We start from the raw sequence: 576,716 nt of genomic DNA, 5'->3' as shown, positions 1-576,716 counted from the left end.
TAGATGTCTGGGCTCTGAGCCAAGAATATATAATGAGGCTTGGCTGAGAGCTCATAAATCGATTAGGCTGTTGTAATTGGAGAAAAATGGGATGGGTTTTTTAAAGATAGTGGAAAGTTATCAATGAATGACAGTTTTTTAAAGCTTTTTTTTTTTTACACATCCTGTTGTCACTATAAGGATCATAACTTCCATACAGTGGGTGAATGGGCATAGAAGTGCCACAGCTTGACATGAGAGGCATGGGGGGGGGCCATAGGGGTTGTTTGGGGGCTGCATGCTTTGGTGGGGGTGCAAGAGGAGCCAGAGGGGATCTCTATGGGAGCATACCTTGGGATGGGAGCATGAGGAAAACCCCTTGAACTTACCTTTTAAAAGGTCCCTTCATGCAGATTATGATTCACTAAGTTTCTGTGGCGCTGTGAACCATGACTCATTGAAAACTCACTACATGAAAACTGGGGAGATCTAGGACATGTCTATCCCTGAAAGGGAGCCAGCCAGGTCAGGAGAGCAGGGTGTGGGCTTTTGACCTGATCCAGCCCACTCTGAAAACGCACTTCCAAAAATCAGAAAACCTGAGAAGAGATTCAGGAATCCTGAATTCGGGTCCCAGCCACCATTTTTAAAGGACTTCTAAGTCATCCTGTCTCAGTAAAAATCAAGGCTTATAAGTCAGTTAGCCTAAAATCTCTCATTAGGAAAATGCTGGAATCCATTATTAAGAAGGGAGTAGCAGGACATTGAGAAAATCAAGATACAATCAGACAGAGTCAACAGGGTTTTATTTAACCTTTCATGGGATGAGGGCATCCCTGGCTAGGCCAGCATTTTTATTTCTTGAATTGCTGCAGTCCATGTGGTTTAGGTACACCCACAGTGCTATAAGGGATAGAGTTCTATGATTTTTACCCAGCGACAGTAAAGGAACAGCAATATAGTTCCAAGTCAGGATGGTGTGTGGCTTGGAGGGGAACTTGCAGATGGTAGTGCTCCCATGCATCGACTGCCCTTGTCCTTCTAGGTGGTAGAGGTCATAGGTTTGGAAAGTGCTGTCAAAGGAGCCTTGGTGTATTGCTGCAGTGCATCTTGCAGATGGTACACACTGCTGCCACTGTGTATCAGTGATGGAGGGAATGGGTGTTGAAGGTGTTGGATGGGGTATCAATCAAGTGGGCTACTTTGTCCTTGGATGGTGTCAAGCTTCTTGAGTGGTGTTGGAGCTGCATTCATCCAGGCAAGTGGAAAGTGTTCCATCACATTCCTGACTTGTGCCTTGTAGATGGTGGACAGGCTTTGGGGAGTAAGGAAGTGAGTTACTCATCACAGGATTCCTAGCCTCTGACCTGCTCTTGTAGCCACGGTCTTTATATGGCTAGTCTAGTTCAGCTTCTGGTCAATGGTAACCCCTAGGATATTGATAGTGGGGGATTCAGCAATGGTAATGCCATCAAGGGGAGATGGTTAGATTCTACCTTGTTGGAGATAGTCATTGTCTGGCACTTGTGTGGCGTGTATGTTAATTGCCACTTGTCAGCACAAGTCTGAATGTTATCCAAGTCTTACTACATTTGGGCGCAGACTGCTTCACTATCCAAGGAATGATATGGTGCTGAACATTGTGCAACATCAATGAACATCCTCATTTCTGACCTTATGATAGATGGGAAGTCATTGATGAAGCACTGAAGATGGTTGGGCCGAGGACACTACCCTGAGGGACTCGTGCAGTGGTATTCTGGGTCTGAAATGATTGACTTCCAACAACCACAACCATCATTTGTGAAGGGGAAATCACGTTTGACAAATTTTTACAGTTCTTTGAGGATACATCAAACAAGGTGGATAAAGGGGAATTAAAGGTGCACCCTCGCCAGTGCAATCGCATCATTCCTATAGCACTGAAGACTTGTGCTCCAGAACTTGCCGCGCCCATAGCCAAGTTGTTCCAGTACAGCTACAACACTAGCAGCTACCCGACTATGTGGAAAATAGCCCAGGTATGTCCTGCACACAAAAAGCAGGACAAATCCAACCCATCCCAATGGCTGCCCCATTAGTCTACTCTCAATCATCAGTAAAGTAATCAAAGGAGTCATCAACAGTGCCATCAAAGAGCACATGTTTAGCAATAACCTGCTCACTGACACCCAGTTTGGGTTCTACCAGAGCCACTTAGCTCCTGACCTCATTACAGCCTTGGTTCAAACATGGACAAAAAAGAGCTGAACTCCCAAGATGAGTTGAAAGTTCAGCCCTTGACAACAAGGCAGCATTTGCATCAAGGAGCCCTAGCAAAATGGGAGTCAATGGGAATCAGGGGAAAAACTCTCCAATGGTTGAGTCATTCCTAGCACAAAGGAAGATGGTTGTGGTTATTGGATGTCAATCATTTCAGCTCCAAGACATCATTGCAGGAGTTCCTCGGGGTAGTGTCCTCAGCCCAACCATCTTCAGTTGCTTCATCAAGGACCTTCCTTCCACCATAAGGTCAGAAGTGGGGATGTTCGCTGATGATTGCACAATGTTCAGCACCATTCACAACTCCTCAGATACTGAAGCAGTCCATACCCAAATGCAGCAAGATCTAAACAATATCCAGGCTTGGGCTGACAAGTGGCAAGTAATATTCATGCCACACAAGTGCCAGACAATGACGATCTCCAACAAAAGAGAATCCAACCATCACCCCTTGACATTCAATGGCATTACCATCACTGAGTTCCCCACTTTCAACACCCTGGGAGGTTACCATTGACCAGAAACTGAAATGGACTAGCCATATAAATACTGTGGCTACAAGAGCAGGTCAGAGGCTAGAAAGCCTGTGGTGATTAAGTCACCTCCTGACTCCCCAAAGCCTGTTCACCACTGCAAGACACAAGTCAGGAGTGATGGAACACTCCCCACTTGCCTGGATGAGTGCAGCTTCCACACACTCAAGAAGCTTGATACTGTCCAAGACAAGCAGCCTGCTTGATTGACACCACATGCACAAACTTTCACTCCCTCCACCACCGATGCACTGCAACAGCAGTGTGTACCATCTGCAAGATGCACTGCAGGAATTCACCAAGGCTCCATAGACAGCACCTTCCAAACCCATGACCACTACCATCTAGAAGGACAAAGGCAGCACTCAGATGGGAACACTAGCAGCTGGAATTTCCCCTCCAAGTCACTCACCATCCTGACTTGGAAATATATCACCATTCGATCGCTGTTGTTGGGTCAAAATCCTGGAACTCCCTCCCTAACAGCACTGTGGGTGTACAACAACACAGGGACCTCAGTGGTTCAAGAAGGTAGATCACCAGCACCTTCTCAAAGGCAACTAGGGTTGGGCAATAAATGCTGGCCCAGCCAGCGAAGCCCACATTGCATGAATGAATAAAATAAAAAGATTTAGTTAACAGTCTAATGTTGCATGAACATTTAACTAACAGTGACCATAGCAGGATTGGGTTCATGTTTTCCTTAAAATGCAGAACAGCTAGTAATATTATATAATTAGGTATTATGACACAGCCAATGGTAAAGGCTGAGTTGTTCAAATCCAGAGGGAAACTTGAAATGACTGTCATAACCCATTTTTGCAATTTATATGTTTCGAGATGCAGGCTTTGAATTCAGGAGTAATAAGACCACCGAGTCTCAAGACATTTTTTATAAAATCAAATTAAACATTTATCAATACAAGAAAGCCCGTACACACATACTTAGGTCTACAAAATTACTACTATAATAACTACACAGACACAAACCCCACTAGAACTCTACTTTAAAAAACAATTTCCAATAACATTAAACACATTAATATCTCTTCATGATATAGGCAACCCCTGGTTACATCATACCTAGGGTAGTGCATTCAGTTCTAAAGTGGGGCACAGGTGGGTAGAAACAGTTAGGTCACAGATCAGTGACAATCTCATTGAATAGTGGAAGAAATCTGGGAGCTAAATGGATGGCTTCTGTTCCTATATTTCTATGAATTCAGCCAGAGAGTGAATATCAGCTAAGACTGACATTGCAGGGATGGGTATGCAGGAAGTCAGATGTTGCAGGGAGGGTGAGGGGCATCAGATATGATGAGATGGGGACATCTCGTGGTTGACTGAGGCATCGCTGGGTGAGGAGAATCTAACATTTTGGAGTGAGGGGATCAGACATCACTGGGCATGAAAGGGACATCTCTGGGGGTGAATGGAACATTGCAGCGAGAAAATTGTATATCACAGAGAACTGGCAGGGAGAGTCAAACATGACAGGGTGGCATCAAACATCAATTGGGGGCAGTGGTGGTGTGGGGAGTTGACTGATCATAGGGTTTCCATCATGGAGTGTTTCTAACGTAAGCTCGGTGGTCTGGAGGTCGAGCACTCCTGCTCCTTCTGGCCCAGAAGCAGTGCAGTAAAAGCACTTATCTCATGGATCCAGACTTTCTCACCTTTCTTTCTTCTGCCAAGACTCCCGAGGCATGGGGATCGTTGCCTGAGAAAAGTATAGTGGAGGCACGCAGCCCCGCCATAAAAGGTTTTAGTTATCGACGCACCAGTCATAATGGGTTGGCTACATAATCCCCGACCTGCCTTCATTCGAACCCTGAAGTGAGCAAGATGGAGGCAGGTTTCCATTCTTTAAAATTTAACTCCCATTTGGTGCACAAATTAACGAAATACAAAAACCGGTGATGTTCTTTGACTGGATGTAGAGAAGCAGTCACCAAGATGAAAGCTAAACAAAATATCCCACTTGTGTCACAGACTCCCCTGCAATCTTTCCTGCCCTCCCTCGAAGAATTCTTTGCATTCTTTGAGCTGACAAACATCAAGTCCAAACCAAAATTAAATGTTCACCTTTCGACATCTCTTGACAGTTTCAGAATGTTGCACACATTCCTCATGATTGTTTTTTTTAAAAATAAATTGGCCTTCTTGTTTTAACTTGTTTAAGCAAGAGCAAATTATCCATTACCACTTCCCGAAACTACAATACTTTTCACTCCTGTCCACATTTTGGTGGAGCCTAGGAGGAATGTCAGGACCGCTATATCTAAAGGAGTTATGGTGCAACGTAATTGGTTATCCTGTATAGGGATAGATCCTTATCCATCTTAGGCCATAAATCAGCCATGTGCCCAAATACTCTATGTGTGAAGTTCTGCAACAGATCTAAAGGTGAAAAATTACCCCATAGAAGCCTGTTGTCCATTTTACTGTTATTATAGTACAGACATAGACAAAATGCTAGTAAAGTAGGATGACAGAAATACTGGAGAATGTCTATATTTTATCTGAAACTGATAGGTCAATATTTCAGGTGGGGAAGGGGGAATCCCATTTTAGTTTCTAATTCTGAGGGATTCCACTGGAAAGCTGGGTTGCTGTATCTTTTGACTGATTTTCAGATGACTGCAATAAAGGAGAAAAGGAACATGTATTTACGTAGCATCTTATCACAACATTGATTCGTCAGAAGGCCACTTCACAAAATGAGTGGAGTGGAATCAAGTTCACTTTCAGCTATCTAATACTGCCCTCTGGTGAAAACCGCTTGTAGTAAACTGCTCATTATCCCAATTCCAGGAGTGAATTTGTAACATTATCAGGAGCAACTTGCTTATCTGTAAAAATATCTTCTTCTATATGAAACGTATAAAATAAAATCTATTTAAATTTGATGGATTAAACAAAATAATTTAATTCTGTTTCTAGTGATCCTAACAGTAAAAATCTAATTGAGAATTAAAACTCAGAACCATCATTGCAGCATTGTAACAGAGATATTTGGGGATGCGAGGAGGCTGGCCAAGTGTGTAAGTTCAAAGGGTATTAGTTTTCCCTACAAGTGGTAACAATGTCTAACAAAAGGTCACTTGATCAATAACTCAACCTGCCAATTACAATCAGTCTTGTTAACTAATTTCTAGCATAGTAACCCATCCAGTACACGAGGCCAGGAGTGTTTTATGCAGCTCAAAATCTGGTGCCAATTACACAAATTACCCCTGAGCTACAGATAATGTTACCAAATTTATGTATACCCAGACTTTAAAATATCTCTTCCTCAGCTCTTTGTTCTTTATGGAGTCTGGTACAAACCATGAAGCAGATATCAATTAGTCACAAGATTCTCTTTGCAGTTGTTAAGAAATCAAATAACATGGCTTAACTAAAATCCTTCTCTATAGTGAAACATTTGGAATTGCTTAAGTGAATACATTACATAATCATTAGATCAGGGCTGTCAAACGAGTAGGCTTCGGTTCGATCCAGCACATGGAATATCTGGCCCATAGATATCCGAGTCTGCTGGTTGTCCTTGTTCAGTTTCATCAATCTACTTTGCTTGCCATGAAGGAAAAACTTTACCTGCAGCTTGCTCATCTCTCCATCTGCAACCTACACAGGTTGCTTTATAAGGAAGTCATGCTGTCTTGCAAAACTTCAGATTCTGTTTTTAAGTGCCAATTAAATGTGTCTTAGATTCATTTTGCAAATATTTTTAGTTTTATTTAAAACGTTTAGATTGTTCATCAGCATTTTGGGAGGGTAATTTCATTTTCATTCATTAGATGTGGGTGCCGCTAGCTAGGCCAGCATTTATTGTTCATCCTTACTGCCATTGTTCAGAAGGCATTTAAGAGCCATATGTATGCCAGAGCAGGTAAGGGCAGCAGATTTCCTTCCCTAAAGGAAGATGGGTTTTTTACAACAATTGATATCATTAGACTTTTAATTCTTTTATTGAAATTCAAATTTCTGGTGAGTTTTTATATTGGGCACACATATCGATATCCATTCTTGTGTAGCACATGTTGGGTGACAATGGGTGGAATTTTACGCCGGCGGTATTTTACAGTCCTGCCAAAGTCAATGGACTTTTGCACGGCTCACCGCATTTTACTGCCCCACTGCCGCTGCGATGGGGCTGTCAAATCCTGCCCAATAATTTGAAGTTTTACATATAGCATTTTTCACAACTTCAGGGCACAAATCACTTTACAGGCAATGCAATATTTTGGAAGTGTTGTTGCTGTTGCAATGCAGAAATAAATAACTGTAAGAAAGAAAAGACCTAGATTTGAACTTCACTTTACATGGTGTAACCCAATATACCTACAAAGAGTACAACTGCTGCATGTCTGGCCATTCGTCTCAGTGATGGACCTAGAGGCCATAGGGGTATATAGGTAGCCTCTTGGCTATCCCAGAGGGCAACGGGTGCATAACAAACAGTCTTTCTGATGCTAAGCTTAGGCTTGCTTGAAAATGAGCACAGATTGCTGTTCCTGAGAGTCCATATTGGGTTGGTTTGCTTTCGCTGATAGCATCAGAACTCTATTACTTCTGGTTTGTTAAGGGTTTGTGACAGAGATCCCCAGTCTGTTTCCATGATGCATCTGCAAAATCAGATTGTTCTTTGCTAAAGGTTCTATTTATATTGAAAAATTAGTTGCAGTCTTGTCCCTTCATTCAGCATTGTACAGAAATTCTTTTTGAGGATGTTTCAATTTCGAATCTCAGGCCATCTTCAGCTGCAGTTGCATTTAATTAAACTGTCGAAGTTCAGATCACCATACAAAAAGCCACAAACATTATTGAGTGATGAGATGTTGCTTTCTGAGGAATAGCTTCAGCATCTGGTTTCACTGTGCATATGTTTTGAGTTACTTGTCCAGGATTAGGTAATGAGAGTTATTTTTACAGGTTCTTTTAGGTGGAATGTTTGTGGTTGCTGGTCCTGAATCGTGAAAGCCCATGAACAGCTGATTCAGTGTTAAGATGGTGAATCAAAATGTCCTGCCGTTTTACAGACTCCAGTTTCATTGTTACTCATTATTTCATAAGTAGTTTCTCCCTTCTCCAGAAAATATTTCCAGATTAATAGATTTTTAGCAAACTTGAACCACTACAGGGTTGCAAGTAAGGAATTCCATTAAACAGCCTCCTACCATTTAATACCAGGTTGCCGGTGATATTTTGGGTGTCATCGTACCTCTTGGTAAATATTTGATGCTAGTGGATATTTTGTGTTAATAGAATCATAGGATGGTTACAGCACAGAAGGAGGCACATTGCTTCATGTCCATGCTGGCATTCTGCAAGAGAAGCTCACTTTAGACCAACTCCACCACCTTTTCCCTGTAGACCGACAATTTTTTTCATCTTCCTTTTCATCCAATTCTCTTTTGAAGGCTGTTTTGTTGGGTTGTCGCGCCCGTGTTGTGTACTGCTTAGACAACATTAAGCAGTCTTGTAGAAGTTACCAAGAAATCTTTATTAACACAATTGAACTATGTACATATTTACAGTAGAGTGGACAGGTATGGAAAGGACTCCATGGCATGTCCTTACATGTTGCTTCCTAGCTCTACACTGCTGACCTAAGCTAAAGGTCAGGTGCCTTCTTACATCACCAGTGGGCGGTACTGTGCTCAGCCTCGGGTTAACCCTTAATGTACCAGATCCATCTACTATACCTCCCTCCCAGGCCTTTATTCCCTGCATAGAGACGGACAATAATTACCTGCAGTTTGATTCAAGTCTTGTCTTGCGACTTCAGTGTTTCAACTATAACCAATCTAATTCTAAACTTCATGATTAATATTACAACGTTAACAGCACGTGTTAACGGAGTTCATACTACCCTATCTTCCCCCTTCAAGTCTTTGAAATCAGGGTTTGAGGTAGTCTGGAGATCTTGTACCCCTGCCATGTCTCATTTGCTGACTGGTTGAGAGAGTGGTGAGATCTAGGGGCTGTCAATCTTGGAGGTGGATTGTTGGTTCGAGTCGGGTGCAGGCTCATGCACTTTTCCCACTGACGAGTGGCTCAACTTTGTTGAGCAGTGTTTGCGTCGAGCAGCTACCTGATTCCAGTTCACTTTGTGTTTTCATCACACTGGCTGGTCGTTGTTGAGGCTGTGAGGAGATCATCATCTCAACCAACTGCACCGTGGTCACTGGTGGAGGCAGTGCTCCTCTGGAAGTTGCTCTGGCTCTGCCGTCACCTCCACTGGGAGCATTGTGGTAACCTGCTGGACTGTGGTTGGTCTGGCTTTTGGTTCAGTTCGGGGACCTTAAAAGGATAAGTACCCTGCTCTGCGAACAGGGAAGAGGGGTTGTAAACAAAGTAAGCATTGGTTTGCTGCCTTTTAGTTGGGCTTTTGGGAAGACAAGTGTCTGGCTGCATGGGGCCATGGTTGTCTTCACAACTTCTGCTGGTTGAACCAGGTCGAGAGCAGGCATCACTACTGAGGAGTGAAAAGGGCTGAATGCGCACAAATTATATAACTCCTGTGATCTGTTTGTCAGCATAACTTAATGGCTCTTGAATCATTCCCCCTGTACCGTAGAGTGGGGTGTCCATGGTTCAGAACCAGTGGCGTTGGAGCCATGGTTTTTTATCCAGTGAGACGGTCACTCTGGCGCTAGAATCTAACTTGAAATTGGTTAGATGGCCATATCTTACGGATAATGTACCAGACACCACTATGCCTGGGTATGTTATGTCCCCCCAGCAGGACAGACCCGGCAGAGGTGGCGGCACAACAGTGTACAGCCAGGAGGTATACAGTTTACAGGAGGTGTACAGTATACAGCCCTGGAAGTCCTTAACATCGACTCTGGGCCCCATGAAGTCGCGTGGCATCAGGTCAAACATGGGCAAGGAAACCTCCTGCTGATTACCAAGTACCACCCTGCCTCAGCTAATGAATCAGTACTCCTCCATGTTCAAAACCATTTGGAGGAAGCACTGAGGGTGGCAAGGGCACAGAATGTACTCTGGATGGGGGACTTGAATACCCATCACCAAGAGTGGCTTGGTAGCACCACTGCTGACCGAGCTGGCTGAGTCCTAAATGTCATGACTGCCAGACTGGGTCTGCGGCAGGTGGTGAGCGAACCAACAAGAGGGAAAAACAGACTTGACTTCGTCCTCATCTGCCTGCCACAGATGCATCTATCCATGACAGTATCGGTAGGAAGGGCCACCACACAGTTGTTCTGGAGACAAAGTCCCAATTTCACATTGAGGATGCCATCTATTGTGTTGTATGGCACTACCACCATGCTAAATGGGACAGATTTCAAACAGATCTAGCAACTCAAGACTGGGCATCCATGAGGCGCTGTGGGCCATCAGCAGCAGCAAAATTGTACTAGAACACAATATCCCCCACTCTACCATTACCATCAAGCCAGGGGATCAGCACTGGTTCAATGAAGAGTGCAGGAGGGCATGCCAGGAGCAGCACCAGGCAGACCTAAAAACAAGGTGAAGCCATAACACAGGACTACTTGCGTGCCAAACAGCATAAACAGCAAGTGAAAGACAGAGCTAAGCGATCCCACAACCATCGGATCAGATTTAAGCACTGCAGTCCTGCCACATACAGTCATGAATGATGGCGGACAATTAAACAACTCACTGGAGGAGGAGGCACCACATATATCCCCATCCTCAATGATGAAGGAGCCCAGCATATCAGTACAAAAGATAAGGCTGAAGCATTTGCTACAATCTTCAGCCAGAAGTGCCAAGTGGATGATCCATCTCAGCCTCATCCGGAGGTCCCCAGCATCACAGATGCCAGTCTTCAGCCAATTAGATTCACTCCACATGATATCAAGAAATGGCTGAAGGCACTGGATCCTGCAAAGGCTATGGGCCCTGCCAATATTCCGGCAATAGTGCTGAAGATTTGTGCTCCAGAACTTGCTGAAACTCTAGCCACCCTGTTCAGTACAGCTACAACACTGGCATCTACCCGTTTATGGTGGAATATTGCCCAGCTATGTCCTGTACACAAAAAGCAGGACAAATCCAACCCAGCCAATTACCGCCCCATCAGTCTATTCTCGATCATCAGTAAAGTAATGGAAGGATAGGAGAGCTATCAAGCGACGCTTGCTCAGCAATAACCTGCTCACTGACATACAGTTTGTTTTCTGCCAGGGCCAATCAGCTCATGACCTTGTTACAACCTTGGTTCAAACATGGACAAAAGAGCTGAACTCCCGAGGTGAGGTGAGAGTGACTGCCATTGACATCAAGGCCGCATTTGACCGAGTGTGGCATCAAGGACCCCTAGCAAAACTGGAGTCAATGGGAATCAGGGGGGAACTCTCTGCTGGTTGGAGTCATACCTAGCACAAAGATAGATGGATGTGGTTGTCAGAGGTCAGTCATCTCAGCTCCAGGACACCAGTGCAGGAGTTCTTCAGGATAGTGTCCTCAGCCCAAACATCTACACATGCTTCATCAATGACTGTCCATCTAAAATAAGGTCAGAAGTGAGGATGTTCGCTGATGATTGCACAATGTTCAGCATCATTCGTGACTCCTCAGACACTGAAGCAGTCTATGTCCAAATGCAGCAAGACCTGAACAATATCCAGGCTTGGGCTGAAAAGTGGCAAGTAACATTCGCTCCACACAAGTGTCAGGCAATGACCATCTCCAACAAGAGAGAATCCAACTATTGCCCCTTGACGTTCAATGGTATTACCATCTCTGAATCCCCCACTATCAACATCTTGGCAGGGTACCATTGAACAGAAACTGAACTGGATTAGCCATATACGTACTGTGGCTACAAGAATATGTCAGGGGCTAGGAATAGTGCGATGAATAACTCACCTCCTGACCCCCCCAAAGCCTGTCCACCATATACAAGGCACAAGTCAGGAGTATGATAGAATACTCCCCACTTGCCTGGATCATTGCAGCTCCCACAACACTCAAGAAGCTTGACACTGTCCAGGACAAAGCAGCCCACTTGATTGGCACCACATTCACAAACATTCACTCCCTCCACCACCGACACACAGTAGCAGCAGTTTGTACCATCTACAAGATGCACTGCAGGAATTCACCAAGGCTCCTTAGACAGCACCTTCCAAACCCACGACCACTACCATCTAAAGCAACAAGGGCAGCAGACACATGGTAACACCACCAAGGGGAAGTTCCCCTCCAAGTTACTCACCACCCCGGCTTGGAAATATATCGCTGTTCCTTCACTGTCACTGGGTCAAAATCCTGGAACTCCATCCCTAACAGCATTGTGGGTGAACCTAAAGCACATGGACTGCAGCGGTTCAAGAAGGTAGCTCATCACCACCTTTTCAATGGCAACTAGGCAATAAATGCTGGCCCAGCCAGTGAAGCCCACATCCCATGAATGAATTTTTAAAAAAGCTGGACAGGCTTGTCAAAAGTGAAGTCTTCCTTGGCTTGGAGAAGGTGTCAGAGAGCGAATCGTTCCCAACACCCACCACGAACCTGGCTCGACCATGACCCACCCCACGAAGCGTCTGCATCCAGCCCGCAGACTCTCAATTGATATTACGGGTAAGTTCAATGAAAGATCTGCAAGGAGTTGCTCTTCCAATCACAGCCATTTCTGTCCCGTGTTTGCTGTTGATAGGCTTTCCAGTGACCCTATCAGCAGCAAACGTAAGAGAGATACCGCCTTTGATTGAAGGAACAGTGAGCATCAAGCAAGGGCTCGGGGTCGGTGAGAAGGGTGGAAAGCTGCAAGTATCCAGTGTTTGGCAATCAGGAGGAGGTCAGGAAGGCCCGTGGAGCAGTGGAGATTGGGATGTGCCCAAGGAACATGGCCCTCAGAGCAAGTGCAGTTGGGAAGGCCCACTGAATGGGAGGAGATCGGGATTGCCCACCAAATTGGCAGAGGGTCTGCCTGATTCCTCCTGATTGATTTCTCCTGAAGTACACTTTGCAGGCCCTGGTGGGGAGTGAGTCTGTGTGTGCATCTGTGAGTGAGTCTGAATGGATGAGTCTGTTTGAGTGAGTGGATGGGTCTGTGTGAGTGAGTCTATGTGTGTGAGTGACTCTGTGTGGGTGAGTCTGCGTGGGTGGGTGAGTCTGGATGAATGAGTGAGTCTGTGTGGGTGAGCCTGAATGGGCGAGTGAGTCTGAGTGGGTGAGTGAGTCTGTGTGAGTGAGTGGATGAGAGTTAGAACCTTGAGAATAGGAGTGAGCTGGATGTCCAGTCCTCTTCCTCCTCCCTCCCTGAAAACCTATCCACGAAGCAGACCAGGGAAGGAGGAAACCCAGACTGAAACACAACCTGCTTCCAATGAGCACTTTTTATGAATTCCACTGAGGCTAGCTCAGAGTGTGTGCCACCAGAGGCGAATATAAGTCCAGCGTTAGTTAAACCAACTCCTTAGCTCGGCCCTGGTCCTCACCCTTTCCCCGGTGACAAGGACTTGGGATTAATCTGTCTCTCCTGAGTTCTGCTACTTAAGCGAAAAGGCAAAAAGATTTTATTAGTGACCTCTGCTGCCTGGCACTTTTTGGTGGTTATTTTTATTCATTATACTTTTTTAAATTATCAATTTATTGTTTTGACATTGATTTTTTTTTAAATTCATGTTTAATGTTGTGTCAAAGCTTACCTTTCCATAATTAGCTCATCGATCCTTTGATTGAGAAAAAAATTGGAATATGGCCCTCCATGCGAAAAGATTGGACAAGCCTGTACTAAACAAACAGTGCACTTAGAGCAACTGCATCCTGTTGTACATGTTCCTTTTAAAGTCAACCCAGTCACTGTGGAAACAGACTTACAATGTAAACTACATGATTGGGAGCCAGCATTTGCCAAGCCTTCAGGAAGTTGTTCTTCACTATAAATAAACACATGCGTCTGTTGACAGAAATGTGAAATTCGTGTATCTGACACCAAGTTTGTTTTCAATTACAAAAGATTAAAGATTATAATCAAAGTCTGTCACTGTCCAACCAAGGACAACCAGTACTTTACAATAACTGACCTCTTGGACAGAGTCAAATTAAAATGAGTAGAAGCCTGCAATGTCCTTCACTGAGCATGAACTTCTTGTTGGGAATCACCCAAGCTGATTTTATTTTATTAACACACAATAATAAGCAACAGTACACATGGTACCCATTAGAAACAGTGGTGCTCAGTGCTGCCAACCACATGGTTCTTAGCAATTAAATAACTTGTTGGACAGTTTGGAATTTATTCCTTACAAAAATTGCTTTATTTTGTTCCTAAATCATCACTATATTAAGTATCACTGGCCTTCTCAAGGTTAACATGACAGGTAGTATTAAATATAAACAACAACTTTCATTTATAAAGCATATTTAATCTCAGTATAACAGTATCTTTACAGTGCAGAAGGAGGCCATTTGGCTGATCGAGCCTGCACTGACTCTCTGAAAGAGCATTCCACCTATCCCACTCCCCTGACTTATCCCTGTAACCTTGCGCATTCTCTCTTCTCAGGTGGCAGTCCAATTCTCTTTTGAATACTTCAATCGACCTTGTTTTCACCAACCTTTCAGGAAGTTTTTTCCAGACTCAAACCACCCTCTGGGTGAGGAAATTTTTCCTCGTACCATATTTACTCCTTTTGCCAATTATTTTGAATCTGTACCCTCTAGTTCTTGATGCTCTCTTGAATGGGAACAGTTTCTCACCACTTACTCTGTCCATAACCCTTAGGATCTTGGATACCTCTATCGTCTCCTTTCAGCCTTCTTTTCTCCAAGGAAAAGAGTCCCAATCTCTCCAATCTATCCTCAAGCTATAGTTCTTTATGTCTGGAATCATTCTTGTGAATCTCCTCGGTACTCTCTCCAAAGCCTTTGCATCCTTCCTCAAGTCTGGCACCCTGAACTGGGCATAATATTCCAGATGAGGCCGAACTAATGTCTTGTACAAGTTCAACATGACCTCCTTAATCTTGTACTCAATGCACCTATTAATAAAGCCTAAGATACTATATGCTGTATTAACTGGTCTCTCAACATGCCCTGCCATCTTCAATGACCTATGTACATATAAACTGAGGTCCCTCTGTTCCTGCACCTCTTTTAGAGGCTCTTCCTTTATTTTATACTGTCTCTCCACATTTTTCCTCCCAAAATGAATCACCTCACACTTCTCTGCATTGAACTTCATCTGCCACTTGCCTACCCAATTCACCAACAGGCCTATGTCCTTTTGAAGTTCAAGGCTATCCGTATCACAGTTGACAGCATTCCCAATCTTCATATCATCTGCAAATTTTGAAATCATGCCCTGCACACCACCGTCTAGGTCATAAATATAGATCAGGAAAGAGCAAGAATCCCAACACTGACCCATAAGGCCATAACGCATAGGAGCAGAAGTAGGTCATTCGGCCCATCGAGTTTGCTCTGCCATTCAATGAGATCATGGCTGATCTGATAATTCTCAATTCCATTTTTCTGCCTTTCCCCACAACCCTGGGGATCCCTGGGGAGCTGCACTACAAACCTTCCTCCAATCTGTAAAACAACCATTTATCACAACTCTCTCTTTCCTGTCACTCAGCCAATTTCTCATCCAAGTGCCTAATTTCCCTTTTATTCCATGACCTAGAATTTTGCTCACAAGTCTGTTGTGTGGCACTGTATCAAATTCCTTTTGAAAATCCATATACACTACATCAACAATGTTTCCTTTATCAACCTTCTCTGTTATCATGTCAAAAAACTCCAATAAGTTAGTTAAACATAATTTCCCCTTAATGAATCCTTGCTGGCCTACCTCAGTTATCCTGCACTTATCCAAGTGACTATTGATTTAACTCTGTAATGTAGTTTCCAGAAGTTTCCCTACCACTTCAAACCGACAGGCTTGTAGTTGCCAGCTTTTTCCTTGTACCCTTTATTGAACAAGGGTATAACATTCACAATTCTCCAGCCTGCTGGCACCTCCCCTGTGTCTAAGGAAGACTGGAAGATTATCAATAGTGCCTCTGTGATTTTGACTCTCACTTCCCTCAGTATCCTTGGATGCATCTCATCCAGTCCTGATACCTTATCTATTTTAGGTAAAAATAGCCTTTCTAACACCTCCTTCCTCTCGATTGTAAGTTCTTCTAGTGCACCTGTTGCCTCGTCTCTCACCTCGGCCTGGGTAGCATCTTCTCCCTTTGTAAAGGTGGATGCGAAGTGTGCATTCAACACTTCTGCTATTTCTCCAGCCTCCAAATGGCAGGTCTCCTTTTTTGTCCCTAATCAGCCCTACTCTTTCTGTTACCACCCTTTTATTATTTACATGCTTATAGAAGACCTTGGGATTCACTTTTATTCACTGCCAGCTTCTTTTCATGCTTTCTCCTTCCTTTCCTAATTAGTTTTTTCACTTCCCCTCTGGTCCTTCTATATTCAGCCTGATTCTCCATTGTATTTTCTATCTGATGTCTGTCATATGTGCACCTCTTCCTTTTTATCTTTACCTCTATCTCTCTTGTCATCCAGGTCCCTCTGGATTTATTTGCCCTACCTTTCCCCTCCAAAGGAATATACTTTGCAATGCCTGCAATACCTTTTCTTTGGAGGTGGCCCATTATTCAGCCACTTAAAATGCCCTCTGAACAAGGGTAATTAGAGATGGGCAATAAATGCTGGTCTAGCCAGTGACACCCACATCCCATGAATGAATTTTAAAAAAAGTCTTTTCTGCCAACATTTGATTCCAACTCACTTGGCTCAGATGCATTCTCAACCCATCGAAGTTAGTTTTACCTCAATTAATTATCCTTGCTCTGAATTGTTCTCTGTCCTTTTCTGTGATTAACTTAATGGTCACTGTCCCCGAGAGGCTCCCCCACTGATACTTGATCCACTTGGGCCGACTCATTCCCCAGAACCGGGTCCAAAAGTGCATGTCCTCTCATTGGACTGGAAACATACTGCTGTAGAAAATTATTTTGAACACATTCCAGGAACTCTTACCCTTCTTATCTTTTTGTACTATTCTTATCCCAGTCTATATTTGGAAAATCAAAGTCCTCCATTATGATTACTCTACAGTTCTTGCACCTCTCTGTAAATTCTTTGCAAATTTGTTCCTACGCATCCCTTCCACTAGTTTGTGGTCTTATATACTACAACAATCAATGGTATTGCACCTTTCCCATTCCTTACCTCTAGTCAGAGAGATTCTGTCCTTGACCCTTCTGGAACATCCTCTCTCTCCAGCACTGTAATGCCAACTTTAATCAATACTGCCACTTGCTCCCACCCCCCATTTTCTTCCTTTCAGTATCTCCTAAACAACTTGTACCCAGGAATATTTAACGCCCAATCCTGCCCTTCTTTGAGCTAGATCTCTGTTATAGTAATAATATCATAATTCCATTTGTCAACCTGTGCCTGCAGTTCACCAATCTTATTAACCACATTCCATGTATTCACATACATGCAAGTTAGGCCTGATTTAGGCTTTTTTTTAACTTTTCCCCCTTATTCTGACCCCATCTAATGACTTACTATTGCCTACTCTAATTCTATCAATGCCCCAAGTATTTTATTAACCTTGACATTACTCTCTGATAGATCCTCATTATCAGTTGATACTTCACTACTTCCCACACCCCACAGGCTGCATATTCCACATGACCAAGCTGCACTGGTATACCTTAAACTTTATATAAAATGTTTAATCACCTGTCACTCACCAATCATCTCCTCCTCTCCCCCTTCTTTATGAAGTCTCACTGTGCTCTTCCATCTCCTGGGATCCTCTCCAGCTTCCTATGACATCACACTTGATTTTCTCCAAATCTGGTTGGTCCACTGAGACCCACGACCAGCACCACAGCTAGCTCCTTTTGAAGTACTAGCTCCTCTCTTGCTCTTTTATTATGTGTTAATTAATTTAATTATTTTTAATTTATTTATAATTAACAAATCCTACTACTTGGGATAGGCTCAGTGCTATTTATAAACCATACCGATGCTAATAAAACCTCACAATTACAAATAAATGACCAATTTGAAAGACAATCAAGCAAAGCCAATGAATACTCACCAGCCAATCACCTACCTGCTTCCCTGTGATGTCACACCTTGATTTTTGTTTGAGAATGCAGAATCTGGTTAGAAGTCAGCCCGCCCTGTTCTCGCCCAGTCTGAGCAAACTCCCACTCTCTTTCTCTCCCTTTCTCTCTCTATATCTCTCCATACTTTCAGACCCTGCTGTTCTGGCCCACTCTCGGCGTGAACTCCCGCTCTCCCTCTCTATGCGCTTTCAGCCCCTGGTGTTCTCGCCCACTCTGAGTGAACTCCTGCTCTCTCTCTCTATTTCTCTCCATACTTTCGGCCCCCAATGTTCTCACCCACTCTCGGAGTGAACTACCGCTCTCTCTCTCTCTCTCCATGTTTCCAGCTCCCACTGTTCCCGTCCACTCTCAGCTTGCACTCCTGCTCTCTTTCTCCATGCTTTCAGCCCCCGCTGTTCTCGCCGACTCTTGGAGTGAACTCTCACTCTCTCTCTCTACACTTTCAACCCCTGTTGTTCTCTCCCACACTCGGCATGAATTCCCGCCCTCTTTTTCCAGGCTTTACCAGTCCCCGTTGTTCTCACCGACTCTCGGAGTGAACTCCCACTCTATCTCTCTCCACGCTTTCAGCCCTTTGCTGTTCTTGCCGACTCTTGGAGTGAACTCCCGCTCTCTCTCTCAGTGCTTTCAGCCCCTGCTGTTCTCACTGACTCAAGGTAGAAAGACATCCCAAGGAGCTTCACAGAACCTTAATCAGACAAAAAAATCAATGCCAAGTCAAAGAAGGAGGCAACATTTAACATTGCCTCCTGAAGACCTCTTTCTTGTCAGGAGTAAATTTAATTTCTAAATGCCATACTGTTGCCAGCAACATTTAAACAAGCATTGTTTCCATCGTTAAGTGTTTGCCGAAATCTTTCATTTGAAGCACTTTTATCTAAATCATATTAAAATGTACCATTACATCATGTGCCATGATATGATCACAGCTAGTGAAAATCGCTAATTTTTTTCTGGCTGTTTTCTTTTCCAAAACAAGTTTGTCTTACAGGCAGTATTAGCTGCTTTAATATGTACACTGTGCATGACTAAAAGCACCTTTACACGGATACTTGTTTATTTCAGACTAGTCTGGAGTCTGCATCCCACATTTAGTAGATCTGGTTCCTTATTCACGAAGATAGAATCATAAGCAGAATTTTGTGTTGGCCTGAAATGCTGCTTCAAAGCAATGGAATCCAGATTTAGCAGTGTAAACACAGGAAGCCACAGCACGGATGCAGTATCCTGGAATCTAAACCAAACTGATGCCAGTGTACAAGCATAGTGAACATGAATGTGTTTAATTCTGAGATAAATGATAGTGGAATACATACTATACAATCAAACCCTCATGAGGATCCTGTTACTATGGATCCCTGCTGCTTTTTATATTCCTTTCTGGGCTATGTGCGTCACTGGCAAGGTCAGCTTTTATTAGCCACCCTGGTTGGCCTTCAGAAGGCCTGGTTGGCCATTCTTCAGAAAGACCTTCTTCTGAAACCACTGAAGTCCTTGTGGTGAAGGTAACATCTTAAAATTCAGTGACATGCAATGTTTCCCAAGATCACTGCACAATTCATATCCTACCAGACCTTCGATTTGACTGACAACAGGACCATTAATGAGGTGATAAGAGCAACATCTGGCATTAACTTATCTGTGAGCAAATCTACTTCCCTGAAATGTATAAACAAAGCCTATCCAATACCAACAAAATTTCATCAATCAATGTGGCTCTAAATGTAAACAGAACTATAACTAGATAGTAGAACAAAAATATTGGATACAAATGTAACATTTGTGAAAGAGCAACTGAACCCAAAATCCTATCTTTATATGAGCTCATCACATACCATTATGATAGCTTCTTGTTTCTGTCCTGTTCAGGAAATTATATACAGTTATTTGAAACAAATTGATTTGATTGTACTTTCTGCTTGACAGACTATAATGTTGCGTAGGGAGGAAGTTATTGTTCCAAGTACTCTGGAGACTTAACCACAACTGTGGAATTTTTAGGCTTTGCATGCAAGTATAAAAAACCCTTACAACATTGCAGAATACCAGCCCTACCCTATAACTATTACATAGAATTATACAGGGCAGAATTTTTTGTCCCACAGGCAGGCGTGCGCCCAACCCGAACGGGAGTGAAATAATGCGCGATGGCGTCAGGTGAGTGTCCCAACGTCATCAAGCACTCTCACAATCTTTTGGTCAGCGGGTGCACACGAAAAGCGACAACATGGCCGCTGACAATTAAGAGGCCAATTAAGGCCCTTAAGTAATTAATTAAGCTGCATTTGTCGCTGCCCGCTCAACCGTTCGGTTGGCGGGCAGGCGAATAGGCCAGGCGGCTTTTGCATTTTTAATAAAACATCATCCACAGGCAGGATGAGGTTTCCAGTGCTTACCAAAAAAAAGTAAAAAAAAACTTTAACATCCTTTTTTACATGTCCCACTTCATGTGACCTGAGTCACATGCAAGGACGTGTCTATCTGATATGTTCAAAGTTTATTTTTGTATTTAAAATCTGTCAGCTCCCTGAGGCAGCTCAGTGTCTTCAGCGAGCTGTCAGTGCATGCGCACACTACAGCGCTCGCGCTCCTTCTGCCCCCAGCCCAAAAGCACTGATGTTATCAGCACCGTTTCACGCTGGCTGGCCGGTAATTGGCCAGCCAGCGTGAAATCGCGGTCAGGGCCCGATTGTGGGCAACAGACCATTGCGCAGCCACTCCTGGGCCTGCCCACTACACCTGCCCGAGGAGGGAAAATTTCTGCCCATAGAATACACATAACAGAAACAGGTCATTTGGCCCAACCAGTTAATGCTGCTGTCTATACTTCACTCCAGCCTCTTCTCCTCCTTCCTTCATCTAACTCTATTCCCTTCTCCCACATTTGTCAATCTAACTTTTCCTTAAATGTATCTTTACTAATTTTATCAACTATTCCTTGTGATAGAGAGTTCCACATTATCATCACCCTCGGAATAAAGAAGTTTCTTCTGAATTCCTTATTCGATTTCTTAGTGCATTCTTCTATTGATGGCTTCTAGTTTTGCTATCCCTAAGATTTGGAAATACTCATTTTGTGACTACTATATCAAAATCCTTCATAATTTTGAAGACCTCTATTTTGGGCAAAATTTTATGCCTCGCAGGCAGGCGAACACCTGACCCAATTGGGCATAAAATAGTGCAAGAAGACGCCAGGCAAGCATCTCATCATCATCCCGCATGTGCGCAATCTTCTGGTCAGCGGGCACGTGTGGGAGTCAGAACCGTGCCCACCATCAATTTAGAGGCCACTTAAGGCCACTAAAAACCCAACTGAGGCTGATTTCACATTGCCCGTGCGATTTGCGCTTGTCACATGGGCAAAACAGGCAGGCGGACAGACCACATGTGCAAAACCTCATCCAAGGGCAGGATAAAAAGGTTCAACAGCACTGCCAGTGTAGGTATTGAGAAGTTTAGGAGATAGTTTGCTATTGGTTGCTTATTTGAACTTGACAGCTTCATCGCCATTCTGAGCTCCAATCTTAGCATTTCTAGGCTTTATTTCAGGACACATTGATGTCTCCAAGGACCTCGGAGGATTTTGACCATGTGGATCCTTCCAGGTATCAGACAGTTTTCTGTGACCCTGGTAATGGGGATTGTGGTTTCCATTGGTGGCACCTCCTCTGAGGAGGAAGAGAGGGGCAGAGGGGAGAGGAAGACAGGTGTCCTAGTGCAGCATCCAGGGGAGTGGCCTGTGGGAGGAGAGGCACAGGCACAAAGTCGCAAAGCCAGCAGGTAATCCAAGGGAGAAGGTGCTGCAGAAGATGCCACTATCCTGCTGCCAGGGTTTACAGGCAGCGATGCAGCTACCTCAATATGTCTGAGGTGCAATGCTGAAGGAGCCTGCGCTTCCTCAGGGAGATCATTACCTCCATCTTTCAGAGATCAGCTCCAACTGTCTGAGTGGAAAACCCATGTCAGTTGCTCTGAAGGTCACAGTGACACTCAACTTCTATGCCTCTGGCTCTTTCAAGGGGTCATTGGGGGATCTTTGTGGCATCTCCTTATCAAGATGCACTGCAGGAATTCACCAAGGCTTCTTAGACAGCACCTTCCAAACCCACGACCACTACCATCTAGAAGGACGAAGGCAACTGATAGATGAGAACACCACCACCTGGAAGTTCCCCTTCAAGTCACTCGCCATCCTAACTTGGAAATATATCACTGTTCTTTCACTGTCGCTGGGTCAAAATGCTTGAACTTCCTTCCTAACAGCACTGTGGGTGTACCTACTCCAAATGGACTGCAGCGGTTCAAGAAGGCAGCTCACCACCACCTTCTCAAGGGCAACTAGGGATGGGCAATAAATGCTGGTCCAGCCAGTAAAGCCCACATCCCTTGAATGAATAAAAAAAACTCTTCCTTTTTTTGTGCTTTTTTTCTGGTTTTGTTTTTTCTCTCTCACTTCTCACCTTTACTTTGAATTCAGACAACAGCTATCCTGTGATTCATAGCATCTCTGGACACATCTTTACTTTCTTTACTTGTCCTGCCAGTAGCTTCTTACCACTGGGTGAGGTGAGCACTGCTGAAGAAAGCGGATACTTAGGGGGTGCCTCAACAAAAGATCACAAAATCTTCAGCTGAGGTAAATGAAGAGATCTCAAGGTGGAGGAATAATCCTTCAGGAAGAATGTCCATGGCTACTCTTGCACCCCTGTGAGACTTGTGGACCCCTGATGCAGCCATTTAATGCAGCCTGCAATGGTCCATCAATCTCCTGGTGAGAGGCTGCCTCTAAGGAGTTGGAAATCTCTGCACTTGGCAGGGGTACTGTTACGTCAGTGGGAAATTGCCACGTTTTTTTAAAAACAATTCCTAAACGGATCCTTAATTGGTCTAACTGGCTGCTCGCCTCCATGCAGCATGGCTACCGACTTTGATCCCATCTGGGAAATTCCCCCAGAGATGGTGAGGTGTCCTGGCATGGTTTCTCCCTATTTTCCCAAGCCCATTTTCACCTCCAAACCCATCTCCACAGAGTTGGCGACTTTCAACGCATTAACTCTTGTTTCTCTTTAAACAGATACTGCCTGGCCTACTGGGTATTTCCAACATTTTGAATGCCAGGATTCATTTATGACAAGAATGGTTTATCAGTCTTGATATTTTGCAAGCTGTCCAGCTGTAACACAAATACACTTAAGTTTAAATTTCATACCACTAAGGAAAATGTTCTTCACAGTGATAGCTGAATGAAAGAAAGAAGGAATTTGTATTCACATTTCACCTTTCATGACCTCAGGATATCCCAAAGCACAGTGCTGCTCATGAAGTATAGCCACTGCTGTAATGTAGAGAAGCACGGCAGCCAATTTTCACATAGCAAGGTCCCACATTCAGCAATAAAATGAATGGACAGATAATCTGTTTTTTGGCTGAGGGATAAATATTGGCAAGGACATGAAGAGAACTGCCATATTCTTCTCTGATAAGTGTCAATGGATTTACATCTGGCTGAGAGGGTCAACTGAGCCTTATTTTAAAGTCTCATTCAAAAGATGGCACTTCCAACAGTGCAGTATTCACTTCAGTATTGCCCCAAGTGATGGCCAAGATGATGTGCTGAAGGCTGGAGTGGATCTTGAAGCCAAGACCTTTTGACTAAAGTGGAGAGGGTCCTACCAATAAACTGACACGTAGGGCCGGATTTTGGCTGAGCGGGGGGGTTTGGAAAGCAGCTTCATTTCCGGGTTGCAAACCTGCCCTTAACAGAATGCAGACAAAACTTCCCCTTTGGTGGAGGCGAGGGGTTAATTGATGGGTGGCCAGGAGTAGTGGCCAATTAGTGGCCCATTGGGGGTCAGGAATGGAGGTGGGACACCAGGGAAGCACAACTCAACAGCCATTGCTGTGACTGCCATCTGTACATACTTTAAAAAAATGAAAGCACCTGAATCTTCAAATTGGCCAGGGCAGATGGAGAGCTGGAGGCCAGGGCAGATGGAGAGCTGGAGGCCAGGGTTGGTTAGGGAAACATTGATGTTATTAAAATTTCATTGCCGTGGAATAGATTTTCTTCAAAACTTCCACCTTTGTCAATTATTTTGTCCCCCCATGCTGCCAATCCTATTCTCATCAGGCCAGAGCTGTTCAACTTTACACAGCTCCCAACCGATGCCCGCCCTGTTGAAAATTTCCAGATCTTAGAAGGTACCTCTTATGGAGATGTTTAATTACCTAAAGGCGCCCTATTAACAAAGTAGGTGACTTCACTTTCATGCCTTCAGCCTGCTCTCCTCCTGCCCTTGTAAAAATTGATCAGGTTAGGAATGAAGATAGCACACTGTGATGCATGATGTTGCCGCCATTGTTTTCCGTCACCCGCCTCCATTCCAACCCCAAGCCAGGCCCTAAAAACCAGTCGCTTAACTCCATACCTGTGTGTTGGTTCGCAAAATTCGATTTTTCTGCCATCACAAAAATAAAATGATGTTTCGGCAGTCTTTTTAATATTATTTAGCATTTGCTCAGTGGAGTGGGGAAAATTCCATGGAATGCTACATGGCCGGATATACTGCATGTTTGTATTACCGTTGAAATTGGAGTTGCTACTGGCAACAGTGTTGTAATATAAATTCAGCATTAACATGTCATTCTGAACTTGAACTACAAATAATTCTACCACAGTTGCTTTAAAAATAGAGCATTTCCAGTTTTGTGTACATTTATGCTTGGTTTTGATTGCCGCAATTCCCTGACACATTTTGAAAATTTGCAGCTACAATCCAATTTCCTTCAAATTCATTGCAGCTGTCATTTAAATTACATAGCATTTCTCAATTTTGAAACACACTTTCAAAGATTTTCCACTGTGTTCTTGTTTCTCTTTTTGTTGCATGACTAGTGGATGGTGGGTTTCGGGAGAGGCAGATATGGGGCTGCTAATGTGCAAAGGTTACAGCAAGGGCATAGGACAGGCTTGATCATCATTGTCCTTTTGTTTTGTACATTTTCTATGCTGCTTTGAAGTAATTCAATATGTTTAAAATCATGTTTAAAATCAACATGTAGACAGCTTGTTATTCCACCTGTTGGAATTGTGCTCAAGAAGAATTTTGTCATTGGGCTTTTTCAAATTATTGAACATCCAGTTAATCTGAACTCTTGGTTTTTTTGAATATTGTAGAACTGCAAAGAATGATGCCAGAACAATAAACTCAAATTGTTTAATCTCCACATTCATGAAGCACAAAGGGCAGAATTTTCCCATCCCACACATGGCGGGTTTCTTGGCAGGTGGGAGTGGAGAATCCAGCGGCAGGCAAAAAGTCAGAAATCCACAGGCATAAAGACAGCTAGCAATTCTCCTGATGGCGGGTTTATGGCAGGTCGGTTATCCTGCCAACTTGTGGCGTGAATACCATTTGTATTAATTAGCATCTCATGAATCCTCATTAAAACAACTGCTCACTGGAATCTTGTCAAGCCTTCCAACCTTGCGTCACACCAGCTGGAAATTACACCGGCCTCAAACTCGTTTGAAAAGGGGTGGCACAAGTCGGACCTCAGTTCACTGGTAACTTTGAGGTAAGTGGAACATACATAGTCTACCTGCCGTAGCACTGCATCTGTCTTGTTGAGACATAGCTAGGGCTGGAGGCTGGTCTGCTCCTGCCTTTTGCCTACATCGTCCCGAAGAACACCACTGTGCTGTGGTACTCATGCAGGCCTCCACTTTCAGATGGTGACCAGTACTGCGGCCAGGATTGGGGAGTGCAGGGTCTTCTATTTGCTGCTGGTCTCCTGGTGGCTGAGACCATTATCCACAAGGACGCCACCAGGACAGTGGTAGTCCAGCAGAATTCCACTTTCAAAGCTAGCACTTCAACCAGGGGTGGGCTGTGAGGCGAGGGCAGGGTTGACAAACATAAGGTTGGCAATTAGGAGAGAAGTTTGTGGAATGGCTGTAAGGGGGAAGGGTGAACGAGGGGGGCCAAGGGGATGGAAGGCTGTGGAATGGCAGTAAGGGGGAAGGGTGAAGACGAGCGGGCTTTTCTAGGGTCGCCCTCTAACGTGTTGTCACAGGAGTGAACAGGGGTCGGCTTAGAAAGAAAGGAGAGAGATCTCCTTGCAATGAAAATTACTAAAAGACAGTGACTTCATTAGCACTGTTAAAGGGCTGCTCAGAACTCAGTGGCTTCACATCACAGTCACTGCTTCTCAAGGGTAACACATAGCAACATAGAATTTGTGAATGCAGGCAGTAGTGAAGGGGGTACAGCTGTATTATATATGGCATTCCATCAATGAAGGCCTGTCACATGTTCACCAGAATTGACACTCCTAATGGGCCAAAGGGCATCCACTCATTAACCATGAGCAACTGATTGTTCATTAATATGCCATGTTGGAGATTGGAGCACAGGGCTAGGTTGGGTTATTCATCTCAATTAAACCTCAGCATCCCTCGTAGAACTCAAAATGTTACATATATGTGATGTCGTCTTGGTCACTTCAATGTATGTGCTAGTGTCTCAGGGACAAGGCGGCATCAGCCACCATGCAAGTAGGGCAGGAAAAGCCAGGGGCCCTCACGGTTTCCATATGCTTCATCTTCTGAGCTTCACTTTCTAGCCCCTTGAATCATTGATGTCTTCAATGTTTCCTTTCAGAGAGAGGGCAAAAGCAGATATGGATCTAGAGCTCAATGCTGCCTTTGTCAGGGTCCTAATGCAATGGAGGAGGTGAAGGAGGGAGAGGCGATATTGTGCTCAGATCCAGCAGGAGGCCACATCTGAGGGACATGGGCAAGTGAAGCCAGAACTGAGGTGAATCACCAGGCCTAGGGTTCATTGTAGAGAAGTATCCCATTTACAAATGAGTGAGAAGTAATGCTGTGCACACCTGAGCTTGTCCCGGGATCTGGAACATCACATATGCCACATTCTTCATGAAGCCCTGATGCCATGTGGAGTTGGAGGGCATCCCCTGCCAGTGGCTTTGAAGGTGAGCACAGAGCTCAATTTCTTGGCTGTTGGTTCTTTCCAAGGAACAGCAGGAGATCTGGGCAGCATTTCTCAGTCCACAACACATTTCTCACAAAGGAAGTCACAGATGCCCTTTACAGCAAGATCCATCATTATGTCAGGTTTGCTCTGGAAGAAGATAGCCAGGCTGCGAGATTCACCAGCTTCGCCACCATCTCAGGCTTCCCAAGAGTGCAGGGTGCAATAGACTGCACCCATGTGGCTATACAGGCTCCATGGCAGCAGCCCCTAATGTTTATAAATCGCAAGGGCTATCATTCCATCAATGCACAACTGTTGTGTGATCACCGGAAGCACAAACTGCACTGTACCCTGGGATTGCCATGACTCCTAGGTGCCTGAGTTTTTTGAGGGGCCATTACATCTGCAGGGATGGCTGTTTGGGGATAAGGGACACCCGCTGAAACACTGGCTGATGACATCGATGCCTTGCCCTCAGAGTCCTTCCGAGGAGAGGTACAACCCTGGTCACGGCACCTCACACTCCCAAATAGAGCAGACCATAGGGCTGTTGAAGATGCGTTTCAGATGCTTGGACCACTCAGGTGACTCCTGACAGGGTTTCCTGCATCATCGCAGTGCATTGCACCCTTCACAATCTGTCTGTGCAAAGAGGTGACCCCTGCCAGAGGATGAACTGGGGGAGGATGAGAGCTCATTGGAGGATGAAGATCAAGAGGCCCAGCAACCTCAGGAAGGTGCTGAGGGTCAGTATGAGCTTGATCACGGCATGGAGGAAGGAAGACATGGGAGACGTGCCCGTGATATGTTAATTTCTGACAGGCTCAGGAAGAGTAAAGCTAAGTGAGGATATATGGCCACATCTCTCCTAGCCCTCAATGCCATTTCCTTTCATCTCAGGGGATGTCCAGCCAGTGGGAATGAGTGCTGCATTCACACTTGCGTATTCTGGCTTCATGAATCGCCAGGACATGATCTTTGCTTTGGTCCATGTGGCCCTGTGAGTGAGCTCGCTCTGAGAACTGAGAGTCCACTGAAGAACAAAAGCAATGTAAGAGAAGACTTGAAGCCTTCGCTATCATCTAATGATGCAAGTGCTGTTATGACTGAGATGTGGAGGGATTTTGAGGGATCTCCTCCTCCTGTGCATTTCATTTCTTCTGCCACTACCACTGAGGAGACACAAATGTTGATAGAATATCAATGAGCTGCCCTCACTCAATGGTGTTCCTTGAGGAAGAAGGGTTAGAAACATTTACATCACTCACTTCCAATAAAAATTTAAAAACAACTTCCTGACATTGCACAAGAGTTTGAAGACCAGTTCAACTGAGGTTGATATTACTGGAATGCTAATCTCACTATGGGACACCATCACTGAGTGGGAGGATAGCTGAACCTTGACATAAGAGGATTCCAATGTACAAAATCACAACACCATCAGTTGCCCAAAACATTCACATAACCATCAAATGTATTCACAAAAGAACAGTTTCTTTAAATGTAGCACATCTGTGACCCAAAAGTGACATCAATTTTTCTTAACTTTCCTAACCCTACCGCTAAGCCTGGGTGTAGCCCCAACATCCGCAGCAGAGGTGGAGGCAGCCTGCTGACTGCTACGTCCTGATGTCTGTGATGACCATTCTTTATTCGTTCAAGGGGTGTGGGCTTCGCTGGCTAGGCCAGCATTTATTACCCATCCCTAATTGCCCTTGAGAAGGTGGTGGTGAGCTACCTTCTTGAACCGCTGCAGTCCATGTGGTGTTGATACATCGACAGTGCTGTTAGGGAGGGAGTTCCAGTATTTTGATTCAGCAACAGTGAAGGAACAGTGATCTACTTCCAGGATGGTGAGTGACTTGTAGGGGGTTTACAGGTGGTGGTGCTCCCATGAGTCTGCTGCCCTTGTCCTTCTAGATGGTAGAGGCCATGGGTTTGGAAGGAGCTGTCAAAGGAGCCTTGGTGAATTCCTGCAGTGCATCTTGTAAATGGTACACACTGCTGCTACTGTGCGTCAGTGGTGGAGGGAGTGAATGTTTGTAGATGGAATGCAAATCAAGCGGGCTGCTTTGTCCTGGATGGTGTCAAGCTCCTTGAGTGTTGTTGGAGCTGCAATCATTCAGGCAAGTGCAGAGTATTCCATCACACTCCTGACTTGTGTCATGTAGATGGTGGACAGGCACTGGGGAGTCAGGAGAGGAGTTCCTCACTGCAGGACTCCTAGACTCTGACTCGCTCTTGTAGCCACAGTATTTATATGGCTAGTCCAGTTCAGTTGCTGGTCAATGGTAACCCCCAGGACGTTGATAGTGTGGGATTCAGTGATGGTAATGCCATTGAATATCAAGGGGTGATGGTTACATTCTCTCTTGTTGGAGATGGTCATTGCCTGGCTCTTGTGTGGTGAAAATATTACTTGCCACTTATCAGCCCAAGCCTGGATATTTTCCAGATCTTGCTGCATTTGGACGTGTCCTGCTTCAGTATCTGAGGAGTCGCAAATGGTGCTGAACATTGTGTAATCATCAGCAAATATCCCCACTCCTGGCCTTATGATGGAAGAATGTCATTGATGATACAGCTGAAGATGGTTGGGCCGAGGACACTACCCTGAGGAACTCCTGCAGTGATGTCTTGGAGCAGAGCTGACTGACCTCCAACAACCACAACCATCTTCCTATGTGCTAGGTATGACTCCAACCAGCGGAGAGTTTTCCCCGATTCCCATTGACTCCAGTTTTGCTAGGGCTCCTTGATGCCATACTGGGTCAAATGCTGCCTTGAAGTCAAGGCAGTCACTCTTATCTCACCTTGGGATTGCAGCTCCTTTGTCCATGCTTGAACCAAGGCTGTAAAGAGGTCAGGAGCTAAGTGGCCCTGGCAAAACCCAAAATGAGCATCAGAGAGCAGGTTATTGTTATGTAAGCGCCGCTTGATAACACTGTTGATGACCCCTTCCATCACTTTACTGATGATCGAGAGTAGACTGATGGGGCGGTAATTGGCCAGATTGGATTCATCCTGATTTTGTGTACAGGACAAGTCTGGGCAATTTCTATATAGCCGAGTAGATGCCAGTGTTGTAGCTGTACAGGAACAGCTTGACTAGGGGCGTGACAAGTTCTGGAACACAAGTTTTCAGTACTATTGCCGGAATATTGTCAGGGCCCACAGCCTTTGCAGTGTCTAGTGCCTCCAGCCGTTTCTTGATATCACTTGGCATGATCGAATTGGCTAAAGACTGGCATTTCTGATGCTGGGAACCCCTGAAGAAGGCCAAGATGGATCATCCACCCAGCATTTTTGGCTGAAGATTGTAGAAGCCTTATCTTTTGCAATGATGTGCTGCGCTCCCCCATCATTGAGAATGGGGATTTATGTGGAGCCTCCTCCTCCAGTGAGTTGTTTAATTGTCCACCATCATTTGTGGCTGGATATGGCAGAACTGCAGAGCTTAGATCTGATCCACTGGTTGTGGAAATGCTTAGCTCTGCATATCGCTTGCTGCTTAAGCTCTTTGGCATGCAAGTTATAGCTTCACCAGGTTGACACCTCATTTTTAAGTATGCCTGGGCTGCTCCTGTCATGCCCTCCTGCACTCTTCATTGAACCATGGTTGATCCCCTGACTTGATGGTAATGGTTGAGTGGAGGCATATGCCGGGACATGACGTTACAGATTGTGTTTGAGTACAATTCTGCTGCTGCTGATGGCCCACAGCGCCTCATGATTGCCAATCTTGAGTTGCTAGATCTGTTCGAACTCTATCCTATTTAACACGGTGGTAGTGCCACACAAAATGATGGAAGGTATCCTCATTGTGAAGGTGGGACTTTGTCTCCACAATGACTGCGGTGGTCACTCCTACCGATACTGCCATGGACAGATGCATCTGCGGCAGGCAGGTTGGTGAGGATGAGGTCAAGTATGTTTTTCCTACTTGTTGATTCCTTCACCACATGCTGCAGACCCAGTCTAGCAGCTATGTCATTTAGGACTCGGCCAGCTTGGTCAGTGGTGGTGCTACCAAGCCATTCATGGCGATGAACATTGAAGTCCCCCTTCCAGAGTACATATTGATCAGACATGACCTCCCCTTAACAAAACCATGTTGACTATCCTTGAGTAATCCCTGCCTCTCCAAGCGTAGATTAACTCTGTCCCTCAGAATTCTTTCCAATACTTTCCCCAACACTGAGGTTAGAATGACTGGCCTGTAGCTCCCTGGTTTATTCCTTCCTCCCTTCTTGAATAACAGTACCACATTGGCTGTCCTCCAGTCCTCTGGCACCTCTCCTCCTTTGCCTCACTCAACAGCCTCGGACACATTTCATCCGGGCCTGGTTATTTATCTACTTTAAGCCTGCCAGACTATTTAGAACCTCCTCCTAATTTCTTTAATTATTTCACAGCCCTACTGCCTGATTTCCATACCCACGTCGTCCATCTCACTTGTGAACACAGACACAAAGTAATCATTTAGAACCCTACCTACATCTTCCAGCTCCACAAACAAATTACCACTACGGTCCTTAATGGGCCCTACTCTTTCCCAAGTTATCCTCTTACTCCTAATGTACTTGTAAAATAACTGGATTTTCCTTCATTTTACCTGCCAATGTTTTCTCATGCCCTCCTTTTGCTCTCCGAAGTTCCTTTTTAAGTTTCCCCCTTACACATTCTATACTCCTCTAGGTCTTCTGCTGTTTTGAGCCCTTGGTGTCTGCCATAAGCCTCCCTTTCTCTCTTATCCAATCCTGTATATCCCTCAACATCCAGGGTTCCCTGGATTTGTTGTCCTATTCTTTGTCTTTATTGGAACATGCCGGCCCTGTACTCTTCCTACTTCCTCCTTGAATGAGTCCCATTGCTCTCATGCAGATTTACCTAAAAGTAACTGCTCCCAGGCCACTCTGGCCAAATCATATATGCTTTTATTAAAATCGGTCTTCCCAATTTAGATCTCCGCTTTCTGGCCCATCCTTGTCCTTTTCCATAACAACCTTGAATTTAACGGAATTATGATCACTAGTTGCAAAATGCTCCCCCACTGATACCTCTACCACTTGCCCGGCTTCATTCCCTAAAATTAAGTCCAGGATCGCCCCCTTTCTTGTAGGGCCTTCTACGTACTGGTTTAAAAAGCTCTCCTGGGTGCATTTTAAGAATTCTGCTCCCTCTAAACCTATCACACTATGTTGGGGAAGTTGAAATCCCCCACTATTACTACCCTATTATTTTTACACTTCTCTGAAATTTGCCTACATATCTGCTCTTCTATTTCTCTCTGACTGTTTAGGGGCCTATAGTACACTCCCAGCAATGTGATTGTTCCTTTTTTGTTTTTAAGTTCTACCCATATGGTTTCATTTGAGGAGCCTTCTAAGATGTCATCCCTCATTACTGCTGTAATTGATTCTTTGATCAATATTGCGATACCCACTCCTCTTTTACCTCCTTCCCTGTCTTGTCTGAAGACCCCATATCCTGGAATATTGAGCTGCCAATCGTGCCCCTCTCGCAACCATGTCCTTGTGACAGCAATGACATCATACTTCAATGTGTTAATTTGTGCCCTCAACTCAACTGCCTTATTCATCAGACTATTTGCATTAAAATAAATATTATCCAACCTTGCCAAACTCCCTTGTGCCTTAACTGGCCTATAATTCCTATGCCTTCCAGATTCACTTTCTCTCTCTTCTAATTTTGGCTGTGCATCTCCTCCTGCTGAACTCCCTCTCAGGATCCCATCCCCTGCCAAGTTAGTTTAAACTCTCCCCAATAGCACTAGCAAACCTCCCCACAGGGATGTTGGTCCCATTCAGTTTCAGGTGCCACCCCACCCCAGCAACGGTCCCAATGTCCCATAAATCTAAAGTCCTCCCTCCTGCGCCATCTCTCCAGCTACGCATTCATTTGGACTAACCTCCTATTTCTATACTCACTAGCGCATGGCACCAGAAGTAATTCAGAAATTACTACCTTTGAGATCCTGTTTTTTAATCTGTTTCCCAGCTCCCTAAATTTTGCTTGCAGGACCTCATCCCTCTCTCTACCTATGTTGTTGGTACCAATATGTACCACGATCTCTGTCTGTTTGCCCTTCCCCTTTAGAATGCCCTGTAGCCGTTCAGTGACATCCTTGACCCTGGCACCAGGATGGCAACATACCATATGGAGTCATATCTAAAGCCACAGAAATGCCTGTCTGTTCCCCTTACTATCGAGTCTCCTACCACTATTGCTTTTCCCCTCTTTTGCTTCCCCACTGTGCTGCTGAGCTACTCACAGTGCCATGAGCATGGCTACACTCCCCAGAGGAACTGTCACTCACACCGTTTTCCAACACAGAAAAGCAGTTCTTGAGTGAGATACACCCTGGGGGTTTCCTGATTATCTGCTTGGCACCTTTCTTCTGACTGATGGTTACCCATTCCCTCTCTATCTGCACTTCCATAAGCAGTGGGGTGACCACATCTAAAAACGTACTATCCACGAAACTCTCAGCCTCATGGATGCACCTCAGTGCCGCCAGCTGCCGCTCAAGCTCTGAAACTCAGACCTCAAGTAGCTGCAGCTGGTGGCAATTCCTGCACGCGTAGTTGGTCAGAGGGCAAGGAGCATCTAGGACTTCCACAAGTTGCAGGCGGTACATAACACAGGACTTAGCTGCCCTGCCATGCCTCTGGTTGAAAGAAAACCCATGCTTTAAGTTAAATACAGTAAAAAAAGTTAAATTATTTATGTACTTTAAATAAAAACTCAAACCTTTGCCTTTCCTTAGCTTAATCCATTTTAAACTGGAGAACTTGGTTCAAACACAGACTGAAGAGCTGAACTCCTGAGGTGAGATGAGAGTGACTGCCCTTGACATCAAGGCAGTAATTGACAGAGTGCGCCATCAAGGAGCCCTAGCAAAACTGGAGTCAATGGGAATTAGGGGGAACACTCTCCACTGCTTGGAGTCATACCTAGCACAAAGGAAGGTGGTTGCGGTTGTTGCAGATCAGTCATCTCAGCTTCAGGACATCACCGCAGGAGATCCTCAGGGTGATGTCCTCGGCCCAACCATCTTCAGCTGCTTCATCAATGACCGTCCTTGCACCATAAGGTCAGAAGTGGGGATGTTTACTGATGATTACACAATGTTCAGCACCATTCACCACTCCTCAAACTGAAGCAGTCCATGTCCAAATGCAGCAAGACCTGGACAATATCCAGGCTTGGGCTGACAAGTGGCAAGTAACATTCACGCCAGGCAGTGGCCACCTTCCACAAGAAAAAATCCAACCATCTACCCTTGATGTTCAATGGCATTACCATCACTGAATCTCTCACTGTTAACACCCTGGGATTACCATTCACCAGATACTGAATAGGACTAGCCATACAAATGCTGTGGGTACAAGAGCAGGTCAGAGGCTAGGAATCGTGCAATGAGTAACTCACCTCCTGACTCCCCCAAGCTTGTTCACCATCTACAAGGCTCAAGTCAGGAGTGTGATGGAATACTCCCCACTCGCCTGGATGAGTGAAACTCCAACAATGCTTAAGAAGCTTGACACCATCCAGGACAAAGGCAGCCAGCTTGTTTGGCATGACATCCACAAACATTCACTCCCTCCATCACTGACACACAGTAGCAGCAGTGTGTACCATCTACATGGTGCACTGCAGGAACTCACCAATGCTTCTTAGACAGCACCTTCCCAATCCACAACCACTATCATGCAGAAGGGCAAGGGCAGCAGATTGATGGGAACCCCACCAACTGGAAGCTCCCCTCCAAGTCCCTCACCATTCTGACTTGGAAATATATTGCCATTCCTTCACTGTTGCTGGGTCAAAATTCTGGAACTCCCTTCCTAACAGCACTGTGGGTGTACCTACACATCATGGACAGCAGCAGTTCAAGAAGGCAGTTCACCACCACCTTCTGAAGGGCAACTAGGGATGGGCAATAAATGCTGGCCCAGCCAGCAAAGCCCACATGCTATAAATGAATTTAAAAAAAGGAGAGGGAGTCCGGGGAAGGAAGGAGTGCAGAAAGGGGAGCGGGTCCGGGGGTGGAAGGATGCGGAGAGGGAGGCAGTCTGGGAGGAAGGGGTTGGGAAGGGGGAAGGAGTAAGACCGGAAGAAGGAGTCAGGAAGGGGGAAGAACGAAGCGTGGCGGAAGAAGTAAGGGTATCTAAGGGAGTCAGGGAGGGGGAGGGGGTAAGCGCGGGGGAGTCCGGGGGTGAGGGGTAGGTAAGAGGATTAAGGGGAGGAAGGGGTTTTGGGGGGAAGGGGTCCTGAGAGTACAAGGGATTTCTGGGCAAAAAGGGTCTGGAGTAGGGAAAGGGTTCTGGGGCAGAAGGGAAGGGAGGCGTCCAGGTGAACGTGCAAGGAAGGGGCTCGATAGATCCATGACTGCTTCCTGGGAAGTGAACTGAGGGTGGGCATAGAATGGTAAGAATGACCAAGGGCAGGGTGAGGCAATAGGGTGGGAGGGTGAGGGTTTGACAGTACTGGTAGGAGAAATGGCGAGGTTGGTTGGCAATGAGTGATGAGAAGAGAGACTTATCCTGGCAGAACGGATGAGGCCATTCATCCTGTAGCAGCACTGGGTGCCTGTCCTCTTTTGCGGGGCATTGGCGCTGACCACCGCCTCCCTAGCCAGATTAGTGAGGTTGCTGCCCATCCTGAGGCCAGAGGGGGGTTGGAGGACATCGCAGTGAGCTTCCACTGCATCCAAAAGGCGCTCGAGGGACGTGTCATTGAACCTGGGAGTCTTTTTGCCTTTCAGGGCCATGTCTTCTTTGCAGCAGCCATGGGCTGGAAGCTTTGAGAGGCTGGACTTTAAATATGGCACCTGGCGTGCTGAAGCGACGAGGTGATGGCATGGCAGGTGACTAAGAGCCTGCCCACCTTTGAAACAGGGTGTTTTCCAGGAATGCATAATTAATGTGGTGGCTTTGGGATGATACGGCATGAAAAGCCGCCATTGCGGCCAGTGAGTAAAACAGCATTTTACCTGCCCGCTACCGCACTTAGTGCAAATCTGGGATGATTCCGCCCACAGTTCACAATGCATCCAAGTTTTGTACCATCTGCAATTTTGAAATTCTGCCCTATGTACCCATGTCTAGTGCATTAGTATAGATCAAGAAAAGCAGTGGTCCCAATAATGACCCCTGGGTACCCCACTAAAAACCTTCCTGCAATCCAAAAAACAACTGTTCACCACTAATCTCTGTTTCATGTCTTTCGGTCAAATTTGTATCCATGTTGCCACTGTCCCTTTTATTCTGAGTCTGGCAAGCCTGTCATGTGACACTTCATCAAATGCATTTTGGAAGTTTCTGCATTACATCAGCCACATTACCCTCATCTACGCTCTGTTACTTCATGGAAAAACTCAATCAAATTAGTTAAACACAATTTGTCTTTAACAAGTCCAAGCTGGCTTTCCTTACTTAATCCACATTTGTCCAAGTCCCTGTTAACTTTGTCTCTGATTATCATTTCCACAAGCATTCTCAACACTGAGGTTTAACTGACTGCCCTGAAGTTGCTGGGCTCATCTTTCCAAATGCAAATGTGACAATAATTCTAATTTAAATTGTGAATATAATAAATTGCCCTGCTGCAGCATGGTTATGGCATTTGATGTTTTAAAGAGAAGAATATTTTCTGCAGAGTTAACAACTCTAAAATTCTTGAATTATGTAAGTCTTTTCACATTGAGAGTCTTGTGAATATTACAGTCCTGTTCCAAAAATGGACAGGGGTAATCCAAGTAATCATAGACCAATTAGCTTCATGTTTAGGAGGACAGCCACCAGAGACTATTATGAAGCAAATACTTAAATTAACATTTAGAAAGGCATGAGCTATTAGGGGGCCAACACAGATTTCTAAAGAGAAGGTAATGTTCTACTAAATCAATCCAAATTTTTAAGGAAATCATTGAACATATAGGTAAAGAGAAAGCAATGATTGTGGTGCATTGTCCCTTTCGAAGAACATTTTATAAAAGCCAACCTCAAAGACTTGTGAAGATTAAAGCGCTGAAGGTAATGTAAATGGAAAGGGGAATGATTGAAGAACAGAAAGGAGAGAAGGGAAATGTTTTTCTTGTTTATGTGGCTTCATACTTTTCACTTGGAGAGTAAGGTGAAATAGTGCAAGAATTCACAGAATGATCAACTGTCTGACAGATGACTGTTGCTTCAATGCTAGTAACCATCTTTACACACACTAATAAGAGGCTTGTGTAATACAGTTGTCGGGATTTACGGTGGGGAGGGGGGAGAGCACCTGTACTCACCGGACACGTGTATCATGCTAGATGCCAACCCCATAATTCAGAAGCAAATCTTCTAACCTACTTAGCTGGACTGTCTGGAGCATTATTCAAATCAGCACCTATTCTGACTCAGGGGTGGGAATGCGACCCCTAAACCAAAAGATTGCTCTAGATTGAAAGTAAATGGATATTTCTCAACATCACAAGATATACCTAGTGCCAGTTTGCAATGATCTGTGTGTTTAGGTTTCTCTTGGGCATAAATCATTCAGACACAGACAAAGAGAAAAAGGATTAACGCGTTTCATGTCTTCTAATCTTCAAAAAGTAAACAAATTACTTTGGTAGTGCTATTGCTGTTTTTTGGTAGATAAATACAAACCCTTAATTTGCATTCAGCAACTTCCCAAAAAAAACAGGAATGATGGGACTGGGTAGTGTTGGTTGAGGGATGAATATTAGCCAGAATGCCATACCCTTCTTTCAATAGTTCCATCAGACCATTAACATCCGCCTGAGCAGGTCGACTGGTCCTCGGTATTATGTTTCATTCAAAAATTGGCACCTCTGGCAATGCAGCACTGCAGCAGTATTTAGTTTGAACAAATCCACAGCTTTCTGATTAAAAGGTGACAGTGCTGTCACTGAGCCAAGCTCAGAGGAAGTAGTATAAATAATTGCTGATGGTACCAGATTAGGGACATTTTAAACAATGAGAAAATGCATGAGGTTATAGGAGACCGTGGACAATGTTGGGGAATGAGTGGTTATATAACAACTATAATTCACTATAACTAAAATGTGAAAAATTACATCTTGGGAGCTGTTGGATCCTAGTCACCAATTTGTTGGGACTTATGGATCCTGGTTGCACGCTTGTTGTGGGGTAGCCGAGTTGGCACAATAAACAGTTAATCAGTGGACAGTTCTTAGGTGGAACACATACTGTTTATTTACAAAGGTAGTCAGCAGCTACACTTGAGTGCTTTCAACTCAAACCCTATCTCCATACAGCTGACTACTAACTACAGGCTATTGCCTACAAGGGTAGCCCACACTGCTCCTCTATTAGTTACATAAGATCATGTGATCTTCCTTTATAACACCTTCTTAAAAGATATAATACACATTACATAAAACCATAATTATCACATCCCTCCCCTCTTTACTCAGAAACATATTTTATAATTTTACATATTTTGGGAGATTGATAACAGCGCAAGAAGAGAGGTAATTGGGAGATTGAAAACAGTGCGAGAGCAGAGGTGATTGGGAGATTGAAAATAAAAGGAGGGGAAGCTGAAGAGGAGTGGCCAGTGTGTGAGTGGCCCAGTGAAGGAGTGGAGCTTTGAGGCTTTGGCTCGAGAGGCTTCGACGAAAACAGAGGCTGAGGACGAGTTTGCTCCCAGTGAGGTAAGGCCGGATAAGTTCCTGTAATTAAATTAGGAGTAGGTAATGGAGGCAACAGTTAGGGCAGTCGAGTGCTCTGAATGCAGCATGTGGGAAGTCTGGGACAGCACAATTGTCCCTGATGACTACACCTGCAAAAGATGCATCCAGCTGCAGCTCCTGAGAAGCCGAGTTCGGGAACTGGAGCTGGAGCTGGATGAACTTTGGATCATTCAGGAGGCAGAGGCAGTAATAGACAGGAGTTTCAGGGAGACAGTCACCCCTAAAAGTCAGGAGGCAGGAAGCTGGGTGACTGTCAGGAGAGGGAAGGTGGATAGACAGAAAGAGCAGAGCACCCCTGTGGCCGTTCCCATTAAAAATAGGTATACTGTTTTGGATATTGTTGGTGGGGACGACCTACCAGGGACAAGTTGTAGTGGTTGCATCTCTGGCACCGAGACTGGACCCTCAGCTCAGAAAGGAAGGAGGGAAAAGAGGAGAGCAGTAGTGATAGGGGATTTGATAGTTAGGGGAACAGATAAGAGGTTCTGTGGGAGAGATCGAGAATCCCGGATAGTCTGTTGCCTCCCTGGTGCCAGGGTCCGCAATATCTCGGATCAAGTTCTCAGTATTCTCATGAGGGAGGGTGAGCAGCCAGATGTCATGGTCCATGTAGGGACCAATGATGTGGATAGGAAGGAGGAGGAGGTCCTGCAAAGAGAGTTTAGGGAGTTAGGTGCAAAGTTGAAGGACAGGACCTCCAGGGTTGCGATCTCAGGAGTGCTACCCGTGCCACGTGCTGGTGAGGCTAGAAATAGGAAGATAATGCAGCTAAATATGTGGCTAAGGAGATGGCATAGAAGGGAGGGCTTCATGTTTCTGGACAATTGGGCTCTGTTCCAGGGAATGTGGGCCCTGTTCTGACGGGATGGTTTGCACCTGAACTGGAGGGGGACTAACATCCTTGCAGGTAGGTTTGCTAGTGCTGCTCCAGGGGGGTTAAACTAGATTTGCAGGGGGAGGGGAACCAGAGTGTTACAGCAGATGGTGAGGTGGAGGAGGATAAAGGTCAAGCAAGGAATGCATGTATAGACAGAAATCAAAGGTTTGTACGTGATAGAAATGTTCTCAGGTGCATTTATTTCAATGCAAGGAGTATTGTTGGAAAGGCAGATGAGCTTAGGGCATGTGGGATTATGACATTATTGCTATTAGTGAGACTTGGTTGCAGGTGGGGCAGGACTGGCAGCTCAATGTTCCGGGGTTCCGTTGTTTCAGACGTGATAGATGGGGAGGGATGAAACGGGGAGGAATGGCATTACTAGTCAGGGAAAATATCACAGTTGTGCATAGACAGGGCAGCCCGGAGGGCTTGTCTACAGAGGCCATATGGGTGGAGCTGAGGAATGGGAAAGGTGTGAAAACACTAATAGGGTTGTAATATAGACCGCCCAATAGTCAGAGAGAATTGGAGGAGCAAATCTGTAGAGAGATAGCAGACTGATGTAAAAAACAGAAAGTTGTGATAGTAGGAGATTTTAACTTTCCACATATTGACTGGAACTCCCATACTGTAAAAGGGCTGGATGGCTTGGAGTTTGTCAAATGTGTTCAGGAAAGTTCTCTAAATCAATATATAGAGGTACCAACAAGAGGGGATGCAATACTTGATCTCCTATTAGGGAACCAGACAGGTCAGGTGACAGAAGTATTTGTAGGCAAACATTTTGGGTCCAGTGACCACAATGTCATTAGTTTTAAGTTAATTATGGATAAGGATAGGTCTGGTCCTTGAGTTGAGATTCTAAATTGGAGAAAGGCCAATTTTGTGAAAATGAGAAAGGATCTAGGAAGAGTGGATTAGGATAAATTGTTTTCTGGCAAGGATGTGTTCAGTAAGTGGAAGTCAAAGGTGAAATTTTGAGATTGCAGAGTTTGTATGTTCCTGTCAGGATTAAAGGCAAAGTTAACAGGCATAGGGAACCTTGGTTTTCAAGGGATATTGGCGATCTGGTTAAGAAGAACAGAGAGGTGCATAGCAGGTATAGGCAACAAGGAGCAAATGAGGTACATGTAGAGTATAGAAAATGTAAGAAAATACTAAAGAAGGAAATCAGGAAGGCAAAAAGAAGACATGAGGTTGCTTTGGCAGATAATGTGAAGGTAAACCCAAAGGGTTTCTAGAAGTATATTAAGAGTAAAAGGATAGTAAGGGACACAATTGGTCCCCTTGAAGATCAGAGTGCTCGTCTATGTGTGGAGCCTCACGAGATGGGGGAGATCTTAAACAGTTTTTTTGCATCAGTATTTACTCAGGAAATTGGCACAGTGTATAAGGAAGGAAGGGAAACAAGCAGTAGTGTCATGGAACATATAGAGATTAAGGAGGAGGAGGTGCTTGCTGCCTTACAACAAACAAAGGTAGATAAATTCCCCGGGCCTGACATGATATTCCCTTGGACCTTGAGGGAGACTAGTGTAGAAATTACAGGGGCCCTGGCAGAAATATTTAAAATGTCCTTAGCCACGGGTGAGGTGCCAGATGATTGGAGGGTAGCTCATGTTGTTCCGTTGTTTAAGAAAGGCTCCAAAAGTAAATCAGGTAATTACAGGCCAGTGAGGCTGATGTCATTAGTAGGTAAATTGTTGGAAGGTGATCTGAGAGATCGGATATACAATTATTTGGACAGCCAAGGGCTGATTAAGGATAGTCAGCAAGGCTTTGTGCGTGGTAGGTCGTGTTTAACGAACCTTGTAGAGTTTTTCGAGGAGGTTACCAAGAAAGTAGATGAAGGAAAGGCTGTGGATGTTGTCTACATGGACTTTAGTAAGGCCTTTGACAAGGTCCCAAGGTTAGTTCAGAAGGCTCAGACACTTGGTATCCATGGAGAGGTTGTAAACTGGATTCGAAATTGGCTGTGTGGGAGAAGACAGAGAGTGGTAGTGGATGATTGCTTCTCAGACTGGAGGCTTGTGACTAGTGGTGTGCCTCAGGGATCTGTGCTGGGACCATTGTTGTTTGTTGTCTATATCAATGATCTTGATGATAATGTGGTAAATTGGATCAGCAAGTTTGCTGATGACACTAAGATTGGAGACGTTATGGACAGCAAGGAAGGCATTCAAAGCTTGCAAAGGGATCTGGACCAACTGGAAAAATAGGCCAGAAAATGGCAGATGGAATTTAATGCGGAAAAGTGTGAGGTGTTGCATTTTGGAAGGACAAACCAAAGTAGGACATATACAGTAAATGGTAGGGCACTGAGGAGTGCAGAGGAACAAAGGGATCTGGGAGTTCAGATACATAATTCCCTGAAAGTGGCGTCACAGGTAGACAAGGTTGTAAAGAAAGCTTTTGGCAAATTTGGCCTTCATAAATCAAAGTATTGAGTATAGGAGCTGGGATGTTATGGTGAGGTGCATAAGACATTGGTGAGGCCAACTTAGGAGTATTGTGTGCAGTTCTGATCGCCTAACTCCAGGAAGGATATCTGTAAGATTGAGAGAGTGCAGAGAAGATTTACTAGGATGTTGCCGGGTCTTCAGGAGTTGAGTTACAGGGAAAGATTAAACAGGTTAGGACTTTATTCCTTGGAGTGTAGAAGAATGAGGGGAGATTTGATAGAAGTTTACAAAATTAGGAGGGGAATAGAGAGCGTAAATGCGAGTAGGCTCTTTCCACTTATATTAGGAGAGATAAACATGAGAGAACATGGCTTTAGGGTGAAAGGGGAAAGGTTTAGGGGGAACATTAGGGGGAACTTCTTCACTCAGAGTGGTGGGAGTGTGGAATGAGCTGCCATCTGACGTGGTAAATGCGGGCTCACTCTTAAGTTTTAAGAGTAAATCGGATAGATACATGGATGGGAGAGGTCTGGAGGGTTATGGACTGGGTACAGGTCAATGGAACTAGCGGAATAATATTTTGGCACAGACTAGAAGGGCTGAATGGCCTGTTTTTCTGTGCTGTAGTGTTCTATGGTTCTATGGTTCTATAATTATAAGTACAATTTTCTCAAAATAGCAAATTATTTACACAGATAAGTAATTTACAAATTCAGTCTTTCTGGGGGTTTCCTTATGTGTGTAGGATGTCTCGGTTCTACATTTCAGGTGCTTTGTCAGGACTGGAGTTGTCTGAACTTCAGGTTTTTCGATGGGCACCTGCAAATCTGTTTCCTTAATTCTTGCAGGTACATACAGCCCTTCAGATACACCTGTACTCGGTTGAGCGCTCTAAAGAGGAAACATCAACCTAGTCGTGAATACTTGCGAAATAATTTCCTGGTGATTTGTTTCTCTCTTCCTTAGATGATCCATATGTCTCTGTATGACTTGGCCTTCCACCTTCATGTGGTAAGATAGAGGCACAGCCACTGCACTTATTTCACCTTGTAACCACTTTGGTCCTTCTCCAAAGTTCTTCACATATACTGTCTCTCCTATGGTAAATTCCCTGGCACAGCTATGCCAGTCATGTCTAGTTTTCTGACTTCCCTGACTCCTTTCCACCTTGTCCTCTAAATTTGACGTTATTAAGCTCAATCTCATCCTGAGACAGCATTTCATCAATAATTCCACAGGTGTGCCATCTGTTGTTGTGCGATGTGTGGTCCTATAATGGAAAAGAAAGTGTGCTAGCTTGGTTGCTAAGGAATCTCCAGTTAACTTTTTCATGTCCGACTTGAACGTTTGAACCACTCTTTCGGCAAGTCCATTTGAGGAAGGCTGGCACTGTGAAGTTTTTACATAAGTGCTACTGTTGCAGCTGACAAGCTGTTGAAACTCAGCACTTGTAAACGTCATGCCGTTATAAAAAGTGACTACTTCTGATAACCCCTTAACAGCAAAACTTTGGCATAGCTTCTCAATTGTAGCAGAAGGTGTTAGTGACATCACCACATTTATGTCCATTCATTTTGAGTGGGCATCAATATTGAGCAGAAACATTGTTCCCATGAAAGGTCCAATGTAGTCAATGTGTAACTGCACCTATGGCCTTCCTGGCCACTCCCAGGGTGTAACGGAGCTGTTGAAGGTAACTTTTGTAATTGTTGACGCTGCACACAATTCTTCACTAAGCTCTCTTGTTATGACTGATGCAGTTGATAAAGCAGAGTTATTTTTAAAAATCCCAGAGGGAAACTTTAAACAACTGTCATAACCAATTATTTTAAGAGTTATGTTTGAGATGCGACTCTAAACTCAGGAATCAGACCACTAGTTCTTGAGGTTATACATTAAACTAAAAGAAACATTTTATTAATTTACACAGGTTAAAATATATGTACACAAGGTTACAAATTACTACTATCATAACTTAACAAATTCCCAAACCAATCTCCATTAAGGCAACAACAACCCATAGACTTAACCAAACACCAAGCAAAATATTTTCACCTTACAAATTCAAAATAAGGTTCTTTCCACTGTCGAGCCAGTTGGAGGCTTGCAGCTGCCTTTTGACTTTACATTGCCTCTGCCCTGCACACCCAAAAACTACTGAAGTTATACCTACCAGCCCCACTGAATGTTAAATCTCTGTGTATCAACAACCTCTTTGAACTTCACCTTTTAACAATGAAACCCCTTTCACAGTTCCAATTTTATTAGTAATATAAACATATTGCTTGGTAGCTGCTAGAAAGGTGATAAGTTTTCACCCCACTTCTTGAATGCTCTATTCAAAAAATGCAAATGCACGCTACCTCTCTTACATACCAAAACTTGTACATGTCAAAGCACCCAAACTAGCTGGCTTTAATCCAATTAAGACAGACCAGCAGGCTAAACCTCTATTTTAAAAGAAAAATATTTTCCAAAATATTATATACATTAATAGCTTCATGACACTCTATTTCTACATCCACCCCAGGCCACCATAGATAGTTGTGTGCTATGGTCTTCATTCGGGGAATTCTTGGATGTGCACTGTGTAGTTCATTTAACAATGGCTTTCTTCCTTTTGGAGGAACAATTATTCATTCTCCCCACAATAAGATACCATTCTGGCTGATTATTTCATGTCTTCTTTTAAAGTACAGTTTCATTTCATCAGATACATGCTCTTATGACCAACCATGAAGCACTTGTATTTTGGATAAGACTGGGTCTCAACTTGTCCAGTCTCTGATCTGTCTTGCACATACTGGTGATGAATCTAAGAAATTTAACAATAAAACTAGTTCTTGTGGAACTGGGACATCCTCATCTTTTTCTTGTAAGGGCTCAATGTATCAGGGTTTGCAATTTGATTTCCAGGTCCAAGGACAAAAGTGTACCCGTATGCTGCCAGGATCAACACCCATCATTGTAATCTTGTTGAAGCCATGGTTGGCATAGCCTTATCCTCACTGAACATTCCTAGCAATGGCTTGTGTTCTGAAATGATAATAAAATGATAATCATGTACCTACTGGTGAAATTTCTAGACACCAAAGACAGGCCTTCTTTTTCTATCGGTGAGTATCCCTTTTTCCGCTGTGGTGAGCGTTCTTGATACATATCCTATAGGCCATTCCATGCCATCGTCCATTTGATGGGAAAGCACTGCTCCCACTGAAGATAACATTTTGTCTTTAACCTTGCCAGTAGAGTCAAAGGATCACACAACACAGGAAGAAGCCATTTGGCCCATCAAGCCTCCGTCAGCTCTCCGAAAGAGCTACCAATTAGTCCTTCCCTCTGTTCTTTCCATATTGTTCTGCAAACATTTCATTTTTGAGTATATATCCAATTTCCTTTTGCAAGTTACCATTGAATCTGCTTCCATCATCCTTTCAGGCAAACCATTCCAGATCACAACAACTGGCTGAACTAAAAGGGTTCTCCTAGCACCCCGCTAGAATTGTTGATTATTATCTTAAATCTGTGTTTTCTGGTTGCTGACCCTCCTGCCAGTGGAAACAATTGTTCCCTCTCTATCCTATCAAAACCCTGCATAATTTGAACACATTGCCCCTTAAACTCTTTTGCTGCATAGAGAACAATGCCAACTTCTCTCGTCTCTCCACATAACTGAATTCGCTTATCTTGGTACCATTCCAATCAATATGCTCTGCATTTTTTCCAAGGCCTTGACATCTTTCCTTAAGTGCAATGCCCAGAATTGGGCTCAATATTCCAGCTGTCATCTAGCTAGTGATTTATAATGACTTAACATAGTTTTCTTACTTTTTCACTCTATAGCCAAAAAAATTGAGCTCTGTAGCATTTATCGTTTCAATGCTACTTTCAGGAATGTTTTGGTATCAAAATGGCATCAATGCCACATGTGCATATTTCTGGCACAGAACACCACCTTAGCAAGGGTCTTTAAGTGGGCATAGGAGCATGCACTGGAAATTTGCAGAGCAGGCAGATTATGATGTTGGTCAGCAATCCCCGTAGAGACCAATATCTTTTGTTAAAAAGATGTATTTCCCAGCGACCAACAGAAGTAAACCGAAGGACAAGATTTGACATTTAAGACTTCTCCTGTAACAAAGAAACTAAAATCAACAGAGACCAAATAATACTTAACAGGCAACTCATGAAAGAAAAGGTATTCATGCCTTAATTAACTGAAGCAATCAAGGTCCGTCTTGCAACCCCTTTCGCTATGCATCGCACTTCTGGCAGATGCATGGCATTATAAGAACAAGCCAAAATTACTCCTGGCTCTCCGGCACGCTCACTTCTCCCTGGCACACTAGGTCGAGACTTCTGGTGTCCTTCAAAACTCATGCCACTCAGCCTGAGTATTACAGGTCCGAGTTCCACCTGTAAGGCCCACCTCGGTCATCTTTTGTTCCTTAAATTTCCAAAAGTCACATTGGTTCTACCTCCTTCATTTCAAACAGAAAACCAACTCTCATAAGAGTCCTACTTGGTTGTTAACACAAAACAATCCTTCTTTGCTCTTCACTGTAACAGTAGTGGGCTTTCTTCTCCACATAGCGGTAATTGCTTTATCTGTCTCCTGTGTTTCACAAAGCAGCTGTCCCTTTACTGTGAATTGCTGTGAAAAGGTTTGGAAAATGTCACTCAATATTTCAATAAGTTTATATTTGAATCCCTCTCCATTGGCCACCAGATTACACGGGTCTTTCTACAAGCTGTGACCTCACCATCCCCCTTTCCAAAATGTTCTGTTACACCTTAAGTTAAGAGACATTTTAAAACACAACCATCTTGTAAAGTCCAGTGTACCTAACACAACTGTAATGCTGATTTTATGCCAAAATAACAGGCTCCTCCATGGTGCCAATGTCATTGATGGCTTACACATATTTTGACAGGCATCACATCTCAATCTGGAGATCTACTGAAACTGCATCCACACTCACCACGGCATGCTGGTGAATGCACACCATCTTGGTAAGAATCCTGGTGCTTTCATTGTGAGAGCCAGTACGCAGTTCTTTCAATCATTCAGCCATGAGATCAAATTGGAGAATGGCTGCTGGGCAAGAATGGTTTTCACTTTGCACATGGCTCATAACTCCCCTCTTCAACCCAACCACATATGGCTAGCATGCCTACAATAAGAACCGTGCTGCCACTAGAAACATTGCAGAGTGGACTATTGGGGTGTTGGAGCAATGGTTCCAATGCCTTGATCGCTCTGGAGGAGCCTTCTGGGACTCAGCGGAGTAGGTGGTGGTCTGCCATATCCTTCACAATTTTACCTATATGAAAGTAGAGCAAACATAAAAGGAGCAAACATAAAAGGAGGAGTAGCAGGAATAGGAGGAGAAAGAGGAGGAAGACCAGGAAGAGATGGAGGAACATGAGGACAAAGCTAGCACATTCACATTCCAGCCAGGCTTTCCACGAATGCTTCATTCAACTTTGGTTGCTGTGTACACAACCGCAAATCCTCATTGTACAACAGTCCCATACCTTACCCTCCCTCTGTTACAAACTACCCAAGCTTCCTCTTGGCCACAATTCTTAATAAAATTCATCACAAATCAACCATTCAGAGAAGGTTTACCAGACTAATACCTGGAATGGGCAGTTTGTCTTTTGAGGATGGTTGGACAGATTTGGCTTGTATCCACTGGAGTTTAGAAGAGTAAGAGGTGACTTGATTGAAACCTTTAAGATCCTGAGGGGATTTGACAGGGTGGATGTGGACCAAATGTTTATTCTTGTGGGAGAATCTAAAAGTTAAAAATAAGGCATTGCCTATTTAAAACGGAGATGAAGTGAAATTTTTTCTCTCAGAGGGCCGTAAGCCTTTGGAACTCCTTTCCTGAAAAGGTGGTGGAAACAGAGTCTTTGAACATTTTTAAGGCAGAGGTGGATAAATTCTTGGTATGCAAGGGGGTGATAGGTTATCGGGGGTAGACAGGGTGCAGATTTGAGGATTACTATCAGATCAGTCATGATCTTATTAAATAGTGGAGCAGGCTTGAGAGGCCAAATGGCCTACTCCTGCTCCTTACTCATATGTTCATAGATATCAACTTTATCCAACAATATATCCAATATTTAATACAAAACTCAACTATTCACTCTTGTGCATTCTCTTAGGCTGGTATCTTCAGTGTCCACCTGCAGCGGGAAGCTTGGCAAACAGGGAGCTTAATTTGGCAGGAGGCCAAAAATCTGTTTCCTGAACTGATAAACAGCAGGATGAACTTTTGCAATTAAGTTCTTGGAACTTTAAGGGCAGGCTGAGCTTCCCAAAAAACAATGTTGGCATGTCCTTTTGTGCGCATTTGCATCTCATGCATGCTCATTAAAAGGCCAGCCCACCAGAATTAGGTGCCCCGTCCAAATGATGTTCTCTGCCAATGAGGAATTAGAATGTTCATATGCGTAGAATTGGTGTGCATCTGGTGAGGTTGACTCCTTCCTGGACTTTGAAGGGAGTAGCCGCTGCTTTGGCCTTCCTTGGGACTGCTCACAAAAGACAGCCTCTTGATTGAGATTGGGTGCCGGTAATCCAAGCCGCATGTTGGCTGGAAAGGGGTGGCAGGTTAAGCGGGGAAGGGTGGAGTAGAGGATGGGCAGGGAGGTTGGATCAGTGGGGAAGGGTGGGAAGATTGTATGAGGAAGAAAGCCAAACTGTCTGGGGCTTGTTTAAGCATGTCACGCATGCCTTGGTGTAGGTCAATGGATGGCCTCTTTGGGCAATAAGCGTTGTAGAGAGATGGATTTGAAAAGCCTGGTCCGTGAGCTCAAGAATTTGGCCCTAAGGGTTTGAATCACGGCACTGGGAGCCAGAGAGTACAGTCACATTCAGAGGAGGGAGTTGGATCAGGTAGGTGCTAGAATCATGGTGGGGGGGTTAGTGGATGGTCTCATGCAGGGGGGGCCGTGGGAAGTCAGGGTACAGCTGGCCTCAAGAACCAGAGGGGTCAGGGTCATGAAGGCACAGGTACGTCAACAGTTATGAGAACAGTGGGGAGAGCAGAAGTGTCCACATAAATGATAATAAGGTCCAGGGTAATGGGAGCGCCTGAATATTTACAGGAGGGAGAAGAATGACAAGGCGGTGATTGTGGAAGAGGATGGGGGGAGCTTGATGGGTAACGGGGGTGATTTAGCAGGTGCTTGATGTGCTAGGAAACCTTACATGCGCCATGCTGATGCTCTCAACGTTGGTGCGCAGTTCATAAAACCTCTCAAGCATTTGATATGGGAGGAGTCTCTTTCCAGGTGGGAGGAGTTAATACCTATTTTTTGGACCCATCTAAGGGGCACCCTATTAGTTCACTCCATGGAGAACCAGGTTCAGCTAAGCTCTGGTCTTGAGGTTCCGACACATGATAAACCAGCATTACGCCATGACCAATGGGTTGCATTCCAACGAAAACTCATCAAGGTCTGGAGCTGCTGTACATTGTGTACTTGCTGTTATCAGAGGCAGGGATGAAGGGAGGGAAGGAATTAGTAAGGGAGGGAGGTGAATACCTCCAAGGGGCATGGGTGGTGGACAACAGCAAAGACCCGAATCCAAACCTCCATCCTCCCGGGTAAATGGTCATGGCTGACAAGGGCTTATGTGATAAATCTTTCTATGATGCCAAGACAATGGTCTCCATAGGATATGGAGGCAAATGGAATAGTGTCAGAGAGAAGCTTCTCACTCATGATTGTTACCCTGGTCAATGCGCAATGTCTCCATGCACAAACATGTTTGAACAGGAGAAGCACTCATCTCCAGGATGTCCTTTTCCTGGAAGGGATGGGGTGCTAAGTTTTAGACAGAAGCTAGGCACAGGGCTTAGCATTGACTTTTGAGGCTCAGAGATGGAGACTAATCTCCAAAGAATGCTCACTAGATGGATCAATGCAGCTTGTTCACAGATCCACTCAGGCCTAGATGATGCAGGCTCCAGGCAACCCTGCCTTTCTACTGGCTCTCATCCAGATGAGGAGGAACCAGCGCAGGTTAGCTCAGAGCCAGGAGGAGCAATGGCCTAAGCAGCAAGAGGCAGCTGAGCCTGAAGGTCAGGATACTGGTGAACAGGGGCCAGTGTAACAGTGAGCATTGGCCTGAAGTTGGTATATCGCAGGTGGTGCAGCTATCAACAGATGAACGGAAAGCAATGCTGGAGGGCTTTAGGATGTCCTAGATCATGGCTGCTTACCTCTGCCAGCTGATCCATGTGGATCTGCAGCCACAAGGGCTTGGAAGCAATCTTATGCCAGTGGCATTAAAGTTTATCACCGTCTTAAACTTCTTTGCCAGTGGCTCCTTCCAAGGTTCCACTGGATACCTGTACAGAATCTCCCAGTCAGCAACACACAGATGCATCTGGGAGTGACAGATGTCCTATTCAGGAGAGCGCATCAATTTGTCCAATTCTGCCTGGATCCCTGAGAACCAGGCAGTCAGAGCATTGATTTTGCAGCATTTGCAGGATTCCCACAAGTGCAAGGAGCAATTGAGTGTACAATGTGGCCTTGAGAGCTCCCTGGCAATAGCCAGTCTCATTCACCAGTAGGAATGGTTTCCACTCTTTGAATGTGCAGCAGATATGTGATCACAGAAGACAAATCATGCATGTTTGTGCTCGGTTCCCAGGGAGCTCTCACGATGCTTACATTCTGAACCACTCCCAGGTGGTACAGAACTTTGACGGATCTCAGCAATTGCAGGGCTGGTTCTTTCAGGACAAGGAATACCCCAGAAGAGAAACAACAGCAGACAGAATGTGAACAGACTTCTCCAGTCTCGGTCCAGTTTTCGCATGGCCTCAGGCATCTCTGCCTGATGTTCCTCTGTCTGTCTCTGCATCTCCATGCAGATCTCTTATGGCCAAGTCCAGAGGCTCATCATCTGCTTGGGGCTCAGCAGGGATCTGGCCTCCAGCTGTCCTCTGAGTGTCAGAGACCTCGGCTATCACTTCCTCTGCCAGCTGTTGACCCATGTCAGTGATGTGTTCACCAAATTGTGACCCCAAGCCTATTCTAGAATGTACACCCACTGAGGTGAATGTCTCTGTGCTGGTGGAGGGTGCAGGTGAATGCAGGTGATGGTGCATCCTCTGAGGATTCAGAGTCAACCACAGAGGTGGGACTGGAGATTGAGCTGTGAGCGCTCTCCCTTCTTTTCCTCCCCTTTTCTTGCTCGTACCTGGAATGGAGAAGAGAAAGATTTGGTGGATGTCTTAGCAGGCTCCCTTACCTGAACAACGTTTCATTCAGTTGGCCCATCTGACAACAGCAGACTGGAGGCATCCTTCCAGACTTGCTGGGGCGGTCCTGTCTTGTCTTTGGCTCAGGCACAGTCCTGCCCCTCTCTGACCATTTCTATGGCTTCCTCCTCAAAGGTGATTAGGACTTGAATATCCGGAATGCTGCCTCCAGTCTTGACCTGCACTCTCCTGTTGTGTGCATTCTTGTCCTGCAGACAGACAGAAGGATTGAGTGTCATCCCAATAGGTGCATGAGCAATTTAAGAGCATGCATGCATATTCAGCCCCTGAGCCCTCCCCAGTATGTGATTAACAAGCAGGATGCCCTGCAACTGTTGGAACATTGGGAGCATGAAGTGGCTGCTGCACATTCAACGCACACGTCCCATCTGCTGCTGGGACTCCTGTCTCCCATCCCTATGCACTCCCACACTTACACTGTCTGAGTGTCACTTTGCAGTGAGTAGACAGAACCACTTACTCTGGCAGAGTAGCAGATTGTTCATCCTTTTTTTGTACTGTTGAGCAGTCCTCCTGTGGGCCCCAAGGGTGCTAACCTCCGCTGCAACCTCCGCCCAGGCTACCATGGTCAGACAGGAGAAACAGGACCTCCCACCTTTCTTGAATGGCCTGGAGAAGAGTCGGCAGGGAGGCATCACTGAATCATAGGGCCGCACATTGTCTGCTCCGGGGCACCATGAGGGATTCAGAATTTGGAACTCCTGGTTTGCAGTGAGTGAATGACTGACTGAATGTCAGGGTGCCCATTAAATATGGCGCCTGGACCCATGACCCTGGGAGGCAAGGCCAGGGACGATGACCTCCTGCCCGGTCCCACCCCAAGATTTGCCGTGCTCCTTGCACGTGAATAGTAAAGAGCCAAGCAGCTCAAGATCGCACATGGCCAGCAATCCCGGCCCCAATTAGAAGTCACTCTCATGTCCGCTTCCAGTCCCAATTTATACTCCAGAATGGAAGATACCAACCCTAGTGCCTGTATTGTGGCTGCCTTTGCTGGGATAGTGTTCCTTCGCAATGTTACTCCAGTAGGTGCTGCATGGCTTATGGTAGGTTGCTGACTTTCAGTGGTGGAGAATGCAGATGACCACACAGAGCAGCTTCAGCAGCCCTGGTTCCTGAAGGCCCGATCAGACTGCACTAACTCAGCAGCAGTGGCAGCAGTGGGGGTTGGCTGGCTGACTAGCAGCTGCAAAGGCACTGGTGGAGTGGCAGTAATGGAAGCACAAATCCTAGGAGCTAAAGATTGCTAAGATAAAAGCAAAATACTGAGGATGCTGAAAATCTGAAACACAAACAGAAAATTCTGGAAAAACTCAGCAGGTCTGACAACTTCTGTGGAGAGAGACAGAGTTAGCATTGAGTCCATATCACTCTTCATACGGACTTGAAACGTTAACTTGTCTTTCTCTCCACAGATGCTGTTAGACTTGCTGAGTTTTTCCAGCATTTTCAGCTAAAGATTGCTGCTAGTTGAGTGATGCTTGTAGTGAACTGAGCAGTGTCTGAGGCTAGTGGTAAGAAATGGCATTCAAAGATGTATTCACTGACCTTAACCATTCTGGCACTGTTGCCTTGTTATAGAGGCCACACTCACGTCATTGAACTCTTGTCCATCTCCTTCCACTTTCTTCACAGTGTCTGTCTAGAGAGCCTCGTGGTATCCTCTCTCTTCCTTTCCACCTCCTGCACTGAAGCCTCCAGTACTGCATCTGAAATCCCAGAAGCCCTCTCTTTGACCTGTTACTCCAATATTCCAGCTTATTCCTACTCAGTGTGTCTTTTCTAGTACTTCCAGCACCTGCTGTAACTAAAATACACCTCCCCTTTAAAGAGGTATAGGCTGGCTTTTAAGAAATGCAGGCTAGCTTTAATTGGTTATAGCTCCACACAAAGTTTGGACCCAACTGAGTGTGCAACCAACTCAGTAGCTGGGCTGTTACATTGTGCCCGCACTGATAATCCTTACCCAGATAAACACAAAACAACTGGAATTTGTTCAAATTTAATATGATGTCATACTAAAGGCACTGGTGAAAGGCAATCAACGTGAAACGTTAACTTTGTTTCTCTCTCAGTCAAAGCTGCCAGAACTGTTGAATATTTCCAGCATTTTCTGTTTTTACTTCAGATTTCCAGCATCTGCAGTATTTTATTTTTGTATTTACCCTTCCACTATGTTATTGTTTTTATTTAAAAATTACAATGTGGACAATTTGTTCATGGCAAATTATTGAACAAGTAGATTCTGCTCATTAATTCAATGACAGCTGCACAATTTATTTATTTCTTTAATACCATTTGTTACAACCACAGTCAATGTCACTCGCTGAACAAGCCAAATCCCAGAGGGAAATTTGTCTTACTGATCATAGCCTTTTTTTTTGTATTTTGAAAATGAGGGGGAAAACGTATGATCCCAGAAGCATAGAATCCCAGTAATACCTTTAGGATTTTAAAATTAAAAGACTTATTCATAAGCAGACAAAAAACTTAAGCACACAAGATTAAAATTACACAGTTAAAACTGTCTTACAAAACATGCCTCCCGCCCAAAAAGACACATGGTCAGAACACACAAGTAAACAACTCAGCAACAGCTCTCTTATAGATTTTTAACCATAGAAATCCAGTAATATTACCCACGGCAAAAACTGCTGTCATTTTAGTAAGGGTATACCACACGACTTCTCACTGTCTTCCCATCTGCTATGGAAGTCCAAGGAAGTTCAGAAACAGACTGCTTTCCGAAAACAAAGGGCAGATTCATCTCAGATTTGTACAAAGTGTGGCAGCAGGTGGGAAAAATGATGCTTTACCCATCAGCTGCTACGGTGGGTTTTCGCGCAATATTGTCCCACTCTCAGCACGTCCTGCCTCATTAATAATGCATTCCCAGGAAACACGTCAGTTCACTGGTGGGAAGCCTCTGATTCACCCATCCCTCCATCACCTCAAGCCTTCAATAACCTGGGCACCATATTTAAAAGGGTACCCCTGCACAGAACTAGCACTCTATTAGGATCAGAAGCTGCTGCAAAGCCATGGTTGCCAAAGGGGGGAAATATGTTGCCCCCCTTCAAATTTAGCAACACATCCCTTGGGCACCTACTGGATGCAGTGGAGGTCTGCCATGAATTCCTCTAGCCCTGCTCTGGGTGAAGATCAGCAAGCAAAGGTCGCCAATCCAGCATGGCAGGCAGTGGCAGCAGTGGTCAGCACCGACCCTCTGCAAAAGAGGACAGCCACACAGTGCCGAAAGAGGATCAATGATCTCTTCCATTCTGCCAAGGTAAGTCAGTCTCCTCATCATTCTCAATTCGCACATTCACAAATCCATCACACATCCACAGGGATCTCACTCACTGTCAGTTCAGGAGACATCACCATCATCTGCCCTGCAGATCGGGTCCACAGGAAGGGCAGCAACATCATCAACCCAGCTTGGGAGTTGGTGGCAGCGGTGGTCAGTGCCAACACCCTGTAAAAGAAGACAGCCACCCTGTGCCAAAAGAGGATAAATGATCTCCGTTCCGCCAGAGTAGGTAATTCTTCTCATCATTCTCAACTCACACAAAGCCATCACACATCCACCGGGGTCTCATTCATTGCCAGTTCAAGGGACCTCACCATTCACTCTCTCACACATCTTCGTTGTCCTAATCCTGTCCATGGCACCACCCACTACCCACAAATGCCAGGCATCCTTCTCATCTGGCTTGGTAGGTGTCCTGCTCGCATTCTCTCCATCTGTCTTCATGCAGGACAAGCTGGCACACAGCAAAAGGTAGAAGTCACAGACTGGTGGGGGAATGCCTGACATCAAGGTCCTCACAGACGTTGAAAATAGAGCCATCCAGCTGGTTGGCAGCAACCTGGACTGTTCCATGTTGACGGTGAGGTCAGCATTGCTCAACCAAGTGAGGATCCATCAGAGAATCATCCTTCAGACAACCAAGCTGACAGTCAGTTCCCCTGTTCCGCAGTCCCCTGCCATGCACTAATTATCCCTCCTTGCTTTCTCAGGCACATCTGGGAAGCAACCCGGGTGTGGGGGTTCAATGACCCAGATCCTCAATTCAAGCCCCGAAGACACCTCGGAAGTAGAATCTGATGACCTACTAATTGAAGACCCATCAAAGCGCTCACCCACACCCTCCACCAGTGCAGAGACACACACCTCAGTAGGGCCTAATTCTAGAATAGCCTCAGGGTCACAATGTGGTGAGCACATTGCACTGCCTGATCCACAGCAGGTAGTGGCAAGGACTTCCCAGGTTTCTGGCAGTCTGAGGATTGCTGGAGGCCATAAATCTGCTGAGTCTGAGTAAGATGACAAGTCTCTGGACTCGGTCATAGCTCAGCTGCTGGAGCTGCAAAGACAAGCTCGGGAACATCAGGAAGGGATGTCCGCTGCACTCCTCAGATTGCAAGGCATGATGGAGGAGTACATCTGCCTTCAGTCTGAGATTATAGCGCTGGCATGCCAACACACCAAGGTCAACACTGGTAGGATGGTGGCCACCATGGATACATTGGTCAGTCCTGCACTTCTGCAGGGGCTGAACTACATCACTAATGCCATATTTGGCTTCCAACAGTGCCAACATGAGAGGGGTGCAAGGCAGCTTTCCCTTCTCCACAAGAAGTCAGACAAGGGCCCTTGGGCAAAAACAGAATTACCTGGAAAAACTCAGCAGGTCTGGCAGCATCGGCGGAGAAGAAAAGAGTTGACGTTTCGAGTCCTCATGACCCTTCGACAGCTCTCTCCCCCCACCACACACCTTAAACCAGCTTATATTTCAACTCTTTCTTGGACTCGAACTCAAGTTCTGTCGAAGGGTCATGAGGACTCGAAACATCAACTCTTTTCTTCTCTGCCGATGCTGCCAGACCTGCTGAGTTTTTCCAGGTAATTTTTTTTTTCCCAAGGGTCCTTGTCTGACTCCTTGTGGAGAAGGGAAAGCTGCCTTGCACCCCTCTCATATTGGCACTGTTGGAAGCCAAATATGGCATTAGTGATGTAGTTCAGCCCCTGCAGAAGTGCAGGACTGACCAATGTATCCATGGTGGCCACCATCCTACCAGTGTTGACCTTGGTGTGTTGGCATGCCAGCGCTCTCTCTACCCCCCCCACACACCTTAAATCAGCTTATATTTCAACTCTTTCTTGAACTCGAACTCAAGTTCTGTCGAAGAGTCATGAGGACTCGAAACGTCAACTCTTTTCTTCTCTGCCAATGCTGCCAGACCTGCTGAGTTTTTCCAGGTAATTCTGTTTTTGTTTCGGATTTCCAGCATCCGCAGTTTTTTTGTTTTTATATTTATTAAGGACCCTTGGGCACCCATAGGGAGGAGGATCAGCAGGTGCACACCCTGGGGCCATCCACCGAGGTAACTACAGAAGTGTCCAGCCCACCCGAATCCCTTCTTCCTGTGAACTCAGCAGCTTCATCCCACAGCGCCAAGGAAGCTGCCACTGCCACACAGCAGGATCCCGAAAGCAGGCCAGGGCCTTCCAGGTCTCAGTCCACCAGAGGACACCCACCAAGGTCATCACAGGCAGAGCGTAGCAGTCATCAGGCTGTCTCCACCTCCGCTGTGGGAGGGGAGCACCAAGACATGGCTGCAAGGAAAGTTAAAATGTCATTGCACAGCCTGGGCATGGGTGTTAATCATTTATATAGTGTACACTATTGTAAATAAATTCCAAAAAATGTCTCCTTGCCTATGGTTCCTTGTTATGATGAGCAGTGTTCATGTTACTGAGGTATGAAACCTTGGTTCTTGCACAAGATAAAGGCAGGGGGCTCAGTCCAGGACATCTCACCTGTGCAGTCTGTAACCTTCAGACCAAAGTGATGGTCTGGCTTCACACTCACTGGACACATTAGTGATGTCTGCACCTCGATGGTGCTGGTCATCGCTGCCAGAATGTCATGGGCAGGCGTCAGAATTCCATCATTCTCTGTGTGCTCTCAGCCCCTTTGAGGTTCCCCCATCATGTGAGCCTCTGTGATTGGTGAAGCTGTGCTCCTGAAGAGCTCAGTTGCTGAAGGCTGATAAAGGATTAGGTGCATTTAAAGTTTCATGGCTACATCTCCATAATATGACCCTGTTCACTGAGTGCAAGAAAGCTGCCCTCAGCCAAACAGGAGTCAGATATTCACAGAGGCAATGTGAAGATCTATGGTGTCCTCACTGCATGTCACCATCATCCTTCTGAAATCTAGCAGCTATTAGTGCCTCTACTGTGTTTCCATGACATGAGCCTGAGCACTGAGGGTATGTGCGATGCCATCAGTCACACAGGAGTCAAACATTCACAGATGCAAGGTGAGGGTGTCAGGACTGTCCTCACGGCATGTCATCACCATCCTCCAAAAGTCTTGCGGCTATGAGGGCCTCCTGTGCACGCCTGCCTCGTCTGGCCAGTGTGATGGCCTCATCGCCGGCACCTCTCTTTTGAGGACCTCATTACAGTCAACCCCTTCGTCATCCTCCTCATCAGTGGCATGAGCAGCTCCTCCATGTCCTCCTCAGCCAGATCCTCTCCCCCCATTGCAGCGCCAGGTTGTGGAGCGCGCAGCAAGTGACGATGATGCGTGACACCCTCTGATGGCCATATTGCAGTCCTCCACTGAAACTGTCAACGCACCAGAACCTCATTTTCAAAATACCTATGGTTTACTCCACCAAAGTCTGGGTCGCAGCAAGAGCCTTATTATACCATTGCTCTGCCGCAGTGTGAGGCCGCTGCTCGAGCGTCATCAGCCACATCCACTGTGGGTAGCCCTTGTGCCCAAGGAGCCAACCATGAAGCCTCTGTGGACCCTTGAAGATGTCAGGAATCTGAGATCTGCTAAGGATGTAGGAGTCATGGGTGCTCCCTGGGAATCATGCACAGATCTGTAGGATGTGTTTATGGTGGCTGGACACCCGCTGAACATTCAGCCAGTGGAAGCCCTTGTGGTTGACATAGGTGACAGCTTGCTGCCATGGAGATCTAAGCACCGCATGAGTGCAGTCAATGGCACCCTGCACCTGTGGAAAACCTGAGAGTTGAGCAAATCTCAGCACTCTTGCTTCTTGACTTTACTGATCCTGAGCGAAATGTACAAAGTTCTGTGCCTTTGCGAAGATGGTATCCATGACTCCCTGCTTACACTTGTGTGTGGAAGCTTTTTAGAGCCCATACAGGTGACCTGTGGAGCCCTGGAAGGAGACACTGGTGTAGAAATTGAGCACCACAGTCACTTTCACAGCCACTGGAAGTGAATGCCCTCCATGTCCCTGTGGCGCCAAATCCTGCAGCAGGTGGCAATTGTGACCAGTTCCCTAGACATGTGCAGTCATCAGCGACACTGGTTCTCAGTCATCTGCAGGAATGAAAGGTAGCATCTATAGACCCTGAATCTAGTGAGGTGCCTACAAGTGACAACGCGCTGTGGATCTTCAGCAGCGTACGCAGCATGCCCTGCCGCTCCATCATCTTGAGGGAGGTGCTCCTCCCTTTGCCAAACCAGGTGCCTCCACCACTCTCCTTCTTCTTCTCTGGTCTCTGTAAGCCATAAGGCATACTGCTAAATCACCAGGCTTCATAATCCTGATGTTCTCCTTCTGCAGGGTCAAAGAAACTCACTTGGTTAAGTCTGAAGGCCCTTTACATGTGCAGGAGAGAGCTGGCTACCACTTGGATGATCAGTGGGTAGTGTGCTCATTGGCTGTCTGAAATCCCACCCACTTCTGCCCCACACCACCTGACCAATTGGTGGCGGCTTCGGCCAATGGACAGCATGCTGTGCTCTCAGCTCAGGCACTCTCCTAACCCACAGTGCAAGGCTGCATTATTAACTTAAACCATGAAAGATACTGGTCCAAACCTTAATAAAGACACTGCAAGGGGCTGTGATCGCTTCCACCAGTGTCTGCGTCATGGCTACATTTCACAAGGAGATTGTATAACTTGCCCAGTCAGCCAATTGTTGAGCTGTCCCCTAACACACACATTAATTTGCAGTCAGCGCTTGAGGGGTGAAAAGTTCTGGAGCATTTGGTGGCATTTTCATGCTTTTACATTGCTTGAGTGGGCAGAAAAGCTTCAGAGGCCCGACTCCAAGCATGTCATGGGAGATGTAGCTGAACGGTCTCAGCTCAGAAGAATGCTCACTTTTGACAAGCTTTTCAGAGTGCGCGGCTGCTTCCATCAACCTCCCCCAGCCACCAACCTCCCCCAACCTCCCGCCCCGGCATGTACTTGAGTAGGTCGTTCAGTCTGTGCTGCCTTGCCCCCCACACCCATCCCTCCACTGGACTGACCCACACTTGAGCTCTTGCTCTGGCACCCGTACCCTTTGTGAATGCACAGCGGTTCTTCCTTGATGTCTTTTAGCCAATGCTCAAGAGCGCTGCTGTAGGTTCTGTGAACTCGCCTCCAAGTTCCCCTCGAAGTTCAGGTCACCAGATGCACACTTCTTAAAAACAGTCAGGAAGCATTCAGTTCTGATGTCACACCAACGTGGGCAGTAATAGCTTTGACATGGGGAGATGGTTCCAGTGAGCAGGGCTTATAATTAGATGCAAGTGTATTAAAATGACGTTATTGACGTGCGGCAGTGGGAAACATGGCCGGCCATTGATGAGTAAAGTGGACGATCACAAACTGGTTTCATGACTGTATAAAACCAATTTTTGGGCTTCTCGCCATATTGTCCCCCACCACCTGCCATGACACCCAATGCCCACAGGCAGGAAAATACCAGCCAAAGACTTTTCCGGCTTGAAATTGTAAGGCTGCTTCAAATTAACAGCTTTTCTCAGCACAGAGCTAGTCTTGGGACATCTTCCCCACACAGCCACCTCAACTCAACTAAACAGCTTTCCTTAATATATCTTTTCTTCCTTTCATCCTAGACTCCATTGTCCTAAGCACCTCTTTGAACTCAACTTTTCCAAAATATAAAAACTTTCATGTTTTCCAATTGCCTCCACTTTCAGGTCAAATAAAATTTAATAACCTTCCCTTGATAACTTATGAAACCTTTGTAAGTTGTAAAAGTCCCTTGTCATTTCTAAACTACCCTTTTAAATTAAACAACGCAAAAGGCATCCCTATCTATCACCTAATGCAAATTTTAAAGCCTAACCTATTTACTTGTAAGCCCACTTCACCAGAGCCTCTCATTACAAATGCAGGCATCAAGCACCTTTGTCTTTCATCTCTCAATTCCCGCAGATAAGCTTTCTCTATGAACCTTCCCCTAGTTTAATTAATTATGGACGGACACGCACACACACTCAGCCTTCTTTACAGAATACCACCTCATTCCCAAAAATATTAAAATAATAACATCCATCTTCATAAAGTTGGTCACAGAAATGTGCTGTTCATTATCACTCACAGCCTCAGCTGAGCTTTCCTGTTCCGTTCACAGCTCAGCAGCAAAACACGAAGCAAACAAAAAAATCTGTTTCTCTTTTCTAAAAAAAAATATATTTAGCAAATTAACAAATATTTGTGGGAAAAATATAAACATAAGCCAGACATCTGTATGCATACAGTGCATTATATTCAGATCACTGGAGGAATTGGAAGCATAGTTTGTTTTGATTTTCTAAAAAGCTGTTACAGGAAACTCTTGACACAATGATGTGGCTGTCAAAAATGTCATAAACTATATTCTGCAAGCTGGCAAAATGAGTCATTAGTATGAAATAGTCAGTTATTTTACACAACAAATAATAGTTGCTTATTCCAAGAGATGTTTCAAAAAATTTAATAATGGGCGAGTGTTAAAAAGTACTCTGTTCTTTTATGATGTTTTTTCCAAACACCTCCTCCACCCAGTTTCCTCTTTCATTTCTGAACATATCTTTGGAAAAACCAACTTTCCCACTGTGCAAAACAGGATCTCTGAAACAACATTTATAATACATCAAACATTTTTCTTCTGCAAGGCCACTTAAAGCTGGAACACAGTTAAGTTCATCCAGTAGTGATTACAAAATCTCAATTTCAGCTTTGAAAGTTTTGCCTATCATCATGAAGTTCTTTACCCTTCTGAAAATGTTTTACTGATCGATATAAATTAATTTTAGAATCTATGGAACTGCAGTGGATTTTATTGATTGCATTTTGCAGTCTGAAGCTAAGCAGAAGAATTGTGGCATTTCCCTTATTTATTAAAGCAATGCAAACATACCTCACAAAGCAATTAAGTAACAAAATCTCCCTGTCACATCACAGAATATAAATTGTATTTCTTCTCAAACATTCCACCTATGTTATTTGACATACGTTGACTGTCTCCTGAATTTTCATTCATAATTCAGTTAATGTGATAGCTACCAAAATGTTATCATTTTTTTGCACAGGCAAAAAATTAAAGGATTTCAAATGAAATATCTCTATTCAAGACAGGGAAAAAAATTGGGAAAGTGCATGCTAATTAATTTTACTAAATTCCTATGTCTAGATTTTCCACTTTGGTATAATTTATTCTGAAATGATTATTGGTGGTTGTGGATTGCCACCTTAATGCCATGGTGAGGCTTTTGCGCTCTGATGATCCCTTGAGCGATGCCATCAGGAGCTCCTTGCTGCTGGTAGGACCACTCATGGTGGCAAGGTCAGGGAGAGTTACCAGGCAGAGCACAGTCCAAAAAGTCCTCAACAGCAGAAAAGGCGAAGGGAGACTGTGCATCTCACTGGCTGCAAAGGCTACAGTAACAACTTGGTCCCGGTTGCCTTGGTTCAACATATCATAGAAACCTGACCACTAAACTGCTAAGATTGTGTGGATGATGGTGGTGCCCCAAGGTCCCCACATTAAGTAAAGTCACACAAAGGCTTCTACCAGGATTCCTTTGCCAAGCGTAGTAACGATGGAAAATTGGTGATTTGGACAAGGCTGTGAACCTGGGAGTTCCTACTCATGAAGCCCGAAAGCAGCCTGGCTGAAGAGAGGAACTCGAAGTGCAACTCGCAACCAATCTGGAAAATCTTCACATATCCATCCCAATTTCAGAATAGTGGGATCAAGTAAAGTCAGCTGCACTGGACTTCAAATTTTGTTGGGTGCAGACTTGAGAGCTATGATTAAAACTTAAAATATGCTCTGTGATACCTTTAGTTTGTATTTTATTGCATTCCCTTTCAAGTTTGATAGTGTCAGAATTTCAAAATCTAGTAATATATCTCTAGCATATAAAAGAATCAATTCCATTTGAATGAAGTATGCTTGCATACTTGCTCACCTCCAAATCCTAATCACTGATATGTGCTACTCAACTGATAAAGTTATACATCCAGAGAGCAAATTCATCAAATACACCTGGTCCCTGGCATAGCAACTAGTCTAATGCATCCAGGAAAATTACAGGTTTTTGGCCTATCCAATCACAGGCAGTTCCTTTTTTCCTAAAGTTGTTATATCCTGTGCAATCCCTGAAAAGTTCTGAGTACAACCTTAACTCTCTCTCATCCTGGTTATTCTCTTTTGTACAGTCCCTATCTTTGCTCCCTTAAATCCAAAGGGCACAGCCTTAAATGTATATGGCGCAAAACTGGTTTAGCCATTCATTGCTAGATTGAGCCGGGCCATGTTAAACACTATTGAACTCTGCTCTCCTGTGTAAAACTGCCTACTAATAATCTAAGCTTATTCTGGAACGCAAGAACAACCACCCAGCTTCTCTTCTCAACTACCTATTGTCTCCTTAAACCTCCTCTCCTCTACCCCCTTCATGTTCACCTTCAAAAATTAGTGCAAGGATCTCAGAGACCTCTTTGTTATTAAGGCTGGGATTTTCCAATCCCACCTGTGGCAGGAATGGTTACAAGCAGGACAAAAAATTGAATGCGGCAGGCAGGACTGGAAAACCCTGGCCTAAGATTGAGACCATCCATTCAGCTGCTTAGAGTAATTTATTTATAGAGTAAACTCCTGCCTTTGTTCCACTTTCCCACCGACTGAACATCCCTTACATTCCTCTTGACCTAGCACTGAATTTGCATCTTTCCTTAGTTTCAATCCCATCTTTTGTCATTCCGTCTCCAAGCTCAGCTTGCCCAAGAGACCCACCTACTGCTTGCTTAACACTATTCCCACTAAACTGCTAACCACATAGCCTCCCTCCTGGCACCCATGTCACCTGATGCAATTAACGATTCACTCTCCTCAGGGACTGACTCTCTCCCTTTCAAGTCTGCCATTATCAACCCCCTCCTCAAAAAACCCATCTATGACCTGTCTGTCCTGAGAAACTACAGCCTGATCTCAAGCCTTCCCTTCCACTGCAAAGTCCTGAACATGTTGTCGTCTCCCAAATCTATTTACTATCTGTGGGCTGAGGGGGAGTCAGAGAGGAGTTTTCCAGAGTATTTCACCCTTATTGATCCTAATTTTATTTTTTCTCCGTGTTTTTGCCTCTTTTGGAAGATTACATGGCTATCATGTGGGGCATGCTTGATGGATCAGTTGGTCTTTTCCTACCTGTCAATTTGTATGTTCATAATTCCAGTTTGAACCTCTCCACTCAGATTTCCATGCCACAGCACTGAAACATCACTAATCAACTCGCAACTTAATCCTCCTTGACTGTGACAGTGGTGCACTATCCTTCCTCATCCCTCACTTCACGACTGCAAAATTGAATTGAGTTGGCCACAACATTTGTGCAACAGCTCTCCATTTTTACCTATCCAATTATGATCATACAATCTCCTGCAGTGGCTTCTACTCATGCTCTTGCACCAGTACCACTGGAGTTCCCTGAGGATCTATCTTTGACAGTCCCTCCCTTCTTTCTGCTCTTTAACAACATGATTTGAAGGTGACATGTCAAATTTCACATGTGTGACACTCAGCTCTACTTCACTATGACTTGTCTTGATCCCACCATTGCCTATGTGTTGTCCTGGATGAGACACATTAAATCTAATTAAATACTGAGAAGACCAAAGCCATTGTCTTCAGTCACTACCACAAACTCCATTCCCACACCTTTGATTCCATACCATTTTTGTCTTATACTGAATCAGACTGTTCATAACCTATTTGAACCTGAGTTGAGTTTCCAATTTCATATCCTTTTCATCAATAAGACTGCCTCTTGCAACCTTCATAATATTGCCTGTCCTCACCTCTGCCTCAGCTCATCTGCTACTGAAACATTTATCCATGTTTTGTTACCTACAGGCTTAACTATTTCTGTGTTCTCCTGACCGGTCTCTCATCTTCCACCCTCCATAAACTTAAGTACGTCCAAAACTTTGCCCATATCCTAACACACTCAACATCCCATTCACTCAATACTTCTGTGCTCATTGACCTACATTTACACCCATGCAATTTTTAAATTTTCATCCTCATGGTCAAATCCCCCACAGCTTCGTCCCTCCCTTAATCTGTAAAATCGTCCACACCTGAGGCCCTACGAGAACTCTGTAGCTGCCAAAATTCAGTTCAACAGAGCCTGTACTTCAGCACTGCAGGTACTGTTCCTTTCATCTTCCAGCAGCTTGTCCTCCTCTGTGCTGCCTTTGCTCGTTCTCCATCAAGATGCAGGCCATGGGGATAGAAATCACAGTCCTCATACCTTGGAGCAAGTGCCGTAAGCAGAATCCTTGAAGTGAGAACCAAGACATTCACCAACTTTAAGTGGGAATACAATCCTCCAAACAATTCTACTAACCCAGCAACAGTCGGTAGAAATAAATCAGCAACTAACCAGTTTATGATTGATGATCCATTTAATAGCACTGATAGGATGTCCTTTCTGCTGGTGAATGCAGGTTCAGATATGAGATTAAGAGAGATTGTTCGCAAAGCATTCAAGTTGATAAGGACAGCACTAGAGTCAAATTAGCATTACATGATCTACCTACTCTGTATACTTCCAGTGCACGGTCCCAGCACCTGTGCTAACAAGGGAGCAAGGGCCCAAGTAGACACTATGATGGTCATTTATCAGAGGGAAGGTAAGGTGTGAAACTGTTGTTGAATGGGAAAGTGGGGTTATATTCATTGGTACCACAGTCAGATGAGCCAGCTTTCTCTCCTTTTCTTCAGCTCTTCACCCAGCAAGGACTGTGCTGTTATGATTGTACAATATTTATCTTAAATCCAGTGCACGATATTGATTGCACAACATGTTGACGTCTATGTCTAGGCCAAAATAAGATTTTTATCTAATGACTGTGTAAAGAATCATAAACATCGATCCGCATCATTCAACATCTGGATACAACGCAGCAGAGCTCCAATCAACTGAATCATTGCATCAGCCACTGAAGAGAATAACCATGATCTTAATAGTATTACCAAAAATGGTTTCTTGAATTAGAACATGACACAGGATATTTGGGTAACGTTGATCTCACACTCGTAAAACTGAAACTCATACATTAAAAACTATTGAATGAGAAAAGAATATTTCTAACAAAAGATCATGGGGGTGATTATGTTATCTTACTCTCCTTGTGGAAATTGGATCTTGCATCAACATAGTGCCTTTAATGTAGGAAAACATTCCAAGGTGCTTCACAGGGGAACAATCAAACAAGAATTGACACTAAGCGGGAAAAGGAGATGATAGGATGGATGGCCAAAAGCTTAGTTAATGAAATGAAAACAGACAACACCGGAAATATTCAGCAAGGTCTAACAGTAAACATAGAGAGACAAATAGAGTTAAGGGTCTGGATTTTCCAGTGAGTGTCAGGACTCCAATATCAGGCTCATAAAGGCGTCCTGAGCTCACTTAAGACATAAGACATTTGCTAGTGCAAATTTCCGTGAGGTGGCCACCAGGTTGTGACCTTCTCTGCTCACTCTACTATCAAGGAGGGCAGACGAGCTCCCAAGGCTACATTGTACTGCTACTCACCTTATTTATTTTAACCTATTAAAGGCTAGTTATGGAGACACATTCTGTTTGAACCAATGTACAGAATAAATGGTATAAAGGGCTAAGCCACTGTTAAGAAAAGTAACAATGCAAGCTGGTGTTCATAACCTCTTGGGTAAAATATCACTTCCCTACATATGTTCAGAACATATGCCTTCAGGCAGAAGGCTTTTTATCATTCCCACTGAAAGCATTAGTGTCTACAGGCCAGACAATCCCAAAGGTAGGATGTTAAAATATTAAAACAGATGACAGGAGTCCTAGCACGTTTCTATACTTTGTGTTTGCCAAAAGTGAACTTTAACATAATAAAGTGAACTAAAATTCAATCAGAGTCTGAATGGTTAAGAATTAACCAAAAATCCAAGTTTTATAACAGAGCATACAATGATTCAGTCACCTTTGTGTTATACTATGAACTATGTATGGTTTAGTTAAGTTCACACTTGAGGTAAAATAAACAGAAAACTGGGTCTGATGCATAGGGGACGAGGTGCTTTTGGCATTTTTTCCTTGCTATCCAAATTCTTAAATCTTCTGAGCATGGGTCTTGCCCTGCTGCAGCAGTAGAGGCAACAAGGGAAAGGAATCAATGGTGAGTAGTGGGTAAGGTATTTACTGCATTAATCACTTATTGTTTAAGGTCTTTTTGTGGTTTATAGTTTATATATTCTACAGTAACGAGGATCAGGAAAGAAGGGCCCTAGAGTAATTGATTTAAAAGATTTAATTTAAAGGGATAAGTCACGGCAAGAGCACTCAAAGCCGTGGTGTGCTCCTCGTGCTCCATGTGGGAAGCCGGGAACATTTCCAGTGCCCGGTACCAGTATGTGCGCAGGAGGTGTGTCCAGCTGCAGCTCCTGGAAGCTCGGGTTTCAGATCTGGAACGGCGGCTGGGGACACTGTGGAGCACCTGCGAGTCTGAGAGCATCGTGGATAGCACATTTAGAGAGGTAGTCACACCGCAGATGAAGGGACTTGAGGAAGGAACGGAATGGCTGACCACCAGCTAGTCCAAGAGAAACAGGCAGGTAGCTCAGGAGTCCCCTGGAGTCCCGCTCGCAAATTGGTATTCTATTTTGGAGGCTGATGAGGGCGCTGGTTCCTCCAGGGAGTGCAGACAGAGCCAAGCTTCTGGCACCACAAGCAGCCAGTCTGTACAGGAGGGGAGGAAAGGAGGAAAAGCAATAGTAATAGGGGATTCTATAGTCAGGGGAACAGATAGGCGCTACTGTGGCCATCAACGTGACTCCAGGATGGTGTGTTGCCTCCCTGGTGCCAGGGTCCAGGATGTCACTGAACAGCTGCAGGGCATCTTGAGGGGGGAGGGTGATAAGGCAGAGGTCATGGAACATGTTGGTACCAATGACATAGGTAGAAAGAGGGATGAGGTCTTGCATCAAGATTCAGGGAGTTAGGCAGTAGACTAAAAAGCAAGACCTCTCGGGTTGTAATCTCTGGATTACTCCCAGTGCCACATGTTAGCGAGCTCAGAAATAGGAGAATAGCGCAGATAAATACATGGCTTAAGAGTTGGTGCAGGAGGGAGGGTTATAGGTTCCTGGATCACTTGGATCGTTTGTGGGGAAGGTGGGACCTGTACAAGCGGGACGGTCTACATCTGAACCAGAGCGGGAATAACATCCCTGCGGGTGGGTTTGCTAGTGCTGTTGGGAGGAGTTTAAGCTAATTCGGCAGGGGGAGGGGACACAGAATGTTAGCAGAATAGGGACACATCACAATATAGTAAAACAATCAAGTCAGAGGGCATACAGCTGCATTAAGTTTCAAGGGAGTAAGGCAAGGCTGAGTGGCCTCTACTTTAATGCCAGGAGTATTACAGGTAAAACAGATGAGTTAAGGGTGAGGATTGACACGTGGAATTGTGATATAGTAGCCATCACTGAGATGTGGTTGAGGGAGGGGCAGGATTGGCAGCTCAACATTCCAGGACATAGAATCTTCAGGCGAGACAGGAGAAGGAGTAAAAGAGGAGGAGGCATTGCATTATTAGTTAAGGAGTCAGTTACTGCAGTAAGGAGAGATGATATCTTAGAGGGGGCAAATGGAGCATTGTGGGTAGAGCTTAGGAATAAAAAAGGGGCAGCCACATTGTTAGCTGTTTATTATAGACCCCAGCAGCAAATTGAGGAGCACGTATGTGCACAATTTGTGGAGGTGTGTAAAATAACAATAGGGTAATTATATTAGCTGATTTCAACTTTCCCAACATTAATTGGGATGGACATAGTGTTAAGGGCTTGGATGGAGTGGATTTCTTGAAATGTGTACAGGAACACTTTTTAGGTCAATATGTAGAGGTTCAACAAGGGACGGTGCAGTGCAGGACCTAATTCTGGGGAATGAGACCAGACAGGTAGCTGAGGTGGTAGTGGGGGAGCATTTTAGTGATAACGACCACAACATGGTACAGTTTAAGTTTGTTATGGACAAAGAAATTGACAAGTTGCAAAAAAATAATTTGGTTTGGGGGAGAGTGGATTTTAGTAAAATACGGCAAGATCTGGCCAAGGTGGACTGGAACAGCTACTTGTGGGGAAATCTACAGAGGAGCAGTGGGGGGCATTCAAAAAGGAAATGGGGAGGGTACAGGCTCAACGTGTTCCCTCTAGGATGATAGGAAGGAGTAACAAGCCCAAAGAACCATGGATGACCAGAGATATTCAGGTTACAATGAGAAGGAAAAGGGAGGTTATTAGCAGGTACAAGGGAAGCAAATCAGCAAAGGCATTAGTGGAGTACAGAAAGTGCAGAGTGGAGCTTAAGAAATCAATTAGGAGAGCAAAGAGGGGAAATGAGAAAACTCTGGCTGATAAAAGTAGGGAAAATCCCAAGATATTCTATAAGTATATCAATGGGAAGAGGATAACCAGGGAAAGAGCAGGGCTTATAAGGGACCAAGGAGGCAATGAATGAGTGGAGCCAGAGGACATCGCTAGAGTGTTGAATGAATATTTCACATCCGTCTTCACCCAAGAGAATAAGGATGAAGGTATCGAACTCGAGAAGAGAAACTGGAAGGTTCTTGAGCAAATTGATATAGGAAATGACAAGGTATTGGAGGTGTTGACAGGCTTAAAAGTGGACAAATCTCCAGGTCTGGATGATTTGTGTCCCAGATTGCTGAGGGAGGCAAGGGAGGAGATCGCAGGGGCTCTGACCCAAATGTTTAATTCCTCTCTGGCCACAGGGGAGGTACCAGAAGACTGGAGAACAGCTAATGTTGTTCCGCTATTTAAGAAGGGTTGTCGAGGTAAGCCAGGGAACTATAGACCAGTGAGTCTCATGTCAGTGGCAGGGAAACTATTGGAGAAAATTCTGAGGAGAGTATCTATCTCCACTTGGAGGGGCAAGGTTTGATCAGGGATAGTCAGCTTGGCTTTGTCAGAGGGAGGTCATGCCTAACAAATTTGATTGAATTTTTTGAGGAGGTGACCAGGTGTGTAGGTGAGGATAGTGCAGTTGATGTAGTTTAAATGGATTTCAGCAAAGCCTTTGACAAGGTCCCACATGGATGACTTATAAAGAAGGCAAATACACATGGGATACAGGATAATTTGATAAGGTGGATTCAAAATTGGTTTACTTGTAGGTGACAGACGGTGATGACAGAGGGATGCCGGTATCCAGTGGCGTACCACAGGGATCTGAGCTGGGTCCCCTATTATTTGACATTTATATAAACGACATAGATGACTATGTGGGGGGTAAGGTTAGTAAGTTTGCGGATGATACAAGATTGGTCGGGTGGTTAACAGTGAGGTTGAGTGTCTTGGGCTACAGGAAGATATAGACGGGATGGTCAAATGGGCAGATAAATGGCAGATGGAATTTAACCTTGAAAAGTGTGAGGTGATACACTTTGCAAGGAGTAATTTGACAAGGAAGTATTCAATGAATGGCATGACACAAAGAAATTCTGAGGAACAAAGGGACCTTGGCATGTGTGTCCATAGATCTTGAAAGGCAGAGGGGCATGTTAGTGGGGTGGTGAAAAAGGCATATGGGACACTTGCCTTTATCAATCGAGGCACAGATTACAAAAGTAGAGTGGTCATGTTGGAGTTGTATAGAACCTTAGTGAGGCCACAGCTGGAGTACTGTGTGCAGTTCTGGTCACCACATTATAGGAAGGATGTGATTGCACTGGAGGGGATGCAAAGGAGATTCGCCAGGATGTTGCCTGGTATGAAACATTTATGTTATGAAGAGAGGTTGGATAGACTTGGGTTGTTTTCACTGGAGCAGATTGAGAAGACTGAGGGGCGACCTGACCGAGGTGTACAAGATTATGAGGGGCATGTTCAGGGTGGATAGGGAGCAGCTGTTCCCCTTAGTTGAAGGGTCAGTCACAAGGGAACATAAGTTCAAGGTGAGAGGCAGGAGGTTTAGGGGGATGTGAGGAAAACCTTTTTTACCTAGTGGGTGCCGACAGTGTGGAATGCACTGCCTGGGAGGGTGGTGGAAGTGGATTGCCTCACATCCTTTAAAAAGTACCTGGATGATCACTTGGCAGGTCATTTCATTCAAGGCTATGGGCCAAGTGCTGGTAAATGGGATTAGGTAAGTAGGTCAGGTGTTTCTCACGTGCCTCTTCTGCAATCTGTGATTCTGTGATTCTGTGACACTCTGACAAGATGATTAAATCCAAGTATGTAACTGGTAATAAAAATAAATGGAAAAATATGCATTGTCTACACAATATAGTTTTACACTTTAATGCTATATGAAGATACAAGCCTGGAAATTATTGTGAGCAGTCATATTATATGAACATGCACAAAGTAAATGGTTTAAGATATATATTGTAACAGTAGACTTAGAAAATTGATCATAATGTATTAGGTGTTCACCTAAAAATATAGCTGAGTCATCTCTAGCTTAAAGTTTTCAACTCAGTCTTAATTGACTTATCCGTCAGCTTGACTCAGGTCATAGCATTCTTGCCCCTGACTAGAAGATTCTTCATTCAAGTTTATGCACATACTCCACAGCTGAGAGAATGCAGCTTTGTCAGATTTGCTGTCTTTCACATAAAATGATAAACGGAAGTACTTTCCATCTATTCAGATTTCATGGCATTATTTCAAGAATAGTAATTTTATTCTGGACAACATTTCTCCCTGAACCAAAATTACCAAAGAAAAATGGCTTTTTACCCCAGTTCCATTTGATGCTCATATGGGATAACTGCTGCACAAAAGAATATTCATACCATTTCAAATTAATTCATTGCGTTAAGCAACTTTTGTGTTTTGATTCTTTGTAGTAGTGGAACCTGGACAACAAATGCTAGGCAGAAGGAAAGGCTGAACAGGTTCCACCTTTGCTGTCTCAGACATATTTTTAGCATCTCTTGGCAGGCCAAGTCACCAATTCAGAGGTCCTGGAGCATGCTAATTCTATCAACATACACTCATTACTAAAAAAAACTGTGTCTGCACTTGCTCAGCCTCATTCATGGGATGGATGATGGTCATATACCCAAAAACATTTGATTTAACTACAGGGTAACGGGCTGCTGGACGTCCATACCTCCGCTACAAAGACACCTGAGAGTAAGATATGAAAATGTCGGATATTGGCACAGACAACTGGGGGACAATCACCGTCAGCCATGACCTCTGGGGGCTGACTGTTTAAAGGGGCATTGGAAGTGCAAGGTTCAATTTCTTTCAGTACAGTACGTGGAATTCTGAGACACCTCACTACACTTAGAGTTATATGTTATATTTATAACATACACTTATATTTCATTTTAAACATTCTCTGGTGCTTACAGCCTAAGGGGTTAAAATTTTGCTCCTTGGTTAAAGGACCGAATGTAGAAAGTATTTGCTTTCAGTTTGGGGGTCCAGGCTATAGGTAGCCTCAGAGTCACTAATCCATGGCCAATTAGATCTAGTACTGCCGACAATAATATCTAAAGTCTTTGTGAATATGGTAAGAAAGCAAGTCCCAGAATTTGGAGCCCTGCCCCAGACCCACTTCCTCCTATAGGCCTTGTAAGGGCACCCTCTTCCACAGGATCCTTCACATAAGACCAGACACTAGTGTATCTGGGTCTCAATCTGATTTCTCACCCTACCATAGTATCACAGATTTACAGGCCGGTGTTGCTTTAAAGTAAAATATACTTACCCACCCAGCTTCTATAGCCCTCTGCACAGATTAACTACCCTCTGAGAGAAGAAATTCCTCCTCATCTCTGTTTTAAATGGGCAACCACTTATTCTGAGATTATGCCCTCTGGTCATAGACTCTCCCACAAGGGAAACAACCTCTCAGCATCTACCCTGTCAAGCCCCCTAAGAATCCCATATGGTTCAATAAGGCCACCTCTCATTCTTCTAAACTCCAATGAGTACAGGCCCAACCTACTCAACCTCTCCTCGTAAGAACATGCCTCCATACCTGGAATCAACCCAGTGAACCTTCCCTGGACTGCCCCCAATGCCAATATATCTTTTCTTAGATAAGGGGACCAAAACTGTTCACACTATTCTAGGTGTGGTCTAACTAGTGCCTTTTATAGTTTTGGCAAGACTTCCCTATTTTTACACTCCATTTCCTTTGAAATAAAGGCCAACATTCCATTTGCCTTCCCTATTACCCGCTGAACTTGTATGTTAGCTTTTTGGGATTTATGCACAAGGACTCCCAATTCCCTCTGTGCTGCAGCCTTCTGCATCGTTTCTCCATTCAAATAATATTCAGCTCCTCTATTCTTCCTGTCAAAGTGCATAACCTCACATTTTCCCATCTGCCACTTTTTTGCCCACTCACCTAAGCTGTCTATATCCCTCTGTAGACTCCTTGTGTCATCCTCACCACTTGCCTTCCCACCCATTTTTGTATCATCAATAAATTTGGCAATAGTACATTCACTTCCCTCATCTAAGTCATTAACATACATTGTAAATAATTGTGGCCCTAGCACTAATCCCTGTGGAACTCCACTAGTTACAAGTTGCCATCCTGCAAATACCCACCTTATCCCAACTCTCTGTCTTCTATTCGTAAGCCAATCCTCTATCCATGCTAATATACTAACCCCACCACCATGGGCCCTTATCTTTGTAAGTAGCCTTATGTGTGGTACCTTATTGAATGCCTTTTGGAAATCCAAAAATATTACATCTACTTTATCTATCCTGCTCGTTACCTCCTCAAAGAATTCTAATAAATTTGTCAGGCATGATTTCCCCTTCAACAAGCCATGCTGACTCTGCTTGATTAGATTATGTATTTTTAAATGCTCTGCTATTACACCCTTTATAATAGACTCTAATATTTTCCCAATGACAGATGTTTAATTTATTGGTCTACAGTTACTTGTTTTTTGTCTCCCTCCCTTTTTGAATGAGGGTGTTACATTGGCAGTTTTCCAATCTTCTGGGACTTTTCCAGAATCTAAGGATTCTTGGAAGATTACTATCAGCGCATCCATTATCTCTGTAGCTACTTCCTTTAATATTGAAGGATGCAACCCATTAGGTCCAGGGGACTTATCAGCCTTTAGGCCCATTAGTTTCCCTAATACTTTTTCTCTCGTGATAGTTATTATATTTATTTCCTCCCCCTCTTTTGCTGCTTGATTATTTAGTATTAGAATGCTATTAGTGTCCTCTACCACGAAGACTGAAGCAAAGTATTTATTCAACTCCTCTGCCATCTCCTGGTTCCCCATTATTAATTCCCCAGCCTCACTCTGTAAGGGGCCTACATTCACTTTGGCATCTCCCTTCATTTTTATATATTTAAAGAAGCTCTTACTCTCCTTTTTTATATTACTTGCTAGTTTACCCTCAAAGTTTATTTTCTCCCTCTTTTTTTTGGTCATTTTTGGTCACACCTCTTTCCCCGTGCACCAAATTCTCATGGTGAACCTGATTCACTATTCACTTGGTCTCCATCCCACTCCAGCATAGTCGGCTGTCTCCTTGCACACCCCTTACTGACTGTGCAGTTTGAAAACCTTGTCTCTTTCACAGACCCTCTGTTGAGTCTCTAGCTAGTTTTGCTTCCTACTACAGTAATTAACACCAGTTGAACCAACTGTTTTCAGGTGATTGACAGATAACTGCCATTCCAAGCAGTTCTCTGCTTAACAATTGAGCCTAACCTACTGGAAGCTTAGTACTATGTCAGATCTTGATTCTTAATCTGTAGTTAAACCTGAAAATTCCTTACCAAAACTTACCACATGAACGTAATTCACTACTGACTCGGCCTCCATCTCACTCTGGCAAAGTAACCGTTCTCCTCGCACTCTCCTTACAGACACATGGGAACAACATCACCTGGAAGTTCCCCTCGAAGCCACTCATCATACTGACTTGTAAATATATCACTGTTCCTTCACTGTCGCTGGATCAACATCCTGGAACTCCCTCCCTAACAGCACTGTGGGTGTACCTACACCACCAGGATTGCAGTGTTTCAAGGAGGCAACTCACCACTGCCTTTTCAATAGCAATTATAGATGGGCAATAAATACCGGCCTAGCCAACAATGCCCACATCCCATGATTGAATTTTTTAATATGCTGTCATTGATTCTGCCTTCAACACCTCTCGAGTAACAAGATTCACACTCGCATGTGAAATTATTGTGATCATATAGTCTTCAATGTCACAAGTTACTTCACTATTGCTGATGTTGAATGTAATAACAGTGTGGCTAAGCAAGTCAAATTATATAAATCTGCGAGATGCTCGACCTCAGAGTTGTACTGATAAAGGCAATCTGACCATCAGAAGATGTGTAGAAGCCAATAACCAGATCCTGACGTGGTTAACAATGTAGTCAGTGTTTGGTGATTGATGTGGAGAGTGAACTTTCTGCCAGAGAGATACACATGCCAATTTTCACAAGACTAGTTCCAAGCTAGTTCTTCCCACTCTCCAGTAGAGTATTTGCATTCAGTTTCTGACAACAGGCATGACGTGTAAGCAATTGGTTGTATGCTTCGTTCAATGTACTGTGAAAGTACAGCTCTAATTGCATTTTCTGATGCATCTGTTGTGACATGCATTTCTGCAAGTGGGTTGAAATGCACAAGCTCTGGCAGAGATGCTGTTTTGCCAATAAGTATGATAGCAAGAAATGATCTTGGATCGCAAGATGTACAATTCTAATGGGTGGAAGTAAGAAATAACAAGGGGAAGAAGACACTGGTGGGAGTAGTCTATAAGCCCCCTAACAGTAGCTATACAGTAGGACAGAGGATAAATCAGGAGATAATGAGGGCATGTAAAAAGGCAGTACATTAATCATGGGTGATTTTAATCTTCATGTAGCTTGGGAAAATCAAACTGGCAGAGGTAGCCACGAGCAAGAATTCATAGAGTATACTCAGGACAGTTTCCCAGAACAATATGTTGTGGATCCAACCAGAGATCAGGCTATTTTGGATCTGGTAATGTGTAATGAGGCAGGTTTAATAAATGACTTCAGAGTAAAAGATCCCCTAGGAAACAATGACTATAACACAATAGAAGTTAGCATTCAGTTTGAGAGTGAGAAAATTGGGTCAGAAACAACTGTGTTAAATAAGGTTAATTACAAGGGGATGAGGACTGGGAAAGGAGTTTAGCAGAAAAGATGGTTGATGAACAATGGCAGATGTTTAAGTAAATAGTTCATGACTCACAACAAAGGTATATCCCAATGAGGAAGAAGGATCCTAGGAAAGGGATAAACCAACCAACATCACCAAGCAATTTAAGAATAGTGTTAAAGTTAAGCACTTTGGCAGGAAGAATAGAGGAGCTGAATATTGTTTAAATGGAGAAAGACTGCAGAAAGCTGCTGCACAGAGGGATTTGGGGGTCCTCGTGCATGAATCACAAAAAGCTAGGAGGAATAGGGGAAGGCAAATGGAATGTTGGCCTTTATTTCAAAGGGAATGGAGTATAAAAATAGGGAAGTCTTACCGAAACTATAAAAGGCACTAGTTAGACCATACCTAGAATAGTGTGAACAATTTTAGTCCCCTTATCTAAGGAAAGATATACTGGCATTGTAGGCAGTCCAGGGAAGGTTCACTGGGGTGATTCCGGGTATGGAGGGATGTTCTTATGAGGAGAGGTTGAGTAGGTTGGGCCTGTACTCATTGGAGTTTAGAAGAATGAGAGGTGACTTTATTGAGCATATAGGATTCTTAGGGGGCTTAACAGGGTAGATGCTGAGAGGTTGTTTCCCCTTGTGGGAGAGTCTAAGACCTAAGGGCATAATCTCAGAGTAAGGGGTCGCCCATTTAAAACAGAGATGAGGAGGATTTTTTTCTCTCAGAGGGTAGTTAATCTGTGGAATTGGCTACCACAGAGGGCTGTAGAGGTTGGGTCATTAGTTACATTCAAGGCAGAGCTAGACAGATTTTTAATCAGAAAGGGTATCAAGAGTTTTTGGGGGGAAAGGCAGGAAAGTGGGGCTGAGGAATATCAGATCAGCCATGATCTCATTGGATGGCGGAGCAGACTTGATGGGCCAAATGGCTGACTTCAGCTCCAACGTCTTATGGTCCAATGGTCTTTAAAATGCCAAATGCTGTTTGCTGTGCAATTGTCAATCCCACTGTGCATTTTTGAGCTGTAGCTTTCAAAAAGGCTCTGCGATATCTGCATACTTTAGAATGAATTTGTGATAAAAGTTGGTAGTACCAAGGAACAATGCCAAATCTTCCATGTTAGATGGGGTTAGAAGCATATAATTGGTTTTGACATTGTGTGTACATTTTACTCCAGCTACTGTCATTCTATACATGATCTGCTTTGTCCCTTGACTGACAAAAGTGTCTTCGAGTAGCTTGAGTGTCCCCTCAATGTCTGACAAGGGTGAAGAAATGATCTTCTGGAATGCATTAGATGCTGAACTTAGTCCACAGGACAGTTTGTGGCACTGAAGCACAACTTTTTGAGTCACAAAAGCTGTAAGATTTTGGCTTTGCTCCACTAGTAGTATCTGAAGAGAGCTCCATTGCATGTCAAGCTTCATGACAACTGTGAAGTCATGAAATGATGATGGTAGTTATTGGATTGTAGGAAGTGAATACATTTCTGGAATGATAGCATTGTTGATTGCCTTAAACTCAACGCATAGTCTAAGTTTGCCATTTTTGCATTACACAGTGACTAAGTTTGATATCCACGGTGATAAGTCAATTCACTCCGAGATCCTATATGATTCTAGTTGTTTCAGCTCCTGTGACACTTTGGCATGGGTTACAAATGGCAACCGTCACAAACTTAGTGAAACTGGTGGAATTGACATGTCGATGTGAGGAGCATGACATAAGGTCATAAGAAATAGAAGCAGGAGTAGGCAATTCGACTCCTCAACCCTGCTCACCAGTCAATAAGATCGTGGCTGATCTGATGTGACATTAACCCCATAACCATTGACTCCTTTGTCAATCAAAAATCTGTCTAACTCAGCCTTGAATATACTCAATGATCCAACCTCCACTGCTCTCTGGGAAAGAGAATTCCAAAGGAAAAAAAAAACTACCCCTTAATCTCCCCAAATCTGGTAAATAAGGAAGGATATCATTGAGTATAGTCATTGTCATTGATCACGTTAGTATGTGCTCTGGTGAAGTCTTCAAGTTTGAAGCTAAGCTTATCAAAAACATTTACTCCCATAAGGTTCCTACCTTTGGCTACATAGAATGTATACTTGTCCAGGTTGGCATTTTTGTATTACATTAGAACAGTGATCGTTCTCAAAACTGGAATAATTGCATCTTTGTTAGCATTTTCTTTATTCATTTAGGGGATATGGGTGTCACTGGCTAGGGCAACATTTATTGCCCATCCCTAATTGCCCTTGAGATGGTGCTGGAGATCTGCCTTCTTGAACCACTGCAGTCCCTGTGGTGGGGGTACACCCCCCATGCTATTAGGAAGGGAGTTCCAGGATTTTGACCCAGACACAGTGAAGGAACTGTGATATATTTCCAAGTCAGGATGGTGAGTGGCTTGGAAGGGAACTTCCAGGTGGTGGTGTTCCCATGTCTCTGCTGCCCTTGTTCTTCTAGAAACTTGAAGAGTGTCTATCACAAGAGTGAGAGAAAGTTGCGAAAATGATGATAGAGCTTGTCACTAAATATAGATACTTTTATGTCAACATTGATAAGAAGCAACACTGAAATGCCAACAATCTCAACTGAGCATTCCTTAAATTGGCCTGGCACTTTATCATCCGTGATGGTACACACATGTCACACATCACTACCTCACTCTCAGGAAGAGACTCATCATGTATTGACCAATTAAGTCCTTTTTTTCGATAACCTGTATACCTTTGCAAAGTGATTCCACTTTAAGCATGAGTAACACTATTTCCCTTGAATTGGTCATGGCGTTTGGAACTGATAGGTACCTCCACAATTTGGGCACATTTTGAAGATATCTGATGTGATGGGCTCTCTGGCATCTCTGGAGGAATGTATATTGTTCACTCATCACAATTTTCATTTGCCCAAAGTACTTTTCAAGAGCACTTACCGCTGTATCAAACATAGTCTACTTTCTTATGCTTCCAGTTGCTTGCTTTCAGATTCACTTGCTCAGTTACCACACCCAGGCTTGACTAACAGCACAGAGAACAGTCAACAGACAATGGCAATCAAACATCGAACAACTGAACAATTGAATACCACAATTGCTCCATCCTTAATTGGTTTTGAGATCATGGTGGTAAGCCACCTTCTTCAACCACTGCAGTCCTGGTGATGTAGGTAGACTCGCAATGCTGTTAGCGAGAGGGTTCCAGAATTTTGACCCAGCGAAAATGAAGGAATGAAAACACACTTCCAAATCAGAGTGGTGTGTGCCTTGAAGAGGAACTTGTGCGAGGTAGTGTTCCCATGTGCTTGCTGCCCTTGTTCTTCTAGGTAGTAGAGGCTTGAAAGATGCTGTCGAAGAAACTTTGGCAAGTTGCTCCACCACTGGTACACAGTGGCATCAGTGTGTACCATGTACAAGATGCGTTGCTGCCACTCACCAAGGCTCCCTCAATAACACCTTATAAATCCATGATCTCTACCATCTTGAAGAAGGAGGACTGCAGTGGTTCAATAAGGTGATTCACCACTATTTCACCACTACCTGAACAAGGGCAATTAGGAATGAGCAATGCCAGCAATGCCCATGTCTCATGATAAAATAAGAAAAAAAAAGAATTTGCTGAGCAGAATAGTGTTGCATATTCTTTATTTTGTATCATTACATGAGCATAAGCTGTACTGATTAAATTATACAATTCTGATCGTATCCGCTGCTTTGTATATGTCAACTTAATGCAGAATAGAACAGTTTTTGAATTGTATTAAACTTTGCCTTCACCTGTACGGAGATTAAAGAAATGCATAGACATCTGGTCCAGATATAAGGGGATTCTATTGTTACTCTTCTGGTTCTTGATCTCTTACAAATAGATATTGGACAGCATTCAAAAAAAAAAAGATGCTCAGAAGGCTTTAAGGATGTACTAAAAGCACTGAACCTAAGCAGGAATCTACAACAGTAATTTGTAGCACCTGGGAAGCATTTGTTTGAATATTTTCTCTGACATTTCCTATTAAGCAGACAGTCAACACTTCAACCCATATGTGGCCTTGGTTGAAGAAGAAGCCGACCACCACCTTCTCTGGACAACAGGGATGGGCAATTCTTACCAGTGATCCCCACGTCCCATGGATGAGAAACAAAGGAAAGTGGGTCCGACTTCCACCAGGATCTAATACTGACATGCTAGGTGCCTGCTACATGCATATATCTAATGTACGGAAGAAACTAAGGTAGGGTTGGTAACTTTGTCTCTTTCACCTATGTTCACATGGTCAGGGGCGAAGACAACAAAAATCTTCTCCTAATTCTATCAGAATTTGATCATTAATTGTAAAAAAAAAGTGTTTGGTCAAGGTACCACACCAAATTCCAACCCTAGTTCACCCCAAATTTGACCAAGGAAGAATTTTGGAGCCGACTACTCTTCTGGGGTCAGGAGCCAGATGGAGCTGTAATGGGACGTATTGGACCCAGGGGATTAGCAGTTCCAAGCTGCTTTTCCTTATCTTAAGTGTTTTATTCTGCAGCATCCCTGATTTTAATTGCTCTACCTCCTGTGGCTTTTCCTTCAACTGCCTCAGCCCCAAGCTCTGGAATTACCTCCCTAAACCTCTCCACCTCTCTTTCCTCCTTTAAGATGCTCCTTAAAATCTTTTTTGACCAAGTTTTTAGTCGGCATTCCAAATATCTCCTTATGTAACTTAGTGTCATATTTTTGTTTTATAATGCTCCTTTGATGTGCTTTGGGGCTTTTTTTTATTATTTTGTGTTGTTTGAACATCGCTGACAAGGCCAGTATTTAGGCCCATTCCTAATTGCCCTTGAGAAGGTGGTGGTGAGCTGCCTTCTTTAACCACTGCAGTCCATGTGGTGTATGTACACCCACAGTGCTGTTAGGAAGTTTCAGGTTTTTGTCTCAGGGACAGTGAAGGAACAGTGATATAGTTCCAAGTCAGGTGAGTGGAACTGAGAAGAGGAGAAATTCTTCACTCAAAGGGTTGTTAATCTTCAGAATTCTTTAGCCAAGGGAGTTGTGGATGTGCCAACATTGAATTTTTTAAGACCGCCAGGTAGGAAATCAAGGGATATGCGGGCTGGGTGGAAAGTGCAATTGAAGCCAAAGATCAGCCATGATCACATTGAATGGAACAGCAGGATCAATGGGCCATATGGTCTTTTCCAGCTCCTATTTCTCATGCTCTTTTGTTCTTATGTTGGAGAGGAACTTGGTGCTCTCATGTGTCTGCTGCCCTTCTCCTTCTAGGTCAGGGGTGGGCAAACCTTTAGGCTGGAGGGCCACATTTGGTTTGTAGTCATGGGTTTTTGTCCCAGAATCTGTTAGCTTTGTATTCTATAAGAGATATTGCTGGAGACTAAAGTCTTAGTTCAAAAACATTTAAAAACATTCAACAAGCATCATAGAGCTCAAGGCCTTCCGATTCTAGCATAAGGAGAGAAGGTTTGAAGAGGCCAGAGCTGTTCAGGTGCAATAATTGAAAAACTACCTCAACTGAGATTTTACCTGGTTAGGACACCTTCCAACATCATTCAGCAGAACAGATGGTCCTAGTCTTGATGGACAGAAAATCACCAACAGCATGGACAGAGTTCCTAGAGTCAGACTGACCATGCCACAAATGAAAGAAACCAAGAGTAACACCCTCTCAAACTGGCCCCAGAGCAGCTGGATTCCTATCTACCCCAGAAGGAGCTCTGCACTCATTCAACCAGACAGATGAAAACACCAAAGAGACTTCCCCTTTAAGAGAAGAAACTTTGGGGGTAAGGGGTGTAGGGGAATGTGATTAAAATATTATGGGGATAAAGACTTGGGTAGAGATGTAGATTGAAAGGTTAACTCTGCTACCTTCTGGTTCATTTGCCAATTATCTGTGTCCTCTGGTTACCAACACTTCTGCCACCAGAAACCGCTTATCCTTATTTATTTTATCAATGCCATTTATGATTCTGAGCACCTCTATTAAATCTACACCTTTTTCCCTGAGGAGAACAACCCCAGATTTTTTAACCTCCCCACTTTACTGAAGTTCTACATTTCTCTTACAATTATAAATGTGGCTACAGGAATTATGATATAAAAAATTGATAGGATGCACACAGTTGCAATTTTTTTTATATAGATATATAACTATTCTAATCAGTGAAGGCACTCTTCAGTGTATTGCTATGCCAACCTGTTCAAATCCTGGACTGCCTGCACCAATTTTTTTGCAAATGGTGAAGCAGGCTCAAGGGGGCAAATTGCCCACTCCTATTCCTAATTTGCATGTTCATATGTTCATGGGGGAGTCAGTGGAGTAGAGGTAATGTTACTGAACCAGTAATCCAGATACTCAGGCTAGTGCTTTGGGGTCATGTGTTCAAATCCCACCATGGTATATGATTTATATTTAATTAATAAATCTGGAATTGAAAGCTAGTCTCAGTATTGGTGACCATGAAACTAACATCGATTGTTGTAAAACCTCATCTGGTTCACTAGTGCTCTTTAGGGAAGGAAATCTGCTGTCCTTATCTGACCTGGCCTTTATGTGACTCCAGGTCCACAGCAATATGGTTGACTCTTAGCTGCCCTCTGTAATGACCTGGTATGACATTCAATTGGGGTGGGTCAGTTATGCACGCATCCCATTAAAGAATTTTTAAAAAGTATGTTCATATGGCACCAGACCTCAGCAAGAAGCAGCCACTTTAGTGAGAGAATGCAAAAAATGAGCAGTCAAAAATTATTTAAGGGTTCACTTGACTTTTCATAAAGAGTATCAAAACCAAACTATAAAATAAGTAGAAGTTTTGAAATTGCAGTGTATATCCTTGCAAAACCAATAAGCTAATCAAAACAGGTATAGTTTCTCAAAATAACGGGACTGAAGCCCTGCCTGTTTTTAGTTCGGACAGTTCATGTTGAGCAGTTCAGGCCTGTTTGGGCCAGGTCAAGGGCTCAGACCACACAGAGCATAGGCAAAGACCAATGCACAAAGTCAGCTTGGCACTGCGGCAATGTAGCACCTAGCCCATCAAGTGGGTAAGCTTTTTTGCTTACCAAATAAATAATAAAAAAAAATCACGCATGGCAGCTTAAAAAAAATGTTGCCCAATTTTTGGATATCCAAATTTGAGGCATTGTACCTGTAATCTAAAAAGCATTCTTAAATATACAGTCACCTAGTGCTCACTGCTGCTGCACATGCGCTTGCCCCTTTTAACATGGCAGCCGCACATACCCCAAGAAAAGTCCACCTCCCATCTCTGACCATTAGCCACTCCAACTTATGTAGAAGTATTTCTGTTGTCCTTGAAGTGCTTCCCTAAAAGCTCTCTGGGATCTGTGTTTTACTTTTACAGCTCCTGATGCTGAACAGCAAGGCACCAGGAGCAGTCACATGTGTGCTCTTGGAATGCACTGTGTTCACCGGCACACCCTTCATGCTTTCCTGCTGTAGCCGTGGGCTGTATTGGAAGCTCCCATGGGCTACTGTGGCCCACAGGGCGTGGTGGTCATGAGTTTGGAAGCTGCTGTTGAAGGACAATTGGTGAGTTCCTACAGTGCATTTTATATTTCGTACACACTGCTGCCACTATGTGCCAGTGGTGGAGGAGGTGAATGCTTAAGGTGATGAATGGGGTGCTCAGGTGGGATCTAGGAGGCTATTTTGTCCTGAATAGTGTTTAGCCTCTTGAGTGTTGTTGAGCCTGTACTCATCCAGGCAAGTGGAGAGTATTCCATCACACTCCTGACTTGTGCCTTGTAGATGGTGGATAGGCATTGGAGAGTCAGGAGGAAAGTTACACACCACAGAATCCCCAGCCTCTGACCTGCACTTGTAGCCACAGTATTTACAAGGCTAGTCCAGTTCAGTTTCTGGTCAATGGTAACCCCCAGGATGTTGATGGTGGGAGGATTTAGCGATGGTCATGACATAGAATGTCAAGGGGAGATCATTAGATTCTCTTTTGCTGGAGATGGTCATTGACTGGCACTTTTGTGGTGCAAATGTTGGTTGCCACTTATCAGCCCAAGCCTGAATATTGTCCAGGTGTTGCAATATACAAGTCGGCAGGGGCGCAGCCAAATCAGCTGTGCACCCGCCAACCTGTTGACAGCCTATTGAGGCCAATGATAAAGTCATTAACCTCATTAATGGACCTGCCCATCTAACCTTAAGGTTGGTGGGCAGGTCTGGAGCCCTTGCGGGCTTAAGAAAAAGCATGAAACCTCATCCACGGGCGGGATGAGGTTCCATGAGGGTTTTTAAAAATTTAATAAATGTATGATTTAAGTGATGGACATGTCCCAGCTCATGTGACAGTGTCATGAGGGAACATGTCAGGGAAATTTTGTTTTTGCACCTTTACCATTTTTAAATTTGGCGCCGATCTCCCTGAGGCTGCACTTAGCGTCAGGGAGATGAATGCGCTCTTTTGTGCGCATGCACAAAAGAGCGCACTCCTGGCTGAGGGAATCCCCCTCACCTGCACAGGGAGTGCATAGTGCTTCCTGGTGGGCATCGCACTAGGTGGGCCTTAATTGGCCCGCCCACGTAAAATGGTGGCGTGCCCCCAATCGGGGGAGCCAATCGGAGGTGCACCTGCCCGCACCCGCTCCTGCACATCCCCCCCCAACGAGGGGAAAATTCTTCCCAAGGAGTTGCTTGATTCATCTGTGCCCTGAAGATTGATGTTGCTGTGGCAGCTTGAAATGGTCCAGAGCTGGCGTACCTTGAATGGACTGCCTATGCCATGTCTGTGGTCAAGCGTGCCTCTGAGTCAGATTCAAGTAGATATGTCTTTCATTGCCTATGGAATAGCAGAGCCTGCAAATGCAGTTTTCCTTGTACATCGCTTGAAAATATACACACAACTGCATGAGTAAAGATTGTTGTTGGCAGTGCATCTCTGGTGCAATTAAACCTTGTTTTCCGTCCCTCTTTCATTGTTTCATTTGACATTAAATCAATAGTTTCAGTCAAGCACAGCTGGCCAAGATGATTAGAAAATTTGTCCTAAAATGTGTATCAGAAAGTTATACTTTTGTAAGCCTATATCATTTCTCAATAAAACTTTTCTCCTACCAACTGACTTCATATAACTTCAATCATTAAAAGCAATCACAGCTGTGAGAGATTTGATGATCCAACCAAGTTATGATTAGATAAGATTTACCCCCAGTTGCTAAATTAGTGAAAAAATAAGTCAGGGTAGAAATTTGTCTCAAACAGTATTGCAAAATGTGCAGTATTGGATCAGTCATCCGCTCGCTATACACTGCACCAGATATTCAGTGCCATTACTGCCAATGGAATTAAATATCAGGCACTGCATTTAATGAGTTAATCTGATACCGTCTTTCTTTGCGCGATCACCATGATGAATTTGTACCCCTCAGACTGTGAAAACTTTGACAAGAAGCCCAGCTTTGAGCCCAATTTCCCTTTGGAAAAATATTCAACAAATGGAAATTATTTCTATTTCAAAGTCTTCCCCTGTCCTCATCCCACCACCACCTGTTTCAGGGCCCACTTTAAGCTATAGTCATTGACATTTCTTAAAGTCACTTAGTGGGAGATGTCAAACTGATCTCTGTCTTTGAAGTCCAGTGTTAGTGTACAATTACTAGCCAAACACAGCTTATTCATAAAGCTATTGGGACAGAAGAAAACAGATGAAAAGCATGAAAAGCAGTGTCAGCGTGACCATCTAAGTGTATTACAGATAAAATTTAGAATTGTAAAATTGAAAAGTGTTTACCTCAATGTTTGAAATGTTCTTTTAAACAAGTCTAAGTACCAGTAATCAACAGTGCAAGTGTAACCTACACAACCTCTGTACACAGATTTGTGTTTTACTGACTGATAAACAGCTGAGTGATTTTGAGTCTCATGATGACGGTGATTGTGATACCCAGGTTCCCCATAATAAAAAAAATCCCTGATTTAAGTTTCATATTTTTAAAAAACATTTTATATTTTGTAGTTAATTGAAATAACTTCGCTAATGTCATGTTTCCTCCAGGCTTCCCTCCATGTCAGTAACCTTGTCAAATATGACTTCTTGGTCAAGACGGCCCAGGTCACATACATTTCTGGGACTCCTGCCAACATGTTCCTTCAATGACTAACTGGTGAACAGAACCCCTAAGGGAACACTGAATGTGAACATCAGTCAAGATTATGGATGATTTGAATTTCACAACTCCAAGTTAGAAATTCAACAGTTGTGTTTTCATGGGCTGTATACATGTGTTCCACATAGCTTCAGGACCGCATATAAAGTTTAAATCCAGGTCCCTGTTAGTTTTTGCATATCTCAAATTTTGCATTTAGTGTATTGATTAGGATTTAGCCAATAGTAAAGCCACAGCTGTAAAACCATACTTTTCTAAAGATTTAGGCCCACAAAATCCAAACAGGGCAAGTATAAAATATAAATGCAAAAGGACTGAATTGGTGAGCTTCAAGGGCTGGATTGCCAGGTGTCATGGGCTGCCTATAATCCCAAAGTTGGTGACATGTCGACATTACTCTTAAATTGTCCCTAAATGGGTCTTTCATTTTGTAAATTGGCGGTCCACCTTCTTGGTAGAGGCAGCATGTCCGCTTCCTGTCTCACCATCAGTAGAATGCCCTGATGCCGGGATAGTATCAGGGAACTGATCGATGAGGTTCCCTGTGATTTTACCAGCCCAGCCATTTACCAGACCACCTCTTGGGACCCAGTAAAATTCTGGCCGATATATGTATTTATGTTCTTCGTTATAGATCAATGTTTTAGACTTAGAACCATAGAACCACTGAAAAGTTACAGCATAGAAGAAGGCCATTCGGCCCATCTTGTCCATGCCAGCCCAAGGACACTCAGGTGCCCTTTCTTAAATGTAGGGGCATTATTGAGAAGTTTACAGCTGATACAAAAATTGGTCATGTAGCTAATAGTGAGGAAAATATCTGTAAACTGCAAGAAAATATACAACCGGTTCCTGGGCAAGGTTCCCCAATTTAATATGATCCGGGTTGAGATACCCAAGATTGTTAACTTCCCAAGCAGGACCCCAATTTTGTTATATTCCCAAGTGAGGAGGAATGAGCTAGCTCCCCTTTTTTATTCAACCCCCTCAGCTGGTCACAACAAGGTTAATTTAAAAAGGATCCCTTCCCTTGTGGATACCTTTTCCCAGTCCAAATGTATTTATGTTTTAGAAGGAGCCAATTTAACCATGCTTTCTTGAGTCAAAGAAAGAGTAAGTTTATTAGTTACTAAAATCCCAAGAATAAATCATTTAAAAAGTGCAACATACATACACTCAGGTCAGAAATGGGAAGTTGAGCTCAAAAATAAAAGTTAAAAAGGATAAACAAATCAGTCTTTGGCTTGTCCGTGAGAAGAAGACAGTGAAATGTTGCGGCCATTAAGTTTGGTGATTCTGGTACGGCTATCTTTGGCAGTTGAGCAGTTGATTTGAACACACTTGGTTCTGCAGTCTAGCTGAAAGTGCTATCCTGTTTCCTTTTTGCTGTGGCTTTGATGACTTGCCTCCAAGCAGAGAGAGAGATTGACATTTACTTGCAAGCTGCGGGGATATCTAGTTGATGTTCTTTGTAGCATACACTAGCACACCAGCACTAGAACATACAGATCCGAGCTGCATCTGGCCTTTTAACCCTTTCTTGTCTATTCCTGGAAGGGGAAAAACAAACATGCTTTTTGCCCAGGATCTGCTTTCTTTCAATTCAGACCATTTCCACATTCTGAGATATAATTCAACAGGAGATGGTTTCTGCTGAGGTGTGGTAATCAGTCTCCATTGTCTCCACAACCAGAGGAGATTAAAGTTTTGCATTGCATCTCTCCCTTTCTAGTGTCTCTGTCTGATGTAGCTTTTTAGGTGCAAAATGCTATGTTCTCTCTGGGCTAGTCAGCCAAGTATAATCCACATTGGAATTTTCCGGAAGGTGATTACATTACATTCTCAGCCAGCTTTTGCATGTAAGCCTTTTTTGATAAAACACGTCTTACTTAAAAAGTTCAATATGTCTGTAAGTAATTCGGGGCTGTGATCCGCTGTCATGACAATATCAGTGGATTGTTTGGGTGGGCAGAAAATGGCAAATGGAATTTAATCTGGAGGAGTGTGAGGTAATGCATTTGGGAAGAGCAAACAAGACAAGGGAATAGATGATAAATGGTAGAATACTGAGAAGCATAGAGAAACTGAGGTACATTGTAGTGTATATCCACAGATGCCTGAAGATACCATGACGGGTAGATAAGGTGGTTAAGAAGGAATATGGGATACTTTTCTTGATGAACCAAGGCATAAAATTTAAGAGCAGGGAGGTTATGCTTGAACTGTATAAGACACTCATAGCAATAGTACTGCATACAGTTCTGGCCACCACATTATAGGGAGGACATGATTGCACGAGAGAGGGTACAAAGGAAATTTACAAGCATATTGTTGGGAATGGAGAATTTTAGCTCTGAGGAAAAATTGGATAGGTTGGATCTGTTTTTCTTTGTAACAGAGGAGACTAAGGAGAGATTTAATTCAGGTGTACAAAAATATAAGGGGCCTGGACAGATTGCATAGGAAGAACCTGGTTCCCTTAGCAGTGAGATCATTAATCAAGCCTCATAGATTTAAAATAATTGGTAGAAGAATTAGAAGGGAATTGAGGAGAAATTCTTTCACCCAGAAGATACTGGGGGTCTGGAACTTACTGCCTGAATGGGCGGTGGAGGCTGAAACAGTCATCACATTTTAAAAAAACACTTAGGGCCTTGAAGTGCTGTAACCTACAGGGCTGCAGACCAAGAACTGGAAAGTGGAATTAGGCTCGAGAGCTCTTTTTTTGGCTGGCACAGACATGACGGGCTGAATAACCTGATTCAGTCATTCTTAAAATGTTTTTATGTATATCCGAAAATGAGACCAAAGGACTTTTTATCGTCAAGACACATTTAAAAAGTATTTTACTTTTTAAAAGGTCTTTCTACATTTGAGAGTCTTGTGCTGCTCAGAAAACAGCTAGGTGCAGTCTCCCTGTAAACAAAGATGAGCTATGACATTGGCAACTCCTGTAATTTTGCACTTAGGACTGCGGGACAAACACAGCAACTGTATATTTTCATCTATTTTTAAATTACAAATTTACAGTGGTCAATGCAGAATTATGACACTGTTGTATCGCACAACTGAGCCACACTGCTCTTCTTAGTGTTTAACCTTGGAAAGTGTCCCAGAAGACATTTTTATTACGTCAACATCACCCTTAAATTACTAGTTCTGTTTGAGTTGAACTTCTTTCATTTTCATGGCAGTGTCATAATTCCAGCAATTTAACAAACTGCTGTGCAGTTCAAGGATCCAGTTGGTTCAAAGAAGTAATTTGTAACATAAACTTTAAACTACTTGTCTTGCAGACATTTGGTATTAGTAGAGAATTTAGAACAGAGCAAACAAAAATAACTTTTTTTGTGCTCCTTAAGCCCTATCTGTGCAAAATCCAATTGCACTTCTTCATCCTCATCCATAATTTGTTCCTTCCTATTCTGTTACTTCCTTTGACCTCCTCCAGCATTCTTTCCCCTTCCCAAGTATCTATTTAATTTACCCTCTTCTTTCATTTTCACTCTTCCATGCTTCTCAAAGTGCTTTGCTTAGTTCCCCTTATTATTATTTGCTTTTGGTTTTCTAGTTCCACTTTCATCCATTCCCTTTTTAATTTTGTATTTTCATTTCCAATTTTACTTTTGTTTCTCTGGATTATTTGTCTGCCTACATCATCTCATTACATTTTGGTGAGTAATTTTATGTGGTAGTTCTCCAATGCATCTTCTGTGACATCAATTGGAGAGCGTCAGAGACCCCCAAAAATAGCCCAACCAATGTGCTATATAAATACTGCAATTGCTGGGTGCTAACTGTAGTTAAAGCAAAACCCCCTCAGTAGCTGGAGGTATTCCTCTTTCAAAGGAAGTTGCTTGTGATTGCCAGAGTCCATTTATTTATTGCAGCTCCAGGATCTCATTGTAGAAGTTCTTCAGAGATGTTCTCAGCCCAACCATCTTCAACTGAATTATCTTTTTTAATTCGTTCATGGGATGCTAAGGCAGCATTTATTGCCCACCCCTAATTGCTCTTGAGCTGGTGGTGAGCTGCCTTCGCGAACCGCTTCAATCCATGTTGTGTAGGTATACCCGCACTGCTGTTAGGGAGGGAGTTCCAGGTTCTTGTTAATTCTCTTTGTCATAAACTCAGGATTGGTACTGTTCACTAATGTTTTAGCAGTTTTTAATTCTATTTAAAAATCATCCGATAATGAAACAGCCCATGTCACCATGCAGCAGGAGCTGCATAACATCGAGACTTGGGCTGACAATTCACATCTTTCACATCACCTAAGTTCCAGGTAATGACCATCTCAAATAAGAACCTTCCCATGACTTTCAATCACCAAATCACCCACCATCAAAATACTGGAGGTTACAATATAGATCAGATGCTGAACCTGATCTGTCATATGGCTACAACAGCAGGGCAGTGGTTGAGCAGGAGCAGTATTTGCCTTATGCGAGCTGCGGGCCAACGTTCAGTTTAGTGCCCCTACATCTTTCTATTTAATATGCTAAATACTACCTCCTTAATTTGGTATCATAACTGTACATACATGATTGTGAAAAGAGTTATTTATAATGGTTAATATAACAACAACTTATATTTATATAGCACCTTTAACGTGATGAAACATCCAAGGCATTTCAAAGGATCATCATAAAACAAAGTATGACACTCAGCACATTGGAGATATTAGGTCAGATGACCAAAAGCTTGGTCAAAGAGGATTGTTTTAAGGAATGTATTAAAGGAGTAAAGTGAGAAAGAGAGTTGGAGGGGTGTAGAAGGGATATCCCAAAACTATAAGAAATAGTTGCACGGGTGTCCTGGGTCTCCTGAATGATTTGAGGCCCTTTTGCAATTGCATGAGCTTCACAGCCCTAACACAGCCCCGGCAATGAGTGGCTTACATGCTGACCCCTCAAAATTTCCCTACCATTTAAAAAGCTCAGCAACTCACCACAGTTACTTGCCTTTCCTGTGACTTCTATTACCAAGACATGAACATATATTGCTGTTGCTGGAATGCCCTAGCAGACACCATTGTGGGTGCATCATCACTATCAGGATTGCAACATTTCAAGGAGAAGGCTCATCACCACTGTCTCAGGGCAGTTATGATGGACAGTAAATGCAACCGTGTCCGAATAGACAAATGAAAAATAAAATCCCCAGAGAACTAAAGGGTGACTTTATGATTTGAAAAATTCAAGTGTTAAGGAAATAAGTGCAAAATGAATGCCTTTAAAAGTAACCAGCTTAGAAATCAAAATTGTGCCAGAGGCATATGGGGATTCTTTTTTAAACATTGCGATAAAGTTATATGATGATTGCAGAAATAAGCTTGTCTTAGGGAATAGAGTAATGAATGATTCAGGAACACTAGCCTAGTTTTGAACTTGGGCCAAGAGTGCAACGGGCACATGTGAACTTCCTTGAAGTTGTCATGAGGAAACCAGGCAATTTTATTTCTGGGCCTCATTAATATTTAAGTGATGTCACAAATTGTGCAGCTTGCCCAGTTTGGAATGCCCTGCTGGATAGGCTGGTGGATACAGATCCAATAGTAGCCTTCAAAAGGAAATTGGATAAATACTTGAAGGAGAAAACATTGCAAGGAAATGGGGAAAGACCAAAGGAGTGGGACTAACGGAATTGCTCTTTGAAAGAGCTGGTGCAGCCTTGAGGGGCCAAATGGCCTCATTCAGTGCTGTACTGTTCTATGATTCAATCACAATGCCAAGGAGAGGAACAAGGTGAGTGAAAGGGTTCCAAATGTCATAGCATGAGGTCTTAGAGATTTGAAGCCCAGAGATTTGTGGCTCAGGCAAAGCCACGAGTATCAGGGAAGGACAAGCTAGTGGCTTACTTCAGCAGGGTGTCTGCGTATCACTTCATACCCCTCAGTGAGCTTCACACTTTCAAGTTACATTCTCAAGACTGTTTCAGGCAAATGTCCAACTTCTGCCTGCCTTCCTAACTCTTGCCTCTATACTTGGGCTAAAGTAGCTGAAGAGACAGTTGGCAATGATGGAGCAAAAGGAACAGCTAATAAGAAAGAAACTGGAGACCAAGGAGTAGCAAGCTGGGGATGGTCAGAAAGAGAGGATGGGGGAAAGCCATGGGGGAATTGAACACAGCATTTGGCATAGTCTATTGTATTACAAGAAGCTACTGGAACTGCATCAGGATGAGGATGAAGATAATGAGCATGTGGGGTTTGTGCAGTGTCAGCTCAGTTGATGGCATTCACAAGAAGCCAGGGAGGGGTGTTGAGCAGAGAATTCCAGTTATGATGAACATTGTTGCGTCCAATTAAGTGTCAACAAGATGTGTGTGCAATGACCTTTGTTAGACAGGAGCACATTACTTTGCTGTGGAGTATGATAGGGCAAGTGCTGAGGTCCAGAGTGTTGTAGCAGCAGCAACCCACGTAGATCCAGCAAGTTTGGTTAGTAGGTTGCTTCTGGTTTGACCTTTGCCACTGCTTTCTTCAAATAGTCGTGGAAGGACAGAGTCCTATCTAGGGTTACTCTCAAGTATGTGGGGTTGGGATCATGCTTTAGTCTCTGGCCATCCATGCAGAAATGCAATTCATTTTTGACTCTGACTTTGTGGAACTGGAATACACTGGATATGGTCTTTGAGGGATTTAATGTAAGACGCTGTGTGCTGCAGTAGTCCGTCAACTTTGTAATGTCTTTGTTAAGGATCTGGTCCAGAGCGCAGAGCGGAGCTTGGGTGGCACAACAGATGTCATCAACATGGATCAACTTGGTAAACATGATTGTTGGCAGGTCAATTGTATATATGTTGAACAGGATTGGGGCTAACAATAAGCTCCAATCAGCATTACTGAAAACAGATTATCTACTCATTCTCACATTGTAGATTGTGGGAGCTTGCTGTGCACGAATTAGCTGTTGCAATTCCTACATTACAACAGTGACTACACTTAAAAAATACTTCAATGGCTGTAAGATGCTTTGAGATCCTCTCAGGTTATGGAAGGCCCTATATGAATGAAATTCTTTCTTTTTAATAAAGCAACATTCTAGACAAGCTGCTGTTTATTGAACATAGACAGAGAGACAATCAAGGAGTGCATTTGAGAGATCAAGCCTTAATCTGTTAAAGGAATACAGTGGTATGGAAGAATTAAGAATAGAGGAGGGCAATACTTCAGATATGGAAAAAGAAAAGCTCAGTTTGAGATCAAGCAAAACATTGAGGTTTTGCACTTCAGGGCTGGAGTTGAGGTTGCAGTTCAGGAACTTGAATGAGTTTTTACAGAGGAATTTCCAAGAACCTAACAGAATAGTTTTGCTTTTACAAGCATTAAGTTGTAGGAAGTTATGATTCTTTCAGAGGCTAGATAGATTCCACAAAGGACCACAGGCATCCCTGTCCATTAGACAGAGAGAGAGAGTGCCAGAGAGAGAGAGACAACTTGATAAGATAGCTTGAGGGGCACAACTCCACCTCAAGCATGGGTCAAAGCAAGGAAACAGACCGCTATGAATTAATCCACCCTGTATGGTGATTAAATTCATGTTGTTGGCATCATTGTGCATCATACACTTGCCATCTAAGCTAATTATCATATATGTTATTTCCAAATTTGTAAAGCAGTTGCTTACTTTTCTCATAGTTTTCTCTCCTAGTCTCCTGAGGAGTCTGAATTATGCTTGGATGTGGTTTGATGGATGCTGTCACTTCAGTAGCCTTCCTTACTTTATGTGTGAGTCTAGGCAATGACAGCCAGGTTTCTTCATGATGGTGGACATCACAGCTGAACACAATCCTATTCAATCCAATGTCTATCTAAAGGCTCTTTTAGTGACACTGGGAGATGGACCAGAAAATCATTTAGGGTTCTCAATTCAGATTATTCTCTAATGACTCCTTTTGACAATTCATTTGTATGGATATCGGATGTGCAAGGGATCAGATAGCCAAATAGCTTACTGAAACTGTTATGATCTCCATTGAGATCAGTAATATTTAATGAGAAATTTAAACTTCCAGTTAATGGTTAATGTATAACACAATGAGATTTCACACTTTAAAACTTAAATGAGAAATGACTAAAAAAAACCACTATTGACTAAAAACCCTATTTCTTTTTGTAAGCAACTTATACTTATACTTATACAGATCACACATCACACTCTCCACAGAATTACAGATCTTATAGCAAACAGTCCACAGCTTCTCCCAGCTTCCCATGGGCTCACATTTCCCCATTTTGCCAGGAGCTTTGAATGACTGCCTCCAGGCACTTCCCTTAGTTTTGGAGAGTTCCATAAGTCCACTACTAGCAGAAAAGTCTGTCTCAATGATTCTCCTATCTCTGGCCATGCCAGGATGAATCTGTTCCCTTTGACTAGAGACCGTCTCCCCCACGCCCCCCCGTATCCAACTGTGGCTGTTTACAAAGCCAAATAGCTTCTCTTTGCTGACCACACAGAAACTGCTGTCTGCCTGTAATATTCATTGATTTGGGGGAAGCCTGTAACCTCTAAGCCTGTAACCTGTAACCTGTTACTGTAACCTGATCTCAAAAATCGCTTCCTCTGCACTCTTCCCCATGGCACAGCACGTTAGCCTTGCATCTAGGTAGAAATGCTAGTTAGCTATTCTTGACCCCAACTGTGTTTCATCTTATAAGTACATGGACAGTTTACAACCCAATACATCATATATTTCAGCTCTTTCCTGGACTCGAACTCAAGTTCTGTCGAAGGGTCATGAGGACTCGAAACGTCAACTCTTTTCTTCTCCGCCGATGCTGCCAGACCTGCTGAGTTTTTCCAGGTAATTCTGTTTTTGTTTTACATTCAACACCTTTCTGGGACTTTAGGAGACTCAGAGTCATTGTGAACTCAGAGACTGCTTCCGTTGTCTCCAACTGTGAACACCTTATACCATTGCACCAGTAACATTCTCTGGGCCTCCCTTTAATTTTTAACCTCCCCACACCGGTTGTCAAGCAGATTTCACAACATCTAATATGGCCCCCTCCATTTTACTTTAAATTGAAGACACAGTTCCAAAACATAATATTCTTATAATATTATAATGTTATAAACCCCATAATTATAACAAAACTATTGTTTCTTAAGCCTGAAAATGGCTACTATCTTAAAGTGTGTCAGTGGTTGTAGAACCATAAATGCTGCCATGGACTAACCACTCCCTATCTCTTTCACCGACACCAGCCCTTCAATGTGCCAAATCTCTGCAATTTTCTGATATTGGTTACTGGGCATTCCGGATTTTCTTTGTTCCAAAATGCCTTTATCTGCCTAAGTCCTAAGCTCTGGAAGTACCTCCATAAACCTCTCTTCCGCTCTTTTTTTTATTCATTCATGAGATGTGGGCATCACTGGCTAGGCCAGCATTTATTGCCCATCCCTAATTGTCCTTGTTCAGAGGGCGTTTTAAGAGTCACCCACATTGCTGTAGGTCTGGAGTCACAGGTAGGCCAGATCAAGTAAGGATGACAGATATCCTTCCCTAAAGGGACCAGATGTTTTTTTTTTAAACAACAATTAACAGTGGTTTCATGGTCATCATTAGACTTTTAATTCCAGATTTTTTTTGTTGAATTCAAACCTAGGTTCCCATGCCATTACCCTGGGTCTCTGGATTACCAGTCCAGTGACAATGCCACTATGCTGCTGCCGGCACCTCTCCCTCTCTCTCTCATTCTTTAAAATGCTCCTTAAAATCAACTTCTTTGACTAAGCTTCCAGTCACCTGTTCTAATATCTACTTATGTGGCTCGGTGTTAAGAATTGTTTTATAAACCTCCTGCTAAGTGCCCTGGGATATTTTTACTACATTAAATGCATTATATAAATGGAAGTTGTTGCTGTAACCCTACATTTGTCAGAAAATGAAAACATCTATGAAAAGGTACTGTTTCAAGGCTTCTATTTCTTGATGAATCTTAACAAGAATACTCCAGAATGACTTTAAGCATTTTGCTGCGTGCTTTTACTGTATATTGTGAGAAACTTAACACAACCTGAAAAACTGGAAATCTTACAGTTGAGATACTGTTTTGTGAAATAACACATAAACACAGTTTGTACCATAACTAGTATCTATACCAAGTTTTATATTTACTGAAAATATAACACTTTCCTGGTGCATCCCATTTCTCTGAAGCTGGATTGTTCGCATACACCAAGGGGGCTGATTTCATCCTGCAGGATTACAGTCCCAACTCTGATTGGAATAGTGCGACAAAAGTATCAATAAGACAAAATTCCTGACAATGTAAATATACAGAAGGGAATCTGGAAAGAGATATGCTGTAAAAAAAAACAATAATTGATTTGAATTTCTTATTTGGCAGGGAATCCGAAAACTTTATTTTTGGCACTGTGCATGGCAATTTTTAACGGTCATATTCCTATGTAAACAGGAATCTCTGTGAGAGCTGGAGGCTTGGTACTGACATGGTATTGTTGTATAGTGCAGAGTCTTTTTCCTGGAGGAGCTAGAGAAATCTATTTTGAAAACAGTTTTCAATTGCCTTCATGTTAGAAGATCCAGCTTTTTTGATGCCTATTCTAATTTCAAATTCAAGAGGAGCCAGTGGCTTAGTGGTAATGTCACTGCCTAGTATTCCCTAGACCCAGGGTAACCCTCTGGGGACCTAGGTTTGAATCCCATCACAGCAGTGGTGAAATTTTAATTCATTAAAAATCTGAAACCATTGCCGATTGTTGTTAAAAACCCATCTGGTTCATTAATATCCTTTAGGGAAGGAACTCTGCTGCCTTTACCTGGATCTGGTCTACATGTGACTCCTGATCCACGCAATGTGGTTGACTCTTAAAAATACCTTCTGAACAAATGCTGGCCTAGCCAGCAATGCCCACATCCCATGAATGAATACATTTTTAAAACTTCTGTTTTAGATTTAATTTTCATTTCTTTCCTAAAAATGTACTTCTAAGTAGCAGATGCAATCTGTGACGTGATAATATAATGACAACGGTGAATGCGTTATTCCACATTCCTGTTTGCACAACTAGTAAAGAGTGAAAGTTTACCTTTTAAGATTTTTCATGAGGGCATGTGCCTGGTGATGCACTAAGTATTTTGAAACATCCATATCCTCAAGGTGACATTTTATTTGGTGGTACAATGTAACCTTTCACATCGGTTAATGTTCATTTATATAATTGAGACGATAGCATGTAGTGCTTGCCTACAAGTTGAGCAGAAAGTTTGTATATGGCAAAAATAAAATTCTGTCCAACTGATAAAACAAACTATAAAATGATTTCATGAAAATTTACTGAAAATACACCAACCAACAATCTGCCACTACCACAAAACCAACCAATTAAGTTGCTGAAAAAAAATCAAGATCCTTTCAGCAGCCATATTCATTCTGTGTCCACCTCAAATATATCCCTAAAACTGAATTTTGTAACTTAATAAATTCGCAAATCAAATTTTAAATCCTTGTGTTTAAATCACTTAATGACTTTGTTCCTCCCTATCTTTGTAACTTCTTCCAGCCATATAGAAATCCCTCCCCTCTGACGTCTGTGTTTCACTTATTCTGGCCTCTTTTGCACCTTTTCTTCACTTCACATTGTGAATTGCTTCCCTAAACCTCAAGTCTCCACGGTCCTCACTTCCTTTCAGGTCCTCCTTAAAACATATCTCTTTCTCCAAGTTTTATATAATATATAAAGTATCTCCAGCATTATTAATTTTTTCCATGTTAAGAGTCTGTATAAATTGTTGCTGTTGGTTCTGGTGCTGCTGTTTACATGCACTACAATCATATAGTATCTTTAATGTAGAAAAATAACAAGGAGAGGGACTACCATCCTCTTGGACCTTCAAATGCATCACCATCACAAAGTTCCCCACCATTAACCAGTTGGAGGTCACCATTAGTCATGCACTTAGCTGCATCAGCCACATCAACACCATTTTGACAGAAGCATGACTGTGGTTAGTAAGCCTGTGCCCACTTGCTGAGCCACTCAAAGCCTGACCACTATATATATGGATAAAGTCAGGAGTGCCATGGAATACTCACCACTCAACTAGATAAGAAGCCTGACAATTTTCAGGACAAAACAGCCCACTTGTTCAGTGTCCCTGCCAATGAGTTAAACATCTAGCCCCTCCACCACAGCTATACTGTGACTTCAGTATGCATCAACTAAAGGATACAATGCACCATCATTTACTTCAAAAGCACCACTCATTCCTTGGCCACAACCTCTGTGCGATGCAAAAGCAGCTGTGGGACCACTAATACATCCAAATTCTCATCCAAATAAGGCACACCACCCTGATTCAGGTATGTATCATCATTTCTTCATTATCACAGGATCAAACCCCTGAACTGCCTTACATTAGCACCAAAGTGGGAACATCACTGTCACAAGGAAAGCAGCAGTTCTAGGGTGAAGCCCTGCACCACTTTCCCAGGGCAATTAGGAATGGGCAATTAATGCAAACTTAGCAGTGCTGTCAACATCCGAAGAGCAAATAAAAATCTTTCAGGCCTTCTCACTCAAGAAAACAGTTCTGCTTGTATCCAGGGCAATGTCAAACTTTGTACTTAATTTTAAATATTTTGTTCAAAACTATCTCTCTAAACTATTTTTGTTTCCTTACCAACAAAATATAAACACTTAGGTTTAAGATGCTACTCCTGCATTTTCAAGGTCCTGTGCTGAAACCCCATGTTACGGGCAGAAGAGAGACAAGCAAACTATACCTATTTCCTCTTACTACCTGCCCATAAGCAGAAGGTGTTTTGAGTTACTTTTAAATTATGCAGTGGCGTGGTTTCCCAATCAATTGGTTTTCATGATCCAATTTACTAATAATCCACAGCAAACTCACATTATTATTAGCTCAGTTTATTTCACATTCAAAAAAACCTGAAGAAGGAATGTCCGCAACTTTCCCACTCCACACACTTACACACACAGACACACACACACACACACACAGAGTAAAGTGAGAATAGAAAAAATGAGTGTAACAGCACAAGAACCACAGAAATTAATATTAGTTTGTGTGATTTCCAGAGTCTGAGAAGGCAAAGTCCAGAGGGTGTTCCCTTTTTGGTGGGGTTCAGTTCCAATCAGTTTCTGATTGGAGATAACAATACATAAATCTTTGAAACGAATGATGCTGCAGCACAATGGGCTTTCTGTACTTAGGCCACTTGGCAGGCATTGATCAAAGATTTTAAAATCAGCCAGGCTTTATGGAGTTGAGAGGTGGTAATCGACTCCTTACTCAACCCGGTTGCTGGAGTTCTGTCCAGTTGATGGTGAAACAGCAGTTTGAGGATTTCTCAGTTCTCAAAGCATATAGAGATTTCAAAATGGTCACTTGAGGCATATGATCTTCTTTTTCCACAATGTCTTCAAAAGGGGTGTTTAATCAGTGTCAGGAATTGGCTTTGATTTCAGGACTGATAATCTCCTAGTCATTAGTTGTTAAAAGATATTAAGGGCCTGGTATTGGGAAGCCATTGTCTAGGCAAACCCACTGACTCTGCTATCAAAGTGAGCTTATCAGATGCAAATGACATCCCTTTAGTTCACCTTTGAAATAGGCCAGGACAGTACCAGGTGTGATATGAGTCTGTTAGCAGCTCTGTAGGCATGGTGAGTTCCAATGTGCAAGTCACCTGTTCTTCTGTGATTACAAAGTGTCTAGACAATGAAATGTGAGATTCCAGAAACTGAGAAAAGAATTCTTTGCTCCTGCAACTTCTGGGGGTAGCTCCCAGACAAATGGTCAACTTTATGTGATTTGTAGCAGCCATCTTTTTGATTCAGCAGAAAGTCAATTATTTTTTTAAATAGCAAAATAATAAAATTCTGGATTTCTTTTCATGTCCAAGGGGCCCGGCATACCCCTTCTGACTGCTAGCAAAATACTACATATGGTGAAATTATGAAATAAAAACAGAAAATGCTGAAAATACTGAGCAGGTCAGGTGTCAGGAAGATATAATAATTCTCATAACATTATTGGAATTTATTGTAAATTAGAGTAATAGTGGGATATGTCTATGTCTCTATATGTGTTTGTGTGTGTGTGAGAGAGACTTAACTGAAATAGTCTGGGTGCTTTGATGTAAGAAGAGAAGTTAGGTTTGAAATGTTAATTGGGTAGACACGGGGACATAGGTGTCAAGGGAACATTTGCATTTTTGAATACACCAGACTAGATTGTTTTCAAAAGAGGGAGTGAAATGTGTCACCTAGCCAGGTAAAGTTTAGAAACTGTGCACAGAAGTTTCTGCCTTCCAGGCGGGCAGGCCCGACCCAATCTCCGGCAGGCGGGGAGCCAATCTCCGCCAGAGAGGCGGGCCCCACCGCCATTTTACATGGGCGGGCCAATCAAGGCCCACCCAGCGTGACATTCACCAGGAAGTGCTATCCCCAAAAGCGAGGGTGTGGGCAGGTCCTTTAATTGTTGGATGGGCAGGTCCTTTAATTGTTTTAATGATCCTGTCAATGGCTTCAATTGGCCATTGACAGGCCGGCGGGCCCGCAGCTCATTTTGCTGCGGGCCCGCCTTCCTGAAAATTTAAATGGGGTGGGATGATGTCGGGGCTTCCCCCCGACATCATCCTGTGTCATTTTACGCATCGGCGAGCAGGCCCCGCCCCCTGCTCGCCAACAGCAAAATTCAGCCCTGTGTGCTTATTGTTCCCAAAGGTTGCTGGTAAAACTTAGTGCTATGAAACGTTTTTATTATCAGGGAGATAAAGACCAAAGAGATAGTAAAACAATGGGTATTTACATTCAAAGAGGAAAGTATATATAAAGGATTGAAGGCTGAGTGAAACGGAAGGCATTTTAAGATCTTATAAGGGTGAAAAAGCCTTCACCATCTATGCTTCAAACTGCTGTCTTCAAAGGACTGAAGTTAAGAAAACTCACTTTGAATTCAGGATATCATGTTTCTTTGCCTGGGTCTTTTAAAATCTATGTGTCTTACTGTTGCCTTAACAGAAGTGTAACTGGGAGTTAGACTGATTAGGGAATGTATAAGTTATCAAAATGGAAATTTGTCGATCTATGTATGTATGTAAAAATCATTTCTTTTATTAATAAATGTTTAATCTAGTTTTGTAAAACCTATGAAACATGGTGGTCTTATCACTACTAAATTCAAAGCACACATCTCGAAATTTATACAAACTGCAGAACAAGTTGTGGCAGTTGGTTCAAGTTTCCCTTTGGGATTTGAACAACTCAGCAGTTACTATCGGATGTGTCATAACAGAGCATCATCTGTGGAGAGAGAGAAACAGAGTTAATATTTCACATTGGTGACCTTGCATCAGAACTGGAAAAACATTAGAGATTTTTAAGCATGTACAGAAGCAGGGAATGGGAGGGTGGGGGGAAGGGGTAGGGAGGGCAAAAATAAAAAGGAAGGCCAATGTATGGAAGGCTGGAATGATTACATGATAAAGGGGCTTTTTAAAATTCTTTCATGGGATTTGGGCATTGCTGGCAAGGCCAGCATTTATTGTCCATTCCTAATTGCTCTTGAGAAGGTGGTGATTGATGTAAGGTGTTGGTACCATTCTGTAGATTTTAATGAAGTCTTTGTGGCCTTAAGTAGGTTAATTGTATGTATTTATTAACTACACAAACTATTTACATATATATAGTAAAGGGTTCAATCGTGCTCTGTCCCACACTAGATTGACCTTTAGCTGTGGGTCATATGTTTTCTTACATCACTGTGTGGGTGGTACTGCACTCAGTCCAACGTTAACCCTTTATGTGCCAGACCATTATACCACAGTGATGATGGTGCAAGGCAAAACAATTGTTATGGGACAAGTAAAGAAACAAAGTGTGGGTCTACGGGAACAAATGGCAACAGCAGAAACATTACCGATAGCTTCTATCTGAAAAAAAAATGGGAGCAGTGTTTATGATCTAAAATTATTGAATTCAATGCTGCATTCAGAAGACTGCAAACAAGTTTTAGTAGATACCTAATCAAAAATGAGAAGAGGAACTGAAAGCAATGAAGGTCAACAAGGGAAAAGAGACAAACAGAAATCACAATGGAGAGAAATGCAGAACCTATTCAAAGCAGGCATTACTGAAAATGACATGTGTTATGGCATGGCAGATGATGTGTGCCAAGCAGACCAAGTTGACAAGGGAAACTTGATTGCGCTATCACAGTGGTTTTGCAATTTGTATTTATTACAAGGTGATGTGTGCACTGAATTCAGAAGAAATAAGGTCCACTAAGATATTTAGAGATTTTAAAAATTAAATTAAAATATTTATGAACAAAAGAAAAGATTTCAAGCGTATAAATGAGACTACAATTACTCACAACTATAACAACCCCTAAAATTCCTAATTAACCTGGCCCCCATTTACATCCACTTTAAGGCAATGGTTCAAAATAGATTTTAGATTTAAAACACTATTTTACGTGGATGGGCCAATTAAAGCCCGCCCAGCGTAATGCACGGCTGGTAGCATTCAGTGCTACCTGTGCGGGCCGGGGGAGAAAGGAGCATGTGTGTGAAACAACGCAGAAATCTCCCTGAGGCAGCTCCGTGCCTCAGGGAGATTGAATGGATCTGAATAAAATTAAAGAATCGAGTTTAAAATTTATTCAAACACATCCCCTCTGACTGTGTCACATGAGTTGGGACATGTTTGTAAAGTTGTGAAAATGTATTTATTTATCTTATGAAAGTGTCAGAAAAACTCATCCTGACCGTGGATAAGGTTTCCTAAAAAACACAAAGGCCGTTTGGGCTTTTTGCCTGCCAGCCAACCTTAAAGTTAGACAGACAGCATTCTTAGCTGCTTTGATTGATTTCTTAATGGCCTTCACAGGCTGTTAACATTTCGGCAGGTGCGCAGCCAAATGAAATATCGCAATTCCACGTGATGATGTCGGGTCGCACGCCCAACGTCATTGCGCATCATTTTACACATTGGCATGTCGGGCCCACCCTCACATGCCAACTGGAAGATTCAGCCCATAGATTTAAAGTAATTGGCAGAAGGATTATGTTATGATATGGTAGGCAGTATTTGCCAGGGTGACCAAATACCAAAAGGAAAGTTAGACATGCTATCACAACAATTTTGAAATTTGTATTTATTATGAGAAGGTTTGTGCATTGAAGTCAGAAGTAATGAAACCATTACCACCTTTAGAGGTTTTAAAGATTAAATTAAAACATATATCAACAAAAAAGGAAAAGCTAAACACACACAAAATCGGAGTTACACAGTTATTTAGTCTTATAACAGTTCCCAAAATTTCTACATAGCTGGACTACTTACTACGCACCCCTTTCAGACAGCAGTCCAAAATAGATTCTTAATCTATAAAACATCCAGCAAGATTATCACAAGCACCCACTGTTTCCATAAGGAAGTTATTTCAGTTTATTTTTCGCTTTCACTTGACAATGGAATTCCAAAGCTTTTAACAGAACCGTGGTTACTGGAACAGCAGACTTCTTCAGGGTGGCTAGAGGCTTTTCCACAAGTCTGTTTCACACAGCACACCATTCAAGATCTCACACGGCCACACCCCATATAGTTTTCCATTCTTCTTTAAATATATCTCCTCCTTTTTGATCTGTAAATCTCATTGTTTCCACCTGTCTTTGGAATTTCCTTTTCCCAGAATATAAAAATCTTTTAGGTTGTCATTACAGCCAGCACTCTTTGGAAAAATAAACATAATAACTTTGCCTTATTTATCTTGCCAGTTGTAACCATCTTACCATGTTCCTTTGAAAAGCCAACCACCTCTCCACTTAGCTAAAAATGCAAATTCCCATTTACTTATTTAATCTATTAGCATTTCAAATACCTGTTTTTGTACACTTAACCCTTTTGATGATTCAAACCTTGCAGTCTGCAGTTTACTTAAATTATTCACAAACACGCAAACATAAGCTTGCTTTAAAGTATCCCACAGTAATATCAGGAAAAATATGATAGTACCTTTACAATGAGAGGGAAATTGAGGAGAATTCTTTTCACCCAAAAGGTCTGGAACTCTTTATCTGAAAGGTTGAGTGAGGCAGAAAACTGCGTGGCATTCAAAAAATACTTGTATATGCACCTGAAGTGCAATAATCTACTAGGCTACAGACCAAGAAATGAAAGCGGGATTATGCTGGATTAAATTTTTGTTTTTATTTTTAGTTTTGTTCTAGATTTCCAGCATCTGCAGTATTTTGCTTTTATGCTGGATTACTCTTGCTCAGATGTGATAGGCCGAATGGTCTCCTTCTGTGCCTTTTTTTGTTCTATCTTTTTAAGGGGAGTATGAAAAATCCGAAGATGTATTTTTACTGCAACAGTGGCACAAATTGCACAAATCAAAGTGTGCAATACACCTAGTACACAAAATCAAGCCTTAAATTTTAGAACATCAAAGTGATTCAGCAAGCAATATTTTGTAGTGTGCATTGAGTTCCAGTAGGATAGTGACTTTACCAATTGATTTTTAAAAGATCGATATTTCCAAGTGCTTTCAGTTATGAATGTGTTAATTGAAAATATGCTTATCTGCTAAGTCCTGACATATAGAATGTAGCTTAATGGCTAAAGGTTCCTTGAATTATACAACAAAACACTTCCTCAGAACTGCTCCTACTCCAAAGTCTTGTGTCCCAGATTGCTGATGGAGGCAAAGGAGGAGATCGCAGGGCTCTGACCCAAACTTTTAATTCCTCTCTGGCCATGGGGGAAGTGCCATAGGACTGGAGAACAGCTAATGTTGTCCTACTATTTAAGAAAGGTTGTAGAGATAAGCCAGGGAACTACAGGCCAGTGAGTCTCACATCAGTGGTAGGGAAACTATTGGAGAAAGGTCTGAAGGAGAGTATCTATCTCCACTTGGAGAGGCAAGGTTTGATCAGGGATAGTCAGCATGGCTTTGTCCGAGATAGGTCATGCCTAACAAATTTGATTGAATTTTTTGAGGAGGTAACCAGGTATGTAGATGAGGATAGTGCAGTTGATGTAGTTTATATGGATTTCAGCAAAGCCTTTGACAAGGTCCCACATGGGAGACTTATAAAGAAGCATATGCACATGGGATACAGGATAATTTGATAAGGTGTATTCAATATTGGCTTAGTTGTAGGAGACAGAGGGTGATGACAGAAGGATGCTTTAGTGACAGGAAGCCAGTGCCCAGTGGCATACCACCGGTATCTGTGCTGGGTCCCCTATTATTCGTAATTTATCTAAACAACATAGATGACTGTGTGGGGGGTAAGATTAGTAAGTTTGCGGATGACACAAAGGTTGGCTGGGTGGTTAAGGTTAAGTGTCTTGGGCTACAGGAAGATATAGACGGGATGGTCAAATGGGCACATAAGTGGCAGATGGAATAATAACCCATGAAAAGTGTGAGGTGATACACTTTGGAAGAAGTAATTTGACAAGGAAGTATTCAATGAACGGCATTACACTAGGCAGTTCTGAGGAACAAAGGGACCTTGGTGTTTGTGTTCATTGATCTTTGAAGGCGGCGGGGCATGTTAGTGGGATGGTGAAAAAGGCATATGGGACACTTGCCTTTATCAATCGAGGCATTGATTACAAAAGTAGGGAAATCATGTTGGAGTTGTATAGAGCCTTGGTGAGGCCACAGTTGGAGTACTGTGTGCAGTTCTGGTTGCCAAATTATAGGAAAGATGTGATTGCACTGGAGGGGGTGCAGAGGAGATTCACAAGGATGTTGCCTGGGATGAAACATTTAAGTTATGAAGAGAGGTTGGGTGGGCTTGGGTTGTTTTCATTGGAGCAGAGAAGATTGAGGGGCGACCTGATCGAAGTGTACATGATTATGAGGGGCATGGACAAGATGCATAGGGAGCAGCTGTTCCCCTTAGTTGAAGGGTCAGTCAAGAGGGGACATAAGTTCAAGGTGAGGGGCAGGAGGATTAGGGGGGATGTGAGGAGAAACTTTTTTACCCAGAGGGTGGTGATGGTCTGGAATGCACTGCCCGGGAGGGTGCTGGAGGCGGGTTGCCTCACATCCTTTAAAAAGTACCTGGATGAGCACTTGGCACGTCATAACATTCAAGGCTATGGGCCAAGCGCTGGTAAATGGGATTAGATAGGTAGGTCGGGTGTTTCTCACATGTCGATGCAGACTCAATGGGTCGAAGGGCATCTTCTGGACTGTGTTATTCCACCATTGCAACTTTGCCAGAATGAGGTTTGTGCCTTATTTCCGTCAAATTTATAGTGGCAGAGTGGGACTCACTCTGAAGAAAATCTTGACCACCGCACTATATGATAAAATGATCTAATCATTATGAAACAGCAAATCTTCCAGTTAATTTTTACTAATGTCATGAGAAATGTGCTACACGCAAGAAACTGAGGAAAATCAACAATAAGCTTGTGAGCATCTGAAGGATTCTGATGAACAATCTCACTTAAGACATTGGGTGGAACGGTCCCACGTTACATAGAAACTAGGAACAGGATTAGGCCATTTGGCCCTTTGAGCTTATTCCGCCATTCATCATAATCATGGCTGATAATCCAACTCAATAGCCTGCTCACGCTTTCTCCCCATATCCTTTGATCCCTTTCGCTCCAAGAGCTATATCTAACTCCTTCTTGAAAACATGCAATGTTTTGACCTCAAATACTTTCTGTGGTAGTGAATTCCACAGGCTCACCACTCTCTGGATGAAAAAATTTCTCCTCATCTCAGTCCTAAATGATCTAGCCCATATCCTCAAACCGTGACCCCTGGTTCTGAACTCCCCCACCCTTGGGAACATCCTTCCTGCATCCACCCTGTCTAGTCCTGTTAGAACTTTATAGGTTTCTATGAGATCCCCCCTCAATCTTCTGAACTCCAGCTAATAAAATATAACTGGCTCAATCTTTCCTCTTATGCCAGTCCCACCATCCCAGGAATCAGTCTGGTAAACCTTCGCTGCACTCCCTCTATAGCAAGAGCATCCTTTCTCAGATAAGGAGACCAAAACTGTACACAATATTCCAGGTGTGGTCTCACCAAGGCCCTGTATAATTGCAGCAAGACATCCCTGTTCCTGTACTCAAATCCTCTGGCTATGAAGGCGGACATACCATTTGCCTTCTTTACCGCCTGCTGCACCAGCATGCTTACCTTCAGCAACTGGTGTACAAGGGCACCCAGGTCACATTGCACATTCCCCTCTCTCAATTTATAGCCATTCAGATAATAATCCGCTTTCCTGTTTTTGCTACCAAAGTGGATAACCTTACATTTATCCACATTATACTGCATCTGCCATGCATTTGCCCACTCACTCAGCTTGTCCAAATCACACTGAAGCATCTCTGCATCCTCCTCATAGCTCACCCTCCCACCCAGCTTTGTGTCATCTGCAAATTTGGAGATATTACATTTAGTTCCCTCATCTAAATCATTAATATATAGTGTGAATAACTGGGGTCCCAGCACCGATCCCTGCGATACCCCACTAGTCACTGCCTGCCATTCGGAAAAAAGACCCGTTCATTCCTACTCTTTGTTTCCTGTCTGTCAACCAGTTTTCTATCCATCTCAATACATGACCCCCAATCCCATGCACTTGAATTTTGGATGCTAATCTCTTATGTGGGACTTTGTCGAAAGTCTTCTGAAAGTCCAAATAAACCACATCCACTGGCTCCGCCTCATCAACTCTACTAATTACATCCTCGAAAAATTCCAGTAGATTTGTCAAACGTGATTTCCCTTTCATAAATCCATGCTGACACTGTCTGATTCTGCCACTGTTTTCCGAGTGCTCAACTATTAAATCTTTTATAATGGACTCTAGAATTTTCCCCAATACCGACGTTAGGCTGACTGGTCTATAATTCCCTTTTTTCTCTCTCCCTCCCTTTTTAAATAGTGGGGGTACATTAGCTACCCTCCAATCTGTAGGAAATGTTCCAGAGTCTATAGGATCTCAGAAGATGACCACCAATGCATCTATTATTTCTAGGGCCATTTCCTTAAGTACTCTGGGATGTAGATTATCAGGGCCTGGGGATTTATCGGCCTTCAATCCCCAACAGCATTTCCCTACTAATACTGATTTATTTCAGTTCCTCCCTCTCACTAAACCCTGTGTTCCACAACATTTCTGGTATGTTATTTGTGCCCTCCTTTGTGAAGACAGAACCAAAGTATGTATTTAGTTGGTCAACCACTTCTTAGTTCCCCATTATAAATTCCCCTGTTTCTGACTGTAAGGGACCTATATTTGTCTTCACCAATCTTTTTCTGTTCACATACCTACAAAAACTTTTACAGTCAGTTTTTATGTGCCCGCAAGCTTACTCTTGTACTCTATTTTCTCCTTCTTAATCAATCCCTTGGTCCTCCTTTGCTGAATTCTAAACTGCTCCCATCCTCAGGTCCGTTGTTTTTTTTAGCCAATTTGTGTGCCTCTACCTTGGATCTAACACTGTCTCTAATTTCCCTTGTGAGCCATGGTTTGGCCACCTTTCCTATTTTACTTTGGCGCCAGACAGGAATAAACAATTGTTGCAGTTCACCCATGCGCTCCTTGAATGTTTGCCATTGCCTATCCACCGTCACCCCTTTAAGTAATGTTTCCCAATCCATCATAGCGAACTCTCGCCTCATACCATCGTAGTTTCCTTTATTAAGATACAGGACCATAGTCTCAGAATCAATTAAGTCACTCTCTAGCTTGATGAAGGATTATGATCGCTCATCCCCAAGGGGCCTCACACAACTTGATTGCCAATTATTCCTTTCTCATTACACAATACCCAGTCTAGGATGGCCTGTTCTGTAGTTGGTTCCTCAATGTATTGGTCCAGAAAACCATCCCATATACACTCTAGGAATTCCTCCTCTATAGTATTGTTACTAATTTGATTTGCCCAATCTATATGCAGATTAAAATCACCCATAATTACAGATATTCTTTTATTGCACGCGTCTCTAATTTCCTGTTTAATGCCATTCCCAACATCACCACTACAGTTTGGAGGTCTATATACAACTCCCACTAACGTTTTTTGCCCCTTAGTGTTTCTCAGCTCTACCCAAACAGATTCCACATGGTTGGTGCTAATATCTTTCCTCACTATTGCATTCATTTCCTCTTTAACCAGCAATGCAACTCCACTGCCCTTTCCTTTTTGTCTGTCCTTCCTAAATACTGAATACCCCTGGATGTTCAATTCCTATCCCTGGTCATCCTGCAGCCTTGTTTCCATAATCCTCACTATATCATACCTGTTTACATCTATTTGCGCAGTTAATTCATCCACTTTATTGTGAATATTCTTCGTATTAAGACACAAAGCCTTAAGGCTTGTCTTTTTAACATTACTTGTCCCGTTCCAACTATTTTTGACTGAGGCCCTGTTTGATTCTTGCCCTTGATTTCTCTACCTTTCACTTTTCTTATTCCCCTTTCTGTCTTTTGTTCTTGTCCTTGATTCCCCTTCCTCTGACTCCTTGCATAGGTTCCCATCCCCATGCCCTTTTAGTTTAAACCCTCCCCAACCACTCTACCAAATATTCTCCCTTGGACATCAGTCCTGGTCCTTCCCAGGTGTAACCGGTCCAGTTTGTACTGGTCCCACCTCCCCCAGAACCGATCCCAATGTCCCACGAATCTGAAACCTTACCCCCTCACACCATTTCTTCAGCCACGTATTCATCCGATATATCCTGCTATTTCTACTCTGACTAGCACGTGGCACAGGTAGTAATCCTGAGATCATTACCTTTGAGGTCCTATTTTTCAACTTACTTCCTAACTCCCTATATTCTGCTTAAAGGACCTCATCCCTTTTTTTACCTATGTCGTCTGTACCAATGTGTACCCCAACCACTGGCTGTTCACCCTCCCCCTTCAGAATATCCTGTAGCAGATCTGAGACATCCTTGACACTAGCACCAGGGAGGCAACATATCATCCTGGAGTCTCGTTTGCAGCCACAGAAAAGCCTATCTATTCCCATTACAATTGAATCCCCTGTAACTATTGCATTCCCACACTTTTTACTCCTCCCCTGTGCAGCAGAGCCAACTGCGGTGCAATGAATTTGTTGTTTTTGCTTTCCCCTGAGAGGCCATTCCCCTCAACAGTATCCAAAGCGGTATGTCTGTTTTGCAAGGGAATAGCCACAGGAGATTCCTGCACTGCCTGCCTAGTCTTCTTGCTCTGCCTGGTGTTCACCCACTTTCCTTCCTGCCTGTGGAGTCTTAGCCTGCAGTGTGACCACCTCTCTATACGTGCTATCCACGCTAATCTCTGCCTCGCGGATGCTCCACAATGTCCCCAGCCCCCACTCCAACTCCGGAATCCAGACTTCCAGGAGCTGCAGCTGGAGACACTTCCCGCACATATGCTGGCCCCGTGTACTGGAAATGTTCCCGGCTTCCCACATAGAGCAGGAGGAGCACACCACAGCTTTGAGCTCTCCTACCATGACTTACCCCTTTCAATTAAATTAAACCTTTTAGAAGATACTTAATATCAAATAATATCAATTACTATAGGGCCCTTCTTCCCTGCTCCTCATTGTTACAGAATATAGCCCTTACAAACGATGAACCACAAAATAAGACCTTAAATCCCTACATCAAGACCCTAAGTGCGGTAGTGGACGATAACATGACCTGCTAGCTGTGATGGCGGGATTTTACGTTGTCTCATCCCAAACATTATTTATGCACTCCCGGGAAACACGCCGTTTCTATGGCAGGCGGGCTCTCATTCTCCTGCTTCCCATCACCCTGCTGCTGCATCATGCCAGGTGCCATATTTAAAGTCCAGTCACAAGCACGCATCTCAGTGTTTGCAGACCATGACTGCTGCACAGAAGATAGGATGGCCCCAAAAGGCAAAAAGACTATCACCTTTTGGACACAGTGTAGTCCCACTGGGATGTCCTCTAACCCCGCTCTGGCCGCAGAATGGGCAGTGGCATCTGTGCCGTATATCTTATGCATTTTCAATTTTGATTTCAGATTTCTAATATTCACATAAGAATATAAGAAATAATAACAGGTCATATGGCCTCTCGAGCCTGCTATCAAGCTATCTATCAATCTCAGTCTTGAATACAGTCAATGATTGAGCATTCGCAGCACTTTGTATGGAGAATTCCAAGGATTCACAACCCTCAGAGTGAAGCTTTCTTTGTTTTGCTATTTTTGCATTCTTTTTTAGGTTACTCTTACATTGTGGGTCAGAATTCATTTCCAAACCAGGGAAAAAAAATTGCCTGTAAATTCTGTTTGTAAATGAATCTGAGGACAGCGTTGAATCATGTTTTTGGAAAGTTAAATAAAATGTTTAAAGAAAGTCTTTTTTGGCATTTTCTGTTATTCGTTCATGGGATGTTGGCGTTGCTGGCTAGGTCAGCATCCATTGCCTATCCCTAATTGCCCTTGTTCAGAGGGCATTCAAGAGTCAACCACATTGCTGTGGGTCTGGAGTCACATGTAGGCCGGACCCAGGTAAAGGACATTAGTGTGCCAGGTGGCATTTTACAACAATCATCAATGGTTTCATGGTCACCATTTGTACATGGAGATTATCTGGCTGAAAATTAAAAGAAGAAAAACTGGAGAAGAGAAAGAAATAGTTGCTTTCATGTCATCACAAAGATACAGGAAGGTATTTTTTCAATGCCTGATTGAGATGTCAACACAGGCAAAGTTTCAGTTGACATTGAGTTTATACTTTGTCCAAAGGGACACATTACTATTCACCTAAGTCCAGAGAGCTTGAATGCAAGTTGACAATAACTAAGGCTAAAGAGGTCCAAGTCTGCGTAAGAGCTTGATTACTGCAACAACAAAGCAAAACAGAGCAGTGATAAACCTCCCACTGCTTGTCCAGGTTAGGGCATTCTCTAGCAAACTGATCTGGAGCTGATTGGGAAGATTCAGGGCCCTACTGACAGGGCTGATCTTCTTCCCCTGATATCAAGACCTTTAATGAACTAGGCTGGCTGTCAGCAACATCCTGGAGTTACTGAGTTGTCAGGCATCTTGGAGCCAGCTAATCTCTAAAGAGAAAAACAGAATTACCTGGAAAAACTCAGCAGGTCTGGCAGCATCGGCGGAGAAGAAAAGAGTTGACGTTTCGAGTCCTCATAACCCTTCAACAGAACCTCCCAGGCAGTTCTGTTGAAGGGTCATGAGGACTCGAAACGTCAGCTCTTTTCTTCTCCGCCGATGCTGCCAGACCTGCTGAGTTTTTCCAGGTAATTCTGTTTTTGTTTTGGATTTCCAGCATCTGCAGTTTTTTGTTTTTAATCTCTAAAGAGACCCTGCTTACTACTTCTCCTCTCACTGACAGCACAAGTTTCAGCAATTTGCTAGGTAGGCAGCAAATGTAAAAAATTCCTCACTCGTTACATATTGAGAAGCACAATTCACTGAAAGATGTGATTTCATTCTCCTGACCAGAGCACAAACAGCTGTTATACTTCATTGAATGGTGTTTTCCACGAGTTGGAAGTGCAGAGCTTCAGAAGCAACAGCGTGGCTCTCTGTTGCACTTTGGCCATTACTTTCCTCCAAGAGGTGAAACTGACAGCCCATTTGTTCTGATGAATGTAAAATGTTTCATGGCACTAATGTCACTTTAAAAGATATTTCCCCAAAGTTGCCCATGAATGAAGTATTTGTGTGTGTGTATGTGTGTGTGTGTGTGTGTGTGTGTGTGTGTGTGTTTGTGTGTGTGTAGCAAATGCTGGAATTTTCCAGAGGTGGGCAGGGGCAGTGGTTGGGCGCGGGGGGTGGGGGTGGGGGGGTTGGTGGGGGGCAGTAAAATATGGCGAAAAGGACAAAAATTGATTTCACATCAATCCCACTGCAGGCTGGTGTGAACCCACTTTGCATCCCATGAATGGAATGCAAAGTAAGGCCCCACTGGAATCGACCCCCCATGCCAGATTTTCTGTTACCCCTGCAGGAAAACATACTGGCCTGGAACACGTCTGGACAAATGTGATGTGCAGAAGTCAGGACTTACCTTTAGAGTCTTGCTCAGATTGTGGACATCAGAGGAGCAGAAAATGCTGCAGCCCTACAGCCAACGGCCCCTGGAGGAACACACACATTGCAAGCTGGGTGGATTCTCATGGGCATGCTCTGCTGTGAAGCAGCTCATGGAAGGTGCGAGGTCTCCATTGATGTCTCAGGCCTGCTTTGGGGCATCAGGGTCTTGGCCATGGGCTGCTATAGATGATCAGCGAAGTGGGGGAGAGGAAAATCCAGCAGTGAGTGGGAGAGGAAGGTGTACTAGTGGGGATGGAGGGAATGGGAGAGGAAGATCTCTATTTCACTGGGAGAGGAAGGTGTACCGAGGGGGGGCATTGGGTAAGGTTGGGAGGGGGGAGGACAAAGATGTCACGGATGGGGGTGTTGCGGGGGCGGTGGTGCTGAGGTTGGGAGCAGGGCACAAAGGTGTGGGGGTGGGGTTCAGGTTGGGATGCGGAGGAGGAAGTATGGGGGAGGGGTTTGTAACAGGGGAGAATGAGGCAAGTGGGGAAGCAGGTGTAAGGGGGGAGGAAGGTGTAAGGGAAGGAGTTTGGAGGGGAGAAGGATTTTGGAGGGGGAAGGAGTCCAGGATGAGGAAAAGGACCGGGGAAGTAGAGTGTAAGGGTAGAGGAGGGAGTAAGGGTCAAGGATGGCTGGGTGGAGGAAGGAGTTCGGAGGAGGGAAGAAGCTCAGAGGTGGGTAAGGAGATTGGAGGGGGAAGGTGTTTGGAGGCTGGAAGGAGTTCAGAGGGGGAGAAAGGAGTCTGGGGGTAGTAAGGGTGGAGGAGGGAGTTGGGGGGAGGATGTCCAGGTGAAGGGAGGAGTCTCTGAAGTCGATGACTGCCTCCTGGGGAGCAAACTGAGGGTGGACATGGTAGGAGGGAATGGTGAGCATGAGAGAGGGCAGAGTGAGCCGGAAGGCTTGAAGGATGAGGGTGCAATGGTAGCGGTAGAAGGGAAGGCGAGGGTCGTTGGTGGGGACTCAGAGGTAGACTTGGACCCTGGGGGTGGGAAGTAGCAGTTCAGGGAGGTCAATGTGGATGGGAGTGCAATTCTCAGGAAGGTAGGGAATGTTCATGTTCACCTGAACATCCTGAAAGGTAAAGGGTTCAGGTTGGTAGGTGATGGTGGGGAGGTGGAAGGTGTTGCCGGGTGTCAACATTGATAGGGGAAAGAATGTGGGTGACTGGGGGAGGGGAAAGGATGGGGGAGCTTACGAGAAACTTGATAATGACCATGTTTTTCAAATCGAAAGTGAGCGGAGCCTCGTGTTGGGCGGGTACAGGTGCTGCATGGGAGTGTGATCAGTTGGTGGGCGGAGAGAACCCCAGCAGGCAGCACTGAAAATGATCAGAACAGGGAGATGTGTATAACAGAGGAAGGCTCTGCGTGCATGTGAGCGTGCTTGCACGAGGCTCGGTCATGCACATTTCTACCTCCAGACTCACTCGTGGTCCAGCTGAACTGCTAGTGGAGGGGAATACATAGGGAGAACTTGTGAAGCCTGTAAATGAAGCTGGAAAGCACCATTACACATTATTCAATGAAAGAGAGTATATTTTCAGATTCTAAAGTGACAAAATGCTTTCAACGTGGAACCACTTGTGAACAGAATTTCTTAACTTTTCTAGGCCTACCACTTCTTCTAGGTGCTGCCCTGACATCTGCAGCAGGGGGGGAGACAGCCTGTTCAATGGTTGGCCCTGATGCCCCTGATGACTTCGGCGTGCGTCCTCTGGAGAGCTGCTGTGGTGACAGAAGACAAAGTTGAGGGGGTCACAGGCAAACTTGACTCAGAGGGAGAAGACAGCCTTTGAGATTCCTGAGTGGATGACCCAGGGATGTCCAGCTGCCTCTCTTCCTCCATTCAGGTGCTCAAAGGCCCTGGCCTGTCTGCTTGAGGGGCAGGAGCACTTGGAGGGAAGTCGAGGTGCCCCATTTCCCTGATATGTTGCCACTACAAGAACTCACCCATGATTACCGTGATGGATTGCAGATCTGTGCACATCTCTGCATTCTGCTGGTCCAGGGTCTCCATGGCATCCGCCATCCTTCTTATGGAGACCTCCATACGTGCACATAAGGAGACCATCTCCTCAGAGACCAGGCAGATGCACTCCTCTGACATGTGCCACTCTGTTGAGGGCTTCTATCAGCTCTGCGTGATGTTCACCCCGCATTGTGCTGACTCTCCAGGATGAGTTGGAAGGCTGAATCCAGAGGCTCGTCATCTGACTCGCACCTCACAGATGCATCTTCCCCAGCAGTCCTCCTAGTGCCAGGGAACTTGGCTGAACTTGCCTCCTCCTGTTGCAGATTCATATCCATGTGGTGACCACAAGATTGTGAATCTGGCTTGCTCTAGATCTAGGTCCCACCGAGGCATGTGTCTCTGCGCTGGTGGAGGGTGTGGGTAAGTGCTGTGACGGGTCTTCCAGGTTGCTTATTTCCAGCTCTTCAATGGAGGAGGTGTCCTCTTGGTTGGGGATGAGGACATAAATGGAGATGAGGGACTGGGTGGCTGGGGTTGTCGGTTGCTTGGCAGAGCTCCCTGTGAACCAAAGTAGAGATAATTAGTGCATGGCAGCCAAATAAAAACTAGGAGAGAGAACACTCATAGTTGCATTGAGAGAGGGATGGTATGGCACAGGATGGGTGTGCGCCGCCGATCTCACCATTGCTGCAGGCATGGTCCATGTCCTCACCAGTCAGATGATAGCTCCTCAGAGTGAGTGAGGGGCCTAATATGGGCCACTCCACCTCGGTCTGGGGCCTCTAACTGTTGTTATGAGCCAGCTTCTCCTGCATGAAAACAGATGAAGTGATTGTGAGCATGACGCATGGCACAGCATGGAATGTTTGTTTGGTGATTGGAGCCATGGGTGGACCTGAGCTCCAGAGGATATGAGCCTGATGGAGATGTGAGGGTGTGTGTGAGAGCTAGTGCTGTTGTCCCTTGAGATGTCTGATCCCTGTGGATGTGTGATGAACTTGGGAATATGTGTGTTGAGAGTGCTGAGGTGATTGACTTACCCTGGCAGAACAGATGAGACCATTCATCCTCTTCCTGCACTGGAATGGCTGACCTCCTCTGTGCTCCAGTGATGCTGATTGCCACTGGCACCACCTCCCAGGCTGGATTGGTGACTCTGGTGGACCTCCTGTGGCCAGAGTGGGCCTCTGGCGCCTTCCAGTGCATCCAGCAGGCGCCACAGATAGGCGGCCATCTGTCGCCTAGAGAAGTCCTGGTCTGAAGACATGGAGCAGCATGTGCTTTGCTGTGCTTTAAATCCAGCGCCTTGAGGGAGGAAGCACTGAGCAAATCCAAGGACGTCCACCAGCGATCTGGCGTGTTTCCTGCGAATGCATTATTAATGAGGCGGGACGCGCCAGAAATGGGACAATACGGTGTGAAAAGCCTCCACTGTGGCTGGGGGGGTAAAACGTTCTTTTGCCCACCCATTACCGCACTTGGTGCAAATCTGGGATGATTAAGGGCTTGGATGGAATGGATTTCTTGAAATGTGTACAGGAGAACTTTTTAGGTCCCTGGTTATGTAGAGGGTCCAAAATGGGACGGCGCAGTGCTGGACCTAATTCTGGGGAATGAAGCCGGACTGGCTTGAGGTGGTGGTGTGCGAGCATTTTAGTGATAGCGACCACAACATGGTACAGTTTAAGTTTGTTATGGACAAAGAAATCGACAAGTTACAAAATAATGTTTTGGATTGGGGGAGAGTGGATTTTAGTAAAATAGGGCAGGATCTGGCCAATGTAGACTGGGAACAGTTACTTGTGGGAAAATCTACAGAGAAACAGTGGGGGGTGTTCAAAAAGGAAATGGGGAGGGTACAGGCTCAACATGTTCCCTCTAGGGTGATAGGAAGGAGTAACAAGCCCAGAGAACCATGGATGACCAGAGATATTCAGGTTACGATGAGAAGGAAAAGAGGCATTTAGCAGGTACAAAGGAAGCAAATCAGCCAAATCATTAGTGGAGTACAGAAAGTGCAGGGTGGAGCTTAAGAAAGCAATTAGGAGAGCAAAGAAGGGATATGAAAAAGCTCTGGCTGGTAAAAGTAGGGAAAATCCCAAGATATTCTATAAGCATATCAATGGGAAGAGGATAACCAGGGAAAGAATAGGGCCCATAAGGAACCAAAGGGACAACCTATGGGTGGAGCCAGAGGACATCACTAGAGTGTTGAATGAATACTTCACACCCGTCTTCACCCAAGAGAATGAGGATGAAGGTATCGAACTCGAGGAGAGAAACTGGAAGATTCTTGAGCAAATTGATATAGGGAACGACAAGGTATTGGAGGTGTTGACAGGCTTAAAAGTGGACAAATCTCCAGGTCCGAATGATTTGTGTCCCAGACTGCTGAGGGAGGCAAGGGAGGAGATCGCAGGGGCTCTGACCCAAATGTTTAATTCCTCTCTGGCCACGAGGGAGGTGCCAGAGGACTGGAGAACAGCTAATGTGGTTCCACTATTTAAGAAGGGTTGTAGAGATAAATCAGGAAACTACAGGCCAGTGAGTCTCACGTCAGTGGTAGGGAAACTATTGGAGAAAATTCTGAAGGAGAGAATCTATCTCCACTTGGAGAGGCAAGGTTTGATCAGGGATAGTCAGCATGGCTTTGTCAGAGGGAGGTCATACCTAACAGATTTGATTGAATTTTTTGAGGAGGTGACCAGGTGTGTAGATGAGGGTAGTGCAGTTGATGTAGTTTAAATGGATTTCAGCAAAGCCTTTGACAAGGACCCACATGGGAGACTTATAAAGAAGGCAAATGCACATGGGACACAGGGTAATTTGATAAGGTGGATTCAAAATTGGCTTAGTTGTAGGAGACAGAGGGTGATGACAGAAGGCTACTTTAGTGACAGGAAGCCAGTGTCCAGTGGCGTACCACCGGGATCTGTGCCGGGTCCCCTATTATTTGTCATTTATATAAACGACAAAGATGACTATGTGGGGGGGGTAAGTTTGCAGACGACCCAAAGATTGGCTGGGTGGTTAACAGTGAGGTTGAGTGTCTTGGGCCACAGGAAGATATAGACCGGATGGTCAAAAGGGCAGATAAGTGGTGGATGGAATTTAACCCTGAAAAGTGTGAGATGATCCAATTTGAAAGGAGTGATTTGACAAGGAAGTATTCAATGAACGGCATGACACTAGGAAGTTCTGAGGAACAAAGGGACCTTTGCCTGTGTGTCCATAGATCTCTGAAGGTGGAGGGGCATGTTAGTGAGTTGGTGAAAAAGGCATATGGGACACTTGCCTTCATCAATGGAGGCATAGATTACAAAAGTAGGGAGGTCATGTTGGAGTTGTATAGAACCTTCGAGAGGCCACAGCAGGAGTACTGTGTGCAGTTACATTATAGGAAGGTTGTGATTGCACTGGAGGGGGTGCAGAGGAGATTCACCAGGATGTTGTCTGGGATGAAACATTTAAGTTATGAAGAGAGGTTGGGTAGACTTGGGCTGTGTTCATTGGAGCAGAGAAGACTGAGGCGTGACCTGATTGAGGTGTACAAGATTATGAGGAGCATGGACAGGTTGGATAGGGAGCAGCTGTTCCACATAGTTGAAGAGTCAGTCACAAGAGGATACAAGTTCAAGGTGAGGGGCAGGAGGTTTAGGGGGTTGTAAGGAAAAACCTTTTTACCCAGAGGGAGGTGACGGTCTGGAATGCGCTGCCTAGGAGGCTGGTGGAGGTGGGTTGCCTCACATCCTTTAAAAAGTACCTGGATGAGCACTTGGCACATCATAACATTCAAGGTTATGGGCCAAGTGCTGGTAAATGGGATTAGGTAGATAAGTCAGGTGTTTCGCACGTTTTGGTGCAGACTTGATGGGCTGAAGGGCCTCTTCTGCATTCTGTGATTCTGTAATTCTGTGTTCCTATAGCCACCATATTTATATGGCTGGTCCAGTTAAATTTCTGATCAATGGTAAAAACCAGGAGGGTGGCACAGTGGCGCAGTGGTTAGCACTACTGCCTTACAGCTGCAGGTTTGATCCTGACCTCTGGTATCTGTCTGTATGGAGTTTGCACATTACCCTTGTGCCTGTATGGGTTTCTACCGGGTGCTCCAGTTTCCACTCACCATCCAAAGATGTACTGGTTAAGTGCACTGGCTGTGGTAAATTGCCCCCCAGTGTTTGTGCTTGTGCTGTGAATGTGCGCCCTGTGAGGGTCTGGTGTCCCATCCTGGATGTACCCTGCCTAGTGCCCATTGCCTTTCAGGATAGGCTCTGACTCCCCATGACCCTGAATTGGATGAAGTGTTCATGGAAAAGTGAGGGTTAAAAACCAGGACGTTGATGTTGTGATTTCAGCAATGGTAATACCCTTAAACATCAGGAGAGATGGTTAGATTCTCAAATGTTGGAGATGGTTTTTGCCTGGCAGCTCAACACCTTCCACAACAAAACAGCCCAATTAATTGACACTGCATCCATCACCTTAAACATTCACTCTCTCCACCATCATTGCGCTGTGGCTACAATGAGTACCATCTACATAATGCACTGCAGAAACTCAACAAGTCTCCATCGAAAACACTTTCCAAACCACTGGACTGTACCTTCGAGGAGAACAAGGGTAGCAGACACACGGAAACACCACATGCAAATTCCTCTCTGAATCACACACCATTGTGGCTTGGATCTGTGTCAGCATTCTTTTACTGTTGTGGTCAAAATTCCTTCCTAACAGCACTGTGGTGTGCCTACAGCAGATAGACAGAAACTTCTGAAGATTAGATGGCAGGACAAAATACCAGATACTGAGGGAACTCACTTGATCTGGCTTGTCAAACATCCACACCATAATGAGACAGTCAAAACTGATTTGGGGTGGTCATGTAGCCAGAATGCCTGACACTCGCTTACCAAAACAAATCTTCCATAGAGAGTGTGAGTCTGGCATGTACTCTCATGGTGGACAAAGCAAGTACTTCAAGGACATGCTAAATGCGTCACTTAGGAGTTTTGACATTGACTTTGGGTCTTGGGAGAAGCTTGCCCAGGGTTGCTGCACCTGACGTAACTAAGTCAAAAATGGTGTGATCTCCTTTGAGTGCAAGCACATATCAGAGGCAGAGAGAAAATGCAAGGAGAGGATATCCCAGGCCAGCAACTTGCCTGAAACTCAGTCATCTGCGATATCCTGTCATGCTCACAGCAGAACATTCTCGGCGCAAATCGGCCTTAGTTGTGATGGCCCATATGCTTTTGGGGAAAAACATATATTTTATGTTGGGGTGATGGTCCCTTTAAGAACTCAATTTCTCTGTTAGAAGATTCCTTGTAAAAGGCAACTTGCTTCTAGTAACTGATCATCTGATCAAGCTGCCTATGAGATAAACAATAGTTAAAGCAAGGGTAAACAATAAGTTAATTACAGTTTCCTGTGGATGGTTCAGTTTTCAGGCTGTCTGGTTTAAACAAACTGGCTACAGAGAACATCTCTTTCAAGTAGGATTCAGTTGAAATTCTGTGTGCTAACTGAAAGGGTTTAAATCATTTAACTGAAGGACTCTACTAACAATGAATTGAACTTCTGGGATATCCAAGCTGGGAAGTGAGAGAGAGTTTCTAGATGCAAGACTCCAGATTTAAAGAACATTAGAATCAGGAGAGTTCTGACCCAAGGCTTATGACTAGCAATGCCTCTATTGAACTAGGGGTTTACAAGTGTGGTAAAAACAAAAAACTGTAGATGCTGGAAATCCAAAACAAAAACAGAAACAGAAATACCTGGAAAAACTCAGCAGGTCTGGGATGGTTGAAAGAGATTTGAAGGAACAACCTTATCGGAAGTAAATGGAAAGCCCAAGACATCTCAACTCTTATAGGAATCATTGAAATAGTGCTCAGTCCAAGTGGTTAATCTTCCAATTTCTGATGAGTATCTGACTTGAGTTTTTCTGGGATGTAAGTCAAATGGGTGTGGAAGAAAATTTGAGTTGAGAGATTTGGTTTAGACCATAAGTAACTGTATACATTGTACTTTTAATATTGTTAATGTAACTGATTATTTAAGATAGCTTGTAGTTATTAGTATTCATGTTCTTTGATTTTTTGTAGTAAAATTCTTTTATATTAAACGGTGAACCTTGTGGCTTCATTCTTTTAGTAGATACCTGGGTTTTCAGGTTTCAAAGAAAAAATGTTACTGGTCTCTACTGAGATCATAACACAGTCACCTACGTCTCCACCAGAACCCTACCAAATACCCCAGGTGATGAATATGGTCGTTTTCACCTCGAAAGGCGAATGAGAACTATTAACAATTGGATGTGACAGAACTGCAGAGTTTATATCAAATCCATTGGCTGTGGGATCACTTAGCTTTGGCTATAACATGTTGCTTCGGTTGTTTGGCATGCTCTCCATGCTCATCATTGAACCACAGTTGATCCCTTGGCTTGATGGTAATGGTACAGTAAGATACAGTAGATGGATTATCCGGGCCATGAGGTTACAGATTGTAGTTGAATACAATTCTGCTGCTGATGATGCCCCACAGCACCCCATTGATGCCCAGTTTTGAGCTGCTAGATCTGTTCTGAATCTATCCCTTTGAGCACGGTGTTACTACCATACAACACAGTGGAGAGGAACCTCAGTGTGAAGGCAGGACTTTGTCTCCAAAACAACTATATGGTGTTCATTCCTACCAATACTGCCATGGATGGATGCATCTGCAACAAGTACATTGACAAGGGTGAGGCCAAGCAGGTTTTTTCCTCTTGTTGATTCTCTCACCACCTGCTGTAGGCCAAGTATATCAGATATGTCCTTCAGAACCTGGCCAGCTTGGTCAGTGGTTGTGCTACTGAGCCGATCTTGCTGACGGACACTGAACTACCCCATTCAGACTACATTTTGTGCCCTTGCTACTCTCAGTGTTTCTTCCAAGTGGTGTTCAACACTGATGAGCACTAATTCATCAGCTGAATGGAGGAAGTAGGTGGTAATTAGTAGGAGGTTTGCTCGTTTCCTTGTTGGACCCAGTGCCATAAGACTTCATGGGATCGAAGTTAATGTTAAAGACTCCCAGGGCCACTTCCTCCTGGCTGCATACAACTCTACAGTCGCTTCTGGTTGAGACTGGACATACCCAGGGATGGTGACAGACGATAAAAGCAATGGTGACAGAAGAGTTTGCAACATTGGCTGTAGGTTGAATTAGGTATGACTATGTCATGCTGTTGTTTCACTAGCCTGTAAGAGAGCTCTTCCAATTTTGGCATAAGTTCCTACTTGTTAGTGAGAAGAATTTTGAAGATTTGACTGGATGGGCTATCCTTTTATCGTTTTCAGTGCATAGATCAATGCCAGTTGTTCAAGCTAATTTTATTTTTATTTGCATTTTCTGTAGTACTTTGATGCAGCTGAGTGGCTTGCTAGGAAATTTTGGAGGGCAGTTAAGTATCAACTGGAGTCACATATGGGCCAGAATGGTTAAGGACAGCAGATTTCCTTCCCTGAAGGATATTCGCAACCCAGATGTGTTTTTACAACAATCAACGTACCCACCAGAACCTACCATCATTAGGGACTAGGTTTTTATTCCAGATTTACTAGTAATCGAATTAAAATTTTCCCGGATACCGTGGGTGGGATTGAAATCTTTTCTCCAGAACACTAATCTGTATTCCTCGCCCAGGAACATTGATGCTTTGCTACTGACCCTCTAAGGTAAAGACTGACATCCAAAGTTGAACACAATAATTCAGCTGAGGCCTAAAACATGGGCTATGACAACATTCCAGCAATAGTACTGACGACTTGTGCTCCAGAACCAGAAACACACCTAGCCAAGCTGTTCGAGGCATCTACTCAAAAATGTGGAATATTGCCCAGGTATGTCCTGACCATAAAAAGCAGGACAAGTCCAACCTGGCCAATTACCGCCTCATCAGTCTGCTCTCGATCATCAGCAAAGTGATAGAAAATGTTGTCAACAGTGCTATCAAGCAGCACTTTACTACAGCCTTGGTCCAAATATGGACAAAAGAGCTGGACTCAAGAGATGTGGTGAGAGTGACTGCTCTTAACATCAAGGCAGCATTTGACGAACTGTGGCATCAAGGAGCCCTAGAAAAATTTAAGTCAATTGGAATCAGGGGGAAATCTCTCCACTGGTTTCATGGAACATATAGAGATTAAAGAGGAGGTGGTGCTTGCTGCCTTACAGTGAATAAAGATAGATAAATCCCCCAGGCCTGACATGATATTCCCTTGGACCTTGAGGGAGACTAGTGTAGAAATTGCAGGGGCCCTGGCAGAAATATTTAAAATGTCCTTAGCCACAGTGAGGTGCCGGAGGATTAGAGGGTAGCTCATGTTGTTCCGTTGTTTAAAAAAGGCTCCAAAAGTAAACCAGGTAATTACAGGCCACTGAGACTGACGTCAGTACTAGGTAAATTATTGGAAAGTGTTCTGAGAGATCGGATATAAATTATTTGGACAGCCAAGGGCTGATTAAGGGTAGTCAGCATGGCTTTGTGCATGGTGGGTCATGTTTAACGAACCTTGTAGAGTTTTTCGAGGAGGTTACCAAGAAATTAGATGAAGGAAAGGCTGTGGATGTTGTTTACATGGTCTTTAGTAAGGCCTTTGACAAGGTCCCACATGGGAGGTTAGTTCAGAAGGTTCAGACACTTGGTATCCATGGAGAGGTTGTAAACTGGATTCAAAATTGGCTGTGTGGGAGAAGACATAGAGTGGTAGTGGATGATTGCTTCTCAGACTGGAGGCCTGTGACTAGTGGTGTGCCTTATGGATCTGTGCTGGGACCATTGTTGTTTGTTGTCTATATCAATGATCTTGATGATAATGTGGTAAATTGGATCAGCAAGTTTGCTGATGACACTAAGATTGGAGGCATTGTGGACAGCGAGGAAGGATTTCAAAGCTTGCATCGGGATCTGGACCAACTGGAAAAATGGGTCAGAAAATAGCAGATGGAATTTAATGCAGAAAAGTGTGAGGTGTTGCATTTTGGAAGGTCAAACCAAGGTAGGATATACACAGTAAATGGTAGGGCACTGAGGAGTGCGGAGGAACAAAGGGATCTGGGAGTTCAGATACATAATTCCCTGAAAGTGGCGTCACAGGTAGTCAAGCTTGTAAAGAAAGCTTTTGGCACACTGGCCTTCATAAATCAAAGTATTGAGTTTAGGAGTTGGGATGTTATGGTGAGGTTGTATAAAACATTGGTGAGGCCAACTTTGGAGTATTGTGTGCAGTTCTGGTCGCCTAACTACGGAAGGATATCAGTAAGATTGAAAGAGTGCAGAGAAGATTTACTAGGATGTTGCAGCTCTTCAGAAGTTGAGTTACAGGGAAAGATTAAACAGGTTAGGACTTTATTCCTTGGAGTGTAGAAGAATGAGGGGAGATTTGATATAAGTTTACAAAATTATGAGGGGTATAGACAGAGTAAATGCGAGTAGGCTCTTTCCACTTAGATTAGGAGAGATAAACATGAGAGGACGTGGCTTTAGGGTGAAAGGGGAAAGGTTTAGGGGGAACATTAGGGGGAACTTCTTTACTCAGAGAGTGGTGAGAGTGTGGAATGAGCTGGCATCTGATGTGGTAAATGCGGGCTCACTCTTAAGTTTTAAGAATAAATTGGATAGTTACATGGATGGGAGAGGTCTGGAGGGCTATGGACTAGATGCAGGTCAATGGGACTAGCAGAATAATATTTTGGCACAGACTAGGAGGGCTGAATGGCCTGTTTTTCTGTGCTGTAGTGTTCAATGGTTCTATGGTTGGACTCATTCCTAGCACAAAGGAAAATAGCTATAGTTGTTTGGTAGTACAGAACCAATAGAAGGTATTATGTTGATATTCTTGTAAAGTGTCCTGATGAGTGAAAGATGAAAAGCTTTGACATGTCTCTTTTTTCAGAAACACATGGTTGTAGTTGTTGGAGGTCAATCATCTCAGTCTCAGGACATCACTGCAGGAGTTCCTCAGAGTGCTCTCCTAGGCCCAACCATCTTCAGCTGTTTCATCAATGGCCTTCCCTCCATCATAAGGTCAGAATGGTGATGTTTGCAGGTGGTTGTACAATGTCCAGCACCATTCGTGACACATCAGAAGCAGTCCATGTCCATCTGCAGCAAGACCTGAACAATATTCAGGCTTGGGATGATAAGTTGCATGTAACATTCTTGCCACACAAGTGCCAGACAATGACCCCTTCCAACCAGAGGGAATCTAACCACCTCCACTTGACATTAAATGGCATTACCATCGCTGATCCCCAACTATCAGCATCCTGCGGGTTACCATCAACCAGAAACTGAACTGGGCTAATTATATAAATACTGTGGCTACAAGAGTAGGTTAGAGGCTGGGAATTGTGTGGAGAGCAACTCACCTCCAGCCTCTATAAGGCACAAGTCAGAAATGTGATGGAATACTCTCCACTTGTCTGGATGAGTGCAGCACTGACAACACTAAAGAAGCTCGACATCATTCAGGACAGAACAGCCGTTTGACTGGCACCCCATCCACAAACATTCACTCCCTCCATCATCAACCTAAATGCACTGCAGAAACTCACCAAGGCTCCTTCGACAGCACCTTCCACACTCACAACCTCTACCACCTAGGAAGACAAGGGCTGCAGACACATGGGAACCCCAACACCTGCACGTTTCCTGCCAAGTCACTCATCATCCTGATTTAGAACTATATTGTTGTTCCTTCACCATGGATCAAAATCCTGGAACTCACTTCCACTGTGGGTGCAACACACATGGACTGCAGCAGTTCAAAAAGGCAGTTCACCACCACCTTTTCAAGGGCAATTGGGGATGGATAATAAGTGCTGGCCTAGCCAGCGAAGCCCACATCCTGTTAATGAATTAAAAAAAACTGTAGTTCCGCCAGCTCTGAAACCGCACAGTATTCCTGAATACACTCGGTCTGCAAGTTGATGGAGGCTTCTGAGCATGACCCTAACGAAGGCCTTCCCAATGATGCCAAGGAATGAGATACCCCTATGGTTGTTGCAATCTTCTCTGTTGCGTTTGTTTTGTATAATGTGATTTTTTTTGTTTGTCATGCATATCGTGTGGGAAGGTTCCTACTTTCCAACAGAGAGCAGCTGGTTTATGAGGCCTGTGTTCTTAGCACCCTATTGTATGGCTGTAAAACATGGCTGACTTGCAGCTATCAACAAAATAAGCTCAACAACATTTTTGCTGTTTGCAGCATATTCTGGGCACCTCATGGAAGGACAAAATCATGAATGCGGCAGTCTTCTCAAAGGCAAATTTCCCAAGTCTTTTGGCATTTGTCAAGCAGAGGTGACTTTGCTGGCTCGGGCACATTGGCAGGTTGGAAGGCAGACATATGCCCAAGGATTTTCTGTACGGCAAGGAGCCAGAAGACCTGGAGGATCTATTTTTTTTATTATTATTCAGGAGTGGGACTTCACAGCATTTATTGCCCATCCTTTGAGGAGATGGTGGTGAGCTGCTTTCTTGAACCACTGCAGTCCATGTGGGCTAGGTACATCCACAGTGCCATTACGAAGAGAGTTCCAGGATTTTGATCCAGCAACAGTGAAGGAACGCCGATTAATTTCCAAGTCAGGTTGGTGAGTGACTTGGAGGGGAACTTCCAGTTGGTGGTGTTCCTATGTGTCTGCTGCTCTTGTCCTTCTAGGTGGTCATGGTAGTGTCTTTGAAAGCTGCTTTGGAAGGAGCCTTGGTGGATTTCTGCAGTGCATTTTGTAGATGATACACACTGCTGCTACTGTGCGTCAGTGCTGGAGGGAGTGAATGTTTGGGGATGTGGTGCCAATCAAATATACTGCTTTGTCCTGATAGGTGTCAAGCCTCTTGAGTGTTGTGGGAGCTGCACTCATCCAGGCAAGTGGGGAGTATTCCATCACACTCCTGACTTGTGCCTTGTAGATGATGGACAGGCTTCGGGGATTCAGGAAGTGAGTTACTTGTAGTACAATTCCTAGCCTCTGACCTGCTCTTGTAGCCACAGTATTTTTATGGCTAGTCCAGTTGAGTTTCTGATCAATGGTAATCCCCAGGATGTTGATAGTGGGGGATTAAGTGATGGTAATGCCATCAAACATCAAGGGACAATTGTTGGATTCCGTCTTGTTGGAGATGGTCATTGCCTGTCATTTGCGTGGTGTGAATGTTACTTGCCACTTGGCAGCCCAAGTCTGGGTATTGTCCAGGTCTTGCTGCATTTGGGCATGGACTGCTTCAGTATGTGAGGAGTTGCAAATGGTGCTGAACATTGTGCAATCATCAGCGAACATCCCCACTTCTGACTTTATGATGGAAGGAAGGTCATTGATGAAGCAGCTGAAGATGGTTGCCCAAAGCTCCGCTTCAAGAAAAAAGCAAAAAACTGTGGATGCTGGAAATCCAAAACAAAAACAAAATACCTGGAAAAACTCAGCAGGTCTGTTGAAGAGCCATACAGACTCGAAACGTTAACTGTATTCCTCTCCGCAGATGCTGTCAGACCTGCTGAGTTTTTCCAGGTATTTTTGTTTTTGTTCTCCATTTCAAGAATGCTTGCAACATGGCATGCAAGCTCTAAACATTGATTTTTGCAGCTGACAACAGAGGGAAAAGACAAAATCACCAATGGGCAGAGAGTGCCTCCATGATGATCAGTCCATACAGCCTATCCAAAAAAAGCCTGCTGCAGATGCTCGGCAAAAGTTACCAACACTGAAAAGAACAGCCAATAACGGCACCTGATAACTATTTCATATGTGGCATTTATGGCAGAACCTGCCTCTCAAGTCTTGTCTCTTGACCCATTAGCAAAAGTGCACCATATGTAGCTACTCCTTCCCAATGGATTTGATTTGCTGCATGTCTATCATCTTATGTAAATAGAAGGATGGTGACATGCATCTGACAGTTTCTATTGCATCTCCTCATCCTTACAAAATGCATCACTTCACACTTCTCTGCATTAAATTTAATGTCATTTTCTGCCCATTTCACCTATGACCTGCTATTCTCCTCAGGGTTTCCTGTTAAAATGGTGTGTAACGTAGCTTATGATGGAAAGTTCGAGCAATAGGAATAACTGCCCCGGGCCAGCAGAAGAAAGCAAACCAAAACAATAACAAGCAGCTTCAAACAGGGCACATTATGGCAAACAGCAATCACATTTTTAACGGAGAGCAGAGGGCTGATGGTGCATCTTGTTGTGTAAGTCAACGTACTCACTTATCACTCTCATAAAATCAAAATATTGCGTGCCTGCAGCAGTTGTGCTGTGCATGATTCATCACGCCAGAATTTCAAACGTTGGTGATAAAAGATTGCAAAGTTTCCCACGAAATGATGTTCGATGTTTATTAAGTATACATTTCCCTGATTTGTGTGCAAGATGTTTTGTGCTAAAGCCAGTGCGTGATAATTTGGAGTTGAAGGGTGAACATTGCAGGGCCATGGGGAAAGGCCAGGGAAATGTGACTAATCGGATAGCTCTTTCAAATGGCCTCCTTCTGTGCTGTATCCGTTTGGCTGTGACTAAAGCCGGTTTTCTCACAGACCTAAATACGACCAGTCAGCGGCTTCTTTTGGACTAGAGTCAGGAGACACTCAAATTTCATTGGGAAATGTTCTGGCATTCGTTTCCAAGGGTCTAAGCAGTGCGCCTACAAGCCAATGCAACAAAGCGTGGCCAAGAAAGTCACAAACAATCCCACAAACACAATGGCAACAAAAGCGAGGGAGAGGGGACGGCGGTAGCCAGCCACGCGCGCGCTCTCTCTCTTTCTGTCCCGGGCCCGCGCCCGTCCGCGTTCCTTGAGGGTGACGTGAAGACGCCAGGGACAATGGCACGCGCAGTGTCTCTGCTTTCGGCCGCGAGGCAGCTTCGGGTTTAGTGACTGTATAAGTCAGGCTGTTCCAACTTTACACTGAGACATTCCGCTCTCCTTTAGTCGGCGCGCTGTCATGGGGTGAGTTCACTTTCTCAACAGAATAACGGCTGCAAATAAGACAGAACCGAAACTTTTATTTAATGCAATATTTTGGCTGTATTCCCCCTCCCTCCTCCTCCCTCTTCCCTTTGTCGATTTGCGAATAGAGCAGATGAACGAATGAATGGGGTTATTGTCTGTAGCTGTGAAAGTTTCCCGCATTCGATTCGTTCCCCAGGACTGACACACTGGAGCGGTGGGTGATTGCGAGAGGGGCTGGAAATAGAGGGGGGAGGGAGGAGGGGGTGTTGGATAACGAATGAATGAGAGAAGCCCATACAGAGAGAAAAGCAGGGCTGCCAAGGTGGAGCGAGGCAACTATTGATTTAATTCGGGCGCATTTTCCCAGAAAATGTCAGACGATCAAGCTGCAAAAGTTTCTAGATGGAAGTTTTGAGCAACAAAGATGAAATTGAGCTGTGTGATTCAACGGCTTCGAATAGCCAGTTAGTTAGAGAGCAAGTTATTTTGGCTGTGATTCCTGCAAGTAACTACCTTATCTATTCATCTGCTAACACCTCCTTTCGCTGTTTGTTTGCTAAACTTACACCCTTTTCAAATATTTTTGATTACGTTCATTACAGCAATGTCCCAATTTTTGGCAACTTTTGATTTCACTTAACTTAGCGAATGAGTGCATGAAGAACATCGGTTCTAAAGTTTATTCCGTGTAGTACAGTCACTCCACGAGTATTATTTGGCATTAATGCAAAAAAATAATGTTCACGGGTCATAGGCAACAATAGGAAAGACCGTCCTAAATTTCGCGAATTTTGAAACCATTTTTTCGCTTAAGGTTATAATGGAACAATTTTGTGTTGTGTATTTACTAGGCTTTATTAAAGTTTGGCTTTCGGCAGTGACATTGGGTGAAAATGAAGAGCTTAAAAGCCAAGTTCAGAAAAAGTGATGTAAGTACTTCAGGCCGGCTACAAAACTGTTACTGGTTATCTTATTGTTGCAGACAATAGCTTTGACTTCCACACTGATAAAATAATTGGCAGTGATCAAAAATCTATGCGAACTTGGCTGTGAATCCTCAGATTTTGCAACCCTAAATCTGTGCAAGCCTTTTGATTGCAGAGATGTTGACTGTCAGATTCTTTTTAATATATGAACGAATAGGTTGAAATATTGGACTTCAAAGAGAAAGTAGAAAGAACTGAAGCTAATCATTTGCACAAACTTACTTCTACCCTCTTCCTCACATGCCCGCAGTATCTTGACAACCCTGCCCCATATTGTAACATGGGCAATACTGGTACTGCCACATATGAATTCCCAATGGATGAGGTGGTTTGGCCTGCTTGGATGTACTCTGAGTCCATCGAGTAATTCCCGAATACATCACTGCTCTGTACCAATAGACTAGTCTAATCTCAACCAGCTAGTTACTAGTTGTATTTGCTGGTCTTATTGCCTGCACAGCCTTATGAGAAATTGTATATGTCACATTGCCTTATGGTGTCTAGGCCCCATATTGCTGTTATTGGGGTTATCTTGGTTTCATCACACTTAAAAATCATTTTACTTCCATTTATTTCTTTGAACTGATACTTTTTGCAAATACATGGAAGTTCCATGAAGTTGCAAGAAATACAAAAGAACTGAAGGGGGAACAATACTTCAGGAAAATCTACACCCCTAATGTTTTCTGTTAGTTTTGGTAATGGGCTTCATAGAATAAGGAATATTGCCCAAAAAAAAAGCATTTTAGTTTGTTAAATCTTTTGTCTAAGTTTGATTGCGTTGTTCTATAGTTATGCAACATATCTTACTGAATATCTTACTCCATTGGTGAAGAGCTTTTCTTTGCATGTTGCTGTAAAAGTTGCACCTGCATGGATGATGCCATAAAAAACAAATTAATATAATGACCATAAGATGGAAGAGCAGAAGTAGGCCATTCGGCCCATCAAGTCTGCTCCGCCATTAAATGAGATCATGGCTGATATGATAATCCTCAACTCCACTTTCCTGCCTTTTCCCCCATAACCATTGATTCCCTTATAATTATTTCTGTGCTTTCATGAAGAAATTATGAATGATCCTGATTTGAAGATACTTTATGGTGTTTAACAGTTTTTAAAAAAATCAATATTAATTTATTAGTTTGTATATATCATGTGGCAATTTTGATTTTAATCATTGGCCTCCAACCATTGCTTTGTGCAGTATGATGTAGCAAACTTTTCTCCACAGAATCTGTTTGGCTTATGATGTTTTTAAAATTAAAGTGGGGGACATATCTTGGTCATAAAACCCCAGAGCACTTGCTGACTTTCACACATTAACTTACAAGGATCACAGAATCTAATCTAGTTACACACTATATCCAAAGCTGTGTCGCATTGAGATACAGGTACAGGGTTCATGATTCTGATGACATGTTGCAGTTATTCTGTTTGATGAGCAACCACATAGCCATACTACAATGGTTGTGATCTCTACCTTTTAATTGGCTGCAGTTTCTTGTTAGAATAGGTGTGAATATATTTAATCTACCCTAGAAAACTGGGCAGAAAATTATACATTTGAGGGGGATAAAAAGCTCGGTTTTGCATTTCAAAAATACACCTTTTCACCTCCAGCTCGCTGCAAACATTGTTGGTAGCAGTAGCAGTCATTCACAAAAATGCTGTCTGTTAAATCAAAATGGTTTGAAACCATTCAAAATGTGCTTTCCGCAAGTTTGAATAAACATGGTTTTAAAGCTGGTTACTGCTAATTTCTTCAATGATCTAAACCCTTTGAAAAGTAGAATCTGAATTTTAGGCTGTTAGTGAAATATAATAAACCAAGTTTATACATGTTTGTTATTTATTTGAGGATTCAGAGTATCAGCTGCAAAAGCAAGGATTTTGGGGGCTTGTTATATCTCAATCAACTATGATTCTATAATTTCTAAATATTGACATTTTATTAAAATATTTGAATGAAAATCACTTGTACTATAGTGTATGTGGTTGAATTAGTGCAACCACTGAGACGGAGACTACTAAACATGAAGACAGACTGACAGCAGTACTTGTTTTTGAAAGACAGATATCTCCAGAGGAGAGTGCCCTTCAAGAAACAAAAGGACTGGCTTGGCCAATTTGTAAGCCAAAGAGTCAGTAGTATACATTATTTGCTTTATGTGTAAAGCTTCTCCCCATAACTCTTTATTTTAAAATTCTGATTTGGTTTTATAATGTTTCAGTTTTGCTTGTTTCCTTGGATGTAACCTCAAAAATGAAAATGTGTTTTGTTGTGCACTTTGTTTGATAAGTAGGACCATTTTTCATAATCACTGAACAAGTGCTTGCCTCCAGAGAATGGTTGGAATCTAGCAAATGTTATGATAGCTCAATAGCATGCATGGGAAAAGGGAACTATATGTAATGATGGCACCATTGCTTCATTTTAACGTAAATGCTATTTACAGAAATTGTTATTGTTCAAAAAAATTTAGATTTATATTCATTGTTACAAATTTGATTTGCACATTGTTGGAAATTTCCTATTCAATGTGTAATATGCTTCAAAATCTCTTGAGAGGCTTGCCATATTGTTTTAATTTTTTTTCAAGAAAATCGTCTTTACTTTGGCCAGATACCATGGCACTTGCAGAGCATCTCTATTCTTGAATCTATTAATGCTTTGGAAGACTGGAAAATCTGGAGTGGAGGATGTGAGAATATGCCTGTATGCTTGTGGCATACAGTTCTGGTGTGTTTGACTAATTGCTTGTTTAAAGACCATCAGAACAGTGATATTTCATTGGTATTGTTCTATGTAAGGAATCAATGATTGGCATTTTAAGGATAAGGGTAAGTTCTTTTGCATCTTTCTTTTGTATTAGGTAATTTCAAAGACTTTATTTCCCTTTTTCAAACTGCATCAAGTACGTTTTCTGACCTGGATGACAGCCAGGTGGCCTTCATGCAAGGCACTGCCATTGAAGGTTGGCGAAGTTATCTTTTATTGTTTGTTATCTCTAGACTTAATTATTCCAATGCACCTCTGGCCACCCTTCCATGTTCTATCCTCTGTAAACCTGAGGTAATCCAAAATTCAGACTAAGTTCTGTTCACCCCAAATCCTTGTGCTTATTAAACTACATTGGCATCAATTCTCAAGCTTGTTTTCAAATTCCTCCATGGCCTGGCCTCTCCCTTCCTCTGCAGTCTCCTCCAGCCATGCAACCCTCTGTGCTCCACTAATTCTGGCCTCTTGAGCATCCCTGATTTTAATCGCCTCACCTTTGGTGTCCATGCCATCAGTTGCTAAGGTCTTAAGCTGTAGGATTCCATCCCGAAGCCTCTTTGCCTCTCTTCCCTTTTTAAAAAAAACACTCATTAAAGCTTGATCAGTGAGGTAGGCTTTGGCCGTCTGCTCTAATATCTCTCCATGTGATTCAGTTGCACAGGTTGTTTTATAAAGCCCCTGTGAAGAACCCTGGTATGGTTTATTATATGAAGGCTTTATTACATAAAGTGGTTTCACTCACTGACTTGGCTGAGATAGTATAGCTGCTGTGTAAGGAGCCTACTTGAAGGAGTCCCATGTTTCTAACGTGTTAGTAGAATGAATCTTTTCACCATTCTGTTGCTTGAGTGAAGTTGATCATTAATGTAGCTAATTTGATGATGATGCTGTTTTTCACTCTTCCTTTTCCCTCCTCCTCAATCGATACTTGCAAATCATATAGTAGAGCTCTTATGCTGCTATGTTCTTTTGAATTACATGGACTCCATGAAGCAAGTCTCAAAGGATCAATAAAAGTTCGGAAAGATAAAAAGGCTAAGCACATTATATAACTCCAGAATATCAGCTCAAAGATGAGCAAGGATCTTTACATTCATAATCTCAATGGGATTGATTCATATCATAGCACTAGCAGAAACTTAGTTCTCGCATGGCAGCTCCTCCCTCCTTACAGAAGTATCCTGACACCAGTTCCATTATTGCCAAGTCACAACTTGGCTCCTCTGTTCTCCCTCCCTAAGTAGCTTTCCTTAGGAAACATCCTGACTACTTCCTTCTCTCACTGTCTGTACTATGACTTCTCATCCATTGCAATTTAAAACTATATTTTGACTCCCCTCGTGCCATTTAATCTTGACTTCATTATCTGTCCACTGTTTATACATCTCCCTCCCCTCTCTTAACCCCATTGGTGATCCTTCAGCTGCCTTGTTCTATTCTCTGAACTTCATCCCTAAATTTCTAAGCCCCTCTCCTTCGTTTAAAAAAACTCCTGTTGTTTATGATCGTTCTTGCCCTCAGTCAAACTCTCCTATGTTTTCTTTTCCATTGTATTACAGTAAATACATTATTATTCAAAGTAATTAATTTCTTGAAGTAAAACTGCTGTAAAACCATTCCATTTCTTTTGATAAAAATCCTTTTTATTGAGAAGCCTAGATCAAGGGATAAACCCTGGAATACAGGATTGAACCAATCTTAAAGGTTAAGGTAAAACTTGCATTATTATAGTGCTTTTCATGTCTTTGGGCTGTCCAAGAACACTTAACAAATTTTGAAATGCTATCAGTTGTAATGTAGTAAATGCAGCAGCCAATTTGTACACAACATGGCCACACCAACAGCAATGAGATAAACAACCAGCTAAGTTTTGTTTTTCTTAGTGGTGTTAGTTAAGAGATAAATATCAGTCAGCACACTGGGAGGGAGAGTTCCTCTGCTCATCATTGAATCGTGCCATGGATCTGTTAGGCCCACTGGAGAGGACAGATGGGGTCTTGTTTTAATGCCTTATCTAAAAGATGGCACTTCTGACAGTGTGGCTTGAACCTGTTGCTGTCAGACTGAGGTGAGAATGCCCCCACTGAGCCAAGGCTAAAAAAAATTCAAAGAGATAGGTCAAGGAATAGAGATTAGCTGACAGTTCTAAGAGTGGGGTGCTGAGTGAAGAGAAACATCTTGGAGGTGCGATCTTATTGCAGTTTGTTTTCCAAGAGATTGGTATTCATGAACTAGTGCCTAGCATTTATGCCTCTAATTTTAGCTCCTTGATCATGGTAGACTCTCAAATAGCTAGTCTTCTACTGGAGTTTAGTAGTTTAGAGGGAGCTGGTTCACAGAAGTATGCCTTCTGGAATCGATACTAAAAATACGCAATTTTTGCTAAGTTGTGGCCCTGATCACCTGTGCTATATGATTCAGTTAACAACAACGCAGGTAAAGTAAAAGCTCATTTGTTGTGTGTTGTGACACCCGTACCATTTCAGATGATGAAAAAGGAAATATGAGCATTATCACCTGATTTTTAAAAAAAATTGTGATCGTTTGTTGTTAGTTATGATCATAAGCTACTGGCCAGGGGATAGTACTCTTGCCTCTGGGTCTGAACGTTTTGTTAAAGTCCCACGCCAGAGACTTGAGCACGTTAGCAAGATGACACTCCCATTGCTGTAATAAGGGAGTGCTGCACTGTCAGCAGTGCTGTCCATTGGATGGGATCCTGTCTGATATCTCAAGTGCATTCCCATGGTACCATTTGAAGAAAAGCTGGGGATTTCTCCCTTGGTGTCCTGGCCAAATATTCATCTGTGAAACAGATGATCTGGTTATAACCTTCAAAAGGAAATTGAACACTAGTATAAGAAAAAAAAATGCAGAGATATTTATGTAAATACTTCAATCTGCCTTGTTATTTAATAACTATCCATAAATATGTTAAGACAGCAATATAAAAGCTGAGAGGCTTTCACTAATTGTAATGGCTATTCTCCTTATTCCGTGAAAAATCTGAGAAATTTGCTTTGGAAGTTGCCCTTCGTTCTATTTTCATAATGAAGTACATATGTGGATGAAAGTTAATTTCACCTCACCACTGTTGTACTTGATTCCACCGCTGCCTGACTAATATTAAGTTGTGGATTCATCAGAATTTCTTGCACCTGATCATTAGTAAGACTAATTATATTCTGTTTCTCACCCACCAGAAACTGTGTCTATCTCCTTTTCTGGCTTGTCATTTTCATTTGTTCATGGCATGTGAACATCACTCAAGGCCAGTGTTTATTGCCCATCTCTAATATCCCTCGCTAATGTGCTGATATGATGCCCACCACCTTGAACTGCTGTGGTCAGTGTGGTGAGGATATTCCCACAGTGCTGTTAGCTAGGAAGTTCCAGCATTTTGACCCATCAACGATGAAGGAATGGGAATATAGTTCCTATCAGGTTGGTGTATAACCTGGAGGGGAACAATCAAGTAGTAGTGTTCCCAGGCACCTGCTTTCCTTGTCTAAGTGGTAGAGATCATGGTTTTGGGAGTGTCTGTTGAAGAAGCTGTGGTGAATCACTGCAGTGCACCACTGATGGAGGGAGTGAATTTTTAAAAGTAGTAAATATGGTGTCAATTGAGAGGTCTGTTCAAGCTAAAGCTTGACCCAAGCTTCAAACTGCACATCCTGTCTGTTGCCAGGCCTCAGATATTCTATACCTCTATGCCTATCCCAGCTCCTTGCCCCTGAAGCTCTCATCCATGCCTTTTGTGAGTTATTGACTTTTTTCCAAATGTTCTATTCACTGATCTTCTGAGCTCCACCTTGCATTACTCCAATTTACCCAAAGCTCTGCAGCCTGTGTCCTAACTCTCAAAATCCTCCTTACCTGGTACTCCAATCCTTGCTGACTATTGCTTTCCCATTTCCGAGAATTGTAGTTTCAAAATCACTCCATTGGTTCCTTCAAATCCTCATCTCATTCTACCATTAGAACATAAGAAATAGGATCACTGGCATTAAATATGATCCGTCGACCCTGTGCACTTGTCAATAAGATTGTGACTGTTGCAATGTCCTTTAACCCCACAACTCTGTTTGCACTTTCCACTTATTTCCACCCTGACTCCATACTGCATCTATGATAGATGCTTCAGTCGTAATTTCCCTGTTCTCTAAAACACCTTCCTTTATGTTGCTACAATTGTCTCTACCTGTAAAAGTCTCCTCATAACTATCTCTTCAAGTGCATTTTAGCTCTGTGTTCTGAAATCTAACTGTGAGATCCCTGACAAAAACAGAATTACCTGGAAAAACTCAGCAGGTCTGGCAGCATCGGCGGAGAAGAAAAGAGTTGACGTTTCGAGTCCTCATGACCCTTCGACAGAACTTGAGTTCGAGTCCAGGAAAGAGCTGAAATATAAGCTGGTTTAAGGTGTGTGTGTGGGGGGCGGAGAGATAGAGAGACAGAGAAGTGGAGGGGGGGGTGTGGTTGTAGGGACAAACAAGCAGTGATAGAAGCAGATCATCAAAAGATGTCAACGACAGTAGTACAATAGAACACATAGGTGTTAAGGTTAAAGTTGGTGATATTATCTAAACGAATGTGCTAATTAAGAATGGATGGTAGGGCACTCAAGGTATAGCTCTAGTGGGGGTTTTTTTATAATGGAAATAGGTGGGAAAAGGAAAATCTTTATAATTTATTGGAAAAAAAAAAGGAAGGGGGAAACAGAAAGGGGGTGGGGATGGGGGAGGGAGCTTACGACCTAAAGTTGTTGAATTCAATATTCAGTCCGGAAGGCTGTAAAGTCCCTTGTCAGAAGATGAGGTGTTGTTCCTCCAGTTTGCGTTGGGCTTCACTGGAACAATGCAGCAAGCCAAGGACAGACATGTGGGCAAGAGAGCAGGGTGGAGTGTTAAAATGGCAAGCGACAGGGAGGTTTGGGTCATTCTTGCGGACAGACCGCAGGTGTTCTGCAAAGCGGTCCCTGGATGTTTTGCTCAGTTGCAGGTACAAATTGTTGAATTTGTGAAAGGAGTGTTTTTGGATTTTCAAATTGAAGCTAATACAAAGAAAATTACTTTTTAATTACTGGTTTGATTGAGCTCCATTTATTTTTTGGCAAGTCCTTCAACACTCTTCAATTTATTCAGGTTGGTTGACTCAAGTGAAGTCAGATTGCAAGACTTCATTTGGAAATGATTACAAAATTGCTCTTTCGGTATTTCTACTGGGAACTCTGATTGACTTCTGTTTTCAGCAGTATAACTTTGTTAAATGCTTTTCTAAAATCTAGTTTGCTAAGATGCTGCTCATTGTGAAACGTTCAGTATGAGTTGATGGATGTAGTGCTACGTCAACTTTATTTCTATACCTTTAACAAATGTGAAAAATACTTAATAGCATTATTGTTATCTTTTTCGATTCGTGTGAGATATCCTACTGTTATATGTGGCACTGACCTTTTATAAGAGGCCCTCATGTCCTCTGCAATTCAGGATGTGCCTTTATTTGGCCAAATATCTAGACCAATGATAGCGAAAGCCAAACATTTAATAGAAAGATAAAAGCAAAAAACTGCGGATGCTGGAAATCCAGAACAAAAATAAAAATACCTGGAAAAAGCCCTTCTTGTTTTTCTGAGTTTTCTAGATGCATCACATTTCACTGCTTGATTCTCTTTGCCTTTGCCAGGTGGTATATACTTTTTATCAGACACAAACTCAGGTATGGACCAACAATTCATTTAACAAAGAACATTCAAACGAATGGTGCTTTGTGAAAAGTTATTACAGTAATTTACAAACTTTGTTAATGACCTTACATTTCTAATGGCAGATTCTTGTGGCTTGTTCAGACAATATTAATCTCCTGATCATAGGCTTTAATTAGATGAACAGTTGGCCTTTGGGCCAAATTTAAAAGTAATTGGAACATAATTTTTGGTATTTTCTTACACCTTTTGCATGACTGTTGATATTCAGGAGGATGATGTCAATGAATAGCAAGAGGGTTCAAGTTTTTTTTTGTAAAACAAAGAAAACCATTTTAAATGCATGAAGTAAAATTTTGTAGGAAGAAAGTAAAACTAAAATTATAAAAGTAAGGGTGGAAGGGAGAAAAGAACACTGGGTGACGGAAGTAAAATGCTTAATGTATTTTTATGTTATGTTTTTGTAATTTAAGATTGATAACGCTGCCACTGATATGATGGAGCTTTATTACTGCAACAGTATTTCAGCCGATGCTGAAGGCCCAGGAAAACTGGAATGTTCCTGGACAGACCAACAGTGTAAACTAAAAACCTTGGTCTTATTAAGCATTAAACTTCTAAATATAGATCAGCACATCAGCACAGTAATCGTTTATCATTACAGCTCAGGCAATATTTCTAGTTGTTGATAGTTTTGGAAGAATTTCAAGTATTGATGTTTGAGCTTTGAAGGGTATAAAATGGTCTAATATTCCACTGGCATTTACTCCTTAGCACTGTAAGTCATCAAAAATTCACTTGGATTTTACACCTTGGACAGCTTTTTACCTGTTCTTTGGAGTTGAGTAATGCTGGCAAGGGTACGTTTATTGCCTATTCCTAGTTGCCATGAGAAGGTGGAAGGCCATGAGAAGCAATAACTTTACAACTAAATGATTTTGTTAAGAAAATTTAGAGAGTACAATGGTCAATCAATTGGACCAGACTGAAAAAAGACAGGTTTCTTACCCTGTCGGACATTAATAAACCAGTTAGGCTTTCTGTTATATAGACAAGCAGCTATCGATCAATTTTCTGCTATTAACCCACAATTTACCAGAATTATTTTCACTACTTAGATGTATTTACACTAGAAAATTTATCCTTGATATAAAGCAGTTTTAGCTACATACAGAAGCCAAGTTTGTGCGGTGTAAATCAAGCGTTAAGGCCCAAACTAACTCCAGGAGCAAAGTGGAATGAGCTTGCTCCTCTCGGCCTGTTTCAGCCTGGCATCTGGTCAGATCCTGACTTCAGATTCAAATATTATTCTCAAATTTCAATGTATGAAGTAAAACTTATCATTGCAATATAAATGCACATTTAGTTTTGAATCTCGATTATACTTATCGTTCATGGATATTTGGAGCAGTGTTGATTCCACTTATTTCTTTTGAGAAGAATTATTGTACTGATGTGACATTGTTGACTTCCTCCTGTAAGATTAGTGGAAATTAACTTTTGAAAGTGGCTTTATTGTTGGTGTTCTATGGTGTCTTGCAGCATTACAAGGGAAATCTTTATGTCACTTGGCCAGACCACATCACTGTTATCAATTTACTTAAATGTTAGACAGAAAGTTAAGCCATTGGCAGTTTTTCTTTTTATTTTGAACAAAATGAATATGGTCATATTTTTCTGTTTTAATTGTAGAAAGATTATATTTTATTGGGTAACTCATGCTATTTATTTATCGCACCTATTGATAGATATGGACAAACTTATATACCAGTGTAAAACTTTTTTAAAAAGGTATCAGAAAATGCTGAGTTTATATGAGGAAGAAACCCTCTGTTTCCATTATTTCCATTGGCAAAGAAAAGAAAAACAAAAATCATTGCTGCTAAGCGTGTTCGTATGTTGAAAGTTGTAGAGATCCAAGTAATCAGAGAAGTGGTATAACCTTGTGCTTGTTTGAGTGTTAATCATACTTCATAGTTTACCATATATAGCTTCCTGCTTCAGGTTTATAATCCATATTTATTTCCTTTAATATATATTAATAGGTATTAACAACTATGGTATGGGGCATGCAATGTGACTATATATTGAATGCCTTTGTTCTATAAAGTGTGTTGACATTTTAGGTGGGGAAAGACCTGATGCTGACATAACTGTATATGGTTTCAAATGATTGTAAATGTTGTAATGAAGTATGGAGCTTTGTGGTAATGATACATTTATACTTTTAAAAATGTAGTCAGTTTCCTCTTGAGACCGTCGCTGCTTGCTGCTCTTACTAAGAGGGAGAGAAATGCAGTGTAGACGGGATGTGGCCCAGTCTCTGACCTCGTCCCTTGAGGAATAAAAATGCCCCAAAAGAATGGAAATCAACTTATCACTAAGTCAAAAAGGAAACAGAGATATGTGTGGGGCCTTCGATTTATGGTTATTTATAATGACATTCTTTTCAATGTATTCATAATGTCATTCCATTTGATACTCTGTTAAAAGGGCTTGTGTAATTACGTGTTCTTTTTAGTGCCCGAGGCAATTTACTGGAGGTTGGTTAGAAATTGTCTGACTGCCAAATGTTCATGTCTAGATTTATTTTATTTTTTTTGTTTTCGTTGCCAACTTCAGATTGCAAGTATGCATCAGTATTACCTCGTAACATTGTATGCATTCTTTGGCTGGCTGGTGTTCTTTAGCAGTATTTAAAGTTTTAAATAACTTTGATCAAAAAAGTAACTGATTCTATTTTAGGTATCTTGAAGCTTTTTTCACCAATGAAGGTCATAAATGAACTGGAATTGTTGGGAGGATGTAATATGAAAATAAACTGGGAGATGTTTCTATGGAAAGAACAAACTTGCATTTATGTAGCCTGTCATGTCCTCAGGTTGTCCCAAAGCATTTTATAGTCAATGAACTACCTCTGAAGTGTAGTTAAAAATTTAGCAAAATTAGGCAAGCATAGCTCCAAATCTGAGCACAGTCTGGTTCCACAAGTATTAATAAAATACATGACCTGAATGTGTTTGGTGTCACTGGTTGAGGAGTAAATGGCGGCAAGAATACTGGGAGAGCTCTCTTGTTAATTTTTTCAATTGTACCATGGGGTCTTAAAGTGCGTGTGAGCAGACAGATGTGGGGTCAATTTAATTTTGCACCTTAAAAAAAATATAGCCCTCCCTTAGTACAGCACAGAGGTGTCAAATGTAGATCATGTGCTCCAGTCCTGGTGTGGAGCTTGAACCTAGCATCACTGCATCAGAATAAGATGATAACATCAGTGAGACAAGCAGGCACTGAAAGGATACTGGCTTTTATATTGTGGGAGAGGGGTCCTTTTATGAAAGATGAATCATCCAGAATGGAAAAAACTGAGGCTCATCCTTTTCGTAATAAAACCTTACTCAATCCATTCAATATTTATAAATAAGAACAGAAAATGTTGGAAATATGTAGCTCAGTCAGCATCTTGGCATTTCAGTCACCTTCATCAGAACTTTAATTTGTATTTATTAATTATTTTTAAGGAAATCAGTATATGTACAGAAACATCCTCCAGAACTTGGGAGATGTTGTTAGTTGTGTGGGTTTTTTATGTGCGCATGTTCTGCCTCCCTCTGCCCCTCCCCTCCCTCTGCCCCCATGTCATGCTCTGCCTTACCCTCACGCTCTCTCTCTGCCTCTGCCTCACCCTCGCGCTCTCTCTCTCTCTCTGCCTCGGGCGCGCGCTCTCTCTCTGCCTCGGGCGCGCGCTCTCTCTCTGCCACGTGCGTGCTCTCTCTCTCTGCCACGTGCGTGCTCTCTCTGCCACGTGCGTGCTCTCTCTGCCACGTGCGTGCTCTCTCTGCCACGTGCGCGCTCTCTCTGCCACGTGCGCGCTCTCTCTGCCACATGTGCGCTCTCTCTGCCACGTGCGCGCTCTCTGCCACGTGCACGCTCTCTCTGCCACATGCACGCTCTCTCTTTGCCTCGCGCGCACGCCCCCCGTGCCGCGGGCGCACTAACCCCTCTCTGTGCCGAGTGCGCCCTCTTCCCCCCATGCCGCGTGCGCCCTCTCCCCCCGTGCCGCGCGTGCGCTCTCCTCCACTCTGTGCTGCGCGCGCTCTCCCCCCCTCCGTGCCGCGCGCGCTCTGTCCCCCTCCGTGCCGCCCGTGTGCTCTCTCCCTCCCTCTCTGCCTCCCACGCGCTCTCTCCCTCCCCCTCTGCCTCGCACACTCTCCCTCTCCCCCTCTACCTCGCGCGCTCTCCCTCTCCCTCTCTGCCTTGCGCGCTCTCTCTCTCCCTCTCTGCCTTGCGCTCTCTCTCTCCCTCTCTGCCTCGCGCGCTCTCTCTCTTCCTCTCTGCCTCGCGTGCTCTCTCTGCCTCGCGCGCTCTCTCTCTCCCTCTCTGCCACGCGCGCTCTCTCTCTCCCTCTCTGCCACGCGCGCTCTCTCTCTCCCTCTCTGCCTCGCGCGCTCTCTCTCTCCCTCTCTGCCTCGCGCGCTCTCTCTCTCCCTCTCTGCCTCGCGCGCTCTCTCTCTCCCTCTCTGCCTCGCGCGCTCTCTCTCCCTCTCTGCCTCGCGCGCCCTCCCTCTGCCTCGCGCACCCTCCCTCTGCCTCGCGCGCCCTCCCTCTGCCTCGCGCGCCCTCCCTCTGCCTCGCGCGCCCTCCCTCTGCCTCGCGCGCCCTCCCTCTGCCTCGCGCGCCCTCCCTCTGCCTCGCGTGCACTCCCTCTGCCTCGCGCGCTCTCTCTGCCTCGCACGCTCTCTTTCCCTCTCTGCCTCTCGCGCTCTCTCTCTCTCCCTCTGCCTCACGCGCTCTCTCTCCCTCTGCCTCACGCGCTCTCTCTCTGCTTCGTGTGCTCTCTCTGCCTTTGCCTCGCGCACCGCTCTTTCTCTCCCTGCCCCACCTGCGCTCCCCCTTGCCCCACCTCGCCTGTGCTCCCCTCTCGCTCTCTGTCTGCCCCTCTTGCTCTGTCTTTCTGTCTGCCTCTCTCTCCCTGCCTCACACTCTCTCTTTCTGTGTTTCTCGCTCTCTCTCTGTCTGCCCCTCTCTCTCGCTCTCTCTCTCTGCCTCACCCTCTCTCTCTCTGGATTTTTTTATGTCAGTGTCCAATGACAGTCACCAAAATCCGTATTCAACATTCAGAATTTCAATGTGAATATATTTGCATATCCAACCGGATGAAGTTTTCCCAATCCTGGAATGTTTTAAGTTGCAGGGTGCATTCTAGAATAGGATGCTTCTTGAATCCCCTTGCAATAGAAAAATGCAGATAGCTGACGGACTGGACAAAACATTTGCCTAACTGCATACTATTTAATATCTATTTCTAGAGTGTAATAATTGCATCAGATTTGCCTTATTCCATGAGGGATTATACTACAAATAACATAATTGAACCATTAACCTAATTACAGCTTAACTTAAAGCCACAATTTAGCTTGTTTGCACACCAGCATCTATGTTGCAACAAAGACTGATTTTAAGCTAACTTGGGCAGTGAGTATTTTCACTTACCTGTCCCAGAGAGGATTAGCCTTTACTTTCATGTGCATGTGCTGTTTTCTGTGCTTCAAATCACTTTGGGAAGTTACAGATATGTAACTTGCAAAGCTTGGATCTGTGCCAGACATGTTTTACTAAACCCTCTACCATGTGTCTGCTATATAAGTAAGCCAGATGAAAATAAAATCCACTACAAGGAAAATACTGGCATAAGTACTGGAGGCCTAAAGGGTTATCCCACTTTTTGTGAAGGTTGGGGGCGTGGATGCCAGGGGGAAATGTTGGTGGGTGGAAGGGGTGCTGGTGATGGAGAAGAAAAGAGAAACAAAGAGAAGTTGTAGTGGGTGGAGTGTGAGTTATGCTACATGCTATTACAGTACATTGCACAGTGAGTGGGAGTGTTAAGTTACATTTTCAGTGCCAATGTTGCATGAGATAGAGCTAATGTGATAAAGCAGACTGGGATATTGATTTGAGGGACATGGTTGCCCTATATGGAAAGGTAAAGCAGATTGGGTCTGTTCTCATTGGAGTTTAGAAGAAATGGGAGGTGATCTTATTGAAACAAATAAGATTCTGAAGGAGTTTGACAGGATACTTGGAGGATGTTTCCTCTTGTGGGGGAATCTAGAAGTAGGGGGCACAGTTTAAAAATAAAAGGTTTCCTATTTAAAGGTGGAGCTTAGCAGGAATTTCTTTTCTCAGAGAGTTGTTAGTCTTTGGAATTCTCTTCCACGAAGAACAGTGGAGGTCATTGAATGAGTTAAACAGAACTTTGATTGACAGTAGAGTAATGGCTGATGGGGGAACAGGCAGGAAAGTAACGTTGAGGCCATAATAAGATCAGCTATGATCTTATCGAATGGTGGAGCAAGCTCGATTGGCTGATTGGCCAGCTGCTCCTATTTCTTAAGATCCCCTGGTGATCTACACTGCTGTTTCCAAGTTTTGCTCCAGGATAAAATCAATCCTGGTTCTTAGTGGCAGGATGGAGTATAGAATTAGGGCAGTTTACATCGTGTTCAGATGCCAGTTCCTTTCTATCATTCAAAATGTTTTGCAGACTGGTCACCTGGGAAACTATATTACAATCATGTTTGGTGGAGGAGCAGTACTGTACAAATTTGTACCAATAGGTCCATTACAGTTAAATTTGCTTTTTGGGCTCTAGATATTTCTAAAATGTACAGTAGTTCTAAAATTGTATGAACTTGTAGCATTGCATGGATGAACTTTTATTGGGTACTTTTGAGTGTGTGTGTAAAACTGGTGGTATTCATTCATCTGTTGCACTTCTCTCCTTATTTTCAATTCCATTCAATGGAAATGAAAATTGGAGGGATGTATAAAAGGTAGCTGACTCAATATTGTTCGTTTTACACGATTACCCAATGTCAAAATTGCCACCATCTTAATTGTGCAGAAATGTTGACCTGCTTCAAAAATTTAAAAATTTGCAACTATTTATTGTACTGATCCCTGATGACTTGGGTGTTAACTGTAAAAAGAGTGAACTGAGTCCTGCTTTGAATTTTTTAAATTTAAATCATGTCACTCCCTTTTACCCAAGTTTATTTTTTTAATTTGTTCATAAATTTGTTGGCAAGGTTCGTATTTATTCGCCATCCCTAGCTTTCTTTCTGAAGGCAGTGACGAGTCACCTTCCTGAACTGCTGCAGTCCATGTGATGTAGGTACTCCCATTGTACTGATAGGGGTGAAGTTCCAGGATTTTGACCCAGCAACGATAAAGGAACGGCGATATATTTTCAGATTATTATCTGAATGGCTATAAATTGAGAGAGGAGCATGTGCAACGAGACCTGGGTGTCCTCGTACACCAGTCACATGTAGCACCCATGCAGGTGCAGCAGACGGTAAAGAAGGCAAATGGTGTGTTGGCCTTCACAGCCAGAGGATTTGAGAACAGGAACAGGGATGTCTTGCTGCAATTGTACAGGGCCTTGGTGAGACCACACCTGGAATATTGTGTGTAGTTTTGGTCGCCTTATCTGAGGAAGGATGTACTTGCTATAGAGGTTGTGCAGCGAAGGTTTACCCGACTGATTCCTGGGATGGCGGTACTGACATATGAGGAGAGATTGAGTGGATTAGGATTATATTCGCTGGAGTTTAGAAGAAAGAGGGAGGATCTCATGGAAACATATAAAATTCTAACAGGGTAGATGCAGGAAGGATGTTCCCGATGATGGGGGAGTCCAGAACCAGAGATCACAGTCTAAGGATATGGGGTAGACCATTTAGGACTGAAATGAGGAGAAATTTCTTCATCCAGAGAGTAGTGAGCCTGTGGAATTTGTTACAATATTTTGGTCTCAAATTCTTTATAGTATGTTTTCAAGAAAGAGTTAGATATAGCTCTTGGGGCGAAAGGGATCAAAGCGCACGGGGAGAAATCGGGAGCAGGCTATTGAGTTGGATGATCAGCCATGATCATAATGAACGGTGGAGCAGGCTCGAAGGGCCGAATGGCCTACTCCTGCACCTGGTTTCTATGGGCAGGATTTTCCCCTCGGTGATTTGGGGGCGGGGCCCGCTCACTGAGGGAGAAATTGACGCGGGATGACGTCGGAAGGAATCCCCGATGTCATCCCGGTCCCTTTAAATTTTTGGGAAGGTGAGCGGACAGTGAGATCAGCTGTCCGCCCGCCGACCTGTCAATGGCCAATTGAGGCCATTGACAGGCTCATTAAGATAATTAAAGTCCTGCCCATCCAAGCTTAAGGCTGGCGGGCAGGCCAGGAGCCCCAGCGGGATGAAGCTTCATGTCCGTTTTTTAAACATTTAATAAATTTTATGTGTTTATTATTAACTTTGTCACATGAGGGGGACATGTTAATAATTTCAATATTTATCTATTTTTAGACTTTACTTACCTGTCTTGAATCTCCCTGGGACAGGACTTTGTCTCAGGGAGCAGTGTGCTCTTTCACGCGCATGCGCGAAGGAGCACACTCTGACAGATGAGGATTCCCTCCACTCCCCCCCCCCCACACACACACACACACACACACACACACAGGAAGCGCATAGCGCTTCCTGTCAGGCAGGCCGTTGGGCGGGCTTTAATTGGCCCTCCCACTCAAAATGGCGGCGGGGCCCGTTTTGGTGGTGAGGGTCTGCTGTCCGCCCACCGCCTAACCAGTGGGGCCCGCACGCCATCTGAGGGCAAAATTCTGCCCTATGTTTCTAAACTAGGATTCTGTTTGTCTATGGGTGTGGAGGCGGGTTGAGGGGGGTGGTGCTGGTGTTCTCAAGCAATTGCTGTCTTGACCTTCTAGGGGCTTTAGGCCGTGCATTTTGGAGGTGATATTGAAGAAGTCATTGCGAGTTGTTGGAAAGCATCTTGCAGATGGTACCCACTGCAGCCATGCTGTGCTAGGGGTAGGGGGTACTTTAAGTTATTTTATCTTGCTTGATTGTTTGCTAGACATGTAATGTAATTTTAAGTGAAAGTTTGAAACCCCCTCCCACCGTCTTTTTTTTTTAAACCTGTGCGAAGCTTAGCTGCATTTTTCAACAAAATCACAAGTAGAAAGAGCTTTACAGCAGAGTTATAAATATTAGATAGGGGAAAGCAAGAATTAATAAAGGGAAGAAGTCAATGTGTGCAAATCTGTATGGTGTTGAAAGGGTGAAAGCTGAATCTAGGGCAAAAGTGGAAAAGTAAATTTTGAAGGGGAGAAAGAATTTTACAGCTCAATTAACATTTGTTACTGGATTTCAGAAAATTAAAATGGCTGTTTTGGGCTTTTTCAAAAAACATTATTATGAGAATGGAGAGGCATTTTAAATATAACAGGTGGGGAGGGATTGGAATTTTGCCTCTTCTTCTAGGAGCATTGACAACAAGGGAAAGCCTAGATTTAATTCAATCCTGGTGGTCCAGTGATGTGTCATGTGAAAATCTAGCCTAATTCTAGTTTTGCCAGAAAAGAGATTCGCACTTAACTGTGCATATGTGGATGCCAGAAATTGCTGTTAATTTTACACAGGAATAACGGTAAGCACTGCTTATCTTATTCTTATTACTACAGCAAATTCTGGACCATTGTATTTACAATACTGGAAAAGACCATTTGGCTCAAAAGGCCCATGATAGTGCTTGCTTCATGCAAGTCATGTTCACAATCATAGATAAAAAGTTAGTCTTGTGAATTACAGAACTCCAAATGTTAAGGATAACTTTATGCTTCTCATGTCTCGAGGCAATGTCTTTAATACTTTATCTGTAACCTCAGACAAGCTTTACAGTGGGAATTTCTGGATGCAGCTTTGTGCATCTTTGGGGAAATTAGTATCACTGAAGTTTTGTGAATGTATTTATTGTAATGACCTTCTTGTTAGTGACCTAACAGTGAGCCTAACAGACAGATCTTCTATCTCAATTCATTATGTATGGTTCCAGCTGCTAATCAAGAACTTATAAAGCATGACACAGAGGATCATATACAAAAGAGAAGCTTGCTGTGCACAGGTTGTATCTCAACACTTAGTTTGATGTTGCGACTTGAGAAGTTCCTTCTTAACAGATATTTTATGTGTATGTTGGGTTGAATGTAAAGCAGAAATAGTAAGAATCCATTTCCTTTGATGGTCACCCAATGCTTGTCTAAACTGTGAATATAATTTGTGTGAAACTCCAAGGAACATTTGACAAAGTGCCACACAACAGGTTTGTTAGGGAAGCTGGAACCTGTGGAATAAAAGGGGCAGCAGCAGCATGGGTGTAGAATTGGCTGCAGAGACAGGAATTGGAGAGTAATGGTGAACTGTTGTTTTTTTTTGGTTTGGAGGAAGGTATATAATGGGACTCCCCAGGGGTTGATGTTAGTACCCCTGTTTTTCCTGATCGTATTAGTGACCCAGACTTGGGTGTACAGGGCATAATTTCAAAACTTGCAGGTAGCATAAAATTTGAAAGTGTTGTGAACTGTGAGGAGGGTAATGATGATCTTCAAGAGGGTATGGACTGACTGGTGGGAATGGGTACACAAGTAGTAAATGAAATTTAATTTAGAGGAGTGAGAAGTGAGCTATTTTGGTAGGGAGAATAAGGAAAGGCAATATAAAATGTACAATTCTAAAGGGGGATGCGGGATAGAGAGGCCTTGGGTATATGTGCACAAATCATCGAAGGTGACAGGAGAGGTTGAGAAAGTGATCAATAAAATATGCAGGCTTTATAAATAGGGCCATCAAGTAAGAAGTTAAGATAAACTGTATAAATCACTGGTTAGGCCTCAACTGGACTACTGTATCCAATTCTGGGCAGCACTCTTCAGGAAAGATGAGAAAGCATTAGAAAGGGTGCAGAAAGATCCATTAGACCAGTTCCAGGGAGAAGGTACTTCATTTATGTGAATAGATTGGAGAAGCTGGGGCTGTACTCCTTAGAAAAGAGAAGACTGAGAGAAGATTTAATGGAAAACAGAAAATGCTGGAAAAACTCAGCAGGTCTAACAGCATCTGTGGAGAGAAAAAGAGTTAATGTCTTGAGTCCGTATGACTTCTTCAGAGCTCTGGAGAAGTCATTTGGACTCGAAACGTTAACTCTGTTTCTTTGGAGGGAGACAAAGAATGAACATTTCAGATGACATTCCATCAGAATTGGTGAAAGTTGTAATAAACATTAAGCAGGTGAAAGGGAGTAAGGGAAATAAACAAAAGGGAAAATCTGTGATAAGGTGGAAGACAGAGTTTAAAAGACAAAAGAGTTGTTGGTGCAGTGCCAAAAGGAATGGTAATGGTACAAGGAAAGAAGCACAAGATGGGCTTAAAGGAGGTGTGAATGGCAGAATAATGAATAGATGTTGCCTGAAAGCAAAATCTTTGTTTTTCCCTCCATAAATGTTGCCTAACTTGTTGAGTCTTGCCACCATTTTCTGTTTTTATTTCAGATTTTCAGTGTCAACAGCGTTTTGCTTTTTCAAGTTTCCTTCTTCAGTTACAAAGCAAAATCCCACCTTTTCTGTGGAGTTGGGGTTGTTTTCATGTTCTAATTGTTACAGATAGTTAAACTACTCTTGACATCTTACTGTAGTACAGCCTGTACTTTTTTGTGAAGAACACAAAGGATTTTGTATATTTTTGTTATCTCTGGAACCTTCTTTAAGTATGTCATTAAATAATGATTGAGGATTCTGCCTAAGCTGACCTATTTAAACTTGGTAGAAGTTTATAACTTTTGTGTGAAGAATAAGCAGTAACATAGACTGGTTGGTTGGGCTGAACAGCCTGTTTCTACATGGAAATATCCATGTAGTTTTACTGAAGTTTAGATATGCTTATGTGGGAAATGCTTGAAGAAAGAGAGAGAGAGACAGGCGACCGGACCCAGCAACAGAAAGATAGCAGCCAGACAAGTTTCTAATGGTCTGTTGTGAACAATGCCAGGAGAGGCTTTTTGTGCTGAATTTCCATAAGGCATGTCCTCTTTTTTAATTATTCGTGCTGAGACCTGAGTGTTGCTGGCAAGATCAGCACTTGTTGCCCATCCCTAATTGCCCTTGAGAAGGTGGTGGTGAGTCATTGCTGTCCATTTGGAATAGGTACACCCATAGTGCTGTTAAGGAGGAAGCACCTTAACGATAGTGAAGGAGCAGCGATCTAGTTCCAAGTCAGGATGGTGTGTGATTGGGAGAGGTCAAGTGTCTGCTGCCCTTTTGCTTCTAGTTGGTAGAAGTTGCAGACTTGGTGCTGGCATGTTGCTGCAATGTATCTTGTATATTGTACACACTGCTGCCACTGTGCATCAGTGGTGGAGGGAGTGAGTGGATTAAACGGTGGATGGTATGCCATGCAAGCAGGATGCTTTGCCTTAAGGTCGAGCTTCTCGAGTGTTATTGGAGCTGCATTCATCCAGGCAAGTGGGAACGTTCCATCACACCCCTCACTTGTGCCTTGTAGATGGTGGACAGGTGTTGGAGAGTGAGGAGGTGACCTGCTCTTTAGCCACAGTTTTTATATGGCTTCTCCAGTTAAATTTCTGGTTAACGGTAACCCCCAGGATGTTGGTGGAGGAGTTCAGCGATGGTAACACCATTGAAAGTCAAGGGGATATCTTAGATTCTCTGTTGTTGGTGAAGGTCATTGCCTGGCACTTGTGTGATGCAGATGCTGGTTGCCACTTATCACTCCAAGCCTGAATGTCATCTGGTTCTCGCTGCATGAAAGCACGGACTGCTTCAGTACCTGAGGAATCCTGAATGGTACTAAGCGCTGTTCAATCATTAGTGAACATCCCTACTTCAGACTTTATGTTGGAGGGAAGGTCATTGATATGGCGGGCAGAGGTAGTTGGGCCCAGAACTCGAACCTGAGGAACGCCTGCAGCAATGTCCTGAGGCTGAGCTGATTGGCCTGCCAACAAGCACAATCATCTTCCTGCAACATCAAGAGCATCTTAGGATGTGGTGCCCAGAATTGGACATTGTACTCTAGTCTCAAAAATGTATCAATTTTTCCTTAAATGGTGCTATGGGTCTTGGGCCTCTGTCTCAACCACTTCCTGTGGCAAATTATTCTATGCTTCAACAATTCTGCAAATAACCTTTCACTCTCCTGTTGCCAATTTTAAACTTGTAATCCCTCATCACTGACTCATTAATCAGAAAGGCTAGTCTTTGCTTATTCATCCCATCAAAATGCGAGATAATTTTTGAAATCTCCATTAAATCTGCTGTAAGACCTTTTGTTCTCCAGTAAAAGTACCAAAATCTCCAGCTTCTTTTTGTAACTCTGAAAGAAATTCTGATTTTTTTTTAAAAGAAAGATTTTCACAGTCAGAAAATTCAGACTGCCAAAAGAGAGTGCTTGAACTTTTTAATGTAGCAAGGCGTAGATGCAGTGCAAACATTGAGAGCCTGAGCAGCAAATAATAGAAGTAGAACGCTTTCTTGAAGTAGTGCACGAAATCCAGGGATTGTCTGTGGAATGTAGAGGGTGATATTAAGGTACAAAAGCAGAAAATGCTGGAAAAACTCTGCAGGTCTAACAGCATCAATGGAGGGAGAAACGGAGTTAAAGTTTTGAGTCCGTATTACCCGTCTTCAAAGTTGAGGTATGTAAAGGTGATAAGGTATTAGGCACAGCCTCTTACATACACAAAATCAACAGGCAGGCAAACTAATTAAAATTAAAGCCAGCTGTTTTTAAATGTTTAAACAGATTAAGTATAACAAATCATTGGGGCAGCATTCAGAAAGTACAGTTTCTACCACCTTAAGTCTCCAAGCCCAAGTCAAAATCTCAGTACACTTCAAAATGTTGGGAAAATTGTCAAAAATTAAAATTTTGTGTTGAGAACTTGCTCCCATACCTCCCTAGGAAGTAAACATTACAATGCCAGAATTAGCTAATTCCAACACCCCAAAAATTGTATTGTATATATTTAACTCCACTCTTCCTCTCCCTATATCGATGTAGCTGCAGTTTAAATCATGGCTGGTTCAAGTCGCAATCCTAGGAATGCCTTAATGCACAGGCCCACATTTAGAGAACCCACCTTTATCCTGTGTAATTTTGATTCCAAATCTCATTATAAGCTTGTATGTTTCTCTAAAGTGCTTTGGAATGTCCTGAGGTTGTGTATGGTGATATATAAATGCAAATCTTTTCTTTTAAAAAGAAAGTCGTAATGGCATTCATTATAGTTGCATAACCACAAAAACTTTCTACAAATCTGAGGAGTTATGTTCAACACTGCACCTTAACTGTCACATTTTCTGCTTCACTAAGCAGGCCTATGGTCAAGTAGTTAAACTTGTGAAATGTACTTTTTAAAAAAATTCATTCACGGGATGTGGGACTGTAGCATGCCAGCCTCTGAAATTGCAGCAAATAGTATTTATTATGGTTAAATGTAAGCTTTAGGTATGTGATGCTTATGGTATTGGGGAGTTCAGGGTTGAAAGGGTTAATGTGTGGGATTGGAGAAACAGTACTGCCCACATGATGATGTAAGGGACACATGGCCAAGGGTTGAGGAGGAGAATCCTCAAGGCTTAGACTAAGTAACACCTAGTCTTGTGTATCTGTATATAGTTATGTTCATCTAACACCATATTATGTCTCTGCAATCGTTCTTTATCCACTCACAACCAACATACAGCATGGTGGCAGCTGCAAAGGTCCCTGAAATCGCCAAAGATCAACTTTAAAAAAATTTACAAGTCTGACCTGAAAAGAGGCACCAAAACTGATGAATTTGGTAAGCCGGTTGAAAATCTCTAAAAGAGCTCCATAGAAGACTTGGAGGCAGAAAAACCAACTGTTCTGCTAACTAAGGGCTGCACCATAGCATGGGAAACCCTGATCCAGCAGCAGAGTCGAGAACCTAGCAATGGTTGAGGAAGGGTGAGCAAACTTTGAAAAAGGCTCAAAATCTTCAAATTGACAGCGCAATAAGCAGGCATTGCTAGGAAAATTCCATTTCTAGCAAGCGCGGATTTCGATACACTGTGCAGTACGGATCCAGGGTTGGCGCCATTACACATGGTGACCGCGAGGCAGCTATTGGGGAAAAACAAAATCGGCTGCTTAAAAATGATTCCTCAGTGGGACAAAAGCAGTGAACAGAGCTTTATAGTAAATCTCAGTGATTAGGTTAAAAATTCTGCAGAGTTTAGAAATGATTACCAAAAAGGGTCAGCGACCGCAGTGGGTATCAACGAAAGGTTGGTCAATGCAAGAAAACTCTATTACTGCAGCAGAAGTTTCAAAAAATCAAGGTAAACCTCTGAAAAGCTTAAAGCAGCTAAGGATTCCAAGTTCACCTTTTTGACCGATCTGGGCATATAGAAAGACCAAATCAAACACAGAATTTGGGACTATGGAGGAAGAGATTTTTAAGATTCAGAATTGCTTCCGGTTTGGACAATAAGACTGAGGCTGAACAAGTTCATACATTATTGTGCTCTATTGAAGCAATTGTGGATGATATATAGCAAGACAAGATATTAATGAAACATCAGACATTTGAAGAAGTCTGCCTTTGATAATTATTTTAATTTACAGAGTAACAAGAAAGAACCAAGTTTAACATAAGGGTCCAGAAACCCAAAGAACCAGCAGATGCCTTTATCAATGACCTGTATCGATTGGCTGAAGGTTGCGAATAGGGTGATCTTAAAACTGAGCTGATACGAGACTGCATTGTAGTGACATCCTATCTGACCTACTGCAATCCAAACTTTGGAGAAGGCAACGTAGTTGGTGAGGCAAACAGAGGTCCGTAAACAAAATAGAGCCATACTCAGAGGAGAAGACAAACTGTGGCTCGGAAAACCCCAGTGATGGTACAAATGATTAACTAGAAGAGTGTCACAGACACTCCAGGGAAGAAGTGCTGTGGCGCCTCAAAGCCCTACAAGTGGGAACAGTGGCCTACAAGCACTGCAGAATGCTTTCATTGTCAAAGGTTTGGAAACTTTGGGAAGATGCGCAGAACTAAAACCTCTAGATACATAGAGGATGAGAGAATCTTCACGCACAAGGTTATCAATGAAATTGAGGAATCTCAACTAGAAGAGGAACAACCATGTTGCCTAGATGAGATCAAAGCCCCCAGATACCCATTCTGGAACGCAAATATTTGTGTCAATGGACATATCACTAATTTCAAATTGGATATAGGAGCAAGTGTAACAGTCTTGTCTGACAAAGAACCATGGCTCCTAATGCAATGCCTGAAGCCATCTACAGCTCGGTTATATGGCCCAGGAGGGATCAGCTACAGGTCAAAGGTATGTTGCAAGCAACACTCCAATACTAGAATAAACAGATATGGGAAACATTATATGTCGTTCATAATCAGGTGTTCTCTCTCTCATCCAAAAGGTTGAGGAAATCAATCAGCAGGGGTCTGGGTTCAATTTCAAAAAGGACATTCCAAAACTGGTCCGGGGAGAATAGAGACTGAATAAAGCATAACACTGAGGGCAGACGCTGAACCTATGTGTCTTTTCACACCAAATAAGATACCGCAGATCCAACTGCAACTTGACGAGATGATCAAAATGGGATAATCTCTTATGTCACTAAGCCTACAGAGTGGTGCTCCAGAATTATTCCGGTTCCCATATCAAACAGGTCCTTTCACAGCTGGGTGAACCTAACTGAACTCAGCAAGGCTATTACGAGGGAAGTTCACCTGATGTCCTTGGTGGATGACAGCTTGACTAAGCTGTCCAAGAGTACAATGAACTTGAAATTTGATGCCAACAGTGGCTCTGGCAGGTACCATCAGCTCAAAAACCTAAATTATTGTTGACCTTTATTATGCCATTTGGCAGATTTTGCTTTAATCGTTTGCTGTTTGGCATAAGCTTGGCACCTGAAAAAAACATGACCTGCAACTTAAAGCTGTTTTGAACCGTTTGCAGGAAGAATGACAGACGCTTACCGACAAGGTTGAATTCTCCAAAATGCCCATTCGATTTTTAGGCCACATCGTGAGTAGCACAGGCATCATGGCAGATCCGCAAAAAACAAGGGCCATCAATGAATTTCCAACCCCTTCATCTATTCCAGATCTTCAACGATTTCTTGGTGTGGTAAATCTGCAAAATTCCTGCTGAAACTATTGCAAGTCACTTGAGACGCCTATCGAAGAAGGCCCAAGCATGGAGTTGGGATGCACACCAAGAGCAGGCATTCCGCTTTATTAAAGGCATACTGCTGTCACCAGATATATTAACTCACTGTGACCTGTGCCTACCGACCACAATGTACAGGGTTGGGGGCAGTCCTGTTTTGAGAGCAACCAAATGGGTGTCATAGACCAGTCTACTACGTGTCTCAGGCATTGTCTGACACACACATGAGGTAAGCAATTATAGAAGAAGAGGCGCTCGCACTCTTGTGGTCCTGAGTGAAATTTTCCGACTGTACCATTGAGCTAAAAGTAGTCATCAAGGCGCACCACAAACTGTTTGTCTCCTTAATTGTCAAAAAGGAACTTCCCTGAATGCCCCAAGAATCCGGGGATTCTGCTTGTGACTAACCCACTTCGCTTACGAGACTGGTGTCTACACCTCACCAGTTCCCCGAGGTATCCCCAATCCAACAGCGAGGCAGAAAGGGGCATCCACACTATTAAAATTCTTTTAAAGAAGAATGACGATTTTCCAGTGGCACTTTTAACATACAGGCCTACACCACTGTAATGCGGATTGGCACTGTCTGAGCTGCTGATGGGCAGAAAGCTTTGAACACAGCTTCCCGTCCTCCCCAAGAAATTAAACCCTGGGCTAGAAGTTCAGGACCGAGAGCATCCTTCAGAAAATAACAGGTTTCCAAGTATAATCTGCGGTACAGTACCAGAAACCTCCCCAGTTGAATAAAGGAGACAAAGTATGGATAAGAGAGCAAAGCAGGGAAGGAGTCATTATCCAAAGGGCTAACAATCAACGATAATCCTACTTAATACATACCCCAGAAGACATAGTAAGAAGGAACAGGAGAAATCTAATCCTCATTCCTCAAAGAGAACATCCATTCAATATTTGGAAGAGCCAGTTTGTAGGAATCAAACTGTTAATGCATCAGATACTGCAGCCCTTAGAAGACCAACTAAGTCAAAGCAAAGAGTCCAAGTGTTCTTGTCAGGTTTGGAAGATCAAATCAGGGAGAATCATGAAAACTCCAGACCGATTGAATCTATGAAGTCAGAGTCTTGGGGGAAGATGGGGTAGTATGTAAATATAAATGTAAATTATATTGGACAAAGACTTGGAGGGGGAGATGTAGTAGTAGGGTGTTCAGGATTGAAAGGGTTCTTGTGTGGGATTGGAGAATAGTGTGATGATGTAAGAGACACATAACCAAGAGCTGAGGGGGACAGTGTTAATGGCTTAGACCGAGTAACACCTAGCCTTGTATATCTGTATATAGTTACCTTCATTCAGTAAAGCAGCTATTGTTCAGACATACCTATGTCTCTGCAATCGTTCCTTAGCCAGGTGCAACCAACATACAACAATGCCCACTTGCATTGGAGAATGTCAGCAATGATTGTAGTTGATTTTGTTCCATGATTTCCACACGGTTTGTGTTGCTTTTAACAGACTAGATGTGGACAGAGACTGGTAGACTATGCTCTAAGGAAATAGTGTCTGTGATGTTTGCTGCTTAGAACAATGACATTTTGGCTAACAAGTTGTTAAACTGCTACCATAGCATCAATGCTGTGCTCTAGTTTCCTCTTATTCAGTGCTTTACAAACATATTCAACCTCTGAATGTCTATAATATTCCTGATGCATATCTAATTAGGGGAGTGGAATTCACTTTTTTTCTGTTTCAATTTATATTGCTGCCTCCCTTCTATACACTCTGACTTTTAGCTGGTGGGTTAGCCCAGTATGGAGATTTCCAAATTACGATCAATCTCACGCAGGCTATTCGGGATCTACTTCTGTCCTCCCTACCACACATGGAGTTATTCCTCCTTTGTGTTCCAATTAAGATTCAAATTCAAAGGTCAGCTGGCATGGCAATTCATCCTGTGGGTTGCCTGGATTTTCACTAATTTTCTGCAAATATGTTTTTGTGCATCCTCTAATTAGCATCTACAATAATCCTTTGAAAATTAACTGTGCATTGATTCTCTATGTAATGTGTTAATTTTTTAAGACTGTATTTAAACTAAATTCCAAAAAAATAGAATGATTACTGGCTTGGCTGTGCCTTTACAAGCCTCATTCGAAATAGACTGAGCTGCATATTTGTGGAGAAAAGGACAGATAATCCCAAATAAATCATTTATTTAGGACCATCGTATTTTTTGCTCTAGACCCTTTGGATGACCCTTTTCCTATAAAAATTCAAAGAGAACTTTCTTTATCTAACCACGCGCACTTCCACTTTCCAACTATTAAATGTGGATCAAGGCAGTACTTATGCCTTTGAGATTTCTTATGATAAAGTTGAGAGATAGACCTCACAGATGCCAGGCATTTTAAAATGTTGGTTTTGTTTAACCATTTAGCATAATTGTGTAATACGGACCCAAATGGTTTCATCAGCTTTTAGCAGAGCTCAATAAGACCTTTAAAAAGCTACTGGGAGTCCTGTGGTATAGTAGTGTAAAATTACAAAAAAAAAAGTTGTTTCCTCAATAATATCTTCAATGTGGCAGAATCCACATAAAACAAGCTGCTTTATAGTTTTCTTGTGAAATGATTACTTGAATCCTTATAACTGTTGGTTCATTGAAGTATAATGGCTGAACCCAGATCCTGTGTTGGGTATTTTCTTTGGCATATAGTCCCGCCGATTGCAGTTTCCTCTTTCGCGAGTTCCCTTATCTGCGCAAAAGTCTTTGTATACCAGTTCACTCATTGCGGGCCCAAATTCACTTATTGGTGGTTTTAAAAATAAAGCGTAGAAACCATCATTAGAGAAGAAAAGAAAAACCGCCTGAGTAAAATTTCAAAAAAGGAAAGGTGTCTATGAACTGTGTAACAATGAGTGTAATTAATAATCTGTGTTTCTTATAAGGAAGAAGCATCCAAGAAGGATACAAAGAAAGCTGTGGAGCTTCAAACGATAGGACTGCTTATAGTGTAGAATTTCCAGGGGGGGGAGGGAAGAACACTGGAGGAAATAGATGCAAATGAGGCCAGAAAATGTGACACCATCAGCATGATTTTGGTCTTCTGGCCCTGCATAGTTCAAAACAGATAATGAGTGAAATTTGGCAGTTGATTTTTCACCCTAACAATAGTTGGTGTGCTGTCTTATTAATGACCCTGAATTCAGCCTTTATTTTGATGAAATGTAGCAATAACCTATTAAAATTGCAATAACTGCAGGTTGTGTCTTACTAACCAAACCATCCACCTTATACAATTAAGGTTGAAATCGATCCATGTGTTTGAGCTATAAGTAATATAAAAAGGCATAAAAATTAAATGCTTTGTATTTATTATTTTGTAGTAGCAATAACTTGCAGAGAGCTAATGTTTGAACCATGTTTGCCTGAAATAGCATATATGTAAGCTGGTGGTATGCAATCAGTGGCACAGTGTTCATTGCCTGTGTAGCTTGTTTACTTTTCCAATTTGATCAGTTAACATGTGACTACATTACATGTCCTTTCCTTCAAAACATTGCTGATGTGACCTAGACCTTTTCAGTATTAAATATAGTAAATGCCAGTGTTGATCCTTATAAATGACTTGGCACGTATGAGATAAATACCACAGTATTACTGTTCACTTAAGCACTACGTGCCAATTTATTGAAAATCTCTTGGGAGTTTGAAACCTATACTTGGCAGTTTTGTATACTACACTATACTTGTATACTTCAAAGATTTGGCACAAAAATTCAGGAAAATGTTCTCATTTGCATGAATATATACTTTGCAGTAATACTGATTTGCCAACGTCTTCGTTTTGCGTTAACTATTACATATCTGCTTCCCATTGTAATTCAAAGAGACTGGTTTAATAACTTTATACATGCAACATTTTATATATCTCATGAGTTATACTTGAGGGCTAGGTTTGTTTTTAGTTATTGGCATTTGGCATAGAGAAAACTATTGCACACAATAATTGCTGAGCAAATGAAGGCTGAAGTAAATATGTTGGAGATGAAGATTCAATAAATCAGATGCTATGGTGATGAGTGGCTCCACATTTGGATTTTAAAAACCTGTCAGTTGTAACATAAAAGGAAGCTTAAGCAACATAAGAATTCCATAGTTATGAGATCTAAGGAGATTAAAACAGAAAATGCTGGAAATTTTCAGCAGGCCAGGCAGTATCAATAGAGTGAAACAGAATTGATGTTTCAGGTTGATGGCCTGACCTGATTTTTACTGGCATTTTCTGTTTTAGTTTCAGATTTCCAGCATTTGTAGCATTTTTTTTGTTTTTGAATAAATTCTTAACTTTGCAATATAGAAAAAAAATCAAAACAATCTAGTGCAAATTTTCTAGATGTTAGTTGTAGTGAAATTCCTATGATTTTAGCAGCCCTAGAGCAGAAATCAAAATTTATCCGCAGCAGTGTTGAGTGTTGCTGCTACTCATTTGCTAGGCTTGTTAATTGAATTTGTTGCAATCTCATAGTTTGCCATTGCAAGTGGTGAAACTGCCAGTTCTGCCTCATATCTCCTTCCATTTCGACTGGAGTTGGGAATGGAAAATTTACAGCCATTTACGTCTTGCCCAGTATTTTACTTGCAGCCTTCCAGTTGTGTTTTTTTTCAGCAGCTTTTAACAGCTTGGAACATTTCAGTGTTCCTCTCTCAATAGCTGTGGCTTCTCTTCCAGTTTTTCAAAACTCCATCTCGGTTCCACTACTCTATGCTACGAGCTCAAATACTACAGTCTTTCTAGTGTCGTCTCTAAATAGAACTGAATGTCAGTGGGCTGCCTGCCTGCAGGGTGTCCATTGTGGCAGAGGTCACATGACTATGACAAGCCAGGTAGAACTTGCACTAATGATTGCATTTCAAAACCCAAACACCTATTGGTAGGGTGTAAGAAGTATGGAATGCTCGAGAGACTGGAATTTGAAGAACAGAGTTTTCAGAGGTTTTTAGGGCTGCAGAAACTTGCAGAGATGGGATGGGATGAGGCCTTGGAGGAATCTGAAAAACAAAGAGGAGAATTTTAAAATTGAAGTCTTGGTGGACAGGAAACCAAACTTAGGTTAGAAAGCTCAAATGTGATGGGTGAACAGGACTTGATGAGAGTTAGGATATGAGAAGCAGAGTTTTGAACGAGTTCAAGTTTATGGAGGGTGGAAGTTGGGGGTGCTAGAGAGGAGAGCATTGGAATGATTGAGCCTGGAGGTAGAAAAAGCATGGATAAGGTTTTCACTAAAATGGACTGAGGCAGTGGTAGAGACGGGCAATGTTATGGACCTAGAACTAGCACGGTTTACACAATGAAAAGTAATAATTGTAGATAATATCTCTACCCCATTTGCACGCAAACCAATTATGTAGCTTAAAAGAAAACTGCATTTTGGGCAAAAAATGAGTTACATGAGTAACTACAATATATCCAATTCTACTATATCTTTTATGGTCATCTGTCAGACTCTACACGTGAATGGATGTCGGTCTGTAAAACTGCCATGACCTCAATTTTTGTACGAGTATTCTCCAGTTGTGCTCAAGCAGACCATTTCTCAACATTGTGACCAGAAGTTTGGGTGCGGCAGGAAGGAAACTAATTCTTCTGGTGCTCAGTTGCAATTTTATTTTAATTTAACTTTGTTGAGATTTGCTCTTGATTTTCTTGTTCTTTGACTCCACTGTTAAGACAATTATATGTCACATAAATAATTGTAAATCTTCTTGTCTTCAGTGCCTCATATGCATGAATGATAGTTAAGTATGGTTAAGTGATGATATTCAGACTCATATTTGTTAACAATGGGTGAAGTCGTCCCAGATTTGCACTGCAGGTGGGAAAAAGGACCTTTTACCCACCGGTCGCAATGGCAGCTTTTCTCATAATATCGTCTCATTCCTGCTGCAACCTGCCTCATTAATAATGCATTCCCAGGAAGCACTCCAGGCCACTGGCAAGGCAGCCTTTGATTCACCCACTCCATCATCACCTCAGGTGCTATATTTAAAAGGCAATCCTGCACAGAGCTAACTCTCTCTAAGACATCGGAAGCTGCTGGAAAGTCATGGCTGCCAAAGTGAGGAAATGTGCTGCCTGCAATTTAGCAACGCCTCCCTTGAGTGCCTACTGGACTCTGGAGGCTTACCGTGAAGTCCTCTACCTCTGGCCTGGTGAAAGACCAGCAAGCAAGGTCACCAATCCAGCATGGGAGGTGGTGGCAGCAGTAGTTAGCGCAGCGCCCTGCAAAAGAGGACAGCTACCAGTGCCGAAAGAGTATGAATGATTTTTGTTCCGCCAGGGTAAGTCATTCTTTTTGTCACTCTCAACTCACACACTCACAAGCCCATCACACATCCACAGGGATCTCACTCACTGCCAGCTCAGGGGACATCACCATTCGCTCTCTCTCACACACCTTCATCTGCCCTGTGGATTGTGTTCTCATCCCACCCATGGCACCACACAAACACACACACACACACACACACACGTACGCCAGGCATCCTTTTCATCTGGCCTGGCAGGGTCTTGCTTACACTCTATCTGTATTCAAGCAGGACAAACTGGCACACAACAAAAGAGGAAGATGTTGCAGACTAGTGGAGGAATGCCTGACTTCAAGATTCTCACAGACTTTGTAAACAGAGCCATTCAGCTGGCTGGCGACAATCTGGAGTGTTCCTGCGCTGACGGTGAGGCTGCCATAGGATCAGGAGAAGTTAAAGATTCCCTGCTGTGTCTCCATGATATGACCCTGTTCACAGAGGGCAAGCGATCTGCCATCAGCCAGACAGGAGTCATAAACCATGTGAGGATCCATGGAGTCTCCTCACTGCATGTCATCATCATCCTTCATGAATCTAGCGGCTATGAGGGCCTCCCAAATGTGCCTGCTTCGCCTGGACAATGCTATGGCATCATCGCCATCATCCTAGCATTCAAGGACCTCCTCACGCTATTTCCATCAGAGGAGATATGCAGTCCCCCCCCCTCCGTTGCAGCGCCAAGTTGCATAGGGCACAGCAGGCGATGATGATGTGTGACATCCTCTGTGGACTATATTGCAGGGCTGCATCAGACTGGAACCTCATTTTCAACATTCCGATGGTTTGCTCCACCAAAGTGCGAGTTGCAGAATGAGTCTCATTGTACCTTCTCTCTGCCGCAGTCTGAGGCCATCGCACGGGCGTCATCAGCCACGTCCTCTGCGAGTAGCCCTTGTCCCGAGGAGCCAACCCTGCAGCCTTTGTGAACTGTGGAAGACATCAGGGATCTTACACCTCCTGAGAATGTAGAAGTCATCAAGATTTCTTGGGAATTGTGCGCAGACCTGTAGGATGGGTTTGTGGTGAACATTCAGCAAGTGGAAGCCTTTGCGGCTGACGTAGTTGACTGCATGTTGCCAAGGAGATCTGAGTGCCACGTGAGTGCAGTCGATAAAACTCCGCACCTGTGGGAAACTGGAGATCTGGGCAGATCCCAGCACACTTGCTTCCTGGCTTTCCTGATCCCAGGCAAAATACACAAAATTCTGTGCCTTTGCAAAAATAGCGACCGTATCCTTCTTGATGCACTTGTGTGTGGAGGCTTGCGAGATCCTGCAGAGGTCACCTGTGGAGCCCTGGAAGGAGCCACTCACACAAAGAGTGAGTCCTGCAGTCGCTTTCACAGCCACTGGCAGTGGAGGCCCTCCAATTCCTTGTGGTGCCAAATCTTATAGGGGATGACATATGCGACTGACCGGTTCCCTAGACATGTGTAGTCTTTGGTGACACTGGTTCTTGGCCATCTGCAGGAATGATGCATATACCCTGTGTCTGGCTTGGCGCCAACTTGCGATGGCTTGCTGTGGCTCTTCAGTGGCGTGTGCAGGAGACCCAGCTGCCCCTTATTGAGGGTGCTGCTCCTCTCTTTGCCCAGCTAGATGCCTCTGCTCTCTTCTCCTTCGTGTCTGTCCCCTGTAAGCCTTGAGGCATACAGCTAGGTCAGCAGGCTTCATTTTCCAAATGTTGTACTCCTGCATGATGAAAGAGAGAGACGCGTGAGTTAGCATTCATCTCCCAGGGACCCCTCACGATTCCGTGTGCAGCTCCAGCTCTGTCGCAAGGCCCTTTAACGCAAGCTGGAGAGAGTGCAGGCCACCACATGGATGGCCAGGGTTTAGTGCGCTCTATGGCTGCCTGAGACCACCCACCTCCGCCCCACTCCACCTGACCCATTGGCGGCAGCTTCGGCCACTGGACTGCATGCTGTGCTCTCAGCTCAGGCGCAGGCATTCTCCTAACCTGCACTGCGAGGTTGCACCATGGGGGAGATGAGCTTGTGGTTTTAATGAAGACATTGCAAGGGGCTGTGATGCCTCCACCAGTGACTGCTCCATGGCCAGCTTTAGCAAGGAGATTGTACAACTTGCCCAGTCACCCAATTGTTTTGCAGCCCCCTAAAATGCTTATTAATTTGCAGTCTGTGCTCGAGGGCTGCAAAGTTCAGGAGCTTTTGGTGGCACTTTCATTCCTCTGTGTTGCTTGAGTGGGCAGATAAGCTGGAGGCCCGACTCCAAGCGTGTCAATGTAGTAGCGCCTGAACTTTCTCAGCTGCAGAAGAATGCTCACTTTAATGTGTGACTGCTTCCCCCCCCTCCATGCCAGGCATGTACTTGCGCACCACCAGCAGACCGTGCTGCCTTGCCCCACCCCACCTCGCCCCAACCATAGGGCAGCCCTCGCCCCGGCACTGCACTGTCAGCCAGCTGGGAAAAAGTGACTTGCCTGTGCCCTTGCCTGAATGCCTTGAGGTCAAATGGGTGACCCTAGGGAGCACTGCGCAATGTTAGTGCACACTCTTCTTAGAGTTCCCCTCACCAGGTGCATGCCTTTTAAATGCTGTTGTGAATCAAGTCGTTTTGAATTCATGCCTACTTCGTGGGAGGTACATTTGATGTGGGTTATGATTCTGGCGGGCAGGCAAGATGCTAAGATGCAAATGCATTGAAATTAGATTCCTGATGGACAGTGCAACAGGCAGTTCACCATTGATGGGCGAAGCGGATGATCGCAGACTGGGTTCACTACGGTGTAAAACTGATTTTTGGCCTTCTTGCCATATTGGCTGTTCATGGCCGACGCCTGTGGATGTGGAAAATTCCAGCCAATGTTGAAAACCAAAATTGTAGCTATACAGTATTAGAGAGAGCTTTGCAACATGTTTGAGGAATTTTGATGTTATGCTCCAGCAATAGAAAATAAGAACCTAACAGATACTTTACGAAAAGTGTAGTCATATTTGGGCCTGCACTATGTAATCCCATCACAGAAGTTAGTGTCTAGGCACGGAGGAATAACTATGGCTGATGGGTAATGAGTAATTTTCTATTCCAGTTGGAAGCATGTGATTGACTTTGAGAACAGGTGGAGATACCAGTTTCTATTTAAAGTGGTGAGAGGTGTAAATTGTTGAAATCCACTGCATCCAACAGACTGCTTTGCAAATCTCTTGCATGGAATCAGTTGCTATTCTAATTGTTAGGGTGAAGAACTTTTAGATTTGGAACAATAATATTGTTCTAGATTTGTTTGTATGCAGTTGAGGTGAGTTTGAATCCTTGTATGGAATGCAATATTCCCTATTGCTGCTAATACTCAGGATGTCTTTGAATTGGGCATGAGTTGGGATTATGGATGAGTGCATGAAAATGGCCTGGGAAGAACATCAAAACTACTTTGGGGCAGGCCTTTTGAGCAATATATACTTAAACCATCCAGCAGGATCCCACAACTCTCTGACATTTATTTGTTAGAAGCTTCAGAAAGTAGTGACAATATGAAATTACTTCTAAAATTTGACCACAGTGATTGTTTATGCCTGAATTATTTCTGCATAGAGCCCTGAATTACCTGTTTTTAAGCACACATTTGGTATGTGGGTGTCGCTGGTAAGTCTGCCATTTATTGTCCAACCCTAGATGCCCTTGAGAAGGTCATGGTGAGCTGCCTTCTCAAACAACTGAAGTCCTGGACTTCCCTTACTCCCACAATACTATTAGGTAGGGAGTCCAGGCTTTTGACACTGACAATAAAGGAACAGTGAAACGTGTCAGTCACTAGTTTGGCACAGTCCCCAGATGATTGTGAAGAAGCCTTTGCAGGGTGGACTGGACTCTCTCTCTCATTATTCTAGTTTTCTTTTCTAGTGGTTAAATGTAAATAAGTGACTTGTCTAGGCTACTTCAGAGGGTAGTCAACCATGCTGGTGAAGTCACATATAGACCAAACTGGGTAATAACAGCAGGTTTCCTTCCGTAAAGGTCATGAGTGCACCAGTTGGGATTTGTGACTGTTCAACAGTTTCATGGTCATTTTTACCAGTTTCCAACATTTTAACTTCCAGATCTTTAAAATTGAATCCAAATTCTCAAACTGTCTACCGGTAGTATTTGTAATCATGTTCCTTGGTTTATTGGTTCTGACCTCTGGATTGATCGTCCAGCAACATAACTGCGACACTCCCCTTGGTAAAGTGCATGTACTTCTTGCCACAGGATAGAGTACTGTTAAATGGCTCCTAACCAAATAGCTTTTGAATGTATCACACATGCTTTTGCCTCACTGCCTTACTTAGGCAAGATTTCCCTGAATGCGAACTTTAAACTTTTTATGAAACACAAATCATACTTCAGTTACTTAGGCTTAATCCATGCAAAGCAATTTGGTAGCACTAGTGCACTGCTGACAGGCAAGGCAAACACCTGTTGCTGAATACCATGTAAATGGTAACAGAATGACTAGGTATGTGTGCACATACAATATTTTAGGAGAAAATTTTAGTCAGTACTTTGGTCTCTTCATCCATTGTCCTCATTGCTATATATACAACATAGCTTTTTTTTGGCAATTAAGATGGAAAGTCAAGGCCAGAAGTTCAGAGCCCACCCAAGTTTCAAAGTGGTTGAGGGAACTTGGCATCAGTTGAGAATTGGTGTTAACCTTGAGAAAGAAAACCACAAGCTCAAACCCTACTCCAGAGATCTGAGCACGCAGTCTAGGTTGATACTGTTGTAAAGGCTGTTTGGTGCCTCACAAAGGGAGGCTTGTATGGTTGAGCATTATTATTATTAAGAACTCATTAAATATATCTCTAAGGTACAGCCCTGCTTGGGTGCAGTCTCCATGCTGGCTTCTTTCAGACTACTCTACATCACTATGTGGGCGGTACTGTTTCCCCAGTCCCACATTAGCCATGCAGTGCCGAGCACCCTTATACTACGGATACTTCTAATCAGTACTGAGTGTGTGCTGCATTGTTGGAAGTGCAGGCTCCCACGTGGGACATTAAACTGAGGCCCTGTCTGCCTTGGGCAGATGTACAAATCCTCTGGCACTATTCGAATAAAAGCAGGGGAGTTCTCCCAGTGCCCTTTTTTGGCATACATGTTTGTTTGAACAACCACACTACAACATTATCAGGGACAAAGGGCTGAAAAATCAATTACAGTTTTAGTGGCATCTGATGTACAGGGCCCACTGAGTCTAACTAATATGTATCTTTGAATGGACTTAACTGAAAATGATTATCTAGTCATTGATCTGATTGCTATTTGAGGGATAAGAATCTGTGCTCAAAACTGCCATGTTTTCTTGTTTTGCAACTGTACTTTATTGTCTATGAAGCACTTCCTTGTGTTGTGACAGGCACTGTATAAATGCAAGTTCTTTCTTTGATAATTTGGCAATCCGTAGACTGCTATTGAAGTATTTTTGATTCTGTTCTGAAGGTGAAAATTTAAAGTAGTTTTAAAGTTCCTAATGTTGCAGATGTAGGTGTGCTGTACATATGGGGAATTAATTGATATATACAGATGGAAGGGAAACTGAATACTCAAAATCTGAAATAAAAAGTGCTGTAAATGCACAGCAACTCACTCTCCATTTGAAAGAAGGCAGGCTGTTCTGAGCAGAATCCCTGATTAAAAGTCAATAATATTATTGGATGGCATACATTCCAGTTCTATCACATTTAAATGTTGGACATTTAAATTATACTTTAATTCAGTATTTTGATACCGTATTCTATACAATATGCACTGTGGAGATACAGTTGAATAAGCATTTGTATCTGCTTGTTGCACTGCTCTCTATTCCATTTTGTTGATATATAATCCTGTTGCAAATAATGACCAGCTCTAGGTCGTTTTAAATATTGGGACAGTATCCAATGCAAAAATAGTTTAAGATGCTGGAAATCTGTAATAGTGGAAAATACTGAAACTATGAGCAGGTTAGGCAGCATCAGGGAAGCGGTTGAGCTAACATGTGAGGCTGATGATCTTTCATCAGAAGATGATGATGTCACAGATGAACAACTTTTATAGCTTGTAGAACGGGTGATGTTGGCAGGCAGACAAAAAAGGCCCATAAGTTGTGGAGGATAGGAGATGATTAAATGACAGGAGTGATGATGGGTGCAAGACAAAAGGAAAGAATGATGAGAGAAATTAGAGCAGCAAACGATGTATCGAAGACCCAAAGGATGTGTGAATAGTCGTAGCAGAATAATAGACAGGAAGGAAGTATGGAAAACCTGCAAAAGCAGAAGAGGCTCCAGTGGCTCAGGAGTGCGGCTGAGGAAACAGTCAGTATGGCCACAGGGATGCAGACCACCCCGCTGGGCATGTACTGAAAGGGCGTCCCCAATTAAACAAACATGTATGCCAAGAAGGGCACTGGGAGAACTCCCCTGCTTTTCTTCGAATAGTGCCACAGGATTTTTCATCTACCCAAGGCAGACAGGGCCTCAGTTTAATGTCCCATGTGGGAGACGGCACTTCCAACAATGCAGCCCACTCAGTAGTGCACGGAAGTATTTGTAGTATAAGGGTATTCGGCACAGCAATGGTTAATGTGGGACTGGGGAAACAGTACCGCCCACATAGTGATGTAGTCTGAAAGAAGCCAGCATGGAGACAGCACCCAAGCAGGGCTGTACCTTAGAGATTTGTATAGTAATGAGTTCTTAATAAACACTTTTGTCTGTATGTTTGTTTTTGCAAATGTCAGGGTACAACATTATAATTAAATATTTAATTTTAACTGATTGAAAGCCTGTTTTAACTAATTGCAGGTTCATGGAATCATGTTGTTTGTGAAGTTGGTATTGAATGACCACAGCCATCTTTCAGTTGCAAAATGCATTAGTTTGCTGCTTCTGCTCCCTGAAGCTAGAAAATGACTTTATCAGGCATGATCTCGTGTAGCTGACTGTGACTAAATGTTAGGTGGCAGTTGCACAAAGCCCAAAGCGATTACAAATCTGTATAAGATGGAAAGTTATTTTTGGGCCGGACCTAGATTTTGTCCAATGTGCCAATATAAAAAAAATGTTAAGTTTTGCACATTACTGCAAGTAGTTTTATTTCTGGCTTTGACTTGTTAATGTTGCCTTTGATGCCAGATGATATTGAAAAAAAGATTCTTGCATTCCTGCACCTATATGAAATTGTCCTTTACAGGAGTACAATTGATAAAATTATAATTTTTCACAATTCAGAAAATCTTGTAAAACTCTCTGAAGAGCTTTGTGACAAAATGTTATTTGTGCCCAGCATTTTATTCTGTTCATTACTGTACTTTTGGAACCAAATTCACTTGAAGTTACACAGTTTGGGGACAGCACATTTTGTTATGCTGAGGTGCCTCACTTTAAAGCAGCTGGGATATGATCAACTTTATTTTGTGTATTAGTAATGATTAATAGCAAAGATGGTCTCACCAGAACCATTTCCTGCCAGCTGCTTGCTTTGTTCTGCATATGATTCATTAAAATAATAGGAGTTTGGAGTCAGATGTCAAATGTATTTAGGATTGATGGGATGGTCACTGCTGTCAGCCATTCAATGAATAGTCTCTGCAAGCTGCAGACAAATCCTCCCTATAACTTGTGTGTGTTGTGTGTGTGTGTTTATGTGTATATATATGATTTGAAAGTTACATTGATGACTTCACTTGTTCCTGACCAAGCTTCACATCCAGTAAGTTAAATACAATGTCAAACGTCTGTTCAACCTCTGGGCTTGTCACATTAACAGATATCGGCATGTATAGGGAGTGAGGTCTTGCTCACAAAAGTCATCTTTGATGCTGAATATGTGAGTAATATCCGAGTGAAAATATAACTATTTCTGGAACTGACGGCCTGGCACGAACTGCTGAAATTCTATGAATGTTGCTGCTCCACGTGACTATGGTTTATCACAAAGTGCGCTTGTCCTTAACTGCAAATATAGCAAAATAGAATGTTTTGAATTGCCTCTCTGATCTGTGGATTCTTGGAATGGTTCATGGTTATTGTTATGCATGACCTATCTTCCCTTAGACAGACTGTAGTCATACTCCAGTAATTGCTTAAAACTGGTTTAATTACACTACATCCAAACAGGTTACAGAGTAGGTATATTCCTCCTAAATATAATTTGTTCCAACCCAGATATTCCTGTACACAAAAAGGTGGACAAATCCAATCCGGCCAACTACTGCCCCATCACCCTAGTCTCGCTCATCAGTAAAGTAATGGAAGGGGTCATCAACAGTACTATCAAGTGGCCTTTGCTTGGTAAGAACCTGCTCACTGGTGCTCAGTTTTGGTTCCGCCAGGGCCACTCAGCTCCTGACCTCATTACAGCCTTGGTTCAAACATGGACAAAAGAGCTGAACTCCTGAGGTGAGGTGAGAGTGACTGCCCTTGACATCAATGCAGCATTTGACCGAGTGTGGCATCAAGGCAGTATTTGACCGAGTGTGGCATCAAGGAGCCCTAGCAAAACTGGAGTCAGTGGGAATCAGGGAAAACTCTCTGCTGGTTGGAGCCATGCCCAGAACAAAGGAAGATGGTTGTGGTTGTTGGAGGTCAGTTATCTCAGCTTCAGGACATCACTGCAGGAGTTCCTCATGGTAGTGTCCTCGGCCCAACCATCTTCAGCTGCTTCATCATAAGGTCAAAAGTAGGGATGTTTGCTGATGATTACATAATGTTCAGCACCATCTGTGACTCCTCAGCTACTGAAACAGACCATGTCCAAATGCAGCAAGACCTGGAAGATATATCCAGGCTTGGGCTAACAAGTGGCAAATAACATTTGTGCCACAAGTACCATGTAATGACCATCTCCAAAAAGAGAGAATCTAACCATCACCCCTTGACTTTCAATGGCATTACCATCACTGAATCCCCCACTATAAACACCCTGGGGCTTACCATTGACCAGAAACTGAACCGGACTAGAAATATAAATAATGTGACTACAAGAGCAGTCAGAGGCTAGGAATTGTGTGACGAGTAACTCACCATCTGACTCCCTAAGCTTGTTCACCGTCTACAAGGCAAAAGTTAGGAGTGTGATGGAACACTCCCCACTTGTCTGGATAAGTGCAGCTCCCACAACACTCAAGAAGCTTAACACCATCCAGGACAAACAGCCCGCTTGATTTGCACCACATCCACAAACATTCACTCCTTCTACCACCAACGCACAGGAGCAGCAGTGTGTACTGTTAGGGGAAAATTAAAACTGCCAAAAGAAAACACTGTAAGAATTTACTAAAGAACACTTAAAATCTCTAGGCAGACATGGCTGCTAAACATATTAAGAGTTGAAGATTACCAGATGAACATTGCACTTGAGAGCCAGACTGGAGACACAAGAAAGGACATAAATTAGATTAGGCGTATTCCCCTCTCACAAAGGGAAGGGGCAGATGGTTTTAGTTTAATATATGGGAAGACATACAATGAACAAAGAGGGGGTTTTGATGAGCTGTGAGAACCAAGGTCTTTGCGTACGTGTTTTAATTTTGATTGGATAACATAATTATGTATACCTCCTTTAGAATAATTGGTTAGCAAAATCACATGTTTATGTACTCAATAGGATAGAGTTAGCATGGGACCGGTGTATCGGTTACCAATTGGATGTTTTCAAATGTATTATGATCAGAAAAAGTACAAAAGTAATGAAATGTAATCAGTCTGGGAGCTGGGTCTTCATTCTTCGGAATGATTGCAGCTCCCTTGCATATGCTTGAATAAAACCAGTTAAAGGAAGCCTGAGTCTCTGTGGTCGCTGTGTGATCGGGGATTGTAACTTCTCTTCAACTGGCCTATGTGGTTGTTCCAGAATTGGAGGGAGTACCTTCTTCAGTACCATCTACAAGATGCACTGCAGGAGTTCACCAAGGCTCCTTCGACAGCGCCATCAAAACCCACGACCATCTAGAAAGAGTAGGGTAACAGACAGATGGGAATACCACTATCTGGAAGTTCCCCTCCAAGTCACTCACCATCCTGACTTGGAAAACTATTGCTGTTCCTTCACTGTCACTGGGTCAAAATCCTGGAACTCCCTCCCTAACAGCACTGGGTGTACCTACACCACATGGACTGCAGTGGTTCAGGAAGGCAGCTGACCACCACCTTCTCAAGAGCAATTAGAGATGGGCAATAAGCGCTGGCCCGGCCAATGAAGCCCACATCCTGCGAATGAATAAAGAAAATGACAATTAAATTCCAGTAAGCCTTTCAGGAAAAGATGATTTCCTGGTGACATTTCAGAAGGAATGTGTATTTTCTGTAGGCAGTGGTAATAAAGTCATGTGTTTTTCGCTGTGTTGAGGCTGCTCCATCGTGAACAGTGGAATTTTTGACGACGTTTTCTCCAATGGGTGAAATTTCTAAGACAAAATGAAGACCAATTTCCTGTAGAGAAAGATTTTCAACTGGGACTGAAACATGGATCTCAGTTCACTTACACCCCTGGAAATAGATGCTACCATCTCTTTAGTAGTGTGATCCTCTGTGGTCCCTGACATGGAATCAGGCAAGGTACTCCCTCTGGAAAACTCTTCATAGACAAGTGGCAGTAGACTAGGCATTACATTGGTAGGTTCAGTGGAATTTTAAAAATTCAGTCATGGGATGTGGGTGTCACTGGCTAGACCAGTGTTTATTGCCTTTGTTCAGAGGGTATTTAAGAGTCAACCACATTGCTGCAGGTTTGGAAAAGAAAGGAATTGACTTAATGCATCTGCACCTTTGTGTGAAGGCCTGGGCTGCAAGATATCAGTGGAAATGCCATTTTCATAACATCCACTTTTGGCCTCTCTACAAGCCCACGAGACAGCCAAACTTGGGGTAGGTGCAAGGACTGCTCACCAGGTATGGTCATTGTTATTTCTCTCTTGTTTGCCACCCCCCCCACCCCACTGCCGTTCTGTAGAGTTGTAAGTATGAGCTGCTATCAAGTTTTTCTTTGTGGTTCAGTCGATGGCACCACTGTATTATTTACATTGATGTTTCCACTGCTGCCACCGTGTTTTGGATGGTCCCTCTGATCTATGGACTCTCTTAGCATGATTTTTGGTTACTGGTATGCATGCCCTATCTTCCCTTAGACAGACTGTAGTCATACTCTGGTACTTGCTTTGAAACTGGTTTTATTAACACAGGCTACAGAGTAGGTATGCTGCTCTTGAGCACAATGTGTTCCAACCACTCTGAGTCTAGCATGTGTCTGACTGATATCAGTGATAACATCATCATGTACATCACACGTTATTATATCCAATCTGTTAAACTTTACAGCAAAAGTTCAATAGAGTGTATGTTGGGGGATTAAGTAGAACTATCAATGACTGTGTGATGGACAAAAGTTAAGAATTTCCCATTAACTTTCATCCTGGCAGATTAAGATCTCATTGACCTAAAATACAGATCAACCATGATCTTATTGAAAGGTAAAACACTTTCAAGGGGGTGAATGGCCTATCCCTTTCTAACATTCCTCATTTAATAGTTGCAGAAGATCAGATCATTGAAAACCCAGACCTCTGTTTTCCACTGGAAGCACTTTGGAACAATTTTCATTTTGGCAGAAGCTTACAGACATAATTATACATTTTGTTCTGATGTGCCTTAATATCTTAATATTTGCCATTCTTGTCTGCTAGATTTTATTCTCTTGGTGTGTTATGCATCTTTCACTATCCTCCACCAACCTTGGCATGCAATTTGCATATTTTTATGACCGTGTAAACAATTATGTTTGTATGAAAAATCTGAAAGTTTGTGAAGCAGTTATGTGGGCAGCTCTATTAACACCAATGCTAGTGCATTCAAATTCTGAGTCTGTATTTGTGTAATGTTTCAACATGAATGCTGTATGACTTATATGTAACTTGCATATTAATACTCCATTTTAGCTTCACTACTTCTAATTTATGATGTATTTACTTTAATTCCGTCCATTTTTCTTCCTTTCTCCTGGCTGTACTCCCATACACTCAGGCTTCTCTGCTTGGTTACACCTTCCATCATCTGTCCTGCCCATATTACAGCTATGGCCTTGATCACTAAATCTCATCTTGGCACATCACCTTGTTCTATTCTTCTGGCCTCTCCTTTAAAACCCTTGTCCTCTTACCTCCTGCCCTAAGTTTCTCAGAGTTATCCTCACTGCTTTTATTCCTCAACCTCTGCACCAAATTACTTACCATCATTGATGGTTTTAACTTTGTCTTCTGTCCTCTGACTCTACAGCTCTCCTGCCCTTTCTTAATGTCCCCCTCCATGTAAAGTTTGCTATCCTTATAACTTTGCCATATTATGTGGCCTCTGTTCTTCATCATCAATCACAAAGCGTGCTATCTCTGATCACTTTCTTGTATCTCTTGCTGCTCATACCTTCCCCCTGCCACCACCCCTTGCAACTCAACTGCACTTTCTTCTACTTTCTGCTTCCAGCTCAGAAAAATCTCTTCACTTACAAGTGCACTTTCAAATTCTCAACTGTCTTGTTTTGTTACCCCCTATTTGCAGTGGTTCTTTTGTATCTGTTGATCTGCTGAATCTCACCATCACTGTTGCCTTTGATGCCTTCATCTCCAGTAAAACCCTGACCCTTTCCCATCCTTATCATTCCTCCCCCACCACTCCATAAACCAATTAATTCAAGGGGTGCTGACATGCTAAGGTCCTCTTGCCCTAGTTCTGAATATTTCACCTTCTGTGCTTTCCTTCTGCCCACTCTGAGATCACCTAGCTAATGAGACCAACTTCTTGCTTTCTTGACCCTCTTTCCACTAAACTGTTGACCAGCCAACTTCACTTCCTGGTCCCCAAGTTATATTGTTAATGGTTCTCTTTCTCAGGGACCTCCCCCCTCCCCTACAATTCCCTCTCCTCAGAAAAACAACCTTTGACCTCTCTGTCCTTGCAAACTACTGCTCCATTTCCAACCTCGTTTTTCTTGCCCAAACCTTTGAACGTCACCTCCTAAAAACTATTCCTATCTTTCCTACAATTACTAGCGACAGTGATCCAGGGACACTGACACAGAAAAGACAGGAGTTGAGAGGGAGGGGTTCAGTGTGTTTGTTAGAGAGAGTAGACCAGGAGTTGAAGCTCTTTGAGAAGAAAAATTGCAAGGCTAATGGGACAGTAGTTAACTGAATAATTAGTTATGGGACTCAGTAAAGAGATCAGTTTGGCAGAGGTGGTACTGGAAGACTAAGCTTAACGAACTAATTTGTTTGCTCTGCAGTTGAAGAAACAGTGAGTTTAGAGTGTGGTTTTTAGGTGTCTCGGGGAGAGTTACGAATTGGATGGGAAGCATCAAGTGAATGCTCAAGAATTGTGCCAGTTCCAAATGAGAAAGCTTTGTGTCAAGCTAGTGGTTAACTCTTCACTGGTTTATGTGTCTGCAAAGACTTTGCTGGGCTAATTTGAAGTGTCTCCATGTGTTTGCACTGAGACCTTTCCAATCATTTTGTCTGGCGTAATATAGTTCATTTTTGTTGTTTTAATAAACATTTTCTTCTTTGTATCAAAAGTTCATCAGATTCCTGTGAATTTGTTTTGTAACTTTCTTCCACGGTTTTCTTAAAAAAAGGTTAAGATCTATCAAACCAGGTTTCACTCTGGAATCTGACTTGTCCAGTATTAACAGCAGCTGGGATTGTAACAACTCCAAGAACTTCTGAGGAAAGAAGCTTCTCCTTATTCCCCTGTTGGATTTATGGCAGGCTATCATCTATTTAAGGCCCCTAGCTTTGGATTTACTGTAGTAATGTTCTCTCAGCATCAGCCCAGCTAACCCATTCATAATTTTAAAAGACTTCCATCTCGTTTCAAAATAAAAAGCCCCAACCTATTTAATTTTTCCTGTTAGTTGCAATCTCTCAATTCTGGTACCATCCTCATCAGCCTTTTTTTTTTGAACATTCTACAATACTTCTATGCCCTTCTTATAGTATGAGGACCAGAGCAGTGCACAGCACTCTTAAGTGTGCCCTGGGTTCGATACTAGTTGAACATAAATTCACAACTTTTGAATTCTATATTCCTAGAAATAAACTCCAGTTCTTTGTTTGAATTTTAATTCCTTTGCTGAGCTGCAGTGCTATTTTAATGATTTGTTGTTCATGATGTGCTTTCAAGCGCCACTCGCTTAGCAATAACCTCCTCACTGATGCTCACTTTGCGTTCCGCCAGGGCCACTCAGCTCCTGACTTCATTACAGCCTTGGTTCAAACATGGACAAAAGAGCTGAACTCCCGAGGTGAGGTGAGAGTGACTGCCCTTGGCATCAAGGCCACATTTGTCAGAGTGTGGCATCAAGGAGCTCTAGCAAAACTGGAGTCAGTGGAAATCAGGGGGAAACTCCCCGCTGGTTGAAGTCATGCCAAGCACAAAGGAAGATGGTTGTGGTTGTTGGAGGCCGGTCATCTCAGCTCCAGTACATCACCGCAGGAGTTCCTCATGGTAGTGTCCTCGGCCCAACCATCTTCAGGTGCTTCGTCAATGACCTTCTTTCCTTCATAAGGTCAGAAGTGGGGATGTTCGCTGATGATTGCATGATGTTCAGCACCATTCATGATTTTTCAGATACTGAAGTGGTCCATGTCCAAATGTAGCAAGACCTGGACAATATCCAGGCTTGGGCTGCCAAGTGGCAAGTAACATTGGTGCTACACAAATGTCAGGCAATGACCATCTCCAACAAGAGAGAATCCAACCATCACCCCTGATGTTCGATGGCATTACCAGCACTGAATCCCCCACTATCAACATCCTGGGGTTACCATTGACCAGAAACTGAACTAGTCTAGCCATATAAATACTGTGGCTACAAGAGCAGGTCAGAGGCTAGGAATCATACGATGAGTAAATCACCTCTTGACTCCCCAGAGCCTGTCCACCATCTACAAGGCACAAGTCAGGAATGTGATGGAATACCCCCCACTTGCCTGGATGAGTATAGCTCCCACAACACTGAAGAAGCTTGACACCGTCTAGGACAAAGCAGCCCGCTTGATTGGCACCACACCCATAAACATTCACTCCCTCCACCACCAACCCACAGTAGTAGCCGTGTGTACCACCTACATGATGCACTGCAGGAATTCACCAAGGCTCCTTCGACCACACCTTCCAAACCCACGACATGTACCATCTAGAAGGACAAGGCAGCAGATAAATGGGAACGCAACCATCTGGAAGTTCCCCTTCAAGTCACTCACCATCCTGACTTGGAAATATATCGCTGTTCCTTCACTGTCCTGAAACTCCCTTCCTAATAGCACTGTGGGTGTACCTACACCACATGGACTCCAGGTTTCAGGAAGGCAGCTCACCATCATCTTCTCAAGGGCAACAAGGGATGGGCAATAAATGCTGGCCCAGCCAATGAAGCCCACATCCAATGAATGAATAAATAAAAAGTTTCCATTTTTCTACTGAAATGCATCACCACACCTTTTTTCATATTAATTCGTGACATCTGAATGTCGCTGATGAGGCCAGTATTTATTGCCCATCCTTAATTGCCCTTGAGAAGACGATGGTGAGTTGCCTTCTTGAACTCTGCAGTCCATGTGCTGTCAGAGAGGGAGTTCCAGGATTTTGACCCAGTGACAGCAAAGGAGTGGCGATATAGTTCAAGTCAGGAAGATGTGTGACTTCAGAGACGTTTGCAGGTGGTGGAAAGTATCTAGCTTGTTGGAGGAATAAATATAACATCAAACTGACTGACATATTTTTAATTATCTAAAACCTACTTTCAGATTCAGGTACACTACCTGATGTATGGTGCCGTAAAAACTTGAGATTTGAAAAACTTTCCTTGTGATGCAAGTTAGACTGTAACCCTTGGGTTGCACTGCAATATTGCTTTGTCCACAGCACTTCATTGTGCTTGGCTCCAATATTTTCCTGCCTATGTAAACCTGAGTGTTCTGGAAATGGGCGAGTGTGTGCATGTCTGTTTTTAATTTCTTTAATTCCAGGCAAGGTTTGAATTTGACTAATTTCCTTTACGTTTATTACTTTTACCTTGGTGTTATTTCCTTAGCAGATGGTTTGTACAATGTACTTTGCGAAGGAGTGTATTTTAAATTCCTTTGTGTAATTTCCTGTTACCTGCAGGAAATAGATAAACTACATGTTCTTTCCTGAATAATCAAAAATAGCAGAGTTATATATTGCAGCAGGGGGATATTGAGGAAAACATAACATCAGATTAAACTTAAAAGTGCAAGTGACAGACCACCTAATAGTTTTGTTCTGCATTAGCTGCCTCACAGGGAAGTTAGATAGATGTGATTTGGGCATTGTGTTGGTCATTTGTAAGATATTTGGATATACTGAGCTCCTTATTCTTGTTTTCAACAGCTCCAATAGTCTGAGTGCATTGTGCTGTTTGCTCACAATAGAAAATGCATTTCATGTACCTTAGGCAGAAGTTTTAATTTTTCATTAAATGAAAGTTAAAATGTGGTAGAGGACAATAAACTGGGTCCAATGAAATTGTTGTTTGAAATTCGTCCCATTTATACTTTGGTCTGGATTTGTACCATCTACAGCAACTGGCATGGGATTTGCCTCCAGACAATTGCACACAAGTTGTAATCATGCTTATGTGTCATTTCTAGTTGGCCACAAAGGTGCTCATAATTAATTACAAAATTGGCATGGTTGTTCAGAGAGGTAAAGGCTGTTAAGAGTAACCAAACTACTTGTGTACTTCAGTTGATAAAGACAGAAGTAGCTGAACTGCTCAAACCAAGCTGATTCCTGGTCTGATCCTTAGTTTAGACTCAAAGCTAATTTCAACCAAGGCAATACATAGGCATACATACAAGTGTATAATGATTACTGATTTATTGTCTCACCTAAAGACTATCGTCCAAAGACTGGTTTCCAACTCATCTATTCATGCCTTTAATGAACAGGAAATGTAAGGATATCGAAGGGTAAGATCAAAGACAGGTAAATAGGGTTGAGGTACAGATCAGTCGTGATCGAATTGAATGGTGGAATGGATTTGATGGGCTGGATGGCCTGCTTCTGTTCCTATATTCCTGTGAAACCAGTTTATTTAATTGTCCTGCATAATTTTAATCAAGCTATCAGTATTTTTGCAGGATATTTTTTTAATAAAGCCTTACAGGCAAAAACAACTTAACCCCTTTTCAGAAAATTATATTTAAAATGTAGTGGACATTCAACTCATAGGGGCCTGATTAAATTATGGAAGTATATAACCTGATTCATTGTGGCTTGGCTGGGTGTTGTGGTATCAATTTTGAGGTTACTTTTCATTGGTCCTATTATGGGGACAAGCATTTTAGTTTCAGTAAAATTCCCTTTAGCATCTCTTTTTTTTAAACAAAGAAAAATTACGAGTACAGAAACTCCAGTATTTTTTTGTTTTATTTTTTCATTTAAAAGTCTATGTAGGCTTTTATAGATTTGAAGAAGTTAATAAAAAATGTAAGTTACTTTTATCTTTCCACTTTTAATACTGAACATAAAGGAGAAAAACAAAACCTCAGGAATGAAGTGGATTTTATTTTGGAACTTTTGAAATAAAAACAAGTTGGCCAACAAAAACAGATGTAACTGTACCATGTCTTCAGAAAAGAAAACTGAACTCTCAGATTGTTTTACTACTTAGCTGTAGTCTAAATAGAAAATGTACATGTCAAGAAAACAGCCCACGTTATATTCACATTATGAATATAATGAGAGAACAATAATACAATAAATATAGAAAGCTATGTTTGTATAGAAGTAAGCCTTGGCAATTGACCAACATTCCTTGTATTACAGTTATTCTAAGAATGTGAAATCTTTGAACTCTTTCATTTTAGTTCAAATTGGGACATTCCTTTTACACATAACATTGAGCTTCTGACCTGGATTGTAAAACTTTATTGTTTTAATGTGGTCCCATTAAGAATTTCATACTGTGTGCTTTATATTACTTGGCTTAGTGTACATGTATTTTGGTCCAGTGATCTTGCTTGCAGGTACAGTAAGAAGAATGTATAATGCACCAGTAATAGTCATATATTAAAAGGTTGGGTTGCTTTTTTGCTCATGATATTAGAACTAACATAGCAGATAGCTTATATGCAATGTTCTTTCTAATGCAATATCAGAAATACCATGAAGGCATTAACTTTAAAGAGCATTTGCATGTGTGGTTATCTCTTCCAGCGCCATAATCCTCTAGGATATCTGCAGTCACCTAATACTGGCCTCTTGAACAACCCCAATTTTAATCACTCCACGATTGATAGCTGTGCCGGCAAGTGTCTGTGCCTTCGTGCATAGGTCCCTAAGCTCTGGGATTCCCTCCCTAAAGCGGTCTGCATCTCTACCTCACTTTCTTCTTTTAACACCCTCCTTAAAAGCTACCTCTTCGCAAAGCTTATGGTCATCTGACCCAATGGGCGGATTTGTATGTGCCCACTGGCATCCGGCATGTTCGGGGCAGGAGCAGACAATATGGCGAGAAGGCTAAAAAATTAGCTTCACGATGCCGTGAAACCAGTTTGTGATCGTCTGCTCAGCCCGTCGATGGTGGGCCGCGTTTCCTGCCATTGGACGTTGGGAACCACCCCCCATCCCCTCCCCCCCCTTGCTGGAACAACAGCATATAGAAGGTGTTCACTTGGCGGGTTGCACTTTGAGGGGAACTCGGAGGTGAGTGCAGTTATGTTGCGGAGAGCCCACTCGGGGATGCCTGTTGGACTTCAAGGTTGAAACACATTGGGGGTGTGGTGGGGGGAAGGCTGCCCTGCGGTTGAATGTAGCACACAAGCACATGCGGGATGGGGAGTTGGGTGGGCGAGGGAAGCGGCCATACATTCGGGACAACTAATGACTGCTGGAAACCCCACCTTCCTCCGTCCCACTGCACCTGACCCATTGGTGGCAGCTTTTCCCATTGCACTGCATGTTGTTCTCTCAGCTCAGGCGCAGCCATTCTCCTAACTTGCGCTGCAAGGCTGCACTGTTAGCTTGATCCATGGCGAGACTGGTCCAAACTGGGCTGCTGATGTTGCAAGGGGCTGTGAGCGCCCCCAGCAGTGACTGCTCCATGGCCAGCTTTAGCAAGGAGGTTGTACACCTTGCTTAGTCGTACAACTGTTCTGCAGTCCACTAAAACGTTCATTAGTGTGCAGCTGGTGTGTGACCACCACAGATGCATCCTGCAGGTCTACAGGTCAGGGAGTGTGCACAACGCCTACATCCTCAGTCGTTCACAGACCCCTGAAGTCTTCCAGGGTCCACAGTGGCTGCAGGGATGGCTCCTCTGGGACAAGGGCTATCCACAGAGGATGTGGCTGATGACACCCATGTGGCGGCCTTGGACTGCAGCAGAGCGAAGGTATAATGAGGCTAATGCTGCAACTCACAACTTGGTGGAGCAAACCGTTGGAATGCTGAAAATGAGGTTTTGGTGCCTGGACTGGTCTGGTGGAGCCCTGCAATACAGTGCACAGAGGGTGTCACGCATCATCGTCGCCTACTGCGCCTTTTGCAACCTGGAGCTGCAACAGGGAGAGGAGCTGGCTGAGGAGGAGATGGAGGAACTGGAGGCCTCCTCCGATGAGGAAGACATCGACGGTGTTGAGGATAAGGAGCTTCTCAAAGACGGTGATGACGGCAATGAGACCCTCGCACTGGCCAGATGTGGCAGGCATGCTTGGGAGGCCCTCATAGCTGCTAGATTTGTGGAGGATGATGACGACATGCCGTAGGAAACACCATAAATCCTCACATTGCATCTATGAACGCTTGATTCCATTCTGGCTTATGGCTTGCCCTCTGTGGTAATGCTTCTGTCATGGAGGTGTAGCGGAGGCCCAAACAATCATCCAATTGCAGGGGGATAGTGACGACATGCAGTGAGGACACTCCATAGATCTTCACATAGCTTCTGAAAATGTCTGACTCCAGTCTGGCTGAGGGCAGCTCACTTGAGCTCTGTGATTAGGGTCATATCATAGAGACACAGCCATGAAACTTTAAAAGCATCTGTTCCTTTGTCTGCCTTCAGCACCTGAGCCCTTCAGGAGCACAGCGTCACTGGTCACAGATGCTGAAGAGATGGGGGCCAGTCCCTCCTTAAAGGTGCTGAGAACACACAGGGAATGACAGAGCTCGGTGACACCTGCCCACGACATTCTGGCAGCAATGACGAGCACCATCGAGGTGTAGGTATCAGTAATGTGTCCAGGGAGTATGAGGCTGGACCATCATTTTGGTCTGAAGGTTGCACAGAGCACAGGGAAGAGGCCCTGGACTGAGAACCTGCCTTTATCTTGTGCAGAAAAGTTTCACATCTGATTGACATGAACAATGCTCATCAGAACAAAGAGCAATAGACAGGGAGACATTCTTGGGAATTTATTGACAATAGTGAACATTATGTACAAGTGATTAACAACCCTGCCCAGGCTGTGCAACTACATCTTTCTAAACTTTCCTAATCCTGCCCCGTCTTGATGCTCCCTGGACAGCCACTGCAGAGGTGGAGACAGCCTGTTGACTGCTATGCACTGTCTGTGAGGACCTTGGCGGGTGTACTTTGGAGGGCTGAGACCTGGAGGACTCCTCTTTTGGGGTTGTGCTGTGTAGCAGTGGCACCCTCCTCGGCCTGTGGAGCTGAAGCTGCTGAGTTCACACGAAAAGGGGATTCGGATCCGCTGGACATTCCCAGAGTCACCTGGTTGGATGGCCCCAGGGTGTGCACATGCTGAACCTCCTCCCTGTGGGTGCCTGAGGGCCTTTGGCTGGCTCCTTGAGAAGGGGTAGCTGGAGTGAGATTGGGCTGCCTGGCGCCCTCTCGTGTACACACTATTGGAGGCCTACTTTGGCATTAGCGATGGAGTTGAGCCCACACAACAGTGCAGGAGCGACATCCTAGTCCAAGGTTTCCATGGCAGCTGCCATCCTACCAGTGTTGACCTCGATGCTTTGGCATGCCTTTGCTATCACCTTATCCTGAAGGCAGATGGGCTGCTCTATCATGCTTTGCAATCTGAGGAGTGCAGCGGGCATCCCTTCCTGAGGTTCCTGAGCTTGACGTTGCAGCTCCAGCAATTGTGACATGACCGAGTCCAGAGGCTCGTCATCTGACTCGGACTCAGCAAATTTCTGGCCTCCAGCAGTAGGAGGACTGCTGGACACCTGGGAAGTCCCTGCTGCTGCCTGCTGCGGGTCAGACAGTGCGATGTGCTGAGTAGATTGTGATCCCGAGGCTACTCTAAAGCTAGGCCCCACTGAGGTGTGTGCTTCTGCGCTGGTGGAGCGTGTGGGTGAGCTCTGTGATAGGACTTCAAGGAGGGTGCCTTCAGATTCCTCTTTGGAGGTTTCTTCAGGCCCTGATTTGAGGCCCTGGGTCATGGACTCCATTGGCTGTTTGGCAGATGTGCCTGCAAAAGCAAGGAGAGATAATTCGTGGATGGCGATGGCCTGTGAAACAGGACACATCGCTCACAGCATGGTTGTCTGATGGATGTTGCACTGCTGGATCCCACACTTGGTAGAACAGCGCCGACCTCACCTTCACAGGAATGCTCCAGATCTTCTCCGGCTGGCTTGATGGCTGTTTTCAAAGTCTGTGAGGACCTTGATTTCAGGCAACCCTCCAGCGTTCTGTGACCTCTCCCTGTTGTGTGCTAGCTTGTCCTGCATGAATAGAGACGGAGAGGATGCCTGGCATGTGTGGGTGGTGAGTGGTCCCATTGACAGGATGAGGACAATGAAGGTGTGTGTGAGAATGTGAATGGTGATGCCCCTTGAACTGACGGTGAGTGAGGTGAGGCCCCTGTTGATGTTTGTGAGTGTGAGAGTTGAGAGTGATGGGAAGAGTGACTTACCCTGACGGAATGGAGGAGATCATTCGTCCTTTTGTGGCACTGGCTGGCTGTCCTCTCTTGCAGGGCGTTGGAACTGATCACTGCCGCCACCACCTCCAAAGCTGGATTGGTGGTTTTGCTGCCTGTGCTGTGACCAGAACAGGAGCAGAGGACATCACGGCGAGCCTCCACTGTGTCCAAAAGGTGCTTGAGGGATGCGTCACTAAACCTGGGGGCTACAGCCCTTTTGCCTTTTGAGGCTATGTCTTCTGTGCAGCAGTCATTGGCTGGAAGCACTGAGAGGTGTGCGTGCGGGTGGACTTTAAATATGGCACATGGCATGATGAAGCAGCGAGGTGATGCCATGGCAGGTGAATGAGAGCCTGCCCTCCATGGAAACAGTGTGTCTCCCATGAATGCATTATTAATAAGGCGGGTTTGGGATGATATGGTGTGAAAAGCCGCCATTGCAGCCGGCGGCTTAAGCGTCGTTTTACCCTCCCGCTAACGCACTTAGTGCAAATCTGGGATGATTCTGCTCAATATCCTTATGTGGCTTGGTGTCATATATTGTTTTATAACACACCTGTGAAATGCCTTGGAACGTTTTATTACTTAAAGTGGCTAATTAAATGCAAGTTGTTATGGGGTTAAGTATATTTTCATACAATAAAAACTTTAATCCAACTTTCATTTTTTGCAGATAGAATGGCAGTTCTGCATAATTTTTTTCAATACAAAATTCACTTGAATGTTTAAGACCTTTGGTGTACATCACAGTAAAGTTGAGTAAACGTTGAAGATGGCATTCAAGGGAAATGAAGAGCTATTAAGTGAAGCAACGTTTAGTAAATTGAGGTTGTAGAAAAGACAGATTGGATAGTTTCATTACAGGTTGGAAGGAAAAAAAGGAAATTTCAGGGACACAGTGGTTACAATTAAGACTAGAAAGAAAGAGGCAGTGTACATGTTTGCAAATAAAGCTTCCTCTCCACCCTATGGATGCAGAAACGCCTGCCCATTATGGCTTCAGTAGATGGATCAGCCTGTAGACATCTCTGCAACACTGGAGTCTATTCCTTCATTAGCTTTTAAACACACCAGCCATCTTTTTTAAACATATCCTCCAATTCTTCTTCACTGTATCAATTCCTATCCAAATATCAGTTTGTGAAATTGCCTCTGTAAGTGGTCATTCCATAGTGAAGACCAAACCTTCCTTGTTGAGTGAAGATATATCTTATGAACATTCTACAAGGAAAAACATGGAAATTTCCTACAGGCAGGGAGGTATGTCGAGATCATATAAGGGTTTAGGCCACAGTTTGAACATTATGTAGTTTTGCATTTTCAGTTATAGGAAGGATATACGTGCAGTTGAAAAGCTGCAGTGCAGATTTGTTAGCATATTACCAGAGTGAAAGTTTACAGCCATGAAGTGAGATTTGGCAAGTTGAATTATTTTCCACTTGAGCTAGGAAAGGTGGGATGAACTGAGAAGTTGTCGAGCTACAAAGATTTATGATCAGCTAGAACGTTTTCACTGATTCTGGAGGCAAAAGCAAATGTGCATGCATTTAAAATTGTCACATAGCGTTAAAGGGAGATTGGAAAAAATATAATTTGCCAAGTGAGTGGCTAGAATGAGGACTTAAAAGGAAACTAGATGGTTGCTTGAAAGTGAATATTAACAGAAAGAAGTTAGGAGACAAGATTTAGATTAGGGTTCTGGTGGGAGAAACACAGGCACAGTTGATGGGCTAAGTAGTCTGTATTTGTGCTATGATGCTTAATTTTTTTTGCTCAGGGTCATGGCACACTATCTGAATATTTGAAAGTGGTGAATTTAGCTATTCCTTTACTGGCTGTGGAGAATTTGGTTCTCTGGCCTTCAAACTTTATATTTGTGGGGTGGTGGGGTGCCTTATACAGATCCCCACACAGATGGATGGCCAGGCATAGCACAGGTGCCTTAGGTACCAGATAGACTGGAATTGAGTTTTGACTTTAGGAGGCGTATGCCTGTAATGTGCATCCCTCTAAATAAATGCTTGTAAAAGCATGTAAAGATTGGCTCCTGTTTTATCTTACACTGGGTATTCTGGAGAATAACAATGATGTCTCAACCATTATTATTTGTGGGTACGACTGAATGAGGAATATCACCCAGCTGATTCTCACCTTGCAATTGAAACCTATGAAGTTTATAGCACTAGAAGAAGCTGTGTAGTCCATTGTGCCTATGCCAGCTGTTTTCTGGAACAATCCTAAACCACTTCCATTGCATTGCTCTTTCTCTATAGCCCTGTACGTTTGTCTGATTCTTTTTCATATCTCAAGCACATATGGTTGCCAGAACGTTTTGAATATGTGGTGTTTTAAGTCTTGTGAACTTATCATAGGCGTTCTCCTAACCTTCGTTTTTATGTGTCGAGGTGATGAACTTAATGCCTTGATGATAAATATAAATACACTGCATTCTATTTTGAATGAAAACAAACATTTCTGGGAGAAACTCAGCAGATCTGACAGCATCTGTGGAGAGATAGACAGAGGTAACGTTTTGAGTCCGTATGACTCCTCTTCAGATCTAAAGGGAGGAAGAGATGTGGTGAAATATATACTGATTAAGGCCGGGGTTGGGTGGGTGGAACCGGTGAAACTGGATAGAATGCCAGCGATATGTGGAGGCAAAGGAGAGACGGCAAAAGATGTCACAATCCAGTTTGCATTGAGCTTCACTGGATTATTGCAGCAGGCCAAGGATGGACATGTGAGCATGAGAGCAGGGTGGTGTGTTGAAATGGCAAGCGACAGGAAGGTCTGGGTCATGTTTGTGGACAGACTGAAGGTGTTCTGCAAAGCAGTCTGCATTTGTCTCTCCAATGTGGAGGAAACCGCATTGGGAGCAACGAATGCAGTAGACCAAATTGAGAGAAGTGGAAGTGAAGCGCTGCTTCACTTGAAAGCAGTGTTTGGGCCCTTAGACGGTGATGAGGGGGGAAGTAAAGGGGCAAGTGTTGCACCTTCTGTGATTGCATGGGAAGGTGCTGACAGCAGGGGGAGAAGGTAAGATGCAGTTGGTGGTGGCATCATGCTGGAGTTGGTGGAAATGGTGGATGATGATCTTTTGAGTGTGGAGGCTGGTGGGGTGAAAAGTGAGAACAAGGGGGGCCCAATCATGATTCTGGGAGGGAGAGGAAGGTGTGAGGGCAGAGGTGCGGGAGATGGGCCGGACACGGTTGAGGGTCCTGTCAACCACAGTGGGTGGGAAACCTTGGTTAAGGAAGAAGGAAGACATGTGAGAAGCACCATTTTGGAAAGTGGCATCATCAGAACATAGGTGACGGAGGCAAAGGAACTGAGAATGGGATGGAGTCCTTATAGGAGTCAGGGCATGAGGAGCTTAGTCGAGGTAGCTGAGGGAGTCAGTATGCTTGTAATGAATATTGGTGGACAGTCTATCACCAGAAATTGAGACAGAGAGGTCAAGGAGGGGAAGGGAAATGTCTGAGATGAACCAGGTGAAAGTGACGGAGGGGTGGAAATTGGAAGCTAAATTGATAAACTTTCCAGGCAAGAGAATGAAGCAGCCATCGATGTACTGAAAGAAGAGTTGTGGCAAGGGGCCTGAGTAGGACTGGAACAAGCAATGTTCCACATACCCCATAAAGAGACAGCCATAACTGGGGCCCATGCGTGTACCCATAGCCACACCTTTTATTTGGAGGAAGTGAGAGGAGTTTAAGGAGAAATTGTTCAGTGAGAGAACAAGTTCAACCAGATGGAGTAGAGTGGTGGTGGATGGAGATTGTTCGGGCCTCTGTTCAAGGAAGAAGTGGAGAGCCCTCAGACCATCCTGGTGGGGGATGGAGGTGTAGACGGATTGGATGTCCATGGTGAAGAGGAAGTGGTTGGGGTCAGGGAACTGGAAATTGTTGATGTGATGCAGGACCTCGGAGGAATCACATTTGTAGATGGGAAGAGACTGGACAAGAGGAGAGAGAACGGAGTCAAGATAGGAAGAAATGAGTTCCATGGGGCAGGAACAGGCTGACATGAACAGTCTACCGGGATAGTCCTGTTTATGGATTTTAGGGAGGAGGTAGAAGCGGGTTATCTGAGGTTGGGGGACTGTGAGGTTAGAAGCTGTGGAGGGAAGATCTCCAGAGGAGATGAGGTCAGTGGCAGTCCTGGAATCAATGGCTTGTTGTTCGGTGGTGGGGTCATGGCCCAGGGGGAGGTAGGAGGAAGTGTCCACCAATATTCATTACAAGCCCACTGACTCCCTCAGCTACCTCGACTAAGCTCCTCATACCCTGACTCCTGTAAGAACTCCATCCCATTCTCTCAGCTCCTTCAGCTCTGTCTTCTCTGTTCTGATGATGCCACTTTCCAAAACAGTGCTTCTCACATGTCTTCCTTCTTCCTTAACCAAGGTTTCCCACCCACGGTGGTTGACAGGACCCTCAACCGTGTCCAACTCATCTCCCGCACCTCTGCCCTCACACCGTCCTCTCCCTCCCAGAATCATGATTGGGTCCTCCTTGTTCTCACTTTTCACCCCACCAGTCTCTGCATTCAAAGGATCATCCTCCATCATTTCCGCCAACTCCAACATGATGCCACCACCAAATGCATCTTACCTTCTACCCCCCTGTCGGCATTCCGTAGGGACCATTCCCTCTGGGATACCCTGGTCCACTCTTCCATCACCCCCAACACCTCAACCCCCTCCCACGGCACCTTCCCATGCAATCACAGAAGGTGCAACACTTGCCCCTTTACTTCCCCCCTCTTCACCATCCAAGGGCCCAAACACTGCTTTCAAGTGAAGCTTTACTTGCACTTTTCTCAATTTGATTTACTGCATTCGTTGCTCCTAATGTGGCCTCCTCTACATTGGAGAGACCAAACGCAGACTGGGTGACCGCTTTGTGGAACACCTTCAGTCTGTCCGCAAGCAGGACTCAGACCTTCTTGTTGCTTGCCATTTCAACACTCCACCCTGCTCTCATGCCCACATGTCTGTCCTTGGCCTGCTGCAATGATCCAATGAAGCTCAATGCAAACTTGTTTATGTCATCTTTTGCCATCTCTCCTTTGCCTCCACATATCGCTGGCCTTCTATCCAGTTTCACCGGTTCCATCCCCCTGCCTTAATCAGTATATATTTCACCGCATTTCTACCTCCCTTTAGATATGAAGAAGAGTCATACGGATTCAAAATGTTATCTCTCTCTCTCTTCACAGGTTCTGTTCAACCTGCTGAGTTTTTCTGGCATTTTTGTTTTCGTTTTAGATTTCCAGCATCTACAGTATTTTGCCTGCGTTCTATTTGATGGCCATAATTAGTCATTTTTTGCCAAAACAATTGTATTAGAGAATCATTTATCTTAAGAGTATGTCATTGTCAGTATTTTGTGTTTGTCCTTTATTCCTTCCATTTGTAAGAAGCTATAGCTTGATGTTCAAGGATTTAGCTTTCTGTGTAGAACTGTGAATCTAAGAAGAGCGTACTTTGTTATCTGGACTAATTCGCATGTTTTCACTCCTAGTTGTAACAGCTCAAGGTCACAAATGCTGCTGCATTTTAAAGATGTTGATGTTTATGTCTTTACAATCCCACTTCTGGTTTCTGAATTATGTTGGTATGATCTTGTTTAATTGTGAAGGTAGAAAGAATGAAGTTTAATTGCTTATTGTAGGTGTAGTCTTCTTGATTTTTAAATTGCTGCAGATAACTTGTATCCAAGCTTTCTCCTACCCTGCGCCTTCATACTTCACGACTTGGTGCTACCTTGAATCCAGTTTTTTTTTTAAATGTGCTTTGTTTACCAAAAGTATGATTTTACCCTGTATGAATAGCGTTGATTGTGCTTGGGTGTCTCTTCTGCCTCCTCTGGTCAAAGAATTATAGTTCAGATGTTCAAAGGACAAGCATTAATCTTTCTAAATCATATGCATAGTTAGACTGAAATGCCTCTAATATCTGTGCCCAGTGTTTGACTGGAGTAAATCTTACAAATGGGCTTTGTTTGGTGAAATAAAAAGTTATTCAAAATAAAGGATTTGAAGTACTAATGTCTAGTAAAGTGACAAATATAGCTCTTATATTCCAAAAGTTCCATTCAGTATAAAGTAGATATGGATTTAAAAGGCATGCAATACCCAATTAATATTAATTTGGAACTATGCTCGTCACGAGTGGGAGTGGTGAACAACCCTCTAGCAGTAACCACAATGTATACAAGAAGAAATATTGGGTGCTTGTCATAAAGGGACAGCAATAATCATGGATGATTTTAATCTAGATATAAACTGGAAAAATCAGTTTGGCCATAGTAGCCTGGATGAGGAGTTCATAGAATGCTTTCAAGAGAGATTTTAAGAGCAGCACATTCTGGAAGTAACCAGAGAGCAGGTTATATTAGACTTGGCATTGTGTAATGTGACAGGATTAACTAATCACCTCAGAGTAAAGGCACCCCTAGGTAGCAGCGACCACAATATGATTGAATTTTACATCCAGTATGAAATGGAGAAGAGTGGGTCTAAGACTAGTATTTTAAACTAAATAAGGGCAGCTATGTAGGCATGGAAGCTGAACTAGCTGGAGTGAACTGGGATGCTAAGCTAGGGGATAGGTCAATAGAGAAACAGTGGCAGACATTTCAGGGGATATTTCAGAATACTCAGAATAAGTGCATTCCTACCATAGAGAAAAATTCTGAAGGGAAGGACCCACCATCTGTGGTGAACTAAAGAAGTTAGGGAAAGCAGCAAAATTAAGGAAAAAGCGTATAACTGCATGCAAGATGTGTGGCAACTCAGAGGATTAGTCAGATATAAAGAGTGGCAGAGAATGACTAAAAGGTTAATCAGGAGAATGAAATTAGAGATGAGAGGAAGCTAGCTAGAAATGTAAAATGGATAGCATGAGTTTCTATGGATATTTAAACAGGAAAAAAGCAGGTAAGGTGAGTGTTGGTCCCCTGAAGAGTGAGAATGGGAGTTAAAATAGTAGATAATAAGGAAATGGTGGATGAATTGAACAAATATTTTGCTTCTGTGTTCACTATACAGGATACAAAAAGCATTCCAGTAATAGCTGTAAATCAGGAGGTGGAGGGAGGGTAGGAACTTGATGAAATTGCAATTATGAGGGAAGTTGTACTGAGCAAACTGATGGCGCTGCGAGCTGACAAATCTCTGTGTCCTGATGGACTTTACCCTAGGGTCTTAAAAGATGTGGCTAATGAGGTTGTAGATGCATTGCTGTTAATTTTCTAAAACTCCCTAGATTCTGGAAAGGTTCCATCAGACTGGAAAGTAGCAAATCTAACCCCTCTATTTAAGAAGGGAGGGAGGTAGAAAACAGGAAACTATAGGCCAGTTAGCTTGACGTCCATCATGGGGAAGGACGTCCATCATGGGGAAGGTGTTAAAGTCGACCATTAAAGAAGTTATAGCTGGGCACATAGAAAAACACAAGGTAATTGGGAAGAATCAGCATGATTTTGTGAAAGGGAAATCATGTTTAACCGATTTATTGGCGTCCTTCAAAGGAGTTACATGTGCTTTGGATAAAAGGGAAGTCTGTAAATGTACTACACTTGGATTTCCAGAAGGCATTTGATAAGGTGCCACATTAAAGGTTATTGTGGGACATAAAAGTTCATGGTGTAGGGGGTAAAGTATTAGCATGGATAGAAGGTTGGCTGGCAGAAAACAGTATTTGTACATGGATCTTTGTTTGATTGATAAGATGTGACAAGTGGAGTCCCGCAGGAGTCTGTGCTGGGGCCTCAACTTTTTACAGTTTACACCAATGACTTAGATGAGGGGAGCGAAGACATGGTAGCTAAATTTTCAGACAATACAAAGATAGGTAGGAAAGTTTGTTGTGAAGGAGACATAAGGAGTTTGTAGACGGATATAGATAGGTTGAGTGAGTGGGCAAAGATCTGGCATTTGGAGTATAATGTAGGAAAATGTGAAGTTGTTTACTTTGGCAGGAAGAAAGAAAAAACAGTATTACTTAACTGGGAACGAGCACAGAATTCCAAGGTGTAGAGGGATCTCGGTGTTCTCATGCATAATTCACAAAAATTTAGTATGCAGGTACAGCATGTAATCAAGAAAGCTAATGGAATGCTATCCTTTATTACAAGAGGAATTGAACATAAAAGTAAGGATGTTATGCATCTAGAATGGCCTTGACCTGATGGACACGGAAAGGATATTTCCTCTTGTGGGCAAGCCCAGAACTAGGGGGGCACTGTTTTAAAGTTTTAAAGAGAGTTTTTTTCTGAGATTCGTACAACTTTGGAATTCTGCCTCAGAAGGCAGTGGAAGCGGGGTCACCGAATATTTTTAAGGCAGAGGGAGATAGATTCCTGTTAGGCGAGGAAGTCAAAGGAGTTCCGCGGGGGGGTGGTGGTGGTGGTGGTAGTTGGGGTGTGGTGGTAGTTGGGGTGTGTACCTGGAAATTTAGAACTCGAAATACAAACAGATCAGCCATAAATATCCCTGGTTATAGAGTCTTCAGACACGATAGAGTAGGAAATAAAAAAGGGAGGGGGGTGTAGCACTAATGGTTAAAGAATCAATTCCAGTTGTGAGAAGGGATGATAGACTGAATGGGTCAACAATCGAGGCTTTATGGATTGAGCTTAGAAATAAAAAAGGGGCAGTCACACTACTGGGAGTATACTACAGACCCCCAAATAGTGAAAGGGAGATAGGAGAACAAATATGTAGGCAAATTTCTGCTTGTAAGTATAAGAGGGCAATAATAGTAGGAGACTTCAACTATCCTAATATCAACTGGGATTTAAATAATATAAGGGGCACTGAGGGAGAAAAATTCATGCGATGTGTTCAGGAAAATTTTTTCAACCAATTAGTGACAAACCCAATGCGAGGAGATGCAATTCTAGACCTAGTCTTGGGGAACGAAGAAGGGCAATTGGGCGAAGTTGGTGACCACATCGGGGACAGTGATCACAATTCCGTTAGATTTAGCATTACCATTGAAAAGGACAGAGATAAGGCAGGAGTAAAAGTCTTGAACTAGGAGAAGGCAAATTTTGCAGAAATGAGAAGGGATTTGGCTAAGGTGGACTGGACAGCACTGCTGGAGGATAAAACAGTGGAAAACCAGTGGGAAGCCTAAAAAGCGAGATCCTAATTGTACAAGGTAGACATGTCCCCCACAAAAATAAAAGTGGTACTGCGAGATCTAGACCCTCCTGGTTGTCTAGAGGAATACAGGGGAAGATCAAACAGAAAAAGAAAGTGTACAATAGACACAAAGAGCTAAGCACTGCTGATAGCCTAGACGAATATAGGAAGTGCAGGGACAAAGTAAAAAAGGAAATAAGGAAATCAAAGAGAGGGCATGAAAAAAGATTAGCAAGTAAAGTTAAAGATAACCCAAAGATGTTTTACCAATACATTAATGCTAAAAGATTAGTTAAGGAAAAAGTGGGACCTATCAGAGATGAAACCGGAAACTTGTGATTAGATGCAGAGGCTGTGGGAAGGGTTTTGAATGAATATTTTGTCTCTGTGTTTACAAAGGAAAGGGAGGGTGTAGATATAGTAGTCCAGTAGGAACATTGCAAGATATTGGACGGGATAGTCATAAAGAGAGAGGAAGTACTCGAAGGGTTGAAATCCTTGAAAGTTGATCAGTCACCAGGGCCAGATGGATTGTTTCCGAGGCTGCTGAAGGAAGTCAGGGAGGAGATAACAGATGCTTCTAGGATCATTTTCCAATCTTCACTAGATACAGGGGTGGTACTGGAGGACTGGAGAAATGCAAACTTAGTTCCATTGTTTATAAAAGAATCAAAAGAAATGCCAAACAATTATAGGCCAGTTAGTCTTACATCGGTGGTGAGCAAATTAGTAGAATCTATCCTGAGAGATAGGATTAACTGTCATGTGGAAAGGCATGGACTAGTCAGGGATGGTCAGCATGGATTTGTTAAAGGAAGGTCTTGCCTCACAAATTTGATTGAATTCTTTGAGGAAGTGACAAGAAGTGTTGATGAAGGTAGTGCAGTGGATGTTGTGTACATGGATTTTAGCAAGGCATTTGACAAGGTCCCACATGGCAGATTGGTCAGGAAAGTAAAAGTCACTGGGATTCTGGGTAATGTGGCAAACTGGATAAAAGGTTGGCTTTGTAACGGGAAACAAAGGGTAATGGTCGATGGATGCCCTTGCGAATGGAAAGTCGTTTCAAGTGGTATTCCATAGGGCTTGGTGTTGGGACCCTTGCTGTTTGTGTTATATAATAATGATTTGGACATGAATGTGGGGGGCACGATTGGGAAATTTGCAGATGACACAAAGATTGGCCGATTAGTGGATAGTGTAGAGGATAGCCATAATCTCCAAAACGATATAGATGGGTTGGTGGAGTGGGCGGTAAAGTGGCAGATGGATTTTAACATAGGGAAGTGTGAGGTCATACATTTAGGGAGGTCAAACAGTTACAGGGATTACAAAATAAATGGGAATATACTAAGAGGTGTAGATGAAGTGAGAGATCTTGGAGTACAAGTATACAGATCCCTAAAGGCAGCAGTTTAAGTAGACAAGGATGTAAAGAAGGCATATGGAATGCTCTCCTTCAATGGTAGAGGTATAGAATATAGAAGTAAGGATATAATGTTGGAATTGTATAAAACACTGGTGAGGCCGCAACTGGAGTATTGTGTGCAGTTTTGGTCACCACATTACAGGAAGGACGTAATAGCTCTGGAGAGAGTGCAGAGGAGGTTTACAAGAATGTTGCCAGAGTTAGAAAAGTGTAGCTACGAGGAGAGATTGGATAGGTTGGGGTTATTTTCCTTAGAACAAAGAAGGCTGAGATTGAGGTGTACAAAATTATGAGGGGAGTGGACAGGATAAAATTGTTTCCCTTGGTGGAGAATTCTAGAACCAGGGGATATAGATTCAAGATAAGTGGTAGAAGGTGTAGAGAGGACATGAGGAAGAACTTTTTTACGCAGAGGGTAATGGGTGTCTAGAATTCGCTGCCTAAGTTGGTGGTAGAGGCAGAAACTCTAAATTCTTTTAAAACGTACCTGGATCTGCACCTTAAGTGCTGTAAGCTGTCGGGCATTGGGCTGGATGCAGGAAGGTGGGATTAGAAAGGGCACCTGGGTGTCCTCAGACTGGCATTGATAAGATGGGCCGAATGGCCTCCTTCTATGCTGTAACTTTTCTATGGTTCTATGATCTTATCGAATGGTGGAGCAGGCTCAAGGGGCTGAATGACCTACTTCTACTTCTCATTCGTGTGTTTATATGTTTGTATGCATTGTTATGATATGGCACAAAAACAAAAATACCTGGAAAAACTCAGCAGATCTGGCAACATCTGCGGAGAGGAACACAGTTAACATTTCGTGTCTGAACGACCCTTCAACAGAACTACGTAAAAATAGAAGAGAGGTGAAATATAATCTGGTTTAAGAGGCGGGGTGGGGTTGGGACAAGAAGAACAAGGCAAAAGAGAGATACGAAAATCTTGACGGAGAGAAGAGCAAAACTTCTTCAAGGTAGGCATTCCTTGAAGAGAAGTGGCAGTCAATTAAACACCTAAGATAAAAGCAAAAAACTGTGGATGCTGGAAATCCAAAACAAAAACAAAAATACTTGGAAAAACTCAGCAGATCTGGCAGCAGTTTGCCTACCTTGAAGAAGTTTTGCCCTTCTCTCCGTCAGGATTTTCGTATCTCTTTTTTGCCTTGTTCTTCTTGTCCCACACCCCCACCCCCCCTTAAACCAGCTTATATTTCACCTTTCTTCTATTTTTACTTAGTTCTGTTGAAGGATTGTTCGGAGTCGAAACGTTAACTGTGCTCCTCTCCGCAGGTGCTGCCAGACCTGCTGAGTTTTTCTAGGTATTTTTGTTTTTGTTTTGGATTTCCAGCATCAGCAGTTTTTTGCTTTTATCTTAGAGTTATGATAAGGCAGGTGGGATTTGCCAGGCTGACCAAATCCACAAGGGAATCCTGGCCACGCTATCACAACGGTTTTGCAATTTCTATTTATTAATGTCATGAAGGCTTAATTATTTTCATAATATTTTTCTGGTTTATTTTGAAGTAGGTTTATGGGGGGTTGTGATGTTCTGTCTGTGCATGATTTAATTGCAGTCTGCTTGGCTACAAAATGTAAGTTGAAGTTATCAAAAGAAGTAAGATGCAGAAGTGCCTTCAATATGCTAATAAGTAAACATGCCTTTGCATTTTTAGATAGATGACACAGGGTTTGAATTTCAAAGAGGTTAATGAGAATAGTAGCAACATGAAAAGCTTTATATTAAAAGAAAGGTAAAGTTTTAAAGACATAGGGAAACAATGGAATTTACATATTAAAAAGGATAAAACATATATAAAGGAGAATGAGGCTATATGTCAGGGGAAGGCATCTTAAGATCCAACAGAAGTGTGAGAAGCCTCCGACATTTGTGCATAAACCTGCTGTCTACAGAAACCGAAGCTGGAAAGAGCCATTTTGAATTTCACTGTCAGGGAAATAGTGTTAATTTGCTGGATCTGTTTAAAATCTAAAATATCTATTTTTGGACTGTTGCCTTAAAAGGGGTATAACTGGGAGCCAAGTTAATTAGGGGATTTTAGAAATTATTATAATAATGTGTTGACCTGTGTATGTGCTTGAAATCTTTTCTTTTGTTAATAAATATTTAAATTTTAGTTGTTAAAAAATCTCAAGTCTTGGTGGACTTATTACTCCTGAATTCAGTGCACGCATCTTGAAAAAAAAATCAAATTGCAAAACCGAGGTGATAACATGAGCAAGATTCCCCAGTGGATTTGATCTGCCTGGCACACATCATCTGCTGCGTCATAACAGTTATGAGAAGATTTGTGCATTGCATTCGGAAGTAATGAGTCCACTAACACCATTAGAGATTTTAAAAATTAAATTAAAATATATATTAACAAAAGGAAGAAATAAAACACACATACACATGGGGCATGCAAAGGAGCGCTCTGATCTCCCTGAGACTAAGTGCTGCCTCAGGGAGATTGGTTCCCAAAGTGAAAAAGTTATTCTGTCGAAAATTTAATTTACCATCCCATGTCCCTCATGTGACATGGTCATAACTTTAAGTAAAAGTGAATCTTGATTTTTTTAATTCAGTCATGAAACCTCATCCTGCCCACTTCTGCAAAGTGGCTAGAGGCTTTTCTTTAAGTCTATTTCATATGGCGTATCTTTCGGATCTTATACAGTCACCCCTTGTTGGAGTTTACTTTCCCCATAATATAAAAATCATTTATGTTGTCACTATGCTCAGCCCTTTTGGAGAAAAATCAACATGATAACCTGCTTTATTTATCTTGTTAGCTGTAGACGTCCTACCATCCCTTTGAAAGCCAAGTACCTCAACACTTATCTTAAAATGCAAATTTTATTCACACCCTGTCTGCTGAGACTTTACCCTAGTTCTCTCATTAGCATTTCACATGCCCTTTTACACCTAGCACTTTTGATAATTTCAATCTTGCAGTCTATCAAAGGGTGAAAAACTCTTTCACATGAGTGGTTCGGATCTGGAACGCACTGCCTGGAAGTGTGGTGGTGGCAGGTTCAATTGAGGCATTCAAGTGGGCATTAGATGATTATTTGAATAGAAACAATGTGCAGGGGTATGGATAAAAGGCAGGGCAATGGCACTAGGTCATAATGCTCATGTGGAAAGCCGGTGCAGACACGATGGGCCAAATGGCCGCCTCCTGTGCTGTTAAAACTCTGTGATTCTAATTCAGTTAACTCAGCCACACAGAACCATTCTCTCTCTCTCTCTCTCTCTCTCTCTCTCTCTCTCTCACACACACAAACACACACACAAACCTAAGCCTACTTTACAATACCCCAAAATAATATTATGAAAAATAGCTTTGCGACTGTATGCTCCCACATATTTTCTGATGTGCCTTTTCTTTTAAACGATATTGTATTGTCATGTAAATTTGACTTATGAAAAAACAAAATGCTGTAGCTTAATCCACCTAAAGGCATGCAACAATAAGCTGTAGACAGTAAATTTAGAACCAAAACAATTCCAAAGCATTTGACAAAATAACTCTTCACTAAAAGCTTGCATTTTCACATTTTGTTACTTATGGAGACTTGGCAATATTAGGATACCATTCTCTTCAAAACTGTCACTCAACTATGTGATCAGAACCACAGACTCCAGTAGACTGCAGCTTGTAGTTCCAGTCATAACCCAGTGGTTGACAGATTGAAAGAAAAACATAACAAAACCTTCAGCTTAATCTAATAAAAAGAAATTTTTAAAAATTAATTATTTATGTTCTTAATTCACTTGTGGCACTTCAGACTAAATTTGATGTGAGCTAGTTATAGTAGTTCTAACATTACTGGAATTTAACTGTATCCCAGTCTTTAGGTGAAGTTGCATTCACAATTCTACAATGAATGAGTAAAGCAAGACTCAGATTACTGCTCTTCTTCCACTCTTTTCCATCACTAAAAACAATCCTTTCGAGTCATGACACCATTGCTCTTTGGAACTTTCTCCTAAAACTACATTGCCCCTTTACCCTCCCTCCTTTTGAACGGACCTTCGAAATTGAGGGCAGTGTCAATGTGAAGAAGTTTAAGTGTGCGCCTGCGCTCTACCATGGATAGTGTGATGTAGTGTGTACATCAGCCAGAAGAGCTAAGAGGTGCATTATGCTGGCAAAAATTGAAGAGACAGGATGAAGTGAGGGCACAAACAGTTTTGACAACAGTAATAGGAATTTTGAAGTATATACTCTTGTGGGGATTATTGGAGAAATCAGGTTGAGATGATGAAGTAGATTAAGTTTCTGTGGCTGTGGAGGTGATATGGAGTTGAAATGAACATGGAAGGAGGTGGTCTTTGAGGTGGACCAGGTGTGAGAATTGAAGGTTTGCTTAGCATTCTCCAAGTCACTGAAGTTATGCGCTATCACATTTGCACTATACCAGCAGTCAGGATGGATCATGGAACTCATGCCTGCATGCAAAATCCCTGAAGAGAGATGAACTGAGCAACTTCCTTCCTGTTTATGTTGATAAAGTACTGTGCCTTAATGGTTTTCTTTTTTTTAAAACTTCAAGTTTTGTCTGAAAATCCAACTGGTGTATATACCACTAATACTCATTTTTAACGTGGGAGCAGCCTTGTGTCTTAATGCAGTTCCTTTAGTTATGATGGGGGTGTGATAGAGCCGGTGAAAAGAAAATGCATAGTTTTGTTTAATAGTTCAGGAGCTGCATTTTACTTTGTACTGTTTGTGGTGATTGAAGATTGATGATCCACACCGGCCATCCAGTCACCTGAGCCAACCGGACCCCAAGGGCCCGGGTTGCTGTGGCAACACGTAATTTTACATCCACGTTATAGTCCAGAGCTATGAATAATGATGGTATAAGCTCCAATTTTCTTTCTATCACATGGCTGACCAGAAATCTCTCCCGCTCTTACTGCCTACCATTTGCGTATGTTGGAAGGATTTACAAGTATGAACGCACCTTCCTTGGCCATGAAGTCCTGGAGTAGGACATGAACCTGGAGCTTCTGGCTCAGAGGCAGCGACACAACTCTCGGCACCACAAGACCTGTGGGCTTAAAACTCAACATTGATTTGAATGAAATGTTAAGATCTCACACCACGCGGTTGAGCCAGGGAGGTTGATGGAATTGGAGGGATCCAAGAGCCAAATTAGTTACTATCAATATTGAGCTTTGGGAAGTACTAGTTTATCCGGGGCTTGATGTCAGATTGCCTTGGAACCAGTGGCAGTAAGAGAAAGGTGGAATGGGCTTCTTCAGAGTATATATAAACGTTGACCCCATGTTTGCGGATAATATTACTGAGGAGTTCCCCATGGAGCTCTGGGGAACAATGGAATTGATGCTGTTGGCGTGGGTAGAGAAGCCATTGGAAAAGATTTTTTAGATGAAGAGAGATTACAGAATATTACGGTACAGAGGGATTTGCATGTCCTTGTACCTGAATCTCAAAAAAGTTAGCATACAGGTACAGCAAGTAATTTGGAAGGCAAATTAAAACTTCATTGCAAGGGGGATGGAATGTATAAGTGGGAAAGTCTTGTTACAAATGTACAGGGCATTGCTGAGACTGTATTTGGAGTACTGAGTACAGATTTGGTCTCCTAAAGGAAGGATGTATTTGCATTGGAGGAAGTTAAAAGAAAGTTCAGTGGTTGATTCGTGGGATGAGAGGTTTGTCTTATGAGGAAAGGTTGAGAACAGGCTGGGCCTGTGCTCACTGGAGTTTAGAAGAACGAGAAGTTACTTTATTGGCACATGGAAGATTCTGAGGGGTCTTGGTGGGGTACATGCTGAGAGGATGTTTCCTCTCATGGGAGAATCTGGAACTAAGGGGTAGTGTTTCAGAATATTCAAGGCTGAGTTCGACAGATTTTTGATCTACAGGGAAGTCAAAGGTTATGGGGGACAGGCAGAAGAGTAGAGACGAGACCACAAACAGATCAGCAATGATTTTATTAAATGGCGGAGCAGGCTCAATGAGTCAAAAGCCTACTCCTATTTCTTGTATTTGTATGTAAAAGACTGCACTGGGACAAATAGGAACCATGAGAGAGTACTATAACCATGGAGAATCCAGCAAGACTCAGTGACAGAAAAAGCACAATAAGGAGAATGAGAAGGAGCAGTGAGCTGTGGTCGATTATATTGGACGAGATCTGTGATTTTTTCTTGGACATTCTTGCTAGTGTTAATAGGAACCAAATTGGAGGAACATGAAGCAATGCTCAAGATGACCAGATGCTTGGATGCTTCAGTGAAAAGGAAAGTTAAAGATTGGACAGGAATATGAGAAGAAAGAGGGTCAAGGGTAAGCTATTTAACTAAGGGCAATATAAATGGTGGAACCATGCCAGAGAAGTTTGACAATTTCAGCAAACATGGTGCCAAGAACAAAAAATTGTATATACTTGGTTGAATGTCTAGCTGGGTCCAGACATCTATGGGAATGTGTCACTGTCAGTGACGGTGGTTATAGAGGTGCAGGAGGTCATTGGTTGCATGATTTGTGGCCAGGTTCTTGGAAGTCTGGACATTTTTCATGCTAATCAAAGAGATGTGCAGCTGGAGACTTGCTATCCAAGTGGAGTGTAGATTAGGAGAGGCTGGAGAGAGCCAAGGAATGGATAAGAGATTGGAGAATTTTTTTTAATTCATTCATGGGATGTAGGCTTCACTGGCTGGGCCAACATTTTTTCCCCATCTCTAGTTGTCCTTGAGAAGGTGGTGGTGAGCTGCCTTCTTGAACTACTGCAGTCCATTTGGTGTAGGTACACCCACAGTGCTGTTAGGAAGGAAGTTCCAGGATTTTGACCCAGCGGCAGTGAAGGAATGGCGATATATTTCCAAGTCAGGATGGTGAGTGATTTAGAGGGGAACTTCCAAGTGGTGGTGTTCCCATCTATTTGCTGCCCTTGTCCTTCTAGATGGCAGTGGTCGTGGATTTGGAAGGTGCTGTCGAAGGAGCCTTGGTGAATTCCTGCAGTGCATCTTGCAGATGGTACACACTGCTGCTACTGTACATCGGTGATGGAGGGAATGAATGTTTGTGGATGTGGTGCCAGTCCAGCGGCTGCTTTGTCCTGGATGGTTTCAAGCTTCTTTAGTGTTGTGGGAGCTGCACTCATCCAAGGAAGTGGGGAGTATTCCATCACACTCCAGATGTGTGCTTTGTAGATGATGGGCAGGCTTTGGGGAGTCTGGAAGTAATTTACTCGTCGCACAATTCCTGGCCTCTGACCTGCTCTTGTAGCCACAGTTTTTATATGCCTAGTCCAGTTCAATTTCTGGTCATTGGTAACCGTCAGGGTGTTTATGGTGGGGGATTCAGTGATGGTAATGCCATTGAACATCAAGGGGCAATGGTTGGATTCCCCTTTGCTGGAGATGGTCATTGCATGGCACTTGTGTGGCACAAATGTTACTTGTCACTTGTCAGCCCAAGCCTGGATATTGTCCAGGTCTTGCTACATTTGGGCATGGACCACTTCAGTATATGACGAGTTGCAAAAAGTGCTGAACATTGTGCAATCACCAGCGAACAGCCCCACTTCTTTCCTTTATGTTGGAAGGAAGGTCATTGATGAAGCAGCTGAAGATGGTTGGACCGAACTACGCTGAGGAACTTCTGCAGGGATGTCCTGGAGCTGAGATGACTGACCTTCAGCAACCACAACCATCTTCCTTTGTGCTCTGCATGACTCCAACCAGCAAGGAATTTTCCCCCTGATTCCCATTTCCTCCAGTTTTTCTAGGGCTCCTTGATGCCACACTCGGTCAAATGCTGCCTTGTTGTCAAGGACAGTCTCTCACCTCACCCCGGGAGTTCAGCTCTTTTGTCCATGTTTGAACCAAGGCTGTGATGAGGTCAGGAGCTGAGTGGCCCTGGCGGAACCCAAACTAGGCATCAGTGAGCAGTTAATTGCTAAGCAATTGTTGCTTGATAGCACTGCTGTTGACCCCTTCCATTACTTTACTGATGATTGGCCTGTAAAAAGAGCAGCATACCTGTTAAGTGCTGGATGAGGGAACGATTGTTCAGTCACTTGTTTAGCCATTGTTGGCAATACATTTTAGAGCAGGTGCAACTTGTGTCTGTCTGTCAAGGTACGATAGGACGGAGCTTAGTGTAGAGTAGTGGAATAGGAGATTCTCCAGGGAAGAATGCCATCACCTGCAGAGGAATGGGGAGTATGAATGTTAGAAACTAGGAAAAGAATCGGGAAGTAGGGGATGAGATTGGAAAGCAAAGTAGAATGGAGGGAAGAGGAACTTGGTACCAAAGTAGTAATTCAGGCATACGAGTGAACAAGTGACTGCAAATTGTAGTTTGTGTGGCGAAGCCAGAGTGCAGGTTCACAGCCACCCTGTGGACCATGCCATCTTGCATAGCCCCTCCGCTCCCATTTGTTGCTATAACAGAACGCGCCATCTCCAGCTAGTTTCTTGCATCTCTCAGATTATCGTGTGGTCAGACTGTTTGTTTGACAAATATCCAGTTTTGTTTGAATTGCAATTTCTTCTAGTGGGGAGACGATAGCCATTGTCTTTGGTCTACACCTTAAACTCCTTACTAATAGCACTGATATCCTACTCCTCTCACTGTCTCATGTTGAACCAGGCTCTTTGATACCTTGGCATCCTATTGAATCCCATACACAGTTTCCGACCCCATATCCTCTGCACCATAATGACTGCCTAATTCTAACACGACTCCAGAGATGAGGTGAGAGTGAGGGGAGGTATCATCAAGACAGCATTTGACAAAGTGTGGCATCAAGGAGCCCTTGCAAAACTGGAGCCAATGGGAATCGGGGAAAAACCCTGCTGGTTGGAATCATACCTAGCACAAAGGAAGATGGTTATGGTTGTTGGAGGTCAATCTTCTCTGTTCCAGGACATCACTGCACGAGTTTCTCAGGGTAGTGTCCTTGGCCCAACCACCTTCAGCTGCTTCATCAATGGCCTTTCCTCCATCATAAGGTCAGAAGTGGGGATGTTCACTGATGATTGCACAATATTCAGATTCTGAAGCAGTCCATGTCCAAATGCAGCAAGATCTGGACAATATCCAGGCTTGGGCTGACAAGTGACAAGTAACATTCACTCCACACAAATGCCAGGCAATGACCATCTCCAACAAGAGAGAATCTAACCATCATCCCTTGACATTCGATGGCATTAACATCACTGAATTCCCCACTATCAACAGCCCGAGCGTTTCCATTGACCAGACCATATAAATACTGTGGTTACAAGAGCAGGTAAGAGGCTAGGAATCGTACAACGAGTAACTCACCTCCTGACTCCTCAAAGCCTATCCACCATCTACCAGACACAAGTCAGGATTGTGCTGGAATACTCCCCACTTGCCTGGATGAGTGCAGCTCCAGCAACACTCAAGAAGCTTGACACCATCCAGGGCAAAGCAGCCCGCTTGATTTGCACCCCATTCACAAACATTCACTCCCTCCACCACCGACGCACAGCAGCAGCAGTGTGCGCCATCTACAAAATGCACTGCAGGTACTCACCAAGCCATTTTAGACAGCACCTTCAAATCCCACAACCTCTACCCTCTCGAAGGACAAGGGCAGCAGACACATGGGAACACCACCACCTGGAAGTTCCCCTGCAAAACACTCACCATCCTGACTTGGAAATATATTACCCTTCCTTCACTGTCGCTGGGTCAAAATTCTGGAACTCCCTCCCAAATAGCACTGTAGGTGTACCTCCACCAAATGGACTGCAGTGGTTCAAGAAGGCAGCTCACCAGCACTTTCTCATGGGCAATAAGTGCTGGTCTGGCCAGCAACGCCCATGTCCAATAAATTAATAAAAAGAAACATGTCTAGCTCTGCCCTTACCTCAGCCCATCTGCTGAAACCTCATCTATTGCATGTGATGACTCCAGGCTCAACTGTTCAGTGTTTCCCAAATGGCCTTCCAGCCTCCATAAACATCAGCTCATCCAAAACTCTGCTGTCCATGTTTTGTCCGTTACCAAGTCCTGCTCACCAATCATCTATGCCCTTGACCAGCTCCATTGAATCTCAGTTGCCCAATACCTCCAATATAAAATTAGCAATGTTTTGAAATCCCTCTACCCTCCCTATCTATGGAACCTTCCCCAGCCCTTCAGCTGCTCCCAGAGCTTTGCATTCTTTTAACTCTACCTCTTGTGCGTCCCCTCCTCCTTTAGCCCACTATTAGTTCTGTATCTTCAACCATTCTAGATTTTCCTCTCTAAACCTATCTGTTCATCTTTTTTTTAATGTATATATTTTTCTTTTCCCACCTATTTCTATTATTTTTAAAGTTTATTTCCATCCATTGTTTTATCTCCAACTTTTAGCCCATTTTGATCCCTTCCCTCCACCCCACCCCCACTATCACCAGGGCCATCTGTCACTTGCTTATCCTGCTTTCTACCCTTAATGTCACCATCAGCACATCCTTTAGCTAATTCACTACCATCAACACCCCTTTGTCCTTGTGTCTATGACATCTTTGGCAATCTCTCCTTTGTCTCCACCTATCACCAAGCCTCTATCCAACTCCACCTGTCCCATCCCCCCTTAAACAGCTTATATTTCACCACATTTCTACCCCTGTTTAGTTCTGATGAAGAGTCATACGGACTTGAAGTGTTAACTCTGTCTTCCTCTCTACAGATGCTGTCAGACCTGCTGAGCTTTTCCAGCAATTTTTGTTTTTGTTTCAAGCATCCGCAGTATTTTGCTTTTATCTGTCTGTTCATCTCTTGCTGCTCTTTTAAGCATCTCCTTAAAACTCATGTTGACCATGTTTTTGGTCCTAATAACTTTGTGGCTTGGCATTTATTTTTGTCTTATGCTTCTTTGAAGTTTCTTGGAACATTTTTGTACAACAAAGGTGTTTATGTAAATGTAAACTGAACAGTTTGCTTGGTGATGCATGGAAACTTTGTCCTGGTTCTTCACGCTATTAATTTATTCCCTTCACCCCACCACCTTGTACACAAACTTTTTGTTCTAAGCTTGAGCTATATTTTCCACAATGGTTGGGTTTGAGCCTTCAGACCAGAGCATCAATTCTGCTGTTTGTGTATTAGAGAACAAATTTATCTTCAGTAGAACAATATATGATATACTCAAGATGTTGTTGATTTGGAATTTGGGAATAAATGATTCTCAGCCCCTGTTGCATTTTGCTTTCATGTGTATCGCAGTTATTTGCGATCCTTTTATTAATTCTCTTTTATATTTTTATTGTTCCACTTTCTTTCATTGTTCCTACATCATTTCTGTATTTTCGATCAATTCCTTAGTCAATTTTCCACTTGACTTTCTCTAGAGCTTTTCTTATAGGTTTAAACTTTGTTCAGCTAAGATCTCCTGTGAATAGATTGCTTTTAGAAAGCACTAGGTTAAAAGAGAGACATTTCATGAATTGTGAACAGAAGAATGCATAAGGCTCCTGTCTCATCATCACTTGTTACACAGAGAATGGTTCTCTGACAAAGGTACAGAAGCAGAAATTGGAAACATGTGTTGGAAAGAGATTGCTTGCAATCTCCGAAAGGACAATGCTATCAGTGGCAAAGCAATGATAAGTTATGCTAAAGCTTTACAATAGACTAGCATGTGTTCGTTATTGTTCACTATACCACAGAAAGATATTATTTATTGGAAAGGTACAAAATTGAACTACAAGCCTGATCCTGAATATAAAAGGATTGAATTATGAACTGAATGAGTAGAATTTAGAGAAGTTAAGCGTCGACAGAAAGCCAGTTGCGGAGGTCTCAAAATATTAAATCGTTTCAGTGTGATGGACCCAGATAGTTGGCCCAGGAAAGTAGGATCACAAGACAGAAATGGAAGATAATAAAGTAAATTTAAAAGGCATGAGGAGTAACTTTTTCACATGAGAAATGCATCCAATAATTTGTCAGGCAGAAAGAGAGGGAAAAACATTGAAGCTTTTCAAAATATATTTGGGCTGTCTTGGGGTTAAGTTTGAGAGGTGGAATCTTGCACTTGATTTTCCTTGCTTAAAAAGACTTAGAACGGAATCATCCCAGAATTGCACTGAGTGTGGGTGTGAAAAACTACGTTTTACTTACTGGCCACAATGGTGAGTTTTCATGCCATATCTTCTGCTTATTAATTATGCAGCCACAGGAAACATGTCTTCTCTCTGGCAGGCAGCCTCTGAATCGCCCGCCATGCTTTTACCTCACTGTTTCCTTACTCTAGATGCCATATTTAAACTGCAGCCGCACACACGGTTCTCAATACTTACAGGCCAGGACTGCTCCAGTGAAGACATGGCCCTGAAAGCCAAGAAGAGTTCAGTGACCCATCAGTGGAATACCTTTTTGAGGCCCGCTGTGATGGTCCTCCACCCCTGCGCTGGCTGCAGGAGGTCTAGCAATCCCACCACTCCGGCTTGAGAGGCAGTGGCAGTGCCAACGCTGCACAGAAAAGAGGATGAATGATCACATCCGTGCTGCTAGGGTAAGGCAGCCATCTCCTCACTCTAAACTCACACACACTCAGAAGGCCATTACACAATAACTGCCAGTTCAGGGAACATCACCACTCCCTCACACATGCACACACACGCACACACGCACACGTTTCCGTCTGACCTCATCATCTTAAGGCCAATTGCACAGATCATCATGTGTCCCCAGACACACCCTGAGAAATCCCCTTCCCCAAGCAAGCCCTAGCCCTGCAGCTGTTGAAAAGTAACCCCTGGCTTATGGCTGGTCTGGTAGGTAGAGACCTGGCTGTGAACCCCCTCTAAAAATGATGTGGTTCTGCTTGCGAGGCCTGGCATTGATGGCCACAAGTGTCGGCTGAAACAAGATAGGCAAACAAACCTTGAAGTCTCGAGTGAAGTGCAGCTTGCCAGGCGTATGTCGCTTATGTTCAGTTGTGAAACACGTCGGCGTGCAATCACGTCAATGTGCATGGATGCATGGGGAGATGTTTCCGGCAAGCAGGGCTTATAATGAGATGCTAAAGTATTGAAATTAGGTTCCCGACATGTGGTGGCGGGAATTGTGTCTCTCCATTGACGGGTGCAGCGGACGATGGCAAACTAGTTTTCCGATGACATGAAATTGATTTTTATGATCTCCTGATATTTTCCGCTCCTGCCCATTATGATGCCCACCGCAGACTGGAACGGCGATTCCGCCTTTAGTTATTACATAAAATTGTATATCATGTAATAGTTAGCTAAAAGTGAATTGGTTACAAGTCTAATGGCCTTGTTCTTTGTACAGTAGCTTATAAATATTTTTTTCCTGTTTTAACTTTTAGCATGCTGAGTTCAGAAGAGAGCATGTGACTTACATTGAATTTTGATGGGGAAAAGTTCCGACATAAATGTATCTCTCTTCAGTATCTATAAAAAGGTTCTCCTTCAAATAGTATTTTTTAAAATACCAGCCATATTTGTATAACATGTAATTGCATCACTTTGAATGCCAAGGCCACAAATGGTAAAGTCTCCTGCTTCATTTCAAAGATTCCATCCTAAAAAAAGAAACAAATCTGTTTTTGGTTTTTGGTTTGTGGTTTTGTACCCTACCTTATGTAAGCATCCTGATATGGTGCACTTCACTAGGCTGTTGCAGGGAGAAGTTAATTGAGTCTGTAATTTTGTACCTGCAGCAGACTAACTTAAGTTAATGATAACTACATGCCAAACTTTTATTAATGTAGCAATGCAGTGTTTCTCAACCAGGAACTCTTTCTTTTGGAAAACCTGAAGAGTTTGTGCCTCCCCACCACACTCTGCATTCAGTGACACTCTACCTCCCTGTTTATCTCACTGGTCCACTCACTCCCCTGCTAGTACTGGCTCTAACCCAAAGTTGTCTCTGCCGCCTCCCCTTCTTAGGCAGGTGCTCGGGATTGAGGATATCTTCCTTCCACTCCTGTTCGATAGATTATGAGATGGCCGATACACCCAATGTGTAATCTGCAGACTCTCCCAAATGCAGGGTGAGTGCTGCTTGAAGTTTTGGGTGGATGGACTCTTTGGAGGGTTGTACACTCCCTCCAATGCCTCAACTTCGCCTCTGCACATTCTTGATGATGTGTCTTGATGCGTTCGGTGTCTCCCCAAATGAGCTTTCTCCATTTTAGTTGGTCACAAACCAGGGTCTTGCATGAGTTGAAGGGTTTTTGATCTTTTCAGGGATGCTTTGAGGACGTTCCTAAAACATCCCCACTGTCCTTCTAGGGGTCCCCTGTCGCGACCAAGTTCCAAGTAGAACGGTTGCTTCAGAAGCCATGTATCAGGCATACACCAACATGTACTGCCCAGCGGAGCTGGTTTTGAGTATTAGCGCCTGAGCAAGTTGGCTTGGGAAATGACGCTGCTGTTGGACCACCTTTCCTGCCACTGGATTTGGAGGATCTTGTGAAGGCACCGCTGGTGGTACTTTTCCAGTGCTTTAAGGTGCTTGTTGTAGGACATCCAAGTCTCCAAAACAATGAAGAGTGTGGGGATCACTGTTGCCTGGTAAACCATGACCTAATTACCTGCTCTGCAGTAAGTGGCAGTTGAATATGCTGTTGGTGGGAATTCCTGATGTATTGAAATGTAGTGGGACCAGAAATTCCGATTGCTGAATGGCACTCTGTTGCTGAATTAAACTGGCTTTAGGCAGGAGGCAGGCATTGTGATCAGCAAAGAGGAAGCATCCTGGAATAGGCCAGTCGAAAATAAACTTTGGAGAGCGAGCTGGTGGTCTCCCACACTGAAGTTTGATTTCGTGAATTGGTGACCAAAGAATCCCTGAAACCACTTGTTCATAAGTATGCTCATTCTGTGATGTCTGGTTTTCAAAAAAGTGAGGTTGTGGCACAGAATAATTGTCCACAGACTCCATGTACACAAGAATGCGCCTGCTCTTTTTTGCCTGGGAGTGGAGGTGTTTTTTCTAGTATTCCTATCAATTTTGAACCACTAATATCCTGGATACCAGTTGGAATCAAGGAAATTCCTTGCTGCACTGGTGACGTTATGGGAAATGAACTGCTGGCCAGAAGAATTCTGCATTTCCTATGGAAAAATAAGTACTTCAATTTTATGTGATATGCTGCTCTTCAAAGCTTGTTGCCTGCAATTGCTTCTATCAGCTATCTTGGTCTTGGATTTATAGTGGGTGTTTTTTTGTAGTTCAGGTGGATATTGTTTGAAAGTTTCGCAAGCTCAACATTACACTGTAGTGGAATCCAAATGATATTACTGTTAAAGTGCCTCTGCCAAATAACATTCATGGAATATATATGTTGTTGTTCTTAGTGACAGAGTAGGATGATTTAATCCTTTTCATGCTCTATTTACCGCCAAAACAAATCAACTGCAAGTACAAGCTTTTCCTATTTCATTACAGCAGAGCCAAGAGGAGGAAAGTGCAATGGTGACAGCACCAATCGTATATTTGGCCCATGTCAGTAGCACTCCTATCTCCAAGACATTGCCGTGTTGGTGCAAACTTAGCTCTTATATAAATTCAGAACTATGTTAAAAAATATATTGTGCGTCCATGCCAGGAAGATGATACCACCGACTGTGTTATGGATTCTCTAGTTGGACACATGCTGAAATGATCCGTGTTCTTGAACCTAGCCTCAGAAATTACACTTCATGGCACAACCTCATTTTCCAGCACAGATATCTTTGTGGCTTCTCTAAGTGATATTGTTACCAAATACTGAATTTTGGAAGGTTTTGATTTGTATGCAGTTACCCATGGGGAGATGGGTCGAAACTATTCACATGTTTCTCACGGAAACCCTTGTGGCTAGCAGTGAGGAAATAAAGTTATTTTTCACTTTGTTTTAAGATATAACTTAACTGATATGTTCGTGAAAGAATTATGTCTTAATAAATAACTTTGCCTAATTGGTATTTTAAGTTTTCAGAAGAGCTCGGTTTGGAGTTCTGTTGTGATCTGGGAACAGCATCTTCCATCTAAAGTTAGCTGTTTTGACCAGGGAAGAAATAACTTCTAAAATGTCCCATACCTTCTGGATGCGAATACTTTACTGTTCTCTGGTATAATTTTAGTGGTTCATACAATAAACCAAGGGATGCTTATGCATTGTTAAAACCTACTTCATGCCAATAAACAAAAGAGTGAAGAATTAGTGAAGATGCAAGTATCCAAAATAAATAAAACTTCTGTGTTTTCTCCAAATCTCTCTTTGGTATTAATCATGCTAGAATTTTAATCCAAGAATTGGAAAAGAAAGCTCTCCAAAGTTATGTTTTAAAAACTCTGCTCTGATTTTCAGACCCTGCGTACAAGGCTGTGGCTGTGATAAACCTGCATTAGGCCTGTGAAACTTGGACAATGTATACACAGCTGACTAAGAATGGTTGCATTTGTTGCCCATGCCGTGCATGCGTAGTTCTAGTGTTTCACTCCATTATGTTATTATGAGCGACAGAGTAGGCAGTGGCCATAAATAAACAAGGATCACTATGGTGCTTTTACTCAGCTTAATTAGGGAAACAAAGGTCAAGAGGGTTCCTCTCTTCATCCCCTTTGTGGAGAAGCCTCTGCCTGCCTCCCTCCCTCCCCCCAGACCCAGGGCCTGCCTTCAGAACCATCTGTCCTGGAGTGAAGTTCACCCGAGAGCCTCAAACTAACCTGTTAATGGAGGCAGGGGCGAAGGCTGCACCACAGACACACAGACATACAGACAGACACAGACACGCCTCATGAACTCTGGTTGAGGCAACCTGCCTCTTCCCAAAAAAAAAATCTTGGTTTGGCTGAGCTGCCCAGTGGTTGACATGCATGTCAATCAAACCGTCGCAATAGCATTTTGTCCCTTGTCAGAAAAGCTTTCTGGCAGGCTGGGTGCAGCGGAATGACGTTATTGGATTCTGCGCATGCATGGACCCGTGTGTGCGCGCGGACATATATCAGCAGCCATATTACTTTTGCAGAAGACACAGCGATGAAGAGTATGAATCACTTTCAGATAAGCTGCCTGAGATGGTTGCTGGTGATCTGATGGCAAGACGAGTTCTTAACCTCAATGTTCTTTTTTAAAAAAAAGTGGTAAGACATGCACAGATATTCTGATCAGGAAAACTTGGCTACAATGATCAGATTATGTGATATAAACATTTGACAAGCAAACTCTGAAGAAAATTGGTTATGGTGCCTTGATGACCGGGAAATCATTTTGTGGTGGGCAGCAATTATAAATATAAAGATGTCTCAAAATCTACTTTGCAATGTGCAACATAGTGGGAACAACTTGCTAAAGATAAAAGTGTGTTGAAAAATTGATCTTGCATTTTATCAAAGGAGTCATTGTAAAAAAAAATCTGTGATTTTCAGTGATTGACGATGTAAACTTGGCTAGCAATTACTTCACATTTAGTAGCATGCTCCAGCTGAGGGGATGGCAAATGACAGCCATCACATTCATTTTTGTAAGTTGAAGCTGAAGCCAAGCCTGTTACCAAGAGTCATTAGCAGATGTTGCTTTGTCTTGTACATGAAAGCCAGATGGGCTTCACTAACACTGTCCCTGATTTGGTAATGGGTATACAGCTCCTCACATTCTCCCCTGAGTCTCGACTCTTTGATACATTGATTTTAATTATGCACACCAGAACTGGCTGTTAATGGAGTTGGATTTTATCGGCATGGTTGGAGTGAGTATATTCAATAATTTGTTGGATGATATATTGATCTGGAAATCTGTTTCCGTTAAAGCACATTAGATTACTTGGTGAATATTTTTGAGAAGTCGACACATTTTGATTCTCAGTAGCAATTATGTAATCCATTAAGTTTAAATCCATCTCATAAATTCGGAATACAAATTTGGAAACAAACAGAAATTCACTACAATAAATGTACATACTCTAGTTTATTATGATCCGGTTAGGGACCAGTAACTTTTTATTTAAAGTAGACAGAATTTGTAATCCTGGCTACCCATTAGGAGAATACAGCCACAAGATTCCAGCGTTTTAAAGAAATAAAATAAACTTTACTACATTAAGTCAACAAATTAAAACAATCTATAATATCTATATTATATTCTAACATTCATAATTAACATGAGGGTAAACATGATTTAACAGACTAACTGTGGTCTAACTCACTATACTGCACATTAAATGACAGATGTGACCAAGACAGATCCCACAGATTTCCCAACAACTTATCCACACATCACTGATCACTGTGAATCAGAAAACCTCTTTAAAACTCTGTCTCCCTCATGAGGAATTTCAACTTTTCGCTTTTGAAGATCTAGTCTCTGAATTCCCTCAACCCGTTCCGACTCGAACTGCCTCAATGACTGTTCACCTCCAGATGGTTCAATCTTTTCAATTTTCAATCTCTTGTCCTGAGACTGCATATCCCTGGATTCACAAAGCTGCACTCCTGCCTCTAATTACTGGCACACTTCCAAATCTTTCACAGATCACTAGCTTCACTAAACTGGCATTGCACTTGGGTTTCTCCAAACTCCAGTCCTGGCTGCACCACGTTATAAATGGCTCCCAAGGCTTCTTCTGAGCCACAGTCCCCTTTAGCACAGCACCAATGACAGTCCACCACCTTCTGTGCTCCCCAGATCTTCTCCTGAGCCCTAACTGCCTGGAGCCTGCTAGCTGCAGCACCCTTTCAGTATTTAGCCTCTTCTACTGCTGTAGAACACTCAGATAAATTGGAACCAGAGAACTTCTTAAGCTCCACCCATCTCCATGACGACATAGCCTTTCATGATTCGCTGAATGCTTTTAAACTAATTCAGCTCTAACTCCCAAAACAAATCATCTCTCTGGACTGCACTTCTTTGCAAACAGTGTGGACACCTCGTCTCCAGTTCTCCAGCTGAGTAAGCCCACCCAATGTTTTATGACTCTTACCTTTCAAGCTGTTAACCCCTTAAGTCAACATGGTCTCAACCTTTAAAGCTGCTTTAATTGCATTTATCCCATTTTCTAGTTAATTTTTTGCTCTATGAATATTTAATTTTATCTCTAAAGTATTAACATGAACCATGAACTAGATATTCGTCACAAGTTACAGCTTATCAAATGACCAATATTGCAAAACGTCAAAGGCTTTTCCACAGTGGGGACTCCCAGGAATGGAAGGAGTACCGTAACAAGGTGCAACATGCCATTGCAAATGCGAAAGTCCACTTCTATGATAACCAGGCAATGTATTTGAAGAAGGATAATTTATCATCGTGGTATCGACACTTTAAACTGATGAAGTCAGCTTCCCAGCCCCCTTGAAGTTGCTGTTCCTGTTGGAGATCAGTCCCAACCACTCTCCATTACTGATGTCATTAATAGATATTTTGCAGATGTTGCTGGTGATACTGCGTCTCTGGGTTTTTCCAATTACTATATTTCTGCTGGCGAGAACCTCCTATTGCCCAACCATAGGAAGTCTTCTGAGAACCTGGTTGAACCTGGAAGGTCAGCTGCTCCAGATGGAGTTCTAGCCAAGCTTATCTGACTCTTCGCCTATGTGTTTAGTGTTCGTTATATAACGTCTTGAATGGTTTCTTTGCTGAGGGAGTAGTTCTACCTCAATGTAAGTAAGCAATTGTTTTCCACTGCCAAAGCAACACTGGGCAAACTAGGCCCATCGTCTTAACAGATCACCTCTCTAAGATTGTGGAGCAGCTCATGATGAAGTGGTTACAATCAGACCTCGATCCCCTACTTGAGTACCATCAGTTTGGCATTGGCAGCTGGCCTGGAAAATTAACATCTGGTTGATGTTGGGAGCTTCCTTTGTAAAAATGCCGATAAGCTTGAGATAACCTCAACCATTATTGCAGCTTTTCAAAGGCATTTCACAGGGTTGATCATACAGTTGTGGTTATGAAGTTGATGAAGTTAAATGTACGTGAGATTCTTGTCCGATGGATTGCTGACTTCCTGACTGACTGCGCTCCGTGTGTCAAATACAGTGGCTGCTGATCTGCATTCATTTAATAGCAGACATACCTTAGGGCACTCAGCTAGCTCCAATTCTTTGCCTAATCCTCATTGATAATGCTTTGTCTGGCAATCACTATCAGTCTTCCTTATGGATGCTACCAGAGGACTGGAGAATTGCAAAAGTTACAGCCTTTTCAGGAGCAAAGAGCTGGGTGTCTATGTTCAATCACGGAATCACATCTAATATAGGACACTATGTTTTGAGTTTTGCCTGCACAGGTTGGTTGGGTACAGTTAGTACTTTGCCTGTTGTGAACGGCCAAAGGGACTTTGGAAATCCAAAACAAAAACAGAATTACCTGGAAAAACTCAGCAGGTCTGGCAGCATCGGCGGAGAAGAAAAGAGTTGACGTTTCGAGTCCTCATGACCCTTCGACAGAACTTGAGTTCGAGTCCAAGAAAGATTTGAAATATAAGCTGGTTTAAGGTGTGTGTGTGGGGGGCGGAGAGATAGAGAGACAGAGAGGTGGAGGGGGGGTGGTGTGGTTGTAAGGACAAACAAGCAGTGATAGAAGCAGATCATCAAAAGATGTCAACGACAATAGTACAATAGAACACATAGGTGTTAGAGTTAAAGTTGGTGATATTATCTAAACGAATGTGCTAATTAAGAATGGATGGTAGGGCACTCAAGGTATAGCTCTAGTGGGGTTTTTTTTATTACTATATAATGGAAATAGGTGGGAAAAGGAAAATCTTTATAATTTATTGAAAAAAAAAGGGAAGGGGGAAACAGAAAGGGGGTGGGGATGGGGGAGGGAGCTCACGACCTAAAGTTGTTGAATTCAATATTCAGTCCGGAAGGCTGTAAAGTGCCTAGTCGGAAAATGAGGTGTTGTTCCTCCAGTTTGCGTTGGGCTTCACTGGAACAATGCAGCAAGCCAAGGACAGACATGTGGGCAAGAGAGCAGGGTGGAGTGTTAAAATGGCAAGCGACAGGGAGGTTTGGGTCATTCTTGCGGACAGACCGCAGGTGTTCTGCAAAGCATTCGCCCAGTTTACGTTTGGTCTCTCCAATGTAGAGGAGACCACATTGGGAGCAACGAATGCAGTAGACTAAGTTGGGGGAAATGCAAGTGAAATGCTGCTTCACTTGAAAGGAGTGTTTGGGTCCTTGGACGGTGAGGAGAGAGGAAGTGAAGGGGCAGGTGTTGCATCTTTTGCGTGGGCATGGGGTGGTGCCATAGGAGGGGGTTGAGGAGTAGGGGGTGATGGAGGAGTGGACCAGGGTGTCCCGGAGGGAGCGATCCCTACGGAATGCCGATAAAGGGAGTGAAGGGAAGATGTGTTTGGTGGTGGCATCATGCTGGAGTTGGCGGAAATGGCGGAAGATGATCCTTTGAATGCGGAGGCTGGTGGGGTGATAAGTGAGGACAAGGGGGACCCTATCATGTTTCTGGGAGGGAGGAGAAGGCGTGAGGGTGGATGCGCGGGAGATGGGCCGGACATGGTTGAGGGCCCTGTCAACGACCGTGGGTGGAAAATCTCGGTTAAGGAAGAAGGAGGACATGTCAGAGGAACTGTTTTTGAATGTAGCATCATCGGAACAGATGCGACGGAGGCGAAGGAACTGAGAGAATGGGATGGAGTCCTTACAGGAAACGGGGTGTGAGGAGCTGTAGTCGAGATAGCTGTGGGAGTCGGTGGGTTTGTAATGGATATTGGTGGACAGTCTATCACCAGAGATTGAGACAGAGAGGTCAAGGAAGGGAAGGGAAGTGTCAGAGATGGACCACGTGAAAATGATGGAGGGGTGGAGATTGGAAGCAAAATTAATAAATTTTTCCAAGTCCCGACGAGAGCATGAAGCGGTACTGAAGTAATCATCGATGTACCGGAGAAAGAGTTGTGGAAGGGGGCCGGAGTAGGACTGCAACAAGGAATGTTCCACATACCCCATAAAGAGACAGGCATAGCTGGGGCCCATGCGGGTACCCATAGCCACACCTTTTATTTGGAGGAAGTGAGAGGAGTTGAAGGAGAAATTGTTCAGCGTGAGAACAAGTTCAGCCAGACGTAGGGACTTGCTGTTTGATATGATCCACCAGTCTTTGGGATGTACAGCCTACTTACCGAGTATCACACCGGCACTGAAATTCACATACCGCAATACTCATTTGTGTGGTAGGAAGAACATCTTTTTGGCTTGACGGCAGCATCCTGTTAGTGGTGCATACCACTTGTGTTGCTACTGCATAGTAACAGTATGAAACAGCTAGCTTCACCTGTTTGCTCACGTTTTTGAGATACAGTGAAGGTGGCAGGACATGTTGAGAGAGTGGTTAATAAAGCGCACGGTATCCTAGGCTTTATTAATAAGGGCATAAAGTACAAGAGCAAGGAGGCCATGTTAAACTTGTATAAGACATGAGTTCAGCCTCAGCTGGAGTATTGCGTCAAGTTCTGGATGCTGCACTTTAGGAAGGATCCGAAGGCGTTGGAGAGAGCGCAGAAAAGATTTAAGAGAATGGTTTCAGCAATGAGGAACTTCAGTTATGAAGAAAGATTGGAGAAGTTAGGACTGTTTTCCTTGGAGGAAAGAAGGCTGACAGAAGATTTGTTAGAGGTATTCAAGATCATGCAGGGTCTGAACAGAGTGGATAGGGAGAAATTGTCCCCAATTGTGAAAGGATCAAGAACTAGGGGGGCACAGATTTAAAGTAATTGGTAAGAGGAGCAAAAGTGATATGAGGAAAACTTTTTTACGCAGCACGATTAAGGTCGGGAATGCACTGTCAGAGAGCGTGGTGGAAGCAGGTTCAGTCGAAGCATTTAAAAGGAAATTAGACTGTTACCTGAAAAGGAAAAATGTGCAGGGTTACCATGATGAGCCGAATAGCCTCCTTCTGCACTGTAACAATTTTGTGATTTAAGTACAGTTTAATTTCACGCCACTGATAACACACACTTACAAAATGTTGGGCAAATGTTTTATGACAGTTCAACAATTTCAGATTATGAACTCTCTCCTCCATCCCCACCCCCTTTCAGATCCCCCCTTTTCCAATAATTTATAATTTTTTTACAAATATATTTTTCTTTTCCCTCCTGTTTTAAAATTTATTTTGATCTATTGTTTCATCTCCACCTTTTAGCCCGCTTCGATCCCTTCCCCCCACCCCACTCCCACTAGGGCCATCTGCCACCAGCTTGTCCAGCTTGCTACCCTTAATGTCTCCATTAGCCCATCCTTTAGATAACATCACCACTGTCAACACCCCTTTATCCTTTTGTCTATGACATCTTTGGCAGTCTCTTCTTGGCCTCCACCTATCACTAGCCCCCTATCGAGCTCTAGCTTTCCCACCCCCCTCTACCAACTTATATTTCATCTCATTCCTTTTTGTCTTAGTTCTGATGAAGGGTCATACGGACTCGAAACGCTAACTGTATTCCTCTCCGCAGATGCTGTCAGACCTGCCGAGTTTTTCCTGGTATTTTTGTTTTTGTTTTATGACAGTGTTGCACTATGCACAGGGAGAACTTATTTTCTTAACAACAAAAGGGAAAGAACTACCTATATCTGTACCATATACACATGAAAGGATAAGGTATCTCAAAAATTTGAGCAACAGATGAAGCTAGCTGTTTAATGCAGTTACTATGCAGTAGCAACACAAGTGGTATGCACCACCAGCAGGATGCTGCCATCAAGCCAAAGAGACGTTCTGCCTATCACACAAAAGAGTAATGTGGTATGTGAATTTCAGTACTGGTGTGTTACTAAATAAGTGGGCTATACTGGTGGATCATATCAAACAACATGTCCCTTTGGCTGTTCACAACAGGCAAAGTACTGACTGTACCCAACCAACTTGTGCATGCAAAACTCAAAACATAGTGTCCAATGTTGGATGTGATCCCGTGATTGAACATTTGCTAAATAATCCTGAGTGTGCTAAGATTTATACTGTCAACCAATTTAAGGTTCAGTTGGTCTTGAAGTGTCGCTCACTTACACATGCTAGAAGCTACATATATTAATACACAGGGCCATGTCCTTTGCAGGCAGAAGGAACATGTACACACATTGTGCCTTTTTCAACTAAACTAGGCGACAGCCATTCCCTGGTTCATACCCTTGACCAATGCCAGAGTCAACCTACCTGGTTTGAATTTAAACAAAGCTGGGCAGTTAACTGTCAGTTATCAGTTAACTGGTGCATTCTTCATGGCAACCAATCAGCACGCTGTTCTCATGCAGCATAAATTGTTGCTGCCTTTACAATTTAGCATTCTTGTGAATTGTTGACAGTTTATGTCTTTTTTGAACGATACTCAAGTTCTGTACTACCTGATGACTAAATGAAATAAGGTACATCAGAGGCATAGTGAGACTCTGGGGAAGCAAAGGAACATCTTGTTCAAAGAGCATTCATTATATTTTCTGACCAATTCTGCAAAGCAAGTGAGAACTCCATTTGACCTCTTACCACAAAGAATGGCTTCTCTAAACCTGCAGTGTACCCCCATTAATATTTCACTGGATTGCATTTTTACGCATGAGCTCAACCTTTTTTGCCCTCTTCCCCCACTTCCACCCAAGCAGCTATAGGCTTAACACAAAATGTTTGGGCTCAGAATTATAGATTATGAACTGAGGTCATCTGGATGATATTCAAAAACAGTTGCATTAGTGAAATTTATCACTATTTCAGTGAAGTAACATTATGACTGGATGTGATATGATGTTTCTGGTAATATCGTAATTTGGGCAATTTCTGACCAGTTCTTATTCTTGTTCTTGAGCTATTAAAAAAAAACACACATAGAATTCTATTCTATGCAAGCATATATTCAGTTGTTGCATTACAAGTCTTGAAAATCTGTGTTGTTTCAATATGTTAAATACAATATGTTAATACAAAAATATGAGTTTCAGACAGCAAGATCTACCTAAAAGAACAGTTTATTCCCCAGTGATTTATTTTCTACTTTAGAGCATGATTGCCATCAGCTTGTTTAACATTTGTTTATCCTGTTTCTGCTTAGAAAGTGACTGAATTTCTAGAATATCCAACTGCAACCTTATGCAAAGTTCTATCTTCATCAAATTTGATCAGCCTTTTCATTAAAATATAGCTTTACTTTACTTCTAATGATTTGGTTTGTTCTGCAGTCCCAATATACTACTGCAATTTTTTGTTACAGTTGATATTAATATCAATTTTGACAATACAGTCTGAAATAGTACATTTTTAAAGTGGGTGCAAGAAAAAAAGAGGACAGTCAAAAGCTGCACTGTTTACTTTCCTAGCTTGAGGGGTTGGATTTGGGGATAGGGAGTGTGGAGGGGGGTTAGAATTTAAGATCATATGCTCTGAAGTCTGATATATGCCAGTCATGGCTTGTAGGACTTAAGAGCATTGCATGTTGATTTAATGGGACAGTTTTAGAATGACTATTGTGCATTCACTTGAGCCTTTTGACCTTAAAGGCTTCACTGGATATTGATTGATTTTTTTTGACTTGAAGATGGGAAAATGGATTCTATTGCAAGAATATACAGGATTGATAGCGCTTTCTGAAGCTACTGGTGAAGTTCTAGTTAACTTAGTTATATTTGCATAATTCAAGCATACAATGCACTTTTTCATCTTTTGTAAGGGGGTTTGGGGGGCAGAGAGATACTGAAGCACAGGTGGCTTTGAGAAAAAGGCATGTTGCAATTTAAAGATGGCCTTCCTAGCACTGTTAATCAGTAATGTAGTCCTGCACTTTTAACACTTGTGTTTCATACCAATGACACATGTAGAAGCTGATTCTGTGCTGGCAATAGCAACTTTTCAAGTATAAATGTATTTTTTTTAAAGATGTTTTGATAGAGATGAAGCACACAGCTGCAACAATTGAGACTTTTTTCCATATCATAATTTGAATATACGCAGATTCACAAAAGTCACAAGCACACCTGCTTCGAATTACTGTCAGGGGATCTTTGCCTTCACTTGAGAGGGCTTCAATTTAACGTCCATCTGAAAGACTGCACCTCTAACAGAGCAGCACTCCAAAATAGTTTCATTTTTTAACAGAGCTGGAGTGTCAGCCTTGACTTTTTTGCACTCTCAAGTCCCACAGTGGAACTTGAACACACAACCTTCTGTCTCAGAGGCAAGAATGCTACCAACTAAGCCATGGTTGATGGACAAAGAGAAATTGTTTCTCATAAACAGATGGGGAAAATATAATGTTATTGGCTAAAGAACCAGAGAGGCAACACTGGGAAACACTTTTTATAACGCAACGAGTGGGTAGGATTTAGAATTCACTGCCTGAAAGGGTGCTGGATACAGTTTCAATAGACTCCAAAAGGCAATTGCTAAACACTTGAAAGATGAATAATTGCAGGGATATGGGGAACAAAACGAGTAGGACCAGGTACTGACTGGATTGTTCTTTGAAAGGTCCGTAGTATGCTTGATGAACTAAATAGCATACGTCTGCTGTACTGGTATATGGTTCAATATACAGTGCTTTTTGAGCACAGCAATATAAGGGGATGTTTAAAACAAGGGGAGAATTTTTTCCACTGGCAAGCAGGTCAGTAACTGGGGGGAGACACAGGTTTAAAATAATTGGCTAAAAAAAAGCCCAGAGAGGGATGAGGAGAAACATTTTCACTCAGCAATATGCTTTAATTGGGAATGCATTGACTGAGAGGGTGGTGAGAACAGATTCAATAGTAACATTCAAAAGGGAATTGTATCTCTACTTAAAAGGAAAAAAAATGCGTAACTATAGGGAAGAGCAGGGGGATGGCACTGATTGGTTCTGTTAACATAAATGAGAGAACATAGAATTGGAAGGTAACTTACTGGCGTGGGTAAGGAAGCAGTGATACAGACAGGGAGTGGGGCGCAATGGATATGTACCCCAATTGCTAGAATGTGACTTTAGTTGAGGGGTCGAATGGCCTACTCCTGTTGTTGTTTCTTGCAGAAAGTTGCCATAGGCATGAAGGGCGAATACTACCTCAAGTGCTCTACTTTGCTAGGAAAAGTGACCAATCTCCATAATCTTGGTTTGCCACTTAAGGGCCTCAATTGGGGTGAGGACTGGCTCTTGCCATCCCATGTAAAATTGCAGGATGGAGGGTGACGGGTAGGTCACAGGGATCATTTTATGTTTTCCCTACTCCTGTTGAGAGGGCGGGGTGGCTGTGAAATTCTGCCCATAGAATCAAAGAATGGTTACAGCACAGAGGAAGCCATTTGGCTGTCATGCCTGTGCTGTCTCTAAAGGAGCAATTCGTCTACTGCCATTCCCACCCCTTCTCCCCGTGACCTTGCGCTTTCTTCCTTTTCAGATAATAATTCAATACTCCCTTGAATGTCTTGATAGAACCTACCTCCACCACACTCTCAGGCAGTGCATTCCAGATCCTAACAACTTGCTGCATAAAAAGGTTTTTCCTCATTGTCGCCATTGCCTCTTCTACCAATTACCTTAAATCTACGCTCTCTTGATCTTGATCCTTCCACCAGTTGTAACAGTTACTACTCTGTCCTGGCCCTCATGATTTTGAATACCTCAGTAAAATCTCTCCTCAACCTTCTCCTTTCCAAGTAAAACAGTCCCAACTTCTCCAATCGATCTACAAAATTGAAGATCCTCATCTCTGGAACTACTCTTATGAATCTTTTTTGCCTCTTCTCTAACCACCTTACTTCCTAAAGTGTGTCATTATTATGTATAAAGTGGCTATTATAACATTGCTGTTTGTGGGAGCTTGCTGTATGCATGTTGCTGCCATGTGCCTGCCATATTGCAACAGTGCCTGCAATTCAGTGTGTCTGGAAAGCATTCTGGGATGTCCTGAGGTTGTGAGAACTGCTATAGGTTGTGAGAACTGCTATATAAATACCAGACTGTTCTTTTACTTTGAGTTGTGTCTAATTAGTTCTTTGGCTGTTGAGGGAACAACTCTCTTACTGATCTTGATGCAATTACGAACAATGGAACATGGACATTTTTTCCTAGGGAGTTCTGTCTTGTGCATCACAGATGGTTTTGACATAAGGGAATCCTCTCATCAACTTAATTGTTTGGACAGATCTAAGTTAGATATAAAGCTGGAGTTGTAATAATGCTACAAATTAACTTTGACCTCCTACCCACTCCTGATTTGTGCATTGCTTATACTGGGAACAACATTTGCATAGCACCTTTGGGGTATCCCATGGTGCTTCATAAGAACATTATTAAGTGAGGTTTGTTACTGAGCCACACGGGAGATGTTGCCACATTTGGTTGAAAGCTGGGCCACAGAGGTGGATTTTAGGGTGCTTGAAGGGAGGGGAGGGATGGAGAGGCAGGGAGATTTGGGGAAGGAGTTCTGGCACTCGGGACCTTGGCGGCTGGTGGTGTGGCCACTAACAGTGAAGTCATTGAGGGTGGAGATGCACAGGGTGAAGGGAAAGGAGTTGGGTGGACATGGGTGTCATGAGGTTGTGGGACTGGAAGAGGTTACAGAAATGGGAAGGGGCAAAGCCATGTTGAGATTCAAAGTGGGAATGAGAATTTTAGAATTGGTGTTGCTCGGCCGACTACTGTTGTGGTCGGTGAGCGTGGGGGTTGTGGGTAAGTGGGACCTGGTGTGATAGGGAAACAGGCACTGGAATTTTGGATGGGTTTAAATTTGTGGAGAGTGAGAGGCTGGCAAGAAATGTGGTAGACTGGTCAACAGGAAGTAACAGAGGCACAAATGAGGGATTCAGCAACTGGTGAGCTGAGGCAGGGGCAGAGTTGGGCGATATTACAGAATTTGACTACTAATACCAGTCTTAGTAACGGTGCGGATATGTGGTTGGAAGCTCATTTTGGCATCAAATGTGGCAAACATTCTGGTTCAGCCTCTGAAGTTACGAGGGAGGAGTTGTAGTCGATGGAACAAAGTCTTTGGCAGGGATAGAAGACCCTGGCCAATACTTAGTCGGAGGAAATTTCTGCTCATCCAGCAGGATGTCAGACTAACAGTCATTTGGAAACGGACTATGTTTACAGATGTGCTGCTGAGGGGCAACATGTAGATGGGAAGGAGGAGAGGGCTAAGGATAGAGCCTTTGAGGATACCAGAGGTAATAGCATTGGAGAAAGAAGAGAAGTGGCCTCCAGAAGAGAATGTGACAAATCCTTGTAGGAGAAAAGTTTAGAGTTATGTGGAAGGAGGAAGAGAGTGGGACCAACGTTCCCTCTAACTTGTGTTGGCTGTGTGCGGCAGGCTTGTTGCACTGTGCAGCCCCTTTAAAATTAACGAGGGTCACGTATGCACACATCCTAAAGGAAACGTTGCTTGTGCACAGCTTGCTTGTTCCCTGCATGGAATTTGCCGATTGGCTGCACACCCGTGCAATTGAGAGTGAAGATTGAGTGGGACTAACCGGGTTACTTTTCAGAACAGCTGGCCCAGCCTGGGTGTTATGAATGGCCTCCTGTACTGTGCCATTCTCTGATATATTGATTTTATTTTGGTGTCTCCTGTTCCTCAATCAGTAGAGGTGTATAATACCTTTCAAAAAGATACCTCTCACTATATATAGTTACCATGTTTATTATAAAACAATAGCTGATTGCCATCTGTATATTTAATAAAACTTTAAAAGCCTGAGCTTGTGTCCTCCAACCTACTAAAAAATTTCAAAGGGATTGGGGAAATAATCTTGTGTTAGTTAAAACAGCAGTGTAAAGGAGGGACAGGAGAAATTGTTATTTTTTGTTTTGAATTTGGGTATAGCTTTTAAACAGCTAAAGGTAGGGCGTGAAACGAATTGGGAAGAGTTGCAGCATCAGCTCCGGCTTTAGTTCTAGACAACTCCTTTTGCAGGGCTGTTGGGTACAATTAAGTAAGTGGAGCTTTTTAATGCAATTGTTTAGGGGCAACTGATCCTACATTTTCCTGTTTTTCTGCCATGAAGGCTGCAAGTAACACTATTTTGGACCATTATAGTTGGTTATCGAGAGGAGTGTGGTGCTTCATTGGCCTCTTATGGCCCCCTTTCCCTCCCCTCCGGCCTGTGATGCTATGGCTTCCACTCAATTTCTACCTGAAGGGGGCTAAGACCATGAAGTACAGATTAAACTTTCATTCTCACGCCTTGCTGTCTTGACTGTTGCTGCTTCGATGTTCAGTGTTGAGGTGATACTTTGTAATATATATTTTTACCACCGTTTATCTTTCTAAATTTTGAAGTTATGTTCATCCGTTTCAACTACCTAATTTTCGCAAACATGTTGAAGCTTAAGTCATAATTTTAAATATACAGTGTTCCTATTTGACCTTGATACTCCAGCTGAGTAGCTTAAAAAACAAAAGAAAACAAAATTCTTCCCAACTGTATTTGTTTTTAAAAGAAACTCTATTTGGCAGGAGATTTATTTATTTAGTCGCTTTTGAATTCTGTTGAAACCTAATGTTTCTGGTTTTGCCTTGCACCAAGGTGCCGTTCTCCTCAGATCTATTATTAATAAGTCAGTGAATAGGTCCATAACAAAACTGAGATTTGACCACATGGACTGCAACGGCTCAAGGTGGCTCAACACCACCTTCTCAAGGGCACTTAGCGATGGGCAATAACTGCTGCCCTAGCCAGCAACAGCCACACCCCATGAAAGAATTAAAAAAAGGAGTTTGCCTGGATGTTACGATATTCACAAACCGGAGGAAAACAAGTAATATACCACCTTAAAATTGCAATTTTGTTAGCTAGTGCCTGACAGTTGGTGATCCCTATGTTCCACAAATGAAGCAAAGCTGCAGGAAGTTGCATGTTATTAAATTATTTCTTTTAATACATTTATCCAGGCCTCGTAAGTGGTGCAGAACTAGAAGGGAATGTTACCTTTTATTCTTCTGAACAGTTAAGCATAGGAAACCCAGAAGTCTTGGTTTTCCCCTCACGCTATGAAGTTTTAACTCCACATTGTGTGGGACAGCACCGACGGGTTCCCCACCCGGAAGTCAGCCTGATTGACAGGCTTGCCTTCCAGTCAATTGGGAAGCGAGACCAGGTATACCCATGCCTTGACCTGAGGGGCGGGAGGTGGTGGTGTGGTTGGAGCTCGGGGTGGGGGAGGATTTGGGTGTGGTGAACTGGAGACTGCGGGGAGAATCAGAGACCTCAGGTTGGGGAAACCGGAAGGTGGCAGAGGTTGGAGGCTGAGTGGGGAGTCCAGAAGGGTTGAGGAGCCCATGTCCGATGGGATTTGTTCAGATTTGGCATTCTGGATCCACCAGGTAATTGAAAAGGCAATTAAGTCCTGATCCCCAATTCCAAGTCCTGGAATATCAGGCTGGCCAACATTAAATTTTAAATGATGAATAAAAATTAGGCGCTTGTCCTCCATATAAATATTTAAAGATGCCAACCAATCTCCTGGAACCGGAAATGAGCGGGTTCGGTTGGGATTTAGCTTTTTCATATTTTAACCTCCGTGACCCAAAACCTGCCCAATTTTTTGAGGTTAAAATGCCCCCTTAATATTAGCAGCTGTCAAGTTTCATTAATATGGGGATGCTTAAATGACACCCAGTTTCAACTCATCACTGAGCTTGATGTATATGGCTGTATTGCAGTGGCTCATTCAGAGTACTCAGTAGGTTAGTGAAATTGAAACCATTTTCATTATATATTTGAGGCCATAAAACATAATACAACACACTGAATTGAAATAAGCTTCAAGTTATTTTTCTTAAGTTCCATTAGTTACCTTTCACATGTCTTTGCCAACTGTTTAGTACTGATATATTGACAACCGTGTTCTAGCTTCTTTCCATGCATTTAATGTAATGAAGATAACTGCTGTCTGTATTCTTTCTAGTTTTCAACCTTCACATGTTGATAACATACCTTAAGGTTTTAAAATAACCACAACTTGGGCTGCCTTGAAACTTGTGACGTTTGTGACATGGATTTATTTTGTCACTGTCAGAACTTATCCTTTGCAGTTGCTAACGTTCATTGTCTTTCTTCTCTGAAGAGCTAATTCTGGTGCCAGTTGGTGATCATGTTAAACAGCAAATTTGGTGTTTACCAGTGGTGTTTTGGGATTTTCAGCTTGAGCAAATATCTAGTCTGCTGACAGTCACTTTGGAGAAAGCCAGGTTTTTTGAAACTGACAAAGCTGACTTGATGAATAAAATTTGAGTAGAGTTAGGGAAATCTGCTGGATCTCACTTTGGGTGTTATGTGCAAGTGGAATCATAGAGTCGTAACTTAGCAAAACCTATGAAAAGTCATAATTCTCCCAAGTGCTACTAAATGGACAGTTCTTGTTCAGGAAAATGCATACATCATGTTTTCCATGATGAGAGTTTGACCTTGTGAATGCTTGGTGAAAATTAGCTATTGTCATTGCAGTTCCTTCCTATTGTCTGATAGGAGCCCATAGCACAGAATGTCATAGGATGATTACCATCACTGCTACCAGAAATGCTGTTGCTGTTCGGGAAATTGAACTCATTCAGGATGTGAAGGTTTCAGTCAGTCCATCTCTGCTAAGATTGAACTGCACCCTCATTTCTGGTTAGTAAAGGATGAGTCATTTGTGCACTCATACCATTGAAGATTATATGTTTGTTGCTCCAGAGTCGTCATCTGCTGCTGTCTGTCTGGTGATTTAAAGTTGTGGAACTAGAATGAACTACACTTACGTGAAACATTTTTTAGCTCTGAAATACTTCAAGTGCATTGAGTGTTTTGTAAGATATATTTAACCTCTTTTAAATGTCCAAATGCAATACGTGGAGCCGCAGGTTATTTAATGCAGAAAATACTAATCTTGCTAATTTTAATCAGCTCTGCCCCATAAAAATCTGCTTAATTGGCACCTTGGATTAATGCCAGTGTTAACTCTGCAACTTGTGGCCGTCATTATTGTGCACAATGCAAGATTGGCATTGGGAATTTTTATCAGAATTCTCAAGAATGGAATGTTCTCTTTTGTGTAGATGTCTATGTATTCAATCTATAATGGAACCATCTAGGGGGGTTCCTCCCCAGCCCACACCCCTCATCATGGCAATCTGACTGGAGGAACAGAATTTTTAAAGAAGAGCTTTGCTTTAGTATCCTGCAGTAAACTTATTATTTCACAGCCATCAGCATGAATAAAGCATTTTCCCCATTGACCTATAAGGCTGTATCTTGTGCACACAGATTCTGCTTTCCTTTATTCATTTTTACAGAATGAGGATGTTTATTGCCCATCCCTAATTGCCTTTGAGAAAGATCGTGGTGAGCTGCTGTCTTGGAATTCTATCCCAGCTACACTGTCTCCCTACACCCCAACAAATCAAGTTCAAGATGTCAGTCCTCATTTTCAAATTGCAACATACCTTCATGCCACTTCTTTCGTGTCATAGTTTCCAGTCACGTCCCTCACCGGGCATCGCCTGTTCTCGATTGTTGCCTATCACAGGCTTCTTTCTCCTTGAGAGGCTATGCCCTTAAGCTTGAAAAGTCTTTTCCAAAACTACCTTGTTGTTGATCTCTCAGGTTTTGGGGTGCTTTTGAAAACAATCTCCAAAAAAAGTCTGTTGCCTCCATGAAACTCTTCACTCCATGTTCAGTGTAAATGTTTCCCCTTTGTAAAGTGCTGAGATGATTTTATTTTACATAAGCATTACATAAGTACCACTTATGTGCAGTAGTATGGTTTTTGATGCTTCCCCAATTTTTTGCTGTCTCCAGTGGAGGTTTTTCGAAAATTGCACTTAATTCATTTAAGTGCTATTAGATAAAAATCAATTGTTGGTTAATACTTTAATGTGGTTTAATATTTAGCTGAATCCATTAATTCTCTATACCCAATTGCACATTCATTGTTGTGGTCTGCATTTTTATAAAGGCAGCTTCAGGAAATGTTTTATTTGATTTACAGTTATTCATTTAAAAGAATGCAAAATCAATGCTGAAATAGGTCTGGCCTACGTTTATAAATGTAAAATTTAACTTGGGTTCTTTTGGGGAGAAAATTTTAAATCATTCCATTCAGCCAATTTTGCTGGCATTGATCCTGGATTTATTGAAACACTACTGGTGACCAGGATTAATCTTAAACGTCAAGGTCCATTAAAGGAAGCATTGTTTTAACAAATTTGCAGTGAGGTTATATTTTCCACAGAGTAAATGCATTTTTCTTCCTCAAAAGCTGAACAATATAATATGCCATTCAGTCCTAAATTTTTTAAACTTATTTTAAGTGCTGTTAGAAAACAAGTATTATACAGGTGAAGAAGTAAGTCAAAGGACAAAGTTTTTTTTTATATAAAAGCATAAAATGATGCAGCATAAAAGGAGGCTATTTAGTTCAGCGTGCCTGTGCCTAATCTTTGGTTGAGCTATCCATTTCTTTGCTTTTTCCTTTGAGACCTCTAAATTTGTTCCCTTTGAATAGTTATTCATTTCTCTTTTGAATAGTACTGGTATGTGGCTGTGCAGCAGCCTGGAAGTTACAAGGCCTTGTTCTGTGGGAAATAATAAAAACATTTTGACGGTCTGCACATGGAAGAACCTGACACTGCAAAATAACTGTATTTTCAGGTCACTTTTGAATGTTGCTATCGGATCTACTTCCAGTTTCCTGTCAGGCAGTGCATTCCTGATCACAAATATTCGCTTTTTAAAAAAAAAATATCCTCATGTTGCAGCTGGGTCTTTTGTCAATCACCTTAAAACTGTGTCAATGGTTACCACTCCCTCTACCTCTCTTTATTACCCCTATGAAAGCTATTCATGATTTTAAACACCTCTATCAAATCTTGTTTTTATTCATTAATGGGATATGAGTGTTGCTGGCTAGGCCAGCATTTATTGCCCATCCCTAACTGCCTTTGAGAAGGTGGTGATGAGCTGTCTTCTTGAACTGCTGCTGTCCATAAGGGGTAGGTACACCCACAGTGCTGTTAGGGAGGGAGTTCCAGGATTTTGACCCCGTGACAGTGAAGGAACAGTGATATATTTCCAAGTCAGGATGGTGAGTGGCTTGGACGGCACCTTCCAGGTGGTGGTGTTCCTATGCATCTACTGCCCCTTGTCCTTCTAGATCGTAACGGTCATGGGTTTGGAAGGTGCTGCCTAAAGAGCCTTGGTGAGTTCCTGCAGTGTATCTTGTAGATGTTGCTGCCACTGTGCATCAGTGTTGGAGGGAGTGAATGTTTATGCATGGGGTGCCAATCAACCAGGCTGCTTTGTCCTAGATTGTGTGAAGCTTCTTGGGTGTTGTTGGAGCTGCACTCGCCCAGGTAGGTGGGGAACATTTCATCACACTCCTGACTTGTGCCTTGTAGATGGTGGACAGGCTTTGGTGAGTCAGGAGATGAGTTACTCGCTGGAGGATTCCTAGCCTCTAACCTGCTCTTGTAACCACAGTATTTATATGGCTAGTCTAGATCAGTTTCATGTCAATGGTAACCCCCAGGATGTTGATAGTGGGGGATTCAGTGATGGTAATGCCATTGAAAGTCAAGGGGTGATGGTTAGAATCTCTCTTGTTGGAGATGATCATTGCCTGACACTTGTGTGGCACAAATGTTACTTCTTACTTGTCAGCCCAAGCCTGGATATTGTCCAGGTCATGATGCATTTTAACATGGACTGCTTCAGTATCTGAGGAGTCGCAAATGGTGCTGAACATTGTGCAATCATCAGCAAACATCCCCACTTCTGACCTTATGATGGAAGGAAGGTCATTGATGAAGCAGCTGAAGATGGGATGGCCTGGGATCCAATTCTGAGGAACTCCTGCAGTGATGTCCTGGAGCTGAGATGATTAACCACCAACGACCGCAGCTACCTTCCTTTGTGTTAGTATGACACCAACCTTTGGAGCATTTCCCCCCCCCGATTCCCATTGGATTTGCTAGGGCTTTTTGATGCCACACTCAGTCAAATGCTACCTTGATGTCAAGGGCAGTCACTCTCACCTCACCTCGGGAGTTCAGCTCTTTTCTCCATGTTTGGACCAAGGCCAGGAGCTGAGTGGCCCTGGCGGAACCCAGATTGATTGTTAGTGAGCAGGGTATTGCTAAGCAAGTGCTGCTTGATAGCACTGTTAATGACCCTTTCCGCCACTTTACTGATGATTGAGAGCAGACTGATGGGTGGTAATTGACCTGGTTGGATTTCTCCTGCTTTTTGTGGACAAGACAAACTTGGGCAATTTTCCACTTAGCCGCCTAGATGCCAGTGTTGTGGTTGTACTGGAACAGCTTGGCTAGGGGTTCGGCAAGTTAAGTGCTATTGCCAGCATGTTGTTAGGGACCATAGCATTAACAGTATCCAGTGCCTTCAGCAGTTTCTTGATTTCATATAGAGTGAATCAAATTGGCTGAAGACTGACAGCTGTGATGTTGGACACTTATGGCGGAGGCCAAGATGGATCGTCCACTCGGCACTTCTGGCTGAAGATTGTTGCAAATGCACATTTCACCAGCTCCCATGGTGGAATTTGAAATCAGGTCCCTAGAGCATTCACCTGGGCCTCTGGATTACCTGTCAGTGACATTACCACCGCACCATCTCCCCTGTAGTTAGCTGCCAGATTTATCCCTCTCCCCTTTTTTCAAAGTTCTCGTGTATATGTTTCAGGAATTCCGCTCAGTATTTACTTTACATGTGGCTATCCGTGTCTGTATTGGGATAATTGAAATTCTCCATTGTCGCTGCTTTGTAGTTCTTGCATCATTCTGTAATTTTCCTGCAAATTTTCTTCTCTATATCCTTGCCACTAGTTGGTGACATATTGTATACATCCAGTAGCATAATAGCTCCTAGTCATAGAGTCATAAAGGTGTACAACACAGAAAAAGGACCTTCGGCCTATGGAGTCTGCACTGGTCAAACAAGTACCTAACTATTCTAATCCCATTTTCCAGCACTAAGCCCATAGCCTTGTATGCCCTGGCATCACAAGTGCAACTCCAAATACTTCTTAAATGTTATGAGGGTTTCTGCCTCTACCACCCTTTTAGGCAGTGAGTTCCAGACTCCCACCTCTGGGTGAAATGATTCTTCCTCACATCCCCTCTAAGTCTCCTGCCGCTTCCTTAAATCTATGCCCCCTGGTTATTGATCCCTCCACCAAGGGGAAAAGTTCCTTCCTGTCTACCCTACCTATGCCCCTCATAATTTTATACGCCTCAATCATGTCCCTCCTCAATCTCCTCTGCTCCAGGAAAAATAACTCCAGCCTATCAAATCTCTCCTCATAACTAAAACTCTCCAGCCCAGGCAACATCCTGGTAAATCTCCTCAGCACTCTCTCTAGTGCAGTCACATCCTTCCTATAATGTGGATTCCAGAACTGTACGCAATACTCTAACTGTGGCTTAACCAGCGTTTTATACAGTTCCAGCATAACCTCCCTGCCCTTATATTCTATGCTTCAGCTAATAAAGGCAAGTATCTCACATGACTTCTTAACCACCTTATCTACCTGTCCCATTACCTTAAGGTACCAGTGGACATGCACACCAAGGTCCCTCTGACCCTCTGTACTTCCCAGGGTCCTACCATTCATTGTTTATTCCCTTGCCTTGTTTGCCTTGCCTAAGTGCATCACCTTACACTTATCTGGATTAAATTCCATTTGCCACTGATCAGCCCATCTGACCAGCCTGTCTATATCCTCCTCACTATTTACCACCCCACCAATTTTTGTGACATCGTGAACTTACTGATCAATCCTCCTACATTAAAGTCTAAATCATTTATATAAAGCACAAACAGTAAGGGACCCAACTGGACACAGGAATCCAGTCACACAAACAACCCCCAACCATCACCCTCTGCTTCCTGTCACTCAGCCAATTCTGGATCCAATTTGCCAAATTGCCTTGGATCCCATGGACTCTTACTTTCATTATCAGTCTCCCATGCGTGACCTTATCAAAAGCCTTACTGAAGCCCAAGTAGACTATGTCAAATGCATTCCCCTCATCTACACACATGGTCACTTCTTCGAAAAATTCAATCAAATTGGTCAGACATGAGCTCCCTTTAACAAAACCATTCTCACTGTCCTGGATTAATCCTTGCCTCTCCAATCGTCTCCAAGTATACAAGTCCCTCAGAATTGCTTCCAATAGTTTCCCCACCACTGAAGTTAGACTGACTGGCCTGTAGCTACCTGGTTTATCCCTTCCTCCCTTCTTGAATAATGGTACCACATTGGCTGTCCTCCAGTCCTCTGGCGCACCTCCTGCGGCCAGAGAGGTATTGAAAATTATTGCCAGCGCCCCTGCTATCTCCTCCCTTGCCTCACTGAACAGCCTGGGATGCATTTCATCCGGGCCTGGAGATTTATCTGCCAGACCACTTTGAACCTCCTCCCTTTCTATGCTAATTTCTTTAATTATATCACAGTTGTTCTGCCTGATTTCCATACCCATGACTTCCCTCTCACTTGTGAACACCAACACAAAGTATTCATTTAGAACCCTACCTATGTCTTCCGGCTCCACACACAAATTACCATTATGGTCCTTAATGGGCCCTATTCTTTCCCTAGTTATCCTCCTACTCTTAATGTATTTGTAAAGTAACTTTGGCTTTTCCTTTATTTTACATGCCAGTGTTTTTTCTTGCCCCCTTTTTGCTCTCCTAATTTCTTTTTTAAGTTTCCCCCTTACACATTCTATACTCCTCTAAGGCTTCCGCTGTTTTGAGCCCTCAGTATCTGCCATAAGCCTCCCTTTTTCTCTTTATCCAATCCTGTATATCCCTCGACATCCAGAGTTCCCTGGATTTGTTGGTCCCACCCTTTATCTTTACTGGAATATGTTTGCCCTGTACTCTCCCTATTTCCTTCTTGAATGAGTCCCACTGCTCTGATGCAGATTTACCTAAAAGTAGTTGCTCCCAGTCCACTCTGGCCAAACCATATCTGATCCTATTAAAATCGGCCTTCCCCCAATTTAGAACTCTGATTTCTGGCCCATCCTTGTCTTTTTCCATAACAATCTTGAATCTAACAGAGTTATGATCACTATCTGCAAAATGCTTCCCCATTGATACTTCTATCACTTGCCCGCCTTCATTCCCTAAAATTAAGCTCAGGACCTTCTACGTACTGGCTTAAAAAGCTCTCCTGGATGCATTTTAAGAATTTCACTCCCTCTAAACCTATCACACTATGACCAACCCAGTTAATTTGGGGAAGTTGAAATCCCCTATTATTACTACCATATTATTTTTACACGTCTCTGAAACTTGCCTACTTACCTGCTCTTCTATTTCTCCCTGACTGTTTGGGGGCCTATAGTACGCTCCCAGCAATGTGATTGCCCCTGTTTGTTGTTCAGTTCTACCCATATGGCTTCATTTGAGAAGCCTTCTAAGATGTCATCCCTCCTTACTGCTGTAATTGATTCCTTGATCAGTATTGCGATACCCCCTCCCCTTTTACCTCCTTCCCTGTCTCGCCTGAAGATCCTATATCCTGGAATATTGAGCTGCCAATCCTGCCCTCCCAACCATGCCTCTGTGACAGCAATTACATCATACTTCCATGTATTAATTTGTGCCCTCAACTCATCTGCCTTATTCGTCAGACTCTTGCATTAAAATAAATCCCATCCAACCTTGCCAAACTCCTTTGTGCCTTAACTGGCCCATAATTTCTCTGCCTTCCTGACTCACTTGCTCTCTCTTCTAATTTTGGCTGCGCATCTCCCCCTGCTGAACCTCCTCTCAGGACCCCATCCCCCATGCCAAGTTGGTTTAAACCCTCCCCAACAGCACTAGCAAACCTCCCTGCATAGATGTCGGTCCCATTCTGGTTCAGGTGCAACCCATCTGCCTTGTGCAGGTCCCAACGCCCCCAGAAATGGCACTAATGCCCCAGAAATCTAAAGCCTTCCGTCACTATTGTTCCTGAGTTCCAACCAGACTCTACCTTTGGCTCCTCAAGTACATCATCCCTCTTCAGTGCCATAGTAGTTTCTTTGATCAATACTGCCACTCCTCCTACACCCTCCCCCCCCCCCCCCCCCCCCCCCCCCACTTTTTTGCCTTCCCCATATCCTGAATATCTTGTAACCAAGGATATTAAGTTCCCAATCTTCTCCTCTCGAGCCAGATCTCTATTGTTACTGTATTACAGCCCCATGAGACGACTCTTGCCTGCAGCCAATCCACCTTATTTACCATACTCGGTACATTTTTACACCAATGTTCTCCAAATCCATCTTAGACTGGTCCGTATTAGCACCTACCTGATCCTTTTTCTGAACTATTCTTTACCCTATTACTCTTTTGCCTCTCCAAGTCCTCTGTACTAGTGGATGGTAGCTCATATTTTGCCCTTAACTTTGATGTTGCTTTCAGCTGCCAATATTCAAAACCGTGGCAGAAAATCTGTCTCTAGTGATATCAAGGCCAACCTAAAGAACTCCTGAAGATGACAATGCCAGAATAGGAATGTTCATGATTTTTGCTTGTTTGGTTAAAGAACAAGAAGGAAATTTTTTTTTTGCTGGTTTATTATCGGAACAGCTGTAGGTTAAACTGCCTCTTGAGCCTGCACCACCATTCATTTAGATAATGGCTGGTCTGTATATTAACACCATCTACATATTTTGGTTTTATAACCCTTCATACCCATTCCTAATGAGAATTGATCAATCTTTCTTTTGAAATTTTCAATTGACCCAACTTTAACAGAGAAAACCAGGTATCTACTATCCTTAGTGTGAAGAAGTGTTTGCTGGCGTCACCATGAATGTCCTAATTCTGAATTTAATGTAATTCCCCCTTGTTCTGGACTCTTGACCAGAGGAAATAGTTTCTCACTATGCGCTCTATCAACTCCTGTAATCAACTTGAACATCTCAGTTGCATTCTCTATTCGAGGAATATGGTCCACCAAACTGTCTGCTTGAGATGGCAGAAGGCAAGTCTTCACAAATTAGTGAATTATGCAGAAATGACAAAGCTATAATAATAGATCAGCCAGCTACAGATAAGACATTGGGCTGGAAAAGTTACTGGAACTCAAGTGGAAATTTATATTAGAAGTTTGAGAAAAGTAAGAGAGGGAACATATAGTGGAGTCTTTGACATTGTTTCAAATCTCCTTTGCTGTGGAAGTTAAGCCAGAGAGTTTCCAATGCAACTGTTCCAGAAAGGAGAATGGGTTAAATCTGTTAACTGTAGACCAATCAGCTTTAAGACAAGAGTGGGTAAATGTCCCATATTAGGAATTCTAATAAAGTAAATATATTCTGAATAAATACACAGGTTAAATAAGAATAGCAAATCAATATATAAAAACAAAAGCATCTCCCACAGACCAAAGATGACTTTTGAGTACAGCGCACAGCAAACGCTACGGGGCCCTGACAGCATCCGAGTTGCAACATTGAAGATATGTCGAAGCGATATTGAGTTATCTTTGCTACTTTATTAGTTTTATATTACAGTAATAAAGTACAGTGCAAATAAACTTCAGTCAGTCATTTACTGCACAGGAGGAGGCCATTCAGTCCATCAAGTCCATGCTGCCCCCCACCCCCTGTGGAGCAACCCTGTCGGTCCCACTTCTCTGCTTGATCCCCTTAGCCCTGCAAGTTTACTTCCTTCAAGTGCCCGTCCAATTTCCTTTTGAAATCATTGATTGTTTCCAGTTCCACCACCCACGTGGGCAGCGAATTCCAGGTTGTTACCGCTTGCTACATAAGAAATGTTCTTCCTCACATTCCCCCTGCACCTCCTGCCCAAAATCTTAAATCTGTATCTGTCCGCATTCTAGTCATATCACTAACCTCAGTATTTTATCCTTTTTAGCTGCTTGAAGAATAAAACAACAATTTTATATCCTGTCGACTGCCTGAAGTGGGAAACACATAGACATAACTGGTTGGCTGAATGCTGGTTTCAATGCTTGGTTTTAAAGTCAATCAGAAGGCTAAAAGTTAGTTTGACCTGGCTAGCGGTGTCAAGCTTTGATGTCACTTCAACCCAAATACTGCATGAAACAAGCTGCTAACAAAAGCAGGTACACCAAAACAAGTTCTTAGCAGATTAAAGGTCAATGGTAAAGATTGTACCTACATTGATATATTATTTACGTATTGTCCCTTCTGATGGCATGGATATTTTACATGTTTTTTCTTTCTGTTTTTGTGAATTCGGTTTGTTTGTTGCTTTTTCAACAACTGGTATACACAGAATTGAGAGCTGAAAATTTATGCAAAACCCGATAGATACTAAGCTTAGAATTTTTTTTTAGCACTCTGGGTTGAAAAAATAGTCCAAATGCTTTATTGTCAAGCATGATGGATGCCAGGAAAAAAAAGGAGCTTTAGGTTCTCGCCTGAATTCATTCTTATCTATCCAGTCATAGCCAGTGAATCTCCTGCTGTGGTATCTCTTCCCACTTCTGCATTATTACCCCAAGAGTCCTTGACCCCCTCCTATTCAATGAAGAGTGCAGGAGGGCATGCCAGGAGCAGCACCAGGCATAATTAAAAGTGAAATGTCAACCTGGTGAAACTATAACACAGGACTATTTGTGTGCCAAACAGCTTAAGTAGCAAGCAATAGACAGAGTTAAGCAATTCCACAACCAAAGGATCAGACCTAAGCTTTGGAGTCCTGCCACATCCGGTCGGGAATGGTGGTGGATAATTAAACAACTCGCTAGAGGAGGAGGCCCACAAATATCCCCATCTTCAATGATGGGGGAGCGCAGCACATCAGTGCAAAAGACAAGGCTCACGCATTTACAACAGTCTTCAGCCGGAAATGCCGAGTGGGTGATCCATCTCCGCCTCCTCCTGAGGTCCCCAGCATCCACAGTTGTGAAATCTTCAGCCAATTCGATTCACTTCAGATGATATGAAGAAACAGCTGAAGGCACTGGATACTGCAAAGACTATGGGCCTTGATAACATTCTGGCAGTAGTACTTAAAACGTGTGCTCCAGAACTTGCCATGCCCCTAGCCAAGCTGTTCCAGTACAGCTGCAACACCGGCATCTAGCTGGCAATATGGGAAATTGCCCCGGTATCTCCGGCCCATAAAAAGCAGGACTATTCCAAACTGGCAAATTTGTGCCTCATTAGTCTATACTTGATCATCAGCATAGCGATGGAAGGTGTCATGGACAGTGTTAACAAGAGGCACTTACTCAGCAATAATCTGTTCACTGATGCTCATTTTGGATTCAGCTAGGGCCACTTGTCTCCTGATCTCATTACAGCCTTATTCCCTCCACCACCGACGCACAGTGGCAGTGATGTGCACCATATAAAAGATGCACTGCAGTGACTCACCAAGGCTCCTTTGTCAGCATTTTCCAAACTTGCAATCCCTACAAAGGCAGGAGATGCATGGGAACACCACCACTTGGAAGTCCCTCTAAGCCACACCATGTCCTGACTTGAACTGTATTGCTGTTCCTTTGCTGTCACTGGGTAAAATTCCTGGAACTCCCTCCCTAACAGCACTGTGGGTATACCTACACCACATGGACTGCAGCAGTTCAAGAGGGCAGCTCACTACTGCCTTCTCAAGGGCAACTAGGGATGGGCAATAAATGCTGGCATTGCCAGCGATGCCCACATCCTGTGAAAGAATAAGAAAAAGTTCTCATCTACAGGCTGCCTCTCAGTGACACCACCTCACATGTTGCTGATGGCTGATGGCATTCAGCTCTACCTTAGCAACACCTCTCTCGACACCTCCACTCTGCCTAATTTGTGCTAATTGCCTGACATCCAGTAATGGAAAAGCAGACCAATGCCGTTATCTTTGGTGTCCCCCGTAAAATCCATTCCTCTTCCTGGCCACTGTCTTGAGGTTGATCCAGATTGTTTGCTGTCCTGCCATCCAGTTTGACCCGGAACTAAGCTTCCAACCCCATACCCTCTTCATCGGCAAGACTGTCTAATTCTATCTTTGCAATATTTCCTGCTACCATCTCTGTCTCGGCTCATCTGCTGCTGGAGCCCTAATCTCTGCCAGATTCAACTGGAACAAATTTCCAATGCTCTCCTGGCTGCCAGCTCCCATTTCATATTTCACTTCCTGTAAACTTGAGCTCATCCAAAACTGTGCTGCTCATATCCGAAGTTGCACCAAGATCCATTCATCCATCATCTCTGTGCTCACTGACCCACTTTGGTTCCCGATCCAGCAACACCTCAAATTTAAAATTCTTGTCCTTGCGTTCTGATTCCTCCACAGCCTTGCCCCTGTATTCGCTAGCATCCAGAGGGCATTTGGTAAAGTGCCACATCAAAGGTTATTGTGGAAAATAAAAGGTCTTGGTATAGTGGGTAATATATTGGGCATGGATAGAAGATTGGCTGACTAATGGGAAATAGAGAGTAGGCATAAACGAGTCTTTTTCAGGTTGGCAAGATGTAATGAGTGGCATGCCACAGGGATCAGTGCTGGGACCTCAACTGTTTACAATTTTCATAAATAACTTGGATGAAGGGATTGAAGGGCTGGTTGCCAAATTTGCTGATGACACAAAGATAGGTAGGAAAGTAAGTTGTGAAGAGGACATAAGGAGCTACGAACAGATATAGATAGGTTAAGTGAGTGGGCAAAGATCTGGCAATTGGATTTTAATGTAGGAAAATGTGAAATTGTCCATTTTTGCAGAAAGAATAAAAGAGAAGCTTATTATCTAAATGGTGAGAGATTGCAGAGCTCTTGAGGTGCAGAGGGATCTGGGTTTCCTAGTGTATGAATCACAAAAGGTTAGTATGCAAGTACAGTAAGTAATAAGGAAAGCTAATAGAATATTATCATTTATTATGGGGGAATTGAATGCAAAAGTAAGGAGATTATGCTTCAGATGTACAGGGCCTCAGGCCACATTTGGAGTGCTGTGCACAGTATTGGTCACCTTATTTAAGAAACAATGTAAATGCATTGGAAGCAGTTTAGAGAAGGTTTACTAGACTACTACTAGGAATGTGTGTTGCCTTATGAGGAAAGATTGGACAGACTAGGCTTGTATCTGCTGGAGTTTAGAAGAATAAGAGGCGACTTGGTTGAAACATGTAAGGTCCTGAGGGGTCTTGACAGGGTGGATTTGAAGATGATGTTTCCTCTTGTGAGAGAATCTAGAACTAGGGGTCACTGTTTAAAATTCAAGGGTCACCCATTTAAAACAAAGACAAGGTGACATTTTTTCACTCAGAGTCATGAGTCTTTGGAACCCTCTTCTTGAAAATGTGATGGAAGCAGAGTCTTTGAATATTTTTTGAGGCAAAGGTGGATAAATTCTTGGTAAGCAAGGGTTATCGGCAGGATGCAGATTTGAGGTTACTATCAGATCAGCCATGGCCTTATTAAATGGCGGAGCAGGCTCGAGGGACTGAATGACCTACTCCTGCTCCTTGTTCATATGTATGTTCGCATCCTCCAGCCTTGCGTCCTTTCGAGAGCTCTCTGTTCCTCCAATTCTTGCCTCTTGTGCATCCATGATTTATTTTGCCCCATCCTTGTTGGCTACGCCCTTCAGTTGTCTCGGCCTTTTCTAGAATTCCCTCTTCATGTGGATAGATGTCAGATTTTCTTTGATAATGCTACTGTGCAGCACCTTGGGATGTTTGACTATGTCAAAGATGCTATACAAATGCAAAGTTTGTGTTGAGTACACATGGTTGAAGATATCTCCTGGTAGAGTTACCACATCAATGGGCTCTATGGCACCGTTCATTTTTAATCTGAATGTAAGCTTGCAGACATACTTAAAAATTGAACTTGTCTATTATCATGAAAAGCCAATTACAGCCACAAATTACTTATGGGCATATTGAACTTTTTTTAAGTAAGACGTGCGTTTTTAAAGAAATATAAGCAAGGACACTGAACAAAAGATGGCTGATAATGTAAAGTGACCACTTTCTGGAAATATTCCTATGTAGATTATACTGACGGACCTGTCCTGACAGAACATTGAATGTCACATCTGAAAAGGTGTCAAGGCCTTTTTCAAGCAGAGGCACTTGGAGAAATAGGAAAGCTGCAAAGGACTGAACTTTAACCTCCTGTGGTTGCAGAGACAAAGACTGATTACCGCATCTCAACAGGGATTTAAAATCCATCTCCTGTTGATTCATATCTCAGAATATGTAATATAGTTGGAGATCAAAGAAAACAGACTCTGAGTGCAAGACTTGTTTTTTATCCCCCTTAATGCTAGCTGTAGAGCAGTGCTAGTGTGCTGTGAGAGTGACAGCATAAGAAGACCAACTAGTCACCCCTGCAATTGCAAGTGAAGTCTCTCTCTTTCTCATGCTCTCTTGCTCTCTCTCTCTCGCTCTCTCTCTCTCGCTCTCTCTGTTGCTGGAGGTGCAGGCACTTGAAGCAGAAGCCACAATCAATAAGGAAATAGGATAGCTTCAGCTAACCTGCAGAACCAAGTGTCTACAAGACCACTATGAAACTTCTAAAGTCAGCTCTACTGGAATCACCCAATTTAATGGCTGCAATGTATCACCATCGATGCCTCATGGACAAGCCAAAGACTGATTCGTATATCTTTTTTAACTTTTATTTGGATTCTTAACTTCTCATTTCTGATTTGTGTATATGTGTGTTGTGTTTTTATTATTTTGCTTGGTTTTTGGTACTAAGAAACTTACTCTTCCTTTGACTCAAGAAAGCCTGGTTAAATGGCTCCTTATATTAAAAAAAAGACATTTGGACTGGAAAAAGGTATCCACAGGGGAAGGGATCCCTTTTAAATTAGCCTTGCTGCAACCAACCAAGGGAGTTGAATAAAAAAGGGGAACCAACTTATTGGTTCTTATGCTCCTCACCCGGGAGCATGACAAAATTGGGGTCCCATTTGGGAATTTAAAAATTGGGGAATATCGCCTGGGGATTGGTCGTAACATTATGCTACACAAGTGCCATGGAAAACCCACTCACTAATGATACGAAACCCATGGAAGTATATTGCTTGAAATGCATCTTCAACTAAGTACTGCAATGGCTGCCTCCATTGTCTTTCACTTTCACAATGCTAGTGCTTCTCATGAACTCATTATCATCATTGAATAGTTAACCCTGCAAACATGATACTTACCCTGGCTACTTGAGTATCTCCCTTGACCAGCCATTAACTTGGAAAATGACCTGCTGAAAATAACCAAAATAATCTAATCGCCAAACATGTCTGACTCTACCAAAGGAGTAACTGTCTTTGTTCATTATGAAGGCTGCAACTTTTAAGTAACAAAAGGCAAATGCAAACATGAGCTCCCTTTGTCCATTTATCTGACAGATGTCTAGAAGTCTGTTTCCCCCCCATTGCATGTGACTTGAGAGGATCAATGCACATTTTAAAAATTCTATTTATAAAAAGGAAGAAATGTGATTTAAAACCCTACATTCCTTGTAACAGTTGGATTTTTGTTATTGAGAGAATATTCTATTTTTAAGACCTTGTTATTATAGCAGTCCAATACCTTTGTTGCAAAAACTGTGCCAAGCTGGTCTGCCTGCTGAATTCACATTTTATGAAATCTACTTTTATGCTTAACGACTTCAGCGGAATATGTTGCACAAAGATTATGAAGAAAATTGTTGACTTGCATGTGGATTGTCAAAATATATACGATTGAGTAGTTTACATTTCATATAACGTATTGGGAAATTTTTGATATCTGTACAAAGGCATCTGGAATCTAGTATCTGTAAGTGTGATGGAAACAGATTTGGATTCAGTAGTAACTTTCAACAGGGTATTGGATCAATACCTGAAAGGGTTAAAAAAAAACACTGGGCTAGGGGAAGGAACAGGGGAGTAGGACTTAATTGACAGCTCTTTCACGGAAACACTCCTTCTATGCTGTCTGATTCTACAAAAAGCGATAATGTTCTCCACCCTTTAGTTGTTAATTGATATGAGTGGTTTTCATGTAGAATACATTAATGTGCGCATGTGGCTCATTTCCTTTTATTTAGTTAGGGTGGTTAACATATTGCTTTACAGTAGCTTTCCTGAATAGTAGTCTAAGGTTCATTGTTTATGGAATGCCTTGTACAAAGATAATTTTCTTGTGTCAGACTTGTTGGATGCAACAGTGTTTACATTCAATAGAGTCAAGGGCAGCAGATCTTTAAACAAAAAGTAAAGTATACAATTGGCTTCTACACTGGCAGTGTGTATTGGGAAATAATAACACCTGAAATCCATGATTATCTGCCCACTGAAGCCAATTGAAAACTCTGGCCTGATCTGACACAATTTGCGTGTAGATGCAGAGGCTGTGGGAAGGGTTTTGAATTAATATTGTGTCTCGTGTTTACAAAGGAAAGAGAGGATGTAGATATAGTAGGCCAGGGGGAACACTGCGAGATATTGGATGGGATAGTCATAAAGAGAGAGGAAGTTCTCAAAGGGTTGAAATCCTTGAAAGTTGATAAGTCACCAGGGCCAGATGGATTGTTTCCGAGGCTGCTGAAGGAAGTCAGGGAGGAGATAGCAGATGCTCTGAGGATGATTTTCCAATCTTCACTAGATACAGGGGAGGTACTGGAGGACCGGAAAAATTCAAACGTAGTTCCATTGTTTAAAAAGGGATCAAAGGAAATGCCAAACAATTATGGGGCCAGTTAGTCTTACATCGGTGGTGAGCAAATTAGCAAAATCAATCCTGAGAGATAGGATTAATTGTCATGTGGAAAAGCATGGACTAGTCAGGCATGGTCAGCATGGATTTGTTAAAGGAAGGTCTTGCTCACAAATTTGATTGAATTCTTTGAGGAAGTGACTTGAAGGATTGGGAAATTTGCGTATGACAGAAAGATTGGCTAAGTAGTGGATAGTGTAGAGGATAGCCATAATCTTCAAAACGATATAGATGGGTTGGTGGAGTGGGCGGTAAAGTGGCAGATGGATTTTAGCATAGAGAAGTGTGAGGCCATACATTTAGGGAGGTCAAACAGTTACAGGCATTACAAGATAAATGGGAATATACTAAGAGGTGTAGATGAAGTGAGAGATCTTGGAGTACAAGTACACAGGTCCCTGAAGGCAGCAGTTCAAGTAGACAAGGTTGTAAAGAAGGTACATGGAATGCTGTCCTTCATTGGCAGAGGTATAGAATATAAAAGTAAGGATATAATGTTGGAATTGTATAAAACACTGGTGAGGCCACAACTGGAGTATTGTGTGCAGTTCTGGTCACCACATTACAGGAAGGACGTAATAGCTCTGGAGAGAGTGCAGAGGAGGTTTACAAGAATGTTGCAATGGTTAAAGTGTAGCTACGAGGAGAAATTGGATAGGTTGGGGTTATTCTCCTTAGAACAAACATGGCTGAGAGGTGACTTGATTGAGGTGTACAAAATTATGAGGGGAATAGATAGAGTGGACAGGATAAAATTGTTTCCCTTGATGGAGAATTCTAGAACCAGAGGACATAGATTCAAGATAAGTGGCAGAAGGTGTAGGGGGTGAGGAAAAACTTTTTTACGCAGACGGTAGTGGGTATCTGGAATTCGCTGCCCAAGTTGGTAGTAAAGGCAGAAATGTTAAACTCTTTTAAAAAGTACCTGGATCTGCACCTAAAGTGCTGTAAGCTGCAGGGCTGTGGGCCAGGTGCAGGAAAGTGGGATTAGAAAGGGCATCTGGGTGTCCTCAGGCTGGCATGGACAAGATGGGCTGAATGGCTTCCTTCTGTGCTGTAACTTTTCAATGGTTCGATGTTTCCGTGTGTTCTAATTAAAACCTAGGAGCAGGAGTAGGCCATTCGGGCCTGCTCCGCCATTCTATTTGACCATGGCTGATCCTCTACCTCATCGCTATACTCCCTCTTTCTCTCCATACCCCTTGATGCCGCTAATATCCAGAACTGTATCAATTTCTTTCTTGAATATACTCAATGACCCGGCCTCCACAGCCTTCTGTGGTAGAGAATTCCACAGGTTGACCATCCTCTGAGTGAAGAAATTTTTCCTCATCTCAGCACTAAATGGCCTGCAACGTATCCTGAGACTGTGAACCCTGGTTCTAGACTCCCCAGCCAGGAGAAACATCCTCCCTGCATCCCGTCTGTCTAGCCCTGTTAGAATTTTATACGTTTCAATCAGATCCCCTCTCATTCTTCTAAATTCTACTGAATACAGGCCCAGTCAAACCAATCTCTCCTCATACGACAGTTCTGCCTTATCCGGTACCAGTCTAGTGAACCTTCGCTGCACTCTCTCTATGGCAATTATATCCTTTCTTAGGTAGGAGACCAAAGTGGCACACTACTCCAGAGGTGTGGTCTCACCAAGGCCCTGTATAACTGCAGTAAGACATCCTTACTTCTGAACTCAAATTGTCTTGCAATGAAGGCCAGCATACCATTTGCCTTCCTAATAGCTTTCTGCACCTGCGTATTTACTTTCATTGACTGCTGTACAAGGACACCCAGATCCCTTTGTACATTCACATTTCCCCATATATCACCATTTAAATAATACTCTGCCTTTCTACTTTTCACACCGAAGCGTATAACTTCACATTTATCCAGGTTATAATGCATCTGCCATGTGTTTTCCCACACTCTCAACTTATCTAAATCACCCTGAAGTCTCCTTGCATCCTCACAAATCACAACCCCACTCAGTTTTGTGTCATCAGCAAACTTGGAATTTTTCAAGAAAGGGATGGACGGGATAGTACAACATCAAAGAATTTAGGGTGGGAGAAGCTGAGAAAAGGAATTGTTGAAACAGAAAATAATTCCTACATTACAACAGTGACAACATTCCAAAAAGTGCTACATTGGTTTTAAAGCACTTAAAGACATCTTGAGGCTGTGAAATGAAATACTGTATGAATGCTTGTCTTTTTCTACCCTCTCTGCATTATCTTTTCTTTATGTTTATAAGCTTCATGTCCCTTACTGTATCTAGAAATGTCTATGTTATATGCAATGCTGCATGCATTTGTAATTGTTAGTGTACTATAGCTTCATATTGTGTTTGTAATTTATTTATTAAAATTATAAAGGTCCAGACCATGTGAAATACTATCGTGTTGAAAGCACTAGTCAAGGCTTAGACACGAGCAGTTTTACTGACTTACGTTTTTATCACTTACATGGCTTATCCTATGACTGTCACATCTATGTGATAGGTTTTCAACTTGCCCACTTTAGTATGCATGTAAATGAGCTGAAATTGAAGTATACACTGGACATTAAGTGATAAATGCAGATTGATTGGTAAATTCTTATCCATCGAGGCTTGTAGAGAGCACTCACTTCATTAGAATACTATTTCAAGGAGTTATAATAATGTGCGTATTGACGATCAGTTTGGGTTCTGCCAGGGCCAGTCAGCTCCTGACCTCATTACAGCCTTGGTTCAAACATGGACAAAAGAGCTGAATTCCTGAGGTGAGGTGAGAGTGTCTGCCCTTGTCATCAAAGCCACATTTGATCGAGTGTGGCATCAAGGAGCCCTAGCAAAACTGAAGTCATTGGGAATCAGGGGGAAAATTCTCCACTGGGTGGAGTCATACCTATCACAAAGGAAGATGGCTGTAGTTGTTGGAGGTTAGTTATCTTGGCTTCAGAGCATCACTGCAGGAGTTCCTCAGGGTAGTGTCCTCAGTCCAACCATCTTCAGCTGCTTCATCAATGATCTCCCTTCCATCATAAGGTCAGATGTGGGGATGTTTGCTGCTGATTGTGCAATGTTCAGCACCATTCATGACTCCTCAGACACTGAAGCGGTCCATGTCCAAATGCAACAAGACCTGGACAATATCTAGGCTTGGACTGACAAGTGGCAAGTAACATTCGCCACACACAAGTGCCAGGCAATGACCAACTCCGATAAGAGAGAATCTAACCATCGCCTCTTGACATTACAATCACGGAATCCCCCACTATCAACATCCTGGGGGGTTACCATTGACCAGAAACTGAACTGGACTAGCCACATAAATACTGTGGCTACGAGAGCAGGTCAGAGGCTAGAAATAATGCGATAAGTAACTCACCACCTGACTCTCCAAAGCCTGTCCACCATCTACAAGGCACAAGTCAGGTGTGATGGAATGCTTTCCACCTGCCTGGATGAGTGCAGCTCCAGGGACACTCGAGAAGTTTGTTGTCATCTAGGACAAAGCAGCCCACTTTATTGGCACCCCTTTCACAAATATTTACCCCCTCCACCACTGACGAACAGTGGCAGCAATATGTACCATCTACAAGATGCACTGCTACCATCTAGAAGGACAAGGGCAGCAGATGCATGGGGCCGCCACCACCACCTGGAAGTTTCCCTCCAAGTCACTCACCATCCTGAATTGGAACTATTTCACGTTCCTTCATTGCTGCTGGGTCAAAATCCTGGAACTCCCTCCTTAACAGCACTGTGGATGCACCTACACCACGTGGACTGCAGCAGTTCAAGAAGGCAACCCACCACCACCTGAAGGGCAGTTAGGGATGGTCAATACATGCTGGCCTAGCCAGTGACGCCCACATCCTGTAAATGAATTTTAAAAAATTCATATCTCATGAACAAAAACATGTTCACTGGAGCTACTCCAACCTATGAAATCTGTGCTGTCTTATCAGAGCATATTAGTTTTAAATTTTGATGTGATCCATGTGACACTGCCATGCGTGGTTATGATGTAACTATTGTATTTTCTATTGTGCTCCAAACTAATAGCTGCTCTCTCTGCTAGAATTTGATAAAGTCACAAATTCCAAGCACTTCTGAGGAGTAAGGGTAATGTCCCAAGCCTGAGCTTAGTAAATAGCTATGTAAATATTATAATTGGTATGTTTTAGCAGCTAGGGCTAGGTTCAAACCTATTAAAGCTCAATATTATAAAAACTTTTCCTTAGCATGTTTTGCTTTTCCCCCTTTCCCACACCCCCATTTTTGCTGTTCTAATAATGTGTGCTCTGGACATAGACTAAACTAATGAAATGACATCCGGATATGAACCAATCTTCATCTATTTAAAAATTTCCCAAAATCAACAGACAAGTATGCTTCATTAAGGCAGCCAAGATATTATTGCACAATTTAGGCCACTATCATTTATATTTTGAAGCAACGCAGTCTCTTTCCTAGCTAACTGTGCCAACATGATGTCGTTCTCGTTGCCTTGTTTATTCAATATGAATATTTTGTCATTGCAAATTGGTATCTCACTAACACACAAATGTGTATTCCAGAAATCTTCTTGTACCATCAGACAATGGAAATTCTGTATTATGTGAACTCCTGTCTTCTGGAGGAGAGCAGAGGGCTAATCAATGGGATCCAGTGTGTGTATTTTCGATGGTGATGCTTTGATTTGATGGTACAAAGAAAACTTGTTTCTGAGGAGATTGTGAAGCTGATACTTTCTAGCTGATCTGATCTATTGGTGACTTGACGAGCAAGGGAAGGAAGGAGAAGCTTAGCAAAACAACTGCAATAATGAAACGCATGTTTCTATGTTCATTTCTGTCTTTAGATGTAAGTACTCCACCAATTTAACTTGTGGTTAATGTTTTTGTTGTTCTTTTCATATTTAAGAAGTAGGATGTTTCACTTCAAGTACTGCACTCTGGGCCCAAATGGCATGACTGATCAGATTGTATGTTTTTAGTTTTTATGTGACAGGATCTACAGTCCAGAAATCTGTGTGCTTCCAGGTTTCGCCAAAAAGGCCGCAAATCTGAAACAAAAAAACAGAAAATGTATGAAATGTCCATCAGGTTGATGCCTATCTGAAACAATAAGATGAAATAATTTTTCATGTAGGAATCTTCATTGGAAGTTGCTGACCTTTTATTTCTGACTCTAAAATGTTTTTCCGAACAGTTCACAGTTATGGGAGTAAAATGGTTTAGTGAATGAACTATAAACCTCTTCTCATCATCTATATATGCAGGCTATGAACTAAAAAAAATTATAAATATAACCTATGTTCCTGAGGTCACTTTGATCATATGTATACAGTTGGGGGTGGGATATTTGGAGACTTGGCTTTTTATCAAGGAGTAAAAGTAAATGGCTGATTGCAGTGGTTCAATCACTGCATGAAAGCTAAAGGAATGGGTATCATGTGTTGGTTAAATTGATTAGTATATTTATGTGAATCAGTGTGAGTAAGATGTTGGAGATGGAAGTTCAGCAACACTAACCAGTGTTTTAAAATACTTTGTGCCCATAAAACAAAAGCCGAGAAGACAAAGCTCTCCTAAATCCCATTGTAGCAGTGTGACCTAAGCCCTGCATCTCTCAACCAAACACCTAAGGTATTGTAAACAACCTATGCCTTAATGAGAAATAAAAAGAGGGATCATCATAAATGATAGAAATTTTAATGCAGCAAACCTGCAGTTTAACAATCCATAAAAAGCAACTTGTTACTTTGTGTGAATTTGTTCCGGTATGGATTTTTTTTTCGCATTACAAAACAGAGCATCATTTAAATTTTGCTTAGTGAGGATCATTAATTTCCACATGGGTCATGTTTTAGAATTCTTGTTGAATATTCTGAAACTCTTGAATTACTATCTTGACCCAGTTTCATTGATTGATGAATAGCTATTGTCAAACTAGACTGGCCCCTGGGATGGCAGGATTGTCGTATGAGGAGAGATTGGGCCGACTAGGCCTGTATTCACTGGAGTTTAGAAGAATGAGAGGGGATCTCATTGAAACATATAAAATTCTGACAGGGCTGGACAGACTGAATGTGAATGCAGGGATGAAGTTTCCTCTGGCTGGGGTGGGGTCTAGAATGAGGGATCATAGTGTCAGGCTACAGCCATTTAGGACTGAGATGAGGAGAAACTCCTTCACTCAGAGGGTGATGAACCTATGGAATTCTCTACCACAGAGGGCTGTGGAGGCCAAGTCACTGAATATATTTAAGAAGGAAATAGCCTTCTAGACTTTAAAAGCGTCAAGGGGTATGGGGAGGGAGCGCGAGTATGGCGTTGAAATAGAGGATTAGCCATGATCATATTGAATGGCGGAGCAGGCTCAAAGGGCCAAATGACCACCTCCTACCCCTATTTGCTATGTTTTTAAAATTGATATACTAGCGTTAAATTAGACATTAACGATTCCACATTACTTTGGTCATTTAGGAAGTGTGGGAACAGAAAGTAATTACTTCTATGCTCCACAGATTTTATAGAATATGAGTTAAAGATGCAGTTCGCAAATTGGAAGTTTTGTCAGAAGGTTTATTTTAAATTACCTGAAGTTACACAGTTAATCACACTGAATCAGACCATTCGGCCCAACAGATCATTTATGTAAAAGCAAAACACTGCGGATGCTGGAAATCTGAAACAAAAACAGAAAAATGCTGGAAAAACTCAGCAGGTCTGACAGCATCTGTGGAGAGAGAAAGAGTGTTAACGTTTTAAGTCCAAAACAAGCTGTGGCAGTTGTTTCATATTTCCCTTTGGGATTTGAACAGATCCGCACTTACCATCGGCTGTGTCATAACAAAGTCCCCAGGACCTGATATTCTACAGGTCAGATTGTTGAAGGTGGTAGCTATAGAATGGATTCATTGTGACCATCTTCCAAAATTCTTTAGATTCTAGAATGCTTCCTGCAGATTGGAAGGTAGCAAATGTTACCCCACTATTTAAGAAGGGAGGGAGAGAGAAAACAGGGAACTACAGACCTGTTAGCCTTACATCAATAGTAGGGAAAAGACTAGAATCTATTCTAAAGGATGTGATAAATGGATACTTGGATAATAATGATATGATTGGGCAAAGTCATGAATGGGAAATCATGTTTGACAAACCAGTTGCTGTTTTTTGAGAGTGTTACTAACAGAATTGATAAAGGGGAATTGGTGGACATTGTATACTTGGATTTTCAGAAGGCTTTTGATCAAGTTCCCTACAGGAAGTTGGTTAGCAAATTAAAGTACATGGGATAGGAAGTAATATACTGGCATTGATTAAGGATAGCTAATAGGCAAATAACAGAGAGCAGGAATAAATGGCTCATTCTCGTGTTGGTAAGATGTGACTAGTGGGGTACTGTGTGATCAGTACTTGCCCCAGCTGTTCACAATATGTATTAATGATTTGGATGTGGGGACTAAATGTAATATTTCCAAGTTCGTGGATGACACAAAGCTAGGTGGGAATGTGATGTGAGGAAGATGCAAAACGGCTTCAAGGGGAGTTGGACTGGCTTTGAGTGGACAAGAACAAGGCAGATGGAATATAATGTGGAAAAATGTGAGATTATCCCACTTTGGTAGGAGGAACAGTTGTGCAGGGTATTTCTTAAAGAGTACAGGAGTCGTGAAGTCTTGCTTCAATTTTAGAACCTTGGTTAGACTGCACCTGGAGTAGTGTGTGCAGTTTTGGTCCCCTAACCTTAAGAAAGATATTATTGCCATAGTGTAACTAAGGTTCACAAGACTTGTTACCAGGATGGTGGGACTGTCTTATAAAGAGAGATTGGGGAAACTGGACCTGTATTTTCTGGGGTTTCAAAGAATGAGATATGATGATCTTGAAACCTACGGAATACTTAGAGGTAGACAGGGTAGATGCAGGTAAGATGTCTCCCTGGCTGGAGAGTCTAGAACCAGGGATGCAATTTCAAAATAAGAGGGAAGCCACAGGACCGAGATGAGGAGAATTTTTTTTACTCAGGGTGGCTGTGAATCTTTGGAATTCTCTACCCCAGAGTGCCGTGGAAGCTCAATCATTTTTTTCTTAATTCATTCATGGGATGTGGGCTTCGCTGACTGGGCCAGCTTTTATTGCCCATCCCTAGTTGCCCTTGAGAAGGTGGTGGTGAGCTGCAACCTTGAACCGCTGCAGTCCATGTGGTGTAGGTACACCAACCGTGCTGTTAGGGAGGGAGTTCCAGGATTTTGACCCAGCAACAGTGAAGGAACAACGATATGTTTCTAAGTCAGGATGATGAGTGAGTTTAAGGGGAATCTCCAGGTGGTGGTGTTCCCATCTCTCTGCTGCCCTTGTCCTTCTAGATGGTGGTGGTCATGGGTTTGGAAGGTGCTGTCTAAGGGGCCTTGGTGAATTCCTGCAATGCATCTTATAGATGGTATATACTGCTGCTACTGTGCATCGGTGGTGGAGGGAGTGAATGTTTGTGGATGTGGTGCCAATCAAACAGACTGCTTTGGCCTGGACAGTGTCCAGTTTCTCCAATGTTGTGGGAGCGTATTACATCACACTCCTGACTTCTGCCTGGTGGACAGACTTTGGGGAATCGGGAGGTGAGTTACTCGTCACACGATTCCTAGCCTCTGACCTGCCCTTTAGCCACAGTATTTATATGGCTAGTCCTGCTCAGTTTCTGGTCAATGGTAACCCCCCCCATGATGTTGACAGTGGGGGATTCAGTGATGGTAATGCCATTGAACATAAAGGGATGATGGTTGGATTCTCTCTTGTTGGAGATGGTCATTGCCTGACACTTGTGTGGCACGAATGTTACTTGCCACTTGTCAGCCCAAGCCTGGATTACAGGTTTGGGCTGACAAGTGGCAAGTAACATTTGTGCCACAAAAGTGCAGGTCTTGCTGCATTTGGACATGGACTGCTTTGATACCTGAGGAGTCGTAAATGGTGGTGAACATTGCGCAATCATCAGCGAACATTCCCACTTCTGACCTTATGATGGAAGGAAGGTCATTGATGAAGTAGCCGAAGATGGTTGGGCTGGGTAACTCCTGCAGTGATGTCCTGAAGCTGAGATGACAGACTTCCAACAACCACAACCATCTTCCTTTGTTCTAGGTATGACTCCAACCATTGGAGAGTTTTCCCCCTGATTCCCATTGACTCCAGTTTTGCTAGGGATCCTTGATGCCACACTTCGTCAAATGTTGCCTTGATGTCAAGGGCAGTCACTCTCACCTCACCTCAGGAGTTCAGCTCTTTTGTCCATGTTTAAACCAAGGCTGTAATGAGGCCAGGAGCTGAGTGGCCCTGGCGGAACCCAAACTGGGCATCAGTGAGCAGGCTATTGCTAAGCAAGTGTCGTTTGATAGCACTGTTGATGACCCCTTCCATTAGTTGACTGATAATTGCGAGTAGACTGATAGGGCGATACTTGGCTGTGTTGGATTTGTCCTGCTTTTTGTGTACAGGGCATACCTGGGCAGTTTTCCACATGGTCAGGTAGATGCCAATGTAATAATATAAAAGCAAAATACTGCGGGTGCTGGAAATCTGAAAAAAAACCAAAAAATGCTGGAAAAACTCAGCAGGTCTGACAGCATTGTGGAGAGAAAGACAGAGTTAATGTTTTGAGTTCTAAAGAAGAGTCATACAGACTCGGAATCTTAACTCTGTCTTTGTCCCCACAGATGCTCTCAGACCTGCTGAGCTTTTCCAGCATTTTTTGTAGATGCCAGTCTTGTACCTGTACTGGAACAACTTGGCTTGGCGTACAGCAGGTTCTGGAGCACAAGTCTTCAGTACTATTGCCGGAATATTGTCGGGCCCATAGCCTTTGTTGTATCTAGTGCCTTCAGCCGTGTCTTGATATCACATGGAGTGAATCAAATTGCCTGAAGACTGGCATCTGTGATGCTGGGGACCTCTGGAGGAGGCTGAGATGGATCATCCACTTCTGGCTGAAGATTGTTACGAATGCTTCAGCCTTTTGCACTGATGTGCTGGGCTCCTCCATCATTGAGGATGGGGATATCTGTGGAGCCACCTCCTCCAGTGAGTTGTTTAATTGTCCACCACCATTCACAACTGGATGTGACAGGACTGCAGAGCCTAGATCTGATCTGTTGGTTGTGGGATCGCTTAGCCTTGTCTATCACTTGCTGCTTATGCTGTTTGGCACACAAGTAGTCCTGTGTTATAGCTTCACCAGACTGACACTTCATTTTTAGGTATGCCTGGTGCTGCTCTTGGTATGCACTCCTGCACTTCATTGAGCCAGGGTTGATCCCCTGGCTTGATGGTAATGGTAGAGTGGGGGATATGCTGGGTCACAGATTATGTTCGAGTACAATTCTGCTGCTGCTGATGGCCCACAGTGCCATGTGGATGCCTAGTCTTGAGTTGCTAGGTCTGTTTGAAATCTATCATATTTAGCACGGTGGTAGTGCCACACAACACGATGGAGGGTATCCTCAAAGTGAAGGCGGGACTTCATCTCCACAATGACTGCAGTGGTCACTCCTACCGACACTGTCATGGACAGATGCATCTGCGGCAGGCAGGTTGGTGAGAATGAGGCCAAGCATGTTTTTCCCTCTTGTTGTTCCCTCACCACCTGCCGCAGACCCAGTCCAGCAGCTATGTCATTTAGGACTCTGCCAGCTCAGCCATGTGCTACCAAGCCCTCCTTGGTGGTGGACATTGAAGACCAGAGTACATTCTGCGCCCTTGCCACCCTCAGTGCTTCCTCCAAGTGGTGTTCAACTTGAAGGAGCACTGATTCATCAGCTGAGGAAGGGTGGGACATGGTAATCAGCAGGAGGTTTCCTTGCCTATGTTTGGCCTGATGCCAGGAGACTTCATGGGGTCTGGAGTCGATGTTGACGACTCCTAGGGCAACTCCCTCCTGACTGTATACCACTGTGCCACCACTTCTGCTGGGTCTGTCCTGGACATACCAATGGTGGTGTGTGGGACATTATCTGTAAGATATGAGTTCGTGTGGATGACTATGTCTGGCTGTTGCTTGATTACTCTGTGAGACAGCTTTCCCAGATGTTAGTAAGGAGGACTTTGCAGGGTCGACAGGGCTTCGAATAATGTTATCATTTCCAGTGCCTAGATCGATGTCAGGTGTTCTGTTTAGTTTCATTTTTTTGTGTGACTTTGCCACAATTTGTTACAACTGAGCTTGCTTGGCCGTTTCAGAGGGCATTTAAGACTCAACCACATTGCTGTGGATCTGGAGTCACATATAGGCCAGACCAGGTAAAGATGACAGATTTCCTGAAACCCAGATGGGTTTTTACAACAATCAACAATGGTTTCATGGTCGTCATTAGATATTTAATTTGAGATTTTTATTGAATTCAGATTCCACCATCTGCCGTGGGCAGGATTTGAACCCCAGAGCATTACCCTGGGTCTCTGGATTACTAGTTCAGTGACCATACCACTACGCCATTGCCTCTCCTCATTGAGTATGTTTAAAGCAAGGATTGATGGATTTATAAATACCAATGGCATAAAAGCAAATGGGATTAGTATGGGAAAAAGACATTCAAGTGGATGATCAGCCATGATCGTATTGAATGGCGGAGTGGGCTCGGTGAGTTGAATGGTGTACTGATGCTCCTTTGTTCCTACAAAAGCAAACTCTTATCTTTCACTCTTTCTATTATGCTCATAAAGTACTTGATGTAATCTAAGCAGGAATAGTTGTGAGTGCCAGTGTTATTGCACCACATGTAAACTCCTTGTTGAAATATGATTTTAAATACCAGGTATTAAAATAACTGATGCGCAAACTTCTGGGAGTGCATGAACTGCTATTAAGATGTACTGAGCTCTTAAAGATTTTTGTTCCCGATCACAGGGACCCATGGACCATGTGAAGTTCCAGATAATGTTGAAAAATATCCAAATACATTGCAAATGCTACTAGATGCTATGAATAGCTTTTTATTGAAAAAAATCCTTTTTCTCTTCTTCATGTCACTTGGCTGGTCAGTATTGTTGATTGTACTTTGCCTCAGTTGAGAAGTGCAACTAAGTTCCTGTATGCCTGTTTTCATGGACTAATGACCCCATGGCACTGTTCAAAGAGCGGGGAGTTCTCCCAGCACTTTGACCGACATTCCTCTCTTAAGTTCTGCCACTGAAGCAAACACATCATTCATCATATTTTGTACTGTTTTATAATGAGGATAAAAAGCTGTTGATTTGCCTGCAAGGCGCATCCTTCCAGTTCAAAGTAATTCATTGTCTCTGAAGCTCTCAAGACATAAAGTGTTATAATCTATATATCTATCTGCTAAAAATGCTAACTTGTGCTAGAGTGTGATTCAATGACCACTGACAGCTCTTGGTATGTTGCCCAAGGGGCTGAATCTGTGATCTTTGGTGTTGAATTGTTGTTTGACTGTGTGCATGACATGCACATATTTTCAGCATGGGTTACAGAAAAGAACTCAAGAGTTGGAATTCTGGCTAAAATTTCTTAAGACCTCTGCAATGATAAAATCAGAAAAAAATAACTTTGGAAACAAAACTGTGAGAAAGCTTATGCTATGTAAATCCAAGTTGATGTTTACGTTTGCTGCAAATTTAACATATTCCTCGTTTGTTTTAGTTTTCTTCTTGTGCCCTGTCAGCTGCTGACAAGTAGCCCTGAGCAGTTCAATGTTTGATTGACCTGCTGTCCTGATAGTTTTGGAGGCAGCAGCTAAAAGATGCAAGAATACTCCCCTTGGCATGATTGTGTGTGTTTCTTTTTTTTAAAAAAAAAATCTCTTCCCCTATTCCCGCTGCAGAAGAGCTTTGTCTAAGCTTCATACTTTTTTGCAATTATGCGACTGAGTTTGGGAATTCAGCATTGGAGGATTGTGGGTATAAACTTGTGTGCTGTTACTTAGTGATGCTTTACACCAATGTTTTTAATATGCTGCCCAGCCTACCACCGCCCCATCCACTGCCACCATGTTTCTCCATTCCCCTTGAAGGCAGTAACTCACGATAGAACATAGTTCTATGGATGTCAGCAGCATGGAGTTGTAAACCAGCCATAATTAGTGTGAACCTGAATATCAGAAGGTTTTGCAATTAGAGCTGAATCTAATCTCATCCATACTGTATGCCTTTTATTCAGGGTCACTGGATAATGGGAGCAGGAACCGTGGATGTTTTCCCTCACAGTTATAGCCCAGAATGCTGAAGGCTAATTAAAAAAGGGGCAAAGAAAATTTGTCGTAAGTTAGTATGAAACAACTTCAGACAACTTTGATGTTTGAATTTGGTTCACTGCTCATTCCGGCATGATGGAAAATTATGAAACACTAAATTAGTGCCAAATTATTCAAAGCTTTATTTTATGCTTTGTTATATTATTTAAGGGTCTAATAGTAGCCATTGACCAGAAACTTAACTGAACCAGCTGTGGCTACAAGAGCAGGCCAGAGGCTGAGGAATTCTGCAGAGGGTAACTCCTGACTCCCCAAAGCCTCTCCACCACCTGCAAGGCATAAGTCTGGAGTGTGATGGAAAACTCTCCATTTGCCTGGATGAATTGTCTGGAATTCGCTGCCAGAGGAGGTGGTGGAAGCAGGTACGATAGTGGTGTTTAAGAGGCAGTTTGACAAATACATGAATAGGATGGGAATAGAGGGATATGGACCCCGGAAGTGCAAAATGTTTTAGTTGACAGGCAATATGATCGGCGCAGGCTTGGAGGGCCGAAGGGCCTGTTCCTGTGCTGTACTTTTTGTTCTTTGAATGCAGCTCCAACAACGCTCAAGAAGCTTGACACCACCCAGGACAAAACAGCCTGCTTGTTTGACACCCCATCCACCACCTCCAACATTCACACCCTCCACCACCGATGCACAGTGGCAGCAGTATGCACCAAATACAAGTTGCACTGCAGTAACTCACCAAGGCTCCTGCAGCAGCACCTTCCAAACCCACGACCTCTACCACCTAGAAAGACAAGGGTAGCAGATGCATGGGAACACCAGCACCTGAAAGTTCCCCACACACCACCCTGACTTGGAAATATATCACCATTCCTTGTTGAAATATGATTTCAATGGGCTAAAATCATGGAACACTCACCCTACAGCATTGTAGGTGTTCCTACACCACATGGACTGCAGAGGTTCAATAACACAGCTCACCACCACCTTCTCAAGAGCAATTTAGAGGTGGGCAATAAAAATGCTGGCCTAGCCAGTGATCCTCACGTCCCATGAAAGAACTTAAAAGAAGTAGCAAGTAGAAATACTGTAGGTAATAAAATCAGTAATTTACAGCACAGAAGGAGACCATTCAGCCCGAGGAGTCCATGAGGCTCTCCGTGGAGCAGTCCGGTTAGTCCCGCTTCCCTGCTCGATCCCCTTACCCCTGCAAGTTTATTTCCTTCAAATGCCAATCCAATTTCCTTTTGAAATCAATTTTTCTGCTCCCACCAACCACGTGGGCGATGAGTTCCTGGTCATTGCCACTTGCTGTGTGAAAATGTACTTCCTCACATCTCCCCCCCGCCCCCCCAAAACCAAATAACATTTGTCTAAAACCGTAAATCCGTGTCAACTAGTCCTTGTACCATCAGGTAATGGGAAGAGTTTTTCCCCATCTACCTTTGCTGAACTTGTCATAGTCTTGTAGACTTCTGTCGAATCTTCCCTCAATCTTCTTTGCTCCAGGGAGAACAACCTGAACCTTACCAACCCAAACCTGTAGCTAAAACCCCCCCATCCTTGGAACCATTTTAGTAGACTTTCTCTGCATCCCTCACATGGACCTTCACAGCCTTCCTAAAGTTTGATGACCAGAACTGGATGCAATACTCTAGTTGGGGCCAAACCAGAGCTTTATATAGCAACTTTTAAGTGAATTAAGAGAAAATGATGTGTAGGTAAAATGAAAACAGAAATGCTAGAAACACACATGTCTGTCAGCATCTGTGGGGAAAAGAATGCTACACTAATGTTTTGAATGGACCTGTTATTTCTGGTGAAGAATCGCGCATAAGATCTTCACCTACCTCTCTTCCAAGTGCTAATCAACCTATAATTTACTCTAAACGTTATCAACCATGATGACCATTTCAAAACCTCCATTAAGTCACATGTGATTCACTCCCTGGTGCAAAATCTATTAATGTGTATCATAATTCAGTTATATTCCAGAATTATTTATTTTGTTGCAGATATTGGATAATGCAAAATGTATGCTGTGAAACCTGAAGAAAAGACATTGTCTGGACAGTTGTAATAGGAAAATGTGTTGCAAATGTCAGGCTGAGTTTTTTTTTATCAGGTTTTATAAGCAATCTTGCACAGAGAGGCATAACGCTGCTCCCACAGGATCATTTCAGGCAGAGAGCCAGTCAATATCTTACGTGGCTGGTGTCAGCAGTTTTCGGTGGTATTCGCGGTGCAGCATATGCAAACTGATGGATCTCTGACTAGTCCAGTTAAACGTTGTTATGGAGAATGCCTTGCAAGATCTGAAATTCCTCTTTTGTCTAGACATGTGTGTCAACTGTAAGGTCTTTTCATTCAGCTACCTTTTCAAATTTTTGAAGCCTGGGAGGGAACATCTAATACCTGTCACGGACGAGATTCTAATTCTCTGTTTATGTTGCTGTTTAATGCATTGCTTGTGTTTGAGCTGTTAAGCCCCAGAAAATAAAAACCTATATCTCCGCACTGATTCTGTTTTTCTTTGTGCATTGCAGGCACATGAGTGGAGCAAAAATGATGACCGACTGCTGCAAGCTGTGGAACATGGTGACACAGAGAAGGTGGCAGCCCTCTTGGGTAAAAAAGGGATCAGTCCCACCAAGCTGGACAGCGAGGGCAAGTCTGCGTAAGTGAACCATAGACTAGCCCCTGCTTTAAACAAGCTACTTACAGAAAATAATTTTCTAATTGTTATCTAGTTTGTTTGGGATGAATTCCTTTTTAAATTATTCAATGTATTTTAATTATAATGGCTTAAATCGTGTTATTTCTGCAGTATCGGATCTTAGTACAACTCCTGATGATTTGTTCTCCCCTGAGTGCTGCAGACCCAAAAGGCAGGAGTTATTATATTGATAGTGGAAATGCTGTTTAAAATAAATAATTGATCTTTGGTTAGGCCTGAATATTTACTGTATACAATAAACAATATGCCTCTATTATTTCTAGTCTCAGAACTCCATTGAAAATTACTTTTGGTACATGACTTAGAAGAAAAGCCTGCATCAGTGGCACATCCTTTATTACAAATTGTGATAATCAGTTTTTGAAATTAATTATTTTACCAGAACTTGTTTTTGACTGACCCTGGTAACTAGCATGAAATTTAACGTGAAGTGTTTAGAGATTAATCTGAATTGTCAGTAATGTTCCAATAAATGTAGAATTCTACAGAACTGCAATGTAGATTCTCAGAATATACTCTTACATGTTTGTTGTGATTATCACAGGAACCTATGCATTTTAAATCCATTTTGCATGGTTATTGGATAGCTAAACAATCTGAATAAATTAGCAGCTTTGGATAAAGGGCAGCTGTCTTTCATCACTCATTTTAAAAAGGCTTCCAGCTTTGTGTCTGGTGCTGTGTAATCTCAATTCATAAAAGTACAAATCAAGTTAAGGTAATATTTAATGTTTATAATTGACCTCACTCTCAAAAATTACTTTTTTGAGGTAGTCATAATATCCTTGATGGCAAATGAGTTTCTTGAAAGTTATTGCATAGAATACTTTAAGCTGCAGCATCATCTGTGGCATTGATTCAAATTTGAAAAGGTGTGAAATTTTGCTTAGAGTAGCTGAACAGAATAAAAACAGAATTACCTGGAAAAACTCAGCAGGTCCGGCAGCATCGGCGGAGAAGAGCAAAGTTGACGTTTCGAGTCCTCATGACCCTTCAACAGAACTGCGTAAAATTAGGAGAGGGGTGAAATATAAGCTGGTTTAAGGTGGGGGGTGGGGGAAGGAAAGAGAAGTTTGGGGGGGGGAGGGTGTTGGTTTTAGGGACAAGCAAGCAGTGATAGGAGCAGGTAATCAAAAGATGTCACAGACAAGAGAACAAAGAGGTGTTGAAAGTGGTGATATTATCTAAGAAAATGTGCTAATTAAGAATGGATGGCAGGACACACAAGGTATAGCTCTAGTGGGGGGTGGGGTGAAATGAGACCAACAGGGCATAAGAGGTATAGATTTAAAAATAATGGAAATAGGTGGGAAAAGAAAAATCTATATAAATTATTGGAAAAAACAAAAGGGAGGATGAAGAAACGGAAAGGGGGTGGGGATGGAGGAAGGAGTTCAAGATCTAAAGTTGTTGAGTTCAATATTCAGTCTGGAAGGCTGTAAAGTGCCTAGTCGGTAGATGAGGTGCTGTTCCTCCAGTTTGCATTGAGCTTCATTGGATCAATGCAGCAAGCCAAGGACAGACATGTGGGCAAGAGAGCAGGGTGGAGTGTTAAAGTGGCAAGCGACAGGGAGGTTTGGGTCATTCTTGCGGACAGACCGCAGGTGTTCTGCAAAGCGGTCGCCCAGTTTGCGTTTGGTCTCTCCAATGTAGAGGAGACCGCATTGGGACCAACGAATGCAGTAGACTAAGTTTGGGGAAATGCAAGTGAAATGCTGCTTCACTTGAAAGGAGTGTTTGGGCTCTTGGACGGTGCTGTACCTTGTGTGACCTGCCATCCATTCTTAATTAGCACATTCTCTTAGATAATATCACCACCTTCAACACCTCTTTGTTCTTTTGTCTGTGACATATTTTGATTATCTGCTCCTATCACTGCTTGCTTGTCCCTACAACCACCCCCCACCCCCACCTTAAACCAGCTTATATTTCACCCCTCTCCTAATTTTACTCAGTTCTGTTGAAGGGTCAGGAGGACTCGAAACGTCAACTTTGCTCTTCTCCGCCGATGCTGCCAGACCTGCTGAGTTTTTCCAGGTAATTCTGTTTTTGTTTTGGATTTCCAGCATCTGCAGTTTTTTGTTTTTATAGCTGAACAGAATGGTTTCTTTAAAACTGTAGATGCCCTTTTGAATTAGTACCTCACATTCCTGCACTTCATGGAAACAAAGAAAATGAAGCCAGAGTGCAAGAAAGCATATTCTTAACAGAGATTGAAGGCCTGAGCTGCCCTGAGTGTTATTGGGCTAGGGAAGGAAAATACATTCAAGATTACCACTCCTAAGTATTATCCAGTGACTTCTGCTGAAAAATGTGTATAAACAGATGTATGGACATGATTGGATTCAGATCAAAATCTCCCAAATAACCTGCCAACACTCACCCGTAAATCTCTTGTATAAAGAATGACCACTTGGCTGAGGTACTGGGTAGCTGGTGGCATCCAAGGAACTGTGCTAAGTATCAGGAATGGAGAAAATTGGAGGAGGTAACATGTTCTTAACAACAGCAACAACTTATATGGTGCCTTTAACATAGTGAAATGTCCCATGGTGCTTCACAGGAACATTATAAAGCAAAGTATGACATCGAGCCACATTAAGTCAGATGATCAAAAGCTTGGTTTTACTGAGCTAGAGAGGTATAGGGAAGGAATTCCAGAGCTTGGGGCCTAGGCAACTGAAGGCATGTGCACCAATTGTGGTGCATTTATAATTAGGAATGCGCAAGAGGCCAGTATTAGAGGAGTGCAGATATCTTGGAGGGTTGTGGGGTTGGAGGGGGAGGGACAGGGCCATGGAGGGATTTGAAGACAAGGATGTGAGTTTTAAAATGAAGATGCTGTTTGACCGGGAGCCAGTAAAGGTCAGCAAGCACAGGGCTTATAGGGGAATGAGATTTGCTGTGATATAAGACATGGGCAGCAGAATTTTGAATGATCTCAAGTTTACAGAGGGTGGAATGTGGGAAATTGGCCAAGAGTGCATTGGAATCGTCAAGTCTAGAGATAATAAATGCATGAGTGATGGTTTTGACAGCAGATGAACTGAGATGGAGCAAAGTCCTGCAATGTTACAGAAGTGGAAAAAGACTCTTAAGAGATGGCACGAATATTAAGTTGGAAGCTCATCTCTGGGTCAAATGTAAAAGCAGTTTTAACACTCAGTGACACAAACTGGCATCTCTTATTCCGTTTGACAATATAATGCTGTGTAGAATCTGGCCTCTTGTGTAGTTTAAGATACAGCTCATTTTTACAAAAAGAGTAATAACTTATGAAGGGTTAACTAATTGGTTTGCTTTATAATAATGGAAATGCTTTCTTGACCTTGTCTTGGTGACATTTACAGTTTCCAGAATCTAGAGTCAGCTTGGTTCAGCTCCGCCCAGATCACTGCTAACATAAAGGCTCCAAAATATAAATCAAAATGGAGTACGGTTAAAATTGCCAGGCAAATTATACTGCATTGGAATTCCACAGGGATTGATTCCAAGCTTTCTCCAGACAAATGTGCAGTAATGAAATTGCAAATCGCAATAATAACTTGTTGCAATGAAACCCTGGAATCCGCGCAAGAATTCCAAAATGTGGAACCTTATAAAGATGATTTAAAAATTCTTAAAGGGGAAGGAAAATCATGGGGTGACACAGGAGGAGTGGGAGGGGTGCGGGTGGGATCATGCTCTATGAAAATATTTAATGTAATTCTACTTGTTTAGATCTGTCAACCTGCAGACTGCTCTTTGAAAGGATCTTTGTATATTAATTGCAGTGGAGTTGCAGGTTTGGTCAGTTGCTTAGTTTGGAGTATATTACCAAGTTGGACAAATCTTTGCTGCGAGCTTGCACCTACTTGAATTATACAGTTAAATTTAATTTCAAGTCGAGCTTTTTCTTCCTATTCTTCTAATATGGGCAGGTTTTGAGCTCAGTAACCTGGAAAGGAAAATAGTCTCATGTCCCACATTTCTTCTCCCTTTCCACTTGCTTTAATTTTCACCAACACTGAGGGACATCAGTAGGATTATTCTATAGGAATGAAAAGCTGCGAATATTAAGGAAATATGCCAGAAGGACTCAGCAGTTTGTTTCTGTAAGTTATACTTTAGTACCTGCCAATTCCTTAAACTAAAAAGAAAAGTAATGCCTTGGTTCTAAATTGATGATGTTTGCTGAGTTTATTAGCAGGATTGTTTCTATTCCTACATTCATCTTTAAGGCTGAAAGATGATGTGGAAGTATTCATTACTTGAGCTCATGATCCCTGACTTCAGTACTGAGGTTAATGCTGATCATGAAAAAAAAATTAAAGAAGTGCAAGGCCAGCATACAGTTGTAATAGTTTCATTTCTGATTTTCCTTGAAGTTGGGGAATTGGTGGTGAACACGCCCACATTCTGCTGTGTCATTTTCAATTACTACAGCATTCCAAAGATCAACTTTGAGAGTATAACATGCTCCCCCTTGGCCACCTCATCCAAAATCACACAATGTCAGGTTCCCCACGCACACTGATGACACACGCAGCTCTACCTCACCACCCTCTTGACTCTTCCACTGTCTCTGATGTGTCACACAGCTTGTCTGACCCCAAGCACTGGAAGAACAGAAATTTCTTCCAACAAAATATTGGGAAGGCCAAGGTCATTCTCTTCGGTTTACGCTACACACTCCATTCCTTATCCACCAAATCCATCACTTTTCCTGGCAACTGTCTTGAGGCCAAACCAAACCATTTGCAATCTCAGTGTCATATTTGACCTCGGGGTGAGCCTCCAATCTTATAACTGCTCCATCACCGGGGCTATTTACTTCCAGCTCAGTAATATCACTCGCTTCTGTTCCAGTCTCAGCGCATTTGTTAAAATATTCATCTATACCTTTGTTACCACTGGACTTGACTATTCCAATATTCACCTGGCTGACCTTCCATCTTCCGCCCTATGTAAACTTGAGTTCATCGAAAAATTTTCTACTACTACACTGACTCGCAGAAGTCCCTATCTGTTAGCCCTATGCTAGCCGACCAAACTAGCCTCCACTCTCGTAATGCCTCAATTTTAAAATTCTTATCTTCTTTCAAATACTTAATGGACTTGCCCCTCCTTATATTTGTAACTTCCTACAATCCTCTAATTTTGGATTCCTGTGCATCCCTAATTTTAGTCACTCCAGTCTAGCTTTCAGCTGCTTTGGCCCTAAACCAGAGCTTCCCAAACTGGGGCCACAACTCCTGGTGGGGTCGCGGGGTATAGATGAATATTTTAACAAATGCGCTGAGACTGGAACAGAAGCGGGTGATATTACTGAGCTGGAAGTAAACAGCCCTGGTGATGGAGCAGTTATAAGATCGGAGGCTCATCCCGAGGTCAAATATGACACTGAGATTGCAAATGGTTTGGTTTGGCCTCAAGACAGTTGCCAGGAAAAGTGGTGGATTTGGTGGATAAGGAATGGAGTGTGTAGCATAAACCAAAGAGAATGATTTTGGGGTTGCAAGCTGTGTCGCAAGCCGTGGATCTTGGACTGATTTCTGACAGCTGTGAGGCCTAATGGACTGCATACTGGAGCCCAATTATCGCTGCTGCAAAAAGAAAAAAGCCTATGACTGGGTAGGTGTTCCTTTTTTTTTGAGAAACCCTACCTTTGCATCAACTTTCCCCATGCTCAACTCCTGTTCTGCGACATCCCCCTCCCCCCCGATCAAAAATTACAGCTGCCCCACCCCCCACAAACAACCCTCGTACCCCTCAAATTTTCACTCTAGGATCAAATGAAGCCTGCTGGTGTGGCCCTTGCTTCTGGCAGGTGCCCTCCATTTGGCAAAGTGTGCCCAAGAAAGAGGGATCCACCCCAGGCTTCAGGCAGGCCTGCTAGGGTATAGCTGGTGGTCTGCCCACGTGGTTTGGATCTCAGCCACTCCCTCCACCGCTGGTAGAATGGCAGGCTGAGGCCCTTAATTGATCCTTGGTTGGCCATTTAAGGGCCATGATTGACCTCCAGTCGGGAAGACTGTCCTCAACCCTTCCCTAAATGGGGAGAGCCGGGAAAGTGGCAAGCTCTCCACTTTTACTTTTCCACCCCATTTTATATCTTTACTCAACTCCCAGTCCGCTCAATGTTTGCATTTTTTAATTAATTTCACAAGCTATCAAGTACTAACCAACTGCAGCAGTCCTTTTGTTTTCATGTGGATAAGATGAGCAGATTGCAGCTATGCAGGAGCAGACTTTCTTTAAGCAGTGTGCAGTGTAATGGAATGTACCTGTTGTGTTCTGCCTGAATTCTACTTGGGGGTGGGGGGTGGGGGGGAGGGGGTTTAGAGGGTTAACTTTAATAAATATAATTTTTAAAGGATTGAAAGTTAGGCTCTTAAATTATGGATCATTAAAATTTTTATCTTTATGCTAAACTTTTCCCTTTTAGATTCTAGTTATAGGAATGTTTACAACGAAATTTTTACGTCACATGGATGATTGAGTAATCTAAATGTCTGCCTATACTTGCATTGTACAGTATGATTTACTATCCAAACATTTGACTTAAGCTGAGTAAATTGTGGTTGCCTAATGTACATTCCTTGTACTTCTATTTTCCTTGTGATATCACATTGATTATTGGAATGCACATTTTCATGTGTTGTAAGTTATGACTATTAATTTAAGTAGCCATACAATGCACTTTCCAAGACTTGTAACAAAAACTACAACTGATTCTTTGGTATCATAGAAGGAGCAAGTTTTTGGGCTGGGAGACCTTTCCTGGTTTGCTTCTCACATTTTCTTCACTCATTTAGTTATGTTATAAAAAAAAATCCCTTCAATATTTTTGTTATTATATTTTCATTGAATATGCCATTCCTTTGTTTACTCCCATCTATTGCTGTGTTGCCTTTATTGAAATATTTAACCCATTTGGATACTGAAAATATACATTTTCAGAAATGTAAAACTTTAAGAAACACACTATGAAACTAAATTTCTGGTAAGGAGGGAGAGGTTAAAGGAGGACCCCATGTTTGAATGCAGTTTTAATCATATCACCATTGGTGGCCTTGCTGCTGAGATACTATGCTCTGGAATTCACCCCCTAAACCTCTTTGCCTCTCTTCCCCTCTTTCCTCCTTTAAAACAACCCTCAGAACTTAGCTCTTTGACCAAATGTTTGTTTCTCCACCCTAATATTTCCTTACGTGGCTTGGTATCAAATTGTGTTAAATTTTATTTGGCAACACTCTCACTCCTGTGAAGGACAGTTTACTATGTTAAAGGTGCTATATAAATACAAGTTGTTGTTCCTGGAGGTAAACAATTAGACATGAAAATTTAGACCTGTTTTGACTCATGACAGGAAAATGGCTGAAAATTCATTGTAACAACTAATCCAAAACCGAATTTAGATTTTTTGTTTCTGTTCGAGTGGGTGAATGGTTGCAGAAGGCACATGATAACTAACAAGTTTAGACTTCAAATTAAAATAACATAAAATCAAACAAAATAGAAGCTACAGAAATGAAGTGAATGCAATAAGAAGACTAAGGAGTACAGAGAATATTCAAGGTGATGGGTTGAACAAAAGTGTGGCATTTATTTTAAACTACTTAAGTCTATTGATAATTTTGCATTAGAATAGCAACGAATCTACTTCGGACATTTCAGAAGCATTTCTGTTGTGACCAATTTATCTGCTCCATGTCAAATTTCAGAAAAAATAGCTAGCCAAGAAGGACAGAATTCCTTGGTGCTGCCAGCAGCCTAAGTGATCAAGGTTAATCTTTAATGAATCTTATTGCCGTAATCATTTTCATACCACTGGACTGTGTAACTCCAAAGTTGATGTATGCTAAACTAAGGTGCAATATCAGCATCTGATTAATGGGTAGTTGCAGTTTGAGGAAGTTAGGTAGTTATTCTCTTTACATCAAAGTCACATCAAGATGGTGAACTAAAGCTGCAGGCTAAGTGTGAGGGCTTGCTCCAAAAGTGCAGTTGGGAGGTTATTTTGATTATTGTTAGGTGTTGGGAGTTTGTTTATTTATTGTAGTTTCTTTTAAAAAAACTATGCATTTTGAAGCAATAAGATTTAATAATGTAAGATACAGTCAAAAAATAACTTGTATTTATTTATTGCCTTTCACAACCCCAGCACCAAAAGTGCTTTCCAGCCAAAGAGGCACTCATGTCATGTCATTTTTCCTGTAATGTCAGGAAATGTGACAACTAATGTGCCTACAGTAAGGTCCCACAGCAACAAGATGACTTGTTTTCGTGATGTTGCTGGGGATGATGGGGATAATTAATAGCCAGGACATCAGGGAGAACTCACCCACTATTCTTCATTAAGTGCCATGGAATCCTTTGTTTCTGCCTGAGTTGCCAGATGGGGCCTTGGTTTACCATCTTACCCAAAAGATGTCATCTTCAACAATGCAGCACTCCCTCAGTGTGGTACTAAATTGTCAGCTTAGATCATGCATTCACGTTCCCCAAAGTGGAGCACAAACTCGTGAGTTTCTAACCCAGAGATGGGTGTATTACCACTGAACAAAGGCTGACACCTTAATTGTGGCAGTCAATATGGCTTACTGAGATTTCAGAGCCTCTGGTTCCACTATACACTATTTTAATGATGTGAAATTTTTTTTTATAATATTTTATGTATATTGAATTTCAAAGGTTATTTATGCATGTTGTTATTAAACCAAATCTTGGTTAACCTTGCTGACTTATCTTCAGTTGCTGAAGGAAGATAATTACATGAATGTAGTTCTGCTTATTAAAGGAAAATCCTCAAAGGGGATGAGGTGCACATTGAGCAGATCTGGAACAGAACTTGAATCCAGAAGCAAGAACAAAAATTGCTGGAAAAACTTAGCAGGTCTGATAGTATCTGTGGAGAGAAAGACAGAGTTAATGTTTCAAGTTCGTATGACTCTTCTCCCCACTGTTTGACCATTAGCTATAATTTCTATGTCTTTTGGGCACCTACTCTCTTTTGGAGAATGTTTGTAAACTTGAAGCTGTAAATGTTCCCTTTAAAACTGGCAAACTCTATTTTAAAAAGATAATTTGATCAAAATAACTTGTCTTCAGTTGGCTTTACCTCCATGGTTTCAGTGGATTTATTTTTGTATGACATCTCCATGCATGACATTTTATGAATTCTTTATACAAATATAGCTTTTGGAGCTGAGTCAAAATGTCCAGTGTCAGTCTTCTGAGAATTCCCAGACTGTCTTCCTGCAGTAAGGCCCACTCCAGTGACTCCTTTGCCCAGCCACGCCAGGGTGAATCTTCCAGTATCCTTAAATCTCCATTGATCCTATCTCTTTGACCAGAGAATGAGCTCCTACCAGCATGTTGCTTGGTGGCTAACAGAGAGCATCCTTTTTCCCTCTGTTGTTCATATTAGCTGCTGTTTCCCTGTCTGTTGAGTCAGATGTTTGGCAGCATTAAGGCAAGCTGCCTTTTCCTTTGTCTCCAGGTGTTAAAAATTGACACCTTGCTTTCAGTAAGGTCTGTTCCCATGGCAACCAAATCACATGGGCTAATCACTGGGCAGAACTAATAACTCACGAGCCCCTCTCTGCTATCCCATTTTATCTTCAATAAAATGAGACAGTTTAAAACATAACAATGTTATAAAACCTTGTGTTCATAATACATGACTTAGCTAAAGATCGTGTTTGGTTAATTTACTAGAGTTCTTTGAAGAGGTGACAAGCAAAGTGGATAATGGGGGGCCTATAGATGTAGTACATCTGGTCTTCCAGAAGGCCTTTGATAAGGTGCTGCACAAAAGATTATTACACAAGATAAGATCGCACGGTGTTAGGGGTAATATGTTAGCTTGGATAGAGGATTGGCTAACCAACAGAAAGCAGAGAGGATAAATGGATCTTTTTCTGGATGGCAAGCTGTAACTAGTGAGGTGTCACAGGGTTCAGTCCTTGGGCCCCAACTATTTACAATCTATATTAATGACTTAGATTCAGGGATAGCTAAATTTGCAGATGATGCCAAAATAGGTGGGAAAGTAAGTTGCAATGAAGAAATAAGAAATTTACAAATGAATATGGACAGGTTGGGTGAATGGGCCAAAATTTGGCAGATGGAGTTTAATGTGGATAAGTGTGAGGTTATCCATTTTGGTTAATAAAAAGGCAACTTATGATTGAAATGGAGAGTAAGTTCAGAATGCTTCAATGCAGAGGGATCTGGGTGTCCTCGTGCATAAATTGCTGAAAGCTAGTATGCAGGTACAGCAGGTAATAAGGAAAATGGAATTTTGACATTTATTGCTAAAGGAATAGAGTATAAAAATAGTTGCAACTGTACAAGGCATTGGTGAGACTGCGCCTGGAGCACTGTGCACAGTTTTGGTCCCCTTACCTGAGGAAGGATGTAGTTGCATTGAAGGCGGTTCAGAGGAGATTCACTAGATTGATTCCAGAGATGTGGGGCTTGTCTTATGAGGAGGGATTGAGCAGTTTAGGCCTATACTCACTAGAGTTTAGAAGGATGAGAGGAGACCTAATTGAGGTATATAAGATGCTAAAGGGCATAGACAAAGTAGACGTGGAGCGGATGTTTCCCCTTGTGGGGCATTCTAGAATGAGATGCCTAAAAAGGCTAAGGGGTGGTAGATTTAAATCAGAGATGAGGAGGAATTACTTTTTTCAAAGTCTCATGAATCTCTGGAATTCACTACCTCAGAGTGCAGTGATGCTGGGATGCTGAATAAATTTAAGGAGGAGATAGACAGATTTTTAATTAGTAATGGGTTGAAAGATTATGGGGAGAGGGCGGGAAATTGGAGGTTGAAATGACATCATCCATGATCGTAATGAATGGCGGGGCAAGCTCGAGAGGCTGAATTGCCTACTCCTGCTCCTGGTTCTTATGTAAACAAGGAGTAATCAAATATAGACCACAGGTTATGTATTGTGTCCAATTCTGGTCATCAAGGTATAAAGAGACATTTAAGCATTGGAGGCAGTATAGCGTGAGCCACAGAGTAGATGCCTAATGTTAGAGATTTGAGTTGTGAGGAAATGTTGGAGAAACAGGCTTTTCAATCATGTAAGTAGGGGTGGAATTTAATAAGTGTGATGGAGGGCCTAATGTTTGGCACCAAAACCTGTGGCCCCATGCCGACTCTGTGATCTAGAACATTGACGGAATTAAATCCCTAATTAATGGCAGGAAACCCTGCTGTCTGGGCTCCAGGCTCCATGGGGGACATTTAATTCCAGGACTTCACCTGGTAGGGTGGAAACCCCCACCCCTGAGAGCTGTCAGCAGCTGGTAGCCGTCCATTACTGGCAGTGACACCGAGAGAGGTGGCTGCTGCCAATAATACATTAGGGTCTTCACAAGGCATCATCGTTGGATACATGGAAAAAGGTAAGTGAGAGTGGGAAGGGTGTTGTGTGGAGGGGCTCTGAGGAAGGGGCAGAGGGGTGGCTCTCAGCAGACATCTCGCCTTCTAATGCTGGGTCCCTCAATCAGGCACCCAGTGCCTTTGAGTGAGGGCTCCCCCGGTAGGCCACAAGGTATCCCCACTTGGTGCAATACCTGTGGCAGCAGATGAGGTCTTTGAGTGGGCATTAATTGCCCACTTAAGGGCTTCAATTGACATCGGGGCAGGAAGGTCGCGTTTGCAAATTCCTGCCCTGGAGATACTTGGTGGGAGGAGGTGGGGTCCCCACCTCGCACCCTCTTGCCTGATCAAATGCCACCCTCCGCTTCCCCCTGCACCCCCACTTGCCCCTCCCCCACCTCTGGGGTGGTGGAAGGAGGAGGGTGCCCATTCAATTCCCCTTGGTGCCCAAGCAGTGATCTTAGAAGGTACATAATGGTAAACGGTATTTTTTTAAAGTGTTAAGGTTAAGTTTTAAAGTTTACTTTAAATTGCAACATGAGGCACAGGGCCATTTGTTCAAACATGTGAAAGAAAAACTTAGGATAGTATTACAATGTTTCCCCATTCCCCAGTTAACATTTCAAGTCCAATATGACTCTTCTTTGAACTCATCTTCAGTTCTGAAGAAGAATCATATTGGCCTTGAAGCGTTAACTCTATTTCTCTCTCCACAGATGCTGCCGGACCTGCTGAGTTTTTCCAGCACTTTTCGTTTTTATTTCAGATCTCCAGCATCCACAACATTTTGCTATCAAATAAAATTAAGATTTAGAGATTAAAATTAAGAGATTAATTTTCCTATTTCAGTCTTGGCTTTTTCTTTCTTCTTTCCCATTGTCTTTTATTCCACAGTTATCTTTTTGCATTCTCAGCTGTTTTATTTCCCAAGGCTCTATCTTTTTTGACATTTCCAGCACATTGGTTTGGTTGTCTCTGGAGTATTGTGTCCAATTCTGGACATCACACTTAGGAAGGATGTGAAGGCTTTGAAGAGGGTGCAGAAAGGATTTACTAGAGGACTTCAGTTATGAGGATAGATTGGAGCAGTTGGGACTGTTCTCAGAACAGAAGCTTGAGAGGAGATTTGATAAAGGTGTTCAAAATCATGAGGGGACAGAATAGATAGGGAGAACTGTTCCCATTGATGAAAGGGTCAAGAACCAAAGGGCACCAACTTAAGGTGAATGACAGAAGAACCAAAGGCAACTTGAGGAAAAACTTTTTTGTGCACCGAGCGGTGAGAATCTGGAATGCACTGACTGTGTGCTTGGTGGCAGATTCAATCATGGCTTTCGAAAGGGATTGGGTAATTACCTGAAGAGAGAAAATTTTCAGGGCTATGGGGAAAAGGTGGGGGAGCGGAACTAGCTGAATGGCCTCCTTCTATAGAGTAACTGTTCCATGATTCTTTCCTTCATTGTTTAATGTTGTTCTTTCATGAAGTTGCTGTATGTTTAAAATTTTAAGGCCACAGCCAGCAAAAGAACATGAACTCTTTATTTGCATGCAAATAAAGAATTGATACTTCCATTGTGATTGGTCTTTAATAGGCTGTTTTCCCATTTCATATTTATTTCAACCACTGGTGCCTTTTCCTTGATATTCTTGTGCACGACTTTTGCATGTGTGCCTGTCTCTCCTTTTATATTTTCTTTCCTGGTTTTTAGACTTTGAATTTCCTTCTTGTGTTGCTGAACTTTTCTATTTCTGCTCCCAAAACAATTCTCAGCAAACACAATGCCAAATTTTAGTGACGAAAGTGCCAGCTATTTCCAGTTATTGCCATCATGCTGCTTTTAGTTCCAAATCAAGCAAGCTTCTTTTAATATACAACCAATATAGTTTTTGTAATACAATTTGAGACATGTGGAAAATTAAGCTAAACATACAGGCAGAAGCTACCTTGAACAGGGCACTGTCAAATAGAGTAAGGTGTTAATCGGATGGAAATTTTTGAAAAACTCTAGCAAATGAAGTATAGTCCACATTTGTGTCATTCCAAAGCCCCTTTTATGTACAATTTGTTTCACACCTCTTATGATCTCAGGATGTCCTATCGCGCATTACAGGCAATGAAGTACTTAGGAAGTGTGTTATTACCGTTGTAATGTAGGAAACGTGGAAGCCAATTTCTGTACAACAAGGTTCCACAAACAATGCAGCAAAATAAATAACCATATTTGTTTTAGCTATTGATGGAGGGATAAATGTTGGCCCAGAAACTGGGAGAACTCCCCTGACCCTTCTTAAACCTAAGACGATAGATGTGGCGTTGGTTTGAAAGCATCTGAAAGACAGCACTTCAATGCAGCATTACTGTAGTGAAGCCCCAGCCTTAATTATGTGTCTATGCACAAGTGAAGAACCACTTTCTCCACTTTATCTCAAGGGAGCAGGAATACAAAGGCCAACATTCCTTCGGTTTTTTGGGGTTACTTTTTGTACTAGTGCACTTCTTGATGATTTAGTACATCCACATCTTTGCTCCACCACAGCTGCTATTCTCTTACAATCCTCCCTCTCTAATATTTTTCAAGATGTAAGAATAATCAAACTTTCTTAACTCTTCTGCTGTATTTATTTTCTTCTACAATTTTTAAATCCTAAGCTTGGCATTAGCTACCAACTTTTTATTGCATTATGGATCATGACACTTAACTAAGGATGCCCAATGAAGAAAACGCTTTTTTAAAATCAGCCTTGGCTCTTATGAGTCTAAACCTACCGCGTTTTACTTAACAACGTGGTATTTGATTCTTAGTATTCATATTGAACATTAGTAGCTCTAAACTAGCATTGAGTAAAATACGTGTTGTGGCTTCTATAAAGTATGTATTCAAACTTTTTCATCCTTTGAAAATATAGGTTGTGATAATATGGAAAACATTAAGGCAGCTACATAACTTTGAGGACTGTCAATGCATTTGATACTCTTGGCTGACCGATGTGGCTTAAACTGGTACTTTCTAACTTTATTAGTAAGTTTCCACTGATGTGTAATGCATTAAAACTACAAAAGACATAATAAAATATTTGTTAAGTGAAATCTCTCAATGTAAGTAATCCCATTATTGTTGCAGTATTGTAAGCTTCATTGAGTAAATGCATCAACATTTGCTAAGAGAAACCTGGCAATATGGGTTAAGTGTGCACAACACTCAAATTTTTTTTTAAATGTAAAGACTGAACTTTGATCAGACTAGTGGTCAAATCTCAGCCACATATGTTTATACTCAGGAAGCCACCACTGTTCACAGCCAGTAGACAGAAGCAACAAAGCCATGTAAACTCTGCATTGGAACTACATGACTTCCTATGGCAATGTTTCCTTTGGGAATGGGGCAGATGAAAGGAGAAGTACTTGTCCAGTGTAGCTGCCTTTGAGTGCAACAGACAACCAGCTCTGAATCTAATTATCCAGTAGCTTTTCCAAGATACTCTAGGAATTCTAGTTAATATTGGGGTTTTGGATTTGCTGCAAGCTTTTGGTCAGAGTAAAGTTAAAGGCCATTGAGTAGGAAGTGTAATGTTGCATTGAAAATTGTTTACAAAAAAAGAGTGTAATTATAAATGTAAATTAGGTTATGTAAATTAGGGCACCCCAAATGTTTGGAATCCTTGCTTTTTTAATGTATTACTGATTTAGATGAGGGTGTGGTAAGCAAAATCTCCATGTTTGCTTTATGCCAAAATAATTTTGGGCAAATAATAAAGAACAATCTAACTGGATTCAGAAAGAGGCAGATCCTTTTGGTAAATGGACCAGTAGGTGGCAGATAAAACCCTTTTCTGGATGGATGTGAAATAATTAACATGGTGGCGAGGAACAATGACAGTAATACTGATCACCAAAAAATAATGATCGTAGTGGATAAATTTTTAATAACATTATCATTAGCACATTGTTTGGTTGCAGCAATAAAAAAGGTACAAGATTGCATTAGCAGAGAGAGTACAAATTTAAAGGACTTCTATTTTCGCTACATAAGTAAATACATACCTGTACTGTTTTATATGCTCTTCTCATTTCTCCTATTTATAAGACTATTATTGCCCATGAGTGAGGGCCTAGAAGTGAACAATAAAGATTTTCTGAGCGTCAGGAATGTTTAATTATATGGAAAGCTTGATGAGGCTAACCTTGTTTTCTTTGGAGAATTAGAGACTTTAAAGAGATCTAATTAATGCTTTTAAGATTGAGACTGACAAATTTGCTATGGGCAAATAGTTTACTGCAGGAGCTTTCAAAACCTTAAGAATTAAATTAAGGAAATCAGGCAGAATGCTCTTATTCATTTGATAGTGAGTGAATGGGAATGTGTTATCAAAATATTGTTGAAGAGGACAGTGTAATGGGTTTCAAGACAATTGAATGCATTTCTGAAAATAAAAGAATCGAGGATTATGATGAAAGATGGGTGTGTAGACTCCTATGCTCTAGAGTTTGCCCCTAAACCCTTCCTTAATGCTGCTCTCCTTTAAAACCCTCCTTGAAATTCACTTCTTTTATCAAGCTTTTTGCTATCACATCTAATATTCTTCCTTTAGTTAAAAGTTAATTTTCATCAGATTATGCTTCTGTGGAGAGCCTTGGGATGTTTTACTATGTTAAAGGCTCTATATAAATGCAATTTGTTCAAAATTTAGTGCCATAACCTGTCCAATATCAGAGAGATGAAGTTAGACTTATTAATGTAAAGATACATTCTTCAATTTGCCAGTAACATTTGAACTGTTTGAGTTCAACCTATTAACTGAGGAAATTGCTATTTAGCTGTATCTTTAGCCAATTGAGTGTCGCAACTATTTGGGTATGGCTTTCATGTAAGTACCTTTTAATGGAGGTGAGCTAATAGCAAGTGAATGAAATTAAATAAAAATCAATATAACCCTCCTTGTTCAGATGTCACAGAAAAACAGAATCGTTGCAGCGCAGAAGGAGGCCATTTGTCCCATTGTGTCTACACTAGCTGTCCAAATGAGCATTTCACTGAGTGTCACTCACCTGCCTTCTCCCTGTAACCTTACACATTCTTCCTTTTTAGATAACAGTCTAATTCCCTTTTGAATGCTCTGACTGAACCTGCTTTCATTACATTCTCAAGCAGTGCATTTAGACCTTAACCGCTTGCTGCATGAAAAATATTTCCCTCGTATCACTTTTGCTTTTTTTTTTCGGTTATTGTGGCCCCTCATTCTCAATCCTTTCATGAGTGGGAACAGTTTCTCCCCATCTACTCTGTACAGACCCCTCCCCCAGCCATAATTTTGAATACCTCTATCAAATCTCCCCTCAGCCTTCCCTTCAAGAAAAACAGTCTTCTCCATTCTATCTTCACCATTCTCATGAATCTTTTCTGCACTCCAATGCCTTCACATACTTCCTAAAGTGACGCAACACTCCAGTTGAGGCCGAACTAGTGCCTTATACAAGTTTAACATAACCTCTTTACTCTTATATTCTAAGCCTCTATTAATAAAGCCTAGGATACTGTATACTTTATTAACCGTTCTGTCTATCTTGCCACCTTTAATAACTTATGCACATGTACACCCAGTTCACTCTGCTCCTGACCCATTTTAGAACTTACTCTCCATGATCTCCCTACTAAAATGAATCACTTCACATTTATCCATATTGAACTTAATCTGCCACCAATTTGTCTATGTCCTTTTGAAGTTCTACACTATCCCCCCACTGCTTTTTGTTTCCCGTCACTCGGCAGTTCTATATCCGTGTTGTTCCTATCTCTTTTATCCCATGAGCTGTAACATTGCTCGTAAGTCTGTTGTGTGGCACTGTATCAAATGCCTTTTGGAAGTCCATGTACATCACATCAACAGCATTGCCCTTATCAACCATCTCTGTTATCTCTTCAAAAAAAATTCCACATTAAATATGATTTTCCCTTAAGAAATCCATTCCGGCTTTCCTTAATTAACCCACGTTTGTCCATCTGACAATTCATTTTGTTCCAGATTATTGTTTCTAGAAGTTTCCCATCACCGAAGTTAAACTGACTGGCTTGCAGTTGCTGGGCTTATCAGTGTAGTTAGTATATGTGTATAGTCAGTTTGTTGTAATGTCTAATGCTATTTGATATTTTTGGAGAAAACCAATTTTATCATAGCACAAAGAATATATTGTATCCAGGCGACAAAAAATTTGAGTGTTCCACAGCTGTATTTAATTCTTATGCTTCAATAAATTCCCAATATGCCACATAATTACCTGGTCAGTGCAAATCAAAATGGAGGAAAACATTTGGGCTTTCACACTCTGATGGAACACTCTGAGACTTATATATCTGATCATGACAGTATTGTGCGTCCATTTGTTATATAATTTTTCAAACATTTATTCCAGTTCTGTCAGTGTGCCAAACTGTGTGCTTCAGAGCTATAGTCAGATTTAAACTTCAAGACATATTCATAGTAATTTGGTCATACAGACCTTGAACGTTGCTGAAAAAAGTGTCACGACTCATTGGGGATCGTGCGCTGTAATATCAAGTCATGACAAATAAAGTTTGACCAAACCATCAGATTGCCCCAATTCTACCTAATTGTTTAATTTAGGTTAATAGAATATGAGCACCAGGTTTGTAAACTTAATATGTAAATAATTGTTTATTGAACAAACTGTCGGTAACCAGTGGCAAAAGAAAGACATGTGAACTAATTTCTAACTCTATAATCTAAACTCTACCCCTTCTTAAATCCCTATACAGATACCTACAAGACACACAATAACATGGACTTCAAGGGTGGGATAAAACAGTTCAATAGCACCAATTCCGGAGTACAGGATTCGATGGGTTGATTTTGATCGATATCTTCCAAATTCCTTTCAGTTCTTGTTGATGACACTGGGTGGCCTTCCAGCACTTTCAGTATTTAGTTCACTGGTTGAGAACTTGCCTTTCAAAGTCTCTAACAGTAATTTTCCCCTTTTTCCTCTTGACAGGGGTCTTCAGAGAGAGAGCAGGTGGTAGAGATATGAGGAGAAAAAGCCAGCTAGCTATTATTGTGGGATTACTGGAATCTTCCACACACAGAAGCAAGAGGTTTTAGGTCTTTTCCCTCTCAGGCTAGGAGCTATTCAGCTGCACTGCTCTTATACAAAACCTGGCCAGGAGCCAATTAAAACGTTGCCAGGTGGCTCCCTTGGCCCAGGACCCTTTTTCAGCACCATCCTGTCTTTCATGGCACACTCTGTTCCAGGACTGCAACATTGTATATATATCTCATCCTGTTCCAGTGGATATGTATTTCAACCTGTAGCCATTGTAATTAGAATCCACAGTCCAATAAGAAAACACAAATAATTGTTCTATGCAACGGTCCAACAGAAATAAAAAGATATGTTCCTTACAAAAGAGACATGTCAAAGCTTTTCTTCTTGTCCTCATGAGGACATTTTGTAAGAATGTCAATATAAAGGGAAAACAACAATTTACACCTAATAAGAAGAGAGTGATAATTGGTTGGCAAGTGGTCCCTGGCTTTGCCAGAGGCATTGCCATGGAGAATGCATGGTGCATTCCTGACTACACTGCCCCCTACTATCACTACATTTCTATTTACTCCCCCAACTTGAATGGCTCCCTGCACCAAGGTGCCATGGTCAGTTCACTCAACCACCCTGCAGGCCCCTGTTCTCATCCATCCAAGCTGCAAGCACCTTGAACTTGTTGGGCAATTGCAAGGATGAGGCTCCTCCACTTCTACCTTCTCAATCCCCATACCTGCCTTACTCACAGTCACACCCTTCTGTCCTTTACCACGCACCAAATGAGAAGATCCTAACCTAAGGGGTGTGACTGTTTTCTGGAACAATGTGACCAGTCTGAATTGTCTCTGCAGCTGAGAGGGGAATGCAGAATGCAGTGTTGTCTGCCTGGTGCCAGGGTTTGGGACATCTGCTTGGAGCTGGACAGGAATTTGCAGTGGAAGGGGAAGGATCCAGTTGTTGTGACCCATATGAGTACCAATGACATAGTTAGGACTAGGAAGGAGGGATTAGAAGCATCTGGGGCCAAATTAAAAAGCAGAACCAGAAAGATAGTGGTCTCTAAATTACTACCAAGCCACAAGCGATTTGACGTGGTGTAAACCAGAGTAGAGAAATGGAAATGGGTTTCGATTCATGGGGCACTGGCACAAGTACCAGGGAAAGTGGCAGCTGTACTGTTGGAATGGTCTTCATCTGAATTGTGCTGGGACCAGTGTTCTGGTGAGTCATATTATTAGGGCATTTAAAGAGGGCTTTAAACTAATTAGTGGGAGCAAGGGATCATGTGGCTGGAGATTTGATAAAATTAAGAGAAAAGGGCAAGCTAAAAATAACCAATATGTGGCAGGAAGGAACAGAGCCTACAAACTTATGAGTGCAGCAGAAAACAGGGCCAGAGTTTTCAAGAATGGTAGAAAGACAGAATTAAAGACTCTGGGCTGAATTTTGCCGTTGGCGAGCAGGGGGCGGGGCTCTCTTGCCCACGTGTAAAATGAAGCAGGATGACGTTGGGGGGAACACCTGTCATCATTCCGCCCCGTTTAAATTTTCAGGAAGGCGGGCCTGCAACAAAATCAGCTGCAGGCTCGCTGACCTCTCAGTGGCCAGTTGAGGCCATTGACAGGATTATTGAAACAATTAAAGGACCTGCCTGTCCAACCTTAAGGTTGGTGGGCAGGCCAGGAGCCCCAGCGGCAAATAGAAAAAACATGAAACCTCATCCACCGGCAGGATTAGATTTCATGTAGAGATTTTAAAAGTTTAATTAAGTTTTAGTGTAATTTATGAATATGTCCCATCTCATGTGACATTATCACATGAGGGGGTCATGTTAAGGATTTTTGTTTTTCTATTTTTTAATGTTTTTAAAAGTGTCAGTGATCTCCCTGAGGCAGTACTTAGCCTCATGGAGATGTGCGCTCTTTCGTGCTCATGAGTGAAAGAGCACGCACTCACTTTTGGGGAACATCCTGCCTGCACAGGAAGCACATAGTGCTTCCCGCCGGACGGCACGCTTGGCGGGCCTTAATTGGCCCACCCATGTAAAATGGTGGTGGGGCCCACTTCTCCGGCGGGGATCGGCTCCCCGCCTGCTGGAGATTGGATCGGGCCCGGCAGGCAGAAAATCCTGCCCTCTGTATCTGATTGTGCGTAGTATTCATAACAAAATGGATAAATTGATAGCAAAAAATAGAAATAAATATGTATGACCTGATGGTCATGTATTATATATAAATATTCAAGGGTATTTGACATTTTGTAAGGACCGGAAGCTAGGAAAATGCAGTGTTGTAGCTCTGATAATTGAGAATAACACTAATATAGTAGTGAGCGATTACCCCAATTCAGAAGATCAAGATGTAGAATGAGTTTGAGTAGAGATGAGAAATAGCAACGGTAAGAAGTCATTTGTACATAAAATTTCACACTCAGTTTGAGGGTGAGGGGTGTGGGTCTCGGACTAGTGTCTTAAACTTAATAAAGACAATGACAAGGGCATGAGGACAGAGTTGGCTAAAGCGAACCTGGAAAATGGGTTAAAAGGTAGGACAGTAGAGAAACTGGCAAATATTTAAAGAGATATTTTATAACTCTCAGCAAAAATAAATCCCATTATAAAAGAAACATCCTGGGAAGGATGCACCTTCGGTGTCTGACTAAGAAATTTAAGAATAGTATAAAATAGAAAGAACAATTGTATAATACTGTGAAGCTTAGTGGTAGGTCAGAAGATTGGACTGATTTTAGAAACTAGCATAGAATGATAAAAAAAGAGAGCTATTAGAGTGTGAGAGAAAGCTAGCTAGAAATATAAAAACAAATAGTAAGAGTTTCTACACACATTTAAAAAGAAGAGAGTAAGTAAAGTAAGTATTGGTTCCTTAACAGGTGAAACTGGTAAATTAAAAATGGGAAATAAGGAAATGGTAGGAGTGTTGACATTTTGTGTCTGCCTTCACTGTAGAAGACACAAAAAAAGTCCCAAGAATAGTTGAAAATTAAGAGATAAAAGGGAGAGAGGAACTTAAAACAATCACAATCACCAGGAAAATGTTTTGGTAAATGGTGGTGTCTAGGACATGATCTGTAAGCTATGATTTTGTGAGGATGACCATGTCAGGCTGTTGCTTGACTAGTCTGTGAAACAGCTGTCCCAGTTTTGGCACTAACCCCCAGATGTTAATAAGGAGGACTTTGCAGGGTCAACAGGGCTGAGTTTGCCATTGTCATTTTCAGTACCCAGGTCGATGCTGGATTGTCCATCCGGTTCATCTATTTTTTGAGACTTTAACTGGGATCCGCGCTGGGGCCTCAGCTATTTACAATCTTTTTAAAGACTTGGATGATGGGACCAAATGTATGGTGCTTAAAGCAATTTGTTAAAAGGAAATAAAGTCTACAAAATGATTTAGATAGGTTAAATGAGTGGCCAACAGTTGACAGGTGGAGTATAATGTGGGAGAATGTGAACTTGTCCACTTTGGCAGTAAGAATGGAAAAGCAGCATATTATTTTAAGGGAGTGAGACCACAGAGCTCTGAGGTACATAGCGATCTGCATGTCCTGGTGCATGAATCACAAAAAGTTAGTATGCAGGTAGAGCAAGTGATTAGGAAGACCAATGGAAAGTTTGCATTTATTTCAAGGAGAATCGAAGTAGAGAAAGGTTGCTGTAGCTGAATAGAGCCTTAGTTAGACCACATCTGGAGCACAGTTTGGGTCTCCTCATTTAAAAGATATAATTGCATTCGAAGCAGTTCAGAGAATGTTGATAAAACAAAAAAACTGCGGATGCTGGAAATCCAAAACAAAAACAAAAACAGAATTACCTGGAAAAACTCAGCAGGTCTGGCAGCATCGGCGGAGAAGAAAAGAGTTGACGTTTCGAGTCCTCATGACCCTTCGACAGAACTTGAGTTCGAGTCCAAGAAAGAGTTGAAATATAAGCTGGTTTAAGGTGTGTGTGTGGGGGGCGGAGAGAGAGAGAGAGAGAAGTGGAGGGGGGGGGGTGTGGTTGTAGGGTCAAGGAAGGGAAGACATCTCTGTCTCAATCTCTGGTGATAGACTGTCCACCAATATCCATTACAAACCCACCGACTCCCACAGCTATCTCGACTACAGCTCCTCACACCCCGCTTCCTGTAAGGACTCCATCCCATTCTCTCAGTTCCTTCGCCTCCGTCGCATCTGTTCCGATAACGCTACCTTCAAAAACAGTTCCTCTGACATGTCCTCCTTCTTCCTTAACCGAGGTTTTCCCACCCACGGTCGTTGACAGGGCCCTCAACCGTGTCCGGCCCATCTCCCGCGCATCCGCCCTCACGCCTTCTCCTCCCTCCCAGAAACATGATAGGGTCCCCCTTGTCCTCACTTATCACCCCACCAGCCTCCGCATTCAAAGGATCATCCTCCGCCATTTCCGCCAACTCCAGCATGATGCCACCACCAAACACATCTTCCCTTCACCCCCCCTATCGGCATTCCGTAGGGATCGCTCCCTCCGGGACACCCTGGTCCACTCCTCCATCACCCCCTACTCCTCAACCCCCTCCTATGGCACCACCCCATGCCCACGCAAAAGATGCAACACCTGCCCCTTCACTTCCTCTCTCCTCACCGTCCAAGGACCCAAACACTCCTTTCAAGTGAAGCAGCATTTCACTTGCATTTCCCCCAACTTAGTCTACTGCATTCGTTGCTCCCAATGTGGTCTCCTCTACATTGGAGAGACCAAACGTAAACTGGGCGACCGCTTTGCAGAACACCTGCGGTCTGTCCGCAAGAATGACCCAAACCTCCCTGTCGCTTGCCATTTTAACACTCCACCCTGCTCTCTTGCCCACATGTCTGTCCTTGGCTTGCTGCATTGTTCCAGTGAAGCCCAACGCAAACTGGAGGAACAACACCTCATCTTCCGACTAGGCACTTTATAGCCTTCCGGACTGAATATTGAATTCAACAACTTTAGGTCGTGAGCTTCCTCCCCCATCCCCACCCCCTTTCTGTTTCCCCCTTCCTTTTTTTTCCAATAAATTATAAAGATTTTCCTTTTCCCACCTATTTTTTTTTTAATTTTTAAAAAATCTTTTATGCTCTCCCCACCCCCACTAGAGCTATACCTTGAGTGCCCTACCATCCATTCTTAATTAGCACATTCGTTTAGATAATATCACCAACTTTAACTTTAACACCTATGTGTTCTTTTGTACTATTGTTGTTGACATCTTTTGATGATCTGTTTCTATCACTGCTTGTTTGTCCCTACAACCACACCCCCCCCCCTCCACTTCTCTCTCTCTCTCTCTCTCTCTCTCTCTCTCTCTCCGCCCCCCACACACACACCTTAAACCAACTTATATTTCAACTCTTTCTTGGACTCGAACTCAAGTTCTGTCGAAGGGTCATGAGGACTCGAAACGTCAACTCTTTTCTTCTCCGCCGATGCTGCCAGACCTGCTGAGTTTTTCCAGGTAATTCTGTTTCAGAGAATGTTGACCTGACTGATTCTTGAGATGAAGGAGTTGTCTGTGGAAAGGTTGGGCCTATACCCATTGGAGTTGAATATACAAACATACAAATTAGGAGCAGGGGTAGCTTTTTTGGCTCCTTGAGCCTGCTCCACCATTCAATGCGATCATGGCTGATCTGATAGTGGCCTCAACCCCACATTCCCGATATCCTTTGACTCCCTTGTTAGCCAAAAATCTATCTACCTGTACCTTAAAAATATCTAATGACCCCTGCCTCCACCACTCTCTGTACATAATATTCCACCAACACCCTCTACAACTGTCGCAAAACATACTTACTTTTATATTCCATTCCTCTTGCAAAAAACAACAATGTTACATTTACCCTCCTAATCATTTGCTGTACCTTACATACTAACTTTTTGTGATTCATTTATCAGGACACTGAGATCACTCTGTACCTCAGAATTCCAATGACTCATGTCCCTCTGAGGGAACAAAATTCTCCTCATCTGCCTTAAATGACCCCTTATTTTTTGTGTCCCCTAGTTCTAGTCTCTCCCACAAGGGGAATCATCCTTTCAGCATCCACTCTGTCAAGTCCCCTCAGGATCTTAGATGTTTCTGTAAGATCACCTCTCAGCCTTCTAAACTCCAGTGGAAACAGGCCAAACCGCTCCAATCTTTCCATGTAAGATAACATCTCCACCCCAGGTATCAGTTGAGTGAGCCTCCTATGAACTGCTTCTAGTGCATTTATATCATCACTTCAATAAGGAGACAAAAACTGTACATAATATTCCACCAACACCCTCTACAACTGTCGCAAAACATACTTACTTTTATATTCCATTCCTCTTGCAAAAAACAACAATGTTACATTTACCCTCCTAATCATTTGCTGTACCTTACATACTAACTTTTTGTGATTCATTTAGCAGGACACTGAGATCACTCTGTACCTCAGAATTCTGCAGTCTCTCTCTATTCAAATAAAATGCTGATTTTCTATACTTCTTGCCAAAGTTCACATTTTCCCACATTATACTCCATCTGTCAATTTTTTGCCCACTCACTTAACCTACCTATATCCCCTTGCAGACTCCTTGTGACCTCTTCACAACTTAATTATACATGTGTGTGTGTGTGTACCTTAGGAGAAAACAATTGCCAATTAGACTTTAGCATGCTATTACTATAGACAAGTCCCAAGGCCAGTCTTATGACAAAATTTTTATTTATGTTCTTACGTCCATTTTTAGATGGCAACAGCTTTATATGGCTTTTGTTAGAGTGAGAAGTTTTAATTCTGTCAGTCTTTGTGAAAGAAGAACTAGAAATCCTGTATTTAAAGAAGTACTGATGCAACAAGGACACTAATTTGACCGCAAATGTTCTGCAGCCCTGCTAGTTATAAATTTAAGTTAATGGAAAAGAAATTATAGGCAAAAATCTTTCCAACAGGCATGTTGAATGATTTGTTTAGTTTAATCAACGAACTGTCTCAGGCAGTTGTTTAAATAGAGAAATTCCATTTTAATATCTTTACATAGGCAGTTTCAATGTCATGATCTACCATCTGATTCTGCAATGGCTGCCAGCTTCTGCCCATTAACTGGTATTTAAGCTCTTGAATGGGCCAATTTGGTAATTGAATACATGTGTTGTTTCTCTGAGAGATATCCAGTTCTGTCCTCTCTCCTGCGATGTCCCAGCTGCAGGGCATTCCTGCAGAATGTCAGTGTGGGAATTGACTGTTGACTGCCACTGAGGAATTTGAGTTCTCTCAGTCCAGTCCCCCAAACATTTTTTATTATTCATTCATGAGATGTGGGCTTCGCTGGCTGGGCCAGCATTTATTGCCCATCCATAGTTGCCCTTGAGATATGGTGTAGGTACACCACAGTGCTGTTAGGATTCCATGTCTGCCATTACAGACATGGAATCTAAGTTCACAATGGTCTTGGTAGTTGAGAGAAACTGTTTGGCTGTGGACCTGCAAATATGTGTGTGTCTCTGTGTATGTCTTCTAAAGTATCTCATTCCTGCCCTACCTGGTGAAGACATGTAAAGAACTCGAGTTAAACACAACCTCCATCACTAAACGTGCTGGTCCAGTATTTCTGTCGGTTATTCAGCATAACTTGTATGGTCTGCCGATTTTTATCGCTTCTATGGGCTGCATATTCTTTAAAAACGTGTTTTAAAAACAGGCTCTGTAGATCACAGTCATTTCCTTGTGTAGCTGAGGAACGTTTAGGGCTAACCCTAAGGTCATTTGATTTTGGATACTCTGTAATAGAAACGTTATATGAGCAAATTAAAAGGTGCATTGTAGATTTGCAAAGATATTGACAGGGATCTGGGGGAAATGGGAGGTTGGCGGTTGTTACTGTTTTGAAGAAAGCCTTGAAGCTGAGGCTTGTTTTCACTAGAATTATGAAGGTGCATGGCAGATGTGTTCAAGATTATGAAGGATACAAGATAGATAGTAATGTTTACACAGGCTGGCAACATGTTAATGAAAGTGCACCCATTTAAGACAATCGCAAAGATAATTCTTAGCAAAGGTTGGTTAGAAAGACAAATTCAAATAGTCCACAAATTTTAAAACAAGGTAGATAGTTCCTTAGAAAAAAGGAGGGCTGAAGCATGAATGGGAGGGTGGAATTGGGCTAGGTTGCTCAAGTGGTGAAAAACATTTCCACAAACTTGAAAAATCATATGGGATTCAGGTGAACTGCAGAACATTTTATCTAACAGAGAATGTGAAGTTAGCCCTGTGCCAATTTTAAACCACTACCAGTAATATAATGCCTCTTGGAAGATTCAGTGTGCACAGCTTCTGTAAACCAGCAAAATGGATGCTATCATTTAAACAGTTACGATAATAGAGATGTTTCCAGTGAAATAATATGTGACTGGTGTAGTTTTTCAATTCTGTGGAAGTTGTGGGAGCTTACAGAAATTACTAAAGTAAAAACAAATGTCACCAATATGTAAACATTATTTATGATGACTTATCATAAATGTGGTCATGTTAATATTTAGGGCCAAATTATGGAAAAAATTGGTTATATGAAGAAAAATTGATGTCTGAATTGTTTGAGAACTTTGCACTAAAATGTGTAGTAAATCTTTAAATTTTGCAATCGTGAGTGTTTTGTTCAGTTCATGCTTTTTGGAAGTTACATCTATGAAGTCTAAATCTCTTGCAATATATTATGTTGACCCTCCTTTCCTTCTAGTATATTATGTTAAAAGCTTGCATTTACATAGCACCTTTCATGACCTGAGGATGCTCCAAAGTGCTTTACAGCCTAGAAGGTACTTTTGAAAACAAAAACAGAAATACCTGGAAAAACTCAGCAGGTCTGGCAGCATCAGCGGAGAAGAACAAAGTTGACGTTTCGAGTCCTCATGACCCTTCAACAGAACTAAGTAAAAATAGGAGAGGGGTGAAATATAAGCTGGTTTGGGGGTTGGGGGGGCACCCCTCTCCTATTTTTACTCAGTTCTGTTGAAGAGTCATGAGGACTCAAAACATCAACTTTGTTCTTCTCCGCCGATGCTGCCAGACCTGCTGAGTTTTTCCAGGTATTTCTGTTTTTGTTTTGGATTTCCAGCATCCACAGTTTTTTTTTATCAAGGTACTTTTGAAGTGTTGTCATTGATGTAAAGTGGGAAATAGTGCAGCCAGTTTGTGCACAGCATGTCCCACGAATAACAACGGGCGGAATCGTCCCAGATTTGCACTAAGTATGGGAAGTGGGTGGGTAAAATGTCGTTTTACCCACTGGCCATGATGGCAGATTTTCACGCTCCAGTATTGCTCCAAACCCGCCACATTATTAATGCATTCCTGGGAAACAGGCTGCTTCCATGGCGTGCAGGCTGTCATTTGCCCACCCTCCATCACACCAGGAGCCTTATTTAAAGTGCAGCCACGGGCACACATCTCAGTGCTTCCAGGCCACGACTACTGCAGGGAAGATGTCGAAAGACAAGAAGACTGCAGCCCCCAGGTTTAGCGACACGTCACTGGAGCGCCTTTTGCATGCCATGGAAGTCCGCCGGGATGTCCTCTAACCTCGCTCTGGCTGCAGGATGGGCAGCAGCATGACCAATCAGGCTTGGAAGACAGCGATCAGCATCAATGCCCTGCAAAAGAGGGCAGCCACCCAGGGCCACTACAGGATGAATGGTCTCATTCGTTCCGCTAGGGTAACTCACTCTTCTCATCGCTATTAACACTTACACTCACAAACCCATCACACATCCACAGGGATCTCACACCTCAAGGGACAACACCACTAACTGTCTCTCAGACCCTCACACCTCCATCAGACTCATATCCTCTGGAGCCCTCATCCTCCTTCCTGTCCATGGTGCCGCTCACCATACAAACATTCCATGCAGTGCCATGTGTCCTGCTCTCACACTCCATCTGCTTCCATGCAGGAGAAGCTGGCTCGCACCAGCAGGGAGAGGTCCCAGACCGGGTGGAGTGCCCACATTTGGCCCCTCACTCACTTTGAGGAGCGTGCCATCATGCTGATTGGTGAGGATGTGGACCCTGCCTGCGGCAATGGTGAGGTCGGTGGTGAACACCCACCTGAGGATCCTGTACCACATCATCCTTCCCTCAATGCAACTGAGAGTGCTCTCTCTGACTCTGCTGTTATGCACTACTTATCTCTACTTTGGTTCACAGGGAGCTCTGCCAAGGGACCGACACCCTCAACTAGTCAGCTCCATCCATGCCCTCATCTGCAGCCAAGAGGAAGCTCCTCCATTGAAGAGGTGGAAATAGGCAACCCAAAAGACTCATCGGAGAGGGAGCAGCAGGCCCACAAGCGATTCTGGAAGGAAAAGTGCATGTGTGGTAGAGCCTTTCGGAGCCTCTTGCAAGTACTCCCCCACGCAAGCAGATCCTTCACATTTCACACTTATCTCAATGTCCTGAGCATTTTGAATGCTGCCTGCTGGGGTTCTCTTTCAGTTGTCCATCTAAGCTGATCTGCACCTCCGCCCACCCACTGATAACATTCCCCTGCAGCACCTGACTTCACCTATCACAACTCTTGTTTCACTTTCGATTTGGACAGCATGGTACTAATTCAGGTTTACTTTTGCTTCCCTGTCCTTTACCCTTCCCCAGTCACCCATTTCCTTTACCCCATCACAGTTGCCCCACGCCTCCCCACCGGCATCACATTCCACCTCCCCACCGGCATCACATTCCACCTCCCCTCCATTACCTACCAGCTCCAACCCTTTTCCTTCAGGGATGTCCAGCTGAACATGCACGTTCCCTTCCTTCCCGAAAATCCCACCCCCATCCACATTCATCTCGCTGACCGTCTCCTTCCCACCCGGTGTCAGTGTCAGTGTCTGCCTCCGAGTCCCCACCAACCACTCTCGCTGTCTCTTCTATCACTACCGTCGAACCCCCACCCTCTCACCCTACCGCCTCACTGTGCCCTTGGTCATTCTCACCCTTCCTCCATTCCACACCCACTCCCAGTTCGCTCTCCAGGAGGCAGACATGGACCTATCTGACCCCTCCTGTGCACATTCACCTACACATCGCTCACTCTGCATCCCACCCTGCTTAGTCCCTCCCCCTTCCTGACTCCTTCCACCCTTATCTCTTCCGCCACCCTTAGTCCCCCTCCCCACAACTCCTTCCTCCAGCCTTACCTCTTCCTGCAGCCTCACTTATTCCTTCGGCTTTACCCCTACCCCCTTCCTGGCTCCTTCCTCCACTCCTACTCCTTCCTCCACTCCTACTCCTTCCTCCACACTTACTCCCTCCCCTCTCAGCACCCCTTCTTTCCCCTGGATACCCTCTCCTCTCCGCACCTTTTCCTCCCCCTGGACATCCTCCCCTCTCTGCACTCCATCCCTTGCACCTTCCATGCCCCGCCCATTACACCTACCGTCCCAGTTGTCTCCTTCTCCCTCATTACACCTTCCTCCCCCATTCTCCCTCATCCCCCAACCTCCCCCCGACACCTTCATTCCCCCTCCAACCTCATCTCCCGACACCTCTTCCTCTCCCAGCCGATCCTAACCCTTCCTCTCCCACTCCCTCCATCATCATCCGTTGTGAGCATCAATGGTGACTTTCCAACTTCCGCACACTGCCTCACAGCAGAGCCATGTCCATGAGAATCCACCCAGCATGCCATGGACATTCCTCCAGTGTGCCACTGGTGTCAGGCTCCAGCATCGTCTGCCCCTCGGATGTCTGCAATGTGAGCAAAGCCCTGGCGGGTAAGTCCCAACTTCTGCAGGTCACACTTGTCAAGACTTGTTCTTCACCGGCGTGTTTTCCCACCGCCGTGGGTGGACGATCCAGCGGAGTGGGGATGATTCCGGCAGGCTGGCCTCATAATGATATGCTGATGTATTACAATAAGGTTCCCGACGTCCGATGGTGGAGAACGTGGCCTGCCATCAGTGGGCTGAGCGGACGATTGCAAACTGGTTTCATGCCATCGTGAAAGCGACCGTGCCATATTGTCCACTCATGCCACCGAAGATGCCTGACACCAGCGGGCACTGAAAATCCTGGGCAATGTGATAATAATCAGATAATCTATTCTTAATGTTGGTTTGACCAGGACAGCATTGGACAGTGGAGCACCAGGTAATTACTTCAGTACCTTAATAGAATAGTGTCTTGTTTTAAAAGGCAATACTCTGTTAGAATCTTGAGTATTCATACATACGGAGGCCAGAGCTAGTAAGACATAAAATTTATATTCTCAGTAGTAGCTTGTAAATGTTTCCCTTAATTTATTGATCGCTAAGTTTTCTTTTTTAAAATTCACTGTTGGATTTAATATTGAGCCTTTTGAAGATACCGTAAGATCTTTTGCATTAAAAGGCTGGGTTGATGTCTTTTATTCCTGGTATATTCGAAATATGCAAAAATTACACCAAAGATTTTTCGAACATTTCTTCATTTTATCATTTACAGAATTCCTTTTGTGGATGCTATGCAATTGAATATTTTGAAGCTTAAAAAGAACATACTGTGTGGTGCAGTGCCAGTGGCAGAGAATATTTTGATGAGGTCCTGATAACTGCCACCTTTCCAGATTGTAAACCTTAAAGGGAGAGAAAATGGAGTGATAATGTGCCTTTATAAAAGGGCTATCCAATTTTATAGATAGGATAGCCTCAAGTGGATCTGTTTCATATTTATTCATATTCAATGAGGGTTCTGGGCAGGCTTCATTGTAAATATTAGGGACTGAAACTGGCTGATATCACTTTGCAGCGGGCAAACTCTGGAAACTATCCTATTGCAACTTACTGAATTTCTGTGGTGCCCCTTATGCAGCAAAAGTGTAAAGCGCTTTAAAAAGAAGGAATGTAAATGCTAATCAGAAGAAAATGGAAATATAGAAAGGGCTAGAGTGGGGAATAGGCTATTAGAAGTTTTTCGAAAGCTGTTGGGATTGGTGGAGGTCAGGTTATGAGGAAAGGTTGAGCAGTTTGGGCCTATGCTCTTCGGAGTTTAGAAGAATGAGAGCTGATCTTATTGAAATGTATAAGGTCCTCAGGGGGCTTGACAGGCTAGATGCTGAGAGGATGTTTATCCTCGTGGGGGAGTCTAGTACTACGGGACACAGTTTAAAAATAAGGGCCCTCCCACTTGAGACAGAGTTGAGAAGATTTCTTTTTTGAGGGTCATTTGTGTTTTGCAATTCTCTTCTCCACTGACCAGTGGAGGCTGGGACACTGAGTACATTCAAGGCTGAGTTAAACAGATTTTTGATCTACAAGACAGTCCGAGTTATGAGGGGCAAGCAGGAAAGTGGAGTTGAGGCCACAATCATACCAGCCATGATCTTGCTGAATGGTAGAGCAGGCTCAAAGGGCTGAATGGCCTACTCTTGCTCCTATTTCTTATGATCTTACAGTCTTATTTTGATGGCATAGACACAGACTATTTCCACTTGTAGGGTAGAGTAAAATTAGAGGCCATCAATGTAAAATAGTCTCCAAGAATTCAAATAGGGAACTCAGAAGAAATTTCTTTAACCAGGGAGTGGTGAGAATGTGGATACTCACTGACACAGGAAACGGTTGCGGTGAATAGTATTTGGGGGAAGTTGTAAGAATATGAAGGAGACGAGAATAAATTGTTATGATTGAGTTAGATGAGGAAGGGTGGGCAGAGGCTTGAGTGGAGAATAAGTGCTGGCATGATCTGAACATGCTGAATTACTTTAGTATTGTATAATCAATATAATTGTATACAAATTTGAATTTCAAATTGGTGGGTTTAGGGGAAGGTGGATAGATTGGAGGAAGCTGAATGGATGGTCTTAGTCATGGTGACAAATAAGTCAGTGATCTCATGCTTGTTGATGAGGTTAGGGGAGAAGGGTTTAAAGAGACAGTTTGCCTTGCGAGAAGGAGCCACATGTTATATTTGAATCTCAGGATGCAGTTTTGGCAGAGGGGAGCAGGGCTCAATGTGCTCAGTGACAACCAACCTGACCCGGCAAGGATGTCTAAATCAGTTCTATACTTGTTACATTCAAGTCTGCACCATTAGACTTAAAGTAGTGAAGAGAAGAGCCAAACCAGGGCAGTGATCAGGTTAGGAGAAAGTAAGGGGTTTACTGGGATCAAGAGTATCAAAGGTGGAGGGAGCAATCGACAGTTGCAGAGGGATGAAGCAAATGGAGGGTCAAAGGCTAAACAGTTGGAAATTTAAAGGTTCAGTTGTAAGTGACAGAGGGGAAGAGTTTATTTCTGCATGTTCGGGGAGCGGGGATTGCAGAATGAAGCGGTAAAAACAGAGGATTCATTCAGCAACTCCAAAGGAGAGCTATGAGCAGTTCAACAACTGAAATAAAAATTCCAGGAAAAAAATTAGTTTTATTTTGAAGTTTGAACAAAAGCAAAATTAAAATACCTTCCCCCTTTGAAGCAACAGTGAGGCTACAGTGGTGGCTATGGGTGGCTGGGGGAGAGAAGATGTAAAAACAGCCAAAACTGGGATTTTAAACCAGTGAAAAAAATGGCCAAACTATCATTAGTAACCATTCACAATGGTTTTAAAAGGAAAAGATTAAACTATTTTTTGTATCTATACTTGAGAAAGCCATCACCAAGTCTTCACCTATCATTCAAGCCATGTTTTCCTTCCCTTTCGCTGTGTTTGTAGAGAAAAGAATCTAATCATTTAAGATATTAAACTTATGATTAAACTTGGTCTTCAGAACTTTGTATGCCTTGGGTGCTAGAAATTCTTCAAAAGTAAATGTAAAAAATGCTGAAATGATGAAATCCTTCATCATCTAACTCAATCATAACTATTTAAACTTAATGTGTTTTTCCTCCAGTTTTCACCTGGCAGCCACAAAGGGACATGTGGAATGTTTGGGGGCGATGCTCACCCATGGTGTTGACCTAACTGTACCTGATGGCTCAGGTAAGAAATTTACTGCTGACCATATGAATTTGTTATAAATTATTGGATTACGCTAAAAGGTTCTTGAAACTAGAAGGAGCTTAAGATTTTACAGGCAGAAGGTTCCCCAGTATGTTCACACCTCTTTCACTGAACGCCATTTGAATCCCTTCAGCTTGATTTCCACTTTTCCCACACTACCAAGATGGTCCTGGTAAAAGTCACTACTGCCTATACCCTTTAATTTCTGACATTTGACATAATTGAGCGCACTGTTCTCTATTGTTGCTCCTGCATAGTGTTGTCCTGGCATGGCTTCACTCCCACCTGTCTCAGTGCAGCCAACACAACTCCAGAAATGATTCTTCTTCCAGTACTATGGGGTCACTTCCAGAGATGCACTTTTTGACTGCCTTCTTCTTTCTCATTTACATTCTGCATTTTTTTTATTCATTCATGCAGTGTGGGTGTCGCTGGCCAGGCCAGCATTTATTGCCGATCCCTATTGCTCTAAGTGACATCATCCATTAATTCCCAATATATGTTAATAATACCCAGTTATGCCACTCTACCACTTCCAGGCTTGGGCTGACAAGTGGCAAGTAACATTCAAGCCACACGAGTGCCAGACAATGACGATCTCAAACAAGAGCGAACCTAACCATCGCCTCTTGACATTCAATAGCATTACCATCGCTTAATCCTCCACTATCAACATCCTGGGGGTTACCATTGACCAGAAGCTGAACTGGACTAGCCATGTGGCTAATAGAGCAGGTCAGAGGCTAGGAATCCTGTGTCGAGTAACTCACCCCCTGACTCCCCAATGACTGCCCACCATCTGCAAGACACAAGCCAAGAGTGTGATGGAATACTCTCCACTTGCTTGGATGAGTGCAGTGCCAACACTCAAGGAACTCAACACCACCCAGGACAAAGCAGCCCGCTTGATTGGCATCCCTTCCATAAACACTTCACTCCCTCCACCAATGACACATGGTGGCAACAATGTGTACCATCTAAAGATGCACTGCAGGTATTCACCAAGGCTCCTTAGATAACACTTTCCAAACCCATGACCACTTCCATCTAGAAGGACAAGGGAAGCCGATACATGGGAACACCAGCACTTGGAAGTTCCCCTCCGAGTCACTCACCATCCTGACTTGGAAGTATCTCGCCATTCTTTCACTGTCACTGGGACAAAATCCTGGAACCCCCTCTCTAACAGCACTGTTGATGTAACTACACCACATGGACTGCAGTGGCTCAAAAAGGCAGCTCACTACCACCACCTCAAGGGCAGCTAGGAATGGGCAATAAATGCTGGCCTAACCAGTGATGCCCACATCCCATGAATGAATAAAATAAAAGATTTGGTCGTAACTTTCAAAAGGAAATCAGATGTATATTTGAAAAGGGAAAGAAAATGTATGGCTATGGAAAATGAGAAAGAGTGGGATTAATTGGATTTCAAAGAGCACAATGGTCAAATTATTCTCATTTTTTAAATTCTGTTTAACCCAAAATTCCCATTCAAACTCCAGGTCCTATCTATTACTTCTTTTCATTCAAACAATCATTTACTTCTGCTATATGTTACCCTCACAGTTGTCAAAACCTTCATGAGGAATTTTGGGTACTAGTGCATGTTCCCACAATTCCATGGCACTATTGTATTCTACCAATTTTACTGGATTATTTATCTTAAAACTGTACATAATTGCGTGTCTGCAAAAATAAATCTCTACCTAAGCTCCCTTCAGAGCATCCTGAAGAAAGCTACGTTCGAGTATTGTAACAAAATCTCTGCTTTACGAATTTTTTCCAGCCTGACTGTTCCTGAGTTGAGAACTTTCAATGGCCAACACAAGGGGCTGAATTTTCCCAGAATTGCACTAAGTGCTAATGCGTGGGCGAAATGGGGTCCTACCAGCCCCTGAAAGTGGCGGGTTTTCACACCGAATCTTCCTGAGCCTGCCTCATTATATATTCACTCTCACAAAACATGCCGTTTCCCTGGCAGGCGGGCTTTCATTTGCCCGCTTGCCATCACGCCCGCCATCATCTTTAAAAGGCAGCCACCACCAAAGCGCTCATCGCCACCAGGGGCAGGGTATTGCGTTTGGTGAGCCAGGGGCAGGGCCCGCTTACCGACGCGTAAAATGACGCGGGATGACGTCAAGCAGAGCTCCCGGCGTCACCCTGCATCATTTCAGTTTTCAGTTCGATTCAGCTGTGTTCCAGCCAACCTGTCAACGGTCAATTGAGACCATTTAAAAACTAATTGAAGTAGTTAATGGACCTGCCCATCCAACCTTAAAGTTGGTGGGCAGGCCGGGAGCCCTGGCGGGCTTCAGAAAAAGCATGAAACCTCATCCACGGGCGGGATGAGGTTTCATGTAGGTTTTTAAAAACTTATTACAAGTTTAATTAGAAATGATGGATGTGTCCCAACTCATGTGACAGTGTCACATGAGGGGACATATCAAGGAAATTGTATTCGTCTATATTTCACATTATGAATTTGGTGGGAGATGAGTGTACTCTCTTGTGCGCACGCGCGAAAGAGCACACTCTCGGCTTAGGGAATCCCACCCCCCCTTCCCCCCCAGCCCACATAGGGAGTGGATAGCGTTTCCTGGTGGACGTCACACTGGGTGGGCCTTGATTGGTCCACCCATGTAAAATGGAGGCGCACCCACATGCACCCGCTCCTGAATTTCCCCCTCAGCTCAGTCGCTGCCTAGGAGACATAGCCAGCAAAGGAAAAGAGATGCAGCCCCCTCGCTTCAACGATGGGTCCCTCAAGCTGGATGCCCTGGAGGCCCTCCGGGATGTGCTCTACCCCCTCTCTGGTCGCAGGATGAGGAGCAAGGTCACCAACCTGGCTTGGGAGGTGGTGGCAGCAGTGGTCAGTGCGAACGCCCTGCAGAGGAGGACAGCCACCCAGTGCCACAAAAGGATGAATGATCTCTTCCATTCCATCAGGGTAAGTCACTCTTTTCATCACTCCCAACTCACACACACTCAAACCCGTCACACACCCATAGGGCCCTCATTTACTGCAAGTGCAAGGACATCACCATGCACTCTTTCATACACACCGTCATTGTCCTCATCCCATTCATGGGACCACTGACTACCCACACAGGCCAGTTATACCTATCATCTGGCCCAGCAGGCATCCTGATACATTCTCCCTATTTCTACCCATGCAGGACAAACTAGCTCACAATAGGAGGGAAAGGTCGCAGGTAGGTGGAGGGATGCCGGAATTCAGAGTTCCCACAGAATTCATAAACAGAGCCATCCAGCTGGCCGTCGTTGACTGGGACTGGTGCTGATGGTGAGGTTGGCGCTACTCTACCATGTAGGATCCAGCAGTGCAACACCCATCAGACAATCATGCTGTGAGTGATGTGTCCTCTTTCACAGGCCACTGCCATGCACTAATTATCTCCCCTTGCTTTTGCAGGCACATCTGGGAAGCAGCCGACAGAGTCCACAACCCAGATCCTCTAAACAAGCTCTGACGAAACCTCTGAGGAGGAATCTGAAGGCACCCTCCCTGAGGTCCTCTCACAATGTTCACCCACACCCTCCAGCAGCGCAGAGACACACGCCTAGATTTAGAGTAGCCTCAGGATCACAATCTGGTGAACATCGCACTTGCCACAGAAGGCGGAGACAGGGACTTCCCAGGCCCCCGGCACTCGGAGGACTGCTGGAATCCAGAACGTTACTGAGTCCGAGTCAGATGACGAGCCTCTGGACCCGGTCATGTCACAGTTGCTGGAGCTGCAAAGGCATGCTAGGGAACAACAGGTAGGGATGTCCACTGCACTCCTCAAATTGCAAAGCAAGATAGAGGAGTCCATCTGTCTTCAGGCTGAGATGACAGCGCCGGAATTGCAATGCACTGAGGTCAACACTGGTAGAACGGCGGTTGCCATTGAGATCTTGGACCAGGATGTTACTCCTGCACTGCTGCACGGGCTTAATTCCATCACTGATGTCGTAGTTGGCCTCCAATGTGTGTATGCAAGAGGGGTACTTGGCAGCTCAATCTCACTCCAGCTACCGCTTCCGCTTACTGAGTCAGCCAGGGGTTCTCCAGCACTCATAGGGAGCAAGATCAGCAGAAGCACACTCCGGGGCCATCCACCAAGATGACTCTGGGAGTGACCGGCCCTCCCGAATCCCTCTTCCTGTGACCTTTGCAGATCCAGCTTCACAGGCCAAGGAGGGTGCCACTCCACACAGCAGGACCCTGAAAGTGGGCCAAGGCCCTCTGGAGGATGTCCGCCAAGGTAATCACAGACAGGGCATAGCGGTCAGCAGGCAGCCTCCACCTCTGCTGTGGATGTCCAGGGAGCACCAAGATGTAGTGGCAGGGTTAGGAAATTAACTCTTTTGGAGCCAACCAATCAAAATAAATTAACAAAACTGAGGGACAAAATAAACATAGCCCCTAAATTAAAGAACTGCAAAACCAAAAACAAATTTTAAAGGAAACTTACAAACGCCAAATCAAAATGTGATTAAAGAGGTCGATAAAGCACCCCAGTCCCCGCCTTGCCCACCGGGCACGGAAGGCCTCGATGGTGCAGGCCGACACCGCGTGCTCCCTCTCCAGGTACACACGGCCATGAACGTAGCCACGGAAGAGGGGCAGACAGTCGGAACGGACGACCCCCTCGATCGCCAGCTGCCTGAACCTGTTAATGGCCAACTTGGCCAGGCCCAGGAGCAGGTTCACAAGGAGGCCCTCCTCCCTCCCGGCCTCCCTCTGCACCAGGTGCCTGTAGATCAGGAGCGTGGGGCTGAAGTGCAAACAAAACATCAATAAAAGGTTTTTTAAAAAACTGAAAAGGGAGTGCAGTCTACAACACCCTATATAAACGTGGTCCACAGACTCCACAAGACCTCAAAAAGTGCCCAAGTCCGCGAACCAACATATCCTGCGGTTGTATGGGACTGCTGCATGCAACACACTCCAGCCCAGATCCCCGATGGAAAGCGGGAGGACACCTCCATCGAGGGCTCCCCAACGGGGACCTCCGCCGCCGGACGGCAACAAGGCACACCAGGGCGTGTCCAGGCGAGGGCAAGGAAGGGAAGGGTGTGCAGGAAGTTAAGGAGAATTAGCTGCACAGCCTGGGCACGGGTGTTAATCACTTGTACATAATGTTCACTGTTGGCAATAAACTCCCAAGAATGTCTCCCTGCATATAGGTCCTTGTTCTGATGAGCAGTGCAGCTCCTCCTCAGCCAGCTCCTCACCCAGTTGCAGCGCCAGGTTGTAAAGAATGCAGCAGATGACGACGATGTGTGATACCCTCTGCGGACTGTATTGCAGGACTCCACCAGATTGGCCTAGGCACCGGAACCGCATCTTCAGCATTCCAATGGTCTGCTCCACCAAGTTGCGAGCTGCTGCACGAGCCTCATTGTAGCGTCGCTCTGCTGCAGTCTGAGGCCGCTGCATGGATGTCATCAGCCACGGCCTCTGCAGGTAGCCCTTGTCCCCAAGGAGCCATCCCTGCAACATCTGTGGACGCTGGAAGACTGCAGGGATTTGCGAGCGACTCAGGATGTAGGCATTGTGCACAATCCTTGGAAACTGTGCACATACCTGCAGGATTCATTTCTGGTGGTCGCATACCAGCTGTATGTTGCAGTTGATGAAATCTGCTGAGTGTACCGACAGAGAGCTGAGCATCACATGAGTGCAGTGAATCGCATCCTACACCTGTGGGAACCCTGAGATTAGGGCGAATCCAATGGCCTTTGCATCCTGGCTGTCCTGATCCTGGCCAAATGCACAAAGTTGTGTGTCATGGAGAAGATGGCATCCACGACCTGATGGATACATTTGTGGGTGGCGGATTATGAAATCCCACAGAGGTCACCTGTGGAGCCCTGAAAGGAGCCACTGACATAGAAATTGAGCGCTAGCAGTGGATGCCCTCCATGTCCCTTTGGCACCTAGTTCTGCAGTAAGTGGCAGATATGGGCCATCAGGTCCCTAGACATGCACAGTCGTCGGCGACACTGGTTTTCAGTCATCTGCAGGAATGGCAGGTGACATCTATAGACCCTGGGTGTCGCTAGGCGCCAACCAGCCATGGCTCACTGTCGCTCCTGGGCATCATGTGCGGGAGCCTCTGCGGCCATTTCTTCATGAGGTTGCTGCTCCTGCTTTTGCGCAGCCAGGAACCTCAGTCACTCTCTCCTCCGTCTTCTATGGTCTCTGTAGGCCATCAGGCATACAGCTAGGTCACCAGGATCCATGATCCTGATGTGGTCCTCCTGCAGCATGAAAGAGAAAGAGAGAGAGACGTGGTTATCATGGCTGTACTTAGCACCTTTCTTGTCCCTGTGTGACCGCCTCTTAATGCTTCCCGGAGAGTGCTGGTCACCCCTCGGACAGCCAGAGATGAGTGCGCTGCATGGCTGCCCTGTCAGCCTGCAACATGGGGGACACTGGTCCGAACTGGGATGCTGAGATTGCAAGGGACTGTGAGTACCTCCAGCAGTGACTGCTACATGGCCAATGTTGGCAAGGAGATTGTACAACTGTCCAACTGCTTCACGGTCCAATAAAGTGGTAGCGGACTTGAAGTTTGTCCTGACGGGGGTGGGGGTATGGGGGTAGGTAAGGAATGGAGTGCTTAGTAGCCCTTTGGTGCTGCCGCATTGCTGGCATGGGCAGACTGCAGTCATATCACTGTGGCTGTGCCTGATGTGCCTCAGTTACAGAGGAATGGTCAGTTTATACAGTTATCCCTAACGCATGGCCAATTCCCTCGCTTACCCTGCCCCCAACCTGTGCGCGGGATGCAGCAGTGGACCCCCCTGCCGGCCACCTTCAGCAATCCCCTCAGAGCTGGCCAGCACTTGCCTCCGGACACCCCCACCTCTCAGCAGTTGCCTGCGGGTCCAGGCATCAGCCCCCACCCACCACCCGGCACCCCTGAGGCATGTAAACAACAGGCAAGCCGTGGAGAATGCTGCTGCTCAGTTTCCCCAAAGCGAAGGCTGCCAAGTGCACGTTGCCTGTAATGCTATTGTGAAACACCTCGGCGTGCTTTCCAGCCGATGTATACGGATGAATTGGCGGGGTTCCAAGAGCCTGGCAGGATGGTCGTTTTATTATATGCTAATGTATTACAATGAGCTCCCTGCCGACCGATAACGGGAAATGCGGCCTGTTTCGGCTGACTGAGCGGAAGATCACGATCTCCCTTCACGCTGTCGTGAAGTAGGTCCCTCCATGTTTCCCGCGCACACCACCTATCACGCCTGCCACCAGCAGGCTCAGAAAATTCCGCCCAAGGTGTCTGCCTGGAATTTTCCTGGTTTTGCAGCTAATCTAAGGGTGAATATACTTAACAAACCAGGGTCTCTTTTTCAGCTCATACCAATCCGATGAATAATTTAAAGATTTGATGAGGGTCTGCACACTAAATGTTAATGTCTTCATCTTTCCGATGTTGACTGATGTGATGGTTTCCAGCATTCACTGCTTGCATTGGGTTTTCAATTCAGCAACTTTTTCCTTTAATTGCAGTAGCCATTGCCATTCAATTAATCAATTATCTGTTTCATTTCCTCCAAAGGACACTTCTTTCTTCTGTTACAGTACTTAGGATTCCATTAGTTTTACTGACATTCTTGCTGGGAGGTTGCTGAATCAGAGAAAAGAAATGAAATGCATGTTATGTTCTGGATTATGTTTCTTGTCTGCCAGTAGAATCTATTTTTAGCTGTAAATTTCAGACTATAAATCCAGCTTCACTTTGTGCACATAGAACTGAGGAGCTAGTATTTAAGTGGCACTTTTATGTTTTGCAGTTTAAAAAGTAGCAGTTAATGTACTAATTTTTAACCCTTTCCCTCCCTGCTTGAATTGTAGGTTACAATGCTCTGCACCTTGCTTCAAAAAATAGTCACCAAGAATGTGTGAAGAAGATCCTTCAGGTAGTGGTGACTTACGTTTTTGCTATGTATAATTTATCATTTAAATAATGAATCTTAACTTCCAAGGGTACAGATAATGGAAACCAACATTTATTAAATAACGTTTTAAAATTTAAGGACAATGTTTTTTTAGAAAATTGTCTCTTCTAATATTAATTTCCAATTGGCCAATACATTTCCGATATAGTAAGACTTTCCAATTTTCCAGTATTGCCCCACACATCAGTGAATCTTCCAGTCACTTATGCTTGAGAGATGCATCATGTGGCCCTTTGCAAATGCGGTTGCAACATAGGTTATTAGCCTCACTCATGGTCAAATTATAGCATTTAGTAATTGATCTTTCTGAGGGAGAATTATAAGGTTATATTTCTGTACAGTTCTTCATTCCCCCTTTCTCTCTTTCTGTGTCTTCCTATTTCCTATTTGGTCCTATTTCCTCTACTCTCACTTTACACTTGCTGCCCTCCTTCCTTCTTTTGCCTGCCTGCGTGTTTCCTCACACTCTCAGCCTAGTTGCATGGCCCTCCTCCCACCCCAACTCTCCTCTCTTTCTCACTCACCATCTTTCTTTATCTTCCACTCTCTCACTTTTCATCTCTTTTCTGCTCTTATTCACCCTTGTCCCACCTTTTCAAATCCCTCTCTTTTAATCTCCCTCTCTGTTGTCGTCTTTTTGACACTCAAAACTGATCTTTTTCCTCTTTTCAGTTTCTTTCTGATTTAGGCATCAATCTATTTTAATTCATTTTCTTTCATTCTTTTATTATGGCTTACTCATCATTCCTATTTGTTTTTTAACTTTTGCTGTTCTCTACTCTTCTCCCTCCTGACCCATCCTTTCTATTAAGGCAAGCTTGTTGGATGAGTCTGGAAAAAAAGAAGACCAACGAGGATGGAAGCAGGGCTTAGCATCTATGGTTTTAAGCAGAAAAACAGTAATAAGGATTAAAATTCATCACCTGTTTAAAAGCTCTACTAAACATAAGAGTTGACTTTGTTTTAATTTGGTTTTGTGACACTCCCTCCTCACTACGTGCTGATGTAAATAAAATTAATGCAATCATTGAAAATAACAACTAGTTAAAACTGCCAAATGCCAGTGTTTAATGTGTAGAAAACAAAAACAGATAAAAAGGACTAAATCTATTTCTTCCAAAGTACAAATGTTGCCTGGCTAACATCTACCATCAAACCAGATTCTGTAACATGGCATGTGGAGAGTACTCATTAATCAATCCAACTCTGATTGATTGGTTTTGAAGTGGGTGGTAAAGTTCTGTGCATGTTGTTCAAACTCATATAGTGTGTGATTTACACTGGTTTCTGTACCACTGGTCTATAAACCAGAAAAGCAGATAAGCTAGGTAACTCTTTAATCAGTAGCAAAAGGAAAGTGCCAGTGTAGGAGGGGGCCTGTGAGTTTTTATTAAGGCTAGAAGGTGGCTAGTCTATTGTCTGAACTTCAACTGCAAATGCCACACAGGACAGTGAATGATTACAGGAGGCCTATAAGGTTGAATTTGGCCTGGTATTGGCAATTTAAGAATTTTTAAGGTTGGAATGGGGGAAAGTTTGGCTTCAGCTGCAGATGTTCAATGTAAATGTGGCATCAGATGGACTGGGTACATTGGAATGTCTCCATCTTTCATCTAAAAGGGAACATAGTTAGTTTCTTCGTCTTGTTACACAGTGCCTCTTTCTTTTCCCATTTCAGCTGAAAGCCCATCTTCCAATCTTTGTGCAGTTTGCATTTTGAAGCTATTAAACAATAACACCATCTCAACCTTAGCTTTTGATTAATTTTACTTCATCAGGATGAGGGTAGGAAATGATCAAAATTGAAAACATTGTTTAGCTTCAAGCTTTGTAGAATTAGAATTATGTTATACTGCGTCTCTTTAATAAAACTTAATTTTTATACTTTTGGAGTTAATCATTATGTCATCATTCAAAAGTTGCAGGTAACTTTATAAATTTGACTTGTTATTTAAAGTATAGTAGTCTTGAGAGATTAAATACTTCAGTAAACTAAGTATGTAATTGTTTAACTTCACAAGAAAAAGGCTCACTCTGTCTAGTTTTCCCTCTCTGCTGTGTCATATCCATCATGTGCATGAGATAAGTCCTATAGGATGTAATGTCAGACTAATGAAAGAAATGTGAAGTGCCTCTAAACTAACATTGTTATTGTATCCAAAACAGACACATAGTTCTAGAGCAGAATATTAAAACAAATTTCTCTCACTCCATGTTTCTTCTTAATAGTACAAGTGTCCTGTGGAATGTGCTGACAGCAATGGGAAGACAGCCTTGCACCATGCAGGTAAGGAATATTATTTGTTTAAATACATTGTTCATGATATACTGAGGGACTAAATGCTAATCTGCAAATATTCTGAAAAGCATGAGGAACACTCTAAGGTTGATTTCATCCATCCCCAACAAGAGTGGTGGCAGTCCTATGTGGGAGTCGTCATTGGAGTTAAAATCAGTACTGACCTTATTTGTATGCCACCAGCCGGCTGCTCTCACATATTAGACATAAAGGAGCAGCTGGCCAACTTTTTTTTGTTAATTCTTTCATGGAATTTGGTTGTCACTGGTAAGTCCAGCATTTGTTGCCCATCCTTAATTGCCCTTGAGAAGGTGGAGGTGAGCCACCGTCTTGAACCACTGCAGTCCATCTCATGCACATTACACTAAAGTGCTGCTAGGACAGGAGTTCCAGGATTTTGATCCCGCAACAGTGAAGGGGTATGGTTCCAAGTCAGGACGGTGTGTGACTTGGAGGGGAACGTGCAGGCGGTGGTGTTCCCACACATCTGCCCTTGTCGCTCTAGGTAGCAGTGGTTGCGAGTTTGGAAGGTGCTGTCAAAGGAACCTTGGTGAGTTGCTACAATATATCTTTTGAATGGTGCACACTGCTGCCACTGTGTGTCAGTGGTGAAGGGAGTGAATGGGGGTGCCGATCAAGCGGACTACTTTGACTGGGATGATGTCTAGCTTTGTGAGTATTGTTGAAACTGCACTCATCTAGGCAAGTGGAGAGTATTCCATCACACTTCTGACTTGTGACTTGTGGACAGGCTTTGGGGAGTCAGAAGGTAAGTTACTCCTGCTCCTATTTTCTATGTTTCTATGTAGGCCATTCAGCCCCTCGAGCCTGCTCCGCCATTTAATAAGGTCATGGCTGATCTGATGGTAACCTGAAATCTACCCCAGATAACCTATCACCCCCTTGCTTACCAGGAATCTATCCACATTTATCTTAAAAATATTCAAAGACTCTGCTTCCACTACCTTTTCAGGAAGAGAGTTCCAAAGACTCACGACCCTCTTAAGTAAAAAAATTTTGCCTCATCTCTCTCCTTAGTTGGGTGGTACTGCACGCACCTGGTTCCATTCTTATCTATCTGATCATGGCCAGGGAATCACCATCAACGCCTCCTCTTCCATTACTGCACAGTAATCTCTGGTGTCCCCCAAGAATCGGTCCTTGGTTCCCTCCTATTTTTCAACTACATCCTGCCCAGCAGTGACATCATCCAAAAACACATTATATATGCTGTGACACCCAGCCTTGCCTCACCACCACCTCTCTCAACTCCACTGTATCTAAATTGTTCAGCAGTTTGTCTGATATACAATATTGGATAAGCAGAAATTTCCTCCACTTTATTTAAATACAAATTACTATTGTTGTTCACTGCTGCCAAACAGCAGCATTAAAATGGTTAAATTGTCGGAATAGAGGAGTAAATGCAGTTGCTTCCTTTTAGCTGCTCTCCTTCCCCACTTCACATAAGATAAAATTCCACTGGCACAACTGCTACATTTGAGGTCAATGTGTAGCAATCTGATTCAAAGCAATGCATTGCCATGTTTTGCTGCTTCTGTCTAAATGTGCAGGAGATTGAAATTGGATGCAAATAGAATTGCAAATGGTTGTTAATGACACTTCAGCACCATAAAGCGATGGAATTGATTCATACATACCTCACAAAATGATGCAGATTAATCAGTTCCATAGTCTAGTGGTTATGATTGCAGAAACTGTGAAACTAGATTCAGTAAATTTTGTCAATTGTGGGCTGGCACTAGAAAAAAAAACACAAATGCTACCAGATTATCGTAAAAACTCAGCTGGCTCACTGATGTCCTTCACAGAAGAGAACCTGCCACGCAACTCAATCTGGCTACATGTGACTTCAGTCCCATACTATGAATTGACTCTTCAGGCCCTTAGAGCAGCTGGGGATGGGCAGTAAATACTGCCTTGCAAATGTCCACCACATCCTAAGAACAATCATGGGCTGGGATGGAAAAATGACCATGATACAGGCCTAAGACTAACAGCTGCAAGCATGCAACATAACTGGCAACTCGCAATAAGCTCAACAAGAGGCTGCCCTATAATAGAGTGCAGTTTTCTCTTAACATTTGAAAAGACTCTTATTTGTTTGAGAAGGCTAGTAACCTGGAGATTCAGAGGCCTGCCTCAATGAACCAAAGTTTATCTTGAGCACTTTTAAAATCTGACTTCACACTACTGGAATTAAACTGCAACCAGCGCAAAGATGTGTGATGCCTCCTGGAGGAGCTGTCATTCTGTTTTGCTGCTGTTGGAAGTTAGGTTGATAGCTGACTCCTGAGCTATACTGCTCCCTTTGAAAGCCTACATGAAAACATTTTGTACCAACAGAAAATGCAGTACAACTTGAGCCTGAAATGTCTGATTGGATGGTATCATGGCACAGCAGGTTCAAATGCACTCCAGCATTATGGGATTGGGTTGGTGTCAACGATTTTCCACTTGATCAGTTAGAAGTCCCACCTATGCAGGGTCATTAGTGAGGTTTGGGGTTGGAGGCTCCTTAGGGTAAATTTTCATATTAAGTCCTCTCAGCAGAGAGCTTTGTGTGCTAGGAACGCAAGTTGCTAATTCAGACACATTCCCATTTTGCAGACACTCATTTTTCCATCCAATCTCAGGCAGTTCCATGCATGTGAACTACAAATGAGACACATTGCAGGAGAATAGAGTGCAATGAGGAGCCACAGAGATCAAGAGTTCTAGAGTGACAATGGATGTTGTTGTTGTATTCTAAATTTTATAGGCAGCAAGGACATTGAATTGCAAGTATTTGCAGAAAGATTCCATGATCAAGTGGCAACAACCCGTTCAAAAAGTTTAGATAATAAGCTTTATTGTAATTTTGGTGTTTACAAGCTATTGTGAGAGCCGCAAAATTGAAATTAAAGGTTGAGTTCCATGAGAAAACACAAGAGTTTTGGAACATTTTCTGACATTAAAAAATTAGCTTCATAGAAAAAAATTTGGAATAATTTTAAGAAAAAATTATCTTCTATTTTTGTCTCATACTTGTATAAAATAAAAATGTGATTTTTAAAATATATATATAAATTGAAGCAAACATGATTTATGAATAAAAATATAGTAATAACCCTTTTCTAATTTCTAGCTGGAAGTGGTTCTATTTCCATTGTTCAACTGCTGTGTGAACACAAGTGCCCGATTAATATCAAGGACACAGTATGTATCCATCTTGTATCATTTAGTATAAACTTTATAGAATCTAGCTGCATAATTTTTGGATAATTTGATCTTAATATTTCTTAAAGTTTAACCTAAATATATTAAACGTTTCAACTACATCTTGTGCATCCTCTGTGTTATGCCTGTTTTGGCTACCTATTGAAGCTACCTATTCATTTCCCCCACCTTTGCTTGAGCCTTTTACAGTTTGTTTTCACAGTATTTCAGAGGCCTCCTAACTTATGACTTCAAGTTAATAGGTGGTTTTATGTTGCCACCCCATCAAGACTCTAAGGGCAAAAATTGAATTTAAATTTCTTGCATACTTCAAAAAGTAGTTCTCTGACAGCAGAAATCTGGCTTTTTGTGGCACAGAGTTGGATAAGGAATTCCTTGCAATGGAAAGATCTATTTTTTAAACAGTAGTGTATGTTGTTAAATAAAGTAAGGCTTTCTATATTGAAAACCCTATTGATTTCTGATTCTAGAAAATCAAAGGAAAGAATTATACTTCATAACTCTCTCCTCACCAGTCCAAGCAACCCGATTGTTCAGTTCCACCATCTCTCTCTGCCCTCAATTAGCATTTGTGCCTTTCCCTGATCCTTTCAACTGTGTCTGTGCTCAACTGGGCCAGAGCACCTATTGCTTCTTCTGTTCCCATTCGCCACTTCTATCTTTTGCCACCTCAAGCACCAGTCCTTTGCCTTTGCTGCTGTCTCCTACTGCCCAAACTGAACAGCCATTTTTTTTCCTCTTTCCCCCTCCTTATCTCTCTTGCTACCCTGAGCACCTGTGTCCTGCCTCTTAGCTCCCTCCAGTTGCTTCACTACTGAGTGTATTGCCCATGTTCACACTTGCTGCCAGCTCTCACAACTGTCCCATTGTCTTCTGGCATGTCTTACACATCCATCCCTCTGTGGAGCACTCCTTATCTTTCTTCCACCACTGATCTGACCTCAGGAAAATACCTATCATGATTGTACTTCGCTATCACACATCCAAATTTCCATTCTATAACAAACTCTAACACCATCTCCTAAGTGGAAAATATTTCTTTTGAATGCGTGCTTCAATTTCCTGTCTTATGGGACTCCCAATGTTAGACATTCAACTCAAACATAACTCTTACCCTAACCACGGAAACAGACATAAATACAAAATATTAAATTCCTTTATGATAAGCTGTGTGCATTATGTATGCACATTTTAGCGTCATTTAGTATATTTCCCTTTTTTAATTGTTCATAAGGTGTGCTGGTTCTTGTAAGGCCATATTATTGCCCATTGTAAACCCAATCCCCTTGATTTCATATACTTCCACAACATGTAACATCTTATACGCACATAGGAATTAGGAGCAGCAGTAGCTCACTCGGCCCCTCGAGCCTGCTCCACCATTCAGTAAGATCATGGCTGATCTGATTGTAACCTCAACCCCATATTCCTGCCTTCCCTGATGACCTTTCACCCACTTGTTAACCAAGAATCTACCTAGCTCTGCCTTAAAAATATTCAAAAAGACCCTGCTTCCACTGCCTTTTGAAGAAGAGTTCAAAACACTCATGACCCTCAGAGAAAAAAATTCTTCTCATCTCTGTCTTAACTGAGCGACCCCTTATTTTTAAACATCTTCCTGTATACATTTTCATCTTTTTCAATTGGATTCATTTTGATTCCATTTAACACCATTTACTCTATTTCACATTCAGCTATCTATTTTTAACCACTATTTATTTTATCTCTGGCAAACTTAAAATGTACCAACACAATAATACTTTCTTTATTACACCGTAGAAAATTACTCACTGAATAGCACAAAATGTACAAATATGCACAAAGCCATCAAACTGGAGTGTGAAAACATCCACATATTCAAACAGAAATGCAATGGGCAGAATCGTCCCAGATTTGCACACAGTCTGGTAGCAAACTGGAAATGTTTTACCCGCCAGCCGCAATGGCAGGTTTTTGTGCCTTTTTCGCCCCATTCCTGGCCTCATTAATAATGCATTTCGGGAAACACGCCAGAATGCTGGTGGGGCGGCCTCTGGTTCGCCCGCCCCACCGCTACCTCATGCCAGGTGCCACATTTAAAGGGCAACCCGTGCACAGAGCTAGCGCTCTCTAAGGGATCGGAAGCTGCTGCAAAGTCTTGACTGCCGAAGGGAGGAAACATGCTGCCTGCAAATTTAGCAGCATCTCCCTCAGGCGCCTGCTGGACACAGTATAGGCCCGCTATGAAGTCCTCTACCCCAACTCTGAATGTAGACCAACAAGCAAGGTGTCAACTCCAGCATGGGAGGCAGTGGTCAGCACCAACGCCCTGTAAAAGAGGGCAGCCACCCACTGCCAAAAGAGGATGAAGGACCTCCCCTGTTCCACGAGGGTAAGTCACTCTTCTCATCATTCTCAACTCACACACTGTCAAACCCATCACACATCCACAGGGTCTCACTCACTGCCAGTTGCAGGGACGTCACCATACACTCTCTCACACACACCTCCATCTGCCTTGCGGATCGTCCATAGCACCACACACCACCAACACATGCCAGGCATCTTTCTCCTCTGGCCTGGCAGATGTCCTGCTTACATTCTCTCCATCTGTGTTCATGCAGGACAAGCTGGCACACAACAAAAGAGAGAGGTCACAGACTGGTGGAGGAATGCCTGCCACCAAGGTCCTCACAGACTGAAAATAGAGCCATCCAACTGGATGGCAATGATTGGGACTGTTCCTGTGCTGACAGTGAGGTCGGCGGAGTTCTACCAAGTGAAGATCCAGCAGCGCAACATCAGACAACCATGCTGTGAGTCAGTTCCCCTGTCCCACAGTCCCCTGCCATGCACTAATTATCTCTCTGGGTTTTTGCAGGCACATCTGGGAAGCAGCCGAGGGATGCATGAACTAGGTCTTCGAGTCAAGCCCCGAAGGCAACGTGGAAGAAGAATCTGATGTTGCCTTAGTTGAAGACCTGTCACAGCGCTCACCCACACCCTCCACCAGCGCAGAGACGCACACCTCAGTGGGACCTAGTTCTAGAGTACCCTTGGAGTCTCAATCTGGTGAGTACACCCCACTGTTTGATTCACAGCAGGTGGAGGCAGGGACTTCCAGGTTTCTGGCACTCGGAGGACTGCTGGAGGCCAGAAATCTGCTGAGTCCAAGTCAGATGATGAGCCTCAGTCATATTCACTCATACCTCAGTGGCTGGAGCTGCAAATGCAAGCTCGGGAACATCAGGAAGGGATGTCTGCTGCACTCCTCTGATTGCAGGGCACGGTGGAGGAATCCATCCACTTTCAGGCTGAGGTGGTGGTGCCGGCATGCTAATGCATTGAGGTCAATATTGGTAGGATGGTGGGTCCCATGGAGACCTTGGTCCAGGTCACCGGTACTGCACTACGCACAGGCTGAACTCCATTGCTGACACAGTAGTATGCTTCCAACAATGTCAACGCGAGAGGGGTGCAGGCCAGCTTGATCTCACTCCAGATTCCCTTTCTCCTCAAGGAGTCAGGCCAGGGGCCCTCGGGCACCCATAGGGAGGAAGATCAGCAGGTGGAGGCCAGGTAACTCCATGAGTGTCCGGCCCATCTGAGTCCCCTCTTCCTGTGACCCCAGCAACTCCAGCTCCACAGGCCAAGGAGGGTGCCACTGCTGCACAACAGGATCCCAAAATCAGGTTGGGACCCTCCAGATCTCAGCTTTCTAGAGGACACCCGCCAAGGTCATGACACAGAGGGCGTAGCAGTCAGCAGGCTGCCTCAACCTGTGCTGTGGATGTTGGCAGAGCACCAAGCCGTAGCAGCAGGGTTAGCAAGGTTAAGAAGGTGTAGTTGCACAGCCTTGGCACGGGTGTTACCTACAAGCTCCCTAAACATGTGCAGTTTTCGGCAATACTGGTTCTCGGTCATCTGCAGGAATGACAGTCTATAGACCCTGGGTCTAGTGAAGTGCCTACGAGTGATGGTTCATTGTGAATCTTCAGCAGCATGCACAACTAGCTCTGCTGCTCCTTCATCTTGAGGGAGATGCTTCTCCCTGTGCCAAGCCAATGTTCCATTCGCTCTCTTCTTCTTCTCTGGTCTCTGTAAGCCATGACCCATACCTCTAAATCACCAGGCTCCATGATCCTGTAGGATCAAAGAGAGAGACACATGGGTTAGCATGGGTATACTAAGAGCATCGCTTGGTTAAGCCTGAAGGCCCCTTCACGCATGCAGGAGAGTGCTGGCCAGCACTTGGATGGCCAGTGTGTAGTGCACTCATTGGCTGTCTGAAACCCCACCCACCTCCACCCCACACAACTTGCCCGATAGGCGGCAGCTTTGGCCATTGGACTGCATGCTGTGCTTTCAGCTCAGCTCAAGCGCAGGCATTTTCCTAACCTGCACTGCAAGGCTGCGCTGTTAGCTTGAATCATAAGGGATACTGGTCCAAACCTTCATAAAGACATTGCAAGGGGCTGTGAGCACTTCCACCAGTGACTGTGCCATGGCCACCTTTTGCAAGTGGATTGTACAACTTGCCCAGTCGGCCAATTGCTCTGCTGCCCCTTAAAATGCACATTAATTTGCAGTCTGCCCCAAGGGGTGAAAAGTTCTGGAGCATTTGTTGACACTTCCATGCTTTTGCGTTGCTTGAGTGGGCAGAAACGCTTCAGAGGGCTGACTCCAAGCATGTCAATGGAGCTGCAGCTGAAAAGTCTCAGCTGCAGAAGAATGCTCACTTTTGACCAGCTTTTTCCACTGTGTGGCTGCTTCCCTCCCCCAGCTCCTGCCCACATGTACTTAAGTATTTCCTTCAATCTGCCTGTGCTGCCTTGCCCCAGCACTGCACTGGAAGCCAGCCGGGAAAAAGCAACTTGCCTGTCCCCTGCAAATGCACAGTGCCTCTTGATGAGCTACAGGTGATGCTCGTGAGCGCTGTGCAAGGTTGCCTGCGCTCGCCTCCGAGATCCCCTCGCAGTTTAGGTCGCCAGCTGCACGCCTTTTAAAGGCAGTCGTGAAGCACGCCATTCTGAAGTTACGCTGACGTGGGCGGTACATTTGATGCGAGGGAATGATTCCGGCAAGCAGAGCTTATAATTAGATGCAAATGTATTAAAATGACGTTCCTGTTGAGACCCGTCATTGACAGGTGGAGCGGATGTTCGCAAACTGGTTTCACGGTGGCGCGAAACTGATTTTTGGTCTCCAACAAGGCTGGAAAATTCTGGACGATGTGGGCAAACTTTGTTCGGGAAGTGGTGCTACACTAAGTACATTGATTCGCTAGGGGCAGGCAACGACATGGGCCGTGGCCTGTGCAGAGCTGCTCCATTATATCATTGGGCCTGCAGTGATGTCTGCCCCGAGGAAATGACATGAATGGATTTCTCCCTCAATTTAACTTAGCCAATCACTAACTCAGTGTGCCTTATAATATGCATTTCATGCAACAATGTTTTGCATGCTCATGGGAGATCCAATAATACGGATAGATAGCTTAACTCGTTCAGGTTGGCCTTGCTCTGGGGATATACTTGTATGCAATAACAATATGCCTAAGAATTTTGTTACATAAAAAGGTACGAATAGAATTGAGAAGGCGATTTGACTGGTCAAGTCTTAGGTCCCACACACCGTGTATAATCTTTTATAGACTTGTCCCAATTAGTTTAATTTCAAAGGGAATATTGAGCAAAATTCCTCCCTTGACCTGTTCCTTATGGCAACTGAGCAACATCCTCCATAATACTGGTGCATCTTGATGTCTCCACTATTCTATCCAGGCTGGTTGTTTTCCACCAATGACATTTACTGTCTCATTTAAAGCTGTTCATGCTTGCCAGTTTCCTGCAATGCATTGGCAGTTTACGATAGTTATAATTGGGTACAAAATTGAGCTTACAAAGGTTACATCTAGTAATTGGCTGAATAGTTGAAATTAAAAAAAAGTAGTCACTGGAAAGGTATTCAAAAAAAGCACCTCAGAATAAACCTTTAAACGTTTTTTGCCTTCAATCTATTACTTGAAGAAAATTCAACTCAGTTTAGCCAGGCCTTGTAAATAGGGCTTATTAATTCAAATTAAAAAGACAGATTGATTCAGTTCTTACAGATTGAGCAGTACTGTTTCAATTTAAATAGTTAGGATGTTTTTGCATATTCCAGAATACTTCTGTCAGTATTCTTAATGAAGTATGTGGCAGATTAATTGACAATTAAGCTTTTAGAAATGCATGTTGTGATGTAACCATGGCGATCACAGCGTGCACTGATTTACTGATGCAAAATGCATATGTGGTCTCTTTAAATAATCTGTAGCAGAATAAATACTGAAATGCTTCATTTAACATGGTACACAAGATTTTTTCTAAACTTATTTAGATTGTGGGCATAGAAAGGTGTGACTAAACTAGCCTCGTTCTAGAATGCACAGAAAATAATTGACATTTTAAGTATTCATTCCTATGGAATGTTCACATTAAATAATTATGGAATACTTGTTGCATATTTAAGTAGATTCCACAAAACCTTCAAATGAGAGAAAGCTTTTCTTCAGTTCAAAAAGGTTTTTGTTTCCTTGGCTCCAAGGGAATTTTATGCTGTTCAGTTCTCTCTTCCTGATTAAGAATAGAAAGTACACTATTTGTGTGCTGCATAGAACTGTTTCTAGCCAAATTATTTGACACTTCTATTTAACACCCTGTGCAGTCCCCACATGAATATTATAACAGCTACTTATTTATTAGGATGTATTATTTTAAAATCTTGATTATAATTATGTCACTGATATAATCAAGACATTCTTTGGCACAATTCAAAAATCACAACCTTTTACTGTAAAGTTGGTAGAATTGCTTTTAGAACTTTTGTTTCTGTATGTTATGTGACTCCACCATGATGCTGTCTGGAGAGATTCTGTAATTTGAAATCTGCTAAAAATTGTGAAAAAATGTAACTTTGCAGCCAGAATAAGAATGGAATAAGAGAACACTGGGCAGAATCGTCCCAGATTTGCAGTAAGTGCAGTAGTGGGCGGGTAGAACGATGTTTTACCCGCTGGCTGCAATGCCGGGTTTTCATTCCGTATTGTCCCAAATCCACCACAACATTTATGCTCTCTTGGGAAACACGCCATTTCCATTGGCCCGCCCGCCCGCCATCATGGCAAGCGCCATATTTAAAGTCCAGCCACAACCACACATCTCAGTGCTTCCAGACCACCACTGCTGCACGGAAGACATTACCCTGAAACTGGAGAAGACTGCAGCCCCCAGACAATCCCTCGAGTGCCTTATGAATGCCGTGGAATCCCACCGGGATGTCCTCTACCCCGGCGCTGGCCGCAGCATGGGCAGCAACAGCACTAACCCAGCTTGGGAGGCGTGGCAGCGGTGGTCAGCGCCAACGCCCTTCAACATAGGACAGTCACCCATGCCGCAGTTGGATGAATTATCTCCTCCGTTCCGCTCAGGTAAATGACTCTTCTGATCACTTTCAACTCTCACACTCACAAACCCCATCACAAATCCACAGGGCCCTCACTCACTGCTCGTTCAAGAGACATCACCATTCGCTCTCTCTCACTCACTGTCATTGCTCTCATCCTGTCCATAGGACCGCTTAGCACCCACACAGGCCAGGCATACTTATCATCTGGCCTGGCAGGTGTCCTGCTTACATTTTTTCCATCTCTGTTCATGCAGCACAAGCTGGTACAAAACAAGAGGGAGAGGTCACAGACCGGTGGCGGAATGCGCGAAATCAAGGTCCTCGCAGAGGCATCCAACTGGCTGGCAATGACCTGGACTGGTCCTGTGCTGGCGGTGAGGTCGGCAGTGCTCTACCCAGTGAGGGTCAAGCAGTTAAACATCCACTAGACAACCATGCTGTGAGTGATGTGTCCTCTTTCACAGACCGCTGCCATGCACTGATTATCTTCCCTTGGTTTCGCAGGCACATCTGCCAAACAGCCAACAGAGTCCATGACCCAGGACGTCCAATCAAGCCCCACAGAAACCTCTGAAAAGGAACCTGAAGGCGCTCACCCACACCCTCCACCAGTGCAGAGAAACACACTCGGTGGGACCTAGCATAGAATAGCCCTGAGATCACAATCTGGTGAGCACATTGCACCGTTCGATCCACAGCAGCTGGAGGCAAGGACTTCCCGGGTTTCTGGCACTCGGAGGATGCTGGAGGCCAGAACTTTGCTGAGTCCGAGTCAGATGACGAGCCTCTGGACTTGGTCACGTCACAGTTGCTTGAGCTGGCATCCATAGGGAGGAGGATCAGCAGGTGCACCCCCTGGGGCCATCCATCCAGGTGACTCCAAGAGCATCAGGCCCATTCGAATCACCTCCTCCTGTGACCTCAGCAGCTCCAACTCCACCAGGTTGTAAAGGGTGCAGCAGACGACAACGATCCGTGACACCCTCTGCAGACTGTATTGCAGGGCTCCACCAGACTGGCCAAGGCACTGGGACCTTGTCTTCAGCATCCCAATGGTCTGCTCCACCAACTTGCAAGCTGGAGCACGAGCCTCGTTAGACTGTCACTCTGCCGCAGTCTGGGGTCACTGCACAGGTGTCATAAGCCACGGCCTCTGCGGGTAGCCCTTGTCCCCGAGGAGCCATTCTTACAGTTTCTGTGGACCTTGGAAGACTCCAGGGATCTGTGACTGACCAAGGATGTAGGCGTTATGCACACTCCCTGGAAACCGTGCGCACACCTGCAGGATGCATTTCTGGTGGTCGCATACCAGCTGCACGTTCAGTGAATGGAGCCCTTTGCAGTTGAGTAGTCCGCCATGTGTTGTGAGGAAATCTGAGCACCACATGAGTACAACCGATTGCACCCTGAACCTGTGGGAATCCTGAGACCTGGGCGAATCCAATCGTTCTTACATCCTGGCTGTCCTGAACCCAGGTGAAATGCACAAAGTTGTGTGCCCTCGCAAAAGTGGCACCTGTGACCTCATGGATGCATTTGTGGGTGGTGGCTTGAGAGATTCCACAGAGATCACCTGTGGAGCCCTGAAAGGAGCCATTGGCCTAGAGGTTGAGTGCTGGGGTTGATTTTCACGGCCACTGGCAGTGGTTGCCCTCCATGTCCCTGTGGCGCCAAATCCTGCAGTAAGTGGCAGATGTAACCGACCAGTTCTCTAGACATGTGCAGTCGTCAGCGACACTGGTTCTCGGTCATCCGCCAAAATGAAAGGCGGCGTCTATAGACCCTGGGTGTCGCCAGGCACTGACTCGCTATGGCTCTTGGGCGCCTGTACGGGAGCCCCAGATGCCCCTTCTTCCTGAGGTTGCTGCTCCTGCCTCAGTCAGGAGCCTCAGTCGCTTTCTCCTCCGTCGTCTTCGTGCTCTGTAGGCCATTCAGACATACACCTAGTTTACCAAGCTCCGTGATCCTGATGTACTCGTCCTGCAGGATGAAAGAGAGACACGTGGTTAGTATGGGTGTTCTGTTGAAGGGTCATGAGGACTCGAAACGTCAACTTTTTGCTCTTCTCCGCCGATGCTGCCAGACCTACTGAGTTTTCCCATGTATTTCTGTTTTTGTTTTGGATTTCCAGCATCCGCAGTTTTTTGTTTTTATATTATTATTTTTTAGTACTAAGAACCTGTCGTGGTTAAGTGCGATGGCCCCTTAACGCTTCCCAGAGAGTGCTGGCCACCACTTGGATGGCCAGAAATTAGTGTGTTGCATGCCTGGCTGAAACCCCACCCACCTCCGCCCCACTCTACCCAGCCGATTGGCCGCCGATTTGCCCACTTGACTGCATGCTGTGCTCTCAGCTCAGGCATTCTCCTAACCCGCGCTGCAAGGCTGCACTGTTAGCTTAAACAGTTGGGGAGATTGGTCCAAACTAGGATGCTGACATTGCAGGAGGCTGTGAGCACCTCCACCAGTTCCATGTCCAGCTTTAGTGAGGAGATTATACAGCAGGTACAGCTGTCCACTAAAATGCTTGTGAATTTGCAGTCTGTGCTGGAGGTGGTGGGGGGTGCGCAGGATGGTGGGGGGCAGGCATGGGGGAGGGGGCTGACCTTGCCACCCCATCCCTCCACCACCAGTACCTCAAAGGCAGGGCTGCCCTGAACGCACCAACTCACCCCCACCCCCTCAAAGTTGCCCTGACGCTCCTGAATCTTGAAACCCAATTGGCGACCCTGGTGAGCGCTGCACAACGTTACTGTGTACTCACCTCCAAGTTCCCCTCAAAGTGCAGCCCGCTAAGTGCACGCTTTTTATGTGCTGTTGTGAAACACATCGCATGCTTTTCTGCCGACGGGGTGGGGGAGGGGGGAGCGATCCAGCACTGGGTGACGATTCCGGTGGGCTAGCCTGATAATGATATGCTGATATATTGCAATGAGGTTCCTGATGTCTCATGTCAGGAAATGCGGCCTGCCGTCGGTGGGCTGAGTGGACAGTCGCGAACTGGTTTCCTACTTCCGTAAAACCGATCGAACCAAATTATCCACTCGCCACCGATCACACCCGACACCAGCGGACATGGAAAATTCCATCCACTGTTTTCCTCCCCTCTTCTGTCAACTTGATCATAGTCATGTTGCGGGATGCAGCCAAGCAAAAGTCCAATGTTTCACCACAGGAATAAGAGAAACAATCTTAGAGAGAGTCCGCTTTGGCTAACACTCTTGTAGATCACTAGTGAATGAGAAATTAGCTCCCTTGTGTACTCTTGAGGGCTAAGAAGAAAATTATGAACTCTTTATCCTTATTTTTAAAAAATGAACTCTCAACAATTGATTGCACGTCGGGTTAATAAACTGTGGAAGTCTGTATTAGGTGCTGCTTACAATTTTTCAGTGGATTTTAAGAAAAAGACAATATTTTGTCAGGCAATCCTTAAATGCCTATTTATTGTGCTAAATACTATAGCTACATGTTGTGTGAGCGTGATTAAACACGTTAATCCTTTTGAACAATGAGCAGCTTTTGAATCTCCTGATCAATTAATCTTCTATTTTTATGGTGGAAAACATGAGATATCATCTGTCCCCTGTCAACTTTAAACCGATGTGTTCTTAATCAAGTGAAATGTTATGCTTCTCAAACTAACCCCAGGAGATTGAACTAAAAGCCTTGCAAGATTGCTTTGGCATGTAATATTTTATTATATTGAGAGGAAAATGCAGAAGGGAAAAAAATCCAAAAGAAATAATTATACAACTTTTGACATCTGTAAGCTTCATTTTGGCATGGGCAGGTAGAACAATCCAAACATGAGATTCCTGAATTCCTGATGGTAATTGCCCAGTAATTTCATCTAATGTGTTTATTTTCAGTGGAACATAACTGAAACCTTAACAGAAACTGTACTTGTTTTTAAAGAACAATAGTTGCATAACTCAAGTAACCTGCAAATATGACAGCGTATCCAGCAACACTAAAGGTAGATCCAACATCCCAAATACTCATATTAAAATAAAACAAGATTATACAATTGACATGAAAAGACAAACTGTAAATGCTGGAAATTAGGGCACATTGAAAATGTACAAGTCTGTTAGTAACATGAGATGGTGCTTTTTAAGTTAAAGCCCTTGAAAAAGGGGTTTGATTATTAAATTCCGGCCCCCAGCTTTGAAAATTTCCCTAAACTGAGACTTTTCCTCATGCAGTCGAGTAGGTCCATGATTGTGCCTGGCTCATTTCCCATACCTGCTCAACCAATGGCTGGGCTTTACGCTTTCACCTTCTATCCTATTGGCTTGTGCATTTGCTTGTTTGTCTTCTAATATTTCTGCTGTCTATAGTTTGATCCCTCTTGCAAGGGCAAGAGACGAGGCTGTAATGCTCTTGGGCAACTTCAGCCCTACTCAGCCTGCACCTGAGATTCCCGCTATTATTGATGCCAATGTCAAGCTCATTTACTTAATCCTACATGCAACTAAGTAGACTGGATAGAGACACAATGGGCCCTGTCGAAGACCTGTGTTCCCAGAGCTAGATGTTCTCTTGGTCACACCGGTAGTGACACTAACTTCTACTTGACCAATGAAGAAAATTGCCCAGGCCTGTCCTATCCACGAAAAGCAGCATACAACTAATTTGACCAATTGCTACGCTATCATCCACTTCCCAGCCACCAGCTAATTGATGGAAGAAGTCTTAAATAGGTCTATCGGTGATAGCTACTCATAATAACATACTCAGATCAGGTTCTGTCAGATGCTTTCAATTCCCAATCTTATCTTAGCTGTGATACATCTATGAGTGCAATAGTTAAATGCTAGTGAGAGTAACTGTCTCAATGTCAGGGCAGCATTCGACTGCAATTCAACATTCAATGTGGCTCAATACGACACACACTCTCAGAGTCCATCAAGACTTTTCAAAAATAAATTTCAAATCCAATTTGCTCGAAGTTAAAATATTAATGATCTTTTCTGTGCACAGAGGTGATATGTGAACTTTTTTTCTGCAACTCTGCATTTATTTGGAATTCTAGGAAGGTTTTACACCACTGATCCAGGCTGCACAGAGCAACCATGCTGAGGTGTGTCATTACCTGATAGACCAAGGAGCAGATATTGATGCAAGAGACAAGAATGGCAGGTAATATGCTGCATTAATTCAGAATGTGTGTAATTTTTTTTAAAAGCATAATTACATAATTTTGGAATATTTAGTTCGTTTTGTTTTACCCTAGTCCCATTCTCAGCCTCCTGCTAATTATATCTTTGCAACAGAATACAATTGCATTCTAAAGCAATATGAGCTTGACTGCACTAAATATGTAGAAATGTAATACAATTTGTGATAACTAAGACAATCTGTTTGGGCATTCACTGTAAACACTTGAATAGTGTGCATCAGTTTGTGATTGGCTGTACGTATCGACTTGTGATAGGCTGAATGTGTCATTGACGTCATGCATCACTGCATCTTCATAGAGCAAGTAGCAAATCACTGTGTTTCCATGACATGCAATGAGACACTGGGGGTGCTCATTTTTTAACATTGCAGGCAGATTTACGTTTCTGCAACTTAAACACAAACCTCCATTTTGTAATGTGTGTAATTTTTGTAATTGGCCATTTTACAAAATTAGTTTTACTTTACAAAATTAAACTTGTTCTAGATGTAATGTGGTTTATAACAAGGTTAAGTAAGTAACTTTGCAAGAATCTGTTTCTAAATTGATGTATCGAGGTGTGCTTAACATTTTTTTACAGATTGTCTTCGCCAGTAGTAACTAAATTGCAATGTAAGAATGCAAGCATTTTGCATGCAAAAAAATGTCTTTTAACCTCTCACAATTTTTTTAAATTAATCTCACATACCTGCTTTCACCATTACTCAATCCCTTCTCTTTCACCGGAAAGCAACTAATTGTCTCTTCATCCCATTTATACTGTCAGCTTCATTGACCTTCCCTGGTAACTCATTTCATAGCTCTATTAGCCTTTGGAAAATATGTACCCCCTTTCTCACGCCTAACATGCTAATCTTCAAATTTATAGCCATGATATTTGAAGTAGTTAAAGTATATCTGAATCAGCTTTCTAATTTCCCTTCATGATTTTGAAAACTCTAGTTAGATCACTTTGAAATCTGTTTTCTAATGAAAATTAGCATAACTTCCTTAGCTTTTTCTTATAATCTATAGTTCTAGTAACCAGCAGCAAGCTTATAGCTTGCCTGTAAATCTTCTGGAGGTTGATATTTTTCCAGCTATTTGTTGACCACACCTATAGCTGAGGTCTAACTGATGTGCCTGATCTCACTACTAGTATGCCAGTCTACATTGGTTTTCCTGTGATACATAAATCAGAGGATTGAGTTTATTCTGGTGGCCAAATGATACTTCCATTTCAGTCACTCAGCTCATATGTCAGGGCTGCTGTTTAAAAAAGCATCCTCAACCCGTTTTGCAACCATGTGGTAGTGAAGCAGGGGCAGTAACAGGAAGTGAAGTACGTGAATGGTTAAATGAGTTGTACGTTGCCAGATAGCATTACAGGGCAGAGTGGCAAAATGCACATTGAGTAACACAGCCAGAGCAGCATGGGGGGGAGGGTAAAAAAGATCTACCTCTCATGCAAACTAATTTTAAAGTACTTTCCTATTTTGATAAAAAAAATTCCTTGATATATTAGAGGGAGAATCTGGAAATTTCATATTTTTAAAACGTTTGATGAGTAGCTTCTGAAAATGACAAATGATCGAGTTATCTAAATAGGTGTTAATAGGCACACTCAAAAAATTCCTTGCATATATTAGAGGGAGAATCTGGAAATTTCATATTTTTAAAACATTTGATGAGTAGCTTCTGAAAATGACAAATGATCGAGATTATCTAAATAGGTGTTAATAGGCACACTCATAAAATTCAATAAAAATGCTGTTATTCTGTTATAAATGTGAAACCTGAATAACCATGACAGGCAATAAGAATGAATGGAGCTAAAAGCATTTTAAAATAATGGAAATTGAATGTTTTAATGCAACAAGGCATCATTGTGATTATCATTGTAAAGGTATCATTGTGTAATATTTTCCACTAGCTATCATGCTATCCTATCTATGGTAGAATATTGCCCTATTTCAGTGACAATGCTGCTTTTTAATTTTCAGGATCATCTTATCCCAGCAGTGAATCTGAGAGAAGTATTGCCTTTGGAGTTAAATAACTAAGTAAAAAGGATTGAGCAGTACTGCTTCACAGCCCATCTGGTGACCTGTAAATGTATTTATGTATCTATAAAGACCAAATTCTTTAGCTCTCTGACAAAATTTACTCGCGAAATTAGGAGAATTTAGATCTCCAGAGAAACGAATTGAGTTGTAAACTTGTATTTAAAACCATTTTTAAATGGTTTAAATAAGTTGCAGCACTAATGGAAAACTGTTCTGTTTCAAGATCCTTAGAACCCATTGATGCATTTATATCAGACTGCCGCATTGGAGGAAGCCCTTCCTAGTTGCAGTGCTGTTACATAAATCAGGTGCACCTGATGTTTTACTGGACGGACAGTTTTTCCTCCATCACCAGAGGCGCAATGCCCGTCACCAACAAACTGATGCAGGTCATAATTTTTCTTGATTTTGTTGGTGACTTCTGAACAACTGGTCAATTTTTCATGAGTGCAGCTAGAACTGGGGGCCATATGTTTAAAGAAAGTCATTAATAAATCCAATAAGGAACTTCGAACAAATTTCTTTTCTCAGCGCTGTTAGAATGTCGAACTTGCTATCATATGGCACAGCTGAGGTGAATAACATAGACGTATTTAAGGACAAGTTGGGGTATGGTAGCATAGTGGATTTGTGTTACTGGACTGGTAATCCAAGGCCTGGTGTCATGATCAAATCCCACCGCAGCAAGTGAGAAATTTAAATTCAATTAATTAATCTGGGAGAAAAAGGTAGCATCAGTAATGGATTGTCGTAAATACCCATTTAGTTCAAGAATGCCCTTTAGGGAAGGAAACCTGCTATTTAGCAGTCTAAAGCTCTCAACATCAATATCTAATTTCTCTAATAGGTTATTTGATGACTTTCCTTATCAAGAAAGTACTGTCTAAGAGGAGAGGAGGCCCGGGAGAAAGAACATCAGCTGCTAGGCAATTGCAACAGAAGGTGTACAGATAACTATGGATAACAAGGAGCTGGAGGGTTGAAGCTTATAAATTGAATAGAATTGTGACATAAAAGTACAAGTATAATTTGATCAATCTGCAAGTCAGAGGATAGAAGCAAGCTGGTATAAAAGCAGACCAAGAATGTGAACAGTTTGGCAAGAAAAGTCTGTATTCAGACTATTAAATGTACATTTCCTCTTAATGTAATATGTTTATGGGATTTGTTTTGACAGGGCCTGCTAACTAAATACATCTTCTAAACTGAAGTCATGGGCTGCTCCTTTTAATGCTGCCCATTCTTTATGGTTTTTCTTTTCATCCTATTCCCAGAAGGAATTTGAAATACTGAATTTGTGAGGTTAGGACACGATGTGATGCAGCATCAGAGATAACAGATTCTTCTGTGTTTTGTGCCAACTAGCCAAAGGCATTGTAATTTGCCCCCCCCCCCCCCCCCCCCCCCCGCCCCCATGCCACACACAGGCCAAACAATAGAATGATATACAGCAAGCATCCATTCACTGAAATATTAACCTTGTAAATTCATATTGGGCAGCATTTAATGATGAAGAAAGAGGCAGTCACGCAAGCAGAAATCTGACCAGTTCAGTTACAGACTCATTCTTAATCTGCGAAATGTTGTAATCAGGAATTGTATATTGTTTGTAATTATAAACAGATTGGTCATTCTTATAAGGGTAAAATTAAACTTTTTTAAAAATTTATTCTTTCTTGTGATGTGGGCATCACTGGCAAGGCCAGCATTTGTTACCCATCCCTAACTACCCTTGAACTGAATGACTTGGTCAGCTATTTCAGAGGGCAGTTAAGAGTCAACTCAGTTCCTGACTTCTTTCCAGCCTTGGTTCAAACATTGACAAAAGAGCTGAACTCCCAAGGTGAGGTGAGAGTGACTGCCCTTGACATCAAGGCAGCATTTGACCAAGTGTGGCATCAAGAGCCCTAGCAAAACTGGAGTCAGCTGGAATTATGGGAAAAATTCTCCACTGGTTAGAGTCATAACTAGCATACAAGGGAAGATGGTTGTGGTTGTTGGAGGTCAATCATCTTAATCCCAGGACATCACTGCAGGAGCTCATCAGGGCAGTGTCCTAGGCCCAACTATCTTCAGTTATTTCATCGATGACCTTCCTTCTTTATAAGGTCAGAAGTGGGGATGTTCGCTGATGATTGCACAATGTTCAGCACCATTTGCAACTGCTCGGATACTGAAGCAGCCCATGTCCAAATGTAGCAAGACCTGGACAATATCTAGGCTTAGGCGGACAAGTGGCAAGTAATATTCACGCCACATAAGTGTCAGGCAATATCCATCTCCAACGAGAGAGAATCTACCCGTTGACCTAGTTGCTCAATGGCATTACCATCACTGAATCCCCCACTGTCAATATCCTGGAGGCTACCATTGACCAGAAACTGAACTGGACTAGCCATAGCTACAAGACCAGGTCAGAGGCTAGGAATCCTGCGATGAGTCACTCACTTCCTGACTCCCCATAGCCTGTCCACCATCGACAAACAACAAGTCAGGAGTGTGATGGAATACACCCCACTTGCCTGGATGAGGACAACTCCCACAACACTCAAGAGGCTTGACACCATCCAGGACAAAGCAGCCTGCTTGATTGGCACCACATCCACAAACATTCACTCCCTCCACCACTAACACATAGTAGCAGCAGTGTGCTCTATCTACAAGATGCACTGCAGGAACTCACCAATGCTTCTTTGACAGCACCTTCCCAATCCATGACCACTGCAATCTAGAAGGACAAGGGCAGCAGACAGATTGGAACAACACCACCTGGAAGTTCCCCTCCAAGACATTCAGCCTCCTGACTTGGAAATATATCACCGTTCCTTCACTGTCATTGGGTCAAGCTCTGGAACTCCCTTCCTAACAGTACTGTGGGTGTACCTACACCACGTGGACCGTAGTGGTTCAAGAAGGCAGCTCACCACCACCTTCTCGTGGGCAACTAGGGATGGGCAATAAATGCTGGCTCAGCCAGCGAAGCCCACATCCCATGAATGAATTAAAAAAAACACATTGCAATGGACCCTGGAATCACATGTAGGCCTGACCACGTAAGGTTGGCAGATTTCCTTCCTTGAAGGGCATTAGTGAACCAGGTGGGTTTTTATGACAATCAGTGATAAGTTCATGGTCACAAACACTGATAATGGCTAATAATTGCATTTAAATTCCACTAGCTGTAGTGGTGTGATTTAAACCCATGTACTCAGCAGATTAACCTGGGCCTCTCATTTACTAATCCTGTCACATGTCCACTGCACCACTATCTCGCCATATAAACTTATATGCAACTCTTCACTAGATAACAAACGTAGTAAACCTGATGCCTTCAGTTATTTAACCTTTTCCTGTGTATTTGCAAAGGTTGATTAGATTAGTGTTATACAACCTCCTTGTCTTCATGGCACAAATAGGTGCTTTGCCCTGGAGCATTGGAGGCCACCTATAAACTTCAAATCCTTTTGTTCAGTAATTTATATTATTTCCAATTGCTCAGATCAAGGAATCTTGGTTTTCTGATTCAGAACATATTCGCCAATGACACAACTGTGTTACAGTCAGTCTCCAATCTTCCCAAAATTCACACAAGGCAAGCCAACAGATAGGAATAAGCCAATAGAGCTTTGTTGCCTGGAATTCAAGACAGGGTTGGGCTACATATGGCAACAATAGCTTAAACCAGACTCCCACTTCTTTCGTTTCATGCCATCTGGATATTGGTACACAAGCAGCTACCGATGAATGTTGAGTTATCCAGAAAAGAGCAGTATAGTGCACAAAATTACCAGCGGTTGTGAATGGCAGAACAACAGGAGAGTTACAGTAACCCAAAAGGTTAATTATTAACTGATTGCTGTAGTATGATTAACTTGCTTGTGTTAGACACAGTACTTCCTGGATACAAATTCTGAGAAAAGAAGCAAATAGGGAATTGAAACAAGGAATGAGAGAAATGGTTTGAAGTTTGAGGGAACTTTATGGTTGAAAAGCAGAAAAGTGTTTGAAAAGAAAGAGCAACAAACTAAAGTTTTAAGAATGGAGGAATTGATTTCCTTTTACAAAAAGGAAAAAGTAATCTTTCCTTACAACTTTGCCCTTGCACATCTAAGAGAATGGTTGATGAGATGTTCTCAAGCTTTTATTGCTACCTTCCTATCGAGTGCTAAGTGGTGTGTTAGCATGCTCTATTTATATATTATATATATACTGGTAGGTCTTATCTTGGCACCAGCCTTTTGGGTGTTGGAAACTTGCTGCGGAACATGTTGGACCTCTCATTGTTGTAGTGTTTTGAAGCACCAAACTGGTGTGTTACTGTTGCTCCTTGGAATAAGAACTTTTTAATCTCCCAACCTCGGATGGCCCACTTCTACCTCCTCCCCAAAATCCACAAACAGGACTGTCCCAGCAGACCTATCATGTCAGCCTGTTCCTGCCCCACAGAACTCATTTCTTGCTATCTTGACTCAATTCTCTCTCCCCTTGTCCAGTCTCTTCCCACCTACATCTATGATTCCTCTCACGTCCTACATCATATCAATAATTTCCAGTTCCCTGGCTCCAACCGCCTCCTCTTCAACATGAACGTTCAATCCCTCTACAACTCCATCCCCCATCGGGATGGTCTGAGGGCTCTCCTTTTCTTCCTCAAACAGAGGCCCGAACAACCCCCATCCACTTCTACTCCTCTGTCTGGTTGAACTTGTTCTCTCACTGAACAATTTCACTTTAAACTTGTCTCACTTCCTCCAAATAAAAGGTGTGGCTTTGGGTACCCACATGGGCCTCTATATGAGGTATGTGGACCATTCCTTATTCCAGTCCTACTCAGGCCCCCTCCCACAACTGTTTCTCTGGTACATCGATGACTGCTTAGGTGCCACTTCATGCTCTTGTCTGGATCTGGAAAAATTTATTAATTTTGCTTCCAATATCCACCCCTCCATCATTTTCACGTGGTCCATCACTGACACTTCCCTTCCCTTCCTTGACCTCTCTGTCTCGATTTCTGGTGATAGACTGTCCACCAATATTCTTTACAAACCCACTGACTCCCACAGCTACCTTGACTACTGCTCCTCACACTCCGCTTCCTGTAAGGACTCCATCCCATTCTCTCATTTGCTTTGCTTCCGTCGCATCTGTTCTGATGATGCCACTTTCAAAACAGTTCCTCTGACATGTCTTCCTTTTTCCTTAACCAAGTTTTTCCACTCACAGTGGTTGACAGGGCCCTCAATCGTATTCAGCCCATCTCCCGCGCATCCGCCCTCACACCTTCCTCTCCCTCCCAGAACCATGATCGGGTCCCCCATGTCCTCACTTATCACCACACCAGCCTCCGCGTTCAAAGGACCATCCTCCGATATTTCTGCCAACTCCAGCATAATGCCACTACCAAACACATCTTCCCTTCACCACCACCGCCCCGCCGCCACCCCCCCCCCCCCCCCCCCCCACACACAACCAAACACCCTGACGTCTTTCCACAGGGATTGTTCCCTCCGGAACACCCCGGTCTACTACTCCATCATCCCCTACACCTCAACCCCCTCCCACAGCACCTTCCCATGCAGCCACAAAAGGTGCAACACCTGCCCCTTTACTTCCCCTCTCCTCACCATCCAAGGGCCCAAATACTCCTTTCAAGTGAAGCAGACTGGGTGACCGCTTTGCGGAACACCTTCAGTCTGTCCGCAAGCATGACCCAGACCTCCCTGTCGCTTGCCGTTTCGACACACCACCCTGCTCACATGCCCACATGTCTGTCCTTGGCCTGCTGCAATGTTCCAGTGAAGCTCAACGCAAACTGGAGGAACAGCACCTCATCTTCCAACTAGGCACTTTACAGTCTTCTGGAGTTAATATTGAGTTCAACAATTTCAGATCATGAACTCTCCTCCATCCCCACCCCCTTTCTGATCCCCCTTTTTCCAATAATTTATATATTTTTTCTACAAATATATTTTTTTCTTTTCCCACCTAATTTTAAATTTATTTCGATCTATTGTTTCATCTCCACCTTTTAGCCCATTTCGATCCTTTCCCCCACCCCACCCGCACTAGGGCCATCTGCCATTAGCTTGCTTCCCTTCATGTCCCCATTAGCACATCCTTTAGATAATATCACCACCGTCAACACCCCTTTGTCCTTTTGTCTATGACATCGTTGGCAGTCTCTTCTTGGCCCCCTATCGAGCTCTCCTGTCCCACCCACCCCACTCTACCAGTTTATATTTGATCTCATTTCTATATGTCTTAGTTCTGATGAAGGGTCATACGGACTTGAAACATCAGTTGTATCCCTCTCCGCAGATGTTGTCAGACCTGTTGAGTTTTTTCAGGAACTTTTGTTTTTGTTCAAGAACTTTTTAACATTGCCTGTTTAGGCAGAAAGTAACTGTAACCCTATAGTATAAAGGTAACCAAATAATCTAACCATTATCACATTTACCACATTTTTAAAACTCCATCCTAAGCACTCTATTGGCATTCTTAATCTCATTATATCTTTTGATTAGAGGAATTTTCACATTTTTTCCACTACTGAACGTACCTAGAATAAACTATTTCTCCTTTTCATGTCAAAGTCTTGTTTGTGCCTCAAAAGTTCTTAATTTGCTATAATGGCTGTATTGATTCCATACTTGTTTATTGCTTTTGGAAGCAGACTCTTTTATTCCTGGAGAGTATAGAGCAAGAAAAAATTTGTAGTTGTTGTTCAATTAGAGTAATAGTTGGCCTCCAGTTCCCTCCTTTCTGTTGCCATCTTTCTTAGCAGCCTTTGTTTATTAATACAATGGTCAGAGCTGTTGGGCTGTTTCCTCCCTTGTTCTGTCTAAACTCTAAATATGTCATACGCAAGCTCTTCCTCTTCCTCCACCCTGTATTGCCTGTGTTTTGAAATTGGAGGTTAGGTTTTCCCAGCCCTTTGGCGATGGGGTTGGAAAAGTAGCAGGCTGGGGGGTAGGCAGCTTGGAAAATGATGGGTAGCCTTGTCAGAACACCTCCCCAGCACGTTACCAATGTCAGTGAGCTTCCCGCAGGATCTGCTGCCTGCTCCATGAGGTTGGACAGCCAATTAGGGTGATTAAGGCTTTAATTAAAAATGATTTTGCAGTATCATCAGAACTTGCCCACCAGTAGGGCAGACGTTCTTGCTGCACGCAGAGGTCACCAGCTTGTTTGAGATGGCCTCCCTGCAGCAGACCAGGGGTCCAACGTCGGACCAAAAAGCTCCATGCCAGAATAATGGGACTGCATGGATGAAAAGTCGTAATCATGGCTACGTCCAACCCTATGGAAGGGTATTCCCCCAACCACCTACCCTGCCATCCCCTCCCCCTCCTCTCCCCTGGTGTCCCTACTGGTTTCAAGAGCCCTTCCATGTTGGTCCATGATGGCACCTCCACGTGGAGGTGCCTCCATGATCTCCAACCTACCTTAGTAGTGTCCTTCTCTCCTGGTGGAGCTGCTGACCCTCCAAAGCTGCCAACCCTTTGATTTGATTTCCAGCCATGGGAGCCTGTCTGCCATCCTTAATAAGATGTTAAACGTGCAGGTGGTCAATTTGGAGGAGCATGACTAGTGCATGCCTTCAGGCAGTTCTGGTAAATGTCAGAGTACGTTTGTAAACCAGGTGGTGGATCCTTAATTGTGTCAGAAAAGTGTAATAATTCTCATAATATTATTGTGATTTATTTTAAAAGTAGGTTAATAGTGGGGGTTTGGGTATTTTCTGTGTGTGTTTTGGGGTTTAGAGACAGCTGGCCTGGAGGCTTTGATTCAAGAAAAGGAAATGCGGCTTGAAATGCTAAATAGGTAAACGTGGCTGGAGTTTTAGAACGTGAGGTGAGAAGAATGTGCATTTTTATATAATTCAGGGTAGTTTGAATTTCAAAAGAGGTGGTAGGATGTTACACCTAGCCAGAGAAGCAAGGGCAAGCATTGTGTTTATTTTTCCCCAAAGGTTACTGACAATATTAGCACAACAAAAAGATTTATATTATGAGAAAAGTATAGTTTCAAAGACATATGGGAACAATGGAATTTGCATTAAAAGGGAGAAACATGTATAAAGGAGCTGAGGCTATGTGTTAGGAAAGCATTGTAAGATCTACCAGAAGTGTGATCTATTTATTTGTTTACTGTTGCCTTAACGGGGGTGGAACTGGAAACCAGATTATTTAGGGGTTTTGGGAATTATAGTAATTTGTCAACCTATGCATGTGCTTGAAACCTTTTCTTTTGCTAATAAATGTTTAATTTAGTTTTGTAAAAAGTCTCTAGAGTCTTGGCGGACTTATTTCTACTGGATTCAGGGCAGGTATCTGAAAGTAAAATATTAATTTCAAAATCGTTGTGACTGCATCATCAAGTTCCCCTCATGGATTTGATCCGCCTGGCACACGTCGAGTCATAACAATTAGCACATACAAAGAGCCTGTGAACTATTTCAGGCAGTCACCAGCACCCAAACCATCGCAGATCGAGCAAAGGTTTTAGCACAGAAAGATGGCAGGTTTTTACGTCAGAAAAATGGCTTCTCCCGCACAGCAGTTCCTTTGCCCCAACCACATCCCAAACACCTTTCCCACTTTGCCTTACAGCTTCTATGTTTTTAAAGCTCAGGTTCAGCTTCACCTAATAATTATCTCCTAATTTACCTCATCATTGCTTTTACCATGTCCAGCTCAGTATTACAATTATGGATCTTAGTAATGCACCTTGATGTTGTTTTAAAAAAAAAACACAATAAATAGTGTAATGCACAACAAATATTTTTGAGTCGCGTGATTATCACTAAAACTAATCATTTTAATTGAATGATGTGCTCATATCGTTTGAGTGATTCACAACGTTCTCATTTCTTTACCCCGCCCTAGGACTGCTGTAATGTTGGCCTGTGAGAACGGTAGTGGAAACGCTGTCGAAATGCTGGTCAAGAGGGGTGCCAACTTGAAGTTAGTAGACGCATTGGGTCATGATGCGCTTCATTACTACAAACTCTCAGGAAATGCTGATGTCCTAAAATTCCTTCAGGCTACCCTTAAAAAGGTCTCCGAGGATGCTGGTACGTGCCCTATCTGCTTAGAATTAAGGAAACCTTTGGACTTATTTCCACTTGACACTATCCTGTTGCAGATCAATGTTCTAGAAATATGAAGCATAATTTAAAAATATCTCACTTCCTGCATTTAACATAACTCTTTGTCATTAAAAAGAAACTTTCCTGTTGTTAATAGTGCCTCTAAATTGAGCGATTTAGGAATAAGAAAGCAAACAAATTTGCAATCACTGTGTACAGGTTGAAATATATGCAATGCGCTTAGTGCTGTTTTAGCACAAATTATTTGCTTCATCTGCTCTATAGCCTTAATGGTCAAATGAAAGTTACGCATTGAATGATAATTGAGAAGCTGCCAAAGGAATTGAATGCAAAATGGTGAAATAGATCTTTGCTGTACACTCAGTAACCATTACAGGATGATAATCTGTCTGGTATTAGGTTTGCTGCATAGTAATTTCAAAGGAAAGAAAGGACTTGCATTTATATAAGGCTTCTGATGACCTCGAGATGTCCCTAAGCCAGTTAAATACTTCTGAATTGTAGTCACTGTTATAATGCAGGGAAAAGCAGCGGCCAATTTACACGTAATAGCCCACAAACAGTAATGAAATTGAAGATCAGATAATAGCTTATAACTAGCCCATTTTTCAGGCACTAATTATTGTACTAGCACTCCATAATGGCAGATAGGAAGTGCATGCAAATGTCTAGCCAGTTGTGTGCTACGGGCAATATTGGTGAAGAAAAAGCTGTGCATAGCCCATGCCTGAAATAAGCTTTAGTCCCATTGCATTTGCAGATAAGAGGTGCAATGTCAGTTTGACCGACCCCCGCAGTGTACCCTGAAGCAAAACCATACGCCTGTTACAGTGAAGCCAAGTTTTTGACATTTATTTTTCTCAATACGGAGCTCGGAAAAGCAGGAGGTCTCCTGCTGAGTCCACGTTTGATGAACATGGGCTGCAGTTTCTGCCCCTTATCCTGGCCTTTGATTTCCCAATGGATGACATCCAATCACCTACCCCTTCCCCTGCCCCAGCTTCCTAACTCCTGATAAACAAGGGGGTGAAAGTTTATCGGGGATTGTGGAGTTGAGGTTACAATCAGATCAACCATGATCTTATTGAATGGCGGAGCAGGCTCGAGGGGCCTACTACTCCTAATTCGTATATTCATATGTCTCACCCCTGGACTCCTATCTCCACCAACCACCCCCCCCCCCACCAAAACCAAAGAGCCCATTCCAACCTCCTATTTCCAGTGCTCCACCCAACCCCAGATTTAAAGAATGTAGGCTGCCGCTCCCCTCCTGTATCCTCAGTTTCCCAATGATAGAAGTACCTCAGGCCCCACCAATCAAGTGCAGGGAATATACTCTTGTGTGCACCCAAGCTTCTATCTCATTCTCGTTTTTTAAAGAAAGGAAGGTGAAACGCAGGAGTTTGTGACTTTTATAATTGCAAAATCTATATTCCTGAGAAACAAAAAGTCTCCCCATATTGTAAAATTGCTAGAAACTTCTAAAATTTAAAAGTGATAAAGGTATAATTGTGTATAGAACACATTGGCTCACATCTTCCAGTCTCCAGATGCTCAGAAACTGGATATGTTCCAGAGGAAGCGCTGTGGGATCCCCGCAAAGCCCCAATGCAAAGACTCCATGGGAAAGTTTCAACTTTCGACAGGCAATTCCCCAGCTTCCAGGACTCTCTGTGAAGCTTTTCAACTTTGAGTTAGAATCGGGACTTGGAGGGTTCCAACTTGCTTACCTGGATAGTTACCCAGAAAATATTAGGCAGAAAAAAACCATTTCCAACTGCTGGGCAACTATACAACTGACCAACCCCTCCTTCCCCCCGACTATCCCATGACTGCCACTACCACCCACCGCGACTCCCCCCAGACACTCTGAGCAGATCTTTTGACTCCTCCCCCACCAAGCCAGGACCTTTTGATTGTCCTGACCTTCCATTTCCCTGCCTCTGTTTTCCACTGCAACCTCTCCCCTCTCGAAGTCTCTATCTCCTGCACCACCGCCCCCCCCCCCCCCCCCCCCCCCCCCCCCACACCAGCCCTCTATCTTCCACGTTTTCAGCGCTCCATCGTCTCTGCCCTCTGCATTCTGAAGAGGCTCAGTTTGGAAGTCAAACCAGAAATGCAAAGCCTTGTCTTAGTGCAATAAAAATAGGAGCAGACCAGCAATCCAAAGGTGATTGCCAGTCTTTGGACGATTCAACCCATTTAAGCCTGTATTTTGCTGCCCCCTGGTGGCTCCCATTAAATAGAGGACAAATATGAGAACATACAGGGCAGAATTTTGCACTCGGATTGAACGCGGGCCCCACCGGCTCGGCGACGGGCAGTCAGCCAATCCCCACTACCGAAACACGGGGCCCCTGCCATTTTGAGTGGGAGGCCCAATTAAGGCCTGTCTGGCGGCCTGCCCGACAGGAAGCGCTGTGCACTTCCTGTGGGTGGGGGGGCTGGGTGGGGGTGCGAGATCCCCAGCTGTCAAAGTGCACATGTGCGCAAAAGTGCTGTCTCAGGGAGATTAGTGACAGTGTACAAAACTTTAAAAAAAATAGAGAAATATTAATATTATTAACATGTGCCCCGCCCCCAAATCGCCGACAGGAAAATTCTGGCCACAATGTCCTGCTTTTTTTTACAATAAGGGGCTGAATTTTCTGGCTGACGCGTGGGTGGCGGATCCCGCACGTCAGCGTTTAAAATGTCGTGCGCTGACATTGCGCGAGCGTCCCGACGTCAGCGCACGGCATCGCGATGTTTAGGTCGGCAGGTGCGCTATGCAGCGCTCGCCGTTAATTAAAGGCCTTGTTAAGGCCGTTAAGTCAGCAACTGAGGAGGATTTTGAGAAGCCAGTGTGACCTTCGACTCGGCGCATGGGCCCAACGGGCAGGTGGGTAAGTGATTTTTTTTGGATGAGGTTTGATTTCGGATTTTAAAAAGTATAATAAAGGTTTTGTGTTCTTTATTAAGAACACAATCCTTTGTGACATTTTCACATGAGGGGGACATGCTAATGATTTTTTTTATTTTTCTATCTTTAACCTTTCACCACCTTTCAGCGATCTCCCTGAGGCACCACGTAGCCTGAGGGAGATGTGCGCTCTTTCACGCACACGCGCGCTCTCACAGTTGGGGGATTTCCCCCCCCCCGCCCACACGAAGCACAGAGCGCTTCCTGCCTGACGTCACGCTGGGTGGACCTTAATTGGCCCACCCGCCTAAAATGGCGGTGGGGCCCGTTTCGGCGGCGGCAGTTGGCTTCCCCGCCGGCTGGAGATTGGGTTGGGCCCGACAAGGGCAAAATTTAGCGCAATAATTATAATTAGAAAATGAAAAATGTAAGGCCTTAGGAAGCTGTTCAAGCACAAGTCAGAAAGGATGGATTTATTATTTGACCGTTGCAGTTTGAACTTTACGGTCACCGTATTTAAGAGTGACCGAAGTAGGCTACTCAGCCCCTCGGCCATTCTTCCCATTGAATTCATTAGAACGTGCTATTTTGTATTTATATTTACCTGTGTTTGTTCCATATCTTGATCCTTACCTGACAAAAATCTATAGACCACAGTCTTGAAAATTTTAATGTACCCCCCCCCCCCCCACCCACCCTTGATTTCTCATACATATAAATTTATATTTCCAAAGCAATCATTTGATAATGTTTTGGAGCTTTTATCTGATCAACTTCTTACCTGCCAGCAGCTGTGGAAGCAATTTATAATCTGCTCCAATTGGACTTATTGAATATCATTGATTTCTTAAATTAGTCTCAACAGTGAACGAGGTGTTCTGATCTTCTATCTTTCTCTGTTGCTAGTACTGATAGGGCTTGTGATTTAGTTATGCACACGCTCTTTTTGCCCGATTCCTTTTGGGTTTTTTTTGCTGTTAACTACTTTGTTTCAGTAAGCCGAATGATGCAGAAAAGAAACTAGATCAGTACTTCATTAAAGTTATCTCTTGGAAGTTCAGATCTCTCTAAATGCTCTTCCCTCTTGACAACGAAGGGGGGAAAACAACCTTTTCCTGTATCTCTTTTATTACTCGTGAAAAAAAAAATTCATTCCCTGGATGTAATCGTCACTGACTAGGTTGACGTTTATTGCCCAACCCTAATTGTCCTTGAGAAGAAGGTGGACGGCGGCCTTCTGCTCAGTGTGGTGGAAGCACTTATACAATGCTGTTCGGTAGGGAGTTCTAGGATTTTGGGTGTGTGGTTTAGGAATGGTGGTGTTCCAAATGCACCTGCTGTCCTTGTCCTTGAAATATAAATGAAATGCTAATTAAGCACTACAAGTACTTTATAGCTAAGTGGTTCTATTTAGTTTGAATAGACGTATCTTAACGCAATCATGCTCTGTCGTGAGCATTCCCTTTCCCTAACAACTCCCATAAAGCCAGTTCAGAAGAACAATTGAGGAATGAATCTATGTCATAAGTATTGTTTCCAGTTTCTAATATAATTAATTGGTGAGCCCCAAGTCTGAATATGATTTTTATATTTTGTAAAATGTTTCCTAAGGCATGTGCGCTCTTGTTTTTTTGGGTGGAGGGAAATTAGAGTTGGGAGAAAATAAATATTTCTCTATTCTTGGATTCTTCTAATTCAGATCTGGGCTCTCTCTTCAGTGGAATCGTTGGAAGGCTTCCAGAAAAAAGATGCTTGAAATAAAAGCTTTGAAATGAGTTGCAATAAAGAGGTTTAGATCTGCATTGAATGATTTTTTATAACTAAGTGGTTAATTCACCAATAGTATGTTTATACATTAAACATAATCCCATGAATTTTTTAAAGCTTTAAATATATTTAATTGTGACAATGCTGTACTGTTAAAGTTATAAAGATTATTCTAAATAATTTTAAAGCACACAGTGAAGTCTTATTAAATTCAAAAATGATCAAAATTATGCACAGTTATATTTAAACTTATCATCAGGTCAATTCAGTCGTTGAAAATTTTAGGGATGGTGCTGGTTCATAACTTAGCAGCCAGTCAGGTTTCCTTAGCAACAAGAATACCCAGTATGACATGTTCTCTGTAACAAAGTGTAAAGTCTGATGATCTACAATAGTCACACAGGGCCCACTGTAAATGGGCAATGTATTTGAAAACTGAGGTTGGGAATTAAGACAAGAGTAACTTTATCATGGTCTAACATGATTTAGAATTATTATTTATAGACTTCAAATAAACTATTATAAATTACTTCGTTCTCACTGATGCTTGTATTATTATGCATTAATTTTCTGTTTTTTCTCTTTCTGTTTTCTACTTCAAAATAGATATGAAATCAGCACAGACATCAAAACAGGTAAAGTTATGTTTGTGATTAACATGTTGTATTATTTAAAAACAGCCTAATGATTTCTGTACTGTAGTTTTAAATATATTTCAAGCTAGAGCTTCAATAGCCATATCAGGTACTTAGCTTGAAAATCACCCTTTATACCAATGCTGTTTCTATAAGCAGTCATAATTACAATTTTTTAACCATTTTTATGAGAATGAGATGCTGAAATATATTAATTACTCTTTTCCAATAACTTCATTTCTTTCTACACTGAGCTGGTGTCCTTCAGTCCTTGAGACAGATGGCCAAGCTTTCTTAATAGCAGTTACTGTAATTCCAGCAATGAATTGCGCTTTGCCAGTTTTATTAAGATATTAAAGATTTTCCTGACATTCCAAATGATGAAATAGAACCAACAAGAGGAAAAACATACTTGACCTCATCCTCAGCACTCTGCCTCGTGCAGATGCATCTGTTTGTGATCTGTTTGATTGGTAAGAGTGATCACCACACAGTCATTGTGGAGACAAAGTCTCGTCTTCACATTGAGGATACCCTCCATTGTGTTGTCTGGCATTACCACCATGCTAAATGGAGCAGATGTTGAGCAGTTCGAGTAACTGAAGACTGGGCATCCATGAGGTGCTGTGGGCCTTCAGCTGCAACAGAATTACACTTGACCACAATCTGTAACCTCATGGCCTGGTATATCCCCCCACCAGGCATACTGAAAAATGAGGTGTCAATCCTATAAAGCTACACACAGGACTGCTTGCATGAAAAATAGCATAAGCAGCAAATGATAGGCAGAGCTAAGCGATCCCACAACTAATGGATCAGATCTAAGCTATGCAGTCCTGCCACTTACAGCCATGAACGGTGGTGGACAATTAAACAACCCACTGGAGGAGGAGGTTGCACAAATATCCCCATCCTCAATGATGGAGGCGCCCAGCTCATCAGTGAAAACGTTGAGGCTGAAGAGTTTACAACAATCTTCAGCCAGAAGTGTTGAGTGGATGATCCATCTCAGCCTTCTCCTGAGGTTCCCAGCATCACAGATGCCAGTCTTCAGCCAATTTGATTCATTCCACATGATATCAAGAAATGGCTGAAGGCATTGGTTACTGCAAAGGCTATGGGCCCTGACAATATTCCAGAAATAGTACTGAGGACTTGTGCTCCAGACCTTGCCATGCCCCGAGCCAAGCTGTTCCAGTACAGCTACAACACTGGCATCTACCTAACAATGTGGAACATTGCCCAGGTATGTTCTGTACACAAAAAGCAGGATAAATCCAAGCTGACCAGTTATCCTCCCATCAGTCGAATCTTGATCATCAATGGAGTGATGGAAGGGGCCATCAACAGTGCCATCAAGTGGCACTTGCTTAGCAATAACCTGTTCATTGACACCCATTTTGGGTTCTGCCAGTGTCACCCAGCTTCTGACCTCATTACAGCCTTGGTTCAAACATGGACAAAAAAGCTGAACTCCCAAGTTGAGGTGAGAGTGACTGCCCTTGACATCAAGATAGCATTTGACTGAGTGTGGCATCAAGGAATCCTAGCTAAACTGGGGTCAAAGTGAATCAGGAAAAACTCTCCGCTGGTTGGAGTCATACCTAACACAAAGGAAGTTGGTTGTGGTTGTTGGAGGTCAATCTTCTCAGTTCCAGGACAGGAGTTCCTCGGGATAGTGTCCTAGCCCTAACCATCTTCAGCTGCTCCATCCATGACCTTCCTTCCATCATAAGATCAGATGTGGGGATGTTCACTGATGATTGCACAATCTTCAGCACCATTCGCGACTCCTCAGATACTGAAGCAGTCCATGTCCAAATGCAGCCAGACCTGGACAATATCCAGGCTTCAGTTGACAAGTGGCAAGTAACATTCATGCCACAAAAGTGCCAGGCAATGATCATCTCCAACAAGGGAGAATCTAACCCTTGACATTCGAAGGCATTATCATCACTGAATCACCCACTGTCAACATCCTGGGGGTTACCATTGACCAGAAACTGAACTAGACTAGCCAGATAAATAGTGTGGCTACAAGAGCAGGTCAGAGGCTAGGAATCCTGCGATGAGTAACCCACCTCCTGACTCCCCAAAGCCTATCCAGCATCTACAAGGCACAAGTCAGGAGTGTGATGGAATACTCCACTTGTCTGGACGAGTGCAGCTCCAACAACACTCAAGAAGTTTGACACCAACCAGGACAAAGCAGCCCACTTGATTGGCATCCCATCTACAAACATTCATCCCTCTGCCACCGGTGCACAGTAACAGCAATGTGTACTATCTACAAGATGCACTGCAGGAATTCACCAAGGCCCTATAGATAGCACCTTCCAAACCCACAACCACTACCATCTAGAAGGACAAGGGAAGCAGATAGATGGGAACACCACCACCTGTAAGTCCCCTACAAGCCACTCACCATCCTGACTTGGAAATATATCGCTGTTCCTTCATTGTCACTGGGTCAAAATCACGTGGCAGGTTTTTCTGGTCAGCAAGCGGGGTTGGGGCCCGCTTGCCAGCACGTAAAATGATGCGGGGTGCGCGCGCGACCAACTGTCAACGGCCTGTTCAGGCCATTAAAAAAACTAATTAACCTCATTGACGGACCTGCCCATCCAACCTTAAGGTCGGCGGGCAGGCCGGGAGCCCTGGCGGGCCTCGGAAAAAGCATAAAACCTCATCGAGGGCAGGATGAGGTTTCATGAGGGTATCTAAATTTTAAAGAAAGGTTTCAATAAAACTTATGGACATGTCACAGAATCACAGAACCACACAGCGCAGAAGAGGCCCTTCGACCCATCGAGTCTGCACCAACACGTGAGAAACACCTGACCTACCTTCTTAACCCCATTTACCAGCACTTGGCCCATAGCCTTGAATGTTATGACGTGCCAAGTGCTCATCCAGGTACTTTTTAAAGGATGTGAGGCAACCCGCCTCCACCACCCTCCCAGGCAGTGCATTCCAGACCATCACCACCCTCTGGGTAAAAAAGTTTCTCCTCACATCCGCCCTAAACCTCCTGCCCCTCACCTTGAACTTATGTCCCCTTGTGACTGACCCTTCAATGAAGGGGAACAGCTGCTCCTATCCACCCTGTCTATGCCCCTCATAATTTTGTACACTTTGATCAGGTCGCCCCTCAGTTTTCCCTGCTCCAGCGAAAACAACCCAAGTCTATCCACTCTTCATAACTTAAGTGTTTCATCCCAGGCAACATCCTGGTGAATCTCCTCTGCACCCCCTCCATTACTTTTGTAATCTATGCCTCGATTGATAAAGGCAAGTGTCGCATGTGCCTTTTTCACCACCCCACTAACATGCCCCTCTGCCTTCAGAGTTCTGTGGACACACATGCCAAGGTCCCTTTGTTCCTCAGAACTTCCTAGTGTCATGCCGTTCATTGAATACTTCCTTGTCAAATTACTCCTTCCAAAGTGTATCACCTCACACTTTTCAGGGTTAAATTTCATCTGCCACTTATCTGCCCATTTGACCATCCCGTCTATATCTTCCTATAGCCTAAGACACTCAACCTCACTTAACCACCCGGCCAATCTTTGTGTCATCCGCAAACTTAGTAATCCTACCCCCAACATAGTCATCTATGTCGTTTCCATAAATGATGAATAATAGGGGACCCAGCACAGATCCCTGTGGTACGCCACTGGACACTGGCTTCCAGTCACTAAAGCATCCTTCTGTCATCACCCTCTGTTTCCGACAACTAAGCCAATTTTGAATCCACCTTATCAAATTACCCTGTATCCCATGTGCATTTGCCTTCTTTATAATTCTTCCATGTGGGACCTTGTCAAAGGCTTTGCTGAAATCCATATAAACTACATCAACTGCACTACCTTCATCTACACATGAGGGGACATAGAAACATAGAAAATTGGAGCAGGAGTTGGCCATTTGTCCCTTCAAGCCTGCTCTGCCATTTATCATGATCATGGCTGATCATCCAACTCAATAGCCTGCTCCCACTTTCTCCCCATAGCCTTTATCCCTTTCGCCCAAGAGCTATATCTAACTTCTCCTTGAAAACATACAATGTTTTGGCCTCAACTACTTTCTGTGGTAGCGAATTCCACAGGCTCACCACTCTCTGGGTGAAGAAATTTCTCCTCATCTCAGTCCTAAATGGTCTACCCCGTATCCTCAGAATGTGACCCTTGGTTCTGGACTCCCCCACCAACGGGAACATCCTTCCTGCATCTACCCTGTCTAGTCCTGTTAGAATTTTATAGGTTTCTATGAGGTTCCCCCTCATTCTTCTGAACTCCAGCAAAAAAAATCCTAACTGGCTCAAACTCTCCTAACATGTCAGTCCCACCATCCCAGAAATCAGTCTGGTAAACCTTCGCTGCACTTCCTCTCATGGCAGGGAAAAATTTTAGACTTGTTTATTAAAAGTTTTAAATCGGAGGCAATCTCCCTGAGGCAGCACTTTGCCTCAGGGAAATCTATGTGCTCTTTTGTGCGCATGTGCAAAAGGGTGCACTCCTGGCTGAGGGAATCCACCCCCCCTCCGCCTACACAGGGAGCACATAGCACTTCCTGGAGGATGTCACGCTGGGAGGGCCTTAATTGGCCTGTCCACATAAAATGGCTGCGCCTCCACCCCCAACTGGGGGTGCTGATCAGAAGGTTGCTCGCTGGCACCTGCTCCCGCACTTACCCCCCCAACTGGGGGGAAATGTTGCCCCTGGAGCTCCCTCCCTAATAGCAGTGTGTGTGTACCTGCACCACATAGACTGCAGCGGTTCAAGAAGGCAGCTCACCACCACCACCACCTCAAGGGTTATTAGGAATGGGCAATAAATGCTAGCCTAGCCAGCGACACTCACATCCCATGAATGAATTAAGAAAACCTTATATTCACTGTTCCATATGGTGTATTGTTCCCCATTAACTGTGTGTGTGACCCACATGGAAATCACTCAATAATGAAGTTTTTCCAAATCATGCTACTGAGGTAGCACAAATGTAGAACTTATGTTTGTGCAATATGGAGTGCACATACATTTCCTATATGGGCATATCACCATTTAGTAAGTCCAGAGAGGTTTGGTACAGATACTTTGGTTAATATGTAGATTTACAGATCCTTATATTACATAGGAGTTTAACCAACACAAGCAGAGCAACTGACCATTAAAAAAAGCATTATTCGATTTCCAGTTGTTCACCCTCAGTCAACCAGTTCCTTTCAACTAGCATCCCATCCCTAAACTCCCTTTTCACTTTAAGGTGTTTGAATATTGAATCTTCCCAGCTATGTGCCCACTTATCTCTATTTAAATCCCTTCAGCCCAGTTTTCACTCTGCTCACTGCCCTGAAACCACCTTGGCCAACATCATGAATAACAAAAACAAAAATTGCTGGAAAAACTCAGGCCTGACAACATCTGTGGAGAGCTAACCTTTTGAGTCCGTATGACTCTGCTCACTGCCCTGAAACCACCTTGGCCAACATCATGAATAACAAAAACAAAAATTGCTGGAAAAACTCAGCAGGCCTGACAACATCTGTGGAGAGCTAACCTTTTGAGTCCGTATGACTCTTCATCAGAACTAAAGAGAAATAGAAATATGGTGAAATATAAGCTGTTTAAGAGGGGGTGGGACAGGTGGAGCTGGATAGAGGGCCAGTGATAGGTGGAGGCAAAGGAGAGATTGCCAAAGATGTCATAGACAAAAAGGTCAATAAACAAATTGTTTATGACATCTTTGGCTATCTCTCCTTTGCCTCCACCTATCACTGACCCTCTATCCAGCTCCACCTGTCCCACCCCCCTTAAACAGCTTATATTTCAACATATTTCTATTTCTCTTTAGTTCTGATGAAGAGTCATATGGACTCGAAACGTTAGCTCTGTCTTCCTCTCCACAGATGCTGTCAGACCTGCTGAATTTTTCCAGCAATTTTTGTTTTTGTTTCAAATTTCCAGCATCCGCAGTATTTTGCTTTTATTATGAATAACGTCCTTTATCACTTTGACTGCCATTTTTTGTCCCTCATTCTCTGACTTTAACCTCTCCACAATGTTTTCTTTTGCCTCTAGGGCAGCCTGAGATGTCTCCAGAAACTAAAAGCACTATGTAATAAAATTTGTTGGTCATTGAGGAACTGTCTTGGTTAACCACAAGATTAGCTTGGTCAAAAAGTTGGATTTTAAAAAAGTTTTTAATGCAAACATGTAAGAGTATTGGACAGGAGTTGATTAGCCTACCCCATCTAATTGGTTCTATGCAATTGTGATGCCTTATGCATCTGTTCAAGAAACTCCCTACCTTTCAGCTGCCATGTAGCATCTCCTGGCAATGATGTAAAACCAGATCAAAAATGCAAGGTCAGTTCTACTCTGAATCCCCTAGGTGATTAAAACTAATGCAGTAGGCCAGATTAACCAGGACCTATATATAATTGGCACCTCCCTCTTTTATGCACTTTGTTCAGCTCGCCATTGAAGGTCCACATGTATCAGTACCCACCACATTCTTTGAAGCACTGCCCAACTTCTAATCTATTTCATCCCTTACATAAAAGCATAAGAAATAGGAGCAGGAGTAGGCCACCCAGCCCTTCAAGTTCACTGCACCATTTAATGAGATCATGCTGATCATCTACTTCAACTTCATTTTCCTTTATTATCCCCATATCCCTTGATGTTTTTAATATGTAGAACTATATAGATCTCTCTCTTGAACATACTTAATGACTGAGCCTCGACAGCCTTCTGGGGCAGAGAATTCCAAAGATTCACCACCCTCGAGTGAAGAAATACCTCAGCTCAGTCCTAAAATGGCCTTCCCCTTATTCTGAGACTGTCTCTCCTGATTTGAGACGCCCTCCTGCTCTACAGCCAGGGGGAACATCCTTTCTGCATCTTTATGCAATTTATATACATGACTCTTTGTCAACTCAACAATCAAATTGAAATACTTTCTCAATGGCCAGCGAGTCTAGTCCCTTCATTATTATTGTCCTGTCTTTCATCTGTCCTTGTTCTGAGAGTTGGCCACACTATGAATAATCTTTCTCCACTGATTTATATTCTGTGCTGCCCTCACTACCTGTCTCATAGAGAAGCCAGTTTACATTCTGATATTATCCGTCCATTCCATCTTGAGACTTCAGTGTGCATATTTTCCAGCTGTTTAGCCTTGCTCATCTCTTTTTCCAAACACTCCCCTCCTATTTGCATCACATATCCAATACAGGTGAGCCTCCTTGATATCACTGCTTCAAATGAGTTCCTTTGAACACCAGCTTTTTCACACTCACTCATTTATTATTATATGGATTTTAAATTGCTTAGGTGAGAAAGTTACATAAGGAGATGTAGAATCTACGCTGCAGAAACAGGCCTTTCAGCCCAACCAGTCCATGCTCCACTCAAACCGGCTCCCATCTTTTTCTCATCTAAATCTACCATCATAACCATCTATTCTTTTCTCTTTCATATACTTGGCTAGTTTCCCCTGAAGTGCATCTATATTATTCGCTTCAACCACTCCCTGTGGTAGCGAGTTCCACATTCTTATCATTCTTTGGGTGAAGAAATTTATTTTGGAATCTGATAATGATAGCCTCTAGTTTTCCCCACAAGAGGAAACATTCTCCCTGTATTCACTCTACCAAAGCCTTCATAATTTCAAAGACCTTTATTAGGTCACCCTTCAGCCTTTTTTTCAAGAGGGAACAGACCCAACCTGCCGATCTTTTCCTGATGTGTATACACACGCATTTCTGGCATTAAACTTATAAATCTTTTCTGTACCCTCTTCAGTACCTCTGTATCTTTTTTATAATCTGGTGTCCAGAGCTTCATGCAGTACTCTAGGTGTGGTTTAACCAAGGTTCAATACAGGTTTAGCATAACTTTCCTACTTTTCAATTCTATCCACCTAGAAATAAAACCTAGTGCTTATTTTTTTTATTGACTTGCTAACATATGGTGAAGCTTAGAATGATTGATATATTTATTCCCTGTGATCCCTTTCTTCTTCTATCCCACCTAGACTTGCACCTTTCAAGTCATAAGTGACCTCCCTATCCTTCCTACAAAATGTACTACAGGTCGAATATCCTTTTTCCATGCATACGAAAACCGAACACATCCAAAAACTGAACATATTTTGCACGGAAGTCGGTGATCTGAGCCGACACGACCCTTGCCAACTGGATGTTCAGTGCGGTAGGAGTAGCATATCCGAAAACTGAAAACATCCAACTAAGAAAACACCATCGGTTGCTAGAGTTTCAGATAAAGGATACTCGACCTGTACCTCTCATTTATCCATGTGGGGCTCCATTTGCCAACTATTTGTCCATCCTAGTGGAGAAGGAAGGGAGGCAGAAGAGTTTGAGGGAAGCCCATTGAGTAGGGTAAAAATTAAGTGAAGGCCCAGCCTTCAATTCTCAGGAATTGAGATGCAAAGAGATTCACAAACAGCCAGGGGGTGGAAGTGGCAATGAAGAGAGGTTGGAGTTTATTTGAGGGATGGGTTTGAAGAAAAGGATGAGAATTTCAACATAGACAATTTGGGTGAACAGAGAGCAAACTTATGTCAGCAGGAACAGAAGTCAGTTAGGATTTGGTGCAGGACAGCTAAGTTTGAATTAGATGGAGAATATGTGAGGTCTGCAAGTCGCATTGAATCTGAAAGTGGCAGTGGAGATGGGATGAAGCAGAAGTCAAGGCCATATTGCAGAGATGGAAGTAAGGGGCAGACGATGACTGTTTTTGAAAAGCAAGAGCATCGAAGGTGGAGGTGAGAGGAGAGGTTTAAAGAAATTGCCGTTGGCAAAGCTCATATTCAGTAGAGGACCGGTACAAACGTGAGAAGTTGTAGAATTTCTTCCATGGATTGTTGGTGATGATAGTACAATTGTAGTTTGTGCAAGTAGTAAGGGAAATGAGAAGATGAACACATATGATTGTCAGAAAGTAGAACCATGGAAGCCATGAGATGTAATTAGATAGTGGGGGGATTCTTAGGACATGTATAGGGAGACTGACGTGAAGGATAAGATTCATGGAGATCAGGCGTGGATGAACTTAAAGACTTTCCGAGAAGTTGCTGCCTGCCCATCAAATATTGGGGGCTCCTCATAAGTAGCACGGAGGGTAGTCGTTATTTGTATTAAGATCAATAGGTGAATATTCTTCTGGGGTTATAAAAAAAAGGAAACCAGATTTGAGCCCTGATTAGAAGTAGCAGAAATTCAAATTTATATAAGGCAGCATCTGATTGTACAACTGAGAACAGAAGAAATGTGTAAATAGTTAATTTCTTAAGCTGATCATTATCATCCTCCTGGTAGGATTTTTTTTTATATATGTTAGGGATTGACACAAGAATAACAGGCGAGGAAAACCATTTAACCAAAAATATGCAACATCCCCCTTTCCCATTGTCACATTTCATTGTTTCATATATGACTTCAGGGTTTTTTCCTTCACTAATCCTTCTGAAAGATCATGCCATACATTAATTACTGTGTAAAGAAGAACTATCTAATACCAGTTTTAATTTAATCTTCACTAGTTTCAATCTGTGTCTCCTTGTCCTACAAGCTCAATTTAATATGAAGTAATATTGTACATGTACATTTTGTGCTCTTCTGACTCATATATATTCTACAAAATCACCTCTCAAATGTTTCCATTCAAGGTAGATAACATAGGATTCTTGATTCTTTCCTGCAATCTCATCCCTAACAATTGCAATCAGCTTTATGCCAGTTCCCTGCCCTGCTGTCCATGCTTGAATCTCTCCTGTTCTCGTATTTATAACCAATTGTTTAATGAATTTGGGTAAAATTCATTTGTCCACTTTTTAATTATTTCTTAAATCCATTAAATTATCCTTATTTTATTGGTTAACAACTTCCTAAAAATGTTTGGACTCATTCATTTATTTTGGTGGTGTTAAATATATTGAACATGAAAATGCCTGCAGAAATAATATGCACTTCAAAGTAAGCTCTTGGCAGAAAGACAAAATGGTTGAGATGAGGTCTGGGACTATGCTTCGTCAGTAATAAATCAATACAGTCAACAGATAACAAAATCTAAGGATGCAGAGATCTTAAGTATCTCTGGGAATCATCACTATTGTACCTGGGTTTAGCTTTAAAAGAGGAAAACTTTGCATTGACCTTTGACTAGAGTATTCCAGATACCATTGCAAGGAAGAAAGGAATTTGTCCAATTTATTTCAGAATTCTCCCAAGTAATGAGCCATCATACCATTATTTATTCATGGTTACCTTGCTCTTATATGTGGTAATTGTGTATTAAATTTAATTGCCCCAATTCTTTGATAACAGCCCTATAATTTCATTAGCCTGTCAGGGTTTTATTTTACAGCTTATAGACATTGTTCTAAAGCTCCACAGAAGTTTGAAATATGTTTTTTTTAAAAATTGTTCAGTGTATATTTACGAAATCACACCTAGGATTTTTGTTTCTGGTAATTTTATTTCCAGAATGTCAATTTCCCCCAAAAAAGTGCTGTGATTTAACTATCTCTCATCCATCATGCATGGCAGACTTTCCTTTCTCCTTTTCTGCATGGAATAAAATGATACCCTCAAACATGCACCAATTGTTTTTTTTTAAATAGTAATAAGTGCTATTGTATTTGGTCATTATCTTGGAGGACTGTTGGAAGTCAAAACTTAAATTTACTCATTTGTCCAGTTCAGTACTAATCAGGGACCATAGTATGTTGTAATGTAGTGCTGATTTTCATACTTAATAGAAAGAGTGGCACAAAAAAAATTAAAATAATTTCACTTTTATAATGACTATCTAAAATTGCTTAAAGAAGGTGACTTGACATTTACACTAATTAAACTTGAATTGCAAGGTACGAGAGCATAATACTACTGAGATGCTGAAAATCTGAAACAAAAACAGTCAGTTCTGACGAAAGCTCACAGACTTGAAATGTTAACTCTGCTTCTGTCTCCACAGGTGCTGCCTGACCTGCTGAGTATTTCCAGCATTTTTTGTTTTTAATTTAAGTTGTAAGATATTTTATGAATGTACCTTGAAACAGGCAAATTACACACAATCCTATATTTTTAAAATAAACAAATCTGGCATGTTCTGACCGCAAGGCTCTGCTGGTGAAGAAAAAAAAGTTGTTTCACCTTCTAAATGTCAGCTAATAAAAAAAGGATTTTTCTTATGGAAACAATGGGCAGAATCGTCCCAGATTTGCAGTAGATGTGGCAGCAAGCAGGAAAAATTACGTTTTACCCGCCAGCCGCAATGGCGGCTTTTCGCGCCGCATCACCCCAAACCTGCTGTATTAATTATGCATTCCTGGGATACACCCCGTTTCAATGGCGGGAGGGCTCCGATTCTCCTGCTGCGCCATCGCCTCACCGCTTCATCATGCCATGCACCACATTTAAAGTACAGCTGCACTCAGTGCTTCCAGCCCAGGACTGCAGCAAAGAAGACACGGCCCCGAAAGGCAAGAAGACCGCAGTCCTCGAGTGCCTTTTGGAAACCGGCTGTGATGTCCTCTTCCCCTGCTCGAGGGGCAGCTACATTACCACTCTGGCTTGGTAGATGATGGTAGTGGTGATCAGTGCCAATGCTGCGCAGAACAGGTTGGCCATCCAATGCAGATAGAGGATGAATGATCTCTTCTTTGCAGCCAGAGTATGGCAACCATCTTTTTTTTATTCATGGGATGTGGGCTTCGCTAGCTGGGCCAGCATTCATTGCCATCCCCAGTTGCTATTGAGAAGGTGGTGGTAAGCTGCCTTCTTGAACCGCCACAGTCCATGTGGTGTAGGTACACCCACAGTGCTGTTAGGAAGCAGGATTATGACCCAACGCCAGTGAAGGAATGACGATATATTTCCAAATCAGGATGGTGAGTGACTTGGAGGGGAACTTCCAGGTGGTGGTGTTCCCATCCGTCTGCTGCCCTTGTCCTTCTAGATGGCAGTGGTTGTGGGTTTGGAAGGTGCTGTTGAAGGAGCCTTGGTGAATTCCTGCAGTGCACCTTGTAGATATTATACACTGCTGTCAGTCTGCATCGGCGGTGGAGGAAGTGAATGTTTGTGGATATGGTGCCAATCAAACAGGCTGCTTTGCCCTGGATGGTGTTGAGCTTCTTGAGTCTTATGAGAGCTGCACTCATCCAGGCAAGTGGGGAGTATTCCATCACATCCCTGACTTGTGCCTTTTAGATGGTGGACATGCTTTGGGAAATCAGGAGGTGAGTTACTTATTGCATGATACCTGTTCTTGTAGCTACAGTATTTATATGGCTAGTCGAGTTCAGTTTCTGGCCAATGGTAACCCCCAGGATGTTGATGGTGGGAGATTCAGTGATGGCAATGCAACTGAACATCAAGGGGTGATGGTTGGACTCTCTCTTGTTGGAGATGGTCATGGCCTGACACTTGTATGTCACGAATGTTACTTGCCACCTGTCAGCCCAAGCCTGGATATTGTCCACATCTTGTTGCATTTGGACATGGACTGCTTCAGTATCTGATGAGTTGCAAATGGTGCTGAACATTGTGCAATCATCAATGAACATCCCCACTTCTGACCTTATGATGGAAGGAAGGTTATTGATGAAGCAGCTGATGATGGTTGGGTCTAGGATACTGCCCTGAGGAGCTCTTGCGGTGATGTCCCGGAGCTGAGATGACTGACCTCCAACAACCACAACCATCTTTTTTTGTGTTAGGTATTAGGTATGACTCCAACCAGTGGAGAGTTTTCCCCCAATTCCCATTGACTCCAGTTTTACTAGGGCTCCTTGATGCCACATTCAGTCAAATGCTGCCTTAATGTCAAGGACAGTCATCCTCACCTCACCTCGGGAGTTCAGCTCTTTTGTCCATGTTTGAACCAAGGCTGTAATGAGATCAGGAGCTGAGTGGCCCTGGCGGAACCCAAACTAGGCATTAGTGAGCATGTTATTGCTAAGCAAGGACCGCTTGATAGCACTGTTGATGACCCCTTCCATTACTTTACTGATGATGGAGAATAGACTCATGGGGTGGTAATTGGTCGGGTTAGATTTGTCCTGCTATTTTTGTGTTCAGGACATACTTGGGCAATTTTCCACATAGCCGGGTAGAAGCCAGTGTTGTAGCTGTACTGGAACAGCTTGGCTAGGTGCGCGGCAAGTTCTGGAGCACAGGTCTTCAGTACTATTCATCACTCTAGACTCTCACACTCAAGCCTATCACATATTTACTAGCATCTCACTCACTGCCAGCTCAAGGAACATCACCCCCATCCTCACACATGTACCGTCACATGTCTATCTGGCCTCATCTCTCGAGACTGCCTCCTCAGCCCTCACCATCTTGAGGCTACTTGCGCAGATCAATATGTGCCCCACACACACCCTGGGATACCCTCCTGCCGTCGTCCTGCATCCTCTTCCCTTGCCTGAGGCCACTTCTCCCCCTTCCCAAGCAAACCCTAGCTGCCCAGCCATTGAAAAGCCACGTACATATGGCTGATCTTGTAGGTAGGGACCTGCCCATGAGCCCCCTAAAAGTGATGTGGTGCTGTCTGTGAAGTCCGGTGCTGATGTCTGCGAGTGCTGACTGAAGCAAGATAGGCAAACCTTGAAGTTCTAAGCAAATTGCGGCCCATCAAGTGCACCTCTTATATGTGCTGTTGTGGAACACATTGGCATGTTTTCCTGACGATGTGGACAGACGATCCAGCCTGGGCTTTGTGGGGGAGAGGAGAATAAATCTGGTAGGCTGTCCTTATAATGATATTCTGATGTATTACAATGAGGTTCCCAAAGTCTGATGACTGGGAACCCGGCTTAGTGGATGTTCATAAACTGGTTTCACGATATCGCGAAACCAATTTTTGGTCTTCTCGCCATATTGGTCGCTCTCACCACCAAGCACGCCCAACGCCAGCGGGCATGGAAAATCCCAGCCTATGGGTGGCACCTGTACTTGTCTGCTGTCCAGCATGTGTTACCATCCCAGCAAGCAGGAAAGAATTGTGCACATGCTGGATCCCTGGCTGTTAGATAATTCCCTGGAAATGTAGTTGATTTTAACATGAATAACTAGATATCAGCTGTTGCATCAAGTTTTGAAATGTATGAAATAAGATAGGTGGAAATGGTGAAGTATGGAGGTGGCAGGGGGTGTGGGGAGGTTGGGTTTCAAGTCCTGGAAGTTCACAGGTATGATAGGGTGCATTGTGATGGTGGGATGGACAAGAAATTTTCTGAGTCAAGTTCCTATGTAAATTTAGATTTTATTTATTTCCTTACCCATGAGAATGGCATCTTTCCTTTTTACCTCATTCATTTTTATTTGCATCTTTCTTTTCCTTTCTTTCTCTCTCCCTCTCTTTTGATAGGATCAGTAAATACAGATATCTCTTTCCTTTGGCCACATTGATACATATATACCCCTATCCACCTCTTCCTCTTCTTCCTCTCATCTTAGTAGTTTATTGCTCATTCAAATCTGTCTCTCATCAAAAGTTCTTCTACTTCGTTGGTTCATTTGCAAATTTTTCACTGATTCATGTGCAGATTTTTCATTTTCATGAAACAACAAGCGACCAGAACAAATATGGTAATGTAAACCCAGTTTTACAGGTAAAATGTATGCAGATAAGGCATGTTATTCGTCATTTTATTTATATTCCTACTTAACCGTCACTTAGTCACCCTGTGTCCTTTCCTCAATGCTCACTTTCTAAAACTTGAACTTTCTTCACTTTGAGCATAGACTCAGGACACAGTTTCCCACTCTACCTTCCACTGCTAGGAAATATTTTAAAGTTAAATCATTAGCAGATCCCCCTCTGAATGTCCAAGTGCCTACATAAATAATGGTGTAACCAAGGGATGAGAATTTGGTACCTCAAGTCCTTGTGGTCTGAAATGTATTTTTTTCTTCATTCATTGACAGGATGTGGGCGTCGCTGGCTAGGCCAGCAATTATTGCCCATCCCCAGTTGCCCTTGAGCAGGTGGTGGTGAGCTGCCGCCTTGAACCACTGCAGTCCATGTGGTATAGGTATACGCACAGTGCTGTTAGGGAGGTGTTCCAGGATGTTGACCCAGTGATAGTGAAGGAACGGCCATACATTTCCAATCAGGATGGTGAGTGAATTGAAGGGGAACTTCCAGGTGGTGGTGTTCCCATGTATCTGCTGCCCCTGTCCTTCTAGGTGGTAGCGGCTGTGGGTTTGGATGGTGCTGCCTAAGGAGCCTTGGTCAGATTATGCAGTGCATCTTGTAGATGATATGCACTGCTGCCACTCTGCATCAATGGTGGAGGAAGTGAATGTTTGTGGAAGGGGTGCCAGTCAAGCGGGCTGCTTTGTCCTGGATGGTGTCAAGCTTCTTGAGTGTTGGAGCTGCTCTCATCCAGGCATGTGGAGAGTATTCCATCACACTACTAACTTGTGCCCTTTAGATGGTGGACAGGCCTTGGGAGTCAGGAGGTGAGTTACTCATTGCAGGATTCCTAGCCTCTGACCTGCTCTTGTAGCCACAATATTTATATGGTTAGTCCAGTTCAGATTCTGGTTCATGGTAACCCCCAGGATTTTGATAGTGGGGGATTCATTGATGGTAGCGCATCGTTGAATTAGCTGAAGCATGGTATGGGTGATGCTGGGGACCTCTGGAGGAGGCCAAAATGGACCATCCACATGGCACTTCTGGCTTTCAGATGTGTCGTCAATGTGCTTCTCCAATCTGAAAAATATCCCTGCCGACTTAATTGAGGTATAATGTAAATTCTTTATCTGCTTTGTTGCACAACAAAGTGAACATAAAAAGCAACAGTTTGATCGAACTCAGTTAATTCAATCAGTATCATTTTCTTCCACATAATACAAAAATAATGAACATGCTACACTTTGCGCATCAACTAAGATGTGATATTAGCAGTCAATAGCCCCAATCTTGCCACTCCTGAATGTTCTCAATCACTACTAGGTATTCCTATTACACAACTAAGGTACAAAAACTAATATCAGTACAAAGGAAACCCCCTTTACTACACATCTTCTACATTCTGGATTTAACTAGTTTTCCTTCACTTAATGTTGAATTGAAATAACCCGACTGCAGTCTTACTATGTTGGGCCTCTATGATCATTTAAATATTCTAATGCTCTTGCAAGGTGGTTCACCTGTCACAGAAGCCTCAGAGGTGAACAGCTGCTGATTGTCCAGAAAGGATAATTGAAGTAGCTGTGAGTGTGGTCTGAAGCAGCTCGACTAGCTGAGGGCCCAGCTACAGACTGTTGTGTTCAGTGTCAAATGTGAGAGCCTCTGTTAGCTGACTGTGTGAAACTAACAAAGGTACTGGGTGAAAGGTTTGCAGGGGAGTGTTGTCATCTTTGGAGAGGATGGCATGAGCCTGTTCCGGGGAGCCATCACTACTGTCATGGGACTGCACCTCTACATATCCACTGCTCTGCATGGGGTGGGGGGGGTACGGTTAGAAAGTAGATTGAAGGATGGTATTGATGCTCTAAAAGCCTCTATTCATGCTCCCCACACATATTCATGTTTTCCTTCAGAGAATGAAAGCATGAGGAGTGCTAGTTCCCAGAACCATGATGGCAGCAGCCTGAGCTCCACACAGAGCTGTCTCACAGCTCTCACTTTATCATTGTGGAATCTTCCACTGCAGTGTTCAGAGAGCTCAATCCACGGTTTACTGCATGGTCTGAATGCCTTGCCTAACAATGCCACAGAAGCTGGACCTGGACTTCATTGTGCTTATGTGTGCAACCTCACTAGCAAAAAGGAACGACAATACTTGAAATTATACAACTCCTTTCAACATATCAGGGTGCCCCAAAGTATTTGACAAAATAAATTTCTTTTGAAATGTAGTTACTATAGTAATACAGGCAATGTGGCAGCAATTTGCACATGACAAGCTCCCACAAACATCGTCAGTCCCCCATCCCTTCCACCGCACAGATAGCATGCCCCTGAAGTAAAATTGATTAGAGGGCTTCAATATCACTAAATAGGTGGGCTGCCAGCACTAGTTGCATTGTTTAATAGCAGCTCACCAGATAGGAGACTGATTATCGGGTTTTTGTGATGCAATTTAAAGCCAGTGTGCATCTCTTAAAGGGAAGGCGCACTTTTCCCCCCATCGGGATTGTGCGGGGCAGGGTGGAAGTGGGCGAGAAGCCGATCGGCACCCCCAATTGGATCTGCACTGCCATTTTACGTGTACTCACTGTGCCGGTGGGAGGTGGGTGGTCCCCTGAGTCAGGGCCTGCGCTCTTTCACACATGCGCATGAAAGAGCGCAGAAATCTCCCTGAGGCATAGAGGTGCTTCAGGGAGATTAGTTTAAGGTTTAAAAGTTTAAATAAAGAAAAGAGAATATTTTAAGACATGTCCCTTCATGTGACAGTGTCACATGAGCTGGGACATGTCAAGGAACGTTAATGAAAAACTGTATTTAATTTATAAACCTTTCATGAAACCTCATCCCGCCTGTGGATGAGGCTCCATGAAAAATGCGAAGGCTGCCTGGGCTCTTCAGCTGCCCGCCAACCTTGAGGTTGGACAGGCAGCTCAGTTTATTACGTTAATTGATAGTTAAATGGCCTTAATCAGCCTTTGACAGTTTGGCGGGCGTGGAGCCGAGTGAAAATCTAAATGACACATAGTGACGTCAGGCCACACGCCCGACGTCACCCCGCATCATCTTATGCCTTGACGAATGGGCCCCGCCCCAGCTCTTCGAGCCGAAAATTCTGGCCATGGTGTTTCTTGCATATCTTGAAGTCTCACCACAAAATTGGTATGTGAAACACCAATAACCTGAAAATTACATTAAAAATAAATTTCTACCCCATTGATTTCTAACTGGTATTCTTCTGTTTGGAAACCTAACCAATGGCATTTTCTCAGCTCCCTTTGTTCACAACTTGAGGGCCTGTGAGCACATGCTCCCTTGCTGAGCATCAGGGACCTGAGATCTCCAATGCAATTGGTGTGAGATGTTTATCGATTACCAAGATGGCTAACAGGTCACTTGTTATGTATGCAGTGTTTGGGGAAATAACATTAAATCAAAATTCATTAACATTATAACCACTTACCACCTCTGTGCCTTTTTTAAAAAGAAACTTGGGTGAAAGCAATTTGTTTTAAAATGCCATTCTTAAATATAATTTTTCCCCAAATACTTTCTTCAGAAAAATGGACAAATATCCCAAAATGTAACGATTGCTTAGCGTGCTTGCAAACTTTAAACCATCTTGGTTTTTTTCTGTTGCTTGGCCTGCTGAATATAAACAGAGTCCCTTTCGATTCTTAAAATAAACTATTTTTTTCCACCAGAAGGAGGCCGTTCAGCCATCGAACTTCTGTCGGCTCTCTTCAAGAACATATTAGCTGGTCCCACTCCCCTGCCTTTTTCCTGTAGCCCTGCAAGTGTGTAGGCCCCCTTTATCTGGTAGCAGACCATCTCTCAGACTTGTGTGTCTCCAATGTGTCCTGTCTTTTCTAACTGCTTCAGCTGTCTTTGCCCCATTTAGTCCCATGGAATTTACCACCTCTATCAGTTGATTTTGTAAACCAGAGACCTGCTAGTGGGGGTCGGTTAGCTCAGTTGGCTAAATGGTTAGAGTGTGATGCAAAATGACGCCACTGGCGCAGGTTTAATACCCATGCTGTGATAGTTTATGGAGGTTTGTCTCCTCTCCTTGACCCATACTTGCAGAATGGTGTCCCTCAAACTATATAGAACCAATTGTCTCTTTTTAATGGAGAAAGACGCCCGTGGTCCTTTGTGAACTATGGGCAGGAGTTTTGCTTCGTCAGGCATGGCGGGCGGGCCTAGGGGCGTCCACAAAACGGACTGTCACCCACAATGAGGCCCCAACCGCGATTTCATGCTGGCTGGCGAAAAAATGGTGCACTGAAAGGCTCAGCGCTGCCAGGGTGGAGGCAGGAGGAGGGCGAGCACGGAAGTCTGCACGTGCGCAGGGGAGCACATGCTGACAGCTTCCTGAGAGCACAGAGCTGCCTCAGGCAGCTGAAGATTTGGACAAAGGAAAATAAAGATTTAATAAATGATATAAACATGACCCACATGTGATTTAGTCACATGAAAAGGGACATGTTTAAAACGAAGTGGAAATTTTTTTTTTTTGTGTTTTATTACTTATCGTTGGAAACCTCATCCCGTCTGTGGATGAGGTTTCGTAAAAAATGCAAAGGCCACCCGGCCTATTCGCCCGCCCGCCAACCGAACAGCTGAGTGGGCAGTGGAAACATAACTTAATTAATCACTTAAGGGACTTAATAGGCCTCTTGAGAGTTGGCAGGTGTGCTGCCAACTCTCGCACGCGTCCGCTGACTGAAAGATTGCGAGAGTGCACGATGAAATCATGTGTGATTTTACGCCTGATCAGGCCAGGCGCACGCTTGCCTGATGAATGTAAAATCCTGCCCTATGGCTAATTATTTGCTGATGTCAAAAGCGTCTTAGAACCTCTTTAATGATTTCTGCATATTACTGTCTTTTCAGTTTAACTATTAATGCCCAGAAAGGATTGCTGCTTCATTCACGCTGAATGCAAAGCTTCTGATAATATAGATTTGTCAAAACTGTCCTTTTTTTTATTTGAATTTTGCTTATGCATGTTAAACTCTCAACTAAATAAGCATGCACAAACTTGGAACAAAATAACAGAAGAAGGCATGTATTAATTTAACATTCACAACTTTTACTAACAAAACTAACTCCTCTACATTTCTGATCTGTAAAATTTTCAGCTGGAACCTGCCATTAAAATCTATGCAGATAGAAGTGGAACTCCTAAAAAACGAAAAGCACCACCACCACCAACCAGTGTTATGCAGGTAAAAGGAAAAGCATCTAACGAATGACCATTTAATTAGCAGCATAAATGTTTATAGATAGAAATTCAGTTGCATTGAATCTCTTAAGAATGGTTAGTTACAGAATTTCTCAGATTGATTAAAACAATGTTTAGCCGTTTTGTTTTTCTATTACCGATGAGGATATACGACTGGCAGTCAGCCCTTTAAATATTGATACTTTGTGGTGTTTTGTCTAGGGTCCCCAGCCTAGTGAGGTGCTAACTCCAGAGTCCCACAGTCCTCGTTCTTCAGAATACGAGCCATCTAAAGTGGAAGCATCATCTGTTAAGGTCATTTTCCAATCTAATGTCCAGTTTAATTTTGACTTAGCTACATCCAAACGAGTGAGAAATATCATTATTTCAAATACACTTTGAAATAACACTTTTCTGTAGAGACCTTGGTCACAGAAAAATTAAAAGATTCAAATTTGGTTACTTTAGTGGACTATGAAGAAGTTCTATTGGAGGAAACTCTTCTGGGCAATGTTATAATTCTAATAAACTGGACCCAAACCTTATGCTGTTCAGATGCAAGTTAATACTAGAGACATTAAATAGCCAAGTTTAAAAGATATGTAATACTGCTTACTGCGTCTATTGTGTCTGAGGGAAGATGTGCAAATGTACAATTATATGCTGGTTAATATAAAGAATTGTCAGCAGCTTTGTTGGGAGTTGAATCGCTGCCAAAAGGAGGTTCCTCTCCTTTACCGAGAGGTTTGAAGAAATAGTCTGAATTTTAATCTTTTTTTTTAAAAAGGAAGGATTTCATTGGCTGAAGGGTTAACGTCTGAAAAATCTGCTTCACGACCCAAACCAGCCTCTGATCTCTGCATGTCTGATTTTAACTGAGACCAGAAGGTGGGTGGGCGGGCAGCTAATCAGCGGGTTGAAACTTTAAAAATGGTAACAAGGCTGCAAGCCGGATTGTCATTCAGCTTTTCGACTTCAAGTGCTGTTAACAATTTTTCCCGACCACGGGGGAACCCGGCAACTTTGTTGCGGTGAGGTTTTGGTGGATTCAGGAAATAAGTGTCTTTGCACCTACCTCTTGGATCCAGGTGAGTGCCTGAGAATTGTCCGCAATCAGGCACTATCCCCAATGACCACCTTCTTCCCAGGACTGACAGCCTACCCAATTGACCTCCCTCCCTCCTTTTGCACCCCTGTTCGACCCTGTCCCTTCCTGGTCAACCTCCCATTGACTTACCTACTGCTGTGACCTTCACTGACCGGTTCTCTGCCAATCTAGAGGCCCAGGCTGTCAATAAGGTTGGCATGGGGACCAATCAGTGATACCACAAACACACTGGAGTTAAGACTCCATGGCTCGTGTGGGAATCTCAAATTGCAAGTTCCCCATGGCTTTCTGGCCGACCCACTCTCCGTCAGTCAGGGAAATAAAAATATCTGGTGTTATTTTTGGAATATAAGTAATATGCATTTTGAATTTGTTAAAGGCAACAGTTTGTGTTATGCAATCTGGAAAGAAACATTTTTAACTTCATCACCCCAACCCACTTATGAAACAAAATTGTATTGTCATTCATAGCAGACAATGCGTTCTTTCTAAATGTCCAAATAACATTTAGCATAATGGGAGGAATTTAATTAACCTCCCACATCCCAAGAGCAGTCTGGGAGACGGCAGGGGAGCGGTGGGCACTGTATAAAGAGGTGACAAGGTGCATAGTGGAGAACCTATAACCTTCCCGATCTCATCTGATAAAGACGGGGTGGGGAAGGTCAAGGATGGCTTCCTGCTCCGAGGTCAATTAATGCCTTTAAGTAACCAATTATTGACCACTGAATGGCTTCATCCTGCAGCCAATGATGGAGGTAGGGGCCCGGGGTGGGGGAGAACTGTGCATCACATGGGGAGACGGTGGGGTCGCAGGCCCTCTAGATCAGGCACCCTGTGGTACACAGAAGACCCCCCTCGGTGGCAATGGCTGTACAACAATCCCTTCACCAGAGCATGTCTGATTAGCCCCAGTGAGTCTGCCCCACTCACCTGTCTTCCAGGGCCATAGCCAAGGTCACTACTTGGGGCCCTACTGCAGCACTAGCAGTGGCCATGGCTTCCAGAGGCGCTGCTGATACCGAATAGTGGCCGACCCTCTGATTTGTCTTGAGAGTGAGATCTTTGCCTTTGCCGATAGCAGGCCGTTAACTGCTTGATTGGCATTGAAACCCCTCAGGGCTGCTGCGCGGCGGATTGCTTCTGGTTTTCTGGCTGGTGGACAGTGCCACCGCAGCAACCAATAAATCCAGGCCAACATGTGCGATTTATTTGTAACGTAAAATTATTTTAAAAACTCGTTTTCATTTCTGTTTGGAGGTGATGACCTTGCTCATTTTGATATATTTGTGGTGCAGGAAAGGGAGAATAATGAGGAAATGAGGAAGCTTCAAGCAGAGAAGGCAAATTTATTGGAGATGATACAAAATCTAAATCAACAGCTACGGGACAAAAACTCCCAAGAGGTATTTTTCTTTTAGATTGAGCATACCTGCTGTTTCAATGGATGGTGGGCCAATTGCAATTTTCAGGGTAAGGGTATCAAAGGACACGGAACACACTTGAGTAAATAGGGTTCAGATGACCCCTGATCTAATTGATTGGTGGAATAGGCCTGAGAACAGGCTGAAAGTCTGATTTCTGTTCCTATGGTCATACTACAGCTTTGCACTGGATGAAAGCCTGCTTATTATAAGCAGCTTGCAGTGTATCACAGAATCACAGTACAGAAGAGGCCCTTCGGCCCATCGAGTCTGCACCGACACGTGAGAAACACCTGACCTACCTATCTAATCCCATTTACCAGCACTTAGCCCATAGCCTTGAATGTTATGACGTGCCAAGTGCTCATCCAGGTACTTTTTAAAGGATGTGAGGCAACCCGCCTCCACCACCCTCCCAGGCAGCGCATTCCAGACCGTCACCACCCTCTGGGTAAAAAAAGTTTTTCCTCACATCCCCCCTAAACCTCCTGCCCCTCACCTTGAACTTGTGGCCCCTCATGACTGACCCTTCAACTAAGGGGACCAGCTGCTCCCTATCTACCCTGTCCATGCCCCTCATAATCTTTTACATCTCGATCAGCTCACCCCTCAGTATTCTCTGCTCCAACGAAAACAACCCAAGTCTATCCAACCTCATAACTTAAATGTTTCATCCCAGGCAACATCCTGGTGAATCTCCTCTGCACCCCCTCCAGTGCAATCACATCCTTCCTATAATGTGGCAACCAGAACTGCACACACTACTCCAGCTTTGGCCTCACCAAGGTTCTATACAATTCCAACATGACCTCCCTACTTTTGTAATCTATGCTTCGATTGATAAAGGCAATTGTCCCATATGCCACTTTTACAAACCCACTAACATGCCCCTATAATACAACCCTCTTGTTATTGTTTTTACAAACCCCTGCATATTGTGCACATATTTGCTCCTCAATTCCCCACTGACTATTTGGGGATCTATAATAAACACCTAACAATGTGGCTGCCCCTTTTTTATTCTTAAGCTCCATCCACAAAGCTTCATTTAATGCCCTCTCCAAGATATCATCTCTCCTTACTGCAGCAACTGACTTCTTAACTAATAATGCAATGCCTCCTCCTCTTTTATCCCCTTCCCTGCCTCACCTGAAGATCCTATATCCCGGAATGTTGAGCTGCCAATCCTGCCCTTCCCTCAACCACGTTTCTGTGATGTCCACTGTATCACAATCCCACCTGTCAAACCTCACCCTTAGTAGTATAATATAATTGTAACAAAATAAAGCTGATGGCTGTGTGTTCAACCTCCATGTGAATATGATGTGCATGAAATATAATTCCATTTCAGAACTACTTGCAAATCAGAAATAATCCTTTTGAACCGATGCTGGAAATCTCTTATATATTGATTTTTTTTTAATTTTAGGCACAACAAAATAACCTCAAAAGGCAAGACTGTAGAAATAGTGAAGAAGTGCCATTTGATGCAATAGGTATAGTATAAGGTTACTGGCCTGTACATTGTGCAGCTACTTCTGATAATTGTGTAACTGTTTTGTTGTTGCCAAATATGTCCTGCAGCAAAATGGACAAATTCAATGCAATTTTGTAATCCCTTCCAATGGAGCAGTTCCATTTTATAAATTGTTTTAAGAAGCCTGGCTAGGCTTTCAATTGCCAGGTGTTCTCCTGAGCCCTCTTCGATTGTCAGGGCTTCCCCTGAGCCCTCTTTGATTGCTAGGGCCTCTCCTCAGCTTTGTCCACAAGGTCTGCCAACCGTAGCTCTTTTTCTGCTTGGAGCCCCTTTCTGTGCTCCTCATTCTTCTTAACTGGGACTTCTTCCTGTCCCCTGGCTGGGGCTCCTTTTATTATGGCACTCCACTCTGAGTCACATGATCCACATTTTTGCACCATTTACTTATTGCATGGGGGCCCTCGGCCCCAAGAACTGCAAAATGTCGGATTGTGCATGCTCCATCAGTTTCCGGCCCATGCATGCAAGAAACTCTCAAGGACTGTCAGGACTTGACGTTCTGGACCTCTGCTCCGCAAGATGATAAGCTTGAATCTCATAACAGTCCTTGTCAGCATTCTGATGTTCCTCATCTATTATCTATGAGTGACTATTTCTTGCTTCCACAACCTTGTTCACAAATAAAACTCCTGAAATCTCAGCTGCAAGGATATTTTAATTTAACATAAACAGGCGGGGCCGATGAGAAAATGGCCAATTATGCAGTTCTCTTCATAGTTAACATAATAAAGAGTCCATGACTATCTGCATATTTTGATATTGTACTCCCATTCCCGATTCCATTTCATTTTTTATAGAACAGCAGTGATTTTTATCACTGATTTCTCTTTGCTTGCAATACTCGTATAAATTTGCACCATATGTTATGAAATTGGACCATGCTCAAATGCATGAGCGTAATATTTATTAACTGCAGTTCACTTTTCAAGTACGTGACTTTCATTCCACATTTCAAATGTCTCAAAGATTTCTGTTTAGGTGCTCAAGTGTGTATTAATTTCTGGTTTGATTGCCTGTTAGGTAGTGGAAGTAAAAAAACGGAGGTATCGTGTGTAGAGGAACCAGATCAAATAAGGGCATTACAATCCCGAATTGCTTCGCTTGCAGTGCAAAATAAAGAGCTGTGGGATATATTGCAGGTACTTTGGATAATCTGAGATTCTTTATCATTTATTCATCAATAGTTGAATTCCTTTCCAGTTCTATGTTGAAAACTGTACTTCAAAAATGTGAAACATCCTATGTGTGCTCCGCTAATAATTATTATTTAAAATACTGTAAGAAAAACCTGCTTTTGCACCATTGGAATTTAATATAAGAGAAATTGTTCAACATAGAAATATTTAAGTGTATCTTTCGTAATGTTGCTCATGGGCCAAGGCTGAAGTCGGAAATATTGTAGTGGATGCAGAGGCTAAGAGCATCTTAAACAAGTCAAAATCAAGACAGAGAAGAAAGCAAGTGTATGCAAGATTCATAGTCTGTAAGAGTTGTGGAGCACAAGAGTGTAGGGAAGCCTGGTATATCAGAATGCAGGGAGCAAATGGCCAAGAGAAGGATGAAGCTAAGTTACGACCTAGTTTTTCATCTTTGCTGAGGAGTTTGAAATCAATTTACTGAACTGACTAAATCAGGAAAAGAATGCGGTGCCTGCATTTTGGAGAATTTTATTTTCTTAACCAATCGAAACAGTTGAAACACAGAGAGATGGTACGTCTTCACTATAAGTTGTGGTTGTGTTCCCGAAAATCACGGCTTTAAGTGTAACAGCTCTATTTGAATCATGGGTTCCCTTAGGATTCAATGTTAAAGCCAGAGCTCGATTCCTTCGGACATTTTTTGCCCTGAAAATCCAATGTACAAGTTGAAATACCGTGCCCTAACAGCACGGTGGCTGTACCTACACCATATGGACTGCAGCGGTTCAAGAATAGAGTTCAAGATCACCTCCTCAAGGGCAATTATGGATGGCCATTAATGCTGGCCTAGCCAGCGATGCCCACATCCCTTGATTGAATAAAAAAAGTTACAAGTTATTCCTACCTTGAAAAATAAAATAAATAAATAGTAAATAAAATAAAAATAACAATATAACAGAAATACTATATAAATTCAAATTAAATAACACTAAATCACCCAAACAAACCCTGAATAGCAGGACTGCAGAGATTAGATCTGATCTGTTGCTTGTGGAATCGTTTAGCTCTGTCCATTGCTTGCTGCTTACGTTGTTTGGCACGCAAGTAGCCCTGTGTTATAGCTTCATCAGGTTGATACCTCATTTTTAAGTATGCCTGGTATTGCTCCTGGCATGCCCTCCTGCGCTCTTCATTGAACCAGGGTTGATCCCCTGACTTGATGGTAATAGTAGACTCGGGGATATGCCAGGCCAAGATTGTGGTTGAATTCAGTTCTGCTACTGCTGATGGCCCACAGCGCCTCATGGATGCCCAGTCTTGAGTTGCTAGATCTGTTGGAAATCTATCCCATTTAGCACAAAGTAGTTCCACGTGATGGATGGTATCCTCAATGTGAAGGCAGGACCTTGTCTCCACCACAACTATGCGATGATCACTTCAACCGGTACTGTCATGGGCAGATGCATCTGTGGCAAGCAGGTTGGTGAGGATGAGCATGTTTTCCCTCTTGATTCCCACACCACCTGCCGCAGACCCAGCCGAGCAGCTATGTCCTTTAGGACTCGGCCAGCTCGGTCTGTAGTGGTGCTACCGAGTCACCCTTGGTGATGGACATTGAAGTCCCCCACCCAGAGTACATTCTGCACCCTTGCCACTCCTAGTACTTCCTCTAAGTGGTGTTCAACATGGAGGAGCACTGATTCATCAGCTGAGCGGAGGCGGTATGTGGTGATCAGCAGGAGGTTTCCTTGCCCATGTTTGACCTGATGCATTGAGACTTCATGGGGTCCGGAGTTGAGGACTCCCAGGGCAACTCCCTCCTGACTGTATACCACTGTGCCGCCACCTCTGCTCGTTCTGTCCTATCATTGGGACAGGACATACCCAGGGATGGTGATATTGGTGTCTGGGACATTATCTATAAGGTTATGTAATGTGATTATGATTATGTCAGGCTGTTGCTTGACTAGTCTGTGAGACAGCGCTCCCAATTATGGCACAAACCCCCAGATGTTAGTAAGGAGGAGTTTGCAGGGTCAACGAGGCTGAGTTTGCTGTTTTCGGTGCCTAGGTCGATGCCAGGTGGTCTGTCTGGTTTCATTCCTCCTTGACTTTCTAGTGATTTGGTACAACTGCTAGGCCATTGCAGATTGCCGTTAAAAGTCAACCACATTGCTGTGGGTCTGGAGTCACATGCAGGCCAGACCAGGTAGGGATGGCAGATTTGCTTCCCCAAAAGGACAGTAGTGAACCGGGTGGGTCTTTTTTACAATTGAGAGTGGTTTCATGGTCATCATTATACTTCTGGTTCCAGATTCTTTTTTTTTATTGAATTGAAATTCCACCATCTGCCATAGTGGGATTCTAACCGGGTTCCCAGAGCATTACCCTGGGTCTCTGGATTGCTAGTCCAGTGACAATATCACTCTTCCACTGCCTCCCCCAGTGGCATAGCTATGGTCCCCTATAATTTTTTGAAGTTTGTTTATCTTCATTTTAGCTTCTATCTTAATACAATCACAATCACTTATTTCCCTACTGGAAAATATAAATTAAAAGTTAAGAATACTACTGGTAGGTGCTTTTTAACATTCTGGTTGGTGTAAATACTTAATTGTTTGGCAGCTTACCAGTTTACTGACATTGCTGCTGCTGTGGCAAATGATTCCTTTTGTGCCAGATTTAATCTGACATAGGGAAATGAAAAATCAGGCCACAGAGATCCTTAGATGTTTGTGAACAGCCTTATTCAAGGTCACAGTTGGTCGTTGTAAATTGCAATGAAAAGCAACACATCTTCCGTGTGTCCTAAAGACAGAAATTGCACATGCCACTCTGCCTTCACAAAACCAGATTTGCCAAAGATATTTTTGTGAAACTTAAGATAAAAGCAAAATACTGCAGATGCTGGGAATCTGAAACAAAAACAAAAATAGCTGGAAAAGCTCAGCAGGTCTGACAACATCTGTGGAGAGGAAGGCAGAGTTAACGTTTCGAGTCCATAAGATTCTTTATCAGAACTGAATAGAAATGAGGTGAAATATAAGCTGTTTAAGTGGGGTGGGACAGGTGGAGCTGGATAGGGGGCCAGTGATAGGTGGAGGCAAAGGAGAGATAGCCAAAGATGTCATAAACAATTTGTTTATTGACCTTTTTGTCTATGACATCTTTGGCAATCTCTCCTTTGCCTCCACCTATCACTGACCCTCTATCCAGCTCCACCTGTCCCACTCCCCTTACACAGCTTATTTCTATTTTTCTTGAGTTCTGATGAAGAGTCATACGGACTCTAAACATTAACTCTGTCTTCCTCTCCACAGATGCTGTCAGACCTGTTGAGTTTTTTCAGCTATTTTTGTTTCTGTGAAACTTGCTGCTCTCTAAAACTGGTATCTTACTGTTTAATTGTGAATTTGATTTCAATTACAGGGAAAGCATTCACAGGACAAAGTAACAAGCATCTTGTCACAGGATGAGCAATCAAGACAGAATCTAGAAACATCATTTGACCTAAATCTTAATTCAGATGATTCCCATTGCACTCTGAAAGCTGATTACATCCAGCTAAAGGAACTGTATAAAAATGCTGAAGCTGAAATTACAAACCTAAGAGCAGAGATGTTTTCAAATCTGTCAAATAGTTCGCTGCAAACAGAGGTATTTGAACATGGTAACAGTAATACAGAGGCAAAGGATTTGCATGACCAAGAAAGTCAACATGCATTGGCGATGGGATTGTTGGCTGAATTCTCTGAGGAAAGCCTGCAGACATTAGGAGAAACTAACGAGAATGGTTATTATCTCGAACAGAAACTCCGAGAGACACAAAGCAAATATGATGAAGCATTAAAAGAACTTTCGAGTCTGCGAGCACAGGTACAACAAGATTTGTCCTTCAGGGAAGAGCATATCTCTTTACCGAATTTGGAAGCACTTACTCAGTCCTATGAGGATGAGATAGAAGAGCTGAAGCAAAGACTTAAAAGATCTTTGGAAGATGAAGAGAGGGCTAATAACAACTTGAGAGAAATGGAGGAACTCCTAGAAATCAAAGATAAAATCTTGGCCAAGTGTATGTCTGAGGAAGAGTGTGAGGAGTTAAAAAATTCTCAAAGCTTACTTATTGAGAATATCAGTCAAGAGAAGGCACTGTTAATTGAGAAGTATGAGGAAGCACAAGAGGAAATTAAAAAGCTACAAGAAAAGCTGAACCATCAGGCATCCTCTCAAGGAAAGGAAAACTACTTCCAAGAAATGGTGTCAGCATTGAAAAAAACAGTAGATGAGCTGAACAATCAATTAACTGAAATCACACAGCAATACAATGAAGCACAAAGTGAGTTAAAAAAGTTGAAGGATAAAAGAGCTGAAGTAGCATCTGAGCATGTTAATTCAAACTATATCCATAAAGAACAACATGAACAACTAGTACAAGTTCTAAATGAGTCGGTAGATGAATTGAAAGAAAAGTTGTCAGAAATGGAGATGAAGCTTAAGGGAGCTGAGCAAGACAATACAAAGTTGGAGAGGGATCTTGAAGTTCAAAAGCAGACTTCTGTATCTCTCTCTGAACATACGCAAATTATAATGTCCCTTGAAAATACTATAAAAACATTTAATGGCAAAGTACGCCAAATGGAGCAAGGGCTTGAGCAGAAAGAAATTGAGCTGAACATATTACAAGGTAATCTGGCTACAGAAAAGGCTGCTGTTCAAGAGGCAATGGTTCCAAAATCAGAGTATGAGAAGTTAAAAGTTTCATTAGAAGCAGAGTCAAATCGATTGACCGCTAAAATAAATGACTTATTGAAAGAACAAGAAAAGGCATCTGCTGAAGCTGCACAGGCTCGGAAGGACAGCTTGCTAACAAAAAGTGAGCGTGATACAGCTCAGACTCAACTTGGGATCAAGGAACAAGAAATCAAGAGACTTCGCATCAGAAGCCATGATATGCAGCAAGCTATTGAAGAATTGCAAAAGCAAATTAAAGATTCCTTGAAACTTGAAGAAGATAAAGACAAGAAGGTAATATTTTGCTTCAGCTTTGCTATTCATTTTTATTTTTCGACTCTGGATTTACTAGTTGAAATACTTCATATAACTTATAAATATTAAATAGAATAGTGGGACCTCTTCAACAATGACATTACTTTTTTTTACGAAGTTTGCAAGAAGTCAATTACTGGAACATATCTGATATAATACTACAGTTGTGCTGTTATTGAGACTATAAACTTCGAAAATTCTTTCTAAAAATAAAATTGTTTCCCTTTCCTGTAATTCAGTTCTGCACAAAATATTTTGAGGCAATATATTATATAAAGACTGTTCTTACTAAGGAATATAAGAAGTTAGTAGTAAAGATAATGGAATTTTTACTCTTTCATCAATGATGTAATTTTAAAAATCTAGAAACTGAAAAATAGTAAAGAATAATCAAATTGGGGGAGGTAATACTGAGAAAGACTGTGACAATATATAAGACATTAATAAACTTGCAGAATGGGCATGTGAATGGCAAATTAATTTCAATATAGCGAAGGGAGACTAAATGGGATAAAAGAACAGAATGATATTGGAGTACAGATTCACAAATTACTAAAAGCAGAAAGTAGTTAAAAGGTAATAAAAATGCAAACAAAGTACTGGGGTTCCTTTCTTGGGGAATAGAATTGAAAGGGAAAGACATTATGGGCAGAATTTAAAGGGTGGGGGTGGGGGAGGGGGAGGGGTTTCTCGCCCCACCCAAAGAGTCAGCAGGATACACATCCTCACCGGTCATGGCTGCCTACAGCCATTTAATTGCCTGGAGGCAGGACTTCCACCCTGACTCCCACTTCAGAGAGCTGCTGGCCAAACTGATTGACTGGTAACTCTGTAGCACCAGCAGTGCCATTAGAAGCAGGAACTACCAGCAGTCCTGGTGACGAAGAGCCAGGGCCTGACATCTTTCACAACAAAAACAGAATTACCTGGAAAAACTCAGCAGGTCTGGCAGCATCGGCGGAGAAGAAAAGAGTTGACGTTTCGAGTCCTCATGACCCTTCGACAGAACTAAGTAGAAGTGATTTCTACTTAGTTCTGTCGAAGGGTCATGAGGACTCGAAACGTCAACTCTTTTCTTCTCCGCCGATGCTGCCAGACCTGCTGAGTTTTTCCAGGTAATTCTGTTTTTGTTTTGGATTTCCAGCATCCACAGTTTTTTGTTTTTATTCCTGGACATCTTTCAGCAGGGCAAGGCAGGAGGCTTCAGAGTGGGGGTCTTGACTGAGAGTCCAGAGGCAGGTGTGGGAAAGGGGCTTGTGAGGGATGCATTCATCCACCGCCCCCCCCCCCCCCCAACTTCCCTCCCGAAGTCTGAGCAGGCTAACCTTCTCGCTCATCCATAATCTCCTCCCACCAACCTTGAAATTGCAGCTGGGGCGGGAAAGTGGCCTTTCAGTGGCCCCTGCTGTCGGGGGCCTATAAAATTATGCCCTGTTTTAAATTTGCACAGAATCCTAGTTGCAGAAGTCTTTGACTAAGTGCACAGATCTGGTCTTCAGATTATAAAAAGGATATAGAGGCATTGGAGAAGGTGCGAAAGAAATTTACAGAGACAATGCCAGAACTTAGAGGTTATAACTATCTGAAAAGATTGAACAGACTGGGGCTCTTTTCTCTAAGAAAGAGAAGGCTGAGGGCTGACTTGATTGAAGTCCTTCAAATTATGGAAGGCTTCAGTGGAGTAACTGTGGAAAGATTTCTATTTGTAGGGAGGCCAAAACTTTGGATCATAAATATAAGATAGTCACTAGTCAATTTCAGAAGGAGTGTGGAGCTTGCTACCACATGAAATAGTTGAGGTAAATAGCATAGAAGTGTTTAAGGAAAAGCTAGATGAACATAACCTTAACCCAAAAAAGGAAAGTTTAGTCCTTTGGGTTCTTTATAATTAGACCCTTGAGGTCACTCTTTGAACTCTTTTTATTACATCGTTGTCTTTTTTGAGATTGGATAACTAAAGCCTCTGATCACAACCAAAATACTTAGCGGCGATATAGAGGATGCAGGTGGGAGAATGGCCCAAGAATTTGTCAATGCTGAGGATGTGGGGGACTTGCTGACTTAAAAGCAGTTGAGATGGGGAGAGAGAGCATTGGTTGACAATCATGGGGGTGTGGTTTGGGAGTGGACTACACCGATTGAGGCTTGGATACACTGAAGGCTTCCTTCAGGGTCTTGGGCAGAACACTTATCCTCCTCATGGCCCACAAGGGTTGTAAAAAGAGGCCACTTACCATGGATAGCCAGTAGCTCCCACCTCCATCTCGTTGTTGAATCTGTAGCAGGAGTTCATTCCAAATCAGGCTTCCAATTGCACTGTAAGAATCTGGTTTGGAAACAATCATCAGTTTGGGCAACATCTGTGGAGAAAGAAACAGAGTTAGCATTTCAGGTCATCACAAGATTATCAATCTACTGAGTGTTTCAAGCATATTCTGTTTTTGATTCATCTTTTGATGAATCTGTGTGTCTTTAGAGGTTCCTTATTATTAACATATAAAATATCTTTCAATCCCTCTGAATTCAAATTGAATTACGGAACAAGCTTAAAGGACAACATGGCCTATTCTGGCCTATTCATGTTGCTACTCAAAAGGAGTTATTGCTTCTGTGATCAAAAGCATTCTCTAAGGGAAGCCCTTTAGAACAAAGGAAGTCTCAACAACTAATGGGAATTTTACCCCAAGTTCATTTTTTTTTTTGGCATTGCATAATGAATCTGCCCCCTCAAACCAATTGAACTTATTTTATTTTGGTGTCAAAATAGAACAGCGAACTGTCCAAGGAAGTAAGCAAATTAAAGGAGGCACTGAATAGCCTTTCCCAACTTTCTTATACTGCAAGCACTCTCAAAAGACAAAACCAGCAACTTGAGACCCTTCAGCAGCAAGTGAAGCATTTACAGCACCAGTTATCTGTAAGTACATAAATTCCCCCAGCTGGCGTTCATGCCATTTTAAAGGATTGTGCTTTTCAGCACCTAAGCTGTTTACTTGTATGTTAGTTGATTCCAAAGATATGGTGTTAGATTTTCATGTTGCAAGTCAGGCCATTTCCCAACCTTAGAAACCTGAACCTGTCACTCTGCCCATACCTGTCATAATTTTGTCATCAGGAGACGTGGTCGGTCAGAGTTCAGGTTTCCTGACTCCCGAGGGAGCACTGGAGGACTGTGGGTCCCAATGTGGGCTGGTTAGAAGGTTTTCTTCAGTTCACTGGGACATTAGCTCAGTTCTCAAACATCATTCTTATGCCCCTTAGCCCTCACTGCTCACCCACCTTACATGCCTCCTCATGCTCCACATACCTCTCCATGCCCCCTCACATTCCCCATACCCCCTCATATTTCCCATGTCCCTGATATCCCCATTACCCCTCATACCCTCATTTCTCCATGCACCCTCATATTTCCCTGCCCCTCCCATGTATCCTCCATTGCCATTCACCCAGTGTGGGCTATTTAGCGTCTTCAGGAACCAAGTAATAGCAATGGGAAGTCTTTGAAATTAACATGAAAAAAGTACACATTTAACAATCTGATAGAACTTGTCACTCAAAAATGCAACCATCCATACTGAAAAAACTCCAGACCTAATGAAAAAAATTAAATCTAATCAACTGGTCATTCAGTTGTAAAAACAAATATCTATTCAGTAGCCACATCAAAGACAGGTAGTCCTTTAATAATTTCTTAACTATGTCAAACAAACTGTGTGCACCAACCCTAGACTCATAAGCTTTTGAGACTCAACCAAGCATTCATAACAGGTTCAGCCATCAAGAGAAACCTGAAGACAATGGAGCTTATTGAAACCGGAAAAACAGATGGCTTGTCTTTTTTTCTAAGCTACGCCAGATGGCCTATCAGTCAAAGCAGTGCAGGAGCAGGTGGCTTTTTCCCCTCTAAGTGAAAGCTGCAGAGCATATTATTTTCACATTAAAGCACTGTGGTCATTTACATCAGTTCAGATCATGACACTAGAGTTTCCAAGCACTGTCTTCTTCAGTTTTGAATGAATAATAGCACTACTGCCCTGGGAAATGTATCTCAACACTCACAATGCTGATCAATGCAATGGGCAAGTTATGTTTACAGAACTGAGCCATATAATCAATCACTGCAGTAAAAACACGCATAATACAGCATCTAATAATGCTATTTGATGTTATCAAAATATTTAACATTTACCTGCTGGAATGTTCCTGATTCCTCAGCAGGATTCCCCCAAGCTTCAAACAAGGGCGCTTTTAGAGGCCCCAATGGACCCCAAAAAAATATCGGGCACAGAAAAAAATTAATTTGCCACAGGGCTATCACTGATGACCCTGATGTTAGAGGGTGTGCATGCAGGTTCGCCACCTGACCCTAACTCAAACCTCTTCCCACATATGGGAACATTGCATGTGTCCATGTGTCTATGGGAAATTTAAATTTCCTATGCAAGAAAGCTAAGTTTTGGTGATTCCAGGAGGAGACGAAAACCAGGCCCATGTGATAGTGCATGCTCCAAGAGCCTGGATTTTGCAATGGTAATGATAATAAAACTGTCAATTCTAGAAGGGCTTGATAGGGTAGATGCTGGGAGAGTGGCTGGGATTTTCCTGCCCCGTTGTGGCAGGACCTACTGCTGGGAGATTTAGTGGCCCAGCCATAAGTCCATTGACTTTCGGCAGGACTGAACAGTCTTGGCAGTGACAGATTTTTGGTTTCTCAGGGAATCAAGGGATATGAAGATCAGGTGGGAAAGTGGAGTTGAAGCCCAAGATCAGCCATGATCATATTGAATAGCGGAGAAGGCTCAACGGGCCTTATGGTCTACACCTGTTCCTATTGTTTGTGTTCTTGTATCAATGTTTACCATCATTACCCCACTGAAACTGACAGCAACTTCAAGTTTGTACATGTACAGAATAACACAAAACTCCAGCAGTTGCTGTCAATGATTCAACACTCCTCTACTATTAAGGTACCACCCCCCACCCCCCGCAACCTCCTCCAGAGTACAATCCCTAAGCAGTTAGTGAATTCATTAAAAAATCTACTTTTATGCTGTTAGTCTTGCTATAAAAACCCTTGAAAAGGTTGCACCTTGTGGAATGAAGTGTAATTGGATTTTAAAGATTTACTAACTTTATAATTACTGCTAAGCATCTTCACTGGCCTTGAAAAGCTAATTTTAAAGATGTGGAATATCAAACTTCTCCAAAATTATTTTTAAAATTCCACATTTTGAAAATTATTTTATCTCTGTTTAGCTTCCATTTTAATCTAATCATAATTTATTTTACTATCTGAAAAGTGAAGAATACTTCGATGTGCTGACATCACCTCTGCTGAGGCCTGGAAATCCCCTTGATTTGGTTTTGCACTTAAACTGCCATTGGAAAAGAGTAGATCTGCGCTACATAGATCACTAGATCCTTTTGGGTAGTATTCCTCAAAACCAGCAGCGGATGCTATTGCTTTACTGCTGACTACAAAATCTAATCCATTATTTTGTGTAGGACTGGTAAAACAAATGAAAATGTCCTATTCAAAGTAGACTTTGAGACACCCCTGCACAACTGATTATGCCGAACAGTGAGTTAATACACTATCCTTTTCACCTTTTTGGAACTTAAAACAACAGCATGCAACAACAACATATAGTGCCTTTAACATAATAAAATGTTCCAAGAAACTTCCCAGATGCATTATCAAACAAAATTTAATACTGAGCCACATAAAATAATAGGAGAAATGATCAAAAGTTTGATCAAAGGGGTAGGTTTTAAAGTACATCTTAAAGAAGGGGAGGCAGCAAGGTTGAAAGATTTAGGGAGGGAGTTCTAGTCCTTTCAGCCCAGGCAGTTGAAAGCATGGTAACCAATGGTGGGGCGATTAAAATTTGAGAGGTACATAAGTGTACAATTGGAGGACTGCAGACATCTTACAGGGTTGTGGAGCTGGAGGAGGTTACAATGTTAGGGAGGGTCAAAGCCATGGAGGGATTTGAAGACTAGGAAGAGAATTTTAAAATTGAGAGTTTTGAATTATAGTCAAAATTAATGGGAAGAAGATCATTGAGTGTGAAGATCCCTGCATGAAATGAATTTCAGATGCTGTTTAATTATTGTTTCAAATATATACTACAGCTGCTCTAATCAATGAAATGTAATAATTTAATTTATAGGATGCAAGTCAACGACATCAGGAGGTAGTATCTGTGTATAGAATGCATCTTCTGTATGCAGTCCAGGTAAGCTTCTGTAATTATCCTTCATATACTGTACAACACAGTTGAGTTAATTTCTGAATTAACAGGTTCCTTTATTTCTTAAGAATTTCTATAGTACTTTTGTGATTCTTAATATTAAATGATGTCATGATTTCTGTTTGAACTACTCCCTTTGGCAAATGATTCAATGCTCCAAAAGAAGTTCTACAGAGAGAAATACCTCCTAATCTTTCTGCTCACTCTGTCAGTGGAAAATGAGATTAAAATAAACAACTAGTTTCTTTTTTTTTCTCCTTTTATTGGCTGGTACAAACACGATAGGGTGAATGGCCTCTTTCCGTGCCATAACTTTTCTATGGTTCTGTAACTAGTGATAAATTCAAAATTGATGATGCTATGTCACTGACTTTCCAACCAAAAAATATATTTCATTATCTACCCTATGGAAACCATTCTAATTTTAAAAGCCTTCATTGAATCTCACCATAATCTTCTCTGCTCCTGAAACAGTCTGTTTTCATGACCATAAAGGATATATTTTTTTTAAAACTATAATTTCAAATCTGAATCCATACTCTGTTGCCTTTGGTTTGGCTTTACTTTCCTTTCTATAATGGAGCACTCAAAATGACAGACTGTGCTCTAACTGGTGCATAACTATTGCTTTGTACAAATCTACCATAAGTCTCTTCATTCTGGAAGCCAGTAAATTTCTATTTATAAAAACTGAAAACACTTTTATGGCAATATCTGTCAGCACTCAAACTTTCAAGGTTTTTTAAAATGTATTTGTTCATGGGATGTGGGTGTCCCAGGCTAAGCCAGGATTTATTCCCCATCTCTAATTGCCCTTGAGAATGTGGTGGTGAACCACAACAGTCTGTGTGGTGTAGAAACACCCACAGTGCTGTTGGGAAGGGATTTCCAGAATTTTGATCCAGTGACAGTGGAGGAATGGTGATATAATTCCAAGTCAGAATGGTGAGTGGCTTCGAGGGAACTTGCAGATGGTGATGTTCTTATGCATTTACTGCCATTGTCGTTCCATGTGATAGAGATCGTAGACTTGGAAGGTGCTGTCAAAGGACCCTTAGTGAGGTGCTGCAATCCATCTTGTAGATGTTATATACTGCTGCCAATGTAAGTCAGTGGTGGAGGGAATGAATATTTAAGGTGGTGGATGAGGTGACAATCAAGCAGGTTGCTTTGTGGTTGGTGACGAGCTTGAGTGTTGTTGGAGCTGCACTCATGCAGGCAAGTGGAGAGTATTCCATAACACTCCTCACTTGTGCCTTGTAGATTGTGGATAGGCTTTTGAGAGCCAGCAGGTGAGTCACTCACCTCAAAATTCTAGCTTCTGACCAGATCTCGCAGCCATAGTATTCCTAGTCCTGGCCCAGTTCAGTTTCTAGTCAATGGTAACCTCCAGGATGTTGATAGTGGGGATTTCAGTGATGGTAATGCCATTAAATGTCATGGGGAGATGGTTGGATTCTCTCTTCTTGGAGATGGTCATTGCTTGACAATTGTGTGGCATAAATGTTATTTGCCACTTATCAGTCCAAACCTGAATGTTGTCCAGGTCTTGCTGCATGTGGGCACGAGCTGCTTCAGTATCTGAGGAATTGCAAATGGTGCTGAACATTGTGCGATCATCAGCGAACATCCCCACTTCTGATCTTATGATGGAGGAAGGTCATTGATGATGCAGCCGAGGATGGTTGGGCCTAGGACGCTACCCTGAGGAACTCATGCAATGATGGCATGGGACTGAGATGATTGACCTCCAACAACAATAACCATCTTCCTTTGTGCTAGGTATTACTCCAACCAGTGGAGAGTTTTCCCCCGATTCCCATTGACTCCAGGTTTGCTAGGGCTCCCTGATGCCACACTCAGTCAATTGCTGCCTTGATATCAAGGGCAGTCACTCTCACGTCACCTGTTGAGTTCAGCTCTTTTGTCCAAGTTTGAACCAGGGCTGTAATGAGGTCTCCTTGCATCCCAGGTGTCTTATTCTCCTCACACTTCAGCATCTTTTCATTAAGTTACTACTTTTCCAAAAATCCACTACCTCATACTTTATATCAAACGTTTGTCCGACACAAGAACTGTCTATGTCTTAAGTGTTTTTAAACAGTCCTGGCTGTTGGCTAAATGCTTTAACTTTTGTGAAATCAGCAAATTTTGCTTTTGTGCTCTCTCTATTGAAAACTAAAGCAGCCTGAACAGTGATTTCCAAGGTACACCACTTCTAGCCTCTTCAAAGTGTCCTGTGTAGCACCCATTAAATCTAACTCCTTGCTTCTGATCATTAAACTGATCCATTATTTTGCAGTTCCTCCTGTGACAGATGCCTGAATCATTATAATGAGCTTCCTATGAGAAATGTTAGTGAATTCCTTCTGCTAATCCATATTGCATTCCACCTATCCATATAATAAGTCACTTAAAAAAAAAACTATTGTCATTTTCCAGTATATTATGAAGTTCCAGACAATGCTTTAAAACTTTGAACAAAAACAAACTGTTAAATGGCCACTGCAAACCATGTGACTTTAGGCCATATCAGTTCCAGATACTCCTGATATGCAAGCAAATACCAAATTACATACGGACGTTCACAGCCATCTGGGAAAGTCACTCATTCCTGTGTTTAAGGATGGAATGTCAATAAAATGACTATAGCATGCCAGCCTTTCTGGTTCACCGTGGACAAGATACACATGCAACTCAGTGTAATAACCAAATGTGAAAGGGGCCACATCAGCCTCCCCCTCATCCGAACCCAGAGTGGGTAAATTTCAGAATGTCAAATGAGAAACACAGGATATTTGTTGTCTGCTTTTAAAATAGCTAGAATCAGCTCTGCAGAGACATCACAAAGCCATTGAACCAGCTGCAATTCAACTACGTAGCCGTGTAATAAACAGCGATACCTTGAAAATAGGTGAAGGACTGTCCCCGACCTGCTCCGACTTCAAGTTCACCTGAGAACCAACTTCCTGGAAATTCAACTACAAAGCCTTGTAACTTTACTGAGAAACCTCTGCTTTCAAGACCTTTATTTCAACTAACAGCATCAACTCATCTGAGAAACTACAGGCCTGTCATGAAAGCAAGACTGAGACAATTATAAATTGTGATCGTAATTTATTTTCTTTATTTGTATCTAATCTTTGGTGTAGGGTAGTGTGGGATAATAAATAACCTTCTTTATTTTAAAACTCTCAAAATGGCCTGCTGCTAGGATTATTTAAATTGGGGCAAAATCACATTGATAATGGACAGTAAGAAAACACACAGATTCTGTCCATGACACCATTAAATGTACAAATAAATCCATGCTGGCTGCCTTAATACCAGGCATGTCATTAATGTTCATTAGGCATTTATCTCTTTTATAACTGTCCAGTTTATTATTATATTACAAAAACAGAACACCGCAGATGCTGGAAATTCGAAATAAAAACAGAAAACGCTGGAAATGCCAGCAGATCAGGCAGCATTCTTGGAGAGATACTGCAACAACTCTCCACAGATGTTGCCTGACCTGCTGAGTATTTCCAGCATTTTTTGTATTTATTATCCTTATTAGCTTGCTGAATTTTCAGTCCACTTTGAGCCAGATCTCCTCTTGTTTCAGCAAACTTTGTTTCCTGTCCTACACCATTATCTTTGACTCTTCATTTTCCTTTTCTAATTTCACATCAAGCCTAAATTATTACTACTTCCCAAATGTTTCTGTGTTATACCTGTTATTTGTCCCATTTTCATTTTCCTAAATCTTTCCTTGCTGGACTCAAAACATACTGACCTTGGAAGCATTGCTGGAACAATTCAAAAAGATATTTCTCACCAATACAAAGTAAGTTACCTTATAACTTATCAGAGTCTACCGTGAGATATTAAAGCCACCCTATATTATATCCCAGTTGCTCATATGTTGCTTTTACGGATGTGTAAGTACTGATGTTACTCAGGCAGGGTTTCTTAGAGCCTAGTGAAGGAGTATTGATCATAAACCTGGAAGTGTGAATTTTTTTGTTTCCCAATTTCAACACCTAGCCTGATTGACAGGCTTGACTGCCATTCAGACATGGATGGCTGTGGTACAAGATTACAGCCAAGGATCACGTAGGTTTTGTGGTGCAAGGAGAAGTGGAAAAGAGACTGTGAGGTTGTGGTAGTTGAAAAGTGTTGATGATTTTGTGCGAAAAGTTGACAGATCACAGCTGTGGTCTGGGAAGATTATAGAGGTGAGATTACAGAGTTAGCTTCTTGGGCCTGACCCACAAGCAGTGGGGTTTAACTTCTTGCCCCATCTTACTTGCAGAGTTCCCAAGGCCAGGGAAAACTGGCTACTATAGTTAAAAATAGTAACCTTTGTTAAAATGGAGGCAAGCAACTTCCTTAAAATGTCTCAATCAAGACCTGTCTCCTGAGTGAATGGTTTTGAGATATTTTGGGGTCATATTTAAAATTTGTAACATTTTTGCTTCCAGCCCAACCCGAACCTACCCATTTTTGAGTATTAAAATTAAGCAAATAGTGAAACCCTCAAACTGACAAAGCAGATGGGGAGAAGCTACTTGCCTTAGAAGCTTGCCAATTGTGTACACTGAACCAGGAGTTACCGAGATTGATGCTCTTGCAGTCCTGTTCTTGAATCTGAATCTTCAAACTACCTTTGCAGAAGCTTGATGTTCTATGTTTTGGAGCCAAAAGTTACATGGTTTTGTTCTTGGTCTAACTTTTTTTATAATATATTTCCAGGGTCAAATGGATGAAGATGTTCAGAAGGCGCTGAAACAGATTTTGACAATGTGCAAAACTCAGACACAGATGAAGTAATATATATAACATTACGTAGCCAAACTTCGGTCTAATGTTCAATTGCCACTGCTGTTAAAAAGAATGAGTATCGGATAATTGACTATTAAAACATCAAAAAAAAGTTTACAGGAGCTTTCTTTGTTCCACCTACTAACTATATGCATACCTTATAATTATATTAAAAAAATGTAGTCAGTATATTTGTACCAAAATTCCTACGGAACATTTCCTGGGAAAAAACTAGTTTATAGAGCTTCATTGTTGTCATATTTGTTAATAGACTTATTTTGTTTATTGAACATGCCATTGGAAATGCAAGCTCATGATACATTGTTGTTAGGGTAATGGCATGAATAACCAGAAGCAAACACATCCAGCATCAGATATTTACCAATCCAATTGCACAATAAACTAATGAATGTTAGCATGGCGTACATAGGAAACACTGAATGCACTGGAGATGCTAATGCCACTTTGTCATCGTAAACTTAACTTACAGATGTCCATAGTATAGCAGCGCTGGCATTGCTGGGGGACATCAGTGCAAACTGAAGAGGAAAAGGTCAATATATGGTATTTAGCTGAAAAGACTTAGGTTAGTGTACTGAGAGTCTAAGCATGGACAAGGATGCCAGGGACGAGTAGATAGTGGTCAGATGAAAATCTCTGCCATGGTTACCAACATTTTGCATGTGATTCTTGATTATTGCTGTAAGTCTTAAATTTGAATTAGTTTTGCTCCTGGCAGCTTATTTTGTAGAATCATGCCATTCCTTTCTGTGTACTTGACCTAGTTTGTTCGGTAATTCTGCATTCATTGCTGCAGTCCCATTATCTCAATAGAATGTCGAGAAGTTTGAATGCAATTTCTTGTACTGAATAACAGGCTTTCCTAAAGCTTAATGAGTAGAATTTTTCCAATGTTGGGGTTTCCAGGGATGCCACACAGCCATTTAAAAGCCTGAGGAGTGTTAATTGGCTGGAGGTGGTCTCCCAATCCTTCCCTTGGGCAGAATACCAACTTCATAGAGCTGCTGGCTATCTAATTAGCCGGCAGCTCTGTAGTCTCAGCAGCACCCAGCGAGTGGTGGCGACTTCTGGGACTAAAGCAGATCCCACCAGTCAAAGTGAAGGGGGTCCAGGATGGAGGTAAATGTGAGGGGGTGGGGGAGAGACAGGGAGACCCATGGGATGGGAGATAAAGAGTTTGGGGGTCGTGCTTTGAAGGTCAGGCAAAGAAGAAGCACCTGGGGTGGGTGGGTGGAGGGGTGCAAACCTTGGAGAGCTTGAAAAGGGGCCAGTAATGAAGGTGTGCACTCCACACCCCACCCCCACTTACTGAGGCCTGAGCAGGATAAACTGCTGGACTTCACCCATGTTCTTGAACCCCCCCCACCCCACACCGGCCTCAAAATTGTAGCCGGGGTGGGAGATTGCACATAAGTGGTCATTAATTAGCCACTTAAGGGCCTCAATTCGGATAGGGGGTAGGCAGGCCACCCTTGGCCTCACCTGCTTTCCAAAAAATTGTCGTCAGATCGTGGAGAAATCCCATCTGGAGAATTTTACAGGCCTCCCTGCCTGCAAGGAGGTCTGTAAAATTCTGTCCTACATATATTTGGTTTACATTAATTAAACATTAGCTTGCCCTATGTTTGCAATGGCAATATTTTACTCCATTAGAAAAGCAGACTTAACTGATGTGTCCCATTCTCCGTGAGCTAGTAGCATAGGGAGCTTGTTTGTAAGGCAGTTATGAAAATTAAAAGGCAGACTTGCTAAACGCTTAAGACAAAGTAGCTGATGTGTTGAGCTTCTTTTCCGTCAGTTCTACAAATACTACTTTATGCAGTGTACAGCAAATTTTGATAAATCTATTCAAAGCTGCAGCTGCATAATAATAATTCTAATTTTTAAAGGGTCAAAGTTGTAAATTAAATGATCAGTGGTGAGACTTTTTTTTGCTTACTGTATAAGCCCTTATGTCACAACCTCATTCATATCATAAATACCTAACAAATTAGTAATAATAGTAAGAGGGTTTCATTTTTTTTACAACATTACTAATCTTGATCAGCATGTAGATCTGAACAATACCTTTCAGAGTAGCCTAAACCGATGTGCAGATATACAACAAAAACAAAAAGCCGCTGGAAAAGCTCAGCAGGTCTGACAGCATCTCTGTAGAGAAAGACAGAATTAATGTTTTGAGTCCATATGACTCTACTTCAGTACGGTTCTGAAGAAGTCATCTGGACTCAAAATGTTAACTCTGTCCTCTCCACAGATGCTGTCAGAGCTGCTGAGTTTTACCAGCACTTTGTTTTTGTTTCAGATTTCCAGCATCCGCAGTATTTTGCTTTTATCTTAGTGCAGATATACATGCCATATTCATATTTTTATGCATCCATTAAAGTTTCACAGCTTAACATTTAATAATTATAATCATTAATATGATTAAAAGCCTACTAGAACTTTACATTTGAAGCTCGATGTAATGAGCAGTATTCAATAACATAAACTCAAATACTGCAAGAGTTATATCTTATTAAGTAAAATAGGTTACTTTGTCATTCTTTTCAGACTGATTGGTATTATGATTCCCTCTCCAGATCAAATTATGTAAGCATGTAACTAAAATTAACAATATGGAAATATTGAAATGTCCGTTCCCTTGTATATGGTTCAAACTAGTTGGGAAAACATAGAATAATACTGCCCTGTAATTAGAAATTGTGTTTTAATGTAAACCAAGGAAAGGTCCTACATCTTATTTATAATGCAATTTTTATTTGGGGAGGTGGCGAGTGCTGTATTTCCCATGATAAATGAAAAGCTGAATAAAGGCTACCTTGAAGTTATGTATCTATGTAGTAACAAGAACTTGCAGTTGAAGCTGTGTATCAGCCGAAGCAGTGTTATTTCTCCATGTTAAAGTAAGGTTGTTTATATTTCTGAACAACCAAATTAAAGCATGGAATAATGAAGGATTCATAGAGATTACAAATTTATATTGTATATTGCTCCATTGGGATTGTTAAGATATGTAGTTTCAAGCTATTTACACATTTTTAGTTATAAGTTTGCATTAAAGGATGGTTTAACTTATTTCTCCAATCAAGGTGGAGGAATCTCTGTTAAAACAACTTGGTTCCTAATAGATGTTTCTAACCCAGGTCCCAGTAATTTACTGAATCAGTTACTTTATTGTCTGTTTGGTTGTTATGTGTAGGTTATAACCATTCTCCTTCCTTTCTTCTAATACTGTGCATAACGCTAAATAAAAATGAAAACACAGAATTGGATTTTTTTTTTGCTGTGTTCTATAACTATTCCGCAAATACTGAATAATGAGTATCTGATGAATTTAACTGATCGTCCTGAAGTTAAGTGTTGTAGTCAGTGTGTGCTGGATTAATACAAACCATTAAAACAGCAAAATTATTCATCCAATCCTGTTTTACAGTGATATTTCTATATAGAACATGAAATTGCATATAAAATTATATAGCTAGAGGAAGCCAAAGCTGGAAGACCAGCAGTTATGGGGGGAAAAAATACATTTTTCCACTGGCGATGCTGACGCAATATTAGAATGCATTTTCTCCATTACCTTTCAATGGTTAGTGACTGCTGAAAAGATATTCAACTATAAACGGTGAACCTGATCTGGTTCTCTCCAGCATCCAGGCATAAAAGTTCCTTCAGAGGATAGCAATTTGGGCAGGAATTTTGATTCTTTTTTCTCCTCTTGCTTCCCAAGGGCAGTTCAAGCCAATTGTAACACCCTGACTGCAATCAGCTAACTGAGGACTGATCAGCGATTGAATTAAGGGCCTCTCTGGGCTACATGGCAAAGGCCACACTTAGTGGTACATGTAGAACCAAGCCATTGGATGCCCTGGAATGATTCTTTCTGTATAAAATTTACAGTAGTGATTGGACCGTTAGGGCACATTAATTTTTCATATATTAGCATATTTGGATTGAAAATTATGTAAAAGTATCCTTATAGCACCAAAAGGTTTGAATGATATTGTAGTCATGAGTTTCTTTCATTCTTCATACTTTCAAATGTCATGAATGTTTGGGGTTCTGTTTATCGAGCATGGCCAGGATTAAGCCACACTAAGACTAATGTATGATTATTTGCATTCTCAGGGCTTCTTTGTCTGAAAGACATTTACAACAGGAGTGTTCATAAATAGAGCCAGTTCATGGCCAAAAGTCAACCTTTGTGTCCAGCTTAATTACAAAGCAGTGTCACGTGTGTTTATACAAAATGCTCCAATACTGCCTGCTCTAGTGAAAAGTTGATAAAAGTTATGGCACATAGGTAGCCATAATGAATGCCTGTTCTTTCACCAACCTCCTTCACCCCCACCTAAAGGGGATTTGCTGAAATGCTGAACTGTGGTAAGTTGCACTGAGAAAAGGACAGACAACTGAAGTATGAGTCAAATGTTATGTCTTGCAAACTTTGTTGTTGATCATAGGACACTTGTATTTCAAAATATTTTACAAGTTCAGCTACAATATTGGCATTTTCAGGCAATAAGCCACACGATTGAAAGCATATTTATTGCAGCTGCTTATACTACAGCATCTTAAATAAAATTAATGTATTTTAACCCTTGTATTTCATTGACTTCAATGTATTTTCTGGATAATAAATGTTTTTGTTATTAAAGAGTTCTTGTGCCCTCATGTTTGTAATACTTGAACATGACTGCCATGTCTTCAGAATAATTCTTAATGTTGCTTATGGCATGTTACTCAAGCTGAATACAGAGAGAAAGGTGAAAAATCGAATTGCTTCCACAATTCTGAGGGAGTGAACTTCATTCATTCGAAGCATTCAAATAGCATAGACAGACTTTGCAACTTGCCTGTTGGAAAATCCAGCTCACGACAAGGAAATAGCTAAGAAAAAAAATGTTTTGGATAAAAAAATAACCTAGTTACCACAAAGCAAACCCTTGGAATAGTAAATATTATACAGTTAGCAGAAAGTCTGAAACTCATTCTGTCAGTAAGGCTGGAGACAGTTCTGGAATTGAAGGAAATTCAATAGGAACCAGCCAAAGAGGAAAGAGTGTAATAGAAATATTTGCAGAGAGAGATGGAGGAGTTATATTTTAGATTGAAGTACAAGACCCCAGGGATGGTACTTGTAGTGTCAAGCACTGGGAGAATTGAGGGTGAAAAAAATATATACGTAGTAAGACAGATAGAATCGGAGGAAGGAGAAATTCTAATAACAAGGTCAAGTTATTCAAATGCAATGTACTTCACTAAATTGGATTGCTACCAGTGTCGACAGAGAGGCTAATGAGGCAGTAGGTTAGAATTTATTTTGCAGGGTTGAGGAGTAGGAAAAAAATCAAGAAGAAAACTAATAGAAAAAAGATCAAATACAACAAATATTTTGAGGGAGAGGTTTAAATGTTTTTAAAGAAAAGAGGAAAAACTAGAATAGGACTTGAACTCACAATGAACTCAAAACCCTTGATAAAAACACAAGGTCAGGAGTAAAGTACTGAACTTAAAGGTATATGTAGCTAACAAGAATATTGATATTGATTGACAGGCTACAGCCAAAAGCTTGACCTAAGTATACAAATATTATTGATTCAAAAGAGCAAAGACTTGCATTTAAATTACTCTTTACATGACCACCGGACAGACGTCATAAAGCTAATGAAGTATTTTGAAGTGTAATCACTGTTATAATATAGGAAAAAGGGCAGCCAGTTTGCACACAGCAAACTCCCACAAACAGCAATGTGGTAATGACCAGAAGATCTGTTTTCATGATGTTGATTGAGGGATAAATATTGGCTACAACACTCGGGATGACTCCCCAGCTCTTCTTAGAAATAGAGCCATGGGATTCTGTACATCCACCTAAGCAGGCACATGGGGCCTCAGTTTAACTTTTCATTTGAAAAATGACACCTCCAATAGTGCAGCACTCCCTCAGTACTGCAACAGAGTGTCAGCTTTGATTTTTGTGCTCAAGTCCTGAGTTGGGACTTAAGCTGCAAAGAATCACACTTACCTTAAAATGAGGAGCATTGGTGATGCACTTACAGAGGTTATGAATCCAGCAGCAGAATCTAATGAAAGTATTTGAACTCCAGCAAATTATTAGTTGGCAACTGCTTTAGATCAGCAGCACAAGAAGCAGTGAGGAACAGTGTAAAATATGCATCATGGGAGATTTCAAACAAAACTGCGTGTGTATTCTACGTAAAACCCAAGGTTCATTTAAAGTACTAATTTAAAAGAATGGAAAAAGAGCTAAGCAATTATAAAGCGACCGTATCTGCATGAAGGAGCAGAGTCCAATCTCAGCATCATTGTGAATACCAAGCTGTCCATACACACCATTTTAGAAGGAAGTGGATGAGTTCCTATGACTTGATGGGCCTTGAGTTATGAAAGTATGTGAGGTAATAGGGACAATGGTACCAGTGACTCTGGTCTCCTTGAGCTTACTTGATTGCCATGGGTGGTGGTGGGGAGGTAGGTAGCAATGATCAGAAAGGAATACTGGTCAGAGAACTGGGATCCCATGGGATGGTGGTGAATTGGATCCAAAATTGGCTCAGCGACAGGAAACAAAGTGTAATGATCGATGGACATTTATGTGAACGGAAAGCTGTTTTCCGGTGGCGTTCCAAAGGGCTCAGTGTTGGTGCTGTTTGTTTTATATATTAATGATTTGGACTTAAATATGGGAAACATGATTGTGAAAATTGCAGATGACACAAAAATTGGCCGTGTAGTTGATAGTGATGAGGATAGCTGTTGTCTCCAGAATGATATCAGTGGTTTGATTGAGTGGGCAGAAAAGTGGCAAATGGAATTCAATCCGGCAAAGTGTGAAATAATGCATTTGAGGATGGCAAACAAAATAAGGGAATATTCAATAAATGGGAGGATATTGAGAGAGGTTGAGGAAGTGAGAGACCTTGGAGTGCATGTACACAGGTCCCTCAAGGCGGCAGGACAGGTGGATAAGGTGACAAAGCATATAGAATGCTTTATTTTATTGGGTGAGGTATTGAATACAAAAGCAGGGATGTAATGCTGGAACTGTGTACAGTTCTAGTCACCACAGTACAGGAAGGACATATTGCTCTAGAGAGAATACAGAGGAGATTTACAAGAATGTTGCCAAGGCTTGAAAATTTCAGCTGTGTGGAAATAACTGGATAGGCTGGGATTGTTTTCCTTAGAACAGAGGAGGCTGAGTGGTGACCTAATTGAGGTGTACGAAATGGAGGGGACTTGGATAGGGTAGACCGGAAAGTCCTGGTTCCCCTAGCTTGAGGAGTCAATTAAGGTGATTGGTAGAAGGATTAGAGGGGACATGAAAAACTTCCACCCAGAGGGTCATGGGCATCTGGAATTCACTGCCTGAACTGATGATTGAGGCTGAAATGCTCAACTCATTTAAAATGTACCTGGATCAGCACCTGAAGTGCTGTAACCTCCAAGGCTACAGACCAGGAGCTGGAAAGTGGGGTTAAAATGAGAGTCTAGCTTTTTTCTCTCTTTTTGGCCAGTGTAGACACAATGAGTGCATGGCCTCTATCTGTGCTGTAACTTTTCTATGGTTCTATGGAGTATCCTTTTTTAAAAATTTTGTTTTGATTAAACAAAAGCCTATAAACACAATAATGCAAAAATGGGAGCTGAGCTTTCAAAACTTTTGTTACATGGGGCAGAATTTTGCTATTGGGCTCAGTGGGGACGATTAGGAAGCCAATTAAGGCCCATCCAGCATGAAACGTGAGCGGCAGTGCTCAGCGTTGCCTGTGCAGGAGGGGTGGGGTGCGAACTTTGCGTATGCATGGGAGTGAGTGCTTGAAAATTTCCCTGAGGCACGGAGAGGGAGATGAAGCATTTTTAAATAAAGAAAATAAAAACATAATAAAACATGTCCCCTCGTGACTCTGTCACATGAGCAGGGACATGTTATTAATTAAATTTTAAAACTTTAATTTTATTTTTATTTGCTTTTGGAAACCTCATCCCGCCTATGGTTGAGGTTTCCAAAAAAATGCAAAGGCTATTTGGCCTTTTCACCTAAAATTTAAGTTAAATGATTATTTAATGGCCTTAACAGGCCTTTTAATTGTTGGCGGGCGCGCTGCCGACTCCGGCACGTGCTCGCCGACTGAACTATTGCGTAACTGCGTGTTGAGGTCTGCATGTTTAGCCCATATCAACGCGCATCATTTCACACTCAAGCAGGTCAGACACGGGCCCCACCACCGAGCGAAAATTTCTGCCCACTTTGCACTTGGAATAAGCGAAAAGCCATCAGACCAGCTCCACTAACATGTGAACACCAGAATGTCTCAGAATGGGCTGTTTTTCCACAAGCCCTCCACTGAGACTGATTAGAAAAGGAATTCAAACTGGTGATCAAACACAAAAATGAATTGGCCAATGAAAGCCCAGGTTGCAGTGCTCTTGCACATGAAATGGGGAGAGACCTCATCCTGTGTGAGACACAGCCAGAGTGAGTGTGGGTATTGGCAATTTAGTGCACAGTGGAAATTCAGTGCTGAGGGGAAGAGGTGCTCTTTGCATTTTTTCTTTGCTATCCAACTTCTTAAATCTTCAGAGAATGGTCTTGCCCTGCTGCAGCAGTAGAGGCTGTAAGTGAGAGGAATGACTGGTAAGTAGTGGGTAAGGTCGAGTAAGTATTTACTACTTTTATTGCTTACAGTTTAAAGTCTTTGTGGTTTATAGTGTGTATATTCTGTAGTAACGAGGATCAGGAAAGAAGGGCCCTGGAGTAATTGATTTAAAAGGTTTAATTTAAAGGGATAAGTCGTGGTAGGAGAGCTCAAAGCTGTGGTGTTCCATGTGGGAAGCCGGGAACGTTTCCAGTGCCCGGGACCAGCATATGTGCAGAAAGTGTGTCCAGCTTCAGCTCCTGGAAGCTCGTGTTTCAGAGCTGGAATGGCGGCTGGAGACACTGTGGAGCATCCTCGAGTCTGAGAGCATCATGGATAGCATGTTTAGAAAGGTGGTCACATCACAGCTGAAGGGACTTGAGGAAGGAACGGAATGGCTGACCAGCAGGCAGTCCAAGAGAAACAGGCAGGTAGTTCAGGAGTCCCTTAGGGTCCCACTCACAAATCAGTATTCCATTTTGGAGGCTGATGAGGGCGCTGGTTCCTCCAGGGAGTGCAGACAGAGCCAAGATTCTGGCACCACAAGCAGCCTGTCTGTACAGGAAGGGAGGAAGAGAGGAAGAGCAATAGTAATAGGGGATTCTATAGTCAGGGGAACAGATAGGCGCTACTATGTCTGTCAACGTGACTCCAGGATGGTGTGTTGCCTATCTGGTGCCAGGATCCGGGATGTCACTGAACGGCTGCAGGGCATCCTGAAGGGGGAGGGCGATAAGGCAGAGGTCATGGTACATGTTGGTACCAATGACATAGGTAGAAAGAGGGATGAGGTCTTGCATCAAGATTTCAGGACGTGAGGCAGTAGACTAAAAAGCAGGACCTCTCAGGTTGTAATCTCTGGATTACTCCCATTGTCATGTGTTAGAGAGCACAGAAATAGGAGAATAGCGCAGATGATTACGTGGCTTAAGAGTTGGTGCAAGAGGGAGGGTTTTAGACTCCTGGATCACTGGGACCGTTTCTGGGGAAGGTGGGACCTGTACAAGTGGTACGGTCTACATCTGAACCAGCGAGACCAGCAGGCAGGTTTGCTAGTGCTGTTGGGAGGAGTTTAAACTAATTTGGCAGGGGGAGGGGGCACAGAGTGTTAGCAGAATAGGGACACATCATAACACAGTATCAAGTCAGAGGAAGCACAGCTGCATTAAGTTTCAAGGGAGTAAGGCAAGGCTGGATGGCCTCTACTTTAATGCCAGGAGTATTACAGGCAAAATGCATGAGTTAAGGGTGAGGATTGACATGTGGAATTGTGATCATAGTAGCCATCACTGCAACGTGGTTGAGGGAAGAGCAGGATCAGCAGCTCAACATTCTAGGGTATAGAATCTTCAGGCGAGACAGGGGAGGAGGTAAAAGAGGAGGAGGCATTGCATTATTAGTTAAGGAGTCAGTTACTGCAGTAAGGAGAGATGATATCTTGGAGGGGGCATCAAATGAAGCTTTGTGGGTAGAGCTTTGGAATAAAAAAGGGGCAGCCACATTGTTAGGTATTTATTATAGACCCTCAGATAGTCAGCAGGAAATTGAGGAGCAAATATGTGCATAATTTGTGGAGGTGTGTAAAAACAATAACAAGATGGTAATTTTTTAGGTGATTTCAACTTTCCCAACATTAATTGGGATAGACATAGTGTTAACGGCTTGGATGGACTGGGTTTCTTGAAATGTGTACAGGAGAACTTTTTAGGTCAACATGTAGAGGGTCCAACAAAGGAGTGCTGGACCTAATTCTGGGGAATGAAGCCAGACAGGTGGCTGAGGTGGTGGTGGGGGAGCATTTTAGTGATAGTGACCACAACATGGTACAATTTAAGCTTGTTATGGACAAAGAAATAGAAAAGTTGCAAAAAAATGTTTTGCATTGGGGGTGAGCGGATTTTAGTAAAATAAGGCAGGATCTGGCCAAGGTAGACTGGGAACAGCTACTTGTGGGGAAATCTACAGAAGAGCAGTGGGGGGCATTCAGAAAGGAAATGGGGAGGGTACAGGCTCAACACTTTCCCTCTAGGGTGATAGGAAGGAGTAACAAGCCCAGAGAACCATGGATGACCAGAGATATTCAGGACATGATGAAATTGAAAAGAGAGGCTTTTAGCAGGTACAATGGGAGCAAATCAGTGGAGGCATTAGTGGAGTACAGAAAGTGCAGGGTGGAGCTTAAGAAAGCAATTAAGAGAGCAAAGAGGGGATATGAGAAAACGCTGGCTGGTAAAAGTAGGGAAAATCCCAAGATATTCTATAAGTATATCAATGGGAAGAGGATAACCAGGGAAAGAGAAGGGCCTATTCGGGATCAAGATAGCAATCTATGGATGGAGCCAGAAACCATCAGTAGAGTGTTGAACAAACACTTCACATCTGTCTTCACCCAAGAGAATGAGGATGAAGGAATGGAACTTGGGGAGAGAAACTGTGAGCTTATTGAGCAAATTGATATAGGGAGTGACAAGGTATTGGAGGTGTGGGCAGGCTTAAAAGTGGACAAATCTCCAGGTCCAGATGATTTGTGTCCCAGACTGCTGAGAGAGGCAAGGGAGGAGAACGCAGGGGCTCTGACCCAAATTTTTAATTTCTCTGGCCACGGGGGAGGTGCCAGAGGACTGGAGAACAGCTAATGTGGTTCTGCTATTTAAGAAGGGTTGTAGAGATAAGCCAAGGAACTACAGACCAGTGAGTCTAATGTCAGTGGTAGGGAAACTATTGGAGAAAAGTTTGAAAGAGAAAATCTATCCCCACTTGGAGAGGCAAGGTTTGATCAGGGATAGTCAGCATAGCTTTGTCAGAGGGAGGTCATGCCCCTAACAAATTTGATTGAATTTTTTGAGGAGGTGACCAGGTGTGTAGATGAGAGTAGTGCAGCTGATGTAGTTTATATGGATTTCACCAAAGCCTTTGACAAGATTCCACATGGGAGACTTATAAAGAAGGCATATGCACATGGGATACAGGGTAATTTGAAAAGGTGGGTTCAAAATTGGCTTAGCTGTAGGACACAGAGGGGATGACAGAAGGATGCTTTTGTGACTGGAAGCCAGTGTCCAGTGGCATACAACAGGGATCTGTACTGGGTCCCCTGTTATTCGTCATTTATATAAACAACATAGATGACTAGTAAGTTTGTGGATGACACAAAGATTGGGCAGGTGGTTAACAGTGAGGTTAAGTGCCTTGGGCTATAGGAAGATATAGACAGGATGGTCAAATGGGCAGATAAGTGGCAGATGGAAGTTAACCCTGAAAAGTGTGAGGGGATACACTTTGGAAGGGGTAATTTGACAGGGAAGTATTCAATGAATGGCATGACACTAGGAAGTTCTGCGGAACAAAGGTCCCGGACCTTGGCGTGTGTGTTCCCCAGATCTCTGAAGGCGGAGGGGCATGTTAGTGGGGTGGTGAAAAAGGCATATGGAGCACCTGCCTTTATCAATTGAGGCATAGATTACAAAAGTAGGGCGGTCATGTTGGAGTTGTATAGAACCTTGGTGAGGCCACAGCTGGAGTACTGTGTGCAGTTCTGGTTGCCACATTATAGGAAGGATGTGATTGCACTGGAGGGGGTGCAAAGGAGATTCACCAGGATGTTGCCTGGGAGGAAACATTTAAGTTATGAAGAGAAGTTGGATAGACTTGGGTTGTTTTCATTGGAGCAGAGAAAACTGAGGAGCGACCTGATTGATGTGTACAAGATTGAGTGGCATGGACAGGATGGTTAGGGAGTACCTGTTCCCCTTAGCTGAAGGGTCAGTCACAAGGGGTCACAAGTTCAAGGTGAGGAGCAGGAGGTTTAGGGGGGATGTGAAGAAAATTTTTTTACCCAGAGGGTGGTGACGGTCTGGAATGTGCTGCCTGGAGGGTGGTGGAGGGGTGTTGCCTCTCATCCCTTAAAAAGTACCTGGATGAGCACTTGGCATGACATAACATTCAAGGCTATGGGCCAAGTGCTGCTAAATGGGATTAGGTAGGTAGGTCAGGTGTTTCTCACGTGTCGGTGCAGACTCGATGGGCCGAAGGCCTCTTCTGCACTACGTGATTCTGTTGCGGTCCAGGGAGACAAACGCAATGAAGTGAATTGTGTTTCTGGTGTTAAAGAAGCAGATGCAGAGATAGTGGAGGTATTGGTTATAACGTTCTAAAATTCCTTAGATTCTGGAAGGGTCCCAGCGGATTGGAAAATAGCAACTTAACATCTTTATTCAAGAAAGGAGAGAGGCAGAAAGCAGGAAACTATCGGCTAGTTAGCCTAACATTTGTCATAAGGAAATTGCTAGAGTCCATTATCAAGGAGGTTATAGCAGAATACTTAGAAAATCATAATGGAATCAGGCAATGTCAACATGGTTTTGTGAATGGGAAAAAGTTTATCATTTTATTTATTCTTTCATGGGATATGGGAACCTGTAGCTATTATATACTTGGATTTCCAAAAGGCATTTGATAATGGACCATAGCAAAATAGGACCTCATGGTGTGGACAATAACATAATTGATTCGTTAGCTAAGAGGGAGCAAAGACTAAGGATAAACAGGTCATTTTCAGGTTGGCAAGATGTAGCGAGTGGAGTGCCACAGGAATCAGTGCTGGGTCCTCAACTATTTACAATCTATATCAAGGACTTGGATTTAGGACAAACAAGGTATGGGAATACACAATGAATGGTAGCACCCTGGAAAGTACCGAGGATCAGAGGGACCTTGGTGTGCATGTTTACTGGTCCCTTAAGGTAGTGGGACAGGTAAATAAGGCGGTTAAGAAGGCATATGGAATACTTGCCTTTATTAGCCGAGGCATAGAATATAAGAGCAGGGAGTTTATGCTGGAACTGTATAAAATGCTGGTTAGGCCACAGCTGGAGTATTGCATGCAGTTCTGGAATCTGCATTATAGGAAGGCTGTAATTGCACTAGAGAGAGTGCAGAGGAGATTTACCAGGATGTCGCCTGGGCTGGAGAGTTTTAGTTATGAGGAGAGATTGGATAGACTGGGGTTATTTTCTCTGGAGCAGAGGAGATTGGGGCGGGGGGGGGACATGTTTAAGGTGTAGAAAATTATGAGGGGCATAGATAGGGTAGACAGGAAGGAACTTTTCCCCTTGGTGGAGGGATCAATAACCAGGGGGCATAGACTTAAGGGAAGGGGCAGGAGGCTTAGAGGGGATGTGAGGAAGAAATTTTTCACCCAGAGGGTGGTGGGAATCTGGAACTCACTGCCTGAAAGTTCTGTAGAGGCAGAAACCCTCATAACATTTAAGAAGTATCTGGATGTGCACTTGCGATGCCATGGCATACAAGGCTATGGGCCTAGTGCTGGAAAATGGGATTAGAGTAGTTAGGTACCTGTTTGACCGGTGCAGACTTGATGGGCCGAAGGGACTTTTTCTGTGCTGTAGACCTCTATGACTATGAAGGGACTGAGTATATGGTAGCTAAATTTGCTGATGACACCAAGATAGGTAGGAAAGTAAATTATCGAGAGGAGGTAAAGTGTCTAAAAAAGGATATAATAAGTTAATTGGGCAAAAAATTGGCAGAGGAAGTATAGTGTGGGAAAATGTGAACTTGTCCACTTTGGTGGGAAGAATAGAAAGGCATTTTATTTAAATAGAGAGGGACTGCAGAACTCTGGTACAGAGGGATCACAAAAAAATTGGGATACGGGTACAGCGAGTCATTAGGAAGACAAATGGAATGTTTACATATGTTGCAAGCAGAATGGAATATAAAAGTAGATATTGAAAGTCATAGTGGACTGAAAACGTTAACTCTGTTTCTCTCCATAGATGCTGCCAGACTTGCTGAGTTTTTCTAGTGCCCCTGCTTTTATTTCAGATCTCCAGTATTTTCAGTATTTTGCTTTTTTAGACAGAGAAGTTTTACTACATCTGTACAGGACCTTGGTGAGACCACATCTGGAATACTGTGTACAGTTTTGATCTCTATTTGAGAAGGGATATAACTATGATCGAAGCAGTCCAAGGAAGGTTCACTTGACTCATTCCTGGGATGAGGGGTTGTCTTATGAAGAAAGGTTGAACAGGCTAGCCCATACCCATAGGAGTTTAGAAGAAAAAGAGGTGATATTTTAAGATCTTCAGAAGAATTGATATGGTGGATACTGGAGTATGTTTCCTGTTGATGGGGAGACTAGAACTAGCGGACACAATTTAAGAATGAGGTTTCTCCCGTATGAGAAGAGATTGGAATGATCAGAGGGAACATGAGGAAAATCATTTTTATCCAGAGGGTGGTGGGCATTTGGAATTCATTGCTTGAATTGGTGGTTGAGATTGAAACGCTCAAATCATTTAAAAGATACCTGGATCTGCTTCGGAAGTGCTGTAACCTGCAAGGCTACAGACTAGCTGCTGGAAAATGGGATTAAAATAAGCAAAAAAACAAAAAAACTGCGGATGCTGGAAATCCAAAACAAAAACAGAATTACCTGGAAAAACTCAGCAGGTCTGGCAGCATCGGCAGAGAAGAAAAGAGTTGACGTTTCGAGTCCTCATGACCCTTCGACAGAACTTGCGTTTGAGTCCAAGAAAGAGTTGAAATATAAGCTGGTTTAAGGTGTGTGTGTGGGGGACGGAGAGATAGAGAGACAAAGAGGTGGAGGGGTGGGTGTGGTTGTAGGGACAAACAAGCAGTGATAGAAGCAGATCATCAAAAGATGTCAACGACAATAGTACAATAGAACACATAGGTGTTAAAATTAAAGTTGGTGATATTATCTAAACGAATGTGCTAATTAAGAATGGATGGTAGGGCACTCAAGGTATAGCTCTAGTGGGTTTTTTTTATATAATGGAGATAGGTGGGAAAAGGAAAATCTTTATAATTTATTGGAAAAAAAAAGGGAAGGGGGAAACAGAAAGGGGGTGGGGATGGGGGAGGGAGCTTACGACCTAAAGTTGTTGAATTCAATATTCAGTCCGGAAGGCTGTAAAGTCCCTAGTCGGAAGATGAGGTGTTGTTCCTCCAGTTTGCGTTGGGCTTCACTGGAACAATGCAGCAAGCCAAGGACAGACATGTGGGCAAGAGAGCAGGGTGGAGTGTTGAAATGGCAAGCGACAGGGAGGTTTGGGTCATTCTTGCAGACAGACCGCAGGTGTTCTGCAAAGCGTTCGCCCAGTTTACGTTTGGGCTCTCCAATGTAGAGGAGACCACATTGGGAGCAACGAATGCAGTAGACTAAGTTGGGGGAAATGCAAGTGAAATGCTGCTTCACTTGAAAGGAGTGTTTGGGTCCTTGGACGGTGAGGAGAGAGGAAGTGAAGGGGCAGGTGTTGCATCTTTTGCGTGGGCATGGGGTGGTGCCATAGGAGGGGGTTGAGGAGTAGGGGGTGATGGAGGAGTGGACCAGGGTGTCCCGGAGGGAGCGATCCCTACAGAATGCCGATAAGGGGGGTGAAGGGAAGATGTGTTTGGTGGTGGCATCATGCTGGAGTTGGCGGAAATGGCGGAGGATGATCGTTTGAATGCAGAGGCTGGTGGGGTGATAAGTGAGGACAAGGGGGACCCTATCATGTTACTGGGAGGGAGGAGAAGGCGTGAGGGCGGATGCGCGGGGGATGGGCCGGACACGGTTGAGGGCCCTGTCAACGACCGTGGGTGGAAAACCTCGGTTAAGGAAGAAGGAGGACATGTCAGAGGAACTGTTTTTGAATGTAGCATCATCGGATCAGATGCGACGGAGGCGAAGGAACTGAGAGAATGGGATGGAGTCCTTACAGGATGCGGGGTGTGAGGAGCTGTAGTTGAGATAGCTGTGGGAGTCGGTGGGTTTGTAATGGATATTGGTGGACAGTCTATCACCAGAGATTGAGACAGAGAGGTCAAGGAAGGGAAGGGAAGTGTCAGAGATGGACCACGATGCAACACCTGCCCCTTCACTTCCTCTCTCCTCACCGTCCAAGGACCCAAACACTCCTTTCAAGTGAAGCAGCATTTCACTTGCATTTCCCCCAACTTAGTCTACTGCATTCGTTGCTCCCAATGTGGTCTCCTCTACATTGGAGAGACCAAACGTAAACTGGGCGACCGCTTTGCAGAACACCTGCGGTCTGTCTGCAAGAATGACCCAAACCTCCCTGTCGCTTGCCATTTCAACACTCCACCCTGCTCTCTTGCCCACATGTCTGTCCTTGGCTTGCTGCATTGTTCCAGTGAAGCCCAACGCAAACTGGAGGAACAACACCTCATCTTCCGACTAGGGACTTTACAGCCTTCCGGACTGAATATTGAATTCAACAACTTTAGGTCGTAAGCTCCCTCCCCCATCCCCACCCCCTTTCTGTTTCCCCCTTCCCTTTTTTTTCCAATAAATTATAAAGATTTTCCTTTTCCCACCTATCTCCCACCATTATATAAAAAAAAACCCACTAGAGCTATACCTTGAGTGCCCTACCATCCATTCTTAATTAGCACATTCGTTTAGATAATATCACCAACTTTAGTTTTAACACCTATGTGTTCTATTGTACTATTGTCGTTGACATCTTTTGATGATCTGCTTCTATCACTGCTTGTTTGTCCCTACAACCACACCACCCCCCTCCACCTCTTTGTCTCTCTATCTCTCCGCCCCCCACACACACACCTTAAACCAGCTTATATTTCAACTCTTTCTTGGACTCGAACGCAAGTTCTGTCGAAGGGTCATGAGGACTCGAAACGTCAACTCTTTTCTTCTCCGCCGATGCTGCCAGACCTGCTGAGTTTTTCCAGGTAATTCTGTTTTTGATTAAAATAAGCAGCCAGTTTCTTTTTTTCTCTTTTTTGGCTGGCGCAGACACGATGGTTTGAAAGGCCTCTTTCTGCATTGTAACTTTTCCATGGTTCTATTTAAGTCTAAGATGAGGAGAATTTTGTTTCACTGAGGGTCGTTGGGCTGTGGAATTCTCTTCCCCAGAAAGCAGTGGAGGCTGGGTCATTGAATTTATTCAAGACTGAGTTAGATAGATTTTTCTTAGACAAGGGAGTCAAAGGACAGACAGGAAGGAGGACTTAAGACCACAACCAGATCAGCCATGATCTTATTGATGGCAGAGCAGGCTCGAAAGTCCAATTGGCCTATACCTCATAAATCCTACATTCCAATGGGCTTAACCTCTGGTTAAGATTAAATAAATAAGAATGGAATGAGGCTCATACAATCCCACTCAGTGATAGTAGTGGAGAGGCATTAGAAAAGAATGGTGTGTTCCACTGTGCAAAAGCTGTAGCCAGGTCGAGAAGATTAAAAAGGAATAGTTTACCTCTTTCACAATCGCAAAGGATGCCATTTGTGATTTTGGTAAGCTGTTTTGGCTGTGTGGTCGCGGAAAACTGATTGGAATGAGAGTTCTGAGAAAAATATCCATGGATGTGGGAGGCGACAAGGACTTGAGATGGGATGGCAGTTCAAGGGGAGTAGGTGTCGAGGGGTGAGCTTTTCTGAGGAGACCCAGTTTCCCCGGAGTTGATGATTGCAAAGCTATTGCAAGTCTTCACTTTGGTACAAAGCACTCTCGTTTGAATTTGAGCTGCAGCAATGCCTCGGATTGACACAATTGGCCAGGGTTTCCCTTGACATTGTTATCACCGCGCATGCGCGCCGATAGCCAGTGTCCAAAGGGCGTTCTCCCGGGCCCGCCCTGTTTAAGAAAGAGAGCTGATTATTAAAGATTATTAATCACAAAACTCACTATCAGAATGCAAACCCTATGGTTTGATTTATTCTTGACTTCGGATTACGACTTCATTACACCGGAGGGGGGGAGCGGTTGCTCCTCTCATCCGCTAATCGACGTGACCGATAACCAATCAAGTGAAAGGAAGACAGGACCAATGGACGGAGTGAGTGGGCGGGACATCGGCGGCAGCTCACACGTGAGCGGCTGTGCTTTGATTGTCAGGCAAGACAGCCAATCGTTTAAAGGGGCGGGAGGACCACCGCCAATCAGGGCAGGTTGGGGCCGTGCCGGGCCCGAGGCTGGGCTGGACCGAGCCGAGCCGGGCCCGGCCGGGGGAAGGGCAGTGGGGTTGGGATGACGGAGCTGGAGCAGAAGGAGCAAGTCGGACAGGTAGGTGATGGAGAGGCTGAGGGAGACTGTCACTGACTCACTGGTGGGCCCTTAAACACCTTCAGTACCAGTAACGACCCGATGTTCTGCCTGTTCTCGCTGCTCACTGACGGATGAAAGGATGTCATTGCCTGGTGGACAGCTGGGGATGGCGACGAGATGGGCTTTGGCTGATTAATTCATTTGGCTTCTCTGGAAATTGGCACATGATTCATTATTGAACTGTGCATGGATCGGGGTGGGGAGGGGGTGAGGCTCTGATTCCGATCACGGCCATTGTCCCTCCACTACATTCATGGCCAGTTTGGGAGAAATAGGGATGTGATTCCCAGCAAGCTAAAGATGTCCCTTCGTCATGCAATGATTGATCACATCACAGGGGAAGGCCTTTGGTTTGCTCACAGATCCATTTATAATGTGATTATTAACGCACGTGTGTGCATTATATATTTGTGCTTTCTGGTTCCCGTAAGTTTGAAATAATCACACATTTAGACCCTTGTTCACCCTTCAAGGTGAACACCAACTGGGGTGTTTGGTACCATCTGGGGTGTTTGGTAGGGTTTCCGGTGGACACTGCTAAGGCCAATCTGCACCCGGAAGGTTCCGCTGCAAATAGGACAGGATACCCCCAACGAGTGAGTTTTTGGACCAGTTGCTGGCTTGGGATTTCCTCTGCTTGCGTTTTCTCTCTACTTATGACATATTCTTGATTTCGAAGGAGAACGCACCGTTTTTATTTTGTTGCATCAGGTGCAGCGATTCTGGGTGAGGTTCTCCAAGGATTCAAAGATATATAAACTCCTCTCAGCGAAGCCTCTGAGTGCCCTTATCAGGCTTCTTTTGACTGCATGAGGGTGTACCCCAGACTCGAGCTCTCCATAGAAGACTCAAAATGCTGGAGCTTCACCGAGTGTATTTCCTAACAGCTTTCTATGTGGCTGGTGGATTTAGCCCTTGTCTGCAATAGAGCAGTGAATGTGGCATTGTTGGATATACATTTGTATAACAATTAGTTCCTATTTCTTTAAAAATGATGTAACAATATAACATATTAATTCATCAATTATTTATATACTGTATAGCATAAAATGCTGTGGATACCCAGGGAGTCAGCTAGCATCTATCTGAAAGTGATTTAAGTTTTGTGTGGGTACCATTATTAAAATTCCTCAAATGGTTGCATTTTATTTTGGACATGTTCTGCATTTGTTCCACATTTGTGGCCTTTCCCTTACAATTACTGTTTTTGTGCATCTACCAAAGGAATTAGGGTATTATAAGATTTGTTAAATTTAGTTTTTCTTTTTAAAAAAAAGCCATCTACAAATATGTATGACAGATGTAAGAACCTAATCAAAATTTAATCCATTTTACTTGTACTGTTTTCCCATCAAATTATGGAAAATGAATTGAAAATTGCTTAGGTACACTGACTATTTGAAAGCTGTATTTATTTTAGTGATACTGTTCATACCGTTACCATCAGCAAAGGATAATTTGAAATAAAGAGGGAGAAATCAGAACATGAGAGTGAACTAGTATGAAATATTAAAAACAGCCAGAGCTTCTACAAGTATATAAAAAGAAGAGAGTAGCTAAAGTAAATGTTGGTTCTTTAGAGGATGAGACTGGTGAGTTAATAATGGGAGACAAGGAAATGGCAGAAACTTTAAACAAGTGTTTTGTATCTGCCTTCATAGTAGAAGACACAAAAAACATACCAAGAATAGTCAAAAATCAAGGGACAAAAGGGAGTGAAGAACTTAAACTGATTGCTATCACTAGAGAAAAAATACTGGGAAAACCAATGGGCCTAAAGGCTGACAACTTCCATATGACCTGAATTCTAGGATCTTAAAAGAAGTAACCGCTGTTATGACTGATGCAGTTGGTAAAGTGGAGTTATTTAAAAATCCCAGAGGGAAATTTTAAACAATTGTCATAACCTATAATTTTAAGTGTTATGTTTGAGCTGCAATTCTAAATTCAAAAATCAGACCACCACTTGAGGGTTTTACATTAAACAAAGTGAAACATTTTATTAATTTACAGAGGTTAAAATATATGTACACGTGGCTTCAAATTACTACTATCATAACTTTTAACAAATTGCCAAACTAATTTCCAATAAGGCAACAGCAGCCCATAGACTTAACCAGACACCAGGCAAAGCATTTTCACCTTACAAAATCAAAATGAGGTTCTTTTCATTTTGGTTCCTGTGGAGCCAGTTGGAGGCTTATAGCTGCCTTTTGATCTCACATTGCCTCTGTTCTGCACACCCGAAAACTGCTGAAGTTATACCAGCACCACTGATTGAATGTGAATTCTCATTGTCTCACCAGCCTCTTTGAACTCCACCTTTTAACAATGAAACCCCTTTCATAGTACCAATTTTATTAGTAATATAAACCTATTGCTTGGTAGCTGCTAGATAGGTGTCATTTTTCACCCCACTTCTTGAATGCTCTATTCAAAAAATGCAAATGCATGCTATCTCTCTTACATATCAAAATTAATACACTTCAAAGCACCCAGACCAGCTGTATTTAATCCAGTTAAGACACACCCACAGACTAAACCTCTATTTTAAAAGAAAAATATTTTCCAATAATATATACATTAATAGCTTAATGATACTGCAGATACAGTGTTGTAATCTTTCAAAATTCCCCAGATTCTGGAGATTCCAGCGGGTTGGAAAACCGCAAATGTAATTCCTCTATTCAAGTAAGGAGGGAGACAGAAAGCGGGAAACTGTAGGCCAGTTAGCTTAACATATGTTGTTGGAAAAATAGTAGCATCCATTATTAAGGAAGTAGTAGTGGGATATTTAGAAAATCATAATACAATCAGCCAGAGTTAACATGGTTTTGTGAAAGGGAAATCATGTTTGATAAATTTATTACTGTTCGTTGAGGATGTAACAAGCAGGGTGGATATAGGGGAACCAGTAGATGAGTTTTAAAAAGACTTTTGATGTCCTGTATTACAGCCAAATTTGCTGATAATCTAAAGATAGGTCGGAAAACAAGGTGTGAGGGGGACACAGGAATCTGCAAAGGGATATAGATAGGGTTAGTGAGAGGGATATACCTGCAATGGAAGTAACTCAGAGAGGGTTCACTGGGGTGATTCCTGGGATGAACGGGTTGTCTTATGTGGAAAGTTTGAGCAGTTTGGCCTATACTCGTTGGAGTTTAGAAGAATGAAGTGATCTTATTGAAACATAAGATTCTGAGGAGGATTAACAGGGTAAATGCTGAGAGGATGTTTCCCCTCATTGGGGGGGATTCGACATCTAGGCAGCACTGTTTCAAAATAAAGGATCTCCAATTTAAGACAGAGATAAGGAGGAATTTCTTCTCTGGTTGTTAATCTTTGGAATACTTTACCCCAGAGAGACGTGGAAGTTGGGCCACTGAATACATTCCAGGCTGAGTTAGATAGTTTTTTGATTTACTCGGGAGTCGAAGGCTATGGGGGTGATACAGGAAAATGCAAGTTAGGCCAAGATCAGATCAGCCATGATCTCATTGGATAGAGGTCCCCAGCATCACAGATGCCAGGCTTCAGCCAATTCGATTCACTCCATGTGATATCAGGAAGCAACTGAAGGCATTGGATACTGCAAAAGCTATAGACCCTGACAATATTCTGGCAATAGTACTGAAGAATTGAGCTCCAGCACTAGCCATGCCCCTAGCCAAGCTGTTCCAGTCCAGCTGCAATACTGGCATCTAGCCAGCAATGTGGAAAATTGCCCAGGTACATCCTGTAAACAAAAAGCAGGAGAAATCCAACCTGGCCAATTACACCCCATCATTCTATTCTCGGTCATCTGTAAAGTGATGGAAGGAGTCATCAACAGTGCTAGCAAGCGGCACTTGCTTAGCAATAACCTGCTTACTGACGCTCAGTTTGGATTCTGCCAGGGCCACTCAGCTCCTGACATTACAGCCTTGGTTCAAACATGTACAAAGGAGCTGAACTCCAGAGGTGAGGTGGGACTGACTGCTCTTAATATCAAGGGAGAATTTTACTGGCTGTGGCTTCGGGGAGTCCTAACAAAACTGGAGTCAATGGGAATTGGGGGAAAAACTCTCTGCTGTTTAAAGTCATACCTAGCAGAACGGAAGATGGTTGTGGCTGTTGGAGCTCAGTCATCTCAGATCCAGGACATCACTGCAGGGGTTCCTCAGGGTAGTGTCCTAGGCCCAATCATCTTCAGCTGTTTCATCAATGAACTTCCATCATAAGGTCAGAAGTGGGGATGCTTGCACAATGTTCAGCACCATTCAAGACTCCTCAGGTACTGAAGCAGTCCATGTCCAAACGCAGCAAGACCTGGACGATATCCAGGCTTCGGCTGTCAAGTGGCAAATAGCATCCGCACCACACAAGTGCCAGGCAATGACCATCTCCAGCAAGAGAGAATCCAACGATCGTCCCGTGATTTTCAATGGCATTACCATCACTGAATCCCCCACTATTAACGTCCTCGGGGTTACCATTGACCAGAAACAGAATTGGACTAGCCATATAAAAACTGTGGTGACAAGTGCAGGTCAGAGGCTAGGAATCATGTGACGAGTAACTCACCTCCTAACTCCCCAAAGCCTGCCCACCATCTACAAGGCACAGGTCAGGATGGGACATTCCCTGCTTGCCCGGATGAGTGCAGTTCCAACAACTCTCAAGAAGCTTGACACCATTCAGGACTAAGCAACCCACTTGATTGGCACCTCATCCGCAAACATTTACCCCTTCCACCACCGACGCACAGTGGCAGTAGTGTGTACCATCTACAAGATGCCCTGCAGGAGCTTATCAAGGCTCCTTAGGCATCAACTTCCAAACCCATGACCACTACCATCTAGAAGGAAAAGGGCAGCAGACACATGGGAACCCACTACCTGGAAGTTCCCCTCCCTCCCCTCCACTTACCATCCTGTCTTGGAAATATATTGCCGTTCTTTCACTATTGCTGGGTCAAAATCCTGGAATTCCCTAACAGCACTGGTTTCACTTACACCACAGGGACTGCAGCGGCTCAAGAAGGCTGCTCATCACCATCTTCTCAAGGGCAATTCGGGATGGGCAATAAATGCTGGCCAAGCCAGCAACACCCACAACCACAAAAAGAGGAGCAGGTTCAAAGTGCCAAATGACCTACTCCTGCTCCTATTTCTTATATTCATACATTTTTATCAGCAATGTGTCAGTTGTATAAGAACATAAGAACTAGGAGTAGGAGTGGGCAATTCAGCCCCTCGAGCCTGAAGTATGAACAGCATTACTGTCCTACCCTACCTATCTTAATGTTTTAAATAGGCTGACTGAGAAACCTGCAAGTGAATCTTCCAGCTCATATTCTAAGGGATTCCAAGGCACACTTATAAACAAAATAGGGTCAGCAGCTGGTTTATCACTTCAACTAATCTAAAGGACTGGATGGGTCAGTGGTGTATCAGAGGAACGCTTTTTTATGAAAAAGTCTAAATCCCCTCCAGAGCAGAAACTATGCGTAATGGTGTGCAGTAGGAGACCATTTAGCCTCTCAGGACTTTTTTGCCAGTGAGATCATGGCTGACCTAATTCCATATACCCACCTTTGTCCCATATTCCTTACCACCTTTGTTAATAAAAATCTATCAATCCCAGTTCTTTTGTAATTTATGTAACAGGTTTATATTATTTTCTGAGGCAGGAACTTAAGTAATCAATAGCCAATAGGGTATTTAAGAACCCCAAGCAACCGTTTATGTAAATGCAATTTTACTGAAATATTAAAATGTATTTATACTAAATTTATTAAATAAATAGAAAATGCTGAAAATGGAAAGCATCAGTTCAATCAATATCTAACAGAGAAAAATAGGCCAACATTTCAGCTGTGATCTTCATTGAGTTTGTTTCCTTTTCAAATACTGACTAACCTGCCAGGTATTTGCAGTTATTTCCTGCTTTTACTTCTGATTCCCAGCACTCATAAACATGTCTTTTATTGGACTTGTTAAATGTTGTATGGTTAAATGATCACATGTAGGGCCAATCAAAGATAGAATATACTTAGATGAATATATTCATAAACACCAAGCATAAAAAACGTTTGTACATTTACTCAAAATCTGAGGTATAGGTTGTTAGCATATCTCATTCATTCATTCATTGGAAAGCAGCCTCAAAGTAGATGTTTCAGGTAGAGTTGTAATGTGAAATTGCGAGGTCTCACTTCAATGATTTCACAGGAAGAGAAAAATAATTATTTTGATCAGAGACTTGGCTGTGTATTTAGGTCCTCTCCAGTCAACTCCTTGGTTGACTAAGAAATATCGTGAAGGCAGCATAATAGTGAGATTTTGGTTCGGCTTGCACTATTCTTCTTTACAAGGAGAGACTACGTTATATGATTCTTTGTCACCTGCTGCCAGTTGTAAGGTCTGTCCATTTTAATTATCATTTCCTTCAGCTCCTGAAAGACCTTTTACAAAGATATTGGTATCTAATTTCTATTTAAGGCCTAAAACTAAATATGGAACATTGCACAAGCTAAGAGGACTGACAGGCAGGTGATAAGAGGAGGTGTTTTTCTGCAGAGCAAATTGTAGGTGTTTCTTTTCACATCGACAGAGATGTTTATGTGATGACTGGAACTCTCCAGAAGAAAGCTTGATTCTGTTACTTTTGCACTGAATTTGAAGCCAGTCATTATTAAGTCTTGTTGCTGATTTAGATTTAAAATTTAACCCGTGAGTTTACATTGTCAACCTGCTACGCAGTCAGTTCCAAGCAGAAATGGCAGTTGTCACTTGCAGCATCAATTAATGCATAGATATCAGAACTTTGTCTGACAACCATCCTGTGAAGTGCATTGTGATATCTTACTATGTTAAAGATGCTGAAGGAATGTGATTACAATGGCAATTTTTTGTTGCTGCTTAAAGGAGATGTGTAGTTCTTTCAGACTGCTGGGATCTTGCATAGACTCATAAATAACCAGTAATCAATAAGAATTGTCATTGAGCTGAATAATTTGGATAGTCATATAGAAGAATGTAATACATATTTTTGATAATGTAAGCTCTTACTTTGGTCTGTGCAGTCCAAGAAGAAAGCATTTTTATCCATGTATGCTTAATAGATTGACTAGAGGTTTGCAGAAGGAATTCCCTTTTCCTTTATCTACTGTTACAACTAAGTAGAGATACTCCCATCAGGTTCATGCACCTTCCCAATATTTTCAGACCTCACTGTACCAGTACTATAAAGAAAATTGCTTTGTGTTCATTGAGATTGACAATAACACAATCTGTTCCTTTCTTGATCTAGAATGAGGAACGCTGACGTAATGTACCATGGATGATACTCACATCGAACAATGTTCACGTCGAAACAATCCACCATTACAATGGCAACAGAGACAGAAAATGCACGAGCACTACTTAAAACATTCAGCACCGCATCGATCATCTCGAGCATAGGCCTAGGAATTTTCTGCTTCATATCAGATCAGTGTTTACAGTTTTCTTTAATACAGAACAGCTACTGGCTTAGGGCTCTTTTAGACAATGCAATACATGGTGTCATTGGCCTGTGGTCTTGGGCCATTGTGATTGGATTGAGAAAGAAGAGTGATTTTTATGAAGTAATTCTAGCCGGGCTTCTATCTTCTATCATTGATGTTGATCACTTTCTTGCAGCTGGATCCATGTCCCTCAAGGTAAGAATACACACACCAGGCTCACATTTCTTCTATATCATATTTGAAAGTGTAATTTACTGCATACTTGCAGCAAATAGTTTACTGGGTGTTTAAGATTTTTAATCTAAAATTATATTTAAATATGATGATGCTCACTTGCTCTTTTTAATGAGTCACAGTCACACAGAGACAGAGTATAGTACTATGTTATGCATGAATGTTCCTTTATTCTGTGACACTTGTTCTTAGTTCACAGCTTTTTAGGCCTTGAGATTTTTATAATACTTGTCAGTGACAGAATACTATCAAGAAATACTTGGGCAAGCAGTTTATTTGTTAAGGAACTGGCTCCTTCAGTCACCCAGTTGATTAAGCAAATAAGTAGCTGAACCATATAGTCTAGATATTATGGATTATTTTTATTCATTCTTGGGATGTGAGTGCCCCTGGCAAGGCTGGCATTTGTAGCCCAATCCCTAATTAACTTTGAGAAGGTAGTAGTGAGCTGCCCCTTTGAACCACTGCAAACCATGTGGTGTAGGTGCACCCATAAACTTGTTAGGAAGGGAGTTCCAGGATTTAAACCCTGCGACAGTGAAGGAACAGTGATATAGTTCCAAGCCAGGATGGTGAGTAACTTGGAGGGAAATTTGTAGGTGGTGGTGTTCCCAGGCCTCTGCTGCCATGCATCTTGTGAATGGTACATGCTGCTGCTACTTTGCACTGGTGGTCGAGGAACTGAATGTTTAAAGTGATGGATAGAGTGCTGATCAAGTTTGCTGCTTTGTCTTGGATGTGTCAAACATCTTGAGTGTTGTTGGAGCTGTACTCAAGGGAAGTGGAGAGTATTCCATCACACTCCTGACTAGTGCCTTGGTGGATAGGCTTTAGGGAATCAATAGATGAGTTCCTCTCCACAAAATTCCCAGCCTCAGACCTACTCTTGTAGCCAAGTGCTTACCTGGCTGGTCCAGTTAAATTTCTGGCCAATGGCAATTCCTAGGATGTAGATGATGGGGGATTCAGCAATGTTAATGTCATTGAATATCAAGCAGAAATAGTTAGGTTCCCTCTTGTTGAAGATGGTTATGGCCTAGCACTTGTGTGATGCTAAGGTTACTTGTCAGTTATCAGCACAAGCCTGAGTGTTGTCCAGGCCTTGCTCAAACAATATGTGTTTGCATTGCTGGAGTTGCAAATGATACTGAACACAGGATAATCATCAGCAAACGTCCCCACTTTCAACCTTACTTAAGAGGGAAGGCCATTGTGAGGCAGCTGAAGATGGTTGGGCCTAGGATATTACCCTGAGGAACTCCTGTAGCAATGTCCTGGGACTAAGATGATTGGCCTCCAACAAGCATAAGCATCTTCCTTTATGCTAGGTATGAATCCAACCAGTAGAGATTTTCTGCTCTATGCTAAGCTGCTTAATTTCATTCATTGCTGTGGTTGATGTATCACAGCTGTCCTCAACACCTTTGAATTAGGGTGGCCAAAATTGGTTAAGGTCCCAACTTATTCCACTAGAATCATGCATTGATGTTGGGTGAGAAACAGGTCTGGGATTATCCCTCTGTGCCATATATGAAGAATAGCTACTTTGGTGAGATGCATCTATTGTTAGATGGTAGCTAATTATGCATATTCTGAAGAAATTGAGGTTCTTTTTTTAAAAACTAAATTAGCAACTAAGCCTTATCAAAGCACTTGAGAGCTGGGGAGGCAACCTAGTGATGATAAAACTCAGGAAGGAAATGAACTAAATCAGTTAAAGGCTAAACAAATCTTCTGAGTGATGAGAATGATGCTTCATGCTGGGAGAGTACCCAGAATTGAGATCTTATCGTGTATGACTGGCAGCAAATAGGCATTATTAACGCAACAAAAGGTAAATATTTCAGCTAGGATGAGAACGGAGTCACAAGTTGTCACGCACTATGACTTAAAATAACCTCACAAACTACTGAAGTGTTTTTTAGTTAAATATTATGTAAGTTTGCTAGCCACATAAAACAGTCTTACCGATCCCGTAAACAAGGTGTTTTGTGAATTACAGAAGCATTCATATTTTTTAAGTGTACTGATCTGTACATTGTGATGTCAGACATACAAAATGTTTGATTATTTGATTTTCTAGTTCATGACATGCATGGCCAATAATTTATTTTAGCACTTTCTGACTGAGATGACCGTTAGTATTTCAACTCTTTGCAGTTTTTGTATTCAGTTCATTCTCGGGCTGCAAGAGGCATTGGGTATTCTTTTATTTGACATGAATTTTCCCTGTTCTCTGGCCCAACCTTGTTTTGATCAGTCTTAAAAAGAGGCTTTCTTTCTTTAACTTTCTAATTTTAATGAAGAGTCGAAATGTTATCTTGTCTTTTCAGATGTTTGTTTGTCAAATTAGCATAATTTGTGGATTTTTCATTTTATGACTTTTAAAATAAAGTTCAAGCCAAAATAGAGGTTGCTTCCATTTATCGGGCCAACAATTTACTTTCCCTTAATTCAGGGAGAGAGCTGTTTAGAATTGATAATCTCTGCAACCCAACAGATGGGTGTAGACAGCTAAGTTCTTAGATTTTAAAAAGGAGATCTCCTCAGCTTTCCTTTGAATACTGAACTCTGACAGTGCTCTGATTTGCACAGAAGCTACAGATTCTACACTCAAATCTCTGGAATGAGGTTTGAAATCATAACCCCTGAATAAAAGGTGAGAGTACTTCTCCTGAGCCCCAGCTGACATTTAAACAAGGTGTATTAATTCCCTTTGAGTTGATTTTTAGTTTTTAGATATAATATTTCAGGATCTTGTGTATTTTTACCTCTCTACTTCATCCTTAAAATCTGACCAACTAATTCTGATCAAATTCCATGGGTCAGGCAGTTATTTTTACAGATATGATAGGAACGTATAATAATATGCAGTAAATGATTTCATGGATTGAATTCAGCATGGGTTTCCATTGAAACCTCTTTATAACACTGCTGCAACACTGCCATCTACCTGACAATGTGGAAAATTAAAATAAAAACCGGAAGTGCTGGAAATATTCAGCAGGTCTGACACTATTGTGGAGAGAGAAACAGAATTAGCATTTCGAGTGGAATATGACTCTTCCCCAGAGCCAAAGAAGCGTAGAAATGTGATTGGTTATATGCCGTCGAAAGGTTGGGGTGGGTGGGGGAAGAACAAAAGGGAAGTTCTGAGATAGGGTAAGGGTGGGAGAATTTAAATGACAAGATGTCATAGAACAAAAGGCAAAGGGAGTGGTAATGGTTTTAGTAAGGAGACAAAGCATTTGTCCAGGATGAGTGTAAATGCTAGAATAATGAACAGCTCTGTCCGAAAGCAAAAACAATGAAAACCAGATTCCAGCCAGCAAATGGGCATAAAACAGAATCAAAATGGAGGACGGAGTTCATGGTCTGAAATTATTGACCTCAATGTTGAGTCCAGAATGATGTAAAGTACCTACTTGGAAGATGAGGTGCTGTTCCCCGAGTTTGTGTTGAACTTCATTGGAACACTGCAGCAGGCCGAGGACATAAACGTTGTGCGTGAAAGCAAGGTGGTGAATTAAAATTGCTAAGTAACCGGGGTCACGTTTGCAGACTGAGTGGAGATGTTTAGCAGAGTGGTTACCCAAAGTAGAAGATTGTGAGCAGTGAACACTAAATTGAAAGAAGTACAAGTAATTTGCTGCTTCATCTGGAAGGAGCGTTTGGAGCCTTGGACAATGAGGAGAGAGAAGGGCAGGTTTTACATCTGCGATTGCATGGGAAGGTGCCGCTGGAAGGGAACAAGATGTTGGGGTGTTTGAGGAGTGGTGGACCAGGGTGTCAAGCAGTGAGTGGCCCTTCAGTATGCTGACAAGTGAGGGGAAGATGTGTTTGGTGGTGACATGATGCTAGAGTTGACGGAAATGGCAGAGGATGATCCTTTGAATGTGAAGAGTGATGGGGTGGAAACTGAAGACAAGGGGAACCCTATCACAGTTTGGGAGGGAGGGGAAGAAGTGAGGGAAATGGACCAAACATGGTTAAGGGCTCTGTCGGCCACAGTGGGGGGATTCCTCATTTGACGTAAAAGAAAGACATATCAGAAGCTACCCTTTGAAGTACGGGCAGTGCCAAATTCTAAACTGGTTGTTGCATTGTCTCTTCCTCTTCCACTCTTTCTTCTGCATTACTGGCTGGCTAGGTTGCGGTTCTGGCATATTTGAAATGAGAAAGGCACAAGGTTAGGGATGTGGTGAGGGGAGTGCTGGAAATCAAGTGGTGCATGTTGAGACATACCTAGACCATCTATAGCTTGTAAATCAAAAGAGGTTATGGGATGCTGGGGAAGTTAGATGTGCCATTTTTCAGTATTTGTTCTGCGCGCACACTCTTCCAGCCACTTCTAGCACCTGCTCCAGTCAAAATACACCTCATACAAGTGACCATGACACTGTGGGTGTGTGGTAAAGCAACTGGTCAATTTTAGGATAGGAAGCCTGCTGTCTTTACCCAGTGTGGCCTAGATGTAACTGCCAACTAGGGATGGACAATAAAAACCAGCCTTAGCAACGGAGCTGACATCCTGAGAACAAATGAATAAAAGTGATTAAGATAAAAGCAAAATATTGCGGATGCTGGAAATCTGAACCAAAAACAAAAATAGCGATTTTTGTTTTTGAATAAAAATGCTTTATTGCACTGAATTTGGATCATGCTGCCTGAATTTATGTAGTGTGCCTAATTTTCAAGATGCGTCAATATCATTTTGTTAATAGCTTATCTCCAAATAAATTTGAAAAATTTCAATAGTTTTAATGAAGTAAATATTATACTATCCTTTTTGAAAAGGAGATTTTAGGCAGGATTTAATGTCCCTCCAGGAAGCGAGTTCTGAGGCAGGTGAGAACTGTTTGATCGGGCGGGGGGGATCTCGCTGCCTTGCCTTGATTAAGTCCAGAGTGGGAAGGCTTGCAGTTTGCCTTCCAGCCCAGACACATATTAACATCCTTAAATGGGCAATTAATGCCTCACCTCACAGCTTCTCTTATTTAACCAATGGCTGGTGGGGAACTTGCTATCTCGCTATGTGGGGAGACTAGTGAGCAAACCCTATTGGAAGTGCTTGCGACCTTCTTAGTGGGGAGCCCATCGTTCTGAGGCATTCAGTGCGCGATCTAGGGGCCAACATCAGGATGGGGCCGTCGGGGGAAACCTGCTGAGAGCCAACCCGCCCTTTCCTCCAACGGCCCCCCCTCCCCCCGTGCCAGCGATCCCCACCCCATTGTCCCCATTCCGCCCTCACTTACCTTCTCCAGAGGTCTAACGATAATTCCTGATGAAGTCCCAAGTGCATTACTGGCAGCAGTCACCGCACCTCATAGCGCTGCTGGTAGTAGAGAGCTGCCAACCTCTGATTGGCTGGCAGCTGTTGGGGCAGGGTTTCCTGTTGGCCCCTGAGTGCCTGAGAACGAGTGCCAAGAAGGTCACAAGCACTTCCAACAGGGTTTGTTCATTAGCCTCCCCACATAGTGAGATAGCGAGTCCCCCACCAGCCGTTGCTTAAATATGAGAATGCCCACTTAAGGGTGTCAATTGGCATCTGGGCTGGAAGGCAAACTGCAAGCCTTCCTTCGCGCTCTGGACTTAATCAAGGCGAGGCGGTGAAATCCCCCCCCCCCCCCCATCCTGCCGCCTGATCAAACAGTTCCCACCTGCCTCAGAACTCGCTTCCTAGAGGTAGTGTAGCAATTAAATGTCCCTCGTGGAGCTGGGAGCCCCAGAGGTAGGTTTCCAGCTTACTTGTGCTCTACAGCTAGGTGTGCCCTTAGCCAGCTATCAAGTACAGCGACAACACTGGCAACTACCCAACAATGTGGTTGGAGTCATACCTAGCAAGACCAAAGATAATTGTGGTTGTTGGAGGTCAATCATCTCAGTTGCAGGACATCACTGCAGGAGTTGCTGAAGATAGTGTCCAAGTCCAACCATCTTCAGCTGCCTCATCAATGGCCTTCTTTCCATCATAAGGTCAGAAGTGGGGATGTTCACTGATGATTGCACAATGTTCAGCACAATTCGCGATTCCACAGACACTGAAGCAGCCCATGTCCAAATGCAGCAAGACCCGGACAATATCCAGGCTTGGTTTGACAAGTGGCAAGTAACATTTGCACCACACAAGTGCCATGCAATGATCATCTCCAACAGGAGAGGACCTAACCCTCGCCCCTTGACATTCAATGTCATTACCATCCATGACTCCCCCACTATCAACATCCTGCGGGGTTATTATTGACCAGAAACTGAACTGAACCAGCTATAGTCCATACTTTGGCTACAAGAGCAGGTCAGAGGCTAGGAATCTTGTGGGGAGTAACTCACCTCCTGACTCCCCAAAGTCTGTCCACCACAGGTGTAGGTACAAGGCGTAAATCAGGAGTGTGATGGAATACTCCCCACTTGCCTGGATGAGTGCAGCTCCATCAACACTCAGCATACGAATTAGGAACAGGTGCAGGCCACTTGGCCCCTCAACTCTGCTGTGTCATTCAATAAGACGATGGCTGATCTGAATGTAACCTCAACGCCACATTCCTGCCTTCTCCCAATAATCTTTCACCCCCTTGTTAATCAAGAATCTATCTGCCTTAAAAATATTAAAAGACTCTGCTTCCACAGCCTTTTGAGGAAGAGAATTCCAAAGAGCCTCAATCCTCTGAGACAGAAAATTTCTTCACATCTCTGCCTTAAATGAGCCACCCTTTATTTTTAAACGGTGACCATTAGTTCTAGATTCTCCCACAAGAGGAACGTCCTCTCCACATCTACCCTGTCAAGACCCCTCAGGATCTTAAAGGTTTCAATTAAGTCACCTCTTTTCTAAATTCCAATGGATACAAGCCTAACTTGTCCAGCCTTTCCTCATAAAACAACCCACCCATTCCTGTTATTAGTCTAGTAAACTTTCTCTGAACTGCCTCCAACGCATTTACATCTTTCTTTAAATAAGGAGACCAGTATGGTGCACAATATTCCAGATGTGGTCTCACTAATGTCCTGTACAACTGAGTCATAATCTCCCTACTTTTGTAACCAATTCTCCTCACAATAAATGATAACATTCTACTAGCTTTCCTAATTACCTGCTGTGGCTGCATACTAACCTTTTGTGATTCATGCACTAGGACACCCAGATCCTACTGAATCTCAGAGCTCTGCAATCTCTCACCTTTTAGATAATAAGCTTTTTATTCTTCCTGCCAAAATGAACGATTTTGCATTTTCCCACATTTTACTACATTTGCCAGATCTTTGCCCATCACTTAACCTACCTTTGTCACTTTGTGGTCTCCTTATGTCTGCTTCACAATTTACTTCCCTACCTATCTTTGTGTCAACAAATTTAGCCACCATTCCTTCGGTCCTTTCATCCAAGTCATTTATGTAAACTCTAAAAAGTTGAGGCCCCGGCACTGATCCCTGTGGCACACCACTCGTCCGGAAAAGGACCAACTCGTGCCAAGTCAAGAAGCTTGACAGCATCCAGGACAAGCAACCTACTTGATTGGCAACCATCCACGAACATTCACGCCCTCCATCACCAATGCACAGTGGCAGGAGTGTGTACCATCCACAAGAAGCACTGCAGGAACTCAGCAAGGATCCTTAGGCAGCACCATCCAAACCCACAACCGCTACCATCTAGAAGGACAAGGGCTGCAGATATATGGGAATACCAGCACCTGGAAGTTCCCCTCCAAGCTAGTCACCATCCTGACTTGGAAAAATATCGCCGTTCCTTCATTGTTGCTGGGTCAAAATCCTGGAATTCCCTCCTTATTAGCACTGTGGGTGTACCTACACCTCATGGACTGCAGTGGTTCAAGAAGGCAGCTCACCACCACCCTTTCAAAGGCAATCAGAGATGGACAATAAATGCTGGCCTAGCCAGCGATGCCCACATCACATGAATGAATAATGTTTTTAAAAATTAGGAACTTAATTCTTCCTGAGTTCCTGGAGAGCAGGTTGGTGTGTGTGCCACCCATTTTAGGGGTGGATGTTGGGCCTCCCATTGCACTCATTAAATTCCACCCCTTGTGTGAGAATGAGGAAAGAAGTATTGTTATGATGGCCCAAGCTGAGCTTTTGTGGTCCATAAACTTCAGAAAGTGTGTTAAGGGGAAGGGAAGGAGCATGGCAGTACAGAGAGGAGGAATAGAGTAAGACGAGTTCCTTTTTTCAATCTAACAAAACTGAAAGCAAACAAAACCTTTGCGTGAAACAGGAATACAGGCAATGAAGTAGTACAAAGACAGAACATGCTGGAAAAACTCAGCAGGTCTGACGGCATCTGTGGAGAGTGAAAAACAAAGTAAACGTTTCTAGTCCGTATGATCCTTCTTCAGAGCATCTGCAGTATATTGTTTTTATGATGCAGTAGTACACTTGGGGAAGGTAGATATAGATTAGGGGTGAGTGAGGTCTTTGTCCATTTGCCATCTTCCCTTTAGAAGATTGAGTTGGAATTGGTTGATGAGTGAATGGACAGTTAAGGTGGATGGAGTGCATAATTCAAAAGGGAAATGGGACGGTAATGATGAGAAGGAACGGTTAGTAAATCTTCTGTAAAGGAGAAGAATTTAATTGTACCAACAAGATTGCATTTTCCTTGCTGAAATATTTTGAAGCTTTTGTAAATATGAATTGATACTTTCGTCTGCTCTAGTAGATGTCTTGGAAATTGAAGCCAGCGTTGTTGAGTTATAATTAAGTTTTTCTACACAATATGGAATTGCAAAGAACATTAGGCAATGTAACTTTTCTAAAAGTTTCCGATGGTGGACCCTGGCAAGATGCTTAAAAATTATAGGCACTATTTTTTTTAAAATAAAATTTTAACAGTCATCATTTGGAAATAGCATTCTGTGTTAATAGCTCTTTTCTCTCTTTTAGGCTGCGTTGCATCTTCCACAAAGGCCTGCACTGCACTGTTCCACAGTGATACCTGTAGTGGCTTTTTCAATGAAACTTGCTATGTGGATATTTAGACTTAAAGATTCTTGGTGTTTTCTGCCATGGATGGTGACCATTTCTTGGGTTTCTCATCATGTCCGTGATGGTGTCCGACATGGACTTTGGTTCTGTCCCTTTGGAAATACAGCTCCTGTGCCATATTGGACCTACATAGCGATTACAGCATCGTTCCCTCACCTTTGCTCAGTTCTTATGTATGTGACTGGTACTAGAGAAACAATGTCCATGTCCCATGGAATTGCAATTGATGTATAACACTGTATATGTACTGTATGTTGTGATTTTCTGTCTAAGATGAAGCTCACCACACTGAACTGGACGTATTTGCATCTACCAACTACTTTTTGTGAAACTGCTTGTGTATCAGCAATATGCTGTATGTAACATTTTAAAACATAGCCTCATTCTCTGATAAACAAAGCTGCTGTGTGTAACATGTATTTGTTTTTCAGGGAACAGTTAGTGTTTTAAATTTCTATTTCCCCACAGTTCCTGCTGTAGACATGATCAATGGTTCACATAAAACTATGTAATCTTTTCAGTTGATTGAAGTGTAAATGTATTGTGATTAAAGGCTAAAGTGAGGTAAAATTTTATTATTTGTAATTAAAGACATTCACAATTTGGTTGTGTTGGTGTTGAAGTGTGTTTGCTGAAAATAGATGCACATTTGTGATAGCATTGAACCATCTATGTCCCATATAGCAAAAGCAGTGATGTAGTAATTTATGATTAACAATTGATATTCTGTAAACAGAGTGAGCATCTTTGTTTATGGTTATTGGAACTTGTTATAATTTCAAATTAAAATTAACTTGGTGTTTTCAGATACATCCCCTTTTTCTAATTGTATTTTAACGACTGAAGCTGCTATGAGACCACTTTGACATTTCAAAAATGCACATTGCTTGTCATGTTAAGACTTTTGAAATTCCATCTACATTCTCATTCTTTATATAATAAATCAGGCAAAAACACCACTGTTTAATGTAAGATGTGTATTTATTAGCCATGCTCAAAGGAATTTTTCAGTTGCTTTAATACAGCAACTATCTTTTTAATTCAAGTTGAAAGATCAGTAGCAATTTTAGAAACTTGGGAAGGTAGGTTCAGTTTAGACGTTCAGGAAGGAATGGGATTGTTATCTGAAAAAGAAAAATGTGCAGGGCTATGGGGAGAAGGTAGGGAGTGGTTCTAGGTGAATTGCTCCTTCAAAGAACCAGCACAGACGTGGTAAGCTGAATGACGTTCTTCTGCGCTGTAACAATTCTATGATTGTATTCTGTTGGGGTGAGATCTTCTGGCCCTGCCCATCATTTGGTCCCGCTACAAGCCAAGAACCGCAGAACCTTCTGTGGCAGGTCCCTGGAAAATACCGACCTATGATTCTGCCACATTGTTAATGTAGGTAGCCCAGTGATTATGGTGCTGGGCTAGTAACACTGAGTTTGCAGATCAAACCCCATCCGTGGCATGTGAAATTGAAGTGAATTCATAAATCTAGTAAATTATGAGCTATCATCAGGAAATTGTCATGAAAGCTGTAGATTTCTTTTATTTGTTCTTAGGATGTGGATGTTGTTAGCATTTATTGTCCATCCTGAGTTGCCCTTGAGATGGCGGTGAGCCTTTTAGATGCTCCCCCAATGGTGTTCAGTAGGAGTTTTTTTTTATTGATTCACAGGATGGAGGCTTCGCTGGCTGAGCCAGCATTTATTGCCCATCCCTAGTTGCCCTTGAGAAGGTGGTGGTGAGCTGCCTTCTTGAACCGCTGCAGTTCATGTGATGTAGATACATCCACAGTGCTGTTAGGAAGGGAGTTCCAGGATTTTGGCCCAGCGACAGCGATATATTTCCAAATCAGGATCGTGAGTGACTTGGAGGGGAACTTCCAGGTTGTGGTGTTCCCATCTATCCACTGCCCTTGTCCTTCTAGATGCTAGTGGTTGTGGGTTTGGAAGATGCTGCCTAAGGATCCTTGGTGAAGTCCTGCAGTGCATCTTGTAGATGTTACACACTGCTGTTATTGTGTGTCAGGGTGGAGGGTGTGAATGTTTGTGGATATGGTGCCAATCAAGCGGGCTGCTTTGTCCTGGACGGTGTCAAGCTTCTTGAGTGTTGTGGGAGCTGCACACATCCAGGCAAGTGGAGAGTATTCCACCACACTCCTGACTTGTGCCTTGTAGATGGTAGACAGGCTTTGGGGAGTCAGGAGGTGAGTTACTGGTCGCAGGATTCCTGGCCTCTGACCTGCTCTTGTAGCCACAGTATTTACATGGCTAGTCCAGTTCAGTTTCAGCTCAGTAATGTGACACAGCCACAGTAAAGGAATGATGATTGTATGCCTGTCACAATGGTTTGTCACTTGGAGGTGATAGTATTCCCATGCCTCTGCTGTCATTGTCCTTATGGCTGGTGGAAGTCATAAATTTTGAAGGAGTTGCTGAAGAAGCCTTGGCTGCAGCGCATCCTGCAGGTATTATGTACAGCAGCCCTGGTACACTGAAGGATGGATGGGCTGTTGATCAGGTGAACTGCTTTGCCCTGAATAGTGTCGAGCTGCTTGAGAGTTATTGAAACTGCACTCATCCAGCAGAGAGTATTCCACCAGATACCTGATTTGTGTCTTGCAGGTGATAGAGATGCTTTGGAGATGCAGGAAGTGAACCAATCACCATGGAATACTCAGTTTCTGAATTCCTCTCATAGCCATGGCAATTAGATGGTTGTCCCAGTTCAGTTTCTGGTAAGGCCAACAAATGTAATGGGATGATGACTATGCCCTCCTTTTAAATGTAGATGGTGTAGAGGTGATGCTGTATGTTGTCATGCACTGCTTCATCACCTGAAGTATTGTGAACACTACTGAACACTGAAATAATCAGAGAACAGTCCCTCTCTTGCCCTTATTTTTATTCTTTCACATTGTGGGCATCAATGGCTAGGCCAGCATTTATTGCCCTTGAGAAGGGAGTGGTGAGCCACTTTCTTGAATTGTTGCAGTCCATATGCTGCAGGTACACCCACAGTGCTGTTAGGAAAGGAGTTCCAGGATTTGACCCAGAGACAGTGAAGGAATGGTGATATAGTTCCATGTCAGGATGCTGTAGGATTGGAGGGGAACATGGAAGGTGGTGGTATTCCCATGCATCTGCTGCCCTTGTTGTTTGAGGTGGTAGAAGTTGTGGGTTTGAAAGGTGCTGTCGAAGGAAACTTGGTGAGTTGCTGCAGTGCATCTTGAAGAAAGTGCACACTGCTGTCACTGTGCATTGGTGGAGGGAATGAATGTTGAAGGTAATGGATGAGGTGCCATTCAAGTGGGCTGCTTTGTCCTGGATGATGTCAAGCTTCTTGAGTGTTGGAGCTGCACTGATCCAGGCAAGTGGAGAGTATTCCATCACACTCCTGACTTGTGACTTTGGGGAGTCAGGAGGCGAGTTCCTCACTGGAGCATTCCTAGCCTCTGACCTGCTCTTGTAGTTGCAGTATTTATATGGCTAGTCCAGTTCTGTTTCTGGTCAGTGGTAACACCCAGGATGTTGATAGTGGATGATTCAGTGATGGTAATGCCATTGAATGTTGAGGGACGATGATTGGATTCTGTCTTGTTGGAGATGGTCATTGCCTGGCACTTGTTTAGCTCAAATATTCCTCGACACTTATGAGCCCTTATGATGGAGAGAAGGTCATTGATGAAGCAGCTGACATGAGATAAGCCAGGGTTGCTGCCCTAAGGTACTCCTGGAGCGATGTCCTGGAACTGAAACGATTGGCCTTGTCATGATCAGAAGATATATATTATATGTACGCATCACCCTGGCTATTTGATAACATTATTTTTCTTTTAAAATGGACTGATAAAATGGCCACTGCTGACCACATGATTGTAGCTCTGGAAGTTTCTGAGCAGTTTAAAAATAGGCAAAGGCTAACACATCAAATCCCTGGAATGTAACACTCCTTGCATTGTATAGACATTCTAGCTGAGACAACACAAAGGATAGTAGATGAGATGCCTGCACCAGCAGCTATGTACAAAGGCAGAGCTATTTGTGAGTTCTCATCTCCAATGTTTTGCTAATGGTTCAACAGTTACCTGCTCAAAACACAATGGGCAGAATTTTGCCCTTGACCGGCGGGTGGGCAGGCCCAACCAACTCGGCGGTGAGTGGGCAGCCGATTGCCGCTGCCAAAACGGGCCATGCCGCTATTTTCCATGGGCGGGCCAATTAAGACCAGCCCAGCGGGTTAGCGACTCCCGTGGAGAACGGGAAAATAGTCGCGGAGGCGGGTGTGTTCGGACTGCCGGTTCCAATGGGGAACCAGCAGTCTGTATAAAGAGTGGCCAGGCAGCCTGCTTGAGGCAGTGAACCATGGCCACTCGGGGAGAGAGAGAGGTAACTGCCACAGGACAGGAGCATGAGCAGGAGGAGGGGGGCAGGCTGCAGGAGAGGCCAGCGGGGGGGGGGGCCAGTGTGCCCCTCGCTTCTCCGATGCATGCATTGCTGTCCTCCTCCAAGAGGTGTCCAGCCGTCGGGATATATTGTATCTGGATGAAGGGAGGAGGAGGGCCCCCCATGTCACCAGGCAGGCGTGGGAGGAGGTTGGTGAAGCTGTAAGCGCCCATGATGATGTGCGGCGCACCAGCACGCAGTACTACAAGAGATTCAGTGATTTGCTGCGCTCTGGAAGGGCGAGTACCATGTCGGCCGTGGCTATTTGACCCAGAAGGTAGCCTTAGCCTTTGAGCCCCCACCCCCTACGTCTTGCTGTCGTTACTGCATTGGGCATTTGGTACACGCTGGGTGGGCAAACAGATAGTGACCATGCTTACATCAGCCTTAGTGGTTGAGGAGAAGATGGGTTCTCCCTGCAGCATATGTTAGTGTTTGTCGCATTTGAGTAATTTGGGGGCAACCTGCAGGGGAGGCAGCTAGACACATACTCAGAACTCCAACGCATGTCTTATTGATGGTGATGAGATGGTGGAAGGGGAACCTCAAGTTGTCGTGGCCAAGTACCATCTGCTGGCCTCGGTGCTGCACCTAGTTGTGCCTCCTTGCCTTGGGCGCTAAGACCCATGTGTTATTCAAAGTGATGGACGCCAAATGTGTCCAAGGTGGCCATTGGGGGAGGGGGTTGGGACCAGCCATACTATCTTCTGGGGACTGATCACCAATAGTGTGGACAGGAGCCACTGGAGGCCTCAGATGTGCCTCTGTGGTTGGGGTGCGGCGTGCGTGTGCGGAGTACATGAGCGATCGGCCCCAATAAATCCTCTTCTCTGTTCTGTAGGCAAAAACTGAACACAATCACGGGAGCACCAGAGGACTGGAGGTAGGCACGCCCTGCTCCAGCACCTCACAACCTTTGAGGAGCAGGCCATGGAGCTGGGGTGGAGGCAGGAGGCCAAGGTGGCAGGTGTCGGTGAGGCTGGGGTCTGGCGGACAGGTATTTGAGGTCCACAGTCCCATCCACTCTGTCTCCCCACCATCCAAACCACTGATGGCTACTGCAATCATTAATGCTGCAACACTGCTCATTCACAGACTGAGACACACTGACTTGTGGTTCATACACAAAGGTCCCTCGTCCCCTTGAGGAATCGTGTCTCCACCATCTTCCAAAGTCACCTTAGCCCATTTGTGACCACTATCACCATGGCCTAACATGCCATGGTATCGCTGCTGCACAGCCAAGGACTTAATGCAACCTAGGGGGGTTGGAACTCCATCACCCTTTCAGTCACTGCGCCCCAAGTTACTCTGTCCAAAACGTCCTCAGTACCTCAGCTGTGAACCTCATGGCACTTAAATAAATGTCACCATGTAAGTCATCCCTGCGCCAAGGGGAAATTTTGCCTTCTGTCCACCCGTTCTATGCCCCTCCTAACGGTATGAAGGTCTATAATGTGACCTGCCAATCTCCTGTGCTCCACGGCAAATGCCGCAAGTGTTTGCAATGTTTCCTCAGCACTGCAACTATCCAGGCCAGCATGCATCCGGGTCAGGTACCTCTGCACTCTCCCCACTCCAATGGTACATAACATGCCATGTGGTATTCCTGAGGCCGTCTGACCAGCCTGTCTGTATGCGTGTCTAATGTTTGGGCCTCCTCTTGACCCCACCAATGTTCATCTCCTTAGGGTCTTGAAGGGTGAGCGACTTATGAGGCTGGGGGGGAAAAGGATGAAAGGTTTAACTGACTATACGCTAACTGATGCACTGTCCTTGTTGTTAATTTCAGCATCACCACCACATGGCCGCGCCCATAGACACCGCAACATCCCCTCCACACCTGAAGGGCAATATGTACAACTTGCGGCACATCATTTCAGCCAGCCAGGCACCACCACCCCGACCAGAGCTGTACCTTGTGTGTCCTGCCATCCATTCTTAATTAGCACATTCTCTTAGATAATATCACCACCTTCAACACCTCTTTGTTCTTTTGTCTGTGACATCTTTTGATTATCTGCTCCTATAACTGCTTGCTTGTCCCTACAACCACCACCCTCCCCTCACTTCTCTCCCTCCACACACCCGCCCCCCCCCCCCCCCCCCCCCCCCCACCCCCCACCTTAAACCATCTTATATTTCATCCCTCTCCTAATTTTACTCAGTTCTGTTGAAGGGTCATGAGGACTCGAAACGTCAACTTTGCTCTTCTCCGCCGATGCTCCCAGATCTGCTGAGTTTTTCCAGGTAATTCTGTTTTTGACCACATCTATGAGTTTGACGCGTTGACTTTTAGGGATTGCTGTTTTTTCTGGTTATGCCTGCATTCAAATGAAGAAAATTCCTGTAATGTGAGTGAATGAGCTGTCATTCAAACAGAAGTTGTTCATTTTTGTCATGGACTGTGCAAGAATTCAAGGTGAGAGCACATTTTTAAAAAGGTGTTATGATCTCAGCAGATGTTACTATTGGACAAGTCAGATCCTAGGGTGGAACATAATTTGATGGATCATAATTTTTATCTTTTGTTTATAAATGTGGAGGGCGGCTACTGAAAAGGAGTCAGCTGATGAACTTTTAACAAAAGAATAAAACATGTATTAAACAAGAAAATATGAACCATATCACAATATTCCTTCACCCACATCTATACCTTTACAGATATATTCAGATTCATAAGGATAACACAAGTTACAAAAGCTCTCTTATAGTCTAATGTTCACAGTAAGTACACAGTTCACATAAACCAATAGACAACCTGTGGTCATGCACACCACACTCTGAGACCAAGTGACAGATGCCACACCAAACAGATGCTATGGATTTCTCATCAACTCTCCCCTAGATGTTTGTCATACCATGAGCCAAGCAGTCTCACTGAACTCTAACTTTCACATGAAGGATTCCAATCTCCGCTCTCGAAGAACTCTTTGGAATTTTCTCCCAAATGACGATTTCACTCAGATGCCTTCCATAAGGGTCCATCTCCAGAGGAACTCCCTTTTCGATGTTCCTCTCCCCTGGATTGGCACGTATATTCAAGCTTTGCCTTCCATGCACTCTCAGATACTCAGCTGTGTCAACAGAACACCGCTGCTTCACATGCTCATGGTAAGTAGTCACCAACCTTTGGCTGTCTCCTTGGATCTTCTGGCTTCTTGCAAGTCCACTTTGCCTTGAGCCTGCTTCCTGCAGCTTTCTCTTTCTAAATGTGGAGTCCTCCTGTCTGCTCCTTGCTTTCACTTCCACTGAACAGGACCTAGTTTAGATTCCTGTTCTTTTCCCTTGACTTCACCGTCTTCCTGGGACCTTTCTCCTGTGGCACTCCCTGGTTTTGGGACTTTGCATTCATTGGAACCTGCTTCCTGCAGTTCCCTCTCCTGTGTTCAACTTCTCCTGGCACCTGCTTCCAACTGATCTGAAACTACTTTTCTGTTTTTCTCTCTCTGTGAGTCCCTCTCTCTGTGGGTCCCTCTCTCTGGACCCCTGTTGCTAGGCAACAGCACATTTTTTTTAACCCTTTGTTTGTTTTAACTTCTCTTCATGAGTTGTAAAACCTAATTAGAATGCAAGCATCATTTTAAGTCAAACCTCTCTTAACACATAAATACAGAAGTACAAATTAAACTTAAACTTAATAATGTACCTTATTCCCAACACACACAAATACACATAAAAACTGACAGTAAAAGCTTCTATAAATATGTGAAGAGAAAAAGATTAGTGAAGACAAACGTAAGTCCCTTACAGTCAGACCGGAGGAAATTATAATGGGGAACAAAGAAATGGCAGAAGAATTGAACTCATATTTTGGTTGTGACTTCATAAATGAGGACACAAATAATTTCCCAGGAATGTTAAGGAACCAAGGGTCTAGTGAGAGGGAGGAATTAAAGCAAATCAGTATTAGTTTAAAAAAAAGGCAGTAGAGCAATTAATGGGGTTAAAGGCTGAAAAATCTCCAGAGTCTAATAGTCTATATCCCAGAGCACTAAAGGAAGTGGCCCTAGAAATATTGGATGCATTGGTGGTCATCTCCCAAAATTCTATAGACTCTGGAATAGTTCCTACAAATTGGAGAGTGGCAAATGTAACCCACTATTTAAAAAAGGAGGGAGAATAAAAAACAGAGAATTACAGACCAGTTAGCCTAACATCAGTAGTGGGGAAAATGCTAGAGTCTATTATGAAAGCGGTGGTAACAGAACACTTGGAAAGCATTACAGAATTAGACAAAGTCAGCATGGGTTTATGATAGGGAAATTATGTTTAACTAATCCACTGGAGTTTTTTGAGGATGTAACTAGCAGAATTGATAAGGGAGAACCAGCGGATGTGGTGTATTTGGATTTCAAGAAGGTTTTTGATAAGGTCCCACATAAGAAGCTAGTGGGCAAAATTAAAGCACATGAGATTGGGAGTAATATACCAGCATGGATTGAGGATTGGTTGACAGACCAGAAGCAGAGAGTGGGAATAAATGGGTCTTTATCCGTGTGGCAGGGGGTGAATAGTGGTGTACCGCAGGGATCAGTGTTTGGGTCCCAGCTATTCACGATACATATAAATGACTTGGATGAGGGAACCAAATGCAATATTTCCAAGTTGGCTGACAACACAAAACTGGGCGGGGTTGTGAGTTGTGAGGAGGATGCAAGGAGGCTTCAGGGCGATTTAGACAAGTGTGTGTGGGAAAACACATGGCAGATGCAGCATAACATGGATAAACGTGAAGTTATATGCTTCGGTGTGAGAAACAGAAGGGCAGGGTATTATTTAAATGGTGATATATTGGGAAATGTGGATGTACAAAAGGATCTGGATGTTCTTGTACACCAGTCAATGAAAGTAAATCGGCAGGTGCAGCAAGCAATTAGGAAGGCAAATGGTATGTTGGCCTTCATTGCAAGAGGATTTGAAGTAGGGATGTCTTACTACAGTTATACAGGGCCTTTCTGAGATTACGCCTGGAGTATTGTGTGCAGCTTTGGTCTCCCTACCTAAGAAAGGATGTACTTACCGTAGAGGGAGTGCAGCGAAGGTTCACTAGGGGACTGTCACATGAGGAGAGATTGGTTCGACTGGGCCTGTATGCACTAGAATTTAGAAGAATGAGAGGGGATCTGATTGAAGCACATAAAATTCTAACAGGGCTAGACAGACTAGGTGCAGGGAGCACATTTCCCCTAGTTGGGAAGTCTAGAACCAGAGGCCACAGTCTCAGGATACAGGGCAGGCCATTTAGGACTGAGATGAGGAAACATTTTTTCACTCAGAGGGTTGTCAACCTGTGGAATTCTCTACCACAGAAGGGTCACTGAGTATATTCAAGAAAGAAATTGATAAATCTTTGGATATTAGAGGCATCAAGGGGTATGGAGAGAAAGTGGGAATATGGCGTTGAGATAGAGGATCAGCCATGATCATATTGAATGGCGGAGCAGGCTCAGAGGGCCGAATGGCCTACTCCTGCTCCTAGTTTCTATGTGTTCATGTGTCCATACAACTTACTTAACATTACCTCTAGTTCCTAACAAAGGGAAACCATTAAACCCTGAAGCTGGGTGCAGTACTACTTTGCTCTGAAGTGATTGAAAAGTGCAGGAGCGAGGTCCAGGCTGAGCTCCTCCTCCTCCGAGACTGCACCCTGTACTGGCACCAAGGCCCAGGCAGTACCCAGCCTTGCCCTTGCTCTTTGGATCTCTCTCTCTCTCTCTCTCCAGGCCATGGGCTCCTGCCCGTGGCCGCTTCACTGATTCATGAAGCCCAGCAATACCTCTGCCACTAAGCTCTGGTCTGAGCCCAACCCCATCACTGCAGAGCGACTGGGCTCCAACATCAGCCGCCTCAAGTCACTCGGCCTGAGCCCCTGATACTTCTTGGCCAAGGTCCTTGAACTGGAGTGGCTCAGGTGAAGTACTGGATTGGTAAGTACATAAAATAATAAAATTATTACAAGTGTGCTAAAAATGCAGGTTTTAATATTTATACGATGACTATAATATGTGAAGTTTATATCCAAAATGTATGCTGCTTTATTGCTGTTTTGTTTTTGTTGGCATCTGGGGTCACATTCATTTTCAATTGTTAAAGTGGGGCTGTATTTGAAAATGAATTTGGAAGCACTGCTTATGGTCACATTTACGATGGAAAATGGCTGTATAAATATTTTTGTCATACTGTAGTTGCATCCACCTGCCAGTGGTGGGCATGTAGCATATTAGTTTTCCATTTCTTCAGACTGTAGAGAAACTGCTCCAATGAACCTTATCGCCACAGGACTTGTTTAACTTTAAATGGAAGCATTATGTAAACATAGGATAGAACATATAACTTTACAACGGGGACTAAATTATCCTGTGTGCCCTCGTCCAATTATCCCCTACTCTAACCCCAGTAGACTTAAGGAGTTAAACAGCTCAACACACTGGTTCCACTGAGTGGTGTCACTTCAAATTCCCTTCCATATCACCTGACAACTATACCTGCAATACTACAAGAATTTGACCAGCATCTGTGCATGTGAATTTATTTATGTACATCATTCAGTTTTTTTTAAAAGTACTGCATTTTCCACATCAAAAAGACAAAGGCAAAAGTGAGCGCACGAAACTACATCCTGAATAGGCTCACTAACACAAAATGGGGAGCAAGCTCGAAAACATTGCGAACCAGTGCACTTGCTCTTTGCTATTCCACTGCCGAATATGCCTGCCCTGCATGGGAAAGATCTACTCGTGCTAAGAAGATGGATGCCGTTCTGAATGCAAGCTGCCGACTTATCACAGGTTGTTTAAAACTAACAAACACCAACAGCCTATATATCCTGGCGGGTATCGCTCCCCCTGATATAAGAAGAACGGTAGCCAGCGAGAAAGAGCGACTCCGTCAAACATCAGATGAGAGGCACCCTCTATATGGTCATACACCTACACCCAACCGCCTAAAGTCAAGGAAGAGCTTCATGAACAGTGTTGTTCCATTACAATCAACCCCATCTGAAGCCCGCATCGCCTTGTGGAAAGACCGGCTCGCCAGTCTCGAACAACCCCCAGCGATGGAAATTCTACCAGATGAAAGCCTTCCCCAGGAGCTAATTGCAACTGGGCAACCTGGAAGTGCCTTAACAGACTTAGGACTGGTATAGGTCATTCAAAGTAGACCACATTAGCCCTGCAAATGGGGATATACAACCTGCCCGACAACTTGTGAATGTGGAACTGAGCCACAGACTATGCAATGCAGGGTTCCTCATGCATTATTGCAGATCTTGCCGAATTCAACAACAAGGTGCAAAAATGTATCCAGTTCTGGCTGGGCCATTTATAGTCTGTCCGTGGACACGATAAGAAGAAGAAGAAGACTTCAAATTCCCTCCCATATCACCTGACAACTACACCTGCAATACTACAAGAGATTGACCAGCATCTGTGCATGTGAATTTATTTATGTACATCATCCAGTTCATTTAAAAGTACTGCATTTTCTATATCAAATAACAATTAGAAAAAATTCTGGAACTTATTATCCAAGAAATACCGAGTTTCATTTGGTATTTATTAAATGCATTATAAATGTGGTCTGTTTTGATCGAGTTTGGAGTTTATTAGCAAGTATTTACAATAAAGACTCTGTTTTGCTGGTTGAAAAGACAATTCCAAATTGAAACTGAGTTCTAGAACTCTATAACTTGGACTGATACAGTACTGAAGCCGAAGGATTGACCAGCACTAGGTATTGTTAGGTCTTTTGAGCCCTGAAATTGAAGAAATGTAAACTCATCCAGTTTTTCCTCCACATGTTCAGGTGGATGTTCAGGAAGCCAAAGGTTGCATTTCCATTCATCAATAACGCACTGGAATTGTTTCCATTAGCAGGCATTTGGTAAGCAGCAAAAACAGATTTAGGCAATTGGCAAAAACAAAAGAATCCAAGGGTGAGATGAGGAGAATCATTTTTGCACAGTGAATTGTGATCTGGAATGCCACTGTCTGAAAGAGAGTGGATATATAGTATTGCTGAAAAGGGAAAGCTTGCAGGGCTACAGGGAAAGAGCAGTGGAATGGAACTAATTGGATGGCTCTTTGAAAGAGCCAGCACAGGCACAATGGGCCGATATGGCCTCCTCCTGTGCGGCACAATTCCATGATTCCACAACCCTAAAGGAACAGTAGCTTTTTCTTCTTCATTAGATTTAGCCTTCTGATTCACCCTTGGGAGCAACACTACTTCTTACTACTGTGACTGCAAAAATTATAAATAATCTGGAGCGTTTCACATTCTTCATGCTATTTTTATAGGCTCGCGTGATTCTATCCAGAGAGCGTATGGTGTAAGGTTTCAGAAAGTCTATTGGAAAGTAAATGAAAAAAAGACAGTGTGTGTGCATAAAGAGGCATTTGTACTTCACATACAACAGTAATGAGTCTGTTTAAAATTCGAAATTTAACATCTCATGCACAATGAAACAAAAGCTACTGAAGTATTTAATTCTTCTTGCAGTGAAAAGACAGGAAATAAATTTTGCTTAAAGAAAAAAAAACTGTATATTATGTTCAACTATTAATAGAGTTCCAGATTATTTTGTTCACTCTTCCTGTATTTGTTTAAAAATAAGGTATGACTTTGCAAACTTCTTACTTGATGCATGTTATGTAGTGTATATATCTCAATAAATACAATTTGGAAGCGTAGCCTATTCTACTTTGGATTTACTTGATTTTTTTTAAGTTAGAATACAGAAATTGAAGAAAGGGCTTTCAATTAAATTGTGGGCGCAGGGTTCACCTGAGACGAGATTTGGAAAGTTAAAGGGTAAAATCTTTTGCTTGGTGGGTGGGTGCATGCCTGACCCGACCGAGCCCATACTCTGGGTGGAATTTTCCGTGCCCTTTTGCATCGGGCATGTTCGGTGGCATATGCAGACTATATAGCGCGATCGGTTTCACGACAGCGTGAAATCAATTCACGATTGTCATCTCAGCCCATCGATGGCGGGCTGCGTTTCCCGCCATCGGACATCAGGAACCTCCTTGTAATACATCAGCATATCATTACTAGGCCAGCCTGCCAGAGACGCCCCCTCTCCCCCTCCCCCCCGTTGGAGCATCCATCTACATCTGCGGGAAAGCACACAGACGTGTTTCACAACAGCACATATAAGACAGGCACATGGCGGCCTGCAATTTGAGGGGAACTCGGTGGCAAGTACACAGTAATGTTGTGCAGGGCTCGCCAGTGTTGCCTGTCAGACATCAAGCTTGACTTGTGTTGGGGTTGGGGTTAAGGGCAGACCAGCCGTCAAGGCAACCTGTTGCGGAGGCTGTGCTTAAGGGCAGTCCTGCCTTTGAGGTGACTTGTGGCTGGAGTGGGGGGGTCTGGGTGGTGGGGGGGCAAGGGCAGCCCTGCCATTGGATATAGTGCACAAATATTTGGGGCGGGGGGCATGGTGGGCAAGGGAAGTAGCCACACATCAGGGAGACTTGTATAAAGTGACCATTCCTCTGCAACTGAAACAGTTTAGGAGTTCAGGCGCAGTCACAGTGATATGATTGAGTTGGGCTTCTAGCTTATCTGCCCACTCAAGCAACGCAGAGGCATCAAAGTGCCACCAAGTGCTCCAAAGCTTTTAACCTGCCCCCCACCTACCCCCACCCACCCTCCACCACCCCAACCCCTGGCATAGACTGCAAAGTCATGAGCATTTTAGTGGATTGCAGAACAGTTGGCTGACTGCACATGTTGTACAATCTCCTCACTAAAGCTGGCCATGGAGCAGTCACTGCTGGAGGCGTTCACAGCCCCTTCCAATGTCAGCTTCTCAATTTGGACCAGTCTCCTCCATGGTTCAAACTAACAATGCAGCTTTGCAGTGTGGGTTAGGAGAATGCCTACACCTGAGCTGACAGCGCAGCATGCAGCCCAGTGGGCAAAGCTGCCGCCAATCGGTCGGGTGGAGTGGGGCGGAGATGGTGGGGTTTCAGATAGCCAAGCAGCGCACTAATCTCTGGCCATCCAAGTGCCAGCACTCCCTGGAAAGCATTAAGGAGCCTTCACACTTGACCAGGGCAGGTTCTATGTACGCCCATGCTAACCACTTGTCTCTCTCTTTCATCCTGCAGGAGGACTACATCAGGATCATAGAGCCTGGTGAACTAGCTGAATGCCTGATGGCTGACAGAAAGTGAAGACGACGGAGGAGAGAGTAACTGGGGCTCCTGGCTGCACAGAGGCAGGAGCAGCAACTTCAGGAAGATGTGGCAGCTGAAGATCCCGCACACACCGCCGAAGAGTGGTCGACGCCTAGCAACACCCAGGGTCTATAGATGCTGCCTTTCATTCCTGTAGATGACCGAGAACCAGTGTCACCGAAGACTGCGCACATCTTGGGAACTGGTTGCTCACATCTGCTAGGAACTGCAGGATTTGGCACCAGGGGACACGGAGGGCCTCCACTGCCAGTAACCATGGCGCTCAATTTCTATGCCAGTGGCTCCTCTTAGAGCTCCACAGGTGATCTCTGTGGGATCTCACAAGCCTCCACCCACAAATACATCCATGAGGTCACAGATACCATCTTTGCGAGGGCACACAACTTTGTGCATTTTGCCTGGGACCAGGACAGCCAGGATGCAAGGGCGATTGGATTTGCCCTGATCTCAGGTTTCCCACAGGAACAGGGTGCGATCGACTGCACTCATGTGGCTCTCAGATCTCTGTTGCAACACACAGTGAACTATGTCAACCACAAGGGATTCCACTCACCGAATGTGCAGCTGGTGTGTGACCATCAGAAATGCATCCTGCAGGTGTGCGCACGGTTTCCTGGGAGTGCACACGACTCCTGTATCCTCAGTCGGTCACAGATCCCTGGAGTCTTCCAGGGTCCACAGAAACTGCAGGGTTGGCTCCTCAGGGACAAACAGAGGCCGTGGCTGATGACACCCATGCGTCGGCCTCAGACAGCAGCAGAGTGATGCTATAACGAGGCTCATGCTGCAGCTCGCAACTTGGTGGAGCAGACCATCGGGATGCTGAAGATGAGGTTCTGGTGCTTGAATCAGACTGGTGGAGCCCTGGAATATAGTCCACAGAGGCTGTCATGCATTGCCGTTGTCTGCTGTACCCTTTACAACCTGGCGCTGCAATGGGGAGAGGAGCTGTCTGTGGAGGAGATGGTGGAGGTGGAGGTCTCCTCTGATGAGGAGGATGCCAATGGGGTTGAGGGTGAGGAGGCAATGATGACAGGGATGAGGCCCCCCTCGCACTGGCTAGACGAGGTAGGCATGTTCAGGAAGCCCTCATAGCTGCTAGATTTGTGGGGGATGATGACGACAAGCAGTGAGGTGACCCCATAGAACTTCACCTTGGATCTGTGAAAGTTTGACTCCAGTTTGGCTAATGGCAGTGTGAATATTCTCTGTGACAATGCTCCAGTCATGGAGACACAGTAGAGGCCCTAATAATCGCTCAATTGCAGAAGGATGATGACAACATGCAACGAGGATGCTCCATAGATCTTCTTATAGCCTCTGAGAATATCTGACTCCTGTCTGGCCAAAGGCAGCTCGCTTGCACTCTGTGATCAGGGTCATATCATAGAGATACAGTCATTTAAGCAGATATTTCATAATGCTGAGCAAAAATTTATCCCAGTCAAAAAGGACTCGATGAGAAGGATGAACCACCCATGATTAACAAAGGTGGTCAAGGAGAGTATCCAATCAAAAACGAAGGCATATAAAGCAGTGAAAACTAGTGGTAGGCCAGAGGATTGGGAATTTTTAGGAACAAGCAGCAGATGACTAAAAAGCTGATAAAGAGGGAGAAAATTGATTATGAGAGTAAATAGGCAAGAAATATAAAAGCAAACAGCAAGAGCTTCTACAGGTGTATGAAGAGACAGTGGCTAAAGTGAGTGTGGGACCCTTGGAGGATGTGACTGGAGAATTGATAATGGGGAACAGGGAAATGGCAGATACTTTAAACCAATATTTTGCATCAGTCTTCACAGTGAAGGACACTAAAAACATCCCAAAGACATCAGATAAGCGAGGAGCTAATGGGAGGAAAGATCTTGTAACAGTCTCTATCACGAAGGACAAAACATTTGACAAACTAATGGGAAAAAAGGCAGACAAGTCACCAGGACCTGATGGCCTGCATCTAAGGGCTTTAAAGGAAGTGGCTGCAAAGACAGTGGAGGCATTGGTTGAAATATTCCACAACTCACTGGATTCCAGGATGGTCCCACTGGATTGGAAAACCACTAATGTGACGTCCCTGTTCAAGGAGGGAGGGAGACGAAAAACAGGAAACTATAGGCCAGTCAGCCTAACATCTGTCATTGGGAAAATGCTGGAGTCTATTATTAAGGAAGAAATAGGAGGAAATTTAGAAAAGAGTCGGGGTTACTGGGTCTTTTTCAGGTTGGAAAGACGAAACTAGTGGTGTGCCAAAAGGATCAGTCCTAGGGCCTCAATTATTCACTATCTATATTAATGACTTGAAAGAGGGGACAGAGTGTAATGTATCTAAATTGCTGACAATACAAAAATAGATGGGAGGGCATGTTGTGATGAGGACATAAGGAATCTGCAAGGGGGTATAGACAGGTTGAGTGAATGGGAAAAATCTTGGCAGATGGAGTTTAATGTAGGAAAGTGTGTGGTCATGCACTTTGGTAGGAAGAATCAAAAGGCAGACTATTATTTAAATAGACAGATAGACTCCAAAAAAGTGTAGCACAGAGGGATCTGGGTGATCTTGTGCATGAAACACGAAAAGTTAGCATACAGGTGCAACAAGTAATTAAGAAGGCAAATGGAATTTTGGCCTGTATTGCTAGGGGTTTCGAGTTTAAAAATAGGGAAGTCTTGTTATAACTGTACAGGGTGTTGGTGAGGCTACACCTGAAATACTGTGTACAGTTTTGGCCCCCCTATTTAAGAAAGGATATACTGGCATTGGAAACAAAAACAGAATTACCTGGAAAAATTCAGCAGGTCTGGCAGCATCGGCGGAGAAGAAAAGAGTTGACGTTTCGAGTCCTCATGACCCTTCGACAGAACTTGAGTTCGAGTCCAAGAAAGAGTTGAAATATAAGCTGGTTTAAGGTGTGTGTGTGGGGGGCGGAGAGATAGAGAGAGAGAGAGGTGGAGGGGGGTTGTGGTTGTAGGGACAAACAAGCAGTGATAGAAGCAGATCATCAAAAGATGTCAACAATAGTACAATAGAACACATAGGTGTTAAAGTTAAAGTTGGTGATATTATCTAAACGAATGTACTAATTAAGAATGGATGGTAGGGCACTCAAGGTATAGCTCTAGTGGGGGTGGGGAGAGCATAAAAGATGCAACACCTGCCCTTTCACTTCCTCTCTCCTCACCGTCCAAGGACCCAAACACTCCTTTCAAGTGAAACAGCATTTCACTTGCATTTCCCCCAACTTAGTCTACTGCATTCGTTGCTCCCAATGTGGTCTCCTCTACATTGGAGAGACCAAACGTAAACTGGGTGACTGCTTTGCAGAACACCTGCGGTCTGTCTGCAAGAATGACCCAAACCTCCCTGTCGCTTGCCATTTTAACACTCCACCCTGCTTTCTTGCCCACATGTCTGTCCTTGGCTTGCTGCATTGTTCCAGTGAAGCCCAACGCAAACTGGAGGAACAACACCTCATCTTCCGACTAGGCACTTTACAGCCTTCCGAACTGAATATTGAATTCAACAACTTGAGGTCGTGAGCTCCCTCCCCCATCCCCACCCCCTTTCTGTTTCCCCCTTCCTTTTTTTTCCAATAAATTATAAAGATTTTCCTTTTCCCACCTATTTCCATTATTTAAAAAAAAACACCTCCACTAGAGCCATACCTTGAGTGCCCTACCATCCATTCTTAATTAGCACATTCGTTTAGATAATATCACCAACTTTAACTTTAACACCTATGTGTTCTATTGTACTATTGTTGTTGACATCTTTTGATGATCTGCTTCTATCACTGCTTGTTTGTCCCTACAACCACACCGCCCCCCCCAACCTCTCTCTATCTCTCCGCCCCCCACACACACATCTTAAACCAGCTTATATTTCAACTCTTTCTTGGACTTGAACTCAAGTTCTGTCGAAGGGTCATGAGGACTCGAAACATCAACTCTTTTCTTCTCCGCCGATGCTGCCAGACCTGCTGAGTTTTTCCAGGTAATTCTGTTTTTGTTTTGGATTTCCAACATCCGCAGTTTTTTTGTTTTTATATACTGGCATTGGACGCAGTTCAAAAGAGATTCACCAGGCTGATTCCTGAAATGAAGGGGTTGACTTATCAAGAACGGCTAAACAGGTTAGGCCTTTATTCATTAGAGTTTAGAAGAATGAGGGGTGATCTTATTGAAATGTACAAGATTCTGAGGGAGCTTAACAGGGTAGATGTTGAGAAGATGTTTCCATTGGTGGGGGAATCTCGAACTAGGGGACATAGGGACAGAATTAGGGGACACTCATTTAAAACTGAGATGCAATGAAATTTCTTCTGAGGCTAGTGAATGCCTGGAATTCTCAACCCCAGAGAGTTGTGGAGGCTAGATCACTGAAAGTATTTAAAGAGGAGGTAGATAGATTTTTGAAATATTGGGGCATTGAGGGTTATGAGGAGCTGGCACGAAAGAGGAATTGGGTCTGGGGCAGATCAACCATGATTTTATTGAATGGTGGGGCAGGCTTGAAGGGCCAAATGGCCTACTCCTGCTCCTATTTCTTATGTTCTTTTGAAACTTTAGAATCCTCTGATCGTTTGTTCACCTTCGGAGCACAGCATCAGTGGTCACAGATATTGAAGAGATGGGGGCCAGCCTCACCCTAAAGGTGCTGAAAGCACATAGAGAGAATAAGAGAACTCTGTAATGCCTGCCCATTACATTCTGGCAGCAATAACAAGCATCACCGAGGTGCAGGCATCAGTAATGTTTCCAGGGAGTGTGAGGCCAGACCATCACTTTGGTCTGAAGGCTGTACAGAGCACAGGGAAGAGGCCCTCAATTGAGACACCTGCCTTTATCTTGTGCAGAAACGTTTCACATCTGAGTGACAAGAACACTGCTCATCAGAACCAGGTTTCTAGGCAGGGAAACATTCTTGAACGTGAACAGTATGTACAAGAGATTAACACCCGTGCCCAGACTGTGCAACGAATTCTTCTTAACTTTCCTAACTTTCCTAACTCTGCCGCTAATTCTTGGTGCTTCCTGGACATCCGCAGCAGAGGTGGAGGCAGTACCATTTTTTTCTGCCAACCTTTGATTCCAATTTATCTGGCCCAGATCCATAGAGTTTTGGAGCTTTTCAGCACAAAAAAAGACCCTTCGGCCCATCGAGTCTGCGCTGGTCAAACAAATACCTAACTATTCTAATCCCATTTTCCAGCACTAGGCCCATAGCCTTGTATGCCATGGCATTGTAAGTGCACATCCAAATACTTCTTTTATGTTATGAGGGTTTCTGCATCTACCACCCTTTCAGGCAGTGAGTTCCAGATTCCCACCACCCTCTGGGTGAAAAAAATTCTTCCTCACATCCCCTCTAAACCTCCTGCCCCTTACCTTAAATCTATGCCCCCTGGTTATTGATCCCTCCACCAAGGGGAAAAGTTCCTTCCTGTCTACCCTATCTATGCCCCTCATAATTTTATACACCTCAGTCAAGTTCCCCCTCAATCTCTTCTGGTCCAGGGAAAATAACCCCAGTTTACCCAATCTCTCCTCATAACTAAAACTCTCCAGCCCAGGCAACACCCTGGTAAATCTCCTTTGCACTCTTTCTAGTGCAATCACATCCTTCCTATAATGCGGATTCCAGAACTGCACGCAATACTCTAGCTGTGGCCTAAGCAGCATTTTATACATTTCCAGTATAACCTCACTGCTCTTATATTCTATGCCTTGGCTAATAAAAGCAAGCATCCCACATGCCTTCTTAACCGCGTTATCTACCTGTCCCGCTACCTTAAGCCTGAAGGGACCAGTGGACAAGCACACCAAGGTCCCCCTGATCCTTGGTACTTCCTAGCTACCATTCATCGTGAATTCCCATGCCTTGTTTGTCCTGCCCAAGCGCATCACCTCACACTTATCCGGATTAAATTCCATTTGCTACTGATCAGCCCATCTGACCAGCCTGTCTATATCCTCCTGTAGTCTAAGGCTATCCTCCTCACTATTTATCACCCCGTCAATTTTCGTGTCATCCATGAACTTACTGATCAACCCTCCTACATTCAAGTCTACATCGTTTATGTATACCACAAACAGTAAGGGACCCAACACCGATCCCTGTGGAACCCCGCTGGACATGGGCATCCAGTCACAAAAACGCTTTTTAACCATCACCCTCTGCTTCCTGCCACTCAGCCAATTCTGGATCCAATTTGCCAAATAGCCTTGGACCCCATGGGCTCTTACCTTTGTTATCAGTGTCCCATATGGGACCTTATCAAAAGCCTTGCTGAAGCCCAGGTAGACTACGTCAAATGCATTGCCCTCATCTACATATCTGGTCACCTTTTTGAAAACTTCAATCAAATTGGTCAGACATGACCTCCCTTTAACAAAACCATGCTGACTGTCCTTCATTAATCCTTGCCTCTCCAAGTGTAGATTAATTCTGTCCCTCAGAATTGCTTCCGATACTTTCCCCACCACTGAGGTTAGACTGACTGGCCTGTAGTTCCCTAGTTTATCCCTTCCTCCCATCTTGAAAAATTGTACCCCATTAGCTGTCCTCCAGTCCTCTGGCACCTCTCCTGTGGCCAGAGAGGTATTGAAAATTATTGCCAGTGCCCCTTGCCCCACTCAACAGCCTGGGATACATTTCATCCGGGCCTGGAGATTTATCTACTTTTAAGCCTGCCAGACTATTTAGAACCTCCTCCCTTTCTATGCTAAATTCTTTAATTATATCACAGTCCATCTGCCTGATTTCCATACCCACATCATCCCTCTCACTTGTGAATACCAACATAAAGCATTCATTTAAAACCCTACCTATGTCTTCCAGCTCCACACACAAATTACCACTATGGTCCTTAATGGGCCTTACACTTTCCCTCATTATCCTCTTACTCTTAATGCACTTGTAAAATAACTTTAGATTTTCCTTTATTTTACCTACCAATGTTTTTTCATGCCCCCTTTTTATTCTCCTAATTTCCTTTTTAAGATCCCCCCTGCACATTCTATACTCCTCTAGGGCTTCCGCTGTTTTGAGCCCTCAGTATCTGCCATAAGCCTTCCTTTCTCTCTTATCCAATCCTGTATATCCCTTGACATCCAGGGTTCCCTGGAATTGTTGGTCTGACCCTTTATCTTTACTGGAATATGTTGGCCCAGTACTCTCCCTATTTCCTCCGTGAATGAGTCCCACAGCTCTGACGCAGATTTACCTAAAAGTAGCTGCTCCCAGTCAACTCTGGCCAAATCATATCTGACCTTATTAAAATTGGCCTTCCCCCAATATAGAACTCTGATTTCTGGCCCATCCTTGTCCTTTTCCATAACAATCTTGAGTCTAACAGAGTTATGATCACTATCGGCAAAATGCTCCCCCACTGATACCGCTACCACTTGCCTGGTTTCATTCCCTAAAATTAGGTCCAGGACCTTCTTGTGGGACCTCTCTTGTAGGACCTTCTATGTACTGGCTTAAAAAGCTCTCTTGGATGTATTTTAAGAATTCTCTTCCCTCTAAACCTATCACATTATGACTAACCCAGTAAATGTTGGGGAAGTTGAAATCCCCACTATTACTACTCTATTATTTTTACACTTTTCTGAAATTTGCCTACATATCTACTCTTCTATTTCTCTCTGACTGTTTGGGGGCCTATAGTACATTCCCAGCAATGTGATTACTCCTTCTTTGTTTTTCAGTTCTACCCATATGGCTTCATTTGAGGAGCCTTCTAAGATGTCATCCCTCTTTACTGCTGTAATTGATTCCTTGATCAATATTGTGATACCCCCTCCTCTTTTACCTCCTTCCCTGTCTCACCTGAAAACCCTATATCCTGGAATATTGAGCTGCCAATTCTGCTCCTCTCTCAACCATATCTCTGTGACAGCAATTATATCATACTTCCATGTGTTAATTTATGCCCTCAACTCATCTGCCTTATTCGTCAGACTCCTTGCATTAAAATAAATACCATCCAACCTTGCCAAACTCCCTTTTGCCTTAACTGGCCTATAATTTCTCTGTCTTCCAGACTCACTTGCTCTCTCTTCTAATTTTGGCTGTGCATCTCCCCCTGCTGAACCTCCTTTCAGGATCCCATCCCCCTGCCAAGTTAGTGTAAACCCTCCCCAACAGCACTAGCAAACCTCCCCGCTAGGATGTTGGTCCTATTCCAGTTCAGGTGCAGCCCATTCACCTTGTACATGTCCCACCGTCCCCAGAAATGGTCCCAATGTCCCAGAAATCTAAAGCCCTCCCTTCTGCACCATCTCTCCAGACACGCATTCATCTGGACTAACCTCCTATTTCTATACTTACTAGCATGTGGCACTGGAAGTAATCCATAGATTACCACCTTTGAGGTCCAGATTTTTAATCTGTTTCCTATCTCCCTAAACTCTGCTTGCAGGACCTCATCCCTCTCTCTACCTATGTCATTGGTACCAATATGTACCACAATCTCTCTGTTTGCCCTCCTCCTTTAGAATGCCCTGCAGCCGTTCAGTGACATCCTTGACCCTGGCACCAGGGAGGCAACATACCATCCTGGAGTCACATCTACGGCTGCGGAAATGCCTGTTTGTTTCCCTTACTATCGAGACTTCTACCACTATTGCTCTTCCACTCTTTTTCCTCCCCACCCTGTGCAGCTGAGCCACTCACAGTGCCATGAGTGTGGCTGCACTCCCCAGAGGAACCATCACTCACACCGTTTTCCAACACAGAAAAATGGTCCTCGAGCAATCATCCATTCTTTGAAGTTGGCTTTCCCCTTGTTAATTATTCTTACCCTGGATTGTTCTTTGTCTTTTTCTATTGCGAACCTAAATCTTATGATACAATGATCACAGTCCCCTAAATTTTCTACTATTGACACTTGATACACTTGTCCCACCTCTTTCCCAAGAATCCGGTCCCGTGGTGCCTCCTTTTTCATTGTTTCGGAAACATACTGCTGTAGAAAAATTTTCTGAACACACTCGAGGAACTCTTTCCTCTCTTTGCCCTTTACACTACTACAATGCCAGCCTATATTCAGATAATTATAGACTGGACCAATCAAATTGACAAAGGTGGTCTGGAAGGTAAGTTTTTAGAATGCTTTCATGATGTTTTTCTGAAGCAATATGTTGTGGAACCAACATAGGAACATAGGGGCAGGAGTAGGCCATTCAACCCGTCGAGCCTGCTCTGCCAATCAATGCGATCATAGCTGATCATCCATTTCTATGTCTTTTTTTCACACTATCCCCATATCCCTTTACGTCATTGGCATTTAGAAATCTCTCAATCTCTACTTTAAACATACTCAATGACTGAGCTTCCACAGCCCGCTGGGGTAGAGAATGCCAAAGATTCACAACCCCCGAGTAAAAAAAATTCTCTTCACCTTGGTCCCAAGTGGCTTCCCCCTTATTTTGAAATTGTGTCCCTGGTTCTAGATTCCTCAACCAGGGGAAACATCTTCCCTGCATCAATCCTGTCTATCTCTTTAAGTATTTTGTAGGTTTCAATGAGATCATCTCTCATTATTTGAAACTCTAGAGAATACAGGCCTGATTTCCCCAATCTCTCTTCATAAGACAGCCCTGTCATCCCAAGAACAAGTCTGGTGAACACACGTTGCATTCCCTCTATGGCAATAATATCCTTCCTGAGGTGAGGGGACCAAAACTGCACACATTACTCCAGGTGTGGTCTAACCAAGGTGCTATAAGATTGAAGCAAGACTTTGCTACTGCTGTACTCAAATCCTCTTGCAATAAAGGCCAACATACCATTTTCCTTCCTAATTGCCTGCATGTTAGCTTTCAGTGACTTACTGATAAAGACACACAAATCCATGCGTACATCTATACCTTACCATTTAAGAAATGCCCTGCGCATCGATTCCTTCTACCTTCACATTTTTGCAGATAATATTCCATCTGCCATGTTCTTACCCACTCCCTCAATCTGTCCAAATTCTCTTGAAACCGCTTTGCATCTTCCTCACAACCCACATTCCACCTAGCTTTGTGTCATCTGCAAAATTGGAAATGTTACATTTGGTCCCCAAATCCAAATCATTGATAAATATTGTGAACAGCTGGGGCCCAAGTACTGATCATTGCAGTACCCCACTAGTCACAGCTCATCAACATGAGAATGACAAATTTATTCCTACTCACTGTTTTCTGCCTGTTAACCAATCCTTAATCTGTGCTAGTATGTTACTTCCTATCCCATGTGCTTTAATTCTGTTAACCAACCTCCTATGGGGAACTTTATCAAAAATCTTCTGAAAATCCAAGTATACTACGTCCACTGAATCCCTTTCCAATTCTGTTAATAACATCCTCAAAAAACTCCAACAGGCTTGTCAAACATGATTTCTCATTTATAATTCCATATTGAGTATGCCGAATCAGATCATTATTACCCAAGTGTCTATTTAGCACATCCTTTAGAATAGATTCTAGCATTTTTCCTACTACTGATGTAAGGCTAACAAGTTTGTGGTTCCCTGTTTTCTCTCTCCCTCCCTTCTTAAATAGTGGACTGACATTTGCTACCTTCCAATCTGCAGAAACCATTCCAGAACGTGTAGAATTTTGGAACATATAGAATTCACCAATGCAGCCACTATCTCCATAGCTACCTCTTTCAACACTCTGGGATGTAGATCATCAGGTCCTGGGACTTATCAACCTTCCATCCCATTAATTTCTCCAATATATCCTTCTTACTGATACTAATTTTCTCCAATTCCACATTCTCCCTAGTCCCTTGGAAAAGCTATTTTAGATCCAGTTGTGCAATGAGTCAGGGTTAATTAGTAATGCCATAGTATTAGATCCACTGGGAAATAGTGATCATAATATAATTGAATTCCATATTAAGTTTGAAAATGACATACTCCAGTCACAAACAAGAATTTTAAACTGTAACAAAGCCAAAGACATCAGTATGAGGGGAGAGTTGGCTAAAACTGATTAGGTAAAAAAGCAGTGGGAAACATTAAGGATAGTATTAGGTTAAAACAAGATGCTTATAATGTTGTAAAGATCAGTAGTAAATTTGAGGGTTGACAGTTTTGTTTTATTATTCTTTCATGGGATGTAGGCATCACTGGCTAGGATAGCATTTAATTCCCATCCCTAATTAATCTTGGGAAAGTTGTTATTGAGCCCATGGGGCGTAGTTACACCCACAGCGCTGTTAGGGAGGGAGTTCCAGGCTTTTGACCCTGCAACAGTGATGGAATGGTGATATATTTCCAAGTCAAGATAGTGTGTGGCTCAGAGGGTAACTTGCAGGTGGTGCTGTTCCCATGCATCTGCTGCCCTTGTGTTTCTTGGTGGTGGAGGTCACGGGTTTGGAAGGTGGCTGTTGAGTGAGTGTTTTAGAAACCAGCAAATGGCCACCAAAAAAGGAAATAAGGGCGATAAGATATAACATGAGAGTAAACTAGCTGGGAAGATAAAAAACAGATTGTAAGAGCTTTTACAAATATATAAAAAAAGAAGCGGGCAGTTAAAGAAAATGTTGGCCTCCTAGAAGCAGAGAGAGGATAAATTATCATAGGGAGTAAATGGCAGTGAAATTGAACAAATATTTTCTGTCCATCTTCACAGCAGAAGACACAAGTTGCATACCAGAAATAGAGGGAGACATAGGGCAGAGTTTTGCCCTTGGCGGGCAGGCTTGGTGGGGGCGGGTGAGTCATTTGGGAAGCTGACTGCTGCCCTCCATCGGCACCACACCACAATTTCATGCTGGCGGGCCAGTTAAGGCCCGCCCAGCATGAAACGCGAGCAGCAGTGCTGCCTGTGGGGGCAGGGAGAGGGAGAGGTGAGCAGGCCGAGCGCAAACTTTACACATGTGCACGAGTGAGTGTTGCATAATCTCCCTGAGACGTGGAGCTGCCTCAGGGAGAATGAAGCATTTTTAAAAAAGAAAATGAAGAAAATAAAAATGTAATAAAACATGTCCCCTCCTGTGACTCTGTCACATGAGCAGGGACAATGTTATTAATTAAATTTTAAAACTTTTATTTAATTTTTATTTGCATTTGGAAACCTCATCCCGCCTGTGGTGTTACGAAAGGGAAATCCTGTTTGACAAATTTATTACAGTTTTTTGAGGATGTAACTAGAAAGGTAAATAAAGGGGATCCAGTAGACGAAGTATACCTGGATTTCCAAAAGACATTTGATAAGGTGCCTCACAGAAGCAAATATACAAGATTAGGGCTCATGGAATTGAGGCTGAAGATTAGATAATGGACAGGAGGCAATAAGTAGGGATAAATGGAGCATTTTGAAGTTGGCACACTGTGACTAGCGGAGTGTTGCAAGGATGAATGCTGGGCCTCAGCTGTTTACAGTCTATATTAATGACAGACGAAGAGACATTTTATCAAAGTTTTCTGGCAATACAAAGCTTGGTGGGAATGGAAGCAGAGAGGAGGACACAAAGAGGCAGCAAAGAGATATAGACAGGTTAATTGAGTGGGCAACAAGGTGGCAAATGGACTGCAATGTGGGGAAGTGTGAGATTATTCACTTTGATTGTAAGAATAGAAAAGCAGAATATTTTTCAAAAGGCGTGAAACTTGTGAATGTTGATATTCAGAGACTTGTACAAGTCTCTTATACAAGGATCACATTAAGTTAGCATGCAGATACAGCAAGCAATTAGGAAAGCAAATGACATGTTGGCCTTTATTGCAAAGGGACTGGAGTACAAGAATAAAGATATTTTGCTAGAATTGTACAGGGCTTTGGTGATTCCACACCTGGAATACTATGCGATGTCTTGGGATGCAATTTTCCCAGATTTGGATAAAGTGCGGTAGCAGGTGGGTAAAATGGAGTCCTACCAGCTGACAAAAATGGTGGGTTTTCATGCTGAATTGCCCCAAACCTGCCTCATTATTTATTCATTCTTGCGAAACACGCCATTCCCGTGGCAGCGACCTCTAATCACCTGCCCGCCATCACCCTGCTGTTGCATCATGCCAGCCGCCATCTTTAAAAGGCAGCTGCCAGCAAAGCAATCATCACCACCAGTTCACCACCACTGCCCTGGAGACACGGCCAGCAAAGGAAAAAGGACCATAGCCCCTGCATCAACGACAGGTCCCTTGAGCGACTGCTGGTTGCTGTGGAGACCCGCCAGGACGTGCTCTACTCCTGCTCTGGCCGCAGGTTGGGCAGCAAAGCCACCAACCCAGCTTGGGAGGCGGTGGTCAGCGTAGATGCCCTGTAGGGGAGAACAGCCACTCAGAGCTGCAAAAGGATGAATGATCTCCTCCGTTCCACCAGGGTAAGTCACTCTTTCCATCACATATCTCCCAGCTCACACACTCACAAACCCATCACATATCCACAGGGTCCTCACTCACTGCCAGTGCAAGGGACACCTACATTTCCCACAAACACCTGCATTGTCCTCAGCCCATCCATGGGACCACTCACCACCCACACAAGACAGGCATACTTATCATCTGGCATGGCAGGCATCCTGATACATTCTCCCCATTTCTATCCATGCAGGACAAACTGGCAAACAACAGGAGGGAAGATCGCATACAGGTTGAGAGATGCCAGCAATCAAATTTCTGACAGATTTCGAAAACAGAGCCATCAAGCTGGCTGGCGATGACCGGGACTGATCCTGTGCTGACAGTGAGGTCAGTGCTGCTCTACCAAGTGAGGATCCAGCAGTGCAACATCCATCAGACTGCCGTGAGTGATGTGCCCTCTTTCACAGGCCACTGACATGCACTAATTATCTCCCTGTGCTTTTGCAGGCACATCTCCAAACAGCCGACAGAGTCCATGACGTAGGGCCACCAATCAAGCCCCCAAGAAACCTCTGAAGAGGAATCTGGGGGAACCATCTCTGAAGTCTCATCACAGCGCTCACCCACACCCTCCACCAGTGTAGAAACACATACCTTGGTGGGACCTAGCTTTAGAGTAGTCTTAGGATCACAATCTGGTAAGTTCATCGCAATTTCTGATTGACAGCAGGCGGAGTCAGGGACTTCCCAGGTCCCCGGCACTCGGAGGACTGCTGGAGGCAGAAATTTGCTGAGTCTGATGACAAACCTCAGGACTCAGTCATGTCACAGTTGCTGGAGCTGCAAAGGCAAGCTCGGGAACACCAGGAAGGGATGTTCACTGCACTCCACAGATCGCAAGGCACGATGGAGGAGTCCGTCCATCTTCAGGCTGAGGTCATAGTGCCGGCATTGCAATGCACCAAGGTCAACATTGGCTGAACTCCATTGCTGATGCTGTTGTTGGCCTCCAACAGTGTGTACATGAGAGAGCGTCCATAGGGAGCAGGATCAGCAGATGCACACTCCGGGGCCATCCACCCAGGTGACTCTGGGAGTGACCAGCCCATCCAAATCCCATCCTCCTGTGACCTCCGCAGCTCCAACTTCACAGGCGGAGGAGGGTGTCACTGCCACACAGCAGGACCCCAAAAGCAGGCTGGGGCCCTCCAAGTCTCAGCCCTCCAGAAGGCACCTGCCAAAGCCATCACAGACAGGGCGTCACAGTCAGCAGGCTGCCTTCTCCTCCGCTGCGGATGTCCAGGGAGCACCAAGATGGAACGGCAGGGTTAGGAAAGTTAAGTAAAGGTAGATGCACAGCCTGGGCATGGGTGTTGACCACTTGTACATACTGTTCATTATTATCAATAAACTGCTAAGTATGTCTCCCTGCCTTGTCCTGATGAGCAGTGTTCTTGTCACTCAGATGATAAAAGGCAGGTGTCTCAGTCCAGGGCCTGTTCCCTGTGCTCTGTGCAGCCTTCAGACCAAAGTGATGGTCCAGCCTCACACTCCCTGGGAACATTACTGATGCCTGCACCTTGGTGGTGCTGGTCATTGCTGCCAGAATGTAGTGGGCAGGCGCCACAGAGTTCTCTCATACTCTCTCTGTGTGCTCTCAGCACCTTTAAGGTGGGGCTGGCCCCCGTCACACCAGCACCTGCGGCCAGTGACGCTGTGCACAAGCTCCTGAAGGGCTGAGGTGCTGAAGGCAGGCACAGCATCAGATGTGTCTAAAGTTTCATGGCTGCGTCTCTGAGATGGCCCTGATCCTGGAGCGCAAGTGAGCTGCCCTCAGCCAGACAGGAGTCAGACGTTCTCAGAGGCAATGTGAAGATCTATATTGTCAACTACATGTTGTCATCATCCTCCTGCGATTGAGCAGCTATTAGGGCCTCCACTGCATCTCCATGACAGGAGCATTCTCACAGAGGGTATTGGTGCTGCCATAAGCCAGACTGGAACGTTCACAACTGCGATGTGAGGGTCCATGGGGACACCGCACTGCATGTCGTCATCATCCTCCACAAACCTGGCAACTATGAGGGCTTCCCAATCATGTCTTCCTCATCTAGCCAGTGCAAAAGCCTCATCCCTGTCATCGTCACCACCGAGGACCTCCTCACCCTCGTTCCCATCGGTGTCCTCCTCATCGGAGGAGACATGCAGCTCCTCCATCGCTTCGTCAGCCAGCTCATCACTCATTCTGAGGTTGTAAAGGGTGCAGAAGACAGACTGTATTGCAGGGCTCCAGCAGACCAGTCCAAGCACCTGAACCACATCTCCAGCATCCCGATGGTCTGCTCCACCAAGTTGCAAGCTGCAGCATGAGCCTCATTATGCCATCGCGCTGCTGCAGTCTGAAGCCGCCTCGCCGGTGTCATTAGCCATGGCCTCTTGTCCCCAAGGAGGCAACCCAGTAGCTTCTGTGGACCCTGGAAGACTTCAGGGATCTGTGACCGACTAAGGATGTAGTCGTTGTGCACACTCCCTGGAAACCATGCGCACACCTGCAGGATGTGTTTCTGGTAGTCGCATACCAGCTGCACGTTCAGTGAGTGGAAGCCCTTGCGGTTGATGAAGTCCACTGAGTGTAGCGATGGAGACCTGAGCACCACGTGAGTGCAGTCAATCACACCCTGCACCTGCAGGAATCCCGAGATCAGGGTGAATCCAATGGTTCTTGCATCCTGGTTGTCTTAGTCCCAGGTGAAATGCACAAAGTTGTGTGCCATGGAGAAGATGGCATCCGTGACCTCATGGATGTATTTGTGGGTGGCAGAATGTGAAATCCCACAGAGGTCATCTGTGGAGCCCTGAAAGGAACCACTGGCACAGAAATTGAGCGCCACAGCCCCTTTCACAGCCACTGGCAGTGGATGCCCTCCATGTCCCCTTGAGGCCAAGTGCTGCAGTAAGTGGCAGATGTGAGCCACCAGGTCCCTAGACATGCGCAGTTGTTGGCGACACTGGTTCTCAGTCATCTGCAGGAACGGCAAGCAGCATCTATTGACACTGGGTGTCGCTAGGCAACGACCAGCCACGGCTCCCTGTTGCTCCTGGGCAGCATGTGCGGGAGCCCCTGCTGCCTCTTCTTCATGTGGTTGCTGCTCCTGCCTTTGCATATCCAGGAGCCTCAGTCGCTCTCTCCTCTGCCTTCTATGGTCTCTGTAGGTCATCAGACATACAGCGAGGTCACCACGATCCATGATCCTGATGTGGTCCTCCTGCAACATTAAAGAGAGAGAGTCGGGGTTATCATGGCTGTACTTAGTACCTTTCCTGGCCCTGTGTGACCATCCCTAATGCTTCCCAGAGAGTGTTGGTCACCCTTTGGACGGCTGGAGATGAATGCACTGCAAGGTTACCCTGTCAGCCTGCGACATGGGGGAGACAGGTCCCAACCGGGATGCTGAGATTGCAAGGGGCTATGAGTGCCTCCAGCAGTGATTGCTACGTGGCCAGCGTTGGTGAAGAGATTGAACAACATGTGCAGTCCAACTGCTCCGCAGTCAAGTAAAGTGGTGGTGGACATGAAGTTTGTGCAGGGGGATGCTGTAAGGTATGGAGCGCTCGGTGGCCCTTTGGTGCCTCCCCGTTGCTTGCATGGGTGAGCAGACTGGGAGCCCAACTCCAAGCATATCACTGTGGCTGTGCCTGATCTGTATCAGTTGCAGAGGCATGGTCAGTTTATACTGGTGTCCCTAATGCGTGGCCACTTCCTTCGCTTACCCTGACCCCCCACCTTAATTGCCTGCGCACAGAATGCAGCGCCAGGCAAGCACTTGACCCCCCCCCCCCCCCCGGTCCCCCCCACAGACAATGGTTGCTTCCGAGGCTGGCCAGCACTTGCCCCCAGACACTACCCCCTACTCAGCAGTTCCTCCGAGGCTGGCCAGCACTTGACCCCAGACACCATCCCTTGCTCAGCAGTTACCTCCGAGGCTGGAAAGCAGGCTGGAAAATTCCACCCTTGGTCTCCATATTTAAGGAAGAATACACTTGTATTGGAGGCAATACAGCAAAGGTTCCCTAAATTGGTCTCCAGGATGAAAAGGTTGTCCTATGAAGAGAAGCTGAATAAATCGTGTCCATATATTAGAAGAATGAGATTTGATCTCATTGAGACATTCAAGATTATGAAGGCCTTGACAGGGTAGATACTGAGATGTTGCTCCTCGAACAAGGGGGCGCAGTTTCTGAATAAGGGGTCGATCATTTAGGACAGAGGGAAGGAGAAATTTCTTTGCTCAAAGTTTTGCGAATCTTTGTAATTCCCTACCTCAGAGGGTTGTGGACGCAATATCATTAAATATATTTAAAGCTGAGATAGACAGATTTTTGGTCTCTCAGGGAATTAAGGGATATAGGGAGCAGGTGGGAAAAGGAATTTGATGCCCATGGAGAACAGCCATGATCATCTTGAATTTTCGACCTGCCTCAATGGACTATATGATCTTCTCATGCTTCTAATTCTTATGTCCCTTACATAAGGAAACAACTCTACAGTCTTTCTGTGATAATCCTATAATAATACAGCATAGAAGGAAGCCATTGAGTCTAGTGTACCTGTGCCAGCACTTTAGTAAAGCTATCCAATTAGTCCCACCCTCCCCTGTTCTTTCCCCATTGCCCTGTAAATTTTTATTTATCCAATTTTCTTTCAAATCTTGCTATTGCATCTGCTTCCAACATCCTTTCCAGATATCAACTCGCTGTATAAAGAAAAGGTTTCCTTATCCTCTGATTCTTTTGGCAATAAGTTTACCAATCCATATCTCTGGTTACAGACCCTACTGTAATTGAAATCATTTTATCCTAATTTACTCTATCAAAACTGTCCTTGATTTTGAAGATCTATCGAAGCTCCTCTTAACCTTCTCTGTTCTAAGGAGAATTACCCCAGCTTCCCCAGAATCCCCACCTAACTGAAGTCCCTCATCCCTGAAACCATCCTAGTAAACCTGTTCTACATCCTCTCTCCGGCCATGATATCCTTTCTAAAGTGTGGTGCTGAGAATTTAACACAATATTCCAGAGGAGGCTCAACCAATGTTTTATCAAAGTTTAGCAGGAATTCTTTGACGTTGCTCTCTTACTCCTCTATTCACAAAGACAAGAATCCCATATGCTTTTAAACCACCTTCACAACTTATCCTCCCACGTTCAAAGCTTTGTGTAAATACAACAATCTTCTCAGCCCCTGGACATCACTGCAGGAATTCCGCAGGGCAGCGTTCTAGCCAAGGGGCAGAATTTTCTGCCTGTCGGATGGGCGGTGTGGGACCAGATGTGGGCCTGATCGCCTCCTGTGGTTGGGTCTGCGCCGCCATTTTACACGGGTGGACCAATTAAGGCCCACCCAGCATGAATCCTGGCTCCCCAGGACAGCAGGAGTGGGCGGGCAGCGGCGGGACAATAATGACCGCCCGGTCCAATGGCGATCCGGCGGCCTATTTTAAAAAGCTGCTGCAGCCTTTCAAAGGCTGTGAATGATGGCCAGTGGAAGGGGTCCCCAGAGCAGGCCAGGAAGGTAGGGCAGGGGGGCACTGTGCCCCTCATTTTTCTGATGATTGCCTTGTTACGCTCCTTGAGGAGGTGGCAGCACGGTGGGAGGTGCTCGTACTCCAGGACGGGAGAAGGAGGCAGCCCCCACATGACCAAACGTGCCTGGGAGGAGGTGGCAGAGATTGTGAGCTCCCACAATGTGGTGCGATGCACCTGGGTCCAGTGTCGCAAGTGCTTCAACGACCTCTTGTGCTCAGGAAGGGTGAGTACCATGTTGGCATTGGTCACTTAATCCAGCAGGTAGGCTTTCCCTACTGATGCCCCCCCAAGTCTGAATGTAGTGACTGCATTGAATCATTGATGGCTTGTGTCCTTCGCTGGGTGGGCCAGCAGATATTGCCAATGCTGAGCTCACCCTGAGAGGGTGGTGAAGAGATGGGTTCTGCCTCCGCAGCATGTGGTATACTGAGACTCACACTACTGTTTTGGGGGCAACCTGGAGGAGCTGCACCGAGGCGCAGTGCTGGAACTCCAGGACATGTCAAAGTCAGGGTGATGACATGCTGGGAGGGCAGCTTCAAGGTGGTGTGGCACCAAACTATCTGCTGCCCTCTGCGCTCCATGTGCTTGCGCCTCCTTGCTATCGAAGGTTAGTCCATGTGGTGCCAAATGTGATGTAGGCTGCATTTGGCCAAGGGGTGGGGCGGGATCAGGCCTGGCATCTTTGTGTGAGTGTTCTGCAGCAGCAGGCTGAGGAGGCACTGGAGCCCTGCAATGTCCCTCTGTTTGGGGTAGGTCGTCTGCGAAGAGAATCCAGGTACAAGTAGCACTAATCAATGCTCTTCTCTCTTTGTCAGGGGAAAAATGCACATAATGCCGGAGAGCAGGTGAGGACTGGTGGAGGGCTGGCTCTGTTGGCGATTCTTAGCCGCCATGAGCAGGAGGTCCTGGATCTGGAGAGGCACCATGGGTCCAGGCCCACCAGTGTCAGTGAGGCTGGGGTGCCAAGGCCAGGTATGTGTGCCCAGCAGTGAGGTCACCATTGCTCTCCCAACAGCTATGGCAGTGCTGATGGTTCAGTGATTGAAGTTTGCAACATGGCTTGACCATTGCTGATGGAATGATGAGCGCATAATGATCCGGGGGACAGGGACGCACATTGACATTGTCTCCACGTTATCTAATCCAATTTCCTTGTTCTTCCTTTCAGCATCAGTGGAGCAGGGCCAGGAGGAGGAGGAGCAGCACGGGCCCCGTCTCACACCTGAGGGCCCTAACGTCTCGAACTCACCAGCGTCACACCATCTCTGCCAGGCAGGCACCAGCGCAAATACTAGCACCTCAGTGGGAATTAGAACATTGGCTAATGTCCTGGGGCACAGCGGTGAGGGCACTTCACAGTTGCTGGAGGAGCTGGCAGAGACAGAGTGTACTCATGGCCCCAGCAGTCGGAGGACCAGGTACATGCTCAGTCGGTGCCTGATGATGTGCCTCTGGAGTCGTCCACGACACATCAAATGCAGGAAATAAGGCCCAGGTGTTTGAGAGCATCTGGTGGAGATACATGAGGCTATGCTAGGCTTAGTGTCAGTGGTGGAGGAGTCTACAAGGACTATCACTGATGCAATGAGCCTCATGGCTGAGCACCATGCATCCGCCATGGAGAGAATGGCGGCTCTAGTAGAAAGGCTCCTCCAGGAGACCAATCAGGGCTTCCTGAGGATGCGCTCGGACCTGCAAGCCCTCACATCGACATTGACTTCAACTGGTCAGTGCCAGTGTGGGAGATTGTCTGGGCACCATGTTTCCCAGCTTGGTGCCCATCCATCCATGATGAGCAGGGAGGTCCGAAGTAACCTTACATCGGCGCAGCAGCTGCCTGTCATCTTTGCGAGCTCCTCTCAGGGTGCTCCGATGAGGGCAGCAGCTCCTCCACCCCTCTACCCTTCATCCGATGAGGCTGCAACGACTGGGGAGATGCCAGCTGTGGAACTGACAGCTCCCTCCCAGGCAGGGCCAGCACAGGCTCCATGGACCAGAAGACAACTGCTAAGGCCATCGAGGCCAACAGGACAGCAGAGTGAGCAGGCTGTCTCAAATGCCACTCCCAGCGAGGGGCAGCACCAAGATATAGCACCCGAAAACGTAAACATAAGGAACTTTAGGCACACCACGTGTTTGTCACTGGTGCTTTTGTGTTGGCCCACAATGAGGTCTTTATGAGTTGGTGTGTTTTTTAATACCATTATCATTTTGTCTTCTTAAGTTCCTTTGGTTGTAATATTCAGACAGGTCACCATGCTGAGGGTGCCTCTTTTCTTCTGCAGGTGGATGGTTTCCAATAATGTTATGAGTGCTTTGTGGAACATTGAGGTTAATTAACAAGGCCCTTAGTTAATGTTCCTATCCAGGCAGATTTGGCACTTGGGGATCACGTATGGAACCTGCAGCCCAGGCTTGTCTTGGAGGTTCATATGTGGTGTGATAGCTGAAGGTTCATTGGATTAAAGCCTCCTGGGTGTCCCTGCCTCCCTGAAGTACGCCCGAGTCAGCGTCTACCCCCTCAGCATTTCCCTGTGCATGCTCATCCTCGGACTCATTGCTGGGCTCATCATGTGCAGCCGCAGCCACTGCATCTACATCTTCAAAATCGATTGCGTCCCCTCTTTCCAGCACAAGATTGTGGAGAACGCAACATGCAACCACTATCACAGAGACACGATCTGGGAAGTACTGGAGTGCACCCCGAGCGATCCAGACATTGGAAGCACATTTTGAGAAGACCGATGGTTCTCTCCATCACAGTCCTTGTGGTGCCGTGGCTCCTATTGTAGCGCTGCTCAGCTTCTGTTCTTGGATGGTGGAGAGGCCTCATGAGCCACCTTCTGAGGGAATAGACCTTGTCACCCATCAAGCCGAGCTGGAGCAATGAAGAGCCCCGGCACCTGGGAGCGTCTGAGGATGTAGGCATTGTGGGAGCTGCCTGGGTACCTTGCACAGACTTGAAAAATCAGCATCTTGTGATCACAGACTATCTGCACGTTCATGGAGCGGAAGCCCTTCCTGTTGACGAAGGCACCGGGCTCACCTTCTGGCGCCTTGATGGCCACATGTGTGCAGTCTATTGCACCCTGGACGTGGGGGAAGCCAGCAATAACCACAAAGCCTCTGGCTCACTGTGTCTGGCTTGCCTGATCCCAACGGAAGTGGATGAAGATCAATGCACATCTGAAAGAGCGTCTGTAACCTGCTTGACAGAAGTGTGGACAGCTGATTGGGAGACACTGCAAAGATCACCCACCGAGCCCTGGAAGGAGCCAGAGGCATAGAAGTTGAGGGCATCTGTGACCTTTAGGGCCACTGGCATGGGGTGTCCACCCACACAGTTCGCAGAGATCTCAGGCCCAATCATCTGACAGATATAGTTGACTGTGTCCCTTGAGAGATGGAGCATCCTTCGGCACTGCGCCTCAGACATATTGAGGTAGCTGCTTCACTGCCTGTATACCCTGGCAGCAGGATAGTGGCCCCTTCCACCTTGGACCACCTCTTGGCCCCGCACCCCTTGTGCCTGTGCCTGTCCTCTCAAAGATGGCTCCCTCGGAGGCTGAATGTGCACTCCTGGCCTCCTCCCCCTTCTAGCCCTCCCTTCCTCCTCAGAGGAGGTGCCTCCAGTGGAGAGTTCAGCTCCCATTCCCAGGCTAAGGGAAGGCTTCCTAAAAAGCCCAAAAACGATTCTTCACTGCAGAGTGCTGACCTGAAGGTTGTGAGTCCAGACCAAGCAGCTGGTATGCATTCTGAAGTATTGCAGATCGGCACTTTAAAAAAATCAATATTTGACAGAGCACACTCGCGACCCCAGTGAGCCCTCTTATCCCACCCGTGGATGAGGCTTATACAAATGTGTTCTACCCGCCTGCCCGTTGTGCCTGTGCACCAACCCAAAGATTTGCATGCGCGCTGAAAAGTTGCCATCAATTGATGCCTCAAGGACCTTAAGTGACCTGTTAATTAATGGCGGGTGTGCATTGGATATCATCACGTGCCCGCCAAATGAAATGTCAACATTGTGGGGTTTACCATTGAGCAGGAACTGAACTGGACCAGCCATATGAATACTGTGGCTACAAGAGGAGGTCAGACTCTAGAAATACTGTAGCAAGTAACTCACCCCCTGCCCCTAAAATCTGTCCACCATCTACAAGGTACAAGTACAGCAGCGTGATGGAGTACTCTCCACTTGCCTGGATGGATGCAGCTCCAACACGCAAGAAGCATGATACCATCCAGCAGAAAGTAGCCTGCTTGATCACTGCACTTTACCACATTAAACATTCACTCCCTCCACCACTGGTGTACTGTAGCTACTATCTACAAAATACACTGCAGCAACTTGCCAGGGCTCCTTCGATAGCACATTCCAAACCGAAGACCTCTACCACCTGAAGAAGAAAATTCTGAAGAAGTGTCATATGGCCTTGAAACATTAACTGTGTGTGTATCTCCAAAGATGCTATCAGACCTGCTGAGATTTTCCTAAATTTTTTGTTTTTATTTCAGATTTCCGGCATCTGCAGTATTTTGCTTTTATCTCTATCACCCAGAAATACAAGAGCAACAGATTCATGGGAACACCACCACCTCCAAGTTCCTCTCCAAGCCACACACTATCTTGACGTGGAATTATATCGCCACTCCTTCACTGTTGCTGGGTCAAAATTCTGCCCCACCCCCCACCTCCACCTCCACCCCCACCCCCACCCCCACCCTCAACCCCACAGCTATGGGAGTACCTACACCACATGGACTGCAGAGATTCAAGGTGGTAGTGAACCACAACGTTCTCAAGGGCAAGTGTGGATGAGCAATGAATACTGGCCTTACAGGACACTCTCAAACCTTGAACATAGAAAGGCCTCTGTTCCTGCACCCCTTTTAAAATTGTACCATTTAGTAAATATAGCCTTTCTCCTTGAAAACGGATATCTTGACACTTTGTTAAATTTCATCCACCATGTATCTTCCCATTTCACCAGTCTGTGTCCAACTGAAGTTTGACTAGGTTGCTTTTAGGTTGGCTAGGCCAATATTTGTTGCCCATCCCTAATTGCCCTTGATAGTCCATTTTAGAGAACAGTTAAGAATCAACCACATTACCGTGGATCTGAAGTCATATGTAGACTAGACCAGGTAAGGACAGCAGATTTCCTTCCTTAAAGGACATTAGATGGGTTTTACAACAAACAATGATAGTTATCATGGTCACCATTACCAAGACTAGCTTTATATTCCAGATTTATTAATTGAGTTTAAAATTCCACCAGCTGCCGTGATGAGATTTAAATCCAGGTCTCCTGAGTATTGGCCCAGGCCACTGGATTTCATGCAGTATGCCACCATCCACCTTTTATTGAGTAACCAGCAAAACATTTCTCTACTTCTAACTGCAATCAACTGAAAAATAACATGTTACTTTTTATGTGGTTGCCCTTGGACTAAGATAAAAGTTTCAGAAAAGTTATGAAAACCATAAATTGAATATTCTGCAACAAAGAATATTTTACACATAAATTCTTGAAGTCCATTCTGTGTATGCTAATAAAACAGTCCCTTTCAAGTGTTGAGTGCAATGTAGCAAAACCAGCTCTGTCCTAAGAACTCGATCCAAACTATTAATCATGACTGTAATTTTAAAGCATATGACTCAAATAGCACAGAGAAAATAATCCAGTGCTTAGTTGAAAACAAATTTATTGGAAACTGATGTCTGGTGCTCCTGAGCCACAAGGGGATTATTCACAAAAATGTGGCAATCTTACCTAAATTATTCTAGCAATTCTATTTGTGAATTAAGTAAAATTTCTTTTCACAATTTCACTCTTCCTCAAAATACATTTCTTCTTTCAAGGAAGTTACTTAGTGTAAAGTAGATGCCTCCCAAATATCACCTTCTTCAATTGTTTTGCATTGAAAATGCATTAGAGCAGTGGCAGAGGAAAAGTGAGAACATACACTGTCTACACACGCTACAATTTTTGGAGGAGTGTTAAAATAGCACTCCCACCCAAAGCAGACATAAATCGCATGAATGTATTTAAATTTAAAGCCCTATTTAGTGCTTAGGATCCTACTGCAATTTTAGTTTTCCACTAAACAGAGAATTAAGAACACATGCACTGACCAGTGTAACTGAATATCTAACTGGTGGTCCTCAAGGGGACTGTTGGAGGCTGTTCTTTTTCAGAGACATTACATTTTTTTGTTTGATTTTTGTGGTAATTACATACAATTTACAGCTTAGAAACAGGTCATAGGGTGAGATGAAGTAGGCCCAATCAGCAAAAGCAGAAGATAGTACCTGAATGGGAGTCAGTGTCCTTAGAAGAGGGAGAACATGGGGAAAGTTCATATTTCACAACACTTAAGGCTAAATTGTATGCAAGAATATTTAAACTATAAAACATTATTTACCCAGAAAATTATTGCAGGTACTGATTTAAATATTTCACAGTAAATTGGGTCCTTAGTAAGGCACGACCATGACATGTTTGACAGCATTCTAGACCAAATAATTCAGCTAGTCAGGCAATGTGTGGGGAGAAGCAATTAGACGAGAAGTAGGCTAAGGCCTACTTGGCTGACTTACCAACCCCAACAGAAGCAAAAAAAAAACAGAGAACCTATCCTTCCATTTGTAACTAGAAGAATTTTGCAGAATGGGTTCTATCTTTTATGGGCCACATTTTCATTGAATCAGGAAGACTTCATGGACCTTCAAAAATGGTGGAGGAAACCAATTCTGTGATTTCTGCCCCCATTCCTGGCACCCCCAATTTTCACTATCATGGGAGAAGGTTGCAGGCTGCATTCCTGCATTGCGGGGTAGCATCTCCTAGTCTCCATGATGTTCATAGAAGCCAGCTTCTCGAGGACCCGTAGTGAACAGTTACTCAGGAGTTGAGAACCATAACCTGGCTGCAGGAACCTATTGAACGATAACTTCAAAAAGTCTTACCCATGCTCCCAATGCCAAATCATGCCCCTCACCCAGCTAATGCCCCCTCATGCCCTCTACACCAACCCATGCACCCCCACTCACTGGGCTAAGAGCCCAGACTTCCATTAGATAGTTTAAACAGGTGCACACAAGGGAAAACATTGCTTAATTGATAGCTTTTTTCTTAGATCTATTTTGTCAATGGCTCAGTGTTTAATTAAACAAGTTAAAAAGTAACAATTAAAAAGCAAAAGCTATATATAGCTTTATTAAGCTTTTCTACACATGCCATTGTTACAATAGAATTCATCGATTCTGTACAGGGTGTATACTGGGTGAATGGGCAAGGTAGTGCTATGTGTTGGCATTCAAGGTATGAGGAGCCTTTGGGGGTGGGTGGGGGTGTGGGTTGACATGAGGTGGCATGAATAGGGCATGGGGAGTGGGCAGGGGTAAGGGGTTGTAAGGGAGGAGGGATAGAGGGCCTACTATTTAACAGCACAACTGCAAAGAACTCTCAAGAGAACTGAGGCAGTCTCAGAACTCCGAAACCTCTGTGGCTGCCATTGATCCATGTCCAGGGGTGGCAGGCCCAACTCCAGCATGCACCAACCTCACTCCACCACCTGAATGGAAATTGTGTATCTCAAAGGGTTTTCCCCTGAGGCAGGCACACCGAGCCAGGAAATTTTCCATCTCCGAATACCCGTCTCTAAGATGAAAATCCAGCCCTACATCAATCCTGGATTCTACTTTTTATTGTATTCTAATTCTGGCCTCTTGAGAGTTTCTGATTTTATTCACATGACTATTGGCATGCATGCCTTCAGCTGCTAAAGCCCAAGCTCTGGAATTTTCTCCCTAAACCTCTCCATCTCCCTTTCTCTATACTTTAAGATTCAGTACTTGGACCACTGCTTTTCGTGATCAATATTAATGACTTGACTTGGGTGTGCAGGACACAATTTCAAAATTTGCAGTTGACTCAAAACTTGGAAGTAATTTGAACTGTAAGAATATTGATAGACACCATGAGGACATAGACAGGCTAGTGAAATGGGCCCGCGTGGTAGAAGGAATTTAATGCAGAAAAATGTGAAGTGTTACATTTTGGTGGGAAGAATGAAGGGAGACACTATAAACTAAAGGGTGCAAATCTAAACAAGATTCAGGAATACAGACTGCTGGGGGTAAATTTGCACAAATCATTAAAAGTAACAGGGCAAGTTGAGAAAATGGTCAAAAAGACATGTGGGTTCCTGGGCCTTAGAAATTGAGGCATAGAGTATAAAAGCAAGGTTATGATGAAACTTTATATAGCACTAATTCAGCCTCAGTTGGAGTATTGTGTCCAATTCAGGAATTCCACTTTAGGACGGAGGTGAAGGTTTGAGAGGGCACAGAAAAGGTTCACACGAGTGATACCAAGAAGGAAGGACTTCAGTTATGAGGATAGATCGGGAAAGCTAGGGTTGTTCTCCTCAAGAGAAGGTGAATGGGAGATTTGATAGAGGTGTTCAAATTCATGAGGGGTGTAGACAGAGTAGAGAGAGATGGTTAGCTTTGGGGAAGGGGGTGAGAATCAGAGGACACAGATTTAAGGTGGTTTGCAAAAAAACCCAAAGGTGACATGAGAAAACTTTTTTTTCACACAGCAAGTGATTAGGATCTCCAATGCACTCTCTGAGAATGTAGTGGAGGCAGGTGCAACAGTAGCTTTCAAAAAGGAATTAGTTAGAGCATCAGAAGGTAAAAAAAACATGCAGGTTTAGAACAAAAGGACGGGGGAATGGAACTATCTGAATTGCTGTTGCAGAGAGCCAGCAGTAATTTGATGGATTGAATAGCCTCCTTTTGCATTAACCATTCTATGATTCTAAGACATTCCTTAAAACCTACCTCTTTGACCAAGCTTTTGCTCATCTGCTCCAATATCTCAGTTTTTAATTCATTCATTGGATTTGAGCATCACTGACAAGTATTGCACATCCCTAATTGCTCAAGTAGGTTGTGGTGAGCTGTCACCTTGAATAGCTGCAGTCCATCTGGCGTGGTTGTTTGCACAATGCTATTGGGAATGGAGTTCCAGGATTTTGACCCTCCAACAGTGAAAGAATGGCAATATAGTTCCAAGTAAAGATGGTGCGTGACTTGGAGGGGGACTTACAGGTGGTGATGTTCCAATAAACCTGCTGACCTTGTTCACAGAATCACAGAATTGTTGTGGTGCAGAAGGAGGCCATTCAGCCCATCGTGTCTACATTGGCTCTCCAAATGAGCATTACGAGCCATTCTCCCTCCTTTTCCTAATACGCTTGCGCATTGCTTCTATTCAAAAAATCATCCAATATTCTCTTGAATGCTTTGAATGAACCTGCATCCACCACATTTCCAGGCAGTGCATTCCAGACTCAAACCATTCATTGTGTGAAAAAGATTTTTTTCACATCACATTTGTTTCTTTTGCAACCCACTTTAAATCTGTGCCCTCTTGTTCTTGATCCTTTTACAAGTGGGAACAGTTTCTCCCTATCTACTCTATCCAGCCCCCAAATGATTTTGAACACCTCTATAAAATCTCCTCTTAGCCTTCTTCTTTCCAAGGAGAACAGTCTCAACCTCTCCAATCTATCTTTATAACTGAAGTTTCTCATCCCTGGAACCATTCTTGTAAACTTCTTCTGCACTCTCTACAATGCATTCACATTCTTCCTATAGAGTGGTGCCCAGATCTGTATACAGTACTGCAGCTGAGGTCTAACCAGTGTCTTACATAAACTCAGCATAATCTCCCTGCTCTTGTACTCTAGGCCCCTATAGTTAAAGCCCAGGAAACTGCATACTTTAACTGCTCTCTCCACCTGTACGCCACCTTCAATGATCTATGCACCAAGGTCTCTTTGCTCCTGCATCCCCTTAAGAATTGTACCCCTTATTTTATTTTGTCTCTCCGTGTTTTTCCCACCAAAATGCATCACCTCACACTTCTCTGCATTGAACTTGATCTGCCACCTATCTCCACCAACTTGTCTATGTTCTTTTGAACTTCTACACTGTCCTCCTCACAGTTTACTATGCTTCCAAGTTTCGTATCATCTCTAACCTTTGAAATCCTCCCCTGCACACCAAGATCTAGATCATTAATATACATCAGGAAAAGCAAGGGTCCCAATACTGACCCCTGGGGTACTCCACCATAAACCTTCCTCCAGCCTGAAAAATATGCATTGACAATTACCCTCTTTTTCCTCTTACTCAGCCAATTTTGTATCCATGTTGCTATTGTCCTTCTTATTCCTTGAGCTATAACTTTTCTCACAAATCAGTTGTGTGGCAATATATTGAATGCCTTTTGAAAGTCCATGTACACCACATCAACAGCATTACTCTCATCTACCCTCTCTGTTACCTCTTCAAAAAACTAAGTTAGGTAAACACAATTTCCCCTTTGGAAATCCATGCTGGGTCTTCCTAATCAAGCCATATTTTTCCATGTGACTACTAATTCTATCCTGAATAATTGTCTCTAGAAGCTTCCCCACCACCAAAGTTAAACTGACTGGTCTGCAATTGCTGGGCTTATCCGTACAACCTTTTTTGAACAAGGGCATAATATTTGCAATTCTCCAGTCCTCTGGCACTTCCCGAGTCTAGGGAAGACTGAAAGATTATGGCCAGTGCCCCTGCAATTTCCACACTTACGTCCTTCAGTATCCTTGCATGCATCTCATCTGGCTCCCCTGTGCCTCATCAGCCTTAAATACTGATAGTTCATCCACCACGTCCTCCTTATCAATTTTGAACCCTACTAGAATTTCCTCATCTGTCACCATGGCCTTGGTAGTATCAGCTTCCTTGGTAAAGATAGATGCAAGGTATTCATTTATCACCTCAGCCATGCCCTCTGCCTCCATGTGTAAACCCCCTTTTTGGTCCCTAATCGGCCCTACTCCTCCTTTTACCACCTATTGCTATTTATGTACTGAAAGACGACTTTGGGGTTCCTCTTTGTTTGCTGCCAGTCTTTTCTCATAACCTCTCTTTGCTTCTCTTATTTACTTTTTCACCTCTTGCCTGAAGCTTCTGTATTTCTCTTGGTTCTCAATTGTATTTTCCATGTGACACCTGTCATAAGCACATTTTTCTTCTTTATCTTAATTTCTATCTCCTTTTTTATCCAGGGAGCTCTGGATTTGTTTGCCCTTCCTTTTCCTTTCAATAGAATATACTTTGACTATGCCCGAACCCTTCTTCTTTGAAGGTAGCCCATTGTTCAGCTATTTTTTCCCGCCAACCTTTGGTTTCAGTCTATCCAGCCCAGCTCTATTCTTGCCATATTGAAGTCAGCTCCCTCCCAATAAATTATTCTGACTCTGGATTACACATTGTCCTTTTCTCCCAATATCCTAAACCTTATGATACAATGATCACTCCTAAATGTTCCCCCACTGACACTTGATCTATTTGGCCCACCTCATTTTCAAGAACCAGGTCCAACAGTGTATCCACTGCTGTAGAAAATTCTCCTAAACACAATCTAGGAACTCTTTCCTCTCTCCTTCCTTGACACTACCATTGTACCAGTCTACATTTGGGTAATTAAAGTTCCCTATTTTAACTACTTGACAATGTTTGCATCTCTGTAATTTCCCTGCAGATCTGTTCCTCTACATCCTCCCCACTATTTGGCAGTCTATAGACCACACCAAGCAATGTAATTTCACTCTTTTTGCTCCTTAGTTCTTGCCAAATTGATTTTGTCCTTGAACCCTCTGGGACATCCTCTTTCTCCAGCACTGCGATGCTCTCCTTAACCAATGCCACCATCCTTCCTCCTTATCATCCTGCATTATCTTTCCTGAACACCTTGTACCAGGGAATATTAAGCACTCAGTCCTGCCCTTCCGTGAGCCAGGTCTCTGTTAACACCACATCATATTTCCACACAGCAATCTGCACCTGTAACACTCCAATCTTATTTGCTATACTCCATGCATTCACATACATGCACAGTAACCCTGATTTAGACTTCATGAATTTCTCCCTTATTCTGACTCACTATTAACTTAATTTTCTCTATTCTAGTGGTCTCTGCCCCTATAGTTAAAGCCCAGGATACTGCATACTTTATTAACTGCTCTGTCTATCCCAGTGTTTTGTGCACCCTGGTATTCCTTTCTAATACTCTGTCCTAGTTCCCACACCCCTGCAGAGTTAGTTTAAAGCTCTCCCAACAGCACTTGCAAAACACTCTGCAAGGAACTCAGGCTCAGCTCTGTTCAGGTACAACTTGTCCGGCTTGTACAGATGCCATCTTTCCCAGAGCCAGTCCCAGTGTCCCAGGAATCTAAAACCTTCCCTCGTGCAACATCTTCCCAGCCATGCATTTGTCTGCCTTATCCTCCTATTTCTGTACTCACTTATACAAGGCACTGGGGGCAATCTGGAGATTATTACATTTGAGGTCCTGTTTGCTAATTTTCTACCTAGCTCCCTAAATTCTGGTCTCAGGACCACATCCCACTTCCTACCTAATTCATTGGTACCAATGTGGACCACGATCTCTGGCTGATTACCCTCCCCCAGAAGAATGTCCTGCAGCCACAGTGATATCCTTGGCCCTAACGCCAGGGAGGCAACATACTATCCTGGAGTCATGTCTATGGCACATCTGTCTGTTCCCCTAACATTATTGCTCTTCCTTTCTTGTTTCTTCCCTTCTGTGCAGTGAAGCAGCTCGTGGTGCCACAAACCCGGCTGTTAGTGCACACCTCTGAGGAGCCAATACCCTCACCAGTGTCCAAAACAGAAAACCGATGAGCAAGCAGGACCCCAGGGGACTCCTGCATTACCTGCTGGTTCCCTTGGACTGCTTGGCAGTCATCCATTTGCTTCCTGCCTGCATGCTCCTAGCTATGGTGTGACCACGTCTTGAACATCCTACCCACATAGCTCTCAGCCTCACGGATGCACCACAGTGACTCCAGCTGTCTGGAGTCAACTTTCTGCAGCTGGCATCACTTCCTGCACGTGGTCATCTAGGAGTGTCCACAACTTCCCACATATTACAGGACACACATTCCACATGTCTTTAAATACCTGCAAATTAGAAAAGCATATTATTTTTAAATAAGTAGCTACTTGGATTTAATAAGTAACACTAGGAATAGTGTTGGTTATTATTTTAACTAACATTGATGCTGGGTTAATGGGTAGAAATATACCCAGGTCAGATCTGTATCCACCATGTAGCACCTTATGTAATTATATGTATGTAATTATTTGCTTGGTAGTAATGACTTCAATATTTCTGAAGAAATAGACATGCTGTTGAAACTTTTCATCTTGCACTCATCAGGACAGAATCAGAAGAATACCAAATCTCAAGGGGAACAATTTATACTGCATAAGAGGGTGCGGATTGGTTGGCAAGTGGACTGATTGCCCTGCCACGTCTTAACTTTACTTCTGTTATGTTAACTTTAATTTACTTTGGCTTACTTATATTACTTTATTTTACTGGCCCAGACTTAAATTTGCTCCCTTATTCCCAGTGTTTCTTACGTAAATCCAAGTAGCTACTTCTTTAAAAATAATACTTTTCTAATTTGCAGGTATTTAAACACACTCCCTTGCAGCAGTTTCTCACTAACCAATTAACTTACGGTTTTCCTGTGATGTCACTTTTTTTCCTTCAAACCTGGCATTTCAGAGCTAAAGCATAAGCAGCTGTCTTCAGTGCATTTTCCAGTCAGATTCACACTGCCTCTCTCTTGGGTAAATGCAGGCTCTGAACCCTGGGCTCTCTTTATATCCTTGTTGTCTCCTGTGCATTCTCCAACCAGGTTTATTCACTGCCTCTCTCCCGGGGAAAAAAAAATCCTCTCCTGGGTTTCTATAAATATATGGCTTGGTGACAAATTTTGTTTTATAATGCTCCATTGAAGTGCCTTGGGATGTTTCATTATGTTAAAGGCCCTATTTAAATATAATTTCTTTCTGTATTGTTTTACAAGTATTGGTCTATTGCTTAGATTACTTGTATTTTAACCAACATTGATGCTAGGTTAATGGATAGACATATGCCCAAGTCCGATTTGTATCCACCTTGTAGCATCTTACTTAATGACTTCAGTATTTCTGAAAAAAGAGACAATGTCAAAACTTTTCATCTTGCATTCATCAAGACAGAATCACAAGAATACCAAATGTCAAGGGGAACAACAATTTATACTGCATAAGAGTTGCTGATTGGTTGGCAAATGGACTCTTGATTGGTACAGGAAAATGCACCTTGGTAGTTAACTGCCAAGCTTTTGTTTAAATTCAAATCGGGCAAGTTTGAATTTGATTGGTCAAGGCTTTGCCATGGGGAATAAACCAGGGAATGGTCATCTCCCAAGCTTTTGGCATGCCTTTTTCAACTAAACAAAAGTTTGGGGGGCAGCCATTCCCTGGTTCAGATATATAATTGTAATTAGAGCCATAGAAAGTTACAGCACATGAATAAACCATTCAGCACGTTGTGTCTGTTCCATCCAAAAAGATAGAATAAAATAAACTAGCCATTCATTTTCATCCCATTTTCCAGCACCTGGTCCAGAGCCTTACAGATTACAGCACTTCAGGTGCAGATCCAGATACCTTTTAAATGAGTTGAGCATTTTAGTCTCAACAACTAATCAGGCAGCAAATTCCAGATGCCCACCACCTTCTGGGTGAAAAATTTTTCCTTCTACCTACTACCAATCACCGTAAAACTATGTCTCCTGGTAATTGGCCCCTCAGCTAGGGGAAACAGGTCTTTCCTGTTTACCCTATCTAGGCCCCTCATGATTTTGTACACTTCAATTAGGTCACCCCTCAGCCTCCCCTGTTCTAAGGAAAACAACCCTAGCCTATCCAATCTTTCCTCATAGCTGCAATTTTCAAGCCCTGGCAAAATTCTTGGAAATCTCCTCTGTATTCTCTCCAAAGCAATTATGTCTTTCCTGTAATGTTCAAAATCACAAGGGGGCTGGACAGAATTGATAGGGAGAAGCTGTTCCTGCTCATAAAAGCATCATGAGGGGGCACAGATTTAAAGTGATTTGCACAAGAAGCAATTGTGATGTGTGAAAAACATTTTCACGCAACAAGTGGTTCAGGTCTGGACTGTACTGTATGGAAGTGTGGTGGAGGCAGGTTCAAATCAAGGCGTTCTAGAGGGTATTAGATGATTATTTGAATAGAAGCAATGTATAGGGAAAAGGCAGGGCAATGGCACTAGCTCATAATGCTCATTTGGAGATCCGGTGCAGACACAATGGACCAAACGGCCTCCTTCTGTGCCTTTAAAATTCTGAGCTTCTGTGACACAAAATTCCAGCTGTGGCCTAACCAGTGTGTTAATACATTTCCAGCATAACATCCCTCCATTTGTACTCGATATCTCATCCAATAAAGGAAAGCATATGCTTTCTTTACCAACTTATCCACCTGTCCTGCCACCTTCAGGAACCAGTGGACATTCACTCCAGGGTCTCTCACTTCCTCTACCCCTCTCAATATCCTCCCATTTATTGAATATTCCTCACTTTGTTTGCCCTCCCCAAATGCATTACCTCACACTCCCCTGGATTGAACTCCATTTGCCACTTCTCTGCCCATTCAACCAAACCATTCTATATTAAATTCTATTTATGATTCATTTGATCAATTGCAGAGTTTTCACAGATCCAATTAAATAGTATTGCCCATCAACGATCTTGCTTGTTTGCTGCGTCCAACTTTGCCATCATGTGTAAATCAAACATTTGACTCTCGTGCAAATGAAACAATTGATTCTCAATGTCTTCATGAACATTATAAAACTCTGGGATGCAAAAAGTAACTTGGATGTTCTGCTGGTCAAAAATGTCTGGTTAGCTTTATTACAGGTTGAATATATATATATATATATATATATATATATGGTAGATCTGAAAATAGCAGATTACCAAAACACCACTGGCCCCAAGGGTTTCGGATGAAGGATACTCAACCTGTACTATTTATTATCAAATGCCAATGGCACAGAACAACCTCATTTGAAAGATCTCGCCCACAATTCTAGAATAGAAGGGTTTTATAAGTTACATAATGAGTGAATGAGATGTTGCAATGTGTGACTCAAAAGCACAGAACAAAATGCATAAAAGTACCAGAATGGAAGTTGCATGTGCCAAGGTGTAGCAAAGAAGAGTACATAGCAGTGTAATTCAATATGAAAAAAAATTTTAATGTCAGATATTTTAACAGTTTATTTTAAAAACTGACTGGATACAAGATTATTCCATTACAATATAATTAAAAACAGGGTATTCAATGAACAAACAAGACATTTTAATGAAAAATAAACTTCAAATGCAATTAAATCATTCATATTTCCTGTAGTGAAAAATTTGACAAGATTTTCCTTAAAATAAATGGTAGAAAAAATTGTAACAATAGTTTTTATTCAATTTTTAAAAAATCACATTTTATGTACAGGAGGCAGTTTTTTGGAACCAACAGATTATAGCTTATTAAAAAATGTTACACCAAAGTGTTGAATAAAGCTGGTGCAGAGGTATAAAGATGATGAATGGTCATAAGTTATATTTGAAGAGTACTTGGTAATGGAATTTTTATTTGGAGATATTAAAATTGTATTTCCAGCAATGACAATCTCTCTTCATTCATTTCTGTACGAGATGTACAAACCAAGTACTAAATTTAGACTCTCAAAAGCAGATTAGATTGATAGCTTCTCTGAATAAAATGAAATTGTAACTTATTGTTTGATTTTAAAATGAAATATTTCCTTCCCTTTGTTTATAATAAACTACTGCAAAATCTAAATTCAGCATTAGTACTGTACTTTTTCTATTAATTTCTACTTCTCTAATTTCTCCAAAGCTCAAATCTCCAATACAGGAATATATTTCCCTTCACCTCGAAAACAACTACACTTTCTCTTACCTAAGCCATTATAGCAGGGCAATCTCCCAAACTACCAGAAACAAGTGCTGATCCAACTGAGGGTTGGTTTGGTTGACAGCCAAACCTGACTGGCAAGGACTGTACTGCCTGCACTAAATTTCAGTCACCCCAATGAAATGGAACAATTTATACTGTCAGATATAAATATTTTAAAAACATTGCAGAGTTACACTATGCTGAAGTGAAATGATACTGCAAACAGCTGTTACCTTCTGCCAAAATATTTAACCCATTTGTAGGGTCTAAAGCGAGTTATTCCACATTACGTACTAAACCCACATGAGTTGACAGCACATGACAGTGATCATCGACAATTCTTTTAGCAAATGACAATTTGTCAACATTCAGCCTAACTGGGAGGCAGAAATTACCAATCAAACAATCTGCATAAAAATTATTCAGAGCTTGAAGGAAAACTTCACCCACCCTTTTGTTCCACACACCAACATTCTTTCCTTGTCACTTAGTAGACAAAGTCAAAAAAGCTCTCACTTACCACACAAAGGGGTACAATTGTCAAGCTCCATCAACACACAGTCCCAAGCAGCCCAACTCCACAGTATGACACCAGCTGGAATTTTTCTAATTTTCTCCCTTTTCTTGAAGTTGGCACTTCCTCAAAATATGAGGAAAGAGCTTTCTAGCTTACTGAAGCTTGAACAATTTGTATTACAACTTCTGGCCTACCATTCAACTTCATTTTAAACACGGAGTCATGGCTTTGGGCGTAATTGGTGATCTGGGCAATTTAGGAAGGTTTTTCCCACCTCAAGTTTCCGTTCCAGCTCATGCTGCTGCTGAATGCAAAATCTGCCACAAACCAGCATTTGGGCAGCGTAAAAAAAAATTTTAAAGAGGAGCTATTTTCAAAATTCCTTGATATATTTAAGAGCGCAGTTTGATTTATTTTATTGAAAATAGGGTTATCGCAAAAATATAAGCATTTAAAATCAGTGGCAATCCATCACCTGAATTTAAATGATTGAAAAAGACTACAAAAGAGTCAGTTTAATTTTAGGGCCTCCTCGAAAGCCATAGTGCACTTAGTGGAAATTCCCAAATAATGGTTAATTCATCCTGGGAATGTTAGCCAGTCTTATGGGCTGGGCCTGCATCTAGCATATTTTTTTAGACTAGTGCTAAAAATTTCAGAAACTTGATTTATGCTTTATGTAATTTGCATTGGTTACATCTATTTTGGGAAAATTGCATTATAAGAAACAGTATAACAAGGCTGATTTTTATTTTAATTCATTAATGGAATGTTGGCATCTCTAGCATGGCCAGCATTTGTATGGACTGCCCTTGAGAAAGTGGTGGCAACCCAACTTCTTGGATCATTGCAGTTTATGTGGTGTAGGTACACCCAGTGTTGTTAGGGAGCACGTTCCAGGATTTTGACCCAGCGACAGTGAAGGAATGGTGATATAGTTCCATGTCAGGATGGTGAGTGACTTAGAGGGGAACTTGCAGGTGGTGGTGTCCCCATGCACCTCTGCTCCTAAATCTTTACATCTGTAATACTTTGCCTGAATTATTGCCTTTGACTGGGGAAGTTCTCAAATTAAAAGATAAAGGGAATGACTGTAAGGGCAAAAGCAACCCTTGAATATTACTTCTAAGTGACCATGCAAGTAACAATGAAGAATGAATGTTGTTAGGCATCACAACTAAGCCATTCAGTTTCCAATACAAATTATTGGATAGCAGTCAGAAGCAAGAACAGTAGTTGATGTTTTTTACTAGCTCTAGCCAATTACGGTGCATCACTGGCTATAAGGCTTAGCCTGGAAAGCTTAGTCAGTGTAACACTTTAATTAGGGCCCCCTGGGAGCTGCAATTCCTGGAGTTACACATTTAAAATTAATGCTGAAATTACTTTTTTTAAAAAATGGATGCCAACTTTCTCACTTTGATTTTACAGTAATGATTGCAAACAATTTTTTTTTTAGCATTTAAAGATATTCTGATAGATCTCACCCCTTATGAAGTGGGGTGAACACTAGAGGTCACAATGTTTTTGTATATCAAAAATCAAGGCAATTGGTGTATTTTGAAGTATTGCATACATGTGTGGCTCAGGTACTAGAGTCTTGGCTCAGACAGGAGAGGTATACGAACTTTAAAAGATTGTAAAATCGTGTCATTAATTCACACTGAAAATTACAAATGGGGCTGTGAACATTTCAAGTTACGTGATTCTCAGCAGACATGTTAACTTTTTAATGTGTTAACATGTCATGTGATGTGATGTATTATGAATTTTACATGTGATTCATAACATGCCTCATTATATTAACTGAAATTTCCAGTACCAATTGTGGAACAAGAATGAACAAAGGAGGACTGTCAGGGTACCAGAAGTGTACTGTTTCTCCCTGTTTCTACGCTACCCATTTGCAATTGTAGGTCCTGGCATAAATGCCTGCCAATAATTGAGAAACACTGTCTATGAGGCAAAGGATAGGTTGGGAGGCAACCACAACTTTGGGACTTGTAGACAACCTTAAATACACTTTTAGTCTGCACAGTCTCAATTTTATATCACGGGTTCGTTCCAAGCTACTGTAGGTGATATCTGCATTATCAGTCTACTGGTCACTCACACATCAATGATATAGCAAATGCATTATATTCAGCAAAGCCAGAAACTTCTTCAACTGCAAGATGCTGCAAGGTAATTTTGTAAATAACTTGCTTTCAGTGTCAGTAACTGTATCCTCATTACCAATTCTAGATACCTCCCAACGAGTGCCAGAGCTACATTACCACTTTAAAAGGTTTAAGCATGTGTCAAAGTGACTGTCTAACCACCATCCCCCTACATACATAATGTTCGTATCAATCTATGAGTCTATAAATGCATTGAGTAAAGACAAGAATAGGATTAAACCCTCAAAGAACCAACAGAAGCAGAGGGCCAAATGGTCTCCTATGATGGTGTAAAATTGAAGGATCCAAGTGGATGGCATTTATTGTCTCTTTATGGCACAATAATATTGGCAACTTGAGTTGGAAATGTTAGCCATTGGTGCTTGTGCTTCATTTCAGATTTATCCATTTAAGTAATTCTCTCTGGATGAAGCACACTGGCTAGCTGACTGCAGAGTGCCACTAAGTGTTGGTTGTGTATGGTTAGGGCCCTCAAGTTAAGTCAGCCACATCTAGGGCCACAGCAGTTGATGCTCACTCTGGTGTATTTAATTAATAGTGGTGCAATAACCAAATTGTAAATTTGCATCTTCTATTCTGCATTTCAAATGGGATGATGTACCTGGACTTAAAAAGTCATCAGTAGCATCTAAGAATAAATTTATATTTTTTGTTTGTGTTTTTAACTGTTTTGCTCAAACTTTCTGCAATTTAAAATATGCATTTTAAGGGGTGGTGGATGGGGTTGGGGTGGAAACATCAATTTGTATAGAATTAGGACCAACATAGAAAATGTTGGTATTCATACATTATATCTACATAACTTCTCAAAAAGACAATCATTATCATGGTTTGGAGAACTGTTCTTTTGGCTGGGGAAGAGGAGGAGAAACAAACAAATTAAATGCTGTAATTTGTATAATTGTATACTGTGATTATACGTAACTGGTGGACCTATCCCTTCAATCTGGGGAGGCGGTGGCATAATGGTAATATCACTGACTAATCTAGAGGCCCAGGTTAATGCACTGGGGTTCATATCTTCCACCATGGCAATAGGTAATAGCAAAAGAAGCAATGGCGACATAAGGAAAAGCTTTCACACAGTAAGTGGCCGGGATCTGGAGTGCACTTCCTGAGAATGTGGAGGAGCCAGGTTCAATCGTGGCATTCAATAGGGGATTGGACTGTTATCCGAAAAGGATGGATGTGCAGGGCTATGGGAGAAGGTGGGGAGTGGCACTAGGTACATTTCTCTTACAGAGAGCTGGCGCAGATATGGCGGGCTGAATGGCCTCCTCCTGTGCTGAAACAATTCTGTGATTTTGTGCTTAGGTATCAGGCTAATATTTTTCACAATAATGCCCCACTAAATAAAAGTAACCACAACCAATTCTAAAATGCTGCCTTCATATCAATACCTAATGCATAATTACTGTGCTTTCTCCATGTTCTTTGTAGGTCGTTCACCCCTTACCATGAATGGCTTCACAAACAAAACACATTCAATCTACTCATCACATTTAAAAAAACACACAAGCCTCTGAAGTTATCTCAAACTTCCGCAAGTGACATACGACCAATATTACACTGAGCACTGTGTTGTAATTTCTAAAATGCCTCCTACAGGAATAGGATTAAGTTACACTGCATCTGTAACTATTTCAGTACTTAGTGAATATTTGTTCAGTTATAAATGACAATAGAGAGAAACTCAGTACTTCAGAGTGTACGAATGACCTTCAAAAAAATTATTTGCATTTTTCCTTCACCAGCACCCCAACCCCTCCTTCCAGGAATAGGGGAAATCAAATTGCTCACAGCCTCCTCAATGTTTCCCAAATATGTCTGACATTTCAAAATCAAAAAGAAAATTCAAACCATTCGAACCAAGGGGCTGTGTCATCACAATTTTTGTGCTTTTTACCCAACACTTATTTGATCTGAGTATTGCTGAAAAGGTCTTGTACTCATTAGGACAATTCACAAAGGAACAACAATTTATACTGCATGAGAAGAGTGCTGATTGATTGGCAAGTGGACTCTGATTGGTAGAGGCGCTGCCATGGATAATGCACCAGTACGATTTCAGCAATACTCAAGTTCTGTACAACCAAATGACCATTTATTTAACTTCTTGACAATCTGTGCTAAAACATTAAAAAATAACCGTCCACCTGCTCTTAAAAGGGGTCATTATTTTGTCTTGTCTATTGCCAGAGTGATCAATAAAGCTGAAAAATATTCACAGGTAGTGTCCAAAATCAGTCTTTTGTGTTTTCTCTTGTTATCTACACCTAACACCAAAGTGGCTTAAGTTAAAAGATAGAAGTGATCGCCTATAAAGAAAATCCTATTGTTGCCAAAAAAAAAATGCAGGTGAAATCCCTTTCTCAATGGCAAAGTGCTTTAAAATAAGCACCAAAAAGCAAAACAAGCTCAGACCTCTAAACAAAATAATCACCATTTCCTCAGCTTAACTCCAGCTTGTTGGAATAATCTTGCAAGGTATCATGTTGTTGCAGGTTACTGCAGCAAATATAATTAAGAGTGGTCATATTTTTTGCAGACTACAGTCATTTTTGCAAACCTTATATGATGCAGAACACATTTTCTTCCAGCAGCTGTCCTTTGTATCATCTTCAGAAAGGACTTCAATTTGTGTGGCCCATAAAATACAGACCTTTTAGACTGCAGTACAGGGGTTCTCCATGCTTTAACTTGGTTTCTCACTAAACTCATAGCAGAAACAAAACTGCATCAAAAATTTGTGTCGCTTTGGGACACAAATTTGTGTCACAATAGCCAAATTTTGGAAAGCATAGTAGAGGGTGACTGAAAAAACCAATGAAAAACAAGGGGTGATTATATTCAGGAAATACAACAATCTCACTGAAAAAAAACAGAACACCTTCCACTCCATTTAAACACAGTTTTGTAAAGCAAAAGGACGTTGCACTGGTAGATGATGACAAAATAATTAACCAACTCAATCTTGTAATATTTAGTTGGCAATCTCTGGACGTTTCCTTCAGTTTAAAGGCCAGTTGCCAGTTTCTTCGTAATGTTTTTCAGTTAGCTGAAGAACTGTAAAACAGTGAACAGATTGTCCATATGAGATAGTAGTTGGAATTCCTCAGGACTATACGTAAGCTGAGCTGTGAATAAGAAAGCAACTTCAGTGATAAAATGTCCAATGGTTATGATAAAAAAAGAAATTTAATTTATGTAGTCTACTGATACAGATTTTAAGATCTATAATACAACATAAGAAAAATGACAAAAGACCAGCTGATCCACTTAGCCTGTTCTTTCCCAGCATAACATCCACATACCGTAGCCTTCCCTCCCACACAGTTATGCAATGTCTTTGAGTAAGGAAAAAGAAAATCAATTAAGATAAATGTAGAAAAAATAAAATCTAGAAAATTCCTCTCTGGTTCCCAAAGGCAATCGGGCATCCTACAAAAGACTACCGCAACTGGATGACAACACAAAATCTATCCTCCAAGGTCTATTTCTGTACCATCCTTCTCATCTTCCGTATCATGTACCAACAGCAGCTGAAGTTTGGGGCGGTGGGGAGATGGGGGCGGGTGGTGATTTGCCTCAAGGCATTTACCAACACAATGCAGGAGTCGATGACGTTTTGATGTTCTCTGTCTCACCTTGGTTAACCTACAGTGTTGTAATGACACAGCCTCTGTGAAACGGTATGCGGATAGCGATGCTGAAATTCTAGCCCACTATTCATACAACAATGCTTTACTTCAAACACACCACAGGAAAATGTGTTAAACACGATATATTTGCTGGTTTTAAATCATTAGTTGAAATCTCATACTTATTCCAGATTTCTGATTTTCAAAAAATGAAGACTGGAAAAAGGTAAAGATTTGGAATTGTACCAGCTGGATGCATACATACCACACTAACAAAGAGGCAGTGCCTTCTTGGTCAAAATGCCATTCTTATCTGACTCTTGTCTTTTCCTTCTGATCCTGGGAAGATAAGACATATGGTAGGTTACTGATTCAATAGTTTCAGTACCATTTGCTTCACATTCAGGCAAATAATTAAGGTGATTCATGAACCAGCATACTGAAGATTTGTTTTTTGTATGGAGGGTATTTTATGAAGAATTTTGGCAGACAATTGATAACCCATAAGCAGAATGACTGAACAACCTACTCGGTACTCTCAATTTATGATTAGCATCACAGGTAAATCATTACCATGCCTTCGTTTCATTCATTACGTCTTTATGTTTTTGTTCCAATAGAGCTGGAAATGGTAAGTTATTATTGGCTACTTTTGGAGGGCATGGGGTGTAGAGGTTTGTCTCCGAGGGTCTTAAAAGCAGGAGCTGCTAACTTAAAAGGAAAAAGCATATAACTGCGCAAAGATGAGTGGCAGGGCAGATGATTGGTCAGAACATAAAGAATGGCAGAGAATTACTAAAAGGTTAATCAGGAGAAAGAAATTAGAGTATGAGAGAAGAAATGTAAAAACAGATAGCAAGAGTTTCTACAGATACTTAAAAAGGAAAAAAGTAAAGTGAGTGTTGGTCTTCTAGAGAGAGAGAGAGAGAGAATGGGGAGTTAATAGTAGATAATAAGGAAATGGCTTATGAATTTAACAAATATTTTGCTTCTGTCTTCACTACAGAAGATACAAAAAAATTCCAGTCAATAGCTGTAAATCAGGAGGTGGAAGGGAGAGAGGAACTTGGTAAAATTACAACCACGAAGGAAGCGTAACAGAGCAAAATGGTGGAGCTGTGGGCTGACAAATCTCCGTGTCCTGATGGACTTCACCCCAAGGTCTTAAAAGAGGCGGCTAATGAGGTAGTATAAGCGTGGCATTAATTTTCCAAAATTCGCTAGATTCTCGAAAGGTTCCATCAGGTTGGAAAGTAGCAAATATAACCCTTTTATTCAAGAAAGGAGGGACGCAGAAAAAGGGAAACTATCGGCCAGTTAACTTGACATCTGTTGTGGGGAAGGTGTTAGAGTCGATCATCGAAGAGGTTATAGCTGGGCACTCAAGGTATTCGGGAAGCTACAGCATGGTTTTGTGAAAAGGAAAGCATGTTTAACCAATTTATTGGAGTTCTTTGAAGGAATAATATACACTATGGATAAAGGGGAGTCTGTAGACATGCTGTACTTGGATTTCCATAAGGCATTTGATAAGGTGCAACATCAAAGGTTATTGCGGAAAATAAAAACACATGCTGTAGAGGGTAACATATTAGCATAGATAAAAGAAAGGCTGGCTGGCAGAAACTAGAGTATGCATAAATGGGTCTTTTTCTGATTGGCAGGACGTGATGAGTGGAGTCCCGCAGGAACCTTAATTATTTGCCTCATCTTTTTTACAATTTCAATCAATGATTTACATGAGGGGAGTGAAGGCATGGTAGTTAAATTTCTAGATGAGACAAAGATAGGTAGGAAAGCATGTTATGAAGAGGCATAAGGATATAGATATTGCTGGAAAAAAAGAGACATGTTGAAGCCTTTTGTCTTGCACTCACCAGGACACTGCGCAAGAAACCAATATAAGGGGAAAACAATAATTCATACTGTATGAGAAGAGAGTAATGATTGGTTGGCAAGTAGATTCTGATTGGTAGAGGCCTTGCCATGGAGAATGCACCAGTGATGGTGATTGACAGTTAATTCCAAGCTTTGTTTAAAATTTAAACCAGGCAGCTTGACCCTGATTGGTCAAGGCATTTTCCTGAGGAATGAGTCAGTGAATGGCTGTCACTTATTTTGTTTAGCTAAATCAGGCATGTGTACATATTCTTTCTGTCTGCAAAGACCAGGACCCTGTATAACTTCCAGTACACGCAAATGCGCCACATTGCGATCCCAACTGACAATCTTAAATTGGTTGTCAGTGTAATTCTAAGCACACTGAGGATTATCCAGCAAAGAATATAGATTGGTTGAGTGAGTGGGCAAAAAATCTGGCAGATGGAGTATGTGTGAAAATGTGAAGTTGTTCATTTTGGCAGGAAGAATGAAAAAAGCAGAATATTACTTAAATGAAGGATGCCTGCAGAATTCCAAGGCGCAGAGGGATCTAGGTATTCTATTGCACTAGTCATAAAAAGTTAGTACGCAGGTACAGCAAGTAACTAAGTCGGCTAATGGAATGCTATCCTTTATTATGAGAGGAATTGAATGTAAAAGTAAGGATGTTATGCTTCAGTTACACAGGGCATTGGCGAGACCACATCTTAAATAGTGTGTGCAGTTTTAGTCTCCGTATTTAAGGAAGGATGTAAATGTACTGGGAGCGGTTTACTAGGTTAATACCTGGAATGCGCAGGATGTCTTAGGAGGAAAGATTAGACAGACTAGGCTTGTTTCCACTGGAGTTTAGAAGAGTGCGGGGTGACTTTATTTAAATATATGAGATCCTGAATGGTATTGACAAGGTGGGTTTGGAAAGGATGTTTCCAATTTGGATGAGTCCAGAATTAGCGGTTGCTCTTTTAGGACAAAGTTGAGGAGAATTAATTTTTTTTTTGAGGGTTGTGTGACTTTTGAACTCTCTGTCTCTGAAAGTAGTGGAGGCGGGGGTCACTGAATATTTTTAAGGCAGAGGTAGATAGATTCCTGTTAGGCAAGGGAATCAAAAGGTTATCAGAGGTAGATGGGAATGTGGAATTTGAAATGCAAACAGGTCAGCCATTATCTTATTGAATGGCAGAGCAGGCTTAAGGGGCTGAATGGACTACTTCTGGTCCTATTTTGTATGTTCATATGTAAGGTAGTAGATGCATTGGTTGTAATTTTTCAACATCCCTTAGGTTCTGGAAAGGTCCCTTCAGATTGGAAAATTCTCTATTCAAGAAAGGAAGGAGACAAAAAGCAGGAAACCAAAGGCCAGTTAGCCTAACATCTGTCATAAGGAAAATGCTAGAATCTATTATTAAGGAGGTTATAGCAGGGCACAAAGAAAATCTCAATGCAATCAGGCAGAGTCAATATGGTTTTGTGAAAGGTAAATCGTGTTTGACTAATTTATTTGAGTTCTTTGAGGTAACAAGCAACATAGATAAAAGGGAACCTGCAGATACGCTGTACTTAGATTTCCAGAAGGCATCTGTCAAGATGCCACATCAAAGGTTACTGTTACAGGAAACAGAGAGCAAGTGTAAATGGGTCATTTTTGGGTTGGCATGATGAAACAAGTGCAGTGCCACAAGGATCAGTGCTGGGCCCTCAAATATTTAAAATCTATATTAATGGCTTGGGTGACAAGACCAAATGTATGGTTGCTGAATTTTCTGATGACACAAAGATAGGCAGGAAAGTAACTTGAGAAGTGGACATAAGGAGTCCGCAAAGAGCAGGCAAAAGTTTGGCAGATGGAGTATAATTTGGGAAATTGTGAACATGTCTACTTTGGCAGGAAGAATAGAAAAGCAGCATATTGTTTAAATTGAGAGAGATTGTAGAACTCTGAGGTACAGAGGGATCTGGTTGTCCTGTACATGCATCACAAAAAGTTAGTATGCAGGTACAGGCAGTGATTAGGAAGGCAAATGCAATGTTGTTGTTTATTGACAGGGAAATGGAATATAAAAGTAGGGATACTTTGCCACAGTTGTACAGGGTGTTGTTGAGACCACATCTAGAGCACTGGGTACAGTTTTGGTCTTCTCAATTAAGAGAGGACATAATTGCATTAGCAGTTCAGAGCAGATTCACTCAATTGATTCTTGGGATGGAAGTGTTATCTTAAGAAGAAAGGCTGGGCAGGTTGGGGCTATATCCGTTGAAGCTTAGATTAACGAGAGGCAATCTTATTGTAACATATAAGATCTTGAGGGGACTTGACAGGGTGGATGCTGAAAGGATGTTTCCCCTTATGAGAGAGACTAGAACAAGGGGATACAGTTCAAAAATAAAGGCTCTCCCATTTAAGACGGAGATCTCTGTCACAAGACTGTGGAACTCTCTTCTCCTAGACAGCAGTGATCAGGCAGCATCATTGAATATTTTTAAGGCAAAGGTACATAAATTCTTGACTAACAAAGGAATCAAAATATATTGGGGATAGGCAAGATAATTAAGTTGAGGCCATGATCTTGTAAAATGGCAGAGCAGGCTCAAGGGGCCGAATGGTTTACTCCTGCTCCTAATTCAAATGTTCGTATTGAAATACTTAAAATAATTAATATTGTTTTAATATTCTTCACAGTTAATGATTAAACCCTAACACTCATCCTTAGTCATAAGTAAGAATTACAAAAACATGAGATCAAAAAATAATTCAAATGCTGTTTTTTATACCATAACAGAAATGTAGCAACTGCTATGGATATTCCAACTGAGACGGTAACCGAGATCAATACGACAATCTCTCTATCCAGGACATCAGAACCTGTGGCTGAAGCAACAGAAACAGGTCAGTTTATACGGTATGGAACCATAAGTAAAACAATGTCAAACAAATGTCTCAAAATCTGGATTTCATTGATGGTTATTAATTTTTATTAGTTTTTAGAAAAAAATGGACCGCAAACTATAAAATTATTTTCACTTCAATTTGTGAGGAGGATAACAGCACAGAAGGAAGCCATTTACTTGTCATGTCTATGCTGGTTCTCTGCAAGAGCTACTCAGCTAGTCCCCACTCCCCTGTCTTTCCCTTTAGCTCTGCAATTGTTTTTACTTTGGTTAATTATCCAACTCCTTTTTCAAAGCCACGACAAAATCTGCCTCCACCACACTCTCAGGAAGTACATTCCAAATCTTAACCACTTGCTGTGTAAAAAAGCTTCTCCTCATGTCGCCTCTGGTTGTTTTGCCAATCACTTAGAACATAAGAACTAAGAGCAGGAGTAGGCAATTCAGCCCCTTGAACCTGCCCCACCATTCAATATGATCGTGGCTGATCTCATTTCAGCCTCAACTCCAATTTCCCACCCTCTCTCCATAACCTTTCAACCCATTACTAATTAAAAATGTCTATCTCCTCCTCAAATTTATTCAGTGTCCCAGCATCCACTGCATTCTGAGGTAGTGAATTCCACAGATTCACGACCCTTTGAGAAAAGTTATTCCTCCTCATCTGATTTAAATCTACAACCCCATTAGTCTAAAACTATGGCCTCTCATTCTAGAATGCCCCACAAGAGGAAACATACACTCCGTGTCTACTTTGTTTATCCCTTTTAGCATCTTATATATCTTAATTAGATCTCCTCTCATCCTTCTAAACTCTAGAGAGTACAGGCCTAAACTGCTCAATCTCTCCTCATAAGACAAGCCCCGCATCTCTGGAATCAATCTAGTAAACCTCCTCTGAACCGCCTCCAGTGCAACTACATCCTTCCTCAAGTAAGGGGACCAAAACCATGCAAAGTACTCCAGGTGCGGTCTCACCAATGCCTTGTACAGTTGCAACAACACTTCCCTTCTTTTATATTTTTAGAAAATATTTTTATACTTAAATCTGTGTCCCCGATACTTGACTCATCTGCTAATGGGCAGCATTTATCCCTATCTACTCTGCCCAGAACCTTCATGATTTTGTACACCTCGATCAAATAACCTCTCAACCTTCTCCTAAAAAAGAACAGTCAATTTATCCTAAACAAAAACAGAATTACCTGGAAAAACTCAGCAGGTCTGGCAGCATCCGATGCTGCCAGACCTGCTGAGTTTTTCCAGGTAATTCTGTTTTTGTTTTGGATTTCCAGCATCCGCAGTTTTTTTGTTTTTAGTCAATTTATCCTCCTTATTGAAGTTTCTTACCCCTGGAAGCATTCTCATAAATCTTTTCGGCACCCTCTCTAAAGCCTTCCCCATCTTTCCTAGAGAGTGAAATTGCATTAAACGCCAATCCTTTTCTTCATTCAGTTCATTTTAAAATAAAACTCAGAAAGTTTAAGACTTACATAGGAAGCATTTGTAAAAAAACTAAAAAAGGCCCGCAAGTTTCTCGCAGTCAGACTTTGCTCTCTGGATTTTTGTACTGCCCAATAAGCCCTTATCGTTAAGTGATTCATTGAGTTAGGAGCTTTTGTTTTAGAAGAACAACCTCAAAGTTAAAATAGGATAGCAAAAACACCTTTAAAGGAATCCTGAGTTGGTGGCCTCTAAAACAGCTGTGGTAATAATGGGCAGTATTTAATGGAGGTGGCTGGAGTCTTGCCTGCTGACTGGAGAGCCAGCAAGATCCCTGCATTGCCTCTTTTCAGAAAGACCCACTGGATTAAGTGCAAATCAGGCACTTAACTGGGCAGTGGCAGGCCTTCCCCAGATCAAGGCCCCCAGGGACAGAAGCTGTGCACACTGAGAGCTGTCGTCCAAAGGATAACAGCTCTTCATTGCTTGACAGCAGTGGCTGCTGTCAGTACCACAACTACCCGAGGCCCAGGATTGCTGATAGACTCAAGCACAGGTTAAGTCAGGATGGGAGTGGGCTCGCAGGGTCTGCAGCAGGACAGGTGATGGCTCTCAGTTTCCTGATGTCAGGTCCCTCAATCAGGCACGGTCCCTCGATCAGGCAGAGCGTGTATGAATGAGGGAACCCCCACACTACATCCGCCGCTCACCGCTGGGTGAATATCAGCTACAGTGGGGTAAGGCCCTTAAGCAGCAGGTTGGGAAGACTGTCCACGTGCCTTCCTGCCAAAAACTTAATTGAGGTAGAGGCAGAAAGATGGCAGGGTCCCCACTTGCCAGCCTCCCACCTGATTCCAACTTAAATATCTATTGGACTAGATATGTCAATTAAAAACGTTCTTGCTTTCTTTTAGAAATTCTCTCCCTTTATCTCTCTGCTTTTTCAACTCCCTCGTTTTCTTAATAATCTTTTCAAAACCCTTTGATCAAACTATTAGTCACTATTGCTACCTTCTTTAGCTCACAATCAATTTTTGGCTGACTATGGTTTTATGAAAAGCCATGGATTCTTTTTCTATGTTAGATCTGCTATACAAATGTAAGTTCCTTTGCTGTTTACACCATAAAAGTGTTTAAGTTTGTTATATTATGTGTATATTAGGCACAGAAACTGATCTTTATATACTTAAATGCAGAAAATAATAATTCAAACAATCAGTACTTTTGGTATACTGGTATTCAGTGAAAGGTACTTTTCCCTTATTTGATTTAATATGTAAAATGGATATTCCAAAAAATACAACATACAGAAGAATTCATTGGATGCAGTGTTCAAACTGGCTTAATAATATAAATAAAGTTTATGCCAGATTTCTTTCCTCCCCATATGATTGATGAACATATTCACACAAGCAGCATTTTCCACTCCTGACTTAAGCCTACTTCCCGATGGCATTTGGCTTTAACATTAATTCTTGACACAGTACCAAAAGTAACATTAGACTCTGATCTTACTTGAAAGGATTGAAGTTGAAGAAAAGCTAGGCTCTGTTGGTTGACTGTATGTGTGCACAAAGTCCGTCATCAATGTGGTGACAGTAGTTTGGATGCTTTCCGTAGATGTTTCTGCAATGCATAAATATTAATTAATAGATTTCAAAAGTCAAATCAAATTATACAAGAGCGTTCTACACCCCAAAGGCCTTCATGAAAGAGGCTCCTTATGTGGCAACTTTGCATATTGTATGCTTTTAGCTTGGGGACCAAATGGTCTCAATATTACCGCTGCAACATTAAGTCTATTCCCCCTACATCCCCACACATGGATGTGGATTTCCAATGTGCCAGAGCTACAGTAGTTCGACTACTCAGTGTTCAAATGAATATTCAACGATGTAACTAGGATTTTGCATAACTGGATAGAACAGGCAAAAACAGTGCCCTAAGGAATAGTATGTAATCAATTTAAATGTCATATTACACAGTCTGATCACAATTACAGGACTGAAATAGGTACTGAAAGCTGCTATGACCTCAACAACCACTTGACTAGTCTTTGTGCATCGCTTACCAGCTAAAATCAGCTTCTTTTTTTACATTACCATGTTATGTACTGTCCTGCAACTGGAGTTCAGGCAAGTGGGCTGTTCATTGTCTTAATATCGCTTTATAGTTGGCTACTGAAGTGCAGAAAGAAAGAGAAAATGTAATTCCACTTCGGTCTGCTCGCCTTTCAACTGATGAAGCAGCTGGCTCGAATATGCACAGAATTTTTTCCAATGTCTTGGCCAATATTTACCTCTTGTTGTTTACAAAATGGCTGATTTTCTTCTGGAACACTCTTTCAGAAACTAGGTGAATTGCAAAAAATTGAAAATGAACTGATTATATCCCAAGGGGTGAGCTTCCTGTGTTTGAAAGTCAGATGGGTCATATAGGAATGACTTTGTTCCTTAATGAGTTTTAATACTAGCATTTCTAAATACCTTCCAATGGCACATCACTTTCATCAGTGATGTATTTTTACCCTTTATCTTTACCGACTGCCCTCAGCCATCCGTGACCAATAAAGAAAGTCAAGATTTGCAGCTCTCAAACAACTGTGCATGCGCAATATGTTCTGTTGCTGCTTGTGCTATGAAATTCATCTGCAAGTAAATGGAGCAGGTTCAACCGAACCAACTGCTGAAGCACATCACAAAACTAAAACCATTTCTACTTGGTGATTCTGCAACATAAAAAGGTTTCAAGTGCTTTTGTAGCTCTGTACGTAGATTATGCTTACCACTCGATGTCATGACAAGTACTTCCGAACTCCAATCGCTCCACTTCCCATTGTCAAAAGAATCTTTTGCTTTAACACGAATCACATACATCTGAGCAGCAATAGCATCGGTGATGATTTCTGCTTTCGTTTTAGTCTCCAACTGAAAATGAAGGGAAAAATAAGAATCTAGGAGGATTCCAAATATTGTGATCATCCCTGTTCTATGGTAAAACAAAAACAGAATTACCTGGAAAAACTCAGCAGGTCTGGCAGCATCGGCGGAGAAGAAAAGAGTTGACGTTTCGAGTCCTCATGACCCTTCGACAGAACTGTTCTATGGTGATCATTCCAGTAGGCAGAGCAACATTCTAACTTCAAGGCTCTTTTCACGTGAATGCTCTATTTTGACAGTAGAGTGCCTCAAATCCAGCTACCCAAAAACTGGCAGTGTCCTATCACGGATCACTGTGTATAGTGCGCTGTAAGATCAAGCCCCACTGGTCCCCGAGCCGCGATAAATGTGAAAAGGTTTGATTAACCCACCTAAGTGTTTAATTTAGGTTAACAGAATATGTGCACCAGCTTGTAAACTTAATAAGTAAGTAACTGTTTATTAAACAAATTATCTTTAACCAGTGGCAAAAGAAAGAAATATGAACTGCTAATTTCTAACACTATAAACTAAATTATACCCCTTCTTAAATCCCTATACACACACATACAAGACCCATAAAAGCATGGATTTAAGGGTGGTTCAATTGCACCAATTCTGGAGTAAAGGATTCAATTGGTTGATTTTGTTCGATATCTTCCAAATTTCTTTCAGTTCTTTGTTAATGACGTGAGGTGGTCTTCCAGCACTTTCAGTTTTTTTAAAAACAAAAGCAAAAAACTGCGGATGCTGGAAATACAAAATAAAAACAGAACCACCTGGAAAAACTCAGCAGGTCCGGCAGCATTGGCAGAGAAGAAAAGAGTTGACATTTCGAGTCCTCATGACCCTTCGACAGGACTAGGTGAACCCCAGGAAGGGTTGGAATATAAGCTGGTTTAAGGTGGTGGTGGGGTTGGGTGGGGGGGAGAGAAGTGGAGGGGGTGGTGTGGTTGTAGGCAAAAGCAGTGATAGAAGCAGATCATCAAAAGATGTTGAAACATAAGCTGGTTTAAGGTGGTTTTTTGTTTAGTTGAGCACTTGCCTTTCAATGTCTCTAATGGTGATTTTCTCTTTTTCTTCTTGACAAGGGTTTTCAGAGAGAGAGCAGGTTTATAGAGATATAAGAAGAAAATGCCAGCTAGCTATTATTGTAGGATTACTGGAATCTTACACACACAGGAGGGCGGGGTTTTAGGTCTTTTTCCTTTCAGGCTAGGAACTATTCTGCGGCACTGCTCTCACACAAACCCTGGTCAGGAGCCAAGTAAAACATTGTTGTCAGGCAGTTCCCCATTAGACCGGACTCCTCTTTGGCACCATCATGTCTTTCATGGCCCACTCTGTTCCAGGACAGCAACATTGTATATGTCCCTCACACTGTTTCAGTAGACATGTCTTTCAAATTGCAGCCATTGTAATTTTAGTCCACAGTGCAACAGAAATAAAAAGGTAGGTTCTTTACAACAGTCCAACAGAAATAAAATGATATGTTCTTTACATTGTGAAAAGCAGATATTTTTCCCATGCTCCAGTGAACCTTGACCCCACCAGGCTCTGTTGGAAAAATTTGGGGAGTTGCTTCAGTGTCTGAGGAGTCACGAATGATACTGTTTGGCTTCATGTGCCCATTTACTTTAGAAAAACTGAAGTCAGTGGAAATGGGGGGAAAACTGTCCATTGATTGGAATCATACCTAGCACAAAGGAAGGTGGTTGTGGTTGTTGGAGGTCAATCATTTCAGTCCCCAGATTTCGCTGCAGGAGTTCCTCACGGTAGTGTCCTAGGGTCAACCATCTTCAGCTGCTTCATCAAAGACCTTGCCTCCATAAGTCAGAAGTGGGGATGCTCGCTGATGATTGCACAATGTTCAGCACCACTCGTGACTCCTCAGATACTGAAGCAGTCTGTATCCATATGCAACAAGGCCTGGACAACAACTCAGGCTTGGGCTGATAAAGTAACATTCGTGCCAGGCAATGACTACCTCCAACAAGAGAGAATCTAGCCATCTCTCCTTGACATTCAATCGCATTACCATCACTGAAGCACCCACTACCAACAACTTGAGGGTTACTGTTGAGCAGAGACGGAACTAGAATAGCCATATAAACACTGTGGTTACAAGAGCAAGTCAGGGGCTGCGAATTCTGGAGAGTAACTCACCTTCTGACTCCCCAAAGCCTGACAACCATCTACAAGGCTCAAGTCAGGAGTGTGATGGAAAATTCTCAATTTTTCTGGATGAGTGCATCTCCAACAGCACTCAAGAAGCTCGACACCATCCAGGACAAAGCAGCCTTCTTGATCTGCACCTCATTCACCACCTTTAAACTTTCACTCCCTCTGCCACTGACGCACAGTGGCAGCAGTGTGTGCCATCTACAAGATGCACTGCAGCAACTCAAGGGCTCTTTCAACAGCACCTTTCAAACCCATGACTTCTACCACTTAGAAGAACAAGGGCAGCAGATGCATGGGAGCACATTCAAGTCCCCCTCCAAGTCACATACCATCCTGATTTGGAAATGTATCACCATTCCTTTACTGTTGTTGGGTCAAAATCCTGGAACGCTGTTCCTAACAGCACTGAGTGCGTTCTTAAAACACAGCGGTTCAAGAAGGCAGCTCACTACCATGCCTTCGAGGGCAACTGGGGATGGGCAATAAATACTGGCCTAGCCAGTGACACCCGGACTCCATAAATAAATTTTTAAAAATTTCTTGTGCTTCAGTAAACGCTGACCTCACTGGACCCAGTGCAGATGTGACAGAGACAGTTGAATTTACCCAGGAACAACAAATGACTCTTGCAGAACCCAATGAGGTAGAATATTTAGCCTTGGGATCACACCATATGCCTATTCCTGCTACAGTTCAGGGTACCGGTAATGAGTTATGATGTTATTAAGGCCACCCAAATAGAAGCCCACAGGCTTAAATACAAACATTCCATGGGTACTGGTTGCCTTCTTGCACCTGGTCAAAGCCAGCTCAAAGAGAATTATTAAAAGAGTACTGTACTGCTTGAATTTTAAAAAAAGTTGTGTTACAACTATCATTTCAGCTTGATTCATCTTTCCTTATTTTAAACAGGGTGCACTGATTTGCAGGGAAGTGGAGGAAACATGAAAGAGTTTGTTTTCCTGCATCCCCTATTCACTGAATTAAGACATTCCAAATTAAGTGAAGGTTTTCTGATCTGTTTCCCCGAAAACCACAACTTCCAAAATCCAGCATGGACTCGGTCCTGAGGTTGCTAGATTTGAGGTACTCTACCTGTATTCTTAAATTTTAAATAGCATGCCGCATTAACTCCCTTGTATTACTCCACTCCTCAGTTCACCCACACTGCTACATTTTTCTTTTGGCAATCTGCATAGATTTCTCAGTACAATCACAAATAAAGCAAACTGACAGGTGAATTTTAGATGTAAGACTGAATCAATGGCATAATTTCTTCTTCTTGACAGAGAAGTGTGAAGTGATATACTGATTTATAACGATGCGCAAAGGAACCAAAGGAGACATGAGGAAAGCTTTTTTTTTATATACGCGCACCACATGGTTAGGATCTGGGGCACACTGACTGAAAGGTTGGTGGAGACAGATTAAATCATGGTTTTCAATGGGGAATTGAATAAGCATCTGAACAGAAAGCATTTGTCGAGCTACCAGGAAGCGGGGCTAGCTAACTTGCTGCTGCAGAGAGCTGGCACGGGTTTGACAGGCTGAATGGTCGTCTTCTCTGCTGTAATTGTTTCATGATTAGATGATTCCAGAAGAGCTCCTCCAGAAAGCACACAAAAAACGGTCAATGATGTCACCATCATTGTCTAAGTACCAAAGATCAGCCAACACAGACTCTCAAGAAATAAAAACAAAAAATGCTGGAAATACTCAGGTCAGGCAGCACGCTGTATTTTGCTTTTGTACAGAAACTCAGAACTCTAAGCATAGCATATTCTGTTGCCTCAGGATAACCCAAGCATTTCACAGCCAGTGCAGCATTGGTGAAGTTTAGTTGCTGTTGTAATCCGCAGAGAAAAACCTGCAAATTTGTACACAAGGTCCCACAAACAGGAATGAGGTAACTTTCCAGGTAATCTAGTTTAGTGATGCTACTTCAGGCATTAATATTGGCCAGGCCATTAGAAGAATTGTCCTACTCTTATTCGAATAGTGTCATGGGACCTTTTCTTACTGCCACCTCAGGGGGCATACAAGACTTTTGTTTGACATCTCATCTGAAAAGACAGTACTTCTGACCTGTCCCTTTGATAGAAGGGCTGTGGAAATCTTGGAAAAATGGTCCACCAAGGCTCCAAGTAGAGGAGTAGAATGAGACCCCCTGCCTGAAATTCATCCCTTCAGTGTTTAAACTCCTGAGTGAGCCTCAGCCCACAACCTTCTGACTCAGATGAGAGTGCTCTCCCACTGAATCAAGGCTCCACTCTGCCACTACAGCCACTGGCTGCCCATTGACAATATTTCCAGAGATACAAAATAAATAACGAACATGTTTTGATCGTGTATACCTGAATTCTTTATGTATTCATGGTTATTCCAATTAGTATGACTCAGGAAGATAAACAGCAAATCAGACATGCAGTAATGAAGACTACATTTGTATCCTGCTGTGGAAAATATAAAAAAAATACATTTTCTGTGTTTACAGGAGGCTGACTTGAAATGGCAAACTATAAACACTATTTGGTTGTGTTCTGTGCTATAATATAGTAACAGGGTTCAGTCACTTTGTGAACTCAACCAGAACCCTTAAGGTGAAGTACCTTGGGACTTCTATTTAAAGTGGTAAAGTGAAATACAAGTGTAAGTTCTTTGTTATTTAATCTCTCCTGCCTTCACCCTTTCCACTGACTTAAACATTTTTACATTTCTATCTTTGATTGACAAGTGGACTCTGCTTGGTAGATAAGTTGCCATGGAGGATGCACAAGGGACTTATTAGCTGCCAAGCTTTTGTTTAAATTCAAACCAGACAGCTCAACTCCAATTGGGCAAGGCATTGCCCTGAGGCATGAACTAGCAGGCGGCTTTCCCCCCAAGCTTCTGTTTAGTTGAAAAAGGTGCAATGCGTGGATATGCTCCTTCTGCCTGCAAAAGGACAGGCCTGTGTGTGTGAATATATGTAGCTACTAGCACAGGCAAGTGAGTCACACAGTGTGCCCAACTGATAAGCTTAAATTGGTTGTCAGTGTAATTCTGAGCATAATCAGAAGTTTAGCAAGTGTTATCCAATCGCAGAATCACATCGCATGTTGAACAGTACGTTTTCAGTTTTGCAAGCACAGACTGGTTGGATACAGTCAGTACTTTGCCTGTTGCGAACAGCCGAAGGGACGTGCTGTTTGATACGATCCGCCAGTCATTGGGACATGTGGCCCACTTACCTGGCATTATGCCAGTATTGAAATTCATATACCACATTGCTCATTTGTGTGATAGGCAGAATGTCTTCTTGGCTTGCCAACAGCATCCTGTTAGTGGAGAATACCACACATGATGCTATTCCACTGTAACAGTGTGCAATGGCTAACTTCAGCTGTTGCTTCAACATGTAGTAAATCTCTTTGACCATGTACCCCCTGAAAGCAAGGAGTTTGTTCTTGCGCATGACTTGAATTTTGGTGTGCCTTTGCCCCACATCAAACAGGAACAGGTATCTACTGCGTTCAGACTCCTCTACTCCAGCTATCCCATCACAAACCATCATCCACTGAAGATGCTGAATCCTTGAAAGCATGCCTAGCCGATCTAGCGCACGCATAATGTGGGATTCTAAACAACTTGGCTAATTTTCACATGTAACTCGAATGTCTGTGGCATCGCGAGGCCTCAAAGCCAATCCAGATATCCATATGTTTAAACTTGACAAAGGAACTGGAATAGTCATCTAAAACAAATGTGACTTTATCAATAAAATGCATGCCATTCTTAATGACAGATCCAAAATTGTATCCATTGGTCTCATTTCTATATTTCATCTCATTTCTTTATGTCTTAGTTCTGATGAAGGGTCATACGGACTCGAAATGTCAACTGTATCCCTCTCCGCAGATGCTGTCTGACCTGCTGAGTTTTTCCAGGTATTTTTGTTCTCAAACATCTTTGTTGGTTTCCAGAAGAAACATGTCTTCGATGAAATGACACCTAACCTCCATGGTAGCACCTCTAATAATCAGAGTCCACAAGTCAACCAATCAGCACTCTTCTCATGCAGTATAAACAGTTGTTCCCTTTACAATTGGTATTCTTGTGAATCTGTCCTAATGAGTGTAAGACAAAAAGATTCAACAGCATGTCTCTTTTCTCAGCAATACTCAAGGTCCATACTACCAAATGATTATTTTCATCTTTCTTCAGTTCTGATGAAAGATCATCTCAACCTGAAACATTAACTCTGTTTTTCTCCACAGGTGCTGCCTGACCCAGTATTTCCAGCACTTTTTGTTTTTATTTCAGATTTCCAGCATCTGTAGCATTTTGCTTTTGTAAATTATTGCTGCTGTTTGCATTGCTAGTTTGAGGTGGTGGTCAAGTAGGTAAACCGGGTATTGGAAGTTACCCTGGAAGTTATGAAATAATCAATATTTTATTGAAGATGTGGTAAACTAGACCTCTTCATCATTCTTGACCTATCTGCAGCCTTTGATCCAGTTAAATCAACCATCCTCCTGTAACACCTCTCCATGGTTGTTCAGCTGGTGTGACTGCACTCACCTGGCTCCATTCTTACCCTATCTAATCGTAGCTAGAGTACTAATTTCAAGGCTCCTCTTCTTGCTCCTGCACTATTACCTCCCGTGCCCCATAAGGATCTATCTTTGGCACCCTCCTGTTTCTCGTCTAAATGCTGCCCCTCAGCAACATAACTGGTAAGCACAGCATTAGTTTCCACATGTATGCTCACCACACCAGCTCTATAAAGTCAACATGGTTTGACGAAAAGTAAATCATGTTTGGCAAGTTCATTAGCGTTTTTTATGGATCTAACTAGTAGGGTATATAAAGGGAAACCAGCAGGTAATAGTATACTTGTATTCCCAATAAGACGCCATGTGAAAGATTGATACACAAGGAGTTGCGGGTAATATATTAGCATGGAGAGAGGATTGGCTAACCATCAGGAAATGTATTACATTTTTGTGCATTTTTAACCTTTCCTGGTTCTGATGAAAGATCATGCCTTGAAACTTTAACTCTCTCCCGCTCTCTCACATAGATGCTGCCAGGCTTACTAAATATTTTTTAAAAATTCATTTCTGGGATGTGGGCGTCACTGGCTAGGCCAGCATTTATTGCCCATCCCTAACTGCCCTCAAGAAGGTGGTGGTAAGCTGCCTTCTTGAACCGCTGCAATCAATGTGGTGTAGCCACACCCACAGTGCTGTTAGGGAGAGAATTCCAGGATTTTGACCCAATAACAGTAAAGGAATGGCAATATATTTCCAAGTCAGGATGGTGAGTGACTTGGAGGGGAACTTCCAGGTGGTGGTGTTCCCATCTATCTGCTGCCCTTGTCTTTCTAAATGGTAATGGTTGTGGTTTTGGAAGGTGCTGTCTACAAAGTCAACATGGTTTAACAAAAAGTGAATTCCTGCAGTGCATCTTGTAGATGGTACACATTGCTGCCACTGTATGCCGATAGTGGAGGGAGTGAATGTTTGTGGATCAAGCGGGCTGCTTTGTCCTGGATGGTGTCAAGCTTCTTGCATGTTGTGGGAGCTGCACTCATCCATGCAAGTAGGAAGTATTCCATCACACTCCTGACTTGTGCCTTGTAAAACAGCGGACAGGCTTTGCGGCATCACCTCTGTCCTGCTCTTGTAGCCACAGTATTTATATGGCTAGTCCAGTTCAGTTTCTGGTCAATGGTAAACCCCAGGATGTTGAAAGTGGGGGATTCAGTGATGGTATTGTCATTGAATGTCAAGGGGTGATGGTTAGATTCCATCTTGTTGGAGATGGTCATTGCTTGGCATTTGTGTGGCATGAATGTTACTTGCCACTTGTCAGCCCAAGCCTGGATATTGTCCTGGTCTTGCTGCATTTGGACACGGACTGCTTCATCATCTGAGAAGTCATGATTGGTGAACATTGTGCAATCATCAGCGAACATCACCACTTCTGACCTTATGATGGAAGGAAGGTCACTGAAGCAGCTGAAGATGGTTCAATGGAGGAACTCCTGCAGCGATGCCCTGGAACTGAGACGATTGGCCTCCAACAACCACAACAATCTTTCCCTGTGCTCGGCATGACTCCAACCAGCAGAGTGTTTTCCCTTTAATTCCCATTACCTCCAGTTTTGCTAAGGCTGCTTGATACAAATTCGGTCAAATGCTGCTTTGATGTCAAGGGCAGTCATTCTCGCTTCACCTCGAGAGTTCCGCTCTTCTGTCCATGTTTGAACCAAGGCTGTAATGAGGTCAGGAGCTGAGTGATCCTGGTGGAACCCAAACTGAGCAGTTTATTTTTAATTAAGTGTGGCTTGATAGCACTGTTGATGACCCCTTCCATCACTTAGCTAATCACTGAGATTTGACTGATGGGGCATTAATTGGCTGAGTTGGATTTGTCCTGCTGTGTGTGTACAGGACATACCTGGGTAATTTTCCACATAGCTGGGTAGGTGCCAGTGTTGTAGCTGTACTGGAACAGCTTGGCTAGGGGCGCAGCAAGCTCTGGAGCACAAGGCTTCAGTAATACTGCCTGAATATTGCCAGGGCCCATAGCTTTTGCACTTTCAGCCATTTCTTGATATCTTGAATTGAATTGGCTAAAGACTAGCATCTGTGATGCTGGGGACCTCCGGAAGAGGCTGAGATGGATCATCTACTGGCTGGAGGAGCACTGACTCATCAGCTGAGGGAGGGCGGTAAGTGGTAATCAGCAGGAGGTTTCCTTACCCATGTTTGACCTGATGCCATGAGACTTCATGGGTTCTGGAGTCATGTTGAGGGCTTGCAGGGCAATACCCTCCTGACTGTATACCACAGTGCCGCCACCTCTGATGGGTCTGTCTTGCCAGTGGGACTGGGCATACCCAGGGATGGTGTTGGTGGTGTCTGGGACATTATCTGTAAGTTTTGATTCGGTGAGTATGACTATGCCAGGCTGCTGCTCGACTAGTCTGTGAGACAGCTCTCCCAATTTTGGCACAAGCCTCCAGATGTTAGTAAGGAGGACTTTGCAAAGTCGACCGAGTTTTCTGTTGTTTTTTCCGGTGCCTAAGTCGATACCAGGTGGTCCATCCGGTTTCATTCCTTATAGACTTTGTAGAGGTTTGCTCCAAATGAGTGGCTTGCTAGGGCATTTCAGAAGGCATTTAAGAGTCAATCACATTGCTGTGCATCTGGAGTCACATGTAGGCCAGATCGGGTAAGGACAGCAGATTTCCTTCCCTAAAGGAGATTAGTGAATCAGATGAGTTTTTATGATGATCGGAAATGGTTTCATTGTCATCACTGGACTTTTAATTCCAGATTTTTAATTGGAATTCAAATTCCACCATCTGTCATGGTGGAATTTGAACCCAGGCCCTCAGAGCATTACTTCCAGTGCTTTCTTTTTTATTCAAGGCAAATGGCATGTTGGCCTTGATTGCAAGGGGATTGGAGTACAGGAATAAAGAAGTTTTGTGACAATTGTACATGGCTTTGGTGAGTCATTTCGGGAGTACTGTGTTGCAGTTTTGGTCACCTTATTTAAAGAAGGATGTACTTGCTTTGGAGGTGGTACAGTGAAAGCTCACTAGATTGGTTCCTGGGATATGAGAGGGTTGTCCTATGTAAACTAGGCCTATAGCCTCTGGAGTTTAGAAACATGAGAGGTGATCTCATTAAAACATACAAGACTGTGTCTATCCTGTTACGCCCTTCAGAAGTTGAAAACCTGGAAAACGTGAACCATTTTCCATTTCTTGGGAGTCTCCCCTCGACAAAGTCATACATAAGCTGACAAAATTCTTTATCACCTCCAATGTGCTAGGTCAGTCTTTGGCCGACAGAGGAAAAGAGTATTTGGGGACCAGGATCTCAAACCTGAGACTAAGGTCATGGTTTACCGGGCAGCAGTGATCTCTGTGCTCCCATGTGCTTCAGAGTCTTGGACATCCTACACCTCAAGGCGCTGAAGTACCACCATTCGATGGCAAGAAAGGCGGTCCAACAGAATGCACCCTCCTAAGCAACATATGCAGCATCATGGCACTAATCATTCAAAACTAGCTCCACTGGGCAGGACGTCATTCATATGTCTGACTCCCAAAGCAACTGCTCTTCTCGAAACTTGGCTGCCGAAGGAAACTCCCAGAGGGATATCAGAAAAACTTTAGGGATGTCCTCAAATCAACCATTGAAACATCCCTGCTGACTCACTGGAATCCCCAGCCCATGACCAACCAAAACAAAGAAGGTTAATTCGGGGAGACTTTGTCATGAACATGCAGAGGCAAAATCGAGGTGTCAGGGAGAACTTATAAACCTCCAAACAACTCGTCTACCTGATTCTTTAAGCAGTCTGTAGTATGTGCTACAGTTCCACTTTCCCACTTGTTCCCCACATGTGGCAGAGTCTGCAGATCAACAATCTCAGAACCCATTGAACAGGAGTGGAAGCAAGTCATCCTGCCTAAGAAGAAGTCTAAGAGTTTCCCCTGGTTAGGGAATCTAGAACATACATAGGACTTAGGAGGAGTAGCCACTCAGTAAGCCTGCTATGTCATTCAGTAAGACCAAGGTTGATCTGATTGTGGTCCCAATGCCACTTTGCAGTCTGCCCCCCCATAACCCTTGACTCCCCTGTCTATCAAAAATCTGTCTAACTCTGTCTTGAATAAGGCAGGGGGGCACAGTCTCAGAATAAGGGGTTCATCATTTAGGACTAAGATGAGAAGAAATTTCTTCACAACAAAGGTTGTGAACCTTTAGAATTCTCTACTGCAGAGGATTTTGGATGCTCCATCGTTGAAGATATTTAAGGCTGTGATAGATTTTCAGTCTCTCAGGGAATCGAAGGATGTGGGGAATAGGTGGGAAAGTGGAACTGTAGCTGAAGATCAGCCATAATCATATTGATTAACAAAGCAGACTCAAGGGGCTGTATGGTCTACTCCTGCTCCTATTTCTTTCGTTCTTTCATACAAACTTAATTCACATACTACAGAATCCATGCTTTCTACAAAACTGCAATACTCGCTAATTTCCCAGCACCAGGATATATAGTAAAAGAGACCTTCATGAAGGAGTTAGTGGATAGAATATCCTCACACTTTATTTCTTCCCCCTTTCTGAAGGAGGGTAGATTTCATACTTAAAGTAAATACATCTGGGCGAACTGGGAATTTGATCACAACAGTTGGTTTCACATAGTACAAGATGTCTTTGAGCAACTTGAAGGAACAATCCTTCAAATCTTACTTTAGCAATAAAGAGTTAGGTAAAATTAAACAAGGCATCTGTTCAACATCTTTCCACCCTTTAAAATTACTTAATCTACCTTTATATAAAATATATATTCAAAAGATTAAACCCATGTAAGAGATCTTCTGCAATTAAAAATAGTTGTCCACAGGCATAAAGTATACTTTTCTACTCTGATACTGGCACTGGAGTTCAAAACAAGCACTCTTCCATTTTGTTTCAGCAAAGATTATAATTCGTATGTTCTAAAATTCAGAAACCTACCACAGTAAACTGAATTACAATGATGACAGCTGTACCCATGCCAAAAGCACAATGGTAGAGTTCACACCAATATAAGAACAATTCTTCAAAAAACAACACATGAAACACTGCAGCTTTAAATAGTAATGTTGCAGCAATAAAACTATCAACAGATCTCCAAATTCAGCACCAGAAAAGTCAACACAACCCACAAGTAGTAACCTCAAACCACTGGTGAACTCACCCTTGACCAGAAATGATTTTGCTGGAGTTTGTATTCCAAGATAAATTTTAATTCGAAACGTTCACCCCACGATGGTGGATAATCCCACTGTACTTTTATCCTTCTAGGAGATCCAAAAACAGGCTCAGCTGTTAAATTTGCAGGTGGATCAGGCTGGACTGAATCAAAAAAAATAAGAGAATGTGTTTCTGTCAGACCAATCAGAAATGCTACATCTGCAGCTAAACGCATTTGCTGATAACAGAAGTGTAGGGGAGGAATTTTAATACCTAATAACAAGTGGGTTTGGGTCGGGCAGGAACTAAATAAGTAAAAAATTTCAAACCTGAACCAATATGCATCAAAACCCACCCAGGAGCCCCGGGGGAGTCCATTGCAACCCATATAGTGCAGTTGAAGCAGTTGACAGAGCACTGCGACTTTGGAGACACACTCCGTGATAATGCTGCGGGGCCGATTAGTTTGTGGACCTCAACAACAGCATTCAGCGCTGTTTACTTGCAGAAGTCAACATCGATTTGAAGCGCGGCATGCAAATAGCACTAGCCATGGAAAGTGCTGCGAGAGACTCGCAGGCTCTGCGACACATACAACATGGCACCGTTCTTCATGTGGGGCAGCAACCTATCACTGCGCGTGGCTCAAAAACCAGAGACACAGCAGCGAAGTGAGAGGCAATGTCCACTGTTAGAAAAACAAAAATGCCTGGTAGAAACATTTCAGCAGTGACTGCAAGGTTAATCTGTTATAGAAGTGGGGGTGACCGCGTACGGGACACCTGCAGATTCAAGGAGGCAGAATGCTATTACTGCCATTAGAAAGGTCACATAATAAAGCAATGCAGTGTGAAATCGAAACAGCCCATAAAGCAGCAAGCCAATATGATTGAATACAACAGAACCTGGAGCTGCTGATACTGACATCTATCCCCTATATAACATCACAGCGGTAAAAACCAAACCTATCACTGTCACAATTCAAGTTAATGGGAGACCACTAATAGGGGAGGTAGACACAGGAGCCTCAGCCACAGTGATGGGAGCGCACACATTTAAATACCTAAACGAAGGTACCCAACCACTAAATCTGGAGCGGCCAACTGCTCAATTAAAGACATACATTGGAGAATCTATACAGGTAAAGGGGATTGCCACAGTGCCAGTGTCTCATAGGCAACAGATAGCCCAGCTTTCAGTCACAGTGACAGGTGAAGGACTTAGTCTTCTGGGCCAAGTCTAGTTACAAAAAAATCAAGCTTAACTGGTCTGTAATATTTCACTTGAGAACAGGAGGAGTTCCTGAACTGCTAAGGAAATACAGCAGGTATTTCGTGATGAATTAGGGAAGTTAAAAGACTTGCAAGAAAAAAATATATGTGGATTCTCAGGCGACGCTCCGTTTCTTTAAGACCAGACCTGTGCTTATGCCTTAAAGGAGAAGGTGGGTGCAGAACTGTGCCGGTTAGAAAAGCTGGGCATCATCCAACCAGTCCAATTTTCGGAATGGACAGCGCCTACAGTCCCTCCCAGCGGTGACGCCTGACCAAAGTATATGCATTTGAGGAAACTATGAATTGACCGTGAACAAGATTGACTGCCAAACTAGATAAATATCCTATCCTGAGAATAGACAGCTTATATGCAAAGCTAGCTGGAGGCAAATCCTATGCAAAACTGGACATTAGCCATGCATACCAACAGTTAGAGCTGGATAGCACTGCTAGAGGGTACTTAACTATCAACACGCACAAGGATCTGTATCAATATGCTTGCCTACCCTTTGGAGTATCGTCTGCATGTGCAACCTTACACAGGACAAGGATTTTCCTGAGTAGCAGTATACATAGATGATGTTCTGATCACAGGGTCAACTGAAACCAAACACTTGGCCAACTTGGAAGATGTGCTAAGATGATTCTTGGAAGCTGGCATACGATTAAAGAAAGAGAAATGTACATTCCAAGTGCCAGAAGTTACTTACCTGGGTCACAGGATGGATGCTATGAGTTTACAGCCAGTAGAAGAGAAAGTTAGAGCAATCAAAGATGCGCCCTCTCCATCCAGTGTAACTGAAATCTGCATATGATCAACTACTATAGCCGCTTCTTCCCAAGATTGTCAACAATGTTAGCACCATTACACTTGTTAAAAAAGAATCATCGTTGGTTGTGAAATTCACAATAGGAAGAAGCCTTTGTGAAAGTTAAGCTATTAGATTCATCATGTTTATTGGTACACTAAGACCCATCGAAAGAGTTGGTATTAATATGCAATGCGTCTCCTTACGGTGTAGGAGCTGTGTTACCACACAGAATGGAAGATGGATTAGGAAGGCCAATTGGCTATGTTTCCAGAACGTTCTCCGCAGTCTAGAAGGGTTATTCCCAACTAGAAAAGCAAGGTTTATCAGTGATATTCAGAGTGAAGAAATTCCACCAGTACCTGCATGATCTGCATTTCACCATTGTGTCGGACCATAAACTATTAATGGGTTTATTCAGTGAGGATAAGGCCAATCCACCAATAGCAAGAATCCAATGTTGGGCTTTGATTCTATCTGCGTTCGAGTATACCTTTATGCACCGTCCTGGCTTGCATATTGCAAATGCAGACATACTCAGTTGGCTCCCATTACCAGATAGCATTGTACATGCTCCAGTGCCTCAAGAATTCTTTGCCTGTGTGTGCGAAGCAAATTAGAAATTGGACGAACAATGATCCAATTTTCTCAAATGCCCAAGATTGCAAGGGTGTATTGCAAGGGTGGTCAAGTTCACCTGTGTCTTAAGAGGTGAGACCAATCCATGGCCAAAGAGAGTTAAGGTATCAAGATGGAATTTGTTGTTGGGTCAAGAGTCATCATCCCTTCGCAAGGAAGATAACCATCATTCAAAGAGCTTCACAGTGCGCATCCAGAGATGAAAATGCTAGTGTAAAGCTATGTCTGGTGGCCAGATACTGACAGTGACATTGAAACCACGGTCAAGCATTGTCTTCATTGTCAGCAACAAGTAGCCTGTTTCAGCTCCACTGCATCTGCGGGATTGGCCTGGTCGACCTTGGGTTAGACCATATATCGATTGTGTCAGACCATTCTTAGATACCACATTTTTACGGATCGTAAATGCGCATCCTAAACAGATGGATGTTTACAAAGTCAGATAGCCGACATCAAATGCAGCAAATCGAAAAGCTGCATCATTGTTTTCGTATGGCCTAGTGGAAGTCATTGTTTCTGATAATGGTTCAGTCTTTACCAGTACAGAGTTTCAGAAATTCATGAGTTAAAATGGAATATATTAAAACAGCCCCATACCATCCTTCATCAAATGGTTTAGCTGAAAGAGCTGTGCAAACTTTCAACTCTGGAATGAAGAGGTTATCAGAAGGTACTCCAGAAACTCAACATTCCTGCTTTATTCTCAATTATCGTATACACCTCATTCAACTACGGGTTCGATGCTGTCTGAATTATTAATGAAATGCAGCCTATGGACAAGGTTAAGTCTGGTGTTTCTAAACTTAGAGGGGGAGGTAGAGAAGAATCACAGTTCAAAAACTGAATCACGATATTCATAGCAAAGCTCATATATTCATTGTAGGAGAGACAGTTTTTGTGTGGAATTTTGGAAGGGGACCTTGTTGGGTCCCTGGTACAATTGTCTCAGAAACTGATCCCTTGTCCTTCCAAGTGGAAGTGAAAGATCAAATTGTTTGAAAACATGTGGACCATCCTAGAAATAGAGAGGCATTCCAACAATCAGCTATCTTGCCTGTGATTAAAGTCAAACCATTAATCCAAGGTGACAGATTAATCTAGAATAGTCATGCCCGATGTGTCTGTAGAGTTGCCAAAACCCTGAACTACCACCTTCTAATGATATATCTGGGGCTGCAATTCCTGACCATGTCGATCCTGTGGAAGAACCTCAAGTGGTAGAGCTGGAAATGAATAAGGAAAGCACCTCAGAAACTTAATCTTTAATCACCTGAGTTGTATACATGTATATGCTGTTGGGTATTCAAATGCTCTCTGTAAAGAGAAGCTGTAAAAAATCTAAACAGGGAGGAAATGCAGTAACAGAAGAAGTAGCCTCTCCTACTGTCTATCAAGGGTCATGTGATTGTTCTTGGAGGCTCTGACCAATAAGCCCTTAGCATGGGTAATCTAAGGGAGGGTGGGGTAGAGAGAGGGGGGGTTTTCTTGTCAAGCACCAGGTTCAAGCACGTAGATTCTGAAAAGCTCTCTGTAATGAAGCTAAACGCTTCTTGTTGAAACCTGTCTGATATGTCATCATCACATCGGTCATTCATTTAAAAAGTCCATTCCAGTTTATTGTGAACACTAAACATCCCCCCCACCCCCTCAACCCTCTCCCTCAGAGTTAATATTGGGGCTACAATGTCCAAAATACACATCTAAAAAATGTTTTATTTATTCGCAGGATGTGATCTTCGCTGGCTGGGCCAGCATTTATTGCCCATCCCTAGTTACCCTTCAGAAAGTGGTGGTGAGCTGCCTTCTTGAACTGCTGCAGTCCATGTAGTGTAGGTACACCCACAGTGCTGCTAGGGAGGGAGCTCCAGGATTTTGACCCAGCAACAGTGAAGGAACGGCGATATATTTCCAAGTCAGGATGATAAGTGACTTGGAGGGGAACTTCCAGGTGGTGGTTTTCCCATCTATCTGCTGCCCTTGTCCCTCTAAATGGCAGTGGCTGTGGGTTTGGAAGGTGCTGCCTAAGGAGCCTTGGTGAATTCCTTCAGTTCATCTTGTAGATGGTACACACTCCTGCTACTGTGTGTCAGTGGTGAAGGGAATGAATGTTTGTGAGTGGACGGTGTCAAGCTTGAGTGTTGTGGGACCTGCACTCATCCAGGCAAGTGGGAAGTATTCCATCACACTCCTGATTTGTGCCTTGTATATGGTGGACAGGCTTCGGGGAGTCAGTTGAGTTACTCGTTGCAGATTCCTAGCCTCTGATCTGCTCTTGTAGTCACAGTATTTACATGGCTAATCCAGTTCAAATTTTGGTCAATGGTACTCCCAGGATGTTGATAGTGGGGGATTCAATGATGCTAATGCCATTAAACATCAAAGGGCGATGGTTAGACTCTCTCTTGTTGGAGATGGTCATTGCCTGGCACTTGTGTGTTAGGAATGTTACTTGTCACTTGTCAGCCCAAGCCTGGATATTGTCCTAGTCTTGCTGCATTTGGTCATGGAATGTTTCAGTATCTGAGGAGACGTGAATGGTGCTGAACATTGTGCAATCTTCAGCGAGCATCCCCACTTCTGACCTTATGATGGAAGGAAGGTCATGAGATGACTGACCTCCAACAACCACAAACATTTTCCTTTGTGCTGGGTATGACTCCAACCAGTGGAGAGTTTTCCCCGATTCCCATTAAATCCAGTTTTGCTAGGGCTCCTTGATGCCACACTCAGTCAAATACGGCCTTGATGTCAAGGGCAGTCACTCTCACCTCACCTCAGGAGTTCAGCTCTTTTGTCCATGTTTGAACCAAGGCTGTAATGAGGTCAGGAGCTGAGTGGCCCCGGTGGAACCCAAACTGGGCGTCAGTGAGCGAGCAGGTTAATGCTAGCAAGTGCCGCTAGATAGCGCTGTTGATGACCCCTTCCATTCCTTTACTGATGATAAAGTGTAGACTGGTAATTGGCCAATTTAGATTTGTCCTGTATTTTATGTACAAGACATACCTGGGCAATTTTCCACATAGCCGGGTAGATGCCATTGTTGTAGCTGTACTGGAACAGTTTGGCTAGGGGTGCGGCAAGTTCTGGATCACAAGTCTTCAGTACTATTGCCAAAATATTGTCAGGCACCATGACCTTTGTAGTATCCAGTGCCTTCAGCCATTTCTTGATATCACGTGGAGTGAATCGAATTGGCTGAAGATTGACATCCATGATGCTGGGCACCTCCGGAGGAGGCCGGGATGGATCATCCACTCAGCACTTCTGGCTGAAGATTGTAGCAAATGTTTCAGCCTTATCTTTTGCACTGATGTGCTGGGCAGCCCATCATTGAGGATGGGGATATTTATGGAGCCTCCTCCTCCAGTGAGATGATTAGTTATCTATCAACACTCTTGACTGGATGTGGCAGATCTGCAGGGCTTAGATCTGATCTGTTGGCTGTAGGATTACTTAGCTATGTTCATCACTTGCTGCTTCTGGTGCCTGGCATGCAAGTAGTCCTATGTTATAGCTTCATCAGGTTGACGTCTCATTATTAGGTATGTCTGGTGCTGCTCCTGGCATGCCCTCTTGCACTCTTCATTGAATAGGGTTGATCCCCTGGCTTTGTGGTAAAGGTAGAGTGGGTGATATGCTGGGCCATGAGGTTACAGATTGTGTTCGAGTCCAATTCTGCTGCTGCTGATGGCCCACAGCACCTCATGGATGCCCAGTCTTGAGTTGCTAGATCTGTTTGAAATCTATCTCATTTAGTATGGTGGAGATGCCACACAACACAATGGGGGGTATCCTCAATGTGAAGGCAGGAATTCATCACCACAATGACTGTGTGGTGGTCACTCCTACCAATAATGTCATGAACAGATGCATCTGCAGCAGGCAGGTTGGTGAGGATGAGGTCAAGTATGTTTCTCCCTCTTGTTGGTTCCCTCACCACCTGCCGCAGACCCAGCTGAGCAGCTATGTCCTTTAGGACTCGGCCAACTCGGTCAGTAGTTGTGCTACCGAGCCACTCATGGTGATGGACATTGAAGTCCCCCACCCAGGGTACATTCTGAGCCCTTGCACCCTGTGCTTCCTCCAAGGGATGTTCAACATGGAGAAGCAATGATTCATCAGCTGAGGGAGGGCAGTACGTGATAATCAGCAGGAGGTTTCCTTGTCCTTGTTTGACCTGATGCCTTCATGGGGTCCGGAGTCGATTTTCAGGACTCCCAGGGCAACTCCCTCCCGACATACACAGGGATGGTGGTGGTGATGTCTGGGACATTATCTGTAAGGTATGATTCCGTGAGGATGACTATGTTAGGCTGTTGCTTGACTAGTCTGTGAGACAGCTCCCCCAACTTCGGAACTAGCCCCCAGATGTTAGTAAGGACGACTTTGCAGGGTCGTCAGGGCTGAGTTTGCCGTTGTCGCTTCTGGTGCCAAGGTCGATGCCGGGTGTTCCGTCCGGTTTCATTCCTTTTCTGAGGCTTTGTAGCGGTTTGATACAACCGAGTGGCTTGCTCGGCCATTTCAGAGGGCATTTAAGAGTCAATCACATTGCTGTGGATGGCAGATTTCCTTCCCTAAGTGAACCAGATGGGTTTTTACAACGATCGACAATGGTTTTCTGGTCATCATTGGACTTTTAACTCCAGACTTCCATTGAATTCAAATTCCACCATCTGCCATGGTGGGATTTGAACCTAGGTCCCCAGAGCATTACCCTGTGTCTCTGCATTCCAAGTCCAGTGACTTGGCCAGGCCATCGCCTCCCCAAAATTCAAAATATGCAGCTGAGGAAATGTTCCATTTTTTAAAGAGGCACATTTGCAGTTTGCATTTCTCGTATACTTTGCTACTGATTGATTCATTTCTCTATTTAGGGTCACTCGTAGAATATTTTATTACCCAAGAGACTATTTCAGCCTGTGATACTAAAGCAGGCATACGTGCGGGTATATATCCCGAGGGAAGGGATGTGGATGTGCACGGTCTAGCACAGTGGTAGGGGGAGAGAGAAGGACCAGTTGCGGGATTTATGACCCTGGTAGAGAGGTTGAATTGGCTTTAAAAATGACCCTCTACCATGAGTGCCCAGCAGGCCAAGTTGGCAATAGTAAAATATGCGGTCACCCACCCACAATAGTTCCTGATGCAAAATGCGGTCTGTTGAGATTCAATGTTCACCTATAGCTCCTGCACAGAGTACCTGGCTATTTGAGCCTGGAGAGGCATTTTACCTCGGCAGAAGGGAAGCCTCTGGCCACTGAACCTATGTTGAGAACCATGTTGGAGGTAGTAAATGGGGATCCGGGATGACAATATTATATCCATAAGGTGAAGGCACATTCTAAGGCAGAAGTTAAACAGGAGGGCAACAAGTGGGCAGGTGAAACAAACAGAAAATGCTGGGAAGACTCAACAGGTCTGACAGCATCTGTGGAGAGAGAAACAGAGTTGATGTTTTGAGTCTGTATGACTCTTCTTCAGAGCAGATGAGTTGACAAAGAAAAGTGCAAAGAAAGGTAACCCCTGGGACCCTTACAAATCAGGAATGGTGGCAGCTATTACAGGCAAAACAGAGCCAGTACCTGTACTGCTTTGAAGAAGCTACAATATAAGGACCCAACCATTAAGACAATAATTCAGGCTAAGGATAAAGGGGAAAAATTGGAAGGGCCATGGCAGGCGAGTGATAATGGTTAGAGAGGGGATCTTGTTTAAGGGTGACAAGTGGGTAGTACCAGAAGGACATCATCAGGAAGTAATGCAGCTAGCACATGGGGGACCTGGAGCAGGTCTCCTGGGAAGCAAAGGTACCTGAGAAAGAATAAAACAGGTAGGACGGTGGCCGAGAATGAGACAAGACGTAGAGAATTATGTGAAAGGATGTGTGGTGTGCCTGGCCAGCATTATACACCCCCAGAAAAGGAAGGCAAAATTGGGAGTGACTCTGAACGTTCTCTCTGAATGTCTGGAAGCTACATATATTAATACACAGGGCCACGTTCTTTGTAGACAGAAAATACATGTACACACATTGTGCCTGTTTCAGCTAAACAAAATATGTGACAGCCATTCGCTGATTCATTCCTCAGGGGCAATGCCTTGAGCAATCAGGGTCAAGCTGTCTGGTTTAACTTTCAAACAATGCTTGGCAGTAAACTGTAGTCACCATCAGTGGTGCATTCTCTATGGCAAGACCACTTGCTAACCAATCAGCACTCTCTTATATGTCACTTCCCTACTTATGAAAGGTGAGAGAAAGAAACCAATCAGCCTAACATCTGTTGCTGGGAAGTTACTAGAGTCTATAATTAAGAATAGAGTGACTCAGCCCCTTGGGCAACATTCTCTCCCCATCCCCCACCCCCTTTAGGGGGATGTGCAGGAGTGGGAGCAGGCGCGAGTGGGCGGGGTCCTGATCGGCACACCTGTTTGGGGGCACTCTGGCATTTCATGTGGGCGGGCCAATTAAGACCTGCCCAGCATGACGTCTGCCAGGAAGCAATATGTGCTCCCTGTGTGGGTTGGGGGGGCTGGGGGGGAGGAGAGAGAGAGATTCCCTGGGCCAGGGGTGGGCCCTACGTGCGAAAGAGCACACAGACCTCCCCGAGGCAAAGTTCTGCCTCAGACATCGGCTCAAGTTTGAAACATTAAATAAAGATGAGAAAAAAAACTGACATCCCCTCATGTGCCACTGTCACATGTGGTGGGACAAGTCAATTTTTTTTATTTAGAGATTTCACACAAATTTTAATAACCTCATCCCACCCGTGGATGAGGTTTCATGTTTTTTCAGAAGCCCGCCTGGGCTCTTTGCCTGCCCGCCAACCTTAAGGTTGGATGGGCAGACCCATTGATCACTTTAATTACTTTTTTAATGGCCTTAATAGGCCTTTGACAGATTGGCGGGCGGGCAGCCGTATCAGCTATGTGCCTGCCAAACTGAAAATCTAAATAACACGGGTTGACGTTGGGAATCACGCCTGACGTCACCCCGTGTTGGCAAGCCAGCCCTACCCCCTGCTGGCCGACCGGAAGATACAGCCCCTTACAATTTTTCAGTTGATCAGACAGAGAGCCAGCATGGATTTGTGATGGGTAAATCATGCCTCATTGATTTTATTTCTGAAGAGGTGACTAAAGGAGTGAACAGAGGAATGAATGTAAACAGATGTTACTTGAATGGATTACCAGTAGGTAATCAATGAAGTCTGCTAAAGAGACTATTAGCTGAAGTTGAAGCTCATGGAATTGACCTCATTAGGAGATTGGTTGAGTGGTAGGAGATAGACAGCAGGGATAATGGGCAGGGACTCTAATTGGCAGGATGTATTTAGTTATAGGAGACAGAGATCTGTGTTGAGGCCTCAACTCACTTGCTTTTCCAGAACTGTTATATCAAATTCAGGGTCACAGGGAGTTGAGCCTATTCCAACAGGCAATGGGCACTAGGTACAATGGGGTACACTCAGGGCGGAACACCAGTCCATCAAAGGGCACACACACACTGAAGGACAGTTTATCATAGCCAATCCACCTAACCAGCACATCTTTGGATGGCAGAAGGAAACTCACAGAGATACGGGGAGAATGTGCAAACTCCACACAGACAGACATCGGAAATCAGGATCAAACCTGGGTCCACAGAGCCGAGGGGCAGGATCACTAACCACTGTGCCACTGTATTTATTTCAGACTTAAATGACAGGATAGCAAGCCAAATATCCAAATCTGCAGATGACAGACTGATTGGCAGCTTTGTAAACAATCTAGATAGAAGTATAAAATTATAGACATTAATAGATTAATTGAATAGGCATAATAGTGACAAATGGATTTCAACATATGTATGAAGTCATCCACTGTGGATCTAAAGAAAAAGTACATTCTAAATGGTGAAACTTGAGGCAGTGGAGATCTAAAGAGAAGTGTATATCCATGTACACACATTATTAAAATGTAATTGGCAGCCTTTTATCTAGAAGATTAAAATTAGTAGCTAGAAGTCATGCTCCAGCTATACAAAGTTCTGGTTAGACCACACCTGTGTTCAGTTCTGGGCATCAAACCTTAGGAAGGATATAATGGCCTGGGAGGCTGTGCAGCATTAATATACTAGAATGATTCCTAGACTCCAAGGTTTAAATTATGAGGAGAGATTTTGTAATGCTTGGAACTTAGTAGATAAAGGGATGATATGATCCAAGTTCTCAAGACTAAGAGGAATGGATAGTTTATCTCTATTTAGCCTATTTTCACTGATTGGGGAATGGGGAATCTGGAACAAGTTGACATGGCCTAAAATATAGTGCCAGGTATTTCAGGGATGAAATTAGGAAACTAAACTACATATAATGGGTGGAACTTTTCATCAAATGGCACAATACTAGGGCAACTGTTAATTTTAAATCTGAGATTGACAGTTTTCTGTTAGGAATAGGGGGCAAGGATGGGTATTTGGAGTTCGGCTGGAGATCAGCCATGACCTCATTGAGCCTGTTTCACCACTCAATCGGCTAAGTAGCCTAGTCTTGGTCCTATTGTTAATATCATTCATAAAGAAATAGGAACTAATTGTTATGCGAATGTACATCTGGGGTGCCACATTTACTCCTTGCACTGCAGCCACAATGTATCAGTCCATCTGCCAAATGGAGAGCATCAAGAAATACACTTGAAGCTCCAGCATTTTGAGTCTAAAAACGTAATTATTTCAAACTTATGGGAACAGGGGGAGATGACACATATCAATCGTATGATCAGCTGGGACAAGGGATGGGGTTGAGGTGTGAGGGAGGGGGAAAGAGATGCATTCTGAACAAGATCTGGATAAAACAATATTAATCACAGCAAAAAAATAGCAATATATATATTGTATAGTGTTTCATGTGCCAAATTATTCATCTTGTTAGGAGATATTAGGATAATGGGGCAGGGTCTCCAATTGGCAAGATGTATTTAGTGGTAGACAGTGATATGCATTCGGGCCTCAACTATTCACTGTATTTATTAAAAGCTTAAATGACAGGATAGGCAAGCCAAATATCCAGGTCTGCAGATGACAGAATAACTGACAGCTTTGTAAAATGCTAGTCTAGCCAGCGATGCCCACATCCTGTGAATGAATACATTTAAAAAAGTTATCAGTTTGTGCCATGTAGTAATAGGGAACACCTGTTTTAGTTTCCAAAGAATTCAGAAGTGATCTAAAATTACCCTGTAAATCTGTGCGGCAGCTTGCTGTCTGTGTTGCACCTGAGTAGATATTGAGCTAAATGTGCTAAAACACTACCATTTCATGCAAGTCAAAAATTGCTGATTTTTGAAATGTATTTGGAATCATAATAGATCTTCTCTGGTTACATATTCTGTTATTAATTTACAAGCTTCATGATTACCAATAAAACAGCACAACAATAATAAAAATGGTTCTATTCAACTGAAATGTAAGGTAAAACCAGGCAGAACTTGCAGGACACATGCTCCTCCAACTTCGTCTCCCAATATGGCAATTGGGTTCCCAAACTTCTGTGTATGTTATAGGATCCCCATCCACATTTTAAAATCTTCTAATATCTGGGATTAGAATAGTTAGGTACTTGTTTGACCGGTGCAAACTCGATGGGCCAAAGGGCCTTTATCTGTGCTGTAGACTTCTATGACTATGACTCGATGAAACAGACAAGTGTACTTATCAACCAGTAGTAGGCCCCTTTCAGCCAGACTGGAAGCAGCAACAAGGCAATAAGTTTTTAACCTCCATATTATTGCTGCTGGTTTAACTAAGTTACTAAAATACTAACAAAATTCCTGTTTTACAATTATTGCATGATGTTGCAAATCACAATAGTTAATTTAGCAAATCTTTGGACGGTTAATAGCTTTAACTATTTAAATAATTATTCTATATTTCAACCAAAATGGCAAATAAATAGAAGTGGTGACAAATATTACTTACCAATCTCCATTGCCACAATTTCTAACAATGTAGTTCTGTAGCCAACAGGGTTGATTGCAGTTATATTTATAACATATGGCAGGGATGCAAAAATCTGAGGATTGTCTATCTGGCAAATATTATTAAGCAAGTCTGTAGGACAGTTCAAAACTTTGCTGCTTGGAGCCCTGAAACAACAAAAACACATTGTTATTCCTGGTGGAGGTTGCAGGCTTAAATTTTGAACAGCATAATATTTGCATCTCAAGGTTATAGAAAATAATGTCTGGCATTTACAACTTTATAGGTGTATAAAATTTATACAACAGCCTTGTAATTAAATGATACCTGAAACAAAACGTAGCAATGTTTGAGTCAAATTGCAAAATTGGGTTCCCAAGTCTGAAAGCTATCATTAAGAACTAGAACTACAGTTCATAATCAATTGTATATGAGCTCATTTACAGTGCATTCACACTCCAAGTTTGTTCCTAGTGAGAGTCTAAACTACTTTGCACACGCACTAAACCTTAGAGTGTGAAGAAGTTACTCCAACAAAAAGCAAGTTATCACCCTCTGCTTCAGAGAGCTATATCCACTTTATTTCTGGTAGCAGATCATAACTGGACCCCAGATTTAAGTTGCCTTTTGAACCATAAATAGTGGCTTAGTGAAACCACATGTGAATTGTGTACAGTTCTGGTCTCCTTACCTAAGGAAGGGTATACTTGCCATAGAAGGAGTGCAAGGAAGGTTCACAAGACTGATCTCTGGAATGGTGGGATTGTCCGATTAGAAGAGACTGAGGAGAATGGATCTATATTCTCTAGAGTTTAGAAGAATGAGAAATGATCTCACTGAAGCATACAAAATTCTTACATGACTTGACAGGGTAGAAACAGGAAGGATGTTTTCCCTGGCTGAGGGTCTAGAACCAGGGGGACAGTCTCAGGGTAAGAGGTAGGCCATTTAGGACTGAGATGAAGAGGAATATCTTCACTCAGAGGGTGGTAAACCTTTGTAATTCTCTATGCAGGTTCAGTCATTGAGTATATTCAAGACAGAGATTGATAGATATCTATTTTTTAAAGACATCAAGGGATTTGAGGATAGAGCATGAAAATGATATTGGAGGTGGAAGATTTTTTTAAAAAAAGGAGACTTCATTTTTAAAAAAGCGGAGGGGATTTATTTTAAAAAAGAGCGCAGAGAGCAGGGAGATTTCATTTTAAAAAGAACACAGGGAGTTGGGAGAGTTCATTTTAAAATGAATGGGGAGAGTTCATGTGAGAACATTGGCGGAATGACGTCACAAACCACATTGAGTGCAGGGAAAGCAGCTGATTGGTGAGTATTTCTAGTCTTTAGAATAAAAGTAAGGGCTTTAGTTTGTGTTTAGACCTCTAGCTTTTTTTCCCCTCGTTTTCTTAAAAATAGTTTGTTAAGTATAAGATCGATACTGGTGTAAAAAAATTATAATAACATGTGAAGAGCAGGGGATTCTTCAAGCGTAAAGAGCAGGGATATGCGAGTAATTAATTAATAAATTAAATAAAATACAATAGTGATGGCAGGATGGGTGATGTGTTGTTGCTGCAGCATGTGGGAACTGCTGGACACCAAGCTGACCCAGGGCGAACACATCTGTTGTAAGTTTTTGCAGCTCAAGGAACTTTGGATCAGAGCTAAGGAGCTGGAGTCCGAGCTTCAGACATTGCGTCACATCAGGGAGGGGGAAACTTATCTGGAAATTTCATTCCAAGAAGTGGTCGCCCCTCAGGTTAGGTAATTCAGGTTTGGTCTGCGATCAGGGACAGGAGGGTGTGACCCCGGGTGAAACAGGTATGGGAACCCAGGGGGTAGCATCTGAGGAGCCTCAGCCCCTGCAATTGTCCAACAGTTACGAGATTCTTGCAAACTGTGTGGACGAAAGCAGGTCTGCAGGGAGGATGAGCGAACTGGCCATGGCACTGTGGTACAGGGAGCCATTCAAGTGGGAAGAAATAGGAATGTAGTAGTGGTTGGGGACAGTATAATTAGGGGGATTGATATTGTTCTCTGCAGCCATGAATGTGAGCCCCGAAGGCTGTGTTGCCTGCCCAGTGCCAGGGTTAAGGACATCTCCTCAGGGCTGGAGAGGAACTTGGAGTGGGAGGGATCCAGTTGTCATCATCCATGTTGCTACCAACGACATTGATAGGACTAGAACGGATGTTCTCCTGAAAGAAGTTGAAGAGTTAGGAGCTAAATTAAAAACAGAACCTCCAAGGTAATAATCTCAGGATTACTATCTGAGCTACGGGCAAACTGGCATAGGGTAAATAAAATCAAGGAGTAAAATGCATAGCTCAAAGATTGATGTAGGAGGAATGGGTTTCAGTTCATGGGGCACGGGCACCAGCACTGGGGCAGAAAGGAGCTATTCCGGTGTGACGGGCTTCACTTGAACCATGCTGGGACCAATGTCCTGGCGAATAGAATAACTGTGTGTGTGTGTGTGTGTGTGTGTGTGTGTGTGTGTGTGTGTGTGTGTGGGGGGGGGGGGAGCAGGGTTCAGAAGAGGGGATATGTGGGCTTACAAAGCAAAAGGATATGGCAGCATTGCAGGGCAGCTATTTAGGTAATGATTCTCAGAGAGTGACAGGAAGGGACAGAGGGTACAAACATTAAAAAAAGCAAATAGGGTCAAAGGGTCAAAAAATAATAAAAAGGCAAAATTAATGACTCGTCACTTAACTGCACGCAGTTTCCTGAACAAGATTAAAGAATTAACGGCACAAAGAGGTTAATGGGTATGAACTTATAGCCATTATAGAGACATGATTATAAGGAGGTCAAAGCTGGGAACTAAATATTTAGGAGTGTGACTTTTCGAAAGGACAGACAGGAAGGAAAGGGTGGTGGAATAGCTTTGTTAGTATGAGATGGAATAAGCACGACAGCAAGAAATAATCTTGGATTGGAAGATCTGGAATCCATATGGATGGAGCTAAAAAATAACAAGGGGCAGATGACACTGGTGGGAGTAGTCTATAGGCCCCCTAACAGTAGCTATATTGTAGGACAGAGAATAAATTAGGAAATGATGAGGTGTTATGGCATAGCTGATGGTAAATGTGAAGTTGTTCAAATCCCAAAGGGAAACTTGAAACTATTGCCACAGTTTGTTTTGCAATTTGTATAAATTGAGATGCGTGCCTTGAATTCAGTAGTAATAAGACCACCAAGTCTTATAGGTTTTTACAAAGCTAGATTAAATAAACATTTATTAACAAGAAAAATTATTTTTACGTACATATGTCTACAAATTACTAGTATAATAACTTTTAAAACCCCTGATTAATTTAACTCCCAGTTACACTTTCATTAAGGCAACAGTAAGACACACAGATTTTAAAAGATCCAAGCAAAGTGACGCACAATACCCCAGACCACTCGAATTTAAAGTGAGTCTTCTTAACTTCAGTTCTTTGAAGGCAGCAAGCTTGAGACATAGATGCTGAAGACTCTTCACACTTGTAAGATACTAAAATGCCTACCCTTATACAAGCCTTGGCTCCGTTATACACATTTTCCCCTTTGAAAGCAAATTCCCATTGTTTCACTATGTCTTTGGGCTTTACATCTCTGATAATTAAAATCTCTTGTTTTTAACAATTCATTAACAGGATGTGGGATTTGCTGGCTGTGCCAGCATTGATTACCCACCCATTGTTTCCTCGAGAAAGCAGGGGTGAGCTGCCTTCTTAAACTGCTGCAGTCCCTGTGGCGTAGGTACATCCACAGTGTTGTTAGGAAGGGAGTTCCAGGATTTTGATCCAGCAACAGTGAAGGAACGGCGATATATTTCCAAGTCAGGATGGTGAGTGACTTGGAGAAGAACTTCCAGGTTGTGGTGTTCCCATCTATCTGCTGCCCTTGTCCTTCTAGATGGTAGTGGTTGTGGGTTTGAAAGGTGCTGTCTAAGGAGCCTTAGTGAATTTCTACAGTGCATCTTGTTGATGATAAACACTGCTGCTACCGTGTATCGGTGGTAGAGGGAGTGAATGTTTGTGGATGTGGTGCCAAACAAGCGGGCTGCTTTGTCCTGGACGGTGTCAAGCTTGTTGAGTGTTGTGGGAGCTGCACTCATCCAGGCAAGTGGGAAGTATTCCATCATACTCCTGGCTTGTGCCTTGTAGATGGTGTAGATGATAGGATTCAGGAGGTAAGTTACTCGTCACACGATTCCTGATCTTGTAGTCACAGTATTTATATGGCTAGTCCTGTTCAGTTTCTGGTCAATGGTAACCTCCAGGATGTTGATAGTGGGGGATTCAGGGATGGTAATGTCATTGAACATCTAGGGGCGATGACTGGATTCTCTCTTGTTGGAGATGGTCATTGCCTGAAACTTATGTGGCATGAATATTACTTGCCACTTGTCAGCCCAAGCCTGGATATTGTCCAGGTCTTGCTGCATTTGGACATGGACTGCTTCAGTATCTGAGGAGTCACGAATGGTGCTGAACATTGTGCAATCATCAGCAAACATCCCCCCGTCTGACCTTATAATGGAAGGAAGTTCATTGATGAAACAGCTGAAGATGAGTGGGCCCAGTACACTACCCTGAGGAACTCCTGCAGTGATGTCCTGGAGCAGAGATGGCTGACCTCCAACAACCACAAACATCTTCCTTTGTGCCAGGTATGACTCCGAACAGCACAGAGTTTTCCCCCGATTTCCATTGGCTCCAGTTTGCTCAGTCTCTTTGATGCCACACTTGGTAAAATGCTGCCTTGATGTCAAGGGCAGTCACTCTCACCTCAACTCGGAAGTTCAGATCTTTTGTTCATATTTGAACCAAGGCTGTCATAAGGTCAGGAGCTGAGTGGCCCTGGCCGAACCCAAACTGGGCATCAGTCAGCAGGTTATTGCTAAGCAAGTGCTGTTGCTAAGCAAGTGCTGCTTGATAGCGCTGTTGATGACCTCTTCCATTACTTTACTGATGGGACAGTAATTGGCCAGGTTAGATTTGTCCTGCTTTTGTGTACAGAGCATTTCTGGGCAATTTTCCACCTAGCCGGGTAGATGCCAATGTTGTAGCTGTACTGGACCAGTAGTACTAACTTTTACCAGTAATCTTTGGGAAAATAAACACACTGGGCAGAATCTTCTGCCTGTTGGGTGGGCCAGTTGGGAGTGGGCACGGGTGGGTGTGAAGCCGATCATCGCCCACTATCGGCAGAGTGCCACCATTTTATGTGGGTGAGTCAATTAAGGCCCGCTCAGCGCTTCCTGTGTGGGGGCGGAAGATAGGAGAGTCAGGGCCTGCGCTCTTTTGTGCATGCATGCGAAAGAGTGCAGAAATCTCCCTGAGGCGCGGAGCTGTTTCAGGGAGATTAAGTTCAAATTGAAAGTTTAAAATAAAGAGAGATTAAAATTACTTAGACACGTCCCCTCATGTAAGGGTGTCAGATGAGCTGGGACATGTTTATGAAATGTGAAAAAAATATTTATTAATTTAATAAAACCTTCATGAAACCACATCCCATCCATGGATGAGGTTTCATGAAAAACGCGAAGGCCGCTTGGGGTCTTCGCCTGCCCGCCAACCTTAAGGTTGGATGGGCAGCCCTGCCAATTATTTAAGTTACTCTCCTAATGGCTTTAACAGGCCTTTGACAGTTCAGGGGGCGTGCAGCTGTCTCCGGCGCGTGCCCACCGAGCGGAAGATTGGAATGACGCGTGGTGACATCGGGACGCACACCCGACATCACTGCGCGTCATTTTCACACCTCACTGTGTGGAGCCTGCCCCCACACGGCAACGTGAAAATTCTCCCCAATGTTTCTGAATGTCGCCTGGCTATGTGACACATTTCACTCCCTACTTTGAAAGCAATCTGGCCTAGTTTATTTAAAAATGCAAGTGTTCCCTTGACACCTATGTTTAACTATTTAACATTTCAAGCCTAGCTCATCTTCTACCACCTCAAAGCCTTCAGACCAGATGCCTTTAATCCAAATAACTCTCACACACAAAAACCACTATATTACAATAAATTCCAATAACACGGAATTATTAAATCTTCCTTCCAGAGAGTATGTAAAAAAGGCTGTACATTAATCATGTGTGATTTTCATCTACATGTGGATTGGGAAAATCAGATTGGCAGAGGTAGCCACGAGCAAGAATTCAGAGTGTATTCAGGACAGTTTCCCAGAACAATATGTTGTGGATCCAACCAGGGATCAGACTATTTTGGATCTGGTAATGTGTAATGAGGCAGGTTTAATAAATGATCTTAGAGTAAAAGATTCTGTAGGAAACAGTGACCATAACATGGTAGAATTTAGCATTCAGTTTGAGAGAGAGAAAGTTGGGTCAGAGACAACTGTGCTAAACTTAAATAAGGGTAATTACAAAGGAATGAGGGCAGAGTTGGCTGGAGTGGACTGGGAAAGGAGTTTAGCAGAAAAGACAGTTGATGAACAATGGCAGATATTTAAGAAAATAGTTCATGACTCACAACAAAGATATATCTCAGTGAGGAAGAAGGATTCTAGGAAGAGGATAAACGAACCATGGTTAACCAAGGAAGTTAAGGATGATATCAAATCGAAAATGTGGCAAAGATTATTGGTAAGCCTGAGGATTGGGAAAGTTTTAAAAAGCAACAAAAGATGACCAAACAAATGATAACGAGGGAAAAAATAAACCTTGAGGGTAAACTAGCAAGTAATATAAAAATAGACAGTAAGAGCTTCTTTAAATATATAATAAAGAAGAAAGAGGCCAAAGTGAACATGGGCCTCTTGAGAGAAAAAGGGTGGAGAAATAAAAATGGGGAAATGGCCGAGGAGTTGAATATCTACTTTGCATCAGTCTTCACGGTAGGAGACAGTAATAGCATTCCAAAAATAATAATAATCAAGGAGCAAAAGTGGGGGCAGAAATAAATACAATAAGTATCACTAGAGAAAAAGTACTAGGGAAAGTAATGGGGCTAAAGGCCTCTAAGTCCCCTGGACCCGATTAGTTGCATCCTAGGGTATTAAAAGAAATAGCTACAGAGATAGTGGATGCACTGGTAGTAATCTTCCAAGAATCCTTAGATTCTGGAAAAGTTCCAGAGGATTGGAAAACTGCCAACGTAACACCCTTATTCAAAAAGGGAGACAAAAAACAGCGATCTATAGGCCAGTTAGCTTAACACCCATCATTTGGAAAAATTTAGAGTCTATTATAAAGGATTTAATAGCAGAGCATTTAGAAATGCATAATATAATCAAGTAGAGGCTTCATGAAGGGGAAATCATGCCTGACAAATTTATTAGAGTTCTTTGAGGAGGTAACAGCAGGATAGATAAAGGGGAACTAGTAGATGTAATATGTTTGGCTTTCCAAAAGGAGTTCGATAAGATACCACACAGAAGGCTACTTAATAAGATAAGAGCCCATGGTGTTGGGGGTAGTATATTAGCATGGATAGAGAATTGGTTAACTAATAGAAGACGGAGTTGGGATAAGGGGGGCATTTTCAGGATGGCAACCTGTAACTAGTGCCACAGGGAAGAGTGCTGGGGCCACAAATATTTACAATACATATTGACTTGGATGAAGGAAGTGACTGTACTATCGCCAAGTTTGCGGATGACACAAAAATAGGCGGGAAGGCAAGTGGTGAGGATGACAGTCTACAGAGGGATATAGATAGGTTACGTGAGTGGGCAAAAAACTTGGCAGATAGAATATAATGTGGGAAAATGTGAGGTAATGCATTTTGACAGGAAGAATAGAGGAGCTGAATATTATTTAAATGGAGGAAGACTGCAGAAAGCTGCAGGACAGAGGGATTTGGGGGTCCTCATGCACGAATCATAAAAAGCTAACATACAAGTTCAACAGGTAACAGGGAAGGCAAAAGGGACGTTGGCCTTTATTTCAATGGGAATTGGAGAATAAAAATAAGATGTCTTGCTAAAACTATAAAAGGCACTAGTTAGACCACACCTAGAGTACGGTAAACAGTTTTGGTCCCCTTATCTCAGAAAAGATGTACCGGCATTGGAGGCAGTCCAGAAAAGGTTCATTAGGTTGATCCCGGCTATGGAGTGATTTTCTTATGAAGAGAGGTTGAGTCAGTTGGGCCTGTACTCATTGGGGTTTATAAGAAAGCGAGGTTGACCTTATTGAAACATTCTTAGGGGGCTTGACAGGGTAGATGTTGAGAGGTTGTTTCCCCTTGTGGGAGAGTCTAGGACCAGAGGGCATAATCTCAGAGTAAGGGGTCATCTATTTAAGACAGAGGAGAGAAAGCATTTCTTCTCTCAGGGGGTAGTGAATCTGTGGAATTCTTTACTGCAGAGGGTTGTAGAGGCTGGGTCATTAAGTATATTCAAGGCTGAGATAGACAGATTTGTAATCTGTAAGGAAATCAAGGTTTCTGGGGAAAAGGCAGGAAAATGGAGTTGAGGATTAGCAAATCAGCCATGATTGAATGGCAGAGCAGACTCGATGGGCCGAATGGCCCACTTCTGCTCCTACGTCATATGGCCTTATCAACAATGTTCTGGTAGAATGGCAGAGCAGGCTCAAGGGGCCAGCTGGCTTACTCCTGCTCCTTTTTCCTACGTTTCTTTCTAAGTACCAGTTTAGGCACAATGATCCAAATGGCCTCATTGTATGATTCTGTAATTTTTTTTTTCCATTCTCTCTGTTAGTTAAAAATTAAAATATCACTCAAAATTTCCATATCATTCCCTGAAAATGTCACCTCTTTTATTGGGAAGATTTCTTATTGTTTCCTCACTTATCCTAAATGATGGCGTCATTGCTATTGATATCGCTTTCCCATTTGACATTGTCACATTCGGGATCCTGTACTGGCCCCACTACTTCATTAGCCAATTGCTTGCAAGGCATCTATGTTTTTTCAGATGGTGTTTCATGTTCTCCACATTATTAGTCTAGTTTTATATTTTAGCATTCCTGATCATCGAATTGTGCAGCACGAAAGGAACAACCACAGGTTCTTCAGTCTATCCATGTAATGCAATTCCTTCTCCCTGGAACCATTCAAGTAAACCTCTTCTTAGCAAATTGGTTTAATTTATTAGCTTTCTTAGATTCATCTCTCTTGTCTGATCTACCTATGGATTTACTTGTGGAAAGTGCTTTTTTTTCAAATCTTTGGTTTTCTTCTTTTTCAACCACACTGTTCCCCCCAGTGGAATATGGTTACTCAGTATTCTGCAGTATGCCTCTCTGGTCAACATTAGGCCACGCGACTTGACAGATTTTCAAATTAAACATTCACTATTTCTGGAGCAGCTGAATGTCTAAATAAGATAAAATTGTGGTTTTATGTCTGGCGTCAAAGTGTCAACATTTCTTCCCAAGTTATGTTCCATATTAAAGAGCCTCTTGAAATTCATCTATGAGAAATCTCTATAAAAATCTTTCGCTTTGCAAGTCCCTCACTTCAACACATCGAAACCATCCAAGAAATTATAGGCCTACTTTGTGGGAGCATAAATCAGTGACTGAGATAATTATAATTTGTAGCCTTCATTTGTACCTAATCATTGTGCATGCGTGCATATGACCGCGTGAGTGTGTGTGGGACAGTGTGTTTAATGGGGCAAGCGTGAAAGAATGAATAACCTTTATTTTTAAACTCTCAAAAGCTGGTTGGTGGAATTATTTAATTTGGATACACACTACAAGGGTAAGGAATATGCATCCCTTACATACAAAACATACTGATCATGGGCAGTGAAAGAAACACACAAATTCTGTGACCAAACTATACTGAAGAATCGATGGAAAAAAAATAAAATTGTTCAACAATTAAAATTTATCGACTCCAAATTAAGAGAGCAGTAGATTGCACATCTGACCTGGGAGTAGTGGATAGGAGCAACAAAGCGTCTAAGAGGAAAAATGTCCACTTATCCAATAACATCCGATACATCCATGACCAAAAATTACAAAAAAAATCCAAAAAGTAAAAACAGCATTCAATGTTTCAAATGGATAGATGTAGATTAAATCCTGGAATTTACCGGAATGAGTCAGAATGCAGCAATTCTATCAAAACATTCTGAAACAATGCTAATGGAACACTTTACAACCTCCTCCAATTAATTATCTTGTGACTCGCATTCCTGCATTTCACAGAATCACAGTACAGAAGAGGCCCTTCGGCCCATCGAGTCTGCACCAACACGTGAGAAACACCTGACCTACCTAATCCCATTTACCTGCACTTGGCCCATAGCCTTGAATGTTATGACATGCCAAGTGCTCATCCAGGTACTTTTTAAAGGATGTGAGGCAACCTGCCTCCACCACCCTCCCAGGCAGCGCATTCCAGACCGTCACCACCCTCTGGGTAAAAAAGTTTTTCCCTCACATCCCCCAACTTGAACTTATGTCCCCTCGTGACTGACCCTTCAACTAAGGGGAGCGACTGCTTCCTATCCACCCTGTCCATGCCCCTCATAATCTTGAACACCTCAATCAGATCGTCCCTCAGTCTTTTCTGCTCCAACAAAAACAACCCAAGTTTATCCAACCTCTCTTCATAACTTAAATGTTTCATCCCAGGCAACATCCTGGTGAATCTCCTCTGCACCCCCTCCAGTGTAATCACATCCTTCCTATAATGTGGCGACCGGAACTGCACACAGTACTCCAGCTGTGGCCTCACCAAGGTTCTATACAACTCCAACATGACCTCCCTACTTTTGTAAACTATGCCTCGATTGATGAAGGCAAGTGTCCCATATGCCTTTTTCACCATCCCTCTAACATGCCCCTCTTGCCTTCAGAGATCCATGGACACACACGCCAAGGTCCCTTTGTTCCTCAGACCTTCCTAGTGTCATGCCATTCATTGAATACTTCCTTGTCAAATTACTCCTTCCAAAGTGTATCACCTCACACTTTTCAGGGTTAAATTCCATCTGCCACTTACCTGCCCATTTGACCATCCTGTCTATATCTTCCTGTAGCCCAAGGCACTCAAACTCACTGTTAACCACCCAGCCAATCTTTGTGTCATCCGCAAACTTACTAATCCTACCCCCCACATAGTCTATCTCTGTTGTTTATATAAATGACAAATAATAGGGGACCCAGCACAGATCCCTGTGGTACACCACAAAATATATACACACTATGATTTATTTAGAATTTAGACCAATCTGAGTATTGCTGAAAAAAGACATGTTGTCGAAGCTTTTCATCTTGCACCCATCAGGACAATCGCTAGAATACCAATGTCAGGGGAAGCAACATGAGGGGCATGTTAGTGGGGTGGTGAAAAAGGCATATGGGATACTTGCCTTTATCAATCGAGGCATAGATTACAAAAGTAGGGAGGTCATGTTGGAGTTGTAGAGAACCTTGGTGAGGCCACAGCCGGAGTACTGTGTGTTGTTCTGGTCGCCACATTATGAGAAAAGAGTGCAGTTTGGTTAGCTAAGCCGGACATAAATATCAGTAAGCCTGACAAAGGGATGGGAATAGTCATTCCTTAATAAGCATGACTACATCAACAAAATGCATGCCATTCTTAATGTTGGGTCCAAATTCAGATCCATTGGACTTGCCGCTCAACATGACCAGGCAGCCTTGCTTGAAAGTAAGCTAAAGAAATTCTTGCTGGACTTGTGTAAGAACGATGAGCCTGATATCTATGACAGGGTATGCCCTCGTGGTTCGCTGTGTCTGCGTACGTATGGGCTGCTCAGGACACACAAAAGTGGTGTCCCTTTATGCCCCATCTTATCTATGACTGGTTCTGCACAGCATGAATTAGCCAAATGGTTGAGCAAATTGTTACAGTTTTGAACAAATTTTCCAGATGCACGATGAAGGATTCCTTCACGTTTGTGAAGACTAGATGGACTTGCATATCGATAGCGATGCTGTGTCCATGTGCTCACCTGACATTGCTAAGTTGTTCAACAATGTTCCACTTAAGGAAGCCATGGAAATTTGCGCTGCAACACTATATCATAGTGCTCTAGACCCGCCACCATTGCACAAATCAGTATTCAATGATCTTATGAACTCAGCAACTCGCGCAGTTTAATGACACCATGTATGCCCAGATAGATGGTGTAGTCGTGGGATCACTTCTAGGCCCAGCTCTAACAAACATCTTTGTTGGGTTCCATGAGAAATGTGCCTTCGATGGAATGACACCTAACTTCCTACCACTTGCATATTTCTGATACGTGAATGATACGTTTGCTCTATTTAAATCCGTAACAGCATGTAATAATTTACCTGTGTGTCTTAATGGGCTCCATCCTGCGCTCAAATTCACATTTGAAATGGAGCAGTCAAATTAACTCCCCTTCCTTGAGAAATCTGTCAAGGGATTCTCTACCATGATCTATCGCAAGCCTACCTTTACTGGTCAATACGCGCTTTGGGATTCTTACAGTTCCACGTTCTATAAGACTGGTCTTATTGGCAACCTCGTATTTAAGGCCTCAGCCAATTGCTCACCATGCAAGCTTGATGCTGAAATAGGGCACATCAAAGACATCCTGCAGGATAATGGCTATTCTGATCAGATCGTTTCGCACTGTATACCACGCAAACACATGAACGGACCTAAGGCTATCACTTTTGGCCCTGAAAAGTGCCCAGTTTACTGCAGATTACCATGGAAGGGCAAGGTATCTCAAACACTTGAGCTACAGGTGAAGCTAGCTGCTTCACACTGCTACTATACAGTAGCAAAGCGAGTGATATTCACCACTAACAGGATTCTGCCATTAAGCCAAAAAGACTTCCCACCTATCACACGAATGAGTAATATTGTATATGAATTTCAGTGCCAATGCAATGCTAGGTATGTAGGCTGTACGTCCCAAAGAATAGTGGATTGTATAAAACAGCACATCCCTTCTACTGTTCGCAACAGACAAGGCACAGACCACACCCAATGAGCCCATGCTTGCAAACTCAAAACAAAGTGTTCAACATTAGGTGTGATTCTGCCGTTGGACACTTGCTAAATAATCCTGTGTGCTAAGAATTACGCTGACAACCAATTAAGAATGTCAGTTAGGCTCGAAGTGTGGTGCATTTACATACACTGGAAACATAGCAAATACACAGGGCCCTGTTCTTTGCAGACAGAAAGAACATGTATACACACTGTGCTTGTTTCAGCTAAACAAAATAAGTGATAGCCATTCGCTGGTTCATTCCTTGGGGCAAAGTCTTGACCAGAGTCAAGCTGCCTGGTTTAAAATTTCAAACAATGCTTGACAGTTAACTGTCAGTCACCATTAACTGGTGCATTGTCCATGGCAACGCCTCTATCAGTGGACACTGCCAACCAATCAGCACTCTCTTTCATACAGTATAAAGCCGTTGCTTCCCCTGACATTGGTATTCTTGCAATTGTCCTCAGTCATCAGTGCAAGATGAAAAGCTTTGACAAAATGTCTTTTCTCACCAATACTCAAGTTCTGTACTACCAAACGACTATTAGACCAATCTGCAGAAGCATAGAAGTATTCAGTCCACTTAGCCAGAGACTTACTAAACCTTTCCAGCTTTCGCAATTTGCGACATCAACTGCGTCTCTGGATTGGGTAACACTTCTTAATACTGATCAGTCTCGCTGCTTGTAAGAATCAGGCTGCACAAACATTTATCCACAAATAGTAAGAGTAAATATATTAACTGGCAATACTTGGTTAGTCATTCATAATACAATCCTAGTGCCAATCACAGAAATTCTTTTATATAATCTCAATGTTAGAATGAATTTCAAACACACACCAGTTGGGAAATTAGTTTGTGCTGGAAATCGACATGAAGCAGAAATGAAGGCCCAAGGCTTACTGGAAAGTAGACTTTGTGCCTCATCTAAGTCAATCAAGATACAACTCACGAGTCCACTATTATGATGTGGGGCCAGCTTGCCGGAAAATCTTAAAAGAGGCAACTTAGCAGCTGCACACATCTGGAGAAGATCACGCCCAGAAATTGATTCCCCAAACTCTTATTTTCTCCCAGAAATCTGGTAAGACATGGACCAATTTCTCTCCCAGTCTTGTTTCTTTCTTTGTTTTGCCTTCTTCTTAGTAAGTGGTACTATAACCAAAGCTTCCTTTTATTGCTCTTTCTACTTACCCTGAAAAAGTGATGATGGGTCTTCTCCCTGAACTGATGATTCTGACACGATGAGGTAGGGATTCCAGAAACGTTACCCAGCAGTGATTTAAATAGGAGTTAACCATTTCACACATACGCTACATGTAAGTGTCTGAAGACACCTTACCTATAGGTCGCAATGTAACTGGTGGGAAAGGCTGCCTCTTGATTCTTCTCCCATGAGCAGGAAATTCTATAAAAATTTGATGCCATGCAGTGCACCAATGGCTTACTTGGAGGATCTATTAACGAAACAGAAAATAGTTAACTCTCCATTTTCTAAGAATTCAACATGTGATGGTCTAAGATTTAATAAGTACAAATCTGAAAATTACAGAGAACAAAAAACCTGTTGACTGAGAGTATAAATCCTATTGTACAACAGGTTTGAAATACTTGACAGAACATAGCTCAAAAAGCATTTAATTAAGATGCTAAGAGTCTTGATAGGATAGAGTGAGTTTGTTTCACCTGGTTGAGGAATCTGGGACATCGGGCACAGTTTCAGAATAAGGGGCCGGTCAATTATGACTGAGATGAGAAATTGTTGCACTCAAGGGTTGTGAATCTTTAGAATTCTCTACCCCAGAAGGCAGTGGATGCTCCAATGTTGAATATATTTAAGGCTGAGATAGATTTTCAGCCTCTCAGGGAATCAAGGGAGTGGGCTGGAAAGTGGAGTTGAGACCAAAGATCAACCATGATCACACCTAATGGCGGAGCAGGCTCAATGGGCTGTATGGTCTACTCCTGCAGCCATTTCTTGCATTCTTATTTAGGTTAAGACTCTGTTCCTGCTATTTTGTAATCAAACACATGAAGGATTGCAAAGATAGCCAGTGATGTTTCTGTGGGAAAAGTACCAGTTCTCCACAACACTACTAAATAGTCCACCATGTGAGGAGTCTTTGAGTGATATGTCCTGATACCCTGCAGCAGACATATTACAGAGCATGAATATGCTCTTCTGGATGCCAACACATGACTTAGATTGATACATGTATGAATACTTGCAACCACTAAAGTTGTATGTTTCGTCGTGTTTAATAACTATGATTTGAGTTAGAAGAGATTAGTGGTGCAAGAAGACTGCTGAGACCTAATTTCCTTAATTCAAAATCCTGAACTGAAAGCAGATGGCTTGAAATTACTTTGCTGTTCTTGGGGTTATGAAAAGATAATGGAAATTAGCATGAGACAGAACTTGTAAAATGTTGAAGTTTACAGGAGAACCATAAATGTGTCAAGCATCTGTAGGTAGCCTTGCTAGGGTTCAAAGTTATGCAGAATCTTTCCACATTAAGGATCTGCCACTTTGCAATTCCTCAAGTCAACAGGTCCCTCTAAATTTGGTCTAATTGCTCATCTTTTCCCTCATCTGCACCTTTATCAAAGTCAAGATATTTTAATTTCTTTGGCTATTGAGCCAATTATATGTAAATTAAACAATAATGATCTCACTACAGATCAGTACTTAAGATGCTCATTTATGCCACCAAGTAGCTCCAGGTATAACTACCATTCACTTCTGACTCAGCCAATTTCAAGTCATTCCATAAATACCTCATTCAATGCCTCCCATCATTAATAGTACTGGAATACCTATATTTGACGTGTTCATGAAATTGGACGCAAGGTCTCAGGCTACAGAAAGTACTGGTGATGGAACAGTGCGAAGTAACAGGGAGAAACACAAAGACATACGCATAAGATGAGCAACTAAGTCTCCATCCAGAAACATACATGAATTACTGATAAACATAACCACACTAGACAAATGACCCCACCGCACACTACCACCAACCCTACTCATAATATTGAAGTTTTTCCCACGATAATCCTAAACTAAAATCAGCTTTTAAATTCTAACTGCCAAGATCAAAGCCGCTTTACTATTGGAAAGTAGTAATATAATGTTTATAGAGTGCTTCCAAATAGAAATTTGGTCACTGAAGGCAATGAAAGGAAAACATTACCTATGATTAATTGTAAAAATTAAATATTGAATTAACAAACAGATTTCAAGCTGGCTTATTCTACCATGCATGATTTAGAATTACATCAAATTGCGAGCGTAGGCAGTTTCAAATAATTAGTCTAGGTGCAAGCCAGATAAGCGAAATTCTGTCTGAAAATGTTCCTTTGTGTCACATAGAGATAGTAATGTCTGTAATGTTATTGGAAATTAATTTTAAATTGGAATTGTAGTAGGGTTTTGGTCTATGTGTGTGTTAGTGTGTCTCTTAATTGGATTAAAGACAGCTAATCCCTGGGTGCCTGGAAAAACTCAGCAGGTCTGGCAGCATCGGCGGAGAAGAAAAGAGTTGACGTTTCGAGTCCTCATGACCCTTCGACCGAACTCAAGAGTGCAGTAAGTTCAGAGAGAGAGAGATTAGAATGGGTGAGAGCAGAGAAATTGAGACGACTAATGTCTCGCCGACAGTTCTCAATGAAAAGATCAAGAGAAGGTAAGAATCCAGAGGGAGGGGTCCAGGTGGAGGGAGAATATTGGAGGTGGGTGAAAGGATCCGTTGAACGGGCAGAGGACTCCTGCCCAAAGAAGTGAGCCCGGAGACGAAGACGGCGGAAGAAGAGTTCAGCATCATGCCAAGCCCGAAATTCATTGAGGTGAGGGCGTAAGGGTATGAAACTAAGTCCTTTGCTGAGCACTGAACGTTCAGCATCGGAGAGGGGAAGGTCAGGGGGTATAGTGAATACACGGCTGGGGCTGGGATTGGAAGATGGGGTGGGGACGGAGGGACAGGGAGGAGTCGATGAGTTGTTGCAGCTTGCGTTCCTTAGCACTTGAGAGAAAGAGAAAAAGTTTCTTGTTGAGGCGTCGGATGAGACGAAGAATAAAATGAAACTGGGGGCACGGGCAGCTTTGAAAAAGGGTATGGCGGTGCTGCTGGAGGGAGAGGTTGAGTGTGTTCGTATGGCGGCACGTGGCACTGAGTGTGGATCTCAGAATGTGACCGGAACAGCAGTCCGAGAAACGTTTTATGTCCCGGAGATACCTGTAATCCTGGGTGGGTTCGAAACACGAGGGGTGGAATTTCTGTTGAAATCCACGTGGGGTAAGTCGGAGACGGAGACAGTCACTGAGAAAGGAGATATGGCTGTGAAAGCGGGTTTTAGTAAACACCTTGTCAAACACCAGGAGAGAAATGGAAAGCAATGAAGGTGAGCAAGGCAAGAGATACGGAAATCTTGTCGCAGAGACGAACAGAACTTCTTCAAGGAGGTAGGCATTTCTTGAAGAGCAGTGGCAGTCAATTAAACACAGAGATAAAAACAGTTCGGTCGAAGGGTCATGAGGACTTGAAACGTCAACTCTTTTCTTCTTCGCCGATGCTGCCAGACCTGCTGAGTTTTTCCAAGTAATTCTGTTTTTGTTTTGGATTTCCAGCATCCGCAGTTTTTTTGTTTTAATCTCTGGGAGATTGGTGTATAATAGTTTGAGTTGTTAATTGGATAAACAGTAAGTAAGGATAGAAGGTAAAGAGTACATTTGCATTTGTGGAATAAACCATTCAAAAGAATGTGTGAAATCTTGCACCTAGCTAAGCAATGTGTTTATTTTTTCTTCATTTACTAATGAAATTGGTGGAATGAAAGTGTTTACTGAAAGGTAAAATTTAAAAGCCTAATAATACAATGGAAAATTTATTTTCAAAGGCGATGCTAGGTATAAACAGAAAGGAATTTGTGTGAGAGAGTCAGAGGCGTTTAAGATGTAACCAACCTGTAAACCTACACCTGTCTGCAACGGAACCAAATTGCAAGTGACCTCATTTTGAATTAGAAAGGTCTATGGGTTATTGTTGCCTTGGTGAAGATAAGACCATAAGACATAGGAGCAGAAATTAGGCCATTTGGCCCGAGTTTGCTCCGCCATTCAATCATGGCTGATAAGTTTCTCAACCCCATTCTCCCGCCTTCTCCCCGTAACCATTGATCCCCTTACCAATCAAGAACCTATCTATCTCGGTCTTAAATACACTCAATGACCTGGCCTCCACAGCCTTCTATGGCAATGAATTCCATAGATTCACCACTCTCTGGTTAAAGAAGTTTCTCCTCATCTCTGTTCTAAAAGGTTTTCCCTTTACTCTGAGGCTGTGCCCTCGGGTCCTAGTCTCTCCTACTAATGGAAACATCTTCCCCACGTCCACTCTATCCAGGTCTTTCAGTATTCTGTAAGTTTCAATCAGATCCCCCCTCATCCTTCTAAACTCCATTGAGTATGGACCCAGAGTCCTCAAACGTTCCTCATATGTTAAGCCTTTCATTCCTGGGATCATTCTTGTGAACCTCCTCTGGACCCTTTCCAGGGCCAGCACATCCTTCCTGAGATACAGGGCCCAAAATTGCTCACAATATTCTAAATGTGGTCTGACCAGAGCATTATAAAGCCTCAGCAGCACATCCCTGCTTTTATATTCTAGTCCTCTTGAAATAAATGCCAACATTGCATTTGCCTTCCTAACTACTGCCTCAACCAAGTCCCTTTGCACTCCAGATTTCTGAATTCTCTCCGCATTTAGAAAATAGTCTATGCCTCTATTCTTCCTACCAAAGTGCATGACCTCACACTTGCCCATGTTGTATTCCATCTGCCACTTCTTTGCCCGTTCTCCTAACTTGTCCAAATCCTTCTGCAGCCTCCCCGCCTCCTCAATACTACCTGCCCCTCCAACCATCTTTGTATCATCTGCAAACTTAGCCAGAATGCTCTCAGTTCCTTCATCTAGATCATTAATGTATAAAGTGAAAAGTTGTGGTCCCAACACTGACCCCTGCGGAACTCCACTAGTCACCGGCCGCCATCCTGAGAAGGAGCCCCTTATCCCCACTCTCTGCCTCCTTCCAGACAGCCAATCTTCTATCCATGCTAGTATCTTGCCTCTAACACCATGGGCTCTTATCTTACTGAGCAGCCTCCTGTGTGGCACCTTGTCAAAGGCCTTCTGGAAGTCCAAGTAGATAACATCCATTGGCTCTCCTTTGTCTAATCTACTCATTACCTCCTCAAAGAATTCTAACAGATTTGTCAGGCATGACCTCCCCTTGATGAAACCATGCTGACTTTGCCCTATTTTATCATGCACTTCCAAGTATTCTGAAATTTCATCCTTAATAACGGACTCTAAAATCTTACCAACGACCGAGGTCAGGCTAATCGGCCTGTAATTTCCCATCGTTTGCCTCACTTCCTTCTTAAACAGCGCGATTACATTAGCGATTTTTCAGTCCTCTGGGACCCTCCCTGACTCCAGTGATTCCTGAAAGATCACCACCAATGCCTCCACTATCTCTTCAGCTATCTTCTTCAGAACTCTGGGGTGTAATCCATCTGGTCCAGGTGATTTATCCACCTTCAGACCTTTCAGTTTTCCTAGCACCTTCTCCTTGGTAATGGCCACCATACTCACCTCTGCCCCCTGACTCTCTTGAACTTTGGGGATGTCACTGTGAAGAATGACGCAAAGTACCTATTCAGTTTCTCCGCCCTTTCTTTGTTCCCCACTACTACTTCTCCAGCGTCATTTTCCAGTGGCCCAATGTCCACTTTTGCTTCTCTCTTACCCTTTATATATCAAAAAAAACTCATGCAATCTTCTTTTATATTACTGGCTAGTTTACCCTCATATTTAATCTTCTCCCTCCTTATTTCTTTTTTAGTTGTCCTCTGTTGGCCTTTGCAGGCTTCCCAATCCCCTGGTTTCCCAATGCTCTTCGCCACATTGTATGCTTTCTCTTTAGCTTTTATGCTGTCCCTGATTTCCCTTGTCAGCATGGTTGCCTTGTCCTCCCTTTAATATACTTCTTTTTCCTAGGGATGAATTTTTGCTGTCTCCCCCAAGATTTACCTGGGAGTGATTATTTTGGGGATTTGTTTAAAGGTTATTATATGGTAGTAATTTGTAGACATGTGTATGTGTAGGTGTTTAAATTTGTTGTTAAATTAACAAATGTTTAATTTAATTTTATATAAAAAAAAAAACCTCTTGAGGCTTGGTGGTTTTATTCCCGAATGCAGAGCTGCATCTCAAACATATCAATTGAAAATATAGGTTATGACAGTTGTTCAAGTTTCCCCATGGGATTTAAACTACTCAGCCTTTACCAACTGCTGTGTCATAACATTTGTCCCAATGAAGGAAAAAAACCAAAATAGTTCCAGCATAATCTAAATTATTTATGAATTTTGCTGCCCCATTCATGTGTAGATACCTTGGATATACATAATTAAAAACTCAGTACACCTCAAATTAAAAAAAAATCACCAATTAATTATTTGGCTGTCTATGTAACTAGACTGAACTTTAAGTTTCAGATCTGTAGACAGAAAATAAATTTTCAAAAGGAAATTCAATACTTTCATGCACAAGTTTTAATGCAACATCTTAATACTGTTTAAATAGTTTCAACTATAATTCCCAAGAAAGGCTCAAAAGGTTGCTATCTAAAGCTAAAAATTGCCTACACCATAGATTTTCTGAATTGAATCACAGAATCCACGGCAATATTTTCTTAAAAGTACTATCAGTCATGACAGATACCTACCAAATTATAAATTTGACTTACATCCAAGTTTTAATTGAATCCAGTGCAACAATCTTCCAGTCTTGTCGTAGCAACTATAATTTCCTTCCACGGGCAAGTCTGCCACCAACAACATAAGATTTCCATGTTGTACTTTTGTATCATTAGCTAAGGCCACAAGGGTCCCATTAACCTTCCACTGAATAATCCTGTTGATAAAGTTACATGTTATAAGAATATTTTAGTGTACGCATTGAAACCTCAAGAAAACAATTAATAAATCTTCACATATCAGGGATTTAGGGGTCCCGATAGTTCACTTTAAAGTGATTTCATTTCACGGTTTCATTTCTATACATTTGCCTCTTTATGCAAGACTACTGTAAATACTCCGCCCCTTTCATAAACTTCCAGAAGAGTTATTGCATACTAACTTGTACCGAAACAGTCAATCTTGTTCTCCTGGCAATTCCCAGAAAGTTTGCTTTCATGATAATAGGGATTAACTATCATTCTACTTAAATTTCTTGAAAAATCTTTTTCTGGGTTTGTCTAGATTTCTGTGGATTCTTGAAATCATCTATATATTTTCACTCACTTTACTGTTCCTTCGCCTTTACAGGTAAAGGGATGAAAAGCTTATTCTTCCACCTTACTACTTGTGACCAAGATCCTAAAGGCCTGATGTCACCGTTATACTAAATCTAATGTCCATCTGAATTTCTAGTGAAAGCTAAAGAGAAATGCAATCAAATCAAAATCAGAGGAAAAAAATATTATTTGTAATCCCACAGGGCTCAGTACACCACCACGTAACCAGAAATAGAGAGCAATGGTATCGATTTCAAAGAATTAGTAGCACTCTTAAACAAACACAATAGTCCTGAATGAGAAAAAACAACATTTCTAGTTTCCTTCTTCATTCTAACAATAACCTGGAGTACATTTCTGCATAGTACGAATTTATCAACTATTACAAATGAACTTACATGACTTGTAAACCTTTCTTAATGTTAAAAATCTCTATTATTTCTCCATAATCCTCTGAAAAAAATCCAATATTTCCATCCCTTATTACATTACTTTAATATCTTCTTCCTGAAATAATTCAAATGAATTTTCACAAAACAATTTGCATGGTTTTGATAGTGTCTCTTTAATGAAATGCCTAAAGCTACATGCAATATCCCAACTGTGACCCAACCAACATGTAAACAAACTCAACATTGCTTCCTTGCTTTTGCATTTGATGTGATGTACGAAACCCAAGATCCCATTGTCTTTTTGTGGTATTTTCCATCTGCAGTTCTAGATCCCTCTGCTTTTACACCAAGAGACTTAGCTTTCCCAAAATCTACTATTTATATTTCTCTACATGAACCACAAACACCATCCCTCTTCGCACTTCATTCATCACTCTCCCTGAAATCTCCCTCAGAGTTTGTCATTCTCCCTAATTTGGTTTAGGCAACCTTTAGCACCATTTCTCTTGTGGCCATGTTGAAAATATGTCAATAAATGGAAAACAGGAGAGATCCCGGCACAGTTTGTTTTGTTACAGCATAAACACATCCTGCCAATCCAAAAATATATCTGTTTTATATCTGTTTAATCCAACACTGCTTTCTGGGGATCCATCCAAGCAGCTTCATTCCCTCTAATGCTATGTGCCCTAATTCTCAAAGTCTCAGGTTGCACCTTTATTAACTTCTAAACAAAAATCAAACCATAAATATTCATTTCATTCACTTTTACCTAAACACTTGAATCCCCGAAATAAATTCTGTTCAATTAGTCAAGTGCAGCCTGCCCTTAATAAGTCCATGCTTTTATGTAGGGCACCTTACATGCAGCAAGGAAATGGAACCTTTATCCTGCCTGCCAGCCAGCATTTATTTATTCATTCACTGAATGTGGGCTTCCCTGGCTGGGCCAGCATTTATTGCCCATCCCTTGTTACCCTTGAGAAGGTAGTGGTGAGCTGTCTTCATGAATCACTGCAGTCCGTGTGGTGTAGATACACCCACAGTGCTGTTAGGAAGGGAATGCAGGACTTTGACCCAGCGACAGTGAAGGAATGGTGTCATATTTCCAAGTCAGGATGGGGTGAGTTACTTTGAGGGGAACCTCCAGGTGGTAGCATAGACAGGATTTAAATTTATATCTAACGATAGATCAGTGTGCTGAGTATTGATGCCTCCTGATCCTTTATCACTATATAAGACTAAGAGCAGGAGTCAACCATTTAGCTCCTCAAGCTTACTCTGCTATTCGATAAGATCATGGCTAATCTGATTATGGCCTCAGCTCCACTTTCCTATCTGCACCGCACTGCACCGTCCCAGCCCCTCAACCTTTCCCTTGTCGAGCAAAATTCTATCCAACTCAGCCTTGAATATATTCAATGACTGAGCCTCCACTTATCCTTGGGAAGAGAACTCCTGAGAGAAGAAAATTCCCTATCCTCAGTCTTAAATGGAAGACCCCTAATTTTTAAATTGTTTCCCCTATTTCTAGACTCTCCCACGAGGAGTAATACCCTTTCAGTATCCACCCTGACAAGTCTCCTCAGGATGTTACATGTTTCAACATCATTTCTCATTCTTCTAAACTCTAATGAAATGAGGAAGTGGAAAAGAGAAAGGATCTAGGAATTGGCATAAGTTGTTTTCTGGCAAAGATGTGTTCAGTAAGTGGAAGGCATTCAAAGGCGAAATTTTGAGAGTGCAGAGTTTGCATTTTCCTGTCAGGATTAAAGGCAAAGTTAACAGGCATAGGGAACCTTGGTTTTCAAGGGATATTGGCGATCTGGTTAAGAAGAGAGAGGTGTATAGCAGGTATAGGCAACAAGGAGCAAATGAGGTACTTGTAGAGTATAGAAAATACTAAAAAAGGAAATCAGGAAGGCAAAAAGAAGACGAGGTTGCTTTGGCAGATAATGTGAAGGTAAACCTGAACCAGAAGTATATTAAGAGTAAAAGGATAGTAAGGGACACAATTGGTCCCCTTGAAGATCAGAGTGGTCGTCTATGTGTGGAGCCTCACGAGATGGGGGAGATCTTAAATAGTTTTTTTGCATCAGTATTTACTCAGGAAACTGGCATAGTGTATAAGGAAGGAAGGGAAACAAGCAGTAGTTTCATGGAACATATAGAGATTAAAGAGGAGGAGGTGCTTGCTGCCTTACAGCGAATAAAGGTAGATTAATGACATCATATTCCCTCGGACCTTGAGGGAGACTAGTGTAGAAATTGCAGGGGCCCTGGCAGAAATATTTAAAATGTCCTTAGCCACGGGTGAGGTGCCAGAGGATTGGAGGGTAGCTCATGTTGTTCCATTGTTTAAAAAAGGCTCCATAAGTAAACCAGGTAATTACAGGCCAGTGAGCCTGACGTCAGCAGTAGGTAAATTGTTGGAAGGTGTTCTGAGAGATCGGATATATAATTATTTGGACAGCCAAGGGCTGATTAAGGATGGTCAGCAGGGCTTTGTGCGTGGTGGGTCATGTTTAACGAACCTTGTAGAGTTTTTCGAGGAGGTTACCAAGAAAGTAGATGAAGGAAAGGCTGTGGATGTTGTCTACACGGATTTTAGTAAGGCCTTTGACAAGATCCCACATGGGAGGTTAGTTCAAAAGGTTCAGATACTTGGTATCCATGGATGGTTGTAAACTGGATTTGAAATTGGCTGTATGGGAGAAGTCAGAGAGTGGTAGTAGATGATTGCTTCTCAGACTGGAGGTCTGTGACTAGTAGTGTGCCTCAGAATCTGTGCTGGGACCATTGTTGTTTGTTGTCTATATCAATAATTTGGATGATAATGTGGTGAACTGGATCAGCAAGTTTGCTGATGACACTAAGATTGGAGGCATTGTGGACAGCGAGGAAGGCTTTCAAAGCTTGCACAGAGATCTGGACCAACTGGAAAAATGGGTCAGAAAATGGCAGATGGAATTTAATGCGGAAAAGTGTGAGGTGTTACATTTTGAAAAGTCAAACCAAGGTAGGACATACACAGTAAATGGTAGGGCACTGAGGAGTGGGGAGGAACAAAGGGATCTGGGAGTTCAGATACATAGTTCCCTGAAAGTGGCGTCACAGGTAGACAAGATTGTAAAGAAAGCTTTTGGCATACTGGCCTTCATAAATCAGAGTATTGAGTATAGGAGTTGGAATGTTATGGTGAGGTTGTATAAGACATTGGTGAGGCCAACTTTGGAGTACTGTGTGCAGTTCTGGTCACCTAACTACAGGAAGGATATCAGTAAGATTGAGAGAGTGCAGAGAAGATTTACTAGGATGTTGCTGGGCCTTAAGGAGTTGAGTTACAGGGATAGATTAAACAGGTTAGGACTTTATTCCTTGGAGCGTAGAAGAATGAGGGGAGATATGATAGAAATTTACAAAATTATGAGGGGTATAGACAGAGTAAATGCGAGTAGGCTCTTTCCACTTAGATTAGGAGAAATAAACATGAGAGGACATGGCTTTAGGGTGAAAGGGGAAAGGTTTAGGGGGAACATTAGGGGGAACTTCTTCACTCAGAGAGTAGAGAGTGTGGAACGAGCTACCATCTAACGTGGTAAATGTGGGCTCACTCTTAAGTTTTAAGAATAAATTAGATACATGGATGGGAGAGTTCTGGAGGGTTATGGACTAGGTGCAGGTCAATGGGACTAGCGGAATAATATTTCGGCACAGACTAGAAGGGCCGAATGGCCTGTTATCTGTGCTGCAGTGTTCTATGGTTCTAAAGAGGATAGACCCAATCTGCTCAACCTTTCTTCATAAAAAAACCCCTTCATCCAAGGAATCAGTAGAGTTAACCCTCTTTGAATAGTTTCTAATGCAATTATATCCTTTCTTAACTAAGGAGACTAAAACTGCACACAGTACTCCAGATGCTGTCTCACTAAGGCTCTGTACAGCTCTAGCAGCACTTCCCTACTTTTCTACACAATTCCCCTTGAAATAAATGCCAATATTCCATTTGCCTTCCTAATCATTTGCTGTACCTGCATACTAACTTTTTCTGATTCATGTACCAGACACCAAGATCCCTCTATACCTCAAAGTTCTGCGGTCTCACTCCTTTAAATATACTGCTTTTATATTCTTCTGGCCAAAGTTCACATTTTTCCCACATTATACTCCATCTGCCAAATTTTTGTCCACTCAACCTGAATTTTTTTGTAGGCTCTATGCCATTGCGACAACTTACTTTCCTACCTACCTTTGTGTCATCAGCAAATTTAACTACCATATATTCAGTGCTTTAATCCAAGTCACTGATATAAATTTTAAATAGTTCAGGCCCCAACATTGATCCCTCCATTCCACTGGTTACAGCTTGTCAACTCAAAGATCAGCCATTTATGCCTACTCTCTGCTACCTGTTAGCTAACCAATCCTCTATCCATGTTAATATGTTATTGCCTACACCATGAGCTCTTATTTTGTGTAGTAACCTTTGATGTGGCACCTTATCAAATGCCTCTTGGAATTCCAAGTACACCACAACCACAGGCCCCCCCTTATCCCATGTTTGTTACTTCTGCAAATAACTCTAATAAACATGATGTTCCTTTCATAAAGCCATGTTGATTCTGCCTGATGATTTTCTAACTAATCTCTTTAATAATGGATTCAAGAATTTCTCTATGATAGATGTTAGGCTAACTGGTCTATAGTTTTCAGCTTTCTGTCTCCCTCCTTCATTGAATAGAGGTGTCACATTTGTGATTTTCCAATCCGCTAGGACCTTTCTAGAATCTGGGGAATTTTGGAACATCACAACCAATGCATCGACTATCTTGAGTATTGCTGAAAAAAAGAGACATATCTAAGCTTTTCGTCTTGCACTCATCAGGACACTCGCAGGAATACCAATATATACCAATTTATACTGTATGTGAAGAGAGTGCTGATTGTTTGGCAAGTGGCATTGCCAAGGAGAATGCACCACTGATGGTGACTGACGAGCACTGTTTGAAATTCAAACCAGGCAGCTTGACCAATTAGGCCTCTTTTCAGCAATACTCAAGTTCTGTAGTACCAAACGACTATTCGTCTACTATCTATTATCTGTGCAGCCAGTTCTTTTAAGACCTTAGCAAGCAGGCCAAGTCCAGGAGATTTGTCAGTTTTAGTTCTAATGGTTTTACTTGTACCTTTTCCTGAGTAACTGTGATTGCTTCAAATTCCACCCTCCCTTTTACCTCTTAATTTTCAAGTATGCTCAGCATATTTTGTGTCTTCTTCTTTTGTGAAGACAGACAGAAAATACCAGTTCAATACTTCCACCATTTCCTTGCTTCCCATTATTAATTCCTCAGTCTCATGTGTCAAGGGACCAACACTTACTTACTCTTTTCCTTTTTAAATATCTGTAGAAACTCTTACTGTTTTTACATTTATAGCTAGCTTTCTCTCAAATCCTAACTTCTCCCTCCTTTTTATATTTTAGTAATTCTTTGCTGATTTCTAAAATCTGTCTGTTCTTCTGACTTACCACTAAACTTCACAGTATTGCAGGCTTTTTCTTTCAATTTGATACAATCCTTAACTTCCTTACTCAGCCACTAATGGCACATCTTTCTCAGAGACTTTCTTCCCCAATGGAATATATCTGTGAGAATAATGAAATATCTCAAGTGTCTGCCACTGCTTCTCTTCTGCCCTACCTTTTAACCTATGGTTTAATATGGCTTTGTGAAATGGAAATCATGTTTAACTCATTTACTAGAGCTCTCTGTGGAAGTAACAAGCATGGTGGTTAAAGGGAACCTGTGGTTTTGGTGTACTTGGATTTCCAAAAGGTATTTGGTAAAGGTGCCACACCAAAGTTTCCTACACAAAATAACAGCTCATGGTATAGGGGTAACATGTATACATGAAAAGAGGATTGGTTTGCTAATAATAGACAAAGTGGGTATAAATAGGTCACTTACAGGGAGGCAAGCTGTAACTAGCGGAGTGCCACAGGGATCAATGCATGGGGCCTCAACTATTTATAATCTATAACAACGATTTGGATGAAGGGACCAAATGTATGGTAGTTAAATTTGTTGATGACACCAAGATAGGTAGGAAAGTAAGTTGTCAGGAAGATGTAAAGAGCCTACAAGGGATTTGGATAGGTTAAGTGAGTGGACAAAAATTTGGTAGATGAGGTTTAACGTGGGATAATGTGAACTTGTCCACTTTGGCTGGAGGAATAGAAAAAAGTATATGATTTAAATAGCGAAAGACGACAGAACTCTACAGTAGAGGGATCTGGATATCCTGGCACACTAATCACAAAAAATAAGTATGCAGTACAGCATGTGTTTAAGAACATTGGTATATATTGCAAGGGCAATCAAGTACAAAAGTAGGGAAGTGTTGCTAGAGCTGTGCAGGGCCTTGGTGAGACCATATCTAGATATTGTATACAGTTTTGGTCTCCTTACTTAAGAAATGATATAATTGCAGTAGAGGCTGTTCACAGAAGATTCACTCAACTGATTTCAGGGTTATCTTACAAGGAAAGGTTGAACAGGAATTTAGAAGAATGAAAGGTGATCTTACTGAAACATAAGATCTTGAGAGGACTTGACAAGTTGGATGCTGAGAGGAAGTTTCCCCCTGAATGGGAGTCTCGGACTAGGGGACACCATTTAAAAATTAGAGGTCTCTGATTTAATACAGAGATGATGAGGAATTTCTTCTCTGAAGGTTGTTAATCTTTGGAATACTTTACTCCAGAGAGCAGAGGAGGCAGGGTCATCGAATACATTCAAGGCTGAATTAGATAGATCGTTGATTGACAAAGGAGTCAAAGGTCATGGGGGCAGACAGGAAAGGAATTGAGGCCAGAATCAGATCAGCCATGAACTTATCAAATGTGGAGCAGGCTTGAGGGACTGAATGGCCTATTCCTGCTCCTCAATTGAAAATTCAGCATGCCAGTCTTGCATTGGGAAACCAGCACGGTGACTCAGTGGGCAGTTTCCGTGCTGCCAATCCCCAAACCCACCATATACAACCTTTGAAAATTCAGCCCAAAGGCTATGCAGGATCTGATTCAGCCTCACACAAACGCCTGGGAGCGGGATGCAGAAGGTAGTAAAGGAATGGAGTTTGTGGCAAGGACTGAAAACAACAGCTCCAAACTGTCCTATATTTAGTTGAAGGAAACCAATGAAATATTTTGAAGCGTAATCACTCGTGTGATGTAATGTTAACAGCTTTAAAGCTTTAAAATGTGAATCTAATTGAAAAGATCAATTTTCTTGCCTTTTAAACATATCCAAAATAAATACTAACATTGTGCATGTACTTAATAGATAGCTGTACAACTTTGCAGTTACAAAGTAGAAGTTTGGAAGTCAGTTAATCTGTAAATAAAGAACCTTTTGTGAACAGCGTCTAGAAAAGTTTGCTGATTCCCTACTTTTCCCTGACTTCTGTTCTACCACAGATTTTATTGCGTATCTGCATTTGAATTGCTCAACTACTACATTACAGTGATCACATTTACAATGTCATACCCTAATTAATTACACCTTCCCATGGAAATTGAGTTCTACAAACCATAGATTGTCAGTTTGTATATCATTTATCTCAACCACAAGATTAATAAAGCAGCAAGAAACGTAGAATTGACAATGCAGTATTGATGTAAAATTCCCTATCCTCATTTGAACTTGTTCTGTTGCAGTGAAAAGTTAATTCAGGGAAAACTTATTCAAAGAGGTTTCAGTGCCAGCACTTTACTGATTATTGCATGACTATGACTACCTTTAAAAACAAACATTTACACAGTAGAAATCTCAAGAGGTATAGATCAGCCTTGGGATGAGGTTAAAATACTGACTTCATACTTCTATCTTTCACTTTATTCCCGTTCTCGTCTCTTTAATAAAAACATACTCAATCCTTCTGTCCTCAATTACTACTCCTCCAAAATTATTGGAAATGTCATCACCTTCTAGCCATTCCCACTTCTCTTTTAACTCCCTATTTGAATCTTTCCTACATCTCTTCTGTTGTCTCACAGCATCATAATACCCTAACCAAGGTTACAAATGACTTCACCTGTGCCTGTGAACATGGCCATTATGCTGTATTCCTCTTTGTCCTCAACTCCCTGCAATGCTTGATGTGACTGATCACAACTAACTTCTCCAATGCCGGTCTTCCATGCAAACATCCTCACATGGTTCCACTTTTTATCTATCCGAACACAGCCAAAGCACAGCTTCTCTTCCAACCCACTCACCACTACTGTTGGAGCCCTCTTCAAAGATTTTATCATTGGTCCTTCCTGTTCCTTAACTACCTGCTGTACATCAGCCATTTCATCTGCAGATATAGGGTTGGCATCCACATGTATGCCAATGAACATCACCCCACATGTGGCAGCCAATGACCATCTCCAACAAGAAGGAATCTAACCATCTTCCCTTGACATTCCATGGCATTACCATCGCTGAATCCCCCATCAGCATCTTTGCAGTGACAATTGGCCAGAAACTGAACTGGATCAGCCATATAAATACTGCGAGGAGGTCAGAGGCTTGGTATTCTGCACGGAGTAACCCATCTGCTGACTCCCCAAAGCTTGTCCACCATCTAGTAGGCACAAGTCAGGTGTTGATGGAATATGGGGAGACAGGACATAATGGTGATGTCACTAGACTAGTAATTCAGAGGCCTAAGCTAATGTCTTGGGCACATGTGTTCAATCCCACCAGGGCTGCTGGTGGAATTTAAACTCAATAAATCTGGAATTAAATGCTAGTTTTGGGAATGGTGACCTTGCAGCCATTGTCGATTGTCATAAAGACCCATCTGGTTCATTAATGTCATTCAGGGAAGGAAATCTGCTGTCCTTACTTGGTCTGGCCTACATGTGACTCCAGATCCACAGCAATGTGGCTGACTATTAACTGCCCTCTGAAATGAGGTGGCAAGCCACTCAGTTCAAGGCTATTAGGGATAGGCAACAAATACAGGCCTTGTCAGCGATGCCCACATCCCATGAAAGAATAAATAAAACTTTCCACTTGTCTGGATGAGTGCTGTTCCAACACAAGAAGCTCGACACAACCTAGGTCAAAGCAGCCTACTTGATCAGTAACCTATCCATCACCTTAAACATTCACTCCATCCAACACAGACACAGTGGCAATACCAGTGTGTGTCATCTACAAGATGCACTGTAGCAACTCACCAAGGCTCCTCTATAGTAATACAAAGGATAGTAAGAGTTTCTATTGATATTTAAATAGGGAAAGAGTTAACAAAGTGAGCGTTGGTCCTATAGAGTGAGCATCAGGGGAATTGGTATTGGAAAGTTGGGAGATGGGAGGCGAATCAAACAAGTATTTTGCTTCAGTCTTCACTATACAGGACACAAGTAACATCCAAGAAATAGCTGTAAATCAGGAAATGGAAGGGAGGGAGGAACTTGGGAAAACTACAGTCACCAAGGAAGTGGTATTGAGCAAATTGTTAGTGCTGCAGGCTGACAAATCCCCAATTCCAGATGGACTTCACCCTAAGGTCTTGAAAAAAAATAGCTAGTGAGATAGTTGATGCATTAGTTTCAATTTTCCAAAATTCCCTAGATTTGGGAAAGGTTCCATTAGATTGGAAAATAGTAAATATAACTCCTTTATTCAAAATGGGAGGGGAACAGAGAGCAGGCAACTTTAGGCTGATTAACCTAACATCTGTCATAGGGAAAACATTAGAAGCTATTATTAAAGGTATTATGGCAGGGCACTTAGAAAAATTCAAGGCAATCAAGCAGAGTCAACAGGGTTTTGTGAAAGGAAAATCATGCTCAACCAATTTATTGGAGTTTTTTGAAGGAGTCACATATGCTGTGGATAAAGGGGAACCACTGTTAGATTTCCAGGAGGCATTTGATAAAGTTCCCCATCAAAGGTGATTGCAGAAAATAAAAGCTCATGGTGTAGAGGGTAACATATTGGCATGGATAAAAGATAGGCTAACTAAGAGGAAGCAGACAGCTGGCATAAATGGGTCTTTTTATGGTTGGGGAGTGGTGTGCCACAGGGATCAGTGCTGGGGCCTCAACTTTTTACAATTTATATAAATAACTTGGATGAAGAGACTGAAGGAACGGTGGCTAAATTTAATGATGACCCAAAAATAGGTAGGAGATTAAATTGTGAAGAGGACGTAGGGAGGCTACAAAGTGAAATAGGTAGGTTAAATGAGTGGCAAAGATCTGGCAAATGGAGTATAATGTGGGCAAATGTGAAACTGTCCATTTTGGCAGGAAGAATAAAAAAGCTCATTATCGAAATGGTGAGAGATAGCTGAATTCTGAGATTCAGAGGGATCTGGGTGTCCCAGTGCATGAATCACAAAAGGTTAGTATGTAAGCACAGCAAGTAATTAGAAAAGCTAATAGAATATAATTTATTATGAGGGGGAATTGATTACAAAGTTAGGGAGGTTGTGCTTAAATTGTACAGGGCATTGGTGAGACCAGGGGTAATTTTTCTTTGCCCGCCAGTGTCGGGCATGTTCGATGGCGTGAGCAGACAAAATGATGCGAATGGTTGCATGACAGTGTGAAACCAGTTCGTGATTGTCCGCTCAGCCCGCTGATGGCAGGCCGCATTTCCTGCCATCGGATGGCGGGAACTTCATTGTAATACATCAGCAAATCGTTATAAGGCCTGCCCACCGGAATCACCCCATCCCCCGTGCTGGATCATCCGTCCACAACTGCGGGAAAGCACGCTGATGTTTTTCACAGCAGCAAATAAAAGGTGTGCACCTCGCGGCACGTGCTTTGAGGGGAACTCAGAGACGAGTATACCATAACGTTGTGCAGTGCTCACCAGGTTCGTCTGTTGGACTTCAAGCTTCAGGGCTTTTGGGGGTCGGGGTTAAGGGCGGCCCTGCTGTTGAGGAGACTTGTCGGGGGGGGGGGGGTGGGGGAAGCAAGAGCTGCCCTGCTGTTGAATATATTGCACAAACATTCGTGGTGGGGGGTAGGGTGAGCGAGGGAAGTGGCCAAGCATTAGAGAAACCTGGATAAAGTGACCATTCCTCTGCAACTGAGACAGTTCAGGCATATTGATATGATTGGACTTGGGCTTCTAGCTTATCTGCCAACTCAAGGCAAAGTGCTACCAAGGGCTCCAAAGCTTTCCACTCCCCCCGCCCCACCCGGTCCCTCCCTCCCCCTGGCACAGAATGCAAAGTCATGAGCATTTTAGTGGACGGCACAACAGTTTGATGACTGCACACGTTGTACAATCTCCTCACTAAAGCTGGCCATGGACCAGTTACGGCTGGAGGCACTCTCAGCCCCTTGCAATGTCAGCCTCCCATGGTTCAAGCCAACAGTGCAGCCTTGCACTGCAGGTTAGGAGAGTGCCTGTGCCCGAGCTGAGAGCACAGCCTGCAATCCAATGAGCAAAACTACCACCAGTCGGTTGGGTGCAGTGGGGCAGAGGTGGTGGGGTTTTGGGCAGCTATGCAGAACACTAATCTCTGGCCATCTCTGGTGGTTACAGATGCTGGTGTGATGGGGGCCAGCCCCACCTTAAAGAGAGCACACAGAGAATGAGAGAATCCAGTGGCACCCACCCACTACATTCTGGCAGCAATGAGAAGCACCACTAAGGTGCAGGCATCAATAGCGTTTCCAGGGAGTGTGAAACCAGATCATCACTTTGGTCTGAAGACTGCACAGGGCACAGGGAAGAGGCCCTGGATAGAAACACCTGCCTTTATCTTGTGCAGAAAGGTTTCACATCTGAATGACAAGAACACTGCCCATCAGAACAAGGAGCCAAAGGCAAGGAGGCATTCTTGGGAGTTTACTGACAATCTCTTGTACATACTGTTCACTATTAAGTTCTGTACCCAGGCTGTGCAACTAATTCTTAACTTTCCTAAACCTGCCACTACGTCTTGGTGCTCCCCTGACATCCACAGCAGAGATGGAGGCAGCCTGCCTTTGATGACCTTGGCAGGCATCCTCTGGAGGGCTGAGACTTGGAGGGCCCCGGCCTGCTTTTGGGGTCCCTCCTTGGCCTGTAGAGCCGGAGCTGCTGAGGTCACAGGAAGGGAGGATTCGGATGGGCTGGACATTCTCTGAGTCACTTAGATGGATGACCCCAGAGTGTGCACCTGCTGATCCTCCTTCCTATGGATGCCCAAGGATGCTGACTCCTTGAGGAGAAGGGGTAGCTGAAGTGAGATCGAGCTGCCCAGCATCTCTCTCACATACCATAGTTGGCCTCCAACAGTGTGTATCAGCAATGGGGTTGAGCCCGCATAGTAGTGCGGGAGCAACATTCTGGACCAAGGTCTCCATGGTGGCTGCCATCCTACCAGCGTTGACCTCGGTGCATTGGCATGCCGGCGCTATCACCTCAGAATGAAGACGGATGGACCTCCATCGTGCCTTGCAATCTGAGGAGTGCAGTGGACACCCCTTCCTCATGTTCCCAAGCTTGCCTTTGAAGCTCAAGCAGCTGTGACATGACTGAGTCCAGAGGCTCGTCATCTGACTCGCACTCAGCAAATTTCGGGCCTCCAGCAGTCCTCTGAGTGCCAGACACCAGGAAGTCCCTCCACCGCCTGCTGTGGAATAGACAGTGTGATGTGTTCACCAGATTGTGATCCCAAGGCTACTCTAAAGCTAGGTCCCACCGAGGTGTTTCTCTCTGCAGTAGTGAGGGGTGTGGTGAGTGCTGTGACAGAACTTCAAGAGGATGTCTTCAGAGTTCTCTTCAGAGGTTTCTTCGGGGCTTGATTGGAGGCCCTGTGTCAGCTGTTTCCCCAGATGTGCCTGTGGAAGCAAGGAGAGATAATTAGTGCATGGCAGTGGCCTGTGAAACAGGACACATCATTCACAGCATGTTGTCTGATGTATGTTGCACTGCTGGAGCCTCACCTGGTAAAGCACCATCGACTTCACTGTCAGCACAGGACTGGTTCAGAGCGTCGCCAACTGGATGGCTGTGTTATCAAAGTCCATGAGGACCTTGATTTCAGGCGTTCCTCCATGGTCTACAGCCTCTCCGTTGTGTACTAGCTTGCCCTGCATGAATAGAGATGGAGAAAATGTAAGCAGGACATCTGCCAGGCCAGGTGATAAGTATGCCTGACCTGTGTGGATGGTGAGTGGTCCCATGGACAGGATGAGGGCAATGACGGTGAATGTGAGAGAGTGAATGGTGATGTCCCTTGAACCAGAGGAACTGAGATCATCATTCATCCTCTTGTGGCACTGGCTGGCTGTCCCCTTTTGCAGGGGGTTGGCACTGACCACCACTGCCATCGCCTCCCAAGCCAGATTAGTGATGTTGCTGCCCATACTGCGACCAGTGGGAGGTACAGGACATCCCGGCAGGACTCCACAGCATCCAAAAGGCGCTCCAGTGAGGTGACAATGAACCTGGGGGCTGCAGCCTTTTTGCCTTTCAGGGCCATGTCTTCCCTGCAGCAGTCATGCTCAAGAAACACAAATGCGCGTGCGGCTGGACTATAAACATGGTGCCTGGCACGGTGGAATGGTGAGGTGATGGCAGGTGGGCGAATGAGAGCCCGCTCATCATTAAACGACGTGTTTCCTGGGACTGCATAAATAATGTGGCAGGTTTGGGGCGATATGTCGTGAAAACGTGCCATTGCAGCTGGCGGTAAATCATCATTTTACCCACGCTCTACCGCACTTAGTTCAAATCTAGGGCGATTCTGCCACACACCAGGGATATAGCATACAGTGCTAGCCTCATTTAGAGAAAAATAATAATGCATTAGAAGCAGTTCAGAGAAGGTTTACTAGACTAACACCAGGAATGGACGGGTTGTTTTATGAGGAAAGATTAGACAGATTAGGCTTGTATCCACTGGTGTTTAGAAGAGTAACATACAACTTAATTGAGATTTTTAAGATTCTGAGGGGTCTTACAAGGTGGATGTGGAGACGACGTTTCCTCTTGTGGGAGAATCTAGAACTAGGGGTCACTGTTTAAAAACAAGGGGTCGCTCATATAAGACAGAGATGAGGGGAAATTTTTTCTCTCAGAGGGTTGAGTGTCTTTGGAACTCTTCCTCAAAAGGCGGTGGAAGCATAGTCTTTGAATATTTTTAAGACAGAGCTAGATAGATTCTTAATTAACAAGGGGGTGAAAAGCTATTGGGGGTAGGCAGGAATGTTGAGGCCGAGAGGCCTACTCCTGCTCCTAATTTGTGTAAGGCAAAAAAGAGAAGCCTACTTCAGATAATGAGAGCTCAATACAGCAGAGAGTCTTGAGAAGCCTTGAAAGTGTAGGAGTGAAATTCAAAAAGAAATTAGGAAAGCAAAGGGATGACATGAGAAAATACTCGTGAGTAAAATTAAGGAAAACCCACAGCTGTTTTATAAATACATGAATAGCAAGAGAACAACTAAGGAAAGAGTAGGGCCTGTTAGAGACCAAATGCAAACCCTGTATTTGGAGCTGGACAAAGTTCTTAATGAATACGTTGTGCCTGTCTTCACAAAAGAGATAATGATGTAGACATTTTCTAGGCATAATTTCATAGACATTAATATGTAAAATATTGCAAGGGGCAAACATAGTGAAACAGGAATATATTAAGTGGTTTGGCATCATTGAAAGTGGATAAATCACTTGGCCTGCATGAAATGTATCTCGGGGGAAACAAGGGAGCAAAGAATGGAGGCTCTGACCATCATTTTCCAATCCTCTCTAGCTAACAGCATGGTATTGGAAGACTGCTAATATTGTTTTGTTGTTTAAAGATGAAGAAAGGGATAAATCGTTATTACAGGCTACTCAGCCCAACCTCAGTGGTGGGAAAATTATTGGAAATAATTCTGAGGAACAGTATTAACTGTCAATTAGAAAGGCATGGATTAATCAAGGATAGTCAATGAGGACTTAAGGGGTCATGTCTGACGAATCTGACTGAATTTTTTGAGGAGTGTCAATGAGGGTAACATGATTGATGTCATCTACGTGGGTTTTAGCCTATCTTTTGACAAAGGCTGCACGTGGCAGCCTGGTAAGAAAAGTAAAATCTCAAGGGGTCCAAGGGAAAAATCAAGTTGGATCCCAAATTGGTCCAGTAGCAGGAAACCAAAAGCGTATTATCAGCTGGTATTTGTGTGTCTGGAGGATTGTTTCCACTGGGGTTCCACAGGGCTCAGTACTATAGCTCCCTTGCCTTTTCTGGTATACATCTAACATTCAGACTTAAATGCAGGAAGCATGCTTAAGAAGTTTGCAAATGGTACAAAAAATTGGCTGTCTGGTTGACAGTGAGGAAGAAAGCTGTAGCTGCAGGAAAAGATTAATGGACTGATCAAGTGGGCAGACAACTGGCAAATGGAATTCAATCTGGAGGTAATGAAACTGGAGAGAGCAAGCAAGAGAATATCTAATAAATGGTAGAATACTGAGAAGTGTGGAGGAACATAGAGACATTGCAGTGCATGTCCACAGATCCTCACAGCTGGCAGGACAAGTAGATAAGGTGGTTAAGAAAGCATATGGGGTACTTGCTTTTATTGGCCAAGGCACAGAATGTAGGAGCTGGGAGGTTAGGCTGAAAATGTATGAAGCACCAGCTAGACTGCAGCTAAAGTACAGCATACATAGAAACATAGAAAATAGGAGGAGTGGGCCATTCAGCCGTCAAGACTGCTCTGCCATTCATTATGATCATGGCTGATCATCCAACTCAATAGCCTGCTCCCAATTTCTCCCCATATCCTTTGATCCCTTTCACCCCAAGAGCTATATCTTACTCCTTCTTGAAAACATACAATCTTTTGGCCTCAACTACTTTCTGTGGTAGCGAATTCCACAGGCTCACCACTCTCTGGGTGAAGAAATTTCTCCTCATCTCAGTCCTAAATGGTCTACCCGAAATCCTCAGACTGTGACCCCTGGTTCTGCACTCCCCCGCCATCAGGAACATCCTTACTGCATCTACCATCTAGTCCAGTTAGAATTTTATAGGTTTCTATGAGATCCCCCTCATTCTTCTGAACTCCAGTGAATGTAACCCTAACCGACTCAATCTCTCCTCATATGTCAGTCCCGCCATCCCAGGAATTAGTCTGGTAAACCTTCACTGCACTCCCTCTTTGCAAGAACATCCTTCCTCAGATAAGGAGACCAAAGCTGCACACAATATTCCAGGTCTGGTCTCACCAAGGCCCTGTACAATTGCAGCAAGACATCCCTGTTCCTGTACTCGAATCCTCTCGCTATGAAGGCCAACATACTATTTGCCTTCTTTACCACCTACTGCACCTGCATGCTTACCTTCAGGGACTGGTGTAAAGGATACCCAGGTCTCATTGCACATTCCCCTCTATCAATTTATAGCCATTCAGATAATAATCTGCCTTCCTGTTTTTGCTACCAAAGTGGATAACCTCACATTTATCCACATTATATTGCATCTGCCATGCATTTGCCCACTCACTCAGCATGTCCAAATCATACTGAAGCATCTCTGCATCCTCCTCACAGCTCACCCAGCTTTGTGTCATCTGCAAATTTGGAGACATTACATTTAGTTCCCTCATCTAAATCATTAATATATATTGTGAATAGCTGGGGTCCTAGCACCAATCCCTGCGATTCCCCACTAGTCACTGTCTGCCATTTGGAAAAAGACCCATTTATTCCTGTCTGCCAACCAGTTTTCTATCCATTTCAATACACTACCCCCAATCCCAAGCGCTTTAATTTTACACGCCAATTTCTTATGTGGGACTTTGTCGAAAGCCTTCTGAAAGTCCAAATAAACCACAACCACTGGCTCCCCCTCTTCAACTCTACTAGGTACATCCTTGAAAAATTCCAGTAGATTTGTCAAGCATGATTTCCCTTTCGTAAATCCATGCTGACGCTGTCCAATTCTGCTACTGTTTTCCAAGTGCTCAGCTATTAAATCTTTTATAATGGACTCTAGAATTTTCCCCACTACTGACGTCAGGCTGACTGGTCTATAATTCCGTTTTCTCTCTGCCTCCCCTTTTATGGCTGTAATTTTCTAGTCAAAGCTTCAAGATCGATCAACCTCTCTTTCTCCTGAGCTAACGGAAACACCGCTGCTGTATGAAGTCAGTTACTGCACAATACCACCTAGAAATGAGCTGGGATAATGGTGTAAAAGGACACAAAAACAAGAAAGGCACTTTACACATGTATTAATGATTAACCAGAGCTTAACAGAGTATACCTGTCATTAGCAGCATTGCACACCAAGGTAATATCTGTTCCTATTCTTCCATACAGAACATCTAGGACAGAACAAAATAAGTTATAATGACTTCAAACTCTTCTCCCCAGCTCATGTTCTGTCGCACTAGTGTCAAAACAGCATTAGCTATCACATTAGTTCTTTAAGGGGTGCATTCGTGAACAGATATGGCTTAATCATTCACCAAAGTACAGTGGGATCCTGCTCTCATATCTGAAAACTCGTCACTATTCCAGAATCAGCCTGGAATGAAAAGGGAACACCTCAGATTTTTTTCTCTACTGCAAACTGTCTTTTTAAACCCCTTGTCCTGTCTTCTCAATCCTCACCTCCAGAAAGTGCAAGAAGTTCACAGGGCAGGGTTTTCCACATTCCCCCATCTGTAAATTTGAGATCATCAAAAACTCTGTTGCCCAATACCAAAACCCATTTTCCCATTGCCCCATGTGCCCGCTGATCTACACTTGTTCCTGATTAAGCAACACCTCCATTTTAAAATTCTTATCCTGGTTTTCAACTCTTTCCACATCCTCACTGCCCCCAAGCTCATATCTGTAATCTCCACAAGCCCCAAAATCACCCATGAAATCTGTGCTTTTCCAATTCCGGCTTCTTGAGAATCCCCAAATTTAGCTGCTCAACACTTGAATGCTGTCCCTTCATCTCTCAAGACTCCGAGGTCGGAAGTTCTCTCTCAAATTTTTCCACCTGTTTACCTTACTTTCCTTCTTTAAAACCTACCTCATTGACTAAGTTTATGCTCATCTGTCCTCTCTTTATTTGACTTGTTCTATAATGCCCATGAAGCATCTTGGTCTTATTACATTCAAGGTGCTATATAAACACAAATAATGCTTGTTGTAAAGCTACATTAATGATAGCTGCAACATACGTTATGTTTTGACACTATTTTCCAATCTTGCACTTTGCTCAAAGTTATTGCAGGAAATTTGACAAAATTTGCTTCTAATTACATATTGAATAAACATAATATCATCAGTACACTTCCTAGAGCACGTCAATACATTACACTGAATACAGATTAAAACACAAACCAAGATATAAAATTTGACATAAGCAAAAAGTATTATAACGAGATTTATTTTTTAATAAAGATTTTAAAAGGTTTGCATCACGGTCATGAAAATAACTGAAGATTATGTTATGTCACAGATAACCTTCTAACAAATGGACTATTTATCTTGTTTGTTTTGACATCCCCTTTCAGAATAATTAAGATCAACTGAACTCGAAAATGAACTAGCCCTTTTTTTGATTAAAAATAAATCAATATTGGCGTAATAGAAAGGCTTCCACTTTTTAGCAATGTGCATATAGAGATACATCAAGAGTTCACATGAATTATTTTTAAAGTTAAAGAGAAAATGCAATAATGTTAAGATCAGTTGATTAAAACTCTTAAACCATTCCATTTAAAGATTGCAAGTCCAAAAGTTTGGGGTGGAGGCAATCCACCCAATTCTGTGTCATAGCTTTTTTTCAGGGTGCATTATTTTCACATCCCCTCTGCCTCTCTCCTAAGATCATTTGCATGCCTACTTTAAGATTTATCTAACTTTTAATGTCCAACTTTTTTGTCTCACTTTCTCACCACAATAATACAATTGAAATGAAGCTAACAATGTGGTGGAAGATTGAACTATTCCCTAGTGCTGCACCAAGCCTCAAAGACACAGGAGTTGAGTTGCTTTACACTTTCGGTTGTTAAAAAGCAAATTTCTGTGCCTCCCTCCAAAAAAAAAAAACAGCAAGCTTACCTTTCGCTCTGAAAATTTCTGCTCCAGCTGGAATCGAAAGAAAAATTGTGGCCGTAACAAGAATATGGCATAGGTAGGAGGCAGAGCCAAGCATCTGAAATGGGAACAAAATATTCGACACTTGAAGTGTAATGAATGATCAAAAAACACAATATGATTCATTTAACTCAGATGCAGCTAAAACCTATCCATTTTAAAAGGGGTCTTGAACAAAAATACTTTGACCTTCTGAAATTACATGGCCACAAGAAATTACTACCATACCACAAATCACAGAACATCCTGACAAATAGCTGCTAAAGTATTGACCTTTTCTCTTTATTATCAGAAATGAATAGAGGAATACCAGTGCTCGTAAAACAATATCAGGCAAGGGCATATTAAGGCTTCGAGCAGAGAAATATGGAAAAACTATAGAATGACTAATTTTTCAGATGTCTGTCAACCACACTCTCCTCAAGAGTAGAACTGTCTTTCTTATTTATACCTTTATAAATGATGCACCTTACATGACAATACAGGAAGCAAGTCCATCAAGAGAATGGTGTTTAAAATGACATCATGTCACTACATACATTAACAATAAAGCTGCCTGTAATGTACCTGCTCTGAAGTTCCATTTGAGATTAAAGGGCTATAAGAATCATGTGCCTTTACACAAAAACACAAAAAGTCCATGGTCTATGTAGAGTCTCTGTTCAATTCACTATCAAGCTATAGTCCACTAGTCTCTGTGATATTATCACAATTTCTTCACTTGTGCCACTAACTTTCTACAGTTCTACATAACAGTGTCTTATATGCATTTCTTTGCTCACATAACTCCTTTGCTATTCTTTTCAATGTCAAAGAAAATAGAAAAAAATATCCAGCAAACAATAGTTGCCAATAAAGATGATTTTAAGTGGTTCATACTTAGCATTTTCTAGTTCTGATGGAAGGTTATTGACCTGTTCCTCTCTCCATAGGTGCTGCCTGCCTGACAAGTGTTCCAAGCATTTTCTGTTTTATTACAATTTTAAGCATTAGGTGCTTTTTCTCATTCATTCACGGGATGTGGGCATTGCTGGCTCTGCCAGCATTTATTGCCCATCCCTAATTGCCCTTGAGAAGGTAGTGGTGAGCTGTCTTCTTTAACTGCTGCAGTCCATGTGGTGTAGGTACACCCACAGTGCTTTAGGGAAGGGAGTTCCAGGATTTTGTCCCAGCGACAGTGAAGGAATGGCGATATGTTTCCAAGTCAGGATGGTGAATGACTTGGAGGGGAACTTCCAGGTGGAGGCATTCCCATCTATCTGCTGCTCTTGTCGTTCTAGATGGCATTGGTCGTGGGTTTGAAAGATGCTGTTGAAGGAGTCTTGGTGAATTCCTGCAGTGCATCTTGTAGATGCACTGCGTGGAAACAAAATGGTTCAAATCTTAAAAAGTACAAAATATCAATATCAACATTATTAAATAAACAAACACAAGATATGCCATTTATCAATGAATGCTACTTTTCTCTGACCTCTCTTGTGTTCCTTTCCTCCATAGCTGTGCCTTCAGTCACATAGGCTCCACTCAAACTCTAAACCTTCTACTTTTTCACCTGCCTCCTCCTCTAAAATCTTCTTCAAAACCAACTTCTAACTAAGCTTTTCATCGCCGCCCAATCTTTCAGGCTCAACATTTGTTTTCCTTATTTTTCAGTGAAGCACCTTCGAACATTTTCTATGTTAAAAGGCATGACATAAATGGTAGTTGTTGCTAAAAATTCTCTTCACTTAATGGGCTTCTCTACATTACTATTATTGAGTCATGGGAAGTTGTCAAGGAAACTCTAATTCTATCTTTCAAAGTTGAAACAAAATTTAAACCTTGGCTGTGTTTTAAAATTAAGGGTTTTCCAAGGCTTCTCAAAATTGTTGGAAGGGGAGTGCATTCTATCTCCTTCATCTACAGAATTCATTATCCTTTCATTCATCTGCAGGAAGTCCCATCGCCCATTTGGTCATGCAAAGTCACACAATCACAGAATCTGCCAGTGCAGAAGAGGCCCTTCGGCCCATCGAGTCTGCACCGACACGTGAAAAACACTTGTACCTATCTAATCCCATTTACCAGCACTTGGCCCATAGCCTTGAATGTTATGACGTGCCAAATGCTCATCCAGGTACTTTTAAAAGCATGTGAGGCAACCCGCCTCCACCACCCTTCCAGGCAGTGCATTCCAGACCATCATCACCCTCTGGGTAAAAACATTTTTCCTCACAGCCCCCCCTAAACTTCCTGCCCCTCACCTTGAACTTATGTCCTCTCGTGACTGACCCTTCAACTAAGGGGAACAGCTGCTTCCTATCCACCCTGTCCATGACCCGCATAATCTTGTACACCTCAATCAGGTCACCCCTCAGTGTTTGCTGCTCCAATGAAAACAAACCAAGTTTATCCAATCTCTTTTTATAACTTAAATGTTCCATCCCAGGCAACATCCTGGTGAATCTCCTCTGCACCTCCTCCAGTGTAATCACATCCTTCCATGTGGTGATCAGAACTGCACATAGTACTCCAGCTGTGGCCTCACCAAGGTTCTATACAACTCCAACATGACCTCCCTACTTTTGTAATCTATGCCTCGATCGATAAAGGCAAATGTCCCATATGCCTTTTTCACCACCCCACTAACATGCCCCTCTGCCTTCAGTGATCTATGGACACACATGCCAAGGTCCCTTTGTTCCTCAGAACTTCCTAGTGTCATGCCATTCATTGAATACTTCCTTGTCAAATTATTCCTTCCAAAGTGAATCAGCTCATTTTTCAGGGTTAAATTCCATCTGCCACTTAACTGCCCATTTGACCATCCTGTCTATATCTTCCTGTAGCCCAAGACACTCAACCTCACTGTTAACCACCCAGCCAATCTATGTGTCATCCACAAACTGACCAATCACCCACATAGTCATCTATGTCGTTTACATAAACGACGAATAATAGGGGACCCAGCACAGATCCCTGGACACGGGCTTCCAGTTACTAAAGCATCCTTCTGTCATCACCCTCTGTCTCCTACAACTAAGCCAATTTTGAATCCACCTTATCAAATTACCCTGTATCTCTTGTGCATTTGCCTTCTTTATAAGTCTCCCATGTCGGATCTTGTCAAAGGTTTTGCTGAAATCCATATAAACTACATCAGCTGCACTACCCTCATCTACACACCTGATCACCTCCTCAAAAAATTCAATCAAATTTGTTAGGCATGACCTCCCTCTGACAAAGCCATGCTGACAATCCCTGATCAAACCTTGCCTCTCCAGGGAAGGTGGGAGCTGTTCCGACAGGACGGTTTGCACCTGAACTGGAGGGGAGGGGGGGGGGGCTAACATCCTTGCGGGTAGGTTTGCTAGTGCTGCTCCAGGGCGTTTAAACTAGATTTGCAGGGGGAGGGGAACCAGAGTGTTAGAGCAGATAGTGAGGTGGAGGAGAATAAAGGTCAAGTGAGGAATGCATGTATAGACAGTCCGTACTTGATAGAAATGTTCTCAGGTGCATCTATTTCAATGCAAGGAGTATTGTCAGAAAGGCAGATGAGCTTAGGGTGTGGATTGGCACGTGGGATTATGACATTATTGCTATTAGTGAGACTTGGTTGTAGGTGGGGCAGGACTGGCAGCTCAATGTTCCGGGGTTCCATTGTTTCACACGTGATAGAGGGGGAGGGATGAAAGGGGGAGGAGTGGCATTACTAGTCAGGGAAAATATCACAGCTGTGCATAAGCAGGACAGCTCGGAGGGCTCATCTACAGAGGCCATATGGGTGAAGCTGAGGAATGGGAAAGGTGTGACCACACTAATAGGGTTGTATTATAGACCGCCCAAAAGTCAGAGAGAATTGGAGGAGCAAATCTGTAGAGAGAAAGCAGACTGATGTAAGAAACAAAGTTGTGATGGTAGGAGATTTTAACTTTCCACATATTGACTGGGATTCCCATACTGTAAAAGGGCTGGGTGACTTGGAGTTTGTCAAATGTGTTCAGGAAAGTTTTCTAAATCAATATATAGAGGTACCAACGAGAGAGGATGCAATACTTGATCTCCTATTAGGGAACCTGACAGGTCAGGTGACAGAAGTATGTGTAGGTGAACATTTTGGGTCAAGTGACCACAATGTCATTAGTTTTAAGCTAATTATGGATAAGAATAGGTCTGGTCCTCGAGTTGAGATTCTAAATTGGAGAAAGGCCAATTTTGTGGAAATGAGAAAGGATCTAGGAAGAGTGGATTGGCATAAGTTGATTTCTGGCAAGGATGTGTTCAGTAAGTGGAAGTCATTCAAAGGCGAAATTTTGAGAGTGCAGAGTTTGTATGTTCCTGTCAGGATTAAAGGCAAAGTTAACAGGCATAGGGAACCTTGGTTTTCAAGGGATATTGGCGATCTGGTTAAGAAGAAGGGAGAAGTGTATAGCAGGTATAGGCAACAAGAAGCAAATGAGGTACTTGTAGAGTATAGAAAATGTAAGAAAATACTAAAAAAGGAAATCAGGAAGGCAAATAGACATGAGGTTGCTTTGGCAGATAATGTGAAGGTAAACCCGAAGGATTTCTACAAGTATATTAAGAGTAAAAGGATAGTAAGGGACACAATTGGTCCCCTTGAAGATCAGAGTGGTCGTCTATGTGTGGAGCCTCACGAGATGGGGGAGATCTTAAACAGTTTTTTTGCATCAGTATTTATTCAGGAAACTGGCATAGTGTATAAGGAAGGAAGGGAAACAAGCAATAGTTTCATGGCACATATAGAGATTAAAGAGGAGGAGGTGCTTGCTGCCTTACAGCGAATAAAGGTGGATAAATCCCCTGGGCCTGACATGATATTCCCTCAGACCTTGAGGGAGACTAGTGTAGAAATTGCAGGGGCCCTGGCAGAAATATTTAAAATATCTTTAGCCACAGGTGAGGTGCCGGAGGATTGGAGGGTAGCTCATGTTGTTCCGTTGTTTAAAAAAGGCTCCAAAAAGTAAACCAGGTAATTACAGGCCAGTGAGCCTGACGTCAGTAGTAGATAAATTATTGGAAGGTGTTCTGAGAGATCGGATATATAATTATTTGGACAGCCAAGGGCTGATTAAGGATAGTCAGCATGGCTTTGCACGTGGTAGGTCATGTTTAACGAACCTTGTAGAGTTTTTCGAGGAGGTTACCAAGAAAGTAGATGAAGGAAAGACTGTGGATGTTGTCTACATGGACTTTAGTAAGGCCTTTGACAAGGTCTCACATGGGAGGTTAGTTCAGAAGGTTCAGACACTTGGTATCCATGGAGAGGTTGTAAACTGGATTCGAAATTGGTTGTGTGGGAGAAAACAGAGTGGTAGTGGATGATTGGAGGTCTGTGACTAGTGGTTTGCCTCAGGGATCTGTGCTGGGACCATTGTTGTTTGTTGTCTATATCAATGATTTGGATGATAATGTGGTGAAATGGATCAGCAAGTTTGCTGATGATTGGAGGCATTGTGGACAGCGAGGAAGGCTTTCAAAGCTTGCACAGAGATCTGGACCAACTGGAAAAATGGGTCAGAAAATGGCGGATGGAATTTAATGCGGAAAAGTGTGAGGTGTTACATTTTGGAAAGTCAAACCAAGGTAGGACATAAACAGTAAATGGTAGGGCACTGAGGAGTGTGGAGAAACAAAGGGATCTGGGAGTTCAGATACATAGTTCCCCTGAAAGTGGCGTCACAGGTAGACAAGGTTGTAAAGAAAGCTTTTGGCAAACTGGCCTTCATAAATCAAATTATTGAGTATAGGAGTTGGGAGGTTATGGTGAGGTTGTATAAGACATTGGTGAGGCCAATTTTGGAGTAGTGTGTGCAGTTCTGGTCGCCTAACTACAGGAAGGATATCAGTAAGATTGAGAGAGTGCAGAGAAGATTTACTAGGATGTTGCTGGGTCTTCAGGAGTTGAGTTACAGGGAAAGATTAAACAGGTTAGAACTTTATTCCTTGGAGCGTAGAAGAATGAGGGGAGACATGATAGAAGTTTACAAAATTATGAGGGGTATAGACAGAGTAAATGCGAGTAGGCTCTTTCCACTTAGATTAGGAAAAATAAACACGAGGGGACATGGCTTTAGGGTGAAAGGGGAAAGGTTTAGGGGGAACATTAGGGGGAACTTCTTCACTCAGAGTGGTGAGAGCGTGGAACAAGCTACCATCTGACGTGGTAAATGCAGGCTCACTATTAAATTTTAAGAATAAATTAGATAGATACATGGATGGAGAGGTCTGGAGGGTTATGGACTAGTTCCAGCTCAATGGGACTAGCCGAATAATATTTTGGCAGAGACTAGAAGGGCCGAATGGCCTGTTTTCTGTGCTGTAGTGTTCCATGGTTCTAAGTGGAGATAGATACTCTCCTTCAGGATTTTCTCCAATAGTTTACCTACCACTGACGTGAGACTCACTGGTCTGTAGTTCCCTGGTTTATCTCTACAACCCTTCTTAAATAGCGGAACCACATCAGCTGTTCTCCAGTCCTCTGGCACCTCCCCCGTGGCCAGAGAGGAATTAAAAATATGGGTCAGAGCCCCAGCGATCTCCTCCCTTGCCTCCCTCAGCAGTCTGGGACACAAATCATCTGGACCTGGAGATTTCTCCACTTTTAAGCTTGCCAACACCTCCAATACCTTGTCATTCCCTGTATCAATTTGCTCAAGAACCTCACAGTCTCTCTCCCGAGTTCCATACCTTCATCCTCATTCTCCTGGGTGAAGATGGATGTGTAGTATTCGTTCAACGCTCTACTGATGTCCTCTGGCTCCACCAATAGACTGGCCCCCTGGTCCCTAATAGGCCCGACCCTTTCCCTGGTTATCCCCTTCCCAGTGATATACTGGTAGAATATCTAGGGATTTTCCCTACTTTTACCAGCCAGAGCTTTCTCATATCCCCACTTTGCTCTCCTAATTGCTTTAAGCTACAACTTGCACTTTCTGTACTCCATCAATGCCTGTGCTGATTTGCTCCCCTTGGACCTGCTCAAAGCCTCTCTTTTCCTTCTCATCATAACCTGAATATCTCTGGTCATCCATGGTTCTCTGGGCTTGTTACTCTTTCCTATCACCCTAGAGAGAACATGCTGAGCCTGTACCCTCCTCATTTTCTTTTTGAACACCCCCCGCCCCCACTGCTCTTCTGTAGATTTCCCCATAAGTAGCTGTTCCCAGTCTACCTTGGCCAGACCCTACCTTATTTTGCTAAAATCCGCTCTCCCCCAATCCAAAACATTTTTTTGCAACTTGTCTATTTCTTTGTCCATAACAAGCTTAAATCGTACCATGTTGTGGTTGCTATCACTAAATTGCTCCCCCACCACCACCTCAGCCACCTGTCCAGCTTCATTCCCCAGAATTAGGTCCAGCACTGCGCCGTTCCTTGTTGGACATATTGACCTAAAGAGTTCTCCTATAAACATTTCAAGAAATTCACTCTTAACACGATGGGCAGAACCCATCCCTTAACACTAAGGACAGAATTTTCTGCCTGTCAGGCGGGCAGGCCCGATCCAATCTCCGGCGGGCGGGGAGCCAATCCCCGTCGGAGAAATGGGCCCTGCCACCATTTTAGGTGGGCGGGCCAATTAAGGCCTGCCCAGTGTGACGTCCGGTGGGAAGCACTATGTGCTTTCTGTGTGGGGGGGGGGGATTCCCCAAAAGCAAGAGTGCACTGTTTCGCACATGCACACAAAAGAGCACACATCTCCCTGAGGCAAAGTGCTGCCTCAGAGAGGTCGTTTACACTTCTAAAAATATGAAAATTAGAAGAAAAAAATTCAACGTCATATGAGGTGGGACATGTTCATAATTTACCTTATAAATTTATTAAACTTTGTAAATCCCTACATGAAAGTTGAAATCACCTAATATAATTACCCCATTGCTATTGTTTTTGCACACCTCCGCAAATTGTGTACATATTTGCTCCTCAATTTCCCACTGACTATCTGGGGGTCTATAATAAACACCTAGCAATATGGCTGCCCCTTTTTAATTCCTGAGCTCTACCCACAAAGCTTCATTCAAAACCCCGTCCAAGATATCATCTCTCCTTACTGCAGTAACCGACTAATAATGCAAAGCCTCCTCCTCTTTTACCCCTTCCCCTGTCTCACCTGAAGATTCTATAGCCCTCTCACCCATACCAGCAGCTCATTTAAAAAAGATGCTACATGTATCAGTGCTGCTAGGTCCTCAACAGCGCTAGGACTCTGGGCCTTGCTGATAGGCTAGTGTTCACCCTGGGCACAGATTTTGCCCATGTTCAAGAGTAGCATGCGTCAAGGCTGCTCAGCTGCTGTGTTTACAGATCTGGAGGCCATGATGTACTTGCCTTGCCAGAGAGAAAGTTGATCGTAAATCTTTTGCAGTGCTGAACTCAGGTCCTCTGGCCAACATTATGGCTGCTAAAATTTCCGGCTACCTTCAGCCAGGCCTGCTTAGCTAGGCTGCGAGTCTTTTCCTGCCTCTCTCTTGCAGCCTCCAATATAACCTCAAGGCTGCATCAGAAAACTGAGGCATTCCTGCCCCTGGGTGCCAGGCCTCTGCCTCTCCTCCTGCTTGCATTTCCATTGCAATACAAAGAGTATTGGCTGCCATCACACCTTTAAATTGGGCCTGCATTTCATCCCACACCCACTGCCACCAAACCCACCCACCAATCAATTAGCAACCCACCATAAAAATCGTAGGCTTTGACTACTTCCCCTCTCTCCCTTACTCCAATGCCAGGCAGTGACCTGGAAATAGCTCCAACATTGGGTTCCCAAGCATATAAACAAAATCCTGCCCAATCACACTAACTAAATGAAGCAAAATATTGTGGTGCTGGACATTAGAAATATAAAATGAAAGTGCTATAAAAGCTCAGGTGTGGTAACATATGTGGAGAGAAAAATAGAGTTAACAGTTCAGTTGATGACGTTTCGACAGAACAGGAAAAGTTGAACATGTAGTGTGTTTTAAGCCAATACAGGAGGGGGGAAAAGGGTTGTTGGGGGGGGGGGGGCGCTGTTTTTGAGGGTGTAGTTGGGGATAGAACACAAGTGACAGGTCTTTGATAGTGGCAGGAGAGATTAAATTACAAAGGTCATGGTGATGCAGGGACAAGAAAAAGAAACAAAGGATGGATTTAGAGGAGGTGTAAATGACAACAACAATCTTTACCAACAGGTGTCATCCAACAAAATGGGGCAGGTTATAATTTGAAATTGTTGAACATGATGCAGAGTCCAGAAAGCTGTAAATTGCCCGACTGAAAGATGAAATGCCATTCCTCGAGCTTCATTGGCACAGCGCATGGGCTGAGGACAGAGCGGGAGTGAGGTGAAGAATTAAAACGATTGACAACTGGAAGCTTGAGTGCTCACTTGGAAATTGAACAGAGGTGTTCACAAAGCAGTCTCCCGAGTGCAGGGGAGACTGTATCATGAACAGCGAATATTTCAATTAGAAGTTGAAATTGAGAGGTGGAAGGTGAGGACAAGGAGAACCCTATCATGGTTCTGGGGAGGGAGGGAAAGGGGCAAGAGCAGAGATGTTAGGAAATGGAATAGATGCAGTCGAGTTCCTCATCAACCACAGTGGAAGCATCCTCAGTTGAGGAAAATGATACATCAGAAGCATAGGTATGAAAGGTGGGATTGTCAAAACAGATGCAGTGGAGATGGAGAAGTTGGGAGAATGAAACAATCATTACAATACGTTGGGCCAAGGCAAAGAGTAACACATAATAATGAACGTTATAAATTTGAAGTAAAAGATTAATTTTAGGGCCAATTAAAGATGCAGAGGGTTATATTTTTAAATCAAAGATGAACAATGATGATGAAAGAGCATTTAGCCTTTGTTTTCATAAGTTATGTCATGGGAATAATACATAAAAAGAAAATGTGAAAATGTGAAATTATATAGGCTAACTTTAGAGTAGTACTTAAAATGAAAGACCTTGAGGGTCTCCAGTGGCAAAAGTACAGGTTCCAGTGGCAGGCAATCTAGCATTTCAGGATGAGAAAAAGGAAATAACAGCCTCTGTCACAACCTTACAAACATCCTTGAATATGGAAGTTGTTCTGAAGAACTGGAAGGTTTCCAATGTAACACCTCTGTTGAAAAATCTCATCATGATAAAGGTGGTGAATACAGATGCAATAAAAAAAACTCTCAAAAGGAAACTGGATAAGTCCTTGGAAAGAGAAAAGACAGAGCAGTGGGACTAACTGAACAACTCCTTCAAAAAGTTGGCACAGGCACAATGGAGAAAGAGCATCTTACTGTGCTATATCACTCTATGCTACATCTAGTGCCAGCATCTCCATGCCTCTCCACTCCCCACTGTTCCCATTTTTGGTTTGGTTCCACCTCAGCACTTCTAGCTCGCTGATAATATGGTAACCATGCTGACAATGAAAATACTTCAGGGCCTCACACTGCCAACATTAGGCAGGCAACCAATTGCTCCATCCACCACCCAGCCACTGAGCGACAGAAATGAAAATTGATTCTGGTGCGCCCTGCCAGAAAACATGGTGAAAGCAGATTCCATGATAGTCATTAAAAAAGGAAGTGGAATAAATAGTTGAAAAACAATCTATTTTTTAAAAAAGGTACGGGAAAATGACTAAGCTGATAGCTCTTTTAGAGCCCTAACACAGTCAGGAAGGCTCAAATAGCCTCCTTCTATGCTGTAAACATCTATGATTCCTTTGTGCTAGCTACCACTGTGGTGCTCCTGACCTCAGCCTTGGCCCAGCCATACCTTGCCTAAAAATATTTAATTTGGATCCTACAGAGAATCTGGTTTTCAAAATCTACAGTTTTGCAAGTCAAGAACCCTCACTAAAACTTGTTAAACAGGGTTTTGGAGACCTTCAACAACCTTTCTCCAGCAATTATCCATAGGAGATTAGTGTCTCCATTGAGAATATTTGAACAAACTTTTGAGCTATTTCCAATTTTTGGCTGTTCTTAAGCTAATTCCCCACTGGGTCCACAAATGCATTCTTAAAAATGTTTTAGGAGAAATTAAGAACGTTAGATGGAGCTAAATGCAAGAAATTGAAGAGACCAGCCTCACCCAGGCTGAATTTTAATTCCAGGCTCTGATTCTGATGCCGGTTGAAGTGTGAATATGGAACCCAGAGAAGGCTGTGGCGGTACACGGGAGAAGATTTGAGGGCAGTCAATTAAGATGTCGCCTCAGGGAGGCGCCTCTAATTAAGGGCAGCGGGTGGGCCATGTCTCTCAGCAACCGGCAAACAGATCAGGAGAGGTAGGGTGCTGCTGCTGCTGCAGGTGGGGGACTGAAAGGGTGATTCAAGATGGAGGCACCCTCTGAAGACATGTCAATGATATAAGATATACCGGTGTCCATAGCTGCCAGGCCATCATTGCCAGGACCCCTTCCACAGGATGATCAGCATCTGCAGCACTCACAGCTCAGCAGATCTATTCTGGGCTGTTCTGTGGGATGTATCTCTACTCAATCTCCGCCCCTCCCCTGCCCTGCAACTGGGAGACCAACCCCATTAAATCTACAGGCTCCAGCTACACGGACCAGCCCATCAGCCTTATGGAAAATCAAGGCAGTATGTGAAATGTGCCTCATTGGCACTTTAGTTGGCCTAATTGGCTCTCCACTACTGGTGGGTGTGTAGCATCAACACCCAGAAGCTGCCTTCCTTAAGAGGTACCATTATGCTGGCAGACTGGCACTCCAGCAGGTAGCAAGAAATTCTCATTACATCTACCCACCAACACACCCGTGATGAAAATCCTGTATGAGCCGAAGAATGTGAATCACACCTGATTTTCTTTGTCACTTTACAGGAATAATTTCACCCCCAATTATTGGTTAATATCGATTATAAATCTCTCAGGCAGGCAGGAAAGGGTTTTTTTTAAATTCATTCATGTGGGCAGAACTGGCTAGACCAGCATTTATTGCCCATCCCTAATTGTTCAGAGGACATTGCTGTGGGTCTGGAGTCACATGTTGGGTTTTTACAACAATGGTTTATTATTATTAGACTTTTAATAATGACCATGAAACCAGATTATTCTAAGCCAAATAATTCCAGATTTTTATTAAATTCAGATTCCACCATCTGCCGTGGTGGGATTCAAACCCAGGTCCTCAAAGCATTACCCTGGGTCTCTGGCCTATGGTCCAGCGACCATACCACTATGCCGTCGCCTCTCCCTAAAATCCTAACTTTCAAATTCCTGCCACCAACCTAGCACCAAAATATTAATGGATGAAATTCAACAAAGCTCCCACCAGAAGAGGAAAGGTCGGGCAAACAAATCCAGAGCTCCATGAATGATGAAAAAGATAGCGATTAAGACAAAACAAAAAATGTGCACTTATGACAGATGTCTGGTGGATAATACAATTGAGAACTAGGCAGAATATAGAAGGTTCAGAGGGGAAGTAAAAGAGCAAATATAAGGAGCAAAGTGTGTATGAGGAGGAGACTGGCAGCTGACATGAAAGAGGAATCCAAAAGTCTTCGATAGGCATATAAATAGACAAAAGGGTGATAAGAGAATAAGTAAGGCTGATTAGGGAACAAAAAGGGGAGCGAGGCTGAGGTATTAAATTAACACTTGGCATCTGCCTTTACAGATGCTGCCAAGGTCATAGTGAAAGAGGAGGTAATTCAGACACTTGAAAGGTTTAAAACTGATAAGGCGGTGGATAGGCTGTCCGTAATTCAAGTTAATCAGGCACCAGGACCAGATGAGATGCATCCAAGGATACCAAGGGAAGTGACCGGAAATTGTGGAGGCACTGACCATAATTTTCCAAACCTCCTTAGACACAAGGGTAGTGCCAGAGGACCAGAGAATTGCAAATGTTGCATATTAATTGGCAAATGAGATTAATTAAGGAAGGTCAGCATGAAATTGTTCAGGGCAAATCCTGTTTAACTAATCTGATTGAGTTTTTTGATGAAGGAGCTGAGAGGGTTGTTGAGGGCAATGCTGTTGATGCGGTGTACATAGACTCCCAAAAGGCATTTGATAGTGTGCCACAGAACAGATTTGTGAGCAAAATTAGAGCTCATGGAATAAAAGGAACAGTAAAACACGAATATGAAATTAGCTGAGTGACAGGAAACAAAGAGTGGTGGTAAATGCGTGTTTTTCAGACTGGAGGAAGGATAATGGTGGAGTTCTCCAGAAATCAGTATTAGGGAACCCTATTCTTTCTGATCTACATTAATGATTTAGGCCTAAGTGTACAGGACACAATTTCAAAATTTGCAGATGATACTGAACTTGGATGTATTGTTGACCATGAGGGGGATAGTGCAGAACTTCAAAAGGACATAGATCGGTTGGTGGAATGGGCAGACATGCGGGAGATGAAATTTAATCCAGAGAACTGAAGTGACACATTGATTGGGATAATGTAGACAGCCAATATAAAATGAAAGGTGTACTAAAAGGATACAAGAGCCGAGGGACCTGGATGTATATGTGTATAACTGATTGAAGGTGGAAGGGGTTGAATGAATGCTTAAATGTATACAATATAGTGTGCTTTAATCAATAAAAACAAAGTACAATAGCAAGGAAGTTATGTTAAACCCGTATAAAACAATGGTTCGAACTCAACCAGAGTACTGTGTCCAGTTCGGGTACCACAATTTAGGAAGGATGTGAAGGCATTAGGGTGCAGAAAAGATTCACAAATGGCTCCAAGGATGAGGAACTTCAGTATCAGAAAGATTGAATAATTTGGAACTGTTCTCCTTGAAGAGAAGGTTGAGAAGAAATTTGATAGATTAGAATAGATAGGGAGAAACTGTTTCCATTGGTGGAAGGGTTGGGAATCAGAGGGCACAGATTTAAGGTACCATGCATAAGCAGTATGAGGAAATTCTTTTTTTTTTAAACGCAGCGAGTGGTTAGAATCTGGAATGCACAGAGAGTGTGGCGAAGTCAGGGTTAATTATGGCTTCCGAAAGGGAATTGGATTATCTGAAAATGAAAATTTGCAGGGCTATGGAGAAAGGCAGGGAGGGGCAGTAGGTGACTTGTTCCTTCATAGGACCAGCACTGACAACGGGCTGAATGTTCTCCTTCTGTGTTGTAACTATTCGACAATTCTAGTGAGAAATTTAAGTGTGTAACTTTTACGCCTGGGTCTGAGTTCACTAGTCAAATAAACTGATTGCACACCTTCATATACACGTGTTAGTTGATGCTTGCTATCAATATCGGAGAGAGACCAATATAAGAACAAACTGAGATTGTTTATTCAAACAGAGGGCAGAGCACTAAATCCTTGCACGTTCCCACAACCACCTCCAGCTTAAGTTAATCAGCAGCCTGTACAGAGATTGGTCAGTACTGTCACATGGATAGTCCACTTGCATTCTCTTAAAGGTACATGGTACTCCACTTTACAACATCCCTCCCCCTTTACTTAAAAAATACAGTCAACAAACTTAACAACATGTGAACTATTTACACTAATAACTATTTACAAATCAAGCCTCTCAGGAGACTTTCTTGGACACATTGAGCATTGCAGGTCAACAACCTCAGCTGGTTTTTCCAAGACCTCCTTTTCAGGGGACAGTCGTGCACTAGGTTCCTCGGTGGAAATTGGAACGTTTGTCTCCCTGACCCTTTCGGGTCCCACAGGCCCCACCGGTGCTTCCAAATCATGTGACATGTCCTCGACATGCAGCACAGACTCAAGCGTAGAAGACGACTGCATTTCTTCTTGTGGGACTGGGGTTCTTTTGTGGAGATGATCCATGTGTCGTCTAATTACTCTGCCATTTACTGATACATTATAGGAGAGGGGTCCAGTTATTGCACTCACCTACAATTAACAGCCAATTGGGCCCATCTCCAAAGTTCTTCACGAGGACCGCATCTCCCACCATGAAAGTTCTTTCGCACCCATGACCATCATGCCTGGTCTTCTGCACCCTCCCCTCTAAATTCGGCCAGATAAGGGTCAGGCAGTTGCAGCCTATTAAGCTGGGGCCTTCTCCAGCTACCACTATCAAGGGCAACCTTTCAAATTGATCTCCATTCATCACCGAGACTTGACATAACCCTTTCAGTCTTATTTCTTTATCCATGTTCTCAGTTCAGTGTCCAAAAATTGCAATCTTAAAGGATGGGTTCCTTTATTCAAGTATCTGAATGTATGTTCTCCAATGACAGATATCGATGCCCCAGTATCAACTTCCATCTTAACAGGTTGTCCATTGACTATAATGACTACTTGGATTGGCTCAGTTCTACCCACTTTCAGGTTATATAATGAATGGATGTCTGATTCTATTTCTTCTGGCTCTTCCATGAGACATATTTCACATTTTCTCCCTTTGTCTTTAAAATGCTGTCTCAGCCTATCTCTGCATTGCAGCATTGTGACCAAAGCAGTGGCAGAAAAAGCATTTGACTTGTTTGAATTGTCAATCGCCCACTGGATGCCTGGATGCATTTCCCCTCATTCATTTTGTGGATTTTCACTGTACTACTGTTTTTTTACTAATTTGTACATGGGGGGCGATTCCCACCTTTGTGGGGTCCGACATTTTTGGGCCTTTAATTGGTCTGTCCTGCCCCACCAGATGGACGGCGCCATTTTGTGCATCTCTTACAGCTTCCGAATTTCTAACAGCATTCTCCATGGCTGTAGCTAATTCTAATGCCTTGAAGCCTAGATTAGCTTCGGCTAGCAAACACCTTTGAATAGTATCTTAAATCCCGCATATCAGTTGGTCTCGCAACATATCACTAATGGATGCTCTGAATTCGCAATGTTCAGTTAATGCCTTTAAAATGGCAACACAGTCAGCTATTGTCCCCCTTGAAGCCTATTCCTTGAATTAAAGTTGAAGCGCTGCATTGTATAATTTTTATTAATTCATCCAAAGTCTTTGAGTCAGGGGGGTTAGGTGACATGAGGCTGCAGATCAGCCCGTACATTTTGCTCCCGCATGTGGACAAAAGAATTGCCCTTTTCTTTTCCTCCCCCACGATGTCATTAATGTAAAAAAGAACACTAGGCGCTCGACGTACTGTGACCAGTCATCTGAAGTGGGGTAAAATGGATTGACACACTCGAACTGCAGCATTGTGGCCGACTGCAAGGGGCCTGCGTTTCCGATGGGCTTCCCAGTTAATGACGAATTCAGGTATTTGGCTTTCTTGACTGCCATTGATCAATTCGTGTTTTGCCTTCACAGAGTTGCCCTTTCTCTGGGGTCTCTTCTAATTTTATGTCCATTGCCATTTTTCTTGCATATACCTCTTTAAATGTATTGCCACTTTAAGAGCAGTTACCATTTTTTTTCAACTCTGTCTCTGCAGCCATCGGCTTTTCTGTGCTGTGTTTCGCACTCTGAGTTTTGGCAGGCTCCCCACAATCGCGATTTTGCAGGGTTTTTTTTCCTCAAATTTAAAACTGCAGCCTGCTTTCTGCTCTGATTGTCGTCTATTTGACAACACAAGTACAGAACCTCTTTCCAATGTTTTGCTCACCCATCTTGTGGATTCTCACTCATGGTGCTATTTTTTGTTATTTTCATTCTCGTCGCAATTTTTATGTCTTGCATCAATGAGTTCACTAGTCGAGTAAACTTGAATTGCACTCCTTCATATACACTTTAGTTGATGCTCGCTATCAATAACAGACAGTGACGGGGAACAAACTGATTATTTATTGCAACGGACGGCAGAGCACTAAATCCTTGTGTGCTCCCACAACCACCTCCAGCTCTAGACTTACAGTTAACCAGTAGCCTGCGCTGTAGAGTGATTGGTCAGTACTGTCACATGGTTAGCCCACTTGCATTCTCTTAAAAGGTACATGGTATTACACTTTACCACAGTAACAATCAACGTATATTCTAATCCATCATAGCTCAAGCATGTCAAAGTCAGCAGTCCTTGCACCAATTTCATGTATCCTTGTGTTGTAACCACAGTGCCCTCATTCAACAAAGCCCGATTGCTCATAACTGGGGAATAGAAATTGGCAACTTTTTTTGGACACATGTCCAAGTCACCAACGGCATTTGCAAATGAGGAAAATCAACAACTGATGTTAGCTCAGATTGTGCAAGCAGAATTTCACTACATTTTCAGTACACATTCTGTCACATGCAATGCGCACATCATGTACCTATCAGTAACAAAACGAAACACTCCAACCGTAACACTACAATCAACCTGCAGAACCAGGAACATTTTTCTTGTGCATATTTAGATAACAAAAATGCGACATGTAACAATTGTACTCATCACTGAGCATGAAGGAGAAACAACTAACAAAATGAGTTCAGGGGCTTATCAACCCCAATCACCAAATTTTAATTATTTGTAACCTCTCCAGTTCAGAATGCTTGGGATCAATGAATTTTGACTTTGCAATCTTCTGGATTATAAAGTTAGAATGTCTAACCACAAGTTAAAAAGGTTAATAACTTATTCTCCAATAGTTACTGTTGGGAACATGATTTGGACATTAAAGCAACCACTCCATAAAATATAAAGGGATGGTGAGACAGGGTGGTGAAAGGTGGAAGTATTGCTTTGACTCTGAAGTTGAAATACTAAGTCAGTAAACAGACATTACACACCCCCATCACCCACACCCCATCTCCCCCCCACCCCAAGCCCACCAAGTGTTGTAAAATTCATCCTCAGATCTTCTATGTGCTTTAATCCACATGTATAGCCTATAAAAATATATTTTTGGTGATCAAGCTTTGGTTGAAAGTTTAATACCAAATCAAATAAAATTTCAGTGTGTAATGACCCATGTAGTATATTCTGGTCCACTAAAATAAAACAATTGTGGCAGTGATACATCAGCTGTACCACCAATATGTTTTGTCAATGAGAATTATTTCAAAGGAGCTGGAGAATGGGGGCTATGTCTTGCACAGACCACAAGTTGTTCAAGGAGGCAACAAGAGATGTGGTACAACTAAAGGCAAGGGGACTATCGGGTAGATTATTGTCTGTACCACCCAGTGGAAATCAGGTGGGGAGAATCACACTCCCTAATAGATCATGTCCAATTTTCCCTCCTTTCAAAAGAATGCAAGGTGGGGGGCGGGGGGGGGAATAAAAAAATCAGACATGATGTAGATGAACATCAACCCCTATGACCTTATAATGTGCACATAAGAATAAATGTGATCTTCCCTGGAACACGTAAATAACAAAGTACAATAAAGCAAGGTTATTAACTTACACTCACTAAGGCTGAAAGATAGCAAGGTGACCATTCATCTTTTTCCATTGACGTCACAGTACACTGCTCAGCACATTCAGGACAGCTTCATTAAAGCAGTGCAACCAAGCAAACACAGGAAAGTGTTTTTCTCAGCAAGGAAGTGTTTTGCTGGAACACCAGATCTATATAGAGCAACAGGTGGCAATCAATGCAGCAAGCATTTGCACTGATTCATTGGTGCACATTAACTAGAATGATTAATTGCAGGGGCACTAGTGATAATCTCACAGGCACAGGGGTGGTACCAGAGGACTGGAGAATTGTGAATGTTATACTTTTGTTCAAAAAGGGGTATAAGGATAAAGCTAGCAACGACAGACCAGTCAGTTTGACTTCAACGGTAGGGCAACTTCTGGGAACTAAAGTTTGGGACAAAATCAATAGTCACTTAGACAAGTGCAGGGTAATTAAGGAAAGCCAGCATGGATTCATTAAGGTAAAATCATAGTTAACTAACTTGGAGTTTTTTGAGGAGGTAACAGAGAAGATTGATAAGGGAAACACTGTTGATGTGGCGGATATGGACTTTCAAAAGGCATTTGATACAGTGCCACACAACAAACTCGTGAGAAAAATTTTAGCTCATGGAATAAAAGGGAAGTAGGCACTTGGATAAGAAATTGGCTGAGTGACAGGAAACAGAGAGTAGTAATAAATGGTTGTTTTGGAGGAAGGTTTTTGGTGGAGTTCCCCAGGGATCACTGTTGGGACCCTTGTTCTTCCTTATATATATTTATGACCTAGACTGTGGTGTTCAGGGCATGATTTCAAAATTTGCAGATGATATGAAGATTGGAAACGTCGTCAAATGCGATGAGCATAGTTGTGAACTTCAAAAGGACAGACACATTGGTACACTGGGTTGATAAATGGCAGATGAAGTTCAATGCAGAAAAGTGTGAGGCGGTTCCTTCCGGCAGGGAGAATATGGAAAGACAGTCTAAAATAAAGGGAGAAACTCGAAAAGAGGTGCAGAAACAGAGACACCTTGGTGCAAATGTACATTGAGGTTGGTGGGGCATGTTGAGAGAACAGTTAATAAAGCATATAGTAAGATAGGCTTTATTAATAGGGATATTGAGTACAAGAGTAAGGAGGTCATGTTGAACTTGTATAAGACACTAATTAGGCCTCACCTGGAGTACTGCATCCAATCCTGGACACCATGCTCAAGGAAGGATGTGAAAGCATTGGAGAGAGTACAGAGGAGATTACAAGAATGATTCCAGGGATAAACAACTGTAGCTATGAGGATAGATAGGAGAGATTGGGAATGTTTTCCTTGGAGAAAAGGTGGCTGAGGGGAGACTTGATAGAGGTATTCAAGATTCTGAGGGGTATGGACAGGGTAAATAGTGAGAAACTGTTCCCTCTGAGGAATACATCAAGAACTAGAGGACACAGATTCAAAGTAATTGGCAAAGGGGGTAATAGTGATGTGAGGAAATTTTTTTTCACCCAGAAGGCAGTTGGAGTCTGGAATGAATTTCCTGAGAGGGTAGTGAAGGCAGTTTCAATCAAGGTATTCAAAAAGAAATTGGATTGCTATCAGAAAAGAAAGGTTAGACAAGGTTACAGGGATAAGGCAGGGGAGTGAGACTAGGTAGAATGCCCTTTCAGCAATCTAGTGCGGACATGATAGGCCAAATGGCCTCCTTCTGCACTGTTAAGATTCTGTGACTCTATGATTGTGGCTAATTTGTGCTATATAATGCTTTTTAAATGCCTAGTGCAAGCCTCCTGTCTGTTTAAAAAAAGATTGTTAAATGTATACTTTAATGCAAAAATACTATAAGTTCTGCAAATTGTTATGTGAAAAGCAATTTCAGGGCAAGTACTTAATACTGAAAATATAAAATATTAACAAAAACAAAAATACCTGGAAAAACTCAGCAGGTCCGGCAGCATCTGCGGAGAGGAATACAGTTAACGTTTCGAGTCCGAATGACCCTTCAAAAGATTCAGGAATGAATCTGTTGAAGGGTCATTCGGACTCGAAACGTTAACTGTGCTCCTCTCCGCAGATGCTGCCGGACCTGCTGAGTTTTTCCAGGTATTTTTGTTTTTGTTTTGGATTTCCAGCATCCACAGTTTTTTGCTTTTATCTATAATATTATTAAGTTATCTTTAGGAAAACCTACCAGTAAACTCAAAAGACCTTCACTTTAATAAATACAACATTAAAAAACTGAAATGTGGAAAATATCTGCAGATTGTATCTGCAATTCAGCAACATCTTTCTCACAATAGGTCAGTTATCAAACTGAAAACAGAGGGGATCTTTTGGTATTTATAGAGAAGTTAAAAGGAAGCAACAAAACTACTTTAGCAATACAGAAGATAAAGTATTACAATCAACTGGATGAGAATCAAATCTATAAATTAGATTGCTGTCTAACTCATTGTCAACATTGCCTGTATTCTACCAGCAGTCCAACGACATCAGGTTTTGTGCTGCAAATTCACTTGAAGGCACCAAAGTACAGGTTATTTTCCAAGTACTTTCACAGGAACAACAAACAAGCATTATTTGAACTAGTTATTTGAGTATATACTTAAATACATACAAGTGAAGCTTAAAATATTTTTCACCCTAAAAACAAATTTTAATGTTACTATTTCACCTGCCACTTGGCTAAGCCTCATCATCAGAATGGCATATTTTAAGCGGGGAGGGGGAAGAGAAAAAAGCACCAAAGAGCACCATTTTGAGTATCTCAAACGCTAGTAGATAAATCATGTCCAATATTTACTAGGTTTAAAAAAAATGCGGCTTTCAACTCTGAGGAGTGCCAAATCTGTCTGACTGTGGCCATGGCTTCCCTTCCTGCTCCTACCTTTGGTGTCCCCCAAGTCCCCCGCCCCTCCCATTTCTCACATACATGCTTCCCCTTGGTGACATCAACTGAAATCATTGCATTAGTTTTTACATGTACGCTGATGCCAGCCAGCTCTACCTCACCACCACCTTTCTCAACTCCTCCACTGTTGTTAAATTATCAGATAGTTTATCCAACATCCAATAATGAAGGAACAGAACTTTCCTCCAATTAAAAATTATTAAAACGGAAGCCATTGTTTGCAGTCGCCACTCTAAACTTTGTTTCCTGACAACTGTCCCCATCTCTCTCCCTGGCAACTGCCTGAGATTAAGCCTGTCTGCTCAAAAATACTCAAAATCTTATGTCATCGCAATTCAACTGGCTAGTTAAAAAAAAACAAACAAAAAAATGAATGTGGAGCTTGTCCTCCATATACTGAATGCACAGAATTATCTTTTGCTTGCTGTTACTATATTTCTCCTCTTCTTAAAAACAGCTTAATTCCACATCACATAAATAACACACATAAAGCTAGATTTCATTATTGTGAATTAAGTCTCAAATCTAACTCAATTGCTTTATTAGGTGAACTTCTCTCTGTCATAAGATCAGCAATGGTGCTATTTGCTTCAATGGAGATCAAAAAAATCCCAAAAAATTAATTTCGTACAGCACCTATAACAAAGTAAAACATTCCAAGATACTTCATGGTAGTTTTAATCAAACAAAATTTGGCACCAAGCCACAAAAGATGACTTTAGGCCAGACGTCAAAAGCTTTGTCACAGAGGTCAGCATTAAGGAGTGCCACGAAGGAAGAAAGGCAAAGAGGGTTAAGCATGGAATCTCAGGTTTTAGGGGCTCGGCAACTGAAGGCACGGATTCTGATGGTGGAGTGATTAAAATCTTGAACATGCATATGGCCAGAATGGTGCAGCACAGATATATTACAAGATTGTAAGGTTTGAGGAGGTTCCAGAAGTTAGGGGGCAGGGTCAGACCATGGAGGGATAGGGATTAGAAATTTTAAAATTGCAGTATTGCTTAACTAGGAATCAATGTAGGTCAGTGAGCACAGAACACCCATCTGTAGCTGCTGTCATGCCTAAAGTGAAAGATGGTTGAAGTTGTTGTAGGTTGGTCTTCAACTGCTTCCCTCCAATCTAAGGGTTGGTGTAGCATTCTTTGCTTATAATTCCTGTGTTCAGCTCCCTTCACAAACCCTCTGATAAGAAATTAGCCCATGCCAGCTCAAGACAAGGATAACATTCAGACTTGGCTGACATTGGGTAACATTCACAGTGCACAAGTACCAGGTAATGTCCATCTTGAACAACAGGAAGCCCAGGAAGTTCCCCTTAATCTTCACTATCATGGTGATTACCATTGTCCAAAAGCTGAACTGGACCAGCCATATAAAAACCCATGGCTACGAAATCAGGACAGAGGCTACATACTCCAAGATGAGGCAGTCACTCCTGTCCCCCAAAGACTGTCCACCTCTACAAAGCTCATGTCAGGAGTGTCATGGAATATATATTTCTCACCCGGATGGGTGCATCTACAACACCACTCAATAATTATCCAGAATAGAATATTTCGCCTGATTTGTAGGTGCAAACAAATGAACTCCTCCACTACTGGTACATTGTGGCTACAGAGTAGCTATAATCTAAACTATGCACTGCAACAGCTCACAAAGGTTATTTCGACACCACCTCTCTCTTCCGCAACCTTCATCCACCAAGAAGGGGAACACAACTCAATTTCTCCTGTAAGTCACACATCTTACTGACATGGGCAAATATAATTATTCCTTCATTGTCACTAGGTTGGAATCTAGAAATTCCCTACCTAACACCATCACGGGTGCACCATCACCATAAGATCAGCAGCAGTTCAAGGAAAAGGATTTGCATTTATGTAACGTCTTGTGTCACGACTCACTGGGGTTAGTGCGCTATAATATCAACTCCACTGTTCCCAGAGCCATGACAAACGTGAAAAGGTTGATTAAACTACCAAACTGCCCAATTTTACCTAACTGTTTAATTTAGGTTAACAGAATATGAGCACCAGATTTGTAAACTTAACATGTAAATAACTGTTTACTAAACAAATTGTCCTTAACCAGTGGCAAAAGAAAGAATACGAACTAACTTTTAACTCTATAAATTAAACTCTACTCCTTCTTAATCACAATACACAAACACACGCACAAACACATATAAGTCATACAAAACATGGATCTGAAGGGTGAGATAAAACAGTTCAGTGTCACCAATCCGGAGTACGGGATTAGATGGGCTGATTTTGATTGATGTCTTCCAAATTCCTTGCTGCTTGTTGTTAATGACACAAGATGGTCTTCCAGCACTTTCAGTCTGTAGTTCATTGGCTGAAAACTTGCTTTTCAATGTCTCTACTGGTGATTTTCCTCTTGACGGGGATTTTCAGAGAGAGCAGGTTACAGAGATATGAAGAAAAAGCCAGCAGGTCTGGCAGCATCGGCGGAGAAGAAAAGAGTTGACGTTTCGAGTCCTCATGACCCTTCAACAGTTCTGTTGAAGGGTCATGAGGACTCGAAATGTCAACTCTTTTCTTCTCCGTCGATGCTGCCAGACCTGCTGAGTTTTTCCAGGTAATTCTGTTTTTGTTTTGGATTTCCAGCATCCGCAGTTTTTTGTTTTTATCTCTGAAGAAAAAGCCAGCTAGCTAGCCTTATAGGTCTACTGGTATCTTACATACACAGGAAGAGAGGTTTTAGGTGTGTTCCCTTTGCAGGCTAGGATCTCTCTGCTCACTGCTATCACACAAAACCTTGATCATCTGATCAGGAGCCAGTTAAAATGTTGTTGCTAGTTTAGTTCAGGACTCCTTTACGGCACCATTTCATCCAACCTGGCACACTGTGTTCCAGGAGATAGCAACATTGTACATTCCTCACACAAAAACAGAAAACGTTGTTAAAACTCAGCAGGTCTAACAGCATCTGCGGGGAGAAAAACAGTTAACGTTTCGAATCTGTATGACTTCTTCAAGTCTGAAGAAGAGTCATATGGACTCGAAACGTTAACTCTTTTTTTTCTCTCCGCAGATGCTGTTAGACCTGCTGAGTTTTAACAATGTTTTCTGTTTTTGTTTCAGATTTCCAGCATCTGAAGTACTTTGCTTTTATATTGTATATTCCTCACTCTGTTCCAATGAACATGTTTTTCAACTGCAGCCATGGTAGTTTTTAAAACCACAGTCCCACAGAAATAAAGAAAAATAAAACGACATGTTCCTTACAGGAAATCCCAAACTTTACAGCCAATGAAGTACAGTAAAGTCCCACTGTTCACAGGGGTTACATTCCAGTGAAACCTCGCAAATGGAGAAATCGTGACCAATGAACATGCTTTTCCATGGGGCTGAATTAGATAGATTCCAGCCTTGTGAGGGGAGCACTGGTTTGGGCAGTTACTCTGCACAAAATTGTGATGCAGTACCTGTATCTGACAGACGGGGGAACCTCTGTGCAATACATCTGCGAAGATTTCAAAATGAACAGAGCCGTTATTACGGCGCGATTCAGATATTTCCATGTTAATCCCTTCGTTCAGGCTTCTCTTCAGTTGCAACCATTCCCGTCTCTGCTCTATTATGACTGTTGTCTACCCAGGGAAAGAAGCGAGGGGGAGAAGAAACAGCGGATGAGCAAACACTGCTCACGCAATGCGCAATTCTGTATACAATGTGCGGGTAAGTCAAAATGCGGAACAGGAAGTCGCAAACAGCAGGACTTTACTGTACTTTTGAAGCGTAGCCTTTATTGCAAGGGGGTTGAAGTATAATTATAGGGAACTCTCACTATAACTGTTCAGGGCATTGGTGAGATTGCACCTAAAGTACTTTGTACAGTTTTGGTCTCCTTCCTTGAGGGTAGATATAGTTGCACGTGAAGCTGTTCAGAGAAGCTTCACTAGGTTGATCTAGGAAGGAAGGGGTTGTCTTTTGAGAAAAGGTTGAGCAGATTGCAGTATACTGTTTGGAGTTAAGAAGTATCAGGACATACAAGATTCTGAGGGGCATTGACAGGATAGATAGAGGGGATCTTTTCCCTCAGGGGGAGAATCTAGAACTAGGCAGAGCTGTTTAAAAATAAGGGGCTCGCCCATCTAAGATGAGGAGGAATTTCTTCTCTCAGAGGATCATTCTCCTTTGGAATTCTCTTCCATTTGGAACATTGGAGGGTGAGTCATTGGATTTATTGAAGGCTGAGTTAGACAGATTTTGTTCTAAAACGGAGGCGAGGATCATGGGGGGTGGGCAGGAAAGTGGAATTAAGATCACAATCAGATCAGCCATGATCTTACAGAAAGGTGGGGCAGGCTCAATGGACCAAATGGCCCACTTGTGCTATTTCTTATGATTATGCCACTGTTGCAATGCAGGAAGCTTCCGAGGGCAATAAATGTGGTCTTACCCACATGGCTCACAACCCAAGAGCAACTTTTTACATATGAATTAGGAACAGGAGTAGGCCAGAAAAGCAACACAGTAAATCTCCAATTAAACCCCAAGGAACTGCAAGTTAACTTTTCATTTTTGTTCATATCTCTTCACCGAAATCTGAGTAATAACATTTCTGAAGCCAAAAGTAGAAGTACAAGGCATAACAATGAGCCTGAAGAAAGTCTTTTTATTGACTACTATGGGTGTGAAGTAGGAAACAGGAAAACAAAACGTTGTGATAATCAATTTGCTTTGAAGATTTTTCTTATATCATTTGATTTTCAAACCGATATTTCTTACCCTCAGAACTGAAAATGGAATTGTTTTTTGAAAATTGAGTTTTATCAGGCTGTGAAGCTTTCAATGCACAGCTGTTATGCAGAATAATCTCGAAGCATTACAGGTGTTTGTAAATAATTTTAGATAAAAGCTGCACCAAACAATTATCTTGGTATTACCAAAAACATAAAATAATGTACTTGCATATATTAATCTTGAAATAAATGGAATCATTTATCTCACCAGGTGCTTTTACATTGACTTTAAGAGAGGTGCTTCACCTGTGTTCCCGAGGCATGGGTTTCAGACGCCTGGTAGCAACTCTAATGTAAATTTTCTGCACTCACTATGACCAATTGCTGGGAAAAGCCTGCTTTTTCAATCAGTTTATACTGGGGCTCCCAAGATTCGTGTACCACTCACCAACCATGCTGAGAATCCCTCTATGGCCAGACTAAATGCAGCTATGGATAGCCACGGTTAGCTGTAGATTCACACCCACTACTTCTTGATCTCAGATGTATCATACTCCACATTTGCAAAAAAAAAAAATGAAGACTGTTCTAGAAGTATTACATGTATTCAGGGCAATCAATACAAAGGATCAAGCGAGGGTAAACTTGACAAACCAAAATAACAGGCTTCTGTGACGAAGAGGAAGGAAGGAATGCAAGAAGGTTTCCAGCAGACTTCAGACTGACCAAGGAGCATAGTTGATGAGTCTTAATTAAGGAAGGTGCCTCTTTCGCAGGACAGTCATGTGACTCACTGTGAATTCAACAGAGTTCAAAGGACCCACAGTTTATAAAACAAAGTATGCAGAAAAACTGTTTAAAAATAATAGGATTTGACATAAAGCCTTTTACGGCATGATTAGACTTGAGGCAGGGTCATGACCTGCAAAGGGACATCTGTTTTTAATTCTTTCATGGGATTTGGGCATCACTGACAAAACCTGCATTTGTTGCCCATCCCTAAATGCCACTGAATTGAGTGGCTTTCTAGGCCATTTCACATTCCCATCAACCTAGAATCACTTAGGAGGTGGTTGACAGGAGGTTTGATTGGGGTATTCAAAATTATGCAGGGCCTGGACACTGTTTCATGGTCACCTTTATTGAGGTTTGTTTTCAATTCCAGATTTCGTTTTAAGTTGGATTCTAAATTCCACCAGCTGCCATGGTGCAATTTGAGCCCATGTCCCTAGAACATTAGTCTGGGCCTCTCACTTATTCATCCAGTGATATTATCACAACACCACCGTCTCCTTGGCTCTGTCCTGCTCTATGGTCAATTCAAAGGCACATTCATATAAGCATACTGGCAGAAATTCTTTAATTTTTTTTGAAAATGTGAGTAAAGACAGAGGAGAAATTGTTGTTGAGAAAGTTGGCTCTTTGCTATAACTAGATAGTTTAAACATTAAATTTAAAAACATTCTAGGTGGGTCAACAAGTCACTTGGGAGTGCTTTAAAGTTTATCTCACGAGTTACAGCTCCACTAAACCAGATAGAAAGCCAAAGTGCATAAAGCCGGCCACCCTCTCACTCAAGGTTATCAACATGAGGCTACGTACTCGGGAGCTCTTTGCCACAGGAGATGGAGAGAGAAAAAATGACCTCTGCAGATAAAATTAGCAAAAAAAAGTAGTTGAAATTACAATCAATTGAAAAAGACATTGAAGCAGCAACTGGATGTGAGATAAAAAAAAACTGCAGATGCTAGAAATCCAAAACAAAAACAGAAACAGAAATACCTGGAAAAACTCAGCAGGTCTGGCAGCATCGGCGGAGAAGGGTCATGAGGACTTGAAACGTCAACTGTACTCTTCTCCGCCAATGCTGCCAGACCTGCTGAGTTTTTCCAGGTATTTCTGTTTTTGAACTGGATGTGAGATGTAGGCTCTGGGTATTTCTTATCCTAAATAAATTGTATAAAACAATGAAAACTAATGAAAGGTCCTGATCATAATTCTCTCATCCAAATCAGAAACAAATTAAACAAATAAATTTCAAAGTTGTGTGAAGACACTGTTTTCATTCATGGTTAATGCCAAAATATGCAGTACAAATAACAACTTAACTTGTAATTATGACAGCTTCTGCACTGATGTAATGCAAAAGCTGTAATATAATTGAACCATCACACTTGAAAATAACAGCAATAAAACTGATGAGTAATTATGCCCCATCATATGCAAAACATTCTTGGAGGCAGATGCTCAAATGTTATCCCCCTCATGCCAATAGCTCAGCTAACACCAAAACTATTTCAATAACTGCTGTAACAAAAGCATGTTCACTGGTTTTCTCTAACACAGCAAACAAAGTGACTGTATCCATGAAGAACTGTGACAGAATTAAAGTGACTCAAATGATCCAAAAGAAAAAGGGTGCAGATGCTGGAAATTTGAAATGAAAACTGAAAAATGAAATGAAGAATGAAATGTTGGAAGTACTCAGCAGGTCAAGCAGCATCTGTGGAGAGCAAGAGTTAATATTTCAAGTCGATATTTCACAACCCTTCATCAGGAAGTTAACTTTGCTTCTTTTTCCACAGTTGCTGAGTATTTCCAGCATTTTGTTTTTATTTCACTGAACTGACTAATTGGTTTCAAACTTCAAATGGCTTCAGATAACAAATACTTGTTTGGCATGTGCTCAAAAATATATAAGTTACAATACAAAGAATGGTGATGAAAAATATTTTTGTAGAAGATCTTTCCCCTTGATATGTCACCCTGACCAGCACTCAAATCTGTTATGTATATAAAAACATCCTCCCTTATAGAAAGAGGTAAAGAGAATTTAAAGTGATCTTCCCATTATGGTCAACTGCCTCAGAAGAGTGTGCACAGGTTTTCCCTCAAATAAAATGCACAAAAACGTTTTGCTGGCCCTTCATTTCCTATTCAACACATGTAAAGCTTTGCAAAGTTTGAGACTGGACAATTAAAGAGGGATCTAGATGACAGTTGCCTTATGTCTGAAGGGAAATTAACCCAAGCAATGAAATACAAAATAAATCATTTACCAGATCCACAGGACAAAGGATCAAAGAAATGGAAATGGAACCAGCACCAATAGGAAATGAAGGACTGGGTGAGTGATATTCACAGGGTTGGGTTGTTGGATCAAGATACCCCTGTCTGCTGCTTGTCTTTTTTAAACAGCTTGACTAGACGCAAGGAAAAAGACTCCCGCATTGAAATTGCAATGCATATATTTTGCATGAAATTCCTTTGCCATTTCTTGGAGCTGTTAACAGTTTACATTCTGCATATTATCAGCAAGATTAGAATTGGATAAAATAATTTTCTATTAAATTATTCTATAGAGTAGTGGCAGTAAATAATTTCAGGGTCCTAGGACTGCAATAATCCAGCAAAACAAAAGAAGGGCTTATGCAGCCTACCAGTTTAAGAAAACATACTTCCCAGCACTACGTCCCTAACTAAATATTGGGAAGAGTGAAGCCACTGTCTTCAGTTTATATTACAAACCCCAATCCCCAGCAACTAACTCCATCCCTCTCCCCTACTAGTGTCTGAGGCCAAAGCAGACCATTCACAACCTGAGTGTCCTGTTTGACCCCGAGTTGAGCTTCCAACCCCATATCTACTCTCTGCAAACTGGAGCTCATCCCAAACACTGATGACACTAGCACCAAGTCCATTTAATCATTATCCCTGTGCACGCTGACAAGCATCGGCTCCCAGTCAAACAACACCTTGATATTAAAATCTCAGGTCGAATTTTATCGTGAAGACTGAAGTTGCCCCACCAGGCCCGAAAGCAGGAGGTGACACCATCTCAACCAGTGGCAGGACCTAAGGAGGCATGTTCGTAGCAATGGATGCTGCTGGGGCTTCTGTCCCATAGCCTCCTGTAGTGCCACAATCCTTCAAATCTTTGCATTTCTCCAATTTTGTTGTTTGGCATATCCCTAATTTCAGTGCTTCAACATTGGTGGCTGTGCATCTGTCGAGGTTGAAGCTCTGGAATTCCTCTCTGTTTTTCTACCTCTCTCTTCTCCTTAAAACCTATCCCTTTGACCAAGCTTTTGGTAACCCATGCCAATACCTGCTAATGTGGCTTGGTGCTGATTTTTTTCTCTGATAATGGTAAAGAAAGGACTTACATTTATCAAGTGCTTTTCACAACTGCCAGGCATTTCAAAGTGCTTTACAATGAATGAAGTCGTTTTTGAAACATGGTCACTGTTGTAATATAGGAAACACAGCAGCCAATTTGCACACAGCAAACTCACATCACACAGCAATGTGATAATGATTAGAAAACTTTATTTTGTGATGTTGATTGAGGGATAAGTATTGGCCAGGACACCAGGGATAACTATTCTGCTCTTCTTCAAAACTGCATTATAGGATCTTTACATCCAATCAAGCAGACAGATGGGGCCTTAGTTTGACATTTCATCCAAAAGACAGCACCTCTGACAATGCAGTACTCCCTCAGTAAAGCACTGGCGAATCACTGAAGATCCATGTGCTCATGCCCAGGACTTGAGGCTTGAACCTGAAACCTTATGACACAGAGGCCGGAGTGCTACCAACTAAGCCACAGCTAACACTCAAATGATCCAACATTTACTGCACTAACGGTGGTACATAAATGAAAGTTGTTATTATTGTCACTCAGGACGTTCACGCTTTCAAGGTGGTTTCAGGAATAAGCAACCTGTGTACGAACTATTTGCAATTCAAGAACTTGAACCAAGGGCTCAATAATATCTCCACAAAGAACGCCATCCTAAAATATACTTTTACTGCAAAATCATCTTGACACAAACAACACGAGAACGAACATTTTTAAAAATAAGATCTACGGCGAAGAGATTTTTAAAAGTACAAGTACGCTTTTTTCCCTAAGTGAGGATTTTTTTTGAAGAATACACTACCACCAATAAATTAAAGCACATCACTGAGAAGGACGACGACAGAAACGCTTTGAAGTCTTTATAACTTACAAAACATCGCAAAAGTTAAAGCACACAATGATTGCAGTGTTAGAAATAAAAACTTTGAACTTTACCGTTAACAGAAAGTTATAATTAACTGAAATAATTATGCCGATGAAAGCTCTAGTAAATGATAGATTTCAAAAGGAGTAAACACGAAAAAATTCAAAAGACTCAATAATAGGTTTAACCAATTTTGACTTAAAAGTACAGAACTCCAAAAAATTAAGTGCAAAACTGATAAAGCTAAGGCATTGCTAATAATGGTTTGGAGGGGAAAAAAACACTACTGAAGAGACAAGCCCTTATTATGTTTTCTTAAAAATCACAGCACAATACTCGTAATTTCTTGGATTGTACAACTGCGGGGAAACAAGATATTTATTTCATGGGTAAAAAGAGGGTTACTTGCTGCGCGGGTCGCAGAAATACCAGGTCAAGTTTTATTGATGTGGTAGATATCAATAAAACGAAAGTTAAATAAAGGCATTCGTGTTACAGTTCGACTTTTAACATCCTCGACAGTCGGAAACTAAATCCCAAGTTTAGGAAAGAAACGCCCCGTATTGTACAATCTGACAAGCGGTCTGCTCAGAGGGCTTGACTGAGCCAAGTCAAACAAGTCTTCAAACCCACCCCCACCCCCTCCTCCTCATGCACAAAGAGAGGGAGAAAAATCTCTCAAACTTTTGTTGCAAAGCCACAATGCACACATTCACATACGCACTAAAACGCTTATTTAATCCATACACATTGTCCTGGTTACCTTGTGCGTTCTCTGTGGGTTCACCCAGCTGGGTCTTCCATGTCTCCCTCACTCGTCCCGCTGCTCTGGCTGTGAGAACCGAATCAGATACCACACGCTGGGCTCCGACTCAAGCACAGGCTCTCTGTCAATCAGCCGCACCGCACCGCTCCTCACTCTCCACCCCGGGAGCGAGAAACCAGAAGCTCAACAAACACCGGATGCACCGCCCCTACTCCCCCTCCCCTCCAACTCCTACAAACACCATTGGCCGCTCCTGCTGTCCATCCCTGATGTCCGTCTCGTGCGGAGAACATGCAGCAGCGATGCACACCCTAAGGGAAAAAGAAAGACTTACATACATGTAGCCCCTTACATGACCATCTCGAAGTGCTTTGCCGACAATGAAGTTACTGCACTTCTGAAGCGTATTCACTCTCGTACTGCAGGAACAGGGTAGCCAGTTTTGCGCACAGCAAATTTCCACACACACCAATGTGATAACGACCAGATAGTATGTTTTTCTGATGTTAATTGAGGGATAATACATTGCCAGGACTCTAAGGATAACTCTACTGCTCTCATTGGAAATAATGCAATGGCACCTTTTGTATCCACAAGAGCAAATAGATGTGGGTCTTGATTTAACCTCTCATCCAAAAGACTCCCTCATTATTGCACGGGAGTGTTAACCTCGATTTTTATGCTCAGGTTCTGAAGGGTACTTGAACCCAGAACCTTATGACTCAGAGGCAAAGTGACAGGGCAAACAAAGTGTCACCATTATCACAGATATGTAGGTGCCTGCATACTGATCTAACTATTCAAACATGTGTGAAATGCATTACCAACTTTCTGAAGTTTATATTGTCCCTGGGCATTTAGATAAGAATCTCTGCTATGTAATAAAAACATCTTGCATTCACACAGTGCTTTTGGTGCAGTAAGGCGTGAGGCAATTCACAGGAGAGTAATCAGACACCAATCCTAAAAAGGAGATTAGAGGTGTGACCAAAAGCTTGACCAAGAGGTGGTTTTAAGGCAAGGACTAATGTCGATCAGTGAGCATAGGGTGATGGATGAATGCAACTTAGTGCGAGTTAGGTTACAGACAGCAGAGTTTTGGATGAGCTCAAGCTTATAGAAGATTAGAGTTGTAGGCCAGCTAGGAGAGCACTGGAATAGGAGATAAAAGCAAAATACTGTGGATATTGGAAATCTGAAACAAAAACAAAAATTGCTGGAAAAACTCAGCAGGTCTGACAGCATCTGTCCTTCTGAGAGAAGGACAGAGTTAACGTTTTGAATCCGTATGAACCTTGAAGAGTCATACAGACTCGAAGCGTTAACACTGGAATAGGGGAGTCTAGAGATTAAAAAAAACATGGATAAAGGTTTGAGCAGCAGATAGGCAGAAGTTCGAGAGGGGCTATGTTACAGAGATGGAAGTAGGGGATCTTTGTTTATTTTTTCTTCATTCATGGGATGTAAGCACCGTTGGCTAGGCCAGCATTTATTGCCCATCCCTAATTGCCCTTGAGAAGGTGGTGGTGTGTGACCTTCTTAAACCGCTGCTGTCTGTGTGGTATAGGTACACCCACAGTGCTGTTAGGGAGGATTTTGAACAGTGAAGGAACAGCGATATATTTCCAAGTCAGGATGGTGAGTGGCTTGGAGGGGAAATTGCAGCTGTTGGTGTTCCAATGGGTTTGCTGCCTTTGGCCTTCTAGATGGTAATGGTTGTGGATTTGGAAGGTGCTGTCAAAGGATCTTTGGTGAATTCTTTGCAGTACACCTTGTAGATGGTGCAAACTGCTGCCACTGTGCGTTGGTGGTGGAGGCAGTGGATATTTGTGGATGGATTGCCAATCAAGTGAGCTGCTATGTCCTGGATGGTGTCGAGCTTCTCGAGTGTTGTCGGAGCTGCACTCATCCAAGCAAGTGGAAAGTATTCCATCACATTCCTGACATGTGCCTTGTAGATGGTGGACAGGCTTTGGAGATCAGGAGGTGAGTTACTTGCCACAGGATTCCTACCCTCTGACTTGCTCTTGTAGCCACGCTATTTATATGGCCATTCCAGTTCAGTTTCTGGCCATGGGTAACCTCCAGGATATTGTAACGGAACAAATATGGGATTGGATGCTCCGCGTGCTCAA

At 42.9% G+C, this 576,716-nt stretch overlaps 3 protein-coding genes across 7 annotated transcripts; 2 read left to right on the top strand and 1 right to left on the bottom strand.

The window, feature by feature from the left end:
- Positions 1-128,793: 128,793 nt before the first annotated feature.
- On the top strand, positions 128,794-378,243 carry rai14 (retinoic acid induced 14). Of its 4 annotated transcripts, none has more exons than XM_041194203.1 (20): positions 128,794-128,937; positions 129,792-129,869; positions 258,691-258,821; positions 292,164-292,252; positions 300,153-300,217; positions 301,069-301,155; positions 302,486-302,543; positions 305,704-305,774; positions 318,262-318,368; positions 329,342-329,529; positions 334,841-334,869; positions 354,692-354,778; positions 354,997-355,089; positions 357,181-357,288; positions 358,736-358,802; positions 359,864-359,982; positions 363,412-365,007; positions 367,796-367,945; positions 371,202-371,267; positions 376,023-378,243. In XM_041194203.1, the coding sequence occupies exons 2-20, from the start codon at positions 129,834-129,836 to the stop codon at positions 376,098-376,100; spliced, it is 3,225 nt and encodes a 1,074-aa protein (XP_041050137.1). In that variant the 5' UTR covers positions 128,794-128,937; positions 129,792-129,833; the 3' UTR covers positions 376,101-378,243. The 4 variants fall into 4 exon arrangements, with proteins under 4 accessions (XP_041050137.1, XP_041050155.1, XP_041050163.1 ...); XM_041194211.1 differs by lacking the exon at positions 128,794-128,937 and adding an exon at positions 129,288-129,445; XM_041194221.1 differs by lacking the exon at positions 301,069-301,155.
- Positions 378,244-394,773: 16,530 nt separating this feature from the next.
- Positions 394,774-412,437, top strand: tmem267 (transmembrane protein 267). Its single transcript, XM_041191593.1, has 3 exons — positions 394,774-394,860; positions 402,196-402,586; positions 411,530-412,437. The coding sequence occupies exons 2-3, from the start codon at positions 402,245-402,247 to the stop codon at positions 411,863-411,865; spliced, it is 678 nt and encodes a 225-aa protein (XP_041047527.1). The 5' UTR covers positions 394,774-394,860; positions 402,196-402,244; the 3' UTR covers positions 411,866-412,437.
- Positions 412,438-461,361: 48,924 nt separating this feature from the next.
- On the bottom strand, positions 461,362-574,745 carry il11ra (interleukin 11 receptor, alpha). Of its 2 annotated transcripts, none has more exons than XM_041188104.1 (12): positions 574,579-574,745; positions 542,923-543,016; positions 541,124-541,184; positions 522,921-523,087; positions 516,457-516,571; positions 502,178-502,344; positions 489,505-489,662; positions 477,438-477,579; positions 476,168-476,278; positions 473,093-473,189; positions 468,705-468,778; positions 461,362-467,935 (listed from the first exon to the last, which is right to left on the bottom strand). In XM_041188104.1, the coding sequence occupies exons 2-11, from the start codon at positions 543,014-543,016 to the stop codon at positions 468,709-468,711; spliced, it is 1,182 nt and encodes a 393-aa protein (XP_041044038.1). In that variant the 5' UTR covers positions 574,579-574,745; the 3' UTR covers positions 461,362-467,935; positions 468,705-468,708. The 2 variants fall into 2 exon arrangements, with proteins under 2 accessions (XP_041044038.1, XP_041044047.1); XM_041188113.1 differs by having other exon boundaries at positions 461,362-467,864.
- Between the last annotated feature and the right edge of the window lie 1,971 nt (positions 574,746-576,716).

The sequence above is a fragment of the Carcharodon carcharias genome, chromosome 1 (assembly GCF_017639515.1).
Source record: "Carcharodon carcharias isolate sCarCar2 chromosome 1, sCarCar2.pri, whole genome shotgun sequence".
Lineage (NCBI taxonomy): Eukaryota > Metazoa > Chordata > Chondrichthyes > Lamniformes > Lamnidae > Carcharodon > Carcharodon carcharias.
This window is presented reverse-complemented; position numbering and strand designations above follow the sequence as displayed.

Bases quoted from the DNA above. Each gene is read 5' to 3' on its own strand.
- rai14 (XM_041194203.1), top strand. From the start codon at position 129,834: ATGAAGAGCTTAAAAGCCAAGTTCAGAAAAAGTGAT. The intron at 357,289-358,735 runs GTATTTTTCTTT...TTTTAATTTTAG, and splicing joins GGGACAAAAACTCCCAAGAG to GCACAACAAAATAACCTCAA. The intron at 371,268-376,022 runs GTAAGCTTCTGT...ATATATTTCCAG, and splicing joins ATCTTCTGTATGCAGTCCAG to GGTCAAATGGATGAAGATGT.
- tmem267 (XM_041191593.1), top strand. From the start codon at position 402,245: ATGTTCACGTCGAAACAATCCACCATTACAATGGCAACAGAGACAGAA. The intron at 402,587-411,529 runs GTAAGAATACAC...TCTCTCTTTTAG, and splicing joins CTGGATCCATGTCCCTCAAG to GCTGCGTTGCATCTTCCACA.
- il11ra (XM_041188104.1), bottom strand. From the start codon at position 543,016: ATGCTTGGCTCTGCCTCCTACCTATGCCATATTCTTGTTACGGCCACA. The intron at 502,345-516,456 runs GTAAGGTGTCTT...TTGTTGTTTCAG, and splicing joins AGTTACATTGCGACCTATAG to GGCTCCAAGCAGCAAAGTTT. The intron at 489,663-502,177 runs GTAAGTAATATT...TTTTTGATTCAG, and splicing joins AATTGTGGCAATGGAGATTG to TCCAGCCTGATCCACCTGCA.